The following is a 576,716-nucleotide window of genomic DNA, read 5'->3' as shown; positions in this document are numbered from 1 at the left end:
GAAGAACTAGATGGTGCCTGGCTACAACCAGTGACTGCCCTGACAGGGACCACAACAGAGAACCCCTGAGGGAGCAGGAGAGCAGTTGGATGCAGACCCCAAATTCTCGTAAAAAGACTAGACTTAATGGTCTGACTGGGACGAGAAGGATCCCAGTGGTCATGCTTCCCCCCCTACCCCAGACCTTCTGTTGGCCCACGGCACGAAGCATTCCCAAAGCCAGCTCTTCAGACAGGGATTGGGCTGGACAATGGGATGGACATGGATGCTGGTGAGGAGTGAGCTTCTTGGATCAGGTGGACACTTGAGACTATGTTGGCATGTCCTGTCTGGATGGGAGGTGAGAGGGTAGAGGGGGTTAGAAGCTAGCCAAATGGACACAAAAAGAGAGAGTGGAGGGAGAGAGTGGGCTCTCTCATTAAGGGGTGATCTATTGTTAGTATGTAGCAAGGTGTATTTTAGTTTTTATGTGAGAGAGTGACTTGATTTGTAAACTTTCACTTAAAACACAATAAAAATTTTAAAAAAAGAGCAGGAGTGGTAATATTAATTTCTGACAAAATAGACTTTAAAGTAAAATCCACCACAAAGGATAAGGAAGGACACTATATAATGATTAAAGGGCTAATATACCAGGAAGATATAGCCACAATAAATATTTACGCACCCAATGACAGGGTTCAGAAATACATAAAACAAACTCTAAGAGCATTGAAAAGAGAGACACACAGCTCCACAATAATAGTAGGAGACTTCTACACAGCACTTTTGTCAAACATCCAGAAAGAAGCTCAGTAAAGACATGGGAGATCTAAATGCCACAATCAACCAACTTGACCTCATAGACATATACAGAACACTTCAACCAAAAGCAGCCAAATGTACTTTCTTTTCCAACACACATGGAATATCCTCCAGAACAGACCACATATTAGGCAATAAAGCAAGCCTTAACAGAATCTAAAACATCAAAATATTACAAAGTGTCTTTTTGGACCATAAAGCCATAAAAGTAGAAATCAATAACAGAAAGGCAAGGAAAAAAAATCTAACACATGGAAACTGAATAACACCTTGGTCAAAAACTACTGAGATAGAGAAGAATTTAAGATCGGAATAAGGACATTTACAGAATTAGAATGCAAACACTTCTTACCAGAAACTTTGGGACACAGCTAAACCAATGCTCAGAGGTCAACTTATAGCAACAAATGCACACGTACAGAAAGAAGAAAGGGCCAAAATCAAAGAATTATCCCTACAACACAAACAAATAGAAAGACAGCAGCAAAAGAAGCCCTCAGGCACTAGGAGAAAGCAAATAATAAAAACTAGGACAGAATTAAATGAAATAGAGAACAGAAAAACAATCAAAAGAGTTAAGAAGATTAAAAGCTGGTTCTTTGAAAAGATCAACAAAAATGATAAACCATTGACCAAAAGGACAAAAGAAAAACAGGAGAGGAAGCAAATAACCCAAATAAGAAATGAATTGGGTGATACCACAAAGGACCCAACTGAAATTAAAAGAATAAGAACACTATGAAAAATTGTACTCTAACAAATTTGAAAATCTAGAGGAAATGGATGAATTTCTAGAAACTCACTGCCTACTTTAACTAATACAAAGAGAGGTAGAACAACTAAATAAACCTATTACAAAAGAAGAGATTAAAAAGGTAAATAAAAAACTCCCAACAATATCAAAAAAGCCCTAGCCCTGATGGTTTCACTGGAGAATTCTACCAAACTTTTAGAAAGGAGTTAACACCACTACTACTAAAGGTATTTCAGAGCATAGAAGAGGATGGAATACTCCCTAACTCATTTTATGAAGCCAGCATACCCCTGATACCAAAACCAGGTAAAGACACAAGAAAAAAAGAAAATTCAGACCTATGTCCCTGATGAATTCAGACTCAAAAATCCACAACAAAATTCTAGCCCAGAGAATTCAACAGCATACCAAAATAATAACTCACCAAGACCAAGTGGAATTCATACCAGGTATGCAGGGATCGTTGAACACTAGAAAAACAATCAATGTAATACACCACATAAATAAAACAAAAGACAAGAACCACCTGAGCTTATCAATTGATACAGAAAAGGCATCTAAAAAAGTCCAACACCCATTCACGATAAAAACTCTCAGCCAAACAGGAACAGAAGGAAAATTACTCAGAATAATAAAGGGCATTTATACAAAGCCAACAGCCAACATCATCCTAAGTAGAGAGTCTGAAAACATTCCCCTTGAGAACAGGAACTAGACAAGGATGCCCTTTTTCACCACTCTTATTCAACATTGTGCTGGAGGTCCTAGCCAGAGCAATTAGTCTAGAAAAAGAAATAAAGGGCATCCAAATTGATAAGGAAGAAGTAAGAGTATCTCTATTTGCAGATGACATGATCTTATACACAGAAAACCCTAAAGAATCCTCAAGAAAACTACTGAAACTAATAGAAGAGTTCAGCAAAGGATCAGGATGCAAGATAAACATACAAAAATCAGTTGGATTCCTCTACACCAATGAAGAGAACATCGAAGAGGAAATCCCCAAATCAGTATCATTTACAGTAGCCCCCAAGAAGAAGAAACCAAAAGAGACCTACATAAGTGGAAAAACACACTTTGCTCATGGATAGGAAGTCTCAACATTATGAAAATATTTATCCTACCCAAAACGATCCATAGATACAATGCAATCCTGATCCAAATTCCAATGGCATTTTTTAAAGAGATGGAGAAAGAAATTACCTACTTCATGACGAAAGGGAAGAGCCCCCGATAAGTAAAGCATTGCTGAAAAAGAAGAACAAAGTGGGAGGCCTCACACTACCTGATTTTAGAACCTATTATACCATCACAGTGGTCAAAACAGCCTGGTACTGGTACAACAACAAATAAATAGACCAATGGGACAGAACTGAGAATCCAGACATAAATTCATCCACTTATGAGCAGCTGATATTGAACAAAGGCCCAACGTCTGTTAACTGGGGAAAAGACAGTCTCTTTAACAAATGGTACTGGCATAGCTGAATATCCATCTGTAAAAAAATGAAACAAGACCCATACCACACACCATGCATGAAAACTAACTCAGAATGGATCAAAGCCCTAAATACAAAATCTAAAACAATAGAGATCATGGAAGAAAACATGAGGACAATGCTAGGAGCCCTAACACATGGCATAAACAGTATATAATACATTACTAACAATGCAGAAACACCAGAAGAGAAACCAGATAACTGGGAGCTTCTAAAAATCAAACACTTATGCTCATCCAAAGACTTCACCAAAAGAGTAAAAAGACAACCTACAGACTGGGAAAAAATTTTGGGCTATGATAAACTGATCACCATCTAATCTCTAATATCTACAACATACTGCAAAACCTCAATAACAAAAAGACAAATAACCCAATTAAAAAATGGGCAAAGGATGTGAACAGGCAATTCACCAAAGAAGACATTCAGGCCGCTAACAAATACATGAGGAAATGCTCACGATCGTTAGCCATTAGAGAAATTCAAATCAAAAGTACAATGAGATACCATCTTACCCCAACAAGGCTGGCATTAATCCAAATAACACAAAATAATAAACATTGGAGAGGTTGTGGAGAGACTGGAACACTTATACACTGCTGGTGGGAATGTAAAATGGTACAACTGCTTTGGAAATTGATTTGTAGCTTCCTTGTTGTTGTTGCTGTTAGGTGCCAGCGAGTCAGTTCCGATTCATAGCAACCCTACACACAACAGAACGAAACACTGTCTGGTCCTGCGCCATCCTTACAATTGTTATGCTTGAGCCCACTGTTGCAGCCACTGTGTCAATCCACCTCGTTGAGGGTCTTCCTCTTTTCCACTGACTCTGTACTTTGCCAAGCATGATGTGCTTCTCCAGGGACTGATCCCTCCTGACAACATGTTCAAAGTATGTAAGACTCAGTCTCGCCATCCTTGCTTCTAAGGGAGCATTCTGGTTGTACTTCTTCCAAGACAGATTCGTTTGTTCTTTTAGCAGTCCATGGTATATTCAAAATTCTTCGCCAACACCACAATTCAAAGGTGTCAACTCTTCTTCGGTCTTCCTTATTCATTGTCCAGCTTTCACACGCATATGATGCGACTGAAAATACTATGGCTTGGGTCAGGCGCACCTTAGTCTTCAAGGTGACATCTTTGCTCTTCAACACTTTAAAGAGGTCCTTTGCAGCAGATTTACCCAATGCAATGTGTCCTTTGATTTCTTGACTGCTGCTTCCATGGCTGTTGATTGTGGATCCAAGTAAAATGAAATCCTTGACAACTTCGATCTTTTCTCCGTTTATCATGATGTTGCTCATTGGTCCAGTTGTGAAGATTTTTGTTTTCTTTACGTTGAGGTGCAGTCCATACTGAAGGCTGTGGTCTTTGATCTTCATTAGTAAGTGCTCCAAGTCCTCCTGACTTTCAGCAAGCAAGGTTGTGTCATCTGCATAACGCAGGTTGTTAATGAGTCTTCCTCCAATTTTGATGCCCCGTTCTTCTTCATATAGTCCAGCTTCTTGTGTTATTTGCTCAGGATATAGATTGAAGAGATATGGTGAAAGAATACAACCCTGATGCACACCTTTCCTGACTTTAAACCAATCAGTATCACCTTGTTCTGTCTGAACAACTGCCTCTTGATCTATGTAAAGATTCCTCATGAGCACAATTAAGTGTTCCAGAGTTCCCATTCTTTGCAATGTTATCCATAATTTGTTATGATCCACACAGTTGAATGCCTTTGCATAGTCAATAAAACACAGGTAAACATCCTTCTGGTATTCTCTGCTTTCAGCCAGGATCCATCGGACATCGGCAATGATATCCCTGGTTCCACGTCCTCTTCTGAAACCGGCCTGAATTTCTAGCAGTTCCCTGTCGATATACTGCTGCAGCCATTTTTGAATGGTCTTCAGCAAAATTTTGCTTGCATGTGACATTAATGATATTGTTCTATAATTTCCACATTTGGTTGGATCACTTTTCTTGGGAATAGGCATAAATATGGATCTCTTCCAGTCAGTTGGCCAGGAAGCTGTCTTCCGTATTTCTTGACATAGATAAGTAAGCACCTCCAGTGCTGCATCTGTTTGTTGAAACATCTCAATTGATATTCCATCAATTCCTGGAGCCTTGTTTTTCGCCCATGTCCTCAGAGCAGCTTGGACTTCTTCCTTCAGTACCATCGGTTCCTGATCATATGCTACGTCTTGAAATGGTTGAACATCAACTAATTCTTTTTGGTATAATGACTCTGTGTATTCCTTCCATCTTCTTTTGATGCTTCCTGTGTCATTTAATATTTTCCCCATAGAATCCTTCACTATTGCAACTCGAGGCTTGAATTTTTTCTTCAGTTCTTTCAGCTACCGAGCATGTTTTCCATTTCCAGCTCTTTGCGCATGTCATTATAATACTTTACTTTGTCTTCTTGAGCCACACTTTGAATTTTTCTGTTCAGTTCTTTTACTTCATCATTTCTTCTTTTTGCTTTAGCTGCTTGATGTGCAAGAGCAAGTTTCAGAGTCTCCTCTGACATCCATCTTGGTCTTTTCTTTCTTTCCTGTCTTTTCAGTGACTTCTTGTTCTCTTCATGTATGGTGTCCTTGATGTCATTCCACAACTTGTCTTCGGTCACTACTGTTCAATGTGCCAAATCTATTCTTGAGATGGCCTCTAAATTCAGGTGGGATATACTCAAGGTCATATTTTGGCTCTTGTGGACTTGCTGATTTTTTTCAGTTTCTACTTGAACTTGCATATGAGCAATTGATGGTCTGTTCCACAGTCGGCCCCTAGCCTTGTTCTGGCTGGTGATATTGAGCTTTCCCAATCGTCTCTTACCACAGATGTAGTCAATTTGATTTCTGTGTGTTCCATCTGGCAAGGTCCATGTGTAAGTAGCCATTTATGTTGGTGAAAGAAGGTATTTGCAATGAAGAAGTCGTTGGTCTTGCAAAATTCTGTCATTCGATCTCCAGCATTGTTTCTATCACTAAGGCCATATTTTCCAACTACTGATCCCTCTTCTTTGTTTCCAACTTTCGCATTAAAATCACCAGTAATTATCAATGCATCTTGATTGCATGTTCGGTCAATTTCAGACTGCAGCAGCTGATAAAAATCTTCTATTTCTTCATCTTTGGCCTTAGTGGTTAGTGTGTATATTTGAATAATAGACATATTAATTTGTCTTCCTTGCAGGTATATAGATATTATCCTATCACTGACAGCATTGTACTTCAGGATAGATCTTGAAATGTTCTTTTTGATGATGAACGCAACACCATTCCTCTTCAAGTTGTCATTCCCAGCATAGGAGACTATGTGATTGTCCAATTCAAAATGGCCAATACCAGTCCCTTTCAGCTCACTAATGCCTAGGATATTGATGTTTATGCGTTCCATTTCATTTTTGACAATTTCTAATTTTCCTAGATTCATACTTTGTACATTCCAGGTTCCGATTATTAATGGATGTTTGCAGCTGTTTCTTCTCATTTTGAGTCATGCTACCTCAGCAAATGAAGGTCCTGAAAGCTTTACTCCATCCACGTCATTAAGGTCGACTCTACTTTGAGGAGGCAGCTCTTCCCCAGTCATCTTTTCAGTGCCTTCCAACCTGGGGAGCTCATCTTCCAGCACTACATCAGACAATGTTCCGCTGCTATTCATAAGGTTTTCACTGGCTAATACTTTTCAGCAGTAGCTGCCGGGTCCTTCTTCCTAGTCTGTCTTAGTCTGGAAACTCAGCTGAAACATGTCCTCCATGGGTGACCCTGCTGGTATCTGAATACCAGTGGCATAGCTTCCAGCATCACAGCAACACGCAGGCCCCCACAGTACGACAAACTGACAGACACGTGGGGGGGTTGCTTCCTTAAAAAGCTAGAAATACAACTACCATAAGATCCAGCAATCCTACTCCTTGGAATATATTCTAGAGAAATAAGAGCCCTCTCACAAACAGATACATACACACCTGTGTTCACTGCAGCACTGTTTAGAATAGCAAAAAGATGGAAAGAACCAAGGTTCCCATCAATGGATGAATGGATAATCATATTACAGTTCATTCACAAGAGGAATGATGAATCCGCGAAACATCTCATAACTTGGATGAATCTGGAAGGCATTACGGTGGGTGAAACTAGTCGCAAAAGGACAAGTATTGTATAGGACCACTACTAATATCACTCAAGAAAAGGTTTAAACAGAGAAGAAAATATTATTTGATTGTTAAGAGGGTAGGGAGGGAGGGAGAGGGGTATTCACTAACTAGATAAAAATAGTAGACAAGAATTATTTTAGGTGAGAAGAAAGTCAACACACATTACAGGGGAAGTCAGCACCACTGTAGTAAACCAAAAACTAAGAAGTTTCCTGAATACGAGCAAACATTTTGAGGGACAGAGTAGCAGGTGCGGGGGTCTGAAGACCATGGTTTCAGGGACATCCAGGTCAACTGGAATAACAAAGTATATTAAGAAAACGTTCTGCATCCCACTTTGGTGAGTGGCATCTGGGGTCTTAAAAGCTAGCAAGCAGCCATCTGAGATGCATCAATTGGTCTCAACCCACTTGGAGCAAAGGAGAATGAAGAACAGCAAAGACACAAGGAAAGTAAGAGCCCAAGAGACAGAAAGGGGCACATAAACCAGAGGCTGAGAATGAAAGAACTAGATGGTGCCTGGCTACCACCAATGAGCGCCCTGACAGGGAACACAATAGAGAATCCCTGATGGAGCAGGAGAAAAGTGGGACGCAGAACTCAAATTCTAGTAAAAAGACCAGACTTAATGATCTTACTGAGTCTGAAGGGACCTCAGAGGACATGGCCCCTGGACTTTGGTAGCCCAAAAGTCTTTCTGAAGCCAACTCTTCAGACAAAGATTAGACTGGACTATAAGATGTAAAATACTGGTGAGGAGTGTGCTTTTTAGCTCAAGTAAACACATGAGACTATGTGGGTAGCTCCTGACCAGAGGCGAGATGAGAAGGCAGAGGGGACAGGAGCTAGTTGAATGGATATGGGAAATACAGGGTGGAGAGGAGGAGTGTGCTGTCACATTATAGGGAGAGCAACTAGGGTCACATAAGAATGCATGTATAAGTTTTTGTATGAGAAAGTAACTTGAACTGTAAACTTTCACTAAAAGCACAACAAAAAGAAAAAAGAAAACCCTATGAAGCACATTCTACTCTGACACACATGGGATTGCCATGAGTTGGAGTCCACTCAGTGGCAGCTAACAACAATTGTGCATCCATACTGTGCTAGCCACTAGGGGTATTAGATGCCCTAATAGAGCTAAGGGGGAAACCAAGATGGATGAACACAGTGTCTCACTGGCATCGTGACCCCCCTCCTCTAACTCCTGTCCTCGGGCTGAACCTTCGGCTGCACTCCCACTGTGGGACCCCACTTGCCGAGGCTCCTTTGAGAAGTGCGTGTCCGCTTGTCAGGGTGGAAACATCTTTCACTGTCGGGGAGCATCAGTCTGAACTGTGCTCAGCTCTTTCTCCAGCTTTACCTTCCATGTATACCACATACCTCAGTCTTTCCAAGCCAACTACAGCTCCCCAGATGGGCCATTTCATGTCATGCTGCTCTCCCTTTATATCTGCCTCCCCTGCCTGGGCTGCCCAATGGACCCTGGCTCATTCTTGAAGCACCAGAGCAGCTGTTTCCTACAGTCTGAAGATTCCTCTGGTAGGTTCTCAAAGCGGAGTAGCTGACTTCCACTCATGTCACCCATGTGGCCTTGTACACACTTGGCTGGACACGCACCACCTCTCTGCACTGGATTGATATGTGTGCATCTGATGTCCAAGGAAGGTACCCTCCTCACTTCTGGATTCTGAGAACTTAGTGCGGAGCCTCTCCATAAGTGCTTGTTGGATGAATGAATGAACCGTAGACAGGAATCCTCAAGTTCAGAAAAGACGGGAAAAGGTCCAAAAGGTCTTGCTGGAGCTCTGTCCATATCTTCTCAGTCTAGAAGAGGTCTGCCCACAGGCTTTCTTATGCCCGTGGCCCGTTTCCACACGATGAAAGAGTTAAGGGAGCGAGGTGCCTGACCTCAGCCCTGCAGTCAGGAAGGGCACACAGGAGACTCCCGACAAAAACGTGGGGTTTTCCTGGTTGTCAGAGTGAGTGCAGTGACCGCAGGAGGTCATGGAAAGAGCGCAGGACCTGAAGTCCTGAAACCCCTTAGCCTCTTGTAGCCCCAGATTTCTAGTTATGAAATGGGGAAAATAACAATCCCACTCCCCCCCTAGGCTGGTGTGAAGATGACATGACTCTCACTCTGAAAGTACTTTGTCAACACAGAAGCAGCTGTGAATGGTGGTCAGAACTGCTCCTTGTCACCACAGGCCAAGTCCCTCAAAAGCCTCTCTCTTCTCTTCTGGAGTTTGTCTGGGAGGCTGGTCTGGGAATCCCCCGTAGCTCACTGCCTCTGCCTCTGCTCCTGCTCATTTTAGCCAGCATTTACCCAGAGCCTGGGACCAGTGAAGTTAATGTAATTCAGTATTGATTACAAATTTCATTTCTGCCTGTCCATGAGCCATTAGCTTAGATCAACACATTCTCCACCCTTGGTTAAGCATTTCTGCAGAGTCCAGGCAGGGTCCCTAGCTGCCACAGTGGGCGGTGCAGGCCTGTCTTGCAAATCATTCATTTCCACCTTCCAACACTAAGGCCTTACGGCCAGTTCTCCAGTTCTCTAGGGCTGGAAGGCCAGTCCAGAGCCTCGCCAGCCCCGGCTGTGGCGGTGCCACACGTCTGAGGGGGCTGGTGAAGTATGGGGCCATTACAAACCTTGGCATTTTCCATGAGAAGAGGAACACTGTTTTCCCATGAGCTGGTGGGTGTATCTGGAAGAGTAGGCAGGAGGGAGGCCCCTCTGGGACACAAGCAGCCACCTTCGTCTCCTCTCATGTCACGGCAGGCTGGGGCCCGGGCAGCAGGGAGTGTTTTTCTCAGCCTGTGTTCTTTAAATCCCCTGGCACTCACAACCTATGAGGCGGGGGCAGGGGGGAGGGTGCCAGCCACAGCATGACCCATAGCTGCTGCTTGGGGGAGTATCCAGAGCATAGGTTCTGGCTGGTGGTGGCTGAGCATTTCCTCACGCTTTCTGCAGATGGGTGTCTACTCTCCCTGCCCTCAGGGCACCTCCCGCCCCCGGACCCAGTGACCACACTGCAGCCAACACTGTCTGAGGCTCAGTCCAGCCATGCCACTTCTCTGTGTAAAAGCTGGACAGGGGCTGAGGCCTAGTACCCTGGCTCATCACCTCATCCCGCCCACCGCCTTCCTGCCTTGCAGCCTCACCTGGGTCAGTCTGTCCAGTGCACGGCCTCTGGACTTGGCACACGAGCCTTTCTCTGCTGGAACCATGTTCCTCTATTGTTGTCCAGATCAGGACCTGGTGGGTGGGTAAGTGTGCATGCGGTGTTCAAGAACTGTTGGGAACTGAAACCCAGCACTCCCACTTCCTGGTGGGATGACCTTCCTGGCAAGTTCCCTAACCTCTTGGGCCCTCACTTGCCTCATCTGGAAAATGTGGCAACAGTGGTTTCTTTCTCAACTGGAAGTCTTTGAGGACTGAATGAGATTTTGCAGGTACCTGCACATGGCAGGTAACAGGACATTAATAGGGAAGTTTCAACAGGGGCACCAAGACACAAGAGATGTGACCTTATCAAGTGAGGTGCTGGCCCAAGGAGCGAGCTTTCAAAGAGGCTGGGAAAATCAGTTACACAAGATGGGGAGGAATGTGGGAAGAATGAACTGGTATTGTGTTTTGCACAGGCAAGCAACTCTAGGGCATTTTGTATCTAAGCATGCCCAGAGTTGTCACAGGGCCTGCCAGGCAGGGACAGGGGAAGGCCTGGCCCTCCTGGGACAGTAGAGGGCACAACTCAGGTTGCTTCACGAGTTACATGGTTCTATGGAATGGTTATACATGCTCGATGAGCCTTAGTTACGGTCAGTTTGTCCTACTGTGGTGGCTTGCATGTTGCTGTGATGCTGGAATCTAAGACTAAGACAGGCTAGGGAGAAAGGCCTAGCAATCTACTTCCAAAAATTAGCCAATGAGAATCCTCTGGATGACAGCAAGTATTGTCTGATATAGTGCTGGAAGATAAGCCCCTAAGGTGGAAGGCACTGTAACAGCTTCAACAATGGACTCAAACATACCAATAATCGTGAAGACGGCAGGCTGGCCAAGTCTCATTCTGTGTACATGGGGTTGAAACATACCAATAATCGTGAAGACGGCAGGCTGGCCAAGTCTCATTCTGTGTACATGGGGTTGCCATGAGTTGGACATCTTTGAAGATGTTGCCAGTTAACATGAGGTCTTACTGGAATGCGGTGGGTCCTAACTGTATATGATTGGTATTCTTACGAAAGAGAAGAGACCCAGGGAGAGACACAGAGGAAAGGTGGCCATGTGAAGATGGCGACAGAGATTCCAGGAATACACCTACAAATCCAGGCATGCCAAAGATCACTGACAACCACCAGAAGCTCGGAGATAGGCTGGAAAAGATTACCTCTCAAAGCCTCCGAAGAAATTAGCACGGCAGACACTGACATAGAACTCTAGTACTGTGAGACAACAAATTTCTGTTCTTATAAGCTCCCCTTCTTTGTGGAACTTCGTTATGGCGGCTCTAGCACACCAACCCCTTTCCCACTAACCTGACGCTCACCCAGGCTGCTTGAGCTAAACATGTCTGAGATGGCCAGGACAGGGGGCTGACATGATCCCACCTTTTGTTTTGGCCCCAGCACACTGCGAATCCCTACTCGTGTCATGGAACAGGTGCTTGTTAGCAGCCAGATACCTTTACATCGCTGGGGCAGAGGTTGCTCTGTGAGGCCCGCCAGCTTCCACCTGCCTCTGGGCAGGGCTGTATTTGGGGAGGGAGACTCTGGGCCTGGACAGTCCTGGGTTTAAACTGCCTCTGATCTTAGCAGTGCTGCAAGTGTGAGCATTTTACTCAAATTATTCTCACCTCAGTTTCCTTTCTCATCTTGCAGGGTTGTTGTAGGGAAAAAATGAGCTGCTTGCATGTAAAAGGGGGTTCCACTCACACCTGGGCACATAATAGACACTCAGCAGATATTTCCTTACTCGCCTTCCCTCCTTCACTAAAGAAGAAAATGGAAGGACCATCTGTGGCCTTGAGTGTCTTGGTAATGAAAGGGGCATACCCTATGATTCTATTTATATGAAAATGAAACCCAGGCAAACCAGTCTATAGAGACAGAAATCAGGTGACTGGTGACTGGTGACCATGCTGTGAGGGGGGTGGGGCGTGACTAGGGGGAAACAGGAGGGATTTTCTGGGGTTAATAGAAAAGCTCCGTATTTCGATCCAGGTGGCGGTCACCAAAGCATATGCATACATAAACAAAAAAAAAAAAACCAAACCCAGTGCCATCGAGTCGATTCCGACTCAGAGAAGTATAGATAGATAAAAATGCATCAAGCTAGACACTTAAAGATTCGTGCATTTTATGTTATGTAAACTATGCCTCAATAAAAAAAAGAAAAAATTAGAAATAAATAATGAAAATCCTAGAATAAATAGTATTCAAAAGGCCATTGTGTTCCCCAAATGGGGAATTTTATTTCTTCCAATCAGGCCCCTGGGGCTTGTCCTGGACCCTTTGCTGATGTGAGAAAACTTCTGGAAGGCTGGGTGAGAGAAAGGCTGCTCCTCTGTGCTGGGAAGAGGCTTGGCCAGGGGCAGAGGAAGACAGGCTTGGACACCTGAGAACCTGCCCTGAGGGAGGGGATCCACTTTGAGCAGCAGTGCCAGGGCCTGGCTTAGAAGTAAGGAGTCTGCTGGGTGAGTGACTAGAGCCCTGAGACTCCACCAGAGGCTCTTGTCTGTGAAGCCTCCAGTCCCTGGCCAGGCTCTGGCCCTGACCCTGGTACCGGCCCTCCCCCTCCTTGGCCCACCTCACTGATCTTGCCGCTAGCGTTCTGTCCTCTGTCCTCTCCTCTCTCTGAGTCTCAGATGCTGCATCACCGAGTTAGGCTACTATTCCTTTCCTGCCCCACACTCAAGGCCCGGAGGCAGGGTACCTGACTGAGTTTGGGCTGAGCAAGAGGCAGTATAGGGTCACCATGGACATATCCCAGGAGGCTGCCCCATTCAGAACTGGGCAATTAGGGGAGGACTGTGAACTCCATCTACCACGAGTCTCTCAGTTTGTCATACTGTGGTGGCTTGCGTGTTGCTGTGATGCTGGAAGCTAGGCCACTGGTATTTGAAATACCAGCAGGGTCACCTGTGGTGGACAGGTTTTACTAGAGCTTCCAGACTAAGACAGACTAGGAGGAGAATTCTGGCCATCTACTTTCAGAAATTAGCCAGTAAAAACCCTGTGGATCACAACAGAATATTGTGCAATATAGTGCTGGAAGATAAGCCTCCTGGGTTGGAAGGCACTCAAAATACACAGTGGCCACAACAATGGACTCAGAATACCAATGACTGTGAAGATGGTGCAGGACCGGGCAATGTTCAGTTCTGTTGTACATGGGTTGTCATCAGTCGGAGCCAACCTGAGGGTGACAAGCAAGAAAAATAAAGTGAACTCTGTGGTTGCCCCTGAAGAGGAGAAACCTGCAGGACTCTGAACAATCCTCCAATTTGAATTGGCCTGAGGTCAGGTGGCTCTGGACTATCACCGCCCATCTCAAGGAGTCCTACGGCCTGGGGGAAAACAGCACTCTCCAGGCTTTCACCTCTGCTCCCTTCCCCGAAGGCAGCTACTTTCAACCTTTAGCTGGTTCTGTTTGCACTTACCTCCTCCTCTCTAAACAATATTCATTTATTGCCACTTCCTGATTTTTTTCCTTTTTAATATTCTCTATTGATTTCTCACTATGGAAGGTGAGAGTCTGGCTTCTTCTCCTACCTGCTCCTAGCACACATCCCACCCTGCCCTCCCATCTCCCAGTGCAGCTACAGTGAGTTTGGGTTAGATCTATGTACAGAAGGTGTGTGATTAGTGCTGTGTAATTACTAGTCCCAGTTAAGTGATGTAGTATACTATAACAATTCTCCCTTTCTTTTTGTTTTCCCTAGAGTTCATAATTGCTTTGCTTTTTCATTTGCTCAATTTTCTAATATGTATCAATAATGCAACATTTACTACTCCACCAGTTTTCTAAATCTAATCCCCATATGTTCAGATATATATGTTCTTCTTGAAGCTATCATTGCATTTCATTCTTAAAGGATCTATCACTCCCTTGGAGACATGTGGTGCCACATGCAGAGGTCTGTGAATAACGTGAATCCCTGCGCTGGGTTTGAGAGATCACAGAGGTTTTCACGTAAGGCAGACATGGATATGAATCCTACAGGATAAAGTCTGTTTCTCATCTGTTAATATGGGAGTAATAATATCCCATCACAGTGTAGTCAGAGGCATTAAATGAGATAATAAAATGAAAACACCTGGAGCATGGGGGGTGGTGCACAATAAATGTTGATTTGCTTTCTTGTGGAAAAATCGCAGGAAAAATGAGGCCACTGAAAGTCCGTCATTCCCCTCGGGGAGTTTCTGTCCCCACCCCTAAAGTATTGGCCAGACTCTGAGCAGTCGTCAAGGCTTCTAAGACGCTGGCACTCCTGCTGATGAAGACAGCTAAAGCTGCTGTGGCAACTGCTCATCAGTCCAACGACTTCCCCTAAAAGGAGCCTCCTTAAAAGCAACATTATTTTGAAATCTTTCAAACAAAGGCAGAGACTATAAGAGAAAATACTGATAGACTGATGACCTAAAAATTAAAAAGCTCACATATATCATTTAAAAAAAAAAGCTCTAATGGAAATGTAAAGGGCAAGCAACAATTGGGAAGACATCTGCAACATAAGCCAGTCACGGGAGCGGCCGAGTATCCTAAGGGCCTGGATCAGTTAGGGCAGAGACAGTGCTTCAGCCTCCCCGGCTAAGGCTTTCCTCACTATTCACCCATCCGGGCATCCGTCCATCCATCCACTCACTCATCATTCATTCAACAAATATGCACTGAGTGCCTGGCAGTTGGGGGTATAATCATGTTCAAAGCCAGAAACTGTCCCTGCCCTCACTGCAGTGACAATACAGTGGAGGTGACAGATATTCTCCAAATAATCACACTCAAGGTTAGCGCTCTGAAAGACAGGAGAGCAAGGAGCAGATGACCCAGCTTAGACAGGGGTGTGTGGGAGGGCTTCCCTGGCTGGTGACACTTAATCTGAGAGCTGGAGAGTGAGTGGGAACTGGAGAGTAAGTGTGCATCTGTGTGTGTGTGTGTGTGTGTGTGTGTGTGTGTGTGTGTGTGGTGGCTGGCTGGCCTTCCAGCTAGGAAAAACAGGATGTGCAAAAGCCCCGTGGTAGGAGGTTCATGGATCAGGTGGGGCCAGTGTGGCTGAAGCTGAAGAGTGAGAGGAGGCTGGAGGTTTGGTAGGGGCTGGACTGTAGGTAAGGGCTTTGGATTTTAACCCAACGAGTAACAGGGCAGCCACTGAAGAGTTCCACATTGGGGCTGGGGGTGGGTTCACGGCTGGGTTTGCATTGTGAATATATTGGTCTGGCTACTGAGTAGATAATGGATGGGGGTAGGCAGAGTGTATGGGATATGAGATTATCGCCATAGTCCAGGTTAGACGTGATGGTGGCTGGAGGAGGATGAGGACATTCGGACGTGTGAAACAGGCAGAGTTGGGAGCTCTTTGGAACACAAAGCCAGTAGGCTCCCCCTATAACTCGTACCTGTGGACCAGGGCAAGCCAAAACAATAAACCTTTATGCTGGGTCGTGCTAGTGGGCACTGAGGAAGCCTCAAAATTGGAATAAACGAATCTTTGAGGAAACAAGCCCTGTGACGATGGCATTTCAGAGATGGGAACAATAATGGTGGGCCAGGGTACCATCAGGGATGTGCAAAGGCCCTGTGGTAGGAGGTTCATGGGGCTCCAATATGGCCTTCACTGCTGTTAGTCTGTTACGCTGGGGTGGCTTGGGTGTTGCTGTGATGCTGGAAGCTGTGCCACTGGTTTATTTCAAATACAGCAGGGTCACCCATGGTGGACAGGTTTCAGCAGAGCTTTCAGACTAAGACAGAGTGGGAAGAAAGGCCTGGCAATCTACTGAAAATTAGCCAGTGGAAACCCTATGGATGACAGCAGAATAATGTCCAATATGGTGCTGGTTGATGAGCCCCTTGGTTGGAAGGCACTCAAAATACTAAGTGGCCCCAAGTGGCTGGAGCAAGGCACTCAAAATACAAAGTGGCCCAAGTGACTGGAGCAAGGCACTCAAAATACTAACTGGCCCCAAGTGACTGGAGCACACCAACAATCATGAGCGCAGCACAGGACTGGGCAAGGTTTTGTCCTACTGTACATGGGGTCACCATGAGTCAGAGTTGACTTGATAGCAACTAACAACAACTACAAATGTAGCCTGGAGAGATAGGGATGAACCAGACCCGATTCTTGCCCCGAAGAAGCTCCAGGTCCACGTGCCATGAGAAACCAGCTGGCCCAGCAGGCCGTGCGAGCAGAGTGTGAGGGCTCAGCATGGAATGGTGGTGGCAGGCGCTGGGGCGTGGCCCAGGTGGGGGTAGACCTGGCACTGCTGCCCCTTCTCGGCCTGGAAAGCTACCCACAGCACTCCCAGGGCACGTAACTTAGGTTTTCTATTTCAAAACATACACTGCAGTTTTTACAGCATCACAGTGACTCACTCCACTGTACACATAAGTCATTTCATGAAGTTTTAGTGAATTTGTCGTGTGTTCTTCTGGGAAAATTAGCAGGGGCCGGGGTGAACTGTGTCTTCCACTCCCACCGCCTGGGAATATAGCAATGGGGACTCAGGGGAGGAAGAGGTTGTCCTGGGGTATAACATCAGAAAGGGTTCCCTGCAGGGCCTCAGGGGCCAGGCAGAAGCTGAGCTGGGCAGGGCGGTCACACTGCTTCCAACAGTCTGACCAGGGTTAAACACGCCTGTTTGGCTTGAATAAGTCTGAACTGGTCTAGGTAGGTACTGGCGAGCTAGAATCACTTATAGTATCAATGACCAGTATCAGCTCTTTGGGATTAATACGTGCTGGTTTCAATCAATTTGAACGACTTTCTTGGATCAGACCTATCCAGTTTGAACTGTGTAATTTTTTTTTTAATGCACTTAAAACCAACCACATTGGTCTGAACTCACTGGCCTATTTTGAGCCATTTCGAGCAGGTCTGGGTTCTTCCCTATTTTTATTCATCATCCGTGTGTGTGTGTGTGTGTGTATGTGTGAATGTGAACACGTATTTACGTACATGTATGTATGTGTGTGGAGAACTGTGGTGCAATGGACAAGACCTCAGCTGCTAACCAAAAGGCTGGCAGGTCAAATACACCAATTTCTCCTTGGAAACCCTATGCGGCAGTTCTCCTCTGTTCTATAGAGTCCTTATGACTCAGAACTGACCTGATGGCAAGGGGTTTGGTTTGGTTTTTATGTGTGTATATTTGTATGTGTGTATACATGTGTGCATGTGTGAGTGCATGTATGTGAAACACAGAATGTATGCGAAAGTGTGTGTGTTACGTGTGTGCATGTGTGTGTGTGTTTGTGTGTGTGTGCATGTGTATGTGTGTATATATGTGTGCGTGAGTGCATGTATGTGAAAAAGAGAATGTATGTGAAAGTGTGTGTGAGTGCGTATACATGTGTGTATGTGAATGAGTGTATATGTATATGAGTGTATATGTGTATGTGTATATGTGTGTATGTGTACACATGTGTGTATGTGTGTGTACGTATGTGAAAAAGAGAATGTATGCGAAAGTGTGTGTGAGTGCATATACGTGTGTGTATACGCGTGTATGTGTATGTGTGTATTGAGAACATATGCTCCATCTGCTCCAATTCCTTGTAAGTAGAGCTCAGCTGGGGCATGACCATTGACCAAACACTTCTTAACCAGGTAATGGACAGTAAAGCTTTCCCTGAAAAGTTCTCGATCCTGACATCTCCTCGGGAAGGAGACATGAGGATGGCTCTCAGCATGACAGGGGCTTTGCCCAGCTCCCTCAGGGCCTGCTTGGATGTAGGCCTGCCAGGAAGCTAACAGCTGACATGGCCCCGGAGAAGTATCCCTGGGAAGCTGGGGTATCTACACCCCATTTGGAGTAGCCTTGCAGCCAGATCCCAAAGGTTTCAGAGCTGGATGACTGGGTCTGAGAGCCCATCAGGTGACCCTGGTTTTTTCCATGTAACCTAGCATATCTGCCTAGTTATGCAGTCTGGAAATACAACTGAATATCTGTCTGCCTATTCAACTATGCATCCATCTGTCCACCCACCCATCCACCTGTCCCACCTACCTTTCTATCTATCCATCCATCCATCCACCTGCTATCCATCTTCAGGAAGAGTCTGGACAAGACAGCGTCTGGATATCAGGGGCTGTAATTTCCATAGCTATCATGTGCTATGTTTATAACACGTACCCTGAAAGGTTTGCAGGGGGCTGAATTTTGATGAAAGTTCTTCCGCTACCACAGCCTGATTTCTTTGAGGGACATATGTATAAATTTTTGGACTATTTTTCTCCAGAAATGTCCCCAGGGAGGGTTACTCCTTAACAAGTTGCAAGTCTGACCCTGTGTGGTCTGGCTGCTGGCCTGGACTCCTGCCACCTGCTGCACACGTACCCGCCCCCCCCAGGCCCCCCTCCCTGCTGTCATCTCTGGCCCCAGTGGCCCTGCCCCCCCCCCCCCACGGCACTTGCACATGCTGTTCCCTCTGCCTGGAGCATGGCCTCCTTCCTCCACCACCCCTTCACCTAGTTAACTCCCATCGTTGCTCAGCTCGCAGCTCAGGCACCGCTTCTGTCCTCTGGAAGTGTGACCTGAGCCCCAGTGCAAGGCAGATCCATTTGTAATATACCCTAATAGGAGGCTTCTTGCCATGCTTTTTATAACATTTCTGCAAGTGATTATTTTATTAGTTTCTGAAGAACCGCACTGCAAAGCTAATATTTTAACATATCCAACCAGATAACATCCTCTAGTAGAGGGTCTCTCAAGCTATTGACATTCTGGGCCAGATAATTCTGTTATGGGGCCGTCCCGTGCACAGCAGTATGCTCAGAGGATCCCTGGCCTCTGCCCACTAGATGCCAGTGGCACCCTCAGTTGGAACATCCAAAAGATGCTTCCACACATTGCCAAATGTCCACTGGAGGGCAAACTCACCCCTGCTTGGGAACCACTGGTCTAGAGCAAATATTTATAAGAAGTTTGGGCTTTCAAAGGCAGGTTGCCTGCAAAGGCGTTTACTGAAGTACTGGTCTTTTTCTAGACTGGTGCTGTCCAAGAGAAATATAATGTAAGCCACATATGTAATTTTAAATATTCTAGTAGCCATATTAAAAAAAAGTGAAACAAAAAAAACAGGTAAAAGTAATATGAATAATACATTTTATATAACCCAATATATCCAAAATATTACCATTTCGGCATGCAATCAATATAAAATAATTGAGATATTTTACATTATTTTTTCATGGTGTGCACTTCCCTTGATTTGGACTAGCCACATATCAAGTGTTCAAAAGCACATGTGGCTAGTGGCTACTGTGTTACACAGCACAGGTCTAGAACCGGGAGACATGGTCAACCCTCTGCCACGTGCCTGCTTGGGTTCCACTGTCAGGGGTCTCCACTGAGAAGGCCACTAGGAGGAGCTCTGCCTCAGGAGGGGGAGGAAAGACCATGGCTCACTGAGGGAGTCTGGCCTGGTTCCACCTCTTGAGCCCAGAAGGTCTGGCCTGGTTCCACCCCTTGGGCCCAGGGGGTCTGGCCAGGTCCTACCTCTTGGGTCGTCACCAGACTGCACTCCCTCCTACTTTGCCACCTGGGGCCCAAGAGTCATAGCCCATCCTGAAGGACTCACAGTGGGGTCCTGATGGCTGCTGAACACACCCTGGAGGGCCAACACTGTCCATCCGTCTGTCTGGAAAGAGGAACATCTACTTAAAGGCATCCGAGTGAACGCAGGGTGCAGACGAGATGGAGTGTTTCGTCTGCTGTACCTGGGACACTGTGAGCCAGAACCAGCTCAGTGGCACCGAACAACAACAGGATGGATGTGCTCCCTTCTACGTCAAAGCAGTCCGAGTGTCTCTGCTGCCATCAGCCTCCCCAGGCTGAGGCACCTCCCTCAAAAGGGAGCCTCGGCCTCCCCAAACACATTCCATCTTCTTGAAAGCAGATGTTCTCGTCTAAAATGACACTTGACCTGCCCAAGAAGCTGCTGTCCAGTGAGCTTGTCCTAGCCCTGTCCAGTGGCCAAGTCCCCAGGCCACTCTGGTGGGGCAGGCTGGCTGAGGTGCTAGCCCAGTCCTACAGGATAAGCCCTGCAAGGCTCTCCTGACTCCCCTCCCTTACTTGTCTCTGAACCTGCTCCCCTGCCACCCCCTCCTGTCTTCAGCGCCCTGCAGCTTCCAGGGAATCTGTGGCAGGAGCCCTGTCCTGGCCGGAGTAACTGCTTCCTGCACCGTGGCAGCGCCTGTAGGCTCCGTGGAGCAGCCGCTTGGCCCCTGGAAGCAGCACCTCGCTTGGACAGGGCTGACTCCAGAAGCCAAGACACCGCCTGGTGAGGGCCCCCCCCCGTCTCAGCTGCTGGGGCAAATTTTGAGCATTTCCCTTCTAGTAAAGAAACACAAATTTCCCCAAAGCCGTTACCTGGCCACCTCGAGCAGCGCCTATTTTTTACGGGGTGAGGTCTGCACACCCAGTCTGGGCACGCAGACAGCCAAGCTCAGGGCTGACCCCCGGCCCCAGGCGCGAAGGCCACAGCAGTCTCGAGGACGCGCCCCACCCAGCAGCAACAGCCCACAGAACGCCTGCCCCCTGACACCCAGCGTTGCCAAAAGCCACATGCGCCGCCGGACGCACCCAGGAGGCTGGACTCACCTCTCCTGGCCTGCCTGGTCTTCGGGCTCAGCATGCCCCGCACCTGCCCGGCCACGGTCGCCGGCCGGTCACGCTGTCGGCCGCCCCCCTCTTCTCTCGCTGTCGCCCCGTCGCCCCGCATGCCTTGTCCGGGCCCGGGTGGCCGCCGGCATCACGCTCCCTCGGCTCCCGCTCCCGGCTCCGGAGGGACGGCTGCCTTGGACTGAATAACCTCCAGGGCGCTATCTACCCAGCCCAGAATTAATCTCCATCACGGTGAACCCTTAAGAGCCTCGGTCGTCACTGCTGATAAATCACTGGCAGGGCGGGGCTGGCCGCGCTCTTCCTCCGCGGACCTGGGGCGCACGTGAGGCCGCCCGTTCAGCCGGGGCCGCCGGCCGCCGGGCTCCTCCCACGCGCAGGGGCGACCAGCCCGGGCCGGCAGACTCTGCGAGCGGGGGGCGGGGCCGGCAGGGGCGGGGCCGGCAGACTGCGAGGCGGGAGGCGGAGCCGGGAGGGGCGGGGCCGGCAGACTGCGAGGCGGGGGGCGGGGCCGGGAGGGGCGGGGCCAGGAGGGGCGTGGTCGGGAGTGGGGGGGCCGGCTGGCTGCGAGGTGGGGGGCGGGGCCGGGAGGGGAGGGCTGGGAGGGGCGGGGCCGGCTGGCTGGGAGGCGGGGCCGGGAGGGGCGGGGCCGGCAGACTGCGAGGCGGGAGGCGGGGCCGGGAGGGGCACAGTCGGGAGGGGCGGGGCCGGCTGACTGAGAGGCGGGAGGTGGAGCCGGGGGACGGAGCCGGGCGCGCTGCGGTGAGGCGGGGCGGAGACGGCACGGGTTTGACCGTGCGGGCGTGCGCCGGGAGGGGGCGGGGCCTGGAGGGGCGTAGCCGGGAGGGGCGGGGTGAGGCGGGGCGGGGCGGAGACGGCACGGGTTGCACCCTGCGGGCGTGCGCCGGGAGGGGCGGGGCCGGCAGACTGCGAGGCGGTAGGCGGAGCCGGGAGGGGCGGGGCCTGGAGGGGCGGGGCCGGGCGCGGCGGGGTGAGGCGGGGCGGGGCGGAGACGGCACGGGTTGCACCCTGCGGGCGTGGGCCGCCCTCTGCGTTGGGAGCTCAGGTCGCTGCGCGCACCGCGCTGGGAGAGCAGAGCCCAAGGGACCGGAGGAAACGCACCGAGGAAACGCACCGGGGCTGCGGCCGGGACCAGCAGGGGCACCGGCCCGCACGGCCCTGCAAAGGCTGGGGAAGTTAGAAGTACAGCCCGGCATCAGTGTAGTTGTCTTGGTTCCAGCCTCACTGGTCCTGCTCATCGCCCCCTCCCTGCCCTCCAGCCACGCCTAGCAAGCCCAGCCCAGTGCCGCTAAGGCGGCGCCCTGTGCGCTTCCCTCAGAATCGCACAGGATTCCCTTAGTCTTCCCTCCCCCCCACTAGCTTTTAAAACCCGTGAGATAATACACACACAGAAAAGTGCATAATGCACACATACACAGCAAAATGCATTTGAACCAGTGACTGGGAGGGGACAGATATGCCATGGTTGTTTTCCAGGAACTCTTTTTTTCTCTGGGAGCAGAGTGGGGTTCATACCTACCACAGCTGGGCGCTTGGCATGGCTTTTCACATAATTATCCTGTTAAAGGTGTGAAACCATCCTGTAAGGTAAGTGTGATATGCCCCATTTACGGATGGAGAAACTGAAGCTCAGAGAAGTAACCGGATCGATTTACCCATTATGCGTCCAGCTGCAGTTAACCGTGTCCCTACTTAATGCTTGTTGAGGGTAGAGCTATGAACGTGACCATCACAGCCCTGCCCCGTCAGAGTTGAAATCTCAGCGGTGGAGACTGACAAAACAAGCTATCAGTGAACCATTTTCCATTTTTTGGTACTAAGTCTTTGAAACTCAGTGTCCTTACAGCACATCCCAGTTGGGACTAGCCACATTTCATGTGCTCAGAGGCCCTGTGTGGCTGGCTCATGGCCACCACAGGAGGTGCTGCAGGTAATCCAAAGGGAGGAGTAGCTTGCCAAGAAGCAAAGAGGAGAGTGATTTCCTGATGGGAAATGCTTTAGTCAAGATGCAGACGACTGAGTGAGGAAGGGAAGAAACTACCCTTACTGGGCACCTATTGCATGCCAGGTAGCCAGGTACTGTGTGACCCCCTTCATAGCTGGCAGGAGAGGGATTGGAACCATGGCTTCTCTGACTGAATCATCATACTGTCTCTAATCCTCCATCACCCTTCTGTTGTCCCTGCACCCACTGATCCTCAAATCTCATATTGATGAATTTGCAACTCCGGCAGCTGGAGAGGAGGGGAGTCTGGAGGCCGGGGCCCAGTGGGAGACCACTGCAGCAGTCCATACTGTTATGATAGGGTCTGGACCCTGGAGAGGAGGAGAGGACTGGTGGGGAAGGGGAAGACTCACCAAGAGGTAGTGAGTCACATGGCCAGCTGAGGGATGAGTGCGGAGCCCAGGGCAGACACAGCTGTCTTACTCAGCATCAAGTCACTTATCCTGCCCCAGCCACTCTTCAGAGAGGACAAATGAGTATCGTGGCATAGTATTCAAGGTTTTTCATGGCGCTGGCCACACCTTCCTCTCTGACCCGTCTCTTGCTGATGCACTACATGGCCATATACACCTGCAGCCTGCGTGCATGTGCACACACAGTCCCTGCTCCTGTGTGCTTTGTGCCTTTACATGTGCATCCCAGCTCCTGTCTACTTCATGCTCTTGCACGCGCGGCCCCTGAATCTGTGTGCCTCTGTGCTTGTGCACGCGTGGCCCCTGCCCCCGTGTGCCTCTGTGCTTGTGCACGTGCGGCCCCTGCCCCCGTGTGCCTCTGTGTTTGTGCACGTGCGGCCCCTGCCCCCGTGTGCCTCTGTGCCTTTGCATGCACAGTCCCTGCTCCTGCGAGCTTCCGTGAGTGTGCAGGTGCGGCCCCTGCTCCTGCGAGCTTCCATGAGTGTGCAGGTGCGGCCCCTGCTCCTGTGAGCTTCCATGCACATACACATGTGTCTTCTGCTTCTGTGTGCCTCTGGGCACATGCAGTCTCTGCACCCGTGGCCTATGCCTTTGTATAGGCAGTTCCCTTTCTCTGGAGTGCCCTTCAGCTACACAATCCCGGTCATGCTTCGAGCACTTCCCCTGTGAAACTGACTTAATTTCATCAGCAAAAGGGGCTCTTTCCTATGTCCATAATTGCCCAATGCTGTCCTGTATTCCCAGCCCAGAGCCCTGGGCTTGACTCAGGCCAGGAGCCCTGTGAGGAATATTGGCTTGATGGGCAGATCCGAGAAATACCACAAATGACAGAATTAACCTCCTTTTCAATTAGGGCCTGGTAGGGGCCTGGTCAGGCTGGACAGAGGCACTTGGAAGAAGTGGGGATGACAGAGAGCTGGAAAATGTCCTACTGAGGTCTTGGTCATAGGGTGTGGTTCTGTGGCCCATGGAAGAGGCTTGAGCATCCAGGAAGCCACCTGTAAGTGATGCAGCCTGGATGGCTTTCTCCAAGCCAGAGGCATGACAATGCCTCGGAGACATGTCCCTGGGCCACGCACAGCTGCTCTGGTAAGAAACCACCCTGGGTGCCCTTCCTGTGCAGCTGTTCCCCCCATGACATTAACTCACTCACTGTGCTCACAGCCTGCTTTTCCGGGATCAGAGTGGGAACTAGACAAAACAACAGAGGTGCTGGGCCAAAACCCAGAAGTAAAGCTGGGAAAGGACAGGAGCTAATCCCGATTCTGTGCCCCAGAAGTGCTGGGGAAGGGGGGCACAGCAGCTCCTGCCCTTCTCCCTCCCCGCCCCCCCATTGCACGTTCCGGCACCATCTTGGAGAAGAGGATCCACAGGGCCAAGGTAGGAGGACTAGCAGAGCCCCTCCTCCTGAAGTTCACCCACCCTGCTCAGCAGGGCCCAGGTGGTCCAGGTCCCTCTGGGCTGAGGGTGTGGGGACCAGAGCTGTGCAAGGCTATCTGTTTCACACGATGGTTTCCTGAGACCAAGGTGGGGAGACACAGGTCTTTTTTTTTTTTTTAAATAATTTTTATTGAGCTTTAAGTGAACGTTTACAAATCAAGTCAGTCTGTCACGTATAAGCTTATATACACCTTACTCCATACTCCCACTTACTCTCCCCCTAATGAGTCAGCCCTTCCAGTCTCTCCTTTTGTGACAATTTTGTCAGTTTCTAACCCTCTCTACCTTCCTATCTCCCCTCCAGACAGGAGATGCCAACACAGTCTCAAGTGTCCACCTGATACAAGTAGCTCACTCTTCATCAGCATCTCTCTCCAACCCATTGTCCAGTCCCTTCCGTGTCTGATGAGTTGTCTTCGGGAATGGTTCCTGTCCTGGGCCAACAGAAGGTTTGGGGACCATGACCGCCGGGATTCCTCTAGTCTCAGTCAGACCATTAAGTCTGGTCTTTGTATGAGAATTTGGGGTCTGCATCCCACTGTTCTTCTGCTCCCTCAGGGGTTCTCTGTTGTGCTCCCTGTCAGGGCAGTCATCGGTTGTGGCCGGGCACCAACTAGTTCTTCTGGTCTCAGGATGATGTAAGTCTCTGGTTCATGTGGCCCTTTCTGTCTCTTGGGCTCATAGTTATCGGAGACACAGGTCTTGGTCAGCAGCAGAGACAGAGAGAGGGCCCCTCCCACTGCCCTGGGCTGCCCCCTCGCCACTGCCCTTGCCTGGCAGTGGCCCGTGTCTCCATTCACTCTGTTCGTTCTGTCATTCAGTGTTTTCTAAGGGCAGCTCTGGGCCAGGCACCCTTAGGCTCTGAAGGGGGATGGGGTGAATCGAGAGAACAGGACTCTCCAGAGGCATCTGCTGAATGCATAGCTGTGGGTGGGACAGTTACCCACATCAGTTGATCCAGAGCCAGGATGCTTTAAAACAGCAGTTCTGGACTTGGGCTGCACACCTCGAGCATTTAAAACCAGTGCCTGGGTCCCATCCCCAGAGATTGACTTAACAGTCTGGGGTGCACCCTAGTCATCAGGAGCTGCAAAAGCTCCTCAGGTGATGCAGCGTGCAGCCGGGAGTGACAGGCACCGCTTGAGAAGACAACAGCATGCCGTTTGCAGGCCACCAAGGACGCTTCGTCTTACGGAGGGCATGTCTGCCAATCAGTCTCCCAATCAGGAAGTGCTACGGTGTGTCTGCCTCCAGCCCCAATGGAAGGCAGCTCCAGTCCACACAGAGCCACAGGTACTGTTGTGTAGCTTGTGCACTGCATAAAAGTGCCCAGTAGAGGGGGAGGTGGGGGCTGAAATCCAGCTTGGGCGTGGCTGGCAAGGCCAGGTGTTCCAGCACTAGGGCTTGTACTCCCTGAAAAAAAAAAAATGGGGGGGGAGCCTTTTTCTGGTTTGCATGAAGGTGCCATAGAGAGAGTAGGGCCCTGCTTCCCAGCTCCAGAAGCTGCAGGAAGGGCCAGAGCAGGCTATCCAGAGGCAGACGGTAGCAGTGACTCTGAGATGATTGCCCAGTGGTCGTGAGCACCAGCGCCTTCTGACGGCCCACTGAGAGCTCTCTCTGTCACCGCTGGCGAGGAAGCCAAAGCTGCAGTTCCCCGGCTTGCTGCCCAGGTCTTCACGGGCAGCTCCTGCCCTCCTCTCCTGTTTCTCCTTCCACCGATTCCCAGTGGTGTGCAGGGCCAGCTGCCCGTACCAATCAGCGAGAGCTGGTTGTAAAATTTTCAGGAATTTTGCAAGCCGGTTGTTTAACATGGCCACCTTTAGACGTTACATAAGCTTAGAATTAAATGAATTGTATTAAAACAAAGGTAATGACTATTCAAAACTCATCACTTCCTAATTCTTTTAACTATTTACTTCTCTTGTACCTGTCAGTGGAAATACTACATACTGAGTTGTCACTCTGCATCTCTTCCCAGCTCCACCTTCAGTGACACCATGTCGGAAATTTGAAGGTGACCATGGTAAGCGTGTTTACACCAAGGAAATTAGCACATGCTATAATTAGGGCTTTAAATTTTTTTTCCTTTCAGAGAGCTAGTAGTTAAGCATTTGCCAGGATGCCTTTGCCCCATCCCCACCATATTCACTGTGGATTCCTGCTCTGGGCAGAGAGTGTTGGCTGTCCCCCCACATCTGTTCTCCTCTTCATCCTGGGCATGTGCAGACACGCTATGTTTTGTCCTGGACATTGAATATGAGCAGCAGTGATATGACCATGGCCAGACCTGCCCACAAAACTCCACCTCTGGCACTTCCCCAGGATCCTCTCCCTTTCCCAGCTGATGGGGATAGGGCTGCTTTGGAAGTGCCACATAGAAGATGGTGGCACCACTCTTGACCTCGGTCTCTGAATGACTGCATGGAGCTGAGAATCCCTGTCAACCTGCAAACGTGTTGGATGGTTATGAGAGTGAGAAATAGACTTCATGGCTACAGCCAACCTTCCCATCGAATCTACACTCTGCCCGCCCCTCTTCGCCTTCCACACTTTCTGCATCCTTTGAGATCCTGCTCCACTGTCGCTCCCTGCTCACTGTTAGAGTTTGGCACCTTTAGTAGCTCCTTGTCACCCATGCCTGAGGCCACAGGAGCCCTCTAAATGACCTGCTATCAGAACAAGCCCTGTCTGCCCCCTTGCCTATAATTTAAACTATAAACAAAACACAAAATAAAAATACTCTGAATTTAAAATACATTCTGTTTTGATTTTTTAAAATGCAAAATTGTGGAGGGTTCACGGAAGGTGAGCTTTTCTACTGCTTCCTGGCCTTGCCTTGCGAGTACTCTGGGCATGTACTTACTAGTCTTGCCTGTGGACACTTGGGCACTGAATGTCACACTGCCCCAGAGGGCAGGACCTTGTGGGTACTCGCAGCATGTACTGGTCTTGCCTGTGGGCATGTGGGCACTGAATGTCGCTCTGCACCAGAGGGCAGGGCTGCTCTCCTGGTCCATTGTGCCTGGCCTCAACCCTGTGCTTTGGGCCTAAATTCTGGACCCTTAGGGAAAAGACCTCCATCAAACACTCAGCTTGGCTTTTAGCTTGTTTTGCCCACACACTACCATCCATGGGACACCCTCCCATATGTGACACAAGCCCCCAGACTGGGTCTGAGCCTGGAATCTCATTTTCCTGGGGTTTTTAGGGCCCTGGGGTACTGGAAAGAGAGGCAGAAGGACAAAGATGCCGTATTCAGGCCTGGGCACTGGTAAACCACCCAGACACAAAGCCTAAGCAAGAGCAGAGTGTGGAGGCTTTGCTTGCAAAGCCCTGTAGTTGTGACCTCTACCCTTGGGAATTTTCCCTAAAGTCCTGCACCATGGTCTGGGCGGAGAGGAGGTTTCGCGGCACCAAGTTGGCTCAGACATCACAACCTTTAGTTCCAACCTCTATGGTCACATTTGTCACAATTCACCTTTAACTTTGTGGCACCTAAATGTCCAAGAAGTGCTTACTATGCTTGTGTTGAATGGATGAATGAGTGGTGTATCAGCTGAGTTCTCTGTAGCAGAGGCTGAGATGAGAGTTTTATTTGGAATAAGCACCTAGTCAGGAGAGGGTGGGGGAGGCAGAGTACCCTGCAAACCTGACAGTGTCGCTGCCAGCCCAACTGGGAGGTCCAAAGCAGTGACTGTCTATTAGCAGAATCCCGTTGTGTGGAAGTGGTTGGTCCCACATACCACTGCCTTGCACGGTCATTGGCCAGGGCCTCTCCCAGAAGAGCCTGAACTTGGCCATACAGCCTTATGCAGTCATTGGCTGAGGGCCACCCAAGAAAAGTGAGAAGATGGCTTTGAAATAGGAGGCCGACCCAAGAGGAGCTAACAGCTGGAGGCTGTTGGCTGAGCTTACTCCTCGCAGCTGAGCTGCAGGTGCTTTCTGGGAGGGGGTTCTGAGCAGTTCATCTCTTTGTAGGCCACGAATGGACCAACAGAGCTCGTGGGCCTCATTTTTAGGCCTCTGTAAGCACTCTGGCCTTGGTGATAGAAATGGCGCTGGAGATTGCATGATAGGATTTTGCAGTAACAATGACTTATTCATTGCAAACACCTTTTTTCGCCAACTTAAATGGTGACTATACATGTGGACCTCATCTGATGGAATACACAGAAATCAGATCAACTACATCTGTGGAAAGAGATGATGGAGAAGCTCAATATCATCAGTCAGAACAAGGTCAGGGGCCAACTGCAGAACTGACCATCAATTGCTCATATGCCAGCTCAAGCTGAAGCTGAAGAAAATTAAAACAAGTGCACGAGAGCCAAAGTAAAACCTTGAGCATATCCCACCTGAATTTAGAGATCATCTCAAAAACAGATTTGATGCATTGAACACTAATGACTGAAAGTCAGACGAGGTGTGGGAGGACATCATAAAAGAAGAAAGCAAAGGTGATTAAAAAGACAGGAAAGAATAAAAAGACTAAAAGGTATGTTGGCAGAGACTCTGAAACTTGTTCTTGAATGTAGAGTAGCTAAAGCAAATGGAAGAAATGACCATGTAAAAGAGCTGAAGATTTCAAAGAGCAGCTCAAGAAATGTAATTATAATGAAATGTGCAAAGACCTGGAGTTAGAGAACCAAAAGGGAAGAACACGTTTGGCATTTCTCAGTCTGAAAGAACTGTAGAAAAAATTCAAGCCTCAAATTACAATATTGAAGGATTCTATGGGTAAAATCATCAACAATTCAGGAAGGTTCAGAAGCAGATGAGAGGAATACACTGTACCAAAGATAATTGGTTGACATTCAGCCATTTCAGGAGGTATCATATGAACAAGAACCAATGGTACTGAAGGAAGAAGTCCAAGCTGCACCGAAGGCATTGGTGAAAAACAAGTCTTCAGGAATTGTCAGAATACCAACTGAGATGTTTCGGCAAAGGGATTGTAGGGTAATGCCATTTAGCTATATGCATCCCCTCCCTAATGGAATCAGCTTTGCTCTTCCCCGAAGCATGCTGGGGATGAATTCTGGATGGACTCAGGCTAAGGTACAAGGCCGGGAAAGGCATGACTGGGCCAGCAGCCAAGGCCGAAGAATGCCTTAGCAACAAAAAGGAAAATATTTGGGCCTGGATTTGAAGTCCCTGGGAACACTGGCTTCCCAAGGACGTGGGGGAAAACAATGAGCCATGGTCCCAGCTGGAATGGTATCTAAGCTTGGGTCTCTTGCTAGGTGGTTGCGAAAAATACTCCAGCAGGCCGCCACTGGAGAGCAGCTGCTTGCCCATGTCAGTAAGTTGCCTCGAATAAACTCATGAATCTGGAAAGGGCTACATGTCAGTTTTTTGGATTATCTGCCAGGATGCACAGTGAGGGTCTTTCCTGGCTGGGGCTGTCCCCTAAAAGGGATACAGTGCTGGAGGTGCTCACTTGTCTAGGCCAAGAAATTTGGAAGATAACTACCTAGCCAGCTGACTGAAAGAGATCGAGATTGTGCCCATTCCAAAGAAAGGGGATCCAAGAGAATGCAGATATTATCTAGCAGTATCATTAATATCACATGGAAGTAAAATTTTGCTGAAGATAATTCAAAAGTGGTTGCAGCAGTGTATCGACAGGGAACTGCCAGAAATTCAAGCTGGTTTCAGAAGAGGACTTGGAACGAGGGACATCATTGCTGACGTGAGATGGATCTTGGCTGAAAGCATAGACTACTAAAAACATTTTTACTTGTGTTTTATTGACTATACAAAGGCATTCAACTGTGTGGATCATAACAAATTATGGATAACTTTGCGAAGAATGGGAATTCCAGAACACTTAATTGGGTGCATGAGGAACCAAAGATGTGTGTGTAGACTACTAAAAACATTTTTACTTGTGTTTTATTGACTATACAAAGGCATTCAACTGTGTGGATCATAACAAATTATGGATAACTTTGCGAAGAATGGGAATTCCAGAACACTTAATTGGGTGCATGAGGAACCAAAGATGTGTGTCAGGGTGGTATCCTTTTGCCATACTTTTTCAACCTGTATGCTGAGCAAATAATCTGAGAAGATGGACTATATGAAGAAGAACAGGGAATCAGGATTGGAGGAAGACTTATTAACAACCTGCTTTATGCAGACGACACAATGTTGCTTGCTGTAAAATGAAGAGGACTTGAAGCACTTACTGGTGAATATCAAAGACCACAGCCTTCAGTATGGATTACACCTCAACATAAAGAAAACAAAAATTCTCACAAACGGGCCAATAAGCAACATCATGATAAACAGAGAAAAGATTGGAGTTGTCAAGGATCATTTTACTTGGATCCACAATTAACGCCCTTGGAAGCAACAGTCAAGAAATCAAATGATGTATTGCTCTGGGCAAATCTGCTGCAAAAGACGTCTTTATAGTGTTAAAAAGCAAAGACGTCACTTTGAGGACTAAGATGCACCTGACCCAAGCCATGGTATTTTCAATCGCCTTATATGCATACAAAATTTGGACAATGAATAAGGAAGAGTAAAGAAGAATTGATGCCTTTGAATTGTGGTGTTGGCAAAGAACATTGAAAATACCATGAACTGACAGAAGAACGAACAAATCTGTCTTGGAAGAAGTACAACCAGAATACTGCTTAGAAGTGAGGATGGCAAGACTTTGTCTCACATATTTTAGGCATGTTATCAGGAGGGACCAGTCACTGGGGAATGACATCGTGCTAGGTAAAGTCGAGGTTCAGTGAAAAAGAGGAAGACCCTCAATGAGATGGACTGATTGGCTGCAACGATGGGCTCGGACACAGCAAGGATAGTCAGGATGGTGCAGGGCCGGGCAGTGCTTCATTCTGTTGTACATGTAGTCACTGTAAGTTGGAACCAACTTGATAGCATCTAACAACAATCACTGGGTTTAGACCAACACTACTCACCAAAGAAACTTTATTCCACTTGGCCCCTGTTTAACTGAGTGGCTTTGAGAGAGAGGATTTATTCAGCTGCAAAGTCTTGCTGCAGATTTCTCAGAAAGGATATTTCTATTAGAGAGTGTGTGAAACTGACCATAGGCGGGTCCAAATGTGAGCATGTGGGGTTTCCTAAGGGTGCCTGGGAAGGCAGCAGGGATGACCCAAGCCTGGGGCTGTGGAGATGACATCCTGGGCCAGGTCAGGCTCCCTGGCTGTGTTCCTGCTTCTGGTCCCAGAGGCCAAGAGGAGGGGAACATCGACCTCACTGGTGGAGCAGTTGTGTTTCTGGGTCCTGGGAACACACCCATCAAGGTTCCAGGCAGCTGTCAGCTCTTCTCTTGAAATCAAGAGTGGGGACCCAGCCACCGCCCAGACTCAAATGGCTGCTCCTGCCCTCACACTTACTCACCAAGGAAGTGGGCTGTAACGATTTCCCCTACTCTGAACTCAAGTAGGGAAACACTGGTGGCATAGTGGTTAAGTGCTACGGCTGCTAACCAAGAGGTCAGCAGTTCGAATCTACCAGGCACTCCTTGGAAACTCTATGGGGCAGTTCTACTCTGTCCTATAGGGTCGCTATGAGTCGGAATTGACTCGATGGCAGTGGGTTTTGGTTTGGAACACAGGTAAGGAGTCAGATTTTAGAAAGTGATAAACCACCATTTGGTCAGGTTTGTAACATTACTGAAAAATGAGTCTTTTCCCTTGTGAAAACACCTGCTTGCTGTGGAAAGGCAGACTTTGGAACAGGCAGAAAGAATGGAAATTTCCAAGTTGCCTTCTCTCTTGGCTCACACCTCTCCCCTGTTGGACCAGCCCTTCTCTTGATTCCCCTCCACCTGTGCTCCTGGGCCCATCACCTCCACCTGCTCTTCGAGTTGTTTTCCTGCCTTCTTGCGTCTTTAATTCCTCCCCACACTTGAGAGACTTAAGTCTCTCCTACTCTCAAAATTACATCTCCCCTCCACTCATTTTATTGTAGTGGAATGGAACTTGCTACTTGGCTGTACAATACCTAGCTCTTCCTGTTTTGAAGTAGCTCCCCACTGCGTGTGTACTTTGGTGGGAGGCAGGGCCCATCTCCCTCAAAAAAGCCGTATGGACTAGGTCTGCTCTTTTCCTCGGTAGGCTCGACCAATCTGATGCCTCTGCTTGGATATGAATCCAATCAGCAGTATGTTGTGAAAATACTGAGAGACAGTTAGAATTGACTTTGCAGCATTGAGGGCAGTGACAATGTCCTGCTGTGACAATAGTACTTTCTAGCACAGTAGAGGTGACCTGCAGAGGGGTCCTGACCTTGCTATTCCTGGGAGAAGATGATCCTTATGCCTTATGCTTTTTCCTGTTTGGTCTTCTAGAGCCACCATAATTCCTGTCTATTTTCTAAGCCTGGTTCCACAGTTTCCGAAGGATTCTGTAAATCTCATATATTTCCAACAAAGACCCCTTTTTTTTTGGCTTTAGCTGACTGAGGTTGCCTTTCTGTGACTTGCAACCCACAGATTTCTAGTGAATGCCCATATCGCAGCTCTCATGCCATGCTCTGGTATTCTTCTTCTCCTCTCTCACTTCCTTACTCTCGGTCAGCACAGATGGCTCTGTCTCCACTTGCCCATTCTCCCACAGATGCCATTTTCTTCCTTCTTCCCAAATTATGCCACCAACCAAATGAATGCATATATCAAACTAGAAATCATAGGTGATCATTCCAGACCATGGCTCTGGCCTTCCACAGTCCATTTTCGTATTGCTGGGGTGAGGCTCTTGTTGGTCATGACTAGGAGTAAGCCCAGCCCCTTAGAAGGTGCTGATGGATGAGGTCATCCTACCTCTGACAAAAACCCTTTCTTTCCTTCCAACCTTTATTTCATCCTCATCTGTTCCAAAATTCATTTCCTATATGAGTGTACAACTCTGGTCTTTGTGAGTGTCTGTTGCCAGCACACAGCCTTGCTTTAGTCTATCCTTGCTGACTGCATCCTTCTCTTAAGGCTTCCATGTCACTCACGAGTAAGCTTCTCAATGGGGCAGTTCATATTCATTGCCATGGTGTGGTCTCTGTGCCTACTACCATTGTTATGTTATTGAAACTGTTCTCTTGAAGGTTTCCAATGAGCATCTAGTTGCCAAATTCTACTACCCTTTCTCAGTGCTCATCTAACCCTGTCAACAAAATAGGCAATCATGGAGCTTATACTCTAGTAGGAAAATAGTAAATACAATGAACCCTTGTTCTGAAATTCACAAACCAAACAGAATTCTGCATGGACTACACCCATTTACTCTATTTGTTGCTTTTCTGATTTTTCTGGATTATTAGCAGGGCCAAAGCAGAGGCAACTTAAGTCAAATCCAAGTTGTCAGCATTGCTGGTCCTTATAGCCAGACGAGATCTCATGGTATCATGACATCTTGGTGATACGGTGAGAAGAGAGTTGAATGAAAGGTTATGTTGTCCTGAGAAGAGTCTTGGGCTGGAGATATAACTGTGGTAGACTACTATGCAATGGAGAATGTAGAAAAAGAGGCCAGGACCAAACCCTGAGACTCTCTAGCATCTGGGATGATGAGGAAGATGAAAAGGAGGAGGAAAAGGAGGAGGAAGATTTTCTCAAGGGAGCCAATAAAATGAGGGCAAAGAGGTGGAAGAAAACCCCGGGAAATGTGAAATCACAGAAGCCAAGACAGGTTAGCATTTTTACTCTGTTGAATGATGTTAAGAGGTTTAGACAGTTGAGAAGAAAACAGTGTTCACTGGATTTGGCAAATGAGAGTTGTTTGTAACTTAAGAGCAGATTCATTGCAGGGGTGAAATAGGGTACCAAATTGGAGTGTACTGAAAAACGATTGGTGATTTTTAATTCCAGCAATATTATGGAATATATATTCCCCAAATCTCCCTTGGGGAAAAAAAAGTAAATGCTTAATAGAATATAGAAAACTCACATCTTTTAAAATAAATAGCTGAGGATGAGTAAAAATGGTGGAGTAAGAAACTCCAAAAGTCCATCTCTCCATAAAAACAAACTATAGAAATTAAGTTTGTATTAATCTGAACTAAATTATTACCAACTAAGATGTTAATTGTAATCCTTAGGGCAGAACAGCCACCAAAGAAATAATTAAAAAATATATAGTAAAAGAAATTAGGAGGTGGGGTCGAGATGGTGGAATAGTCAAATGCTTCCTGTGGTCCCTCTTACAACAAAGACCTGAAAAAGAGAGTGAATCAATTATACATGACAATCTAGGAGCCCTGAACATCAAAGGCCAAGTTGAGGAATCAGGCTGGGTGGCAGGGGGAGAAAGAAATGGTTCAGAAGCAGCAAAGGGTTGCCAGGCCTGACCTGGTAGGAACTGGCAGCCCACAGGCTGGATCCGCTGGCATGAGTGCAGTGAGGCAAGAAGTGGGATTCAGGCTGCATTTTCCACATTGGGAGAGACCAAATGGTGGAGAGTCCACTCGTGCCTCCAGAATTAGCATTAGGTGATGAGCTTGGCAGAAGATAGGTACTCACATCTAGTCTACTGCAAGGTGCAAAAAACACCTCTTTTTATCTGACTCCTCCTCACTCTGCACCAGGTCTAAGTTGGCTTCAGTGATAGCTGCTTCCCCTGGTCTGGAAGTAGGACCTGTTAAGTGTCCTGGACCATTCTCCTGGCCTTGGAGAAGGAACAAATTGACAAACAGGGAAAAAATAATCTGCTAGCTCCCCTAAGCTGGGATCTCAGAGCAGAAACAGCTCTTTTTCCTAGACACAGGCATAAGGGGTCCACAGACTTCAAATGCCTTTCAACCCTGCATAGACCTGTGTGGGCCCATTTCAACACCATAGGGCCTCATTAGCACAGTACGACAGGGTATATACCTGAAGCCTAACTTCAACTGTATCAGCTATAAGGTGGAGAGGCAGGTCGTGATGTTTCACACCACTCTGCCTATTAAGTAGGGTCCTCACCTACCCACATCAAGGGCCTGAGGACTGATGGCTCCACCTCTGCCACTTAACCACCCATGACAGGGGTCCAAGGATAAGTGGTGCCTCCCATTCCTTACAGCCAACAGCATTGGATGCCCATAGTCTGGCTGCAAAAGTCACCCACCTATGCACTCTAGGGAACAGGGACATGCTTTTCTCACACACTTTCAGCGGTGGCTATCAGCCCCCTGCCTTCCTCGGGGTGTGACCCCTACTGCAGCCAGATATCTGTGCCTACACCAATCACCCCTGCTCCTCAAAGACTGTAGGTGAGAGCCTGTACCACACACTTGGTGACCAACTACCTGGACACCTGAGCTGAACCCATACAAGAAAAGCAAATGGACTTCTGGGCTTATGTACCTAGTAGCAGCTCTAACAACCTGGTGACAGGACATTAGAGCTTCAAAGGCTCCAATAATCATACTAGCTCACCTGAGCAGCCTATTTGGGAATATCAAAACAAAACAAGAAGCTGGGACACAGTAACCAAAAAAACCAAACCCACTGCTGTGGAGTCAATTCCAACTCATAGTGACCCTATAGGACAGAGTAGAACTGCCCAATAGAGTTTCCAAGGAAGGAAACATAAAACAAATAAATACAATAACTTATTAATGGCTTGGAGACAACCAAAAAACAAAACAAAACAAACCCATTGCCGTCAAGTCAATTTTGACTCATAGCGAACCTACAGGGCAGAGTAGAACTGCTGCATAGAGTTTCCAAGGAGCACCTGATGGATTTGAACCACTGACCTTTTGGTTAGCAGCTGTAGCTCTTAACCACTATGCCACCAGAATTTCCAACTAAAAAAAAAAAAAAAAAAGTCAGTATCAAATCACAAAAAGAGGCAGATCATGATGGCTTCAGCAAGCCCCAAAACAATCAAGAAATCTTCCAGATGAAGAAAACTTACTGGAATTATCAGAGGTAGTGTAGATTAATATACAGAGATTAAAAAGGAGATCAGACAAAATGCAGAATGAGCCAAGGAACACACAGACAAAGCTTTAGAGGAACTTAAGAAGATTAGAAAAGAGCATAATGACGAATTTAATGGGCTGCAAGAATCCATAGAGAGACAACGAACAGGGATCCAGAAGATTAACAATAAAATTTCAGAATAGACAACTCAATAGAAAGTCATAGGAGCAGAATTGAGGCAATGAAGTCAGAATTGGTGAGATTGAGGATAAAGCACTTGACACCAACATATTTGAGGAAAAATCACATAAAAGAATTAAAAAAAAAATGAAGGAACCCTAAGAATTATGTGGGACTCTATCAAGAGGAATTACCTACAAATGATTGAAGTATCGGAACGGGGGGGATAACAGAAAATACAGAGAGAATTTCTGAAGATTTGTTGGCAGAAAACTTCCCTGATATTGTGAAAGATGAGAAGATATCTATCCAAGAAGCTCATCAAACTCCACACAAGGTAGATCCCAAAAGAAAGTCACAAAGACATATTATAATCAAACTTGCCAAAACCAAAAATAAAGAGAGAATTTTAAGAGCAACTAGGGATAAACGAAAAGACACCTACAAAGGAGAGTCAATCAAACTCAGCTTGGACTACTCAGCAGAAACCATGCAGGCAAGAAGGCAATGGGATGACATCTATAAACACCTGGAGGAAAAAAAACTGTCAACCAAAAATTACATATCCAGCAAAACTGTCTCTCAAATATGAAGGCCAAATTAAGATATTTCCAGATAAGCAGAAGTTTAGGAAATTTGCAAAAACCAACCCCAAATTACAAGAAATACTAAAGGGAGTCCTTCAGTTAGAAAATTAATAACATCAGATAACAACCCAAGACTAGAACACAGCACAGAGCAAACAGATACCAACCCAAAAGGGAAATCACACAAATAAATCAAAGCTAAAATGCTCAAAACAGGGAAGTGGAGACATCATTATGTAAATGATGACAACATTAAAACAAAAAAGAGGGATTAAAAAATGCAGTCATAGATCTTTCATATGGAGAAGAAGTCAAGGCAACATAAACAAAGAAAAGATTGGTTTAAACTTAGAAAAATAGGGGTAAACATTAAGGTAGCTACAAAGGAAACTAACAATCATACACATCAAAATAAAAATAAAAAAAAAATAAAGACTCAGCAAATATGAAAGCAACAGCGAGGAAAAAGAGGAAAAAAAATATATGTAAAGAAAGAATGATTCAGCACAGAAAATTAAGTGGAAAAAGAAACTGTCAACAACACTCAAAAAAAGACATCAGAATGACAGCACTAAACTCATACCTATCAATAATGATGCTAAATGTAAACGGACTAAACCAGTAAAGAGACAGAGAGTGGCTGAATGGATAAAAAAGCACAATCCATCTATATGCTGTGTACAAGAGACACACCTTAGACTTAAAGACACAAACAAACTCAGAGGCTGGAAAAAAATGTATCAAGCAACAACAATCAAAAAAGCAGGAGGATTTCCAGCCAACATGGCACCATAGACAGGAGCACCACGCTGTCCCTCCACAGCTAAGACTCAAAAAACTAAGTAAAATGGAGACAAACGTCACTCCTGGAACCCAAAATATCAAATGAAGAGATAAAGAATTCAGCCAAGCACAGAACAGAATAAGAAACTGGCAGAGACAGAGAGCAAGGAGAGATACATGCGGAGCTTCCCCTATCAGCTAACGCAACACAGATCTGCCATCTTGGAGTCCTGTTGGAGATCGGAGGACAGGGAGCATGGGAAAGCAGCTTCACTGAGCTCCCAGCAGGAGACAGAGGACCCAGTAACCAGTGATATATGCTTTCCTAACCCCACCCTTCTTCCCCCTCCTTCGGCCTCCTCTGCTTTCTGTTGGCTGCAGTCTCTTGGCTGGGAGGCAACTGCTTCCACCCCAGGGCCTCCTGGATTCACCCTGCCTACACTGGCTGGCTTCCTGAGTGCTATTTATCACCTGCCGGTGTTGCTTTTCCATTTCATGTGGTTCCTTCCGTGCCTCCCCCAACCTCCCCCACCCCCCGCCTTCTCTTGGACATCTGGCTCTGTGTGCCATCTTTGCTTCTTCTTGAAAGGCTGTGAAGCACCGCTTGACTCCCTCAGCTGGAGACACCGCACTGGTGGGATCCCCAGGGTTTTTTTTTTTTTGCTTTGCTTTATTCTGTTCTGTTTTATTTGTTTCTTTGTTATCTTTTTCTTTTTGGGGCTTGGGAGCCCCTTCTAACTGGGCTGTGCTACACGGCTTCAGAGCCGCTTCCCCAGTCAGTGGGATCCCTGGGGCCATTTCTTTTTTCTAGCTTTTTTATTTCTGTTTTTTCCTTTCTGTCTTTCTTCATCTCGCAGTTCTCATCTCTCTATACTCACCTTCATTTCCTGTCTTCTGAATACCTGGCAGTGTGTGACATCTAGCCAGAAAATACACCCCCTCTAGCCAGAAAATACTGTGCAGCCTATGAGTCACTCCCCAGTTTTTGCAGCTGCACTGGTGGGTCCCCTCAGGCCTTTTCTTTCTTTTTATTTCAAATTTTTATCTAGTTAATTTTTTTCCCTTTTTGTTTTTCTGCATTTCTTGGTTTCATATCTCTCCACCCCAAAGGCAAGATCTTGTAGCACCTTTTTATTTTTTGGCTCTTGCTTCTCTCTCCTCTTTCCTATACCCATTTTAGCTCCACACATCACAACCTCCCCCCTCCTTCCTGCCTACCTGCACTGTGCACCGAACATCACACCTCTGAGCAGCAAGGCACAGCCTACCTGAACTGGCCCAGCACTGATTCCCAGCCCATGCTGCTGGCCTTAGTATGTGCCACAAACAACCCACTCCAGTCCCTCCCCTTCAGCTGGAGCTGCCCTGCTGCACCATATCTGAGTGACTGGACTTGCCCATTGGAGGTGAAAAAGATGATGACCACAGATAAGCAAAAAACAAAGCATGCACAGCCTGCCTGCTCAGATGAAACAAAATAAAACAAAAAGGCAGGATGAAATAAACAGATCTACAAACAATAAATGAATATAACTATTGAATGTCCCAAAGACAGCAGACAATATCAAAACATATTAAAAAGCAGGACAGGATGGTTCCAGTAGGTAGCCAAAATAAAACACCAGATGAAGTTCCAGTAGAAAAAAAAAAGCACTAGAACTACCTGACAGGGAATTCAAATTTCTAATATTCAGAGCTATTCAAGAGTTGAAGCAAAAAGCAGACAAAAATGAGGAAAAATAGACAAATTCATGGAAAAAGCAGACAAATTCACAGAAATACAAAAAAAGGGAGAATTCAGAAAAATAATACAAGAACAAAATGCCAAAATAAATTCACAACTAGAAATCATGCAAAAACAACAATTAGAAATCCAAAACGTAAACAGGATTTCAGAAATGGACAGTGTCATAGAAGGGCTGAGGAGACGGTTTGAAGTGATGGAAGACAGCATCAGTGAAATTGAAGACAAACACTTAGATACAACTCTATTTGAGGAAAAATCAGAAAAAAGAATGAAGAGAAATGAAGAAACCCTGAGAATTATGTGGGATACAATCAAAAGTAAAAATCTGTGAGTGATCGGAGTTCCAGAACAGGGGGAGAAGACAGAAAACACAGAGAGGATCATTGAAGAATTGCTGACAGAAAACTTCCCTAATATCATGAAAGATGAAAGGCTGACCATCCAAGAAGCTCAACTAACCCCATATAGGATAGACCCTAAAAGAAAAATAACCAGGGTGTATCATAATCACACTTGCTAATACCAAATACAAAGAAAGAACCCTGCGAGCAGCTTGAGAAAGTCAAAAAGTCACATACAGAGAAGAAACAAGACTAAGCTCTGATTATTCAGCAGCAACCATGTAGGCAAGAAGACAACGGGATGACATATATAAAAGCTTGAGAGAAAAAAATTGCCAACCAAGAATAATATATCCTGAAAAACTTTCATTCAAATACAATGGTGAAACTAGGACATTTCCGGATATACAGAAATTAAGGAAATATATAAAACCAAACCAAACTTACAAGAATTATTAAGGGGAGTCCTTCGGTCTAGAACAAACAACATCAGACCCGAATCTAGGACACAAGCCTGAATCTAGGACACGAGATTGTACCAGCCAGATACCAACCAAGAAATGAACTCAAGAACTATCCAAAACCAAAAGAATTGCAACAGGTGACCAGAGAGGTTAATCTGTAAATGACAACAACGTCAGAACAAAGAAAGAGGGAATAAAAGGTGTAGGTATAGAACTTTCTAATGGAGAGTAAGGCAAGGTAATACCAAGTGGTAACAGACTGGTTCAAACCTAGGAAGGGTAAATTTCAAGGTAACCACAAAGAAAGTTAACAAACCTACTCATCAAAATAAAGAAGAAAAACAAAGTCTCAATAAAAACAAAACCTACAAAAACAAAGGAAATGAAATAGAAATCCACAAACAAAAGGAATTCTGCACAGGAAAGTAAAAGGAACAAAAAAAATGTCAGCACCACATACACACACACACACAAAAAAAAACTACAAAATGACAGCAATAAACTCACACCTATCAATAATTACACTGAATGTAAATGGCCTGAATTCACCCATAAAGAGATAGAGAGTGTCAGAATGGGTAAAAAAACAAGATCCATCAATATGCTGTCCACCAGAGACATGCCTTAGGAAAAAAAAAACACATAAATTTATTAAAAATCAAAGAATGGAAAAATATATCAAGAAAAAGTTACCAAAAAAAAAAAGAGTAGAGTGGCAATACTAATATCAGACAAAATAGACTTTAAACAATATCCACCATAAAAGACAAAGAAGGGCACTATATAATGATTAAAGAGACAATCCATCATGAAGACTTAACCATAACAAACATGTACACGTCCAATGATACGGCTCCAAAATACAAAAAACAAACTCTAACAGCACGGAAAAGAGAAATTGACAGTTCCACAGTAATAGTAGGAGACTTCAACACACCACTCTCGGTAAAGGATAGAACATCTAGAAAGAAACTCAACAAAGATACAGATGAGCTAAAGGGCACAATCAACCAACTTGACCTCATAGACATATATAGAACACTCCACCCGACAGCTGCAAAGTACACATTTTTTTTTCCAATGCACACGAGACGTTCTCCAGAATAGACCACATCTTAGGCCACAGAGCAACCCTCAACAAAATCCCAAAACACTGAGATAATACGAAGTATCTTCTCTGATCACGATGCTGTGAAAGTAGAAATTAACACAGGAAGAGTGAGGGGAAAAAAACCCAATTACATGGAAACTGAATAACACCCTGCTTAAAAACCACTGGGTAATAGAAGAAATCAGAGATGGAATAAAAAAAAAAAAAAAACCTGGAATCAAATGAGAATGAAAACACATCATTCCAAAACCTTTGGAACACAAGAAAGGCAGTCTTCAGAGGTCAATTTATCGCAACAGATGCACACATCGAAAAAGAAGAAATGGACAAAATCAAAACTTTAGCTACACAACTTGAACAAATAGGGACAGCAAAAGAAGCCCGTAGCCTCCAGAAGAAAGGAAATAATAAAAATCAAGGCAGAAATAAATGAAATAGAGAATACAAAAACAACAGAAAGAATCAATAAAACCAAAAGTTGGTTCTTTGAAAGGATTGACAAGATCGACAAACCACTGGCCAAACTGACAAAAGAAAAACAGGAGAGGGTGCAAATAACCCAAATAGGAAATGAAATGCGGGACATTACAACAGACCTAACTGAAATAAAAAGGATCATAATAGAGTATTATGAAAAACTATAGTCCAACAATTTTGAACACCCAGAGGAAATGGACAAATTTCTAGAAACATACTACCTAACTGGAAACCCTGGTGGCATAGAGGCTAAGTGCTACAGCTGCTAACCAAAGGGTCAACAGTTCAAATCAGCCAGGTGCTCCTTGGAAACTCTATGGGGCAGTTCTACTCTGTCCTGTAGGGTCGCCAGGAGTCGGAATCCACTCAACGGCACTGGGTTTGGTTTTTTTTTTTTTTGGTACTGCCTAACCAAACTAACACAAAATGATTTTGAAATCTGAACAGCCCATAACAAGAGAAGAGATTGCAAAGATAATAAAAAGACACCCAACCAAAAAAAAAAAAAACAAAAAAAACCCTGGTCCAGATGGCTTCTCTGGAGATTTCTAGCAAACATTAGAGAAGAGTTCATGCCAGTACTGCTCAAGCTATTTCAGAACATAGAAAAGGAAGCAATACTACTGAATTCATTCTACGAAGTCATCATAACCCTCATACCAAAACCAGGCAAAGACACCACAAAAAAAGAAAATTATAGGCAATATCTCTCATGAATATAGATGCAAAAATTCTCAACAAAATTCTACCCTACAGAATTGAGCATCATATCAAAAAAATAACACACCATGATCAAGTACCATTCATACCAGGTATGCAAGGATGGTTCAACATTGAAGAATCAATCAATGTAATCCACCACGTAAATAAAAGGAAAAAGAATCACATGATTATCTCAACACAGAAAAGGAATTCGACAAAGTCCAACACCCATTCCTGATAAAAACTCTCAATAAAATAGGTATAGAAGGGAAATTTCTCAACATAATAAACGGCATCTATGCAAAACCAATGGCCTACATCATTCTTAATGGAGAGAGGCTGAAAACATTCCCCTTGAGAACAGGAAAAAGACAAGGATGTCCTTTATCACCACTCCTATTTAACATTGTGCTGTAAGTCCTACCTAGAAAAATAAGGCAAGAAAAAGAAATAAAGGGCATCCAAATTGGTAACGAAGAAGTTAAACTATCCCTATTTGCAGATGATATGATACTATACGTAGAAAATCCAAAAGACTCCACGAGAAAACTACTGGAACTAATAGAAAGATTCAGCAGATTAGCAGGATACAAGATAAACATACAAAAATCGGTTGGATTCCTATACACCAATTAAGAAAAGGAAATCAGGAAAACAATACCATTCATAATATCCCCTAAAAAAAAAAAAAATACTTGGGAATAAATCTAACCAGGAATGTAAAAGACCTATACAAAGAAAACTATGACATACTACTGCAAGAAACCAAAAGAGGTCTACATAAATGGAAAACATACCATGCTCATGAATAGGTAGACTGAACATTGTGAAAATGACAATTCTACCCAAAACAATTTACAAATACAATGCAATCCTCATCCAAACACTAACAATATTCTTTAAAGAGATGGAAAAAATATCATTAACTTTATATGGAAAGGGAAGAAGCTCCAGATAAGTATAGCATTACTAAAGAAGAATAAAGTAGAAGGACTCACACTACCTGACCTCAGAACCTACTCTACAGCTACAGTAGACAAAACAGCCCGGTACTGGTACAACAACAGATACACTGACCAATAGAACAGAATTGAGAACCCATATGTAAATCCATCCACCTATGGTCACCTGATCTTCGACAAGGGCCCAAAGTCCACCAAATTGGGAAAAGACAGTGTTTTTACTGGGAAAATTGGATGCCTACCTGCAAAAAAATGAAACAGGACCCATACCTCACACCATACACAAAAACTAACTGCAAATGGATCAAAGACCTAAATATAAAGCCAAAAATGATGAAGTTCTTGGAAGGAAAAATAGGATCAAGACTAGAGGCCTGAATACACGGCATTAACAGAATACAAACCACAAACAACAACACACAAACTCCAGAAGATAAGCTAGATAACTGGGATCTTCTAAAAATTAATCACAAAAACAAAACCCAGTGCCATTGAGTCGATTCCAACTCATAGTGACCCTATAGGACAGAGTAGAACTGCCCCATAGAGTTTCCAAGGAGTGTCTGTCGGATTCAAACTGCCGACCCTTTGGTTTGCAGCCATAGCACTTAACTGCTACGACACCAAGGTTTCCGAATTAAACACTTAAGCTCATCAAAGAATTCATCAAAAGAGTAAAAACAGAACCTACAGACTGGAAAAAAAATTGGGGCTATTAAAAATCAGACAAAATTCAAATCTCTGAAGTCTACAAGAAAATCCAACACCTCTGCAACAAAAAGACAAATAATCCAATTAAAAAATGGGCAAAGGAAATGAACAGACAGTTCACCAAAGCAGCCAACAGACACATGAGGAAATGCTTGCCATCGCCAGCCATTAGAGAAATGCAAATCAAAACCACAATGAGATACCATCTCACCCTAGCATTACTGGCACAAAAAAAAAAAAAAAAAAACAGGAAATAACAAATGTTGGAGAAGCCACAGGGAGATCAGAACTCTTATGCACTGTTGGTGGGAGTGCGAAATGGTACAACCATTTTAGAAAACAATATGGTGCTTCCTTAGAAAGCTAGAAATAGAAATACCATATGATCCAGCAATCCCACTCCTAGGAATATATCCCAGAGAAATAAGTGTGTTCATATGAATAGACATATGCACACCCATTTTCACTGCAGCACTGTTCACAATAGCAAAAAGATGGAAACCACCTAGATGCCCATCAACAGATGAATGGATATAAAAAACTGTGATACATACACACAATGGAGTATTATGAAACAATAATGAACAATGATGAATCTGTGAAGCACGTCATAACATGGATGAATCTGGAGGGCATTATGCTGAGTGAAATAAGTCAATCACAAAAGGACAAATATTGTTTGAGACCACTACCTTAAAAACTCATGAAAATATTTACACACACAAAAAAACAATCTTTGATGGTTATGGGGGGGTGGAGATGGAAAAATACTAAATAGACAATAGATAAGTGAAAACTTCAGTGAAGGATAAGACAGTACACACTACTGGGGAAGGCAGGACAATTTGCACAAGGAAAGGTTATGGGTGCTTCATAGATACACCCAAACTCCCTGAAGGACCGATTGATGGGCTGAGGGCTGTGGGGACCCTGGTCTTGGGAAACATCTAGCTCAATTGGCATAAAATAGTTTATAAAGAAAATGTTCTATATTCTACCGTGGTGAATAGTGTCTTCAGTCTTAAAAAACTGTGAGTGTCCATCTAGGATACTCCACTGGTCTCACCCCTTCAGGAGCTAGGAATAATGAAGAAAACTAAAGATGAAAGGGAAAGATTAGTCCAAAGGACTAATGGATCACATCTACCACAGACTCCACCAGACTGAATCCAGTACAACTAGATGGTGCCCAGCTACTATTACTGACTGCCCTGACAGGGATCATGATAGAGGGTACTAGAAAGAGCTGAAGAAAAATGTAGAACGAAATCATAACTCAAAAAGAAAGACCAGACTTGCTGGCCTGATAGAGACTGGAGAAACCCTGAAAGCATGGCCCCTGGACACCCTATCAACTCACTAATGAAGTCACTCTTGAGATCCTCCTTCAGCCAAAGATCAGACAGTCCCATAAAACAAAACAAGACTAAAAGAGCACACCAGCCCTGGGGCAAGGACTACAAGGCAGGAGGGGGCAGGAAAACTGGTAATAGGGAACCTAAGGTTGAGAAGGGAGCATGCTGACATGTTGTGGGGTTGTTACCCAATGTCATAAAACAATATGTGTACTGTTTAATGAGAAACTAGTATGCTCTGTAAACCTTCATCTAAAGTACAATTAAAAAAAAAATGAGCAGAAGTGGCAATATTAATTCCTGACAAAGTAGACTTTAAAGTAAAATCCACCACAAAGGATAAGGATTATATAATGATTAAAGCTTCAATATACCAGGAGGATATGACCATAATAAATATTTACACACCCAACAACAGGGATCCAAAATACATAAAACAAATTCTAACAGCATTGAAAAGAGAGATAGACAGCTCCACAATAATAGTAGGAGACTTCAACACAACACTTTTGGTGAAGGACAGAACATCCAGAAGGAAGCTCAATAAAGACACGGAAGATCTAAATGCCACAATCAACCAACTTGACCTCATAGACATATACAGAACACTGCACCCAACAGCAGCCCAGTATACTTTCTTTTCTAATGCACATGGAACATTCTGCAGAATAGACCACATATTAGGTCATACAGCAAGCCTTAACAGAATCCAAAACATTGAAATATTACAAAGCATCTTTTCTGACCATAAAGCCGTAAAAGTAGAAATCAATAACAGAAAAAACAAGGAAAAAAAACCAAACACATGGAAGTTGAACAACACCTTGCTCAAAAACTATGGGGCTATAGAAGAAATTAAAAATGGAATAAAGAAATTCATAGAATCAAATGAGAATGAAAGCATTTCCTACAAGAACCACTGGAACACAACAAAAGCAGTGCTCAGAGGTCAATTTATAGCAATAAATGCACACATATGAAAAGAAGAAAGGGCCAAAATCAAAGAATTATCTCTACAACTGGAACAAATAGAGAGCAGAAAAAGAAGCCCTCAGGCACAAGAAGAAAGCAAATAATAAAAATTAGAGCAGAATTAAATGAAATAAAACAGAAAAACAATTAAAAGAGTTAACAAGACCAAAAGCTGGTTCTTTGAATAGATCAACAAAATCAATAAACTATTGGCCAAAACTGATGAAAGAAAAACAGGAAAGGAAGCAAATAACCTGAATAAGAAATGAGATGGGTGATCTCACAACAGACCCCACTGAAAGTAATAGAATCTTAACAGAACAGTATGAAAAATTTTACTCTAACAAATTTGAAAACCTAGAGGAAATGGATGAATTCCTAGAAACTCACTACCTACCTAAATTAACACAAACAGGCGTAGAATAACTAAATAAACCTATAACAACAGAAGAGATTGAAAAGGTAAAAACTCCAAACCAAAACCAAAACCAAAACCAAAAAAAACCCTGGCCCTGACAGCTTCACTGGAGAATTCTATCAAACTTTTAGAGAAGAGTTAACACCAGTAGTACTAAAGGTATTTCACAGCATAGAAAAGGATGGAACACTCCCAAACTCATTCCATGAAGCCGGTATAACGCTGATACCAAAACCAAAGACACTACAAAAAAGAAAATTATAGGCCAATATCCCTCATGAACATAGATGCAAAAATCCTCAACAAAATTCTAGCCAATAGGATTCAAAAACATATCAAAAAAACCAATTCACCATGACCAAGTGAGATTCATACCAGGTGTTCAGGGATGGTGTAACATTAGGAAAACAATCAATGTAATCCATCATATAAATAAAAGATAAGAACCACATGATCTTATCAATTGATGCAGAAAAGGCATTTGACAAAGTCCAACACACATTCATGATAAAAACTCTCAGCAAAATAGGCATAGAAGGGAAATTCCTCAGAATAATAAAGGGCATTTATACAAAGCCAACAGCCATTATTACCCCAAATGAAGAGTTTGAAGGCATTCCCCTTGAGAATGGGAACCACACAAGGATGCCCTTTATCACCACTCTTATTCAACACTGTGTTGGAGGTCCTAGCCAGAGCAATTAAGCTAGATAAAGAAATAAAGGGCATCCAAATTGGTAAGGAAGAAGTACAAGTATCTCTATTTGCAGATGATATGAACTTATACACAGAAAACCCCAAAGAATCCACAAGAAAACTATAGGAACTAGTAGAAGAGTTTAGCAAAGGATCAGGATACAAGATAAACATACAAAAATCAGTTGGATTCCTCTACACCAACAAAGAGAAAGTCAAAGAGGAAATCACCAAATCCATACCATTTACAATAGCCCCCAAGAAGATAAAATACTTAGGAATGAATCTAACCAGAGACATAAAAGACCTATACAAAGCAAACTACAAGACAGTACTGCAAGAAACTAAAAAAGATCTACATAAGTGGAAAGACATGCCTTACTCATGGAGAGGAAGACTCAACATTGTGAATATGTGTATTCTACCTAAAGCAATCTATAGATACAATGCAATCCCTATCCAACTTCCAACGAGATTTTTTAATGAGATGGAGAAGCAAATCACCAACTTCATATGAAAAGGGAAGGGGCCCTGGATAAGTAAAGCATTACTGAAAAAGAAGAACCAAGTGGGTGGCCTCGCACTACTTAATTTTAGAATCTATTATACCAGCACGGTAGTCAAAACAGCCTGGTACGACAACAGATATGTAGACCAACGGCACAGAATTGAGAATCCAGATGTAAATTCATCCACTTATGGGCAGCTGATATTCAACAAAGGCCCAAAGTCCATTAAATGGGGGGAAAAGACAGTCTCTTTAACAAATGGTGCTAGCATAACTGGATATCCATCTACAAAAAAATAAAAAAAGACCCATACCTTACCCCATGCAGAAAAACTAACTCAAAATGGATCAAAGACCTAAATATAAAATTTAAAACTATAAAGATCATGGATGAAAAAATATGGACAATTCTAGGAGCCCTAATACATGGCATAAACTGTATACAAAACCCTGCTTACGATGCACAAACATCAGAAGTGAAATAGGAGCTCCTAAAAACCACATACCTATGCTCACCCAAAGACTTCGCCAGAAGAGTAAAAAGAGTATCTACAGACTGGGAAAAAGTTTTTAGCTATGACATTTCCGATCAGTGTCTGATCTCTAAAATCTACATGATACTGCAAAAACTTAACAACAAAAAGACAAACAGCCCAATGAAAAAAATGGGCAAAGGATATGAACAGGCATTTCACCAAAGAAGACATTCAGGCAGCTAAGAGATACAAAAGGAAATGCTCACAATCATTAGCCATTAGAAAAATGCAAATCAAAACTACAATGAGATTCCATCTCACTCCAACAAGGCTGGCATTAATCCAAAAAACACAAAATAATAAATGTTGGAGAGGTTGTGGAGAGACTGGAGCACTTATATACTGCTGGTGGGAATATAAAATGGTACTACCACTTTGGAAATCGATTTGGCCCTTCCTTAAAAAGCTAGCAATACAACCCAGCAATTCCAGTCCTTGGAATATATCCTAGAGAAATAAAAGCCCTCACACAAATAGATATATGCACGCCTATGTTCACTGCAGCACTGTTTACAACAGCAAAAAGATGGAAACAACAAAGGTGCCCATTAATGGATGAATGGATAAATAAATTATGGTATATTCACACAATGGAATACTACGCAATGATAAAGCACAACAGTGAATCCACAAAACATCTTATAACATGGATGAATCTGGAAGGCACTATACTGAGTGAAATTAGTTAGTCGCAGAAGGACAAATATTGTATGAGACCACGATTATAAAAACTCAAGAAAAGGTTTAAATACAGAAAAAAAAATTATTTGATGGTTACGAGAGAAGGAGAGGGGTATTCACTAATTAGATGGTAGACAAGATTTATTTTAGGTTAAGGGAAGTCAGCACAACTGGACTAAACCAAAAGCTAAGAAGTTTCCTGAATACAACCAAATACTTCGAGGGACAGAGTAGCAGGGGCATGGGTCTGGGGACTGTGGTTTCAGGGGACATCTAGGTCAGCTGGCATAACACAGTGTATTAAGAGAATATTTTGCATCCCACTTTAGTGAGTTTTATTTGGCATCTTAAAAGCTAGCAAGCAGCCATCTAAAATGTATCAATTGGTCTCAACCCACCTGGAGCAAAGGAGAATGAAGAACACCAAAGACACAAGGAAATAAGAGCCCAAGAGACAGAAAGGGCCACATAAACCAGAGACTCCATCAGACTGAGACCAGAAGAACTAGATAGTGCCCAGCTACCACCAATGACTGCCCTGACAGGGAACCGAACAGAGAACCCCTGATGGAGCAGGAGAAAAGTGGGATGCAGAATTCAAATTCTAGTAAAAAGACCAGACTTAACAGTCTGAGACTGGAGGGACCCCAGAGGTCATGGACCCTGGACTGTCTATTAGCCCCAAACTAAAACCATTTCCAAAGCCAACTCTTCAGACAAAGATTAGAGTGGAGTATAAGACATAAAATGATACTGGTGAGGATTGTGCTTCTTAGCACAAATAAACACATGAGACTACCTGGGCAGCTCCTGTGTGGAGGTGAGATGAGAAAGCCGGGCGGCGGGACAGGGGGACAGGAGGTGGTTGAATGGACACGGGAAATACAGGGTGGAGAGGAGAAGTGTGCTTTCACTGTATAGAGAGAACAACTAGGGTCACATAACAATGCGTGCATAAGTTTTTGTATGAGAAACTGACTTGAATTGTAAACTTTCACTTGAAGCACAACTTAAAAAAAGAGAAAAAAAGAAATTAAAGGGAACACTAAAAAAATGTCGATTTTATCGATTTTACACAAAGTAAATCAGTAATGGAGAAATTGGGAAACAAAACAAAAATATGACATACATAAAAGAAATACCAAAACAGCAGAATTTAGTCCTTCCTCATCAGTAATTACATTATATGTAAATTGATTAAACTTTAAAATTAAAAGTCAGAAATGGGAAGAATTAATTAAAAAAAAAAATTCAGCCAGAAAGAGAAATGAAGTCCTGATACATGTTATAGCATGGATGAATCTTGGAGATGTTATGCTGAGTGAAATAAATCAATCACAAAAGAACAAATATTGTATAATCTCACTTATATAAAATGACAAAACTAGGCAAATATATAGAGACCAAAGTTAATTAGTGAATACCAGGGATGGGAGGGAGGGGGGTAGGGAAAATATTGTTTGAGAAGCAGTGAGGTTTTGTTTATGGTGATGGGAAATTTGACATTGATTAAGAATAATAGTTGCACTACTGATTAATGTAATTGGTATCATTGGTGGTACACCTGAAAATGTTGAATTGGCAAATGTTGTGAGATATATATATATATATACATATATTTACAAAAAAGACAGAGAGAGCAGCTGTTGAGGTCAGTTACATTCAACTGAACACCTCACAGAATTTGTTTTCTTGGTTTGGAGATTTAGGGTCATAGTTTTGAGGGACATCCCAATCAACTGGCCTAATATTGTTTCTCAGTACTTCTGTTCTACCTCCTAGTTCGTAAGTAATGCTGAGGTCTTAAAAGCTAGCAACGAGCCATCCAAGGTACAACAATAGGTCTCCATTCACTTGGGGCAACAGAGGTAAAAGGAGAGTCAGGAATTGAAGAAGGAAACAAATTGTGTGTCTGTATGCTGAGCAAATAATCTGAGAAGCTGGACTATGTGAAGAAGAATGGGGCATCAGGATTGGAGGAAGACTCATTAACAACCTATATTATGCACATGATACAACCTTGCTTGCTGAAAGTGAAGAGGACTTGAAGCACTTACTGAAGAAGATCAAAGACTACAACCTTCAGTATGGGTTACACCTCAACATAAACAAAACAAAATTCCTCGCGACTGGACCAATAAGCAACATCATGATAAATGGAGAAAAGGTTGAGGTTGTCAAGGATTTCATTTGACTTGGATCCACAATCAACACCCATGGAAGCAGCAGTTAAGAAATCAAATGACAAATTTCACTGGGCAAATCTGCTGCAAAAGATGTCTTTAAAGGGTTGAAAAGCAAAGATGTTACCTTGAAGGCTAAGGCGCACCTTACCCAAGCCATGATGTTTTCAATCGCCTCACCAGCACGTGAAAGTTGGATGATAAATAAGGAAGACCAAGAACTGATGCCTTTGAATTGTGGTGTTGGAGAGGAATATTGAACATACCATGGACTACCAAAAGAAAGAACAAATCTGCCTTGGAAGAAGTCCAACCAGAATGCTCCTTAGAAGCAAGAATCGTGAGAGTACGTCTCACATACTTAGGACACGTTATCAGGAGGGATCAGTCCCTGGAGAAGGACATCATGCTTGGTAAAGTAGAGGGTTAGCGAAAAAGAAGACCCTCTATGAGGTGGATTGACACTGTGGCTGCAACAGTGGGCTTAAGCATAACGATTGTGAGGATGGTGCAGGACTGGGCAGTGTTTTGTCTGTTGTACATAGGTCACTATGAGTCGGAACTGACTTGATGACACCTAAAAACAACAACATCACCTAAATAATCATTGGACAAAGGAGAAATCTAAACGGAAATTAGTAAATACTTTGCAACAAATAAAAGAAAAACTACAACACACCAAAACTTTTGGGATGCAGGGAAATTTATAGCTGTAAATGCCTACATTAAAAAAGAATAAAGATCTCAACTCACTACCATAACCTTCCATGTCACAAAACTAGAAAAAGAACAAACTAAACTCCAAGCAAGCAAAACGAAGGAAATAATAAAGACTAGAGCAGAGATAAATGAAATAGAGAATATAAAAACAATAGAAACAAACCAAAAGTTGACCCTTCAAAAAGATAAAAAAAAAAAAAAAAATGACAAACCTTTAACTAGAATGACCAGGCAATAAAAAAGAAGTCTCAAATTACTGAAATCAATAATGAAATCTGAGATGCTTCTACTGACCTTATGGAAATAAAAATAATTTATAAAAGAATAATATAAACAATTGTATGACCACAGATTTGTTAAACTAGATGAAAAGCAGAAATTCTGGAAAAGTATGAATAACCAAAACTGACTGAAGAAGAAAAAGAAAATGTGAATAGATCTATAACAAGAGATTGAATCAGTAAACAAAAACTTTCCATTAAAAAAAAAAAAACAGAATCAGATGGCTTCACTGGTGAATTATACCAAAGCTCTGAAGTAGAATTAACACCAACCCTTCTTAAATTCTTCCCCCCAAAAAATACAAAAGAACACTTCCTACTTCATTCAATGAGACCTGATACTAAACTAAAGCCAGAAGAAGACATCATAAGAAAGCTTCAGACTAATACATCCCTTTTGAATATAGATGCAGAATCCTTAGCAAATTAAATCAAGTAGCATATTCAAGACTTACACACCATGACCAAGTGGGATTTCTTCCAGGAATGCAAGCATGGTTTAATACATGAAAATCAATCAATGTTACAACATTTCAATAGCACAAAGGAGAAAAACTGTATGATCATCTCAACTGATGAAGAAAAAAAATTTAACAAAATCCTACAACTTTTCATAACAAAACATTATACTTAAAACTAAAAACATTATACTGAATGATAAAACACTATATGCTTTCCCCTAAGATCAGCAACAAGACAAGGATGTTTGCTCTTGTCACTTTTATTCAGTATTGTACCAGAGGTCCTTACCAGAGAAATTAGGCAAGAAAGTGAAAGAAAAGGCATCCAGATTGGTAAGGAAGAAGTAAAACTATCTCTATTCACAGACGATGTAATCTTGTATAGAGGAAATCCCAAGAAATCCATTAAAAATCTATTAGAACTAATAAAGGAGTTCATCGAGGTTGCAGGATACAGGATCAATACCCCCAAATCAGCTGTATTTCTATACACTACCAATGAACAATCCAAAAATGAAATTAAGAAAATAATTCCATTTACAATAGCATCAAAAAGAATGAAAAACTTAGAAATAAATTTAAGGAAGTACACTGAAAACTACAAAACATTGTTGAAAGAAATTAAAGATCTATATAAATAGAAAGATATTTTGTGTTCATTGATTGAAGACTTAATATTGTTAAGATGGCAACACTCCCTAAATTCTTATCTACAGATTCAATGTAATAACTATCAAAATTCCAACTGCTTTTTTTTTTTGCAAAAATGGTCAAGTTGATCCTAAAACTTCTATGGAATTGCAAGGAACCCTGAACAGCCAAAACAATCTTGAAAAGGAAGAACAAAGTTGGAGAACTCATACGTCTTGATTTTTAAACTTAGTAATCTACAGTAATCAAAACAGTGTGGTGCTAGCTTAAGTATAAAAAATATATAAATCAATAGAATAGAACCGTTAGTCCAGAAATAAACCTACATACCAACTGATTTTTGCCAAGGGTGCCAAGACTGTTTAAGGGGGAAAGAACACTTTTTTCAGCCAATGGTGCTGGAACAACTGGATATTCACAGATGGAAGAATGAAGTTGGACCCTTCCCTACACCATATACAATAACTAAAAATAGATCAAAGACCTAAATATTAGAACTAAAACAAACTCTGAGAAGAAAGCATAGGTGTAAGTCTTCATTATTTTGGATTAGGCAGAGGTTTCTTAGATTAGACCAAAAGCACAGCAATAAAAGACAAAGTAAACTGGATGTCACAAAAATTAAAAACTTTTATGCACAAGTACAATGTCAACAGAGTGAAAATACAATCTATATAAGGGGAGAAAATATTTGTTAAGTATATACCTGATAAGGGTCTAGTTGCCAGAAGATACAAAGCACTCTTACAACTCAACAACAAAAAGACAAACAACCCAATTACAGAATAGACAAAAGATTGGAATAGACTTTTCTCCAGAGATGTTATACAAATGGCCAACAAATGTGTGAAAAGACGCTCAACATCATTAGTCAGAAGGGAAATGCAAATCAAAACCTCAGTGAGACACCACTTCATCCCCACTAGGACGTATATAACCAGAAAAAACGGAAAATAAGTGTTGGTGAGGATGCGAAGAAATTAGAGCCTTCATACATTATAGTGGGAATGTCAAACTGTGTGGGCACTTTGAAAAACAGCCTAGCATGTTCTCAAACGATTAAACAGAGTTATACTCCTAGGCATACACCCAACAGAAATGAAAACATATGTTCACACAAAAACTTGTACTCCAATGTTTATACCAGCATTATTTATAATAGCCAAAAGGTGGAAATGACCCAAATATTCGTCAATGGATAAATGGAGAAACAAATTGTGGAATATCCATACAATGGAATGTTATTTGGCCCTACTGTGCCCTGGGTTTGCAGACTGAGTTGTCAGTGAGGGCCAGTTGTGATATCTGAAATGAATGGACTCAATGGGGGTTGGATAGAGAATGTGTGATTTTTACTTTTTTTCCTCTTCTTTCTTTATGCAAATATGCTATATCTAAATTCTCCACCAACCACAGTACACAATAGTTACCATTTACTTAAATTACTTGCTGAATAAGAGCCCAATCTAGGAAATTCAGTATGTAATTGTGAATACTTAGTTACAATTTGAATTTCATATGAAACTGGATATATATTTTAAGATTATAAATAGATCTGAAGAATATTATTATCCAACTGACAGAGATGACAACAGTGGTCTAGAAAAAACCAGTTTTACACATGGCAGGTTTAAACCAACCAAGAAAGTAAGTCAAAAATATAAAAAATGAGAAAAGACAACGTATTGCGAAAACAAAGAACTGTAAAGCCATAACGAAGAAATACATGTCTTTAAAAAAGGTAATTTACTAGTAATGCAAGCTGACCACGTATCCTAATATGCACAATCAAAGAGTCTTTAAATAGCCTGGATGGCGGTTTAAAGGGAATCTTTCATTGTGCTTTCCAGGAAGTGTAGCTGCACACGAGAGGTCTTCACTCCGGAAGTGGGGTCGTGCCTTTGGGGAGCTGAGAGGTCAGGACGCCTGTGCTTGGCAGCAGAATGCTCCAGTCAGGGGAACATGGCAGCCAGGCCCAAGCCATAATTCAGTGGTACGTTTGCACAAAGAGCAGGGAAGGCCCTGGTCATGAATGCTCACTTCACTGTGAAACTTTGTCCTAAATGTCTTTGGCGAAGGACAGAGAAAGGAGCCCTGGTGGTGCAGTGGTTAAAGCACTGGGCTGCTAACCCAACGGTTGATGGTCCGAACCCACCGTCCACCCCCAGAGAGAAAGATGTGACAGTCCGCCCCTGTAAAGATTACATCCTTGGAAACCCAATGGTGTAGCTCTGTTCTGTCCTATAGGGTCATTATGAGTTGGAATCAACTCAATGGCAACAAGTTTGGCTTTGGTTTTTAAGGACAGAGGGTAACCCCCTACTCTGTACCTATTGTCCTTTGTTTTCTATGCTGTGAGAGAACCACGGTCTTCTCTCTCTATCCGCTATATTCCACCTCTGTCAGCCTCTGGACTCGCTCATCTTCCCATCCCTGAGCCCAGCTCACATATAGGGAGTGATCCCAAATGGGGGAATGATGGCTTTGTTATGGGGAGGTGGGGTATTGAGAGGCTTAGAGTCAGGTAGGAGGGTCGGGGTTATCAAGTCCCTGGGTGGTGCAAACATTTAAGCACTCAACTACTAGCCAAAAGGCTAGCTGTTCAAATCCACCCACAGGTGCCTCAGAAGACAGGCCTGGCAATCTACTTCCAAAAGGTCCCTACGGAGTAGCTCTACTCTGCACACATGGGGCCATCATAAGTCAGAGCTGACTTCATGGCAACTAACAACAACAACAACCAAGGTAAAGCAAAATTGAAATGGTTTCTGTGGGTCACATGAAAACAAATTTGTAGCACTGCACAGTGAGAAACCTCTAGGATGAAGAGCCAGACAGTCTGAGCCACTGGCTCTACCACACTTCATCTGAACTACCAGGAGCAAGTCACTTAGCATCTCTGAGCCTGTTTTTCCATCTATCAGATGGGAACAGTAATTTCTGCCCCACCTACCCTAAAACACCTGTTAAGGTAGGAAGGCGGTATATGTGAAAACTCTGCAAACTGCCAAACCCTGTATCAGTGTAAGAATATGCACAAGACTGTGTATAAACATAAAACTCCGTGGCTCAAGGATGCAGAGAGCACCAGCTGCGCTCCACCCACTGGGAACCAAACAAAGTATGGGAACAACCCATAATGGTTCACTCTTTTCCAAAATTTATGCCCAGCAAGCTGTATTTTAGTACTAACAGGTAAGGAAATATTCCTGCAACATTACGTATCTTCGAAATAGCTCTAATGAAGTCCATCTTCCTACTGGTCAAAGGTAACTCACTTCACTGAACCACACATTAGAGTAGTTTGCTTTTCAGTCTGCTCTGACCTCTGGCACACGTGAGTCTCATGTGTAGGTCAATAATTTCATGTCTTTTTAAATGCTGCTTCTTTGTCTATAGCTTGCAGAGCTCACTAGGCAGTCTCTTGGAATGAAACGGGGAGCAGAAGAGGGAGTGACAGTGCTTTCAAAGCAGAAGAACAAGAGGCAGCTCAGTAACTGAGCAGCCTGAAGAAGGGGAGGCACAGGGCATCCACCCAGTTAGTGCTGGGGCACAATGTGTGCAGCTATAATGGGCTGAATGCCAGTGCTGGAGCTTACACTGGTCAAGTTTCCAGACCCAAATATTCGATTTAACTTCTAATATTCGAATAAATTGTTTTCCTTCTTGGTTTCTTTTTGCCATATGATGGAGAGGCAGTGTGTTATCATGGGAAGAGCCTGGAATTTGGAATCAGGCTCCAGCACCAGTATTTACCAAGTAGATTTGGCACACCACTTCATCTCTGGGTGCCTCAATGACCTCAGCTGTAAAATGGAGGTAGTAATAGTCCCCTCCAGGGAGTTAAGGGTGATGGTGGTTCAGTGATAGAATTCCTGCCTTCCATGTGGGAGACCAGGGTTAGATTCCTGATCAATGCACCTCGTGTGCACTCACTTCCCCCATCTGTCAGTGGAGGCTTGCATGTTGCTATGATGCTGAACAGGTTTCAGTGGAGCTTCCAGACTAAGTTGGGCTAGAAAGAAAGGCCTGGTGATCTACTTCCAAAAACCAGCCAATGAAAACCCTATGTAGCACAAAGGTTTGACCTGCAACCGATCGTGGGGATGGTGCAGGACTGGGCAGTGTTTCATTCCATTATGCATGGGTTACCATGAGTTGGGGGCTGTGTCTAACAACAACAGGGTTGTTAAGGAGATTAAATAAGATCAAGAATTTAAAGTAAGTGGCATAATGCTTAGTGCATATTTTGCCCTCCATGAAATGTCAGTATGTGGTGTTAATGGAGACAATCAGACGTGGAGTCTAATTCCTTCTTCCCCTGGCTCTCCTTTTTCTCTGTTGGTCTAGATGAATACAGACCAACTGTTGCACCTTGAATGGCTGCTTGCAAGCTTTTAAGACCCCAGACACTATCTATAGAAGAATCCTGATCCAAAGGGTGAAAATAAAGACCAGAATTGCAAATTCTCATGGACTCCAGACTTTCTGGAGCCATGGAGGCTGGATGAAGCCACGCAACTATTGCTCTGAAATAATCTTTAAAACTTAAATTAAAAATATCCCCTGAAGTCTTCTTAAAACCAAACAATATTAGCTTAACTAGTAAAAAACATAAGCCTTGAGCATTATGCTCTTTTAAAAACTATCTATGGAATCAAAGTGACAATAGCAACTCAAAAGATTAGACAAGAACCTCAGGGGCAGTGAGTTTATGTTAATGCGGAAGGAACAACTCAGAAAAGGAGGTAAGAATGGTTCCACAACTTGAGGAATGTAATCAATGTCACTGAGTCGAACATGTAGAAACCAGGGCTTTGAACCAATTCTTCTGGTTCTTTCATGGCATAGGAAGTGAAACCAGAACGGATCTGAATTTTTTTAATTTGGCTGAGCCATAACGATAACTGGAACTAGAAAAATTATGGGTCCAAGCTCCGCTAGAAACCTAATCACCATCTTAGAAAACAAGGGCAGCATACAGGTTGCATGGCAAACAAATCTCTTGCCATTGGATTTTGAACAAATTTGGAAACAGCAGTGTCCCACTCAAAGACTGTGGGCGACCATGCAGATTTGAATGTGTGTCACTCTTCACAGTCCTGCCAACAAACTAATCTCATGCATCAGGCTCCTGAAAGGGCTCACTACACCTCTCCTGAGTTATCGTTCAGGATTACCCAAATTGTAATAATTCAGGTCTGTTCTGGTTTCCCTATGTCAACCAAGACTGAAGTGGTTCAAAGCCCTGGTAGAAATGGTTGAATTGGTGTATATTTTGTTGTGTATATCCTCAACAACAACAACAAAAGACCCCTGACACTACACAATGAACTAGGAAGTAGGACAGAAACATTAGAAACAATAATAGGCCAATTGTCTGAAATGATCCATGAAACCATGACCCAAGATATTTGAACCAAGGAAACAAATTCCATGAGGTGTTTCTTTATACATAAAAGCATCAGCAACTACACCCTGGAAAACCTCAGATTCCGTGTTATTAATACAGACCTAGCAACATTTGCTTATTAAGGCACAGACTCCTCCTTGGAAGACTAACAGGAAATCTAATGTTAGTCTATTTTGTAAAGTCATAGGTCAAACTTCATCACATTTTTCTAGTTATGGTCATCAAAGCTTTGCTAAGTTTATCAATGAAAATTTCTGATTTGAGGGTTACAATATCTAAAACTATTTAAATCTGATTATTTTTCTTTTAATGCAAGAATCAGCTATTTCAGTAACTATAAACCCATTGCCATCAAGTCGATTCTGACTCAGCAACCCTACAGGACAGAATAGAACTGCCCTATAGAGTTTCCAAGGAGCACCTGGTGGATTTGAACTCCTGACCTTTTTGGTTAGCAGCCGTAGCACTTAACCACTACACCACCAGGGTTTCCTCAGTAACTATAGATAACCTTTAAAAGTTAATGACTATCTATTAATGAGATGGACTGACACAGTCGCTGCAACAATGGGCTCACATATAGCAACAATTATGAGGATGGTACATGGCCAGGCAGTGTTTTGTTCTGTTGTACATAGGGTTGCTATGAGTCAGAACTGACTTGATGCACCTAACAATAACAACAATAGTATTATGCTGGCTACAGAGTATTCCGTAAATGTTCCTATGGTAAAGGCTTTTCTCATTGCCTAATTCTTATTTTAATCCTTCTAAATTTTCTTTTCTGGTCTTAATTTTTATGTTCTTCTCATTATCTATTTTCCCTTTTGGTTAATTGTTTATGTATTGACACATAGGAAATAAACCCATTAGTTAGGTTTGGAGAAAGTGGTTTCTTACATCCAGAAAATAGAACAACAAAACATAATATTCCCCACATAAAACCCATAATAATCTTTTAGTCCACTCAGTCCTATGTAATTAATTTGTGCTCCCCTTGATTCTGAATCAGCAGTCTAGTGAACCTGTCATCTTCTACACAAAAGTTCTGGAAATCTTGATTCAGTCCAGTGATATTCACATACAGACCATCTATCACAGTCCTTTCTCTAAGTCTCTGATACAGTCTATTTTTGGTGAAATATTCCAGTCAAGCACTTTCAAGGAGTCAGCAAAGTAAAAGCTATCTGCAGACAACAAAAACTTAAAAATGTCCATGGTTAACTTATTACTAAAAAATTTTAAAAATAATTCATTACAAAAGTAATACAAAGCAAAATAAAGTCAATTAAAAAAACTCTAGACAGAATATCTCTAAACATAATGATTAACCTTATTTTCAAAGAATTTTAGCTATAACATGTAATAATTATGAGACATAATAGCATATAGTTAGGATATATCAAGAATATCTAAACATCTAAGTATTAATAAAACTCCATAGGTAAATGATATGAATTCCTCAGTTAGAACTATTGGCTTCGATGATGCTGGATTTAAATTAAAGAAATAAAGCTGAGACTGAGTTAGCAATTTAAAAAATAACTGAAATTATAACTGATAATATTATATCCTTATTCTGTAATATCAGGCACAGAAGAGAAACTGACACTCATACAGATATTTAACTCAAAGAAAATTAGGCATTTCTGATCTGACAACACATTTCATGCAACTTATCACACATTAAATAAACTTTATTATTTCTAGCACTTTTCCCCTTACAAAGTGGGAACAAATCTTTTGCAGCTTTCCATGAGCCTTCTACAACCTTCAATCCAGTAATTAAAGAAAATATTGTCACTTTAACAGAGAAAAAAACCAGTTTTCTATATATTCTTTAATACCAAAGTTCTTACAAATCTCATAAATTAACCCGTTAAACTTTAATGATGACATATTAAAAAAAAAAAAACTTTGACCACATCAAATAAAAATCCGTTTTACAAGCCTTCTAAGCTTTCTGTCTTTATTACATATCTCTTATAGTACAAACTTTTAAAGTGGCAAAAAATGAACACATTCATTAGCAGACCCAAATATATACATATATATGTATATATATACTCTCTGAGGCATAGAAAAAAAAATACTTAAGCTTAAATTATAATGAATATACATTAATTAATCCAATTTAATATCAGTAAGTTTACCTAAAGATACTGGAAATTATCTTCAAGCCCATATACCACAAAACATAAAAAATTTGTCAGATGAATTCACTTTCATTAATTCCTTGGTATATTAGGACTATTCAATTAATATATTGAATAGTCCAAATGTACTATAAAAAATAGGACTATTCAATTAATATAAACCAAATATAAACCAAAAGCCAATTGCTGTCAAGTCGATTCTGACTCGCAGCGACCCAACAGGACAGAGTAGAACTGCTCCAGAGAGTTCCCAAGGAGTGGCTGGTGGACTCCAACTGCCAACCTTTTGGTTAGTAGCCAAGCTCTTAACCACTGTTCCACCAGGGCTCCCAATTAATAAAAGAACTTATTTATCTCTAAACAAATCAGAATAAAATTCTTTGAAGGAATATTATAATCTATTTTGAAAATGCCATCCAGAGGTAGGAAAATATTACATATTCATAACCCTACTTTCTGCACACTTTGAATAATCTTTTAGAGAACAATTCACAGAATAATTTTTGTCTGTTTAAGGCCTTGTTATCCTGGTCAAACAATCTATCCCTTTTTTCAGTGTACCTTTCAAATGAGCCAACTTATATAAAAAAGGTTCTCAATGTAGCTATTGAAGGTCCAAATCATAAGACAGGCATGAGAAGCAGTTTTTTTTTTTTTTTTTTTGAAATACAAAAGAACTGAGACTTAAAACTACCCCGTGAAAAGCTGACAAACTGTCAGCCTTGGCCATGCTACATGGCAGTGGGCAAAAAATCCAGACAGAACGCTCTATCTAGATCAAAGCCAAGCTCTCAAGACAAAAACAAAACAGAAAGATGCCTGTTTTACACTATAGTTTTACTCTTGTCCTTTTTAATGACAACCAATAATTTTAGAAGCACAACACTCTTAAACAGCACAACACAAAACAAAACAAACAGGGAACTCAGTTTCCTAAAATGTCTGCTGCAACTCCAGGCTGATCCATTTCAACAGAAAAAAAACGGGTCCCAGATCCAGAATTTTAAAATTTATTAATGTACCAGAATCTCAGATGGAGGGATTCTAGGCCCTTTTGACTCAGCTGAACCCGTTTAAAAAACTATCCGATGCCTCTGTCAGACCGAGTCTGGCTTTCCCTGTTGGATCCAGTCTGATAGACCTAGGATCCAGTCCAAGGACAGGGTTGAAACAGTGCAAATAGAAAGTGAAAAAATTCCCCAAAGCGGAAAGAAAAGACAATGCAAACGGAAACTCATTTTTCCAAAGTGGAAGAAAAAAGAGCAGATACAATTTTAGCTTCCCAAAGTGGCCACTGAAATTCCAGATTACCTCTAACATATTCAGACCATTTTTTCAGAAACAACCATGTGGCTTATAGTGTTTTGAACATGAACCCCAAACCAGCATCCCAGTAGGGGGGAGCTCCAAGCTCACTTTTCTTAGATGTCAAGGATCCTATTCCCTTAGGTTGTAACTTTGGTTTCCCAGATAAAATTCCTGGTAGGGAAACTGCTGCAGGCTTTGGTCAGTGTTTATTTCACAGTGTCCCTTTGTGGCATGAGAGTTTTCTTGAGGCTGGCTGGCAGACTAATGCTATTGTGCCGGTCTCATGCCCAGCTCATCCTCACAAGTGTCTTTCTCTTGGTAGGGGCTGTTAAGTGCCCGACTCATGCTCCCTGATTTTTGCAGCTTAAAAAGGCTCTGAGGTTCCTCTGTGACATCCTATGAAACCTAGTTTTGATTCTCACGAACATAGTTGATTCTGCCGGTTAGAGACCAAGTCTCCTGCGGCTTCAAACCAGTTTCAGTTAAGGAGCCAAGTAGCAAGACAAAACACAAAGCTCAAGACCTGAGAGTTTTAACCACGGCCCCGAAAAGACTGGAGAGAAGCAGAGAGCAAAAAATAATGCTCTATGATCAGTTGCTGATTCTCTCCAAGGATTCAAGGACGTGGGAAGACGCCTTCTGATGCCATGTTTCTGTTTAAAAAAGAAATCATGCTAAGCCAGCAATAGAAACTGATTGAAGCTTATTTAATATATGATTTGCAAATCCGGGTAACAGAGTAAAAAACATTCCAAAGGAGAAAAATCTTTTACGGCTTCTTATACTCTAGCTCACTGCTAGTAATTATACGTGGCCATGGGAAGAGGGTCCGAATAGAACTGATAGAACAAGCTGTGACCATGAAGGGTTCCACACAGCATCGTCTTGAAGGATGCTTAAAACAATTAATGATTTACCCTAAAACATAGCTCTAGTCTGAACTTTGGGGTTTCTGTTGTGGAAACTGCACATAGATAATTCTTCTAAAAGAGCACAATGCTTAAGGCAAAACGTTCTTTGCTAATCAACCTAGGTTATTGTTTGACTTAAAGGCGACTTTCAGAAAAACAATTTTCTCGAGGCTCAGGTTCAAAGATCACCTCAGGGCGATATCTTGGGGGGCTGTCCTCAACCTCTATGGATCCAGAAATCCGATTCCACAAGAATTAAAACTCCATTCCTCAGTGGCTTCCTTTATGCTGGCTGTTTAACAGAAAACCAGAGAACCAGGGCTGCTGTTTTTAAGAGACAGAGGTGAGGCAGACATAAAGGCTGCGAAAGCTCGTGCATGCACGTGTGCGTGCACGCACATACGTGCACACTCAGGCACATGACCACACAGATTCAGACACAGGCTCACACCCTCACCTGAACTTGGGTTCACTGTCCACAGGTGAACTTGAACATACAGCTTGTCACGTACCCACAGGCTGGCCCTTACACACAGCACTGTGAGAGTCACACAGGGTGACCCCTAAACACTCCAGACCTTTTGTGCCTGAGCCCCAATCACATGGTGCCGTCTGCTGCTACCTAATGGTGGGAGTTGTGCCGGCCGGGGTAGGTGGACTCCTCATCACCCACTGAGTGGCCCCATCTCCCTACGCCTCCCCATGCTCATTGTTTATTCTCATTACCTTTCACTTTGGTCAACACCTCAGCCCCTCTTTAAAACAACGACAGCTACTGGTCCTGGGGTGGCTACACACAAAGTGTGTCTCTGTGGCCATGCCAGGGATCGACAGCCCACTGACCTGGTCTGGTCACCCCTGACCATCCTGTCTGGTCACCTCTGACCTATCCTGTCTGGTCACCTCTGACCCGTCGTCTGGTCCTTCTACCAGCTCTGCATCTCCTTCCTCCCTTCATCTAGCCCATGTGGACCACGCTGGCCCCGTCTGTGCTCAGCAGGCGGCAGAGCTGCTTGCTGCTCTCTGCTGCCGCCATCTGGTCATGCAGCACTGGCCAGAACAGTCTGGAGGTCTCTAAGTGGCAATGACAGGGGCAATGGTGGTTCAGCGGTAGAGTTCTCAACTTCCATCTGGGAGACTTGGGTTCGATTCCTGGCCAATGGACTTCACGTGTAGCCACCACCCATCTGTCAGTGGAGGCTTGAGTATGGTTATGATGCCGAACAGGTTTCCACAGAGCTTCCAGACTAAGACAGACTAGGAAAAAAGACCAGCTGATCTGCTTCTGAAAAACAGCCAGTGAAAATCCTATGGATCACAACGGTCCAATTTGGAACCACTCATGGGTATGCTGTAGGCCTGGGCAGTGTTTCATCCCATTGTGCATGGGGTCTCCTGAGTTGTATACTGACTTGATGGCAGCTAACAAAAGTGGCAATTTTGAGGGAAGGCTGCATGGTTAACAGTTTTGATTCTGGCTCTTTGAGTATGACCTAACTCTCCTTGAAAAGAGGTTTCATCCCCTGTATAGCTTTGTGTCTCCAGGGGCCCTAATACCTATCCGTTGAATGAATGATCAGATCATCCAGGACAGTGGTTGGGGGGTGGGATTGGGAGTTGTTTTGGAGAGAGTCACTTCTGCCCCAAACTCAATCATGTGGATTAATAGACAGAGAGCCCACCAGGCCCCTGGGCTGTCCAGGTCAGAGGACACTTCTTTCTTCAGAGCCAAAGGGGTGACCCTGCTGCTATAGGAATCTGTACCAATCACCAAGTTCTTCATTAAGAGGAGCCCACATCCAATCTCAAAGAGGGCCTGGGGTTGACATGGAAACTGCCACAGTGAGAAAGCTTTCAGGAACAAACATAAAAAGGAACCTGGCAGAGTCACTGTGACTTATTTACCCTCACGTTTTCAAGAGGAAGTCCAATGGAGTGCAAAATACCACTTCCTGAAATTTCTAATGGTTGGAGTCAGGGACGGATTTCTCAGTAAGCAAGGTAAGCATGTGCTTAGGGCATCAACAAAACAGGGGCACCAGTTGTCCAGGGCAAAGACCCATAGATGCCACACAGACCGGACACAAGGAAAAGCAAGGCCACAGTGGAAGGGAACTGGCAGGCCGCTAAATGAAACTGATAACCAGCCATAGTGCGTGAGAATGTGCTGCTTGGAAATAAAGTTCACACAGGGTCATGAGGGTGCCCAAGCGAAAGGTTGTTTAAGCTGTGAGGCTCCTACCACTTCGACACCTTCTTGACACCTGTTTCCTGTGCCTTCTCCCGTGGGCAAGGGCAGATTATATCAATAAGTAATAGGTCTCTGATCCATTTTGAGAACTAAGTTCACTGACTCATTTTCTTTGTTGTAGAATATGTGGGATATTCTTTTTGTAGAAAATGTAGTATATACTAAAAATCTTAGTACCCCACATCCACTAAAAATTTTATAATGCAGTTCATCTCATTCCGCTAAAATGGCATTCAGCACTTTTGTGGTCAATCACTAATATTACAGTCACGTTTAAGAAGAAGTGACAACATAGAGAGTTAAGACACACACAGAGGCATGTGTGTATAATTCACATGTGTGTATAACTCACATCTCCCTTTCAAATACATGAGTAAGCGGAGGAGGGGGTACCACAGATGATCTGTGTTTAGGGCCCTCGCATGCCTTAGTCTGGCCCTGGTTGGAGTGTTTTTTTTCTCCACGTGAAATAAAATTCCTTAATACTGGGATGTGTGTGTGTGTGTGTGTCTCTGTACTTCAATTAGTCTTCTTGAATCAGCGTCTGGAGTCACACTTGGCTTCCAATTCCAGCTCTGCCACTTCCAAGGGGTTTGACTCTGGAAAAATGAGTTAATGTCTCCATTCCTCTGCTTCCTCTTCTTTAAGATGGGGAAATGAACATGAAGGATTGTTGAGGCGATTAAATAAGAGGATATACGCAAATCTCTTTGGATCGTCCTTTGGATAGTCCTGAAAAATGGCAGGTATAAAAAACCTGGTTCCCTGAACATCAGGCCCCATCCTAACATCCCAAGCTCCATCCAGCCCATGTTATTTCTCCTATCTGGCTCAGTTTTCTCTTGTGGACAGTGAGGGGAGGGGAAGAGGTAACTGCCAAGGCAACTTTAAGATCTGAGGGAACACAATGGTCTGAACAGAAAGACAGGGAAGGGAAAGTTCTCATCTCATGGAGAAAGAAGCAGAGCTTACGGGTTAGAGCAGAGTTCAATTAGGACTTGGTTAGGAAGAAGGGATTCCTCCAATGTGCTAGCCCTAATAATTGAGGTCCTATTGGGGCAGTTCTACTCTGTCCTATAGGGTCGCCATGAGTGGAATTGGCTCGACGGCACTGGGTTTTTTTTTTTATTGCTAACAATTGGAGCCCTGGTGGCATAGTGGTTAAGAGCTTGCCTGCTAACCAAAAGGTCGGCAGTTCGGATCCACCAGGAACTCCTTGGAAACCCTATGGGGTAGTTCTTCTCTGTCCTATAGGGTCACTATGAGTCAGAAATAACTTGACGGCACCCAAAAACAACATTGCTAACAATAACTGTAGCTTCTCAGAAAGTAATATTGATTCTCTAGACAATGGCACATAGGCTACACAGTGGAGTGAAGAGTAGATGAAAACCCTCCATAAGCACATGGCGATGCCTTGTGAACGTTCTACTCCTCAGGTGCTGGGTGAGCGGAGGTCCTTTAGAAAGACAGAGTCCAGGAGGCCTGTCCAGTTATGGAGAGTCCTCAGGCCCAGGAGACCTGATTTAAACCTTCACCTGCCTGTAAACTTGGGCCAGCCACTGTCTTCTCTGAGCCTCAGCTTCCATTTATGTAAATAGGGATAACAATACCTATCTCACAGGGCTGCTGGGAAAATTAAGGATTATAGAGTAAGGACCCAGTTAATGAGCTCCCTTCCCTTGACTGATACCTTCAGAGCAAGGGTGAACATTTTGTTATCAATTATTATTGAACACATGTGAGGGGTACTCTTGAATTCAAATAACTAGAAGTCTGAATACAGGGCACTGGCTCTAGAGGGAGGTTCTCCTTATCTATTTCAGCTTCTAGTAGCTCGCAGCCATCCTTTAAGTGCATCGGCCTCTGTCGTCTGTCTTCCCCTTCCCCCTTGCGTGTCTCTGCGTCCATTCTGCTTTGCTCGTAACTCAGAAGTGATTAGATTGAGAACCCACCCAACTTGGGTATGACCTCATTAACAGAGAAAACTCTATTTTCAAACATGATTACATCCACAGGTATACGGGTTAGGATTCCAACACATATTTTGGGGGACACAATTTAATGCATAACAGTGAACATGTGAATGGTGCCTGGGAGGCCCCCCAAGAGCCTAGATAGTCTCCTCACTGTCTAGGATGGCTCATGCAAGTCACCACCTGTCTTAGTCATCTAGTGCTGCTATAACAGAAATACCACAAGCGGATGGCTTTAACAAAGAGAAGTTTATTTCCTCACGGTAAAGTAGGCTAAAAGTCCAAATTCAGGGTGTCAGCTTTCTCTCTCCATCAGCCTTCTTATCGATCTTCCCCCAGACTAGGAGCTTCTCTGCACAGGGATCCCAGGTCCAAAGGACTCACTCTGCTCCTGGCATGGCTTTTGTAGTGGTATGAGGTACACTCTCTCTGCTATATTCCCTTTCCTTTTATCTCTTGAGAGATAAAAGGTGGTGCAGGCCACATCCCAGAGAAATTCCCTTTACATTGAATCAGGGATGTGACCTGGCAAGGGTGTTACAATCCCACCCTAATCCTCTTTAACATAAAATTACAATCACAAAATGGAGGACAACCACAGAATACTGGGAATTATGGCCTAACCAAATTGATAAGCAAATTTTGAGGGGGACACAATTCAATCAATGACACCACCCAAAGCTGTTTTGTTAATTGTTATTTTCAGAAGAAAGCAAGGCTATCAGAGCTTGGGAACCTGTGCAAGGTTCCCAGCCAGTAGATGGCTAAGCTGGCTTTTCAGCCAGGGTCACACCTGGTGGCCTGTCCGTTTTCATAGCAAGGATGTGGTGGCAGGTGTCTACCACATGGTGCCATGAGATGGAGACAGCTGTGTGTTCTGCTGACTCCACCACCTCCACCCATGAGGCCCAACAACCCCTGGAAAGGCCCCAGAAATCTGCTTCAATGCTTGTATTCCTCCTGACGACCTCTGTCAGCTAATTTATAGGACAAACACTTTTTGAAAATCATCAGGTCACGGGCCCAGGAATTGAGAGCATTGGAGAGTGTCTCCCACAGCACGTTCATAACCCACAGGGTGTCATCACGACTGAGCCATGCAGCCTTGGCAGTTATCTTCTGGTGGGCAGGTTAGACACAGGGACAAGAGCGAAGTGTCCCACAGGAAGGGACAAAGCTTGCCTTCCCATCCACCAACCCCGGAAGTCTGGGCTGAGAGCACAGCCAGCCTCGAGAGGTGGCATAGACCAGTGCTAGAGTGGCCACTGCTGTGATGAGGCACTCAGGAAGGGACGCAGTGCCCACCCCTGACCGGTGAGTCTGCTCCTGGGAATTTATCATGCAGATAAATTACCTTGCAGGGAGTGGTGCATTTACGGCATTGTTTGCAACAGTAAAAACTAGAAACCACCGCAGTAAACTCAGATGAGCCACCCGCTCCCTTCTCTGGGCCTGAAGGATCTAGTCCCACTCCCATCCCCACTCTCTGCAGGGAGCTGATTTTAATATAGTACCAATATAGCAAACTTCCAAAAAATACTGGAAATATTTATCCAACATAAAAAGTTCTAATTTCCCGTTCTAATGTAAAAGTAAGCAGAGGAGGGGGCACCAGAGATTATCAGTGCTTAGGGCCCTCATGTGCCTTAATCCAGCCTGCTCCAGGCTCATCCCGTAACAGAGTAAAAAAATCAGCAATTCCCAAGTTTCAGGGAGGGGGGAAAACATAAATACTTTCTGAAGCACATCTATTCTAGATGACACTATGATACTGGATACATGACATTATGCACTACAATTCCAGTTACAGCACTATGAAAATGGTTAACCTGTGTCCCGATGCAAACAACTTTACTGATTAGAGTACAGTACTTATGTTCAGTTCCTTTTGCTTTCAGTTTTACAGACTCCATTCATTTCCAAAGTTACTTAGGGCAGCACCTTTTCTCCAAGCCGGTCAATGAGGGTGTGTCATATATTTGCCACACAGCTAGTCTCCTGTAACCATCTGCCTTCTTTTCTGGGATATCCCAAAGTCCTAAATTATATTTTTAAAAATTTGTATACATTAAGGTTCACTCTTTGTGTTGTAAAGTTCTTTAAGTTTTGAGAAATGCACAATGTCATGTATCCAGCATTACAGTTTAAAAAAAAAAAATAATAAGAAGCCCAAACCCTTTGCCATGGAGTTGATTAGAACTACCCCATAGGGTTTCCAAGGAGTGGCTGGTGGATTCGAACCTCCCACCTTTTGTTTTTGGCACCCTGAAATTCCCCTGTGCTTTACCTATTTATACTTCCCCTCTCCCTGAAACTTGGCGATCGCTGATCTTTTTACTGTGTCTAAAAACAAAAAAATTTTTTTTGTTTTTTGTAATTACCCCTTTTCCAGAATATCATATAACAATTCCAGGATGCTGCCTTTTCAGATCGGCCTCTCTCACTTAGCAACATGGACTTAAGGTTCCTGCATATCTTTTCACGACTTGGTGATTCATGTCTTTTTACGGCTGAATAATATTCCATTGTATGGGCGTACCACAGTTTGTTTATCCATCACCTGTTGGAGGACTTCTTGGTTTTCAGGTTTTGGCAGTTATGAATAAAGCTGTTATAAGCATTCCTGTGCAGGTTTTTGTGTGGGGTTAAATTTTCAACCTGATTGAGTAAATACCTAGGGGTGCATTAGTGTGAGACTATGTTTAACTTTGTAAGGAACTGCCAAACTGTCTTCTAAAGTTCTAAAATTTTGCATTCCCACATGCAATAAATGAGAGTTCCTGTTATTATGCATCTTAATTAGCATTTGGTATTGTCCATCTTTGGAACTTTAGTCATTCCAACAGGTGTGTGCTGGTATCCTGTTGTTTTAATCTGCAATTTCCTAATGACATATGATGGTGAACATCTTTTCATATGCTGATTTGACGTCTGTATATCTTCTTCAGTGAGGTGTCTATTCAGATCTTTTGTCCACTTAAAATTGGATTGTTTGTTTTCTCGTTGCTGGATTTTAAGAGTTCTTTGTACATTTTGGATATAAATCCTTTACCAATATTTTGCAAATATTTTCTCCCATCCTTTGGATTGTATTTTTATTCCTTTAACAGTTTATTTCACAGAGCAGAAGTTTTTAATTTTAATAAAATCTAATTTACCATTTTTCTTTCATAAATTTTTGTTTTGTCTTCAGTGTTTTATTTAGAAACTCATCTCCAAATCCAAAGTCACCTAGATTTTCTCCTACCTTATCTTGTTAAAGTTGTACGGTTTTGCATTACATCTAGATCTGTGGTTCATTTTTCAGTTACTTTTGTGAAAGATATGAGGTCAGTGTCTAGATTATTACAATTTTTTTGCATATGGATGTCTAATTGTTCCAGCACCATTTTCTGATATCAGTTGACTCTATTTGTGTGGGTCTATTTCTGGGCTCTCTCTATTCTATTCCATTGAGCCATGTGTCCATTCTTTGCCAGTATTACGTTATCTTGATTACACTAGCTTTCTGACAACCTTGAAGTCGGGTAATGTCCATCCTGTAACGTTGTTCCTCCTTAGTATTGTGTTGGCTATTTTTTTTTTTTTTTGCTTTCCATATAAACTTCAGCATTGGTTTATCGATATGCAGAGTAGCTTGCTGGGATTTTGAGTAGGATTGTGTTGAATCTATATGAAGTTGGGAAGAACTGACATCCTAACAATACAGAGAATTCCAATCCATGAACATGGAATATCTAATATTCAGATCTTATTTGATTTCTTTTATCAGAGTTTTATATTTTCCACATATAGATTTTGTACATATGTTGCCAAATTTATACCAAAGTATTTAATTTTTTGGATGCTGATGTAAATGGCACTTTTATTTCAAATTTCAATTGTTCATTGCTGGTATAAAGCAAAACAAATGATTTTGTATATTAATCTTGTATCTTGAGATCCTGCTATAATCACTTATTACTTGTAGGAGTTTTTTGTCAGTTCTTTGTGATATTTTACGTAGACAATCATGTCATATTTCTTCCTTGTCAATCTGTACACCTTTTGTTTCCTTTTCATTTCTTATTGAATGAATTAGAACATCCAGTATAATGTTGAGTAGGGGTGGAGAGAAGGGACATCTTTGCCTTGTTCCTGGTCTTAGGGCGAAAGCATTCAGTTTCTCACCATTAAGTGTGCTCTTAGCTGTAGGTTCGTTGTAGATTTTTTTTTAATCAGTTTGAGGAAGTTCCCTCTATTTCTAATTTGCTGGGAGTTTTTATGATTGGGCACTGGATTTTATCAAATGCTTTTTCTACACTAATTGATAAAATCACATGATTTTTCTTCTTTAAGTTGTTGATGTGTTGGATTACATTAAGTTTTGAATGTGGAACCAGCCTTACATATCTGGAATAAAGCTCACTTGGTTGTGGTGTATAATTCCTTTTCTACATTGTTGAATTTGATTTGCCAATATTTTGTTAAGGATATTTTCATTTGTGTTCATAAGAGATATTGGTCTGTAGTTTCCATTTCTTGTAATGTCTTTGTCTGGTTTTGGTATTAGGGTAATGCTAGCCTCACCTAGTAAGAAAGGAAGTATTCCTTCTAATTCCATTTTCTGGAAGAGATTGTACAGAATTTGTATCATTTATTCCTTAAATGTTTGGCAGAATTCACCAGTGAAATCACCCAGGTCTAGTGTGTTCTTTTTGGGAAGATTATTAATTATTGACTCAATTTCTTTAATAGTTATTGGCCTATTCAGATTACCTATTTCTTCTTGTGTAAATTTTAGTAGATTGTGTTTTTCAAGGGGTTGTTTTATCTAAGCTATCAAATTTACGGCCCTGGAGTTATTGATAATATTCCTTTATTATCCTGTTAATGTCTATGGGATAAGTAGTAATGGTCCCTCTTTCATTCCTAATATTAGTAATTTGTTTCTTCTCTCCTTTTTTCTTGTTTAGCCTGGCTCGATGTTTATAATTTTAGTCTTTCTTGAAAAAAAAAGTTATTTTATTTTTTCAAGAATAAGTTTTTAGTTTCATTGGTGGTTCTCTATTGATTCCCTGTTTTCAATTTCACTGGTTTATGCTCTAATTTTTGTTATTTGTTTTCTTCTGCCTGATTTATGCTTCAATTGCTCTTCTTTTCTTAGTTTCCTTCTGAGTCATCTTCCCAGGCCTGACCATCTTTAATGGCTCTCGCTTTAATGGCTCTTAAACTCTACGGACAGCTCGCCTCCCTCTGTGTTCTCAGTTGATCCATCCTGGTTTACACCGCCTGGACACTGGAGAAGTAAGACAGGATGTCAAGCTATAAAGGTAGGTCCGTATGTCCAGATTCCCTGTCAGGAACTCATCTTCATATCCCTTTATTTAAAAAAAAAAAAATTCCTAAAGCCACACCGCACACCCAGAGATGAGCAGTAGCATCAGGTTTTTTGTTTGGAAAGGAACTCCTGTGTATTCAGAGATTCTACCCTGTGCCCTTTTGGGACTCTGTGCTTTTCATTAGATATTTAACACTGAAAACAGTCTGTGAGATATGGCTTATCATTATCTCCATTTTACAGTGAAGAACCAAAGTGAGAGATTATGTCACTTGAATAACGCCACAGGGTAAGCAAGTGGTGGAAGCAGGGTCCAAACCCAGGTCTGTCTTTCTCTAAAGTCTGTGTTCTCACCTTACAGCATTAGCCGAATCACACTAGCCAGCAGGGTGAAAGGGTTAGCTTTCCCTGTGGAGTGTCCACAAGGAAATCCTTCACTCAGTCAGCCTGCAGAGGAAGTCTTACAGGTTAACAGCGACTGAGCCATGTCATGGGGCTAAGAGAAGGAGGGAGTAGAGGTCTGTGCAGATGAGGCGGTACCTTTTTCTCAGCTGAACACTGGGCTGAGCTGGTCTCCAGGATGCCCTGACTCTTGGAAGGCCGGGCTGTAAAGGCCTCTAGGGCATTATCTGAAAATCAACGCCATGGGCATCTAAGACCCCCTGTCCATTCTTCCTTGTTTGTGGGGTAACTGGCTGGAGGTGTGACCTGACAGTCAGCCAACCCGTTGAGAGAAGCCAGTTTGTGTCACTAAATCTATCATACTGTGGGGAGGTGGATGGGTACGTTCAGATTCTGGTGGGGGATTTGGCGGCTGTGACCAAGGAGCATATGTAGGTCCTTACAGAGGTGCAGCTACGAATGAGCACTAGAGATGGGTCAGCTCAGATCTGGGTTGGGTCTTGTCTTTGCCCCTTACTAGCTGTGTTCCTATGGAAAGTCCAGCAAACTTCCTCATCCGGCCAACTGGGATAGCCCTCTGTGCTCACAGTGCTGGGCTGGCATTAATGGAGGCCTGTGTGGGAGGGTGAGCAGCCAAATGTGGATGGACTCTTAGGCCCTACTGTGGTCTGCCCATTTTGCAACTGCTGTCAGGGCCAGCCCATTCCTCCCAGGGTACAGGAACCACAGTCCTCACAGGAAACTGGTCCTCTGAGGACAGCTGCTGACTCAGCCCAGGTTCGGTTCAATCCTGGGGGTGGGTGAGCAAGGGCTTCTGCTTGGCTCTCCAAGCGCATCTGGCAGGACATCTGTCTAGACACACGCTGAAAGCTCTGCCCAGCATCTCCCAGTGCCTTGTTCCTGGCAGCACAAATTCTTACAGTTCTTTAGGACTCACAACTCTGAGCCCAGGATGAAAGAGGACTCTCCTCTTCTCCCCTCTCCCTGTAAGCGAGGGAATTCCAGCATCTAGGGGAGAAGGCCCTGAAGGTAGGCCTCCCCCTACCCTGGGACATCATGAAGCAGATATGCATTTTGTTTCTGGTCCCCTGTCTCCTGTGGTCTTCCCCACCCCACCTCTGCACTGTGGCCCAGTGTGTCCTGGGACCCCAGCCCTGTCTCTTTCCAGGCATGTCTAGTCCACATACTCCCCCATACCTGGGGTGTAGGTCAGAGCAGAGCTGCAATGCCCCCTGTCTCGGCCCACTTCCAAGTTCAGCCATAGCTGTGGCAGGAGAGTTCCCTGCCTGTAGACGCTTCCCACTTCAGGCTCTCAGACTCAGGGCTCTTTCTGAAGCCGTAGTAGCCTCCCAGCCTCTGTACAAACACACTCGGTCTGGAAGTGCTGGCGCAACCACACCCCTGGGACAACCTTCAGACAAGGAGAAAGGGAGCAGCATGGTTCCCAGGTGCCATCCTCGAGGGCCATCCTGGGAGGCATTCTGTGCTCTTCTCAGAGGTTCCGGTGCAGTTGAGTCAGCGCCCTGTAGCGGCAGCCTTCCTAACGCCTACAGTGGCTGTCCCTCCCTCCCTGTCTCACTCTCTCTGCCCTTCTTCCTACTTCTTGGGATTTGTGAACGTGTCTTCACATGGCTGTTTTCCCCGTGACTACCTCTCTGTGTCTTTCTCCTCTTAAATGCAGGTACCACTCAGATTGGATTTTAGGATCAACTCAACTCCAGTATGAGCTCGTGTTAACTGATAACATCATCAAAGACCCCATTTCCAAACAAAGCCACCTTTACAGGTACCAGGGGTCAGGACTTCAACCTACCTTTTAAAAAAAAGGGGTACAATTCAATATACAACAGACACCAGACAGTCCTCCCCATATCTGTTCCTTCTTCTGCACCTCCCTCCCAACAATGTTGCCTCCATCCTTCCAGTTGCCCACACCAGAAGGATGGGCCTCAGACTTCCTCCCTCACTGTCCACAAGCAGCTAGTCACCAAGCTCTGTGCATTCTGCCATCTTAGACTCTGACCTATTTTCACCACCAATTTCCTGGCCCATCTGCTTATCAGTCCTCCCCTGGACTGTTTAAATGGCTCCCTAACCCAGGGGTCTTTCTGCCCCAGTCTCTCACCCTCCTGCCCATCTGCCATTCCTCCCAGAGCCATTCTGCTGGAATCTGAGAATGGCCTCAAATCTTCCACTGGCTTTCTATAACCTGAACCTGAGTACAAACTCCTGTGCTGGCTCTGAAATGTGCTGAATGACACTTTCCAGAATTCCCATTCTTTTATGTTCACCATTTGTGTGGGCCACAAGGGAGACTCTTACGAGATTTGGAAGAGAGTAGGGAAGCAGCAGCCACTTTGTAGTTCACACACATTGTTGCTGATCCACTGATTCACCTCACTTGCGTGAAGCAGCAGCTGGGCCTACAATTGCATTACCTTCCCATGGACCGTCTTTCAGCTTCTGCAATCCCTGGGCCGGGCGTGTGTTTAGCTCTGTGATGAAGGGCCCTGGACTCTTGAGGACAGCCCGCACAACCAAAACCAACCGTCAGTCACCCGTCGGAAGCTCCAGTCATCCTCAGTGCCTCTTTCACCCAGCACTGCCAAGTGTGGTTGATCTTTTCTCACCAGTGTCCTTGAATTTGTTCTCCCCTCTATATTCTTATTGACCCAGGTCCTCAGGAAGGTCTTGGTCCTCTCTGTATGCTATTCATCCATCCAACCATCCGTCCATTCAACAAATAGCTATTAGACCTACACTGTGTCCCAGGCATCATTCCAGGCACTGGAAAAACAGCCCTAACCTGACCCTTCCCATTTCCTTTCCTTAGTCTATGAGGTAACTGGTTAGGAACCAAAGGGGTGGTAGTAATAAAGTCTGCAAAATGGAGCCTGCATCCTAGTAACAGAGGAGGAGGCAGATAATAAATAAGTATGAGGCTGGACTTCCAGCTATGGCTGAATGATGAGGTCAGTAAATCCTCTCTGCAGAAATGCAAATATAAGACTGGACAAAACTGACAAAAATAACCATTTTAGTACTCTGGAAATTAACCAAAGGCATACAACAATCTGAAAAGCATTTATGCTTGAAAAACTGCGGAGCTGGATAAGAACATCAGAAGCCTGTGGTGTTCTTGACTCAGCCTGCTCTTTTCCTACCTCCACTAGGCTTAGCTCTTACAGGTTCTGCTGGGGTGGGGGCGGGGGCGGGGGCGGGGGTGGGGGTGGGGGACCAGCTGCATTGCTGATGTAATCAAAGGTGGCTTGCTCAATTTGGAGTGGTGTGTGACACCCACACCCAGGGATATTGTCAGTGCAGCTAGCAATCTTGGCAGCAGGTAGGTAGGGAGGACTAATGGCTCTATTAGTCTGATGTTGCTCTCATGCCTGGGGCAAGCATATTCCTGGCTTAGGAGTGCCTGTGATGTAGAGAATGGAGAGGGCCCAGGCTATCCATACACTCTTGCCAACCCTAAGCCTGTGGGCATATGCTGAGAAGTGTGAAAAGGCCCAGCAGAAAGTAAAACCCAGGGCAAACTTGAAAATAACCTGAACTTTAAGAGTGCTTCCATTCTAACGCACTGATCAACTGGCAGAGAATGGAAGCCTTAATAGTTCCAAGTGTTTGAACACTGCGTCTTTCCAATAACTGGCTGACTAAAGTTACACAGAAATAGAAATGACTCCTAAGAAGCCAGGCTTAAAAATAAAAACCAGAATAAAAATTGAGCAGAGATATCAGTGGCTGTACACCATCAGGGAGACAGAATTCACAGTTTAAGTGCAGGCAGGTTACAAAACAAACAAGCATGCAATTCAACATCAACAACAACAACATTTAGGGGCAAAAATCAGAATCCAGAGTTCATGCAATATGTTATAAGTATTCGGTTTTCAACAAAACATTACGAGATGTACAAAGAGAAAGAAAAGGGTGGCCCATACTCAGGAAAATAAAACAATCAATAGAAATTCTCTCTGAGTATCCCTAGGTTTTGGATTTAGCAGACAAAGACATTAAAGAAGCTACAATAAATATGTGTAAAGAACTAGAGGAAACCATGTTTAAAGAATTAAAGGAATGTATGACACGAATGAGTTAACAAATAGAGTGCCTCAATCAGATAGAATATATAAAAAAGAGCCAATTGGAAATTCTTTAGATATAAACCCAATGACTGAAATGAAAAACTCGCTAGAAAAGCTCAACAGCAGATTTGAGACAATGGAAGAATCAGTGAACCTAAAGATAGATCTATAGAAATTATCTAATCTGAAGAACATGGAGAAAAAGAATTGAAAAAAAAAAAATGGAGAGACCCTCAGAGACCTGTGACACAACACCAAGCATGCAAATACACCTGCAATGGGAGTGCTAGAAGGGATGATAGAAGAGAGAGAAAGCAGCAGAAAAATTACTTGAAAATATGATGACCAAAAATGTCTGAAATTTGATGAAAAGTGTTAATCCTCACATGCAAGAAGCTCCAGAATCTCAAGTAGGATAAATACAAAAAAGACCCAGACCTAAACACATTGCACTCTAACTTCTGAGAGACAAAGAGAAAATCACAAAAGCAGCAGGAGAAAAATAACTCATCGCATGGAAGGAACATTAACATGGCTAATAGCTGACTTCTCGTCTGAAAAAATGAAGGCCAGAAGTGGAACGACATATTCAAAGTGCTGAAAGAAAAAATAAAAACTTAACCGAGAATTCTACATCCAACAACAAACTAAAGACATTTCCAATTAAAAAATACTGAGAGAGTTTCTTGCTAGCAGATGTGCCTTACAAGAAATACTACAGGAAGTTCTTCAGGTTGGAAGGAAATGGCACCAGGAAGTGTCATACATCCACAGAAAAAAGTCATGAGCACAGAAAATAGCAAATATATATGTTAATATGAAAGACTCTACGGACACATTTTTGTTTCTCATTTTTTCCTCTTAATTTCTTTAAAAGACGAGTGTATAAGCTGATAATTATAAAACTGTATTTTGGGTTTAAAACATATAGCTATACACTTGACAATACTAACACAAAGGAGAGGGGAAAAAATGGAGATACACTGGAGTAAAGTTTTTACATTTTTCCAGAATTAAGTTAGTATTAATCTGAAGTAGACTGAGATAAAAGGCGTATTGCAACCCATAGAACAACCACTAAGAACACAACTAAAAAATATAGTAAAACAAATCAACACAGGATTTAAAATAGTATACTAGAAAATATCTATGTAACACAAAGAAAACTATAAAGGAGGAACAGAAGAAGGAAAACAGAGGACATTAAAAAAAATAGCAAAATGACAAATGTAAATCAAACCAATAGATGTGAATTGTCTAAACTCTAATCAAAAGGCAACAATTGTTAACCTGCATAAAAAAGTAAGATCCAACTATATGCTGTCTATAAGAGACAAACCTCAGATTCAGAGACAAAAACGGGTTGAAAGGAAAAGGACTGAAAAAGGTATTCCATGTAATAGTAACCATAGACTGCTGGCAGGACTATGTTAATATAAGATAAAGTAGATTAAGAAAAAAAAATTTCTGCAGACAAAGGAGGACATTTCACAATGATAAAAGGGTGAATACATCAGGAAGAGATCACAACTATAAATGTATAAACACTTAACAAGATAGCCTCAAAATACATAAAGCAAAAACTGACAGAATTGAAAGGAGAAACAGACAATTGAATAGTAACAGTTGGATATTTAAACAACAACAACAACAAAAACTCATTGCTGTCCAGTCAATCCCAACTAACAGTGACCCCACAGGACATAGTAGAGCTGCCCCATAGGGTTTCGAAGGCTGTAATCTTTACAGAAGCAGGTTGCCACATCTTTCTGTCTTGGAGCGGCTGGTGGGTTCAAACCTCTGACTTTTCGGTTAGCAGCCACACACTTAACCACTGCACCACTGAGCCTTCTTTGTTGGATATTTACATATCCCAATTTCAATAATTGATAGAACAACTAGACAAAATACTAGCAACTAGACAGAATACGGAAGATTTGAAAAACACTATCAAGGAATTTGACCCAATTGATTATATCAGATACTCCTCACAAGGACTTCGGAATGCACATTCTTTTCAATTACATACGGAACATTCTCCAAGGTAGACTATCTGTCAGACCATAAAGCAAGGCTTGATAAATTCAAAATAAAAATCATACAAAGCACATCATTTTCTGACCACACTGGAGTAAATTAGAAATTAGAAGAAATTTGGGAAATCCCAAATATTTGGAAGTTAAACAATACACTTTCAAATCACCAAATGGGTCAAACAAGAAATGACAAGAGACATTAGAAAATATTTTGAGTTGAATAAAAATGAAACTAGAGCATATAAAAATTTGTAGGATGTAGCTAAAGCAGTGCTTACAGGGAAATTTATAATATTTATTTCAGAAAAGGGCTTACCAAAATCAATCATTTAAATTTTCACCTTAAGAAACTAGAAACTAAACCCAAAGCAAGCAGAAGTAGGGAAATAAAGATAAGAGCAGCAATCCATGAACTAGAAAACAGTAAAACATTGGATAAAGTCAATGAAATCAAAAGTTAGTTCTCTGAAAATAACAACCAAATTGACGAATCTTTAGCTAGACTGAGATCAAAACCCATACCCAGACCAAACCCAGTGCCGTCGAGTCGATTCCGACTTGTAGCGACCCTATAGGACAGAGTAGAACTGCCCCATAGAGTTTCCAAGGAGCGCCTGGCAGATTCGAACTGCCAACCCTGTGGTTAGCAGCCGTAGCACTTAATCACTACGCCACCAGGGTTTCCTAGACTGAGATAGAAGACACAAAATCACAAAATCAGGAATGAAAAAGAGGACATAACTATTGATTCTACAGAAACTAAAAGGCTTAAACAGGAGCACTATGCACAACTTAATGCCAACAAATTTAGGCAACAAAGATGAAGTTGACAAAATTCTAGGAAGACAGAAATTATCAAAGCTGAGTCAAGAAGAAATAGAAAATCTAAATAAATAGGTAGCATTTAAATAAATTAAATTACTAATTTAAAATCTTCCTTGAAAGAAAAGTCCAGGCACATATGGCTTTAATGGAAAAATATATCAAATGTATAAAGAAAAATTAACACAAATCCCTCAGAAACTATTTCAGAAAAGGAGAGAACACTTCCCAAATCATCCTGTGGGGACAGTATAACCCTGATACCAAAGCTAGACAGAGACATTCCAAGGGAAAGAAAAAAGAAAAACTAACAAACAAAAAACACAGACCAATCTTCCTTATGAATATAGATGCAGAAGTCCTCAACAAAATATTAGCAAACCAAATCTAGCAGTAGATTAAAAGGATTATACACCATGACCAGTCCTAAGAATTCAAGGTTAGTTTGACTTTGGGAAAAAAAGAAAAACAATGTTACACAACACATTAACAGAATAAAGACAACATGTCATCTCAACAGATGCAGAAAAACTATGTCAAAATCTGACATCCTTTCAGGATAAAAAGCACTCAAAAAACTAGGAATAGATTGGAACTTCTTCAACCTGATAACTATGAGTCGGAATCCACTCGATGGCACTGGTTTTTTTTTTTTTTTTTTTTTTAATGAAAAACCCAGTTAACATCATAGTGGTGAAAGACTGAATGCTTTCCCCCTAAGATTGGGAACAAGATAAGGATGCTTGCTATTGTCACTTCTAGTAAACATTTTACTGAAGGTTCTATCCAGTGCCATAAGGCAAACGAGAGAGAAAAAAAGTAAGAGAGACTGAAATTCATTAAAAGCATTCAGATTGGAAAGGAAGTAAAGCTGTCCTTATTCACAGATGATATTATATTGTATTTAGAATATAGCCTCAAGGAATAACAATAATAATAAACTAATAGACCTAATAAGTTTATCAAGGTCACAGCATAAATGATCAATTTACAAAAATCAATTGCATTTCTGTGTATTAGCAACAATCTGAAAATGAAATTAAGAAAATAATGCCATAAGCAATAGTATCGAAAAGAATGAAATATTTAGAAATACATTTAACAATGAAGTGCAAGACTTGTACAAAACACTGCTGAGAGAAATTGAAGAAGATATAAATAAACTGGGGAGCCATTCCTTGTTCAAGATGTTCAAGAGTCAATATTGTCAGGATGGCAAATCTTCTCAAGCTGATCTATAAATACAATGTAATTCCTATAACATCCCAGCAGCTTTTTTTTTTTGAAGAAAGTGACATGCTGATCTGAAAATTTATGTAAAAACTCAAAGGATCTAGAATAGGCAAAACAAGTTTGAAAAAAGATAAAGTTGAAGATTACCTGATTTCAAAACTGATTTTAAATGTAGCAATAATCAGGATAGTATGATAACGGCACATGGATAAGCATGTAAATCAACAGAACAAAACTGAGTGTCCAGGAGTAAACCCTAATATTCAAGGTCGATTGATTTTTTGCAAAAGGTGCCAGAATAGTTTTTTCAACAAATGGTGCTGGGACAACCGGATATTCATATGCAAAAAATGAACTTTGATCCTTACCTCACACCATAATCAAAATTAACTTGAAAGGGATCGTAGACCTAAATATTAGTGCTAGAACTATACAATTTCCAAAAGAAAACTTTTATGACTCTGGATCAAGCAGAGTCTTAGATTCATTAAAACAACAACAACAACAAAAATGATTCACAGGAGAAAACACAGGTAATTTAGATTTCATCAAAATTGAAAACTTTCGCACTTCAAAAGACACCATTAAGAAAATGAAAAGTGAGGGGCGGGGCCAAGATGGCGGACGAGGTGGATGCTACCGCGGATCCCTCTTGCAACAAAGACTCGGAAAAACAAGTGAATCGATCACATACATAACAGTCTACGAACTCTGAACAACAAACACAGACTTAGAGACGGAAAATGAACAAATATGGGCAGACAGCGACCGTTTTCAGAACTAGGAGCCAGCGTACCAGGCAGGTGACCTTCGGAGCCCGATCTGGGGCAGAGCCCAGGGGGGCAGACGGCACAGACAAGGGGCCCAGCCCTATCCCCCCCCAAACCCATCCCGGGAGGAAGTCTAGCTGGTTGGCACGGGCGGTGTAGCGGCGCAGTCGGTGGGAGAAGCACCCGGGAGGCAGTGACTGATCTTGGACTGGGGAGAGCAGCATCCCAGCCGGGGAGCCATCCCGCCGGGAGTTTGGCGGGAAGCGGGCGTGGCGCAAGTGTGGGGATCAGATATATTTCCCTAAAGCGACCCCGGGGTGGGGCCCACACGTTCGTGCAGGGGACGCCCACCCAGTTCGCACGAGCGGCGCGGCGCACCAGAGGGAGAAGACGCCGGGAGGAAGTGACCGGTCTTGGAGCGGGGAGAGCAGCGTCCCAGCCGGGGAGCCGTCCCACCGGGAGTTTGGCGGGAAGCAGGCGGGGCTTGAGCGTGGGGTCCAGTTATATTCCCCTGAATTTACCCCGGGGCGGGGCCCACACGTTCGTGCGGGGGACCCCCACCCAGTTCGCTCGAGCGGCGCGGCGCACCGGAGGGAGAAGTCCCCAGGAGGAAGTGACTGGTCTTGGAGCTGGGAGAGCAGCGTCCCAGCCAGGGAGCCATCCTGCTGGGATTTTGGCTGAAGCAGGTGGGGTGTGAGCGCGGGGATCAGTTATATTCCCCTGAATTGACACAGGGGGCAGGCCCACCTGGTCGTGCGGGCGACGCCCACGAAGTTCGTGTGAGTGGAGTGGCACACCGGAGGGAGAAGTCCCTGGGAGGAAGTGACTGGTCTTGGAGCAGGGAGAGCAGCGTCCCAGCCGGGGAGCAGTCCCGCTGGGACTTTGGCGCGCGCGGGTGGGGCGTGAGCACGGGGTCCAGTTATATTCCCCTGAATTGATCCAGGGGGCGGGCCCACCTGGTCGTGTGGGTGACGCCCACCCAGTTCGCGCGAGTGGTGCTGCGCACCAGAGGGAGAAGTCCCCGGGAGGAAGTGACTGGTCTCAGAGCGGGGAAAGCAGCGTCCCAGCCAGGGAGCCGTCCCGCCGGGATTTTGGCGGACGGGGCGGAGCGTGAACGTGGTGTTCAGCTCTATATTCCGTGGTGCTACACTCCTAGCTCTCTGATCCCTCCCCCACCCTCCCCAGGCGGCTCCATTAACATCTGAATACCCTGAGCCAGAGGGAGAATTCAGATACGGATCTGACTGCATTTTTTTTTAGCTGATTACCTGGAAAATCTAGTTTCCCAGTGATGGCTCGGAGACAGCAGTCCATATCAAACCACATAAAGAAAGAGACCATGACAGCTTCTCCAACCCCCCAAACAAAAGAATCAAAATCTTTCCCAAATGAAGATACAATCCTGGAATTATCAGATATAGAATATAAAAAACTCATTTACAGAATGCTTAAAGATATCACAAATGAAATTAGGATAACTGCAGAAAAAGCCAAGGAACACACTGATAAAACTGTTGAAGAACTCAAAAAGATTATTCAAGAACATAGTGGAAAAATTAATAAGTTGCAAGAATCCATAGAGAGACAGCATGTAGAAATCCAAAAGATTAACAATAAAATTACAGAATTAGACAACGCAATAGAAAGTCAGAGGAGCAGACTCGAGCAATTAGAATGTAGACTGGGACTTCTGGAGGACCAGGGAATCAACACCAACATAGCTGAAAAAAAAATCAGATAAAAGAATTAAAAAAAATGAAGAAACCCTAAGAATCATGTGGGACTCTATCAAGAAGGATAACCTGCGGGTGATTGGAGTCCCAGAACAGGGAGGGGGGACAGAAAACACAGAGAAAATAGTTGAAGAACTCCTGACACAAAACTTCCCTGACATCATGAAAGAAGAAAGGATATCTATCCAAGATGCTCATCGAACCCCATTTAAGATTGATCCAAAAAGAAAAACACCAAGACATATCATCATCAAACTTGCCAAAACCAAAGACAAACAGAAAATTTTAAAAGCAGCCAGGGAGAAAAGAAAGGTTTCCTTCAAGGGAGAATCAATAAGAATAAGTTCAGACTACTCAGCAGAAACCATGCAGGCAAGAAGGGAATGGGACGACGTATACAGAGCACTGAAGGAGAAAAACTGCCAACCAAGGATCATATATCCAGCAAAACTCTCTCTGAAATATGAATGTGAAATTAAGATATTTACAGATAAACACAAGTTTAGAGAATTTGCAAAAACTAAACCAAGACTGCAAGAAATGCTAAAAGAGATTGTTTGGCCTGATGACCAATAATATCAGGTACCAGCACAATACAAGGTCACAAAACAGACCGTCCTGATATCAACGCAACTCAAATAGGGAAAGCACAAAAACAAACAAATTAAGATTAATTCTAAAAAATAAATAAATAAACAAAATAATTCACATAACAGGAAATCATGGAAATCAATAGATAAACGATCACTATAATCAAAAAGAGGGACTAAATATAGGAGGCACTGAACTGCCAGATGGAGAGTGATACAAGGCGATATAGAACGATACAAGTTAGGTTTTTACTTAGAGAAATAGGGGTAAATAATAAGGTAACCGAAAAAAGGAATATCAATTTCATAACTCAAGAAAAAAGCCAAGAAAAACGTAATGACTCCACAAACATAAAGTTAAACATTATGAAAATGAGGATCTCACAAGCTACTAAGAAAAACGTCTCAGCACAAAAAAGCATGTGGAAAAATGAAACGGCCAACAACACACATGAAAAGGCATCAAAATGACAGCACTAAAAACTTATTTATCTATAATTACGCTGAATGTAAATGGACTAAATGCACCAATAAAGAGACAGAGAGTCACGGACTGGATAAAGAAACACGATCCATCTATATGCTGCCTACAAGAGACACACCTTAGACTTAGAGACACAAACAAACTAAAACTCAAAGGATGGAAAAAAATATATCAAGCAAATAATAAGCAAAAAAGAAGAGGAGTAGCAATATTAATTTCTGACAAAATAGACTTTAGACTTAAATCCGCCACAAAGGATAAAGAAGGACACTATATAATGATAAAAGGGACAATTGATCAGGAAGACATAACCATATTAAATATTTACACACCCAATGACAGGGCTGCAAGATACATAAATCAAATTTTAACAGAATTGAAAAGTGAGATAGACACCTCCACATTTATAGTAGGAGACTTCAACACACCACTTTCGGAGAAGGACAGGACATCCAGTAAGAAGCTCAATAGAGACACGGAAGACCTACTTACAACAATCAACCAACGTGACCTCATTGACTTATAAAGAACTCTCCACCCAACTGCTGCAAAATATACTTTTTTTTCTAGCGCACATGGAACATTCTCTAGAATAGACCACATATTAGGTCATAAAACAAATCTTTGCAGAATCCAAAACATCGAAATATTACAAAGCATCTTCTCAGACCACAAGGCAATGAAGCTAGAAATCAATAACAGAAAAACTAGGGAAAAGAAATTAAATACTTGGAAAATGAACAATACCCTCCTGAAAAAAGACTGGGTTATAGAAGACATCAAGGAGGGAATAAGGAAATTCATAGAATGCAATGAGAAAGAAAATACTTCCTATCAAAACCTCTGGGACACAGCAAAATCAGTGCTCAGAGGCCAATTTATATCGATAAAAGCACACATACAAAAAGAAGCAAGAGCCAAAATCAGAGAACTGTCCCTACAACTTGAACAAATAGAAAGTGAGCAACAAAAGAACCCATCAGGCACCAGAAGGAAACAAATAATAAAAATTAGAGCTGAACTAAATGAATTAGAGAACAGAAAAACAATTGAAAGAATTAACAAAGCCAAAAGCTGGTTCTTTGAAAAAATTAACAAAATTGATAAACCATTGGCTAGACTGACTAAAGAAAGACAGGAAAGGAAACAAATAACCCGAATAAGAAATGAGAAGGACCACATCACAACGCAGCCAAATGAAATTAAAGGAATCATTTCAGATTACTACGTAAAATTGTACTCTAACAAATTTGAAAACCTAGAAGAAATGGATAAATTCTTGGAAAAATACTACCTACCTAAACTAACACATTCAGAAGTAGAACAACTAAATAGACCCATAACAAAAAAAGAGATTGAAATGGTAATCAAAAAACTTCCAACAAAAAAAAGTCCTGGCCCAGACGGCTTCACTGCAGAGTTCTACCAAACTTTCAGAGAAGAGTTAACACCACTACTTCTGAAGGTATTCCAAAGCATAGAAAATGACGGAATACTACCCAACTCATTCTATGAAGCTACCATCTCCCTGATACCAAAACCAGGTAAAGACATTACAAAAAAAGAAAATTACAGACCTATATCCCTCATGAACATAGATGCAAAAATCCTCAACAAAATTCTAGCCAATAAAATCCAACAACACATCAAAAAAATAATTCACCCTGATCAAGTGGGATTTATACCAGGTATGCAAGGCTGGTATAAATCCCACTTGATCAGGGTGAATTATTTTTAATATCAGAAAAACCATTAATGTAATCCATCACATAAATAAAACAAAAGATAAAAACCACATGATCTTATCAATTGATGCAGAAAAGGCATTTGACAAAGTTCAACACCCATTTATGATAAAAACTCTTACCAAAATAGGAATTGAAGGAAAATTCCTCAACATAATAAAGGGCATTTTTTTTTTTTTATGCAAAGCCAACAGCCAATATCACTCTAAATGGAGAGAACCTGAAAGCATTTCCCTTGAGAACGGGAACCAGACAAGGATGCCCTTTATCACCGCTCTTATTCAACATCGTACTTGAAGTCCTAGCCAGGGCAATTAGGCTAGACAAAGAAATAAAGGGTATCCAGATTGGCAAGGAGGAAGTAAAGCTATCACTATTTGCAGATGACATGATCTTATACATGGAAAACCCTAAGGAATCCTCCAGAAAACTACTGAAACTAATAGAAGAGTTTGGAAGAGTCTCAGGTTATAAAATAAACACACAAAAATCACTTGGATTCCTCTACATCAACAAAAAGAACACCGAAGAGGAAATAACCAAATCAATACCATTCACAGTAGCCCCCAAGAAGATAAAATACTTAGGAATAAATCTTACCAAGGATGTAAAAGACCTATACAAAGAAAACTATAAAACTCTGCTACAAGAAATTCAAAAGGACATACTTAAGTGGAAAAACATACCCTGCTCATGGATAGGAAGACTTAACATAGTAAAAATGTCTATTCTACCAAACGCCATCTATACATACAATGCACTTCCAATCCAAATACCAATGTCGTATTTTAAGGGGATAGAGAAACAAATCACTAATTTCATATGGAAGGGAAAGAACCCCCGGATAAGCAAAACATTACTGAAAAAGAAGAAGAAAGTGGGAGGCCTCACTCTACCGGATTTCAGAACCTATTATACAGCTACAGTAGTCAAAACAGCCTGGTACTGGTACAACAACAGGCACATAGACCAATGGAACAGAATTGAGAACCCAGATATAAATCCATCCACGTATGAGCAGCTGATATTTGACAAAGGACCAGTGTCAGTCAATTGGGGAAATGATAGTCTTTTTAACAAATGGTGCTGGCATAACTGGATATCCATTTGCAAAAGAATGAAACAGGACCCATATCTCACACCATGCACAAAAACTAACTCCAAGTGGATCAAAGACCTAAATATAAAGACTAAAACGATAAAGATCATGGAAGAAAAAATAGGGACAACCCTAGGAGCCCTAATGAAGGGCATAAACAGAATACAAAACATTACCAAAAATGATGAAGAGAAACCAGATAACTGGGAGCTCTAAAAATCAAACACCTATGCTCATCTAAAGACTTCACCAAAAGAGTAAAAAGACCACCTACAGATTGGGAAAGAATATTCAGCTATGACATCTCAGACCAGCGCCTGATCTCTAAAATCTACATGATTCTGTCAAAACTCAACCACAAAAAGACAAACAACCCAATCAAGAAGTGGGCAAAGGATATGAACACACATTTCACTAAAGAAGATATTCAGGCAGCCAACAGATACATGAGAAAATGCTCTCGATCATTAGCCATTAGAGAAATGCAAATTAAAACTACGATGAGATTCCATCTCACACCAACTAGACTGGCATTAATCCAAAAAACACAAAATAATAAATGTTGGAGATGCTGCGGAGAGATTGGAACTCTTATACACTGCTGGTGGGACTGTAAAATGGTACAACCACTTTGGAAATCCATCTGGCGTTATCTTAAACAGTTAGAAATAGAACTACCATACAACCCAGAAATCCCACTCCTCGGAATATACCCTAGAGATACAAGAGCCTTCACACAAACAGATATATGCACACCCATGTTTATTGCAGCTCTGTTTACAATAGCAAAATGTTGGAAGCAACCAAGATGTCCGTCAACGGATGAATGGGTAAATAAATTGTGGTATATTCACACAATGGAATACTACGCATCGATAAAGAACAGTGACGAATCTGTGAAACATTTCATAACATGGAGGAATCTGGAAGGCATTATGCTGAGCGAAATGAGTCAGAGGCAAAAGGACAAATATTGTATAAGACCACTATTATAAGATCTTGAGAAATAGTAAAAACTGAGAAGAACACATACTTTTGTGGTTACGAAGCGGGGAGGGAGGGAGGGAGGGAGAGGGCTTTTATTGATCAATCAGTAGATAAGAACTGCTTTGGGTGAAGGGAAAGACAACACTCAATACAAGGAAGGTCAGCCTAATTGGACTGGACTAAAAGCAAAGAGGTTTCCGGGATAAAATGAAAGCTTCAAAGGTCAGCGGAGCAAGGGCGGGGGTCTGGGGAACTTGGGTTGAGGGGACTTCTAAGTCAATGGGCAAAATAATTCTCTTATGAAAACATTCTGCATCCCACTTTGAATTGTGGCGCCTGGGGTCCTAAACGCCAACAAGCGGCCATCTAAGATACATCAGTTGGTCTCAACCCACCTGGAGCAAAGGCAAAGGAAGAACACCAAGGTCACACGACAACGAAGAACCCAAGAGACAGAAAGGGCCACATGAACCAGAGACCTACATTATCCGGAGACCAGAAGAACTAGTTGGTACCCGGCCACAATCGATGTCTGCCCTGTCAGGGAGCACAACAGACAACTCCTGAGGGAGCAGGAGACCAATGGGATACAGACCCCAAATTCTCATAAAAAGACCATACTTAATGGTATGACTGCAACTAGAGGAATCCCGGAGGCAATGCTCCCCAGACCTTCTGTCAGCACAGGACAGGAACCATCCCCGAAGGCAACTCATCAGGCATGAAAAGGACTGGTCAGCGGGGGGAGAGAGATACTGATGAAGAGTGAGCTAATTAAATCAGGTGGACACTGGAGAGTGTGTTGGCAACTCTTGACTGGAGGGGGGATGGGAAGATAGAGAGAGAGGGAAGATGGCAAAATTGGCATGAAACGAGAGACTGAAAGGGCTGAGTCAATAGGGGGAGAGCAAGTGGGAGAAGCGAGTAAGGTGTATGTAAACCTACATGTGACAGACTGATTGGAATGGTAAATGTTCACTTGAAGCTTAATAAAAATTAATTAAAAAAAAAGAAAATGAAAAGTTAAGTCATAAGAGTAGGAGAAAATATTTGCGAATCATATACATGATAAAGGATTTATATCCAGCATATGGAAACCCCGGTGGCGTAGTGGTTAAGTGCTACGGCTGCTAACCAAAGGGTCGGCAGTTCAAATCCGCCAGGTGCTCCTTGAAAACTCTATGGGGCAGTTCTACTGTATCCTACAGGGTCGCTATGAGTCGGAATCGACAGCACTGGGTTTGGGTTTGGGGTATCCAGCATATATAAGGATACTTACACTTCAGTAATAAGAAGACAACAAATCAATTAAAAATACACAAAAAATTTGAATAGACATTTCACCAAAGAAGACATACAAATGGCTAATAAGCATATAAAGAGATGTTCAACATGATTTAAAAAAAAAGTTCTTTTTTTTTTTTTTCAACATGCTTAGTTACCGTTATTGTTGTTAGGTGCTACAGAGTCAGCTCCAACTTGTAGTGGCTTCATGTATTATGTTGCCTGATCCCGCACCATCCGCACAATTGTTGCTGAATTTGAGACCATTGTTGCAGCCACTGTGTCAGTCTATCTCACTGAGGGTCTCCCTCTTTTCCTCTGATCCTCTACTTTACCAAGCATGATGTCCTTTATCAACTGGTCTCTCCTGATGATGTGTCCAAAGTGAGACGAAGTCTCACAGTCCTTGCTTTTAAGGAGCATCCTGGCTATATTTCCTCCAGAACAAATTTGTTCTTCTGGCAGTCCACAGTAGATCCAATATTTTTTTTGCCAGAACCACATCATTAGTCATTGTTGTTGTTGTTAGGTGCTATTGAGTCGGTGTCGACTCATAGCAAGCCTATGTTCAACAGAACGAAATTCTGCCTGGTCCTGTGCCATCCTCACAATCATTGTTTTGCTTGAGCCCATTGTTGCAGCCACCATGTCAATCCATCCTGTTGAGGGTCTTCCTCTTTTTGGCTGTTCCTCTATTTTATCAAGCATGATGTCCTTCTCCAGGGACTCTTCCCTCCTGACAACATGTCCAAAGTATGTGAGACGTAGTCTTGCCATCCTTGCTTCTAAGGAGCATTCTGGTTGTGCTTCTTCCAAGATAGGTCTGTTCGTTCTTTTGGCAGTCCACGATGTATTTAATATTCTTTGCCAACACCACAAATCAAAGGCGTCAATCCTTCTTTGGTCTTCCTTATTCATTGTCCAGCTTTTGCATGTGTATGAGGTGATTGAAAACACCATGGCTTGGGTCAGGTGCACCTTAGTCTTCAAGGTGACATCTTTGCTTTTCAACACTTTAAAGGTGTCTTTTGTAGCATATGTGCCTAATGCAATGCGTCTTTTGATTTCTCGACTGCAGCTTCCATGGGTGCTGATGGTGGATCCAAGTAAGATGAAATCCTTGACTTTGATCTTTTCTCCGTTTATCACGGTGTTGCTCATTGGTCCAGTTGTGAGGATTTTTGTTTTCTTTATGTTGAGGTGTAATCCATACTGAAGGCTGTGGTCTTTGATCTTCATCAGTAAGTGCTTCAAGTCATAAGGAAAATGCAAATCAAAATCAAAATGAGATATCACTTCGTACCCACAAGGATGGTTATAATAAAAAAGACAATAACAACTATTGGCCAGGACTTGGAGAAGTAGGAGTTCCCATGCAATGCTGATTGTAGTGTAAAACACTACAGATAATTTGGAAAACATTTTGGCAGTTTCTAAAAAGTTGAACATAAACTTACCATACGAGAAATGAAAGTATACGTACATCAGTTTGTGAGTGGAAAACAATGTGTGTCCATAGTATGGAATATTAGCATTAAAAAGGAACCAACTACAAATACGTGTTATCACATGACTGGACCTCAAAGACCTTATGCTAATGAGAGAAGCCTGCATATTGTATGTCTCCATTTATATCAATGTCCAGAAAAGGCAAGTTCACAGATAACAGATCAATGGTTTCCTTGGGCTAGGGATGGGAGGGTGGATGGTCTGCAAATGGACACGAGGGAACTTTCTGGGGTGATAGAACCATTCAAGAATTAGATTCAGGTAGTTGTTGCACATCACCAGCCATCTGTCAGTTTGCCATGTACACCACTCCCCTTCCTACAACTTCAGTTAGGACTTCCTACAAACTCTTTCAGAGTCTCTTTTCTCCCAGTATACATTCGTGCCTCCCCAACTGGGTGGATCGTATATTGCTATAATGCTGGAAGCTATATTTCAAATACCACCTGTTATCGATTGTATTGTAGCCCCAGAAAATGCGTGTCAAATTGGCTAGGCCATGACTCCCAGTATTGTGTGATTGCCCACCATTTTGCCACCTGGTGTGATTTTCCTGTGTGTTGTAAATCCTACATCTATGATGTTAATGAGGTAGGATTAGAGGCAGTTATGTTAATGATTAGATTGTATTTTGGGTCAATCCCTTTAGAGACATAGACAAGCGAGCAGAGAGACAGGAGGACATCCTACCACCAAGAAAGCAGAGTCGGGAGCAGAGTACATCCTTTGGACCTGGGGTCCCTGCGCAGAGATGCTTCTAGATCAGGGGAAGATTGATGACAAGGACCTTCCCCAAGAAACAACAGAGAGAGAAAGCCTTCCCCTAGAGCTGGCTCCCTGAATTCAGGCTTCTAGCCTCCTGGACTGTGAGAGAATGAATTTCTTTTTGTTAAAGCCATCCACTTGAGTGTTATAACAGCACTAGATAACTAAGATACCACCTATATTTCCAATACCAGCAGGGTCATCCGTATGGACAGGTGTCAGCAGGCTTCCAGACTAAGACAGCCTAGGAAGAAAGGCCCGGTGATCTACTTCTGAAAATCAGCCAATGAAAACCCACAACAGGTATTGTCTGATATATTGCTCGAAAATGAGCCCTTAGGTTGGATGGCGCTCAAAATACGCAGCTGCCACAGTAATGGACTTGAGCATACCAGTGATCGTGGGGATAGCACAAAACCAAGCAATGTTTCATTCTGTTGTACATGAGGTCACCAAGAGTCATGGTTTACTAAAAGCCATTAAATTATGTACGGAGAATGGGTGAACTAAGGTCCATAAAAAAAAAAGGTGGTGAAAATTTTACGTGTGACTGCTAAACCAAAGGTTGATGATTTGAACCCAATCAATGGTACCACGGAAGAAAAGCCTGGCAATCTACTTCCATTAAGACTACAGCCAAGAAAACCCTATGGTTTTCTACTATGGAGCAGTTCTACTCTGTAACAAAAGGAGTTGTCACAAGTCGGCATCAATAGCCAAGTAACAAACAAACAAAAAAAATACTAAGAGTGAATGAGAAATAAACTTTTGTTGTTTAAAGCTATTGGGTTGTATAGTTGTTTGTGATTACTGCATAACCTACCCCATTTTGACTCATAAGATGATCATGGCAAGGCTCAGAAGGTGACATTTGGGAAAAAGTCTGAAGGAGGTGAATTTGTGAGCCATGTGGATATCTGGGGGAAGAGGACTCCAGGGAGAGTGCAGAAACCTGGCACAACTGAGGAACAGCAAAGAGCTGGAGTGCTGGTGTGGAACAAGAGGGGCGGGGATATGATGGGTGACACCCTGGTGGGTGATGGTGGATAGAGGGAGAAAGGCCTTGTAGGGGATATGGGAGTCCATTGCTATATGCTAAACAAGGGATAGGCCTGATCAGACTTAGATTTTAAAAGCCTTATCCTTGCTGTGGTATGGAGAAGGGAAGGAAGGGGCCAAGGGAGAAACAGGGATACCATTGAGGAGGCCTTTGCAAGAATCTAGGGGAGAGCTGATCTCATACACTGCTGCTGCACCATACTTTTACACAAAATTCTAATTGCTCCAGTCTTATGCTTAAAACTCCTCAATGGTTCCCGACTGCCCATGAGTCCAGATTTCTCAATATGCTACCAACCTACCTTTCTTCTCTTATTACCCAGTGCTCTCCTTCCTAAAACCTCAATTCACCTCCGTTGGAGTATCCTTTCTCCAGGACACACTCTTGCCTGTCTAATGCTTGTAACTGAATTGTAGTCCCCCTGGCTATGGAGAGGGTTATGTATCTTGAAGAAGCTAAGTCCTTAAAAAGAGAAGACTAATTTCACACCTTGAGTTAGCTCTTTTGGATGTTAAGTTTTTCCTCCAAATGTGGCCTTGCTCCACACATGTCCCAACTGCGGGAACACAGAGCAGAATATCTTAGCTGTGGCATGGTGAAAAGGTTAATGAAAGATCCGACTATAAAAAGATCAATCCAATGAGAAGTCCACGCAAAAAACACTCTTAACAATGGTGACCAAGGAATCTCCGCAGAGATTCATGATCAGAAGAGGGAAGTGTGAAAGAGCACTCTAAAACTGAGGCACTTGACATAACTAAAATGATTGACACAGGTCTGAATTGGACTCTTTTTTGTCCTAGGCCCTTGCTTCTGCTTTTTGGAGCATGTGACCCATGACTACACTCTTGACAAAAATAACTTGTTCTGCAACATTCTGAGGTGGCTCTCCCAGCAGGAACTAGCTCTGGGTGGAATGCAGGAGACTGAGGCTGAGGTTGAGAACCCTAAGTGATAGAAATTCTTGGTCCATGAATCTTAACTTACAGAGTACATTGAATATCAACCAATCAAATGTACCCCATACTCTTTCCCAATTCTGTACAGAGAGAGTTCCGCAAAACTGAGTATAAAGAACGTGTGCTTACGCTCCCTCGTTGGAATGCCATTTTGAACTTTCATTTTGGCACTTCACGATTTGCAAATCTTTGAATCTGACTACAACTGTTCTTTATTTTACAGAAATTCTGTTTCTTTTTTTTAATAAAGTGAAGCACAGCAGCATGATTTAACCCCAAAGAATCTTCCATGTGCCCCAATTCCCTGAAGGTTTCAGCTAAAAGTAAGCCCAAATTCCCCAATGATCTCCTCCAGCCTCTGTGTATGTGGCAAGAGAGAGAGATAGACAGATGGGAACAAAGGAGACAGAGACAAATGGAAACAAACAGAAGGGCCAACTCAGAGAGGTGGAGTTGGGGAGAAGGCCTCCCCTGTGCTGGCCAACCCTCCTTTCCTTTCTGAAGCTTTCTGGGGAAAGGCGCTGCCAGCCCTTGTTCACAAAGCTGCCGAGATGTTTGTGATCAGACAATCACTGAAAAATGAATTCAATCAAATCCTTTCAATTTAGGTGTCCCCCCCAAATATGTGTTGGAATCCTCCTGTACCTGTGGATGTGATCTCATTTGGCAATAGGGATTCTTCGTTATGTTACTGAGGCTATATCCACACAGGGTGTGTCTTAGACCTAACCACTTTGGAGCTTTGAAAGAGTAGATTAGGCACAGGGAGAAGCAAGCACCAACGGAGGAAAAACAGATGCCATGTGGAGATCTCCACGGAACGCCAAGAAGAGTGCTAGGGGAGCTGAGACAAGGACCTTCCCCAGAGTGGACAGAGAGCCTTCCCCTACAGCTGGCACTCTGAATTCAGACTGCCAGCCTCCTATACTCGATAAAATATATTTCTGTTCATCAAACCCACCCACTTGTAGTATTTTTGTTACAGCAGCACTAAGAAACTAAGACATCAGGTATCTTGTACAATATCTCATTTGTCCCCTTTTCAAAGGATTTGTGTCTTTACTCTGAAGTGAGGTGACAGCTGCTCCACTGTGGAAATCTACAAGTGACTTTCCTCTTCAAACTGGATGCTGCTGTCAGCTCAGCTCAGAGGAAAATACCTAGAGATGTCACAGGTCCCTGAGGCATCAGGACCGAGTAGAGTCAAAGCTCCATCTGAGCTGCTCCTAAAAGCAAGTGCCCAGCCAGGCAACCTGGCTTCCAGCCCACCTGCTCTTTCTGATCCCAACAAAGACCCATTCAGGTCATGTCAAAGGTAGGGGTCCGAGGTCTCACTGGCTGCAATCCGGTGCTCTTGACCCTGGCTGCACCTGAGATACACCCGGGAGTTAAAAACATGCTCGCGTCCGGGGCCCACCCTGGGCTGATTCAGTCAGCATCCCCGGAGATGGAGCAGCTTAGAAACCTCCCCTGGGCTCCTAAGGTGCAGCCAGGTTGAGGACCACGGACTCGTTTCTCCTACTAGCATCTGAGGTTTCCATCCTCATTAGCCCAAAGGGTGCCTGGTCCAAACAATACAACATCATTGTACAACCAGCCCACCCAGCCAAACCAGTGTCAAAAAGAAAAATTAATAACAGATATCTTACTTTGATTTTAAGGTTTTTTCTTATGCACAAAACCAAATATTAACTGTAAAAACACCAGACCCAAACTGCAAAGGCATCGATTAAACTTTTCTGTCAGAAGCTGCTCTACAACCATGTAAAGTTGTCTTTTCCTGCTAGAAAAGAATAGTCAGTAACAAATCCATTACCTCATAATTTAAGGAAAAAGTCTCTAAACCCCAAAATCCCACTGCCATCGAGTTGATTGCGACTCACAGTGACCCTATAGAGTAGAACAGCCCCATAGGGTTTCCAAGATAATCTTTATGGAAGTAGACTGCCACGTCTTTCTCCTGCAAAGCAGCTGGTTTGGCTGGGCGGGCTGGTTGTGCAATGATGTTGCATTGTTTGGACCGGGCACCCTTTGGGCTAATGAGGCTGCTGACCTCAAACTACTAACCTTTCAGTTAGCAGCCCAGTGCTTAACCACTGCACTACCAGGGTTCTGAAAAAAGACCCTAGGCTTACTCAATTTAAATTTCAAAAGGTCTCATGGCTGCAGGTGGTGGACGGTCAAATTTTTAGCAGCCAGAGCAGAGACCACCTTGTGGCCTGATATCAGCTGATCTCAGTGAAAGGAGGGCAGGGTTCAATCAAGCAGGTTAAGATTAGTCAGTGGTTGGTCTTCTATTCGTCTCCCTCCTCTTCTCTTCATACGCTTTGTATGACTAGCCTACTTTGAACCATTTGCTTGTTTTTTTTTTTTTTTTTGAGTCAGAATGGTCTCCCTATATGCACATAGAATAACTGCCCAGAATAAACCTTATATTTCAATTTCTTTGAGTTTTGATTGTTTTAACACAGGTGATCCAAACAGATGATCACTTTCTAATTTCTAACAACCACTAAACAGCACTTCACTGGGGACTGTTTAGCTGCCCTCATTGTTTCGCCATTAAGTACTTGGTTGCTTTCTTTCCAATCATGGATGCAGGCTAGCCTTACAACTCCCAAGTCGGCCCCTATGAGGGACTTGTCTAGCATACCTGTTGTCATGTGGATGCTGCGGTCCTTGCAGGCTCTGAATGTGACCAGAGCCCTCGGTCACAGAGCCAAAGTCCTCCTGACAATTGTGGCACACAGAACAGCTGCCCCAGTTCAGGGGGAGCGCTGTGCTGTCAGCCAGGGCCTGGCAGCTGGAGGAGGGCTGGGTCCTAACCATGGACCCCTGCGCCTCACTTGGGCTGGCCACAATGCAGTCTCTGCCCACTGGATACCCTCAAGTGCACCATCCTTCAAGCATGCAAAAGTCAAGTGCAAAGGTAATTGTTACCCCACAGAATAAAATAAAATCCTTACCGAAATATCTGGCTGCAAACGTTTTTCTTTTGCTGGAAGCTGTCGGCAGCATAATGAAGCTGGCAGTCAACGTGCAAATTTCTTCTATATCCTTTTTATAAAGAGCCAACCACATCCTCAAACAGACAAGCTAATTCCTGTTTTCCAGTAATAGATCAGCATCTATAGAAAAGAAATATATTTAGAATGCCCTTTATCTGGTGTTCTCTTGGATTTCAAACAAGCACCTCACTATAAGGACTCAGCCCCTTAATGAAATGTGCCCAGGGACAGTGGGGTGGTCATCGGCAGTTCGTCGGCCTCTCAGGGTGGCAGCTCCTCAAATCTGAAAAATGGGAACAACAGTGGCAGCTGCCTCTCAGAGTGACTGGAGATCAAGGAGGCGGTGGATGTGAAGGGCTTTGTGAACTGCAAATCCCTCAACACAGGTCAGGTGCTACACCCTCTTCTTACGCTGTTGTTAGATGCTGTCAAGTTGGTCTCTGACTCATGGCGACCTCACGCACAACAGAACGAAACGTTGCGCAGTCCTTCCCCGTGATGTGCAGGCCATCCCCACGATGGCTTGTGGGTCAGACCACTGGGATACATAGGGTTTTCATTGGCTAATTTTTTGAAAGTAGATTGCCAGGCCTTTCTTCCTAGTCTTAGTCTGAAAGCGCCACTAAAACGTGCTCAGCATTGTAGCAACACACAAACCTCTACTGACAGACGGCTGGCGGCTGTGCGTGAGGTACTCTGGCCAGGAATTGAGCCCAAGCCTCCTGCATGGCAGGTGAGAAGTCCACCATTGAATCACCATGGCCTGACTTTTTTAGTTAGCTGACCTGGATTTAAGGGGAAGCTGTGTTTCCCCGGAAGCCTCGAAAATGGGCACAGACAACAGTACTACCAATGTGCCCTGTGGCTTTGAGGACGCCTATGTGACCTCCTGTGATGTTTATGGCAGTCCTGCTAGTGGGGGAGAGTAAGGACAGGCCCCCATTTACAGCAGACAAACAAAGCTCTTTCAGAGTCCTGTTGAACTGGCTGCTCAGTGCCAGCTTTGAAGATTTGGCATAATTACTGTGTAATTTACAGTTGTGAAGAAGTGGAAAGAAAAATCCTGACGATGAAACAGCCCGATGACACTGATGCGGCCCTCAGACACCATTGACTCAGTGGTCCCAGAAACCAAGGGAAAGGCAGGCTCCACCAACAGCAGGTACAATGTCATCCCGCTTAAAGGGATTTGGTGCCTGTATGGGCTGGGGACGTACACCTGGAAGGACACACACCTAAACGTTCTTCCGGCAGTTCTTTCTGTTTGCTTTGCTCCCCTGCCTTTGCCAAGTATCACGTCTGTAATCACAGAGCCAAGCAATGTTGTAAAGATAACGTTAGCATAACCAGAGTTGTGGTCCGCAGGCTCCTCCTGGGCAGTAGGAAGCCGGGAGAACTCAGGCTGCCCCATGGGGAGAGGAGGAGCCAGCCTGTGGTTGCCGAGCTGCACCCACGTGGGATATGGTGTTGGAGCAGTGTCTCTGTGGAGGGCCTGCCCATAATTTAGTGTGTGTGTGCGTGCATGTGTGTGTACATGTGTGTCTGCATACCAAATGTGTATATGTGTGTACATGTGCGTGTGCGCATATGGGAGTGTGTCCATGTGTGAGCATGCACACCTGAATGTGTTTACGGGTGTACATATGCCTGGGGATACGTACATGTGTAAGTGTGTGCATGTCCAAGTGTGTATAAGTGTGAGGTGTGTATACGTGTGTGCGTGTGTGCAATGCACTTGTGCATGTGGGAGTGTGTGTATGTGTTAATGTGTGTGGGGCTGCCAGGGGTGTGCTTTCTCCAAGTCTGTTCCGTCTCGCCTGAGCCCTTCTCACTGGGCATTCTGGAGGTCGCAGCTTACAAAGCCTTCCTGCCCGTATCCTCCGCCCAGGCCTGGAGACAGGGCTGGTGGGGGTGAGAGCCAGGGGACGGCCAATGACTGGTGGCCTTGTAAACAAGACTTCTTTAATGCATGTTCAGCACTTTGCAGCAAGGAGGCAGAAGTGCCTAGGGCAGGTGAGGGAGAGGACAGGGAGGGGAGCCACACTCAGATGGTCCCTGGCAGCTCTGGCTTCCTGGGCTGCCCACTCAGCTCCTACTGTGCCAGGCACCCCTCCAGGCCTAGAACACAGCAGCGGCAGAACAAAGTTCATTTGCTGTGATGTGCTCACTCCAGAGGGGAGACAGTAAGCAAGGTAAATGAGTAAAAGACACAGCGGGTAGATGCAATAAACACAAGGCAGAAAAACAAAGGGATGGGAGTGATAGGAGCAGTGTGGGCAGGGAAGCGAATGAAAACGGCAGGAAGACCTCATTGAGCAAGAAATAGTGGCGGGGGTGGGGAGGGGGTAAATGAGTAGGGATTTGTCAACCACGGCCAAGACTTCACAGCTTACTCTGCTCCGGGTTTTGGGTGCCTTGTGAATACATGTAGGGTCCCTGGCTGACTGGCTGCCAGTGAGTGGCCCACCAACACAGGTCACAGCCCATGCTTGGTCTTGCCTTGGGAGACCCGTTAGACAGACCTCCTGTTAGGTTCTCCTGGCTAATGGAAGCTGACCAATGGCCCAGGCCCGGGGAGGGAGCCAAGCTGCGCCTCTGGGGAGTTACATGGGGGGGGGGGGGCTGGGAGATGAGAAGCCTGTCATGGATTGAATTGTGTCCTCCAAAAATGTCTGTCAACTTGGCTAGGCCATGATTCCCAGTATTGCGTGATTGTCCACCATTCTGTCATCTGATGTGATTTTCCTGTGTGTTGTAAATCCTATCTGTATGATGTCAATGAGATGGGATTAGTTATGTTAATGAGGCAGGACTCAATCTATAATATTAGATTGTGTTTTAAGCCAATCTCTTTTGAGATATAAAAGGGAGAAGTGAGCAGAGAGACAGGGAGACCTCATACCACCAAGAAACAAGAGCCAGGAGGATAGTGTGTCCTTTGGACTCAGGGTCCCTGCAACGAGAAGGTCCTGGACCATGGGAAGATTGATGACAAGTACCTTCCCCCAGAGCCAACACAGAGAGAGAAAGCCTTCCCCTGGAGCTGGCACCCTGAATTCAGACTTCTAGCCTCCCAGACTGTGAGAGAATAAATTTCTTTTTGTTAAAGCCATCCACTGTGGTATTTCTGTTATAGCAGCACTAGGTGACCAAGACAGAGCCCAAGGGCCAGAGCTAAACTGTGCTCCAAGAGAGCAGCAAGGGTCAAACCCTGAAATGCCAAAATGCCCTTGAGCCCAAGGGAGTGGCAGTTTGGCTTGCAAAAACCTGAGTGCAAAGCTGAGAAGAGAGGAGCCCTGAAAGACAGAGTCAGAGATGGGGCCAGACAAAGAGCTACAGGAACGAAACACAAGTCTGAGTACCTGGGGGCTGGGTCAGACCTCAGGGACCCAGAGTGATGAGTCTCTGTATTCTCTGAGCACATGGGACTGGGTGTATGACAGAGGGGACTGAGGGCGTGAGGGGAAGAAGCCCCCAATGCCAGGACCTGTTGTAGTCAGGGCTTTAGAATTAAAAGCTCTGGATGAATTTGGACGTGCGATTTAAGTAGGGTTGCCTGGTTTAGCAAATACAAATACAGGAAGCCCAGTTAATTTTTAAATGTGTGTTCCAAATATTGGACAGGATATAGTTTTACAAGGAAAAATTATTCATTGTTTATCTGATTCAGATTTAGCTGGCAGCCTGTTATTTTATCTGGCAATCTTATACCCTCTATGTATTCATTTTCACTTTGGTCAAAAGAGAATAGCAATGCCATCACATTGCAGGAAACAAAAAAGCCAGTTTTAACTGGTTTGAAAAGTCATGGGGGTTTATTGCTCCCTCGATGGGCAATTCCTCATAATCTGGACTTCAGGCATGGCTGGATCTAGAAGCTTGACAATGCCAACCAAATCTGGGTTTCTTTCATTTCTCCTGTTTGCTTCCTGAAGTATCTGCTTCATTCTCAACAAGGTCTCCTTATTATTATTATTGAAAAATGCTGCTACCAGCTATCTGCTTCCTCTTTCACGTCCAATAGGAAGAAAGAATTTATCTTCCAGCGTCTCTCTCAGAAGTGCTGGGAAGTGTCAGCTCTCTACTCTCTTAAACATCTCTGGCCTCATGGCCTTGATTGGGACACAAACCCATCCTCGAATCAATCCTGATGGTCAGGGAGTGAGAAGGGCTGAGTGGCCTAAGCTGGCCTGATCCCATTCTGGAGCTGAGTGGGGTTGGCTTCCCACAAAGTACCTGAGCTGGAACAGAAATGAGGTGGATACTGGAATAGATGCCAGGACACTGTGACCAAGGGACTGGGGGAAGCCCCCCAAAACACAATCTAGGGATGAAATGAACGAGCCTGACATGGGAGAGTGAAGAGTATGGAGGGGGTCTGACAGTGACAGTCCTTCCCCTCTGGCTTAGCTACTGCCCTTTCTTTCTTCCTCATCCTCCCTGTGCTTCTGTCCTTCTCCAGTTCAGGTCTGTGACTCTGCCTCAGCTCTGCTATCACAGCCAAGAGTCCCCTTTGGGAGACATGAACGGAATTCTGTCCTGGCTGTGCCTGTGCCCTGGGCAGGGCCCCAGCCCTCTCTGGCCTCCACTTCTCCATCTGCACAATAGGTGTGTGTGTGGGGACACACGATTATACCAGGCGGGCTCTAATTAGAGGCATTCTATCTGGACCCACCTCTGTGACCGCCCTGTGTGGGCATCTGCTTTGGGGACAGCATAGGTGGGAGGGCAGGAATGGAGCGCTCTGCTCATGGGCAGGGGGTGGGCAGCCTCAGGGACAGAGGGGACGGGAGAATTGCTCTCCAGTCACCCTGCCTTCATTGCTGCCATGGTCACCGGCAGGTCACACCCCGCAGCTAAGATGGGCAGTGCTGGCGCTCCGCTCCCACCCTGCTGAGCAGCATGGAGTACACACGGTGGCATCACCAGGGTTGGTGTCACCTGGAGCAGTAATGCATGGAGTAACTCCCCACCCCACGGTAACTGCCACAATACTGTAGTCAAAACACCAGAAATTTTGACAGAATCAGCAACCACAAAAGCACCAGCGGCAAGAAAAACAGCAGCACATGCTGGTAGCAGGTACAGATGATACAACACGACTTGAAGTGTCCTAACAACTGAGCAAGAACGACAGCTCTGCCTGGAGCACGGTAGAAGGTTCGACAGGTAAATCAGCACTGAGTTTCAGCCTTGTAGGTATATTGATACATGCAGGCTGGGCTGGCAAATTTTTTTTTGTTGTTATAACTAACTACAGGGATATTTTCATAAAAAATAACAAATATCTGCTGAAACACTGCACGAAAATTTTATAGACAGTCATTTTGTTGTCATCCCTTCTGACAGTGTCACCAGGTGTGGCCTGCACCCCACACCCCTAGTGATGTCGCTGTGAACAGCATCACGGAGGGCAAGCTGGGTGACGTGCATCTCTGGGGATGACTCAGCCCGGAGCAGCTCTGGCTGGCACTGGCCAAACCAGGAATGCGGGTTGGGGGGTGTGCTGGGAACACCAAGTCTTCCTGGCCTTGAGCCAGGATACCCTGCATCTGGCATCACCCCCAACCCCCGCAGGCCAGAGGAGGTGCTGGCATTATTAATGACAGCCAGCAGACATTAGGCACCAACGATGGCCCAAACCCATTAACCTGGCACCTAACTACACCCCGAGGTGGGCATTACAGCAGGACTGTGAGTCACCCCAAGGCATGCAGTTTAACAAGGCGGAAGTGGGAGGATTCAAACCCAAGTTGCCCTGGGGTTCGCTGCCACCCCATCCCACTGGGTCTCGCATGCGAGTTCTGGGCTTTCTCGAGCCTGGAGGGACTGCCCCAGCGGTTCTGAGACGTGGCTGAGGGTGTGAGTGAGTGTGTGTGTGTCTCTCTCTGTGTGTGTCTCTGTGTGTGAGTGTGTGTATGTGTGTGTGTGTGTGTGTGTGGTGGTCCAGGATTCCGGGAACGCTCCTGGTGTCATCCGCTGGGTCTGCTCACCTGGTTCGTAGGGAGCCGGCACCTCCGCTCCCAGCCAGGAGCCCGCCTGGGCACCTACCTCACGATCCTGCCTGGGGGTGCACCCCGGCTCCCTCCCTCCTCTGCCCACCGCGTGTTGGCCCTGCCTTGGGCCCCCCATGTGACAAGCAGACCCTTGAGGCGGGCAGGGCCCAGATGAAGTGGCCCCAGCTTAACATCATCGGTCAGCATCCAGGCTCCTGGCTCCTCGGTGTCTGGGGATGCGCTGACGGTCCGGCCTTGCTGACGCTGCTGCAGCCTGGGCTCAGGAGCCTTCTCCCTGTGCCGTTGACCGCTGCCAGGAAGGGCCCTGCAGGTGCTCTGCGGCCACGGGCTGGGGCTGACCTGGTGCAGAGCGCCCCCTGCTGGGAGCCAGGGCTCTGCCGCCTGCGCTCTGGCCCACTGGTGCAGAGCGCCCCCTGGTGGGAGCCAGGGCTCTGCCGCCTGCGCTCTGGCCCACTGGTGCAGAGCGCCCCCTCCTGGGAGCCAGGGCGCTGCCGCCTGCGCTCTGGCCCACTGGTTCAGAGCGCCCCCTGCTGGGAGCCAGCGCACTGCTTTCCGCGCTCCAGAACATCGACCCCGCCGCGGTCCTAGCTCGCTCCATTCCCAGGCTGGGATCCGCAGGCTCCTTCATCTTGCCCCCGGCCCCAGCCTCACCTTCGCCCTAGGGCCACGTGCTGCTGGCAGGACCTGTGGGATTCCCGGGGGCTTTCCACACTGTATCTAACTCTGGGCAACTGTAATGGGCACACCTGGCCCAGAACTGTCTTTGGTATGAGGGGAGGAAGGTGGGCTGAAGAACATTAGCAGGGGAGGTCCCTGACGGGGCGAAGGGGACCTTTGAGCCACTTCCCAAGGTTCCAGCATCACGCGTCTCCACACTTAATACTTTGGGAAACTGAGACCAGAACGTTTCAGAGCATTTCCCAAGGCCGCAGAGCTACAGGAAGCATTGGTGGAATTTGAAACCAAAACCGCTGATTCCAAAGGTCTGGAAAGCCCAGGCCAAGGAGGAAGCAGGCAGGAGACCTTCACAGACCCGGCTCCCCATGAGGTTCTGGTGGCTGAGAGCACCTCCCCTGAGTAGACCTGGCCTCGGTGCGGCCACCGCACTCCCTGACGAAGGCAGAGGTGGTGGTCGTGGGCTAATGGCCCCAGAAAGCCTATCTTGGTATCTGGGCAGAATGGGGGCTGCGGACTCTGTCAGTCCAACCTCAAGGAAGTGACGATGGCGGAGGCCAGGGCCTGAGGCAGGCCTGAGGCAGTGCTACCCACTGCTGTCACCACCCTGAGCACTCAGGTGCCCACCCACCACTTCTTGGAAGGCCCTTGGGCATTGGCAGGGCTGGTGTGGCAGAGAGAAGGAGCTTGCACAAGTTGGGGGCACACCCCGCAGGCAGTGGGTCTGAGTCCCTTCCTGTCCCAGAGGCATAGTGCAGGATGCCCGAGAAGCAAGGTGGTAGTGTCCTGTCCTCAGACCCCTTGATCCCATAGCTATGGGGACTTGGCTAGAAAGCACCAATCCAAGGTCTCCTCTGTCCTTGCACCCCTGAGGTCCAGGCATGCTGGGGAAGCAGCGAGCTGCAGAGGAAGGATCGAAGGCCTGGAGCCAGCAAACTGACTTAGCTGAGCCACTTCTTAGCTGAGGGACTGAGTCAATTACCCAACTTCCTGAGCCCCATTCCCCCCATCAAAGGAGAATAATGACGCTGTGGACTCTATGGTCTACTATGAGGGTGAAGTGAGGTACTCGTGTAAGGCCCTCGGCCAAGGCCAACTCACAGTGGGTGTTCCAGGTGCATCTCCTGTGGCCGTGGTGCTCTTTGTGCAGCAGTGGCCGTAACAGGACCATTATGGGTTTCTTTCCTTCACTGCCGCCACCATCAGCAGTAGCTCAGGCAGTGTTTGGTTTTCAAACTTGGTTTCCATCGCATTTTTTAGAATTCTGTATTTTAATTTACACGATAAATTAAAAAGTAAGCCATTGAGATTAATTTAGGCAGTTGCTGTGTAAGAATGCTGTGGCAGGGGTGTCTGGCCTCCTCTACGAGGAGGAAAGAGAATCAAGGCCAACAGGCAAGGCTGATTGCTATCAGGTGGAGGTCAGACATACCTCCTCTTGCCCGTCCTTTTACCACTTATGACACCACCTCTCCCTCCCCTGGCACCCTCACCTTCTCTGCTGGGCTTAATAATTCATTGCAATGGTCACACAGAACTCACAGACGATACTCACGGTTTTGGGGTTTATCAGGGAAGTAACAGGTTCAGGATCGCTCAGTATAGAGTTCTTCCCTCTGGACAGCCTCTTCCCAACCGTGCCTGCAGGCCTCTGCCCTGCTTGGGTAAGTGTTACACAGCTCTTTTAGCTCTGCCGATAAGCGCCCCCCTCTGCCAGTAAGCCTTGGCCTGAAGACAGCTCTAACTCCGGGGGTCTGCAAACCTAGCTCCACCAAGTACCTGGAAGCACCCTACTCCACCAGCAAGTCTCCTGCCCAAAGGCACTCAGTTTTCTTGCTCGGTGGGTTGGGAAACTCACCGTGCCATCTCCTGCTGACCTCCTGCCTCTGCTGCCACTGTTTCTCTGCCACCATTTCTTGCAATCTCTGGTGTTACAGCTCCCTCTGTCTCTCTCAGTCTCTTGGTTCCAGGAGCTTCTCAGAGCAGGGTTCCCAAGTCCTTTGGGACACGTGCAACTCCTGGCTCTTCTTTCTTGGTGGTGGTGAGATCCTCTCTTGTGGTTTCTAGGATGGCTCGTTTTAAGCCCAGTGGGATGGCAAAACTGACCAGTCCCCTTATCAGGGTGTTGTATACCTCAGTTGCATAGTCCCACCTGTCGTTTGGTGGGCACTACAAAGACGTGGCTAGAAGGGCCATATTAGGTAATTCGGTGCAGCACGTGCCGTGGAGTCAACGCTGACCCCTGATGACCCCATGTGTGTCAGAGCAGAACTGTGCGCCACGGGGTTTTCAATGTAGGTCACCAGGCCTTTCCTCCGAGGTGCTTCCTGGTGGACTCAAACGCCAACCTTCCAGTTAGCAGCTGAACATGTTAACCATCTGCACCACCCAGGATGGCCACCTTATAATCAAACAAATACTTCCAGGTGGTTTTAGGGCCTGAGTTTGCATTTGTGTTTAAAATCAAGTGGGCAGCAAGCAGCCAAGAATGTCTTTGTATTTACCTTTTAGTATGTTAGACCCTGGTGAAGTGAGGTCCTCTTGGAGTCCTTGGTGGCCAGCAGCCAGGTTGTGGCAGCTCCTTGAGGCCTTCCCAGGGCCCCCCAGATAACAGGGTGGGACCCGGAACCCTAGCCAGGAATCTTGAAACTGCTGTGATATTTGGGTCCTATTTATGTAGGGGCCAGTGGTCTTGTAAGACCCCAGAAATCAGAGTGGCCGTGAGGGTCTCGGGAGGCCTCTTCTCAGCCAGCTTTTGAGTCTCAGCAGTCACAGGTTATGGCCACTACCACGGTGAAAATCACGTTTAATTCGGTCCTTGTGATTTTTGTTTGCTTGTTTTTAAGTAGAAAAGTTGTTTTGCTTTTTCAGCCATTTTAAGTTGCAAGCATCAGGAGACTGTATATTGTCCAGGGATGGTTTCTCCTCTTTTCGAAAAGGAGTTCACCTTACCTAGAAAGGAGCCCTGGTGGAGCAGTGGTTAAAGTACATGGCTGCAAACTCAACGGTCAACAGTTCAAAAGCACCGACTGCTCCATGGGAGAAAGATATGGCAGCCTGCTTCTGTAAAGATTTACAGCCTTAGGAACAGTTCTACTCTGTCCTATAGGATTGCTATAAGTTGGAATCAATTTCACGGCAATGGGATTGGTTTTACTCAGTAAAAGCAACCCTGAGCTGACCTTCCTGTCTGTAGTTGGCAAGTAGGGCCACAAGATGGCGAACTCAGTCCACCTGTTACGGCTTTAATTTTTTTTTTAAAGCAAGGATTTGTCACAGTCTGAGGAGGCCTCTCAGAGGTGGAGGGGCTCTGCAGGCCTCAGGGGGCCCAAGAGAATCACATGTATCTAAAGCACCCACAAGAATGACAGAACACGTGTAGGTTAGGATTAGGGTGAGGTGAGAGGGGTAAAAAAAAACAAACAAAAAACCCAGGAACAAATTTTAAGTGCCTCGCTTGCCTCACCCTAGTCCAGGCCACAGGCCTACTGGACTTGGGATGTGTCTATGAGGAGCAAGGAAGGGACTGGGGAATGGCCTCATAAGACCTTAGGAGAGAAAAAGATGCTTTGACCTCAGCCCCGGCAGGGTCCACATGGGACATAGCAGGGACACTAAGCCCTCAAGTCGGCCCCAGGGGGTTGACCAGGATAATCCAACCTGCTTTCTGGGGCGGGGGGATTAAGAGGAGTGGACAAGGCACCGCACTAACCCAATTCCATTCCGAGGGAGGCCAGCAGGGTGTGGAAGGCGCCACGTGCTGGTGTCCGGCTGAGGTAAAGTAGCCCCAGTAGAGGTGTGGGAGGCAGTGGACTGTGGCAGATGGGTTCTTGCCCAGGGCCTGGGTCCTCAGTGTCACTGACACTGTCTCAGGAGAGCCAATGCAGTCAGCAGTGTGGTCCGTGGGCGCCGTAAGAAGAGAGCTGAACCGTGAAGAAGGGCGTGGAATGCCAAGTGCAAAGGACAAAGACATCCAGCCGCTTTGGTAAACACCACTGTGTATCGAAGAAATGAGAATGGTGAACAAGGTGGAGCTCGTATAGCACACAATACAGTAACCAATGTGAATACAATAACCTGGGAGATAAGAGTGGGTAGAATTAGAGCATTGAGTCTCCTGGGTGCTTGAGACTAACTCACAACAGAAATACATTCACTGTAAAGATGGCATGGAGGGGTGTCTGACCTCCTCTAACCTCACAAGGGGGAAACAGAATTAAGATCAACAGCCCAAGGCTGATTCCTGTGAGGCAGATGTCAGACACAGCTCCTCTCTCCAACCTTTTTACCAATGATGACACCAGCTCTTCCTCCCACACACTCTCTACTCCTCTGCTGGGTTTGATAATTCGTTGCAATGGCCACACAGAATTCACAGACCATACTCACAGTTGTGGGGCTTATTAGGGAAGTAACAGGTTACAATTCAGGATCAGGAATGACTCAGGCTACATTTCTTCCATCAGGACAGCCTCTTCTCAGCCGTGACTGCAGGCATACCTCTGTCTGGCCCCTTAGCCTCTTGGCCCCTCTGCCTGGTCTCTGCTCTGCTCAGGCAAGTGTTACAAAGCCCCTTTAGCTCTGCTGTTAAACATCCGGAGGTACGACATTCTGCCAGTAAGCCCCCCGCCCAAAGGCGCTCTCCTTTCTTGCTCTATGGGCTACGAAGCCTGCTACAACATCTCCTGCTGGTCTCCCGCCGGTCTCCTGGTTCTGCCCCGTCTGCTGCCACCGTTTCTCTGCTGCTGCTTCTTGCTGTCTCTGGTATTACAGCTCTCCTTCTCTGTCCTGGTTCTGCTGCCCCTGTCTCTCTTCCGTGTTATATTCTTAGTTATCTAGTGCTGCTATAACAGAAATACCACAAGTGGATGGCTTTAACAAACAGAAATTTATTCTCTCACAGTTTCAGAGGCTAGAAGTTTAAATTCAGGGGGCCAGCTATATGAGAAAGCTTTCTCTCTCTGTCAGCTCTGGGGGAAGGTCTTCTTTGTGTGTCTTGGAATCAATCTTCTGGTTCTACGAGCTTCTCGGCCCAGGGAACCTGGGTTCAAAGAACAGGAATAATGGGCACTAAGCAAGTCAAAATTAAGCAAGTCAAAATATAATGGATACAGTACGTAGTTTAAAGTTTTCTGGTAGCCACGTTATAAAAGGTAAAACAAAACAAACAAAAAAAACCAGATGAAATTAATTTCATTTTAAAATTATTGTATATCATTTAATGGAATATATGCAAAATATTTTCCTTTCAACATATAATAAATGTAAAAATTAATAATAAGTCATTTTACGTTTTTATTTTCATACTAAGTCTTCAAAATCTGGTATGTATTCTACATTTAGAGCACAGCTCAATTGGGATGCTAATTTTCCACTAGAAATACTTCACCTGTATTTGTATCTCACAAAATTTACAGTTCAAAAAGATTTACAAACCAACTCATTACAAGCATACTTAACTGAATTATTTATCATTTTTTAAATTTAAATTAATTGAAATCAAATAAAATTAAAAATTCAGCTCCTCAGTTGCAATCTTCAGATTTCAAATAATCAGCAGCCACATACAGCTAGTGGCTACTGTGCTGGATAGCACAGCTCTATACATTTCACAGTTAAATATACGTGTTAAATATTTAAGAGTAATAAGCAAATAATAGAAGTAGAATATTTAACTTTCAAACCAGTAGAGGGAGATAAAGACAAAATAAGAATACTTAACCAATTCAACCGTAGGAAGGAAGAAAGGGAGAAAAAAAAAAAAAAAAAGAGAGAAAAAAGAAAAATCATGGTCAATACAAAAATAAGAAGATAAAAATAGGCATAAATATATATCAGTAATCATAATGAGCTCACAAATTAAAAGACAGAGGTAATTAGGTTGGATTTTTCAAATCCAATTATAGCCGTTTCTCAAGAGACACACCTAAAATGTAAGAACACAGAAATATTGAAAAGAAAGGACTGGAAAAAGATAACAGGCAAATATTAAGTAAAAGTAGTGTAGCATAGTAATATTAATATGAAACAAGATAGGCTTTAAAGAAAAGCTTTATTGAGGGTAAAAATGGTTATTCCAAGATGATGAAAGGAGCAATTCACCAGAGAGATTGCAGAAGTGTTGAAACTGCGTACACCTAACGGCATAGCCTATGGAAAAGGAAACAGGCCGTGATAAGTAGGAGCACTGCACTAATTCACAGTCCTAGTGGGAATTGTATAAAAACATTGTCAGAAACCTATAGACTAAACACAACTTTGCTGCAACAAATTAGTAAGGAAATAGAAGATTTTGAACAACACAATAAGCAACTTTGATATTATAGACTTATGTCGAAGCCTGTGCCCAAGGATTGTTTACAGAAATTGAGTGTTGCCACTTCACAAAGGAAGTCTCAACAAATTAATACCAAAAATTCAATATTATTCAATGTTCTCTGACCTCAATGAAATAAAGTTAGACAAAAGAGATAGCTAAAAATAAAGGACATACACCTAAACACTGGAAAACAACTGTTAATTTGTGCCTCAAAGGAGGTATTGGAATGAAATTACAGACTGTTTGGAATTGAATGCAATACAAATAAATACCACATTTCAAGATTTGTCATATGCACACAACATAGTATCTTGAGGGAAATTTACAGCCTTAAATACATACGTTAAAAACAAGAGAGACTGAAAATTAACTGAACATGCAACTAAGAAGTTAGAATGCAATGATAGTTTGTTTTTACTTATTAATTTTCATTTATTTATTATTGTGCTTTAAGTGAAAGTTTACAAATCAAGTCAGTCTCTCATACAAACTTATACATGCCTTGCTGTGTACTTCTAGCTGCTCTCCCCCTAATAAGACAGTACACTCCTCCTCTCTACCCTGTATTCCCCATGTCCTTGTAACCTGCTCCTGTCTCCCTCTGCCTTCTCATCTCACCTCCAGATAGGAGTTGTCCACATAGTCTCATGTACCTACTTGAGTCAAGAAGGCGACTCCTCACCAGCGTCATTTTCTGTCTTACGGTCTAGTCCAATCCCTCTCTGAAGAGTTGGTTTCAGGAAAGGTTCCAGTCTTGGGCTGACAAAGCATCTGGGAACCATGGCCTCTGGGGTTGCTCTAGCCTCAGTCAGACCATTAAGTCTGGTCTTTTTATGAGAATTTGAGATCTACATCCCTCTGTTCTCCAGCTCCATCAGGGATTACCTGTTGTATTCCCTGTCAGGGCAGTCATTGGTGGTAGCCGGGCACCATCTAGTTCTTTCTTTCTCAGGCTGATGTAGTCTCTGGTTTATGTGGCCCTTTCTGTTTCTTGGACGCGTAGTTACCTTGTGTCCTTGGTGTTCTTCATTCTCCTTTGCTCCAGGTGGGTTGAGACCAATTGATGCATCTTAGATGGCTGCTTGCTAGCGTTTAAGACCCCAGACACCACTCACCAAAGTGGGATGCAGAATGTTTTCTTAATACACTATGTTATGACAATTGACCTAGAAGGCCCCTGAAACCATTGTGCCCAGACCCCGTCCCTGGTATTCTGGCCTTCAAAGCCTTCCGTTGTATAAAGGAAACTTCTGTGCTGACCTCTTCTGTATTGTGTTGTCTTTCTTGTTACCTAAAATAGTTCTCGTCTACTACCTAATTAGTGACTACCCCTTTCCCTCCCTCCCTGCCCTCATAATCATGAAAGAATATTTTCTTCTGTGTTTAAACTTTTTCTTGAGTTCTTATAATAGTGGGCTTATACAATATTTGTCCTTTTGCAACTAATTTCACTCAGCATATTGCCTTCCAGATTCCTCTGTGTTATGAGATGTTTCGTGGATTCATTGTTGTCCTTAATCATTGTGTAGTATTCCGTTATATGACTATACCATAATTTATTTATCCATTCATCTGTTGATGGGCATCTTGGTTGCTTCCATCTTTTTGCTTTTGTAAATAGTGGTGCAACGAACATGGGTGTGCCTATATCTGTTCATGTGAAGGCTCTTATTTCTCTAGGATATATTCCAAGGAGTGGGATTGCTGGATCGTATGGTAGTTCTATTTCTAGTTTTTTAAGGAAGTACCAAATAGATTTCCAAAGTGGTTGTACCATTTTATATTCCCACCAGCAGTGTATAAGTGTTCCAGTCTCTCCACAACCTCTCCAACATTTATCATTTTGTGTTTTTTGGATTAATGCCAGCCTTTTTTTGTTGTTGAAGTGTGGAGATATCTCATTGTAGTTTTGATTTGGATTTCTCTAATGGCTAATGATTGTGAGCATTTCCTTATGTATCTGTTAGCTGCCTGAATGTCTTCCTTGTGAGGTGTCTGTTCATATCCTTTGCCCATTTTTAATTGGGTTATTTGTCTTTTTGCTGTTGAGTTTTTACAGAATCATGTAGATTTTAGAGATCAGATGCTGATCAGAATTGTCAGAGCCAAAAACTTTTTCCCAGTCTATAGGTGTCTTAGTCATCTAATGCTGCCATAACAGAAACACCACAAGTGGATAGCTTTAACAAAGAGAATTTTTTTTTTTTTCTCACAGTCAAGTAGGTTACAAGTCCAAATTTAGGGCATTGGCTCCAGGGGAAGGCTTTCTCTCTCTGTTGGGTCTGGAGGAAGGTTCTTGTCCTCAATCTACCCCTGGTCGAGGGGCTTCTCAGGCACAGGAACCCCAGGTCCAAAGGACGTGCTCTGCTCCTGGTGCTGCTTTCTTGGTGGTGTGAAGTCCCCAACTCTCTGCTTGCTTCCCTTTCCTTTTATCTCTTGAGAAATAAAAAGTGGTACAGGCCCACCCCAGGGAAATTCCCTTTACATTGGATCAGGGAGGTGAACTGAGTAAGGGTGTTGTTACAATCCCACCCCAATCCTTTTAACATAAAATTACAATCACAAAATGGAGGACAACCACTCAATACTGGGAATCATGGGCTAATCAAGTTAATACACACATTTTTGAGGGTACATAATTCAACCATGACAGTAGGTAAACTTTTCACTCTTTTGGTGAAATCTTTGGATAAGCACAGGTGTTTGATTTTTAGGAGCTCCCAGTTATCTAGTTTCTTTTCTGGTGTTTGCTCATTGTTAGTAATGTTTTGTATACTGTTTATACCATGTATTAGGGCTCCTCGTGTTGTCCCTATTTTTTCTTCCATGATCTTCATCGTTTTAGGTTTTATATTTAGGTCTTTGATTCTTTTTGAGTTAGTTTTTGTGCGTGGTGTGAGGTACGGGTCTTGTTTAATTTTTTTTGCAGAAGGATATCCAGTTATGCCAGTACCATTTGTTAAAAAGACTGTCTTTTCTCCATTTAACAGACTTTGGGCCGTTGTCAAATATCAGCTGCTTGTATGTGGATGGATTTATGTCTGGATTCTCAATTCTGTTCCATTGGTCAATGTAACTGTTGTTGTACCAGCATCAGGCTGTTTTGACTACTGTGGAGGTATAATATATTCTAAAATCAGGTAGTGTGAGGCCTCCCACTTTGTTTTTCTTTTTCAGTAATGCCTTACTTATCTGGGGTCTCTTTCCCTTCCCTATGAAGTTGGTGATTTGTTTCTCCATCTCATTAAAAAATGTCGTTGGTATTTGCATCGGGTTGCTTTGGGTAGACTACATATTTTTACAACGTTGACTTTTCCTATCCATGAGCAAGGTTTGTTTTTCCGGTTATGTAGGTCTCTTTTCATTTCTTGCAGTAGCCTCTTGCAGTTTTCTTCGTATTGGTCTTTTACATCTCTAGTTAGATTTATTCCTAAGTATTTTATCTTCCTGGGTGCTATTGCAGATGGTATTGATTTGGTGATTTCCTATTTGACGCTCTCTTTGTTGGTGTAGAGGAATCCAACTGATTTTTGTAAGTTTATCTTGAATCCTGACACTCTGCTGAACTCTTCTATCAGTTTCAGTAGTTTTCTTTAGAATTCTTTAGGGTTTTCTGTATATGAGGTCATATCATCTGCAAAAAGAGACACTTTTACTCCTTCTTTGGCAGTTTGGATGCTCTTTATTTCTTTTTCTAGACTAATTGCTCTGGCTAGGACCTCCAGCACAATGTTGACTAAGAGTGGTGATAAAAGGCATCCGCTGTCTGGTTCCCGTTCTCAAGGGGAATGCTTTCAGACTGTCTCCATTTAGGATGATGTTGGCTATTGGCTTTATATAAAGGCCCTTTATTATGTCGAGGAATTTTCCTTCTATTGCTATTTTGCTGAGAGTTTTATCATGAACGGGTGTTGGACTTAGTCAAATGTTCTTCTGCATCAGGTGATAAGATCATGTGATTCTTGTCTTTTGTTTTATTTAAGTGGCGGATTACACTGATTGTTTTTCTAATGCAGAGCCAATCCTGCATACCTGATATGAATCCCATTTGTTGTTGTTGTTGTTAGGTGCTGTCAAGTCGGTTCCAACTCATAGCAACCCTATGCACAACAGAATAAAACACTGCCCGGTTCTGCACTATCCTTACAATCATTGTTATGCTTGAGTCCACTGTTGCAGCCACTGTGTCAATCCACCTCCTTGAGGGTCTTCCTCTTTTCCGCTGACCCTGTACTTTGCCAAGCATGATGTCCTTCTCCAGGAACTGATCCCTTCTGACAACATATCCAAAGTATGTAAGACTCAGTCTCATCATCCTTGCTTCTAAGGAGCATTCTGGCCGCACTTCTTCCAGGACAGATTTGTTCGTTCTTTTGGCAGTCCACGGAATATTCAATATTCTTCACCAACACCACAATTCAAAGGCATCAATTCTTCTTCGGTCTTCCTTATTCATTGTCCAGCTTTCACATGCAAATGATGTGATTGAAAATACCATGGCTTGGGTCAGGTGCACCTTAGTCTTCAAGGTGACATCTTTGGTCTTCAACACTTTAAAGAGGTCCTTTGCAGCAGATTTACCCAGTGCAATGTGTCTTTTGATTTCTTGACTGCTGCTTCCATGACTGTTGATTGTGGATCCAAGTAAAATGAAATCCTTGACAGCTTCACTCTTTTCTCCATTTATCATGATGCTGCTCATCGGTCCAGTTGTGAGGATTTTTGTTTTCTTTATGTTGAGGTGCAATCCATACTGAAGGCTGTGGTCTTTGATCTTCATTAGTAAGTGCTTCAAGTCCTCTTCACTTTCAGCAAGCAAGGTTGTGTCATCTGCATAACGCAGGTTGTTAAAGAGTCTTCCTCCAATCCTGATGCCCTGTTCTTCTTCATATAGTCCAGCTTCTCGTGTTATTTGCTCAGCATACAGATTGAATAGGTATGGTGAAAGAATACAACCCTGAAGCACACCTTTCCTGACTTTAAACCAATCAGTATCCCCTTGTTCTGTCCAAACAACTGCCTCTTGATCTATATAAAGGTTCCTCATGAGCACAATTAAGTGTTCTGGAATTCCCATTCTTCGTGATGTTGTCCGTAATTTATTATGATCCACACAGTCGAACACCTTTGAGTAGTCAATAAAACACAGGTAAACATCCTTCTGGTATTCTCTGCTTTCAGCCAGGATCCATCTGACATCAGCAATGATATCCCTGGTTCCACGTCCTCTTCGGAAACCAGCCTGAATTTCTGGCAGTTCCCTGTCGATATACTGCTGCAGCCGTTTTTGAGTGATCTTCAGCAAAATTTTGCTTGTGTGTGATATTGATGATATCGCTCTATAATTTCCACATTTGCTTGGATCACCTTTCCTGGGAATAGGCATAAATATGGATCTCTTCCAATCAGTTGGCCAGGAAGCTGTCTTCCATATTTCTTGACACAGACGAGTGAGCACCTCCAGCACTTGCATCTGTTTGTTGAAACATCGCAGTTGCTATTGCATCAATTCCTGGAGCCTTGTTTTTCACCAATGCCTTCAGAGCAGCTTGGACTTCTTCCTTCAGCACCATTGGTTCCTGATCATATGCCACCTCTTGAAATGGTTGAATACCGACTAATTCTTTTTGGTATAATGACTCTGTGTATTCCTTCCATCTTCTTTTGATGCTTCCTGCGTCACTTAATATTTTCCCCATAGAATCCTTCACTATTGCAACTTGAGGCTTGAATTTTTTCTTCAGTTCTTTCAGCTTGGGAAACACAGAGCGTGTTCTTTCCTTTTGGTTTTCCATTTCCAGCTCTTTGCACATGTCATTATAGTACTTTGTCTTCTCAAGCTACCCTTTGAAATCTTCTGTTCAGTTCTTTTACTTCATCAATTCTTCCTTTTGCTTTAGCTGCTCGATGTTCAAAAGCAAGTTTCAGAGTCCCCTCTGACATCCATCATGGTCTTTTCTTTCTTTCCTGTCTTTTCAATGACCTTGTGCTTTCTTCGTGTATGATATTCTTGATGTCTTTCCACAATTCGTCTGGCCTTCAGTCACCAGTGTTCAATGTGTCAAATCTATTCTTCAGATGGTCTCTAAATTCAGGTGGGATATACTCAAGGACATATTTTGGCTTTCCTGGACTTGCTCTGATTTTCTTCCGTTTCAGCTTGAACTTGCATATGAGCAATTGATGGTCTGTTCCACAGTCAGCCCCTGGACTTTTTCTGACTGATGATTTTGAGCTTTTCCATTGTCTCTTTCCACAGATGTAGTCAGTTTGATTTCTGTGTGTTCCATCTGGCGAGGTCCATGTGTACAGTTGCCGTTTATGTTGGTGAAAGAAGGTATTTGCAGTGAAGAAGTTTTTGGCCTTGCAAAGATCTCCAGCATTGTTTCTATCACCAAGGACATATTTTCCAACTACTGATCCTTCTTCTTTGTTTCCAACTTTCGCATTAAAATCACCAGTAATTATCAATGCATCTTGACTGCATGTTCGATCAATTTCAGACTACAGCAGCTGATAAAAATCTTCTATTTCTTCATCTTTGGCCCTAGTGGTTGGTGCATATATTTGAGTAATAGTCATATTAACTGGTCTTCCTTGTAGGCATATGGATATTATCCTATAACTGACAGCATTGTACTTCAGGATAGATCTTGAAATGTTCTTTTTGAATCCCACTTGGTCATGGTGAATGATTTTTTTGATATGTTTTTGAATTCTATTGGCTAGGATTTTGTTGAGGATTTTTGCATCTAAATTCATGAAGGCTATAGGTCTGTAATTTTCTTTTTTAGTGATATCTTTACCTGGTTTTGGTATCAGGGAAATGCTGGCTTCATAGAATGAGCCTGGTAGAATTCCATCCTTTTCTATGCTCTGAAATACCTTTAATAGTAGTGGTGGTACCTCTTCTCGGAAAGTTTGGTAAAATTCTTCAGTGAAGCCTTCAGGGTCAGGGCTTTTTTTTGCTGGGAGTTTTTAAATTACTTTTTCAATCTCTTCTTTTGTTATAAGTTTATGTAGTTGTTCTACCTCTGTTTGTGTTAGTCTAGGTAGGTAGTGTGTTTCTAGAAATTTGTACATTTCTTCTAGGTTTCCATATTTGTTAGAGTACAATTTTTCATAGTAATCTGATATGATTCTTTTAATTTCAGTTGGTACCGTTGTGATATTGCCCATCTTATTTCTTATTTGGATTATTTGCTTCCTCTCCTGTTTTTCTTTTGTCAATCTGGCCAATGGTTTATCTGTTTTGTTAATCTTCTCAAAGAACCAGCTTTTGGTCTTGTTAACTCTTTCAATTGTTTTTCTGTTCTCTGTTTCATTGAATTCTGCTCTAATTTTTATTATTTGCTTTCTTCTGGTGCCTGAGGGTTTCTTTTGTTGCTCTCTTTCTATTTGTTCAAGTTGTAGGGATAATTCTTTGATTTTGGCCCTTTCTTCTTTTTGTTTGTGTGCAGTTATTGCTATAAATTGACCTCTGAGCACTGCTTTAGCTATGTCCCAAAGGTTCTGATAGAAAGTGTTTTCATTCTCATTTGAGTCTATGAATTTCTTTATTTCATTCTTAATTTCTTCTATAATCCATTTGTTTTCGAGCAGGGTATTTGTTCAGTTTCCATGTGTTGGATTTCTTTTCCCTGCTTTTTCTGTTGTTGTTTTCTACTTTTATGGCCTATGGTCAGAGAAGATGCTTTGTAATATTTTGATGTTTTGAATTCTGTTAAGGCTGGCTTTATGGCCTAATATGCAGTCTAGCCTAGAAAATGTTCCTTGTGCTTTGGAAAAGAAACCATCCTTGGCTGCTACTGGGTGGAGTGTTCTGTGTATGTCTATGAGGTCAATTTCATTGATCGTGGGTTTTAAATCTTCCGTATCTTTAATGAGCTTGTTTCTAGATGTTCTGTTCTTCACCAATAATGGAGTGTCTAAGTCTCCTACTATTATTGTGGAGCTGTCTATCTTACTTTTCAGTGCTGTTAGAGTTTGTTTTATGTATCTTGAAGCCTTGTTCTTGGGTGTGTAAATATTTAACCTTGTAATATACTCCTGGTATATTGTCCCTTTAATCATTATGAAGTATCCTTCCTTATCCTTTGTGGTGGATTTAACCTTAAAGTCTATTTTGTCAGAAATTAATATTGCCACTCCTGCTCTTTTTTGATTGTTGTTTGCTTGATACCTTTTTTCATCCTTTGAGTTTTAGTTTGTTTGTGTCTTTAAGTCTAAATTGTATCTCTTGTAGGCAGCATGTGGACTGATTGTGTTTTTTTTTTTTTCCCACTCTCCCACTCTCTGTTGTCTCTTTATTGATGCCTTTAGTCCATTTATATTCAGCATAATATGGACAGGTATGACTGCTGTCATTTTGATACCTCTTTTTGTGTGTTGTTGACAGTTTCTTTGTACCACTTAATTTTTTGTGCTGAGAAGTATTTCTTCGTAAATTGTCTTTTCCTCTTTTTCATTGTTGTTGATTTTGCTTTTTCTAAGTCTTTATGTTTTTCTTGTATTTTATTTTGATATTTAGGATTTTTAGTCTTCTTTGTGGTTACCTTACTATTTACCCATCTTTTTCTGAGTTTAAACCAAATGATATCTCTCTATATTGCCTTGACTTCGTCTCCATATGAAAGACCTATGATTTATTTTTGTGATTTCCTTATTTGGATTGATATCTGGTTGCTCTGTCCTGTGTTTTAGTCTTGGGTGGTTATCTGATATTACTGATTTTCTAACTAGAGGACTCCCTTTGGTATTTCTTGTGGTTGTTGCAAATTCCTGTTTATTTGGAAATTTCTTAATTACACCTTGTATTTGAGAGGCAGTTTTGCTGGATATATGATTCTTGGCTGGAAATTTTTTCCTTCAAGGCTTTGTATAAGTCATCCCATTGCCTTCTTGCCTGTATGCCTTCTGCTGAGTAGTCTGAGCTTAGTCTTACTGACTTTTCTTTGTAGGTGACTTTTTGTTTATCTCTAGCCACTCTTGAAATTCTCTCTTTATCTTTGGTTTTGGCAAGTGTGATTATAATATGTCTTGGTGATCTTCTTTTGGGACCTACCTTGTGTGGGTTGAGTTAGCATCTTGGATAGATATCTTCTTGTCTTTCATGATATCAAGGAAGTTTTCCGCCAACAAATCTTCAATAACTCTCTGTATTTTCTGTTTTCCTTCCCTGTTTTGGTACTCCAGTGAATCATAGGTTATTTCTTTTGATAGAATCTCACATGATTCTTAGGGTTTCTTCATTTAAAAAATTTTTTTTATCTGATTTTTTTCGAATATATTGGTGCCAAGTGTTTTATATTTAATCTCACTAATTCTGCCTTCCACTTCCTCAGTTTTGCTCCTCTGACTTTCTATTGAGTTGTCTAATTCTGAAATTTTATTCTTAATCGTCTGAGTTTCTGATTGCTGTTTCTCTATGGATTCCTGAAGTTTATTATATTTTTTCATTATGCTTTTGAATAACCTTCTTAATTTCCTTGACTGCTTTATCTGTGTGTTCATTGGCTTGTTCTGCATTTTGCCTGATCTTGTTCCTGATGTCTTGAAGAGTTCTGTATATGAATCTTTTATATTCTACCTCTGGTAATTCCAGGAATATATGTTCATCTGGAAGGTTACCTAATTCTTTGTTTGAGAGCCTGTTGAAGCTATCATGGTCTGCTTCATTATGTGATTTCATATTCACTGTTGTTTCTGAGCCATCTATAAGTTATTTTATTAATGTATTTTATGCTTTTTTTTACTATGTTTGCTTACTGTGTCATAGCTTCTTGCTTTGTTTTGTTTTGATATACCCAAATAGGCTGCTTGAGTAAGCTAGCTTGACTATTTTTGCCTTTGAAGTGCTAATGTCCTGTCACCAGATGGCTAGGGCAGTTACCAGGTAAATGAGCCTAGGAGTCCATTCATTTTTCTTGTACGGATTCAGCTCAGGCGTCCAGGTAGTCAGTCATCAAGTGTGTGGTGCAGGCTGTCACCTACAGTCTTAGAGGAGCAGTGATGATTGTTTTACTCCCAGGTTTCCAGTTGCAGCAGGGGGTCACACTCTTAGCAAGGCAGGGGGCTGACAACCATCCCTTGAGTGTCTGTGATGAAGGCATGTCCCTGTTCCCTAGAGTGCACAGGTAGGTGGGCTCTGCAGCCATACCGTAGGTACCCAATGCTTTTATCTCTAAGGACTGGGAGGCACCACTTATCCTTGGACCCCTGTCATGGGTGGCTAGGTGGCATGGGTGGAGCCACCAGTCCTGAGTCCCCAGATGTGGGTAGGTGAGTACCCTGTGTTATAGGCAGAGTGGTGTCAAACGTCAGAAAACCACCTCTCCACTGCAGAGCTGAAACAGTTAATGTCAGGCTTCAGGCACATACACCATTCTAGTGTGGCAATAAGGGCCTAGCTGCTGAAATCAACCTACACAAGTCCATGCAGGAGTGAAAGGCATTCAAAGTTTGTGATCTGCTTGTGCCTGGACAGGAGCCACTTCTGCCTTGGGTTTGCAGCATATGGGAGCTGGCAGATTATTTTTACCCCATTTTTTAATTTGTTCCTTCTCCAAGGCTGGAGAATGGCTCAGGGTGCGCAGTAGGACCCATTCAGGCCCAGGGAAATTCACGGTCACTGAAGCTGGCTTGGGGCCTGGGGCAGAGGGAGGAGGGATCTGATAAATGGGAGAGAGTTCTTCCAAAAGTTTTACTATTTAATCTGCACAGTAAATTAGATGCAAGCACTTATCTTTGCCAAAAGTGCTGTTCTTCCGGTTCCGGAGGCGTAAGTAGACTCTATGCCACTGGCTCTCTGTGGCTAAGGGAACCGCATCCCAAACACTACTGCCAGCCTCGTCATGGTCATGCCAGGGGATTGGGGCTGAGGGGCACCGGTTCCCGCCAAGTCAGGTCCAGCAACTGCTTCCTGTTCTGGACCGGCTCTTCCTCCTCCTGCCACTCAGTCCAGTTTCTTAACTTTGGCTTTGATATTCAGGGCTCCTAGCTTGTCATATATAATTGATTCAATTTTTTTTTTTGTCTGTTTGTTTTTTGGTCTTTGTTGTAAGAGAGACCACTGGAAGTATCTGACTACTCTGCCATCTTGGCCCCGCCTTCTGTTTATTAATTTTTAACAAGTTTAGCCTTGAAGGGGATTAGAGAAATAGGTTCTCTAGGCTCTACACACTTTCTAAATGTTGGAGCTTCCCAGAGCTTAGGCCTGGGCCCTTTCTCTCTTGCATGTTCTCCCAGGTATCTTACTCATTCCTATCCTTCGATGTTGATGACTCCTGAGTTTATATCTTCAGACTGGATCACTCCTCGAAGTTCCAAGCTTCCCCTTCTGGCTGCTCCTTACCCTCACCCATTGGCCTCTCAAATCTGACATGTTCACAACATGTGCCCTGATCTGTCACAAATTTGTTTCTCCTCTCCATGTCAGCAAACGGGGAAATGAGGGTCATACTTGATTTTACCTTCTGATCCATTCGGTTAGTTAGCCTTGTGGTTACTTTTATCTCTAAAATATATCCCAAATTCATTCTTTTATCCCTATTGTCATCCTAGAAAGGCCATTTCTTGCCTGGCCTTGTATAAGAACCTCCTTAGTGGTTTCTGCACACAGACCATTCTCCACACAGCAGCAAAAAATGAACTGGAGCTTGCCATTTCCCTGCTTAAAGCATTCCATGGCTTCCCACTGCTGAGTCTCAAGTTCAAGTCCCCAGCCAGGTCTCAGAAGGTCCTCATGAGGGGCCCTTGCCTGTCTCTCCACCCGCTTATGTCCCACCCTCCTCCTCCGCATTATGCTCTGAACATATGGGGCTTGTAGCTCCTTTCTCACTCCAGGGCCTTTGCACCTGCTTCTCCCTCTTCTTGAAATGCTGCCCCCCACTTCCTCAATAAATACTTCTGAGTTTTTATATGTTTGTTGAATGAACAAGCAAATTCTAGCTTGTTAACATGTTGTTAGCTGTTAGTTGCAATTGATTTTGCTCCAACTCATGGCGACCTTATATATCAAAATGTTACCTGGTCCTGAGCCATCTTCATTATCTTTGATCTGTTTCAGCTCATTGTTGTGGCTGTTGTGTTAATCATTTTATCAAGGGTGCTGTGGTAGCATGCATGTTGTTGTGATGCTGGAAGCCATGCCACTGGTATTTCAAATACCAGCAGGGTCACCCATGGTGGACAGGTTTCAGTGGAGCTTCCAGACTAAGACAGACTAGGAAAAAAGGCCTGGCAATCTACTTCTGTAAACTAGCCAAAGAAAATTTGTGGATAGAGACTGTTAAATCTTTTTTCTCTTTTCCAAATGTACTGAAACTAGGGTTGGACAAACTCACATAGTGGCCTCACGCACAAAAACCCCTGTCTCTTTTGACCTTCTTGATATACACAAAACATTTCTGCTGACTCACAGCTTTACTCTATGTAGGCACTCAAATGTTCTGAATTGGCATTCGTCAGACCCTCTGTTTCTTCTGGTAAGCTTAAATTTTAATTACTTTGTATACCTTGTCTTTTGAATGACTTAATAAAACAATACAATTAACATGGCCAGCTGTGACTTCAAAGTAACGGAAAAATCTCTGTGTTCTGTTTTCTTCCTCTTCTTTTTTCTTTCTCTCTGTCTACCCTTTGTTTGCTATAAAAAACTCTTGGCTTGCTTTTGTTCAGGGAAGAATCTTCTCATTTTGCCGGGAGACTTGCTTCCATCCATGGATCCTTTCACAAACAAATAAACTCTATAAAATTAACTTTATCAGAATATTTTTTAAGAACCCACTGCCATCGAGTTGATTCTGACTCTTAGCGACCCTATAAGACAGAGCAGAACTGCCCTACAGAGTTTCCAAGGCTGTGAATATTTATGAAAGCAGTCTGCTACATCTTTCTTCCGTGGAACAGCTGGGGGGTTTGAACCACAGACATTTTGGTGAGAAGCTGAGCATTTTAACCACTGCACCACCAGAGTTTTTTGAAGTTTAGAACAACAGAACGTGTTAAATAGGGATTCGTTATCTTATTTCATACCTGAGGACCATGAGGTCAGAGAGGCTAAGTATATTTTTCAAGGTTTTTTTTGTTGTTGTTATAAAATGAATCTAATTGTTCCAGCAAAAACTTAGCGATGATTTCTGATTGAATTATCTGGAGTCTCACATACACAGTCTTGAACGCACCACCGTGACCGGGGTCGGGAATATTCTCACTTGATGGGCCTTGGTTGTGTGTCCACCCATTATTGAGGGGTGGGATCAGCTCCAACCACCCCAGGTGGACTGAGAATGGGTCAGAGAAGATTCTCCAAGGATAGCCAGGCTGCTGTTATCCATGGAAAGAAGGAGGAACACCAACAGGGTGATTTGTTCTCATTTGCTCAGCTGGCAGGCCAGTCAGTGCCAGGCCTGGTCCGGCTCCTGGTCCCTACTCCTCTCAGTGATGTCCTGATACCTGGGGATTGCAGGTTCCCAGCGGCCTGCATGTAGCATACTCTTGCAGGCCTGGAGCAGCACTGCCCACCCAGAAGGAGCACCAGCAATGGCCTGGCCTGCTGGGGTCAGGCTGTACTGCACTTTCTCTCCAGGTGCTCCTGCTCTTGCTAGGAAAGACCCAGGCTGGACCCTGAGCTACGTGTGCCTTGTTCAGGCAGAGCGAGGGCCTGCTCATCATGATACCCTCCTACCCCTTTCTCCTAGCCCAGGAGCCCTGCTGGCCCAGATGGCCCCAGCACCTGCTCCCAGCTCCCATCCCCCAAATCTGCTCAGCCAGCCTGTTCTTTTCATAGGAGCTTGGGGCTTCAGGGAGCTCAGGGGGGAGGAAGGGAAAGTGCTCCTGTGGATTGTGGGTGTGGTGAGCCCGTGCTCAGCCTGTGCGATCTCCAGCTTGTGGCTGAGGCATCAATAGTGGCATCTGTAGATGAGGAGGGTGAGTGGCAAGTCCAGGCTGCCCAGTCAGAACATGGAGAAGCCTCGTTCAAAACACAGACACCGTCTGCGCACTGCTTCTGTCTCCTTCTCAGCAAACACTTACCCAGTACTTACACAAATTGAGTGCTGCTGAAAGAATATCACAGAAATCAGCTCATTAAATCCTCCCAACCAACCTGTTTACAGATAAGGAAACTGAGGCTGTGAACTCAGCCAGTCTTAGTCCTGAACCCCTGTGATAGCTGCCATGCTGATCATATATAATGAATCTTGAAATTCAACAGTGAAAAACAATCCAATTAGGAAATGGGCAAAGGGTATAACAGAAATTTCACCAAAGAGGACTATACAATGACCAATAGGCACAGGAAAAGATGTTCAACGTCATTAGCCATCAGGGAAATGAGAATGAAAACCACATACTTTTAGGATGGCTAAAACAAAAAATAGTAACAACACCAAATGAAGGCAAGGATGCAGAAAAAAGCAATCACTCGTTAATTGCTGGTGGGATGTCAAAGGGCACAGCCCCCATGGAAAACAGTTTGGCAGTTTTTAAAAAAAACCAAATACGTAATTAGTGTAGGACCCAGGAATCACACTTCTGGGCATTTGTCCCAGAGAAGTAAAAACTCACGTTCTTACAAAAACCTGTACATGAATGTTTACAGCAGCTTAATTCTTACAGTCCCATACTGGAAACAATCAAAATGGTTGTGGTGAATGGTTAAATGAACTGTGGTGATTCACACCAGGGAGTACTACTCAGCAATGAAAAGGGATGAAGCATTGATACATCCAGCAACTTAGATGGATCTCACGGGCATTAAACTTGAGAAAAAAGACAATGTGAAGTACAATCACACTCCATGATTCCATTTACATAACATTCTTGAAATGACAAAGCTGTAGACATGAGACGCAGGTTGCTGGTCGCCAGGGGTTAGGGACCGAGAGGCAAGGAGGTGTGTGCGACTATAAAGGGGTAGCACCAGGGAGATCTTTGTGGTGAAGGAACAGTTCTGTGTTTTGATTGTGGTGGTGGTTACACAAAGCTACACACTTGATAAAATGGCACAGAGCTATACACACACATTGTACCACAACAAATTCCCGTTTTTAATATTGTACAGTAGTTACATGTCATCACTGGGGCACACTGGGGGAAGGGTACATGCGGCCTTTCTATACTATTTTTATAACTTTCTGTGACTCTATAATCATTGCAAAATAAAAATAATAAACAGAACACAAATTAGAGAATATTCACTAGTATAAACTATGTATATTCCTAATTTACCATGTATACATATAAGAAGATATTAGTAGGATGCTAAAATTATGAAAATATGTATTATTATTATAATTTTAAAGATTAATCTAAAAAATCAAAAGCCAAACTATGTATGATGATTAATGAATATGGTAGTTAAGGTTGTATGTCAGTTTGCTGGGGCCACGTGTCTGAGAGGCTTGGCAGTTATGTAATGACGTAGTCTGGCAGTTACACAATGATGTAATCTGTTATGAGGCATGATGAGGTCATGTTAATGAGGATTAGAGTGGGATGTACCACCCTTACTCAGGTCATGGCTCTGATCCAATGTAAGGAGCTCTTCCCTGGGGTGTGGCCTACATTACTTTTCATCTTACAAGACATAAAAGGAGAGAGAAGCAAGCAGAGAGAGAGGGACCTCATACCATGAAGAAAGAAGAGCTGGGAATGGAGTGTGTCCTTTGGATCTGGGGCCCCTGTGCTGAGGAGCTCCTAGACCAGGGGAAGATTGATATACCTTCCCCCAGAGCTGACAGAAAGAGAAAGAGAGAAAGGGAGGGACCTCCCACCACCAAGAAGGAAGAGCAGGGAGCAGAGTGTGTCCTTTGATCCTGGGGTCCCTACGCTGAGAAGCTCCTAGACTAGGGAAAGATTGAGTGCAAGACACATGGAGATCTCCAAGAAATGCCAGGCCCACAGACACTGAAAAGAGACAAGGACCTTCCTCCTAAACTGTGAGCCACAGAGAGAGAAAGCCTTCCTTGGAGCTGGCGCCCTGAATTTGAGCTTCTAACCTGCTAAATTGTGAGATAAAAAAGAATTCTCTTTGTTAAAACCATTGAGTTGTGGTACTTCTGTTATAGCAGCACTAGATGTCTAGAGGAGCCCTGGTGGTGTAATGGTTAAGAGCTCAGCTGCTATCTAAAAGCTCAGGGCACTACAAGCTGGCTTCTTTTTTAACTTAGCTTTATAAATTAAGCATTTCCACATAGTATTAAAAATCTCATCTGAAACAGCCTGTTAATGACTGTATATTTTATTTTGTTGTTGTTAGCTGTCATTGAGTGAAGCCCCAACTCATGGCGACCCATGTACAATGGACTCAGACTGCTGTGATCCATAAGGCTTTCACTGGTTGATTTTCAGAAGTAGATTTCCAGGCCTTTCTTCCTAGTCTGTCTTCATCTGGAAGCTCTGCTGAAACCTGTCCAGCATCATAGCAACACTCAAAACTCTACTGAGAGACAGGTCGTGGCTGCTCATGAGGTGCGTTGGCTGGGAACTGAGCCCGGGCTTCCCTTACAGAAGGTGAGAACTCTACCATTGAACCACCACTGCCCCTAATATTTTATTTTAGAGTTTCCTTAAGATTCCTTCTAATATTAGCTGATACCCCTGCTGAAAACACCTGCCCATGTGAAGGTTTGCTTTTCTATCTATGTTCCCATATCATTCTATCACTTATAAAAGTATTTGAGGCAAATACAAATACAGAAATAGCCCTTCCAGAATATTGGGTCGTTTCTTTAGGATAGATTCCCAGAGGGGTAAATGGAATAAGTTTCGGGTTTTCCATAAGAAATGTCTGCAAGCAAAAGGCAGTCAATCTTTCTGAGTGATACGGTCACATCCACCACATTTAGAGCAATCGTCCTCACATTTTATCGTTCTCCTGGAAACGCGGAGAGATACTTCCACGTGGGCCAAGTCGGTTGTAGTGAAACTGCCTGTAAAAAATTTTCTCAAAACTTGAAGCTGTGGCTGAGGTCTGAGAATTCGAATGTGCTCCTGGGGCTCGTCCCTCAGGGTGGGTGTGGGCAGGAAGCAGAAGTGGCTTCACCTCCCAGCCAGGTCTCCTACTTCAGAATCAGGCCAGCCCGAGCAGCTCCTTACGGTTCTTGTTTCCCAGGGTCTCAGGGGGATGCCCCGGCTGTGTGGGCACGATGGGTTGTTTGGTAATTGGTTGTGGGGATGCAGACATCACCCTTAGGGAGTAAACACTGCCATTGGCCTTAACTTCCTCTAGCCTGCCCATCCTTACAGCCAAGATCTCATCCAAGGCTCAGAACGGTTCCATGAGGCAGGGGTTGTGGCATCACCAGGCCCATTTTAGAGATGCGTGGGGTGAGTGACCTGTCCTGTGGCCCTGCTGCTCCCCAGCCTTTGGTCCACTGATGAGTCCTGTAGCCCTTGAGACTGCGCTGGCCCAGGAGCACAGGAGGAGGTGGGCTTCTCTCCATTTCCTCTCACTTTCTTGTGTGAGTGGTGAGAAGATGAGCAAGCCTCTGAGACACGGTGCGCTGGTAGAGGTTTAACAACTGGCAGTCCAAAAATGGATGTGTGTGTGTATACACATATTTATTGAATGTACGTTGTCATTAGTTGCTGTTGAATCAGCTTCGACGTGTACAATAGAAGGAAATGCTTCCTGGTCCTGTGCCATCTCCACGATCTTTGGTGTGCTAGAGTCCATTGTTGTGGACACTGTGTATTTTGAGTGTATCCAACCTAGGGGGCTTATCTTCCATCACTATATTGGACAATAGTCTGTTGTGATTCATGGGGTTTTTATTAGCTAATTTTCAGAAATTGATTTCCCAGGCTTTACTTCCTAGTCGGCCTTAGTCTGGAAGCTCTGTAGAAACCTGACCACCATGGGTGACACTTCTGGTATTTGAAATACTGATGACGTAGCTTACAGTCAAGGACACCCCATGCAGCAGTTCTACTCTATCAAATGGGGTCACTATGAGTCAGAGTCCACTCGACGACACCCAGCAACATGTGTCGTCGAGTCCATTCTGACTCAGAGTGACTGCATAAAAAAATCCAGTGCCAGTGACTATATAGGACAGAGTAAAACTGCCCTATAGGGTTTCCAAGGAGCAGCTAGTAGATTTGAACTGCCGACTTTTTGGTTAGCAGCCAGCCACTGTACCACCATATATGTATATATACATACATAAACACATGTACATATGTATATACACATGCATATATAATGTATATATATTTTTATAAATTTTACTGATACAAAGATGTGTAGCACAATTTACAAAGCTTGTGGAGTGACGGGCCCTATCCCTGCCCAAGCCTGTGGAGTGATGGGACCTACCGCTGCTCAAGCTCAGGAATTGAAGAGTGTCATTCCTGTCCAAGCTCAGGGAGTGATGGGTCCTATTCCTACCCATGTTCACCCACATGTTTGTAGCCAGAACAGCCTAGTTTGCTCCACATGAACCAGGGCTGCTTGGCCTCAGTGATTGGGCTGAAACAGGGGCTGACCCACTGTCAGCTAATCGTAGTCAGTGACCATCTCCCACCCAGCCACATCTGGCTGGTCCAGATGTTCATCAGTCCAGAGAAGTCGGAGGGAGTGGAGTGCATCTGTCAATGGGAGGCTGGCTCTGGGAGAGAGAGAAGACACAGAGCCATCAGGGTGCGTTCTGTCCTGAGGACTGTGAACGGGGAGGAGATCCTGGGAAGAGACAGATGAGTGACTGGAGTGAGGCAGAGAGATAGGCAGGGACAGGAGGAGCAGGACTTCCAGCCGGCTTTTGGCTAAGCTGGTCATTTGTTTCCTGTGCTTCGGACCACAATGCTGCCCAGTTGAGTGCATGGGAAGCAGCAAGGCTCCAGTTGACACTTTCTTGGGTGTCACTAAGGACCAGTGGAGAGCTTTCCCATCTCCAGAAGCTGTGTCTCTGTTCCCTGCCTTCCCAAGTGACTGACCTGCCATCGAGTTACGTGAAGTTGTTCTCTCTCAGCGCTTGCCCAGGGTATCAATTCCAGCTCTCAGCAAGTCTTCAAGGTGGTACACCAGCTTCTCAGGTGCCACTGTCCCTACTTCATCTCCTGGTTACCATCCGGGAGAACTGAGCGCAGCTCCACCCAGGGCCTCTTGTCTTCCCCTCCAGGACCGGCTCTGGACAGTCCCCAGTCTGCCCCCCGCACCTCACTGGGGCTCCACCTTCCTGCCCATTTGCTTTCAGTTGCTTCGGTACCATCTCCACTCTCTCTGCAATGAAGGGGGGTGGGCACGTTGCTTTCGAGGAGTTTGGTACTGTCATAACTCCTTTCTTCAACTAGAAAGTAAATTCTTTTCAGACCCTCCCAGTGCAGAAACCATCTGTGCCTATCATCAGTAGCTGTTGAATAGACACCGACTATCGTGGCCCCATTGTGTCAGAGTAGAACTGTGCTCCAGAAGGTTTTCAGTGGTTGATTTTCAGAAGTAGATCACTAGGCCTTGCTTTTGAGGTACCTTTGTGTGGACTTGAACCTGCAAACTTTTGGTTAGCTATTGAGTGTATTAATCATTTGTACCACCTAGGGACGCCATCTGTACTTAATAAGACTTTTTTTTTTTTTTTTGGAAGTAGAAAAGTGGCCTCTACTGGATTAGGAAGAATTTTTGAAAGGGCCATCACCCAAAAGTCTTGACCACTCCCCCCTGTGGCCTTGTAAAACCATCCTTCTGCTGCCATCTTTTTCCAAGACAGTCTGGCCCTGCCATGGGCAGTGGCTTTTGGGTGCTACACATGCAGGCACCTTGCCCCTCTTCTCCCCCTGCCTGACTCCTCTTTCTTCTTCCTCACCCCTCATTAGGTGGCAGCTCCTACAGACATGGGTAACCTGGTGTGCTGACTGGAGGGTGTCCACAACTTCTGCTACACAACCCTGTGGACTTCTTTTAAGTAGGCCTCTGGGGGCCCCATGCTTCACTGCACAGCTGTGTCTGCTCCTGCTGTAGCCACCCCGCCCTTCCGCAGGTCTTATGGTTCCACAGCCTTGAACCTGGCATCTTTAAGCCCCCCACTCCTACCCTCCACCCCAAGCTATTTCCCCATTTGTGCCTTTTTTTTTTTTTTTTAGCATGTATATGATTGTGTTTTTAACATGTAAACAGCAAAATTCATTTGGCTTTTATCCAGTTGTGAGAAATGGATCCAATTTTATTTTTTTGTTACAATTATCCAGTTATCCCAACACCACTCATTAACAGTCCATATTTTCCCCACTGATTTGAAATGTTACCTTTGTGTATACTAAACGTGCATTTGTAATTGAGGCTGTTTCTGGATTTTCTGTTCTGTTCCATTGTTCTCTCTGTTTATCCACAGGCCAGTGATACACTGCATCCATGATAAAGAATTTAGGTAAAATTTTAATTTCCAGTAGACTTAGGCTTTCCTCCTTGCTCTCTCTCTTTCAAAAAACTTTTTATTATGGAGAAAAATAACGGTATAGTGAACCTTATGTATTCAGTCATAAAACTTCAACATTGATGAACAGTTTGTCATTTTTGTTTTATTTATACTTCTACCTACTCCCTGCTTCCACTTGATTATTTTCAGTTTTAAAAATTTACGCATTAAATGCACCAATCTCAACTGCAGGATTTTGACAAATTGTTCCATCTGTATAACCTACACTCCCATCAAAAGAATCATTTCATTGCTCCAGGAAGTTCCTTTGTGCCCTTTCCAGCTTATACCCCCTTCCCAGAGGCAACCATTGCTCTGATTTTTTAAATCATAAATTAATTTTACCTGTTACAGATTTCCATATAAATGGAATCACACTCTGTACTTCTTTTGTGCACACCTTCTTTCACTCAGCATCTGTGTGAGATTCATCCATGCTGAAGAATGTGTTAGTAGCTGGGTCCTTTTATTGCTGAGTAGAATTCCATTGTACGAGTAGCGCAGGATTTTTTTTTTCAAATTCATTGTCCAGTTGATGGAAACTTGAGTTGCTTCCGGTTTCTTTTAACCTACTATGAATGAAGCTACTATGAATATTCATGTGCAATCTTGGTGTGGATATGTGCTGTCGTTCCTCTGGGGTAAATACCCAGGAGGGAAATTGCTGGTTCATATAATAAGTGTGTATTTAAGTTTATAAGAAACCGCCAAACTCTTTATGAGGTGGCTGTGTCATTTTATGTTCCCACCGGCAGTGTGAGGGCTTCAGTTGCTCCACGTTTTTACCTGCATTTGGTGTTGACGGCCTTATTAATTTTAGTCACCCTAGAGGATGTGCTGTGGTGGTCTAATGTGGCTTTAATTTTCATTTCCCTGGTAATTTATGATGTTGAACACCTTTTCATAGACTTTATGGCCATTTGTATATATGTAAATGTGTGTGTGTGCGTGTGTGTGTGTGTGTGTGTGTGTGTGCGTGAAGTGTCTACTCAAGTCTTTTAATCATTTTCTATTGGATGGTTTGTCTTTGGATCATTGATTTGTTAGGGTTCTTTATATATTCTGAACATGACCTTGGTCAGATATATGATTTGTGAATATTTTCTCCCAATCTGTGATGTCTTTTCATTTTCTTAACAGTGTCTTTTGATTAGCAGAAATTTTTAATTTTGATATAGTCTAATTTATCAGCCTTTTTTATGGTTATTGCTTTCTACATCCTGTCCAAGAAATCTCTGCCAATCCCTTTGCACAGATCTTCTCCCATGTTTTCTTCTAGAACGTTTATAGCTTTAGCTTTTACATTTAGTGTAGGAAATACCTTAAGTTTATTTGCTATGGTATGAGGCAGGGAATAAGTTATTTATATTTTTATTATGGATATCCATGATGTTCCAGCACCATTTCTTGTTTAAATATAATTTTATTTATTTTATTGTTGTTGTTGAGAATACACACAGTAAAACATACACTAATACAACAGTTTCTACAGGTACCATTTAGTGAAGTCAATTACATTCCTGGAGCTGTTAACCATTCCCACCCTCCTGTTCTGAGCTGTCTCCCCATTAACATCAGTTCCCAGCACTATTTCTTGAAAGAACTTTTGTTTCCCCTGAATCGTCTTTTGAAATGTTCCCTCACCTTCCTTATTGCCAGCGACTGTACTGCATTCCTCTCCAGACTCTACTTCCCTCCCAAGCCTGCCCCTGCTGACATCCTCACGTTGGTCCCGTTTCAGGCCCTCCTTTCTGGCAGTGCTCACGTCAGTGCTGTGAGAGCGTGCAGGCGCTCGGAGCTGAACTGAAGTTTCGGTTGTCTGTTCTTACTTCCCCAAATAAAACCGTTTTGGCATGACAGGTGCACGGGTGGGCACGGTGGTCAAGATTGTCACTGTGTGTGTGATGTCCATGAACTCCCCAAAGACAGACTGAACCACCCTAGGCAGCCTGCGTGGTGCGAGGCCTACGGCGGTGTTGAGCAGAGGGCTGCTGAACAAGTGCGAGTAGGTCACAGAAGGCCTTGTCCAATCCCGCGCTGAAGTTCACAGCCTTAGTGTTGCCAGCATCCCCCTCACCCACCAAAGATAAATGAAGTTAGCCTGAAGGACTCGGTCCTGGCAAATCATTATGCTAATTGAAGTGGATTGAATGGCCTTGTTTAACTGATTGGTAGCTTATGGTTCTGCTTTATCCTTTCGATGGGCTTCTTTTGAGTTTTATATCAACACTATGAATGTGGAGTTGTGATTCTACCTTCCAGCTCTTTTTGAAAATTAGAAGGGTGTTTGGCCATTTGTCGTTTCCCAAACTCATCTTCCAGTCTCCAAGTCTCCTGAGATCTCTCCAGGCAATTTACAACCCTTTCCTCAGGTTCCCTGGGCCCGAGAGGCTATTTCACAACTGCTCCAGGACCACGTCCTCCAGCTCTGAGGAAGTGCAATCTGCTGGTGGATTCCCTCTCCTTTTCTGGAGTCTGTCATGATCCTCACAGGGAATGTGGAAATAAAACCATCTTCAAAGGAGCTGCTTTTTCTCTCCAGCTTTATTAAAACTCCCCATTGCTAGGTAAACCGCCTTTTCTTCTTGCTCTCAAGATAATATAAAAATACATTGTAATAATGAAATGGAAAGTGCTTATGATGAATTAAGTGAAAAAAACAAAACAAAACAAAAACCAGGATAGATTATGAAGCAGAGTATAAGGCATGATTCTAAACTTGTTAATAAAAAATCTCAAATACACTTTGGTATACTCTGAGAAAAGAACAAAACACTATTCTCACATGACTATTGCGCAGCAGGTAGGGTATTAGTGGGTTTTATTTTTTTCTTTATGCTTTTTTGCACCATGTAGAAAACGAACATGCTTTATTTAAAAGCCAGAAAAACTTAACTTTTTTGCATATTGCCCCAAGGATAAATCATAAGCTCTCTGAAGAGAGAATGGCAGAGACCGACAGCCTACCAAAACGCATTCTCTCCAGGGAATGTACTACACTTCCCAGGCTTCCTCGCAGTTAAATATGGCCATGTGGCCACAGCCGCCACTCAAGTCAATTCCCGTTCCTGGCGACCCCAGGTCTGTCAGGGTAGAGCCGCGCTCCGTAGGGTTTTCAACGACTGATTTTTTGGAGGTAAATCACGAGGCTTTTCTTCTGAAGCACCTCTGGGTGGAGTCAAACCTCTAACCATTCAGCTAGCAAGGGCACATGTTAACTGTGGTACCACCTGGAGACTATGTCACTTTCAGAGTGGGCTTTTATGAGGGCGAGTGTGTCTCGGCCGCACTCTTTCCTCTTTTGCCAACTAGATGCGGATGACGACAAGGCTCTAAGGGACGAAGGAGTCACTATGTGGAAAAGAAGAACCATCTGCTCACCTGAACGACTGCTCTGGACTGCTACACATTCAGGAAATCACCTGCTTTGGCGTTTGAGTTGTCACGCTTTAGGTCTATCTGTTAGCACTCTAGCCTGCCCTAACAGAGGCTTTGTCTTCCTCATCTCTGTTCAGGGCCTAGCCTGGACCTGGCAGAGTAGATAGATGGGCAATGCGGGTTTGTTGATTACAAGTAATCTTTGACTTTCCTGACATTTTTGTCACAAAGCCATAAATAAAATATGCATTCTGAATTTATTACAGTTTCTATAGAGTTGGTAAAGTACTATTTCCTGTAAACCTTCAGACACTTGCAACGGTATAATTGCGTTTTCCTCCTCCAGCTTTTGTGTGACCATGGTCATCTATGTTCTGTCTACGTGCGTGCTACACTTCACAGCACACTGTTACAGTGTTTGCCTTCAACAGTCATGGACTTCTAAAGAAATGAAGAGGAGAAAAGAATGAGAGAAGGAGAGAAAAAATGCGGAGTTTGCTTATATTTATGCACACATTTACCATTTCCTACTGCCCTTCTTTTGTTTCTGTAGATACAAGTTTCCATGGGGTGTTTTTTCCCTTCAGCCTCAAAACTTCAGAATTTCTTGGAGTGGAAGTTTGCTGGAGATGAATTACCTCAGCTTTCATTTATCAGAAAATTAGTTTATTTCATCCTCATATTTTCAAAAATATTAATTGGTTATAGAATTCTGGGTTAACGATTTTACTTTTTTCTTTTAACACATTGAAGATGTCTTTCCGTTGTCTTACAACCACCACTGTTTCTGATGAGACATCAGCCTTAAGCTGTGTTTTCCTCCTGTACGTAATGTTTCTTTTCTCTCTGACTGCTTTTAAGATGATATTTTTATTTTTGGTTTTCAGTAGTTTGACTATGATGTGGCGAATCGTGGTTTTCTTTTTACTCATCCTGCTTGGGGTTTGCTGACTTTATTATATCTGTAATCTGCTGATTTTTTTTTTTTTTCTTTCCAACAAATTTGGGAAATTTTCAAACATGATTTCTTCAAAAAAATTTTTTTTTCCTGCTTTATTCTCTCTGGGACTCCAGTTACACATATTTTATACTGTTTGATACTGTCCCAAAGGCAACTGAATTTCTGCTTATTTATTCTTAAACTGTCTGTAAAATTTTCTTTTTAAATATACTTTTCAATTCTAGAATTCACATTAGAATCTTTTTATATTTTCCATCTCTTTGCTGAAATTCTCAATCTTTTCAATTATTTTAAGTTCTTGAATATATTTTTAATAGCTGCTTTAAAGTTCTTGTGTGATAATTCCAAAACCCAGTACACCTTAGCCCTGGTGGCGTAGTGGTTAAGAGCTACAGCTGCTAACCAAAGGGTTGGCAGTTCAAATCCTCCAGGCGCTCCTTGGAAACTCTATGGGGCAGTTCTACCCTGTCCAATAGGGTCGCTATGAGTCAGAATCAACTTGACAGCACTGGGTTTGGTTTTTTTTTTTTTTGGTGGTACATCTTGGGGCCTGTTTCTATTAACAGTTTTTTTTTTTTTCTCCTCGTTGTGGGTCGTATTTTCTTACTTCTTCATATTTCTACTAATTTTAATCATATGCTGGGAAGTATAAAAAAAATTTTTTTTTTTTTTTATGGCTGTGCTAGTGAAGGGAGGCTGAATTATGTTTTCTTTTTGTAAAAGATGTTGAATTTTGTTCTGGCTAGCAGTTTAAATTACAGATACTTTTGATTTTGTCAGGTTGCTTTTATTCTTTGTTAGGGCTATTTTGTTTCAATTTTGAACTTGTTGCTATGTCATGGTTCCTACTTTTCAGGGTGTCCGTTATTTTTCTGTGGTCTTTCTGGGGTGTAAGCTGCTCAGTGAGATCTCTCCACTCTGAACGGGATGGGATCCCAACATTTCCTAACACCCTACAACCTCGGTTACCTCCATTCAGCCTTGAAGTGGATGAGCTCTGTCAGGACTTGTGGAGTCTCACCCTACGCGTATACAGGCAGTCCTTGGCCAAGCACACTCAAGAGGAATCCTCACACAGCTCACCCTTCTCTGGCATCCTGCCCAGCAAACTCTAGTCCCTTCAGCAACCTAGAACTCTGGTTTATACCTTTTCAGCTTAGTGAGACCACAGTACTGTTGGGATTCTATCTCCCTGCACCATGGCAGGAAAGCACCCCTGGGAAGAAAGCTGGGCAATTATGGGGCCACCTGGCGTGTTTCCCTTATTTCAAGGACGATAGTCTTGTGCTGCCTGCTATTCAAAGCTTGAAAATGGTTGTTGTGTGTATAATGGTTGTCCTGTCCTATTATACTGTTGTTTTCAGTTTAAGGGCGTGTCCTATACCAGTTACCCTGACAACTGGAAGCAGAAGTATGGTTGCTATTTTTGGACAATGTTTTCTAAATCATAGATTTTCACATTTCTTCTCAACAAAAATAGACGTTTACATGAGCAGTAGTTATTTCCTGGGCTGCTGCACTGTTTTAGCATGGACAACTCTCTCAATAATAATGAATCACACATCTGTACAGCTCTTTTCACTGCTTCTACCCTTTTGCAACTGTTACTTGATTTGTTCCTTACAACATCCCATCAGTCCCATTCCACAAATGAGAAACAGACATACCAAGTCTGAGTTACTTGTCTCAATATAGTGGTGAGAATTTCAAGTCAGATTTTCTAACTCCAAATTCAGGGCTCTTTACCTGCCTCCAGCTGGATGTCCAGAATGATCTCCTGGTGAATAGATGGCTGTAGGACTGGCTGTGTATACGTGTTCCAGTGGAGCTCCGTGAGCCTTCCTCCCACACAAAGACTCTCCATATTATCTCTGAGTATCCACAGTCCTTGGCTTGTCCCAGTGCCGGCCATTCTTCTTGTTTCTACAAAATGCTCCAATATCTCATCTTTTCTCACCAAACCAGTAACCAGTTGTTGTTGAGCCGACAGTAACTCATGGCAACCTCATGTGTGTCAGAGTCGCGCTGTGCTTCACAGGGTTTTCAATGTCTGATTTTTCAGAAGTAGGTCAACAGGCCTTTCTTCTAAGGCACTTCTGGGTGGACTCACTGCCAACCTTTCAGTTAGCAGCTGAGTATATTAACCATTTGTATCACCCAGGGACTCTACTCTTGACATAGGTCTCTAAGAGTTAATATGTTGTAGATTTTATTCCAGATTTCCTATGAGACAAATACTTTACTCCAAACATCCCCCACGTTCTCCCGCTCTTGGCTTGTCTGGCGGGCATTCCCCACATCCCTCCTCCCGTACAGTGCCCTTTTGTCCAGTGCAACTCCATTCTGTGCCAGGCCTGCCTATCCTGGCAGGAGCTGATCCCCAGGTCCAGGAGACCAGCCTCTGCTAGCCTAACATCTGCAGTCAACAAAAGCAGCTCTCTCACTAGGGAAGAGTCTTGTACCAGGTGCTAAGAAAGTCAACATTTTCCGGTATGACAGTACACTCTACAGCACAACCATGGATTCTAATTTGTTGCTTTGAAAAGTATGGGACCCATTCTGGCTTGACAATGTGATGCTTATGCTGCTGTGCAAAACTGTGGTTTCTCTCAGGTGGCCCCAGTGCCCTCTTGCTGTACCCTTCCCACTTCCTTTCGATCCATGGACAGTGGAATGAAAAGTAAAAATGAGAGCAGGGATCTTGCACCTCCCACCCCTGCCAGGGAATGGGCATGGGGTCAGTATGGGCATGCTCCAGATCTTAAGGTAGACCAGTCTCATATTGTGGCTGCTATCCACTGGTAGGAAACCCTGGTGGTGTAGTGGTTAGGGCTATGGCTGCTAACCAAAAAGTCGACAGTTCAAATCTATCAGGCACTCCTTGGAAACTATGGGGCAGTTCTACTCTGTCCTATAGGGTCGCAATTAGTAGGAATCGACTCAACAGCAATGGGTATCCACTGGTAAGGTTGAGTTGGTGAGAGGTCTGAGGTTTCATAACTAATGTTGTTTGAATCTTTTAACCAGTCTTGGAGGCTTTTTCCCTCCATAACCGACGATTCTGCCTCTCACTGGCAGGTACTCCAGTGGTCAGTTAGTCCTGTGAACTTGAAGCAGATGACGAGCTGGCTGGGAGTTTAAGGATCAGGGATTCATGTGAAAAACAGTTTTCGTGCTTCTGTTAAGGGTGATGGGAAAATTTGGAAATGGTAAGAGTTGAGCAACAGGATAAACATTGAAATGTATGCGTGAAGAATGCTGATAAGACAAATGATTGGTTATACATATATAAAGAAAAAGAAGAAAAAACCCTGCTCTTGTTCATATGGCAGCCGTCTTTTCAGAGCCCAGGAGACCCACTCTTTGAATGGACATGCTGTGTGGGTGACAGAGGGACAGATGATACTATGGAAATGTTCAACCTAACATGTACTGAAGGAAGAAGTCCAAGCTGCTCTGAAGGCATTGGTGAAAAACAAGGCTCCAGGAATTGATGGAACATCAATTGAGATGTTTCAACAAACAGATGCAGTGCTGGAGGTGCTCACTCGTCTATGCCAAGAAATATGGAAGACAGCTTCCTGGGCAACTGACTGGAAGAGATCCATATTTATGCCTACTCCCAAGAAAGGTGATCCAAGCGAATGTGGAAATTATAGAACAATGTCATTAATATCACAAGCAAGCAAAATTTTGCTGAAGATCACTCAAAAACGGCTGCAGCAGTATATCGACAGGGAACTGCCAGAAATTCAGGCTGGTTTCCGAAGAGGATGTGGAACCAGGGATATCATTGCTGATGTCAGATGGATCCTGGCTGAAAGCAGAGAATACCAGAAGGAAGTTTACCTGTGTTTTATTGATTATGCAAAGGCATTTGACTGTGTGGATCATAACAAACTATGGATAACACTGCGAAGAATGGGAATTCCAGAACACTTAATTGTGCTCATGAGGAACCTTTACATAGATCAAGAGGCAGTTGTTTGGACAGAACAAGGGGATACTGATTGGTTTAAAGTCAGGAAAGCTGTGCTTCAGGGTTGTATTCTTTCACCATACCTATTCAATCTGTATGCTGAGCAAATAACATGAGAAGCTGGACTATATGAAGAAGAACGGGGCATCAGGGTTGGAGGAAGGCTCATTAACAACCTGTGTTATGCAGGTGACACAACCTTGATGTTGAAAGTGAAGAAGACTTGAAGCACTTATTAATGAAGATCAAAGACCACAGCCTTCAGTATGGATTGCACCTCAACATAAAGAAAACAAAAATCTTCACAACTGGACCAATGAACAACATCTTGATAAACGGAGAAAAGATTGAAGTTGTCAAGGATTTCATTTTACTTGGACCCACAATCAACAGCCATGGAAGCAGCAGTCAAGAAATCGAAAGACGCATTGCGTTGGGCAAATCTGCTGCAAAGGACCTCTTCAAAGTGTTGAAGAGCAAAGATGTCGCCCTGAAGACTAAGGGCGCACCTGACCCAAGCCATGGTATTTTCAATCGCATCATATGCATGTGAAAGCTGGAGAATGAATAAGGAAGACAGAAGAAGAGTTGACACCTTTGAATTGTGGTGTTGGCGAAGAATATTGAATATATTATGGACTGACAAAAGAACGAACAAATCTGTCTTAAAAGAAGTGCAACCAGAATGCTCCTTAGAAGCAAGGATGGCGAGACTGCGACTTACATACTTTGGACATGTTGTCAGGAAGGATGAGTCCCCGGAGAAGGACATCATGCTTGGCAGAGTACAGGGTCAGTGGAAAAGAGGAAGACCCTCAACGAGGTGGATTGACATGGTGGCTACAACAATGAGCTCAACCGTAACAACGATTGCAAGGATGGCACAGGACCAGGCAGTGTTTCGTTCTGTTGTGCATAGGGTCGCTAGGAGTCGGAACCAACTCGATGGCACCTGACAACAAGATACCCAAAGGAATGCAGATTTAATACTGTGGTTTTGAGAATTTCATTCTATCATTTAAAATTTCCTTTCACCATTGTCTCAGTGTTTTCCCCATGTTTGCCATCTGTCCTAGGGTCTTCACTTGATCTGTGGTGTAAGGTAAATCTGAGGATGGACGAGGAGGGAATCCAAGTGGAAAGCTCTCCATGGGCTGTTGGGGAGCCCATGCCATGACCAGGGCTGCATGCTAGACACACCTGAGATTAGATGCACCTGAGAGCCATCACTAGCCTCATTTTGGCTGCGGCTCAGAGAGGATGCGTGAGTGCTGATGGTCACACAGCTAGTGAGTACAGACACAAAATTGGATCTACGCTATGGGGCTGCACCTTTTCTTTCTGACTTCCCACCCCGCACTTCTCGGCCAGCTAGTCACCACCCCAGCACTCAAGCCTCTCTGCAGCCGCTAGGGAGTGGGCAGGATCAAGCATCTGCTGACTCTCCACTTCTGCTTTCTCCAGGAAATGAGCAGAGACTCAGCTCGAGTGATTCATAGTGAAATGCTGCTGGAGACCAACAATGCTGGGCCGCATGCTCCTCCCCCAAGCCTGGGGGGCTACAACCAGGCATGGGATGCAGGTGCCATCTGAGGTCTACAGGCCCTGACCCCACCACTCCAGGTAGGCCACCTTGCTCTCAGCCAAGCCAGGCCAGCTCAGAGGCAGGCATGGGAGCCCCATCTGTCAGAGTGGGGCCTGCCGGCTGCCTGCCAGGCAGGCTGAGTGTGGGAGCTCTGTGTGACCCCGGTGCTGGTCTGGGTGTATGGATGTGGAGGGGAGGTGAGCTGATGAACAGGAAGTACATGCAGTGCGGGCGGCCCATGTGGTCAGGGCAACTCTGATGCTGGTGTCTGCTGGGGCGTCTGGGACCGCTGAGGTTTGCCGAGCTGGGCTGGGCTCTGGCCCCACTCGCCATCATCTGACCTCGGGTCAAGCCTTTTCTCACAGTTCCTGCTGAGGAAGGTGAGCTGGCCACACTGTAGAAAGGCTGGACACTGACCTATGCAGAGTTGCAAAGGGAATGGACAGACAGGGCTGACCTGGGACTCTCCCCCTATCAGCCCAGGATCCAGGCCCCTGGGTAGGCCCACCTCAGCCTGGGCACCAAGAGACCCTGTCTTCTCTCTCATCAGGAGTCCAGGTAAGCAGGTGCCTCTTAGGACCTCACCTTCCTCATCAGAACTACCACATCAGACCATTAAATAGGTAACATTTCATGAATAAGCAGGACCACCTGACTCATCTGGAATGCTGGCTTCTTATCTCCTGAAATGGAAACTTACAGAAGGTAGAACCAAGCCTTTTCTAACCTCTCCTAAGCCATAAAGAGGTTAATGTGATCACGAATGCTCAGGGTTTCATGTATGATCCTTTCCATGTAACACTTTCATTCCGATATAATTTTCTGGGTAGTTATACATTTAATTATTCAGAAAGTATTTTCTGAGAGACCACTCCCTGCCAGGAGCTGTTCAAGGGGAAGGGGCATTTACATCTTAGTGTTGGGAGAGGAACTTCAGCAGATGGATATCTGTCTGTAGGCGACCAGTGCCATGGGCTGAAGTGAATTGGAGCGAAGGGGACCCGGAATGCTTGTGTGCACGTGTGTGTGTGTATCTGTGTACACGCGCGTGCAGGCGGAGAGGGGTGGGAGGGAGGATATCACCCAGTGGGAATCCCTGGGTGGTGGAAAATGTTTATATGGAAACCTGATGGAAGGAAGGGGCTGAGCCACGTGGTTTCTGGAGAAGTGATGTTTGGGGCAGAGAGACCAGAGAGGTGGTCAGGAGGCTGGGGCATGGCGGAGGCCAGCCTGGAAGAGTGGAGTGAGGGGGTGTGGGGCCAGGAGGCCCACAGGTGGGAGGTCAGGTCGGCGAGGGCCTTCCTACCCAGGGTGAGGACCTGGGATTGTGCACCCAGGCACTTGGGAAGCTTTTGGAGGGGTTTAAACAGTGGAATTACATGACATGATTTACTTTAGAAAAAAAAAAAAAAGCTTTCGTTAAATGTAGAGGAGGTAGAAAATAAAAATTTAGAAAGCATGTACAAGCTGCAGGGAATGAAAAGAACATAAACCCTGTGTACTGACTCCTTAGGGTTTGTTTTGTTTTGTTTTTTAACGTTATTTTAACTTTATCTTCATCTTTGAAGTCCTCTGTGTGCCCTTCCTTCTCTTTTCTCCCCAGAGGCAACTGCAGGTCTGAATTTCGGGTTTATCGTGCCTTCTCTTGCGCCTCTTTATCGTTTTGTACACATATATTTAAGTTAATAAATACATACGCTATTTCAGAATCAACTTGACGGCAACAGGTTTATTCAGGTTTTTTTTTTTGTACTTTTGTACTTTATAAATATGAAATTAAATATTCTTTTGAGGCTTGCTTAATTTGCACAAAATAACGTTTCTGAAATTTCTTTATATTGTTGCATGTGCCTCTAATTCATTTGTTTTAACTGCTGTATTCTGTCATGTGAATGTACCTCAATATAGTTCTCTAAGACACTGCTGATGAACACTTGGCATCCATTTCCAGGTTTTTTTTTTAATTATAAATAGCGCTGCTATGGCTATTCTTGTATGCATACCTTGGGACAAGCGTGCAATAATTTCTCTAGGTCCTATGCCCTAGGAGTGAAATTGCTGGGTCATAGGAATAGTTATATCTTCAACCTAACTGGGTGATTAAAAAAAAAGGTGCTGTCCAGGTTACTTCAACTCCTGGTGAGCCCGTGTGCGTCAGAGTGGACCTGTGCTCCGTGGGGTTTTCAATGGCAGATTCTTTGGAAGTAGGTCTCCAGGCCTTTCCTCCGAGGTGCTTCTGGGTGGACTCAATCCTGTAACTTTTCAGTTATCAGCTGAGCTTGTCAACCATTTGCGTTACCCAGGGACTCCTAATGGATGATAAAAAATTTGTTTTCCAAAATTACAATGTCGTTTTACCCACCTATCAGCAATGGATGAACGTTGCTCTTGCTCCACGTGCTCACCTTCGTTTGATGCCAGTCCAGTGGAAATAAATAGCTCACTAACAATGTTTTTGTTTGCATTTCCTGAATTACTGAAGTTTAGTATCTTTTTATATGTTTATTGGCCAGCCTAGATTCCTTTTCCTGTTCAGATATTTTACCCATTACTCTATTGAGTTATCTGTCTCTTATCTCATTGATTTGGTATAGTTTAAGGCATATCCTGGTTACTAACCTATTGTTCATTTATATATGTTGCGTATATCTTTCTCTTGTTTGTGTCTTGCCTCCTTACTTTCTTGGTGATTTCTATTAATAAGAGAACTTGTTAACTTTAAAGTTTAATTGCTCCATCTCTTCCTTTGTGATATACATTTTTTTATGTCTTGTGTAAGAGATCCTTTTCTACTACCCAAAAGCCATTGCCATCAAGTTGATTCCAACTCATACAAAATTATTCTCATTATCATTTTCAAAAAAAGTTATAATTTTGCCTTTTACATTTAAATCTAAAGTCTACCTGGAAGTGATATTTCTGTGTGGTGTGAGGTAGGGGCAACATTTTATTTTATTTTTTCCCATATGGATAACCAAGAGTCTTACCTCCATTTATTTATGAGGCCACTTTTCTACTATAATCACTAATCCACAATGATAGTTCTGCCATAAATCAAGTTTTCCCGTCTATGTAGGTCTGTTTTTAGGCTCTCTATTCTGTCAACTTGTCTATCCCTTTGCCAATCCTATATCGTATTTTCAATTATAGATTTATAAGCTTTAATATCTGGATGGAAAGTAACCCCATTTTCTTTCTTCTTCAATCTGTGTTAACTATGGGTACTTTACTCCATATAAATTTTAGAATCAGCTTGTCAGGCTCTATCAAAAAATGTGTTTAGATTTGATTGGAATTGCAATTTGGGGAAAATTGGTATCTTTATGAAATGACTATTCCAATTCATGAATATGGTTTGTCTTTCCATTGATTTATGTCTTTTTTTTTTAAAGCATTTTAATGAAATGTTACAGTATTCTGCATTAAAGTAATGTATGTCTTGCACAGATTTATTCCTAAGTGGCTTCCTTTTTTAATGTTATTTTAATTATCCTTTAAAATACGTCTTTTGACTGTTGCTGATGCATACTTGCATTTTAAAGAAAAGGCCTTAGGGCTCTCATATGGGGAGTAGAATGTAGGGGAGCAAGGGAAGAAGCAAGATTAGATTGTGGGGAACAAGACAAAAGCAAGGGAAGAAGCGGAAGGTGTTGTAATCACCCAGGCTGGGATGGTTTTTCCCAGAGCGACAGCAGTAGAGATAATGACAGGTGGTCAGGGCTGTCAGATTCTCTACATATTTTGAGGGCAGGATTTAAAGATGTTTTAGGGGCAGGGTGGGGGAGAAAGAGAAGTTAAAAATGACCCCAGGGCAACAAGAAGGATGGAATTGCCACTTAGTGCGCAGGGCCAAGGCAGGAGGAGCAGATCTGGAAGACGATGGTTCTGCAGGAATATAAGTTTGTGCTTCCTAAGGTGGAGATGCCTACTAGACACCCAGTGGGGGAATGAAGACTTGGAACCCTCCTCCCCCATCCAAGTGACCTTAGTGATAGAAATATAAGGCACCTTGACAAACCAGGGGACAGAGAACAGAAGCCATGTGGAGGACGGTAAAGGGGAAAATGAGCTTCTCAGAGTTCCTTGAGCCACACTGTGGAGATACTACCATTTTACTTGCATTTATGATCTCCCTTCAATCATTGTAAACCATCCAAATGCCGACAAATGGTGTCTCCAGGCAACATCCCTAAGCCCTTGGCTTATGGTCACATTTGAAGTATCTGCACATCTGTCATAGACTTCAAAGAAGTAAGTCCCAAAGTCTAGACCTGTGCTGTCTAACACAGCGGCCACTAGCCACCTGTGATGCAGAGCACGGGAAGTGTGGTTAGTTCTAACTGAGATGTGATCTAAGTCTTAGATGTGATCTAGGTCTTAGAGATAGTAGAAACAACAACAACAAAACAAATGTAAAATACCTCATTAATACTTTTAAGACTTGGATTGTATATTAAAATGATAATGTTTTGGATATATTGGATTGAATAAAATATATTTTAAAAATCAATTTAACCTCTTTATTTTTACTTTTCTAATGTGGGTACCAGGAAATTTAAACTTACATATGTAGCTTGAAGTTTTGACTGGCTTGGGCAGCATACCACTTGCTCCCTGGCCAGAGGTTTTGGTGAGGAGCCCAGTTTAAGAAGGATGGACAGTTAGGTGAAAAGCCGCTGCCTCAATTAATTGCAAATAAAAAGAACATATGAAAGGGTAAAAAGAATGGATATAGTACCTACATCAATCCAGGCACAGGCAGAACACTTTGAATCTCCTTTCATCTTCACGATCACCCTGAGATCAGCTTTAATACTTCTAATTTACAGATGAGAAAATGGAGGCTCAGATTGGTGAGGTTCTTGGCTGTCTTCATACAGTACCTAATTTGACCTGATTTTAAAGCTTGTGCACTTGGCATTAGTCCACACCCCACGGGGACATTGGTGGCTCAGTGATAGAATCCTTGCCTTCCATGAGGGAAATGGGTGTTTGATTTCTGGCCAATGCGCCTTACGAGCAGCTGCCACCCGTGTGTCACGGGAGGCTTATTTGTTGCTATGATGCTGAACAGATTTCAGCAGAGAATCCAGACTAAAACCAGGAAGAAAGCCTTGGTGACCAGCCAATGAAAACCCTGTGGGTCACAACAATAAGATCCTTAAGTGATCATGGGTATGACACAGGACCAGGCAGCCTGAAGTTCCGTTGTGTATGGGTTGCTATGAGTCAGGTGCCAACCTGACAGCAGCTAACAACACCACCACCAGTAAAGAGTTCAGGAAATGTGCCTGGAGAGGAAAAGCCCACGTTTGGCAGGTGAGTGAAAACTGTTCTTACCCTTTGGCCCAACGGTTAATCTCGGTTTTGAGAATTCATCTTCACAGACATTTCACTAGAAACAAACAGCCGTGGATTCGTTCCCTCTAGCGTTACTTATAATAGCAATAGAGACACTCCAAGTATCTGGTTATAAGGGAGTGACAGAGCCAATTACAGGCCATCTGCCAAGAGGATGCTTTGTGGGCGTTAAACGGGATAATTTACAGACAAGGGCAACACGGAACATGTTTAGGGTAAGATAATAGTTGATTAATCCAGTTAAACTGTTTTTCAATTATGAGTAAAATATGGTTGGATGTTTTGGGGTTTACAATTAACTTTACTCCAAGAATCCTTAGCTCCTGAGAGAGAACCTCTAAAATCTTGGAATTTCCCCAGTGATTAAAGTGTCTTATTTACAAGGACAGGAAACCCTGGTGGTGTAGTGGTTAAGTGCTACAGCTGCTAACCAAAGGGTTGGCAGTTTGAATCCACCAGGTGCTCCTTGGAAACTCTATGGGGCAGTTCTACTCTGTCCTGTAGGATCGCTATGAGTCGGAATCGACTCGATGGCACTGGGTTTGGGTTTTGGGTCGGTATTTACAAGGACTTCAGATCACATCTGAAGGTTTATGCTCAGGTGCTCAGGAGGGGGCTGGCCAGGCCAGAAAGACCTACCATGTGATATTATCAGCCCATCCTCAGGGGAAGGGGGCTGATTCAACCAGTCTTGCCTATGTAATGAGGTTCCATTAAAGGCTTTGGACATGGAAGCTCCAGGGGCTTCCTGGTTGGTGAATGACATCAATGCACATGGGAGGGTGGTTCCCTTTCTCAAAAGCTCTGTCTTCAGAACCCTCCCAGAACTCACCGTATGTCTCTTCATTTGTATCATTTTTTCTATCAGAAAGCTGTAATCATAAGGATAGCACTTTCCAGAGTCTATGAGTTGTTCTAGTGAATTATCGAACTGACGGGAGTAGTGGGAGCCAGCAGGCCAGAAGTGAGGGGGCAGTGGGGACACCTGAACTTACAGCTGCTGGTGGAAAAACCTTGAATTTGTAGCCAGCAGGTCAAAAATGAGGGTGTCATGGGGGACTTCCAAGCTTGCAGCTGGAGTGTGAGGTCTTGGCCGGATTTGGCAGTCTTGAGGACGTTAACTGGCAAGGTCTGACCTAGCTCCAGGTGGTTAGGGCCTGAGGAAGAAGCGCTGCATGTGCAGGAGGCATCAGGACGGAAGTGGAACAGAGGGAACAGGCTTGGTAATAAATTGATTTAGAGTCATAAATGCATCTGTAGTCAGAGAAGTGGGATTTGATTTGATTTTCCCAGCCGATGTGAAAGTAGTAAGCAAAAAATAAAAGAAAGTACTTGTGAATTTTTGTGTTTTAAATACAATAATAAGAAAATTGCTCAAATAGCTCTCTAGTATCATCTTTTTAAAACAACATGCACAAAACGTAAAAGAATATACAACCAAGATGAGTAAATGTATCTACGTATGAAGAGATTGTGCTCTAGCGGGAATCAGACAGCAAGGTCCCCATGCGCAGAGGGTGGCAGGATGGTAAGTGGCTAAACTGATTGACTGCTAACCAAAAGGCTGGTAGTTGGAAACCACCCACAGCTCCATAGGAGAAAGATGTGGTAGCCTGTTTCTGGAGAGATTTATAGTCTTGGAAACCCTGTGGGGTTGCTATGAGTCGGAATCACCTTGACGGCAGTGGGTTTTGCTGGAATGAGCCAGGAGGAGTCATTGTGTGGTGCTAATTGCTTACACGCTCCATTGCTAACTGAAAGGTTGGGGGTTGGAGTCCAATCAGAGGTGCCTTGGAATCAAGGCCCTGATGATCTGCTTCCAAAAAAAATCAGCCATTGGAAACCAGTTCTACTCTGACGCACACGGGGCTGCCAGGAGTCAGAATTGACTCCACAGCAGCTGGTACTCATACTGCTGCCTCAGGACGGAGAGGAGGTAGCGACAGGACACCACAGTCTTCCTCACACGTTGGAGTCTCCAGACCCAGGGGTGTCGCACCCGAGGCATGTGTAGCAGCTGCATGGCTGCTCTGCCATAGTTTTGAGGGGCTGTGAAGGTCAAGAAAAGGGCCAAGAAACTCAGTGTGGTCATTGTCCAGGTATTCAAAGGGGAAAAATAGGAGTACTACCCTGCAATTAGAACGCAGGTTCTTCTCATTTTATTTTCCTTTCACACTCTAAGGCCTATGACAAACTGACTATATCAGGGTAACTGGGTGGAGACTTGTCTGCATCCTGGGCCTGGGGGGGAGGACAGGCACACCTCAGAAGGGGTGCTACGGCTTCTCCTTGTGGGAGCGGATCTCCCCACCAGTTACTGGTCTAAAATATTACCTTCATTCCAAGAAATGCCTCTCTCCTCACACAATTTACTGTGTCTGAGTAGTCTTACTTTTGATATGTACATTTAATATGATGATTTTCCACCTAAAATGTTGTGATTAGATAATTGGGGGCATTTTATAATTGACAGAAACTTAGATTTGAGGAACTACAGGAGTGAGAAAGAGAAAACATATTCCTGAATATAAGGAAGATTTAAAATACAGGTAGTCTCCGACTTACGAAGGGGTTCCATTTTCCGACTCCGTCATAAATCACTTCTAAATGGACTATGTCTTTTTTTTTTTTTAGTTTTCATTATTATTGCCTTTTATTATCAATATCTTTATAAATCTGATCTTTGAATGTCTGTGAGTGAACATCTGAGAACGATAACATCAGCCAATTATGAGCTGCAGCCTTGCATGTAGTACAGATTACTAACAATAAGATGTAAAAAAACAAAACAAAAAAGACAGTCATAAGTGCCATTGGTTGTAACTCAAATATGTGGAAAATTGGGGACCACCTACATATATACGTAAGAGTGTGTGTGTATACACGATAACGTAAGGGAGAAAATGGTGACTGTTGCAGCAATAGGTACTGGGGAAAAATTATAAATGTGGAACTACAAAATGTGGGCTTCCTTTCTGCCTGATTCCACAAACCGTCCTTATATGAATCGTTTTCACCCCTGAGCGTCCGTGTCCTCCCTGTACAACAGGGGTGGCTGTACCCACAATTTAGGCTTTGCAGTTCCGTTGTAATTACTAGTGACGAGGCTTTGACAAGTGGAAAGTGCTGTAACGTGATGGTTGCTGTTGCGGTTGTTAGCTGCTGTGGTGTTGGCTCCCAACTCATGACGACCCATGCACAACACAGCAGAACGAAACGCTGCCCAGTCCCGCACCCTCCCCATGAGAGACTGTTCAACACACCACTGCGATTCACAGGGCTTTCACTGACTGATTTTTGGAAGTAGGTCACCAGGCCCTTCTTCCCGGTGTCAGTCTGGAAGCTCCCCTGAGACCTGTTCAGTATCACAGCAACAGCCCTGAGGTGCACTGGCCGGGAGTCACACCTGGGTACCCTGAATGAAGGATGAGAGTAGTGGCAGCTGTTTCAATCACAGGGTGGCCCAGTGCTGGGAGTGGCTCGGAGGTTGGGGAAAGGAGGAGTTTTTTGGTTGGGGCATTGGGGAAGCCTATGCCCAGCATAACCCGTGAGCTGCATTTGGAAGGACGGTGGCATGTGGACATGTGGAGTGGGGTAAAGGGCCTCCCGGGCAGAGAAGACAGTCTGAGCAAGGGTCAACAGCCAAGGCAAAACGAGGTATTCATTTTGTCTAGACCCCATTGCGGACTCAGTGGGAAATGAGGCAGGGAAGGGGGCTGGGTATTAACACTGAAAGCTTGAACACTAGGCCAAGAGTTTCCCCAGAGGTGATGGGGGCCAGTGAAGATATGTGAGCAAGAAAGGGACAGCCTGGGAGAGGAGCCCCCAAGTCTGACCAGTGTGGAGGAGGGAGCGGTGGGCATGGGGTGTGGGCACTGGTGAGTCTGGAGGCAGAGCCCAGCCATGGCAAGGCCAGGGGAGAGGTAAGAAGTGGGGAGGGAGGACAGGGCTGGCCCAGCCTGTGTGGCCAGAAGGCCCCACAAGGGGAGTGGCACCTCAAGGACCTGTCTTATCCATCTATCCGGCATCCCGAAGGCCCTTGGCTCCTTCTCCTCCCGTCTCCTGGGTACTCAGGAGAAATAGGTCTTGGTTTAAAAATATTTCTAGCACAGCAAGAAGTTCACTAGTTTATAAGTGGCTCATTCTAGTTAAATGTCCACCGGTCCAAGGACAGATCTGAAGTCTCTGAATACAATCTAGTTTGAGGAGCAGACCTTCACTGCAGACAGACCCTAAAGGAACATCTATGCCAAATGCCTTGTTTTTCAGGTGGGGCAACCGAGTCACAGATTAGCAAGGAGCTTGTCTCAGGGGTGGAAGCCACTGCCTCCCAGCTGCCAGCTCTTCACTGCTTTTCATTCCAGGGGAACAGCACTGTGGGGCAAGCCTGCATCTGAAAGTGCTCTGTTCCTCATTAGCCGGGAGAAAGCAGAGTTTTCTGGATCCATAGAGGACGGGGCCCAGGGCACTAGTGGCTCTCCTATGTCCGAGGTAGGCAGCCTGCACCCTCGCTTTGCTGTGTGCTTAAGTCCTTATGTGATCCATACTCCCAGGTACTGTTCGAAACTTGAATTAATAATTTTCATGTTTATTTTCTGACCAAATTATATCTGAAATTTAATAAGACCATTTGTGTGAGCTAACCGAGTCATTCTTAGAATGTTTTAATCCTCTCAACATGTGGCCTTAGAAGTATAAAAGCTGCTTAAAAAACTATCCGTATGAGACCAAAAGGTCAACAGTGTCTCTAAAACGAAGATGAGAAGACAAGGGGTCAGGGAAGCTGGAGCACTGGAAATGGAACAACCAGAATGCAATTAAAGAGAACGTTGACACGTTGTAAAGAACATAACTGATGTCACTGAACTTTGTGTGGGAACTGTCAAATAGAAACCTAATTTGCTGTGCAAACTTTTACTGAAAACACAATGAAGTATTATTTCATTAAAAAAAGAAATGTAAGGACCGCTAAGGAAACCCTGGTGGCGTAGTGGTTAAGTGCTATGGCTGCTAACCAAGAGGTTGCCAGTTCGAATCCTCCAGGCACTCCTGGGAAACTCTATCAGGCAGTTCTACTCTGCCCTATAGGGTCGCTATGAGTCAGAATCGACTCGACTGCAGTGGGTTTGGTTTTTGGTTTGTAAGGAGCGCTGTGGGGTTCTCTGCAGTTTCCCTTTTTCTGGGAGCTGGGATGTGAGGAGCAAGGGTGGGGCAGGGAACCGCACAGCGGCCTGGTGCCGTGGACTGGCCCTCTGACGCCCTTCTCCCTCCTGTCTCCTTTGAACAGGTGCTCGCGGCCACACACAGTTCATCCTGACCTCTCCCATCTCTGTGGCCTTCTGCCCAGAACCTTTCTCTCACTTGTGACTTGTCTCTGTGGCCGGTTTCCCCTCCCCTCAGGCTCCTTCTCAAAAGCCCCTCGCATGTCCTGCGTCCGCCCTGGTCTTACCACCAAGAACCAGCACAACAACAAACCTCCCCCTTAGCAACGGATGGCTGCTTTGACGGATGGCTGCTTGACGGTGGTATTGCAGGCTTCCCACTGCAGTCTCCCTTTTCCTGCCTCCTCACCCCAGGGGACTGTGAGCACCTGGAGGGCAGGGTCTGGGCCCCTTGGCAGGCCCAGCATCTAGCAGGGCCAGTGTACACCATCCAGTTGTGGACCGAGGGCTGTGCCGTTAGCCTGGCATTCAAGGCCTCTCGAATCGGCCTTCCTCCCCAGACCCTCAGCCCCCCTGTTCCCTGTGCTCTGGCTCCAGGAAGCTATGCACCTCTCTGAACTGCCTGGGGCACTCCCACTTTGTTTTGAGAGCATCTCCTCCTCCTCACTGGGTCCCCACGATAGGCACCATCTCTTCTGAGTAGACTCTCAGGCCAGGACTCCTCTCCCCAGCTGGGCTCTGAGCCCCCTCTGTGCCCTCACAGCCAGGTACCTCCCTGCCCTACACCTACCCCACCCTCCCAGGGTAGGGACCAGGCTGGTTTTGTTCTCTCAATGCTTAGTAATCAGGTGACCCACTGCAGACAGAAAGCTGAGCCCAGTTGTAGCCTCAGCCGATGTGCCTTAGCCTGGAGAGTAAGTGACTCACATTGCTCCCAGTCTGGATGGGCTCTGGCCTGTGGTCTCGGGGATCCAGCTCTTCCACTGTGGAGTGGTGGGGCCACAAGGTCTGCTGTGGGCACACCTGCTTGTGGTGTGGCCCTGGTTGGGTAGCAAGCCTAGTTCTAGAATGCCTATGTACAAGGCATGGCAGCATTTGCAAATATAGCCAGGGAACCCCGCAGTGCTGCCAGCAGCAACAATTTCCATCTGGTACCTGGGGCCCGGGGATGTTTTCTTTCCACTGCTACCTGCGGTGTGCAGAGCAGTGTGTGAGGTGGAAGGGGAGACCTTTGGAGTCATGAATGTCTGGATCGGAACCTTGACTCTGATGCTTGTTAGCTGCTTGATTCCAGATAGGTTGCTTGTTTTCTCTGCATCTTAAGTTCTCTGGTTCTTGACTTTCCCATCGGTATAATGGGGATAACAGTACGTGCCTTACAATTTTTATAGGATTAGAAGCGTCTAACTGATGTTTCTGACAGCAAATGTGCGTCCAGTCATGCTGTCCTATTCAGACAGAATTTCCTTACATTTCCGTGGTGACCCAGCTGTCAATAGCTGCCACACTGGAGAGGCCTGTTGTGTTATGGAAGCTGGGCCTTCCTGGTCCCTGTGACATCACAGCCCCATGCCTTGTGAGAGCAGTGGTAGCTCAGCCAGAGCTAAACTGTGAGGGTCCAGCCTGGGGAACCGCTCCCCGGCTGTTCTGGTAATGTGGAAGTTGGTACACATACTGAGATACAAAACTGGGCCCCTTCTGCAGAACATGTTGAGTTCCTGTATTCTGCTGCATTTGCAAAAACCACAGAGGTGTGTGCTGGGCAGGAGAGCAAACACATACTGGAATTAGAAAAGGGAAGTCCCTAGGGCCGGACGTGGAAGGTTCTGCCTGGCTTGCTACTGATCTGAGTCACCATCTTAGTTTTCGGGGTAATTCCTGAACTTCTGGCAACAATCCGAGCTTCCCCTTCTCCTCTTGAGTCCTTTGAGGTGGGTTTTGGGGCTTGGGCTCTGCCATTCTCTGATTGTGGACACACCCCACCTCCCCTTTTGGCCACCACAGCAGAGCACAGACACTCGGCATTGGGCTTCCTGGGGGAGCTGGGGTTTGGGGCAGACCAGGGTAATTGCTGGAGAGCTGAGTGAGGCCAGGAGTCCCTGGGTGGTGCAAACTGTTAACACGCTCAGGTGCTAGCTGGGAGGTTGGAGATTCGAGCTCACCCAGACGTGCCTGGGAAGAAAGGCCTGGTGATTTACTTCTGAAAAACCAGCTACTGAAAACCCTGTGGAGCACAGTTCTGTGGCACACACAGCTCTGTGACACATACAGGATTACCATGAGTGGGGATCTACTCAACAGCAACTGGTTGGTTGACTGGTCGCAAAGGCCATTCCCTGGTCCTTGCCCTGCATCCTCCTTTGCCCTTCTAGTCCCTGTCTGCTTGGAGGTCCTTGCTTCTGTCTGCCCCTGACTGTGGTGTCCCCTGAGCCCTGCACATGCATGTCCTTGCACCTCAGCCACTCTTTGGGGGCCGAGTTGCTGCATGTGGTTTCCACCTTTGGTGCTCAGGACAACTAAATTGACACCTTCAGCCTGTTAGCGTCTACTTCCCAGGCCAATGCCTCTATAGTCCTCAAGTTAGTCCACTGTCCTAGCTGAATGTCCACCCAAACCATTTCTTTTTGGGGAAAGAACTGGAGCCTCGACAGACTCAGCAGCCAGGCCTGCTCATAGGAGACACAGGAGAGAAGCTAGGCCCAGGGTGGGTCCAGGACATGAACCCTAAAGCAGTGGCCCAAGCCCCAGAGCAACCCTGAAGGGCCATGGGGACACTGACATCCAAGGGGCTCAGAAGGAGGTGCAGGCAGGAGCCTCGAGGTCACATCGCCTAGATGGGGAGGGGCCTGTGTTGTGACTGTGGGTGCCAGCGGGGGCCTGCAGGCTGGGTCAGAGGAACAGGCAGGCTGGGATGACCTCGCACGTGTGGGACATACTCTCACATACATTCATTCCTACAACACTGTGAAGAAGATCTCACTCCCATCTTACAGCTGAAGAAACTGAGGCTAGGAGAGGTGACGTCACTTGCCTGAGGCTGCATGTTAGGAAATGGCAGAGCTAGGATTCCAGTCACATCTGCATCAGCCTGCCTGTGGAGTTAGGGAGGGCCAAGCTGCGGCCACAGAAGCCAGCTTTTATTCTGCTCTTCTCCTGTTTGGGACCTTCGGCATATCCCCTGTCCCTGGAGTACCAGTCTAAATGTGCCAGCCTGGCTTTGCTAGACCTTCCAACTTGTTGCTCTTATTGCTAGGTGCTGTTGAGTCAGCTCCAAATCATGGCGACACTATGTGCAATGGGACAAACGTTGCCTGGTCTTCTGTCATTCTCCATGATTGTGGACATGTTTGAGTCCATCGTTGTTGCTGTTTTGTAATGCCTTCCAGCCTAGGGGGCTCATCTTCATTGCTCTATCAGACAGTATTCTCCTGCGATCTATAAAGTTTCCATTAGCCAATATTTGGAAGTAGATTACCAGGCCTTTCTTCCTGGTCTATCCTAGTCTGGACGCTCTGCTGAAACCTGCCCACCATGGGTGACCCTGCTGGTGCTTGGTGTTGCTTCCAGCATCACAGCCACATGCAAGCTACCCTTCCCATCATCCCACCGCTGCCTTTGTCCCACCTAGAGAGCATCTGCTCACATGTCTGCCTCAAACTGAATTGTTCCCTGCCCCAGGTTCTGTTTCCTTTGCCTCCCTCTGAGAGGCCCTTTGCTGAGCGGGTTGCCCCGCCTGTCCTGCATCTCCTCCTTAGGCTCATTGTCCCACAGCCTGGCTCTGCAGGCGCTCAGGAAGGGGAGCCCCACGTGCCCGCTTCTGCCCTGTGCCATCCTGCAGCATTCTCAGGCTGTACGCTGCTTTCAGACGAGGAGCGGCACCTTGGAGAGTTGCCCGTGAGATTCCACAGTAGAAGCTGTGGGGGACACCAGGACTGCCTGATGCCAAATCCCACACGTTGTCTGCAGTGCTCCTAGCCGGGGAGACTGCACACATCTCCTGGAATTTCAAGAAGCTTTTGTTTCATGCTGTTCTACCTGGGGGTGAGAGGATTCGAGGCTCTATGCTGAGGCAGGACAGAGAACTTGTGAAGCGTTCCTGTCCCGCTCCTTTGGTGGCTTCGTGTGTGCAGGTCAAGCCAGGGTACTCTTTAGATGCCCTTTTGAGCGGCAGGCGGCAGCCTCACTTCCCGTGTTTTACTGACACCGGCTTTCCCTTGAGTGGGTTGACCTGTCCACTGCTTTCATGTCCAGCACTCGTTCAATTTGCTTTCGGCTGTGGAGGTAGTTTGGAGGACGTGGCTTTTCATCCACACCTCAAATACAGCTCTTCTTTTGCCGCATGCTTCTAAGAAGGCCACAGGCTGATACTGCCCCTGCCACCCAGTACCTGCCCTTATCTGAGAGTGGCTTATGTTCAAAGGGTACTTTCCTCCTGCCCCTGACCTCTGACTTTCTGAGGAAGTTTGGTAAGAAGGAGTATGTCAGCTTTGGAGTCAGGCAGTTGAACTTGCTTGGTGGTTACCATGGGAAGCTAGCGTACCTCTCTCAGCCTCGTTTTCACACCTGTAGAAGGCTGCTGGAATCCCTGGGTGGTGCGAACAGTTAATGTGCTTGGCTGCTAATTGAAAGGTTGGAGGTTCAAGTCCACCCAGAGGCACCTCAGAAGAAAGGTTTGGTGATTTACTTCTGAAAAATTAGCCACTGAAAACCCTGTGGAGCACAGCTCTGCTCTGACACACATGGGGTCATCGTGAGTCAGAGTCCACTCCCTGGTAACTGGTTGTAAAAAAGTTGCTATTGTTCACTGTCTCACGGGGTGTTGCTGCAAAGGCAAAGATGGTGCAGAGATAAAAAAAAGGGGAGTTGTTATACAGTAAGCTCTCAGTGAATGGCGTTATCACTAGAATCAAATATGTATTTGTATTTCCAATATATGTATTTTAGCCAAGGGTAAAAAGCCCCAGCTTCTTGCTTTTCTTTTCTTTTCTTTTTTAGTGCTCTTTCCAGCTCAGCATGTTATTTATTTACTTTAAAGTCAGGTTCACTGATGTATTAATTTGCATACTATAAAATTTCCCCTTTTTAGTGAGCAGTTTTGACAAATGTAGAAAGCCACGTAACCACCACCACAGTCAAGATATAGAACGCTTCCTCCACCCCAAAGCTTCCCTTCTGCCCTTTTGTGGCCACCCTGCTACCCCCAACCCCTGGCCATCCCTGATCTATTTTCTTTGCCTTTTACAGAATGTCATATACATGAAACCATGCACTATGTAACTTTTTAGGAGCTAGCTCCTGTCATGTGGCCTAGTATCTTTGAGATCTATCCAGGTTTTTCTTGCATCAAGAGTTCATTCCTTTTTATTCCTGAGTAGTGCTCCTTGAGGGGTCACTCGTGGTTCAGTGGTAGAATTCTCCCCTTCCAGGCAGGAGGCCTGGGTTTGAGTCCCGGCCAGCACGCTTCGTGCACAACCACCACCCATCTGCTGGTGGAGGCTTGTGCGTTGCTGTGATGCTGAGCAGGTTTTTAGCCGAGCGTTCAGGCTAAGATGGACTAGGAAGAAGGGCCTGGTGGTCTACTTCCAAAAATTTGCCAACAAAAGCCCTATGGCTCACAACGATCTGATCCACAAGTGATCACGAGAATGGTGCAGGACTGGGTAGCGTTTCACTCTGTTGTGCACAGGGTCGCCACGAGCCAGAGGCCAACACGAGCCAGAGGCCGATTGGACGGCAGCTAACAGCAACACTGTTCCATGGTACGGATGTACTGGAGTATTTTTTGTTCATTTGGGTTGTTCTCAGATTTTGGCAACTATGAATAGAGCTGTTATGAATATCCCTGTACAGGTTTTAGAGTGAACATGTTTTCATTTCTCTGGGGTCTACACCCAGCAGATTGCTGTGTCATGTGGTAAGAGCGAGTTTAACTTTCTAAGAAACTGCCAGTTTTCCAAATGGCTGTACCGTTTTGTGTTCCTGCCAGCAGCGAGTGAGGGTTTCTGTCACTCGGTGTCCTTGCCCACACGAGATCGTATCACGCACATTTCCCTGATGGCGAACAGCGCTGTCCGCCGCGGTGCTTTTTACTGACTGCTTTCTGCTGCCTGGTGAGATGCGGACGTGGCATCCACGTTCCTGCTGTCTCCCTCTTTCCTTTTCAGCTTGGGTTTAACATGTAAGGTCTTCTCATTTATGTGAAATGATGGGGGAGAAGCCAGCAAGGCCTTTAAAGGAAAACGACTGTGTGTGTGTGTGTATGCATGTATATATATATGTGTGTGTGTGTGCGTGTGTGTGTGGAGAGCTCAACGTTAAGGCCAGGTTCTTGTTGACACAGGGGCAAGTTTTTTTGGATCTGCTGACATACCAAAAAAAAAAGTCTTGCCATCCGATTCTGACTCATAGCAACCCTATAGGACAGAGTAGAACTGGCCCATAGGGTTACCAAGAAGCAGCTGGTGGATTTGAACTGCTGACTTTTTGATCAGCAGGCCAGCTCTCAATCCTTGCGCCACCAGGGCTCCTATTCTATTCTGTGTGCATCTGGTTTGCGGCTCCCTCAGCTTGGGGCTGTGAGCTGTTTTCAGGGTTGTAGATGGCAAACGGCTTGTCTCTGGCGAAAGGAATAGTCACACATGCTGACAAGAAAGGGAGAAGAGATTGTAATTTTTAATTTTATCACAGTAGCTCTTTGTCTGCAGGAGGGAGCTTCTCTACAGAGCGCCTGTGCCCCAGGCTCTCCCTGAACTGCCCAGTTAGAGGGTGGCTCCCTTTGCCTTCGTCCTCCATTTTCCCTAGAATAGCTTCTTGGCATCTTCGCTCGGGGAAGAAAAGCAAAAACAAACAAGCTCCAAAACCAAACCAGTTGCTGCCAAGTCAGTTCGGTCTCACGGTGACCCACGTGTGCAGAGTGGAACCGGGCTTCTCAGGGTGTTCAAGGCGATGCCCTTTAGGAAGCTGACCACCAAGTCTTTCTTCCTAGGCAACTCCGGCTGGGTTCAGGCCATAACCTTTCGGTTAGTAGCTGAGCGCTTAAATGTTTGCACCACCCAGGGACTCTATTTTAGTTCCAAGGACTGCCTGTAAAAAAAAAAAAAAATCACCAAGCAAATCCTCAGATGCCTTCTACCTGCAAATCACTCAACGGAAAGGGATGAAACCGTCAGCCAAAATGCTTACTTACGGCCGGAACAGCAACCACCACTGCGGTGTCTAAGCCCCCAATGTTGACCTCTAGTGCCCCAGCTGTCGACAGGCTGAGCCTGTGGTCTGGAAGCAGGACACAGCACAACTGCAACAAGGCTGTGTATGTGCCGGGGTGGGCGACAGTGGCAAAGTGGACGGTAAGGACACCCGGAGAGCTGGGTGCTGCTGGGCTCCTAAGGGAAGCCCTCCCTGCCAGGGTCACTACAGACTCGTCATCTGGTTACTTCACGAGCTGTTAAAGAGGAGGGCCTTCCTCCAGCAGCCCACCGCACATGGCCCGTGGTTCTCAGCCACTCAAGGGCCTTTGCAGCCACTCTTCAGGGAGTCATAGCCTGGCTTCTCCTCCGTGGTCAGTGCACACATGGCAGAAGGGTGCAGCTGAGACCACCAGGGCCACTTTGATGAGGAGAAACCAAATTCCAGAGAGGGGAAGTAAGCCGGTCCAGGTGACACAGCACAGAGCTGGGAGAGGAAGCTCTCCTGGTGGTGCCCCCACCCCCAGTGCTTTGCCTCCCGCTCCTACTTTGCGGCTGCACCATGTGGGCACTGTTTTTGCAGAGCTGCCTCTGTGCTGCCTGAAGTAGGCCTGCAGGAGAGCCCCGCTTTAAGTCTGGGAGCTGGGGAGGAATCTGGCAAGCATGCCCCCTGCCCGAGCCATGCAAAGTGGGCAGGGGCTGGGAGCAGCCTGGCTGGGAGAGGAGATGCCTCCTCTGCCTGGAGACCCTGGGACTCCCCACAGCCTCCTGTCCTGTCAAGGTCCTGCCAAGGCCAACTTTTCCTCCATCTCTCCCTAAAAGCCATCTTTTCAGGAAATGTTTCTAGGCTGGTAAGCCCTTGATTGAGCTCAGCCTCGTGTGTGTGCAACAGGCTATGGGCTGTGAAGCAAAGCCTGGGCCATAGACAGATCTTGGGGGATTTGGCTTCAGCCACCAACAGGCTACTGGACCCTGGGCAAGTCCCTCTGTCCGCCAAGCCCAGGGCCATCCATGGTCCAAGGCTGAGAGCTTCGATGTCTTTGGATGGTAGGGAGATGAGGTGAGGTGGAACACATACATGCCTGCAGAAAGTCGTTGTTGTTAGTAGCTGTCAAGTCAGCTCGGAGTGAAACGTTGCCCAGTCCTGCTCCGTCTTCACGGTCGCTGGGATGGCTGAGTCCACTGTTGTGTCTACTGTCTCCGTTTCACTGAGGCTCTCTCTCATTATTGGTGGCTCTCTACTTTATCAGACACGATGTCCTTTTCTAGCGATTGGTCTTTCCTGGTGACGTGTCCAAAGTAAGCCAGTCAAAGTCTTGCCATCCTTGTCTCTAGGGAACATTCTGGCTGTGTTTTTTCTAAGATTGATTTGTTTGTTCTTCTGGCAGTCTACAGTATATTCAATATTCTTCACCAACACCACAGTTCAAAGGCACCAGCTCTTCTGTCTTTCCTTTTTGTTACCTAATTTTTGCATGCATGTGAGGCAATATTTCATTCCGAGCTGACTCGACAGCAAATAATAACAACAACTTTGTGCAATTGAAAAGGTGGGTCGGACGTACCTTCGTCATCCGAGTGACTTCTTTGCTACTGCACAAAGTAAAAGAAAAGCCAACCACTGACTTTTCAAAAGTAGATTGCCAGGTATTTTTCTGAAGCAGCTCTGGGTAGACTCAAACCTCCAACCTTTCAGTCAGTAGCTGAGCACATTAATTGTTTGCACCACCAAGTACACTGCACAAATAAGTGCTTGTCCTTCAATGCTCACTGGGACATAGGCCAAGCACCGATGTAACCCTCTTGGCACCCTATTAGGAGGTCTTGCTATCATCCCATTTTACAAATGAGGACATTGAGCCAGGAGCAGCTTCAGTCCCTGGGCCTAAACCAAGCAGACTCAAACCCGAGCAGATCTAGCTCTAGAGTCTGTGTTTGCCACCATCACACTGCGTGTGTCACTGGAGGACACAGCCTCTCACAGGACCCCGGAGGCTGGGGCTGGAAGGAGATGTTTGTCTAACTTGTGGATGGCTTTAAAGAATGCCCTGAGCTCCAATGCCCACAGGACAGGGACCAGGGTGAGGTGAGGGAGGGTGGACCCCGCAAGTGTAAGGTGGGACTCTGTCTATTTAAAATTTTGATATTTTTTTCACAGAGGATTTTTTTTCCCTTTTTTTTATTGTGCTTTAAATGAAAGTTTACTGTTCAAGTTAGTTTCTCATACAAAAATTTGTACACATATTGTTATGGGACCCTAGTTGCTCTCCCTATAATGTGACAGCACACTTCTCCTTTCCACCCCGAATTTCCTGTGTATATTCAACCAGCCCCTGTCCCTTTCTGCCTTCTCATCTTGCCTCCAGACAGGAGCTGCCCATTTAGTCTCATGTATCTACTTCAGCTAAGAAGCACACTCTTTATGAGCATCATTTTATGTCTTATAGTCCAGCTTAATCTTCGTCTGAAGAGTTGGCTTCGGGCATAGTTGTAGTTTTGGTCTAACAGAGAGTCTGGGGACTATGTCTTCTGTGGTGACTCCAGTTGCAGTCAGACCATAGAATTTCAGTTCTGTGCCCCACTTTTCTTCTGCTCTGTCAGGGACTCTCTGTTGTGTTCCCTGGTAGGGTGGTCATTGGTGGTAACTGGGCACCATCTAGTTCTTCTGGTCTCAGGCTGATGGAGTCTCTGGTTTATGTGGCCCTTTCTGTCTCTTGGGCTCATAATTTCATTGTGTCTTTGGTGTTCTTCATTCTCCTTTGCTCCAGGGGGGTTGGGACCAATTGATGCATCTTAGATGACCCCAGACGCCACTCACCAAAGTGGGATGCAGAACATTTTCTTAGTATACTTTGTTATGCCAATTGACCTAGATGTCTCCTGAAACCATGGTCCCTAGACCCAGCCCCTGATACTCTGTCCCTCGAAATGTTTGGTTGGTCACAGAGGAATTTTTTGGCACTAATATTAATTTTTTAAAAATATTGTGTTAAAATATTGTCTATTGTGATTACTGAGTTTTGGGCACTTCTTAAATCTTGTGCCCAAGGCAAGTGGCTCACTTTCCTCACCCTAGCCCTGGCCCTGCACAGGACTTCCCAGGTGACTCTCACCCCCACTTGTACCTTTTCATTCAGAATAAAAGAAGGTGCTGGGTTTTCTCTAGGGCCCCTCTTGGCAGTGCAGCTGTGCCCTACACAGCTCTGAGAGCCTGGCCCTGTCTCCTTTCCCCACAAGCAAGACACAGCAGGAGCAGGGCAACTGGCAGAAGGCCAGAGGTGGGACAGCCACAGCTCCACATTCCAATCAAATGACTTCTCCACACTCTTTCACAGAACCACTTTTGTTAGAAACTCTTGTTTTTCAGAAATCTCTGTCTATCTGAGGGAACTCAAATCAAATGTTTCACTTCAGTAGACAGGTCTTCTTTAGGAGACCTGAGACAGTTTCTTACATTCCACAGACGGTCCGTCACGTTACCTTTTGTGTTCTGTCCTGACACCGACTTGGACTTAGTGTCCTGGAGATGTGGCAGGTGGCAGGTGCTCAGAAATAGGCCACTGAATGAATTGGCTAGTCGCACCTGCAGTGTGGCCACAAAATGAATCTTATATAACATAGACAACATGTAGCTTGGGTGTAACAACCATCCATGGGTTTGGTGGCTATGGGTGGACTTTGGGCTGGCTGTCTTGGTGAGTGGCAGGGCAGCTTGATTGGGACATAGTGACTTTCAGAGTTTGGGGAAATCCAAGTAAAAACCTTGACATGAGAAAAAAAAAAAAGAACTTGTTCAGAAGAGGAGTCTGGGGTAGAGAGAGAGATTTGTGCATCATCAGCATATAAGTTCATTCATTCATTTATATGGTCATTCACTTATTCAACAATGTCTCACAGAGCATCTACTCGGTGCCAGCCCCTGTTATAGGCACGGCATTCTTGCCTACCTGGAGCTAGTATTTAGTGGATATACAGCTCCAGGGCTTATCAATAAAGCCAGGGGAGTAGCTGAGATGTCCCAGAGGGAACCTAAGAAACCCAAACATTCTACAATCTAACTCCACAAACCAGCTGCAGGGACCCCAAAGGGACCGAGTGTCACACAGACAGAAATGTGCTCTGCTCCTCATGCTATAAGGTACACAGTGAGAAACAACAGAAATGCCAGTTTTTCTTCAATCTATCAAGTCAGCAAGGATTTTTTTAAAAAGCAATAATTAGTGAGGAAGCGTGAGCGCTCCTATGCTGATGGCAGGTGACCTATAAACTGATACGGTGTTCCTGGAGAGGTCATTTGGAAATGTGCGTCGAGAGCCTAGAAAATTCACCTACATTTACACCCAGCTATTTGGTGGTGTAGTGGTTAAGAGCTACAGCTGCTAATCAAAAGGTTAGCAGTTCAAACCCACCAGCTGCTTCTTGGAAACCCTGCGGGGCAGTTCTACTCTGTCCTATAGGGTTGCTATGAGTCAGAATCGACTCAACAGCAATGAGTCTGGTTTTGGTATTTCCTTTTAGGAATGTATTACAATCTGTTACTTAATTGTGATTACATGGAAAGACCTGGATGGGAGGATTGTCACTGCAGTATTGTTTATAGTAGTCCGTATCAGAAACCACTTAAATGAGTAAGTGTGTGGGATTAGTTAAATAAGCAACTAATGTTGTTTTACAGGCCACTGTGCAGCCCCTAAGAATGAAGATGTAAAAGATCTTTAATGACATGGAAAATATCCATGGTATATGGTTATGACGAAAAAGAAAGCTATGAGCTGATTTATAAGAGAAATGGATTGAGAGAAGATATTTGTGATTTTTAAAGCCAACAAATGACTAGTCTGTAGAATATACCAGGGACTCTTACAAAGCAAGAAGAAGAGGATGGGCAAAGTAGTCAATTCACATAAGAGGAAAGCCAACAGGCTAAGAGATGCTCATACTCATTAGCAATTTAGAGAAACACAAATTAAAATGACAATGTTACTTCAACCAAGTTGGCAAAACTTAGAAAGCTGGGTGGTGCTGAGCATGGTGGCGATGGGGTGGCAGCCCTGATGTGCTCTGCAGAGCCAGCCTTCTGGAGGGCTTACTCAGCGTCCCTGCTCCTGTGTGCACACCAGAGTCAGCAGGATGTAGCCCTGTCAGGGAACTCATTCTGCGACACCCACAACAGCACCGTGTGCAGTCACAGGAAATCACTGGTAAAGCAGGCATGTGGCTGCCCACTGAGAATACTGGGCAGCAGTTCGAAGAGACAAACTTGATAAGTACAGAGCCACACAGCTACGTCTGAAGACACAATGTGAGGGAGAAAAGGTAAGCTGCAGAAAAGGGTCTGTAGCGAGATCACTCAGGTTAAAAAATGCCTGCATACAGAAATCATGCATCATGTCTTAAGTCTGAGAAGGACCCAAGCTAATGGAATGATACCTATCAGATGTGTCAACCAGGTGGGAATGGTGGCCTGTGGCACAGTGGGTGGGGAAGAAGGGAATGGGAATGGTGGTCCAAGGGGATAAATGAATTAATGACCAAAGCCAGGGAGGGCCCTGCTCAAATAGCAAAGAGGCTGTGCTAGCACTGAGGGCTGTGAGGAAGCCCACTGCCTGCCCCTGAGGTTCAACCCCTCAAAGAAGGAAAAAACACACAAAACTCCACAAATTCCCAGCCAATCAACCAACCAACAAAAGTAAAAGTATAAATAAAAAATGTACTTAAACAATATTAGGGGTATATTCTTATTAAGCTATATGGACTGGACAGATATACACTGAAATATCAACTGTTAATTTCTGGGTAGTGGGCTTATGGGCAATTTTGATATTCTTCTTGATATGTTGTTCCTTCCCAGTTTTCGACCCTGACTGTACATGGTTTTTGTAATAAGGAAATGGTTCTTAAAATGAGTCCTGAGAGTAGACGTGTGTCTGATGGGAGAGGAGCCAGAGACACAACAGAGTTATAGACGGAAAGAGTGAAAAAGTTCTGAAGCAGAGTGGTTAGCCTGGACGCATGGCGTTGAGCTAACTTTTATTTGAAGCCTGCAAGTATTTGCATTCTGGGTGAAAAACAAGGCATGATGTGTCTTCTCGGCAGTGGGGCCAAGAGCAAAACCGTAGTTGGCCCACTCTGTGTACCTGTCCATCTGGTTGCTACCCTGTGATTGTCAGATGCTGCCCAGACTCCAGGGCTGGGTTCCCACATCACATGGGGACCTCGTGGTTAGGGGTTGGCTTCTTGCAGGGCGCCAGGGTGCTCTGATTCTCCTTGGAGTTTCCTTTACTCCTGACGAATAAACAACAGCCTACAAACCATTGTTATACTGCGAGTCAACGGGGACTCACCTAAAGGGCTTAACTATCGAAAAGTCAAGGACATGAGTAAAGGTACATCCTCAAGGTTATCTGGCTAGTAGGTCTTTGCTATTTTCTTCCCAGAGGCTCTGGTCCTTTACACCTGCTGACCTGAGTTTCCAGGCTTACACACGTTCCGCCTGTGTGCAATTATAGAAGAGTTCCTTTACGTTAGCTCAGGGGTTTAAAGAGTCGTTTGGAGGACAAAGTCTTTTAAAGACTGAGTGTGAGCCAAACAGTGCTGAGAATAAAGAGTCTATGTCCTTTTAAACTCATGTGGTAGAAGGAAGTTACGATTTTAGGTGTAGAAACCCATGCTTCTCTAAAAGCCGGGGAAATATTTACACATTTCTCTTCCATCTATGCAGTCTTTTAAAAGAGGAGCAACATCAGATAATTAAAACCAACACACAAATAGGCTTTGAGGCTAAAGGTTTGCATTTCACCTCGATTTCTAGCTGCCAGAGTGTTTTGGCTTCGCTTACATAAAGAGAAAGAAACAACCCATCTCTCTGTATATGCTTGTAAGACAGTCTGCATAGGAGCCAGGCACAGTTCCCGACATGTTAGATTGTCAATATGTTAGTCACATTGAAATCATAACCTTTTTTAAAAAGTCTTCCTTATTTTCGGTGGTTTCAGATTCTTAGAGGAAACGTCTTCGGTAGGACCCGGACTGAATGAATGCCCTGCCCTGTCCCACAACCAGTTTCATCAGGAAGAGCAGTGGCAGGAATTTTCACTGTGTGTTGTTCAAAATTCAGTTCTGCTTTGCCAAGGCATGGAGGCAGAAGACATTGCAAAGGCTGGAGACAGAGCACCGGATCCAGGCTCCAGCAATGATGGCCGGCCTGAGAGTGTGCAGGCTCATTTCCCACATGGAGGGCAGTCCCCCGGCCCCGATGCTCTCTGGGAGGTGCTAGAAGGGAAGTTTCTGGAACACAAGCAAGAGGTTTTCAGGACCCCAGATGAATGCCGGAAGAGCCTGCTGAGCCTTCTCCCCCTGTTCCTAAAGGTCAGTATTTTGATTTTTGAAACTGTGAGAAGATGGTGTGGTGCTCTGGGGGACACTTCTCCCATGAACTGGAGTCTAAAGTTGGTGGCTTTAATGTCATCACAAGTGGCCTTGGATTGGCTGCTTGGGGGAGAGGGTTGTGGCATTTAATAAAGATGGCAAGCGAGGTTCAGCCCCAGGGTGGAAAGGGGCTTGGGAAGGATGGATAGTTGGGTGCTGAATAACAGTGTCTCTTTAGCTAAAAAATCACACTGTTTAATATAAGCCCAGCTTGGGAGCCAGAAAAAAGACCAGCTTCTTTGAGAGCTCAGAAAGGAATATGCGTTCTGACGCCTGAGCTCCTGAGCTTGCTAAAGCAGCTGCCGCCGCGTTGACGTCGACCCCTGGCCACCCCGTGGGTAGCAGAGTAGAGCTGTGCTCCGCAGAATTTCCAGCTGCTGGTCTTTTGGAAGTAGATCACCAGGGCTTTTTTCTGAGACACCTCTGGGTGGACTTGAACCTCCAATCTTTTGGTTAGCGGCTGAATGCTTTACCCATTTACAACGTCCAGGGACGACTCCTGAAATTGCTAGCACCCCTAAACTCCAGTAATGTCAATGCCAAAGTGTGGGAGGACCAGAAAGACCTTCATCGAATTGTGCCAGTAATGGAAACTGAGGCCTGGTCAGCAGGGAGCCACCAGAAGCAGTGCTCCCTTCCTTGGTCACAGCACAGGAGGGAAGCACCACTTGCCCACTGGGCTAATGGCGGCTAGCGGCAGCTTGGGTGTGTGAGATCTCCTTTGCAGTCCCGGAACAGAGCTCCTGCCAGTGAGGTCTGCCCCACGGCTGAATATATCCAAGTGCAGTTGCAGAGCTAAAAAGGCACCTTTTTCTGAAGACTTTGTTTTCACTTGACTGTTGATTTGGGGTTGTTATTATTATAAAAGCATATAACCTGTTGCCACTGAGTCGGTTCTGACTCATGGCAATCCCATGTGTGTCGGAGGAGAACTGTGCTCCACAGGGTTTTCAGTGGCCAATTTTTTGGAAGTAGCTCACCAGGCCTTTCTTTTGGTTAGCAGCCGAGTGTGTTAATGCTTGCGCCACTCGGGTAACTTACCGACCATCAATTCATGATGTTCCTCAGTGTTTTTGACTTGTACCACCATCCTTCCCATTTCACGGGGAAACTACTGGAACAGAAGAGCTGGGTTAGGAGAGGTGGCTCAGGTTTCTCATCCCTAGCCCTGCCTGCATGCTTATGTCCCAACCATAGCTTCCAGGAGGTAGCTCAGCCTCACCAAAGCACCCAGACAACGTGCCTTATGGAAGGACCAGTGTGAGTGCCCCAGACCCTTCTTGCAATTCTCTGCTCAGCTGCTGGCCTGGACTGTAGCTTTCCCTCCTGGGCCACCTTGGTTCTGAAGAGAAGCCTGCACCCGACAGCCAGACTTGTAAATCCATTTTTTAATTCTACTTTAGATGAAGGTTTATAAAACAAACTAGCTCTTCATTAAACAGCTAGTACACACACTGTTATATGACATTGGTTAACAACCCCATGACATGTCAACACTTTCTTCTTGACCCTGGGTTCCCCATTGCCGGCTTTCCTGTCCCCTCCTGCCTTCTAGTCCTTGCCCCTGGGCTGGTGTGTCACTTTAGTCTTGTTTTGTTTTATGGGTCTGTCTAATCGTTGGCTGAAGAGTGAACCTCAGGAGTGACTTCATTACTGAGCTAAAAGGGTGCCTGGGGCCAACTCTCAGGGTTTCTCCAGTGTCTTTCAGGCCGGTAAGTCCGGTCTTTTTTCGTGAGTTAGAATTTTGTTCTACATTTCTCTCCAGCTCTGTCCAGGACCCTCTATTGTGATCCCTGTCAGAGCAGTCAGTGGCGGTAGCCAGGCACCATCTCGTTGTACTGGACTCAGTGTGGAGGCTGTGGTAGTTGTGGTCCATTAGTCCTTTGGACTAATCTTTCCTTTGTATCTTTAGTTTTCTTCATTCTCCCTTGCCCCCCAAAGGGGTGAGACCAGTGGAGTATCTTAGATGGCAGCTCAGAAGCTTTTAAGACCCCAGACACTACTCAGCAGGCTTGGCAGTTCTTTGCCTCGCTGCATGGTTTTGACTTGAGACCTGATTCGTTTGTTCTACAAACACTTACTAAGCTCGTACGCTCTGTCCCAGGGTCTGGGGATGTGGCAGCGAACAGGACGGAAGCGCTGCCTCATGGAGACTACCGTCTAGAGCACAGAACACTCAACAGCACCCAGGGTGTGCTTTGTTTGGCTTGTGGAGGTTAAAAATGAATTAGTGGCCATTTTCTCATAATTGGAAGTTTTCACACGAAAACCTGATTTCCAGATTCACTTGGCAGTTTTTGTGTATGTGGTTCATACCAAGCCTGACAATCCCTGGATGGAGATGGCGACACCCTTTCAGACGGTCTTGGCTTCTCCAGTTTACCACGGCTCCGTTCCCTCATCCTTGGCTCTCAGCCCGCTTTGCTCATTGATGTGATCTTACCTGACAACACTGGTGCTTTCAACCCCTACACAGCAATCTCTACTAGAACTTTTGGCGAGAACTGCTAATGCACTTGGTTCTGCTGACCAAAGATTGGAGGCTCAAGCCTATCCAGAGGTGCCTGGGAAGAAAGGCCTGGCAATCTACGTCCAAACTATCAGCCGTTGAAAACCTGATGGAGCGCAGTTCTACTCTGACACACCTGGGATTGCCGTGAGCCAGAGTCAGCTCCGGGGCAACTGACCCTTAACACTGGTCTGTGTCCCCAAACCCCGGCCGCGGTCCCTGAAGTGCAGTGACCTCTGCTTAAACACGTGGGCTCTCGAGTCCAGCAGCCCAGGGCTCAAGTCCTGGCTCCGACACTTTTCGGCTGTGTGTCCTGCAGCGTATCACTAAGTATTGCTGAGCCTCAGTTTCCTTATGTAAAGTGGGATCACTTACACTTCACTGGGAGACCCCGAGGGTGCGATGAGTGGGTGATTGTAAAGCTCACGGCGCAGACAGCAGGCACGCCCCCGGTGCCCTGCCACCAGCCACCAGAACATGAACACATCTGTGCCTGGACATTTGAAATCCCACTGCCCACTTCCCAGAACACTGACACGATCTCTAATCTTGGATCTCTGGAGTCCACCTCTGATGAATCCTATAGAAACAGAAAGTTTACTTAAACTTTATATTCTTCTATTAAATTCTACATATCAACAAGCCCACTGTTTCTATTAAGTTCTGATTAATAAAACTGCCAGAATCCAGAGCCTTTAGGCTCCCTAATTATGAGTTGGATGTGCCAAGGAATGTGGGGAAGATGGAAGGTTGTTTGTACAGGTGCACCACTACCTCCAGTTGCCATGATTTGGCTCTGCCTCATGGCAGCCTCGTGTGTGTCAGAATAGAACCGTGCTCCACAGGGTTTTCCACTGCTGGTTTTTTTGGAAGTAGATCATCAGGCCCTTCCTTCTGAGGCATCTCTGGGTGGGCCCAAACCTGCAAACTTTCAATTATCAGCCAAGTGCTTAGCATACCTGGAAATAGTTCACCTGAAGACACGAGCCAATGAAATCTTGGGGAATTGGATGTCCAATAGCGGCCTTCCCTGTGGGGGTCAGTCAGAAAGGAAATTCTCATTTAGACCCAGCTGGTGCCCCCCAACGCCCCTTCACCAGGCTGCACACATTCTTCTCTGTAGGCAAAAAAGGAGCTCTTAGCCAGGGCAAGTTGGACAATGTCTCGATCCTCATCTAGGTCAGATTCTACTAACCCTGTCTATTTTTTTAAATCTCTCTCTCCTCCCTCCCTCCATCCCTCCTTTTCTCCCTCTCTTCCTTCTCTCATCCCTTCCTCCCTTTCTTCTTCCCTCCCTCTTTTCCTTCCTCCCTCCCTCCATTCCTTTCTTTGTTTGTATCGCCCCGTTCTCTCTTTCACCTGTGCTAATCGAACTGTGTTTTAACAATGAGGCCCAGAAGAGTGAAATGTCCCGCTAGGTTCAAGCAGTTAGCAAGGGTCAACGCCAAGACTAAGCCCAGGCAAGTGGTCACTTTCACTGACACTAATGAGGTGACAGTCACCAAGCTCTGACGATCTAGCCTGACATCTTGCTTAGTGCCTAAAAGCACTGTGTCACCAAGCCTCCCTTGAAAGCAGGGGCTATTTTTAGCCCAGTGTTATAAGTGAGGAAAGAGAGGCTTAGCGATGTTGCATAACTTGGCTAAGTTTCCGGGTTGTTAGTGGTGGAGCAGAACTGACTCAGGCCTTCTGACACAGGCCCGTGTTGTTAACCACTGTGCTCCCGAGAGCCATTCTGGGGGTGGTAGGGGGCGTGTGTCTAACGCTTCTCGATACCATGTTTCTCTAGGCTGTGACTCACTGGGCAGGCAGCTTCGCCTGGCTAGGTAGGACCTTACCTTCCCCCCGGGGCACAAAATGAACGCACTTCCCGCACAGGCAGTGTTTGAACAGCTGACCCAGGGAGTTGCGTCACACAGGAGGAACACAGAGCGGAGGTCCTGTGCAGTGTGGAAAGCAATGCTCTCAGGAAAGATTCATCCGTTGTTGTTCTTTTCCTGCCAAAAGCCTGGGGCGTTGCTTTTTCTGGAATCCTTCCCATCACAGGACCTCAAGCAGAGGAGAAAGCACTTCTCCAGAAACATGGCTGGCACTGCTGGACTTCGCCATTTGCTGCGGAGGAGGAATGGGAGCCGTCTCAATGCTCCTGTTGGGGAGGGACATTCCAGGATAATAGAATGGGGAAAGCTACAGCTCTGGAAGTTGTTGTTGAAGAAACCAAGCCAGCTGCCATCAAGTCAGCTCCAACTCATGGCAACCCTACCTGTGTCAGAGTAGAACTGTGCTCCATAGGGTTTGCAGTGACTGATTTTCAGAGGTTGATTGCCAAGCTTTTCTTTTGAGGCACCTCTGTGTGGACTCTAACCCGCGACCTTTCAGTGAGCAGCTGAGTATGTGAACTCTTTGCATCACCCAGGGACTCCTAGTTGTCACAGACCGCATTTGAAATATGCACTTTGAGCTAGAGCAGGCAGTGAAGCAGAGAATCCCCAGCAACCTGTATAAAACCCCACACTGGCTGGCATGGACAATCTGGAAGGTAGGGCAGCACCAGAAATAAAGGAAACCTGCAGATGCGGTAGGGTAGAGAGGTGGCGAATTGGTTCACATTCCTACCTTCCAGAGGTAACGTCGATGTTCTTCCCTTTGAACCTGGATGAGTTTGTGCTTCTCGGCTAATGGAATAGGCAGAAATGATGTTATACACGTTTCCAGGCCCAGGCCTCGAGAAGCTCACAGCCTCCTCTTTCCTGTCACTTAAAATACTCTTAGTACCCAGCTGCCATGCTGTGAGGAAGCTCAAGCACCCTTGTGTAGAGGCCTGTGTGGAGGGGAGACAAGGCTCCCGACCTGGCAGCTGCGCTTGCTGCCTACAGTCAGCCCCAGCTTGCCGGACGTCTGAGTGTGCTGTCATGGAAGTGGATCTCTTAGGCCAGTTGAGCTGCCCCCGCCGAGCTGAGTGGAACAGAGGAAAGCGACTTCTGCCGAGCGCTGCCCAAACTGCAGATCTATGAACAATATAAATGATTGCTGTTATTTTAAGCCACTAGATTTTGGGGTGGTTTTTTATGCAGTAACAGATAACATGGTGAAGAATCCATCCATTCTCTAGTGCTGGGAGATTGGAATTAGTGCTAGCTTGGTTGTACTCGGGGGTGAACGTGTGTGTGTGTGCACGCATGTACATGGGTGTGCTCTCTTGGGCTAACTGTCCAGTCAGTGGGGCAGCATTCACGTCACTGAGTGTGTCACATTCTCCTAAAAACCAAGTGTGACTCAATTGACAATTGAATAAAAATTTCAGTTGCCGTCGAGTTGATTTCAATTTATGAACATTCCATGTGTGTCAGAGTAGAACTATGCTTAATGGGTTTTCAGTAGCTGATTTTTTGGAAGTAGATTGTCAGGTGTTTATTTCAAGGTGCCACTGGATGGATTTGAACTCCAACCTTTCAGCTAGCAGCAGAGCATGTTAACCGGTTGACCATCCTGGGACTCCTAGATAGAAATAAAAACATGAAATAAAGTAACAAGAATGACCAATATCTTCAAGTTTGGTGTCCCACGAGTACCAAACCTGCTGCCATTGTGTCGATTCCGACTCAGAGCAACCCTATGGGACAAAGTAGAATTGCCCCATAGGGTTTCCAAGGAGTACCTAGTAGATTTGAACAGCCGACCCTTTGGTTAGCAGCTGTAGGTCTTAACTGCTGCGCCACCAGGGTTTCCCCCCATGAGGACAGTGAGGGTAAATACCACTTCTTGTCTTCTCATGTTTTTACCCCACCTTGGGCTGGGACCTGAAACATCCTGTCATGTGGAAACATTTTTGTTGGTTTTGCAAAGTTTTGATGCACTACTTTAATTTTTTTTATTTACAAATGGAAGGGTCAGCTGTGCTACGCTAGTAGGGAAAGTTCTTGTGATGTCTCTGAAATGTTTCGAGCTCACTTAAAGGCAAAATTCTCAGACTCTGCAGTACTGGAGGCGCAGTAACATCGAAGTCACGCTTGGAACCAGCCAGGTTCTCTTTGTCATATAAAAGCTGAGTTTTTCTCCCCATCTCCTAAAGAGCCTTTATTATGCTTTATCTTCCTCTGGAGACCAGAGGCAGCATGTTCTTTCTTCCATGTGAAGGGACAACCACAAGGCATTACGGTGCAGCTTCAGTAATGTTAGTAGATAAAAGTTTTTTTTAAAATATTGAGCAATAATCTCCCAGCATGCAAGTCCTACTTTGGGACAAAATTAGGTCCTTTTGGAAGCTGCCTTAACTCTTTGGGGTCTCAAAGGTACCATTTAGTCAGTGATTGCCTCTGTGTATCAAACAGCACCCCAGTGGCCTGAAAGAGTTAACGTGGCCTCCATCGCGGTCCCAGGAAGAGGTCGGAGTGTTGGGAGATTCGGCTCAGTGTACAATTACTGTTCTACTCACAGTGGCCCAATTTGCTTTATTGTGGAGTGCCTCCTGGAGTCCCACTGCTCAGGAGATGCGTCTATACTTCTGAGTCAACTGCCTGTAAATTGGTCTTTGAGGGGTTTGCCAGTGCAGGAGAGGCACAGGAATTTGTCAGAAAGACGTGGCAGTGTAGCTCAATTCTGGGGAGGGGAACAATCTAACACAGAAGTATCAAGCCAGAAGGACTGACTTTTTCTTCCCAAAGATTAAAGTTTCCCATGATAGCTGGTTTCCAGGTGGTAGTCACAGTTTCTTAGATGTGCAAATGCTAGTTGGGTATTGCCTTTATTTCCTAGAGCTGCAGTAACAGAAATACAAGTGGATGGCTTTAATAAGCAGAAAATCTAGGGGAAGGCTCTCTCTCTGTCAGCTCTGGGGAAAGGTCTTTGTCTCTTTTCAGCTTCTGTTGATCAGTTCCTTGGAGATCTCCACGAGCCATGTGTCTTCCCCTGCACTTGTGCTTCCTTCTCTGTGCCTTATCTGCTCTTTTTGTATCTCAAAAGTGATTGGATTAAGACACACCATGCGCTAATACGTTCTCATTAATATAACAAAGAAAGTCTTATTCCCAAATGGGATTAGGCCCACAGGTGTAGGGATTTCAGATTCATGAACATGTATTTTGGGGGCACACAATTCAATCCACAATATTCTACCCTTCGCCCCCTACAATTTATGTCCCTCTCACATACAAAACACATTCGTCCTATCACATCGTCCCAAAAGTCTTATATCAATTCGGTGTCCAGAATCTCACGTTCTGAATCATCTAAATGAAGTCTGGATGAGAGTCTGAGCATATTCCATCCTGGGGCAAATTCCTTTCTGTTTCTTGACTTGCGAAGTCTAGAATACAAGTTATCTGTTTCCACAGTGCAATGGTGGGGCAAATGCAAAGTAGGTATTCCCATTGCAAACGGGAGAAATCACAGGTACCAATCAAGTCTACAGCCCAGCGGAACAAATCACATCAGTTCTCAAGGCTTGAAAATAATCCTCTATTCTCTGAGGCCCTCTGGGCAACGGCCCCACCCTCCAGACTCTGGGTACTGGCCACACTCTCCGGATTCTGGGTGAAGGCCCCTCTGCCGTGGGAGCCAGCCCTGCCTTCTAAGCTCACTGGGATGGCACCTCTGCTTCCTTAGCACTGGGTAGCCACGTTCTCCTAGTCCGTCTGTGTGGTGACCCCCCACACCTCAGCCCCTGGTGGCTCTGTTCTCCTGGCCCTTGGACATGGCAGTCATACCCCCTTAGCTTTGGCTGGCAGCCCCTTTCTCTTGACCCACTTGAATGGCAGCCCCACATTCTGGAACTGAGGTGGTAGAGACCGGACTCTTTGAAGCCTGGGAGACCATGGCACCATCCTTTGAAACTTACAGGACTGTGGCTCTACCCTTTGAAACTAAGGCAGCCCTGCTTTCTATGTTCTTTCCAACAGTTCTGCTGATCTCCCTGGACGGGCTTTTCGTGGAGGACAACAAATGTTTGCCACCAAGTAGTGCCATTGGCCTGTGTCCTGCCTGTAGAATTCCAAGAGGCAGACAACTTTCCTTCATTTCATATTGTCTTTGTCCCCTTCAGTCTCAGCTCAGTTTTTCTGCTGAGGCAGTTCATTTGATCCATCAGTCACAGGATTAATCTCTTTAACAAAAGATTTTGTAGCCATGTCCTTGGTGAAGGTTCTCGGACACATGTTTTTTCCAAACTTTAATTTTCCAAATCTTTAAGTTCTGTTTTAATTTTGCACAGTTCATTTTAAGTCCATCTTTTTCCTCTTGTATTTTGCTATAAGCAGCAAGGAGAAACCATGCAGCCCCTTTAAGATCTTGCTTAGAGATTTCCTTGACCAAATATCCAGGTTCATCACTTACAAGTTCTACCTTCCACTAAGCCTTTGAACATAATTCAGACAAGTGCATAAAAAGCCTCACCTTCCCTCCAGTGTCCAATTGTATGTTCATCATTTCCTTTTAAAGCCTTACCACCAGAAGCACGTTTAACATCGACATTTCCAGGAACATTCTGTTGATGGAGCCATGTGTATTCTCTAAGATGATAGAGATTTCCTCTATAGCTCTCCTCACGTCCTCTGAGCCCTCACCAGAATTGTCTTTGATGTCCATAATTTACCAACAGTCTCTTCAAGGCAATCTAGGCTGTTATATTAAATAAAAAAAATTTTTTTTTTTTGTTATATTAGGCACCTTAAATTCTTCTATCCTCCACCCATTACCCAATTCCAAAACCACTTCACGTCTTTGTTATAGCAGCACACAAATTTTTTTTTTTTTATAATAACTTTTATTAAGCTTCAAGTGAACGTTTACAAATCCAATCAGTCTGTCACATATAAGTTTACATACATCACACTCCCTACTCCCACTTACTCTCCCCGTCTTGAGTCAGCCCTTTCAGTCTCTCCTTTCTTGACAATTTTGCCGGCTTCCCTCTCTCTCTATCCTCCCATCCCCCCTCCAGACAAGAGTTGCCAACACAATCTCAAGTGTCCACCTGATATAATTAGCTCACTCTTCATCAGCATCTCTCTCCCACCCGCTGACCAGTCCCTTTCATTTCTGATGAGTTGTCTTCGGGGGTGGTTCCTGTCCTGTGTCAACTGAAGGTCTGGGGAGCATGGCCGCCGGGATTCCTCCAGTCTCAGTCAGACCATTAAGTTTGGTCTTCTTATGAGAATTTGGGGTCTGCATCCCACTGATCTCCTGCTCCCTCAGGGGTCCTCTGCTGAGCTCCCTGTCAGGGCAGTCATCAATTGTGGCCGGGCACAGCACACAAATTTTTGTCTTCGTTTCTTAGTGTTGCTATAACAGAAGTACCACAAGTGGGTATTTAACAAATAGAAATCTATTTTCTCACAGTTTAGCAGGCTAGAACCCCAAATTCTGGACACCAGCTCTAGGGGAAGCCTTTCTCTCCCTGTCAGCTCTGGGGGAAGGTCCTTGACTCTTTTCAGCCTCTTTTCCTCAGTTCCTTGGCAATCTCCATGTGGCTTGTTCCTTTCCCTCTGTTTGTGGTTCCTTCTCCATGGCGGATCTTTTCTTTTTATACCTCAAAGGTGATTGGCTTGAACATACCCTACGCTGATATGGTCTCATTAATTTAACAAAGAAAGTCCTATTCCCAAATGGGATTACATCCACAGGTATAAGGGTTTAGGATTCACAACATGTATTTTTAGGGGACACAATTCATTCTATATCAGGTGTGTTCATGTATGCATGAAAATTTCACCTCTTGTCTCTGCCACTTCACTAATGCTTTACGCTGAAGCTCTGGTTAAGCTTTGATTTCTGTGAACAGGGGTGCTGGTGGTATAACCTCACCAGATTGTTGTGAGGATAATGCACGTGAATGCTTAACCCACTATCTGGCCAAGATTAATACTCAAAATTTTGGCCACCATGACTGTATATCATAAGTTTCACGATCATTTGTTCCCTTATAAAATAATTGTTGATGGTCTACTATGTACAACAGTCTTTAACAGTGATCTAGCATTTTTGTTGATTTGGCAAAGTTTTGATGTACTGCTTTTTTTTTTTTTTAACAAAGGAAAGGGTCAACAGTGTCCATTTAGAGGGCCAAATGTGTGTGTGTGTGTGTGTGTGTGTACACCATACCCGTTGTCGTCAAGTGGATTTCTACTCATAGAAACTCTATAGAACAGAGTAGAACTACCCCGGGGGGTCTGTCTGTCTGTCTGTCTGTCTGTCTGTCTGTCTGTCTGTCTGTCTGTCTGTCTGTCTGTCTACCTACCTACCTACCTACCTACCTACCTACCTACCTACCTACCTACCTATCTATCTATCTATCTATCTATCTATCTATCTATCTATCTATCTATCTATCTATCTATCTATCTATCTATCTATCTATCTATCATCTGTCTACCAAACCCATTGCCATTGAGTCGATTCCAACTCATAGTGACCCTATAAGACAGAGTAGAACTGCCCCAGAGGGTTTCCAAGGAGCACCCAGTGGATTTGAACTGCTGACCTTTTGGTTAGCAGCTGTAGTTCTTAACCACTATGCCACCAGGGTTTCCATAAACATGTGTGTGTGTGTGTAATAAAACTTGTGAAACTGAAAACCAGAATCTGTGTAAGGTGGAAACCTGTCAGAGAAAGGAAAACTAAAATATTTTCCACTGATAGAAAGCTATAGAAAAGTGGTAAAACTGTACCCTGTCAAAGGCAGAAAACTTGCAAGACCTGGAAAAACAAGGCAGTCCCGCTGAGTTCTGGCTCTCGCAGGTTTCACTATGTATATATGTATTTCAGGCTGTATTAGTTTCTCAGGACTACGATAACAAAGCACACAAAGTGGGTATCTTATTCTGGAGGCTGAAGTCTTGATTCGGGGTATTAGCAGGGCGATGCCCACTCCAGTGGCTCTGAGGGAAGATGCTTTTGCGCCTCTCCCAGCGTCTGGTAGCCCAGAAGCTCCTTGGCTCGCAGCTGCAGCATAATTGTCCACACATGGCCGTCTTCCCATGCGTGTCTCTCTGCGTCTCTTCTCTTTCCTATGACACCACTCAGATTGAATTAGGACCCACCCAACTCCAGTATGACCTCATGTTAACATAACTGATAATATCTTCAAAGGCTCTATTTCCTAACAAGGTCATGTTCACAGGTGCCAGGGCTAGGACTTCAACATGTCTTTTTGGGGAACACGCTTCAATCCGTAACACAGACACATACAAAGTTTTGCTTAAAACATAGTAAACACCCAAGCACTAACTACCCAGCATAAAAGAAAGAAAAACATTTCAGATAAACGAAAGTTGCCTGCGTGTGCATTGTAGAGCCACTCCCCTCGGTCCTCCTCCAGTGGCAACTGCTAACCTGAATTTGGGGCGAATCATTTCCCTGTGTGCCTGCTTGTACTAGATGCGTATATATCCACAAGTAATAAGCTGTATAATTTCACAGGTTTTTGTGAAATCATACTATATTATACTTTTATAACTTGCTTTTTCCACTTAACCTTCTATTTCTAGGGTTTGTCATGTTGATACATATAGCTCTATTCTTTTTCAGTTCTGTATGGTATCCCATTATACAAATATACCACAACTTATTCATCTGTTGTCCTATTGATGCATGTTATTTTCCGAATTTTCACAGTCACAAATAATGCATAAATGCTTCTCGTGCAAGAGCAATTTCTCTAGAGAATATATTTAAAGCGGAAATGCTGGGCTTTAGGGTGTGGCCTGTGTTAGTGACGGTACTCCAGAAAAAGAGAGTCAGTTACGTGTGTGTGTCTACGTGCATGTATGTATGTATACACAGAGAGAGAGCTTACATGATTGTAGGGACTGTCAGGTCCAAAATCTGTAGGTCAGGTGTCAGACTGGAGACTCTGGCAGGATTCCTGTGTTATAGTCTCTTTTTTTTTTTTTACATTTATATATTTGATACATATATAATTTTTTAAAATTGAATTTTAGATTAAGGTATACAGAATAAACTAGTTTCTCATCAAACAGTTAGTACACACATTATTGTATGACATTGGTTAACAACCCCACGACATGTCAACACTCTCCCTTCTCAACCCTGGGTTCCCTTTTACCAGTGTTCCTGCTCCCTCCTACCTTCCAGTTCCTGCCCCAGGGCTGGTGCGCCCCTTAAGTCTTGTTTTGTCCAATGGGCCTGTTCAATCTTTGGCTGAAGGGTGAACCTCAGGAGTGGCCTCATTACTGAGCTGAAAGGGCATCCAAGGGCCATACTATCAGGGTTTTTCCAGTCTCTGTAAGGCCAGTAAGTCTGGTCTTTCTTTTTGAATTAGAGAATTTTGCTCTACATTTTTCTCCAGGTCTGTCCAGGACCCTCTATTGTGATCCTTGTCAGGGCAGTCAGTGGCGGTAGCCGGGCACCATCTAGTTGTACTGGGCTCAGTCTGGTGGAGGCCGTGGTAGATGTGGTCCATTGGTCCTTTGGACTAATCTTTCCCTTGTGTCTTTAGTTTTCTTCATTCTTCCTTGCTCCCGAAGGGGTGAGACCAGTGGAGTATCCTAGATGGCTGCTCACAGGCTTTTAAGATCCCAGACGCTACTCAGCTAAGTAGAATGTAGAACATTTTCTTTATAAGCTCTGTTATGCCAGTTGAGCTAGATGTTCCCTGAGACCATGGTCCCCACAGCCTCCGGTCCAGCAATTCGGTCCCTCAGGGAGTTTGGATGAGTCTATGGAGCCACCGTGGCCTTGCCTTGCACAGGTTGTGCTGGCTTCCCCAGTATTGTGTACTGTCTTACCTTTCAGCAAAGTTACTGCTTATCTTTTGTCTATTAAGTGTTTTTCCATCCCCACCCCTCCCCTCCCCTCCCTTGTAACCATCAAAGATTGTTTCTTTTTGTATGTAAACCTTTTCGTGAGTTTTTATAGTAGTGGTCTCATAAAATATCTGCCCTTTTGTGATTGACTTATTTCACTCAACATAATGCCCTCCAGATACATCCATATTATGTGATGCTTCACAGATTAACCTTTGTTCTTTAGCTTTGAGTAATACTCCATCCTTGATTTCTTCTATTACCCAGTAGTTTTTAAGCAAGAGGTTGTTCAGTTTCTGTGTGTTTGATTTTTTTCCTTTCTGTTTCTGTTATTGATTTCTACTTTCATGGTGTTATGATAAGAAAAGATACTTTTTATTATTTCAATGTTTTGGATATTGTTAAGTTTTGTTTTGTGGCCTAAAGCGTGGTCTATTCTGGAGAATATTTCATATGCATTGGCAGAGAACGTATACTTTGCCGCTGTTGGGTGGAGTGTTCTGTTTAATGTCTGTGAGGTCAAGCTGGTTGATTGTGGCATTTAGATTTTCCGTATCTTTATTGAGTTTCTTTCTAGGTGTTCAGTTCTTTACCGAAAGTGCAGCGTTAATGTCTCCTACTATTATTGTGGAGCTGTCTGTCTCTGTTTTCGATGCTGTTAGAGTTTTTTTTTTTTTATGTATTTGGAGTTCTGTCATTGGGTTCATATGTGTTTTTTATGGTTATGTCCTCCTGGTGTATTGACCCTTTAATCATTGTATTGTATCCTTTCTTATCCTTTATGGTGGATTTTGATCTAAAGTCCATTTTACTGGAGATTAATATTGCCACCCCTGCTCTTTTTTGGTTACTGTTTGCTTGATGGAAACCTCAGTGTTTGCTCTTTAAGGTCGTTAACTGATTGGATGAGGCCCACTCATATTGTGGAGTGTAATCTGCTTTACTTTAAAAGTTAATCACATGTAAATACCTTTGTAGCAACATCTAGACTCATGTTTGACCAAACAAGTAGGCACCGTAGCCTAGTAAACTTGACACATAAAATTAGTTATCACATTGCCCCTTTACTTTATAAGATTATGTTAAATACTTCATCAAAGAGGTTCTTTCAATTTACACTATTAGTCAAGCATGAAAGTTCCTGTGATCCCACATCTTCTCCTATATTTGGTTTCATCAGCATATAAAATATCTCATTGTAGCGTTAGTTTGCATTTTCCTAATGATTTGTGATTTCATTTTCTGTAAAATGCCTCCTTGTTTCCTTTTCCTGTTTTTCCCTCCCTACCCCCTCCTCCCTCATAACCATCAAAGAGTGCTTCTTTCTGTGTGGAAACATTTTCCAGTGTTTTTATCGTAGTGCTCTCATAGAATATTTTCCTTTTGTGATTGACCTATTTCACTCAGCGTAATGCCCTTCAGATTCATCCATGTTGTGAGATGTTTTGCAGATTTATCATTGTTCTTTATTGTTGCACAGTATTCTGTTGTATGCATGTACCATGATTTATCAATTCATCTGTTGATGGACATTTAGGTTGTTTGTGTCCTTTTTGATTCCTCTGAGAAAGGAGAGAAGAACTCTTGGTTTGGGCTGAGGAGGGAGGCAAGGTGGTTCTGGTGCCTGGCTTTGTGGCACTGACATCTGTATCAAATTTTGATGGGCTCCCTGTTTGCTGCCTTTCAGGCTTGGGAACATTCTGTGGGGATCATCTGCTTTCCCAGTATCCAAATGTTGGCAGAGGACGTGTCCCACCAGCTTGCCCAAGACATACAGAAGGCCCTTGCTGGGAAGCCTGCAGGTAAGAGAACACATTTGCTAGAGAAGACTTTCTGGAGGGCAAACAAGAAGCCTGGTCAGCTCTGAAGGCCCTCCCAGGCCTCTGGGTAAGCCTATCTCTATTTTCTAGTGGAGTTTTATAGAGTAGTGCTTTCTAAGCTGCACAATAAACTAATTCCTCCACTGAGTAGAATCAGTTCCCATGTTGGGAATGAAGGGGAAGGCTTGCAGAGGAAGGAAGAAGGTTCGGCTACTCCTGGGAGGGAGAGACTCTGCTTTTATCCATTCTTCCCCTTGATCTATACGCAGACACACACACACACAGAAACAACCAGGACTAGTGTCTTCTGTGGGGAGGAAGTACTAGCAAAGGGTTGTTGCCTGAGTGTTCAAGAGATAGCATGGTCCGGAAAAGACAGAGTCCAAAGTATGTTATGTGCTGTGGGCTGTACTGAGTTGAATTTTCCACTCTTTTGAGCAGACCTTGGAGGATGGGCAGAAGTTTACAATGGGCGTGGGGTTGGGAGGAGGAGAGAATTCCAGGGGGAGGACCAGCTTAAGCATGGTATGGATTTTAGGAATCTTGGCGTGTCAGGAGCTGTGTGATGCAGGTGTGAGGCAGGAGGAGAAGCTTCCGGATTGTAGGAGTCCAGTCGCTGAGAAGTTTGTTCTCATTCATTGGGCAATAGGGAGCCACTGATGGTTGTTGAACAGGGGAAGTGGCAAGATAAAGACTGTCTTCCAAGGAGATTAAACTGGCAGAATGTGAAATATTTGCTATAAACTCAGGTGGGGCCGGGGGATGTGGGAAGGAGGCAGGGGCCCCCTAAAGATGCTAAGACACATCATGGGCATAGAGGAGCCCCTGGGTAGATGGGGAGCTGGGTGGCAGGCCCCACTGCACTCACCACTGGTCAATTTTCTTCCCTTCCTGCACCCTTGTCAGAGCAAGCGCGAGCAGTTGCTGGGCAGCTGCTACAATGGAAGGGGGATGTGGATCAGGGTGGCTACCTGCTCCTGAAGTCGGCATATGTGCTCACAGGGACAGACTCGGTAAGTTCCAGGCCCCATCATCTTCTCTCCTGGACCTTCCTAGTCACTGTGCAGGGGGTGTCTGAATGATGGCATGTCCTGAGAGTTCCTGTCTTTTCATGAAACTAATTGTCTCTTCTTCCCTACTCCCCTTCCCTCAGAGAACATATAGTTCAGAGTCTGAAATCCAGGTTTGATTCCTGCCTTTTCAGTTGTTTCCGCTCTCTGCAACTCAGCTGTGTTGCTTATTTTAGGGGCTGAGGACAATAATGGACAATAATAGGGATAATGGCCCTATTACCCTCATTATTGTGAGGATTAATAGTGACTGCTGTTTTTTGATTTTTTACTGCAGAATGAGGGTGGTGGGCTGGAGGCTGATACCTAAAATTAACCAAAGGACAACGTGACTTCTCTTTGGCATAAATTGCCAGGACGCCTATCAGGCACAGTGACTTGAAACACAGAATGAGTCTTTTCTGCCCCTGGGAAAGGACAGTCTTCAGTCTGAGTGGTGACAGATAAATCTGGGGGCTTGTTTTCCCAAAGCAGTAAGAGGAAGGGGTGGTTGGCGATAGACAGTGCAGCCAGCGTAGCACGCAGAGGGCAGGGAGGCAGACGCCCAGAGGGACAGGCTGTCGTGGCAGAGCCAGGTGTCAAACAAAGGGGCTTACTGCCCTGCAGTGGAAGCTTTTGGGACAAGAGGTTAGAACAAACTACTTGCCTTATGTTCAGAATTCTGGTCTAGACTATACGTTCTTCCTTTTTCTTTCCCTCATTTACCCACCACGTCTGTTAGGCTGGTCAGTCTGCAGGGAAAGCTCTACTAGACTGATCGTGCACTGCTGAGTGCCCACACGAGCTCACGTGTGCATGCATGCACAGAGCTTGTAGGCTGGTCAGTCTGCAGGGAAAGCTCTTCCAGGCTGATTGTGCACTGCTGAGTGCCCACACGAGCTCACGTGTGCACCCAGAGTTTGCAGCCACTCTGACCATGGTGGAGCTGCAGGCAGAGCTGGTGCAACGAAGGCTGAGGGAAAGTTCACGCCAGGCTCATCTCCATTCTGCCAACTTCATGTCTTCTCAGCCTCTGTCTGATAGCACCTGGGGCTGCTGAGCTGGAGTGTGGCTGTCTGGAATAACAGCCTTGCCTCTAGGGCCACTTTGGTCTTGGCGAGGTCTTAGATCTGGGTGAGGAGATGGGCAGTGGCCCGATCAGGCCCTTAATTCAGCTGTTCATGGACTTTGAATCAGCCACCCTCCTGACTGAGCTCCCAGTTCACTAATCAGGAGCCAACCGACTACAATCTGCCCTGTGAATTGTTTGGATGCCCTTGTTTCTACTCTGCACTGGTCTCTCCCTCTCCCACTCCCTCCCTCCCACTTCCCTCTACCCCTCCCTCCCTACCTTCCATCAGCTATTTCATAAAGTAACTTAACATTTATTGAACACACAGCAGACACTTCACCTAAATTTAATCTTCACAGTCACCCTGGGTGGGACACCAGGGGCGGATTATTTAACAGGCAAGGTAAGCATGGGGCTTACTTTCCTTACCAGATCGTCTGTAGTAAACAATTTCCGTGAGTTTCACCACATCAAAGATGTTATGAAACACATGTGAAATTGTTCACTACAAATTAGTGCTTACTCTGCTTACTGGGTCACCTGCCCTTGTCCAAAACCCACCGCCGTTGAGTCGATTCTGACTCATAGCAGCCCTATAGGCCAGAACAGAGCTGCCCCATAGGGTTTCCAAGGCTGCGTCATAGAGGCAGACTGCCACATCTTTCTCCCACGGAGCAGCTGATGGGTTCAAAGCTCTGACTTTTCCGATAGCAGCCAAGCACTTTAACCACTGTGCCACCAGGTCTCCTCTGCCCCTGTCAGAGATTTGTAACTTTGAAAAGAGGCTTTGATTCTGTGGGAAGGTGCCATGGGGTTGGGAGAGAAACAGTTGCCAGCCATACATAGAAGCAGAATGTTCCATGTGGTGAAAAAAGTGAAGTTGCTCACTACAGATGGTCTGGTAAGCATGGTGCTTACCTTGCCTGTTGGATAATCTGCCTGGGTGGGGCACTAGTACTGTCTCTATTTTACACTTCAAGCCCAGAGAGGGGAAGGAACTGGCCCCAGGTCCCGGCTACAATGGGATCTGGTGCTGTCCATCTGAGCCTGTAGCTGTGTGTCACACTCTGTCCTCAAGTCATGTCCCCCTTCCCTTCCAGGAGACGCTGGGCCGAGTTGCCGAATCTGGGCTCCCAGCCCTGCTTCTACAGTGCCTTTACCTCTTCTTTGTCTTTCCTTCGGAAAAGGATGAGATTCTGGAGAGCAACCTTCAGGTTCAGAGGATGTTTGTGCAGGTGAGTGAGAGGAGGGGGTTCTCTTCTGAGCTGGCCGAGCCCTGGCTGACTCCCGAATGCTTCTCTGAGATGCTTTCCTCCCCTCGGCTGCCCTGGCTGCCCAGAAACCCTGAGGCACCTTTCTCAGCCCCAGTTCTGAAGCTCCTCTCTTCTGCTGGAGTGCCTGGTTCACCCTTCCCCCACTCTGCAAATGCCTGGGGACCCTGTGTGATTGGATGTAGGTTTTCTGCTAGTCCCCTCAGCTCGTTATATCGTGGCATTAATACCCTCTCTTTTGTTCTCTCTTAGAAAGACATGTTCCTCTTCCTTCCAATAGCCATCTCCTCTACTTGGCTACCCTGCTTCACCATCCCACCCAGCTACTTCTCCTCTGGTCTGCACTCCTGGCTCCTGTCTACTCTTCCTGGCATCTGGAATCTCCTCTCTGTCTCTGGCCCCTTCCGTTTGATCACAAGTATGCTAAAGTCCCGCTTGTAAAAAAAATAACCAACATTTTCCTAAGTACTTAGTATATATCCAACACAGGGCCATGTGCCTCCTATATGATCTCTGTCATCTCTCACTTTGACCCCAGGATGTGTGTAATACTGTTATCCTGATTCTGTAAGTGGAGCCTTTAAGGTATGGGAGTAAGCATCAAGTCCGGGCAGGGGCACAACTAGGGCATGGCAGGTATGGCAGGTGTTTCACCATCCCTGGGCGTGTGGCACCACCGAGCAGGCTCGGTTAACCTGGTGCGGCCTGTGGCGTAGGTACAGAAAACTGTGCCTAAGGCAGCACTGAAATCGCACCGCTGTCCGAACGTCTGACCCCTCTCTTTTAGATGACCTTACCATAACGTTAGCTAAAAAACAAAAGTTAAGCTCGTGCATCTTTTAAGTAACACGTTGCCGTGGTTGGGGAAGGACACTGGGCCATACTGGGTGAATAGAAACTACTCAGTGGCACCATGCACCCAGGACCAGGGTAATACCCTAGATACACCACTGAGTCCAGGGTCACAGAGATAGTGTGCAGGGGAGCTGGGACGGGCCCCGAGGCATCTGGCTCCAAGTTCACTCACAGATGTGATGCCACCTCCCCCTCCTCTCAGAAGACGTTCCAGGTGCCAAGCATCAAGAACAACTTCTTGTCATTGCCATCTTCCCTTGCCTACCCAATGAACCAGGAGTGCTTTTAGCATAACTTCTCACTGCCTTCCCCTGTCCCCTTGCTGGAGAACTTCTGCTTCCTTAGCTTCTGAGCTGCTGCATTCTCCAGGGCTCCCCCTGCTCTCTGACCCTGAGGTGGGTAGAAAGCAAGGAGCACTGTGTGTCTCACTCACTTCTGTAAGGCCAGGGCCCCGGGCAGTGTCTCACAGCTAGAAGCACCTGATCGTAGACAGGACATGTGTCCGCTGTATGTATTTGCTCACCTTAACATTCATTTTGAACTAATTTTCAAGCCAGAATTGTCATCATCTGAGTGTGTCACATGCATTCTGACTGACATCACTTAGGGTGGGTGTCTTAGTTACCTAGTGCTGCTGTAACAGAAAGAATGAAAGTAGGTGGCTTTAAAGAACAGAAATTTATTCTTTCACAGTTCTGGAGGCTAAAGGCCCAAATCGGGGTGTTAGTCATGTTGATTCCTTCCTTGGCTCTTTGGCTTGTAAATGACCCTCAGGAGACATCTATCTTTCCTCATTTGTACATGTGCATTTCTGTGTCTATGCTGCTCTTTATATAACTCAGAAATGATTAGGCGATTGATCACGTAACAGTAGATTGCCTTGTGGAAGATGATCACACTACATTGGATTCCACTGTCAGGAATAGGGGTTAGGATCCCAGCATCTATTCTGGGGAGACATAATCCGCTCCATAACAGTGGGTTACCCTCTGAGCAGCATTGTTGGGCCCAAACCCATTGCTGTCGAGTCATTGGGCATCAGGTGTTATTTGTCCATATTTGATTACATTCTAAGTGGTGGCCAGGACACAGCCCTTGGTACTTTAACAAACTTTTGTCTCAGGGCTTTCCTGTGCCCTGCACTGAAGGGGTGCAAACCTCTGTCTCCATGGTCCTTTCAATCTGCTGGAGAGGAATGTGAGCCACAGGTGATAGACTGTATCTGGTTTCCAGAAGGGTTTGTATTGTTTCAGTCAACAAATATATACTGAGCACCCACCAAGGGGTCAAAGCCTTGAGCACAGTGTCCTCACTCCTAGAGGGTAAAGTTGGCCAGGAAAGCCAGATGGTGACAAATAATCACATGACTAAATGTGAAGTTACCAATTTTTTAAGTGTTGTGAAGGAAAAGTCAAGAGTATCTGGGAAATTATGAGAAGGAGGCCTTATATTAGAGAATAAATGGAGGCTGTCCTGAGTACATAACATTTAATCAGAGACCTGAGATTGACAAGAAATCAGAGAAGATGGCATGGCCTGGTTGGGATGGAAGAGGGAAAGGAAGGCCATCTAGGTCAAGGGACCAGGAGAGACAAAGTGAGAACTTGATCATACTGGCCACACCTACCTGCCAGGGAGGCTAGAAAGTGTAGTCATAGCTTAGCTCCCTGGTTGCCCGGCTTTGACTATATTGCCATGCTTGAAGGGGCTAATGGATTTCGATGGAAGGAACTCAAGATATTTGTCAAACTGGAAGAAAGTCAGGGTGACTGGAGCCCCAGGAGCCTAAGGGAGAGCTGTAGGAGACCGAGTCAGAAAGGAGGCAGGGCTAGTCCACGCTGGACTCTGCAAGCTATGTTACCTTGTCTGGCTTTTAACCTGATTGGAGAGGAATGTGCTGGAAATCCCGGTGGCAGCCATTGGGAGACTGGATTGGTGGAGGCCCAGAGCCCAGTTAGGAGGGGTCTTAGCGTCCTAGGGCCATTGGGAGACTGGATTGGTGGAGGCCCAGAGCCCAGTTAGGAGGGGTCTTAGTGTCCCAGGGCCATTGTAACAAGGAACCACAAACCGGGGGTCTTATGTGCATGGGAATCTATTGTCTCACAGTTCGGGAGACTGGAAATCTGAAGTTAGGGTGTTGGCTGGGCCATACTGTCTTCGAAGGCTCTGGGGAGGATCCCTTCTCCTCTGTGTCAGCATCTGGTAGCTTCAGGTGTTCTTTGACTTGTAGCTGCAACTTCTTGTGGCCCTCCTTCCTCTGCATGTCTCTCTGTGTCTCTTCTTCTCTTATATAAGAACACAACTCAGATGGGATTAGGACCCATTCTGCTCTGCTATGACCTTATGTTAACTGATAACATCTCAAAGACCCTCTTTCCAAACAAGGTCAGGTTCACAGGTAGCAGGGGTTAGAGCTTCAACATAAATTTGGGGGAGGGGGTACACAATTAAATTTATAACAGAAGTTTATAGGGTAACTCTCAAGATCTTATGGAGAAGTAGAGTTTGAGTGCCAACCAGGGACACAGGAACACATCTCTCTTTTTAAATAGCACTTGTGCCCTCTTACACTATACCTTAATTGTTGATACCATTTTGCTGCCTTTCTATATAAAAAGACACGGTCTAAGTCAGTTACTTCTGTGTTCTTCTGATTTGGAAAGGATAACAACTACTTGTACAAGGATCATGAGTTCAGACTTGATCCCCAACCCCTGTTACCCAGTGCATGCTGGCCTGGGACAGAGGTTACCATGCTCAACACTGTCCCTCCTGCTCAGGCATGGCCATCACTACTCCGGAAAAGCAGGGAATGATCCATCACAGAAAGATGGTTTCCTGACCAGAATTTCCTTGGCTTCTCCCCACCCCCCACCCCAGATGTTGCTCAACATTTGCAGTGAGTCTCAGGGTCTAGAAGGACTTGTCTCAGGAACTGAGCTCCAGTCTCTATTGATTGCCACGACCTGTCTTCGGGAGCACAGCTGCTGCTTCTGGAAAGAGCCCACCTTCTGCGTGCTGAGAGCAATCTCCAAGACACAGAACCTCAGTATCATCCAGTACCTGCAGGGTATGTCCCCAGGAGACCAGGTGTGGGCCGAGGGCCACAGCAGAGCTTTCCTTGAACTCAGGCGAAGACTAGGCCCACTTCCTATGAGACCATGAGGTTGTCTCGTAGCATCAATGTAGGGTCTATACTGGGACTAGGGGAGACATGAATGAGCAGGGCTCTCATTGATGCCAAACTATGTCCTGTAGATGACCCTACACTGCATGCTCCATTCATAAAATTGCTTTTATTGTTCATCTTGATGCTTCTTTCCTTTTTCCCGTTGCTCCTGCTGTCATCTGGGCCTGCAGAGCTCAGCTCTCAGGATGACATTTGCTGTGGGGAAACCTTCTCTGATCCAAGAGTCAGCAGAAAGATGCTTGAGTTTATTCTCATTCTCTTCCTGATATGCAGCTTAAAGGGGGGTGAGAAGAAGGCTGTGCTCCACAGGGTTTTCATTGGTTGATTATGTACAGTTCTACCCTGACGCATGTGGCATTGACATGGTCAGAATTAACTCAGGGGCAACTGGTTTGGTTTGGATTTTGGAGGGGAGTGCTATCACCTCTGAGCTGAATGGGGTATATTTTCTTCTGGCAGCCATGGATTGTGTTAAGATTTCCCTCCAGAACCTCTCCAAGCTTGCAGACACGTTCCCGGCTCCAGACGTGAGCGAGGCTGTGGGGCTCATCTTGGGCTTCGTGAAGGATTCCTACCCCATCTCTTCAGCTTTGCTCCTGGAGTTCGAGAATGGGGAGGGCTACCCTCTGCTGCTCAAAGTGTTGCTTCGGTAAGTGGCTGTGCTTGGTAGGGAAGAAAACAAAGCTGCTTTGGAAGAAGACAGACAGTGATGCTTCTCAGCATATACATCTCCATAGGATGTGGCTAGGGAGACCTCTAATTGCAAAATAATTCAATGCGAGACATTGATGATTCAGTGGTTGGATTCTGGTCTCTCACGTGGGAGACTCAGGTTTGATTTCTGGCCGATGCAACTCATGCACAACTACCTCCTCTCTGTCAGTGAAGGCTTGTGTGTTGCCATGCTGATGAACAAGGTTTCAGTGGAGCCTCCAGACTAAGACGAACTAGGAAAAAGGGTCTGGTAATCTACTTCCAAAAATTAGCCATTAGAAACTCTGGGAAGCACAATGGCCCAGTTTGTAACTGATCATGGGGATGGTGCAGGAAGAGGCAGCATTTCATTCTATTGTGCATGGGGTTGCCATGAGTCTGGGCTGACTTGATGGCAGCTAACAAACTCAGTGTGCAGCCAGGTTTGGGGCCACTTTACTGGAGAATCAATATTTTGCTGAAGGGTGATGTTAGTTTTATCGAGTCCAGTTCGTGTCCTACACAGATCCCCTTGACATGTTCCATCTCCATGCTGACCAATTTGATTTCCACCAGTCAGAACCTGCATCTCTGTGTGGCAATGCTGTAACCTGCTCTGCTGGGTGCTTGGTAGGGGCTGGAGGTGCCAGGGAATTAACAACCCCCAAGAGCATCCCTCAGCCCATGATTGACAGGCGATGATGGATAAATACCCAGCAAATTTGCCCCCTGAGTGGGATAGCACTATGCTGTCTCCTAGAGTTCACCACAAGAATTATGTTCCTGTTGCCCTATGTGTACTTGCTTGATAAAGCTCCCATATTGACTTCCTTCTATTCCCTGTTTCTCATGGCCTCTCTCCTACTGTTATTTTCTGAGATCAATTCTCAAATAAATTACTCGCTGTCAAATTCTTGACTCATGGGAAACCCAAACGAGAAAGACACTTCTGCTGGGTTATTACCTTTACCCTGACTTACCATTCCATCTTCAGTTTGGGTCCCAGGATTGGATAGAACCAAGGTATGGAAAGCAAAGAAACTCCTTGATGGTCCAAACTCTTCCACCCATCTTGGGGAAGCTTCTTAAGGGCCCAGCCAAATGTAATCCCTTGGGCTTTGCTCTGTGACTATGAGAAACCCTTCATCTCACCACTACACCTCATTGATTTCAACATAGAGACATGCAGAGTCTAGAGGAGGGGACTTGGATGAGGGTCTGAAGTCCCACAGCCTCCAGAAGGATGTGATTAAGTGACAACACCCAGAGAGACTTCCTGCAAAGGAATGCTAGGAATAAAAGTTCCTGTGGATACATAAGGGCTACTGTTGTGGTTTCTAAAAGGTATCACGAGTTAGGAGTTTAGCTTCCAACCTTTTCATAGGGTACCTCTCCTCTTACCCCTTCTTCTCATGTAGTATCTTTAGAAATCTTAGGGTACCTCTCCTCTTACCCCTTCTTCTCATGTAGTATCTTTAGAAATCTTTGCCTAGAATCTTTCTTTAATGGCTGTTCAAAGACATACATAGGGCAGGAAATTGGAACAGCTGTATTTAGGATGGGAGGATCAGGACATACTTGGTTAATTCCAGCATCTTGGCCAGGTAGTGTTAAAGGGTGAGGAGCTTGATCTACGGTGGAGGAGGTAGGGCTGAGGATGTAGCTAGAGTCTGAACCTTCACAGTTGCCGACTGGCTTTGCCCGACTCTTAGATTTTCCTGTCAGTGCCTAAGTAAATGAGCAGCTGGGTCCTGGGCCTAAGTAGATGCCACTTTGGCTTTTTACAGCAGACTTATCTTCCCACGGTCTTGCCATCTATCAATCCTTTGTCCTCAGACTAGTTCCATCTTCACTGGTCTTTAATTTTATTGGGTCTCATCTTTGGTGGCCTTAATGCGTCTCTGTTGACTCAGAACACGTGTGGGTATCCATGTACTGTCAACCTGTTGGAATATCCACCTGGGGCTTCCTATTACCTTTGGAATCTTCGGGTTGGTGTCTTCCAAGATCTGCATGACATCGTGATTGAGGTTCTACCTTATCACAGTGTCGCCGTTTTAGTCAGCACTGGCCATTTTGAGAGAGAGAGAGATAGACAGACACAAGCACCCAATACTGAGTGTACACAAGGCTGTTGACTAACCTACCGCACATTTTACATTTGTCTTGGCCACAATTTCCTAGCTATTGTGATCATGGAGGACAGTGCTTTAGCAGTTTTCGACATTTCTTTGGTTAAATGGGTGATTAATTTACACCAGAAACGATCTTGTTCCTAGAAGTGTTGGGAAGGACCCATCTGAGCCCACTGGTTTTTCTTCTGCCTTAATTGAAGTCACTGAAAGCACTGACTCTTGAAATGGCAGAGCTAAAAATCATTCTTTAGAGGTCTCCTCAATGAGAAGAGTAAGGTAGCCCACATACCCATAAGTAGCTAAAAACAAAAACAGTACTCAACCTGAAAATAAACATAAAGAAGTCTGATAAAGTCCTATTTTCCTCCATGGTGTCTACTTTGTTGCCTTATAAAAGTATTACCTCTTTTGTTTTGGGGGTTCTCCAGCTCTGCTGGTACCCTGAGCATGGGCCTTTTGGACATTCGGCCCTGGAAAGTAGCCTTCCTGTAAGTAGATGCTGCAGCTTTAGATTTAAGACTGATATTTGGGAACAAAGTGATGCTCATCCAAGCACCCCCTTGCCTTTTGATGCTGAGCTGCCTCTGGGGTGAGACCTTTGGGGTCTTTCCCAGAGTCCCCAACCTGCACTGCCTTGCTTCCTATGAGGAGCACTACAGCAAACTTGGCTGCTTTGTCCAAGAAGTCCAGGGAGCTGGCCTCGTTGTCTCCACAGGTACGATGGGCTGTCCCAGAGTGAGGTGGACCCCCACCTGGAGGAGCTCTTCAGGCTGGTGATGTGGCTGACCACCTGTGGAAGGTCGGAGCTGAAGGTCTTTGACAGCATCACTTACCCACAACGTGAAGGCTTCAAGTTCCATCACGAGGCTTCTGGTAGGTCCTTCTTGGGTCTCTGATCAACCTGCAACATTTGATGCTGTGCCCTGCCTGACAAGGCCACATAGGTCTTCTCCTGAAACTTTGTACAGAAAAAAAAAAAAGAAAACATTTTGCACCTGTTAATGCTCGGTAGGGTCTGATTCCGTTGTAACATTTCGGGAGATCATGCCCAGATTAAAAACATTCTCCCCCACAGATTTTTCCAGATGCCCAACCTCAGCTTCACATAACGAGGAAGTTTCTCTTGGATGTGACTTACAGGGAACTTTAAGTCAAAGATAATAAACTCAAGTAACAGAGGCCTCTGATCTCCACCCACCCACCACTTCCTCTTGTATGGATTACCGTGTAGCATTTGCTTACTTGATGGGGACAGATGACCTTGACATAGCCACCGAGGGTCAGAGTCACTGCCTTCTCAGAGCTTTGAGATATTGATTATTGATCGATTGAGTTCCTCAATCACATGCCTGGATGCTTTCTGAGGCTCAGTAAACGCATTGGGCACAGTGAGGTGTGGAGGGCCCACTCTGCTGGGTTAGTTAGGAAGCCCTTCCAGAGAAAACTGTATCTATTCAACAGCTTTTCTAGAAACAAAACTGACTTTTCTTAGTAATTTTTAACATCATTTGATTATTAATTGATTGAAAACAATCCTCTAGCCCAACACTGTCTAATGAAAATATAATGTCAGCCTCATATACAATTAAAAAAAAATATCCGATTGAGATTTTGGTGAAAGTTTACATAGCGAGTTAGGTTCCCACTGGAAAATTTCCACACAAATTTTTCAGTGATATTAGTTACATTTATCACAACGTGTCAACATTCTCTTTAATTGTGTTGTTTGTTCCATTTTCAGTACTCTAGTTTCCCTGCCCCCTTATCTTACCATCTTTGCTTTTGAGTAACTGCTGACCTGTTAGTCTCATACTGATGGTTTTTAAGTAGTGCACTGATCTTATGGGTATTATCCTTTATTTTGTGTGCCAATCTGCTAGTTCACTAAAAGGGGATCTCAGGGTTAGGCTCAGTTCTAGAATATCTCAGGGTGATAGTATCAGGGAGTCCTCTGTTCTCTACTGTTCTAGGTTGTCTGGCTTTTTTTTTTTAAATAAGAATTTTAGTTCTACTCCACATATTTCTCTCATTCTCTCCGGGACCATCTATTGTGTCTGTAGTCAGAACAGTCAGTGGTGGTAGCTGGGCACCATTGGGTTCTTGTCTCAGGTTGTAGCTCCTGTAGACTTGTTTCTTCTCTGAGCTTGTGCTTACTTTCTTCCTTTTTTGCTGCTGGTGAGTGGAGACCTGCAGTTGTGTCTTAGATGGCTGCTCGTAAGCTTTTCTGGCCCCAGACGCTACTCACCTCACTAGGATGCAGGTCATGGTCTTTGTGAACTATGTTACGCCAATTGACTGAGTTGTTGCACGAGACCATGGTCCTAAGCTTTCAAACCCAGAAAATCAATCTTGGAAGGTGTTTGGTTACATCTGTGGAGTATCCATATTTGTATCTTCAATGAATATATGTGTCTGCACCCACATATTAGTATTTACACGTACTTCTATCTGTTTGCACCTATATACACACCTGTACCTACCCGTATACCAATATGCCTATCCGCATCCATATGTGCTCAAACACTCATTTTTACTTTGGTTGTGCTGTGCTCAATACATCCATATTTGGTGTCACTCTTCTCATCACCAAAACAAAAACAAAACAAGTCTCTATGATCTAAAGCACACTTTCCCCTCCCCATCTCCCTGGTAACCACCAATGAACATTGGTCTCCATATATCTATTCTTGTCTCCTTATAAAAGAGGTATCATACAATATTTGTCCTTACATGCTTGACTTATTTCACTTAGCATTATACCCTCCATGTCCATTCATGTTATGTTTCGTGGACTCATCATCGTTCTTTATGATTGCATAGTATTCCACCGTATGTTTGTACGACAATTTGCTTATCCATTCATTCATTGATGGGCACTTCAGTTGTTTCCATTCATTCGCTATTGTGAATAAAACAGCAATGAACATAGGTGTGTATATGTCTGTTTGTGTCATTATTTTTAGGTTTCTAGGGATATCATTGCTGATGTCAGATGGCTAGTGGCTGAAAGCACAGAATACCAGAAAGATGTTTACCTGTGTTTTATTGACTGTGCAAAGGTATTCAACTATGCGGATCATAACAAATTATGGATAACATTGCAAGAATGGGGATTCCAGAACACTTAATTGTGCTCATGAGGAGCCCGTACTTAGATCAGGAGGCAGACATTTGAACAGAAAAAGGGGATACTGTGGTTTAAAGTCAGGAAGGATGGGCATCATGGTTGTATCCTTTCATCATATTTATTCAATCTGTATGCTGAGCAAATAACACGAGAAGCTGGACTATATGAAGAATTCGGCAACAGGGTTGGAGGAAGACTCATTAGCAACCTGTGGGATGCAGATGATACAACCTTTTCTTGCTGGAAGTGAAGAGGACTTGAAGAACTTGCTGATGAAGATCAAAGACCACAGCCTTTATTATGGATTACACCTCAACATAAAGAGAACAAGCATCTTCACAACTGGACCAATAAGCAACATCATTATAAATGGAGAAAAGATTGACATTGTAAAGGATTTCATTTTACTTGAGTCCACAATCAACACCCATGGAAGCAGAAGTCAAGAATCAAACAACGCACTGCACTGGGCAAATCTGCTGCAAAAGATGTCTTTAAAACTGTTAAAAAGCTAAGATGTCACTCTAAGGACTAAGGTGCGTCTGATCCAAGCTATGGTGTTTTCAATTGCCTCATATGGATGTCAAAGCTGGACAATGGATAAGGAAGACTGAAGAAGAATTGATACCTTTGAATTATGGTGTTGCTGAAGAGTACTGAACATACCATGGTCTACCAGAAGAATTAACAAATCTGTCTTGGAAGAAATACAGCCAGAATGTTAATTAGAAGTGAGGATGACGACACTTCGTCTCACATACTTTGGACATGTTATCAGGAGGGACCAGTCCATGGAGAAGGATATCATGCTTGATAGAGTAGAGGGTCAGCAAAAAAGAGGAAGGCCCTCAACAAGATGGACTGACACAGTGGCTGCAACAAGGGGCTCAAGCATAACAATTGTAAGGATGGCGCAGAACTGGGCAGTGTTTTGTTCTGCTGTGCATAGGGTTGCTATGAGTCCGAACCAACTCTACAGCACCAAACAACAACAACAACAAGGGTACATACCTAGGAGTGGGATTGCTGGGTCGTAAGGTAGTTCTGTTTCTAGTTTTTTGAGAAAGCGCCATACTGTTTTTCATAGTGGCTGTATCATTTTACAGTCCCACTAGCAATGGATGAAGATTCTGATCTCCCCACATCCTCACCAACATTTGTTGTCATCTGTTTTTTAAACCAGTGCTCCTTTAGCTGGTGTAAGATGGTATCTCCTTGTAGTTTTGATTTGCATCTCTCTAATGGTTTTTTTTTTAATGGCTAATGATCACAAACATCTTTTCATATGTTTGTTGGCTGCTTGGATATCCTCTTTGGTGAAGATTCTGTTCACGATCTTTGTGCATTTTGTGGTTGGGCTTTCTCGTTGTTGTTGTTGCAATTTTCTATAGATTTTAGAGGTTAGATCTTTATTGGATAAGTCGTTTCCAAAGATTTTTCCCCCAGTCTGTAGGTTGTCTTACTTAGTTTTTTAATAAAGTCTTTCGATGAACCTAAGTTTTCAATTTTTATGAGGTCCCATCTATCTGTTTTGTCTTCTTCTATTTTTTTTTTTTTTATTTGTGGATTTGTTATCCTATCTTTTTTTTACAAAAGATTAGGTCTCAGAGTTTTCTCCCAGAAATTTTATAGTGTTAGGTTTAATGTTTTGGTCTTTGATCCATTTTGAGTTGGTTATTGTGTAGGGTGTGAGGTATGGGTCCTGTTTAATTTTTCTGCAGCTGTTATCCGGTTTTGCCAGCCACATTTATTGAAGAGGCTGTTTCTGTCCTACTGAATGGACTTTGACCCCTTGCTGAAGATCAGTTGTCCGTAGATGGCTGGGTTTAACACTGAGTTTTCAATTCTATTGCACCGGTCTATGTGTCTGTCACTGACACTATATCAGGCTATTTTGATTACAGTGGCTGTATGGTATGTCTTGACATCAGGGAGTGTGAGGCCTCCTGCTTTGTTCTTTTTCTTCAATATTGCTTTGGCTAATTGGAGTTTCTTTCCTTTCCATGTGTAGTTGGTCATTAGTTTTTCCATCTCAGTAAAGTATGTCGTTGAGATTTGTATCAGCATTGAATTGTATCTGTAGATCGCTTTAGATAGAACTGACATTCTCACTATATTAAACCTTCAATCCGTGAGCATGGGGTGTCTTTCCATTTCTGTAGGTCTCTTTTATTCTCTTGTAGTGGTGTTTCATAATTTTCATTGTATGTCTTTTATGTCCCTGGTTAGGTTTATTCTTAGGTATTTTATCATCTTGGGAGCTATTGTAAATGGTATTGTTTTCTTAATTTCTTTTTTGGAGTAGTCTTTGTTAGCATAGAGGAACCCAACTGATTTTTTGTGTTGATCTTGTACCCTGTAACATTGCTAAGTTATTCTATTAGTTCCAGCAGGTTTCTTGTGTAATCTTTATGGTATTGCATGTATACAGTCATGTCATCTGCACATAGGGATAGTTTTACTTCTTCCTTTTCAATTAGGATACATTTATTTCTCTTTCTTGTCTTACTGCTCTGGCTAGGACTTACAGGACAATGTTTAATAAGAGTGGTGATAATGAGCGTCCTTGTCTCAGTGCCATTCTCAAAGGGAAGCCTCTCAGCCTTTCTCCGTTGAATATAATGTTGGATGTTGGTTTTGCATATATTCCCTTAATTATGTTGAGAAACTTCCCTTCTATTCCTATTTTGCTGAGAGTTTTCGTAAGGAAAGGGTGTGGAATTTTTTTTGAATGCCTTTTCTGCATCAATTGACACGATCTTTTGGTTCTTTTCCTTTGTTTCATTTATGTGGTAGGTTGCATTGATTTTCTAATGTTGAAATATCCTTGTAATCCTGATATGAATACCACTTGATCATGGTGTATTTTTTTTTTTTTGATGTGTTGCTGAAGTCTGTTGGCTAGAATTTTAATGAAAAATTTTGTATCTATGTTCATAAAGGATATCAGTCAGTAATTTTCTTTTTTTTTGTGATGTGTTTGCCTGGTTTAGGTATCAGAGTTATGCTGGCTTCAGAGAAAGAGTTTGGCAGTGTTCCTTCATCTTCTATCTTTTTGAAGAGATTGAGTAGGATTGGTGTCAACTGAGTGTTTGGTACAATTCTCCAGTATAGCCGTCTGGTCCTGGACTTTTTTTGTTGTTGTTTTGTTGTTGGCAGTATTTTTGACGTCTTCAATCTTCTCTTTTGTAATGGGTCTGTTTAAAATTTCTCCTTCCGTGTTAGTTTGGGTAGGTAGTGTGTTTCTAGGAATTTGTCCGTTTTCAAAATTGTTGCAGTACAATTTTTCATAGTAATTAGTTATGATCTTCTTTATCTCTGTTGGAGCGATTGTAATGTCACAAATTTCATTTCCTAATTTGGTTATTTGCTTCTGTTGTTTTTCTTTTAACAGCCTAACCAGTGGCTTGTCTATTTTATTGATTCTTTAAAGAACAAATTTCTGGTTTTGCTGATTCTTTGTATTTTTCTCTGTCATTTATCTCTGTCCTGATCTTTATTATTTCCTTATTTTCTGATAGATTTTGGCTTCTTTTGCTCTTCCTTTTCTATTTGTTCAAGTTATTGGTTTAAGTTAATGATTTTGGATCTTTCCTCTTTCCTAATATAGTTATTTATTGGTATAAATTTCCAAGTGCTGCTTTTGCTGTGTCCCAAAGGTTTTGATATGTTGTATTTTCATTTTCCTATGATTCTCCCGGGTCTTTAAATTTCACTTTTGATTTCTTCTATGACCCAGTAGATTTTTAGTAGTGTGTTATTTATTTTCCATGTATTCACTTTTTCCCCTTATTTTTCCTGTTGTTGATTTTAGCTTCATATTGTTATGATCAGATAAGATGCCTTGTATGATTTCAATCTTTTTTAATTTGTTGAGACCTGTTTTGTGTCCTAGCAAAGGGCCTATTCTGGAAAATGATCCGTGTATGCTGGAGAAGAATGCACATTGTTCTGATGCTGGGTGGGGCTTCCTGTATGTGTCAATTAGGTCCAATTAGCTCACAACTTTATTTAAGTTCTCAATGTCCTTAGTGATCTACTTTTAAGATGTTCTGTCCATAATTAAAAGCAGCGAGTTGAAGTTCCCTACTATTATTGTGGCATCTATTTCTTCTTTCATATTCATATTTGTTTAATAGATTTTTATGCGTTGCTGTTAGGTGCATATATATTTATAATTGTTACGTCTTCTTGCTGGATTGGCTTTGCATATTATTTTATTATTATGTTATCTCCTTTATCTATTGTGATAGATTTTTATTTAAAATCTATTTTATCTGTTATCAGTGTGGCCATCCCTGCTCTTTTTTTGGTTTACTGGTTACATGGAATATTTTTCTCCATCATTTTATTTTCAGGCTGTTTGTGTCCTTATGTCTAAGATGCTTCTTATAGACAGCAAAAAGATGGATTATGTTTTTTTAACCATTCTGCCACTCTCTGTCTTTCGCATGGGGCATTTAGACCATTTACATTTAAGGTTATTACTGAAAATGTAGTGTGTTTACCTCACTCATTTTGCCTTTTTTTTTTTTTTTGAGTGTTTTGTAACTTCTTTGTTTTTTTATTATGATTTTCTTTTTTCTGTTCTTGTTTGTATTTGGCTGATTTTTTGTGATGAGCTTTTTTGCTTTCTTCCTTTTCTTCTGAATGTTATTTTCTCCGTGACTTTTTAGTGGTTACCAGATGTACTACGTCGTATAACTTACAGTTGTAACAATATTTAACATGAAAAACAGTTAACATACAACCTTAACATGATAAATCCATTCCGGATATGCCCCTGCCTCCCCCACTTTTGTTAGTCTGTCTCCATTGACATTAATATACAATTAATATTCGATAAGTTTACTTTGTGCTTATTCCTTATAAACTTGATATTGTATTGTTTATGGGATTTAATTACTGAGTTTATTCCCTGAAAATATCATATACTTGGTCCTTATGACTGTCCATGTATTTGTGTTTTTGAGATCTTTCTCTCTTATTTATTTATGTATTTATTTCCTGTGTATAGGCACAAGTATTTATTTTATGCTCTTGTCTTTCCATTTGGAGTACTCTATTGAGTAATACTTGCAAAGCTGGTCTTATACTAGCAAAATCCCAGAGCTTCTGTTTGTTTGGTAATGTCTTGATTTCTCCTTTGTTTTTGAATGACAACTTTGCAGGATAAAGAATTCTTGGTTCGCAATTGTTTCGTTCAGTATTTTATATGTCACTTCATTGTCTTCTGGCATCTGGAGTTTCTGAGGAGAAATCCTCACTGGTTCTTATGAAAGACCCTTGATATGTTATATTGTGATTTTCTCTTGCTGTTTTCAGAATTCTCTCCTTGTCTTTGGTTTTCAAGAATTTTATAAGGATATGGCACCAAGTTAATCCTTTTGTGTCTGTTCTGATTGGTGTTCTTGTAAGTTCCTATATTGGCAGGCTTGGTTTTCTGTACAGGTCTGAGAAATTCTCTCTGATTATCTCTTGGAAAATTGTTTCTATGCCTTTATAGTTGTCATGGTGGTCTGGGGTTCCAATAATTCTAATGTTAGATTTCTTAGTTGAATCCCATATTTCCTTTTGAGCAGTTCACTTTTCTTTGTTCTTTTCTCTTGAGACTTGATAAGTTCAGTTATTTTGTCTTTTAGCTCATTTATCCTCTCTTCTGCCTGTTTGACACAATTGTTGAGTGTTTCTCTTGCTGTTTCTAATTCAGTTGCTTTATTCTTCGATTCCAGTAGTTCTCTCTCTCTCTCTCTTTTTTTGATGTTTTCAGTTTCCTGTTGAGTCTCTTATTTTGTTTCTCTATTTGTTTCCTGATCTCCACTAGCTTGTATTTTGTGTGTTTTTGCTTTCTTCAAACATTTGCCACCGTAGTCTGAAAACGATCAATTCTTTCTGCTAGGCTAGCCTCCATATGAGAAGTTTCCTGTTCTTCATGTTTCACTTGTGATTTGTCCTTCTTTTCTTGTGATTTTGTGTGTTTTACTACTTTTTTTGAACTTGAGCCATTTTCTTATCTTTTTGTTTTTACTTTAAATTTATATTCTGGTGTTGTGGGAAATTTTTCTGATTGGGCTCCCTGGTAGCACAGTGGCCAACCCCCCCGCTGCCAACCTAAAGCCTGGGGCATCCACTCACAAACCACTCCATGGGAGAAGGATACAGCAGCCCACCTCCACAAAGACTGCTCTGGGACTCCACAGGGCAGCTATACTCCCCCCCACAGGGCCTCTATGAGTCGGAATTGACTCACCAGCAGTGGGCTTGGTGTCGTCTCCTAAGAACCACTGGAAGGCACTCTTATCCTTAGGTTTTTTTTTTTTTGCGGTGCTGATTCAGTCACCCTGCATGCTTGATCTCTGGAATTCAATATGCATGCACAGGACAGGGGGAAGATTTAGCTGGTCGTAGATGCTGACATAAGTGGTGGGGCTCAACTTTCCTATGGTGAAGTTGGGGCCTGTATATGTCTTTCCCTTATAGGCACCCCTCCCCTGCACAGGCTCTCCCATGATGTACCGTTGTGGCACCAGAGCCAGCTGTTTTCCTCTGTGTTGCTTGTCAGTCTGAAGTATTCCCCTCACCTTATTACCCTTGCAGTTCCTCCAGGTCCTAGTGCCCGTCTGTCTTGGCCTCAGAGAGATTCATCAGCACATTCCCACGAAGACATGATCTTCCTTCATCCCCTCCCAACTGCACAGCCCACTAACTCCCCGAGCCAGTTTATACCCTTAAAAAATGGGCTCACAGCTTCCTTGGATTAGCTCCCTTTCTGTGTTCCCTGTTTGAGGTGTTTCCTAGCCCCATCCCAAAATGTTTGTGATGAGTGAGTGCTCCCAATGTTAGGGGGTGTATTCTCCCAGCTTCTGTGCCATCCCTGCTCCTCCCCTCCCTACTTCTGGACTCACACCAACTCTCCAATACCTCAGCTGCCATCTGGAGATCTGAGATCTCAGTCTATGCTTGTTTTTATTTGTTATTCAGTGGATTAGTTGCTGGGGGAGTAAATGGTAGTGACCACTCACTTTACCATTTTGCTCCTCCCCTCACATGTCATTTGAAGTATTCTAGTACCCATATTAAAAAATATAAAAAGAAACAGGTGAAAGTAATATATTATTAATATATTTTATATGTTTTTATATATACTAGTTGCAGCTGAATTGACTCTGACTCAGGGCAACTTCATGTATGTGTGTCACAGTATAATTGTGCCCCATAGGGTTTTCAGTGGTTGATTTTTCAGATGTAGCTCACCAGGTCTTTCTATCAAGGTGCGTCTGGGTAGACTCGAACTTCCAATCTTTTGGTTAGTAGCCGAACTCATTAACCATTTGCACCACCAAGGGGCTCCATGTTACATATAATATATTATATGCATATACATGCATACATATATGTATATATATATATACATACACAAGTATATACACATATGGAAAACCTGGTGGTGCAGTGGTCAAGAGCTATGGCTGCTAACTAGAAGGTTGGCAGTTCAGATCCACCAGGTGCTCCTTGGAAATGCTGTGGGGCAGTTCTACTTTATCATTTAGGGTTGCTATGAGTCAGAACTGACTTGACAGCAATGGGTTTTTTTTAATATATGTATACATACACATGCATACATTTATATAAATATTTAACCCAATATATCCAAAATATTACCATTTCTACATAAAAATAAATACAGTTGTTCACTTTTGGTGTGTGCTAAGGCTTTGAAATCCAGTGTGTACTTTACACATACAGCAAACCTCACATTTCAAGTACTTCATTAGACACCACCACACTTTGGGCAAAGTAGCTTTAGTTTTACTCATGCCCTGGGCAGTTGACTTTTCTGATAGACATTTATCCCCAGGAGCTAGAAAATACAACCTTCGAATGTAATTACCTAATTTCTAGACATAGGCAGGAAAGATGACCTTCAAAATCATTATTATTTATCATCTTCAGGGGCAACTGTTAAGAATCTTCAGGCCTTCCAAGTCCTACAGAATGTCTTCCTCAAAGCCAATGACCTTCACCTCTGCTCACAAGTCTTGTCGGTCATCAGAACGCTGTGGAACTGGAACGCACGAAACTTTTTCCTGCTGGAGTGGACCCTGCAGCCTATCTCACAGTTTGTAGAGCTCTTGCACCTGAAACCGGCCCCAGTGCAGATGCAGTTCTTCCAGCTGCTGGAGGCTCTGGTGTTTGAGCTGTACTACGTGCCACATGAAATCCTGCGGAAGGTTCAGCGCCTGATCAAGGAGAGCCCTGAGTCACCCTGTACCCTTGTGGCCCTGCAGAGCATCCACAAAATCACAGGCGGGGACCCATTATTCACTGACATCTTCCGGGACTCAGGGCTCCTGGGCCTGCTGCTGGCCCAGCTGCGGAAGCGAGCCAAGATCATGAGGAAGTCAGGTGTGGCTGAGGAGCACGAGGAGGGTGGGAAAATGGGTTGGGGGTCAGTGTTAGCCAGGCCTGGGTCTGTATGTCCCCTCCACATATCAACATAACAGAGACAATGATGGTGCCCATGTCATTGGGCACTGTGAGGGCCAAAGAAGATACCCCTGGAAGCACATGTTTCCCAGAGCTACTTCTCAGAGGTACAAAGAAAAGGTGCCTCCTACCTTGGTGGCATACTGGTTAAGGGCTACAGCTGCTAACCAAAAGCTTGGCGGTTCAAATCCACCAACTGCTCCTTGGAAACCCTATAGAGTAGTTCTACTCTGTCCTATAGGGTTGGTATGAGTCAGAATTGACTCAATGGCAACGGGTTTTTTTTTTTTTTGGTTTTATATTCTATAACTGACCCGATATTTCTCATGTAGAGGTGAGTGTCACTTTAAACAGGTTCCTTGGGTTCAGAAATCTCCTGCCCCAGATATTGCCTGGGTATATAGACGTTTGTTTATATAGATGGAGGAGGGGGGCATCAGAGAGCCAGACAAGCCCTCAGTGATACAAAAAGGAGGGGAGCTTGAAGAGGCCTGGGACTCTCTGGGGCCTGCTGGGGTGACTGGGATACAGTCACCTTATTCATCTAGTGCAGTTGGGGCTTGATGGTCTTCTACTTGGAGTCTGGACTACCAGGGTCTTGTTGCCCTTTGAGTCTTGGCCAGGCCCTGTACACCTACTGGGCTGTGCACTGTGTCTCCTTGGCAAGGTCCCCTCGACCCTACCTCTCCTCTACCCCCATTCCTCTCAACCTCAGTGACCTCTGCCTCCCCTGCAGGGCATTTAGGGTTCCTCCCATCCATGCAGGAGCACAGAACGATGTAGGATGCTGGCCTGGGCTGCCTAACCAACCATGTGCCATACATCCTGCTGGGGCCACCAGTAAGTTGACTCTGAGTCATGGTGATCCCCTGTGTGTCAGAGTAGAATGGTGTCCCATACAGTTTTAAGTACCTGATTTTTCAGAAGTAGATTGCCAGGCCTTTCTTTCGTGGTGCCTCTGGGTGGGCTTAAACCTCCAACCTTTCAGTTAGCAGCCAAGGGTGTTAACTGTTTACACCACCCGGGGACTCCATGTAGTCCTCTGAAACACTCATCGCCACTGAGCTTCAAATGGGAGGGAGGGTGTAAAGTCCCTTTTGGGTTCCTTTCAATCTGTCTACACCTGCTTCTGGGATGCCAGCCTGGAGGAGAGATGCCTGACACATGTGTCTGACCACTGGCCCCTCCCCGCTTCCTGCCTCTTCTCTGTCTGCACTGCCTGGAAGGGCCGGGTGCCCTTTAACCATTGACTGCTTTTGGAATTCTATTTAAGGCACAGCCAAAGTCATTCATCTGTCTGCTTCTTGTAACTCTCTAGAGGAAGAAGCTGAAGGAGAGAATGTGGGCATGAAACCCAGAGATCCCTGGGCTGGGATCCTGGCTGAGTCACTCAGGAGGTGAGGGGCCCTGAGCAGCTTACTTAACCTGTCTGAGTCTGTGCCTGCCTCTGTAAATGGGAGTAATAATATCTACATTTTGGAAATGTGGTGAGAATTAAATAAGGTAATACCTGAAAAGCATCCATTGCTGTGCCAGGATCAAGGTGCTCAAATATTTGCCGCTTTATCCCTGTAGGCTCTGTGCTACTGCCGAGGAGACTGAGTTGGACACTCAGGAGGAGGTTAGATACCTTAGGGAGGTCAGGGACAAGCCAGGCCTCCCTGGTCTTGTTTGCAATAGGATGAGGACTGAGGGAGGCCTCTGGGCCAGTCCCAGAGAGTATGTTGTCATCTCTGCTTTCTGTTGCTTGGTAACCTCTTGCCTTAAATCCTACCAGGAATGAAGTTAACATATTTTATTCCTGTCTTGCCTTGGCATTTAACTGAGAAGTCTTTACATAGCCTTTTTGTCCAGTGTTTCTGTGCTATCTTAATTAGGTATTGCTTTTTTTGTTGTTGTTTAATAGGCTTTATTTTTTACAGTACTTTTATAGGTTTGCAGAAAAAATTTGCAGAAAGTACAGAGAGTTCCCATCTATCCTACCCCCACACCCACAGTTTCCCCTATTACTAACGTCTTGCATTTGTGTGATGCATTTGTTATAACTAATTAACCATAAAAAAGTTAACCATATTTATACATTATTATTACCTGAAGCCATAGTTTACATTAGGCTCATTCATTGTATTGTATAGTCCTATGAATTTTTGACAAATGTATAATGCCATGTGCGCACCATTATAGCACCCTACGGCATTGTTCCACTACCCTAAAAACGCCCTGTGCTCCACCTAGTCATCCCTCTCTGCTCCCTCTAAGCCCCTGTCAACTTCTGATTTTTTTTTAAAAGTTTTATCGTGGTGAATACAGATACATAACAAAAAACTTGCCATTTCACCTTTTTTATATGTACAATTCAGTGACATTATTGCTTTTTATCATGTTGTACAACTATCCCCACTATTCATTTCCAAAAAGCAGCCTGTTTTAGTCATCTAGTGCTGCTATAACAGAAATACTACAAACAGAAATTTACTTTCTCATAGCTCAGGAGGCTAAAAGTTTGAATTTGAGGTGTCAGCTTAAGAGGAAGGCTTTCTCTCTCTGATGGCTCTGGGGAAGGTCCTTGTCTCTTTGAGCTTCTAATCCTGGGTAATCTTCATGTGGCTTGGCATCTCCCCCATCTCTGCTCTGTTCACTTGTTTAATCTCTTTTATATCTCAAAAGGGTCCCTGTGAGTCGCTATCATAGAGTCGCTATCATAGGGTTGCTATGAGTTCGATTCGACTTGACAGCAATGGGTTTGGTTTGGTTTTCGTTTTATGTATCAGAAGAAATTGACTCAAGATATACCCTACACTAATCCTGCCTCATTAACATAACAAATACAGCCCATTCCCAAATGGGATTATAACCACAGGCATGTTCTTGTTGTTAGGTGCCATAGAGTCGATTCTGACTCACAGCAACACTACGTACAACAGAATGAAACACTGCCTGGTTCTGCACCAGCCTCACAATCATTGCTATGTTTGAGCCCATTGTTGTAACCACTGTATCAATCCATCTCATTGAGGGTCTTCCTCTTTTCGCTGACCATCTAGTTTACCGAGCATGATGTCCTTCTCCAGGGACTGGTCCCTCTTGATAGCACATCCAAAGTATGTGAGAAGTACAGGCATAGAGGTTAGGATTTACAACATATATTTTTGGGGGCATAACTTAATCCATAACACAGCTAACATTGACTTGCTTTTGAATCCAATCCCAATCCTATGGCCATTATCAGAAGAATTGAAATTTTGGTGAGCTGATGGCTCCAGTCTTTATGCTTTCTATTGTTAAATGTTTCTCTCTGTTTCTTAGATATTTTGTCTCCTGGTTAATAAGTTCTACTTTTTACTCATTCATTCATTGATCTATTTATTCCCCAAATATGTGTTGAGCTTTCAGTTTGTGTCAGACACTTTTTCTGGCATTGGGATTCCGTGGTGAACACAGGAAGCCTGGCTTTGCCCTCATGGATCTAGTGGGGACGGCTGTTTATTTCAGACTGTCTCTCTCTTCTCCATGACTCCAGCGTGAGCTGCCAGTCCACCCTACAAGGTGCTAATAGCAAACTATAAAAGTGGCCAGAGGAAAATCAAGGAGGCAGGACTTCAGACTTCACATAGAGAGTGGTATTCAAAGCATGGTCCTCTGATCAGCACCATCCCCTGGAAGCTAGTTAGCCCCTACCAGATCAATGGAGTCAGAACTCTGGAGATGGGACCCAGGAATCTGGGTTCTAACAGTAAGAGTTCCCGGGATTCTGATATGCTCACATTGGATCACCCATTCTGTAGGGGATGGTTGGGTTACATCTTGTGAATTGGGATGCACAGTCCCAACTAATGGAAGCATTATATTCATGTTTTCATAAGAGGATTGAAAGCTATTAAAGTCAGAGATTTTGAGTAAAACCACACACATTAGCTTCCTAGGGCTGCTGTAACAAAATACCACAACCTGGGTGGCTGCTAAGTACAGAAATTTATTGTCTTACAGTTCTGGAAGCTGGGAGTCTGAGACCAGGGTGTCGGCCACGTTGATTTCTTCTGAGGATTTGAGGGAGAGTCTGTTTCATGCTTTTCTCCTAGCTTTTGGTAGCTCAAGGCACTCCTTGGCTTGCAGCTGCAGGGTCACATGGTGTCCTTCCTCTGTCTTCTTGTCTCTGTGTATCTGCTCTCCTTTTTAAGGACAGAAGTTGTAGAGGATTGGGACCCACCTTACTCCAGTATGATCTTGTGTTAACCTAACTGGTAACATCTTCAAAGACCCTATTTCCAAACAAGGTCACACTCATAGGTACAGGGGTTAGGACTTCAGAAAACCTCTCTGGGGACACAATTCAATCCATAACACCACATGTACTTTTAAAAGACTTTTTTATTGTTTCTTAAATATCACAGGAAACACAGAGTTCATCCCCGGCGTACAGGATCCAGAAAGAGAGCTCACCTGCTTGATGCTGAGGACTGTGGCTATGCTTCTTGAAGGCTCAGTTCGGAATGCAGGTAAGGATAGCACTAAATGCACCTTGCTACTACTTGGTAAGGCACCAACTAGTCCCCGGTTATTTATAACCAGTGTTCAAAGGCTTTATCTGTGGAATAGCTCACGCTAGTGTGGCTAATGTCCATTTGCTGGTTGACTTACAGTGAACATCAGCAAACTGGTAGACCCCTTGGTTGACACTTTTTGCTCCTAAGGTTGCTAAACAATGTTGGGGAGCAAAAAACAATGCTTAATCTAGCATTTCCTAAATTTATGAGACCACAGAGCCTCCTTTTTCAAGAAAAATATATATTAATATCCTGCTGCACCAACTATAGATTACTTTTTTTAATCAGAAGAGTAAAATACAGGCAAAGGAAGCTAGTCATTTTTCAGAGACAGAGTTCTGATGCACTCCCAGCCCATCAAGGCTGTAGCAGCTCCATGCATCCAATGTCATTCGCTTCCTAAGATCGTGTGGCCACCAGCCATATATATATATATATACACACACATATATACACAGATACACACACAAATATATATACACAGACACAGACACACATATATATATACATAGACACACACACATACACATATATATACACAGACACACACACACATATAAACACAGACACACACACATATACATATATATACACAGACACACATATATACATATATATATACGGAGACACACACACATATATATACACACACATATACATATATGTACACAGACACACACACATATACACATATATATACACAGATACACACACAAATATATATACACAGGCACAGACACACACATATACATATATATACACATATATATATACACAGACACACACACATATACACACACACATACACAGACACACACACATACATAAACACATACATATACACAGACACACACACATATATACACAGACACACACACATATATATACACACAGACACACACATATATATACACACACATGCATATAGACACACACATATATACACAGACACACACATACACACGTATATATAAACACGCACATACATATACACAGACACACACACATATACACACACACATATATGTACACAGACACACACACAAAGATATAACAAACGCACATAGATATATGCATGGCGTATACACGCATATGTAATACGTGTGGCGTATACACACATAGGTAACGCGTGTGGCGTATACACGTATATATAACACGTGTGGCGTATACACGTGTGGCGTACACACGTATATATTATAACATGAAACAGATGCACCGACAACATTACAGCAGTGGGCTTGGTAATTTGGGGCACCTTTATCTACGCCAAATGTGGAAAATTACTCGTCGTCGCAGAGGGCCTCTAGCATTATTCCAGAAGGATGTCCTGGAGGCGCAGTTAAAATGTTTCTCCAGGCCTCACTCCCAGAGGATTAAGCAGTAGTGGGTCAAGGCAGAGCTCAGGAATCTGCCGTTTAAAACATCTCCCAGGTGATTTGCCTGTAGGTGGCACCTGGCCGAGCTTGGAGAAACCCTGCTTTACGGAGGCCGCTGCTCAAATCCACATCAAGCCATTTGAAGGGTCAGGGTACTTCCTGGTTCTTTCCACCTGTGACTACCGCAAATATCAACACTGCAGAAGAAATTCTTAGGATAACTTTTAAACCAAATATATCACCAGCCAAATTTCTTTAATTTACTCTTGCAGAAAATGATCTAGGAATTAAATATGTTCTTAAATTCTGGTTTGCTTTCCAAAACAATTTTAGCCAAGAAGAGAGAATTTCCATGACCCTGAGTTAGGGAATACTAGGGAAATAAAAGGCAGGATAGCTAGTGAAAGTTCGTATGACTTAGATTTCTTTAAAAAAAAAAAAGGAAATTAAAACATTTTTGCTTCAAAAGTGGAGTTCTCACTGGAAGAGAAAGCTGTTTTTCTTTTTTAAATCTTAGCTCTGCGGTTTCTCTTTCCCTCTTCCCATTTTAACCGTAGTTATAGGTTACATAACGAAGTTACTAATGGGCAGAAAAGAAACATCAATACATAGCAAGACAAACTTTGAGAACGGTGAGGAAAGGCTTTCTTGGGATAGAAACTAAGATGCAGACCCTGTGGCTCTAGCGCCTACTGTTTGTCTGGCCCCCAGCTGTTCTGAAAGACCACGGCATGGTGCCCTTTATCAAGATCTTTCTGGACGACCAGTGCTACCGCGGGGCCTCGCTCAGCATCCTGGAGCAGCTCTCCGTCATCAACGCAGAGGAGTACATGAGCACCGTCGTGGGCGCCTTGTGCTCGTCCACACAAGGGGAGATGCAGCTGAAACTGGATCTTCTCAAGGTGATTTCAGGTCTCCTCTGTGTTGGCTTTCCCTCCGTTCTGTAGCAGACGTTAACCACTGTGTAAGGCAGGGAAGTGCTACCAGCTGTGGCAAGTAAGTCCCAAATTCCTAGTACCAGCCTCTGGGGTAGCAGCTGACTGTGTTACTGCTTACACCACCCAAACCAAACCAAACCAAACCAAACCAAACCAAACCAAACCAAACCAAACCAAACCAAACCAAACCAAACCAAACCAAACCAAACCTTGACCTCGACCCTGACCCTGACCCTGACCCTGACCCTGACCCTGACCCTGACCTTCACCTTCACCTTCACCTTCACCTTCACCTTCACCTCAACCTCAACCTCAACCTCAAACTCAGCCTTAACCTTAACCTTAAATTAACCCTAACCTTAACCTTAACCTTAACTTAACCTTAACGTTAACTTAACCTTAACCTTAAATTAACCCTAACCTTAACCTTAACTTAACCTTAACCTTAACTTAACCTTAACCTTAACTTAACCTTAACCTTAAATTAACCCTAACCTTAACCTTAACTTAACCTTAACCTTAACTTAACCTTAACCTTAACTTAACCCTAACCTTAACCTTAACTTAACCTTAACCTTAACTTAACCTTAACCCTAACCTTAACTTAACCTTAACCTTAACCTCAACCTCAACCTCAACCTCAACCTCAACCCTAACCCTAACCCTAACCCTAACCCTAACCCTAACCTTTTAACCTTAACCTTAACCTTAACCTTAACCCTAACCTGTTGCCATAGAGTCAATTCCGACTCATGGTGGCTCCATGTGTTACAGAGTAGAACTGTTCCATGGGGTTTTCCTGGTTGTAATCTTTACAGAAGATTGCCAGGCCTTTCTTTCATGGTGCCTTTGGGTGGTTTTCAACTGTCAACCTTTAAGTTAGTGTTTGAGCACAAACTGTTTGTGCCACGCAGGGCTTATTTGCACCACCCAGGGATTCAAAAAATCCTCAGTCACTTAACACAATGGCAGTTTCTTTCTATACACATTGCAGTCAATGATCAGAGTGTCACTCGGGGACATCTGCCACCTGGACATCAAATTCAGTCAACAGGGAAGGAAAGACAGCATGGAGCATTGCACAAAACATTCTCTTGTTCAGGCCTGATATGGGCGCATGTTAACTCCAGCCAAGTTTTCTTTGGGCAGAACTCAGCCACATGGACTCACCTGGATGCAAGGGGTGCTGGGCAATGCAGTCCCTGCTGGGCAGCTCCTTCCCAGCAACACTAAACTATGGAAGCGGGGCTGGTGGCCAACCAGCTGCCTTGACCAGTCAGTCATGGTTTATTCTACCAGCAGATACCAGGCTGATATGCCCAGGACATAGAGTTGAATGAGACACAGCCTTGCCATCTGGGAGCACATATGTAGTGGCGACCCTAAGTAAGCCATGGTACGGTGCAGTGCGGTAAATGCCCGGTTTACAGGCTGCTACAGAAACAGAGAAGTAGGAGAGACCAACACTGCCGTACATGACTAGGAAGGTTCCCAGAGCAGACATCTCTCACGTTAGTTACCTGCTGATTACCTGTCCATGATGCCTCTTCCATGTGTCTCACCTGCCTCTGCTGCTTGTACTTTAGGTGGCTTTTTTTGCCTTCCTTGCTATTGCAGGTCTCTAGTCTCCCATTCCTGCCAAAATAACCCACATTTTAATTTAAAAAAAAAAATCACGTCCATGGCACGCAGAACTGGACATACTGCATCGAATGACCTTAGTCCGAGCAGGGAAGTTGCTCCACTGGTAGGACTTGACACCTGTTGATGTCACATAGGCGTTAAGTGGGAAAAGGAACAGGAGGCCGTCTAGGTCACTGCAGCAGTGGGTGCCAAGGGAAAGGTGAGACTGGGGCTTCATGTTCAGGTAACAGAGAGCAGTGTGTATTCTGTCATTTACAATACTGTTAATGATCATCGAATTGTCTTAAGATAGAGAAAAGTATCATCGCCACCATCCCTATGCCTCACAACTTTCACAATTTTGTTGCTTTGCTCCTTTTCCACCCCTCTTGTTTTTTTTTTTTTTTGTCTTTGTGGGTTTTTTAAAAAGCTTCCCTTTTCTTATGTTTTATGAGGACTGGGAGAAGAGCAGAAGTAAATTCTCATACCCTCCAGAGATTTGACCTCGTGGCCTCTCACGTATTTGTGCAATACAACCCGTATGGAACCAGTGCTCAGGTGTCACTAACAGGCCATACTTGATCACTGGTGAATGTCTTAAAAACATCAAGCTTCTCTGACTTCCAAAAGTTAGCCAAACCGTCAGCCTTGCTTAGCCATGTGTATGTCTGCACCAACCATTCTAATATTTGGAGACTGGTGTTTGGTTTATTTTACCTGCTTTATTCCTGTCGTGAGCCCATGGCAGTCATTGATGTCCGCTGTGTTCCCTGCCATCCCGTGGACTGGCCTGCAGTGCCTGGGTGAGCCCCCTGAGAGGCGCATCCACAAAGCATGCGTGCCCACAGTTATCACCGTTACCACCGTGCTTCACAGACGCAAAACCGAAGCAGCAATTCAATGACAAACAAAACAAAAAGCTCCGTTGCTGGTGAGTCAATTCCAACTCATGTGGCCCCGTGTATTACACAGTAAAACTGTGCTCCATAGGGTTTTCTTGGCTGTAATCTTTACAGAAGCAGGCCACTAGGCCTTTCTTCCAAGGTACAGCTGCGTGAGTTCGAACCGCCAACCTTTTGGTTAGTAGTTAAAAGCAAACTTTTAGCACCACCCAGGACCTTGATTTGATCACAGGGCCAAAAAATCAGTGAAGGCCATTTGTATAAAACAAAAAGGGAAGCTACATGTCTTGAAAGGGACTTGAGTCTCATGATTACGTGAGGTAAGGGGATTGAGAAGGAGATGGAAGAGTAGAGAACCAGGGAGAGATACACCAAGAGTCAATAAAGGCTTAGAGTTGGGAAGGACCTTAGATTCACATGGCCTGGTCTCCTTATTCTACCAGCAGAGACAGACGTCCAGAGAGCTCCTCTGACTGAGTTAAGATCATATCGCTGCTCGGTGGCAAGGCTGAGTACGAATCTAAGGCTGGTTATTGAACACCTAGTGCTCTTCCGCTTCACACTGTTTGCTGAGTTTTCCTCATATGTCTGTTCAGCTGATTCACCTCTGCCTCGTCCTGTGTGGAAGAGGTAAGGCAGGGCCAAGGTAGTCAGGTGAACAAGCGAAATCCGCATCTGTGTCTGACGTTTTCATGTTCAAAGTCAAACAGATCCACAGAGAGAAAGGTTTTGTTTTCTCTAGTTTTACTTGACTAGGAGAGTAGAAGTATTTTTGTGTCCAGTAGAGAAGCGAGAAGAGAGTGGTTTGCTTTATTCACAGGAATCTCACCTTGTCTACTCTGTAGTCCAGGGCACCTTATTGGAATGTCAGCCCTTGAGTAATAGGACTGAATGTCTAGACTTAGCAATGTGAAGCCATTATGGTGTTTTACACATTCAATATCATTTCAGAACCATACTATCAAGAGAGCACGTAAGTAAGAAATACTGAGTAAGCTTATTTAACAAAGTCATGCCCTGTGTTCAATGTGGCATCTTCTCACTGGGTGCCAAGTCACCGTGGGCCATCTCAGGGGTACCCAGGAGCTGCACAGCTCTCTAAGGACCAGGATTGTTAACATGTTGCTGCTCCGGCGGGCAATGGCAGGGGGTGATGGGCCCATGAGCGTTGTTCCCACCAGGACTGTTAACACATTGCTGCTCCGGCAGGCAATGGTGGGGAGTGATTGTGCCAGGAGCCTTGTTCCGAGGCACCCACCAGTGAGTCACATGAGCAACCATGGATGCTTGCTAGAATCTGGTTCTAAATCATCTTGGAACTTCTTGGAACTTGATAAACAAAGGTGTAAAATGAGGCCTTGAGCTGGATCTCGCTTTTTCGAAGTTGAGAGCTGGCTCTGCTCAGGGGACTATGCCTGTAGTGTAAGATGTAAGATGGGGCTCAGGGCTGAGTGCTGGAACATGGGAACCTGAAGGCAAGGGCCCAGATAGTACCCCACCCCCATAAAGGTTTGTTATCTAAGAAGTGCACCCACACCTTGCCTCCCCCCACCCCCCCGACACTTGTTTCCCTTCCCAAGGCAGAATCAGCCAGCTGCTCGTAAGAAAACAATACCGGTTGCCGGGGGGTCCACTCCAATTCGTGGTGACCCCATGTATGTCAGATTAGAACTGTGCTCCATAGGATTTTCAGTAGCTAATTTTTTGAAAGTAGATTTCCAGGCCTTTCTTCTGAGGTGCCTCTGGGTAGACTCAAACCTCCAGTCTTTCTGTTCGTAGTGAACGTGTTAACTGTTTGCATCACTCAGGATTCCAAAACCCCCCATTAACACCCAACTTAAGGGATTTGTTTCCAAAACTCAGTGGCGCTTCCACACCAATATGTTTAACTTCCGCACTAATTCTGGCAAATAATAACTGAACTAAAGCATAATGTAGGCAAATGCATTTCCTCTCTCCAGCTGGTGGGGCTGTGATTGGGTTACGCACAAATGCAGATTGATTTGCTAATACACACTTAGCCGTTCAACTCTGAGCGCGATTGAATTACCTCACCAGTCTTCCAGCAAGACACAGAGAAAATTATGAGGAATAACAGATAATAGAATGTGAAATAAATCCTGTTAGCCGTAACCTAGTTAGCGCTTTGCCACAGACATCCGTTTTATAGATTCAAGCCGCAGGAATACTAACTCAGAGATGGTGACGTGGTAACTGAGTTAAGGATGAGAAAATGTGCTTAATGCTGACCTTTCTCGAAATGTGTCAACCGGAGCCTGATTACTTGGACTCCGCTGATTAAATTTACTCCCGTCTGTGGACTTGCCAGGCCCCGTGACGCATGATCATGCGAAGCTGACTGGCAGTGATGGAGACCCGCCTCCTAGGCCCACAGTCCCTGATAAATTGTTTCCCGACGTAGCACCGTATTCATTTTCCTTTGTGATAGAAATGTTTCTCTTTAGTCGCTATGAAATTAAGGCTTTCTAATTGGATTTTGGACTCTTTACTTTATGACTCTACAAATATGAAATTAACCCCATCCCAAGAAATAATAGAGCAGTCTAAGTTCTAATGAGATTATTCCCATTTTAGATAATGACTCTAAATTAAATAAATCAAACAAAGCAACAATTAAGGGCAGCCATTTCTTCTGCCTCCCCTCCCTCCCAACATGAGGAGAAGAAAATACACAATCTAGGAATTACAGAGGGACAGGCCCTCTGAGAGACACATATTATAATGTGGACAGTTGTTTTGCTTTATAAAATATCTACTTCCGATACTCTCTGAGTGGTAGAATTCTTTTGAGCAGTATCTGGGATCAAGTTGGAAAACTGGAAGGTGGTTTCTTGAGGGAAGAGGGAGGAGTTAGGGGTCATCGAGCACTCAGATGATTGCCTATAATCTGTTTAGTTTTATTTTTTTAATCAATCTCCCGTTTTGGCTTTTGTTTTGCTGTATGTCATGTGCTAAATGAAAGAACTTCATTCCATTTGCCTAAAAGAATCTCCTAGTAGTTTTTGGAGTCCCTGGTAGTGCAAATAGTTAAAACACTCAGCTGCTAACCCAAAGGTTGGAGGTTCAGGTCCACACAGAGATACCTTGGAAAAAAGGCCTGACTATCTACATCTGAAAACCAGCCACTGAAGACGCTACGGAGCACACCTCTACTCTGACACACATGTGGTCGTCACGAGTTTCAGTTGGCTTGATGTCAACTGTTTTCTTGTTGTTTTTTTCCAGTGGTCTTAGAAGCCACTAAAAGCACTCACAAGTTTATACAGGTTAGCATGCCTTCCCAAGAAGCCACAGCTTAAGATTTCCCATCTCTGTGATTTATTTATTCTTCATAGCACGAGTCACATGACCAGGTACAGGTCAGAGTCCCACAATGCACTGCTTGCTTCGCCACGCAGTGGTGTGCAACTTTGTATGTGGATTGTTTCCTGACAGGAAGAGACCACTGCCACCATACACACTCCAAAGCTAGAGCAGGTTTCCAGCTCAGTCAGAGGAATGGTGCCTGGCTGGGAGTGAGCTGCTCACCAGGACAGGCCTGGATCCAGCACAGCTGTCTATAGCTTTTCCTGCCTCCCAGAGGCCCTGGGGCTGAGGACGGGCAAGCAGCTGCTCGTGATGCTGTCTACGTAGACAAAGGGCTTCCCAGTCTAGAAAGCACAGCTGTTGCTACACCACCAGCGTCCACATTTACTGAACATCACCCGCCTGGAAGGATCTACTCTAACAAGCTCCGTGTTTCTCTTCAAGGACAAGTTTACAAATATCAATCTTTCCTTGCTCTTGAGCCAATTAAGAATGAGTTAGGCCCTCACCAGAGAGGAGAGCCATGTCACGGCCAAGGCATCCTCAGTGTTTTATTCTTGCCTCCAGTTTAGTGGGTGGGTTTCTGGCATTCTGGAACATCCGTTTCCCTGAGGTCTAGCCTGTGACTGAATGAAGACCCTTTACTGGGCAGCTCTGATGCTGAGTTTGTTTCAAAGAGAAAAATGACAATTCGATTTCCACATGGTCTTCTCTCTCTCGCTCTCTTTTTTAAATTGTGCTTTAAATGGAAGTTTACAGTTCAAGTTAGTTTCTCCTACAAAAATTTATACATACATTGTTATGTGACTCTAGTTGTTATCCCTATAATGTGATAGCACACCCCTCCTTTCCACCCCAAATTTCCCCTGTCCATTCGACTAGCTTCTATCCCTTTCGCCTTCTCATCTCAACTCTGGACAGGAGCTGCACGTTTAGTCTCATGTGTCTACTTGAGCTAAGAAGCACACTCTTGACAAGTATCATTTTATGTGGTATAGGCCAGTCCAATCTTTGTCTGAAGAATTGGCTTTGGGAATGATTTCAGTTTTGGGCTAACAGAGGGCCTGGGGGCTGTGTCTTCTGGGGTCCCTCTAGTCTCAGCCAGACCATTAAGTCTGGTCTTTTTATTAGAATTTGAGTTCTGCACCTCACTTTTCTCCTGCTCCATCAGGGACTTTCTGTTGAGTTCCCTGTCAGGGTGGTCATTGGTGGTAGCCAGGCACCATCTAGTTCTTCTGGTCTCAGGCTGATGGAGCCTCTGGTTTATGTGGCCCTTTCTGTCTCTTGGGCTCATAGTTTCCTTGTATCTTCGGTGTTTTTCATCCTCCAGGTGGTTTGGGACCAATTGATGCATTTTAGATGGCCACTTGCTAGCTTTTAAGACCCCAGTCATTTTCTTAATAAACTTTGTTATGCCAATTGCACACAGTTGTCGCTTGATCTGTGGTGGGTAACCGCTGATCTAACCACCATAAGTCCTACGTATTGTTTTTCTGTAACTGAGAAAAGGTCAATTGACCTATGTTGATAAGGATGAATTTTTCTACCTCACTTTGTATTATTTGTCCATAATTGTGGCCTTCTGCTTTTTATAGGTTCTCCTAGTTACTACAATCTTTGTTTTATATTTTGACTTCTCAAAATGTCATAGAGGGGTCAGTGGGAGCCCTTTAAGCATCCTTTGTCACTATTTCTCTTCATCTTTGAGAGAATCCTCGTCTGTTTGTATCACAGCAGTCCAGGCTTGCCTGTATTCTCCTGTCTCAAACACGGGCTTGCCTGCCTGGCAAGCAGCCTTGTTTTCTGTGGTGGCGCACGGTATTGTCATTAGTTGCTGTAGGGTCAGTTCCGCCTCACGGTGAGCCCATGTACAACAGAAGGAAACATTCCCCAGTCCTGTACCATATTCATGATCTTTGGTATGCTTGAGTCCTTTGTTGTGTCCACTGTGTATTTTAAGTGACTTTTAATCTAGGGGACTGATTTTCCAGCACTGTGGTGTAGTGGTTAAGGACTACAGCTGCTAACCAAAAGATAGGCAGTTTGAATCCACCAGCCGCTGCTTGGAAACCCTATAGGGCAGTTCTACTCTGTCCTGTAGGGTCACTATGAGTCAGAATCGACTCGATGGCATCGGGTTTGGTTTGGTTTTTATTTTGGGCAATATTCTGTTATGATTCATAGGGTTTTCTTTGGCTAATTTCCCAAAGTAGGTCACCAGGCCCTCCCTCCTAGTCTGTTTTAGTCTGGCATCTCTGCTGAAACATGCCCACTAGGGGTGACCCTGCTCGTGTTTGAAGTACTGGTGGCATAGCTTCCAGCATCATAGCCACATGCAAGCCACCACAGTAGGACAAACTGACAGGTGGGTGGTGGAAGTACAGTGGTAGAGAGCAAAATTTGGGTGGGAAGGGCATGTATTATGTTGTGTCAGATGAACACTAGTGAACATTGGGATACGAGCACTTTAGGGATACAGCTGAAAAATTACCTTCCTCTTAAAAAGTGCACGATTTCATATTTAACTGCTACTTGTAACTGTACTAGGAAACCCTGGTGGCATAGTGGTTAAGTGCTACCACTGCTAACCAAAAGGTTGGCAGTTCGAATCCACCAAGCACTCCTTGGAAACTCTATGGGGCAGTTCTACTCTGTCCTATAGGGTCACTATGAGTTGGAGTCGACTCGACGGCAATGGGTTTGGGTTTTTGGTTTTGTAACTGTAGTAAGTCTCTATATGGCTTTACTTGCGAGCCTCCCTCACCTTTTCTTGTGAGCTGCCAGTTTTTTCTTGGTCCACTGGCTTCCTTGTACCATGCTGTAGACTGTCATCCTAAACTCTAATTGGAAGTTTCTCTTCTATTTTTTCTCTTTGAAATTTGTCTTGAGCATCCTGGAACTGATCCAAATTGTGCCTGCCCAGATAACCCCCTTTCCTGTCTCACTAGAGTGTTAAATATCTGGGAGGAAAAACAACTTAAACTGTCTCCAAGAGCCTACGAATGAAACCACAAGAACCAAGTACTCTCTAATATACACACACATGAGATGCCTGCATCTTACATGGAGTCCCACGCAATTTATATGAATAATAAATAAGTAAATGTAGAAAAATACAATTTATCTAAATGCAGTTTATCTACAATTTATTTAAAATTGTCTGTAGATTCTTCACTTTTATGTGAAAGCGTTAGCATGGCAAGTTGTTGTTGCTGGGTGTCATCAGATCAGTTCTGACTCACAGCGACCCCACAGGACAGGGTAGAACTGCCCCATAGGATTTGAACTGCTGACCTTTTGCTTAGCAGTCGAGCTCTTAACCACTACACCACTAGGGCTCCAACATGGCATAAGAACTTCTTAAATAAAGATTTTCATCACTTTATTATCAGATGAACCCAACATTTCAAGATTGTCAGAAAATACAATCAAATTAACATAAAAATTATTAGACATTTAAAAAATTTTACCCCTAAATTTTCAGTGGAATCAATTTAATTGGTCTGTGGCCAAAAGGTTGGCTGTTTGAATCCACTGGCCACTCCTTCGAAACCCTACAGGACAGTTCTAATCTGCCCCGTAGGGTTGCTCTGAGTTACAGTCGACTCGCCAGCAGCGGGTTTAGTTTGGGCATGTGCAGAAGCTACTGGATGGACTGGGTTTGGGTTGGTTTTTTTTTGTATATAATTTTCACATCATTTTCTGGGTTTTACAAGAATCAGCCTGTTAACAAAAACCCAGCATATTGAGCTAGAATACATTTCAGTTGCAATTTTACTTCTCATTCTTGATGTATTTTGTATTCTCGGTATATTTACATATTATCCAATAGGAACGCTGTACTGTATAGTTTTTTGAAAAGTAAGAATGATATACAGAGTAGTCAGAGAAACCTCTTGTGTAAAAATTATTAACCTTTGAATGGGCAAAAATATTTCCTGTCTGTGCCCTCAATTTTGTATTCTAGGGTAATGTACTGCCACCATAGAAATGAACCACAGCCTGTCCTTCCAGAAAATGTGGCTATTTGTGGTCTTAAAAGATGGCTTGGTGTGGGTGACAGTTTTATCAAAATCCCAAATGGGCCGATCTGGAATTGGGCTTCCTGTGCGGGCCTGCAATTACTTCTTAATTACCCAGTTATGTCTGTGGTTATCCTCAGTTACGTGGTAACAAAGGCCTTACTTAGATTTAGATTAATTATCCACCACATCCAAGAAAGCCTTGTTAGTTGTTGTTGTTAGGTGACACCGAGTCGGTTCTGACTCATCGTGACCCTGCGTACAACAGAAGGAAACATCGGCCAGTCCCGCTCTGCCCTTTAGGGTAGCTATGAGTCGGAATCAACTTGATGCCAGTGGAGAGGTCCCTGGATGGTGCAGACGATTTGTACTATATGGTTTGCACTATATGGTTTGCACTATACTACTAATGTAAAGGATGGTGTTATGAACCCACCAGCAGCTCCATAGAAGGAAAGCCCCATGATCTGCTTCCATGAAGAGTATAGCCAAGAAAACCCTATGGAGCTCAGTTCTACTCTGACACGCATGCAGACTCTGTGAGCCGGAATTAACTAGACTGCAACAGGTTTGGTTTAGTTTATCTGCCACACCCAGGCCATTCCACCATCACTTTTTCTAAGAGTCAAAGCCCTGATTTTCCAGAGTGGGAAGGCCAGGACACTTGGGCCTCTCTTGGAGGGAGAGCTCATTTGGGGTTTCCATGCAACCCTCACCCCCCAGTTTTTATACGGTATTTATTTCCTCAAAGACACATTTTTTTTCTAAATTCAACTTTACTCATTCTAAATAACTAATCAGCCAATTGTTTAACTAATGTTGGTACCTTTTTCTTTTCCTGTACTTGACTTCACCTCTGCTTAATAATTAAAAAAAAAAAAAAATTTTTTTTTTTTTTTTTTAAATAATGCCCTGCCCACCCCAGTGCTTCTAGAACATTTTCCTTCACATCATTTTCAACTTTTCCTAAATAAGGTGGTAGGGATGGGCACTTAGAGCTTCAGTTCCCGACTTCTCAGTGCAGGAAGCTAAAGTAGTGCAGGAAGAGAGGGGAAAGAAACAAGAACATCCTTGCAAAGAAAAGTAGCCCTGGGTGTGCTACTAGGCATGCCTCCAGCTTCTCCCTCTGCCTCACTCAGCAAGTTCCAGCAAGGTTCTCTCCTAGTCAGCACTGTACCTGACACACAGGACTTTTTATACTTTTACCAACGGAAACTTCACTTCTCAATCATGCATTTTTTTTCCCCACTTATAAGTCACTTTTTCAGTTTCAAAATGTTTGAGATCATTTTCTCTGGACACCATTTCCTATTTAATTCCTTCAATTGCACAAACAGAAGCTCAGGTCCACAGCTTTCTTTTCTGCCTCATGAGTAGGAACAGCAAGATTAGCCCGCACAGATAAAAATAGATTTACCCACATTTAAACATAAGTTTTTCTTTTTTGGATCAGCTTCTCTTTTTTTCTTACTGTGATGGTTACGGTTGTGTGTAGTCAGTCAGTTGAAAGGGTCTGTTTTGGGGGTTGTGGCCTGCATCAAATATATATAGACATTCTGGCAAAGTTCACTGGCTTTGTTCACTCTGGATCCTGCATCTGACTCATCATCATTTGACCTCTGGTTCTTGGGGCTTGAGCCAGTGACCTGCCATCTTACCTCCCGATCTTGGATTCATCAACCTCTGCAACCTGTGAGCCAGAAGCCTACCGTATCACCTGCTGATCTTGGGTTCGTAAGCCCCTGCAGCTATGAGAGTCAGGAGAAGCCTACAGCCTCACACTTGATCTACAGACTTGGGACTTTTCAGCCTAAGACATTTGGTAATGAGAGTGATTCTAGAGAAACAAAATTGTAAGAATGAGTTGTCTAAATTCATTCTTAAGTCTGGTCAGTCATAAAAGGTTGATAACTCTGCTTCCAGTAATAAAGAGGACACTGCTAGTCCATGGCACGAGGTGGCAATAGAAATATGCAAAATATCACCACCAATAGATCAAGTAGTGAAGAGAGGCAAGGCTCTGGGTGATCATGTGTTTGATATTTTTCTACAATTTTTGTCAGAATGAAAAGTATAAGGAAAATGGTTGGCTGAAACTACTGTCACTAGACAGACTGGTGAAAGAAACAGATGAGCTTAGGGCTTCAGAGTTAAAGCTCAAGTGCCACATAAAAAACCCTCAAACTTGCTGCTTGTGCCCTGAAAGAAAATCTTATTTCTTGTAGTAACAAAGCTCATATTGCTGAAAATCAAACTCAGAGTCTTATCACAAGAGTGGCTGAATTACAATGCCACTTGAATTCCTAACCTCAAATGACATCTGAAGTTAAAGTCAGGGTATTGATTATGAAGAAATGTGATTCTGTAACTTGGGATGGGAACATATGGGCAGATAATCAGGAAGCTGAGGACACTGAGCCCCTAAATTCCATTGAATCCCTCCTGCCAACAAAACCATTAAACCCTCGCCTCCCAGCTGATGAGATTAACCCAGCTGTGTTTGAAAAGCCTTTGAGATATTGCATTCAGCACATCTGAGTCATGGTGAGGGGAGGCGTCTGAGTCATTGCCTGGGGCATTGCCTGAGGCAGATGCCTTACGAAACATTGCTGAATGTTCTCAAAACACATCTCCACTACCCAGTTTTGCTTTTAGACCTATAACTAGACTTCAGCCCCAGTGAGCCCTAAAAGGTGAAGTACAAAGTGTACCCAGGAAGAGGTATGCTATACTCCAAAGAACTGCTTGACTTTTCTAATATGTACAAACAGAAACCTGGGGAATATGTGTGGGAATTGCTTTTAAGGGTGGGATAGTGGTGCAAAGAACATACAGTTGGATCAATCTGAGTTTATTGATATGGGCCCACTAAGCACAGGTTCAATGTTTCAACTCAAGAGGTTAAGAAAGGATCTAATAGTTTATTTGATTACGTCACTGAAGAATGGATTACACAGTGGCCTATACTAGATCAAGTTGAAGTAGTAGACCTGCCTTGACATACTGTAGAAGAAGGTAACCAAAGGCTTAAGAAATTGGCATGTTAGAGGGGATTTATTAGGTTAGACCTGCAGACCCACCCATGGAGTGCCTAGAGGACACACATTTTACTACAATGGTGGAGGCAGCCCCAGCATCCTTGAAGACTGCTGTGATTGCTATTTTATGTAAGTCAGATTTGACCGTGGGAACTCCCGTAATTGAATTAAGATAACCTTAACTTAGCTGCCCATCATGAACTGGGTGTGGTCTGACCCACAGAGTCACAAAGTCAGATGTGCACAGCAGCACATCGTCATTAAATGCAAGCAGTATATACAAGATCAGGCTCAAGCAGGACCTGAAGTCAGAAATAAGTTGCATAAGGAAGTGGCCCAAATACCCATGGTCTCCACTCCTGTCACATTACCTTCCATCTCCCAATTTGAACCTAAGGCCTCATGGGTAGTTCTTTATGATCAGTTGACTGAGGAAGAGAAAACTCATGCCTGGTTTATAGATGGTTCTGCATGCTATGCAGGCACCACTCGAAAGGGGACAGCAGCAGCACTACAGCCCCTTTCTGGAACCTCCCTGAAGAACAGTGGTGAAGAGAAATCCTCCCAATGGGCAAAATTTAGAGCCATGCACCTGGTTGTTCACTTTGCTTGGAAGGAGATATGGCCAGATGTACAATTGTATACTGATTCATGGGCTGTGGCCAATGGTTTGGGTGGATGCTCAGGGACTTGGAAGGAACATGATTGGAAAATTGGAGACAAGGATTTATGTGGAAGAGATATGTCAATGGGCCAAGGAAATGAAGACATTTGAGTCTCATGTGAATGCTCACCAAAGGGTGACCTCAGCAGAGGATGATTTTAACAGTCAAGTGGATAGGATGACGCATTCTGTAGAAACCAGTCACCCTCTTTCCCCAGCCACTCCCATCATTGCTCAATGGGCTCATGAACAAAGTGGCCGTGGTGGCAGAGATGGAGTTTATGCATAGGCTCAGCAACACAGACTTCCACTCACCGAGGCTGACTTGGCTACATCCACTGCTGAGTGCCCAATCTGCCAGCAGCAGAGACCAACACTGAATCCTCGATATGACACCATTCCAAGAGGTGATCAGCCAGCAATCTGGTAGCGGGTAATTACATTGGACCAGTTCCATCATGGAAAGGGCAACATTTTGTTTTTACTGGAATACAGGCTTGCCTTCTCTGCCACAATGCTTCTGCCAAAGGTACCATCTGTGGATTTATAGAATGCCTTATCCACCATTATAGTATCCCATACAGCATCACCTTGAATCAAAGGACTCACTTCACAGCAAAGCACACCAGTGGGCCCATGCTCATGGAATTCACTGGTCTTTCCATGTTCCCCATCATCCTGAAGCAGCTGGCTTGGTAGAACAATGGAATGGACTTCTAAAGACACAATTACAGCTCCAGCTAGGCGGCAATACCTCATAAGGTTGGGCAGTGTTCTCCAGGAGGCTGTATATGCTCCAAACCAGTATTCAATATGTGGTGCTGTTTCTCCAATAGCCAGGATTCATGGGTCCAGCATCAAGGGGTGGAAATGGGGGTGCTACCACTCACTATTACCCCTGTGACCCTTCTGTAAAATTTTTGCTTCTTGTTCCCATGACCCTATGCATTGTAGATCTAGAAGTGTTTAGTTTCAAAGGGAGGAATGCTCTCACCAGAAGACACAATTCTGGTTCCATTGAACAGAAAGTTAAGCATACCACCCAGCCACTTTTTGCTCCTCATGCCTGTGGATCAACAGGCAAAGAAGGGTGTTACTGTACTGGTTGGTGCAGTGCAATGAATTTCTTTTGTATGGCCTTCCTTGCCATGGTCTTGTAACTCCCACCCAGGTGATTGGAAGGGACTGTGAAGATAGGGTTATTGTGGCCCACTAAAGGGATTGGTCCGTTTTTGCCATCCCACTGGGCTGGAAGTGACCCATCTCAGAGGCAGGAAAGGAGAGGATCCCACCACCAAGGAAGAAGAGCCAGCATGTCCTTTGGACCTGGGATTCCTGGGCCAAGAAACTCCTGGTACCAGGAGACAGAGAGAACTGTAATACTGAAGATGGAAAGAAGTGGCAGTGGGAAGAGAGACTGGCAGGAGACAGCACAGTGAGCTCCCTGGCCCATGGAGTGAGAAAGATAAGTACCTGGGATGCTTCCGTGGACTTATTGGCAGAAACTAAAAGAGCTTTGTAACACTGGGCCCTGAGTAGGGCAGAGGCTGAGGGGTCAGGGAGATGTGTGCCTGTGGCATGGCCAGAAAGAGGCTGTCCTGATGGAAGAACTGTATCCTGAGCGTTCCTGAGCCTGAATTGTAAACTGTTCCTTCCCTAATAAACCCCATAATCGTGACTATGGTCTGTGAGTTCTCTGTGGCCATTGCAATGAATTCTCAAACCCAGCAGAGAAGTAGAGAGCGCTGTCGGAGGGACGGTTGGTGTCCACATTGATAAAGATGGCAGCGAGAGGAGACATGTCTGACCTCTGCCTCATAGGAATTAGCCTTGGGCTGTTGATCTTGATTCTCCTTCCTGCTTGTGAAGTTAGAGGAGGTCAGATGCCACCTCACACCATTTTTACAGCTGGTGTGATTCATCCTGATTACAAAGAGGGAAATCATATTAACATTACATGATGGAGGTAAAGAAGAGTACGTTTGATTAAAGGAGACCTCTTAGGACGTCTCTTAGTACTACCATGCCCTGTGATTAAAGTCAATGGAAAACTACAGCAACCCAATTCCAACATAACTACTAATGCCCAGACTCTTCATAAATGAAGTTTTGGGTCACCTCACCAGGCTAAGGTGACCAGCTGAAGTGCTTGCCAAGGGTAAAGGGAATACAGAATGAGTGGTGGAACAAGGTAGTTCTAAATGCCAGTTACAACCATGTGACCAGTTTCAGAAATAAGGATTTGTTATGAGTAACGGGTATGAGTCTTCCTTCTTTGTATGTGTATATTAAATATTTTTTTCTTCATCACTTACCAAATCTAAAATGTAAATGGGGCTAGTGCATTTTCGGTTATACGTATGTTAGCTGTATTATGTTAGGCACAAGTATAATTTAGTAATTGTCTCTATTTAGAAATTTTGTATGGCTTAAAGAGATGTGTACTGGCTTAAGGAGATGCGTATAGGTGCCAAGTAGACAAGAGGTGGACTGTGATGGTTAAGGTTGTGTGTCAACTTGTCTGGGCTGTGATTCTCAGTGGTTTGGGAGTTATATAATGATGTAATTTGGCAGTTATGTAATGATATAGTTACCCTCCATTTTTTGATATTGTGTAATCACCTCCATGATATGATTTGATGTGATCAGCAAATCAGTTGCAAGAGGAGTTTCTGGGAGTGTAGTCTTCATCCAATATATATGGACATTATACCACAGTTCACTGGCTTTTGCTTGCTCTGGATCCTGCATCCAGCTCTCATCATCTGACCTCTGGTTCTTGAGACTTGAGCCAGCGGCCTAACATATTACCTGCTGATCTTGGGATTCCTTGGCCGCCTCAGCCTGTGTGAGTCAGCAGCCTGCTGATCTTGGATTCATCAGCCTCCATAGCCCATGAGCCAGCAGTCTGTTGTCTGACCTACTGATTTTGAGTTCGTCAGCCCCTGAAGCTATGTGAGTCAGGAGAAGCCTCCAGCCTGAAGTCTGACCCACGTACACAGGACTTGCCAGCCTCTACAACTGCACGAGCCATTTCCTTGAAATAGATCTCTCTCTCTATATATACATACAGGCATTACATATATGCATATACATACTTCACTGGTTTTGCTTCTCTAGAGTATCCAGCCTAAGACAGTAGTATTCCACTGTATGTATGTACCACATTTTGTTTATGCATTCATCTATTGATGGGCATTTAGATTGTTTCTACCTTTTGGCTATTGTGAGCAGTGCTGCAAAGAACATTGGTGTACAAGTGTATTTTTGAGTCTCTGCTTTCAAGTTTTTTGGGTTTATACCTAAGAGTGGAACTGCTGGGTCATATGGTAGTTCTACTTTTAGTTTTTTGAGGAACCACCACCCTGTTTTCCACAACAGCCATACCATTTTCCATTCCCATCAGCAATGAATAGGAATTACAATTTCCCCACATCCTTGCCAATATTTGTTCTTTTCTTTTTTTAATTTAACCGTCCTAGTGGGAGTGAAATAGTATCTCATCGTGGGTTTTTTTTTTTTTTTAATAATTTTTATTGTGCTTTAAGTGAAAGTTTACAAATCAAGTCAGTTTCTCACACAAAAACCCATATACACCTTGCTACACACTTCCAATTACTCTCCCTGTAATGAGACAGCCTGTTCTCTCCCTCCACTCTCTCTTTTCGTGTCCATTTCTCCAGCTTCTAACCCCCTCCACCCTCTCATCTCCCCTCCAGGCAGGAGGTGCCAACATAGTCTCAAGTGTGCACGTGATCCAAGAAGCTCACTCCTCACCAGCATCCCTCTCCAACCCATTGTCCAGTCCAATCCATGTCTGAAGAGTTGGCTTTGGGAATGGTTCCTGTCCTGGGCCAGCAAAAGGTCTGGGGACCATGACCACCAGGGTCCTTCTACTCTCAGTCAGACCATTAAGCCTGGTCTTATGAGAATTTGGGGTCTGCATCCCACTGCTCTCCTGCTCCCTCAGGGGTTCTCTGTTGTGTTCCCTGTCAGGGCAGTCATCGGTTGTAGCCGGGCACCATCTAGTTCTTCTGGCCTCAGGATGATGTAGTCTCTGGTTCATGTGTCCCTTTCTGTCTCTTGGGCTTGTAATCGCCTTGTGTCCTTGGTGCTCCTCATTCTCCTTTGATCCAGGTAAGTCGAGACCAATTGATGGATCTTAGATGGCTGCTTGCTAGCGTTTTAAGACCTAAGACACCACTCTTCAAAGTGGGATGCAGAATGTTTTCTTAACAGATTTTATTATGCCAATTGACTTAGATGTCCCCTGAAACCATGGTCCCGAGACCCTTGCCCCTCTATGCTGGCCTTCAAAGCATTCAGTTTATTCAGGCAACTTCTTTGCTTTTGGTTTAGTCCAATTGTGCTGACCTCCCCTGTACTGTGTGCTGTCTTTCCCTTCACCTAAAGTAGTTCTTATCTACTATCTACTTAGTGAATGCCCCTCTCCCACCCTCTCTCCCCCCTCTTGTAACCACGAAAGAATGTTTTCTTCTCAGTTTAAACTATTTCTCAAGTTCTTATAATAGTGATCTTATCCAATATTTGTCCTTTTGCAACTGACTAATTTCACTCAGCATAATGCCTTCCAGGTTTCTCCATGTTACGAAATGTTTCAGAGATTCCTCACTGTTCTTTATCAATGCATAGTGTTCCATTGTGCGAATATACCATAATTTATTTATCCATTCATCCGTTGATGGGCACCTTGGTTGCTTCCATCTTTTTGCTATTGTATACTGTGCTGCAGTAAACATGGGTGTGCATATATCTGTTCATGTAAAGGCTCTTATTTCTGTAGGATATATTCCAAGGAGTGGGATTGCTGGATCACATGGTAGTTCTATTTCTAGCTTTTTAAGGAAGCACCAAATCGATTTCCAAAGTGATCGTATCATTTTACACTCCCACCAGCAGTGTAGAAGTGTTTCAATCTCTCCACAACCTCTCCAACATTTATTATTTTGTGTTTTTTGGATTAATGCCAGCCTTGTTGGAGTGAGATACAATCTCATTGTACGTTTGATCTGCATTTCTCTAATGGCTAATGATTGTGAACATTTTCTCATATATCTGTTAGCTACCTGAATGTCTTCTTTAGTGAAGTGTCTATTCATATCTTTTGCCCATTTTTTAATTGGGTTATTTGTCTTTTTGCAGTTGAATTTTTGCAGTATCATGTAGAATTTTAGAGAGCAGTCGCTGATCAGAAGAAATGTCATAGCTAAAAACTTTTTCCCAGTCTGTAGGCAGTCTTTTTACTCTTTTGGTAAAGTCTTTGGATGAGCATAGGTGTTTGATTTTTAGGAGCTCCCTGTTATCTAGTTTTTCTTCTGCATTCTTTATAATGTTTTGTATACTGCTTATGCCATGTATTAGGGCTCCTAAAGTTGTCCCTATTTTTTCTTCCATGATCTTTATCATTTCAGATTTTATATTTAGGTCTTTGATCCATTTCGAGTTAGTTTTTGTGCATGGAGTGAGGTCTGGGTCTTGTTTTCATCTTTTTGCAGATGGATATCCAGTTATGCCAGCACAATTTGTTAAAAAGACTGTCTTTTCCCCATTTAACTGTTTTGGGGCCTTTGTCAAATATCAACTGCTCATATGTGGATGGATTTATGTCTCGATTCTCAATTCTGTTCCATTGGTCCATGTATCTGTTGTTGTACCAGCACCAGGCTGTTTTGACTACTGTGGTGGTATAATAGGTTCTAAAATCAGGTGGAGTAAGGCCTCCCACTTTGTTCTTCTTTTTCAGTAATGCCTTATTTATTCAGGGCCTCTTTCCCTTGCATATGAAGTTGGCGATTTGTTTCTCCATCTCATTAAAGAGTGTCGTTGGGATTTGGATCAGAATTGCATTAAATGTATAGATCGCTTTTGGTAGAATAGACATTCTCACATGTTAAGTCTCCTTATCCATGAGTAAGGTATGTTCTTCCACTTATGTAAGTCTCTTTTGGTTTCTTGCAGAAGTGTACTGTAGTTTTCTTTGTATAAGTCTTTTACATCTCTGGTAAGATTTATTCCTAAGTATTTTATCTTCTTGGGGACTACTGTAAATGGCATTGATTTGGTGATTTCCTCTTCGATGTTCCTTTTGTCGGTGTAGAGGAATCCAACTGATTTTTGTATGTTTACTTTGTATCCTGATACTCTGCTGGACTCTTCTATTAGTTTCAGTAGGTCTCTTGAGGATTCCTTAGGGTTTTCTGTGTATAAGATCATGTCATCTGCAAATAGAGATACTTTTACTTCTTCCTTACCAATCTGGATGCCCTTTATTTCTTTATCTAACCTAATTGCTCTGGCTAGGACTTCCAGCACAATGTTGAATAAGAGTGGTGATAAAGGGCGTCCTTGTCAGGGTCTCTCCATTCAGGGTGATGTAGGCTGTTGGCTTTGTATAAATGCCTTTTATTATGTTGAGGAATATTCCTTCTATTCCTATTTTGCTAAGAGTTTTTATCATGAAGGAGTGTTGAACTTTGTCAAATGCCTTTTCTGCATTAATCGATAAAATCATGTGATTCTTGTCTTTTGTTTTATTTACGTGGTGGATTACATTAATTGTTTTTCTAATGTTGAACCGTCCCTGCATACGTGGTATGAATCCCACCTGGTCATGATAAATTATTTTTTTGGTATGTTGTTGAATTCTATTGGTCAGAATTTTGTTGAGGATTTTTGAGTCTACATTCATGAGGGATATAGGTCTATAATTTCCTTTCCTTGTGGTGTCTTTATCTGGTTTTGGTATCAGGGATATGGTGCCATCATAGAATGAGTTTGGTAGTATTCAGTCCTTTTCTATGCTCTGAAATACCTTTAGTAGTAGTGGTGTTAACTCTTCTCTGAAAGTTTGGTAGAACTCTGCAGTGAAGCCATCCGGACCAGGGCTTTTTTTGTTGTTGTTGTTGGGAGTTTTTTGATTACCTTTTCAATCCTTTCTTTTGTTACGGGTCTGTTTAGTTGTTCTACCTCTGTTTGTGTTAGTTTAGGTAGGTAGTGTGTTTCTAGGAATTCATCCATTTCTTCTAGGTTTTCAAATTTGTTTGAGTATAGTTTTTCATAGTAATCTGATATGATTCTTTTAATTTCAGTTGGGTCTGTTGTAATATCGCCCCTCTCATTTCTTATTCGGGTTATTTGCTTCCTTTTCTGTTTTTCTTTTGTCAGTTTGGCCAGTGGTTTATCAATTTTGTTGATTTTTTCAAAAAACCAACTTTTGGTCTTGTTAATTCTTTCAATTGTTTTTCTGTTCTCTATTTTTATTTCATTTAGTCCTGCTCTAATTTTTATTATTTTTCTTCTAGTGCCTGAGGGTTTCTTTTGTTGCTCTCTTTCTATTTGTTCAAGTTGTAGGGATAATTCTTTGATTTTGGCCCTTTCTTCTTTTTGTATGTGTACATTTGTTGATATAAATTGACCCCTGGGCACTGCTTTCGCTGTGTCCCAAGAGTTCTGATAGGAATTGTTTTCATTCTCATCGGATTCAATGAATTTCTTTATGCCATCCTTAATGTCTTCTATAATCCAATCTTTTTGGAGCAGGGTATTGTTCAGTTTCCAAGTGTTTGATTTCTTTTCCCTGCTTTTTCTGTGATTGATTTCCACCTTTATGGCCTTATGGTCAGAGAAGATGCTTTGTAATATTTCAATGTTTTGGGTTCTGGTAAGGCTTGATTTATGACCTTATATGTGGTCTATTCTAGAGAACGTTCTATGTGCACTAGAAAACAAAGTACACTTGGTGGCTGTTGGGTGGAGTGTTCTGTATATGTCTATGTGGTCAAGTTGGTTGATTGTGGCCTTTAGATCTTCCGTGTCTTTACTGAGCTTCTTTCTGGATATCCTGTTCTTCGCCGAAAGTGGTGTGTTGAAGTCTCCCACTATTATTGTGGACCTGTCTATCTCACTTTTCAATGCTGATAGAGTTTTTGTATGTAACTTGCAGCCCTGTCTTTGGGTGCATAAATATTTATTATGGTTATATCTTCTTAGTGTATTGTCCCTTTAATCATCATATAGTGTCCTTCCTTATCATTTCTGATGGATTTAACTTTAAAGTCTATTTTGTCAGAAATTAATATTGCCACTCCTGCTCTTTTTTGATTGTAGTTTTCTTGATATATTTTTTTCCATCCTTTGAGTTTTAGTTTGTTTGTGTGTCTAAGTCTAAGGTGTGTCTCTTATAGGCAGAATATAGACGGATCTTGTTTTTTAATCCATTCTGCCACTCTTTGTCTCTTTATTGGTGCATTTAGTCCATTTACATTCAGGGTAATTATGGATAAATATTTATGAATTTAGTGCTATTATTTTGATGTCTTTTTTTGTGTTGAGTTTCTTTTTCCCACTTTTTATGTGCTGAGTAAATTTTCTTTATGTATTGTCCTTTCCTCATATTTGTTGTTGTTGATTTTGTTTCTGCTGAGTCTGTATTTTTCCCTTGTGTTTTATGTTGATGAGTAGGATAGTTTGTCTCCTTTGCAGTTACCTTATTATTTACTGCTATTTTTCTAAATTTAAAATTAACTTTTATTTCTTTTTATCACAGTATCTTGCTCTCCATATGGAAGGTGTACAATTACATTTCTTAGTCTCTCTTTATTATTTTAATGTTGTCTTCTTTTGTATAATAACATCGCTGTTACCCTGTTTTGGGTTTTTTTTTTTGTTTTTATAATCTTGCTTTGTTTTTTTGTATTTCCCTGTCTGGGTTGACTTCTGATAGCTCTGCCCAGGGTTCTAGTCTTGGGTTGATACCTGATATTATTGATTTTCTAACCAAAGAACTCCCTTCAGTACTTCTTGTAGTTTTGGTTTGGTTTTTACAAATTCCCTCAACTTGTGTTTATCTGGAAATGTCTTAATTTCACCTTTGTATTTAAGAGACAGTTTTGATGGATATATATGATTCTTGGCAGGCAATTGTTTTTCTTCAATTTTTTAAATAAGTCATCCCATTGCCTTCTTGCCTGCACAGTTTCTGCCAAATAGTCCAAGCTTATTCTTGTTGGCTCTCCTTTGTAGGTGACTTTTCGTTTATCCCTAGCTGCTCTTATAAATCTCTCTTTATCTTTGGTTGTGGCAAGCTTGGTTATAATATGTCTTGGTGACTTTCTTTTAAGATCTACCTTATGTGGAGTTCGATGAGCATCTTGGATAGATATCTTGTCATCTTTCACAATATCAGGGAAATTTTCTGCCAACAAATCTTAAACAATTTTCTCTGTATTTTCTGTTATCCCTCCCTGTTATGGTACTCCAATCACTCGTGGGTTATTTCTCTTGATAGAGTCCCAGATGTTTCTTAAGGTTTCTTCATTTTTTAAAATTCTTTTATCTGATTTTTCTTCAAGTATATTAGTGCCAAGTGATTTATCTTCAAGTTCAGAAATTCTAGCTCCTACTTCCTTATGTTGCTCCTCTGACTTTCTATTGAGTTATCTAATTCTGTAATTTTATTATTAATTTTCTGAATTTCTGATTCCTGTTGTCTATGGATTTTTCCAGCTTATTAAACTTTTCATTATGTACCTGAATAATCTTTCTAATTTGTTCGGTTGCTTTATCTGTGTGTTCCTTGGCTTGTTCTGCATATTGCCTCATTTCCTTCCTGATGTCTTGAAGGGTTCTGTATATTAAAGTTTCGTATTCTGCATCTGGTAATTCCAGGAATGAACTTTCATCTAGAAGATCCCCAGATTCTTTGTTTTGAGAGCTTGTTGAGGTGATCGTGGTCTGTTTCTTTATGTGACTTGATATTGACTGTTGTCTCCGAGCCATCTATAAGTTATTGTATTAGTTTATGCTTGCTTACTGCGTCGTAACTGCTTGCTTTGTTTTGTTTTGGTATACCCCTATGGGTTGCTTGAGTGAGCTAGCTTGATTATTTTCTCCTTTGGAGCTCTGACATTCTGTCCCCTGATGGCTAGAGCTGTTATCAGGTATATCAGTCTAGGAGTCCATTCAGTTTTCTTGTATGAATTCAGCTTAGGTTTCCAGGTAGCTAATATCAAGTGTGTGGTACAGGCTCTGTCCTACAGTCTTAGAGGGGCAGGGGTAATTGGCGTATATACCAGTATCTGATTGCAGCAGGGGTCACACTCTGAACAAGGCAGGGGGCTGAGAATCGACCCCCAAGTGTCTCTGAGGAAAACACGTCTCTGTTCCCCAGAGCATGCTGGGGGGTGCGTTATGCAGAGGGACCATGGGCACCCAAAGTTTGTGGTTGTAAGGACTGGGAGGTACCAGTTATCTTTGGACCCCTGTTGCGGGTGGCTGGGTGACCTGAGTGGAGCTACCAGTCCTTAGGTCTCTGATGTGGGTAGGTGAGGACCTTGCTTAATAGGCAAAGCAATGTCAAACGTCAAACACCCACCTCTCCACCGCACAGCTGAAATGGTTGGAGTTTGCCAACGAGGACCTATTCTTCCAAAATAGGCCCACACAGGTCCATGTAGAAGGGAAAGGTGCTCAAGGTCCATGGACGGTTTATGCCTGAACGGGAGCTGCTTCTGTCCTGAGCTCCCCTGATTAATGGAGCTAGCAAATTATCTTTTCCCCCAGCTGCAAATTTTTTCCTTCCCCAAGGCCAGGAGGATGGCTCTAGGTACTCACCAGGGTCTATCTCAGGCCCAGGGATTCAGCCGCTGAGGCCGACTTTGGGGTGGAAGTGGCGCGGTAAAATATACGCAAGTACTTAGCTTTTGCCAAGAGCGCGCCTTTCTCCTCAGGTTCTGGAGGTGTGAGTGGGCTGTGTGGCTGGCTGCTTCTCCCTGAGGAAACTGCGGCCCATTGCTAGTAACAGCCCGCTGCCACCGCCACTGCAGCTCCAGGAATGGTGCCTGAGGGCTCCCCGCCATTCAGGTCTGGTAACTCCTCTCCACTTCTGAACGGCCTCTTCCTCCCCCTGCCCCTCAGTTCATTGTCTAAGCTTGCCTTTGAAGCTCAGGGCTCCCAGCTTGTCACAAATATACTCATTTCACTTGTTTTTTTGAGTCTTTGTTGTAAAGAGGACTTGCCGGAAGCACCTGTCTATTCCGATCTTGGCTCCCCCTCAGATAAGAATCCTCATGGTGGTTTTGATTTGGCTCAGATGGGTAATGATGCCAAGCATCTTGTGTTTGTCACCATTTGAATGTCTTTTTTGGTGAAACATCTATTCAAGTTCTTTCCTCATTTTGTGATTGGGTTATTTGACTTTCTGTTGTTAAGTTTTCAAAGCTTTACATGTATTTTAATTATTAGATTTTTGTCATATATATGGTTTCTGAAGATACTCTCTTAGTAGGTAGCTTGTTTTTTTCCCTTTTTTTGAGAAAAGTCTTTTGATGAGCAAAAGTTTTTAATTTTTATGGGCTGTAATTTATTTATTTTGTCTTTTGCTATTTGCTCTTTTGTTATTAAATTAGATAATCCATTGTTGAAAGCTAGGCCTGACAGCATTGTCCCTACTTGTTCTTCTAGTAATCTTATGATTTTAGTTTGCACATTTAGGTCCTTAATCCATTTTGAATTTGTTTTTGTGTATGCTGTGAGGCATGGATCCTGTTTCATTTTTCTGCATGTGGAAATCCAACTTTCCCAGCACTAGGTATTGAAGAGACTCTTCTTTCCCAATTGAATGGGCTCATCAGCCTTGTCAAAAATCAGTTGCCCATAGTGTATGGGTTTACTCTGGACTCTCAATTCTATTCCATTGTTTTGTGTGTCTATTGTTGTACCAGTACCAGATACTTGATTACTATAGCTGATTATAAAAAAAAAAAACAAAAAACCATTGCTGTCAAGTCAATTGAGACTCATAGTGACCCTATAGGATGGAGTAGAACTGCCCCATAGGGTTTCCAAGGAGTGCCTGGTGGATTAGAACTGCCAACCTTTTGGTTAGCAGCAGTAGGTCTTCACCATTATCCCACCAGGGTTTCCGTAGCTGTATAGTATGTTTTAAAATCAGAAAGTGCATTGTTCTTCACTTTCGACATTCTTTTAGCTATTTGGGGCCTCTTGCCATTCCATATAATGCTGAGAATTGGTATTCCTATTTCTGTAAAGAAGCTGTTGGAATTTTGATTGGGATTGCATTGAATTTACAGATCACTTTGGGAAGTATTGATATCTTAACGATATTAAGTCTTCCAATCTGTGAACATGGAAGATCTTTTCATTTATTTAAGTCTTCTTTAATCTCTTTTAGCAGTGTTATATAGTTTTCATTGTATAAGTCCTTCACGTTCCTGGTTAGATTTATTCCTAGGTATTTTATTCTCTTTGATGGTATCGTGAATGGAATTGTTTCCCTAATTTCCCTTTCTGTTTTCTCATTGCTGGTGTATAGAAACCCAACTGATATTTGTTTGTTGACTATGTACACTGCAACTTTGCTAAATTCCTCTATTAGCTCTAGGAGTTTGAGAAATAGGTCCTTTTACAGACTGTAAATTGAAGGAAGCAAATTTGCTATATCCATTAAAAATTTAAATCCATGTAATTTTAATCCAGCAATTCCATGAATTAAGGCAAAGCTATAATTACAGGATTGAAAAGGTATCTCACATATACTATTAAGTGAAAAATAATTTGCAAAATAATACCTAAACCAGTTATCCTCGAGTTGATTCAGATTTATAGTAACTCCATGTTTGTCAGAGTAGAACTGTGCTAAAGATCTCCCTCCTGGATTTTGCTCATGTTTTTCTCTTTGGTATTTCAGTCTCTAATTCGGATCCTGGAAACTCCCAAGGGTCATGCTGCTTTCAGAGTCTCCAGCGGATTTAATGGGCTGCTGTCTTTGCTGTCTGACCTGGAGGGGTCTCTCCAAGAACCCCCACTGCAGATGTGGAGGCTGGTCTCCCCTAGCGAGACCCTGGACCTGGTCTTCCACACCCTCTGTGCCATGTCTGCAGCACTGCACCTAGACCCTGTCAACAGTGACTTCTTCCAGAGGAACGGGCTGTTTGAGAAGCTGGCTGAGGATATCTGCCTGCTGGGCTGTTTTGGAGTCCTGGAGGAAGAGGGAGCCCTGCTGCCATCCTGGGTAGACACAAAGCCCAGGCCCTTTGCTGATTTGCAGAGCGCTGCCTTTTCTTCCACCAGCCCATTGCCATCCAGGATACGGACTTGCCTCCAGATCCTCAGCTTTCTGGACAGCATGGCCAGCAGCACCCTCCATCTGTGGTGTGACCTGAGCGAGTCCCCGAGGGCCGGGCTGGAGCCCGTTATGGATGCCCAAAAAAGAGAAGCTGGCAGTAGCCCCAAAAGCAGCTTCCAGCGGTGGGCAGACCTGGAGGAAAGGTAGAGCTTTGATTCCTTCTTCTGAAATCAAGGGTTGTCAGTGTATGCTCTGTCTCCCATTTCTTACCTTAACATCCTGGGCACGTTCAGGGCATATGGAGCCTGGTCCACAAACTTGGGTGTGTAGACATGGTGCATGACTTTATTTTCGTTAAATCAAGTTAAATCTGACTCTATGCTCTCCCACCCTGAGAACTGGCAGAAAATTCAATCTCAATCAATACAGGGCTAGGAAATTGCTGTTTGGTCACATAAGAACCAAGGCGGCTTACACGATGCCAAGAAACCTGGGAAGGATCCCTGCTGAGATGCTCACTTTCTGTGTTTGGATCTTTGCTGATGCTGGTTGTCCTGGTGCCTGGGATCAGTTTCCCTGGGTGTGCCTGGGAACCTCCTCCTTCCAGCATCCAACCCAGTCACTACAAGGGAGTGAGATCAGGTCTCGTGACTTGCAGGACACAAATCTCAGCATCCTTCTCAATCATGGGGACTCTTCCTGTTCTTTCTTGCTGCTTGCACTTCCCCTAACTCTTGTCACTTCTGCAGGCCGATCGCCTCAATGAACTCAGAGTTTTGTAAACAACTTTTTAATTTTAACTCTGTAATATAGAATTTCACTGAAGTAAGGGAGGACAAAGAACCACTTTTCTCTTGGAGTGGAATGAAAAATGAAAGAACACAACAGCAATAACAGGCATTTTTTTCATTCCTCTAACACAGTAATGATAAAACACAAATTAATATTGCAATAAATTATCCTACCTACCCCGTTTCCAAGTCATATTGCCTTTGAACACCACAGTGCACTTTCCTGCAAGATATCGCATGTTTTAATTCAAAGAGAGGCCCCGTTTGTCAAACTTCAATGTTGGGGGTTGGTTGGGGTGAGGGATGTATGTTAAATCTCCAACTACCAAGATGATTGTGTTTTTCTTGTTTCATTGGTTAATCTGGTAAATTAATTGTTTTTCTAATCTTAAATTCCTGCATAAACAAGGTTGTTCACAATATATTTATTGCTGAATTTGATTTGCTAAGTTTTAAAAGGACTTAACAAAAATCTATGTTTGTGCCAGAGTTTGGTTGTTAACAGTCTTTTCCTGACTGTTAATTATGCTGGCATCATAACAGGAGTTGAGGAGCGATTCCTCTTATTTTCTGGAAGAGTTTATGTAAAGATTGTCTATTCCTTAAATATTTGATAGAGCTTGACGGTAAAATCTTACACACCTGGTATTTTCTTGTGAGATAATTCTTGTGAGAATAAGTTTCTCTTCGTTCTTAAATCACTTTTGGTAAGTTTATTTTCCCATTTCATATAAGTTTCCAATTTATGGGCATGAGGTTATTCACAATATCATCTTAATTTTTTATTCCCTGTTGCATCTGTAGTGCTGTCCCTTTGCTCATTTCTAGCATTATTTATTGTATCTTTGCTCTCTTTCTTCCCCTGCATTTTTGCCAGGGGTTTATTTATTAATGTCTTCATGAACCAACCTTTGGCTTTTTCTGACTCTTGTATATACATTTTCTATTTTGTTAATTTTTGTTCTAATTATTTCCTTCTTTCTCCTTTCTTTGGGTTTACTCTGGTGTTCATTTTCTTAATTTGGGTGGTTAGGAGAGAAATTTTCAGTCCTCCTTTTAAAGACAAATTTCAATGTAAGTACTACAAGTTTTTATTACATCGCATCTTCAATATTATTTAGTAGTTAATATTTTCTAATTTCTCTTATGGTTTAAGTTCACGACTTGACGGCACTGGGTTTGGGTCTGGTCATAGGTGTTTTTGAACTTTAAATGTGAAATGTTACAGAGATCTTCCAGCCATTTTTTTGTTATTGACTTCTAACTTTATCTTGAGAAAATTTAGACTCTATGATACTCATTCTCTGAAATTAGTTGAGGTTGCTTTACAGCCACTAATGTGGTAACTTTCACAAATATTCCATATATGCTTCAAAAGGATCCATATTCTCCATTGCTAGGTTCAATGTTCTACTTATGTCCATTAGATAAAATCTGTCACTGTTTCGTCCAAATATCCTATATTGTTGTGCTTTTTAATCTGGTTGACATGTCAGTGACTGAGAAAGATCTATTAAAAATCTCCCACGATGATGCTGGATTTGCTAATTCCTGCCAATTTTTGTCTTACAAAGATTTGAGGCTGTTAAAGTCGCACATATTTAGAACTTTTATGTCATTTGTGGAATAAAACATTTCATTGTTATATGATGATCTTCTTTATCTCTAGTAGCACATTTTTCCTTAATAACAACTGTTTAATAAGACTACATCAGTTTTCTTTTGGCTAATAAGTCTCCGGAATTTATCTTTCATCTTTTTGCTTTTAACTTTTCCATGTTCTTATGTTTTAGGTATTTCTCTTGTAAACAATATAGAGCTATTTTTGTTTTGTTTTGAATTCTAAAGTAGCTTTTTTTTTTGGCCATTTAGCTGGAGAATGTGCTTTGTTTGCGTTTTTTATAATATATTTGAAATTACTTCCCTTTTGCTATTTTCTATTTGTCCCACTTTTTTCTCTTTTACTTGTCTTCTTCTGAATTACTTAAATTTTTCTTTTAATTTTTTTCATCTATTAGTTGGAAACGTATACTTTCTATGATTAGAGTTTTAGTGATTACCCTGAAATAATTCAACAGGCATCCTCATAATGCTTCAAGTTAAATGTTATTTTTATCCCCTTTCCCATTAATATGTAAAGACTTTAAAACTCTTAAGTTCCATTACCACTTTCTATGATATATTACTCTCATGCAATATTTTACTTTTATCTTTTTTAGTTAACCCATCAAATAAGACATTTTTTATTAGTGTTTCATGCAATGTTTATTTAGGCTTATCTTCATACTTTTCAGTATCTATGTTCACCATTCATTCTTACATCTATACCCTTCTATCTGAGACTATCTGCATGTAGTGCATTCGTTATAATTTTTTTTTTTTTTACTGAGGATCTGTTTGTGCTAAAGCAGGTGCCTCAGTGGCACACATGGTTTGTGCTCAACTACTAACTTAAAGGTTGGTGGTTGAAACTCATCCAGCAGCAAAACAAAGGCCTGGAACAAAACCTTCTAGAGTAGTTCTACTCGCTCACTCGCAGGGTATCCATGAGTTGGAATCAACATGACAGCATGGATTTGGTTTGTTTTTTGTTTGTATTAAACATTCTTGGTTTTTATTTGTTTGAGAAAGTCTTCATTTTATTCCCATTTGATGAAAGATAGTTTTTCTGTGTACACATTTCTCAGTTAATTATTTTTTTGCATTACATAGAAGGTGGGACTCTGTGTTTTGGTTTTCATCATTGTTCTCATTGTTCTTCTTTTGCACATGTGTCTGTCATTTCCCGCTGCCTGCTTTTAAGATCTGCTCATCATTCCTGTTCGGGAGTTTTATGTGATATGGCTTGATGTGGATTGTATTTAAAACGTACTCTGCTTGAGATTTGTTGAGATTTCTAAATCTGATAATTATATCTTTCATCAATTTTAGATATCGTCTTTATTATCTCTTTTCTGTCTTTTATTTATTTATTTTTCCCTTTATATCCTTCTGGAATTCCAATTGGATGCCTGTTTTACTTTTCTATTCTATTGTCGATTTAATTTCTCTTTCACATTTTCCACCATTCTCTCTCTGTGCTGTGTTCTTGTTGGTTTCTTTTGCTCTCACTTCTTACTCATCAAATCTCCTTTCACGTGTCTAATCTGATGTTTAATCTGGCCATTTAGGTTTTTTTTAATTTTAATGATCATATTTTACATTTTTAGATATAATGTTTGGTTATTTTCAAATTAACTTTATGATTTTATAGTCTTTTTCCTTGCTTATGTTTGCCTGTCTTTTATTTCTTCAAACATATGAATCATAATTATTTTTTCTTCTGTATCTTTTAAGAGTCTGATCTAACAATATGTCGTTTTTGTGGCTGTCATTGAAGTGACTTGTTTCCTTGTATGATTTACGCTTTTTGGTTGTGGTTTACGATTTCTGATTGTGAGTCTTGCTCTAAGACTATCCTTTTCCTGGGATCCACGCAGACCACCCCTCATTCTAGCCATCCTACCTTTCTGCAGACATTGGAATGCCTTTTGCAAACCATGCCTTGGCCAGATTCCCAGGCCCTGCTCTTCATGCTTGGGAAGATTTCCCTGTCTGAGGTGTCCTGATCTCTATATTCCAGAGATGCTCACTGAGGATGACTGTACCAACCACCCCGACAACATGCAGGTTAATTTGGGTTCTAGTATTTGGCATTTGCTCAATTTATTCTACCAACTTTCAGAGAGCAAGGAAGTATTTGTTAGCACTGGAAGACATTTAGTAAGTGGTACTGGGTGATGAAAAGTAATAAACTTATTAAATGTTTCTGGGGCTGAGCACTAAACATTTTCCAGTACCGGTTGCTGTCAAGTTGACTTTGACCCATGGTGCTCCCATGTACTTTAGGGTAGGACTGTGTTCCATAGGGTTTCATGGCTGACTTTTCAGAAGTAGATCACCAGGCCTTTTTTCAGAGGTGCCTCTTGGTGGACTTGAACCTCTCACCTTTTGGTTAGCAGTTGAGTGTGTTAACTGTTGTACCACCCAGGGACTCCACTAAACATTTATTTCCATTTAATTCTTCCAAAATCCTGGAATTTTACAAATAAGGAAACAAGGCTTAGAAAGGTTAAGTAATGTGGCCAAAGGCTGCATATGTGGTAAATGACAGAGCCAGAACTCGAACCCAGATTCACCTCCACAGCCTGTCTGTGTGTGTGTGTGTGCATGTGTGTACTCTTTCTGTCTTTTCCTGATGCTTCCAAAATAATGGTGGTAGTTTACCAAATGTCCTGACACCGTAGTCTTCAATTTAAACTTAGAATTCTAACCTATAGTTTACATCAGCGCTGGTACTGTAGAGATAACTCCTGTTTCAAATGTCATTCTGGTTTCGCCATGAGTATATAATTTTTAAATTTGTTAAGAGTCAGATTTCAAAAATACAGACTTTTTCCTCATTAAAAGAAATACATCACCCTTGACCTTCCCTAACGGCCAGAGAATAGGAAGCGAAACCTCTGCCTCTCATGAGAGTCTGTGGGGTAAAGGGCAGGGCAGCAGGCTGGGACTGAGCCCACCACTACCGCTGGGTCTCCTTGGGCAAGCGCTTCACTCAGCGTCTAGTTTCCGAGGCGGAGGGGAAGAGGCTGTGGGTCTCGGAGCCTAATGGGCTTGTTGCACACCTTAGTGGTTGTGTCCCTTGGACCTGTTGCTGTATCACTCTGAGTTTCAATTCCCTGATTTGAATGCAGGGATAATAATAGTATCTATGCTGAAGGCTGCTGCAAGATGAGGATTAAAGATAATGATGGTAGTGGTCCCAGTGCTCATGGCAGCCATTTACTGGGCACTGTGTGCCTGATTCTCTGCTCAGCTTTCTCACCAATCTGTTTCATTTAATCTTCATAGCAGCTACAATTTAAGTAGCATTTTCTACTAAACAGAAATTATATACAATGTCCAAAATATTTATGTAATTTCTGAAACATATAATATACTCTCCATGTAACACACACTCACACAGTCATACAAACACTCACACATGGACACTTACACAAACACTACAGACACACTTACCCACACACACACACTGACTCACGAATACACACTCATGTACACACTCACATACATATATGTCTCATGCACACACTCATGTATATACACCCACATAGGAACATATACATATTCACACATACATATGCATACCTATGATGTCTCATACACACTCACACATACACATCTCTCACAGATATATATGAGGGTAGGTCAAAAAGTATTGCTACAAAATCAGAGAAACCTTTATTAAACAAAAATATCAAAATGTGAAGGTATTGTTTCTCGATATATCCTCCATTTAGGTCTCTGTACTTCTGAAGGCAGTGTTTCCTTCTCTCTAACCCCTCTTTCAAGAATTCTGCACTCTTCAGTTTACATCACATCAAAAGGGCAGTTCTGGTGTCCTCAAGGGACCCAAATCATTTTCCTTTTAAATGTTGAGTTTTGGGGAAAAAAGAAGTCTGAAAGGGCAAGATCAGGGTATAGTGTGGATGGGGTAAGGTTTCCTGATGAAATTCTCGTAGGACAGCCCTCGTACCCTCAAAGAATGAGCAAGTGTATTGTCATGATGGAAAAAATCTCCCTGCACAACTTTCCTGGCCTTTTTCTCACCAATGTGTTTTCAGTTTTCTTAAAATTTCTTCATAATAAGTCCCCAAGATCATCCTGTGTCCTTCGGGAAAATCTATCAAGATTACCACTTTGAAGTCCCAAAAAACAGTAGCCATAACCTTCTGAGTGGTCTTTCCTCTCTTGGCTCATCTTTGAGGCCTTCCTGACCTTCCTTAGAATGCTCGATCCATCTAAAAACTGTTGTTTTATGTGGGGCAGCATTCCCATAAACTTGTTGCAAGGCTTCCATGATCTGGGAAGATGTCCACTTGAGTTTTGTTAGAATTTGATATGAGCCCTGACCTCAAAATTGTTTTTTTTTCCATGGCACAGAAAGTGTCCTTTTTTTTGAAGGCAATGTAATGAGACTAAGACAAGTGTATTACTGAGAGAACTTGTCTGCAGCCATCCACGTTTTGTTTGGAATAAACCCATGCATGTATGAACTGGAACTCAAGTAGCAATACTTTTTGACTTACCTTTGTGCGTGTGTGTGTATGTGTGTATGTATATGGTATGTCTCATACACACACACACACACTTAGATATCAGGTACCAAACCAACCCCATTGCCACTGAGTCGATTCTGACTCATAGTGGCCTTATACGACAGAGCAGAATTGCCCTTAGGGCTTCCAAGGCTGCCACATCTTTTTCCTGAGGATCGGCTGGTGGGTTCAATCTGCTGACCTTTCGGTTAAAGCTTTAACCACTGCTCCACCAGGGCTTCTTCAGATATTGTGTAATGGTCCTCAAAAAATGGCAGCTGTGTTTGTTATTAAGACTATGCCACCCTTCCTGGGTATTTTCCAGGCCCCTGATACCTGGGATGTATGACATGCTTCTCAGCCAGCGAATCCGTGCAGGAGGTCTGAAGAGGCAGGTGGAGAGTGCCAGGCTGTGGCAGGCCTTGCACACTCACACTCTAGGCCATTCTGGTTTAATCCTGGAGCCATGAAGGTCTTTGAGCAGGGCTGCGGCATGATGGGATTTGGAGGTTAGAAGGACCACTCTCTACCACTGGGCCTCTTCAGAAGTGGGGCTACCAATGCCTCTTCACTGCCAGAGGGTTAGGTCCTGCCTTAGCTTTTGACCTCTCCCAGCTCCTGCCAGTCCTTTTGGGTGAACTTTTACTCTTTATGTCAGCAAAAGCAACCACCCCCAGTTACCTTAAGCCGGATGCTACTTATTGCTCCTATTGATGAGGTTGCATTGTTTCCACAGGACTGGGTATGCACCAGGCAGTGACATGGCTTCAGCGGTTGCTTTGCACGCCAGGCCCCTTGTCTCCCTCATCTTCCCCTACTGCTGTTCATCCTGCAAAGTTGTCCTAATCTGTCACAGGCCCCAGAGCGCCATGCAGGGAGAGAACCCAAGGCCAGCACTTTCCAGCATGTGCAGAGTTGGGGCAGGACAGGTGGTGGGGGTGAGTGACTTCAGGAGGCAGGGGAGTCTGGAGTTGTCTGCTGCCACTTGCAGCCTTGCTTGGGGTCTCAAGCAGCATGAGAGTACTGGGGAATGCAGAATTCCATGGAGCAGAGGAAATGACAAATCAAAGGAAGAATGGGGCAAGGACCAGATGCTAAAACACTGCCGTCAGTTTGTTGCCCGGCCACTGTTTTCCATCCCTCTATCTCTCCCACCTCCATTTCTCCTTCCAGCACATTTGGGACTCCCTAGTCAGTCACATTTTGCCAGTGTGCTCAGCTCTCTTCCCTTTGTCCTCAAGTATCCATCAGCTTGCCAAATACCTGCCTTCCCCATACTGTACCTGTGCATGTGAGCAGGGACACGCCACTCAACAGCCAGGGAGCCGCCAGCGTCCGCGAGCACCAGCCTCGATGGGGCCCTCAACATTGCCAAGCATTTCATATGCCTTCCTTTCCACTCTTTGTAAGTACAAAAAAATCATTGCTGTCTTTTTTCCTGAGGGAAAAAAATAAATAAATTACAGGGAGTCTCTAGGTGGTACAAATGGTTAACATGCTTGGCTGCTGTCTTAGTCACCTAGTGCTGCTATAACAGAAACACCGCAAGTGGACGGCTTTAACAAAGAGTTTATTCTCTCGCAGTCTAGGAGGTTAGAAGTCCGAATTCATGGTGCCAGCTCCAGGGGAGAGTTTTCTCTCTGTGTTGGTTCTGAGGGAAGGCCCTTGTCATCAATCTTCCCCGGTCTAGGAGCTTGTCAGCTCAGGGACCCTGGGTCCAAAGGACATGCTCCACCTCCCGGTGCTTCTCTCTTGGTGGCATGAGATTCCCCTCCTCTCGGCTTGATTCTGTCTTTTATATCTGGAGTCAAAAAGATTGACTCAAGCTACCTTATGCTGTAGATTGAGTCCTGCCTCATTAACATAACTGCCCCTAATTCTGCCTCATTAACATCATTAAAAAAAAAGAAAAACATTGCTGTAGAGTCAATTCCAACTCATAGTCACCCTACCGGACAGAGCAGAACTGCCCCATAGGTTTTCCAAGAATGGTTGGTGTATTTGAACTGCTGACCTTTTGGTTAGCAGCCAAATACTTAGCCACTGTGCCATCAGGGCCCCTATTAACACCATAGAAGTTGGTATTTACGACACTTAGAAAAATTACATCAGATCACAAAATGGAGGACAACCACACAATGCTGGGAATCATGGACTAGCCAAGTCTATACACATTTTTAGGGGACATAATTCAAACATAGCAGGTGCTAACTAAAAGATAAGAGGTTTGAGTCCACCTAGAGGCACCTCAGAAGAAAGGCCTGGCAATTTACTTCCAAAAAAACAGCTATTAAAAGCTCTATGGCTTTCTACGCTGACACACATGGGACCACCATGAGTTGGAGTCAACTAGATCACAACTGGTGGATGAATTTAAGGCACAGATATGCAAGAAAGGATAACTTTATTTTTTAGTGACTGATCTTAACCTCTCTCTCAAGCCCCCATTTCTGATCAGAAGCAGAAAAATCAATTTCATCAATTCAAGGTATTTCAGTCATTTTTGTTGTTGTTGCTGTTGAAAACGCAGTCTGTTTCAGGAAACAATCTCTCATAGGCAAAGTTCTCCCCGTACTCCCTTCTCCTTCCACATTCTCTGTCTACTTTCTGGAAGGCTATGGTGCTATTCCGGAATCTGTCTCTGGGTCTCCTCCCTTCTCCTTCCACATTCTCTGTCTACTTTCTGGAAGGCTATGGTGCTGTTCCGGCATCTGTCTCTGGGTCTCCTCCCTTCTCCTTCCACATTCTCTGTCTACTTTCTGGAAGGCTATGGTGCTGTTCCGGAATCTGTCTCTGGGTCTCCTCCCTTCTCCTTCCACATTCTCTGTCTACTTTCTGGAAGGCTATGGTGCTGTTCCGGCATCTGTCTCTGGGTCTCCCAGCAGGTGTTTCTTTCACCTGACCCTCTCTGCTGGTGGAGTGTGGTGCTGGGTCTGCTGACATCTGACTGCTGCTCACTCATGTCCAGTGGACTCTTGCATACCCCAGCCATAGATTCCTCCTGACTTTTACGGCCCTGGTGTAAACTCCTAGGCCTCTAGGCCTGGTGCTTGGATTTTAAGGACAAATAAACTTTTTTTTTTCTGTCCCAAGTACCTGCTTTTACAATTGAAAGCTGGCTTTCAAAATTTATTTGGAATTTAGAGCCCAGAATTTGGCTTCTCTATTTTTTGCTCATTTTATTTGTGTCACCCTTTCTGAAATAATAGGATACAGTTTCAAGGTGTAGTTTTCATGGAAAAGACTTTATAGGATGCCGTCCACTGAACCAACCAGCAGGTCTTCCGCAGTGTGTCTCCGTCCTTCCCTCCAGGCCACGGGGCTGGGGACCCTTCTCCTATAAGATGCCAATTCCCCCATCTGGACTGGATTTAACGCCTCTCCCCCACATTCCCAGGAACCAGTGATTTGTTCTCCCTTCTGTGGCGCCATCTTTGCTTATGTTCCAGGTTCTCCCTGTAAAACACAGACACAATAATGAAACCAATTCCTTCTACCCTGCTTCCTGCCTAGCCACCACTTCCTTTCTCTGCTCGTCTTCACAGGCCAACCTCATAACCCGGTTGTGGGACATTCATTCATTCACTCATTCATTCTTTCCACACCTGGAACCCCTCTGGAGATACAGGGAGATGTTCCAACCTTCACAGGGCTTTCATTCCAGCTGGGAAGGCCAGTGGTAGCACAAGTGTCAGTCGCACACTGTCAGAGAACATTCAGTGCCCGGACAACAATGGAGAGGATGAGGGGACAGAGAGAGGGAGCAGGAAGGGCAGGGTGGCCGTCAGCAGGACAGCGTGCGTGGTCATGCTGTTTACAGCTAGCGTCCTTTCTGACTCATGTTCAAGCTATGCCGGATTTTGAACATTTTAACCCTCACAGGACTGGGGTAGATATCACAGCTGGTAGTCAGGAAGGTCTTTCTAATGAGGTAGCTTTGAGCAAAGGCCTGCAAGACCCATGCTCATGCCTCCTCCCCTTCTAGAGTGGCTTCTTCCCCATACTACCACTCTCTAATTCAGCCTTCATCTTCACCGACCTTCTGTCTGATCCCAAGGGTTGGTGGTCCTTCCTTGGGACACTTTCTTCCCCTGGCCTTAGGACAGCCCAGGCTCCTACTTCCCTGCTGGGTACTTCGTCCCCTAGGCCTGTGCATTCTCCTCTATCCCACCTTCAAACAGAGGGGCTCCTCAGGACTCACTCGGAGACCCCTTCCCCACTCTCCTCACTCCCTGGCGCGTGCCCCAGAGCTTCAAGGAACATCCATGCTGGTGACTCCCAAACCCAGTCTTCTGTCCTGTGTACTCCAGGCCCACAGTCCAGTTGCCTTTGGGAAGTCTTCATCTGGCTACCTCACTGGCACCTCAAATTCAGCAAGTCCCTGAGTCTTTACCCCTTCAAGCTCTTTATTTTAGTAGTTGCGCCACTGTCCACTGAATTGTAAAACCAAGAAATACGAGCCATTCTTGCTCAATAGCTTCCTGTCCCCCATCCCTGCCCAGCCAGCCCATCATTCACTAGGCCTGCTGACTTCATTTCTTTCACGTGCAGAGTCCAGGCTTACTGGTCTGGGTGCTGAATTAGTTTGGATAAGCGTGTGTGTGTGTGTATCACTTACAACGCTTTCTGACACAGTGTTATATAAGTGTAAAACAAACAAAAATCCAAACCCCTTGCGGTTGAGTTGATTCCGACTCAAGGCGACCCCACGTGTTACGGAGTAGAAATGCTCCAAAGGGTTTTCTTGGCAGTATTCTTTATGGGAGCAGACTGCCAGGCCTTTCTTCCATGGCGCTACTGGGTGGGTTTGAACTGTCAAACTTTAGGTTAGAAGATGAACATAAACCATCCGTGCCACCCCGGGACCGACATAAGTGTTAGCTGTTATTTTTTATTATTGTTGGTAGTTTTATTTCTCCAGACGAAGCCTTCATCATTTCTCACCTAATCAACTGCTCACCTTCTGCACTGCTTCCAGCAGTGCTTCAGCTTGGCAGTCACACTCACACTACCCAGCGGCCTTACTTAATTTAATACTGTGTTCACTTAGCTTTATAAAAGGACATGGGACAGGACTCACAGCAGAAACAGCTCCTTCATCTCACCAGGAGGCCCAGCAGCAACCCACATACCCAACTTCTTTTGCCCCCTCCACCCATTCCCTCACACATGGCATAGATGGGTGCAGTTGAGAGCCAAGAGTCATGTGGGTCACCCCAACACAGGGAAGGGGTAGCTATGGTTTTCCATGGATCCTTTACACTGTTCTGATCACCAGAGCCCACCAGTCTAAGGGCAGTGCATGGACAGGGCTCTCACAGGAAGCCAGGGAGACACGCCCTTGGACAGTTTTCAGAAAAGGATCCTGTGAAAAGGCAGCCCAAGGTCAGGCTGAGGTGAGTCTAGGCCTGATGGTCACTGTACTCATAGTCTCCTTGGGTCACCCAATCCATTCTCACACAATGGCTACACTGGCCTTTGAAAGCACAGATATGGTCACACAATTTCCTTCTTGAAAGCCTCCGAGGGTTTCCCACTGCCCTCCAGAAAGTCAGATGCATAAGCATGGCTCCTTGTCCGCGGTATCTCTGCTCCCAGCCTCCCTGTGCCCTGGGCCTGGTGGTGTTCCTGTCTCAGACTTCCCACAGGCCCTTTCCTTTTCCTGGAATGCTCTTCTGTGTTTGCTTCATCTGGACACTTCCTGCTTGTGCTTCATATCTCTGTCGAAATGTCACTTCTTTCAAGAAGCTTCCCCCAGCTCCCCATTCCCGTCTGCCAGGCTAATCAAGGGCCTCGACCTCACATTTTCTCCACACCCTCAGCACCAATCAGCTGGAATTCAATGATTAATTGGGTAACAACCAGGGCTTCTTATTTTTTTGTGCATTTTTTCACGCTTTAGCATATCTGAAACCAGGATGCACGCTAATACTGGTGGAGTCAGAAATACCCCAGCCCTCTAGTTGTCTCTTTCCTCACCTGCTAATCAAGTGGGGGTGTATCTCGCAGCCACTGGCTTCTTACCATTGAGGAACTATGCAGTGATCGAAGTTCTCTTTCCAGGCTTGAATGGTCAGCTCCATGCAAGCTTCCAATTCACGAAAACAGTGTGCTTCTCCATTTATTTAGGCCTTTGACTGCTTTCATCAGCATCTGGCATTTTCTGCGTGTCGATCACGTATTTTATTAGGTTTGTACCCAAGTATTTCATTTTTGGTACTATGCTAAATAGTATTTTAAAAAAATTTTTGTTTCCAATTGTTCACTGCTAGTAGATAGGAATATGATTACTTTTTATGTGTAGACTGTGTATGCTGAGACCTTGATAAACTCACTTCTTAGTTCTAGGAGCAATTTTTAAAAAATAGATTCTGGATTTTTTTTTTCTTTTTATGTAGACAGTTATGCTGTCTGCGAGTAGCGACACTTGGGTTTTCGTTTCTAATCTGTATGTCTTTTGTTTACTTTTCTTCCTTATTCCACTGCCTAGGACTTCCAGCATGATGTTGGATAGAAATGGTGAGAGTGACCACCCTGGCCTTGTTTTCAGTCGTAGGGCAAGGGCATCCGGTCTTTTACCATCAAATATACTAACTACGGGTTTTATATAGAGGCCAGTTATCCAGTTATGGATGACCCTTTCTCTTTTAAGTTCACTGAGAAATTTTTTTATTATAAATAGATGTTGAACTTTTAAATACTCTTTTCTGCATCAATTACATGATAATACAGTTTTCTTCTAGTTTATCGGCATAAGGGACTACATTTCCTGATTTTTAAGACCACTTGGCCATGGTGCCTTATCATTTTATATATTTCCAGATTTGATTTGATAATAGTTTGTTGAGTTTTTTTTTTTTTAAACATATGTTCATAAGGAATATTTGTGTGTAGTTTTCAGTCTGGTTTTGGCATTAGGCTAATTCTGGCATCATAAACATGAGTTAAAAAGAATCCCCTCTTGTATTTTTTTTGAAAGAAGTTGTCACTGCAAAAAGAAAAAGGAAACAAACAAGAAAGAACAAAACAAAACAAGGGAAAAAAAGGCCCCAAGGACCCCACCCACATGGTGTCCTGGGCTGGAGGAGTGGTTCCCCAGTTAAGCGTGGCTTCACAGCCTTTCAAGAAGAAGCAAAGATGGCACATGGAGCCAGGTGTTTCATAGAAAGGAGGGGGAGGTAGTAGGAGGCACAGAAGAAACCAAAAGAGATGAAAAGAAGTAATATGAGCTCAGGGGTCTGGCCACTGTGGCCAGGGCAAATCCAAGCAGCCTGAGGCCAAAGCAGTTACCTCCCAGCCAAGAGACTGTGGCTGGTGGGAAGCAGAGGAGGCCGAAGTGGGGGAGGAAGGAAGGGGGAGCTAGAAAAGCGTATATCGCTCGTTACTGGGTGCTCTGTCTCCTGCTGGAAACTTCGTGAAGCTGCTTTCCTGTACAACCTGTCCGCAGATATTCGACGTGAGTGGGGCAGATCCAAGAGGCACGGATGCTGAATTTCTCAGCTGGCCGAGCCACGGCAGCCAGCCAGGAAGCTCGGAGGTGGACCAGCAGGGAGAGAATGGGGGGTGGGAAAGCCTGTATCGTTGGTTACCGAGTGCTCTGTCTCCTGCTGGAGTTCCCCGAAGCTGCTTTCCTGTGCTCCCTGTCTGCGATCCCCGAGCTGGAGTCCAAGATGGTGGATCTGTGCTGTTAGCTGATGGGGCCCTCTGCATGTATCTCTCCTCGCTGTCTGTCCTCTGTCAGTTTCTTGTTCCATTCAGGGCTTGGCTGAGTTCTCTCTCTCTCTTCATTTGGTACTTCACGTTCCAGGAATGATGTTTGTCTCTGTTTCACTTAGTTTTTCGAGTCTTTGCTGTGGAGGGACCGCATGGTGCTTCTGTCTGTGGCGCCATGTTGGCCAGAAGTCCCTATTCTGATATTTAAAAAAAAAATATATTTTAAATTCTAAGTTTTCTGATTTTCAAGGGAATTGTACTTGTTAGCAGGAGCTCTGGTAGCTCATTGGTTAAGCACTCTGCTGCTAACCTAAAGTTTGGTGGTTCAAACCCACCAGCCGCTCTGCAGGAGAAAGATGTGGCAGTCTCCTTTCATAAAGATTACAGCCTTGAAAACTCTATAGGGGCAGTTCTACTCTGTCCTGTAGGGCTGCTATGAGTCAGAATCTACTCTATGGCAATGGGTTTGGGTTTGGTTTATACCTGTTAGCTTTGCACTGGGTTTTTTTTTTTTTCTTCTAGCAACTAGCGTAGTGTAAGTGCTACGGCTGCTAACCAAAGGGTCAGCAGTTCAAATCCACCAGGCGCTCCTCGGAAACTCTATGGGGCAGTTCTACTCTGTCCTATAGGGTCGCTATGAGTCGGAATCGACTCGATGGCACTGCGTTTGCGTAAGAACCACTAGAAGGCACTCTTAGGTTTTTTTTCCAGCACTTGTCAGAAGTTCTGCGTGAGATTTCATCTGGGTGCGGAAGTCTCCAGGTACTTGTTCTGGCTGGTTCTCCCTGAGGTGGCTGACTTTGCTGGTGTGTTAGCCCCCACTATCTTGTAACGTTTTGGCTGTGGCTCTGAGGGTACCCCTGCGGTGGATTTCCTTTACCCCCTTACATGGAGTTTGGGATGGCTTAACCTCTGCAGCTCAATGCGCCCTTGTGGGGGGGTTTTCACTGGTCATGGACACTGGTCTAAGTGGTGGGGCTTGGTTTTCCTGAGGCGAAGGTTTGGAGCGATTTGTGTCTTTCCCTCACTGGCACCCCTATATAGGCTCCTCTTTCACCTCTGTCCACTGTAGTCAGGAAGTCAGTTGTTTCTCTGTGTGTTGCCTGTCTGAGTGTATTTCTTGCCCTGGCTAAATGCTGGGTCATGCGATTTTTCAGTCTGTGTAGGTCCTTCTGCTTTGGAACTCTATCGCAACACCTCTGTCTCCCTTTCTCCACCTAAGTGTGCAGCCTGCGAACTCCCACAGCCATCTACATCACCTTGTTTGGGCTCCAGCTTCTCATTTTAGCTCCCATCTTGTTCTTTGTTCTCTGTGTTGCCCATCTCTGTCCCAGAATGGCTGTCATGAGCCGAGTCCTCCGGGTGCCAGCGACTGGGGCCTCTCAGCTTCGGTGCTGCCTCCACTCCTCTCCTTGTTTCTGGACTCACCTCCGCTCTCCAACACTTCGTCTGCTGTATGGAGTTGTTAGATCTCAGTTTGTGTTTGCTTTATTTGTTGTTCAGTGGGTTAGTTGCTGGGGCATAAATGGGGGCAACTCTTGCCCCTCCGTTCAGATAATACATAGTTTTTTTTTTTTTTCCTGACAATTTGTGTCTATTAATTGGTTTGTTAGACCATTTAAATTTAATGTAATTATTGATATGTTTGGATTTAGGCCTACCATCTTATTATTTCTTTTCTCCTTGTATCCTGTTTTATTGTTCCTGTTTCCCTTTTTCTGTTTTATTTATTTATTTATTTAGGATTATTTGAATATATTGTTGTATTCCATTTTAATTTATCTATTAAATTTTGACTATGTCTTTTTGTATAACTTTTTAGGTGCTTGTTCTAGAGATTATAATATACATACTTAAGTTTTCACAGTCTACTTGGAAGTAATATTAATTAAAATATTAATAACAGAAATATTTTCCACCTGTATCTATCTCCCTTTATAGTCCTCATTTTATGTTGTAGTTGTCATATATATTATATGTAACACAGTTTTTGTTTTCAACCATCACATGTATTTTAAAGAATTTAAGAGGAGAAAGATAATCCATTATATTTATCTAACAATATACAATTTCTATTGTTCTGTCTTTATTCCTGAAGATACAAGTTTCCTTCTGCTGGTATTTCCCTTCCATCAGAAGAACTTCTTTTACTATTTCTTTTAAGGTAACTCTCATGACAACATTTTCTTTTAATCTTCCTCCATCTGAGAGTGTTTTTATTTGTCTCCCATTCTGAAAGACATTTTTGCTGAATATGGAATTCTGGCAGTTCTTTTTAGTACTTAAAAAATTCATATTCCTTGGTCAAGTTGTGCTGACTTCCCCATTTCCCCAGTATTCTGTACTGTCTTACCCTTTGCCAAATTTACCACTTATCTATTGTCCAGTTAGTGTTCCTCCACTCTCCCTTGGGATCATAATAATGGGCTGAGGTTTGGGGACCATGGTCTCAGGGGACATCTGCCATCAATTGGCATAACACAGTTTATAAAGAAAATGTTCTACATCCTACTTTGGTGAGTAACATCTGGGGTCTTAAAAGCATGTGAGTGGCCATGTAAAATATTCCACTGGTCCCACCCTGTCTGGAGCAAGGGAGAATGAAGAAAACCAAGGGCATAAGGGAAAGATTAGTCCAAAGGTCTAATGGACCACAACAGCCACAGCCTCCACCAGACTGAATCCAGCAGAACTAGATGGTACCTGGTTACCATCACTGAATGCTCTCACAGGGATCACAATAGAGGGTCCTGGACAGAGCGGAGAAAAAATGTGGAACAGAATTCTAACTTACAATGAAGGACCAGACTTACTGATCTGACAGAGACTGAAGAAAACCCAAGAATATGGCCCCTGGGTACCCTTTTAACTCAGTACTGAAGTCACTCCTGAGGTTCACCCTTCAGCCAAAGATTAGACAGGCCCATAAAACAAACAATAGTACACGTAGTTCAACCATGTATATGAGACTAAATGGGAACACCAGCCCAGGGGCAAGGACAAAAAGACAGGAGGGGACAGGAAAGCTGGACAAATGCAAATGGAGAACCCGAGGTTGAGAACGGGAGAGTGTTAACACATTGTGGGGTTGGCAACCAGTGTCACAAAACAATATGTGTATTAATTGTTTGATGAGAAACTTATTTGCTCTGTAAACCTTCATGTAAAACACAATAAAAAGAAAAAAAATTATATTCCCCTGCTTTCTAGTGAGAAATCCACAGTCATTCAAATTGTTGTTCTACCATGTTTTGTTTGTTTATTTTTTTTCTTGGCTGCTTTCAAGATTTTTTCTTCATTTTTAGAGTTCAGCAGTTTGATTACGATATGTCTGGATGTTGATTTCTTTGAGCTTATTTTATATGAGTTTTGAGAAACTTCTTGAACCTGTAAGATTATGTCTTTCGCCAAATTAGAAGAAATAATAGCTAAAAATTTCCTGAATATTCTCTTCTTACACTGTATTCTTTTTCCTTTCTTTCTGGGTATCCAATGGACAGGAATGTTACATCTTTTGGTGTTGTCACACGTGACCTTGAGGCTCTATTATTTAAACAAAAACTTTTTCTTTATGTTGTTCAGACTGGACAATTTCAATTGATCTGCCTTCAAGTTTACCACTCTTTCCTCTCTCATCTCCATTCTGCTAATGTTCTCATTCAGTGAGGTTTATTTCAGTTATTATAGTTTTTAGTTTTTAAGTACACATTTAATTATTTTTTATAGCTTCTGTTTCTATACTGAGACTTTATATTTTTCCATTGATTCAAAAGTTTTCACCCTTATCTATTGGAGTTTGGTTAATAATAGTGCTTTACATCTTTGATATTTCAACATCTGTGTTATCTTGGGAAACCCTGGTGGTGTAGTGGTTAAGTGCTACAGCTGCTAACCAAAAGGTCAGCAGCTCAAATCCTCCAGTTCTACTCTGTCCTGTAGGGCCGCTATGAGCCAGAATTGACTCAATGGCAGTGGGTTTGTTTTGGGTTTGGTGTTATCTTGGTATTGGTACCAATATCTCATGTGGTAATTCTCCTTTACCACATGAGATATTGAGATTCTCTTGGTTCTTTATGTGCTGAGTAATTTCAAATTGTATCCTGGGCATTTTGGATATTAATCTTATTTTAACAGGCAGTTGACCCAGTTAGATTTAGGTTTCAAGTTTCTATCCAGCTTCTCTGGGCTGTGCTTCCAATACTGGTTCTGTTTTCAAAGCCTTTGCAATGCTATTTGATCTGCCCCCGTTTGGCCTGTGCAGTAGCCAGCCTTAAGTGGTGGTCTACCCGACTGTTCAGCTCTCAAAGCCTTTGGTATGTAGTTTAGGGACAGATCCATTCATGCACAGCTCAGAATTGAACCCAAAAGTTAATACAAAATGTAATGGTCTTTCTCAAGTCTCTTTATCATTTCCCTAATACTTTCTTAGGGACCATCTTCCTGCTTCTTTGCTAGAAAGCTGAGGCTTTAATTTCCCTGCATGACTCTGGGACCCAGTGGTGAGAGGCTAAAGAGAAAAAAAAAAAAAAAAAAAAATGGAGATTTCACCCACACTCTCAGGGCCATAGTTCCTCTGGTTAGAGAGGAATTCTCTTCCCAGAGAGTTTTAGACACCTGCCTGATCACTTCCACTGTCAATGTTAATGCTGATGCCAGATTGCCTGGAGTCTGAGGTGGGAAAGAAGGGGAACTCAGTAAGAAGATCCTGAGGTATTTCCTCTCTGTTCTTTAAGAGGCACCTTTCATGCTTCTTAGGCCAGAAATAGAGGTCTTCTCCTGGAGCTTTTTCTGTCCTGTCCACACCTGGTGCACCGCTCCAGGTTTCAGGCTGCCTTTGAGTCCATGCTAGGGGATACCAAAAGGAAAAAATCCAGGAAAGTTCTTGCCAGTTCCATGGTGCTTTGAGCTCTGGTTTTCTTCTTCCAACCATTTACTTTGCAGAGTCCTCAGAGAGTTGTTCCATGCATTTTGTCCAAGGTTTTGTGTTGCCTTCAATGGGAAAAACATAGTGAAGTGTGCTTATACCATCTTGATTGGATCCTCGAAAGTGTGGAGTGTGTGTTTAATATAAAGTGAGAGGTTCTCAATCTCCCACTTATCTGGGGGAGGAGAGGAGAGAAGATAACCACGGAACTAGCTTCCATTGAACATCAGCTGTCAACTCTGACTGTCTTAGAGCATAAAAACATTATTCTACAGGTCTCTATGAGGAACATATGGTATCATTGGATCCATTTTGCACTGGGAAAGTTAGGATCGCTTTAATTAGTTCAAGATCCTATAGATAATAAATAGTAGCCTGAGGATGTGTATCCTGCTCTGTCTCAGAAGGAAAGATCCAGAAGGTCCTGTGAAAAGAAGAGACTAGAAGGGACTCTGAGAGTGATGCCCTTCTTTCCTTCTCTTGCAGGACGGAAGACGGTGATGCTGCAATCTTGCACCCCGGGATGGTGTGTATCATGGTGAGGCTGCTGCCCCGGGTGTACCATGAAGATCACCCCCAGGTACTTGCTTTGCCTTCTTGACATAATTGATCATTTAAGCTCTTTCTGACCTAAAACTCCCTTTTTCTTTTTGCCTTTGCTCTTGGTAACCCGTGCATTAGCAGACCCCCTGGACCCCGTCTTGGGAAATACTTCCTGTGGGGAAATGTCAGTGTGTCTGAGACCCTTGACTGATTTATGCCCACCCTTCCAAAGCCATTCAAAACAGATCACTTCTGTCATTGAGGCAACCTTCTAAAAACAACACTTAGCTTGGGGCAAGTGCTGGGTTCCAAGCTCAGCACTGGGCTCTGGTGGGTGTGTGCACCGGAAGTCCATCACTCCTCATGAATCCATTCTGCCCACGGGGTCCACCATGCTCCTGGCCTCGTGCTGTGTGTGGGACATGCAATGTTAACAAGATGGACACAGACATGTTCCTCATTGCGCCTCCATCTCTGCTGGGGACTGGGGGTTTGTAATAATGCAAATGGGCTTTAAATAAATAAACTCACAAATGAATATGCAATTACAAGTTGTGACAAGGGATACTAAGGGGAAAAACTGGGTGCTGAGAGAGAATGAGTGGAGTGGGGGACAGTCCTAAATACATCTTATTTAAATGGTGGAGTAGAGGTCAGGGAGACCATCTCCTAGATGGTGACATCTAAACAGAAACCTGAAGAGGAGCAGAAGTGAACCAGGAGGGGAAGAGCCAGAAACAGACCCTGGGGCAGGAACCCAGCGGCAGAGCAGAAGTGCAGGGTGGGGCATGGAGAGGTAGGCTGGAAGCCAGGGCTTGGAGCTTTATGCCAAGGCCAACTAGAAGCCTCCCAAAGTAGATGCAAGGAATGACATCTTTTTATTTTGTATTAAGCTTATCACTTTGGCTGATGCATGGATGATAGACTGGAAATGGGGGCTTGTGTGGAGTAGGTAAGGGGAAACCAGTTAGGAAGCTATTTCCACAGTCTAGGTGGGACAGGACTGGGGGGATTAGAGGGATGTCTGTGGGAAGGCGTGAACGAAAGGAGGAAGAGACCTGTCTTAGTCTCCTAAGCTGCAGTAACACAAATACCACATGTGAGTGGCTTTAAAGAACAGAAACTAATTTTCTCACAGTTCGGGAGGCAATAAATCCAAATTCAGGATGCTGGCTCTAGGGGAAGGCTCTTTCTGTCGGCTCTGGAGAAAGATCCTTGTCTCTTCCAGCATTCCTCGGCTCCTTGGTGTCCTCCCGTTTTTTGCTTCCTTGTCTCTGTGGCTGTGCTACTCTTTATAATTCAACAGGACACGCCCTATACTGGCAGGGCCTCGTTAACACAGCAAAGAAAACCCTTTTTCCAAAAGAGATTACATGCACAGTTACAGGCTTCCAACACATATTTTGGGCGGACACAGCTCAATCAGTAACAAGGCCTATTCAGAGATGGGGCCACAGGGCCCTGGGATGAATGGGTCTGGGGAGTGGGAGGAGGGAGCACCCAAAGGCAACTCCCAAATTTCTGTCTTGGCAGAACTGAGAACCTCATTGGAGGAGGCAGGTTTGTATGGGAAACCATCAAGTAACAGAACAAAGCAAAATCTAAATATGAAAGATAAATATTTTAGAAGGTTTGAGAAAGAGAATGAAATGGCTGAGGAAGACCTAACAAATGTTCCACTATAGGTTAGATTTATTACAGGAAGTGGAATGAGTTTAACTGAGCACTTACTATTTACCAGACATTGCTTATTGAATCCTCGTGGCAGTTTTGTTGGGGGTTATTACTGCTTCCAGGAGACCCTGGGCGTCCCAACGGTTAGGCGCTTGGCTACTAACCGAAAGGTTGGCAGGTTGAATCCGGCCAGAGGCTCCTTGGAAGAAAGGCCTGAAGGTCTGCTTCTGAAAGATCACAGTCATTGAAAACCTCACGGAGCACAGTTTTACTCTGACACACACGGGGTGGCCATGAGTCGGAACTGACTTGACAACAGCTGGTTTGGTTTTCTAAAAAGTTTTTATTATTGTCTCCATGCTAATCAATAATGAAGTATGGGCTTGGAGAATTGAAATGACGTTTGAAGATAGTTGGTGGATCTGGCCCTCCAAAGTGGTGGTTTTCACAGGAAGAATGTCGGGAGCCTGGCACACTGACAGTGAGGGGCCCCATTTTGCTTTGGCCAGAATTTAAAGGAGGAAATGACCCCTAGTTGGCATTAGTAGTGATGGCATGAAAATGACCATGACCTAGTAAAATACTGCGGTCCCTCAGAGGTCAGAGAGAGAAGTGGAACAGAGGAGCCAAGATCCTTGATGGGGAGAGGGCAGGGGAGGGAACTGGTTTCACAGAGGAAATCCCGTACCGTTTGGTACAGGATTACAAAAACAGCTAACCAGCTTCCATGCCAACATGCCTCTTTGGTAACAGGACTTTTTGTTCTGACCCCTGGTCATGTGCTGGGAAGTGAGGACAAAATGATTAGGAAATGAACGGAGAGAAATATAGTAGTGAAATGAAATGCATTTTATAGTTTTAAACATTTGCAGAGAAGAAGTGAGTAGGCCAGAATAAAATGGGTGTAATTATCCGTCCAGTTATCAATTGCTGTGTAACAAACTGTCCCCCAAATTAACCACAACCGTTTTGGTATCTCTCACAGTTGTGTGGGTCAGGAATTTAAACAAAGCTCAGCAGAGTGGCTCCTCTCTGACTCAACATGATGTCTGCAGGGCTGGCCCATCCAGGAGGACCTCTTCACTTGTAGAGATGGCACCACAGCAAGGCTGCCTCAAATGGCCAGGGGCTGGCTGCAATGACTCACCTGGGGTTCTAAGTCTGGGGCCTTGACTCAAGCTGTCAGTGGGATTCTGGGGCCTCCTTCATGGAGCCCTCTACATGTGGTCTCCACAGGTGGTGTCTCCAGTGGACCCTCTAGCAGATTCCGTAACAGCTCAGGATTTGCAAGAACTCAAAAGCCAAAGCAGCTAGGCGCTCCTAAGGCTTGGGCCTGGAACAAGCTGTTGTTACTTGCACGGCATTCTGTTGGTTAAAGCAAGTCACAAGCTCAGCTCAGAGGAAACGGCTTCCCATGCTGTTGTGAAGGGCAGGACAGGGGAATGGTGGGGACATCTTTAAAGACTAGCCACCATAATTGTCATAAGTGTCCAATTGCTGGATGGAAATACTTGATCCCTAAATCGAATGTCTTCTAGCCAATGAGTTACCTAAACTCTGGGAGCTTCCCTTCTTTACCTTGGCATTCAAGTCTCGGACCCTGCCTGGAGCACATTGGAAACTAAGACACACTGGGGAGTGTTATTTCATCCATCTTCACACCAGCTCTGTAAGTATATACAGCTTCCCGTTCTGCAGTTGCATGGTCCTCAGGAAAGCTGTGTAAGTTCCTAAGGTCATGGGGCTGTTGAGGGAAGGCCCTGAAGATGGCTCCCCACCCACGCTCAGTACACGTGGGATGAGTGGATTTCTCAGCTCTGCAGCTCTTGCAGAATGAAGGGCCGTGCATTCTGGGCTGTGTATACTTTTTCAGGTGAAATCTCCTCGATGTGAGCAAGTTTACCCTCCTTAGCTGTGTTTAGGACAATGCAATGTATTCGCAACGAGAATGTCCAAGCGGGTGGTTTAGACGATCTTAACAGCGGAACAGGAACTCGTTCTGCCAAGACCCACGCTATGGTGACCGAGGAAGCGACTCAGAGCCGCAGTGGCATGTCCTGCTGTTTCCTGTGTGCGTGGAAGCCCCCCACGGATGAACCCGAGTTCCAGATAAACCCCGGAGTTGTCACGTCACCACTGCGTGGGGAAGAACTTTGGTTTTTTGCTTAGTCTGTGACGGTAATTGGACAAACTGAGTATGCAAATGAGAATTCTGCTTGGTAGTTTACTTTTTCTCTATTCAGGTCACAATAAGTAATTTAGGAAAAGTCTAATTCTGCCTGAATGCCTCTCAAATATGCAAATGAAATGTAGTGATGCATTTTCTCAAATATTTTCTGCGTGTGCCAAATCAGCAGCTATTAAAAGTTGGATAATTATAGTAATTAATTTCTGAAAGGGGAGACAAAGCTCATAACAACAAATAGAAGAGTAAATCAGAAGAGAAGTGAGAGCAGGCAAGAAAATGCTGAAACGAAACTGACTGCAGGATTTTGGTGCAGGAGAAGGTTGCCTGAAAAGTTCCAGCAGATGGCAGTGTTACTAAAAAGATGGGAAGCAAGTGCCCACGCAGCCCCCCTAGGTCTTTGACTCGTCAGCGCTCCCCACACTCTCACCACTGTGCATCACGCAGGAGCCTCCCTACCCCTGGATGAGCAGGCGGTGACTGTCCTGGCACACGTGTCATTTTAAAGACAACTATGTAAATAACCATGTGGGCGTTCTGATTTATTCCCAATCGTGGCCACATTAAATTTGTTCTGTTCACAACCTAAAGGTGTTTTTCCCCCTTTATCGCGTCGGCCCTGAGAGCTGCTCTTGGAATCAGATAATCCAGCTGTTTTCTGCCTCTTGCATCAAGACCAGTGTTTAAAATCGGGCTGTGGGAATTTTACTGTGATTGTTAATGACTTAAGCACAAGGCAAAAATGGAGTCCAGCTCAGTTCTCTGAGCTGAGCTGGCCCGGGAAAGAAATAGCTCATTGGGAAGTAAGATGCTTTTCCGTTCCAGTGTGCTCAGCAGCCATGGGGTCTTGCCACAGGGATATGGCTCTTGGACTAGAACATTGCCCAGCGTTGAAGGGCTTTCCAGTCCAAAGCATCACTCCCCCTCCACGAGGGCTGTGGCCTTCAATCAGTCCTCCCCATTCCTTTGCCACCAAGTTGATTCCAACGCATAGCGACCCCATGTGTTTGAGAGTAGAACTGCTCCATAGGGTTTTATTGGCTGTAATCTTTCTGAAGCAGATCACCAGGCCTTTCTTCCATGGTGCCATTGGGTGGGTTTGAACTACCAACCTTTAGTAGTGAAGGACAAGCCACTTGCACCAGCCATAGCAGAGGAATATTTGCTTGCTCACATGGGAACTGTAACTCGGGGCGGAGAAGCCAGATCCCATTTAGCAGAGGTGGAACTCAGCCTGTGTTCGAGCATTGCTTCTGTGAATAATTACCAGACACCTTCTACATACCACTGAGGATTCAGAGGTGAACGTGATGGGAACTGTCTGGGTTTGAGGGTGGTGAGGATGAGCGTAGAAGGTGGTAACACAACGTGCTGATGGCCGTAAGAGAGATTTCCCCGCAAGGCCTTGGGGCCCAGGGAAGGGAAAGCCACAGAGAAGTGGGAACACAAAGAAAAAGGGAGATGAGGAAGGCAAAACAGAATCAACAACAGCAAACCGCAGAGATGCACAAAGATGCCTGTTTGGGAACCTCCAGCAGTTCAGCTGAGCTGGAACAGACCGTGGGGGTGGAATGTCAGTGCGTGGGGCTAGAGAGGTGCCAGCTGAAGCCACATCACAAAGGGCCTTGGACGTCATGCTAAGAAGGTGAATTTTGATGGGTTACCATCTGTTGTCAGCATCGTCGTAATTGTCTTCGTCATTGCTTCACTTAACAAACACTCACCATGTGAGGGCAGAGCTCCGGCTATGAAGACTGCAGGCCTTGGTCAGATGTCAGGTCTGCCACCTCAAGTCACGGGCCATTTGGCTCTGGGGGGAAATGACTTGACCTCTTTGATCCTTAACTTCCTTTGCTATTGTTGGTGTTGTTGGTTGCCATAGAATCAGCTCCAACTCATGGTGACTGGTTTGGATTGAATTGTGTCCCCCAAAATGTATATCAGCTTGGCTAGACCATGATTGGTATTGTGTGGTTGTCCTCCATTTTATGATTTGATGTAATTTTCCCGTGTGTTGTAAATCCTGACCTCTATGATGTTAATGAGGCAAGATCAGAGACAGTTATGTTAATGAATCAGAACTCGATCTATAGCATTAGATTGTATCTTGAGTCAATCTCTTTTGAGATATAAAAGAGAGAATTGAGCAGAGAGAAGTAGAACCTCATGCCACCAAGAAAGAAGCACCAGGAGCAGAGCATGTCTTTTGGACCTGATGTCCCTGTGCTGAGAAGCTCCTAGACCAGGGGAAGATTGATGATAAGGACCTTCCCGTAGAACTGACACAGAGAGAAAGCCTTCCCCGGAAGCTGGCACCCTGAGTTAGGACTTCTAGCCTCCTAGGCTGTGAGAGAATAAATTTCCATTTGTTAAAGCCGTCCACTTGTGGTATTTCTGTTATAGCAGCACTAGGTAACTGAGATAGTGACCTTATGTACAACAGAACAAAACATTACCTGATCCTGTGTAATCTGCACGATGGTTGGTATGTTTGAGCCCATTGTTGTAGCTACCGTGTCAATCTCCATCTCATGGAGGGTTTCCCTCATTTTCACTGACCCTCTGCTTTACCACACATGATATTCTTTTCTGGCGATTGGTCTTTCCTGATCATGTGTTTAAAGTAAGCAAGACGAAGGCTCGCTATCCTTGTTTCTAAGGAACATTCTGGATGTACTTCCTCCAAGACTGATTTGTTAGTTCTTCTGGCAGTCCACAATATATTCAATATTCTTCTCCAACACTACAATTCAAATGTGTCATCTCTTCTTCAATCTTTCTTTTTCATTGCCCAGCTTTCACATGCATATGAGACAATTGAAAAGACCATGGCTCAGGTCAGGAACACCTTAGTCACCAGAACGATACCTTTGCTTTTCAGAACTTTAGAGAGGTCTCTTGCAGCACATTTCCCCAACATAATATATTATTTTATTTCTTGACTGCTGCTTCCATGAGCATTGACTCTTGATACAAGTAGAATAAAATCCTCAAAAATTTCAATTCTTCACCATTTATCCTGATGTTGTTCACTGGATCAGTTGCGAGGGTTTTTGTTTTCTTTTTTTTCAGGTGTAATCCATACTGATGGCTATTATTGTTAGCTGCCACCGAGTCGATCTCAACTTATGGTGACCTCGTGTGCAGAGTAGGATTGCCCTTTCAGAAGCAGATCACTGGGCATCTTCTGAAGCACCTCTGGATGGATTTGAACTGGCAACCTTTTGGCTAAGAGTTGCTGTTTGTTCCAACCAGGGACTCCTAGAGCATAGGAGTAATAATGTCCCTTTCCTTGTGGGTTACTGGGAGGACTAAGAAGGCTTGCCTGAATACTTAGCATGGAGAGCAGAGCACACACAGCAGCTTTGCTAAATGGCGTCGCTGCTGTTATTAGTTGCCAAAAATGTTGCACCTTATCATTTAATCTTTATAATTGCCACGCCAGGTGGATATCAGTGTTCCCAATTTGCAGATGAGGACTTGGAGCTTGTAGCAATTATATGGCAGAGTGAACATCATTGCCAGGTGGCAGCCTGCCCGACCTGAGGCTCCTGGATCTCTTGCCCTTGCACCGAGCAGCCTTTCCTGTAAGGGAGTAGTTTCGGTTAGAGGCCACTGGAAAGTGATGACGTGATCAGACCTGGGATTTAGAGGAACCACTGTTGGGGTGTGTTCCAGGGCCTCTAGGCTGCTGTAGAGATTACTGCAGCCACGGAAGCCTCCTGCACAGCCTGGTGGGAGAGAAAGATCAGGTTCAGGGCTGCACTCGTGGATCAATTCATTTGTGTCTACATTTGGAAAAGGTGCCATTTTCTGGAATTACTCTGTATTTCAAACACATTGTACTAATCATGCGGGTTTCAAGTAACTAAAATATTGACAGCGTCGATAGCACTGCATGGTGCCGTGTAAGGGCAGGCTATTTGAAAAGAGAGCCATTTCCTCCAATGAGGAAATTGGTAAAAAGGATCTTTGCTTTGTTAAATTATAACACACTATAAATTTCAAAACCAAATATGCTGCAAAAGACCTTTTTAAAGTTTTGATAAGTAAAGATGTCACTTTGACTAAGGTGCCCCTGCCCCAAGCCATGGTCTGTTTAATTGCTTCATATGGATTTGAAAATTAGACAACGAAAAAGGAAGAGAGGAGGGGAATTGATGCATTTGAATTGTGGTGTTGGTGAAGAATATTGAATATATTGAGGACTGGCAGAAGAACAAACAAATTAGTTCTGGAAGAAACACAACCAGTTCGCCTTAGAAGTGAGGATGGTAAGACTTTGTCTTGCTTGCTTTGGACACATCATCAAGAAAGACCAATGATTAGAAAAGGACGACATGTTTAGTAAAGCGGAAATCAGTGAAAACGAGGCAAGTGCTAAATGAGGTGGACTGACACAGTGGCCACAGAATGGACTCAAACGTACCACCAGTCATGGTGATGGTTCAGGGCCAGGCACATCTCCTTCTGTTGTACATAAGGTTTCCACGAGTTGGAGCCAACCGGGTGGCAACTAACAACAACAACAACAGAGATTCCAAACATGTTGAACTTCTAAGTGTCCTATGCTTTTCCTCACTGTACCCTATCCCTCCAAATACTTCATTATTTCTGAGTACAAAGTCTAAATCCTGGTCAAGATCCAGGTGACTTCTCAGGGTAGCCTCTGAAATAGACCAAATAAACATGATCCCACACAGAGATGAAGGGGATAAAAGAAAGAAGAGATGCTATGGGGTGGAAGTTGAAATATAGGCCATACAGGTAACACAGATGAGTGAATCATGTAGAATGCTCATGTAAAGAGAGAACTAACTCTAACAGAACAACAGGCATATCAACAACTCGTCATGTAAAACACATTGATGAGTCGTATTTATCTAGCACATAGTGTTTACAGTTTTTATCTTAAAGATCTGAGGTCGCTTAAACTCTAGCATCACTCTTCCAAAATCATTAAATGAAGAATATTTTAACAAAATTGGGACAAATGACTCATCCAAATTGAGTAACTCAACAGAAGTCCCTTGTTGTGGCAGAATGATTGGAGAAGCAAACTCAGGTCGTTGGGTGATGTTTGTGTCTATCAGGATGGTGGTGTTAATGTACAGGAGATGCCGTGGACCGATGGACCTGAGGGCCCATTCCTCCTGGAAGGAACTTGTTCTGGGGGACCCAGCCCCTCACTGGGGTTAGGCTACCACCACCAGCTCCATCAAGTCGATTCCAATTCATGGTGACCCCGTGTGTGTCAGAGTAGAACAGTGTTCAAGAAGGTTTTCAATGGCTGATTTTTGGAAAGTAGGTCACTAGACCTTTCTTCCCAGGTGCCTTTGGATGGACTCAAACCTCCAACCTTTTGGTTAGCTGCTGAACATGTTAATCATTTGCACCATCCATTATTAATGCAGGTCAGAAAATAAAGTGGAAAAGAAAGAATGAAGAAACATCCACAGCGGGACAAGGTCAGACTCGAGGCTCGACTCAAGTGGAGAAGGCAGAAATCTTCCAGGCTGCCCCATTATTGCTCTGTGATCATGTGCAGGGTGGGTCTGGTCTGCTGACCAGCCTGGTGACCCTGCCAGGTTACCGCGGAGTCCTAATTGAACCACCATCCCCTTGCCTGTGCTGGGAGTAATATGTGTTAGGAAAATCAATTCATTTGTAGGAGGAGAAACCAGACTGGCTTCCTGCTACTGCTCATATTTTCACTAAAACCCCATTTTACTGGAACCGACATTAAAAAAAAACAGCACATTTTATTCAAAACAAGGCAATATTGGTATTGACAGAGCCGCAGTGATAATGAGGCGATCAATGTTGCCTCCTCCATTATGGGGAACTGAGCAGATTTCGGAGTAAACTTGTGGCACCATTAGACGAGATCAGCATTTCTCCCCTTTGAAAACTTTCTTTTTTAAAAAATTTACATTTTAAGTATTCCCGCTCTAGTGAAAACAAAACAAAACAAACCCAAAAGTCTCAAAGGTGGACATTCCTTTTTGCTTTGAGAATAGTGAGGAAGAAAGAAGGCAGAAATACAGGCTCTGGTGGAATGCAGGTAAGGGCACTGAAAATGTCGTAAGGAAGATCTGGGGAGATGACGTTGAGGCGTTAGGGTAGGCACATGGAAGACCTTCTCAAAGTAGAAGGGACGCAACTGTTTAGTGCAAATTAACTTAGGCATTTCTGCCTTTGGTTGCCAGTCCCTTTTGGGGTCCATGTGTCCACCTGCCAGCTCACCCTGGCTGTGTAAATGCAACCTGTACAGGAATGATGGTTATCTCCCTCTAAGGGATGAGAGACCTCTCCTTAGCATCAGGGATGTCATGTCCTCAGGCTAATAGAAACATTGGCAAATGGTAACATTTTGGAATGTAGAAATCCTGCCTGATAGGATGTGCACCTGAAAAACCAATCTAATATAGCACACTTCCCCCAATTTTTTCCCCAGTGGCTGTGCTCTTTCAGAAGTAGATCACCAGACCCTTCTTCCAAGGAGCCTCATGGCGGGTTCGAACCTTAGCCTTTCCATTAGTAGCTGAGTGCTTATTTGTTCACGACACCAAGGATCTCCTTGCCCCCCATCTTTAAATCAGAAATGTTACCAAAAGACGTCTTAAAGATAGGAATTTCAGTGTGATGCTGTCAGTTTGAGGCAGGAACTACAGTTGTCATGTATTTGGAACGCAGGTGGGAGGAAGTAGAATCGTGAGCAGTGTTAACTATTCATTGTTTTAAAAAAGTCTAGAAACCGGTGATTAGCATTATAAATATTTTTCCCATGCATTTTGATCCTTGAAGCATGTATACTACAAAATGGTAGCAGCTTGTTGAAGAATTGCATCTTACTTGTTTTCTTTCCCTCAGTGATACAAACAACTCTTGCCCGTCTCTAGACAGGATTTCTCCCCAGCTGACTGTGCATATGGAAGTAGTGGGGTCTGGGAAATGCCTGAGGGGCTTCAGGAAACCCTCTCCACCCCTCTACCCTGTTGTTGTTGTTATGTGCTGTCGAGTTGGTTATGACTACAACACTGCCTGGTCCTGCACCATCCCCACAATTGTTATGCTTGATCCCATTGTTGGAGCTACTGTGTCAGTCCATCTTGTTGAGGGTCTTCTTTTTTGTTAACCCTAGCCCTAACCCTAACCCTAGCCCTAACCCTAACTCTAACCCTAACCCTAACTTTACTTTACCAAGCATGATGTCCTTCTTCAGGGACGGGTCCCTCCTGATAACATGTCCAAAGTACGGAGATGAAGTCATGTCATCTTCACTTCTATGGAACGTTCTGGCAGTACTTCTTCCAAGACAGATTTGTTTGTTCTTCTGGCAGCACACGGTATATTCAATATTCTTCACCAACAGCATAATTTAACCTCCACGCCGAACACTGTAAATTCTCAGTTTCAGCACGTCTCACACTGTGTAGAGACTGTCAACTCACCTCTCTCACCTTTACTCTGTGATTTCCTTGTCAGCAGGGACAGTGTCTTGTTCATCTTTGAATTTCTAGAACTTTACCGAGAACCTGACATGGAGAAGACATTTAATGCTTGTTTGAGGAGAAAGGGAAGAAAGGAAAGCAGAGAAGAACTCCAAAAAGGATTTCATGGACAGTGTCAGTAGCAGATGGTCTATGAGTTGTCCAAGGTTCTGGAAAAAGACAGTGAGACTAGAGCTCATTCCTTATTGTTCTTGGCTGCTGTCCACTCAGCCCCTGACTTGTGGTGACTCCATGCTCAACAGAGCAAAATGCTGCCCAGTGCTGCCCACCCCTGTGGTGGGTTGTAGATTGGACCATTGTGATCCATAGAGTTTTAATTGCCTGATTTTCAGAAGTAAATCACTAGGCCTTTCTTCTTAGTGTGTCCTAGTCTGGAAACTCCACTAAAACCAGTTTAGCATCATGGCAACAGGCAAACCTCCACTAATAGGTGGTGGCTGCCAATGAGTTGCATTGGCCGGGAATTAAACCCCGGTCTCTTGCATGGAAGGTGAGAATTCTGTCACTGAACCACTGTGCTGACTCCTAGTCCTCATTAAAAAAAAAAAAAAAAAGGAGATTATTCAAATAAATGCTTTTATGGTTATTCCTGCCTTTACTTTGGTGGACTAACCAACAGATAATTTATATTGTCATAGATCTTTTTTTGTTGAAACCACAAATTAGGAGCAAAGGCATAAAATACGAAAAGGATGCCAGTGTCTCAAGTTGGAAGTGGTATGAGACACTCAGGCACGTGGATCTCAGGAGAAGGGCCATGAGGGAAACAGGATGGTGCAGGGGAGGGGCTGATTTGCTGTCAGCTGACATCTAGCTTCAGCCTGATCCCAGGGGGAGCTCTGGAGCAGGAATTGTACCACTGAGCCTCAGGGAAGCCGACTTCATTGGCTGTGGTCTGTTGTGCATCTGTGTGTGTGTGTCTGTGTGTGTTATGTAACCTCCTAGGCAAGGCAGCTCCCTCTTAGCTGAGGACAGCCCACCAGAGAAGGGACAGCTGTGATGGGTGCACCCTCCTGGAGTAGGTGGAGTAGATGGGCACCAACACTATCAGCTATAGCAAGGAAAATTCCATGAAGGTCAATTGGTATCACTCTTGTTACAGACAACATCTCGTATGACAATAAAAGAGAATGTGGACAGTTCCTAAGAGTTTTGATAAAGGAAATGCTCCTTTCCCACACTCTAGCCAAACAATTTATTTATCCATGGAGTACTGGGGATTCCAGGGTTTTATCTCTTGATCAAGGAAACTGAAAACCAAACCCATCCCCCCGAGTCCATTCTGATTCATGGTGACTCCACGTGTTACAGAGTAGGAGTGTTCTGTAGGGTTTTCTTGGTTGTAGTCTTTATGGAAGCAGATTGCCAGGGATGCTCCGTAGGGTTTTCTTGGTCGTAGGTCTTGATGGAAGCAGATCGCCAGGGATGCTCCGTAGGGTTTTCTTGGTCGTAGGTCTTGATGGAAGCAGATCGCCAGGGATGCTCCGTAGGGTTTTCTTGGTTGTAGCCTTTGTGGAAGCAGGTCGCCAGGTTTTTCTCCTGCCAAGCTGCTGGGTGGGCTCAAACCACCAACCTTTAAGTTAGTAGTTGAGCACAAACCATTGGCACCTCCCAGGGACTTTATCAAGAAAGGAAAATTGTAAAAACAGTGTACTGTATGCTTCAGGGAGCATAAAGGGAGTGAAGTAGCCTGGGATCTAGGAGGGGTGAGAGAAAGACAACTCTCTCTGTGGCAGAATGTGCTCCAGACATACAAGCAATGGAGAGAGGGTGGACAAGAGCGTGAGGAATCCTGGAGGGTCCAGCAGAGGTATCAGCCAAGACTCCTTGCAGGGGCCTGTACTTAGCTGGTCTTTAAATGCTGGGCTGAGCCTGCTATGTAAAGGTGGTGAGGCATCCGTCTGGCAGGGAGGTGTGCTTTGCTTGTACTGCCACATGAATTCCACCCTTAAAGCCAGGGGTTGCAGACCCCGAGGCCTATGGAGAGAAAGCAGGAGCTGTGAATGAGTGATGTCTACTGACCGGGTGTGGGGGCCCAGCAGCAGGTCCAGCCACTGTCCAGCGCCAGCTGCTTCTCAACACAGAGAGCAGAATTTTTTGTGTTTTGAGAGGAGCCATGTGTCTGGATTTTCATGTAAAATTTTCATATTTTTAAATCGGAATTAATTCAGAAACTGCTTAAACATTGTGTGGGTCACAGAAAGCACATCTCTGGGGCCAACTCAGTGTCCCCTGCCAGTGCCCCCTCCGTTGTAAACTGTCTGCTTGTGAGTGGCTGAGCCCAGCACTCACTTCCTTCGGGAACTGGCCCCAGGGGCCTGCATTCTAGGTGAGGAGGGCATACAGAGTTCTTGAGAGAATGGCACATGGTGAGGATGGGCTATTGAGGTCATCTGTTTGCCCCATGACACTTCAAGCCAACCCTGCTCACACATGTTCTGACATCCAGGGTTCATACTTGTTTCCGGTACCTTTCAGCTTTCCATGGAGATCCAGCACTCCCTGGCTGGCCACCTGCAGGCCCTGGTGAAGTCAGAGAAGAACCGCCAGGTCATGTGTGAGGCAGGCATGCTTAGCACCCTCATGACCGCCTGCCACAAGGCCCTGGTCACCAGCAGCCACCCCCTGCACCTCAGCCTCATCAGAATTTTTGAGAAGCTTGCCTCCCAAGCCATCACACCTGACGTGCTAAGGTACTGTGAGCTGTGCACTGGATGCTGGTGCTGAGCCCCAAGCACCGTATTTATTGCTGCAGATGAACACTGGGCAGTGAAGAGTTAGTGGGGAGTCCGATGGCTCTCCCACCCTGTTCCAGCATTCATCAGTAGACGCCCACAGATGAGCACAGGCTCTGTGCCCCAGCGTGTGTGGTGCTGGGACGACTGTGCCAGCAAAGTAGACATAGCCCTCCTCTTCTGGAACTGAGTGTCTCGAGGGAGAGATGGACATTAATCAAAGGGTCATATGGCAGACTACAGAATCATGCCCTGGGAGATACTCAAAACTGCAGTCAGGAGATTGAGGGGCTTCAAGGAAGAGAAGCTAGAACTGAGTTCTGAGGCTGGCAGGCACAGTAGGGGTGGGAATAGAACACAAAGGTGTCAGTGGGTGGGGTTGGGGCTTTGAGGGACTGATGGTGGCTGCAGGGAACGGGGCGTGAGGGGCAGTGGGCAGGTGGGCAGGAGGCACTGCAAAAGCAACCACAGGGAACCTGAACTAGAAGAAGAAACAAAGACAGTGCTTGGCTACCTCTGGGTGAGGCCCTCTGTGGGTAGCGCCTTGGTGAGCAGCCCCTCTGTGGAGCCACATGTTTCTGGGAGAGAAGGTGCCCTGCACGGGTGGGAGCGGACATAGTAGACAAAAAGGCAGAGAAAAAAATGGCTGCAGGGTAAGGGGTGAGCATCTTCTAAGTACCTGTGACCTGGCCACCCCTCCCTAGTGCTGTAGGGTATGCTGGGGTGGGGAGGGAACTGACGACAGCTCCCCCAGCCAGCAGGTATGGGACTCAGGGGTTGGTCAACATGGGAGAACCCAGGGCCAGGTCAGTCTTCTCCATCCCCAGGGAGTGCAAGTTGGCAGACAAAACCACTGTGCTGAATCGACCTGTTCATTCAATTCCATTAGAGACTTACAAACAATGTGTAATAAGGTTACTATCCAGGAAATTCATTTTCTTCATAAGGCCCAGTTTGAGGCTCCTTGCTGGCCTCTGGTTAGATCAAAACCCCTACATTCATGCGCTCTCTGGTCTTGGTGCCAGGATGGCTTGCAGAAAAGACCCTCCAGGGAGAGTGAGCAGAAGCATGGAAGGGCTGGGGTGCTGACCACCCAGCACTGCACATCTTGGTAAATGGTCGGGAGGCATTACAGAGAACTTTTGCCTAAAAATGTCTTCATTTGCTTCTCTTTTATGTTATGATATCAGACAGTTTCTAAGCCTTGGAATCCCCCCACCTGTGCCAGCTGCTATGAAAATTCTCAGTTCATCGGGTGTGCATGGAGGTGGCCCTGGATACTCAGGTGAGGACAGAGGAAAGGGTAGGTGCTTATTAATGGGAATTTAAAAGGAAGGTGTAGTTCTCAGCAGACAGATTGAAAAACAGTTTTGCACAATACTCAGTGGAGCAGATAGGGAAACCTGGGTGGCTGGTGGTTGCTGGGGAGAGCACCAGGCATGGAGGGGAAGGCTGAGTGCTGCCCTCCTTTATAAGGCAGGGGATCGTGAGCACATCCTTGATGGCCCCTGGGGCCCCACGTAATGGAGACAAAAGGGTGCTTCCCTCCGAGCCAGTGCAAGTGGGAGCGCCCAGGGCTGTGCGTGCACAGAGGCCATGGTGACGGCTTTCAGAGAGAGTCATAGCTAGGCCTAGGAAGGCACCCCAGGTTGCGGCCTGCCCCTGGGTGGATGACGGTGCAGGGAAAAGAAGGTCATGGATAGGTTGACTGTAAGGCCGTGTAGGACATTAAGGCAAGAAGGCCTGGTTGAAAAGCAAGGGTGGAGAGTTGGGCTTGGGGAGGCAGCCTGAAAGTGAGTGGGAAAGCTTGCAAGCAGACCGCCGGCTCTGAAGCGGAAAGCCTTGGGGGTGCCTGTGGAATGTGCTGGCATGAGGGCCAGGGCATCTGGAATTAAAGGGAAAAGTGGAGAAGTAGGTTGTCACCATAGCTCACTATTATCACAGTTAGCAGAGGGCTCAGGTGGGAGGGCTGGGGTTAGGAAGGCCTGGTGGCTTTGCAGAGCCCCTTTCAGAATGCGGCAGAAACACAGGGAATTGGGTGGTGCTAATAGTTTGTACTTGACTACTAACCTAAAGGTTGGCAGTTCAAACCCATTCAGCAGGGCCGTGGAAGAATGATCTGGTGATGGGCTTCTGTAAAGATTACAGCCAAAAAAACTCCATGGAGCAGGTCTAGTCTGTAAACATGGGGTCACCATGAGTCGGAGTCAGCTTGATGGCAGCAGGTTTGGGTGTGTTTGTTTTTTGGTCATCAGAAAAGGGGTGTGAATGTGTTGGGCAAGCCTGCATCTCTCTTGTTTGCTGCCTTAGGGTCTGCGGCAGCTGCGCTCGGCACTGTGGAGGGCCCCACAGACGCTGGCCCTGCGGTCTCGCAGGCCCTCAAGCCCTCGGCAGCCACCCTCCAGGCAGTGCTGAGCCTCATCTCCATGACCTCCCCCCGCAACCTGCAGCCTCAGAGGGCAGCCCTGGCTCCGTCGTTTGTGGAATTCGACATGTCCATGGAAGGCTATGGGTAAAGCAAGCTTTGTATGTTTGTATGTTTGAAGTGCATTTTCATAATGTCACAATGCCTCAAATGAATTATACTGTCCATTACAAACTTGTCATTCCCATCAGCTCTTGGTACGAAGCCAAAGAAGATGACTGGGTTGTGGACACCCTCCATGGCTTCAGGGGCAGTGCTTCCGGCCGTGTAGTCTCAGGACCCTGTCCTGGCCATCAGTGTGGCTATATTCCAAATGCCCTCCCCTCCTGCCACCAATGAGAAGTCCCCCATTAGGGCCCATCCTGCCAGCCCGTGGTTGTCACAGGCTTGGGCCCCGCAGTCCAAGGGGAACAGAGGCCTCTGGGCAGCGCAAACAGGGGAGGGTCAAGGCCCCAACTAGCTGTGTCCATGAGAGAAGTTTGCGTGCAGCACAGTGATCTGAAGATGCATCTTGTTTTCCAGCTGCCTATTCATTCCTACCCTTTCTACGGTTATGGGCACCAGCACCGAGTACTCAGTCTCCGGAGGGATTGGGACAGGTAGGTACTTCCCAGATGCTGTGGCCCCCTGAGCTGCCCTTTAATAGTGAGTTCTGGGTAGCCTTGGGTTCAGATTTTCCCTTGGCATCTCAGGGGAGCATGAGCCTTCTCTTTGTCCTGAGTATCTGTCGATGAGTTGCCCTGCAGGTGGTGAGCTCGTTCATGCCCTTTTTACGGTAGGGGTGGCCTGCCCACTGCGTGTTCTATGTCCCAGCACGCTGCTCTGTAATGTTGACACACTGTGTAGGTGTGACTGGGTTGCTGAGCCTGAGCTGTGACACATTTTGTTGGTTGACATGGGCTGAAATGTGTCTACCCTGCCTTCTTCCCCCTCTTTGAAGAGCAATATGAATTCTGTGCTGATTGCTACCCAGGAGTAGTACTGAACTTGGCAAGTGGCTCTCAGGGGCTGCCTGTGGCCATGGCGTGCTTTGCACAGTGTTGTGCTCAGCTGAAAACCCACTGGCCATGAGCAGCATAAACACCCACGGCTGCCTGAGGCCAGCATGCCCCGCTACGAGGGCAGGAGGGGTGGTGCTGAGAAGCCATTGTCTTCATGGCCCATCAGCACATGCAGAAAAAGCCGCTGGTTCTGCCGGCTCCGTCTGCACTGTCAACCCTGTTGGGGGCAGCTGGGCCAGGTCAGTGCCCTCCACCCTTGGGTTGTGTACATGGCCCAGCTTTAGATCAGCTGGCCAGGGAGACAAAAAGTTGATGGGTCCCAGTGGTTGTGGCCCTTTCTCTATTCCCTTTTGCGATGGTTAAGATTGCGTGTTGCCTTAGCTGGGCCATGTCTACAGAACCCAGCCTGAGACGCTTGTCAAGGCAGCTTGTGGTGATAGGTAGAGACAGACTTGGAGTCAGGCATTGAAGGCCCGAGGTAAAGCTCAGGTAGGCATATTGCTTGTTTTCTGTGAACCTCCTTCTGCTACTGTGAATCTCAAAGCTGGCACTCCCCGCTGTGAGGCCAGGATAACCCACTGCTTGAGTTAGGGGAGGCCTGGAGCCAGCACGCAGGAGGCCCATGGTGCAAGCCGAATCAGAGCTGCAGTGAGGGTGAACCTGCTCCTGTACAGGTCAGAGCCTAAGGGCGTGTTTGTGTTCTAACCCCAGGTGCTGCCAGACCCTTCCCTCCCCCCGGGGGCCTGACCTTCTCTTGCTGGTTCCTGATCTGCCGGCATGGTGTGGCCCCTGGCGGCCACCCGCTTCGCTTCCTCACGCTGGTACGCCACCTTGCCAGGACCGAGCAGCCCTTCATCTGCCTCTCCATCAGCCTCTGCCCTGATGACTTCTCCTTGGTGGTGTCCACGGAAGAGAAGGAGTTCCAGCCCCTTGGTAAGCTTTGGGAATCCAATGACAGTTTCACCCACACTCAGGGGGATAGGCACAGTTAGATGCTCCCAGCGTACGCGGTTAGAAGCCTGGAGGCCTCCACTCTTCCCAGTCTTTTAAAATTGCTCCCCTGAGTTCTCCACCTGGTGAAATGTTGAAACAAAAATTTGTTGAGTGCCTGTTGTAGTCCAGGAGCTGGGTTATCACTCTAGGCAGACAAGTCCCGGCCTCAGCATGGCTTTGGAGGCTGGGTTTTCCAGAAACTCAGCACTGCCCTGGCAGAGTGTCACGCATGGGACTTGGGCTTCATCCTGCTGGGATGCAGGCTGTGTCGTCTCCAGAGCAAGGTTTGTGAAGAAAACACAACTTAGCCAGACCTGTGGCATTGGTGGCAGTGGTAGAATGCTTGCCTTCCATGTGTGACACCCAGGTTCGAGTCCCAGCCAGTGAACCCCAGGTACAGCCACCACCCACCCATGAGTGGTGGCTTGCATGTAACTTTGATGCTGAATGGGTTTCAGTGGAGCTTCCAGACTGAGATGAACTAGGAAGAAAGGTCTGGTGATCAGCTTCTGAAAGAGCAGCCATTGAAAACCTTATGGAGTTCCACTCTGACATACATGAGGTTACCGTGAGTTGAAATCAACTCAATAGCAACTGGTTTGGTGGCACAAAGTAGAGCTCAATGAAACACCCCTGTTGTCATCATCTTTGCTTCAGAGAGGAAGGGCTAGGCAGTGGCTACAGAGGTGAAAGCCCCTGCTGGGGCACCTAGGACACCCTTCCCCAGCACCCCTGGCTTGCTGCAGCACCTACTGCATGTGAAGTCCAGCATTCGTACTCTCTTCCAGATGCCATGGAGCCCGAGGATGTTGCTGAGCCTTCAGCGGGACGCCAGCTCCAGATCAGGTGTGGGCAGCTGCTGGCTTGTGGTCAGTGGCATCACCTGGCTGTGGTGGTCACCAAGGAGATGAAAAGAAATTGCACTGTTTCCACCTATCTGGATGGACAGATCATTGGCTCAGCCAAGGTGAGAAGGTTCTCTGAGCTGAGCATCTGCACTTGGCTGAGCTTCCCTGCTGTACCACCCCAGAGTGGTTGGTGGCTAATGCAACCCCACCTCTCTGGCTAGGATATTTGGCTGAGCTCAGGCATTAAAATGGGTGTAGGTCACACATTTTTTTTAGGTCACACAGCCAGGGCAGAAGGCAAAAATTGGACAAGACCTGTTGTTGTTGTTACGTCCTGTCAAGTTGGTTCTGACTCTGTGTACAACAGAAGGAAACACAGCCTGGTCCTATACCATCCTTGTAATCTCTGTTATGCTTGAGCCCACTGTTGCAGCCACCTTGTCAGTTCATCAAGTTGAGGGTCTTCCTCTTTTTCACTGACCCTCTACTTCACCAAGCATGATGTCCTTCTCCAGGGACTGGTCCCTCCTTATAACATGTCCAAAGTATTTGAGATTAAGCCTTGCCATCCTTGCTTCTAAGGAGCATTCTGGCTATACTTCTTCCAAGACAGATTTGTTTATTCTTTTGGCACTCCATGGTATAATCAGTGTTCTTTGCTGACACCGTAATTCAAAGGCATCAATTCTTTGGTCTTCTTTATTCATTGTCCATCTTTTGCCTACAAATACTGTGGCTTGGGCCAGGCACACCTTAGTCCTGTAAGGATAGTTATTAAAAAAAAAAAAGAGTAGTTGCCGTGGAGTCAACCCTGACTCGTGTTGACCCAATGTGTGGGGCACTTCTGGGTACATTTGAACTTCTGCCTTTTCGGTTAGCAGCTGAGCGTGCTAACTGTTTGCATCACTCAGGAACCCCATGCAGGATAGTTATAAGAATGTCTCAGTCTCCAGAGGAGTCCTTGGCTATAGCAAGAAAGCCTTCACCCTATGAGGTAATGAGTTAAGAGGTGCTTATTACAGGATATGGGCTTGTTTTAGGGAGGGTTTCAAGAGTTGGAGGTCTTTTTCAAATTGGGTGCTGTCAGAAGGGGAACGCTTTGGTGACCTCCAGGAGGCTGGAGGAATGGAACAGAGCTAGGGTCATCATTGGAGGTCCCTCGTGTTGGCTGGGAAAGGGATGTTTGGTCATTTTTGAGGTCTTTGTCTTTGCTCTGTTCAGGCATAACTACAGAGTGGGTTTGTATTGGTCTTCCTTTACAGAATATGTTCACAGCGTATGCAAATATTCTGTGAAATTGTTTATGTTCATTTACTTTGAGGGTAAGTGGTGTGTTCTATTGATGTTTGTCCCTCTCTTGCACCTAGCACACCGTGTGCACCTGGCACAGGGCTGGCACACAGTAAGCATGCAGAGAACACTTGATTCTTTGAGTATAAGTTATAGCCACAAGAAGTCATGTGAACTGACTGGAAGTCCAAGGCTGGGTGAATTGGTATATGGGTGAATACCCAACCCCAGGGGTCAGCTAAGCCCATGTCAGGCAGCAGGGAGGTTGGGAGTGGTATGATACAGAGCTCTGGATAGAGATATGCCATGGAGAATGACTAAGCCCCGAGTCTGACAGAGCTGACTGTCCAACATGATCTCAACAATTTGGGTGAGGACCAGCAAGTAAAATTTAACAGAGATAAACATAAAGGTCTGTACTTACATGGGAGAGATTCAGCTTAGGTTGTGGATGACCCAGCTTAACAGCTGTTCTCAAAATATTACAGCCTTTGTTTATAGTCCCAGGGAAAGGTAAGTTAAACTTGGAAAGGTGGGGAGTATTTCAGCAGTCTGAGTTAAGCAAAATGATTTGAGAACAATTTGAGACTTTATAAGTTTCAAAGTCAGCCTGAATGGTGCAGTAAGTATATACTGCAGGAATTTGGAAAGAAGGGAGGAGCAAGGTGGGCTGGAGCGGTAGGAGAGCAAGGAGTCTGCCTGGGGACAGAGAGAGGAGAGCTTAGATGACTGCATTCTCAGCACGACTTGGTGGCTAAAAATTGGTTTATTTTTATTTGAAAACCTCCTTTAAATGGTAGAGCAAAAAATATTTTTGAAATTTCCTGAGCTTGCTTCTGAAAATATGTATTTATATACATATTCATGTGTGTATTGATTTTATAGTCCGTATAAAAATAGTATAAGGACATTTTGAAGTAACTGGAGAAAAGAGAAAGATTGCCCACGTTCCTTCCCCCTTACCATGATTTGTAGTTTCTTTCTTCTTTTTTAAAAATATCTGTGGCCTCACTGTAAAGGCAATTTTGTGTCCTGCTTAGTTGATTTGTTGTAAGTTGTTGTCCGGTCCGCTCCATCTCATGGCTACCTTATGTGTAACTGAATGGGAGGCTGCTTGGTCCTGAACCATCATCACCTCTTTGGGAGGCTGCTTGGTCCTGAACCATCATCACCTCTTTGCTATGTTTGAGTCCATTGCTGTGGCTCTTTTGTCAATGCATCTCATGGAGGGTTTCCTTCATTGTCATTGACCTTCTTCTTCACGAAACGTAATGTTCTTTTCTAATGATTTATCTTTCCTGACGACAGGTTCAAAGTAAGGAAGCCAAAGTCTCGCCATCTTTGCTTCTTCTGGCAGCCCACAGTGTATTCAATATACTTTACCAACACAATTTAAATTCGTCAGTTCTTCTGTCTTCCTTTTTCATTGTCCAGCTTTTTTGTGTGCATACAAAGTGATTGAGAAGACATGGTTTGGTTTAGGTGCTCCTTAGTCATCAAAGTGACATCTTTGCTTTTTAAAACTTTAAAGAGGTATTTTTCAGCAGATTTCCCCAATGCTATACGTTCTTTGATTTCTTGACTGCTGCTCCCATGGAGACTGATTGTAGATCCAACTAGAATGAAATCCTTGACAACTTAATTGTCATTAGCTCACTTAATATACTATCATTTAAAAATTTTTTATCTGCAAGGGCTTTGCTATTATTATTTTAAATTTGTAAAAATCTGTTAACCGTTTTTCTTTTCTTTTATTAACATTCTGATTTGTACTGAGATAATCGTAGATTCACACGCAGGTGTAGGAAATGATACGGGGAGACCCTGTGTACCTTCCACCCAGTGCCCATCATCTTGTAAAGCTGTAGTACAATTATCGCCACTGGGAATTAACATTGATAAAACCTGCTGATCTTACTCAGCTTTTCTTACTCGTGTGTGTGTGTGTGAACTTTTCTATACAGTTGTATCACATATGTAGGTTTGTGTATCCACCACCACAGCCAAGATACAGAACATTTCAAATCACCATATAGATCCCTCATTTTGCCATTGTGTAATCACACTACCGCCCATCCACGTCTTCTCTCCTCCATCCCTGCCCCTAGTCCTGGCAACTACTGATCTAAAATGTTGTCATTTCAAGAATGTTATAAAAAGGAGTTGCACAGTGTATAACCTTTTAGAACTGTTTTTTTTCCCACTCAGCTTACTCTCTGGAGTTTCATCCAAGTTGCTGCTTGTATTACTAGTTTATTCTTTTTATTGCTGAGAAGTATCCATGGTGAAGGGAGCTCTGGTGGAGCAATGGTTAAGCACTAGGGTGCTAACTGAAAGGTCAGTTGTTTGAACCCACCAAGCACTCTGTGGGAAAAGAGACCTGTTGGTCTACCTGTAAAGATTATAGCCTAGGAGATCCTATGGGGCAGTTCTGCTCTGTTCTGTTTTGTAGGGTCACTATGGGTCAGAATAGACTCAATGACACACAACAACGGCATTCCATGGTGTGGATGTACCACAGTTTGTGTGACCATTCATGCACTGAAGGACATCTAGGCTGTTTCCAGTTTTAGACTATTATAAATAAAGTTTCTATGAATATTTGTGTACGGGTTTTTGTATAAACTTAAGTTTCCATTTCTCTGGGATAATTGCCTAAGAATACAAAAGTTTAGTTTTATAAGAAACTGCCCAACTGTTTTCCAGAATGGCTGTACCATATTAAATTCTCAGCAACAATGGATGAGCGATCCAGTTTCCCTGCTTTTGGTGTTCTCGTTATTTTTTATATTAGCTGTTCTGATAGGTGTGTAGTGATATATTGTGGCTATATATATCCCACTTTCCTAACAGCTAATGATGTTGAACATGTTTTCCTATGCTTATTTGCCATTTACATATTCTATTTGGTGAAATGCCTCTTCATGTCTTTTGCCCATTTTCTAATTGAATTTTTTTTTTAACTGTTGAGTTTTAAGAGTTCTTTATATATTCTAGACATTAGTCCTTTGCTGAATATATGGCTTTTTTTTTTTAAGTAATTTCTTCTGGTCTGTAGCCTGTTTTATCATCCTCTTTACATAGGCTTTCATAGAGCAAGCATTTTTAGATCTGATGATGTCTAGTTCATCAACTCTTCCTTTTATGGATCGTGATTTGTATCCTGAAGATCCTGAAGATTTTCCCCTATTTTTTCCTAAAAATTTTCTAGTTTTACATTTGTTTGTGATCAATTATGAGCCAGTTTTGGTATTAGGTGTGAGGTTTAGGTTGAAGTTAATTCGTCTGCCTGTGGATGTCCAGTTGTTCCCATACCATTTGTTGAAAAGGCTATCCTTCCTCCATTGAGTTGCTTCTGCGCCTCTGTCAAAAATCAGTTGAGCATATTTATGTAGGTCTATTTCTAGGTTCTCTATTCAGTTCTATTGATCTGTGTTTCTATCCCTCTACCAATACCACACTTTCTTAGTTACTGTAACTATATAGTAAGCCTTAATACCGTGTAGAGTGTTTCCTTGCACTTCATTCTTCTTTTTCAAACTTATTTTAGCTATTCTGGAGCCCTGGTGGTTCAGTGGTTAAGAGTTGGGCTGCTAACCAAAAGGTCGGCGGTTCAGATTCACCAACCCTCCTTGGAAACTCTATGGGGCAGTTCTACTCAGTCCTATAGGGTTAGCTGTGCATTTCCACATAAACTTTAGAGGTAGCTTGTCTATGTATACAAAAATAACTTGCTGAGATTTTAATAGGATTGCAAATAGATCAATTTGGGGACTATTGCCATCTTAACAATATTAAATCTTCCAATCCATGAACACGATATGTCTGTCCATTTATTTAGGTCTTCTTTGATTTCGTTCATCAGTGTTTAGTTTTTTTTTTATTAACTTTTATTGAGCTTCAAGTGAACGTTTACAAATCAAGTCAGTCTGTCACATATAAGTTAATATACATCTTACTCCTTACTCCCACTTGCTCTCCCCCTAATGAGTCAGCCCTTCCAGTCTCTCCTTTCATGAAAACCTTGGAAGCCTCCAACTCTCTCCATCCTCCCATCCCCCCTCCAGACAGGAGATGCCAACACAGTCTCAAGAGTCCACCTGATATTATTAGCTCACTCTTCATCAGCATCTCTCTCCCACCCACTGTCCAGTCCCTTTCATGCTGATGAATTGTTTTCGGGGATTGTTCCCATCCTGTGCCAACAGAAGGTTTGGGGACCATGACCGCCGGGATTCCTCTAGTCACATCCAGACCATTAAGTATGGTCTTTTTATGAGAATTTGGGGTCTGCATCCCACTGCTCTCCTGCTCCCTCAGGGGCTCTCTATTGTGCTCCCTGTCAGGGCAGTCATCGATTGTGGCCGGGCACCAACTAGTTCTTCTGGTCTCAGGATAATGTAGGTCTCTGGTTCTTGTGGCCCTCTCTGTCTCTTGGGCTCTTAGTTATCATGTGACCTTGGTGTTCTTCATTCTCCTTTGCTCCAGGTGGGTTGAGACCAGTTGATGCATCTTAGATGGCCACTAGTTAGCTTTTAAGACCCCAGACACCACATTTCAAAGTGGGATGCAGAATGTTTTCATAATAGAATTATTTTGCCAATTGACTTAGAAGTCCCCTTAAACCATGGTTCCCAACCCCCCGCCCTTGCTCCGCTGACCTTTGAAGTATTCAGTTTATCCCGGAAGCTTCTTTGCTTTTGGTCCAGTCCAGTCCAGTTGAGCTGAACGTCCATGTAGTGAGTGTTGTCCTTCCCTTCACCTAAAGCAGTTCTTTTCAGCTAATTAATCAGTAAAAAAAATCCTCTCCCTCCCTCCCTCCCTCCCCGCCTCGTAACCACAAAAGTATGTGTTCTTCTCAGTTTATACTATTTCTCAAGATCTTATAATAGTGGTCTTATACAATATTTGTCCTTTTGCCTCTGACCGATTTTGCTCAGCATAATGCCTTCCAGGTTCCTCCATGTTATGAAATGTTTGACAGATTCGTCACTGTCCTTTATCGATGTGTAATATTCCATTGTGTGAATATACCACAATTTATTTACCCATTCATCTGTAGATGGACACCTTGGTTGCTTCCAGCTTTTTGCTATTGTAAACAGAGCTGCAATAAACATGGGTGTGCATATATCTGTTTGTGTGAAGGCTCTTATTTCTCTAGGGTATATTCCGAGGAGTGGGATTTCTGGGTTGTATGGTAGTTCTATTTCTAACTGTTTAAGATAACGCCAGATAGATTTCCAAAGTGGTTGTACCATTTTACATTCCCACCAGCAGTGTATAAGAGTTCCAATCTCTCCGCAGCCTCTCCAACATTTATTATTTTGTGTTTTTTGGATTAATGCCAGCCTTGTTGGAGTGAGATGGAATCTCATCGTAGTTTTAATCTGCATTTCTCTAATGGCTAATGATCGAGAGCATTTTCTCATGTATCTGTTAGCTGCCTGAATATCTTCTTTAGTGAAGTGTGTGTTCATATCCTTTGCCCACTTCTTGACTGGGTTGTTTGTCTTTTTGTGGTTGAGTTTTGACAGAATCATATAGATTTTAGAGATCAGGCGCTGGTCGGAGATGTCATAGCTGAAAATTCTTTCCCAGTCTGTAGGTGGTCTTTTTACTCTTTTGGTGAAGTCTTTAGATGAGCATAGGTGTTTGATTTTTAGGAGCTCCCAGTTATCTGGTTTCTCTTCATCATTTTTGGTAATATTTTGTATTCTGTTTATGCCTTGTATTAGGGCTCTGAACGTTGTCCCTATTTTTTCTTCCATGATCTTCATCGTTTTAGTCTTTATGTTTAGGTCTTTGATCCACTTGGAGTTAGTTTTTGTGCATGGTGTGAGGTATGGGTCCTGTTTCATTTTTTTGCAAATGGATATCCAGTTATGCCAGCACCATTTGTTAAAAAGACTATCTTTTCCCCAATTAACTGACACTGGGCCTTTGTCAAATATCAGCTGCTCATACGTGGATGGATTTATATCTGGGTTCTCAATTCTGTTCCATTGGTCTATGTGCCTGTTGTTGTACCAGTACCAGGCTGTTTTGACTACCTTGGCTGTATAATAGGTTCTGAAATCAGGTAGAGTAAGGCCTCCCACTTTCTTCTTCTTTTTCAGTAATGCTTTGCTTATCCGAGGCTTCTTTCCCTTCCATACGAAACTGGTGATTTGTTTCTCTATCACCTTAAAAAATGACATTGGAATTTGGATCGGAAGTGCATTGTATGTATAGATGGCTTTTGGTAGAATAGACATTTTTACTATGTTAAGTCTTCCTATCCATGAGAAGGTATGTTTTTCCACTTAAGTAAGTCCTTTTGAATTTCTTGTAGTAGAGCTTTGTAGTTTTCTTTGTATGGGTCTTTTACATGCTTGGTAAGATTTATTCCTAAGTATTCTATCTTCTTGGGGGCTACTGTGAATGGTATTGATTTGGTTATTTCCTCTTCGATGTTCTTTTTGTTGATGTAGAGGAATCCAAGTGATTTTTGTATGTTTATTTTATAACCTGAGACTCTTCCAAACTCTTCTATTAGTTTCAATAGTTTTCTGGAGGATTCCTTGGGTTTTCTGTGTATAAGATCATGTCATCTGCAAATAGAGATAATTTTACTTCTTCCTTGCCAATCCGGATGCCTTTTATTTCTTTGTCTAGCCTAATTGCCCTGGCTAGGACTCCTAGCACGATGTTGAATAAGAGCAGTGATAAAGGGCATCCTTGTCTGGTTCCCGTTCTCAAGGGAAATGCTTTCAGGTTCTCTCCATTTAGAGCGATGTTGGCTGTTGGCTTTGCATAGATGCCCTTTATTATGTTGAGGAAATTTCCTTCAATTCCTATTTTGGTGAGAGTTTTTATCATAAATGGGTGTTGGACTTTGTCAAATGCCTTTTCTGCATCAATTGATAAGATCATGTGGTTTTTGTCTTTTGTTTTATTTATGTGGTGGATTACATTAATGGTTTTTCTGATATTAAACCAGCCTTGCATACCTGGTATAAATCCCACTTGATCATGGTGAATTATTTTTTTGATATGTTGTTGAATTCTTTTGGCTAGAATTTTGTTGAGGATTTTTACATCTATGTTCATGAGGGATATAGGTCTGTAATTTTCTTTTTTTGTAATGTCTTTACCTGGTTTTGGTATCAGGGAGATGGTAGCTTCATAGAATGAGTTGGGTAGTATTCCGTCATTTTCTATGCTTTGGAATACCTTCAGAAGTAGTGGTGTTAACTCTTCTGTGAAAGTTTGGTAGAACTCTGCAGTGAAGCCGTCCGGGCCAGGGGTTTTTTTTGTTGGGAGTTTTTTGATTACCGTTTCAATCTCTTTTTTTGTTATGGGTCTATTTAGTTGTTCTACTTCTGAATGTGTTAGTTTAGGTAGGTAGTGTTTCTCCAGGAATACATCCATTTCTTCTAGGTTTTCAAATTTGTTAGAGTACAATTTTTCACAATAATCTGATATGATTCTTTTAATTTCAGTTGGTTCTGTTGTGATGTGGTCCTTTTCGTTTCTTATTCGGGTTATTTGTTTCCTTTCCTGTATTTCTTTAGTCAATCTAGCCAACGGTTTATCAATTTTGTTAATTTTTTCAAAGAACCAGCTTTTGGCTTTGTTAATTCTTTCAATTGTTTTTCTGTTCTCTAATTCATTTAGTTCAGCTCTAATTTTTATTATTTGTTTTCTTCTGGTGCCTGATGGATTCTTTTGTTGCTCACTTTCTATTTGTTCAAGTTGTAGGGAGAGTTCTCTGATTTTGGCTCTTTCTTCTTTTTGTATGTGTGCATTTATTGATATAAATTGGCCTCTGAGCACTGCTTTTGCTGTGTCCCAGAGGTTTTGATAGGAAGTATTTTCATTCTCGTTGCATTCTATGAATTTCCTTATTCCCTCCTTGGTGTCTTCTATAACCCAGTCTTTTTTCAGGAGGGTATTGTTCATTTTCCAAGTATTTGATTTCTTTTCCCTAGTTTTTCTGTTATTGATTTCTAGTTTTATTGCCTTGTGGTCTGGGAAGATGCTTTGTAATATTTTGATGTTTTGGATTCTGCAAAGGTTTGTTTTATGACCTAATATGTGGTCTATTCTAGAGAATGTTCCATGTGTGCTAGAAAAAAAAGTATACTTTGCAGCAGTTGGGTGGAGAGTTCTGTATAAGTCGATGAGGTCAGGTTGGTTGACTGTTGTAATTAGGTCTTCCGTGTCTCTATTGAGCTTCTTACTAGATGTCCTGTCCTTCTCCGAAAGTGGTGTGTTGAAGTCTCCTACTATAATTGTGGAGGTGTCTATCTCACTTTTCAGTTCTGTTAAAATTTGATTTATGTATCTTGCAGCCCTGTCATTGGGTGCATAAATATTTAATATGGTTATGTCTTCCTGATCAATTGTCCCTTTTATCATTATGTAGTGTCCTTCTTTATCCTTTGTGGTGGATTTAAGTCTGAAGTCTATTTTGTCAGAAATTAATATTGCTACTCCTCTTCTTTTTTGCTTATTGTTTGCTTGATATATTTTTTTCCATCCTTTGAGTTTTAGTTTGTTTGTGTCTCTAAGTCTAAGGTGTGTCTCTTGTAGGCAGCATATAGACGGATCATGTTTCTTTATCCAGTCCGAGACTCTCTGTCTCTTTATTGGTGCATTTAGTCCATTTACATTCAGCGTAAGTATAGATAAAGAAGTGTTTAGTGTTGTCATTTTGATGCCTTTTCATGTGTGTTGTTGATAATTTCATTTTTCCACTTAGTTTTTTGTGCTGAGACGTTTTTCTTAGTAAATTGTGAGATCCTCATTTTCGTAGTGTTTGACTTCATGTTTGTTGAGTCGTTACGTTTTTCTTGGCTTTTATCTTGAGTTATGGAGTTGTTATACCTCTTTGTGGTTACCTTATTATTTACCCCTATTTTTCTAAGTAACAACCTAACTTGTATTGTTCTAGATCGCCTTGTATCACTCTCCATATGGCAGTTCTCTGCCTCCTGTATTTAGTCCCTCTTTTTGATTATTGTGATCTTTTACATATTGACTTCAATGATTCCCTGTTAGGAGCATTTTTTTTTTAGTTAATCTTAATTGTTTTTTGTGATTTCCCTATTTGAGTTGATATCAGGATGTTCTGTTTTGTGACTTGTGTTGTGCTGGTATCTGATGTTATTGGTTTTCTGACCAAACAATATCCTTTAGTATTTCTTGTAGCTTTGGTTTGGTTTTTGCAAATTCTCTAAACTTGTGTTTATCTGTAAATATCTTAATTTCACCTTCATATTTGAGAGAGAGTTTTGCTGGATATATGATCCTTGGCTGGCAGTTTTTCTCCTTCAGTGCTCTGTATATGCCGTCCCATTCCCTTCTTGCCTGCATGGTTTCTGCTGAGCAGTCTGAACTTATTCTTATTGATTCTCCCTTGAAGGAAACCTTTCTTTTCTCCCTGGCTGCTTTTAAAATTTTCTCTTTATCTTTGGTTTTGGCGAATTTGATGATAATGTCTTGGTGTTTTTCTTTTTGGATCAATCTTAAATGGGGTTCGATGAGCATCTTGGATAGATATCCTTTCGTCTTTCATGATGTCAGGGAAGTTTTCTGTCAGGAGATCTTCAACTATTTTCTCTGTGTTTTCTGTCCTCCCTCCCTGTTCTGGGACTCCAATCACACGGAAGTTATCCTTCTTGATAGAGCCCCACATGATTCTTAGCATTTCTTCATTTTTTAAATTCTTTTATCTGATTTTTTTTCAGCTATGTTGGTGTTAATTCCCTGGTCCTCCAGGTGTCCCAGTCTGCATTCTAATTGCTCGAGTCTGCTGCTCTGACTTCCTATTGTGTTGTCTAATTCTGTAATTTTATTTTTAATCTTTTGGATTTCTACATGCTGTCTCTCTATGGATTCTTGCAACTTATTAATTTTTCCACTATGTTCTTGAATAATCCTTTTGAGTTCTTCAACTGTTTTATCAGTGTGTTCCTTGGCTTTTTCTGCAGTTTGCCTTATTTTGTTTGTGATGTCTTGAAGCATTCTGTAAATTAGTTTTTTATATTCTGTATCTGATAATTCCAGAATTGTATCTTCATTTGGGAAAGATTTTGATTCTTTTGTTTTGGGGGGTTGTAGAAGCTGTCATGGTCTGCTTCTTTATGTGGTTTGATATGGACTGCTGTCTCCGAGTCATCACTGGGAAACTAGTTTTTCCAGAAAATCCACTAAAAAAAAATGCAGTCAGATTCCTATCAGAACTGCCTTTGGAGTATAACCGCCACCTTGTTCCCTGTAAGGATGAAAGTCTGAGATTTGGATCATATATGCTTGGCTGTAGCTGGTTCTGTGTTTTTAGTCCAATTAGGGGTGGATTTTTGGTCCCTGGGTTTTTTGTGTTTCCTTCTCTCGGGCCGGAAGAGTGGGTTAGGAAAAGACCAAAAGAAAAAAAAAAAGGGGGGGGGTGGGGAAGCAAAGCCGCCGCGGAGCCGGAGCCGTTCTCCCTCTGGCTCAGGAAATTCCAATGTTAGTGAAGCCGCCTGGGGAGGGTGGGGGAGGGATCAGAGAGATAGGAGAGTAGCACCTCAGAATATAGCCAGAGTTGCTTGTCTTGCTTGGAATGACTATTTTATCTGAGATTCCCGAGGGGCGTGTCGCCTATGTGTGCTGGCTGTGTGGAGATTGCCCCCAGGGATCTGGCCCACTGAAGCCGTGGTCAGATCCTCTGCTGCCAGTCCCACACCCAGCGTCAAGGATCCCCTGCTGGGACAGTGCACTCCCGATTCCAAAATCAGTCGCTGCCTCCCGGGAACTTCTTGTCCCGCCCGCCGCATCGTGGAGCCACTCTCACAGACCGGCTGGGCCCCCTCCCGGGGTTAGTTCAGGGGAGTGGAGCAGCTCTCCGTGCTTGCGCCTTGACAGCGCCCAGTCAAAAGCCCGGCGGCAAGATTCCCCAGCTGGGACGCTGCTCTCCCAGCTCCAAGACAAGTCACTGCCTCCCGGGGACTTCTCCCACCGGCTGCGTTGCCACGCTGCCTGTGCGAACCGGCTGGGCCCCCTCCCGGGGTGAGTTCAGGGGGGTAGGGCTGCTCCCCTTGTTTGCGCCGTCAGATCCCCTGGGCCCTGCCCTAAATCGGGCGCCAAAGGTTACCTGACTGGGACGCTGGCTCCAGGCTCCGAAAACAATCTCTGCTTCCCCGTATTTGTTCATTTTCCGTCTCTAAATCTGTGTTTGTTGTTCAGGGTTTGTAGATTGTTATGTATGTGATCGATTCACTTGTTTTTCCGAGTCTTTGTTGCAAGAGGGATCCGAGGTAGCGTCTACCTAGTCCCCCATCTTGGCCCCGCCTCCTCATCAGTGTTTTATAATTTGCAGTATATAGGCCCTCGACATGTTTTATTAAGTATGTTATTTTCTTTGGATCTATTATAAATAGTATTATTTTCAATTTTAGTTTTTGTGTGTTCGTTGTTAGAATATGGAAATTCAATTGATTTTTTTATATTTTTCTTGTATCCTGAGACCTTGCTGAACTCATTTATTAGTTCTACGGTTTGTGGTTTTTTTTGTTAGATTCCTTGTGAATTTCTATGTAGACCATTGTGTCCTCTGCAAGCAGAAGCAGTTTTATTTCTTCCTTTGCAATCTGCATGTCTGTAATTATTTTTAATAAAGCAAATTTTATTAACGTGGCAATATTAGACATTTAGATTCTCGGTGGGATGGCTGGGGCAAAAAACATGAATATTTTCATGCCTCTTAATATTCCTTATCAAATTTGTTTCCAAAATCGCAGTACCAGTTTTTCACTCCTACCTCAATTTTGTAAGCTCTTTTGCTGCATACTTTCCAGTTTTGAGAGTTATTTGCTTGTTTAGTTATTTATTCACTTATTTATTTTTTTAGACAAAATCAGTTTTTACTTGAAGAGGATAAAGCACCTCGTGTTATATCAGTCTCTATTTATGTGATTAATACTGAGGTTTAACATGGCCCATCCTTTTTATTTTAACAGATGTTGTACATTCAGGCCCTACCAGGACCTTTCCTTTCAATGGATCCATCTTCATTTGTGGATGTGTATGGATATATTGCTACCCCTAGAGTTTGGAAGCAAAAATCGTCATTGATTTGGCGTCTTGGCCCTGCATACCTTTTTGAAGAAGCTATCTCAGTAGAAACTCTGGAAGTTATTAACAAACTTGGCCCAAGATACTGTGGCAGTTTCCAAGCTGTCTATGCCCAAGGTATGGAGTGCTCTGATTCACAATGTTCTTGCTGATGTTATTTTTTAAATGGACATCCAGTTATTTGTAGTATATTTATAACAAATAAACTCAGCAAAGGTCAGTCATTAGGGAAGGCTTCTGTAATTGGGTCATTATATATTTACAACCCAACACAAAAAGTCACAGAAAAGGAAATGACAATATCCTTTAGGTTCCAACTCCAAAGTGCCTAATGCAGGAGGGTAGGTGGGTAATACCATCAGTGAAGAAAGAGAGAAGAGAACGAGATAAATCAGTTACATTTCTTTTAATGAAGAAGCTTTTTAACTAAAGTACACTGTTGTCTTCAATTATTAAACAGGCAGACAAAACATCCACATTTTCTTTATTGATTGCTGGCTGTTCAAGCAGGGAGCATTGCTCTTGTGCTCTGTCAAGTCAAGAGGGTCAGTTCCCATCGGAGTAGAATGATAAATAAATCAATGTCGGAAGCCTTGGACATGGTGAGGGCAGTGTTTGTCTTGAACTTCATTTCCTGTGGCAAATGACACTGACCAGAGTACTCTTCTACGAGAGTTAACGTGATAAGCTTAGGTCTAGACTAAAGTTTCACTGACTATTTTCATGCCAGAGACAGTGGTGATTCAGTGGTGATTCTTCCATGTGAAAGACCTGGATTCAACTCCTGACCGCTGCAGGTAATACACAGCCACCACCCACCTGTCAGTGGAGGCTTGCGTATTGCTATGATGCTGACCAGGGTTCAGCCAAGCTTCCAGACTAAGATGGACTAAGAAGAAAGGCCTGGCAGTCTAATTCCAAAAAATCAGGCAATGAAAATCCTATGGAACACAATGGCCCGATCTGCATCTGGTCTTGGGGATGGCACAGGATGGGCAGCTTTTCATTCTGTTGTGTATGGGAACTCTACGTGTCAGGGCTGACTCAATGACTGCTCACAACAACAACAGCGACAATTTAATGCAATGTTTCTCCAGTAGCAGATGTCCTCTTGTAAACCGGAGGGCAGCTCATGGAAAATCTTAGCTCTCTGAGGCCAGCCTACTTCCTTTTTTATAAGCTGGCTTTCTTGTCACTTAGCCTTTTGGTTTCGGGAGTGACGTTATATCCTTGATGGAGGCTTTATGCTCTCGTAATCCCAACCTGGAACACCTGTATTTTATAGAGGGTCAGTCTTGTGAGATTTCTCACAGTTTTTCTGTAAGTGTCAGAGAAATGCAGGAGGGAACAAAACATATAACATACAAGCATCCTCTCTCAATATTAGTTTGCTGTGTAGCGATAGAGCTTGTTCTTCTGAGAACTGATCTCTTTTGCAGCAAGACGAGACTGCAAATGAGTAAAGATGAAAGGCATGTTGTTTTAGGAGAGGACTCTGATGATGAAGCTCTGGCCCTGGTCGCAGAGGAGAGGGTTTCCTTTGGACTTCACGTAGCCAGCTCATCCATCACCAGCGTGGCAGACATAAGACACACTTACAACGAGGTGGACAGCCGCCTGATAGCCAAGGAGGTACGCCTTCTAACGTCATGTGCCGCTCTGTTTTTGAATCTTGATTTCATGGCTTGCTTCAGCTTTCAGCGCTTAAGCAAATAATAATTCATGCTTGCACCCGTATAGGCAGATATACATAGGCAAACTTCCCAGCTCATTCATGGAAATCTCCGTACGTCTCCCACCCTTAGCATCTCACTAGACTAAACTTTTTGCTTATAATCACTCAGAGGAGAAAGAAGGTACTCTCCATGGCAGAGCAAGAACAAATGGAATATTTGATAAGCCTTTTATAGCCTGAGAACACTATTGAACTTCCCTTTGTCTGGGTGCCACTGACTCACCAACTCTGAAAGATGTTCTTTGAGGTGCTGTGATTTTTTTTTTTTTTAGAACAGCAAACTTGTAAAACAGTAAGCAGATGAATTTATAGACAAGGATGCTATTAGATTTACTATTTCTTAATTTTTGCATAAAGAGCTTTTTTGTGAAGTGCTGGTGAATTTGGGCTAGTTTGTTTACATCATCTCCACCTTCTTGGACAAAGTGCCACCCCCCTTTACTGAGGATGGAGACCAGGGACTAGACCCAGCTGAGTACCAGTACCATGCCTTACCTTACCAATGGTGCATCCCCTGGGGAGGGGGCAGGATTCTCTTCCTTCCCTCCTGCAGCCAGAGAAGGCTGGCGCTTGCAGAATCTGGATGACAGAGACTGTGAAGGTGGCTGCTCTTGTCTGGTAGCCCTGTCTCATCTCAGGTGTCCCCGGCCCTCCTCACTCTCTTTAATGCCTCATTGTGAGCACATGGGACATTGACGGAACCAGTGCTGCTTCCTCGTAGTTGTGCCACAGCCTGGGACACAGGGCACGTGAATCAAATTTTGGCTTCCATCCCCCTGACTTGGGCTCGGTTATAATCCATTCACTGACCATCACTTCCTGAGTGCTGGCAGCGGCTCGTGCACAAGACGCTTCCCGCCCAGGAAAGTTTCTAAGGACTAATTGTTGCCCATTTCCCTAGATGAACATTTCATCCCGTGACAATGCCACGCCCGTGTTCTTGCTAAGAAACTGTGCTGGCCACCTCTCAGGCTCTCTTCGAACCATAGGAGCGGTTGCTGTGGGCCAGTTAGGTATGCAAGGCTGAGAACCTTGACTGTTATTTGGGGAGGAGGGCTGGTGTTGTCATCGCTTGTGCAACCTGGGAATTCTGGAGCAGCAGGCGGGGAGGAGCATGTGGGGGAGCCAAATACTGAGGGTCAGCGGAGAGGTGGCCCCATGAGCATGGGAATCAGTGTCGACATTAGCTAGCACTGCTGTAACAAAAAGTGCCACAGGTGAGTGACTTTAAAAAACAGAAATTTATTTTCACACAGTTCTGGAGGCTGAAAGTCCAAGTATGGTCTCCGCCATGCTGATTGCCTGTGTGCCTCTCCTAGTTTCGGGTGGCTGACAGCAATCCTTGCTCCTTTGCTTGTAGACAGGTCCTCACGTGGCATCCGTTTTCTCCTGTGCGGGTGTCTGTGTCTCATCTGCTGTTTTTATAAGGTGCTGCTCAGCAGTGACTAGGTTTAGGACCCAGCCTACTCTGGTATGACCTCACTGACACATCAAAAGAAAGCCCCTTTCCAAACAGGGTCATATTTACAGGTATAGGGGTTAGGGCTTCCATATTTCTTCTTGAGGGCACACAATTCAGTTCATAACAATGAGTTCACATTGCCACATTGGACACCTTGGCAGTGAACTCAGCTACTGACCCAGCTGGAGTCTGTCTAGTGGGAGCCCATGTCCATGTGGGCAACTGGCCTTGAGCAACAAACAGAGACTGCTTGTTGCTGTGCAATCTGGAGAGAGCAAAGGGTCCAGTCCAGTGGGACCTAGAGAGCAGGCAAGAGCTGGAGGTCATCAGAGCAACGAGGAAGCTGAGGCTCAGAGGGAGCTTGGCTCATTGGGCATTCCAGACGAAAGGCAGAGGGTGGCAAGTCTACTTCTACGTCCCACCTGCTAGGACTGTGACTGCACAGCCGGACAGGCCTGCTGCTTAATACTTGAGGTCTTTTCTATGGTGCTGTCAAATTTGCCGACAGTGGCTGGTGCCTCAATGCACCTGCACCATCTGAATCTTATGGGCTGCTTTTGTCTGAAATCTTATGGGCTATCTGAAATCTTATGGGCTGTTTCAGCCTCCCAATGGCCCAGAAAGGATTCTGCACAGCATCTGTCAGTGACCTAAGACTTTCAGAAGCCACCCCGCCCTTGCACCCTTCCTGTCCCACGTGTGGTGACAGTGGCACTGGCTGTTCCTCACCTTGTATGCTGCTGGGGATTTCCCATGGCAGTGAACCTGGGCCTTCCTGATGAGATGCCTCTTTGTCCCAACAGGAGTGAGGGTGTTTCACTCCAGCCCTGCGGCCAGCAGCCTGGACTTCATTGGAGGGCCCGCCATCCTCCTGGGCCTTATGTCCCTGGCGAATGATGACCACAACATGTATGCAGCTGTGAAAGTCTTGCACTTGGTCCTGACCAACAATGCCATGTGTGACCGCCTGATGCGGCACATCTCTGGGTACCAGGTAATCTGACCCTCTCACTTCAGCTGGGTTGCCTCAAGGGGGTGTCATAGTGAGCAGCAGGGAAGAGTTTCCCTTGTCCCAGTGTACTGTCCATTCAGTGGAACTTCTGGGGAAAGACAACCAAAAGCCCCTGGGTCCTGAGGCCAGCATATATAGAGCAGGGCCAGGTGACCACCAACCAAAGAAGAGGTTAATGCAGGCTGAGGATGCTCACTGACTATGGCTACTGACAGCTTTCACTGAATTCAAGAATAACTTATGGTTCTCCCCTTTGACTCTAGCTTGATGGATAAGGACCTAGGCCCTGGACCCAGATTACCTGGGCTTGAATCTGTCCCTTCCTTTAACTTGCTATGTAACCTTGGATAAGTTATGCTCCCTGTGTCTCAGTTTTCTCACTTGTATGAAATGGACTATCATAGCTCCCTGTCTTAGGATGGGTTCTCTAGAGAAGCAAAACCAGTGAAGCACATCTCTCTCTCTCTCTATGGACACACAGGGAGAGAGACAGAGAGATTTGTGTCAAGAAAATGGCTCACGTGGTTGTAGAGGCTGGAAAGTGTCAAGTCCATGAGTTAGGCATCAGGATGGAGGCTTCTCCTGACTCATGTAGCTGCAGGGGCTGACAAACCCAAGATCAGCAGGTCAGATGGCAAGCTGCTGGCTCAAGTCCTAAGAGCCGTAATTCAGATGATGACGAGCTGAATGCAAGACCCAGAGCAGAGCAAAAGCCAGTGAGCTTTGCCAGAAAGTCCATATGTATTGGATGCAGGCCATATACCCAAGGAAACTCCCTTTCAACTGCTTATAGCAGATCTCATCATCATGGAGGAGATTACATTATATCAGATCTCATCATGGAGGCGATTGCATCATTATATAACTGCCAAACCCCTGAGAATCATGGCTCAGCCAAGTTGACACACAACCTTAACCATCACACTCCCATATCACAGAGATGTAATGAGGTTTAGTTGATGGTGCCTGGCCCAAAATAAGTGCTCAATAAACATGAGCCGTTGCTAGTTCTTAAACTCTTTGAGCTTCAGTTCCCTAATTTGTAATATGGGAATAAACAGCAGTTAATTCATAGGGGTATTGTGATGACTGAGTACATAGAACAGGGCCTACCCATAGTCACTGTGATGAGTGTGTTTATTGTGATTGTTATTGTTACTCGCTAGTCGTAAAGTCAGATAAGGCATGGTCGTTACCCTCAAGTAACTCATTGCATGGTTGGAAGCCTTCCTATCTCTTTGGTCCTCAGGCCAGAAGAAAGCTGTGTGCTATGTCAGGTACACTCCCTCACCAGGACTACAGCCATGTATGGATAACAAGAGTCTTCCACCTGCCTCTCTCTCTTAGCCTATTCTCTATATGTGTGTCAGTTATAGTTTCACATTGCAGATCTAATGATAGCTGTCTCTGGTGTAATCCTTCAAATGTGCCCCATCACTGATACAATATTCCAAACTCCTTAGACTGGGATTGAAGGCTTTTCAAAACTGGCCACCCCTTGTCCTTTCAGAGCCATCTCCCACTCAGCAAGTGTTTCACACCATGATCTTCTGCCTCCCCAAATCCTGCATCATCATGAGTTGCTCACTCAACACATTGTGCAACTTTGTGTATGTGTGGTCTCAGCTGGGAGTACCATCTCCCTCTCTGCCCCGATGAACTTCTTGCCTTCCTAGGTCAAGCTCAAAGGGCAAGAGTGATACTTTCTCTGACCTCCTGTGCTGAGTGTGGACCCTGTCCTGGGCTTTCTTGGCCCTGTGCACCCCCAATTCTAACTGCTGTCACACTGTGCTGTGAATATTTTTCTCTGCTAGTCTCCAGATCTTCTAAAGATCTGGATTGTTCCTTATTCTTTGCCAGTGTGCTACTGACACCAAGTTGACACTTGGGAATAAGTGAAAGGGTGTGACTGGGTGTATATTGTTGCCAGTTGCTGTCAAGTTGGCTCCAACTCATGGTGACCCTATGTACAACACAACAAGATGTTGCCCCGTGCTGTACCATCTTTATGACTAGTGGCATGTTTGAATCAATTGTTGTGGCCAAGATTTCTATTAAAACTCAAGAATTGGGTTCTTGGTATATAAAACTTTGATTATATTGTTAAGGATAGTAGTAATGGGATTTGTTCCAGTTCAGCATATGAATATCTGCTGTGGCAAGAGATTATAATAATTATTTCAACCATTCCTAAAAAGGTACAAAACAGTTTCTATTCTCATGGGTATATCTAGAAGGGTAAAATTTATAAAGTACCATAATAAAAAGCAATAAAGTGTCCAAAATTCCCTTCAAGGACTACCACTCTCTGTGACTCTCCCATAAATTCTGAGCTTCTTACAGGGCCAGGACTGTCTTAGGTTCACCATCGCCTCCTCACTGCTTAGTGCAGGGCTTGGCATGGCATGAGTTCTCAAGGAGTGCTCATGAAATGAATGCAATGCAGAGAGAGAGAGAGAGAATGCTAGAGAGGTGCAAAGGTAGCTAACATGTGAGCAGGGGAGTCAAAGAGAGTCACCTAAAAGAAAGGCAGCCAGGAGGGTCCTGAAGACTGGGTTGACTGAGTTTTTCAAGGAGTGATGGTAGAGAAAAGGAGTGGTCCATTGGTAAAATCTATTTATTAAACTTTTATTGTGTTAGGCACTAGGGATGCAGGGAACCGACTCAGCAGCACGTAACAACAACAATAATACTGTCTCATTAACATAACAAAGACAACCCATTCCCAAATGAGATTATAACCACATGCATAGAGACTAGGATTTACAACACATGTTTTGGGGGGGACACAATTCAATCCATAATACCAGATGACATGGATGGGAATACAGACGACATGGGCGGGAATCCAGACGGCATGGTTGGGAATCCAGACGGCATGGTTGGGAATCCAGATGACTTGGATGGAAATCCAGATGACACGGTTGAGAATTCAGATGACATGATTGGGAATTCAGATGAAGTGGATGGGAATTTAGATGATATGATAAGCATACAGGAGACATGTATGGGAATTCAGACCCTGATGGATGCTGGGAAGCCTGATTTTTGTGTGGCCAACAGAGACATTGGTGTGGGGGGATCCACAGTGTTAGTCTCTGAGACAAGTGTGGGCAACTGGGCCAATTGTGGGATCCCAGTGCCTCCATCCTGGTGTGGATCCTTATACACTGTTAACTTTCCATGGATGGGCACCAGAAAAAGACCCATCTGGTGACTGCAGCCATAAGCTGGCTGGGTGTAGTAGAGCTCATGGGTAGGTAGTGGCTTGCTGGTTGGTTATGGGTGTAAGATCCACTAAAGAAAAATGAGAAAGAGCACTCAGAAATATAGAAGGAAATAAGGAGAAGGTGGCATTCTGGAAATCAAATGGAAGAGATTCAGAAAGGAGCAGGAAGTCCCCCAGTGAGAGGTCATGTCACACAAGCACAGACAAGTGGACGCTGTTCAGGAAGTAGCCACAGAAGCTGGTCATACTTTTTTTCTGAGGCACAGGAGCAAAGCATGGTAGCACCTGAGACCGGACAGTTTCAGACTGGATTTAGCCAATGTGCTGGTAGGAACAAGGAGGTAGAAAGGAGAAGAAATTCTACAGATATGTTTATGAAGAAACCCTTTTGTGCTTTCATGTTTTCAGATAATGACATTTCTGTTGAGAAAAAAGACCTCACTCCTAAACCACAGAATTTTTCAGCTAATCCTCTCAATTGCTGGTACTGCTGAGCTGGGCTTCAGATCATCTACTATTGCCAACGTTGGAATCTTCGAGCATGTCCTCTGTGATTTTGAGGTAAACTGGAAATTAGCCCTTAGCTTTTAAGAAGTACGTGTGATGACAAAATACGGTAGGAAATTATGGAGCTTCTTTTAAATGCAGCAGGTCAACTTTCTTGATAGTCATGAGTAGAGGGAAAACCATAAAGACTCTGGAGCCTACAGCCTTGGTTTATAATTAAATCCTACCATGTATAGGCTTTGTGGCCTTGGGTAAGCCTGTTAATCTTTCTGAGCCCAGTCTTTTTATGTGCGAAAGAAGTGGATTTTTAAAACTCCAAAGTACTGTATACGTATGAAGGTTTTTAAAAAAATAACCCCAATTCCTTTGGATGGTGCTTTGCTGTTTCCAAATGATCATGAAAGACTGAAAGCTACTGATGGATGTGTGAATGTAAGTGAGGATTAATACATCCATGAAGCATCATTTACAGAGCACCCAGTGGGGTCGTGTACTGGCTGTGTCGTGGAGATACGGTGATGACCATGACTCATGCCTTCCACACAGGGAATAGGCCTGAGATATGGCCTGAGGACAACACAGTGTGCTAGGTGCCATATTAAGGCAGGCTCAGAGGATCTGGGAAGTGGGAGTGGGATGATAATCAGCTCAGATCAGAACAGTTTCCATAGAAGAAATGACTCTGAAGCTGAGTCTGGCAGAATGAACTCAGTGGGCAAAGAACATTCTGGATGGAGTTGCTATTGGAAAATGCTTAGGGATGAGAATAACCATGGGAATTCTAAAGGAAGTGCCTTGGTGAGCACCATGCCAGTTTGTGCTGGTTGCTGCCGAGACTGCAGCGGGAGGGAGAGAAGATAAGCCTAAGGTGCTAAGCTGCATGGTATGTCCTTTAACTCAAATGTGCTGGTGGTCCGTGGGAGTACATCAGAGTTTCAGACTGGAATGTGTTTCTTTTCTGTTATAAAATTAATATATTCTTATTATAAAATATTTTTAAATTATAGGAAAGTAAAGAGGGAGCAATTCCTATTTTCAAGATCCAGACAATTGTTATCAATATTGGATTCATTCCCTTCTTGTATTTTCTATATATAATTTTTTTTATCATAATCATGATCAAACCATAGGTATTATTTTGAGTGCTACCTTTTCTCACATAGCACAAACATTTAAGCAATTTTATTACAAACTATTGCAGGCATTATTTTGAGGTCAGAGTGACACTCTACCTTGTGGAGATTTCCTGGTTTCTTATCCATTCCCCTATTGTTGAATTCTTAGATTATTCCTCTATGTTGTTCTTCTGAGCACTGTAGAGATAAAGAGGTATAACAAGAGGGGTGGGCAGAGGAGGGCACCTGCTCCCATGATGCAAGTTCAAAGGGGCACCAGATGAAGTGTGGAATGACATTCTGAGGTACCAAAAATATTAAAGGCACATGACTGAGGCAGCCAGATTGGTGGTGGTGGGGGGGGGAGTTCTGCTGTTGCATCACTGCTATCAGTGTCTATTCATCTTGAAATTGGGGGAGAGCAACTTAGGGATTGCCTCTGGGCTCTAGTAACCCTCACTAAGCCCCTCTAAAAACACTCATTGCCATCAAGTCGATTCTGACTCACAGCAACCCTACAGGACAAAATAGAACTGCCCCATAGAGTTTCCAAGGAGTGCCTGGTGGATTCGAACTGCTGACTTTTTGGTTAGCAGCCATAGGTCTTAACCAGAGATGGCATTTTTTGAGCATGTGTTCCCCTTCCACATTTAGAAATAGAATAAATTATCACAGTGAGGTAGGGTCAAGATGGTAGAGTTGTCAGATGCTTCCTGTGATCCCTCTTATAACAAAGATAAAAAAAAAGAATCAATTATATATGACAATCTAAGAGCCCTGAACATCAAAGACAAACTTAAATAAATGGATTTAGTGACGGGGGAGGAGAAATGGTTCAGAAGCAGCGAGAATTTGCCAGACCTGACCTGGCCAGAAACGGTACCCTACAGACTGGATTGGCTAGTGCACTGGGGGTAAAACAAGCGGTGGTGCTTGGGATGTGTTTTCCACATCAGGAGAGACCAAACAGCAGAGAATCTACTCAAGCCTCCAGAACCAGCAAGAAACAGCATTCAATCCGTAAAAGATAACCGAAAGCAATGGCTGCCTATCGTTCTGCTGCAAAACCCACCCACCTACGTGCTCTAGGGAACAGAGACATGCCTTCCACCCAGACACTTAGGGGCAGCTGTCAGCCCCCTGCCTTGCTCATTGTTTGACCCCCCTACTGCATTCAGACACCTTTGCCTACACCAATCACCCCTGCCCATCTAGGACTGTGGGTGAGAGCCTGCAGAACACACTTGGTGACTGACAACCTGGATACCTGAGCTGAATCCACACAAGAAAGGTAAATGGACTCCTGGGCTACCTAGTAATAGCCGGACTACCTAGTAACAGCTTTAGCCACCTGGAGACAGGATGTGAGAGTTTCAAATACACTAATAATCAAACTAGACCACACAACCAGCCTATCTGGGCATATCAAAACAAAACAAAACCAGAAACTAGGACAGAGTAAGCAAACATAAAATAAATAAACATGATAACTTACTGATGGCTCGGAGACAACAGTCAATATCAAATCACACAAAAAAGCAGACCATGATGGCTTCAGCAAGCCACCAAAACGAACAATCATGAAACATTCTGGAGGAAGAGAACTTACTGGGATTACCAAAGGTAGAATTCAAAAGATTAATATAGAGAACTCTTCAAGAAATCAGGAAGGAGATCAGGGAAAACACAGAACAAGCCAAGGAACACACAGACAAAGAAATAGAAGAAATTAAGGAGATTATATAAGAGCATAATGACAAATTTAACAAGCTGCAAGAACCCATAGAGAGACAGCAAACAGAATCCAAAAGATTAACAATAAAATTTCAGAATTAGACAACTCAATAGAAAAGAAAGTCATAGGTGCAGAATTGAGGGAATGGAAGTCAGAATTAGTGAGATTGAAGATAAACCACTTGACACCAACTTATTTGAGAAGAAACTAAATAAAAGAGTTAAAAAAAATGAAGAAACCATAAGAATTAAAAAAAAATTTTTTTTTTTCTATCAAGAGGAATAACCTACAAGTGATTGGAGTATCAGAACAGGGGAGGTAACAGAAAATACAGAGAGAATTGTTGAAGATTTGTTGGCACAAAACTTCCCTGATATCATGAAAGATGAGAAGATATCTATCCAAGAAGCTCATTGAACCCCGCACAAGGTAGATCCCAAAAGAAAGTCACCAAGACATATTATAATAAACTTGCCAAAACCAAAGATAAAGAGAGAATTTTAAGAGCAGCAAAGGGTAAACGAAAAGTCATCTACAAAGAAGAGTCGATAAGACTAAGCTTGGACTGCTTAGCAGAAACCAAGCAGGCAAGAAGGCAATGCCATGACATACATAAAGCTTTGAAAGAAAAAAAATGTCAACCAAGAATTCTATATCCAACAAAACAGTCTCTCAAATCTGATGGCGAAATTAGGGTATTTCCAGATAAACAAAAATTTAGGCAATTTGTTTAAACCAAACCAAAATTACAAGAAATACTAAAGGGAGTCCTCCAGTTAGGAAATAGATAAAATCAGATAACAACCCAAAACTAGAACACAGGACAGAGCAACCAGATATCAACCCAGATAGGGAAATCACAAAAGAAAATCAAAGCTAAAACACTGAAAATAGGGAAACAGAGATGTCAATATGGAGAAGATGACAACATTAAAACAAAAAAGAGGGACTAAATAATGTAGTCATAGATCTTTCATATGGAAAGGAAGTCAAGATGTTATAAAGAAATAAAATAGTGGTTTAAACTTGGAAAAATAGAGGTAAATATTAAGGTAACCACAAAGGAAACTAACGATCCTACACATCAAAATAAAAAACGAGAAAAACATAAAGACTCAGCAAATACCAAAATCAACAACAATGAAAAAAAAATACATGAAGAAAAATGACTTGGCACAGAAAATTAAGTGGAACAAAGAAACTCAACAGCACACAAAATGACAGCACTAAACTCATGCCTATCAATAGTTATGCTGAATTTAAATGGAATAAATGCACCAATAAAGAGACAGAGAGTGGCAGAATAGATTAAAAAAAAACCAAAAAAACCCATGATCTGTCTATATGCTGCCTATAAGAGACATAGATTAAAAACACAAACAAACTAAAACTCAAAGGATGGAAGAAAATATAACAAGCAAACAAGAATTAAAAAAGAGCAGGAGTGGCAATATTAATCTGTAACAAATTAGACATTAAAGCAAAATCCACCACAAAGGATCAGAAAGGGCACTATACAGTGATTAAAGGGTCAATGTACCAGGAAGACATAACCATAATAAATATTTATACACCCAATGATATAATACATAAAACAAACTCTAATAGCATTGAAGAGAAATAGCTCCACAGTAATAGCAGGAGACTTCCACACACCACTTTTGGCTAAGGACAGAACATCCAGAAAGAAGCCCAATAAAGACGCTGAAGATCTAAATGCCATAGTCAGCCAACGTGATCTCATAGACATACACAGAACAGTTCACCCAACAGGAGCCAAGTATACTTTCTTTTACAATGCACGTGGAACATTCTCCAGAATATACCACATATTATGCCACAAAGCAAGCCTCAACAGAATCCAAAACACTGAAATATTACAAAGCATCTTTTCTGACCATAAAGCCATAAAAGTAGAAATCAATAAGAGAAAAAGCAAGGGGGAAAAAAAAAGTCAAATCATGGAAACTGAACAACAGCTTGCTCAAAAACTACTGGATTATAGAAGAAATTAAGGACAGAATAAAATTCACAGAATCAAATGAGAATGAAAACACATCCTGCCAGAAAGTTTGGGACACAGCAAAAGCTGTGCTCAGAGATCAATTTATAGCAATAAATGCACACATCCATAAAGAAGAAAGGGCTAAAATCAAAACATTAACCCTGCAACTCAAACAAGTAGGAAGAGCAGCAAAAGAAGCCCTCGAGCACCAGAAGAAAGAAAGTAATAAAAATTAGAGCAGAATTAAATGAAATGGGGAATAGAAAAACAATTGAAAGAGTTAACAAGACCAAAAGGTTATTTTTTGAAAAAATCAACAAAATTGATAAACGATTGACCAAACTGACAAAAGAAAAACAGGAGAGGAAGCAAATAACCGAAATAGGAAATGAGAAGGGCGGTATCACAACAGACTCAATTGAAATTAAAAGAATCATAACAGAATACTTTGAAAAATTGTACTCCAACAAATTTGAAAATCTAGAGTAAATGCACAGATTTCTAGAAACACAGTACCTACCTAAACTAACACAAACAGAGGTAGAACAGCTAAATAAACCTCTAACAAAAGAAGAGATTGAAAAGGTAATTAAACTCCTAACAACAACAACAAAAAGCCCTGGCCCTGACAGCTTCACTAGAGAATTCTATGAAACTTTCAAAGAATATTTAACACCACTACTATTAAAGGTATTTCAGACCATGAAAAGGATGGAATACTTTAAACTCATTCTATGAAGTCAGCATAACCCTGATACCAAAAGCAGGTAAAGACACACACACACACAAAAGTACAGACCAGTATCCCTCATGAAGATAGATGCAAAAATCCTCAACAAAATTCTGGCCAATAGAATTCAACAACACTTCAAAAAAAAAATTCACCATGACCAAGTGGGATTCATATATTTGTACATTCATACATTCATCTAATGTTCAACATTAGAAAAGCAATCAATGTAATCCATCACATAAAACAAAAGACAAGAACCACATGATCTTATCAATTGATGCAGAAAAGGCATTTGACAAAGTCCAACACTCATTCATAATAAAAACTCTCAGCAAAATATGAATAGAAGGGAAATTCCTCAACATAATAAGGGGCATTTATACAAAGCCAACAGCCAACATCATCCTAAATGGAGAGAGCCTGAAAGCATTCCCCTTGAGAATGGGAACCAGACAAGGATGCCCTTTATCACCACTCTTATTCGACATTGTGCTGGAGGTCCTAGCCGGAATAATTAGGCTAGAAAAAGAAATAAAGGGCATCAAAATTGGTAAGGAAGAAGTAAAAGTATCTCTATTTACAAATGATATGACCTTATACACAGAAATACTTTGATTTCCAATTTTTGGCATAATATTTCTGTGTATAAGGTCATATCCATTAATAATCAGAACCTGGAACGTATGAATTATGAATCTAGGAAAATTAGAAATCATCAAAAATAAAATGGAACTCATAAACATCAATATCCTAGGCATTAGTGAGCTGAAATGGACTGGTATTGGCCATTTTGAATCGGACAATCATATAGTCTACTATGCTGGGAATGACAACTTGAAGAGTAATGGTGTTGCATTCATTGTCAAAAAGAACATTTCAAGATCTACCCTGAAGTACAACGCTGTCAGTGATAGGATAATATCCACATGCCTACAAGGAAGACCAGTTAATACGACTATTATTCAAATTTACGCACCAACCACTAAAGCCAAAGATGAAGAAATAGAAGATTTTCATCAGCTGCTGCAGTCTGAAATTGATCGAACATGCAGTCAGGATGCATTAATAATTACTGGTGTTTGGAATGCAAAAGTTGGAAACAAACAGAAGGATCAGTAGTTGGAAAATATGGCCTTGGCGATAGAAACAATGCCAGAAATCGAATGATAGAATTTTGTAAGACCAGCGACTTCTTCATTGCAAATACCTTCTTTCATCAACATAAATGGCAACGATACACGTGGACCTCACCAGATGGAACACACAGGAATCAAATTGACTACATCTGTGGAAAGAGACGATGGAAAAGCTCAATATCATCAGTCAGAACAAGGTCAGGGGCTGAGTGTGGAACAGACCATGAGTTGCTCATATGCAAGTTCAAGCTGAAACTGAAGAAAATCAGAGCAAGTCCACAAAAGCCAAAATATGACCTTGAGTATATCCCACCTGAATTTAGAGGCCCTCTCAAGAATAGATTTGACACATTGAACAGTAGTGACCGAAGACCAGACAAGTTGTGGAATGACATCATACATGAAGAAAGCAAGAGGTCATTGAAAAGAAACAAAAGAAAGAAAATACCAAGATGGATGTCAGAGGAGACCCTGAAACTTGCTCACGAACGTCAAGCAGCTAAACCAAAAGGAAGAAATGATGAAGTAAAATAACTGAACAGAGGATTTCAAAGTGCTGCTCAAGAAGACAAAGTAAAGTATTATAATGACCTGTGCAAAGAGCTGGCCATAGAAAACCAACAGGGAAGAACACGCTCAGCATTTCTCAAGCTGGAAGAACTGAAGAAAAAATTCAAGCCTTGAGTTACAATAGTAAAGGTTTCTATGGTAGAAAATATTAAATGATGCAGGAAGCATCAAAAGAAGATGGAAAGAATACATAGAGTCATTATACCAAAAAGAATTAGTCATGTTCAACCATTTCAAGAGGTAGCATACGATCAGGAACCGGTGGTACTGAAGGAAGAAGCCCAAGCTGCTCTGAAGGCATTGGCAAAAAACGAGGCTCCAGGAACTGACGGGATATCAATTGAGATGTTTCAACAAATGGGTGAAGCACTGGAGGTTCTCAGTCATCTATGCCAAGAAATATGGAAGACAGCTCCCTGGCCAACTGGCTGGAAGAGACCCATATTTATGCCTATTCCCAAGAAAGGTGATCCAACTGAATGAGGAAATTATAGAACAATATCGTTAACATCACACGCAAGCAAAATTTTCCTGAAGATCATTCAAAAGTGACTGCAGCAGTACATTGACAGGGAACTGCCAGAAACTCAGGTTGGGTTCAGAAGAGGATGTGGAACCAGGGATCTCATTGCTGATGTCAGATGGATCCTGTCTGAAAACAGAGAATACCAGAAGGATGTTTACCTGTGTTTTATTGACTATGCGAAGGCATTTGATTGTGTGGATCATAACTGATTATGGATAACGTTGTGAAGAATGGGAATTCCAGAACACTTGTGCTCATGAGGAACTTGTATATAGATCAAGAGGCAGTTGTTTGGACAAAACAAGAGGATATTGTATGGTTTAAAGTCAGGAAAGGTGTGTGTCAGGGTTGTATCCTTTCACCATTCCTATTCAATCTGTATGCTGAGCAAATAATCTGAGAAGCTGGACTATATGAAGAAGAATGGGGCATCAGGATTGGAGGAAGACTCGTTAACAACCTATGTTATGCATATGAGACAATGTTGCTTGCTGAAAGTGAAAAGGACTTGAAGCACTTACTAATGAAGATCAAAGACCACAGCCTTCAGTATGGATCATATCTCAATATAAAGAAAACAAAAATCCTCACAATTGGGCCAATGACCAACATCATGATAAACGGAGAAAAGATTGAATTGTCAAGGATTTCGTTTTACTTGGATCCACAATGAACAGCCATGGAAGCAACAGTCAAGAAGTCAATTGACACATTGCATTGGGTAAATGTGCTGCAAAGGACCTCTTTAAATTGTTGAAGAGCAAAGATGTCACCTTGAAGACTAAGGTACGCCTGACCCAAGCCATGGTATTTTCAATCGCATCATATGCTTGTGAAAGCTGGGCAATGAATAAGGAAGACCAAAGAAGAATTGACACCTTTACATTGTGGTGTTGGCAGAGAATATTGAACGTACCATGCCCGGCCAAAAGAATGAACAAATCTGTCTTGGAAGAAGTACAACCAGAATGCTCCTTAGAAGCAAGGGTGGTGAGACTGCATCTTACATACTTTGGATGTGTTGTCAGGAGGGATCAGTCCCTGGAAAAGGATGTCATGGTTGGCAAAGTACAGGGTCAGCAGAAAAGAGGAAGACCCTCAATGAGGTGGTTCGACACAGTGGCGGCAACAATGAGCTCAAGCACAACAACGATTGTAAGGATGGTGCAGGACTGGGCAGTGTTTTGTTCTGTTGTGCATAGGGCCGCTATGAGTTGGAGATGACTTGTTGGCATCTAACAACACAACAACAAGTATACACAGAAACCCTAAAGAATCCACAAGAAAACTACTGGAACTAATAGAAGAGTTCAGCAGAGTATCCGGATACCAGATAAACATACAAAAATTGGTTGGATTCCTCTACACCAACAAAGAGAACTTGGAAGAGGAAATCACCAAATCAATACCATTTACAATATTCTAGAAGAAGATAAATTACTTAGGAATAAATGTAACCAGAGATGTAAAAGACCTGTACAAAGAAAACTACAAGACACCACTGCAGGAAACCAAGGGAGACCTACATAAGTGGAAAAACATATCTTGCTTATGGATAGGAAGACTCAATATTGTAAAAATGTCTATTCTAGCCAAAGCTATCTATAGATACAATGCAATCCTGATCCAAATTCCAATGATATTTTTTAATGAGATGGAGAAACAAATCACCAACTTCATATGGAAGAGAAAGAGTCCGTGGATAAGTAAAGCATTACCGAAAAAAAGAACGAAGTGGGAGGCCTCACTACCTGATTTTAGAACCTATTATACTGCCACAGTAGTCAAAACAGCCTGGTGCCAGTACAACAGATACGTGGACCAATGGATCAGAATTGAAAATCCAGACATAAGTCCATCCACATATGAGCAGCTGATATTTGACCAAGGCCCAAAGTCAGTTAAATGGGGAAAAGATGGTCTCTTTAACAAATGGTGCTGGTGTAACCGGATATCCATCTGCAAAAAAATGAAACAAGGCTGATAGCTCACATCATGCACCAAAACTAACTCACAATGTATCCAAGACCTAAATTTAAAATCTAAAATGATAAAGCTCATGGAAGAAAAAATAGGGACCACGCTAGGAGCCCTAATACATGGCATAAACAGAATACAAAACATTACTAAGAAGGAACAAACACTAGAAGAGAAACTAGGTAATTGGGAGCTCCTAAAAATCAAACATGCACATCCAAAGACTTCACTAAAAGAGTAAAAAGACAACCTACAAACTGGGAAGAAAATTTGGCTGTGACATATCCGTTCAGGGCCTAATCTCTAAAATCTAGAAGATACTACAAAATTTCAACCACAAAAAGCCACGTAACCCATTTTAAAAAATGGGCGAAATGGATGAACAGACAGTTTGTCAAAGAAAACATTCAGGTGGCTAACAGATACATGAGGAAATGCTCACGATCATGAGCCGTTAGAGAAATGCAGATCAAAACTACAATGAGATTCCATCTCACTCCAGCAAGCCTGGCATTAATCCAAAAAACACAAAATAATCAATGTTGGAGAGGTTGTGGAGAGACTGGAACACTTACACACTGCTGGTGGGAATGTAAAATGGTACAAGCACTTTGGAAATCGATTTGGCCCTTTTTTAAAAAGCTAGGAATAGAACTACCATATGATCCAGCAATCCCACTCCTTGGAATATATCCTAGAGAAATAAGAGCCTTTACATAAACAGATCTATGCACACCCATGTTCATTGCAAAACTGTTCACAATAGCAGAAAGATGGAAACAACCCAGGTGCCCATCAACAGGTAAATGGATAAACAAATTATGGTATAGTCATACAATGGAATGATAAAGAACAACAATGAACCTGTGAAACATAACATGAACGAATCTGGAAGGCATTCTGCAGAGTGAAATTAGTCGCTAAAGGACAAATATTGTATGAGACCACTATTATAAGAACTCACGGAAAGGTTTTAACACAGAAGAAAATATTCTCTGATGGTTATGAGGGTGGGGAAGGAGGGAAAGGGGCATTCACTAATTAGGTAGTAGACAAGAATTATCTTAGGTGAAGGGAAGGACAACACACAATACAGAGGAGTTAAGCACCACTGGACTAACCCAAAAGCTGAGAAGTTTCCTGAATACAAGCAAACAATTTCAAGGACAGTGTAGCAGTGGACATCTAGGTCAATTGGCATAACGAAGTTTATTAAGAAAACATTCTGCATTCCACTTTGGCGAGTGGCATCTGGGGTTTTAAAAGCTAACGAGTGGCCATCTAAGATGCATCAATTGGTCTCAACCCAGCTGGTGCAAAGAAGAATGAACAAAGACATAAGGAAAATATTAGCCCAAGAGACAAAAGGGGGCATATAAACCAGAGACTCCATCAGCCCGAGACTGGAAGGACTAGATGATAGCCAGCTATCACCAATGCCCACCCTGAAGGGAACATAACAGAGAATCTCTGATGGAGCAGGAGAAAAGTGGGATGTAGAACTCAAATTCTAGTAAAAAGTCCAGACTTAATGGTCTGACTGAGACTGGAGGAATCTCGGAAGACATGACCCCTGGACTCTCTGTTAACCCAGAACTAAAACCATTCCTTAAGCCAACTCTTCAGACAAAGAATAGACAGGATTATAAGACATAAAATGATACTGGTGAGGAGTGTGCTTCTTTGTTCAAGTAGATATAGAAGACTAGATGGGCAGCTTCTGTCTGGAGGTGAGGTGAGAAAGCAGAAAGGGACAGGTGCCAGTTGAGTGGACAGGGGAAATCCGGGGTGGGAAGGGGTGTGCTGTCACATTATAGGGATAACAACTAGGCTCAGATAACAATGTGTGTATAAATTTTTGTGTGAGAAACTAACTTGAGCTGTAAACTTTCACCTAATGCATAATAAAAAAAAGAGAGAGAATAAATTATCACAGTTGATTACGAAGGTAAAAGCTTTATAAACAAACTTTTGGGTTGTTGACCAGTTTTGCCAAGCTGCTGGCATGTAAGGATGGTAGCTGAGAGAGTGATACGTTCATATTTCATCTTGGATGCATTACTCTGGTAGCGCAAGCTGGGGGATCAGTCATGAGATTGTTGTAGAAATCCAAGTGGAAAATTTTGAAACCTGAACTGAGGCAAAGGCTGTGGGATAAAGAGGAGGATCAATGAGGACATCGTCATTCAAATTAGAAGTGATTCAGGATAGAATGATGATGAAAACAGTGTGTTATCAAAATCTGAGAGGACACTACTGAAAGCAAGACGTAGAGGGAAATGTATGGTCATGAGGTGTGTATTAAAAAAAGAGGAAAAAATAATGAACTGAGCATCAAAATCAAGAAGTTAGAGTGAGAATGAAATAAAATAACTTAAGATTGACTCAGAAAAAGAAGGAAGAAAAGTAAAGACGAGAACATAAGCCCAGTAATGTCAGGGCAGGGTTGTGGCCATTATGTTTGGCAATTAGAGGTCATCTAGGAGCTCAGGGGAAATAGAACAGTGGGGTCAGAAAGAAGCCAGAGTGGAAGTGAACTCAGAGTGGAGGGAGGCTGGCAGCAGGCGAAGTCAGTGGGGTTTTCAAGAATTAAGGAAGAGAGAAGAAAATGGAGGAGAAAGTTTCAGGCCTTTTGGTTTTGTACGTTAAGGTGGGAGAGACGTGACTCATCGCAGGCTGAGTGGAAGGAGGCAGAGAAAATGGAGCACTTCAGACACTGCTGTTGCTGTTAGCTGCTGCTGAGTTGGCCCCGACTCATGGTGATCCCATGCACAATGAAATCCATCGTGACCCATAGAGTTTTCACTGGCCGATTTTTGGAAGTAGATCACCAGGCCTTTATTCCTAGTGCATCTTAGTTTGGAAGCTCTGCTGAAGCCTGTTCAGCATCATAGCAACATGCAAGCCTCCTCTGACAGATGGGTGAATGAGTCAACTATTGCTGGATCAAGTTCTTAAAGGAGACAGGGTTTGCAAATAAGAGGGTGGGTGTTAGGAGAAGTAGTGGTGTCCACCACGACAGCTTTAAGGCAGGCAGGACAGGAAGTTGAAGGCATCCACATCTGAGGCTTCTTATTTCTTGACGAGGTGGAAGGCCAGATCATTTCTGGGAGTGAGGTGGGGAGAGAGTGTGGTTTGACATATTATTCATTTGAAATTCAAACAAATCTCACACAGACATCTTGGTTCAGTCCAGGGCCTTTGTGACACAGGATAACAACTGAAGGACTCAATTGTCTGTGTTTCCCAAAATGTAGGTGTTTGGTATTACGCAAAGTAACTTCTGGAAGAGCTAGGCAGCCGTTCAAATGGGTTATGGCAACTTCTTACTGTCCTGATGTTCTGGAAAGGAAATGGGGGTTATACTTTTGTGGGAACGGTGAGGGGGTGCAGCAGACCAGACTGGTGGGTTCACGTCTTACCTTCTCAGTTCTCCCAGTTCCCAGCACATTGTTTGCTGAATGAGTGACTGTCTTAATGGATGGATACTCTGAGAATACAGGGCTCCTGGAGTCCCACAGGTGTGTATGTTAGTGGGCTGTGCCTAGCTACCTGTACCTGCCGTGTAGGCACATCAGCCCGTACCAGCTGTCCCAAAGGGCAGCATGTCACCTACCTCTGCAGGTACCTGGGCAGTGGACTCTCCTTACTCATTTACCTTGGCTTACTTTGCATCCAGTCTTTTAAAAAAATTTAATAGATCCTTAACAAGTGCCTACCCTGTGGCCTGTGTGTGCCAGGCCCTGAGGACTGGAGAGTGATGGCCCTGCCTTCATGGCCCTGCTGCTAAGCCTGTGTTTACTGGGGCCCTGCTGCATCCTCTCTTAAGTAAAAGGACAATGCTGTGGCCATGGGTTAGTCTCAGGTGAGGTGGGTATGCACCCCATGGATGACTGCTCTGCAGGGGATGCCTGTGAGGGACCACAGCACAGGGGGAGGCAAGGATCCAGAATCCAGCCTCTGCTAATTAAAAACAACGGAGAAAAAAAAAAAAACAAACAAAAAACAACAGGGCGCTGGGCAAGTTATTTAGTCTCTCTAAGCCTTATCTGTACAACAGAGACGATGTTATCACTTTGGGACTTTGTATGGTAACTTTTGTCTCCAGTAAATAGCATGATTTCTAAATGTGAGTTGTTTTATTTGATGCTACACGAGTGGACTCTTGTAGCCCCATGTATCCCCCTGTTACATTTGGGCTTTAGTAGCTGTCAGCATTTGGAGATGAAAACAATAGAGCTCTTTGATAGGGAACTGAGAGTGAGTCATGAAAGCACACCATCAACCTGCCCCAAAGAGCCTGGTTAGTGACTGTGTTTTGTTTAATATGAATTAAAATGACCTGAGCGATAAGCTTTACTCCAGGAATCTCAGTGCATCTTACATACGCGTGTCACTCACAGTTCTGTTGTGAAAGAGAAGGGAACCTGGGTTGGGGTTCAGGTTTTATAGAGGAGCGAATGGAAGACAGTGTTGCATTCACAAGCTAGGTGCTATGGTTGGTTTAGCTAAAAACTGCAAGCTGGAACCCTGGCTTATGATTCCAGTCCTACCACTGGCTGGTGGTGATTGGGGCCTATCAGTCAACTGTCTGTCTGGGCCTCCATGTTCTCACCTGTAGAGCGGAAATGCTGGCATGTGCCTTACAGCGTTTGGTGGGTATGTGAGCCGGGCAGACCTGGGAGATGCTTGGTGCATGTTTCCTTGGTTGGAATCAGAGCCATAGCCAAGTGACGACAGCAGCAGAGATGGGAGGGAGAGGAAAGGTGTCTGAGCTTCCCTCTGGGATATGCGTTCCGAGTACCAGAAGGGCTTGCATGATGGCAGAACCAGGAACTCAGGCGGGTGGTTGCAAGGCAAAGGGTGCCGGGTCAAACATCCGGTATTCCCGCACTGCCCAGAAATCCTTCTCCGCATGTGTCTGGGCTTCCCAGTACATTTGTTCTGTCTTACAGCTCTGGATGAATACTGCAGACAATCTGGACCTCACCCTCTTTTCCCATCTGGTTGAAATCTTTCAGTCACCCAGGTAAGCTGGGCTCTGCAGCCTGGGTGTTAGAACTAAAGGCTTCATGCAGGGTACGGGGACTGGGGCACGGGGGAGGTGGCAGGATGGCCAATGAATCAGCAGCCGTGGCCCACTCCCTCCTCCTAGGGCACTCAGTCCTTGGGTGGGAGCACGTCCCTCTCAGGGGCTCCCATGCATGGGACTGGGCTGTCTCCTTGGGGGAGGGGGAGTCTTGGGCAGCAGAAGGGCAGGGGCTGGGGCTATCAATGTGGTCGCCAAAGAACCCCCTCCTCCATGCCCTGTTTTGCTTCCCTGACCACTCTTCCTCTGACTCTTAAGTCACTTTTTAAATTAGTTGGAGCTCTTTTGGTTACAAACCAAAACCAAAATCAAACCTGCTGCCATTGAGTCAATTCCAACTCACAGCGACCCTGTAAGACAGAGTAGAACTGCCCCATAGAGTTTCCAAAGTTGTAATTTTTATGGGCACAGACTGCCACATCTTTCTGCCACGGTGTGGCTGGTGGGTTCAACCAGGGCTTCTATCTGGCTCAGTACATTCCAGTTTAAACCCCTGCTGAAAATTTGCATTTCTGACAAGTTCACAGGTGATGCTAATCCTGCTAGTTAGGGACCAATTCTGAGAACCACTAGTTGAGCAGTGGTTCTCAAAATGTATTATATGTAAGAATCACCTGGGGATCTTGTTAAAATGTAGATTCTGATTCAGTTACCTGGGGTGGAAATGCAAATGACCAGTTTGAAGCCCTGGTTAGCAGCCAAGTGCTTAGCCACTGTGCCACCAGGGCTCCTCCTTTTGGTTGCCAGTGGCAGAAATATAACTCAAGCTAGCTTAAGGAAGAAAGAAAAGAAGGAAAGTGGGAGAGAGAAGGAGAGAGAGGAAGAAAACAAACAAACCAGTTGCCCCTGAGTCAACACCGACTCAGGATGTCCCCATGTGTACAGCATAGAACTGTGCTCCACAGGGTTTTCAATGGCTGATTTTTCAGAAGTAGGTCACCAGCCTTTTCCTTCAAGGCACCTTTGGGTGGACTTGAGCCACCAACCTTTCGGTTGGCAGTTAAGCCTGTTAACCATTTGTACCACCCAGGGACTTCAGGAAGGGAGGGAGACTGGATAAAGGGTGAATTTATTGGCTTGTAGAATTGAACGAGGTAGCTTGTTACACACGGCTGGATGGGGCTGACACTGTTTTATCTGAACTCCACACCCTTCCCGTCTGTAGTGGCTTCATTATCTTGGGCTCCTTCATGTGGCAGCATGGGGCCGCTGCAGGGCCTTAGAGCACATCCTAAGTTAGCAGAAGGAAGGCTTTTTTTTTTTTTTTTTTAACTCAGTAGTACTGGCAAAAGGATTGTCTCCTTGGGCACGCTTGGGCACATCCCATTCCTGGTCAGCCTGTGTGCTCTCACCCAGGCCTGCGCGTGCTTTCCCGTCTGCAGTGAGTGGAGGTGAGTCAGACAGGGGCTGCCCAGGGAACACCAGGGCTGTGGTCAGAGTAAGGGAGAAGGGGGTCGGGAAGGCAACCTATCAGATGTCCTCACCACACCCACGCCCACCTCCCTACTCACAGGTTTAGCTGCTTCAGTGATTATTTACATCTCCTGTGACTTTTGACGATGTTTCAAAACATCTTTTTTATTTAAGCTCCCGCCCCGTTTTTGAACATAGATTATAAACCCACCGTGTTGCTGCCGTTGTTAGTTGCCACGGAGTCAGTTCCGACCACAGCGACCCGTGCACAGCAGAATGAAATGCGGCCCAGTCCTGCACCATCTCGCCATCACTGGTGTGCTTGAGTCCATTGTTGCGACCACTGTGTATTTCCAGTGCCTTCCATCCTAGGGGCTCATCTTCCAGCGCTGCATTGGACAATGTCCTTTTGTGATCCATGGGGTTTTCACTGGCTCATTTTCCGAAGGAGATCTCCAGATCTTTCTTCCTAGTCTGACTGGAAGCTCCACTGATACCTGTTCACTACAGGGGATCCTGCTGGTATTTGAATACCTGTGACACAGCTTCCAGCATCACAGCCCCCACAGTATCGCAACCTGACATTAGGATGGTCGACCCAGTTCTTGGTGCTGTAGATTTAGAGAAAAGCACGACTCAGTCCTAGGAGAAATTACACAGAAACCCATGCTGCTCAGAGCTTGGGTAGGAAGGAGTACAAAAAGCAGCAGGAATGTACAACCAGAAGGAGGGACATATTCCCTGGCGAGCTAAGTGTAACTCGCCTGCGAAACTGGGCCTAGTTCTGCCTCTTTTGTGTATTAGGGATGTGGAGTGTGGCAGAACGCAACATGTGAAGGCTGCAGATATGACTCAAGAGGAGCAGACCACTTGAAGTCACCCTCTTCTACCTTTTTTCCCACTTTCCACTTTGTACCTGTACCTGTTTTTTGCTAAGAGACAGACATTTACCCTGGGAGCTGTTTTCTTTGGGGGAGTACAATTTACAGGAAATTATCTTTGTGATTATCCTATGAAGGGGGATGTGGATTCTTCAGTTCTGTCTCTATCCCCTTTGACTCCTGGCATGGCGCGTTCATCCACTTTGTGGTTTGAGGAGGGCAGGAAGAGCACACACACCCAGACAGCCTTGCGGAGGCCCGGGCTCCTGGCTGTTGGGAAGTGCTCCGTGGTCACATGCGTGTCTGCTGTCTTTGTTTTGAGTTTTCTGAGACCAGCATTAGTTTTCCCTAAGGCTCAGAATTTAAGTCAATAATTGGGGGTTTGTCTCTGAAGGCGTTTTCCGGTGGTGGAAGGCAATAGGGAGGCTTATCCCTGAGCGATAAGGCCTTTGGCAGACACATATTTGATGGGTGTCTGACAGTATTTTGGAAAATCATCAAGAGAGGATTGGTGTTAGAGGGCCATGGAACAAGCCCAGCCTGGAAAACCTTTTTAGCAGAAACACAGCAAATTTGGTTATTTCCAGTAAAAGCTTTTACTGCCTCTGTCCTGGGCTCACCAGGGAAGGACCCAAGAATGCTGAAGTTGCCCACCAAGCACAGCTCATACCCAAGCTCGTCTTCCTGTTCAATGAGCCAAGTCTCACCCCGTCCAAGATCCCCACCGTCATTGCTATCCTGGGCCACCAGCTGAGGGGCCACTTCAGCCTCCAGGACCTGCTCAGGTACCGCACCAAGCTGACTTGGGGATGGGAAGGACTCAGAACCATTTTACTAAGGGAATGTGGCCCAGCTCTTTCCTAACCACGTTCACCCCAGCATCAGTGCAGTGGCAGAGTCTGTGTCCTTGGAACATTCTAGAGGTTTCTGATGATGTCTGAGAGTTGAGAAAAGTAGGGGGAGGGGGTTGCTAGACTCAGGATGGGGTGGGTGGTTTTGCCTACGATGCAAGAATCCCCATGAGCACAGCAATCTTCATAAGGGCCAGTGACTCAACATGCCTGGCTCTTGCAGACTTCCCGAAGGACTTCTCCAGCTGCCACCACTTTTAGCCCATTCTTCCCTCATCATTACTCTAGTGGCCAGAGTTAACTCCTTTGGTGAAGCCTGGCAGATTTTACGACTGTCTAGAAATATTGTATTGATCAGAGAGTAATGTAATTCCCCTTAAGCTCTTGCTTGAAGCCACACGGGGTAAACCTGGGCAGGAGACACGTGCTGAGCCCCCATTAAGTGTGCCTTCTCTCCCTATTACATACAGGGTGGCGCTGTTTATCGTGTATACTCTCAAGCCTTCATCAGTGAGCGAGAGGCACATCTGTGTAGATGAAGTCCTGGACCTCTGCACACCTGGTGAGAAGACCTTCCCCATGCCGTACCCCTCAGCTGCATACTCTGTGGGGGCACTTTGCAAGAGGCAGGCTCTGAGACAAAGAGAGGGGAAGGTACCCATGGCCCAGCATTTGCCTGTGATGCTGTAGGTCCATGATTAGGGTCACAAATCAAATAGAATTATGTAGTCCTGCTTCAAAACCTTCAGTGGCTTCCAAGGCCTCCAGAAGGAAATCAGTTCTCGTAGACCAGCACTGGGTCCTTCGTGCTCCAGCCCCTGACTGCCTTCCTGGTCTAATGTCCTCCCCATGAGCTCCAGCTTCAGGCACTCTGGGAAAGTCATCCTTCTATGCCTTCGCATTTGCTGTTCCCTCTACAGGAATGCCTTTTTCTGCCCCCACCCTGCCTTTCTACCTCACCCTATCACACTAGACACAAAAGTCATTTCCTCCATAGAGCCATTTCCAGTCCCACCAAGCCAGAGTCAGTGACAGCCTGCACATCTATAGCCCCTTTGGGCTTACTTTAATAACCAAACCAAACACCAAACCTCATTGTCATCAATTCCAACTCATAGCGGCCCTATAGGACAGAGCAGAGCTGCCCCACAGAGTTTCCAAAGAGAGCCTGGTAGATTTGAACGTCTGACCTTTGGGTTAGCAGCTGGGCTCTTAACCACTGCGCCACCAGGGCTCCACCTTAAACACAGGTTTGTGATTTATTTCTTTGAGTGTCTCTCTCTCCAGCCAAATAAAGAACAGTAGCTACGTCTCATTCAGTATCCCCACTACGTCGGGAAGGGGTGAAAGGGACATTAGTAACCTCATTGTCCCAGAATTTCTGGAACTGTGCTAAGATGGGAGATAATAGCCACATGTGGCCATTTAAACTTAAATTACTTAAAATTAAATGCAATTAAAAATTCAATTCTTCCATCACACTATGCACATATCAAGTCCCAATAGCCACATGTGGCTAGCGGCTCCTGTATTGGAGAGTGAAGATACATAACATTTTTATCTTTACAAAAGATTCTCTCAGAGAGCGTTACTCAATCTAGATAAGTTGTACTCATCATCTCTTGTTCTTAGATCAAGCCTGAAAAGTAGAAATTATTATTCCCATTTTATATATAAGGAAGCTGAGGCTCAAAGAGATTAAGTTCTTAATAAGAGATGGAGCCAGAATCCACACAGAGGAAAATCTGACTCCACTGCCCCAAGCTGCCTCATCAGTCGAGATCTGCAGCACGCATGTGTCCTGAATTGGCCAACCAAGGGGATGGATGGATGAATGAATGAATAACAGGACAGCTGTGAGCTTACTTAGTGTGCCTGCCTTGCATGGCCTCCATTCTGAAACTTCTGTCTAACTAAGCCATCTTACCTTAAACCATTTTTATTGTGTCCTTGAGGCTTTGACCACACTTCAGAAGTTAGCTTTCTTCTTCTACTGGATCCATATCCCTCTTGCTACAACTCAAGCTCTATTTTTAGTGATACAGTTGGGCTGGTTATAACATCGGTGTCAGAATGGGGCAAGGGGTAGTCTAGAAGCAAATTGAAAGCAAGAACCCAGAGAAAAGGACCTTCACCTCTCTGCTCCCAATGCCTTGCATAACACCTGGCACATAGTAGGTACTTGATGAATGTTGACATCTATGATCATTAAAAAAAAATTCTTCTATGAAATGACAGATTTGACCTTATCATTTTTAGGATTTTTTGGAGGATGGAAGAGAGCATTGAAGAAACATCTAATTAAAGAGAGCTTTAGAACATTTCCTGAAATTCTTTTGAAGCATTGCATTGCAGCCTGGAATTGAGTGCCAAAATTTTGAATCTCATCCATGCCCAATTCCTGGGTGAACTAAGCACTCGGTGGTTAAGACAGTTTACTGCGGCAGATATTTCGTCTCTTTTACATTCATTTTCTCTCAAATCTGAATCTTCCTTTTTGTAGCTGGAAGCCAAACATCTGGAAAGACAATCCGGCTCAGAAACCAGTTGCTGGAGATGCTGCTCGGTGTGCTGTCTTCTCACCACCTTCATCTGTCCTCCGAGTAAGTAGCACCAGGAAGAGGGATTTGGCATGAGGTGGCCTCATAGAGGGTGCAGTATTAAAACCTTTCTTTAATGAAAAGTATAGCATCTCGGAATCAGCGTTCTGCAGCGTGTTTCCTGCATGACTCAGAAAGAAAATTATATTCTCTCCACCCAATAAACCAGACCTTGCCCTGAGATATTCTGATGCAAATGTTAAGTGCGCGTGAGGAACTAGAAACAGATTTGGTCTCATTACCGTAAACTCTTTTTGTCACCATTGCTATTGTGTAATGGTTATTGCTTTGGCAGTTGTGACAATTGCTGATTTTGATGTCCTGGACTTGGCAGAGAATAGGATGGAGAAATGGTTAGCCCAAATAACATCTATCAAAGAAAAAGCTTGCCAAATTCTACTGCTGTTTACTGTTAGTTATTTAGTTATTTTTTTCCAAGTAAAAAAAGAAGTATCTGCCTTCTGTTAATTTTCAAAATAATACATAAACATAAGGCTGATTATGAACTCTCCCGCTAACTGTCTGCTTCCCCTCCAACCTTGGAGTCATTCATTCAGCAACTATTTGTTGAGGACCTGCTGGATACCAGGCGTGGTTTCAGTACTGAACAAGGTAGTGCAGATTCTTGCTGTCACTGAGTTTACATTTGTCTGTGGTGTGTATGGGGTGAGACAGAGTCAAGCAGCCTTGAAAATAGTCTTTGGAAGTTTACCAGCCTACAAGTCTTTACATTCCTAGGATCAAAAGAGTAGAACCGGAAGATGCCTTGGAGATGAGCGATTTCAGCCTTTATTTTTGTCTTTTTGACTGGGAATGCAGCATAGTGGTTAAGTACCTAGACTGTGGTGCCTAGACCTGCTGTGTTTGAATCCCAGCTCTGTCCCAAGTGAGCCCCGGAGAGAATTGAAAGCATCCGTGCCTCTCTTGTACTCATCTGTGGAGGATCAAAGCAGGGCCTGCCACATGGTTCTTGTGAAGAGTAAGTGAACTAACGTGTGGCTAGCTAGCACTGAGACTGGTCCTGGAATACGGTAGATACTTGGTAAGCTAGAGCTGTCATCATCATCATCATCATCATCATCACGTCACTGAGGACAATGAACAGAGCACATCAAGAGCTCTTCCACAGTTACTCAGTCAGTAAACATCAGAGCCTTGACTCCTTGTCCAATGCTCCTCTCACTGCTCCCCACAGCCTCCACTGGACACCAGCTAAACCCTTATTGGGTGAGTTTGGCAGCTGGCACCAGGAACACTGTGTGGCACAAATGGCCCATCCCTGGCTCCCATGAGGCTGGGCCCGTTGCTGAGGTCAGGGATCCTCCTAGATTGGCCGCCCATCTCCCTTCCTGCCAGTTGCCTCTAGCAAATCTGTCTTCTCCAGACTCATCATTTTAAAATTCATTTTCAAAAGTGGCATTTAGTCATATTTTTTGCCTAAACTGATTAAGATGCATTAATATTAAACTATTCCATTCAATTCAATTTGATCAGTCCCTTTAAAAAGGAAGGCAAATAATCATTATTTATGTTTTATAAGACTGTATTGTGGTAATTAAACTCGGTGGGTTGTTATTCATATACTGCATAGGTATGAATGTTAGTGAAATGGAACTATCAAGGGCTGTGCATGTTTTTGTATCTGTTGATACAGAGTTTCCAATTGCTTTGAAAAGCTTTGGCTAATTTATACCACAGTCGTTAATAAAGGTATGTATCAAATTCACAGTAATCTTGCCAGGATTTTACTTTTATCATCCTTTTGAAATAATACTAACTTGGAAAAAATAATCCAATAACTAACAGTAAATAGCAGTAGAATTGGGCAGACCTTTTCCTTGATGTTATTTGGACTAACCATTTCTCCATCCTATTCTCTGCCAAGTCCAGGACATCAAAATCAGTAATAGTCACAATAATACCTAGTGGTCCCCAAAAGTTAACCTTTTACCTCTCTTAGATGTGTAGTGGGATTGAGCACTGTTTGTGTTTTCTGGACTTGTCCTTTGCCCGTGGCCAGAGATGTCGTTTATTGTGTTCTCCCCCAGGAAAAAGGAAGAAACTTTTCTGAGCCTGGGGCCAGACTGGTTCCTGCTTCTTGTGCAAGGTCACCTGCACCCCAGCACCACCGTGCTGGGGCTCAAGCTGCTGCTGCACTTCCTGTCAAACCCCACGCTCCGGGGGCGATTTAGAGAGGGCATGCCCGCTGGATCCTGGGTGGAAAACAGCACCGTGGCTGTGGATATCATCATGAGTGAGTGCTCCGTGAGCTCCTGCACCATGCATCCAGGGTTCTGGGTGAAGACCTAATTAAACTTCTCCCTGCTGAAGACCTTGGTAAGGTCATGTCTGACCACTGACTCCAAGGTTTCCATGGTCAGGACTCCCTCCGTGGCCTCACCACACTTCAGCCACAGGGAGCTTCTTTCCAGTCCTCAAAGGCTCCTTAGCTCTTTTCTTCTGGGGCCTTTACACCCCATTCCTTCTGCCTGGGGTGTGTCCCCTGAACCCATAGTACCAGCACACCTCTCTGGCTGACGTGGATTCATCCTCCAGGTCTCAGTTCAAATGCCACTTCCTCCAGAAGAGGAGGGATCCTACTTGAATCAGGGCACCTAGTATTTCCCTTTAAGGTGCCTATCACAGTTCATAAGTATACATGTATTTGAGTATTTAATTGCCTAATATCTGTCTCTCCCACCACACTGTGAGTTTCCCATCCTGAGTTCTGTGTATTTTGTCCAAACACTGTTTGCCCTTACCGCCTAATACAGAATTGCCTTCCAGTTGACCCCAACTCATGGCCACCCCATGTGTGTCAGAGTAGAACTGTGCTCCGTAGGGTTTTCAATGAATGATTTTCTGAAAGTAGATTTCTAGGCCTTTCTTCTGAGGTACCTCTGGGTCGACTTGAGCCTCCAATTTTCCAGTTAATAGCTGAGTGCCTTAACTGTTTGTGCCACACAGGCAGTATCTGTTTTTGAATGAGTCAATGAAGAAGCATGTGGGGAACAGGGAAGGAATTACTGTCGAGCACTTTCTTGTGCTCATCTGTGTGTGACAGTATTTCCACCCAGTGTTTCTAAGGGACGGGAGGGTGGCAGAACATTTCCTCGTGTGTCTAGCCCCCACCTTGCCCAGAACAGCAGTTGTTCTCAATCACTGGATTTTTGCCCTTTTCCCCCGGCCAATAGACAACTTGAAGAGTCCCCCTGCCACACCTGAGCAGAGCCCCTGCCTGCTTCCTGGGTTCCGTGTGTTGAATGACTTCCTGGCCCACCATGTTCATATTGCTGAAGTCTACCTCATCGTGTCTGCCTTCTTCCTGCAGACCCCACTCACAGAGCTGACCGACCAGCCCAAAGTAAGTTCTGGGGGTGTTGCTGGGAGTTGGCTTTCTGACTTCATGGGATCCAAGGCATCTCGTTAAGTCTCTCCCCCCTTCAACTCTCTCCACCTTTTCAGACTCGTTTTTGTATCCTGGTCCCCATCCCCCCACAGTCCTACCCCCTTGGTTAGCTCTCTGCATGCCCTCCTATTGGCACCTTGGTGTCCCGGGCCACTGTTCCTGACAGTCCTCCCAGCAAGTCTCTGATTGAGGTCAGTCCCACTTTTCAATCACATGGCAATGGGGTGACGTGTGGAGGGGAGTCGTTGCCACCACAGACTCAGAGGCTCAAGTCTCAGTTTGTGCCTTCAGAAAAAAAAAAAAAAAATCAGTCCCTTTTCCTTGGTGACCCCCCTCCTATTCCAAGACATCTTAATGTAAACCTCATATACTTTTGAGTCTTCTACCCTTTATCAGGGAGCCCTGGTGGCACAGTGGTTAAGAGCTAAGGCTGCTAACCAAAAGGTTGGCAGTTCAAATCCACCAGATGCTCCTTGGAAACTCTATGAGGCAGTTTTATACTCTCCTGTAGGGTCGCTATGAGTCAGAATCAACTCGATGGCAATGGGTTTACCCTTGATCAGAGGACTTAGCTGACAGTGGAAGTAGAGGCCACCCATGGGGGGCATTGCCTCGGTACCCTGCCCTGCGCCACCTTTCTGCCTGGGACCTTCCTCACGACCTGTTCTGCACTGTCAGTGGAAGAGGGCTAATTTCCAAGACTGGTTTCTTCCCCTGGCATTTTGATTCCTTCTACTACTTTCCCAAGTGACCTCACCTTGTTGTTATCCCCCCTTTCTTCCTTATTTTCTTTATTTCTTCTGTATCTGCTTTTCTATTGATTCTTTCTTCGTAGACCGTAAGTATTTTCAACTGTGTCCCACCTAAAACCAAAAGCTGCCTCTTCACTCACACTCTTGACCAATGACTACCCTCTTCACCACTCTTACGTCCTTTCTTGGCCAAATTTCTTAAGGCATGTATGTTCTGTGTACAAAGTTTTCACCATCTCACACCAAACCTAAGTCTTCAGTAGCTCCCTGTTCATGAAAGGTTAGGTCTCAAGCCCATCACTAGCAAGCAAGACCTTCCATGATTGGGCCACTGCCTTTTCTCCTCAGCCCATCTTCACCACTCACCTGCCCTTTTTGCTGTGACTATCTGGAACTACCTTCCCAATAAGACCAGCTAATTTGTACTTGCCTTCCCTGTGCCCGTACCAATACCTTCGTACCTTCATCTCCCACCTTCATCTGCTTGGTGGGTGTCTCTTCCTTCAATATTCAGCTCAGGTGCTATCTCCTGGCTTAGACCTCCTAGACAGAGAGGGATAATTTCCTCTTTTGTAGCTCAGCATATCTTTCACCTCGTTTGGCATTGCCATGTTTACAAGTTTGCCTCCCTCCTTAGATACTGAATACCTCAAGAACTGACCGCACCTTTTGCTCACTCTCCTTGGCACCTGTCAAATAGCAGACTCAGAAGTAGTTTCCTGGTCTTAGTTGAGTCCATTTAAAGTGAACTGAACTGAAATAAGGGAGGGGCATGGCTTTGAAAATAGAAAGGTAAAAATTCACCTCTGTTGCATAACCTTATGTTTGATAGATGTAAATCTTGATATATGCTAATAGCATTATATATTATACTTCAAATAAAATTAATATATTCCGCCAAGCTCATTTTATTTCTCCGAGAAAACATGGTAGGAAACAGACATTTGGTGAATGTTAGGACCTGTGATAGATGTTTTACCTATTTTATTTCACCTGGTATTTATAATAATCCCATGGGGTAGATAATGCAATTTTCATTTCACAGAGAAGGAAACGGAGCTGCCAAGAGTCTGAAAGCTTGCCAGAGCCCAGGCATGAAAGAAGCCAAATCAGGTCACACTGAGTCTAAACCCCTGCACTCTGCACTGCACTCCCACGTTGTCCTCAGAAACCTTTGGATTCTTCATATGTCTTACATGATATCATTTATTAAAATTCACTGAACTTGCTTAGGACATGGAGTACTTGTGATGTCAGACCAAAAGAACCAAACCTGGTGCCGGGTGCTGCTGGGTCTTCAGCTCACTCTTAAAACCAGTTGCCATGGAGTTGACTCGGACTCATGGCGACCCTGTATGTGTCAGAGTAGAACTGTGCTCCATAGAGTTTTCAATGGCCAATTTTTCAGAAGTAGATTGCCAGGCCTTCTGAGGTGCCTCTGGGTGGATTTGTACCTCCAGCCTTTAAGTTAGCAGCTGAGCATGTAGACTGTTTGCACCACTCAGAGACTCCTAGCTCCTTCTTAAAAAAACAACCCCTTGCTGTCGAGTTGATTCCGACTCATGGCGACCCTATAAGACAGAGTAGAGCTGCCCCATAGTGTTTCCAAGGAGCACTTGGTGGGTTTGAACTGCCGACCTTTTTGGTTAGCACTTAACCACTACGCCACCAGGGTTTCCACCTCCTTCTTAGAAATGTATATATATCCCTATGCAACAGCTACTGGGCTTGAATTCTCCATGAGGACCAACCACCACAGCTGCTTCTACTCTGTTCTGCCCTTCTCCTGGGTGCCCCAGGGAGATGAGAGGCAGTGCCTGTGAAAACTGGTCCCTTGGTATATAACCACAGGCTTTCTTTGCCCCCTTCTTCTCCTTCAGGACAGCCTCGAGGCCATGACTCAGTGGCTACTGCAGAAGCACTACAGGGAAGAGGTCCTCCGGGCTGGCCTGTGCTTGGAAGGTGCCCTACTGCTTCTGGAAATGCTGAAAGCCACCATGAACCAGGTGAGATCCTGTTCTCTACACACACCCAAGGAAGAGCAGTCAGAAGAGTGGCCTTGCCTTTTCCCAGATGCTCTCACGTGATGCTGTCAATTAGCATCACTGGTCTGACCCTTTGATAGAAGAGGCAAGATGAATCCTAGCGATGACTTAGATATGCAAGGGGAATCCCAGCTTCTTCGTCCCCAGTGAGTTTATGCTGTCTTGCTGGGAGATAACTGTTTTCCATTTGTTAAAGCATTTGGCTTTCTCCACTGAGACACTTAGTGCCTCTAGTCAAAGGAAGCATTTCTGAGCAGCTGTACTAGGTCAGGCACTTCAGGGCAGGTAGAGGAGGAAGAGGGTACTCCTCCCTCAAGGTGCTCACTTCCACTAGGACAGTAAAATGTGACGTAGAAAGTAAAACATGGTGCTGAGAAGAGAGGTTGCCACCAACCATCAACATAACCCGGAGTGGTTTTCGGAATGGATAGCATTTGATCTGAGCCTTCCAGGTCCGTTAGAGGTGGGTGGAGTGGCATTTCAGACATGGAGGTGTGTGTGTTGTATGTCTTTATGTCTGCGAGGTGGGACAAAGGCCATGTGGGTCCATGAACAGGAGTAACTGTCATCCAGGTCAACAAGAACTTCAATGAAAGGCTGAAGAATTCCGACTTCATTCCGTAGGCACCAAAGACAATTGGAGGCTTGATTGCGTATGGAGAAACTTTACTGCTTTTGTAAAGTGATACATGATTATTTAAAAAATTTAAACAAAAGAGATAAGTAGAAAGTGAAAATCACCTGAGATGCACTCACCTGAAATGACCACTGTGAACTTTAGTGGGATAGCCTACCAGAAAAGATACTTCTCCCAGATTGTACCCCATCATTGGAGAATGAGGCCACATGCCTTTTGTCTTTTTCCCTCAACCTGTTGTGGACATCTGTCCATGTTAATAAACAACGATGTGAATCATCTGATTTACACATGGAAATGTGCGCTGTTTTTCTGTGTTTTCATTTTTATGAAAAGTCTGTCATGAACTTTGTTGTGCACTCATCTTTTTTCTCTTGTTTGATGACCTTATTGGTGCAAATCCTGTGACATAGGACAGCAGGCATAAGTGTATTTCACACCCTTTTGTTTTAGATGCCATCTTGCACAAGAGTGTTGACCCTCACAGTCTTCACAACTTAGCCAAACGGTTCATGAACTTATAGTTGATTTCTTTGCATTAGTTACCATCATTTTCACTGTAAGTCTCAATGGCTTCTGTTAAAGGGCATAGGTTTATTAACCATCTTATTTTATTGTGATTGCCTGTTTATGTCTTTCACCAATTTTTGGGGTGTGTCTGTGTGCATACATGTATATATTTATTTAAATTTGTTTGTAAGAATCCCTTATATTATATATTCTTTATTGTAGCATCTTTTTTTTTTTTTTGGCTTATGTTTTGTTTGTAGTTTACATTTTTATGGAGTTAAATTTATCAATACTTAGCATATGAGGGCACTATGGCAAAGTGCGTCCAGGAGCGGGCTGTAGATCCCCACTTCCTGGGTTCAAATCCCAACTGTACCACTTCCTACATCTCTACCACTTGACCTTAAACAAGTTACAAGTAACTGAGCCCTCTAAGCTTCATATGTATTTACAAAATAGGGATCATACTGATTTCTTTTTCATGGAATTTCTTGGGGGATAGCATAGAACAATTTACATTGTCTAGCACATAATAAGCCCTCAAAAAATTCTAACTAATAGTACTTTAATTATTATGGTTGCTAATTTTGTGACTTGTTTAGAAAGGTCTTTTCCTATTTCAAGATTATAAGCGTATTCACCCATTTTAGGTATTTTTATGGTTTTATATTTTATACTTAAATCATTTATTACAAGTCAGGTAAAAATCTGGCTTATTTTCTTCCTTAGATGTGTAGCCAGTTAGACCATTGTTAAATAATACATCATTTTCCCACCAATTAAGACATTTTTATCATAAGCTAAATTTCTGTATATATACTGTGGTTTACTTTTTTTACCTGTCCTGATAATTGATCGATCTGTTTTTGTACCAACTTTTTAAAAAATTTTATTTTATTTATTGTGCTTTAAGTGTATGTTTACCCATCAATTCAGCCTCTCATACAAAAACTTATATACACCTTGCTGTGTCCTCCTAGCTGCTCTCCCCCTAATTAGACAGCACAGTTCTCCTCTCCACCCTGTATTCCCCATGTCCCTTCAACCAGCTCTTTTCCCCCTCTGCCTTCTCATCTTGCCCCCAGACAGGAGCTGACCACATAGTCTCATGTGTCTCCTTGAGCCAAGAAGCTCAGTCCTCAACAGTATCATTTTATATCTTATAGTCCAGTCTAATCCCTGTCTGAAGAATAGGCTTCGGGAACGGTTCTGGTTTTGGGCTAACAGAAGGCCTGGGGGCCATGACCTCCAGGCTCCCTCTAGTCTCAGACCATTAAGTCTGGTCTTTTTATGAGAATTTGAGGTCTGCATCCCACTGTTCTCCTACTCCATCAGGGCAGTCTTCCATTGCAGCCGAGCACCGTCTAGTTCTTCCAATCTCAGAGTGATGTAGGCTCTGGTTGATGTGGCCCTTTCTGCCTCTTGGGCTCGTATTTACCTTGTGTCTTTGGTGTTCTTCTTTGCTCCAGGTAGGTTAAGACCAATTGATGCATCTTAGATGGCTACTTGCTAGCATTTAAGACCCCAGACGCCGCTCACCAAAGTGGGATGCAGAATGTTTTCTTAATACATTTTGTTACGCCAGTTGACCTAGATGTCCCCTAAAACCATGGTCCCCAGACCCCGGTCCCTGCTACCCTGGCCTTTGAAGTGTTTGGTTGTATTCAGGGAACTTCTTTTCTTTTGGTTCAGTGCAGTTGTGCTGACCTCCCCCGTACCGAGTAGTGTTGTCTTTTCCTTCACCTAAAATAGTTCTTGTCAACTATCTAGTTAGTGAATACCCCCTCCCTCCCTGCTCACCTTTGTAACCATCAAAGAATATTTTCTTCTGTGTTTAAACTATTTCTTGAGTTCTTATAGCAGTGGTTTCATACACTATTTGTCCTTTTGCCACTGACTTATTTCACTCAGCATACTGACTTCCAGATTCCTCCGTGTTATGTTTCACAGATTCATCATTGTTCTTAATCATTGCAGTGTTCCATTATGTGAATATACCATAATCTATTTGTCCATTCATCTGTTGATGGGCACCTCGGTTGCTTCCACCTTTTTGCTATTGTAAACAGTGCTGCAATGAACATGGGTGTGCATATATCTGTTTGTGTAAAGGCTTTTATTTCTCTAGGATATATTCCAATGACTGAGATTGCTGGATCGTATGGTATTTCTAGTCCTAGTTTTTTAAGGAAGCGCCAAATTGATTTCCAATGTGGTGTACCATTTTACATTCCCACCAGCAGTGTATAAATATTCCAGTCTTTCCACAACCTCTCCAACATTTATTATTTTGTGTTTTTTGGATTAATGCCAGCCTTGTTGGAGTGAGATGGAGTCGCAATGTAGTTTTGATTTGCATTTCTCTAATGGCTAATGATCGTGAGCATTTCCTCAGGTATCTGTTAGCCACCTGAATATCTTCTTTGGTGAAGTGCCTGTTCATATCCTTTGCCCGTTTTTTAATTGGGGTCTTTGCATTTTGTTGTTGAGTTTTTGCAGTATCATATAGATTTTAGAGATCAGATGCTGATTGGGTTTGTCCTAGCCCAAAACTTTTTCCCATTCTGTAGGTAATCTTTTTACACTTTTGGTGAAGTCTTTGGATGAGCATAAGTGTTTGATTTTTGGGAGCTCCCAGTCATCTAGTTTCTTTTCTGATGTTTGTGCATTGTTAGTAATGTTTTGTATACTGTTTATACCATCCATTCGGGCTCCTATCATTGTCTCTATTTTTTTTTACTACGAACTTTATTGTTTTAGATTTTATATTTAGGTCTTTGATCCATTTTGAGTTAGTTTTCATGCCTGATGTGAGGTATGGGTCTTGTTTCATTTTTTTGCAGATGGATATCCAGTTATGCCAGCACTATTTGTTAAAGAGACAGTCTTTTCCCCATTTAATGGATTTTGGGCCTTTGTCAAATATCAGCTGCTCATAGATGGATGGATTTATGTCTGAATTCTCAATTCTGTTCCATTGGTTTATGTATCTGTTGTACCAATAACAGGCTGCTTTGACTACTGTGGCGGTATAATACGTTCTAAAATCAGGTAGTGTGAGACCTCCCACTTCATTCTTTTTTTCAGTAATGCTTCATTATCCAGAGACTCTTTCTCTCCCATATGAAGTTGGTGATTTGTTTCTCCATCTTATTAAAAAATATCATTGGAATTTGTATCAGGATTGCATTGTATCTATAGATCATTTTGGGTAGAGTAGACATTTTTACAATATTGAGTCTTCCTATGCATGAGCAAGGTATGTTTTTTCCACTTATGTAGGTCTCTTTTGATTTCTTGTAGCAGAGTCATGTAGTTTTCTTCGTGTACATCTTTTACTTCTCTGGTTAGATTTATTCTTAAGTATTTTATCTTCTTGGGGGCTACTGTAAACGCTATTGATTTGGTGATTTCCTCTTCAAAATTCTCTGTTGGTGTAGAGGAATCCAACTGATTTTTGCATGTTTATCTTCTATCCTGATACTCTGCTGAACTCTTCTATTAGTTTCAGTAGTTTTCTTGAGGATTCTTTAGGGTTTTCTGTGTATAAGATCATGTCATCTGCAAATAGAGATACTTTTACTTCCTTGCCAATTTAGATGCCATTTATTTCTTTATCTAGCCTAATTGCTCTGGCTAGGACCTCCAGCACAGTGTTAAGTAAGAATGGTGATAAAGGGCATCCTTGTCTGGTTCCTGTTCTCAGGGGGAATGCTTTCATACTCTCTCCATTTAGGATGATGTTGGCTGTTGGCTTTGTATCAATGCCCTTTATTATGTTGAGGAATTTTCCTTCTATTCCTATTTTGCTGAGAGTTTTTTTTATCATGAATAGGTGTTAGACTTTGTCAAGTGCCTTTTCTGCATCAATTGATAAGATCACCTGGTTCTTGTCTTTTGTTTTATTTATATGATGGATTATATTAATTGTTTTTCTAATGTTGAACCATCCCTGCATACCTGGTATGAATCCCACTTGGTCATGGTGAATTATTTTTTCGGTATGTTGTTGAACTCTATTGGCTAGAATTTTGTTGAGTATTTTTGCATCTAAGTTCATGAGGGATATAAGTCTATAATTTTCTTTTTTGTGCTGTCTTTACCTGGTTTTGGTATCAGTGTTATGGTGGCTTTATAGAACGAGCTTGGGAGTATTCCATCCTTTTCTAAGCTCTGAAATACCTTTAATAGAAGTGGTGTTATCTCTTCTCTGAAAGTTTGGTAGAGTTCTCCATTGAAGCTGTCAGGGCCAGGGCTATTTTTAGGGGGGAGCTTTTGAATTACCTTTTCAATCTCTTCTTTTGCTATGGGTTTATTTACTTGTTCTACCTCTGTTTGTGTTAATTTAAGTAGGTATTGTGTTTCTAGAAATTCATCCATTTCTTATAGATTTTCAAATTTGTTAAGAGTACAGTTTTTCATAGTAATCAGATATGATTCTTTTAATTTTAGTTGGGTGTGTTGTGATATTGCCCATCTCATTTCGTGTTTGAGTTATGTGCTTCCTCTTCCGTTTTTCTTTTGTCAGTTTGGCTAGTGGTTTATCAACTTTGTTGATCTTTTCAAAGAACCAGCTTTTGATCTTGTTAATTTTTTCATTTGTTTTTCTGTTCTCTATTTCATTTAATTCTGCTTTAATTTTTATTATTTGCTTTCTTCTGGTTCCTTTTGTTGCTCTCTTTCTATTTGTTCAAGTTGTAGGGATAACTCTTTGATTTTGGCCCTTTCTTCTTTTTGTATGTGGCATTTATTGATATAAATTGACCTCTGAGCACTGCTTTAGCTGTGTCCCAAAGGTTCTGATAGGAAGTATTTTCTTTCTCATTTGATTCTATGAATTTCTTTATTCCATCCTTAATTTCTTCTATAACCCAGCCATTTTCAAGCGAGATATTGTTTAGTTTCTAAGTGTTTGATTTCTTTTCCCTGCTTTTTCTGTTATTGATTTCTACTTTTATGGCTTCGTGGTTAGAGAAGGTGCTTTGTAATATTTCGATGTTTTGGATTCTGTTAAGGCTTGCCTTATGACCTAATATGTGGTCTGTTCTGGAGAAGTTCCATGTGTGCTGGAAAAGAAAGTATACTTGTCTGCTTTTGGGTCAAGTGTTCTGTATATGACTATGAGGTCAAGTTGGTTGATTGTGGCTTTTAAATCTTCCATGTCTTTATTCAGCTTCTTTCTGGTTGTCCTGTCCTTCACCCAAAGTGGTTTGTTGAAGTCTCCTACTATTATTGTGGAGCTGTCTATCTCACTTTTCAGTGCCGATAGAGTTTGTTTTATGTATCTTGCAGCCCTGTCATTGGGTGCATAAATATTTAATATGGTTATATCCTCCTGGTATATTTTCCCTTTAATCATTATATAGTGTCCTTCTTTATCCTTTGTGGTAGATTTTACTTTAAAGTCTATTTTGTTTGAAATTAATATTGCCACTCCTGCTCTTTTCTGATTGTTGTTTGCATGATATATTTTTTTCCATCCTTTGAGTTTTAGTTTGTGTCTTTATGTCTAAGGTGTGTCTCTTGTAGGCAACTTCTAGATGGATCATGGTTTTTTTTAATCTATTGCGCCACTCTCTGTCTCTTTATTGGTGCATTTGGTTCATTTACATTCAGCCTAATTATGGATAGGTATGAGTTTTTTTTTTTAATGAGTTTAGTGCTGTCATTTTGATGTCTTTTTGTGTGTCGTTGACAGTATCTTTTTTCCACATAATTTTTTGTGCTGAGTAGTTTTTCTTTACATATTGTCTTTTTCTCTTTTTCATTGTTGTTGATTTTGTTTTTGCTGAGTTTTTGTTGTATTTTATTTTGATGTGTAGGATTGTTAGTCTTCTTTGTGGCTACCTTATTGCTTACCCAATTTAAACCAGACTTTTATCTCTTTATATCATCTTGACTTTCTCTCCATATGAAAGATCTATGACTGCATTTTTTAGTCCCTCTTCATTGATTTAATGTCATCTTTTATGTAATGACATTGCTGTTCCCTCTTTTGATTTTTTTTTTGGTCTTGATTAATTTTTGTAATTTCCCAATCTGGATTGCTATCTTGTTGCTCTGTCCTGTTTTCTAGTCTGGGGTTGTTATCTAATGTTATTGATTTTCTGACCAGAGAACTCCCTTTAGTGTTTCTTGTAGTTTTGGTTTGGTTTTTGCAAATTCCCTAAACTTTTATGTGGAAATGTCCTAATTTCACCTTAATATTTGAGAGACAGTTTTGCTGGATATATGATTCTTGGCTGCAATTTTTTCCTTCAAGGCTTTACATATGCATCCTGTTGCCTTTGTGCCTGCATGGTTTCTGCCGAGAATAGTTTGAGCATATTCTTATTCACTCTCTTTTGTGGGTGACTTTTCATTTATCTTCAGCCACTCTTAAAATTCTCTCTTTAACCTTGGTTTTGGCAAGTTTGATTATAATATGTCTTGGTGACTTTCTTTTGGGATCTACCTTATGTGGGGTTTGATGAGCATCTTGGATAGATTATCTTCTCATCTTTCATAACATCAGGGAACTTTTCTACTAACAAATCTTCAATAAACCTGTATTTTGTGTTCTCCATCCCTGTTCAGGCACTCCAATCACTCCTAGGTTGTTTCTCTTGATAGAGTCCCACATGATTCTTAGGATTTCTTCGTTTTTTTTAATTCTTTTGTCTGGTTTTTCTTTGAATATTTTGGTGCCAGGTGTTTTGTCCTCAATCTCACCAATTCTGACTTCTCTTTCTACAAGTCTGCTCCTCTGACTTTCTATTGAGGTGTGTAATTCTGAAATTTTATCGTTAATTTTCTAAACTTCTGATTGCTGCCTCTCTATGGGTTCTTACAGCATATTAAATTTGTCATTATGGTCTTGAATAACCTTTTTAATTTCCTTGACTGCTTTATCTGTGCGTTCCTTGACTTGTTCTTCATTTTGCCTGATCTCCTTCTTGATCTTTTGAAGAATCCTGCATATTAATCTTTCGTATTCTACCTCTGGTAATTCCAGAAATATTTCTTCATCCGGAAGATTCCTTGATTCTTTGTTTTGGGAGTTAGTTGAAGCGATCATGGTCTGCTTCTTTAAGTGATTTGATATGGACTGTTGTCTCCGAGCCATCTATTAGTTATTGTAGTAATTTATTTTATGTTTGCTTACTGTGTCCTAGCTTCTTGCTTTGTTTTGTTTTGATATGCCCAAATAGACTGCTTGAGGGCACTAGCCTGAGTATTTGCACCTTTGAAGCTCTAATGTCCTGTTGCCAGATGGATAGAGCTGTTACCAGGTGTATGAGCCTAGGAGTCCATTCACTTTTCTTGTGTGAATTCAGCTCAGGTGTCCAGGTAGTTGGTCACCAAGTGTGTGGTGCAGGCTGTCTCCTATATTCTTAGAGGAGCAGGGGTGATTGGTGTAGGCCCAGGTATCTGGTTGTAGTAGGGGGTAATGCTCTGAGCAAGGCAGGAGGCTGACAACCATCCCTTGAATGTCTGTGAGGAAAATGTGTCCCTGTTTCCTAGAGCACACAAGTGGGTGGGTTCTGCAGCCAGACCATGGGCACCTAATGCTTTTGGCTGTAAGGACTGGGAGGCAAAACTTATCCTTGGACCTCTGTTGCTGGTGGCTAAGTGATGTGGGTGGAGTCATCAGTCCTTAGGCCCCTGATGTGGGTAGATGAAGACCCTGCTTAATAGGCAGAGTGGTGTCAAATGTCGACACCCCCGCCCCCCGCCTCTCCACCACACAGCTGAAGCAGTTGAAGTCAGATCTCAGGCATATACACTGCTGCAGTCTGCCAACAAGGGCCTAAGCTGCTGAAATAGGCCTACACAGGTCCATGCAGGGGGGAAAGGTATTCAAAGTCCACGGGCCATTTATGCCTGGACAGGAGCCACTTCTGTCCTAAGCTCCCCATGTTAGTAGGGCTGGCAGATTATCTTTTCCCCCAGTTGTGAATTTATTCCTTCTCCAAGGCCAGCAGAATGCCTCAGGACACTCAGCAGGACCTATCTCAGTCCCAGAGAAATCAACAGCCACTGAAACTGGCTAGGGGGTGGGGGGCACGATAAGATATACGCAAGTACTTAGCTTTTGCTGAGAGTGCCGTTCTTCTCTGGTTCCAGAGGTGTGAGTAAGCTGTGTGGCTGGCTGCTTCTTCCTGAAGGAAGCTGTGGCCGAATGCTTCTACTAGTCCACCACAGCCACTCCTGGGAATGGTGCCTGAGGCATCCTGGCGATTCAGGTCTGGCAACTCCCCTCTGCTTCTGAACCGTCTCTCCCCCTGCCACTCAGTCCGTTTTCTAACTTTGCCTTTGATGTTTGTTTCACTTGTTTTTTCAGGTCTTTGTTGTAAGAGGGTTCACAGGAAGCGTCTGGCTATTCCACCATCTCGGTCCTGCCTCCTCCCCCATTTTTTTAATTTGTTCCTTCTCCAAGGCCAGGAGAATGGCTCAGCGTGCGCAGCAGAACCTGTCTCAGGCCCAGGGAAGTTGACAGCTACTGAAGCCATCTTGAGGGCTAGGACAGAGGGAGGAGGGATTGGATAAATGGGAGAGAGTTCTTTTGCAAGGGATGCTATTCAATCTGTGTGGTAAATTAGACGCAAGCACTTATCTTTTGCCGAGAGCACTGTTCTTCACTGATTCCAGAGGCGTGAGTAGACTCTGTGCGGCTCGCTCTCTCTCCCTGGGGAAACTGAGCCCCAATCACTACTGCCAGTCCTGCTACAGTCACTGGTCAGGGGATCATGCCTGAGGGGCACCGGTTCCAGCCGAGTCAGGTCTGGCAACTTCTCACCACTTCTGTACCATCTCTCTGTCTCCCTGCTGCTCGGTCCAATTTCCTAACTTTGCCTTTGATGTTCAGGGCTCCCAGCTTGTCATATATATAATCGATTCACTTGTTATTTTGGGTCTTTGTTGGGATCACCAGAAGCATCTGACTGCTCTGTCAACTTGGCCCTGCTTCTTCTCTGTTTTTTGTACCAACTTTTAACTATTGTAACTTTATACTTTCATCTTGTAGGGCAAATCTCCCCTTATTATTCTTCTTTTCCCAAATTATCTGTTGTGCTTAGGATAATTTTTTTTCAAATAAAAACTATGTAGAGGTTTTTGTCGATATTGTATTAATCCTACTGATTAAGGGTAGTTGTCATATATAATATTGGATTTACCCAATAATAAATTCTGTCTCTGCATATGTTTAAGCCCAATTTTTATCACCACTGGTAGAATTTTATGGTTTCTTTCACAAAAGTTCTGTGTATTTTTGTCAATGTTTTAAGACATTGCATAAATTTTGCTAATGCCAACATGACATTTTCTTCATTAAATTTTCTAACACGTAATTGTTTACATGTAGGAAAGCTACTGATTTTTGTATTTGAGCTTTACAACTTATCACTTCGCTGAGCTTCCATTGTATTGATATTATAAATTGTTTCTCTTGGGTTCCAGATATGCAGTCACATATTCTACAAGCAATTATTATTTTATCTTATTCTTACCAAAGTTCACACCATTCATGTCATTATCTTGACTAATTGTTATGGCTAGTGTTTCCTTGAAAATGCTACACAGTATAGGAAGTTGTAGGTGTCTTCATCTTAGTTATGATTCAGTGAAGAAAGTCTGGGTTTCATCATTAGCATGATGGTTTCCGCTGTTTCGATGTATGCATGGGTGTGAGCACAGTACATATCTCTTTGTGTGTATGATTGTGCTAAGGAAGTACACATTTACACTTGTTGCTTTTTTTTTTTTACAAAAATGTGCATTAATTTTTTATTAAATACTCTTTTAGCATATAACTAGATGACCATGTGCTTTTTTTCTTTTAACCATCAGTGAATTACATCTATAGATTTTCTTGCATTCTTGCAAAGAATCTCACTTAGTTACTATGTTCATATTCTTTTAACAAATCTTCCTTATTCTGTTTGAAATATTTTATTTATGACTTTGCATGAAGATTTATAAATGACATAAGGCTGTAGTTTTCCTTCTGTTGTATCTTTTTCAGGTCTTGGTATTAGTTTTGTACTAGATTTGTATTTTCCAAAAGGGCTTTTCTTCTTTATATTCAAGAAGATGTGAAATCTATGACTCTTATGCTGTTTAAATCATTTCTATGAAATTGCATGAATTTCTTCCATAACTATTGGCTCTTTTAAGTTTTTAAGTGTCTTCTTGACCCAATTTAAATAATTCATACTCTAAAAATTTTCTATTTATTAAATTTTCACAAAATGGCCCCTTTTAATTCATTTAATTTTCTGTGTGATTATTTCTCACTCTTAATTTTTCATTTGCATGTTTGTGCTCTCTCTCTACCCTGCCTGTCTTGTTAATTAATGAGCTGAAGACTCATGGATTTATTTAAAGAATCGGCTCTGGGATGTACATATTATTCTCCAGATTGTTTTTCTTGCTATTTCTAAGATTTTGGCATTTTCACTTTTTAAAAAATTATTTTCTAGAATTTCTGCAATTGCATGTTTAAAGAACTTTTTGACTTTAAAATATTCATGTGATTGGACTTTCTAATTTTAACTTATGTTGTCTATTTCTAGTTCTATTTGTCATGACCAGAGCGCATGGCCTCTGCTTTTCCCATCTTTGGGAAATTCATTCATGATTCCATTATAAGCCCAAGTGTCATCAGTTTTTTGGGTGCAGCATAAGGAATCCATTACCTAGCTTATCATTTAACGTTTCTAAAAATAAAGCAAATAAAAGGAATGGCGAGGAAGCATTTAAAATAAAGAAAATATACAATATGCCGAGAGTTGTAAAAAACTAAGAACAAATATTTATATTTTAACAAGAAACATAAAAAGGATAAACTTATGTATTAAAAATGTGTTTTCTAGACTGAGTCAGAAACAAGACCCAACCTTTTGGGACCTAAAATATACGTCTACACAAAACTTGAGCGGCTCCAAGATTGGCAGGAAAAGAATAAACAAATACAGCAAAGATAAATACATGATATGAATGCCAGGCAGAGTCAGGTTCAAGGCCAAAGAATTTTTAAACTTTAATAATTTGGTGAAACCCGATGGCGTAGTGGTTAACTACTACAGCTGCTAACCAAAAGGTTGGCAGTTCAGATCCACCAGGCGATCCTTGGAAACTCTATGGGGCAGTTCTATTCTGTCCTTTAGGGTCGCTATAAGTCGGAATTGACTCGACGGCAACGGGTATGGGTATGGGTAATTTGGTACAATGAGGATGTCTGTCCTGAAAGCATCATGTACCAAACGTAGTAGATAAGCATAAAAATATAAAAGCCAAATTCTGGAAGTATAAGAGAAAAAGGCCAAAAATTTAATTGTAATGAATAACTCAAGCATACATTTCTCAGTTTTTTATTTTATTTTTTGGTTTTGGTATTATACCCTGGTCAAGTGCTAGCCACTCTCCTGACCTCTCTCACAATGATTAGTCTGCCTGTTCTTAAACTTCGTATCAGTGGCATCACTCTTTTGTGTCTGGCTTTTATTTCTTTTTTAAAACCAAAGTATTGTTTTATATTTGCTTAGTTTTCTCTGTCCCTATCACCAATTCTTTCCCCAGACTTCTCTTTTTTTTTTTTTTAACTTTACTGTGCTTTAGATGAAAGCTTGTAGCTCAAGTTAGTTTCTCATTAAAAAATTTACATACATATTGTCTTGTGACATCGGTTACATTCTTGAATGTGACAGCACTCTCCCCCTTTCCAGCCTAGGATCCCTGTGTCCATTTGTACAGTTTTCCTGTCCATTTCTGCCTTCTCATCTTGCATTTGGGGAGGAGTTGCACATTTGGCCATGTATAATTGATCAAACTAAGATGCGCGTTCCTTACGTATGTTGTTTGTTTTCCATGCCTGTCTGAGATGGTTAAGCATTTGGTTAAGCATTCGGCTGCTAACCCAAACGTCAGCAGTTTGAATCCACCAGGTGCTCCTTGGAAACCCTATTGGGCAGCTCTGCTCTGTCCTATAAAAAAAAAAAATAATTCAGAATTGACTCATAGGCAGTGGGTTTTTTTTTTTTTTTTTGGTCAGTTCTGAGGAGGGTATCTGGGGGTCACAGGCTCAGGGGCTTCTCCAGTCTCTGTCAGACTAGTAAGTCTTATCTTTTTTTGTGAATTTGAATTTTGTTCTATGTTTTTCTCCAACTCTGCCCGAGACTTTTTTGTGATCCCTGTCAGAGTGGTCAGTGGTGGTAGCTGGGCACCATCTAGTTCTTCTGGCTCAGGCTGGTGGAAACTGTGGTTTATGTGCTCCTTTAGCCCTTTGGGCTAATATTTTCCTTATGTCTTTGGTTTTCTTCATTCTCCTTTGCTCCGTATGGAATGGGACCAATAGATATATCTTAGATGGCTGCTCATAAGCTTTTAAGACCCCAGATGCTACTCACTGAAGTGGAATGTAGAACATTTTCTTTACGAGCTATGTTATGCCAATTGACCTAGATGGCTCCTGAGACTCTGATCTCCAGCCTTCACCCCAGCAACTGTGTCCCTCAAGGTGTTTGGATGTGTCTAGGAAACTTTTATGACTGCCTTTGTCAAGTTATGCTGACTTCCCCTATATTTGTGTGTTGTCTTTTCCTTCACCAAAGTTGACTCTTGTCTACTATGTAATGATTTGCTCTTCCCATCCCCCCCATCCTCATAACCATCAAAGAATGTTTTTTTTCTGTGTGTAAACCTTTTCTTGAGTTTTTATAATAGTGGTCTCATACAGTATTTGGTCTTTTGTGATTGACTTATTTCACTCAGCATAATGCCCTCTAGATTCCCAGACCCATCCATGTTGTTTTGAGGATTCGTCATTGTTCTTTATCACGGTGTAGTATTCCAGTGTGTATATGTACCATAATTTGTTTATCCATTCATCCATTGATGGGTACTTAGATTGTCTTCATCTTTTTGCTGTTGTGAATAGTGCTGCAGTGAACATGGGTGTGCATGTGTCTATTCGTGCAATGGCTCTTATGTCTCTAGGATATATTCCTAGCAGTGGAATTGCTGAATCTTATGATATTTCTATTTCTAGCTTTTTAAGGAGGCCCATATTAATTTCCATAGTGGTTGTACGATTTTACATTCCCACTAGCAATGCATAAGAGCTCCAATCTCCATGTAACCTAGCCAACATTTTTTTTTTTTTCATTAATGCCAGTACTGTCTGGGTGAAATGGTATCTCGTTGTAGTTTTGATTTGCATTTTTCTAATGGCTAATGATTGCAAGCATTTCCTCATGTGTCTGTTAGCTGCCTGAATGTCTTCTTTGGTGAAGTGCCTGTTCATATCCTTTGCCCATTTTTTAATTGGACGCTTTGTTGTTGAGGTGTTGAAGTATTTTGTAGGTTTTAGAGATTGGACCTTTTCCAGATATGGTGTAGTCAAAATTTTTTTCCCAGGTTGTAGGTTCTCTTTTTACTCTTCTGGTGAGCCTTTGATGAGCATAAAAGTTTAATTTCTAGGAGCTCCCAGTTATCTAGTTTCTTTTCTGGTGTTTCTCAATTGTGAGTTATGGTTTGTATTCTATTTATGCTATATATTAGATCCCCAGCATTTTGCCTATTTTTTTTCTTCCATGATCTTTATTGTTTTAGGTTTCACATTTAGGTGTGAGGTATGGATCCTGTTTCATTTTTTTACAGATAGACATACATTTATGCCAGTGCCATTGTTAAAGAGACTGCCTTTTCCTCATTTAACGGACTTTGGCCCTTTGTCAAATATCAGCTGCCCATAGATGGATGGATTTACATCTGGGTTCTCAACTCTGTTCCACTGGTCTGTGTCTGTTGTACAAGTACCAGGCTGTTTTTACTATTGTGGCTGTATATATATATAAAAAAAAGTAGGTTCTAAAATCAGGTAGTGTGAGGCCTCTGACTTTGTTCTTCTTCAATAATACTTTATTTATCAAGGCCTCTTCCCTTTCCATGTAAAGTTGGTGATTGCTTTTTCCATCTTGTTAATGAATGCCGTTAAAATTTGGATCGGGATTATATTTTATCTGTAGGTCATTTTGGGTAGTATTGACATTTTCACAATGTTGAGTCTTCCTATACATGAGCATGGTGTGTTTTTCCATTTATGTAGGTGTCATGGATTGAATTGTGTCCCCCCAAAAATATGTGTCAACTTGGTTAGGCTATGTTTCCCAGTATTGTGTGGTTGTGCTCAATTTTGTGATTATAATTTTATGCTAAAGAGGATTAGGGTGGGACTGTAACACCAGTGTTACTCAGGTCACCTCCCTGATCCAATATAAAGGGAGCTTTCCTGGGGTGAGGCCTGCACAACCTTTTATCTCTCAAGAGATGAAAGGGAAGCAAGCAGAGAGTTGGGGACCCCTCATACCACCAAGAAAGCAGTGCCAGGATCAGAGCACATCCTTTGGACCCAGGGTCCCTGCACCTGAGAATCTCCCTGACCATGGGAAGATAGAGGACAAAGACCTTGCTCCAGGGCCGACAGAGAGAGAAAGCCTTCCCCTGGAGATGACGCACTGAATTTGGACTTTTAGCCTACTTTACTGTGAGAGAATAAATTTCTCTTTGTTAAAGCCATCCACTTGTGGTATTTTTGTTACAGCAGTATTAGATGACTAAGACAGTAGGTCTCTTTTGGTTTCTTGCAGTAGTGTTTCGTAGTTTTCTTTGTATAGGTATTTTACATCCCTGGTTAGATTTATTCCTAAGTATTTTATCTTCTTGGAGTCTATTGTAAATGAACATTGATTTCCTGATTTTCTTTTCGAGGTTTTCTTTGTTGGGAAGAGGAATCCAACTGATTTTTGTATGTTAATCTTGTATCATGCCACTTTGATGAAATCTATTAGTTTCAGTAGGTTTCTGGCAGATTCTTTGGGATTTCCTATGTATAGGAGCATATTACCTGTGAATAGGAATAATTTTACCTCTTCCTTACCAATCTGGATGAACTTTATTTCTTTTTCTTGCCTTATTGCTGTAGGTGGGATTTCCAAGCATGATGTTGATTAAGAGTGGTGATAAAGGGTACCCTTGGCTGGTTCCTGTTTTTGAGGGGAATGTTTCCAGTCTCTCGCCATTTAAAATGATATTGGCTGTTTCTTTTTATATAAATGCCCTTTATTATGTCAAGGAATTCCCTTTCTATTCCTATTTTCTGGGAGTTTTTATCAGGAATGAGTTTGGACTTTGTCAAATGCCTTTTCTGCATCAATTGAGATGAGCATATGATTCTTTTATTTATGTAGTGGATTGTATTGATCAGTTTTCAAATGTTGAACTGTCCTTACATACCTGGTATGAATTGCACTTGACTGCGGTGTATTATTATTTTGATATGCTGTTGAATTCTATTGGCTAGAATTTTTTGAGAATTTTTGCATCTATATTCATGAGGGAAACCCTGGTGGTGTAGTGGTTAAGTGCTACAGCTGCTAACCAGAAGGTTGGCACTTCAAATCCACCAGGCACTCCTTGGAAACTCTACAGGGCAGTTCTATAGTGTCGTTCGCTATGAGTCAGAATCGACTCGACGGCAGTGGGTGGATTTTATATTCATGAGGGATATTGGTCTGCAGTTTTGTTTTTTTTATGTGGTGTCTTTGCCTGGCTTTGGTATCAGGATTATGCTGGCTTCATAGAATGAATTCGGGAGTATTCCTTCCTTTTCTATTCTCTGAAATAGTTTGAGTAATATTGATTTTAGCTCTTCTCTGAAAGTTTGGTAGAATTCTCCAGTGAAGCCATCTGGGCCAGGACTTTTTGTTGTTGGGAGTTTTTTTTTTTACTACCTCTTCAATCTCGTCTCTTGTTATGGGCCTGTTTAGTTTTCTATACCAGTTTTTCTTAGTTTAGGTATGTAGTGTGTTTCTAGAAATTTGTCCATTTTCTCTAGGTTTTCAAATTTGTTGGAGTACAATTATTCGTAGCATTTTGTTTTCATCTTTTCATGTCAGCTTATTCTGTTGTAATATTTCCCATCTCATTTCTTTTTTGAGTTATTTGCTCCCTCTCCTGTTTTTCTTTTGTCAAATTGGCCAGCGATTTTTAGATTTTGTTGATCTTTTCGAAGAACTAACTTCTGGTCTTGTTGATTCTTTCTATTATTTTTCTGTTCTTTATTTAATTTTTTTCCTGTTCTAATCTTTATTTCCTTTCTTCTGGTGCTTGAGGGCTTCTTTTGCTGCTCTTTTTCTATTTGTTTGACTTGTAGGGTTAATGTTCTGATTTTGGCCTTTCTTCTTTTTTATTTGTGCATTCATTGCTATAAATTGATCTCTAAGCACTGCTTCTGCTGTGTCCCAAAGGTTTTGGTAAGATGTGTTTCCATTCTCACTTGATTCTACGAATTTTTAAACTCCATCCTTGATTTTTTTCTATTACCTGTAGTTTTTAAGCAAGGTATTGTTCAATTTCCATGTATTTGATTTTTTTCCTTGCTGTTTCTGCTATTGATTTCTGCTTTTATATGGCATTATGATCAAAGAAGATGTTTTGTATTATTTTGATGTTTTGGATTTTGTTGAGGCTTGCTTTGTGGCCTAAAATGTGGTCTATTCTGGAGAAGGTTCCATGTGCGGTGGAAAAGAATGTATACTTTGCTGTTGTTGGGTGGAGTGTTCTGTGTATGTCTATGAGTTCTAGTTGGTTGATTGTAGCATTTTGACCTTCTGTATCTTAATTGACTTTATTTCTAGATGTTCTGTCCTTTACCAAAAGTGGTGTGTTGAAGTCTCCTACTATTACTGTGGAACTGTCTATTTCTCTTTTCAATGCTGTTAGAGTTTGTTTTATGTATTTTGGAGCCCTGTCACTGGGTGCATATGTATTTATTACGGTTACATCTTCCTGGTGTATTGACTCTTTAATCATTGTATAGTGTCCTTCCTTATTCTTTATGATGGATTTTGCTTTAAATCTATTTTATCGCAGATTAATTTTGTCACTTCTGCTCTTTTTTGATTATCGTTTGCTTGATATATTTTTCCATCCTTTGAGTTTTAGTTTGTTTATGTCTTTGTGTCTAATGTGTGTCTCTTTTAGACAGCATATAGATGGATCGTGTTTTTTTTAATCCATTCTGCCGCTCTCTGTCTCTTTACTGTTATACTTAAGCCATTTACATTCTGTGTAGTTATCCACAGGTATGAGTTTACTGCTGTCTTTTTGTCGTTGTTGATTTTTTTTGTGGTGTTAGTGGTTTCTTTGTAGTGTTTAATTTTCTTTTCTGAGTTTTTTTCTTTATTCTTTTGTTATTGTTTATTTTGTATTTATCAAGTCCTTATGTTTTTCTTTTTTTTTTTTTTTTTTTTTTTGATGTGTAGGTTTCTTGGCTTCCTTTACAAAAAAAAAAAAAAACAAAACAGTTACCTTGAAATTTACCTTTATTTTCCTAAGTTTAAACCGGTCTTTTATTTCTTGGTGTCACCTTGACTTCCTCTTCATATGGAAGCTCTGTATACTGTTTATTCCCTCTTTTCTGTTTTGATGTTGTCATTGCTTACATATTGACACCTCTGGTTCCCTATTTTTAGTCTTTTAGCTTTGTTTTATTTTTGAGAATTCTTAATCTGGGTTGCTATCTGGTTGCTCTGCCCTGTGTCCTAATCTTGATTTGTTGTCTAATGTTGTTGGTTCTCTAGCCAGAGGACTCCCTTTAATATTTTTTGTAATTTTGGTCTGGTTTTTAACATATTCCATTAATTTCTGTTTCTCTGGAAATGTCCTAATTTCACTGTTGTATCTGAGAGAGAATTTTGCTGGATATATAATTTTTGGCTGGCAGCTTTTTTCCTTCAAGGCTTTATATATGTCATCCCATTGCCTTCTTGCCTGCATGATTTCTGCTGAGTAGTCAGAGCTTAGTGTTATTATCTTTCCTTTGTAAGTGACTTTTCATTTTTTCCATAGTTGCTCGTAGGATTCTTTCTTTGTCTTTGGGTTTGGCAAGTTTGATTATGATATGTCTTGGTGACTTTCTTTTGGGGCTATCCTGCGTAGGTTTCATTGAGCTTCTTGGATGGATATCTTCTCATCTTTCATGATATTAGGGAGGTTTCTGTCAGTAAACCTTGAACAATTCTCTCTGTGATTTCCATTATTCCCCTTTTCCCCACTGTTCTGGGACTCTGATCACACATAAGTTTTTCTTTTTGACAGTGTTCCACATAATTCTTAGGCTTTCTTCATTTTTCTTCATTCTTTTTTATGATTTTTCCTAAATCAAATTGGTATCAAGGGATTTGTCTTCAAGCTCACTAATTCTGACTTCCATTGCCTCAATTCTGCTCCTATGTCCTTCTATTGAGTTGTCTAATTCTGAAATTTTATTGTTAGTGTTTTTAATTTCTAGGTGCTATTTTTGTATGTTTTCTAGTAGCCTATTTATTCTGTCATTTTGTTCTTGTATTGTTTTCCTGAATTCTTCTGTTGCTTTGTCTCTGTTTTCCTGGGTTTTGTTTGTGTTTTCCTTGATCTCTTTCTTGATGTCTTGGAGAGCTCTGTCTTTTGAATTCTTTATCAGGTAGTACCATTACCTTATTTCCTTCAGAAGGTTTTCTGGTTCTTTATTTTGGTCACTTCCTGGAACCATCTTGTCCTGTTTCTTCATGTGATTCGATATTGTCTATTGTTTCTGAGGCCTCTAGAAGTTATATTTATTTATCTATTGTATGTTTGTTTACTGAATCCTGAACTTTTGTTTTGATGTACATGAGTAGGCTGGACACGTGTGCTACCCTGATGACTAATCTGACAGCACCGAAGCTCTCACCTCCTGTCTCTGGGTGGCCAGAACAGCGACTAGGTGTATGAGCATGGGTTCCTGTTCGCTGTTCTTATGGGATTGCTGAGGATGTAGGTGGCATTTTGGTGAGGTGATGTATCTGTCCTGATGGTCACCTCGCTGTGGGTGCTGGGGGTGTTCTTCCTGGTCATTGTGTTGTGTGTGCACTCTGCTGCTTACCAAATGGTCGGGGAAAAGGTGTCCAGTTTGTCAGTCACCGGGTGGGTGGTGTGGAGAGTGTTTGGGCAGAGAGGGCTGTGTGGAAGTGTTCAGAGCAGGCACAAGCCTCCAGTTGCAGTAGGGGTGATGTGGTGGCGGGGCAGGGGAGTGGTGAGACAAGGGCCTGTCAACTACCCACGGGTACCTTGTTAGAGGACATGCCACTATCTACTAGAGTGCATTGTGGGGGAGGTTGTGCAACAGTCCTCAGGCGCCTGCTACCATTGGCTGGAGGGATTGGGGGACACCACCAGTCCTCAGGTCCCTGTTGTGGGTAGCTGGATGGAGTGGGCAGCACTGCTGACCCTCAGGCCCCCAGTATGGATGATTGAGCTTCTGTCTTAGGGGGCGGGGTGTTGGTGAATTCCACAGGTCTATAGCTCCCAATTAGCTGCTGCAGGTGAAGTGGGCGTCGGTTAGGAATGCTTCCTACCTTGTCCCAATACGGCCGCACTCTTCCGGCTTGGCCAGTAAGGCACTGGTATGAGTGATCAGAGTGGGTGGAGGGTGGTGCAAGTCCCTGGACCCCCTGCACCAGTGGCTGGCCAAGAGTTCTCAGCTTAAGGGTCGTGGCAGTGTTGAATGCTGCTGGGCTGGTGTGAGAGTAGGGTGGGGAGTGGGACAGGGGAGGGAGTGTTTCTTGGGCTTTGGAGCTCTGATGGGGGGCTGGTGTGCATGTGGTGGGTTGAGTGTATGCACTAAACTTTCGCAGGGCTGGAATCACTCCTGGCTGACTCTAGGGTTGCATGCAGAGTTGCTCCTGCTTAGCTGAACAGGATGGGATGAGTTTCAGGGGGATGCCGCTGCTTGTCTCAATTGTCCACGCTGTGCAGGTTCTGCTAGCAGGATGCCGGCAATGCGTAATTCTCTGTTTCCACTGTTTTTAAACTGTCTCTCCTAACCCTGGTGGCATAGTGGTTAAGTGCTACAGCTGCTAACCAAGAGGTCGGCAGTTCAAATCCGCCAGGCACTCCTTGGAAACTCTATGGGGTAGTTCTACTCTGTCCTATAGGGACGCTATGAGTCGGAATCAACTCGACAGCAGTGGGTTTGGTTTTTTTTGGTTTCCTCCTTCCACTTGTTGCTCAGGCCAATTCTTCATCTTTGTCTTTGATACTTAGGGTCCCTAGAGTGTCATATATATTCTATTCACTTGTTTTTTTGGGGGTCTTTGTTGTTTTTCAGAGGGACAACACAAAGTGTCTGACTACTCCACTTTCTTGGCCCTTTTCCTATGTCTGGCTTCTTTCACTCATCATTGTTTGTGGAATTCACTCATGTTTGTGTGTATCAGTAGTTCATTCTTATTTATTGTGAGTAGTAGCCTATTGTGATAATAAATGACTGTACATTTATCCATTCTGGGTTGTTGCTAGTTTGGAAATATGAATGAAGCTATGAGCATTCTTGTACATATCTCTTGGTGGGTTTATGTATTCCTTTCCTTTGTGTGTACACCCAAAGCAAAATTATAAGTCATAAAGTATACACATGCTTAGGTTTAGTGGATATTGTCAAACAGTTCTCCAAAGTGGATGTGCCCATTTACACTCTCACTAGCAATTATTCCTGGTATATTAAAAGCAGAGGATACCAGAAGGATGTTTACCTATGTTTTATTGACTATGCAAAGGCATTTGACTGTGTGGATCATAACAAATTATGGATAACATTGTGAAGAATGGGAATTCCAGAACACTTAATCGTGCTCATGAGGAACCTTTACATAGATCAAGAGGCAGTTGTTTGGCTAGAACAAGGGGATACTGATTCGTTTAAAGTCAGGAAAGGTGTGCATCAGGGTTGTATTCTTTCACGATACCTATTCAATCTGTATGCTGAGCAAATAATACGAGAAGCTGGACTATATGAAGAGGAAGGGGGCATCGGGGATGAAGGAAGACTCATTAACAACTTGCGTTATGCAGATGACACAACCTTGCTTGCTGAAAGTGAAGAGGACTTGAAGCACTTACTAATGAAGATCAAAGACCACAGCCTTCGGTATGGATTGCACCTCAAACATAAAGAAAACAAAAAAACTCACAACTGTACCAATGAGCAACATCATGATAAACAGAGAAGAGATTTAAGTTGACAAGGATTTCATTTTACTTGGATCCACAATCAACAGCCGTGGAAGCAGCAGTCAAGAAATCAAAAGACACATTGCATTGGGCAAATCTGCTGCAAAGGACCTCTTCAAAGAGTTGAAGAGCAAAGATGTCACTTTGAAGACTAAGGTGCACCGGACCCAAGCCATGGTATTTTCAATCACATCATATGCATGTGAAAGCTGGGCAAAGAATAAGGAAGACCGAAGAAGAATTGATGCCTTTGAATTGTGGTGTTGGCAAAGAATATTGAATATACCGTGGACTGCCAAAAGAATGAACAAATCTGTCTTAGAAGAAGTACAACCAGAATGCTCCTTGTAAGCGAGGATGGCAAGACTGCATCTTACATACTTTGGACATGTTGTCAGGAGGGATCAGTCTCTGGGGAAGGACATCACGCTTGGCAGAGTACAGGGTCAGCAGAAAAGAGGAAGATGCCCAATGAGGTGGATTGACACAATGGCTGCAACAATGAGCTCAAGCATAACAATGATTATAAGGATGGCGCAGGACTGGGCAGTGTTCTGCGTGCATAGGGTCGCTATGAGTCGGAACTGACACGGCGGCACCTAACAACAACGACAAGCAATTATTCTGGGAGAGTTCTGGTTACTCCATGTCTCTGCCAATGTTTTACATTATGACTTTAGTCATTCTATGTGTGCAATGATACTTTGAAATAGACAGAATTATCCCAATTGTACTGATGCAGAAACGGAAGCCGTGGTGACTAACTCACTCCAGGGAGTTTGGAGAGCAAGGGTGTGGTGGAGGCAGTGTGTTTGTTCAGAATTAGCATAACATCCAGGTCACTGCTGTGTGTAAGAACCTCCAGGGATCCCTGTTGCCCAAAACATCAAATCAAATTCCTCTTCCAAATGTCTGAGTCCTCTATATCTGACACCCCCCCACCCATTTGACCTTATCTCCCAGATTATGCTGTATTTACTCTGTGGTGATGTTGTTATTAGTTGCTGTTGAGTCGAAAGTCACTGTGAAAATAATCATGAATCACTAAAATATCTCTTTTAATCCTCACAACAACCTTATGAAATAGGTCATATTATGATCTTAGCTTTACATAGTTGGAACTGGAGGTGTATAGAGGTTAAGCAACTGGTCCAAAGGTACACTCTTAGTAAGTGGTAGAGGCAAGATTCTAACCTAGGCAGACTAACTCCGGAAAAAAAAGCTCTCTTAACTCTCACTCTCCTCTGTGCACCTAATATTGAGCTGTGAAGACATGGTAAAGCTAGCATTGCAACTCAGATGCAGATGACCAGCAACAGTGCCTCTCCGCCCATCTGCTCCAGCCACACCAGACTTTCCTGGTGTCCTGTAAGAGTGACTTTAGACTGCTCTCTTGTTGTTCCGTGTGCATTGCCTTTCTTTCTACAACTGAATTTAAGTTTCCCAGTGTGAGGTGTGGGTCCAGCCACTTGGTAGCTACCTGGTAAACAAGATGCTCCAACTCAAGCAGACTGCACAAGGACTAAACAGCAAGTTGGTGGGAAAATGAGGAAGCCATGGCTGTGAGGAGCTGGAACTGGGTGACTGGCCTTCCAAAGGAAGGGCCTGATGTCCACACTGTAGTGTCCATAGGAGTAGACTGAATGTCACTCAGCCTTGACGTTGGCGTGGCTATGCAGGGAATGTCCTGATGACAGTTTTCAAGTTCCAGCTGTTCATTTAGGACAGAGTAGGCCCCACACAGCAGCTGGATACATTGGAGCCAGGGTCCATCTCTGGAGTGACTGGGTAAGGGCTGGTCAAGCTAGCTGGGCTCCAGTAGGACACTGGATCATAGGGATTCAAGGCAGAGGCCCAGCCATGTGGCCAAGGCCAGGTGGGGGAGAGGGGTGATCAGGTGCCCAGGCCACAGCAGACAGCTGGGTACTGGCTCAATGCCACATGATTCATTCGAGACCCCTGGCTGGTGGATATTGGGCATCTCAAGCCCTGCCAACCGCAGACAGGGTTTACCAGGAATTAGCCAGGGCAGGATCTATAGCTAAGAGCATCAGCACTGATGGGAAAGCAGAGTTCAACTCTGATGCTGATCGGTAAGTTCCTTGTGCACGTAAAGGCTTGTCTAATCCCATAGAGGCCATGTAGGGAAGACAGCCAGACTTTACAGCCAAGCTCCCCTGCCTGGGGTCCATTCCTGGTTCTGTCCCTTACCCACAGGGTGACCTTTGGCAATTACTTAACTTTTATGTGCCTCAGTTTTCTCATCTGTAAAATAGGGGTAAACATAACACCTTCCTCAGAGGGCTGTTGTGAAGGTGAGAAGAGTAATATCTATAAAGCCCTTAGAACGATGGTTGCACATATTATAAGCAGTTCCCATCCAGTCAAACTCATGTGCATCAGATTAGAACTGTGCTCCACAGGGTTTTAAATGAATGATTTTTTTGGAAGTAGATCACCAGGCGTTTCTTCCAAGGCCCATTTGTGTGAACTTGAACCTCCAGCCTTTCAGTTAGCAGCCAAGCATGTTATCCATTAGACCACCCAGGGACTTCCCAGAACCGGTTGCTGTTGAGTGCTCATGCTGACGCCATGTGGGTCAAAGCACAACTGTACACATATTAAACCATTCCCCACATGTCAGCGAGCATCTTGTGTTGACCCATAGTCTTAGATGTCATGTAATAATGTGTCTTGTTCAAAGTCTCAGAGAGTAGGTCTTCCTCTAGGTTTCAATTGCTCTTGCTTAGTTACGCAGCCTCGAGTCATACGCCCATGCCTCAGCCTCTCATGAAGTGTGTCTTTAGCCCTTGGCAGGTTCTGCAGGTGGCACCTGGGAACAGACCTTCCCGGCCAGCATGGTGCAGTTCCTGGGCCTCGTCCACCGTGCCTACTCCCAGGACCCCATGTGGCATGCCCCGGAGTTTCTCCAGACCTTGGCTGCAATCACCTTCCCTTTGAGAATCCAGAAGGTAGGACCAGCCCCTGCCCTGCCCCAGTGAGAATAAGTACCTCCTCATTCTCCAAGGGCAAAAGCAGAACTCCTCGCCCAGCCCCCCAAATTAAAATACATTTTAAGGCAACTTGACTGGAACATTAAGTAAACAACTTGGGTAATTTTCCTTTTCTTGGCTGCGACGCAGCTCGAGGTCATTTTCGGCTCTGAGATTCAATAATTTTTTAAGTTGTTAGGAATCTTAGTAATGAGAAATTTGATGGTAGATCAAGTTCAATTCTATATGGAATACTTGTGCACTGATAATGTGAAATAACAAATCTCATTCCAGGAAGCCTGTTGCCTCTTTACCAATGCAGTGAGATGGGGTGGGAGACAATACGGGAATGATGTCCTGGTTTCTCTTGCCTTCAGGACCCTCAGGCCATGACTGCACACCTCCTTTCAGTTGGAGGGCTTTGCTGAGGCTGGGGAGGGCCGAGAGTGACTTGGGTCTTGGGGCAAAGGTGTGAGTGTTGGCAGGCAAAGAAAGGGTTATGGAAAGAGGGTATGATTTTGAGGTGTGAGCCAGCCCCAGCAGGTGACAGGGTAAGGCTAAGACAGGACCATCGTAGGACTCGGAAAGGATAGGAAGCATGTGGGAGCTGAGAAGAAAGGAGGAGATCTCTGAAACCGAGGGCCCATGCTGCAAGCGGGGCCTAGGACAGACAAGGCTGGGGCCTGGGGCCTGGGATGAACAAGGCTGGGGCATCTTAACACAGTTCTCAGTAGTGAAGAGCACCCAGGAATTATTGTGCAGGAAGCCTTGGAAAGTCAAGTATAGAAGGGAAGGCAGAAATCTGGTTGTCCACCCACTTTGGTAGATTAGGAAACCAAGCCCGAGAGAGGGAGAGTGTATGAGCTGGTGAGGCCTGTTTGTAGACTGATGACTGTAGCTGAAGGAACATGCCAGAAAGACAAAAATGTTAAGTAGAATATTTACAATATGTACCCAGGATAGTGCCGGGCATGTAGTGGTTGCTCTGTAAGCATTTGCTAAATGACCTAATGAGTGAATGAATATGCCCTTAGCTAATCTCTGTCTGAGCCCTGGTGGTGCAGTGGTTAAAGCGCTTGGCTGCTGACCAAAGAATTGATAGTCTGAACCCACCAGGGGCTCTGCAGGAGAAAGATGTGGCAGTCTGCTTCTGTAAACATTACAGCCTTGGAAACCCTATGGGGCAGTTCCACTCTGTCCCGTAGGGTCGCTAGGAGTTGGAATTGATCAACGGCAGTGGGTAATCTCTTTCCAGATATGTATTTGTGGTGACAGCTACTGTTCGCTGCATACCTACTGTTCACTGAACACCTAGGACACATCAGGCCTGAGCCTGCCCGGAGAGTTCACGGTAATATCTGTAAGCTGGTGCCGTGAAGAAGAAACTGAAATTCTGAGGGACAAAGTGGTGCTGACCAGTGTTCGGATTAAATAGGGATGATAAGACTTGCCTCACCAAAAATTTGTGAGAATGAAATATGCCATGTTTTATGTGATTCATAAATGACAAAGCCAAGATTTATATCTAACTCCAACCTAAAGCCCAAGCATTTTCCGTGACAGTCAGTGTAAAATAAAATTAAATGGCCAAATAAAATTTAAGACCAGTTTTAGCAAAAGGATTAAATAGAAAGACTAGATTTGCAAAAAGATAAAATGGTTTTAAAATGGTTTGATGGATTGATATCAACTAATGTTTCTAGAAGCATTCTAGAAAAGTAAGGTGGGGGGATATGCAATCAAGAGCAAAGGAAGGCACTGCAGGCGGCAGTGGAGGGGCGGGGAGTGGAACCTGCACACAGAAGCACGTGCAGCCACTGGGCCTGGCAGGAAGGAAGGACAATCCTACAGGCTCCCTGTCACCATCTCCCAACACGGGTCTTGTGTAGGGGCTGAGGCCCTGAAGTCCGTTGACTGACATTCTCAACCCAAACCCCCACCTCTGCCCCTCACACCCACAGTCAGAACATGCCATCTGCTGAGCTGGGTTCCAGCTGGCTTCCCAGCAGCTGTATATACATTCTGACCCTGGGTTCTTCCTCCCCATGGGAGGTCGACAGTTTCTGCCTAGGGGAGGGCCCAGCCCAAAGTCACCTACTCAGCCGACCGCAGCAGAGCCAGGCCCTGTCTTGGTTTCCTGGCTCCAAATCCAAAGCTTTTCTCCACCCCTCCTTGCTTGTTCCAGCTCCGAGTTTGCTCCACAGCAAGCTTTGTTGTACAGAAAACATGACAGACCCTGTTCATGCAGAAGGCTGGCCAAAAGGCTTTGATTTGTTTTGAATTTATATGGCATCTTTCCAGTCAAGGCCATCCGGAGCCAATTAATGTAGTCACCACTCCCCTAGGTACCATTAAATTCATTTTATGGCTTAATTAAGAATGGCTGCATTAATTTTATGAATGAGCAAAGGGAGGTGCCAACAGAAGAACTCGCATGAAAAGTTCACGGGGCTGGGAGGCAGGAGTCCCTGGCCGTGTGTCCTTGGATGTGTCATTTGGCCTCCTAGCACCTCCATTCCCTCCTGGATGTACCTGGGCAAGGATTCATTCCTGTCTCATCTGTTTCCTGTGTTTTTATAAATATAAAGTGAGGAAGTGAATCCAAAGCACCATGGGGACTTAGATGAAAGAGCTCACTGAACTCCTCCTTTTCTGTCTTTCTCACCTGAGGGTCCTTTCTGTCAACATCAGCCTGGCCTAACCAGGCAGGAAAGGTGAGGTCTCCACCAGAAGACAAAAACTGACCTCTTTTGACCATATTTCAGGTGCTGGACCTGGGCCACATACAGTATTCTTCCATTCCATTCTCACAAATCCTTTGTAATAACATTGTTATTATCCCCATTTAACCCATGAGGAGTTGTGGCACAGAGGAGTGAAGCGACTTGCCCAGGGCAATTCTGGGCTTCCTCTCTGAGCACCACAGGCCTCTGTGATACCGCGGCTTCGCTTCTTTCCATGACACCAGCTTGTCTCACGTTCAGAGAGCTCAGAGGGCTACTTTATAAGCAATGGGACATGGGCAAGCACCTCACTCCTTGGACCCTCAGTTTTCTTACCTGTGAAATGGTTACAATGACCATCCCACTTGTGCACATCTCAGAAGTAAACATGAAAAGACTGATGCAGGGCAGGCCACATATGTTGGGGTTCTTTTGTCTTTGAGGGGGCCGTGGCTGAGTCTACCTGGAATGTTAGCAGTCCTGGGGCTGCGGCCGAAGGTCGCAGTGATGCAGAAGATCTCCAGGCTCCTGCCCGGAAGCAGCTGAGGGAGTTCACACAGCTCCTCCTGAGGGGCCTTCTGAAAGCGGCTTCCTCGCCCAAGCAGTGGGTGCCACTGGAGGTGCTCCTGGAGGTGGGTTGCAGGGGGCCTTGTTCAGCCATGTGCTGTGGGGGAGGCCTGGGGGCGGTGAGGGGATGGCAGGAGCCAAGGTCTCAGGTGCTAGCTCAGGCTACAGAGGTGTGGTGTTAAGGGGGTCCTCCTGAACCGCAGACCCTCAGTTACCGGGAACTCACCAAGCAGCTAGCAAACAGCTGGCTTAGGGCAGGGCTTAGCCAGGGTCCCTAGAAACAGGGTCCCTAGAGATGGTCTCCATGGAGACTGTCTGCAGCCGAGTCCCAAGGACCACAAGTGTGCAACCTGTGCCATAGGGTTGGCCCCACTTTGAAGCACCTTCCAGGTGGTCATTGGCTGCGGACTCCCTAGCCCCCTCACCCCAGGAGGTGGATATCACCTCCTAGGTGAGACAGTTTGGTCAGCCACAAGAAGGGGGCAGTGGCGAGCTGTGAGCAGCCCATGCTCATGGCAGCTGAGGGATGGGTGCAGCGGCAGGCAAGGGGCCTGGTGGGCAGCAGCAGCGCCCACTGCAGTGCCTGAGTGGACGCAAAAACTGTGCAGCTGCTGACTCAGCCCTGTGTTGTGCTTCCAGGCCTCTCCTGACCAGGCCACCAGCCAACAGAAGCAAGACTTCCAGTCTGAGGTCCTGCTCTCTACCATGGAGATATTTCGCATTATGAATGAAGGCAATGCACCGGTACCGGGAGGTGAGTGACAGGCCCATTTCCCTCTGACACGTGGCTAATGGCAGCGGAACAGGAAAGCACGAGTGTCCTGCCAGCCACAGCCTCACATCTTAGAGGATTATTGGAACCTTAGAAGGCATCCGATGCCACCCTCCACCTGAGGCTTCAGGCCACTCTGAGGTAGAAAGCTCTCTGTCTTCTGAGCTGAAGTCTCTTCTCTAGCTTCAACAGAGATTTTACTCCTTCCCAAAAAGGCAGTCAAGACTTTAACTGGAGGGTGGCATTCTCTCACTCAGTGATTTCCTCTTCGTTCCTACTGCCCTGACACAGAACAGGGGTTCAGAAAATGTTTTCTTGTAAAAAGGTAGCTGGATGAAGACTCTCTCTTGGCCCTAGGAATTTAAGATTGAGGCTTCATCCAGAAGGTTTAATTCCAGGGCATCTGTACCTTCTTGACCAGATTAAAGAAAAGCCCTTCATGTGGTTTCTGAGCCATAGAAATCCCAACTGACATAACTCATCTTCCAGACTCCTCCACGTCTCACAATCTGTGACCCTCACTTTGTGGTCCTTCTTGTGGGGTATCTGGAGGGTGATGGGGAGCATGGCAAGCCTCGCTGTGGGGTCACATCTTGCCTCTCTCCCTGGAGAGCAGTAAACTCTGGGCCAGAGTGAGACTCACACCTCAGTCTAGGTTGTAGGATTGTTGTGATGATTGACAAGATGGCTGCATCCAAGTCAGAGCACACTGTTGCCATGATGGTTGGCACTGAGACAACAGCTTCACCCCATCCAGTGTAGCAGAGGGTCCTAGGTCCCCATGCACCTTCTCATTTACCATAAATTCATTCCACCTTCCTTCCAGATGGCCACTGGAAGAAATGCTTCCCCTCACTTGCCATCTCCCTACATGGCTTTTCACCACTGACCAGGTCATTCAAGATTAATTATTTCAAATAAATATGTGTTCATTGGGCTTCTTTTATGTGTACAAGTCTCTGTGTTTGAGAGCAATCTCATTACTGGGAGAAGTGACTTCTCATACTTGGCCTTCTCCCCACCCTAGGCGATAAGGAGCCTCAACCAAATGCAGAAGCTGCTGCTGCTCCATCCCTCGCCAACATCTCCTACTTCACCCAGAAGCTGGTGGAGAAGCTGCACAGTGGGATGTTCACAGCCAACCCCAGACATATCCTTCTCTTCATCACAGAGCACATCATGGTGGTAAGGACCCCAGGGCTGCCCAGGCCTGGCCTCCTGCCAGCTGACCAGCATTCTGGCTCTGTGTGATGAGCTCTTGGCTGTTGACCAGTTGGTCCAGCTGGACCTGCCTGCCTTCCTGGAAATAGACTCTGAGACTGGGTGGGAGGAAGGAGGAAGAGTTTGGTGGCCCAGGTTGTGCCTGGAAGCTGTTGAAAGCCTGCAGAGATGTGTTTCAGTGACTGGGATCTCAGGCCTGCACACCTGAGAGCCGCACCTTTGGGCTTGTGATAGTTGATGTAACCTTAATTATTGTTACTCCCCATCAACAAGGAAACATGAGCTGGGACAGGGCAAAGAAAGTCTGTATCTCCAAAAGGCCAATTGCATTTCTTCCGTAGTGTCTGCTCCATTGTCCTATTTGTGCTTTCCTGAAACTGAGGCCAGAATCTATTTTTACGTAGACTCTCCAGATAGGTAGACCTACATACACGCCCATATGTGCAAATACATGCCTATAGATGATATACTCTTCTGTGTGTGTGTGTGTGTGTGTGCACTCACACACCATTATACAATCTCAACATTTTAGGTTTCAACGGGGCTTTTTTTAGACCCTCACCTCCCAAAGAGTGCTGGAAACCTTTCCTGACAAACTGCCGTTCGCCTTTCGCTTGAACCCTGTTAGTGAAGGGAGCTCACTGTGGCACAGGCCTCCCCACCCACCGACGCACCCGGGGTTGTTGGCAAACGTCTGTGGTTGCAGAGACAAACGCAGACCTTCGTGCAGGCAGAGCATGACGTCACCCCTGCTGCCTGCGCCCTGATGCCTGGTGTGTGAGGACCCCCCCCGCCCCCACCGCGCACCCCAGGACGGCCTCAGCACGATTTCCAGGGCCCTTGTCTGTCCAACCAATGTCAGGGCCAGCCAGGCCTGAAAGAAAGTCTTCAGAAGGCTTCTTCAAGACTGACTCCAGGAGGGAGGAATAGCCCTTGTCAACTCAGAGGAAGGTTAAAATCAGATGATTAGAAAGTTGTGCTGAAGACAAAGCTGCTGCTCATCTCTTCAGAACCCAAACAAAACAAAACAAAAAACCCCAAACCAAACTGTCGCCACTGATTCTGACTCGTAGTGACCCTAGAGGACAGAGTAGACCTGCCCGATAGTGTCCAGGAACGGCTGGTGGATTCAAACAACCGCCCTTTTGGTTAGCAGTGGATCTCTTAACCACTGTGCCTCAGACTGAGCAGTGGGTGCTGGCTGAGCCTGCCCTGCCATCTGGGGTGCCTAAGACCCCCAGAGCTCTTCTTCTGAGTGTGAGTAGTGTGCTCCTGCTGAGGCAGGTGGAGGACAATGACAAACACGGGATTCCCAAATTCCAACGGGGCTAAGCCAAACACAGCTTCGTTATTACAAACACTTGCGTTACTATGATGTTCTGAGTGGGTCGTCTACCATTCACAAAAACCTTTCTAATAGCCTGAAAAAAATTGGACTTCCTGTTCTGTGAACTCTTCTAGTGAAGTCAAAGATAAGTATGAACCCATCAGTGTAAAGGTTGCAGTCAGGACCTCCTGCCTCCTCCCCATCTAAATTTCTCATGACCAGAAACCCATGGGACTCCCTTCTTTAGACAGCGGCTCCTTCTGTGGTAGGACATAACGAGGCAGTCAAGACTGTGGGCTTCCTGAGGCTCTGTTGTGACACTCGCTGACCACGTAGCCTCTTTTACCTTCAGTCTCCTTATCCCTAAAGTGGGGTAATCTCAGTGTCTCCATGGAGTGGCTGTGAGGTTTAAATGAGGCAATGGATATAAATACATGCAAAATGCTTAGCTCCATACCTGGAACATTGTTAACACCCAGTACATGTTAACTATTTAAAAATGTTATTATTAAATATTAATAATGACAGTTGCCACGGAGTCCACTTTGACTCACGGAGACCCCATGTGTGTCAGAGTAGAGCTGTGCTCTGTAGGGTTTTCAATGGCTGATTTTTTGGAAATAGATGGCCATGTCTTTCTTTTGTTTTAAAAATTAGGCACTGTTAATAGCATGTCCTTAGATGCTGGATGTCAGCCTTGTTACTCATGTGTCAGAAATCCCTGGTCCCCAGGCCTATTTTCCATTTTAGAACCTTGGTGAACTTTTGAAATTTTTGTGTTTTTTTTTTTTCCACAGGTTTTTTGTAAACGGAAATGTTTGAATTGCCTTTATTGATCGTTAGCTTATATAGAACCCCAAGGGGAGAGGAAACTAGTTCTATTTGAATTTTAGAAATGTGTCACCTTTTGATCACATCATTTTTACATTTGGCTGGGTCAGTATCTAAATCACTGCTCACAAGAATGTGTGCATGTGTGTCTTTTATTTTTATGCCCTAGGTCATTGAGAGTGCCTCTTCTCAAAGGGAAGCTGTCCTCAGCGCTCTGTATAGCAGTTTGAATAAAGTCATTCTGTATTGCCTTTCCAAGGCTCAGCAGTCCCTCTCCGAAGGCCTCAGCCTTCTCAGCGTCCTGGGCTTTCTGCAGGAGCACTGGGACATTGTCTTCGCCACCTACAACTCCAACGTCGGTTTCCTCCTGTGTCTCATGCACTGCTTTTTGCAGCTCAACTCGAGAAGGTAAGGGCCACCTGCCCGTTTCCTTGCTCAGCAGTGGTACAACCAGAACAATAAGCCTTACAGGGACCCTTGGTTGAGGTTGATATAAAGATACAATCTTTTTGTTTATCCGGTTATTCAAATTATATGCAATGTCTGATCATATGGTTAGTCATCCCCAAATTGTCCATGTGGCGAAGCAGCTAGAATCATCATGAAATAATAATTTACCCTATTTCCACGATTCCAAGACACCACTGGTTGTAAGCTATTTCACTGATGTAATTTTTGAGGCAGAAAAATTCCAATATTAGGTGCCCATATCGATTTTACGATGCAGCCAGATTTCAGAAATGTGAACATTTCATAAATGTAATATTAGAGTGGAGAAATAGATAATAAATATATGGTATTAAATTTTATCATGTAAGCCAGGAATAATTTTGCTTAGAGAAAGGATATATATACATACGCATATATACACACGCACACAAATGTGCAGTGAAGCCTGTGAGAACCTTATGGGACTGCCTTGTTTTTTGGTTTTTGCAAGTTTTCCACCCCTGACAGGGCGTAGTCTATCATTTTTCTTTTCTTTTTTACTGTATTTTAGGTGAAGGTTTACAGAACAAACTGGTTTCTCATCAAATAGTACACACATTGTTCTATGACATTGGTTAACAACCCCATGACATGTCAGCACTCTCTGTTCTCAACCCTGGGTTCCCTATTACCAGCTTTCCTGTTCCCTCCTGCCTTCTAGTCCCTGCCCCAGGGCTGGTGCTCCCCTTAAGTCTTGTTTTGTTCCATGGGATTGTTCAATCTTTGGCTGAAGGGTGAACCTCAAGAATGACCTCATTACTGAGCTGAAACGATGTCCAGGGGCCATACTCTCAGGGTTTCTCCAGTCTCTGTCAGGCCGGCAAGTCTGGTCTTTCTTTTTGAGTTAGAATTTTGTTCTACGTTTTTGTCCAGCTCTGTCTGGGACCCTCAATTGTGATCCCCGTCAAAGAAGTCAGTAGTGGTAGCTGGGTACCATCTTGTTGTACTTGACTCAGCCTGGTGGAAGCCATGGTAGATGTGATCCATTAGTCCTTTGGGCTAATCTTTCCCTCGCATCTTTGGTTTTCTTCCTTCTTCCTTGCTCCCAAAGGGGTGAGACCAGTGGAGTATCCCAGATGGCCGCTCACAGGCTTTTAAGACCTCAGACACTACTCACCAAAGTAGAATGTAGAACATATTCTTTATAAACTATGTTATGCCAGTTGAGCTATATATTCCCTGAGATCATGGTCCCCACGGCCCTCAGCCCAGCAATTCGGTCCCTCAGGGACTTTGGATGTGTTTATGGAGCTATCATGACCTTGCCTTGTACACGCTGTGGTGGCTTCCCCAGTATTGTGTACTGTCTTAGCTTTTACCAAAGTTACTGCTTATCTATTAAGTGTTTTTCCATTCCCACCTCTCCCTTCCCTCGTAACCATCAAAGATTGTTTCTTTTTGTATGTAAACCTTTTCATGAGAATTTACAGTACTGGTCTCATACAATATTTGTCCTTTTGTGATTGACTTATTTCACTCAGCATAAAGTCCTCCAGATTCATCCATGTTATGAGATGCTTCACAGATTCATCGTTGTTCTTTATCATTGCATTATACTCCGTTGTGTGTATGTACCACAGATCGTTGATCCATTCATCTGTTGATGGGCATCTGTGTTGTTTCCATCTTTTTGCTGTTGTGAGCAATGCTGCAGTGAACATGGGTGTGCATGTCTGTGTGATGACTCTTATTTCTCTAGGATATATTCCTAGGAGTGGAATTGCTGGATCATATGGTATTTCTATTTCTAGCTTTCTAAGGAAGCGCCACATCATTTTCCAAAATGGTTGCATCATTTTGCATTCCCACGAGTAGTGCGTAAGAGTGCCAATCTCCTGGCAGCCTCTTCAACATTTATTATTTCCTGTTCTATTGATTCGTGCTGGTAATGCTGGGGTGAGATGGTGTCTCATAGTGGTTTTTTTTTTTTTTTTAATAACTTTTATTAAGCTTCAAGTGAACATTTACAAATCCGATCAGTTTGTCACATATAAGTTTACATACATCTCACTCCCTACTCCCACTTGCTCTCCCCCTCTTGAGTCAGCCCTTTCAGTCTCTCCTTTCTTGACAATTTTGCCGGCTTCCCTCTCTCTCTATCCTCCCATCCCCCCTCCAGACAAGAGTTGCCAACACAATCTCAAGTGTCCGCCTATTATAATTAGCTCACTCTTCATCAGCGTCTCTCTCCCACCCGCTGACCAGTCCCTTTCATTTCTGATGAGTTGTCTTCGGGGATGGTTCCTGTCCTGTGTCAACTGAAGGTCTGGGGAGCATGGCCGCCGGGATTCCTCCAGTCTCAGTCAGACCATTAAGTTTGGTCTTTTTATGAGAATTTGGGGTCTGCATCCCACTGATCTCCTGCTCCCTCAGGGGTCCTCTGTTGTGCTCCCTGTCAGGGCAGTCATCGATTGTGGCCGGGCACCAACTAGTTCTTCTGGTCTCAGGATGATGTAGGTCTCTGGTTCATGTGGCCCTTTCTGTCTCTTGGGCTCTTAGTTGTCGTGTGGCCTTGGTGTTCTTCATTTTCCTTTGCTCCAGGTGGGTTGAGACCAATTGCTGCATCTTAGATGGCCGCTTGTTAGCATTTAAGACCCCAGACGCCACATTTCAAAGTGGGATGCAGAATGATTTCATAATAGAATTATTTTGCCAATTGACTTAGAAGTCCCCGCAAACCGGGTTCCCCAGACCCCCGCACTTGCTCCCCTGACCTTTGAAGCATTCATTTTATCCTGGAAACTTCTTTGCTTTTGGTCCAGTCCAATTGAGCTGACCTTCCATGTATTGAGTGTTGTCTTTCCCTTCACCTAAAGCAGTTCTTATCTACTGATTAATCAATAAAAAACCCTCTCCCACCCTCCCTCCCTCCCCCCCTCGTAACCACAAAAGTATGTGTTCTTCTCAGGTTTACTATTTCTCAAGATCTTATAATAGTGGTCTTATACAATATTTGTCCTTTTGCCTCTGACTCATTTCGCTCAGCATAATGCCTTCCAGGTTCCTCCATGTTATGAAATGTTTCTGAGATTCATCACTGTTCTTTATCGATGCGTAGTATTCCATTGTGTGAATATACCACAATTTATTTACCCATTCATCCGTTGATGGACACCTTGGTTGCTTCCAGCTTTTTGCTATTGTAAACAGAGCTGCAATAAACATGGGTGTGCATATATCTGTTTGTATGAAGGCTCTTGTATCTCTAGGGTATATTCCTAGGAGTGGGATTTCTGGGTTGTATGGTAGTTCTATTTCTAACTGTTTAAGATAACGCCAGATAGATTTCCAAAGTGGTTGTACCATTTTACATTCCCACCGGCAGTGTATGAGAGTTCCAATCTCTCCGCAGCCTCTCCAACATTTATTATTTTGTGTTTTTTGGATTAATGCCAGCCTTGCTGGTGTGAGATGGAATCTCATCGTAGTTTTAATTTGCATTTCTCTAATGGCTAATGATCGAGAGCATTTTCTCATGTATCTGTTGGCTGCCTGAATATCTTCTTTAGTGAAATGTGTGTTCATATCCTTTGCCCACTTCTTGATTGGGTTGTTTGTCTTTTCGTGGTTGAGTTTTGACAGAATCATGTAGATTTTAGAGATCAGGCGCTGGTCGGAGATGTCATAGCTGAAAATTCTTTCCCAGTCTGTAGGTGGTCTTTTTACTCTTTTGGAGAAATCTCTAGATGAGCATAGGTGTTTGATTTTTAGGAGCTCCCAGTTATCGGGTTTCTCTTCATCATTTTTGGTAATGTTTTGTATTCTGTTTATACCTTGTATTAGGGCTCCTAGGGTTGTCCCAATTTTTTCTTCCATGATCTTTATCGTTTTAGTCTTTATGTTTAGGTCTTTGATCCACTTGGAGTTAGTTTTTGTGCATGGTGTGAGGTATGGGTCCTGTTTCATTTTTTTGCAAATGGATATCCAGTTATGCCAGCACCATTTGTTAAAAAGGCTATCTTTTCCCCAGTTAATTGACACTGGTCCTTTGTCAAATATCAGCTGCTCATACGTGGATGGATCTATGTCTGGGTTCTCAATTCTGTTCCATTGGTCTATGTGTCTGTTGTTGTACCAATACCAGGCTGTTTTGACTACTGTGGCTGTATAATAGGTTCTGAAGTCAGGTAAGGTGAGGCCTCCCACTTTCTTCTTCTTTTTCAGTAGTGCTTTGCTTATCCGGGGCTTATTTCCCTTCCATATGAAATTGGTGATTTGTTTCTCTATCCCCTTAAAATATGACATTGGAATTTGGATCGGAAGTGCGTTAAATGTATAGATGGCTTTTGGTAGAATAGACATTTTTACTATGTTAAGTCTTCCTATCCATGAGCAGGGTATGTTTTTCCACTTAAGTATGTCCTTTTGAATTTCTTGTAGTAGAGCTTTGTAGTTTTCTTTGTATAGGTCTTTTACATCTTTGGTAAGATTTATTCCTAAGTATCTTATCTTCTTGGGGGCTACTGTGAATGGTATTGATTTGGTTATTTCCTCTTCGGTGTTCTTTTTGTTGATGTAGAGGAATCCAAGTGATTTTTGTATGTTTATTTTATAACCTGAGACTCTGCCAAACTCTTGTATTAGTTTCAGTAGTTTTCTGGAGGATTCCTTAGGGTTTTCTGTGTATATAATCATGTCATCTGCAAATAGTGATAACTTTACTTCTTCCTTGCCAATCCGGATACCTTTTATTTCTTTGTCTAGCCTAATTGCCCTGGCTAAGACTTCCAACACGGTGTTGAATAAGAGTGGTGATAAAGGGCATCCTTGTCTGGTTCCCGTTCTCAAGGGAAATGCTTTCAGGTTCTCTCCATTTAGAGTGATATTGGCTGTTGGCTTTGCATAGATGCCCTTTATTATGTTGAGGAATTTTCCTTCAATTCCTATTTTGCTGAGAGTTTTTATCATGAATGGGTGTTGGACTTTGTCAAATGCCTTTTCTGCATCAATTGATAAGATCATGTGGTTTTTGTCTTTTGTTTTATTTATGTGATGGATTACATTAATGGTTTTTCTGATATTAAACCAGCCTTGCACACCTGGTATAAATCCCACTTGATCAGGGTGAATTATTTTTTTGATGTGTTGTTGGATTCTATTGGCTAGAATTTTGTTGAGGATTTTTGCATCAATGTTCATGAGGGATATAGGTCTATAATTTTCTTTTTTTGTAATGTCTTTACCTGGTTTTGGTATCAGGGAGATGGTGGCTTCATAGAATGAGTTGGGTAGTATTCCGTCATTTTCTATGCTTTGGAATACCTTTAGTAGTAGTGGTGTTAACTCTTCTCTGAAAGTTTGGTAGAACTCTGCAGTGAAGCCGTCCGGGCCAGGGCTTTTTTTTGTTGGGAGTTTTTTGATTACCTTTTCAATCTCTTTTTTTGTTATGGGTCTATTTAGTTGTTCTACTTCTGAATGTGTTAGTTTAGGTAGGTAGTGTTTTTCCAGGAATTCATCCATTTCTTCCAGGTTTTCAAATTTGTTAGAGTACAATTTTTCATAATAATCTGAAATGATTCTTTTAATTTCATTTGGTTCTGTTGTGATGTGGTCCTTCTCATTTCTTATTCGGGTTGTTTGTTTCCTTTCCTGTATTTCTTTAGTCAGTCTAGGCAATGTTTTATCAATTTTGTTAATTTTTTCAAAGAACCAGCTTTTGGCTTTGTTAATTCTTTCAATTGTTTTTCTGTTCTCTAATTCATTTAGTTCAGCTCTAATTTTTATTATTTGTTTTCTTCTGGTGCCTGAAGGATTCTTTTGTTGCTCACTTTCTATTTGTTCAAGTTGTAGGGAGAGTTCTCTGATTTTGGCTCTTTCTTCTTTTTGTATGTGTGCATTTATTGATATAAATTAGCCTCTGAGCACTACTTTTGCTGTGTCCCAGAGGTTTTGATAGGAAGTATTTTCATTCTCGTTGCTTTCTATGAATTTCCTTATTCCCTCCTTGATGTCTTCTATAACCCAGTCTTTTTTCAGAAGGTTATTGTTCATTTTCCAAGTATTTGATTTCTTTTCCCTAGTTTTTCTGTTATGGATCTCTAGTTTTATTGCCTTGTGGTCTGAGAAGATGCTTTGTAATATTTCGATGTTTTGGACTCTGCAAAGGTTTGTTTTATGACCTAATATGTGGTCTATTCTAGAGAATGTTCCATGTGCGCTAGAAAAAAAAGTATACTTTGCAGCAGTTGGGTGGAGAGTTCTGTATAAGTCAATGAGGTCAAGTTGGTTGATTGTTGTAATTAGATCTTCAGTGTCTCTGTTGAGCTTCTTACTGGATGTCCTGTCCTTCTCCGAAAGTGGTGTGTTGAAGTCTCCTACTATAATTGTGGAGGTATCTATCTCGCTTTTCAATTCTGTTAAAATTTGATTTATGTATCTTGCAGCCCTGTCATTGGGTGCGTAAATATTTAATATGGTTATGTCTTCCTGATCAATTGTCCCTTTTATCATTATATAGTGTCCTTCTTTATCCTTTGTGGTGGATTTAAGTCTAAAGTCTATTTTGTCAGAAATTAATATTGCTACTCCTCTTCTTTTTTGCTTATTGTTTGCTTGATATACTTTTTTCCATCCTTTGAGTTTTAGTTTGTTTGTGTCTCTAAGTCTAAGGTGTGTCTCTTGTAGGCAGCATATAGATGGATCGTGTTTCTTTATCCAGTCTGTGACTCTCTGTCTCTTTATTGGTGCATTTAGTCCATTTACATTCAGGGTAATTATAGATAAATAAGTTTTTAGTGCTGTCATTTTGATGCCTTTTTATGTGTGTTGTTGACAATTTCATTTTTCCACATACTTTTTTTGCTGAGGCGTTTTTCTTAGTAAATTGTGAGATCCTCATTTTCATAGTGCTTGACTTTATGTTAGTTGAGTCGTTACGTTTTTCTTGGTTTTTATCTTGAGTTATAGAGTTGTTATACCTTTTTGTGGTTACCTTATTATTTACCCCTATTTTTCTAAGTAAAAACCTAACTTGTATTGTTCTATATCGCCTTGTATCACTCTCCATATGGCAGTTCAATGCCTCCTGTATTTAGTCCCTCTTTTTGATTATTGTGATCTTTTACCTATTGTCTTCCATGATTCCCTGTTATGTGTATTTTTTTTTTTTAATTAATCTTAATTTGTTTGTTTTTGTGATTTCCCTGTTTGAGTTGATATCAGGACGTTCTGTTTTGTGACCTTGTGTTGTGCTGATATCTGATATTATTGGTTCTCTGACCAAACAATATCCTTTAGTATTTCTTGTAGCTTTGGTTTGGTTTTTGCAAATTCTCTAAACTTGTGTTTGTCTGTAAATATCTTAATTTCACCTTCATATTTCAGAGAGAGTTTTGCTGGATATATGATCCTTGGTTGGCAGTTTTTCTCCTTCAGTGTTCTGTATATGTCGTCCCATTCCCTTCTTGCCTGCATGGTTTCAGCTGAGTAGTCAGAACGTATTCTTATTGATTCTCCCTTGAAGGAAACCTTTCTTTTCTCCCTGGCTGCTTTTAAAATTTTCTGTTTATCTATGGTTTTGGTGAGTTTGATGATAATGTGTCTTGGTGTTTTTCTTTTTGTATCAATCTTAAATGGGGTTCGATGAGCATCTTGGATAGATATCCTTTCGTCTTTCATGATGTCAGGGAAGTTTTCTGTCAGGAGTTCTTCAACTCTTTTCTCTGTGTTTTCTGTCCCCTCTCTCTGTTCTGGGACTCCAATCACCCGCAGGTTATCCTTCTTGATAGAGTCCCACATAATTCTTAGCGTTTCTTCATTTTTTTAAATTCTTTTATCTGATTTTTTTTCAGCTATGTTGGTGTTGATTCCCTGGTCCTCCAGATGTCCCAGTCTGCATTCTAATTGCTCGAGTCTGCTCCTCTGACTTCCTCCTAGTGTGTTGTCTAATTCTGTAATTTTATTGTTAATCTTTTGGATTTCTACATGTTGTCTCTCTGTGGATTCTTGCAACTTATTAATTTTTCCAGTATGTTCTTGAATAATCTTTTTGAGTTCTTCAACAGTTTTACCAGTGTGTTCCTTGGCTTTTTCTGCAGTTATCCTAATTTCATTTGTGATATCATTAAGCATTCTGTAAATGAGTTTTTTATATTCTGTATCTGATAATTTCAAGATCGTATCTTCATTTGGGAAAGATTTTGATTCTTTTGTTTGGGGGGTTGGAGAAGCTGTCATGATCTGCTTCTTTAAGTGGTTTGATATGGACTGTTGTCTCCGAGCCATCACTGGGAAACTAGTTTTTCCAGAAAATCCGCTAAAAAAAAATGGAGTCAGATCCCTACCAGAGTTCTCCCTCTGGCTCAGGCTATTCAGATGTTAATGAAGCCGCCTGCGTCCAGTCCAAATCCCTGCGGGATGGTTCCCCGGCTCGGACGCTGCTCTTTCTGCTCCAAGACCAGTCACTGCCTCCCGGGGACTTCTCCTACCGGCTGCGTCCCACGCCGCCCGTGGAACCGGCTGGTCCCCCTCCTGGGGTTAGTTCAGGGGGGTGGAGTAGCTCTCTGTGCTTGTGCCGTACCTGAGTGGTATGCTGGCTCCAGGCTCTGGAAACAATCGCTGCTTCCCCGTATTAGTTCGTTCTCCGTCTCTAAATCTGTGTTTGTTGTTCAGGGTTTGTAGATTGTTATGTATGTGATCGATTCACTTGTTTTTCCGTGTCTTTGTTGTAAGAGGGATCCGAGGTAGCGTCTGCCTAGTCCGCCATCTTGGCTCCGCCCCCCTTATAGTGGTTTTGATTTGCATTTCTCCATAGGGTAGGGTCATCATGAGTCAGAATAGACGTGACGGCAGTGGGTTTGGTAATGGCTAGAGACTGTGAGCATTTCCTCCTGTCTGTTGGCTGCTTGAGTGTCTTCTTTGGTGAAGTGTCTGTTCATTTCCTTTGCCCATTTTTTAATTGGATTATTTGTCTTTTTGTCGTAGAGGTGTTGGTTTTTTTTTTTTTTTTTTTTTTTTTTACAGATTTTAGAGATTAGACGTTTGTCTGATTTGTAATAGCCAAAAATTCTTTCCCAGCCTGTAGGTTCTCTTTTTACTCTTTTGGTGAAGTCTTTTGATGAGCATACATGTTTAATTTTTAGAAGATCCCAGTTATCTAGCTTATCTTCTGGAATTTGTGTGTTGTTGGTTGTGGTTTGTGTCCTGTTAATGCCGTGTATCAGGGCCTCTAGCGTTGATCCTATTTTTTCTCCTGTGAACTTCCTGGTCTTTGATACATTTTGAGTTAGTTTTTATATATGGTGTGAGGTATGGGTCCTGTTTCATTTTTTTGCAAATGGACATCCCACTGTGCTGGCACCATTTGTTAAAAAGACTGTCTTTTCCTCATTTGATGGACGTTGTTGAAGATTGGTGACCATAAAAAAAAAAACTGTTGCCTTCGAGCCAGTTCCAACTCATAGCAACCCTATAGAACAGTGTGGAACTGCCCCATAGAGTTTCCAAGGAGCGCCTGGTGGATTTGAACTGCTGACCTTTTGGTCAGCACTTAACCACTACGCCACCAGGGTTTCCATAGGTGGATGGATTTATATCTGGGTTCTCAATTCTGTTCCATTGGTCAGTGTATCTGTCGTTGTACCAATACCAGGCTGTTTTGACTACTGTAGCCGTATAGTAGGTTCTGAAGTCTACTGCTTTTGTATCACTTACAATTAGTGGAAAATATTTGCGTTTTCCTTCTATGACAGGTTTCCGCCTTACACAGGTTCTGGCTTTTGCAGTTTTTACTATATATGATATAAAATGACACCCATAAGTACACTTGCCTAAGGAACTGTAATAAAAAGCTATTAAGTTAAGCTTATTTATATCCTTGTCTTGGAGTACAAAGTTTGAAACTTTGCTGGATCTCTCTGTTTGCGTGCAGATCTCCTGTGTGGTGGTGTTTACATACCATGCATTGCCTCAGTGTCTCAGCCTCACACTGCCTGGACCTACTATCTGTTATTAATAGGACCAAGCTGAGGGTAGAAAAAAGAGGACTATGGAATATTATACTTTGCTGTTTCCCTTTCCTTCATCATACTTACCCCAGGACAGATGATAAGTCTGATCACCTGGGAGAAAAAATCTCAAAATCTCAAAAATTCTCTACACTTGTCTATTGATCATTACAAAACACTAAAGTTGACTCGTCTTGTCACTTCCTGGGAAGCACTGGGAAATATTCCTCGCCTAAAGGAGGCGCTTGCCTTTTTATTTTTATTTTTTAAAATAGAAGAATCCATTGTCAGTGTGTAGATTAAATTTAGGGAGATCATTTTTTTCTTTTCTATATCTCGAGAATTAGTGGCACAAATAGTTAAGCGCTATGCTACTGAAAGGTTGGTGGTTCAGACCCACCTCAGAGGCTCCTTGGAAGTAAGGCCTGGCAGTTTGCTTCTGAAAGGTCACAGCCTTGAAAACCCTACAGAGAAATTCTACTTCGTGCAGATGGGGTTACTGTGAGTCGGAATTGACTGAAAGGCAACTAGCAACATAACAACATAGGTAAGCAGTGTGGCGTGCCAGTTAATCTGTGTGCTTGAAATGACATCCTCTCCGGATTCCATTCCTCTGGTTTGTAAAATGGCCCCAAGTCCAAAGCTACCACTTTATTCTAGGAATTTCAAGAATGGACATCGGCATATACTAGTATTTTTCACTTCCGTGTTTATCATTTCCTGTCCAGTCTACAAGTCTTGGGTTGTGCCTATTGTGCTCGCGAAACTGAAGGCATCTCTGGGGAAGGGGACCCGTGGAAAATTTTTTTTTCAATTAAAAAATTTTCTATTGTGTTTTAAGTGAAAGTTTACAAATCAGGTCAGTCTCTCATACAAAAATTTATATACACGTTGCTATATACTCCTTATAAAAAAAAATTATAGCAACGTGTATATAAATTTTTGTATGAGAGACTGACTTGATGCGTAGTGGTTAAATGCTACAACTGCTAACCAAAGGGTCAGCAGTTCAAATCCGCCAGGCGCTCCTTGGAAACTCTGTGGGGGCAGTTCTACTCTGTCATATAGGGTCGCTATGAGTCGGAATCAACTCGACGGCACTGGGTTATATACTCCTTGTTGCTCTCCCCCTAATGAGACAGCACACTCCTTCCCTCCACTCTCTCTTTTTGTGTCCATTTGGCCAGCTTCTGACCCCCTCTGCCCTCTCATCTCCCCTCCAGACAGGAGATGCCAACATAGTCTCATGTGTCTACTTGATCGAAGAAGGTCATTCCTCAGCAGTACCATTTTATGTCCCATAGTCCAGTCCAATCCCTGTCTGAAGAGTTGGCTTTGGGAATAGTTCCTGTCTTGGGCTAACAGAAGGTCTTGGGCCCATGTCTCCAGGGTTCTATTCTCAGTCAGACCATTAAGTCTGGTCTTTCTACAAGAATTTGGGGTCTGCATCCCACTGCTCTCCTGCTGCCTCAGGGGTTCTCTGTTGTGTTCTCTGTCAGGGCAGTCATTGGTTGTAGCCAGGCACCATCTAGTTCTTCTGATCTCAGGCTGATGTAGTCTCTGGTTTATGTGGCCCTTTCTGTTTCTTTGGCTCATAATTGCCTTGTGTCTTTGGAGTTCCTCATTCTCCTTTACTCCAGATGGGTTGAGACCAATTGATGCATCTTAGATGGCCGCTTGCTAGCATTTAAGACCCCAGATGCCACTCTCCAAAGTGGGATATGCAGCATGTTTTCTTAATAGATTTTATTATGCCAATTGACTTAGATGTCCCCTGTAACCGACACATGGAAATTGACACGCCTTGGACCCCAGGAGCACATAGGCCACGGGGAGCCTGATGTGTAAACTGCTGGGCCCCACTTAGAACCTGGCTACATAAGATGTGGGGCTCTTGGCAAAATTAAAGGGCGGGCTCTTGTTAAAAAAATTACTAAGAATTTCAAGATGGTTACAGCAGAGCATTAAGTCAAGCACAGGACCCTTCTAAGTTTGGGCTCGGTGGGACTGCCCAGGCCACACACCTATGAAGCCAGCCCTGGCCCATTCCAAACAAGGTGAAATCAGTGCCAAATGAAGGCGTACAAATAATCAGTTTTGAAGATTGAGAAACCAGGAGAGAATTCAGGGAGGCTGTTGAGAGAATGGATAAGATTTAGTAAGACAGAAATACAGAGAAGGCATTTCTCCTATTCTCCAAAATGACATTGCATAATATCTATGGTGGAAGTTGTCATCAGGTGGTAGTTTTAACTAGATTAGATAAGATTTCCCATGTTGATATGTACTGAGTTTGGGGGATGCATTAATAATAAAGAACAATAGAATGATCACGAGGAGACTAAAGTTTATAATGAACAACCTCTTTTCTACCAGCTACCCAGAAGGATTTGGATTGGAACCCAAACCTAGAATGACTCCTTATCATCAAGTCTTTCTTTCCCCAAATGATGAAGTGAGAGGAAAAAGAGGGGAAGACTTCCTAAGTTTGAGTGATGGTACATTTCATTTGCTCTTAATTTCGGGAAGTGGGTGGTATGGTGGTAAAAGAGGCACTAAGAAATCCCAGAATAATGTCAAAGAACAGGAACATAAGGTGGTAGAGAGTAAAACTGGAATGCTCTTTGAGTATTAGAAATGGGATGGAATGAATGGATAGATAGATGGATGAATGGATGGATGGTTGGATTTATGGATGGGGGAAGATGGATGGATGGATGGATGGATGGATGGATGGATGGATGGATGGATGGATGGGTGGGTGGATAAATGAAGAGAAAGCTGTGTGGGGCTTGGTTAGACTAGGAACTTGTTGTACTTACTGGAATCCAAGAGGCCCTCACTATAAGTTATCTCTTCAAATTTTATTTGAACCATTAGACACAGAAACTGGCAAGTTATCTCTCCTGGCTCAAGCCATTACCTGGCTACCTCTCAGCTTTCTACCCTAGAAAATCAGAACAGAGTAAATGAACACATTGATTTCTTTGAATTTTTGGCTTGATGGAGTTTATTTTGGGGCTTACAAATCTCAAATCAAGTTAAAGGGATTGGCAATTGGTAAAAAGATAGCACAGCCAGATCCATGTTTTTGAGAGGCTGCTGTCTCTTGATCCAGGAAACATTACTAGACCTTCTACCACTTTGGTTTGCAGACTGTGCCACTTACCTTGTGATGTCTTGTGATATAAGATGATGGGCACAAGGATCGCTTGGTTCTGGCCAAATTGGTGCCCAAAGACAGTGCTTAAAACTCTTGTGACTTAATAGTTTGTTCTGACAGTGTTAATTACAACATGAACACATATACGCTCTGGGATTTGGCCAGTAGAGCTGGACTGAGCAATCTCCATCTACCTAGAGTAAGAAAAACAGACTCAAGAGGTTGGTACCAGAGGGGGCGCTCAATGACCCCAAAACCCAAAACCAAACCCAGTGCCATCGAGTCGGTTCCAACTCCTAGCGACCCCATAGGACAGAGTAGAACTACAGCATAGAGTTTCCAAGGAGCCCCTGGCGGATTCGAACTGCGAACCCTTTGGTTAGCAGCCATAGCACTTAACCACTATGTGGGTTTCCCAAAGACCCAAGATCAGAGAAAATATATGCATGGTTTGGGGGATTATAGGTGTGGGTCACATAGGGCAGAGCTGTCTTGGTAGAGCTGACCATATCTGGGCAAGTCCAGGCCACTGAGATGAGTGGTTATGGGAATCATGGTTCAGAGCAAGGGAAAGAGGACTTGCTGGGGTTCTGCAGATCCAGGCACAGCCTTGGGTTTGTGTCTGTTTCCCTGAGGGACCAACGTGAAAGGAATGCTGGGGGAAGCTGTTTTGGGGTTATTTGGTTACCTAGAGTTCACAGTAGGAATCTTTCTGTCTGGTATACAACAGAGTTGGGGGTTGGGTAAAGAGACTTCCTGAGCCCATCAGCCATGTTTCCCAGACCTGGAGATGAGAGGCAGGGGAGGACTTGGTGCCAGCAGTTAGAGGCATGGGCCATCTCCCACTGAGGTTGGTGGCATTGCTGTCAGTCCTGTGGCTCTGTCTCCTCACTGCCTTCCTGCCAGAATTTGCAAGGCTGGGTGAACTTCAAAAAATTATGTGGTAGGATGTGAATAAAAGCAGCCATAAAACCCATCCCCTGACCCTCTCTTGGAGAAGCCCTGAGGCCAACAGCATTGTGTAATGTCTTCTCTCCTTTAGTCCAGCACAACATCCAGAGGATGGTGAGGACTCTCTGGCAGCAGCTGGTGGCACAGAGGCGTCAGGCACTGGAGGATGCCTTCAAGATTGATCTGTCTGTGAAACCTGGAGAAAGTGAAGTGAAGATTGAAGAGGTCACTCCGCTCTGGGAGGAGACCATGCTCAAGGCCTGGCAGCATTACTTAGGTCTCTGTCCACTTGGCTCTAGGGAATGGGAGCTCCTGGTTATCATACAGCCAGGCCCTCCAAGACTCCGTTTGGGGCCTGGAGCCTTTTTCCACCTAGACCCTCTTTCTCATACTTTCTGTGGGTGGGATTTGCATCACTGCAACCTCAGGTATATTATTCACAAAGAACAAATGCTGCTTTGCATCTGTGATGAAAGGAAGGCCTCAGGTGGCAACCACACCATCAGATTCCAGTAATCTCTTAGAGGGAAGGACCACTATGTGCAGGGCTGTGGCCCCCACACTGCAGCTTGGGGTTCTAGTCCCCACTCTAGTATTCACCTACCAGCTTTGCAACTTTGTACCACATCATGCAGTGACCTTGAGCCGCACGTTCCTCATCTCTCAAGTGAGAGTTTTCATTGCACGTGTATTAATGCCCCTTGCATTCTCTCAGTGACTCAACATTCCCACCCTCATGTTAGGCAATGCAGGTGCAGGAATGAGGTTTTAATTTTGTTTTGAGGGTGTCATTGCTGTCCAAATTTTGGCTTATATACTTGTTTTAAGACTTTTACCCATTGCTATTGAGTCGATCCCAACTCAAGCATCACAAAATTCACAGCGATTTATTTCCATGTCCATTGTGTCATGTCCAGTGTACAGAAGTTTTACTTAATTGGCTTTCCAAATTAGTCATGACAGATATGTTCATACATACATACATACAGGTATAATTTGAAGTCAAAATGTCAGATCGTTTCATGGAAAAATACAATTAATTAAGACATATTTACCTATACACATTTACTGGAATAAAATGGTAAGATGGATAGTGAAGCTTACAAGTGGTTCTCCTTTTTTCAACAATCATATATATTGAACACTTCCTATATTCCAGACTTTGTGCTTTAAACCCATCGTCTATAATCTTCGTGATACCCCACTGAGGTTAGATACATTTTACAGAACGAGAAAGCTGAGGCCCAGGAACTTTAGCTAACTTGTCCAGTATTTTGATGCTAGAGAACAAGTCTCAGAACTTGGGTTTTAATCCAGGTTTGAGTGACGCCAAAGCCCACACTACATTTCTTAGCCCAGGGAGCTTCAGAATATGGCAGTGCCATCCTGTGGCCTTGGCTGTGTCCCTTGTTGGAGGAAGGCATGCTTGGCTCGTGGGCCTGGCTGGCCCTTTGAAAGCCAAGCCAGCTGTAGAACTAGTGAGTGCTCTTTTCCTTCCTTCACCTCCTGACATTCTTTGCTTCGCCTTCCCGCAGTATCTGAGAAGAAGACGCTGGCCAGTCGTTCAAATGTCACTCACCACAGCAAAGTCACTTCATGGAGTGGGAGCCTGTCGTCAGCCATGAGACTGATACCCAGCCGGCTAGCCAAGGACCCTGAGTGCAAGGCAGAGGTGAGCCCAGACTCCTCCCTTTGAAAAGCGCTGGGCATCAGCCTCAACCACATGGGTCGTGTCTCCTCTGCTGTCACTAAATGCAATCTAATTCCGTGTCCTTTTGAGCATTCAGGGTTACCCATGTGGCTTCCCAATTGAGGCTACATCTAGGGAAGCCAAGTCTTAGCCTAACTTTAACTAAAGGGAATATAAACAAACGAACCAGTTGCCACCAAGTCAATTTTGACTCACGACAACCTCATGTGTGTCAGAGTAGAACTGTGCTTGATAGGTTTTTCAATGGCTGATCTTTCAGAAGTAGATTGCCAGGACTTTATTCCAAGGTGCCTCTGAGTGGACTCAAACTGCCAGCCTTTTGGTTAGCAGCAGAGCACTTAACCATTTGCACGACTCAAGGACCTCAAAGTGAACATGGGTTCCCTGTTACTGCCAGGAGCAGGTGCTGCTTATGGCATTAAAAAAAATCTTGTTCCCAGCATCCTCTCGAGTTACTTTGTTCAGTGGGCACTAGTCCAGGGCTCACCAGGAGCTGGGTGTGTTACCCCAGCAAGGGAGGCAGAAACAGTGGGGCCGTTTTCAGGAAATGAAGTGTAGTGTTGGACTCTTAGGACTGTGTGGGGCCAAGGTGTGGGATTTTTCCCTCCCATTTCTCTACAACTACATAATAAAAAAATAATAAGTTACCCTAAAACTCAATGGCATAAACAAGGATTTGTTACGATCGTGGACTTTGTGGTCAGAAGTTCGGAAGACTTGTCTCTGCACCATGTTGTCTGGGACTCAGCTGGAAGGCTCGGTGGCTGGGGGCTGGGATTATCTAAAGGTTCATTCACTCACACGGCAGGTGGTTGATGTGGGCTTTAGTCTGCGGCCCTCTCTGGGCTGCAACACCTACACCATGGCCTTTTTATGTTCTCTGCACTTCCCTACAACACGGCAGCTGGGTCTCAAGGACTACTCTCCTCAGAGCAAGAGCCTTATTGCCTTTTATGAGCTAGCTTCAGAAGTCACATTCCACTTGTCAAGACAGACTCAAAGTTCTGCTCAGGTCTGAGAGTAGGGAAACCCTACCTCTGGGTCGGGGCTGGCAAGGTTCTGGAAGAGCATATGGGACTGGAGGTATTGCTGCCAAATGTCCTAATACTGGGGTCACCGACTTATATTCAAAGGCAGACTGTTCACTGAGTGGACCTGGACAATAGGGATAGCAGACCTTGAGCAGTTTACTTAACTTCCCTGGGTCTTTATCTCCTTACCTCCATTAAGGAAAAATAACTTCGGGCACCTTGGGGAAGGGAAAGGCAGCCGATTGATACCTGATACAATTTGAGCTCTCGCAGCTGATGGATACCTGACACAATTTGAGTTCTCAGCCCATGTAACTTTGGAAAGTGAGGTTGACTCTGATTCCAGCTTGTTCAGAATCTGCATCTGTCGTACACTGTATGAGGCCTGCTGTGGTGCTGTGATCCGTGAGCTGACTGCAGGGGTCCCACTGTATGAGGGCTGCTGTGGTGCTGTGATCCGTGAGCTGACTGCAGGGGTCCCACTGTATGAGGGCCGCTGTGGTGCTGTGATCCATGAGCTGACTGCAGGGGTCCCACTGTATGAGGGCCGCTGTGGTGCTGTGATCTGTGAGCTGACTGCAGGGGTCCCACTGTATGAGGGCCGCTGTGGTGCTGTGATCCGTGAGCTGACTGCAGGGGTCCCACTGTACGAGGGCCGCTGTGGTGCTGTGATCCGTGAGCTGACTGCAGGGGTCCCACTGTACGAGGGCCGCTGTGGTGCTGTGATCCGTGAGCTGACTGCAGGGGTCCCACTGTATGAGGACCGCTGTGGTGCTGTGATCCGTGAGCTGACTGCAGGGGTCCCACTGTATGAGGGCTGCTGTGGTGCTGTGATCCATGAGCTGACTGCAGGGGTCCCACTGTATGAGGGCTGCTGTGGTGCTGTGATCCGTGAGCTGACTGCAGGGGTCCCACTGTACGAGGGCCGCTGTGGTGCTGTGATCCGTGAGCTGACTGCAGGGGTCCCACTGTATGAGGGCTGCTGTGGTGCTGTGATCCATGAGCTGACTGCAGGGGTCCCACTGTATGAGGGCTGCTGTGGTGCTGTGATCCATGAGCTGACTGCAGGGGTCCCACTGTATGAGGCCTGCTGTGGTGCTGTGATCTGTGAGCTGACTGCAGGGGTCCCACTGTATGAGGGCTGCTGTGGTGCTGTGATCCATGAGCTGACTGCAGGGGTCCCACTGTATGAGGGCCGCTGTGGTGCTGTGATCCGTGAGCTGACTGCAGGGGTCCCACTGTATGAGGCCTGCTGTGGTGCTGTGATCTGTGAGCTGACTGCAGGGGTCCCACTGTATGAGGGCCGCTGTGGTGCTGTGATCCGTGAGCTGACTGCAGGGGTCCCACTGTATGAGGCCTGCTGTGGTGCTGTGATCCGTGAGCAGACTGCAGGGGTACTGCTGCTGGATGTTGGCAAGAATTAGGAGCTGAAGGCTGCGCACAGGTACCTAGGAAGTCTGGGGAAGTCAGGATACTTTTCATGTTTCAGGCATTTGGAGAAAAAGCCTAAACAGAAGAGAAGAGAGGAAAGGAGCTTGATTTGGCTCGATTGCCCAAATGGTGTTCAGAACTGTGTCCTATTCAGGCTTTTATGCCCATTGCCAGATATGGCATTTGGCTCATTGAGGTCATCGTTCAGTAGGTTTGTTGACTGAATGAATGACTTATTTAGATTTTATAACAGCTGCATCAGACAGGTGTCATTAGCCCTGTTTCACAGATGTGGAAACTGAATCTAAAAATGAGTGACGGGCTTTGCAGCAAGGCAGAGGTGGAGCACGACCTCAGATGATTCACAGAACGTCGCAGAGCCCCCGTTCCCTGAACGCAAGGCCGGGACTCTCTGTTTGCCCACTCACACACAGGAAAGCACTGGGGAAACTGAAGTGCCTAGAAATAGAAACTTCCATTTGACCTTACAGCTCTTCCCTGCCCAGGGGAAGGCTATCACATGGGAGGTACGGTTGTAGCAGAGCCCCTGGAAGTTTCGGCATCCCCACAGCTGCCCTCACACTTGACCCTAACCAATGCCATTTGTGGCTGGAGGGTCCTGGCCCTTCTTTCTTTGCCTTACCCTGGAGCTTCCACTCCTTGACCGGGCCAGCATTGTTCCTAGGAGGTTGGGTCAGTCTGGCTGGGGAACTAGGGAAGGGACAGCCACGGGGCTGGGAGTGGACATCCCTTTATGGAAACCCTTCTGGCCTGCTGGTGCTGCCCCTTTCCAGGTCCCCTCCCCTATCCCCAACTCCCCAGCTTGCTGTCATTGGCACAGCTCTCAGCTGCTGTATCTTGGGGAGGTCGGTGGAAAACCAGCTGACCTGAAAGCTCTTGGGAGCGCTGCAATGCTTGGGGACACGTAGATTTACCAAACGACTGGTAGTTGTTCTTGGCTGACGCTGAGTGATCTAGAAGGCGTCATTTTCAAGACTGGCTCTGTCTTTTGGAAAGGCAGGCTGTTGAATTGAGGCCTCATTCATTCATTCAACAAGTATTTACTGAGTGCCATCCCTGTACCCTGCTCTAAGCACAGAAGTTATAGTCCAGAATAAAGCTGACATATTCTCCGTTTTCCTGGAGACTGCATTTCCAGGGTGAAGGCAAGCAATAAACAGGTAAATAAATTCACAGTGTTGGGTGGTGATAATTGCAATAGAGAGAAACTGAGCGATGGGTGAGATGCTGACGAGAGGACCTCTGTGCTATTTATATGGAGTGGTCATGTCAGCAAGCCCTCCCTGGCTTTGTAGCAGAGGTGAGAAGTAAGGAAAAACATGAGCCCATGACTTCCTGGGAAGGAGTGTCCAGGCAGAGAGAGGAGGTGGGCAAAGGCCCTGAGGCAGGCATGTGCCATGGTGTTCCAAGGCGCCAGAGGCCAGTGTGACTGGACTGAAATTCATCAAGGCAGCTCAGCTTTCTGAGCAGCTGCAGGGAAGTCCCCTTAGGTTTAGTGCCAGGAACAACTGCTTTTCCACAGCTCATGTGGACAGCAGGGGTTTTGCAACTGTGTTCCTCTTTGACCTGCACACTAGGAAGTTCAGGAGATTAAGCGTGGCCCAGTCTTGTGGAATACGTTTCTGCAGCACACACACAAACATGGGCACACTGGCACATACACAAGGACTCACACATGTACATACATGCACATAGATATAATGCACATGTACGTGTGTGTACATGTGCGCACACACACACACGTACACATGCCCCCCCACACACATGCCCTCTCCCTGGCCTCACTCTTTCCATTTGACCCCCATTTTACCTTCAACCTGATTCTTTACTCTTTTTGCAGCTTATTCTATCTTGTGGATTTTTTGGGCAAATTATTTTTGAAATAAAGTGGCCTATGTTTTCATTAAAAAAATTCGCTCTGTCTTTGCTTACCACACCCCCTACCCGTAGCTGAGCTGGGCTGGGCACAGAGCCTGGCACCCAGTATTTCTGCACAGCACAGAGGGGGCACGCCCCTCCTTCGCTGAGCTGAAACTCAGCGGCCCCAGCCTGTGCATCCGTCACTCCTCTTCCCAAGACATCTTTGTTACCAGCACAAGGCAGAACTTCTCAGGTACATGTGTGTGCTGTGATGTCACAGGGTGAGAGCATCAGCTATTTGCCCTGGGGTCTGTTTAATTATTTTTAAAAATTAATTTTGATTATTGCAGTTGATTACACCTCAGTGAGCAATGTAATTGATATTTTCTAACGTATCCCAAGGAACATTTTGTACAACACGCTTTTTGTTGTTGAAGGTTAAAGACGCCGTTATTGGCTTTTCCCTAAATATGCCCACATCATTAGTTCCTCCAGCGAGAAGGTTGCCATCTGGAAAAAGCAGCGTGGAGACATTATTCAGGCACAAGTGCATGAAATTGGTGTTTCTCTGTCTTCTGTCTCTCTTCTGGAGAGAAGAGGCTTGTAATTACAGGAGTTGGTACTGGAGAAAACATTACTCATTTGGTGTTATTCCTTATCATGTCAGTGGCTGACAGCTCCGCAGCACTGATAAATTGCTCCTTAGAGTGCGACATATGATGGACAATTCATAGCTCCTCTCACCTGGCTTTGTTTTCGGTAGAGAACTTTCTTTTTCTTGGCAGATGAGTCTAACTTTGAGGTGAGGCTGACAGGATAAATGTTATTTCTTCTTTTTCCCCCTGGACCCCAGCACAGTCTATGCCGGGCTCGAATTGTGAAATCACTGTCTCTAGCAGAGGAAAGGCCGTGGGTGTCGGCCTGTCGAACAGATCTGGGGACCTTGGCCTCCTTGAGGCCAACAAAGATCAACTGAGGGTGTTATGGAAGCCACGCCATTGTGTCCATCCACACCTTGGAGAAATCCAGGGTGTAAACTGTGGCCAGCCATTCCTCTTCATAGCAGTGGACGTGACTTTGCTTACCAAGGAAAGTCTGAACTTTCTTGGTTTAAAAAACAAAAAAATGCTTAAAAATATCAGCAACCAATGTTGGGTTGTTAGTTTTGACGTATGCACCATGGTGATGCCAGATACTAACATTAGAAGCACCTGGGTGAGGGGTACCGCGAGCTCTCTGTACTATCTTCGCTACTTTTGTATACATCTAAAATTATTCAGAAGTACAAGGCGTATTGTCATCTGTTTAAAAAAAATAAAGCTCTAACAGACAGAAAATAATAGGCACGTGGGAGCTAGGGCCGGGGGGGAAGCGGTCTGGAGGAACAAAGCTAAAGCTGAGTCTGTAAGCGTATGTGGGTGTGTAGCATGTATGGGTGTGCGGCGTGTGTGGGTGTGCAGCGTGTGGGTGTGCACTGTGTGTGGGTGTGCAGCATGTGCCAAAAGGAACATTCCAGGTGAAGAAGATCATGGTCATTGTGCAAGGGTAGGGGGACCGGTCTGAGGCGGGGCATGGACCAAGGCCAGGTTGGGGGTGCTGTGGGCTGGCTATACAGCCTGTGTTTCCCCACAGGTGGGGGTTAAGCAGGGCAGGGTGGTTCTGCTTCTGGAGGTTAGATGAGAGGTTAGGGTCCCTGGGGATGGTGGTGGCTGGGGGCCTATAGCATAGTTCCAGCAGGAGCTGGTGGGAGCTACCATGAGATCTTAGCCATGGCGCTGGTCAGAAGTAGTGACAATCAGAGAGCACACAAGAGAATTCCGGTTAAGAATGAAGGCACCGGCTCCAGCCTTTTAAATCAGGCCGAGAGGAAAGAGGCCCCCCAGGTTTGGGAGGTGTGTGATTCAGATGCCTCTGACGGACTCTAAAATGACGATTTCTTGGTGGAGCTGTTAGGACCCAGAGCCAGAGGAATGGATTTGAGGGTGCAGGACCTCTTCTACTGTACAAGGGCCGGGAACCCCAGTGGGTAGATGCAGCCCCCCAAGCTCATGTCTTGTTTAGCAGAGCCTGAGCTGGGTGTCATCCCCTCTCCTGGGGTCAGCCATACATGTGGCGATGGTTGTCCCATGAAGGGGTCTGTGGGACCCCAGGAGAGGAGGGAGACCCACACACTGCCCTTGACCCAAGCTTGGGGAGCTCATGAAGGAGCAGGACCCCCGTGGAAGACAGCTATGTCCTAGTTTCCACCATGTTTCTGTGGCTTCTGCAGGTAGTTGAGCTAACTTCCACCTGCTCTTTTCAAAAGCTAAATGGCACACAAAGGGAAGCCAGGGCCACTGGAGAATCCCAGAGAGAATGGAAAGGTACTAGAAGTGAGAGTGTGACCCACTGGAATTTCTGAATACCAAAGACAAACTTTCGGCAGAAATTCCTGGCAAGGACAGGAGAGTACTAACGTTTTCCCCAGGGGTTCCTCTAAATGCAGGCACACCTGTGCCCACTAAGAGCACCAGTGCCTCCTGTAAGACCAGCCGTGCCCTCGCCTGAGGCCCAGGAAATATCAGAGGCTGGCCCTTGTGTGGGCAGGACGGCTGTGGGTCTGCTGTTGGCTACTGTCCTGACGGTGTGCCCAGGCCCCTTTCCAGCCTGCATGAGGCACCTTGCTCTGGGGGAGGACAAGATGTTGGCTGAGACCAGCAACATGCAGCCAGCCCTGCCCAGTGCAGCCTCGACTGAGGCCCCCAGCCAGGGAGATGACATTTTTGGTCATTGTTCTGAGCACTACAATTTTTAGCAGGCACAGAAATTGAGAAGAGAACCTAATGACCCCTATGTATCTCTTCATCACTTTAACAGTTGTCAACTCACGGCCAGTCTTGTCTCTTCTGTATTGCTGCCCCCTTTCCCCTCTACACTGAATAGTTCTGAAGGAATATCCCAGACGTCGTATCATTTCATCTGTGAGTGTTTCGGTATGCTTATTTCCTTCTTAAAGAAATCATGAACCCTAGTAAAGGTTGTAGCAAAGAAAGTGAGTGTGCAGAATTGGAGGGTGTTAGTGACCAACACCTACGCTCCTTTATCAGCTTGTTGTACTGTGGTGGCTTGTGTGCTGCTATGATGCTGGAAGCTTGCCACTGGTGTTTCAAATACCTACAGGGCTACCCGTGGTAGGCAGGTTTTAGTAGTGCTTCCAGACTAAGGCAGACGAGGAAGAAAGGCCTGGTGATCTGCTTCTGAAAATTAGCCAATGAAAATCTTAGGAGCACAATAGACTATTATAGTGGTGGAGGGTGAGCCCCCTAGGCTGGAAGGCACTCAGAATACTCAGGGGCCACGAAAATGGACTCAAGAGTGCCAACAATTGTGAAAATGGCACCAGGCTGGGTAACGTTTTGTTCTGTTGTACATGGGTCACCGTGAGTCGGAGCTGACTCCGTGGCAACGAACTGCAACAAGCGATCACCGTGGAAGTGGTCAGGCATTTCCTGGCCTTACTTTGCTTCGTGTTTATATTTTTTCCCTGCTGCTGAGGCTGAAGGCACGTTAGTTCAGAGAAGCCTTGCTGCTGTTTCAGCAAGAAGGAGCGTGAGACCTGGTGATGATACCAGTGCTTCCTAGCTGAATGCTTTGGCATGTCCACGTCCCAGGTGCGCACCTCAGCACCTGCGGCTCACGCCCCACATCTCGCTTACTTAGGAAGGAAGTCTCAGCAGTCAGGAGGGCCCCAGGTGAGAAGACAGTTTTGAAAATAGAAGGGAATAGGTTTGGAAGCGAAGGAGCAAGCAAATGGAAAGTGAGAGCTTAGGAACTCAAAATGCAAACAGAAGTTGGAATTCCCAGAAAAGTTCTATCGTAGAAGAGTTCAAGTCAAAGATCTTTAAGAGGCTGAATGAAATTTTAAAAATCTGAGATTCCGAAATGGAGTTACATGGAATGTTTTTACTTAAACTTATGGAAAATTCAACATAGTGTCTGTGGCAAGAAAAAGGACTTTCCCAGGAGATGACTGTGACGCTCGGAGAGAAGCGCGGAAGCAGGTTGCCTAAACTGGGGGTGGGAGTGGATTAAGACCTGTGAGGACTTGTGAAATTGAAGGGGAATGGGCACCTTGAGAGAGTTGGAATCTCTCTCTGGGATGACAGGAAGGCAGCAGGACAGCTGTGTATCAACAAATCAAGAGAGGAGCAGGCTAGGACAAACTCTTAGAAAAGAGAGGGTAACTCAGGAAATGGGAAAACAGGCATTCGAGACCTCTGACTTTATAAGAAGTCACAACCTGTATTGTTGGAAAACTCAGTTGTGTTAGGTAGTGGGGCAAGTCTTGTCTTCAAGTAATTAGATGAGACAACCTGTTAGAGGGATAAGACCACTCAGAAACAAATGTATGATTAAAAAAAAAAAAAACACTTGGAAAGTCTGACTTGCTGTTACTAATGTGAGAACTGTTAAGACCTGCTAAGTGCAATCTTGGTTTTCTTCATTGTGGTGGGCAAGGCTTCCAAGGACTGACTTTCTCTTGATGCTTTTTCTGAGATGACTGACCCTAAAAATAATGCCACTCCACCCGGCCTGGCCTTGAGCTGCCCAGACTGGGACTATTTCCAAAAAATGACTTGCATTGTGCTTCTGGTTGTGGTGGTATCTCGGGAGAAGAAAGAAAAAAATAGTTAAGTTCAGTATTTTATTTTTTAAACCTCAGAAAAGTTTCCTTTTTCCTTTCCGTTAAAAGTCAAGTCTATGTATTATACTGTGGGATCGCTATAAGTCAGAATCAACTCGATGGCAAAGGGTTTGCATATTATAGCTACTGGCGTTGCAGGCAGCTGTGCCTCCGCGCCACACCCAGGATGCACCGGGTTCAGCATCCCGGGATGGAGGAGGTGGGGAACGCACCACAGGGGAATCACAGAAGTGCACTCAGGTCAGGGGAGATCGGGGGTTGAATTAGCCCTTTCGATTTTTTTCCTGGTGCTCTGGGCACTAAACCAGAATCCTCTCTTTTGTTTCTTCTCTTCTCTTGCCAAATGTGTGCATGTACGTGTGCGTGCCCACACACACGCACACATGCGTGCACACACACACACACACACACGCAATCCTATTCTGCAAACTAGCGATGCTAGAGCCCACTTGTCACACTAGTGAGAGGAGAGCAGGAAGAAGTGGATCTGAACAAGACACTCCACCCAGACCTGAACACGGTCCTCACATCAGAGGTTTGGAAAAGGCCAGCATCAACATAGCACTTAATGTCCAGAGTGTGTGGGAAGAACAACTACGGGCTGGCCGGGGAGATGTGTCTTCCTTTTCCCATTTTGAGGAAGTCTTTGCTGTCACCGGTCTATCACCCCTGTGACAGGAGTTTGAAAGATTGAAGGAAATGAACAAAGCAAACCCCGATACCTTCAGTGATGTTTCTTTACCAAGTGAATCATTTGCGAGACATCTTTATCTTCATAACAGAGGGATAATTAACATCACTAATTATCTAATTAAGTTCATTAAGCACCCACCAACAGTGCACTGTGAAGTTGACATTATGTTCTATTGTCAACAAATGCTTTTGATTTCTTAGGAAGTAATTAAAATGTAAATTAGCATGCCATCCTATGCACAGGGGAAGTTTTGAATCAGATATTCATTTTAAATCTGCTTAGAGCAACAGAGTTTTTTTTTTTTCTTTAATAAAAGCAGGCATTTTGCTATTAATGATATATATTGAAGTCACTATTCTGTTATTCAACATTTAGATCATAGCAAAATTGTGGTAATACAACACAGAGTGCTTAGTTAATACATTTGTTACGTCTTTTGTGCCTTTTTCCTTATTTGATCATTATATTTGTTTATGATCATTTTTGTTTATTTTTAGTTAATATATTTTGTGCTTTTTTTCTTATTTGATCATTTTATTTAATATGTGTGTCTTTTTTGTTTTAAAATATCACAACTAATAGCTTGTGTTTTTTTGAAAATTTTTCATAAGTCATGTTTTAAACCCTCTAGCTGAGGCTGCCTTTAAAGGCATGTTAGGGAAGATCTTGTGCTGAGTCGTTCCTTCCGGCTTAGCCTGGGGAGCATAACAAACAACTCGCTCTGCCGAGTTATACAGGAGCCGGGGTGCACACATCACAGCTGCCGTCCTCGCTCCAAGGTCACGTCTTCTGTGTTTTAGAGCAGCCTCTTGGTTTCTGATGAAATGTTGTATGAATACGGTCACCTTGATTATTAACCTAAATTAGGACCTTTACTGAAATATCCCAGAGCCCTGAACATCTGCTGGAAAAGAGGTGCCCCTAGACAGAAGCCACAAATCCAAGACCCAAAGGTTTTCATTTTTTACAAACCCTGATGGGATCTTGGAGGGTCCTTTGTTACTAAAAGCCAGTCGCCATCTTGTCAGCTCCCACCCTTGGCGACCTCAGGTGTGTCAGAGTAGAACTGTGCTCCATAGGGTCCTCAATGGCTGATTTTTCAGAAGCAGATTGCCAGACCTTTCTTATGAGGTGCCTCTGGGTGGACTTGAACCACCAACGTTTTAGTTAGCAGCTGAGCATGCTGACCGTTTGCACCACCCAGTGACTCCTCATTTACTAAACTGTATGGTTTATTGGGAGAGTCCCGTGGGCAAGCTGTGCAGGTTCAGACATGAGGAGGCAGGGCGTGTTGAACTTGGAGCTCATGCTGGCTGATTCAGGCGAGGAGGCGTCATGGATGCTATGGTACCTCCTCACCCCTTCTTGAGTGGTTTTTCCAGGGAGTGGATTTAGGGGTTGCTGGATTCAGACCCCTCAGTTAGTGTGAATAAGATTTCAGATAAATACAAGGAGAATTCCATGGCCTGGAACGCACTGTCCCTGGTCCCTTTTGAAGCATCCCTGTCAGGCTTGGCTGTGGACAGAGCCTCCTGAGCCACACGTGACCTCATCCTTGTGGGTGTAGACAGATCACCTGAGGCTGCCATCCTGGGGCAGGCAGGGTGCAGGCGGGTGGGCAGGTGCTGGCTTCCTGCCGTGAGTGTGGTGGGTGGAGGCTGGCATGACTGCGGGAGCAGCAGCATCTGAGGGGAGTGCTGACCCCTGCACAGTACCGTACCCCTCATAGACAGGGCAGGTGGGCCCCAATTCCTTCTAACTCTGATCAGCAAGCCCTGAGCTGTGGCTGGTCTGCATCTGCCTGAAAGGGGGGCTCCTTGTTTCATTTGTCCAGAGGGGACTCCTTTTTCTAATTCACGCAAAGGAGAGTGGTAGGCTGGCAGAGGCCCTGAAAGGACCAAGGATTCCATCACTAAAATCTGATGACAGTGATCGTCTCCTCATGTGCAGGAAGTACTCAGCTGGCAGAGAGTTTTCTTTACCTGGATTTTTCTCTCAAGTATTTGTTCTTGACATTTGTCTTAAAGCATAGTCGGCTATGCCATGCCACACAGGAATGCAGTGTCCATGCAATAAATTCATAATCATAAGTATACAAATGGTTAACACTCACCTGCTAACAGAAAGGCTGGAGGTTTGAGTCCACCCAGAGGTGCCTTGGAAGAAAGGCCTGGTGATCTGCTTTAGAAACATCAGCCATTGGAAGTCCTATGGAGCACAGTTTTACTCTGGCACGCATGGGGTTGCTTGAGTTGGAGTTGACTCAACGGCCGAAACAAAAAAACCTATCAATATTAACCCATTGCATGCTGTAGCTTGTTGTCCCTGCCAGTGGCACCCCTCCTCATCTGGAGTTGGCACTAACCGGATGACTCCATCCGGAGTTCTGCAAGAGCCCTGAACTATCATGGGCTCAGCCACCTGAAGGTGGCTCAGAGTGCTCTTTTAGTCATTCTGCCTCGCAAGAAATGAAACTTAATTGGCTTGCTTTTGACGTGATAATACTTTAAACCCTTCTGCATGAACAGACACTAGGCTATACAAGTTCCATGAGTCAATGGAATATTCTTGACCTAAGGTCATGACGGCTGCCTATGGAGAGGCTCATCATGCTTTGGGAGGTGCTTGGTAGCCGATGCTTAGTTCTTCTCCAGAGACCTCTGCCTGAGCAGAAGCATCAGGTCCAAAGTTGCTAGCTAACCAGATCTTCTCGCCTCCTCCTAGCTGTTTATTGATTTTCTTGCCTTTCTCTCTTATAGCGACTTAAACCCAGTGCCATCGAGTCGATTCCAACTCATAGCAACCCTATAGGACAGAGTAGAACTGCCCCATAGAGTTTCCGAGGAGCGCCTGGTGGATTCGAACTGCCGACCCTTTGGTTAGCCGCTGTAGCACTTAACCACTACGCCACCAGGGTTTCCATAGTGCCTTACTTTGTTATAAAATCAGGCTAGTCATGTTTATATACTATATGTGATGGCTGTCGTGGAGCACTATTTTAGGTATCTTAAGATCCAAGACTGCAGCTCAACTTACAGTATTTAATGTACATAATAACTATACAATCGAACTACACAAGAATTTACCTAGTAAGCACAGCATTCCTTGCCAAGAATATAGAGATCAATGGCACACAGCCCCTGTAACTAAGGAGTCTTTGTAGTAACTATTTACAGCCCTGGTTAGAGGATATCCCAGAAGAATGGGTTACTGAAAAAAGTGTATGCATATCAAGATTTTGTAAATTAATTTAAAGTTAATTAAGAACCTGGCATTTTAAAGAAATCCTGGGTTAAATCCTTTTGAAAACTGAAGGCAGTCTTTACTTTAAAGTGTAATTATACACAAGAATCTATCTGAGGTTCAGATTTTTGTACATTGGATTTCCTAATGTGAGGTATACCTGCACTTTCAAAACCAGAGTCGGGGGAGGGTGTCTCATCATCCCAGGAAATGCTCCCAGTTCTTAACATTTATGACTTATGGGGAAAGGCATTTCTTTTGTTTGTTCCTTCCTCTAAATTTAAATATTTAAGACTCAAATGTATGCAAAATGCTTTAGAGTTCAAAAGACAGAAGTGTCCCAAACTATATAAATTACAAGGCGGCAGATGGTCCTGGAGTGGAGAATCAGCCCGGTCCCTCCTGAGGCGCGGCTGCCATTCACAACCCGCTAGGCCCACACTCCCAGCTTGGCCGCGAGGCGCCTGTCGCGTGAGTTACAGCCGCGGGCTCGCCCTGGGACCCATCTATTATGAAAAACAATTTTGGTTAATTAAAAAAGTCTTTCAAAGTCTCAGAACAGAAAGTTCTGAAATTTCCTTTGCTTTGTGGTTGTTCGTGGGGGTTGGTGGGAACTGGCAAGGCTGCTTGGCCCGGAAGAGAGGAGAGACTGAACGTTGAGGAGAGGGATGGGAGAAAGTGGAAGAAAGCTTCCAAGGCCAGGCCTGGGTGACCTGAGAGTGAGGCTCAGGGGCCCCTGGGTGCCAGGTTGTCTACTAGTCTCATAAGGAGCGGTAAGGTAATAGCTGAAGTCTTTTTGTAAAAGGAAAAATGGAATCGAACACAGGCAACTGTGTGTAGCATTGATTCTTGTAAATCGCTACTGATTTGTGAACTTCCCTGTGCCAGGACCTGTTATACGGGCTAGGGTTGTAGCTGAGCAAAACAGCTGAGGCGTCTGCTCTCTGTCTGGGGATACAGACTGCCAAAAAAAGAAAAATAGTGGCAGATAATCTGCAGGAAATGGATGATGTGATAAATGCTGAGCCATGACTGCTATAGACTGGAAGGTCAAAGAAGGCTTCTCCAGAGAAGGAACCATGAAGCTGACAGAACAGGGTAGAGCTCTAGGACAGGACACAGCTAGTGCTAAGGCTCAAGGGGGGAATGAGTTTGGTGTATACAAGAAACAAGAGAGGCAGATATTGCTGGAGCAGAGTGCTCAGAGAGAGGCATGGTCCAGGAGGAGGTTGCCTGGGGCCAGTTGTCGAGCACTGTTCCAAGTTCCATGTTGTTATTAGTTGCCAATGAGTTGGCTCCAACTCACGGTGACCCCATGTACAACAGAACAAAATGTTGCCCAGTCTTGCTCCATCTTCATGATTGTTGGTGTGCTCGAGTCCATTGTTGTAGCCACTGTGTATTTTGAATGCATTCCAACTTAGGGGGCTCATCCCCCAGCACTCTACTGGGCAATAGTCTGTTGTGATCCATGAGGTTTTCATTGGCTGACTTTTGGAAGCAGATCGCAAGGCTTTTCTTGCCAGCCTGTCTTAGTCTGGAATCTCTGCTGAAACCTGTCCACCGCGGGTGACCTGCTGGTGGTATTTGAAATACTGGTGGCATAGCTTCCAGCGTCACAGCAACATACAAAGCCACGGAGGTATGAAAACTGACAGGCGGGTGGTGGCCAAGTTCCATCGGGGATCAGAAAATGTCTCTATCTGCCTCTGTATCTCCATCTATGTCTGTTTCTCTCTCTCTCATGTATTAACACCAGTTCCTGCTCTGAACATTCCCTTCTTCAACATTCTACACATATTCACTGATTTTCTGCCATATGCCCGGCCCTTGGATTAAGGTTGAGGGATGCTGATGAGAAAAGGCACGTTCCAGGACTTGAGAGTCCCACTTTCTAAGCAGGTAAAGTCATTACAGTATTATTAGAAGGCATTAGGAGGTGTAAACTGCAAGACGTGCCCAGGAGAGAGAGGGCCTAAGGCGAGCTGGGGAGAGTGAGGAGGGCTTCTGGGAGGAGCCTGAGCTGAGATTTGGAGGAGTAGGGGGAGGAAAGATGTAAGGGCAGGTTGGTGGTGAGGGAGGGGGCCATTCCAGACAGAAAGGGACACAGTCATGAGTCACTAGCTGCTGGAGTATCTTGTGCAGTTTATCTTAATTCTGTGTATTTATTTATATTCTGACTCACTCCTCAGAGTATTTATGATACCTTTTGATGAGGATGCATACAATAAAATAAAGAAATGAGATTAAGAAAAATAATAAGGGAAGGAAGTCAGTTCCTGGGGAACGAAGATCATAAATATGCAGTCTATAAAGACTTACTGTTGAGCGTCAGTATTGTGCCCAAGCACCTGTCTGCCATTGTGGAGTGGGAAACAAGATGGTTCAAACGTTGATTTCACACCCATCAATTATGCATCAGCCAAGGGCTGGTTCTGTCCTTGAAACCAAGGACATAGGGAGACCAGTGCAGAGGGTCCTTCCTGGCAGCTGGCTCAGCCCGCCTGCCTGCATGTCACCCCCACTGTAAATTTTTAAAGATCAGATGTGATCATCACACACCCCTGATTAAAAGCCACCATTTGCTCCCATTCTGCTCAGGAGAAAACTCAGGCCTGTTACCCAGGTATTACCAGGAGCCTGACCCTGACCACCACAGTCCTGCAGCGTCTCGGCTCCAATCAGACCCAAGTCTGTGCTTTGCAGTAACGCACCCCGCCTTCCCCCTTCTCTGTACATGGGTGAATGTGGTCCACTCTGCCCGGAAGATCCTCCGCTTCCACAGGACCTGCTCCTTCTCCTGTGCTTTAGGGACACTGCTCCTTCTGAAAATCCCCTACGCCCAACCGTGTGCCTGCTTGGCCACAACTCCAGGGCTCCTTCTGTGGAAGATGGATTTGCTTATTTATCTCCCTCAGTAGACTTCTGTTTTTTTCCTTTTAAAAAAATTCCATTGTGGTGAAATATACATAACAAAACATTTGTCAATTCAACCATTTCTAAATGTACAGTTCAGTGACATGGATTTTGTTCGCCACGTTGTTAACCATCACCACAGGCAGACCTTTGTGTTCCCGGGGAGCAAGCCTCCAGGCTAGAGCAGGGGCTGGGATTGTTGGCTGAAAAGAGGCGGTAAGGAAAAAATCCAGGCCTATCGTTTTTTTTTTTAGGTTGAGGTAAAATTCACATAACATAAAATTAACAATTTTGAAGTGTTCAATTTATTGGTATTTAGTATATTCACGATGTTGTGCAACTATCATCACTATCAAATTCCAAAACGTTTTCATCACCCTGGAAGGAAACTCTGTGCCCCTTAGCGGTCACTCCCCATATGCCCCTCACCCCCTACCCCCACTACCGTCCCAGACAAGCACTCATCTGCCTCCTGTCTCAATAGGCTTACCTATTCCGGAAATTTCCTATAAATGGAGTCATACAACATGTGGTCCTTTCAAAAGCTCAGCCTAAGGGAAGGCCAAGGCTGGTATTCACCAGGCTATTGGTGAGCCACATGCAGCCGAGCAGTGGGCACCTCCTGGCAGGGGCCCTGAGTGGGCCGGGGTGGAGTGGTGTGTGGCACATCTGCGAAGCAGGGATGAGGTCCATTAGGTGGCGCTCAGGAATCTCCTGGTGTGGACCCCAGGTTAGGCGACTGTGCTGTGGCTCCTCCACGTTAACCACAGACTTGCAGACTTCTGTAGGCTGACAGCAATGGGCAATCCTGGTGAAGGTGGCCTTGTCTCCCTCCATAAAGCCTAAAAAAGGAATCCCCACCATAAGCACTAGCCCTCATATGTGATCTGTCTTTGAAATATCAGTTACAATACCCAGGTTGCCTCGGTGCTCAGCATTAAAAATTAAAACCAAACTAATTGCCATGAAGTCATTCCCAACTCTTGGCAACCCCATGTGTGTCAGAGTAGAACTGTGCTTCATAGGGTTTTCAGTGGTTTGGTCCTTCAGAAGAACACCACCAAGCCTTTCTCTGAGACACCTCTGGGGGGACTCAAACCACTAACCTTTCTGTTAGTAGTGGAGCACTTAATGGTTTGTACCATTCAGGGACTCCAGGCTTTATTTGGGGTGAAAGAGCCTCATGTCTCAATCTGTGTTCAGGGGAAGATATTTCCATAGGTGTCAGCCCTGACATAGGTTCGCACATCCATCTTCTGTCCAGGCCCCGTCCTATAATTCCTCACCCCTGCCCCTCCCCAAAAGGTGTGAGTCCTAGTGAGCATTTCCCGAGGCCAAGTCTGACAGAAACAGAGTGAGGATGGCATGTCTCAGGTAAGACCAGTGTGGCAGCATTGCCCACGTATCTCTGAGCCTCATGGAGCCCCTGGAACCCAAGGAGGAAGGCGGAAGAGGAGGGAGAGTGGGCTTCCTGGAGAAAGGTCAGTTAATACCTGCGATTTTAAAGCTTTCATCCTTTGCTACACCAGAGTGTTTTTTTTTTTTTAAGTTGTCGTTTTCCATATACTCATGACAATTGGATTTAATAAAAACATCACAGTTCAAAAAAGACAAATTAGAAACAACTGTTCATCTTAGAAATTAATATGTGAGTGAATTTAACAAGAGATGAATTGCACTGTGGTTAGCTGGTCCCTCCTCGCCCGTTCCAGCACCAGTTGTTCGCCATTTTTGCTGGAAATATGATTATTACGGTGCAGTATGATGGATCACTTTTATATAGCCTTTCTCACCATAGTCTTGTGACTCCTACAAAACAGTTGGGTGGGACTATGCAAATAAAGTGCTTGTGGCCCACCAAGAGGATTGGACAGCTTGCTAATAATGCAAATAAGGTACATGGCACCTTTGTGGGGGTGGGGCCATGCAAATAAGGTGTATGGAACCCTAACAATGGGATTGGTCAGTTTTACCATCCCGCCAGGCTTAAAATGAGCCATCCCAGAGGTGGAAAGGGGATCTCACTACCACCAAAGAGATGGGAGCAGAGCACATCCTTTGGACCTGGGATCCCTGCACTGAGAACCTCCTAGGTCCAGGAGGCAGAGAGAGAGAGAGCCGTAATGCTGGAGACAGTGCAAAATGGTGAGAATCAGTGCCAGAGAAGTGACAATAGCAGGACCAGGAGACCAGCGAGGGATGGCACAATGGGCTTCCTGGCTCACAGAGCAAGGTGTTTACAGTGGGTGTGCTGACCCACCAGTGAGAGAGCTGAGCACCTTTGAGTAGGAGGCTCCCTGGCAGAGTGGGATGCCTCTCGGCACTTGTCAGCAGAGCAAGGGAGTTAGGTTTGCTGACCAACAGAGTGAGAGAGCTGAGTGCCTTCAGGCCAAGGCTTGCTGGCAAAGTGGGGTGCCCCTGGGCACTTATTGTCAAAACTAAAGGGCTTTGTAACCCTTTGCCCAGTGTGGCAGAGGCTTGGCCAAGGGGCCAAGAAGCAGAGAGAGGCCACAGAGAGTGGCCTCCCTGTGGGCGTGGCTGAGAAGAGGCTGTCCTGATCGAAGAACTATATATATTGAGTCGTGCTTGATCCTGAATTGTAACTTATTGCTTCCCTAATAAACCCCATAACTGGGAGTGTGGTCTGTGAGTTCTGTGTGGCCATTACGAAGAATTATCAAACCTAGCAGAGAAGTAGAGAGTGCTGTGGGAGTGATGGCTGCTGTCAGAACTGGTAAAAAGTTTTGGAAAGTAGAGGTATGTCTGACCTCTCCCTCACAGGAATCAACCTTGGCTTGTTGATCTTGATTCTCCTTCCCCTTTGGGAAGTTAGAGGAGGTCAGATGTCCCTGCCACACCATTTTTATATCTGGTATTGCTTGATATTTATTGAGAATCCAGGGGCTGTGTCTACACAGCAGAGAAAAGTGTAATTATGTGGACAAGTCAGAGAAAAGACTGTCCCCTGGCCAAATAGAGATGCCCAAAGACCCTTTGACTGTGACTGCTGCTGATGCGGAACACAGGCTGTTCTGCCTTTGGCACACAATATATCATCTTTTTGATGGACTGCCGACATTCTATAGGTGCACAAATAGATACCACACATGATTCACCAGTAAGCAGGGGACACATTTTATTCATTGTTTTCTCATTAACTGCTTCTATGTTGAGAAGACAATGAAATAAAATGTATTTGGCTGCTAACCAAAAGGCCGGCAGTTCAAATCCACCAGCCACTCCTTGGAAATGCTATGGGGGAGTTCTACTCTGTTCCATAGGGTCACTATAAGTTGGAATCAACTTGACAGCAATGTTTTTTTTTTTTTTTAAACCACTTAACTAAAACCCAAGTCTCCACTAAGGACTTACATTTAAAGGTAGTCTTGGCGGCTTATGTGGAAAATGCATAATAGAAAAGCCATTTAGGTCACCTGTTTATTAAAAGTTTGCAACCAGCAAAATCCTGTATTTCAGGTGGGTTTAAACGTGAGAGTGCGAGTGAGGCCAGAGCTGCCAGCACCTGACCATGGTCCTTTGCAGGTGCCAGTGGCTCGGTTTGGGCCTCATTGATCTTGGCCCCTGTGGAGTGTTCTACTCCAGGCAGGGACTGGCCAGCTGCAGAGAATTGCCCAAGAGTTGCAGTGATGAAGGTCTATGGGCTTCATTTCAATCCTTCAAGTGTTGACTGATGGCCTCCAACTGCCAGGCCTGGGAACAGAGAAGGGACAAGGCCCCCGAGGAATTTATTCTAGTGAGGTTACTAGCGGGAAGCTGGTCACTGTGATACAGAGCACTGCCTCTGCAGGGTTTACACTGGGCCCTGGGAGCCCGGGGGAGGCATGGTGGGAAAGAAAAGCATTAGTAACACTCACTGTTTTACCTGATAATGACAAAGTGCTCTCACAGGCGTGGCTTCCTCTGTTGTTCCCTGCTACCCGACTACAGTGGTACTGTTAATCAGCTCCTTCACCCTTTCCATCAGACAAGTGAAAAAGCAGGCAGGGTGACAGCCAAGGAACATGGCAGTGGCCTGCATACAGGCAGCTTCCCCAGCTGCTCAATAAATGGAGATCACCTGAGTTTAACTTGAACATGTGGGTTGTTGCTTTGGCCAGAGAAAGTCAAATGTTAAAGGAGTCTAGATTTGACACTAAAATCCAACAGCATGGTTATCGCTTTTCCTTTATGGGGTTGTTTATTAGTGAATATTTAGAAACTTAAAAAAATTATGAAGGAGACTGCCTACAGTGGAGTGATGAATTATATGGGGTTAGATTTTAAAAGTGGAAATCAAGTATAGTCAACAGTATTCTTGAAATTCCCTTAAATTAGTTATAAAGAACATAACAACTGTGGTTTTGTAAATTTGGTACCAACCAAAAGAAAAAAAAAAAATTCTCTTCGAGTGGATTCTGACTCATAGTGACCCTATAGGACTGAGTAGAGCTGCCCCAAAGGGTTTCCAAGGAGCAGATGGTGGATTTGAACTGCTACCGTTTCAGTTAGCAGCCAGAGCTCTTAACCACTGCGTCACCAGGAACTACCAGGCAGCTTTTCCACCATTTGGGGAACTGGTTGCTGATTCTTTGCTTAGTATCAGTCAAAGTGGTTGCCTTATGTAATTTTAGGGGATGAGACTTACCAAAAATATTTGTCTTTAGAAACTAGAATTGTCTTCAGTATAATGTGGTGTTTACACCCAAGAGAGATGTGAAGACTGTCCAACTGGAGAGCAATGGGCTCGTGCTCTCCATCCTGGGTCCATGACAGGCCATCAGTTGAGAGGTTGGGAGAATTCCATTTTTTTTTTAATTAAACGTTTTGTTTTGAAATAGTTTTAGATTTACTAAAAGCAGCAAAGATAGCACAGATAGTTCCCATATACTCCTCACCCAGCTTCCCTTGTTGATAATGTCTTATATTACCATGAACATTGGTATATTACCACTAACTAAACTCCTAGACTACCACTAACTAGACTTTATTTCCATTTCACCAGTTTTTTCACTAGTGTCCTTTTTCTGTTCCAGGATCCAATCCAGGATACCACATTACATTTAGTTGTTATGTTCCTTAATCTCCTCTGGTCTGTGCCAGTTTCTCAGACTTCCCTTGTTTTTGATGACCTTGACAGTTTTGAGCAGTGCTCAAAGGTATTTTGTAGACTGTTCCCCAGTTTGGGTGTGATTGATGTGTTTTCATGGTTAGCCTGGGGTTATGGATTTTTGGAGAGATTAACACAAAGGTGAGGCGCCCTTCTCATCACATATCAGGGTACAAGATGTCCGTAGGACATAGCTAGGTATTAGTCTTTGTCACTTGGTTAAGATGGTGTTTGACAGGTTTCTAAACTGTACGGCTACTCTTTTTTTTTTTTTTTCCATACTTGATTCTTTGAAAATAAGTCACTGGTCTAGCCCACCCTCAAGGGCAGTGAGCAATTAAACTCTACCTCCTGGAGGGGTTGTCTCTATATATATTATGTGAAATTCTTCTATAAGAAGATTTGTCTCTTTTCCCTCATTTACTTATTTATTCAATGTTTTATTTATATCAGAAAGGCTCCTGCTTATTTATTTTATACTTTGGGATCTAATACGAAGTTATTTATTTTGTTGCTCAAATTGCTCCACCTTTTTGCTCATAGTATTTATTGATCTTCTACTAACTTCCCCTGTAGCTCTCTTGATCTCCTTTTCACTGACCACTAATAGGAACCCCTGTGAATTATATGTGTTTAATGCAATTCCACTATGAGTCTTCCTAATGCGTTTGGTGTCTGTGTTAGGAAAAGTTAGGTTGTGCTGCAGTAACAAACACCCCCAAATCTAATTGGCCTAAAATTGTTTTTAGCTGCTGTCGAGTTGACTTCTGACTCATGGCGACCCCATGCATAATGGACCAAAACAGTGGCCAGGTCTGGGTCATCAATGTGATGGGTTATTGTTCAGACCGTTGTGATCTCTGTGGGTTTTCACTGACTGATTTTCAGAGGTATATCTCTAGGCCTTTCTTCCTAGTCCATCTTAGTCTGGAATCTCTCCTGAAAGCTGTTCAGCGTCATAGCAACACACATGCCCCCACTGACAGATGGGTGGTGGCTGCACGTGAAGTGCCTTGGCCGGGAATTGAACCCAGGCCTCCCAAATGGAAGGTGAGAACTCTACTATTGAATCACCAGTGCCCCTACTGGCCTAAAATAGCAAAGGTTTATTTCTCACTGGTGCTACAAGTGCGTTGTGAGTTGGCTGGAGGCTCTGTTGTGCCTTATCCTCACTCGGTGACACTGGCTGACAGAGCACCCGCTATCTAGAATGTTGGATATTGCTATGCAGAGGTTAAAAGAGAGAGCTTAGCAAATTGCTCATGGGTCTTAAAGCTTCTCTCTGGCCTCGTCTAGCTCAGAGCTACCAGGAAAGCACAATCAATCCACGCACTGAGAAGAAGAGAGAACTGGAAATAATTGGCAAATGGCATTCATAATTAGCACACTGAATTTTCTTCCAGTTTTTCTTTTCTATGCAAAATATACAAGATTTGATTGTTATTATCATACCATCTTCTAACCTCTTTTAAATCTTAATATATCAAGAGCTTGGTCTTGTATCATTAAATCTCTTTGACGCCAGGGTTGCAGTGAATGATCGTGTAGGTTGTCTGCAAGAGCCTCTGGCCGAGGTGGCAGAGGAGGCTGAAACTCAGCCTTTGCTCCACTTTCCCTGGCCGGTGTCTGCCCCAAGGGGACCAAAGGTGCTGTATAGGCTAGTGCGGCCCCTTGTGAGAGCATTCGTAATGACTGCATGGTACTCGGGCATAGTGATTAACCATCATTATTGAACCACATTTGAATGTTTAAAATTTTTTTTTTTTTTTTGCTACTATAAATAAAACCCACTGTTGAGTTGATTCCGACTCATAGCGACCCTGTAGGACAGAGTAGAACTGCCTCATAGGGTTTCCAAGGCTGGAAATCTTTACAGAAGCAGACTGCCACATCTTTCTCTCGTGGAGCGGCTGGTGGGTTTGAACCACTGACCTTTTGGTTAGCAGCTGAGAGCTTTAACCACTACCCCACCAGGTTTCCTCTACCAGAAATAGTATGGTAAAAGATGTTGTCCCCTGAGTTTTGTGTGTATATCTTATTATTTCCTTGGGATTAATTACTAGCAGTGAAAATGATGAGTCTTAGTACGTGGCGGCTGTAGTGCAGGTGAAGACTCAGCACTCCTCACTGCTGAGTCTGGTCCCAGTGGGTACAGTGGGTACAGTGCAGTCCTAAGAGGCCAGGACCTACTACTTTAATCTTGCACCACATTTGTGAGCAGGATCTGAGCTGTTGGCTTTGATGTTGGCCTTTCGCATCTTGCACGGCCAGACAGCTGTAATTATAGGACTAATGATGCTTTAAACAAATCAGTGTAGTTCCTGTCATCAGTGTACAGCAGGGACTTCCTGGGGGACAGCTCAGGCAGTAGAGCCATCAGCAGATGGCCACCCTCAGGGGTGCCCTTGGCAAAGGTGGGCACCACCAAGCTGCAGGCAGCTCACTTAGAGGTGACCCTCTAGGTGGGATGCACCCACTGGGTCATGGCTGTGCCCCATTACCTGTTCCAAGATCTGACCTGTATCCTGATCCAAATCTTTCCCTACGGAGGCACTGGTAGAACAGGGCACAGGCCTGTAAGACCACATCTGCTTTCTCTCTCAAATCTCCAAATGGTCTTTCGAAGCTCTTTGTTCTACATCAAAGGTTCTCAAATGCTGTAATGCACTGGCAGTCGCTAAGCACAGGCGATTTAGCTCCAATAAAGGATGCAGAGCTGTGCTCTGAGTTTGTCCCTGATCAGCATGTCACACCCCCTGCTATCCAGGCAGATGGGCCTCTGCCCTTGGACTGACCCAGTCACCCTCCTCCTATCTCCATATCATGAGTGCTGCAACTTACCAGAGCATGAAAGGACCAAGAGTTGGTGTACACAAAGGCCAGTGGGAAATTAATGTCTACATAGCAGTGTGGAAACGTACATGGTAGAACCACCCAAGATGGCGGAGCCTAAGAAATCAGCTTCCAGCTCTGCCACTTCTGTATTGGCTGAGTCACTTATCCTTCCTTGGCCTCCATTTCCTCTTCTATAAGATGGAGACGATCACAATTTAGATTTGTCAGGAGACTAAATATTAAAGGCGATAATGCATATAAAAACTCCTTTGTCAGTTGTAAAGTGCTATATATATGTATTAGTTAATTTGATCTAATGATGAGAGAACAGACCAAAGGAACAATAAATATTTGGGTTATTAATACCTTTAGGTGATCAGTTTATGTGCCCTTTGTCAGTATCTTTTCATATTCCTCCAATTTACCGTTCCAAACCATTCAGTTCAAGACTGCTTCTCAGCTCTCACGGGAAGCTGAGTGGAAGCCTCAAAGTAGAAGCCATCAAGTGTGAACCACATCCCTTTCCAGTATTGCATTTAAAAGTTCATCCACATCTGCACCCACACTCGCCTTCTTCCTCCAGCCTCCAAGCATGAAGAACCCTTCCTTCCCCTTTGTTCAGTCAGCCTCTCCATGGGCTCTCTTCTCCTGCCGAGCCTGCGCCATCACTGATCTTTCTCTTTCCTTTGTTTCTCAACCCTGCTCCTTCTTTCTTTCTTTCTTTTTGTATATTATACTGATAAAGTTTGTTTTGGTGTCCTTTTTGTTGCTGTTGTTGAGAATATACACAGCAGAACATACACCAACTCAACAGTTTCTGCACGTACAATTCAGTGACATTGATTATATTCTTCAAGTTGTACAACCATCCTCACCCTCCTTTTCTGAGTTGTTCCTCCCCCATTAACGTAAACTCACTGCCTCCTAAGTTTCCTATCCATAAGGTTTAAAAAAAAAATTATTTATTTATTGTGCATTAAGTAAAGCTTATAAATCAAGTCAGTCTGTCATACAAAAGGTTATACATACCTGGCTATGTACTCCTAGCTGCTCTCCCCCAGTGAGACAGCACACTCCTCCTCTCCACCCTGTATTCCCCATGTCCATTCAGCGAGCTCCTGTCCCCTTCTTCCTTCTCATCTTGCCTCCAGACAGGAGCTGCCCACATTGTCTCATGTGTCTGCTTGAGCCAAGAACCTCACTCCTCGCCAGTATCATTATCTATCTTATAGTCTAGTCCAATCCGTGTGTGAAGAGTTGGCTTCAGGAATGGTTCCAGTCTTGCCTGCCCTTTCTTTCTAAGGCCGAGCTTCCTTCAGCCTATTAATGTACCTGAGTCCTTTCCTTCCTATTTTAGTTTGTGGCCCTGCATTCTTTCTTCTCTCTTTCAGAGTCAAGCATCTGTCTACCTCTGTGTTTCCACTTCCTTATCACCAAATCTCTAGTCAACCTATTGCTGTCTAATCATTCCTTTAAAATAACTCTTGAAGAGTTGCCAATTACCTTCTACTGAAATACCCAGTGGACATTTTTCAGGCCTTATTTTACTTGACTTCTCTGATATATTCACTATTGCTGAGACACCTTGGTTTCTATGACATTTCTGTTTCTGATTTTCCTCAAACCTCCCTATCCCTTCTTCCCCTGGCCTAAACTTCACTGGTGTTCTCAGCATTTCTGAACCTAGCCCATCAATCTGCTCCATGTACTTAGTCTCCTTAAGTGATCCTACCATCTCTCAGGGTTTGTGTGTTGCCAGATTGTGAGGACTCACAAATCTGTGCTGACTTTGGATCTCTTGCCTACGCATTATTCTGGGGATATCGAGCTCTACCACTGACACTCAGAATTCACCATGTTCTCACGTCACTCCGGGGCATTGGTGGTTCAGTGGTAGAATTCTCAATTTCCATGCAGGAGACCAGGGCTCTATTCTCAGCCGAGGTACCTCACACACAGCCGCCACCCATCTGTCAATGGAGACCTAAGTGTTGCTATGATACTGAACTGGTTTCAGTAGAACTTCCAGGCTAAGACAGATTAGGAGGAAAGGCCTGGTGATCAGCTTCTAAAACTCAGTCAACGAAAACCCTATCGGTCACAACAGTCCAATTTGCATGATCGTGGGGATGGTGCAGGACGGGCAGCATTTCGTCCCATTGTTCATGGGGCTGCCATGAGTTGGGAGCTGGTTCGATGGCATTTAGCAACAACAGCTACAATAACAGCATCATTTCACTCAGATTTCCTTTTTCTCTTGTTTTCCTGACCTATTTTAATTTCTCTTAAATTATCTAATATAATTCATGTTGCTATGAAAATCTGAAATTGTGGAGTAATTCTAGTCCTCTCATATAATCACCTAATCACACCAATTTTGCTTTTTATATAGTTCTTGAATTAAAAAAAAAAATTTATTGTGCTTTAAGTGAAAGTTTACAAATCAAGTCAGTCTCTCATACAAAAGTTTATATACCCCTTGCCATAGGCTCCTGGTTGCTCTCCCCCTAATGAGACAGCACATTCCTTCTCTCCACCCTCTATTTTCATGTCCATTCAGCCAGGTTCAGACCCCTTCTGCCTCCTCATCACCCCTCCAGACAGGAGTTGCCCACATAGTCTCATATGTCTACTTGGTGCAAGGAGCTCCCTCCTCACCAGTATCATTTTCTATCCCATGGTCCAGTCCAATCCCTGTCTGAAGAGTTGGGTTTGGAAATGGTTCCTGTCTTGGGCTAACAGAAGGTCTGGGGGACTATGACCTCCGGGGTCCCTCTATTCTCAGTCAGACCATTAAGTCTAGTCTTTTCAAGAGAATTTTTTTTATCCCACTGCTCTCCTGCTCCCTCAGGGATTCTCTGTTGTGTTCCATGTCAGGGCAGTCATCGGTTGTAGCCGGGAATCATCTAGTTCTTCTGGTCTCAGGCTGATGTAGTCTCTGGTTTATGTGGCCCTTTCTGTCTCTTGGGGTCGTAATTACCTTGCGTCTTTGGTGTTCTTCATTCTCCTTTGCTCCAGGTGGGTTGAAACTAATTGATGCATCTTAGATGGCCACTTGCTAGCATTTAAGACCACAGACACCACCCTCCGAAGTGGGATGCAGAATGTTTTCCTAATAGATTCTATTATGCCAATTGACCTAGATGTCCCCTGAAACCATGGTCCCCAAACCCCCGCCCCTGCTACACTGGCCTTCGAAGCATTCAGTTTATTCAGGAAACTTCTTTGCTTTTGGTTTAGTCCAGTCTTGCTGACCTCTCCTGTATTGTGTGTTGTCTTTCCCTTCACCTAAAATAGTTCTTGTCTACTATCTAATTTATTTATTTATTTATTTATTTATTTTCACTATCTAATTAGTGAACACCCCCTTCCTTCCTCCCTCCCCATGTCTATTACCATCAAAGAATATTTTCTTCTCTGTTTAAACAGTTTCTTAAGCCTGTATAATGGTGGTCTCATACAATATTTGTCCTTTTGCAACTAATTTCATTCAGCTTAATGCCTTCCAGATTCTTCCATGTTATGAAATGTTTCACCAATTCATCATTGTTCTTTATAAAAAAAAAAAACAAAATTTTTTTTTTTTAATAGATGCATAGAATTCCATTGTGTGAATATACCATAATTTATTTATCCATTCATCCATTGTTGGGCACCTTGGTTCCTTCCATCTTTTTGCTATTGTAAACAATGCTGCAGTGAACATGGGTGTGCATATATCTGTTCATGTAAAGGCTCTTATTTCTCTAGGATATATTCCAAGGAGTGGGATTGCTGGATCATATGGTAGTTCTATTTCTAGCTTTTTAAGAAAGCACCAAATTGACTTCCAAAGTGGTTGTACCATTTTGCATTCCCACCAGCAGTGTATCAGTGTTCCAGTCCCTCCACAACCTCACCAACATTTATTATTTTGTGTTTTTTGGATTAATGCCAGCCTTTTTAGAGTGCGATGGAATCTCATTGTAGTTTTGATTTGCATTTCTCTAATGGCTAATGATCATGAGCCTTTCCTCATGTATCTGTTAGCTACCTGAATGTCTTCTTTAGTGAAGTGCCTGTTCATATCTTTTGCCCATTTTTTAGTTGGGTTGTCTTTTTGTTATTGAGTTTTTGCAGTATCATGTAGATTTTAGAGATCAGACGCTGACTGGGTTTGTCCTAGACAAAAACTTTTTCCCATTCTCTAGGTAATCTTTTTACTCTTTTGGGGAAGTCTTTGGATGAGCATAGGTGTTTGATTATCAGGAGCTCCCAGTCATTGAGTTTCTCTCTTGGTGTTTGTGGATTGTTAGTAATATTTTGTATACTGTTTATGCCATGTATTAAGGCTCCTAGAGTTGTCCCCATTTTTTTCATGATCTTTATCATTTTAGATTTTATATTTAGGTCTTTGATCCATTTGAGTTGGTTTTTGTGCAAGCTGTGAAGTATGGGTCTTGTTTCATTTTTCTGAAGATGGAAATCCAGTTATGCCAGCACCGCTTGTTAAAGAGACTGTCTTTTCCCCCATTTAATGGACTTTGGGCCTTTGTCAAATATCAGCTGCTCATACGTGGATGGATTTATGTCTGGAGCCTCAGTTCTGTTCCATTGGTCTATGTATCTGTTGTACCAGTACCAGGCTGTTTTGACTATTGTGGTGGTATAATATGCTCCAAAATCAGATAGTGTGAGGCCTCCCACTTTGTTCTTCTTTTTCAGTAATCCTTTACTTATCCAGGGCCTCTTTCCCTTCCATATGAAGTTGGTGATTTGTTTCTCCATCTCAGCAAAAAATGTCATTGGAATTTGGATCAGAATTGCATTGTTTGTATAGATCTCTTTTGGTAGAATAGACATTTTTACAATGTTAAGTCTTCCTATCCATGAGCAAGGTATGTTTTTCCACTCATGTAGGTCTGTTTTAGTTTCTTGCAGTAGTGTCCTGTAATTTTCTTTGTATGGGTCTTTTATGTCTCTGGTAGGATTTATTCCTAAGTATTTTATCTTCTCGGGGGCTACTGTAAATGGTATTGATTTGGTGATTTCCTCTTCAACGTTCTTTTGTTGGTGTAGAGGAATCCAACTGATTTTTGTATGTTTACCTTGTACCCTGATACTCAGCTGAACTCTTCTATTAGTTTCAGTAGTTTTCTTGAGGATTCTTTAGGGTTTTCTGTGTATAAGATCATGTCATCTGCAAATAGAGATACTTTTACTTCTTCCTTGCCAATCTGGATTCCCTTTATTTCTTTATCTACCCTAATTGCTTTGGCTAGGACCTCCAGCACAATGTTAAATAAGAGTGGTGATAAAGGGCATCCTTGTCTGGTCCCCGATCTCAAGGGAAAGCTTTCAGACTCTCTCCATTTAGGATGATGTTGGCTATTGGCTTTGTATAAATGCCCTTTATTGTGTTGAGGAATTTTCCTTCTATTCCTGTGTTGCTGAGAGTTTTTATCATGAATGGGTGTTGAATTTTGTCAAATACTTTCTCTGCATCAATTGATAAGATCATGTGGTTCTTGTGTTTTGTTTTATTTATATGATGGATTACATTAATTGTTTTTCTAATGTTGAACCATCCCTGCATACCTGGTATGAATCCCACTCGGTCATGGTGAATTATTTATTTGATGTGTTGTTGAATTCTATTGGCTGAATTTTGTTGAGGATTTTTGCATGTAAGTTCATGAGGTATATTGGTCTGTAATTTTCTTTTTTAGTGGTGTCTTTAAGTGTTTTTTTTTTTTTTTTTTACCTAGTTTTAGCATCAGGGATATGCTGGCTTCATAGAATGAGCTTGGGAGTATTCTATCCATTTCCATGCCCTGAAATACCTTTAGCAGTAGTGGTGTTAACTCTTCTTGGAAAGTTTGGTAGAATTCTCCAGTGAAGCCATCAGGGCCAGGGCTTTTGTTGTTGTTGCTTGGAGTTTTTAAATTACCTTTTAGATCACTTGTTATGGGTTTATTTAGTTGTTCTACCTCTGTTTAGGTAGGTATTGCGTTTGTAGAAATTCATCCATTTCTTCTAGGTACAATTTTTCGTAGCACTCTGATATGATTCTTTTAATTTCAGCTGGGTCTGTTGTGATATTGCCCATCTCATTTCTTATTTGGGTTATTTGCTTCCTCTCCTGTTTTTCTTTTGTCGGTTTGGCCAATGGCCTTGCTAATTTTTTCAAAGAACCAGCTTTTGTTTTTCCTAATTCTTTCAATTGTTTTTCTGTTCTCTATTTTTTTTATTTCATTTAATTCTGCTCTAATTTTTATTATATGCTGTCTTATGGTGCCTGAGGTTTTCTTTTATCACTCTGTTTATGTTTGTTCAAGTTGTAGGGATAATTCTTTGATTTTGGCCCTTTCTTCTTTTTGTATGTGTGCATTTATTGATATAAATTGACCTCTGAGCACTGCTTTAGCTGTGTCCCAAAGATTCTGATAGGAAGTGTTTTCATTCTCATTGGATTCTATGACTTTCTTTATTCCATCCTTAATGTCTTCTATTATCCAGTCATTTTTGAGCAGGGTATTGTTCAATTTCCAAGTGTTTGATTTCTTTTCCCTGCTTTTTCTGTTATTGATTTCTACTTTTATGGCCTTGTAGTCAGAGAAGATGCTTTGTAATATTTCAATGTTTTGGATTCTGCTAAGGCTTGCTTTATGACCTAATATGTGGCCTATTCTAGAGAATGTTCCATGTGCACTAGAAAAGAAAGTATACTTGGTTGCTGTTGGGTGGAATGTTCTGTATATGTCTGTGAGGTCAAACTGGTGGACTGGGGCATTTAGAGCAGTTTGTCTTTATATATTGTCTTTTCCTCTTATTCGTTGTTGATTTTGTTTCTGCCGAGTCTTTACTTTTTTTTCTTGTATTTTATTTTGATGAGTAGGATTGTTAGTCTCCTTTATGGTTACCTTAATATTTACCCATATTTTTCCAAGTTTAAATCTAACTTTTATTTCTTTATATTGCCTTGACTTCCTCTCCATATGGAAGATCTATTACTACATTTCTTAGTCCCTCTTTATTGTTTTAATGTTGTCTTCTTTTACATAATGACATTGCTGTTTTCCTGTTTTGAACATTTTTTTCTTATCTTGATTTATTTTTGTGATTTCCCGGTCTGGGTTGACATCTGGTTGCTCTGTCCTGTGTTCTAGTCTTGGGTTGATGTCTAAATATTATTGATTTTCTAACCAGAGAACTCCCTTTATCATTTCTTGTAGTTTTGGTTTTGCTTTTAAGAATTCCCTAAACTGTTTTTCTGGAAATGTCCTACTTTCACCTTCATATTTAAGAGATAGTTTTGCTGAATATATGATTCTTGGCTGGCAGTTTTTTCCTTCAATGCTTTATATAAGTCATCCCATTGCCTTCTTGCCTGCATAGTTTCTGCTGAGTAGTCCAAGCTTATTCTTATTGACTCTCATTTGTAGGTGACTCTTTTTTTCATTCTTATCTGCTCTTAAAATTCTCTATCTTTGGTTTTGGCAAGTTTGATTATAATATGTCTTGGTGACTTTCTTTTGAGATCTACTTTATGTGGAGTTCTATGAGCATCTTGGATAGATACCTTCTCATGTTTCATGATATCAGGGAATTTTTCTGCAAAAAATCTTCAACAATTCTCTCTGTATTTTCTGTTATCCATCCCTGTTCTGGTACTCCAGTTCCTTGTAGGATATTTCTCTTGGTAGAATCCAACATGATTCTTAGGGTTTCTTCATATTTTTAAATTCTTTTCCTGATTTTTCTTCGAATGTATTGATGCCAAATGTTTTAACTTCATTATCACTAATTCTGCCTTCCACTCGCTCAGTTCTGCTCCTCTGACTTTCTACTGAGTTGTCTAATTCTGTAATTTTATTGTTAATCTCCTGAATTTCTGATTGCTGTCTCTCTATGGATTCTTGCAGTTTATTAAATTTTTCATTATGTTCTTGAATAACCTTTTTCATTTCTTCAACTGCTTTATCTGTGTATTCTTTGGCTTGTTCTGTGATTTGCCTGATCTCCTTCCTGATGTCTTGAAGAGTTCTGTACATTAATCTTTTGTATTCTGCATCTGTTAATTCCAGGAAGACACCTTCATCCAGAAGATCCCTTGATTCTTTGTTTTGAGAGCTTGTTGATGTGATCATGGTCTGCTTGTGTATATGATTTGATATTGACTGTTGTCTCTGAGCCATCTATAAGTTATTGTATTAGTTTATTTTATGTTTGCTTACTGTATCCTAGCTTCTTGCTTTGTTTTGTTTTGATATGCCCGAATAGGGTGCTTGAGTGAGGTAGCTTGATGATTTTCACCTTTGAAGCTCTGACGCCCTGTCAGCAGATGGCTAGAGCTGTTATCAGGTATATGAGCCTAGGGGTTCATTCACTTTTCTTGCATGGGTTCAGCTCAGGTGTCCAGGTAGTTGGTCATCAAGTGTGTGGTACAGGCTGTGTCCTACAGTCTTGGAGGGCCAGAGGTGATTGGTGTAGGTACAGGTATCTGGTTGCAGCAGGGGGTCACACTGTGAACAAGGCAAGGGCTGAAAACTGTCCCCCGTGTGTCTGTGAAGAAAGTGCGTCCCTGTTCCCTAGAGCACCCAGGTGGGTGCATTCTGCCGACAGACCAGGGGTACCCAATGGTTTTGGTTGTAAGACTGGGAGATACCAGATCTCCTTGGACCCCTGTCATGGGTGGCTAGGTGATTTGATTGGAGCCACCAGTCTTTAGGCCCCTATTATGGGTAGGTGAGGACCCTGTTTAATAGGCAAAATGGTGTCAAACATTAAACACCCACCTATCCACTGCGTAGCTGAAATAGTTGCTGTCTGCAGACAAGGGCCTATTCTCCTGAAATAAGCCCACACAGACCCATGCAGGGGGAAAGGTATTCAAAGTCCACGGACTGTTTATGCCTGGACAGGAGCTGCTTCTGTTGTTAGCTCCCCAGTTTAGTGGCACTGGTAGATTATCTTTTCCCACAGTTGTGAATTTATTCCTTCTCCAAGGCCGAGAGAATGGCTCAGAGCACTCAGCAGGACCTGTCTCAGGCCCAGAGAAATTGACAGCCACTGAAGCCGGCCTGGGGGCTTGGGGTGAGGTAAAATATATGCAAAAAACTTAGCTTTTGCTGACAGCGCCATTCTTCTCTGGTTCCAGAGGTGTAAGTAGGCTCTGTGGCTGCCTGTTTCTCCCTGAGGAAACTGCGTTCAGAGCCACGCCTCGGTTGCTCCCAGGAATAGTGCCTGAGATTTCCTGGCAATTCAGATCTGGCAACTCCTTTCTGCTTTGGAACCATCTCTCTCTCCCTCTGCTGCTCAGTCCATTTTCTTACTTTGCCTTTGATATTCAGGGCTCATAGCTTGTCACAAATATAATCATTTCACTTGTTTTTTAAGGTCTTTGTTTTAAGAGGGATCACCGGAAGCATCTGACTACTCTGCTCTCTTGGCCCCGTCTTTCCGTAGTTCTTGAATTTAACTCTTTCACTAATTCCACCATTGCCACAATTCAGGGATGTGCGAACTTTCATTTGTGCTGTCTCACTTGTATCCCAAATGGTCCCCCAGCTTCCAATCTTGCCTTTATTCAATCCATCCTCCAAAGTGGAGCCAGAGTGAGCTCTCAAAAATGCTCAGCAGGGCCTATCTCAGGCCCAGGGAAATGTGACCATACTTAAAACCACTCATTGACTTTCCAACTGCTGCAGGATAAATTCCTCTCTAGCCTTCTATATTCTAGCCTATTGCCTTGGTCTTCATGCTTTATATTTAATTGTAGAAAGTTGTCTGAATGTATGCATGCTGGTTTCAAGTTGTATAACTTTTCTCACTGTCTTTTCACCTTTCTTTCCTTGATAAACTCTTACTTATCCTTCAAAATTAAGCTCAAGCAATGTCTCACCAGGGAACCTTCTCTGAACACTTGTTTCATGCCAAGATCCCTCTTCTGTGTTCTCATGGTGTTGTGTGCAAAGCTGTCTCAACATTGGCCATGCTAGGTCATTACTATCGATCCCTGCCATGAAAAACCAGATCTGGTGCCCGTCTTTATACTCCAGTGCCTGGAAAACAATAGGTGATTGGTAAATATTCTGTGAACTCAAAAACGAAGAGTAAATTTGAAGCCAGAAATGGATTATCTGAGCAAATATATAAAGAACCCTAGGCTGCAGTTTTTGTAGACAGTATATTCATTTAAAGAGTTAAAATTGTTTATAACTAAATTCATACAATATTTTCTATAACTCTTAATTTTGAAGAAATCATCAAGGTCAGTTTTTCCAACTGCTAGTATCCATGCCCCATAGTCCAATGTCTTGTATCCAAATAGTCTCTTGACTTTCCCTGACACTTTGTAATTTACTGTTATTTTCATTCTACTATCTCATCCTTGTTTCACAACATCTCTGCAGAATAGACAAAACAGGTACTATTAACCTTATTTCATAGGTGGTAAAGCAAATTTCAGGACAACTAAAAATAAATTTGCCCATGTAATGTGGCCAGTAGGGACCCAAGACCAAGGTTTCTGGACTTCTATGCTTTCTACCTCTCACACTCTCATTTTTGCAATACTCAGAACAACGTGCAAGTCCAAATATTTTTTATATATATGCCTCCCTGAAAGTCTTTACCCTGGTCCCAGTTACACCTCCTGGGGCCATTCTAACAAGCACCATCCATCTTAGACAGGATGGCATATTTTCTATTTGAAGGGAATGTCTTTGTGTCCAAATGTCCCCCAAGAGTTCTCTTGCTGCATGTCTCCAAGGCATCATATTAGAAAGAAGTCTGGGCTTTTTCCTTAGATGTAGAATTAGTCAATTTTGTCAGCATTTTATGTCATTTGCCATGGTTGTGATAGTTGCTTTACTTATAAAGGCATATAAACAAAGTAGCAGCAATATAAAAGAAAATGTTGCAAAGGCAAAAAGAAAGAAAGAAATCACCCTATTCCCACCACTCCAAATCAGTAACTGGGTTATTATTATTATGTTGTTTCATTTTAACATTTTGAGTCTTTGTCAATAAATACTTTAAAAATTTTGTTGAAGTATAATATACATGGAAAAAAGTGATCAAATCAGAAATTTATAGATTGGAGAATTTCAACAAAGTAAATTTGTGACCACCACCAGATCAAAACATACATTAATGACATCCTAGAAGCATCCCAGCCCACACCCTGTTGCAGTCATTAACCCCCTTCTCACCCAAGATAGCCCATTTTCCTGGTGTTGAAGGCCATAGTTTTTCACATTTTAAATTTTATGTGAATGAAATAACATAGCGTACACTCTTCTTGGTCTGGCCTATTTCTCTCCGAATCGCGTGTGTAAGGTGTGTCCATGTCAGTGCGTGAAGCTATGGTTCACTCATTTTCACAGGAGTGGAGCAGCTGCTCTCAAATGTTTCAGTTTTAGGACCTCTTTACATCTTAAAAATTACTGAGGATGCCCAAAAAGGTTTTGTTTATGTGGACTATATCTGTTGACATTTATCATGTTAGAAACTGAAACTGAGAATTTTAAAATGCATGTGTTAATTTATTAAGAGGTAATAAACACATTACATGTAAACACGAATAGCATATTTAATGAAAAACAACTACATTTTCTATACAAAATTCTGAATTTTATATTTTTATTTAAATCTAAATTTAACTAAAACAAAAGCAAATTGTGAGAAGAGTGGCATGGTTTTATATTTTTAAAAATGTCTTTAATATCTTGTTTAATAGAAGACAACCGTATTGTGCTGTCTACTTCTTTATTCAGCCTGTTGTAATCTGTTGTTTTGGTTGAAAGATGAAGAAATCTGGCCTACTACAGATGTGTAATTAGAAAAGGAAGAAGTGTTTCAGCAGCCTTTTTAGAAAATTAGAGATACTCTTCTTTGATACCACACCAAAACTCTACAGGTAGCAGATTCTTAAAAGTTAACTTGAATCACTTATCAGTGAAACTTTTGTATTATATTACATTAAAATTATTAATCTATGTTGAACTTTGAATGGATATCTTAACCCACATATGATTTTGTAACATCATGCATGGGTCATTTAGAAATTTTTGTTTCCCAGAATTTTATGAATCTCCCAAATTTGATACATTTTATTATGTAATAAAAAAATTATGTTCATATCACGACTGATGTTATCAGAAAAACCTTTAGCTAGTGGCAAGTTGTTAAGCTCATAGAAGGAGATACGAGTTCTCCAAAATTGCAAATTTTATCATTGGCAACAAATACTGTCCAATTGCTTTCTTTGAGATGACGGGTTGACGTTATTTGTTTTGAAGAAAATATCCGCCAAGTATTCAAGTCTACTTTTTTCAGTGACATAAACGAGTACTATACACATGGACTGCCAAATACATAGGAAACAAATCGACTACATGTGTGGAAAGAGACAATGGAGAAGCTGTATTCAAAGTAGAGTCAACCTTAATGATACAGGTGGAGTCAAGCTTTTGGGACCTTCAGTTGCTGATGTGGCAGAGTCAAAATGAGAAGGGAGAGCTGCAAACATCCATTAATAATAGGAATGTGGAATGTATGAAGTATGAATTTAGGAAAATTGAAAATAATCAGAAATGAGATGGAACACAAACATCGATATCCTAGGTATTAGTGAGCTGAAATAGACTGGTATTGGCCATTTTGAATCAAACAATCACATTGTCTCCTATGTGGGGAATGACAAATTGAAGAGGAATGGTGTCGTGTTCTTCGTCAAAAAGAACATTTCAAGATCTATCTTGAAGTACAGCACTGTCAGTGAGAGGATAATATCCATACCTACAAGGAAGACCAGTTAATATGACTATTATTCAAATTTACCCACCAAACACTAAGGCCAAAAATGAAGAAATTGAAGATTTTTACCAACTTCTGGAATCTGAAATTGATTAAACATGAAATCAAGATGCGTTGATAATTACTGGCAATTGGAATGCAAAAGTTGGAAACAGAAGTATTGGTAGTTGGAAAATATGGCCTCTGTGACAGAAACAGTTCTGGAGATCGTATGATAGAATTTTGCAAGACCAATGACTTCTTCACTGCAAATACTTTTTTTCAGCAACCTAAATGGCAACTATACATGTGGACCTCACCGGATGGAAAACACAGGAATCAAATCAACTACATCTGTGGAAAGAGATGATGGAAAAGCTCAATATCATCAGTCGGAACAAGGCCAGGGGCCGACTGTAGATCAGACCATCAATAGCTCATATGCAAGTTGAAGTTGAAGTTGAAGAAGATTAGAATAAGTCCACCAGAGCCAAAGCACTACCATGAGTGTATCTCGCCTGAATTTAGAGACCATCTCAAGAATAGATTCGATGCATTGAACACTAGTGACCAAAGACCAGATGAATTGTGCAATGACATCAAGGACATCATACGTGAAGAAAGCAAGAGGTCATTAAAAAGACAGGAAATTAAAAAAAAAAAAAAGACCAAAATGGATGTCAGAAGAGACTCTGAAAGTTGTAAAAGTGAGTAGCTAAAGTGAAAGGAAGAAATGAAGTAAAAAGAGCTGAACACAAGATCTCAAAGGGCAGCTCGAGAAGGCAAAGTTTTATAATGAAATATGCAAAGATATGGAGTCAGATAACCAAAAGAGAAGAATACACTCAGCATTTTTCAAGCTGAAAGAACTGAAGAAAAAATTCAAGCCTCGAGTTGCAACATTGAAAAGTTTTACAGGGAAAATACTGAACAACACAGGAAGCACCAAAAGAAGATGGAAGGAATATATAGTCACTGTACCAAAAAGAATTTTGTTGACATTCAGCCATTTCAGGAGGTAGCATATGATCAAGAACCAATGGTATTGAAGGAAGAAGTACAAGATGAACTGAAAGCATTGAATAAAAACAAGGCTGCAGGAATTGGTGAAATACCAACTGAGATGTTTCAACAAATGAATGCAGTGCTGGAAGTGCTCACTGGTCTATGCCAAGAAATTTGAAAGACAGCTACCTGGCCAACTGACTGGAAGAGATCCATATTGGTACCTATTCCAGAAAGGTAATCCAACTGAATGAAAAAAATTATTGAATAATAGCATTAATATCACGTGGAACTAAAATTTTGCTGAAGGTCTTCAAAAGTGGTTGCAGCAGTAGTACATTGACAGAAAACTGCCAGAAATTCAAGCTAGATTCAGAAGAGGATGTGGAACAAGGGGTATCATCGCTGATGTCAGATGGATCCTGGCTGAAAGTAGAGAATACCAGAAGGATATTTACTTGTGTTTTCTTGACTACGCAAAGACATTCAACTGTGTGGATGATAATAAATTATGGAGGGCATTGCAAAAGACTTAATTGTGCTCATGAGGAACCTGTACTTAGACCAAGAGGCAGTCGTTTGAATAGAAAAAAGGGATAGTGTGTGGTTTAAAGTCAGGAAAGGTGTGCGTCAGGGTTGTATCTTGATCATACTTACTCAATCTGTATCCTGAGCAAATAATCCTGGAAGCTGGACTGTATGAAGAAGAATGCAGCATCAGGATTGGAGGAAGACTCATTAACAACCTGTGATGTGCAGGTGACACAGCCTTCCTTGCAGAACCTGAAGAAGACTTGAAGCACTTACTGATGAAGATCAAAGACTACAGCCTTCAGTACCGATTATACCTCGACATAAAGAAAACAAAAATTCTCACAACTGTACTGTCAGGGATTGAATTGTGTCCCTCCAAAATATGTGTCAGCTTGGTTAGGCCATGATTCCCAGTATTGTGTGGTTGTCCTCCATTTTGTGATTTTTCAGTGTTATAAATCATAATTTCTGCCTGTGGTTAAAGAGGATTAGGGTGGGATGTAACACCTTTACTCAGGTCACATCCCTGATCCAATGTACAGGAAGTTTCCCTGGGGTGTGGCCTGTACCACCTTTTCTTTTATCATACAAGAGATAAAACAAAAGGGAAGGAAGAAGAGAGCTGGGGACCTCATACCACCAAGAAAGCAGTGCGGCAAGAAGAGTGTGTCCTTTGGACCCGGGCTTCCTGAGCAGAGAAGCTCCTAGTCTAGGGAAAGATTGATGATAAGAACCTTCCTCTAGAGCTGACAGAGAAAGCCTTCCCCTGGAGCTGAAACCTTGAATTTGGACTTCTAGCCTACTGGACTGTGGAGAATACAAATCTGTTTGTTAAGGCTATCCAGTTGTGGTATTTCTGTTATAGCAGCACTAGATGACTAAGACATGGACCAATAAGCAACATCATGATAAACAGAGAAAAATTGTCAAGGATTTCATTTTACTTGGATCCACAGTCAACACCCATGCAATCTGTAGTCAAGAAATCAAATGAATGAAGAAAACTAAAGATAAAGGGGAAAGATTAGTCCAAAGGACTAATGGACCACATCTACCATGGCCCACACCGTATTGAGTACAGTACAATAGATGGTGCCCGGCTACCACCACTGACTGTTCTGACAGGGATCACAATAGAGGGTCCTGGTCAGAGCCAGAGAAAAATTTAGAACAAAATTCTAACTCAAAAAGAGAGACCAGACTTGCTGGCCTGACAGAGGCTGGAGAAACCCTGCTGGTATGGCCCCGGACATGCTTTCAGCTCAGTAATGAGGTCACTCCTGAGGTTCACCCTTCAGCCAAAGATTGGACAGGCCCATAAAAAGTCCAGACTAAAGGAGCACACCAGCCCAGGGGCAAGGACTAGAAGGCAGGAGGGAACAGGAAAGCTGGTAATAGGGAACCGAAGTTGAAAAAGGAGAGTGTTGACATGTCATGGGGTTGTTAAACAGTATCAGAAATCAATATATGTACTAACTGTTTAACAAGAAACTAGTTTGTTCTGTAAACATTCATCTAAAGTACAATTTAAAAAAAGGCAATAAGAAAAAAAAAGCAAACAACACATTGCACTGGGCAAATCTTCTGCAAAAGACCCCTTTCTTGTTAAAAAGCAAAAATGTCACTTTAAGGATTAAGGTGCGCCTGACCCAAGCCACGGTGTTTTCAATTGGCTCATATGCAGGTGAAAACTGGACAACGAATAGGAAGACCGAAGAACTGATGCCTTTGAATTATAGCGTTGGCGAAGAATACTGAATGTACCACGAACTGCCAGAAGAACAAACAAATCTGTGTTGGATGAAGTAAAGCCAGAATGTTCATTAGAAGCAAGGATGGCAAGACTTCGTCTCACATACTTGGACATGTTATCAGGAAGGACCAGCACCTAGAGAAGGATGTCATGCTTGGTAAAGTAGAAGGTCAATGAAAAAGAGGAAGACCTTCAAAGAAATGGATTGACACAGTGGCTGCAACAGTAGGCTCAAGCATAACAACGATTGTGAGGATGCCGTAGGACCAGGCAGTATTTGGTTCTGTTGTACATACGGTCGCTCTGAGTCGTAATCAACTCATCGACACCTAACAACAACAACAGTGTAAATTAGCCCCTTTACCAAATTGCAATTAAAGAAACTTAGAATATTTTATTCACCCCTTCCATATTTTGTTATTTTAATTTCTCACGTAATACAAAGTCCATAAGATATTGCTATTATTATTGATGTTGTTTTTTAACAGTCAAAAACAACAAGAACAACAATAATAATTAGTATGTATTTAAAAAAAAATTTTTTTTTTTTTTTTTTTAAATAGTTTGTAGTGGTTAAGAGCTATGGCTGCTAACCAAAAGGTCGGCAGTTGGAATCCATCAGGAGCTCCTTGGAAACTGTACGGGGGTCGCTATGACTCAGAATTGACTCGACAGCAATTTTTTTTTAATTCATTTAGATTTCTCCACATATTTACACTTTACATTGCTTTTTATTTATTCAAAATATAGAATCATTTTCACTCTGCCTACTGTTTTGTTTAGTGAAGTTCTGTTGGTGATTCATCCTCTCAGTGTTGTTGACTTGAAAATGCTTAATTTTGTCATTATTTTTGAAGGGTATTTTCACTGAGTAGAGAATTTGACATTGGCAGTTATTTTCTTTCAGCACTTGGAAGGTATTTCATTGTCTTTTGGCTTCTACTGTTTCTTGAGAGGTCAGCTGTCATCTTTATTCTTGCTTTTTTAAAGGTAAACCTACCTTTTTCTGTGTTTTTGAAGATCTTTGTCTTTTATTTTTACAGTTTTTCTGTGATGAACTTATTTGTGGCTTTCTGTTTAGGGTTTGTAGGGCTGCTTAAATCTGTGACTTGATGTCTTTCATTTATTTGGGAAAATTCTCAGCCTTTGACTTTTCATATATTACTTCTGCCTCTTTCTTTCTATCCTTTCCTTTTGGGATTCCAATTCTATGTATGCTATACCTTTTCTCCATACCCCATATGCCTCTCTCTTTTTTAATATTTTTCATACTTTTATCTCATCATATGTTTGCAAGGGTATTTCTTCAAGTTCACTCATCTTCTGTTCAATTGTGCCTAATCTGCTGTTGAACTCGCCTATGGAATTTTTAATTTCAGTTAATTCATTTTTCAGATTTAAGATTTTTATATGATTATTTTTCAAAGATTTCAGGTCTCTGGAGAAATTCTACATGTACTTTCTGGCGCCTATTCCCTCCATTATTTTAAGGTTCATGTCTAATATCTCTGTACAAATGAATGTTTTTATTGTCTATTTTTCTATTGGTCTTTTTTTTTTTTTTTAATTGGTAATATCTGGTAATTTCTGCTTGACTGCTGAACATTCTGTATGAAAATTCTAGACTAGAGGCTACAAGTGATCTCATCTTTCTCCAGGGAGAAGTTTCTTTGCCTTCTGATGTATGGAGTAGGGATCACCTTAATGCAGTCATGGGTTGAGCTAATTGGAGACTGGATTTCGTTTTTGTAAGACCCGGCCTATTCCCAGTCTGCCTTTATCCCTATCTTCATAGATTTTACTTAGAACCCTCCTTCTGTTGCTTTTTTACAAACTGAGACTCCTGGAAACTTTGCATAGCTTCTCAGCCTCATACTGCTTTTGAATCAGTAGTAGTAAAGAAGAACATCAAGGCAGGAAGTTTGGCTTACTTCTTTGTATTGCCCTATTTCTGAGATCTTGGCCCCTAATGCTCTGGACGCTTTGGTAGTTCTGAACTTCAGTTTCTATCTCCTCAGCAGCCTGAGACTGCCTAACGCTCTGGTAAGCTTCTCTGCCTTTTAGACTCCACTTTCCACCCAGCTTCTCAGCCTGTCGTGCTGTTTTCAAATTTGAAAATATTTCAAGGGTAAAAGGCATGAAATATTTTGGCACACCTCAGAAAGTTTCCTTTCTCTCCAGAATCTTGGCTCCTTAAGTTTTATTTGTCTTGGTACTTCTCAGCTTTCTTAAAGAGTAGAATTGCCCCCATAGGATTTTGAAGGAGCAGCTGGTGAATTTGAACTGTTGACTTAAAGCAGGTTACTCACATCTAAATTTTCTAGTTGTTCTTGGCAGGAATGTTGATTTGTTATAAGCTAGCTCATCATAGCCGGAAATGGAAGTAATCTATGAACATGTATGTGAGAGTGTGCATATGTGAGCACATTATCATAGTTGAAGTCCTTAGTTATTGGTTGTCATTGATTTGACTGACAAATCATGTAACCATTATTCCCCTCCCCGCCCCAGAAATTTATAAGAGTAGAGAACTTCTTACCTAGAATCACACTAGTAATTAAGCCATGACTTGTTTTCTTTTTTCTCCAGGGTTTTGTGTCATGTATAGAGAGCTATAGAAGGAAAGGACAGGAGCTATATGCATCTTTATACAAAGATCATGTGCAGGTAAGAAACAAAACGTTTTCTTTCTTTTCACAGTAGACTGGAATCCACCTTGTACCTGAACTAAAGGCCCAAAAGGGCCTTTGTCTGAGTTCTAGATTATCGAAACCAACAATTCACCTTGAATATATACTAAAGAACCAGACTGGCCTTTGGTCTCAGTTCTAGATTGCCTAAGCCAGCAATAGTTCATCAGTGATTCAGGCCTACCTGCATGACTTGTGCAGTGGGATTTGGGTTCACATGGTCAGGAGCGAGGAGATAAGCAGCTTGTTCTCTCAGTCATCTCTTCATTCATCCACTCAGTAAGTAGATATTGATTCCCAGGAAACCTCAGACCCTGGGCTGGCACACAATTATAAACACAACAGAGGTGGGTCTTGCTCCCAAAAAGCTTCCCTGGGGAGGAGAGATATACATTAAAGGACCTCATGACTCAGTAGACAGTCATAACCTGTGGTGAGCACTAGACAGGGAAAATACAGGAAATAATGAGAGATTATAATGGATAGTGACTTAACTTGAGGTGTCAGAGGCCCTCTCTGGAAAGCGACCATAAAATCAGATCAGAAGGAGGAAGAATATGGGACAAGATAGTTGGGAGAGGAGTGTTTTCGGCTCAGGGACAAGCATGTATGAAGGTGCAGTGGCAGGAGAGAGCCAGATGTCATCAACTAACTGGAAGAAGAACAGTGGCACTAGAACATGGTGGGCTGGGAATGACAGTGGCACAGATGGGGCAGGGGACAGAGCAGACAGTGCATGAGACCGTGTTGGGTTTTGTGCACCTACCCCAAGTGCAATTGTTGCCACTGATACGGACAGGCTTAGAGATTTAGAATACCGCTGTCGATGTGATTTGTGCAGGGTCTAGGAAAAGAGCATCTTCCTTCATGCAAGTCTGTGCCTATTTGAATCCCTTTCTATGACTATGGCCTGAGTCTCAGTGTCCCCATCTCTAAAATGGGATAATACTCCTAACTGCAAAGATTAAAGAGCGAGTATACAGGACCCAGTGACTGGCTGAGAATAGATGCCCCAAATGTGGTTATGGCATGGATAAAAGGTTCATTTTTAGTTAGTGTTAATTGTTGTTAGCAAAAACAAACAAGTGATCCCTAATAACAGAATACAGCACACAGCATGAAAACTTTAATAATTACGTTGTCTACTGAGCAATTTCTGAGTACCAAATCCTGTGTTAGGTATTAAAAATGCAGACTTTATAGTGAATACAGAAATAGCCACAAAGCAAGGTAATGAGGCCCATACTAGGATGTTCTACTTTGAGGACAAGAGCAATGGGGTGTAAGAAACCATTGTGTGTGCCTAGGGTGGGGTAAGGGTCAAGAAATGATGGAATGGGGGTGCCAGGAACAAAATAGGCACTGATCAACATCAGCCAAGTGATGTGTTTGAATCCCTTCCATATAAGCTCAGTTGGGTGTCCACAACATGCCCCTGGGAATAAAAAATGTGTGCCTGCCCCTCAGAAGTAGTCTGGCAGCACAGCCTCCCAGGCGGTCATAGGAGTAACGAGAGGAACAGTGTTCAGCAGGAGAGGCAGGTGGTGGGAAGAGGTTAGGGGTCAGCAGGTGTGTCTGGTTTCTCCAGACCCTCTTCTTGCAGAAGGGCTTCGTGGGGGATACCTCCCTCACCCCCAGCCTTGCTGACTGCCTTGCACAGCTGGGTGGGTGCCTCGCTGGCTTTTTGGGATGTTGTCCATGCCCATTAGAGGGACGCTTGTACATCAGTGACGCATCACCTGTGTTTCCTGTTTTCATTCAGGACTAGCGATGTGGCTGATAAATTCAGTTGCCATCAGGGTAAAAACAGGATGAACTGTATATGACTGCATCCTTTATTTATGGACATCTTCGGCATACTTGTTGCATTTTGAGGCAGATGGTATTGTTTATCTAAACTTCCAAATCACTACCTACTCAAGAGGGTGGCTATTTCTGTCTGGTTGGAAGAACCTGTACAGTCTTGTCATGATGAGGAGAGACGTGCTCTCTGGTTTTCCTGGGGGTTTCTGCTGACATTCACAACACGGCAGGTTCATATGGTAGGAGGACTGGGGAAAGGGCCAAATTGCACTGAGGCTCCAAGCCCAAAAGAAAGGAACGCTGATGTCCAGGAGCCTCTCCTGGGACCTTAATCTCGTCAGTGCCCCTCTCTTTGGCAGGACCACATTGGGTGCACCTGGTAAGAAGCACTCCTTGAACTACATGGGGACTCACTGGGGTTTAGGGAGTACTTGAGGTAGCCATGCAGAATGTAACTGTTTATTGAGGTATTTTCCAAGAAAATCAGCATTTTGAGGCTAAGCCACAAGATACTCTCCTAGTGTTTAAATATTTAAGATGGATTGCTCTGATGTTTAAGAGATTGCAGAAGCAATTACTGTCTGTCAGGAGATGATAGGATCTGATTGCCCTTATTCCCATGCGGGCCCCACTCTACCTCCAGGAAAGACAAGCCTAAACTCTGGACTGAACTCAGGCTTGTGGAACCTGCCACGTTCTTCAGGCAGTGCGTCTTACTGGGTGCACCCAATATGGTTCTGCCAAAGAGGGTCAATGATGAGATTGAGGGTCCAGCCCACAGAGTGATAGATACAGTCCACATAAGAGTTCTCTAACCTGAGACCTCACCCCACCATCGGAGGTTGCAGGAACCCACAGCCTGAAAGATAATGTTACTCAGGGTCCTGGAAGTTAACCCAAGCACCCTTCTATACCAAGAACCTGAAAGATATCATTACTCAGGGTCCTGGAAGTTAACCCAAGCATCCTTCTATACCAAAAGCCTGAAAGATATCATTACTCAGGGTCCTGGAAGTTAACCCAAGCACCCTTCTATACCAAGAGCCTGAAAGATATTGCTCAGGGTCCTGGAAGTTAACCCAAGCATCATTTTATACCAAGAAGTATCAACAGCAAGTGGTGCTGCTCTGATATTTGGTTTTCTAAATTGCTCCTTACCCCAGAAGCACCGATAAAAACAGTTGCCTTTACTCTGGCCCTGCCTACATTCCCCCACCCACCCCTGTGCCTTGTCCAAGTTATATTCTTTCTCTTCTGTTTGGCCCAGCTGTTCTAGCTCTGCTCCGTCACCTACCTAGGCCATCCTATTCTCATAGCAAGACCTCAGCAGTATTCACAACAGATATGCTTCATCCTGCCTGTGCTGTTTTTGTTTGTTTGTTTTAAATAAAGTCTTTACTCGTTTGAAGCTCTTTGCAAGAGGCCTGCCACCCCACGCGTGGTCTTTCTTTTAGTATGTGTGGGACCACTGTCTTGTCTCACGCTCTTCTGGGCTCTCTAGGGTCTGACTGGCTGGTTCCTGCTCAGTCTCCGCATATTCATTAGGTATCCATCAGAGCTCCTTCAGATGCAAGTATTAGAAACTCAACTCAAGTTGGCTTAGGCAACCCATGCAATGTTTGGATTTGTGTTACTGGAAAATTCAGGGGAAGAGCAGGCTTCAGGCAAAGCTGGATCGGGGTATTCAAAGTCCACTCTAAGGAATCTCTGTCTTTCTATCTCTGTATCTGTCTTTCTTTTTTTCGTCTCTCTCACACACACAGACACACGTAAACATACATGTGTGTACCTATAAGATTACTAATGAGTTTGAGGCATAAGGGCATATGGATGAGAAAGAAGTGAGTCTGAAATAAACCCATGCTTTGTTCACCAAACTGTACATCCTGGCATGAAGACAAGCTCATGCACAGCACAGGCAACCATTTTCAAATTTGCACAAAGACATTGTTGTCTTGTTACCAGGCTGATGTCTGTAGGGTAGGATCTGCCTCAGGACAGGGGAGAGGACCTCTCCTGATTCACACACAGGAGCCATGTGGGCTGGAGCTGGGGGCCCTGAGTGTACATGTGCTTGTCCAGTGCTCTGCTCTGTTTCCATGAGTTCATAAAGCAATAATAAGCCCCCAGGAAAGGAATCCAGCACATAGGACCAAGTGAAGGCTGTGAAATCAGACAGACTCAGTTTAGTTCTCATTTTGGCCACCTCTTCCTCCTTGGGCAAGTCACTTCTCTCGAAGACTTAGCTTCTTCATAGGGAGAGTGGTGCCACTGACTAGATTAAATGAAATAAAGAAGGTGAAGTGCTCAGCCTAAAGTGTGGTGAAGTGTTTCTTTTTATTTATATTAAATTTACGAGACTCATGCTTCTTGGCATTAGTACTGTCACTTTCCAGTTTTCTGAAAAATTAAAATTTAGAAAAAATACCACCTAATCATCAAATAATTGCAAAAATTTACCCCACAGAAAAAGGCACCTCTACTGTCTAAGCTGACTTGAAATGTTTCCGTGACAGGTGATGTACAGAACTTTAGGGTGGCATACAAAAGCAGTTTGAGGGATGTCTGTGTATATTATATAAAATTTTGCATTTTACTTGAATGGAAGGTGTAACAGTCAAGGACACATATACAAACTCTGAAGGTTTCGTAAATATTATAAACAAATATAAACCAGTTGCCATCAAGTCTCCTTCAGCCCATGGCAAGCCCATATGTGCCAAGTAGAACTGTGCTCCACAGGGTCTTCAGTGGCTAATTTTTTGGAAGTAGATCAGCAGGCCTTTCTTCTGAGGCACCTCCGGGTGGACTCAAACCATCAACCTTCCATTAGCAACCGAGCCCATTAACCATTTACATCACCCAGGGACTCCTCATAGTTATCAGGTGGAGTTATTTTCATCAATTTGAATGTTTCGCTTTGGTGAACATTCTAGACTCCTTGAACATTCTAGAATAATATATTAAGATTGGAAAGGCCCTGAGAAATCATCCAGACTAAACCTGTCATTTAATAGTTGGAGAATCTGAGGTCCAGAAATGAATATAATCAATGCCACTAACTTGTACATGTAGAAACTGTTGAATTGGTGTATGTTTTGCTGTGTATAGTTTCCACAACAACAAATTGGATAAAATTTAAAAAAAAGAACAAAAGCCTTGTGGATTGCAATGATTCGATCCACAACTGACCATGGGGATGGCACAGGACCGGGCAGTGTTTCATTCCATTGTGCTTGGGGTAACCATGAGTCAGGGGCCAACTCGACAGCAGCTAACCACAGCAACAACAACCTTGAAAAACAGTGCTGAAGATACTTCTTCCATTTTTCTGGACTGGAGGTGTGATGGAAATTAGCAGACCTGCCAACGATTGAGTTAGGCAAGTCATTCCCATTTCTGGACCTCAGACTCTTCAGCGTGAAGAGGTGTTTTTCTCAAACAATTTGGAGACTCTTCAGCAGGGGAGGTTTGTGGCCAGCTTGTGAGAACAGTGCTCCAGGGTGACGGCTGCACTTCTGCTTCTCAGAGACGGAGATGTGGCCGCACCAAGGCAGCCAATGCCTGGGCCAGGACCAAGGAGCAGCTCTTCGGGGAGCTGGGCTTGTGGGGCCAGACGGTGGGAGCCATGCCCTGCTCGCAGTGGGAGCTGGACTGGCGAGAAGGACCCGCTCGCATGAGGAGAAGACTCGGACGGCGGTCCCCACTGCAGGCCCAGAGCCAGGCAGCGCACAAGGTAAGAGTCTGACGCAGTGGGACGAGCAAGGCTCTGCTGTTTTGAGGCAGAAAGTGTGTTGGAGCTTTCCTACCTCATTTTCTCCAGTAGTCTTCATTTTTAGAACAGTTTTAAGTTTACAGAAAATGCAGAGACTTCCCATATTCCCCCCCCACCCACACTTCATTTCTCCTGTTAATACTTTGTGCTCCTCTGATACATTTACAATTGATGAGTCAATGTTGATACATTATGGTTAACTAAAGCCCATAGTCCACATTAGGGTTCACATCTGTGTTCTGCTGTCCTAGGGGTTTTGACAGATGGTAATGTCATGTATCCACCATTAGAGGATCGTGCAGAATGGCTTCACTGCCCCCAAAATGCCCTGTGCTCCACCTAGTCATACTTCCCCTCCCCTAACTCCCTGGCAAGTACTGATCCTTTCACTGGCCCTATTCTCATTTTAAAAAAATAGTATTTTTTTGTATTTTTGGTGGAAGTGCATGTAGCATAAATGGGTCATTCTGTTTTTATGAAGATTCTGTGCTGTGTGCTTTGGGGGTGCTACATGGCGGGCATGTAGGAGTGCGGGCACGTAAGAGAGGTGATATACGACATAAATGTGCGTGAGTATCATGATTTATTTTCCATGTTGCATAACAGAGGAGAAGAGTCATTAACCCTCCTGGGTACACAGAAGGGACTCCATGACCACGTGCTGAATGAATGAATGAATGAATGAATGAATGAATGAATGAGTGAGTGGTACATACCCACGTTACTGAGCAGCACCACTCTGACATCCACCCAGACCATGGAGTCATCTGGACACCAGTATCTGAAAGAGCTGGATACTTGCTTGCCCGAGTTGTTTGTCACTGAGCAGCCATAACCAGCCATACTATGGGCATTATTGCTGAAGCAAATCCCATAACATGTTTTATAATGATAATCTCTTGAACTCAGCTCTTTCTGCAAGCTAAAGCTGGTGACCTACTTAGTCCAAACAATATTGAATCTGCATTTGGTTTCCAGGCACTAGAACCTGGGTGGTCTGTAGGAGTCTGTAGTCATGAAGCTTGAATTCTGTGCTGTTGGACTCACATTTTGCCTTTTAATGGATGATAAGCCAATTAGATTCATTTTCTAGTGAATATAGAAAAATCTGTTAATAGTTTTTCATGCTTTCATTGAACAGTCATAATTTAAGATATTCTAAAAGGCAACCTTCCAGACACAGAGACGCTGGGGATTTCTTTCTGCATCTGCTCCGAGTTATAATGTTGGTGTTACTCTTTAGTCTATAACCCCAGAATCTTCTATCTGCACTAAAAATCCTTTATAAAACCTAAGAAAAACAATTACATTTCATTTCTGCAGTAGAACTTCCATTTTTAAAATAATTTTTATTGTGCTTTAAGTGAAAGTTTACAAACCAAGTCAGTCTCTCACACAAAAACTCATATACACACTCCCAATTACTCTCCCCCTGATGAGACAGCCCACTCTCTCCCTCCACTCTCTCTTTTCCTGTCCATTTCGCCAGGTTCCAACCCCCTCCACCCTCTCATCTCCCCTCCAGGCAGGAGATGCCAACATAGTCTCAAGTGTCCACCAGATCCAAGAAGCTCACTCCTCACCAACATCCTTCTCCAACCCATTGTCCAGTCCAATCCATGTCTGAAGAGTTGGCTTTGGGAATGATTCCTGTCCTGGGCCAGCAGAAGGTCTGGGGACCATGATCACTGGGGTCCTTCTACTCTCAGTCAGACCATTAATCACTGGGGTCCTTCTACTCTCAGTCAGACCATTAAGCCTGGTCTTACGAGAATTTGGGGTCTGCATCCCACTGCTCTCCTGCTCCCTCAGGGGTTCTCTGTTGTGTTCCCTGTCAGGGCAGTCATCCATTGTAGCTGGGCACCATCTAGTTCTTCTGGTCTCAGGATGATGTAGTCTCTGGTTCATGTGGCCCTTTCTGTCTCTTGGGGTCGTAATCGCCTTGTATCCTTGGTATTCTTCATTCTCCTTTGATATAGGTAGGTTGAGACCAATTGATGCATCTTAGATAGGTGCTTGCTATCATTTAAGACCCCAGACGCCACTCCTCAAAGTGGGATGCAGAATGTTTTCTTAATAGATTTTATTATGCCAACTGACTTAGATGTCCCCTGAAACCATGGTCCCCAGGCCCCTGCCCCTGCTATGCTGGCCTTCAAAGGATTCAGTTTATTCAGGAAACTTATTTGCTTTTGGTTTAGTCCAATTGTGCTGACCTCCCCTGTACTGTGTGTTGTCTTTCCCTTCACCTAAAGTAGTTCTTATCTACTATCTCATTAGTGAACGTCCCTCTTCCACCCTCCCTCCCTCCACTCTCTCGTAACTACAAAAGAATGTTTTCTTCTCAGTTTAAACTATTTCTCAAGTTCTTATAATAGTGGTCTTATACAATATTTGTCCTTTTGCAACTGACTAATTTCACTAAGCATAATGCCTTCCAGGTCCCTCTATGTTATGAAATGTTTCACAGATTCCTCACTGTTCTTTATCGATGCGTAGTATTCCATTGTGTGAATATACCATAATTTATTTATCCATTCATCCGTTGATGGGCACCTTGGTTGTTTCCATCTTTTTGCTATTGTAAACAGTGCTGCAATAAACATGGGTGTGCATATATCTGTTTGTGGAAAGGCTCTTATTTCTCTAGAATATATTCCAAGGAGTAGGATTGCTGGATCGTATGGTAGTTCTATTTCTAGCTTTTTAAGGAAGAGCCAAATCAATTTCCAAAGTGGTTGTACCATTTGACATTCCCACCAGCAGTGTGTAAGCGTTCCAATCTCTGCACAACCTCTCCAACATTTATTATTTTGTGTTTTTTGGATTATTGCCAGCCTAGTTGGAGTGAGATACAATCTTGTAGTTTTGATCTGCATTTCTCTAATGGCTAATGATTGTGAACATTTCCTCATGTATCTGTTAGCTACCTGAATGTCCTCTTTAGTGAAGTGTCTATTCATACCTTTTGCCCATTTTTTTAATTGGGTTATTTGTCTTTTTGCAGTTGAGTTTTTGCAGTATCATGTAGATTTTAAAGATCAGTCGCTGATCAGAAATGTCATAACTAAAAACTTTTTCCCGGTCTGTAGGTAGTCTTTTTACTCTTTTGGTGAAGTCTTTGGATGAGCATAGGTGTTTGATTTTTAGGAGCTCCCAGTTATGTAGTTTTTCTTCTGCATTCTTTATAATGTCTTGTATACTTTTTATGTCATGTATTAGGGCTCCTAACATTGTCCCTATTTTTTCTTCCATGATCTTTATCGTTTTAGATTTTATATTTAGGTTTTTGATCCGTTTTGAGTTAGTTTTTGTGCATGGAGTGAGGTATGGGTCTTGTTTCATTTTTTTGCAGATGGATATCCAGTTATGCCAGCATCATTTGTTAAAAAGACTGTCTTTTCCCCATTTAACTGTTTTAGAGCCTTTGTCAAATATTAACTGCTTATATGTAGATGGAATTATGTCTCGATTCTCAATTCTGTTCTGTTGGTCCATGTATCTGTTATTGTACCAGTACCAGGCTGTTTTGACTACTGTGGTGGTATAATAGGTTCTAAAGTCAGGTGGAGTAAGGCCTCCCACTTTGTTCTTCTTTTTCAGTAATGCCTTATTTATTCGGGGCCTCTTTCCCTTCCATATAAAGTTGGCGATTTGTTTCTCCATCTCATTAAAGAATGTCATTGGGATTTGGATCAGAATTGCATTAAATGTATAGATCACTTTTGGTAGAATAGACATTTTCACATGTTAAGTCTCCCTATCCATGAGCAAGGTATATTCTTCCACTTATGTAAGTCTCTTTTGGTTTCTTGCAGAAGTGTACTGTAGTTTTCTTTGTATAAGTCTTTTACATCTCTGGTAAGATTTATTCCTAAGTATTTTATCTTCTTGGGGACTACTGTAAACGGCATTGATTTGGTGATTTCCTCGTCAACGTTCTTTTTGTTGGTGTAGAGGAATCCAACTGATTTTTGTATGTTTATCTTGTATCCTGATACTCTGCTGAACTCTTCTATTAGTTTCAGTAGTTTTCTTGAGGATTCCTTAGGGTTTTCTGTGTATAAGATCATGTCATCTGCAAATAGAGATACTTTTACTTCTTCCTTACCAATCTGGATGCCCTTTATTTCTTTATCTAACCTAATTGCTCTGGCTAGGACTTCCAACGCAATGTTGAATAAGAGTGGTGATAAAGGGCATCCTTGTCTGGTTCCCAGTCTCAATGAGAATGCTTTCAGGGTCTCTCCATTTAGGGTGATGTTGGCTATTGGCTTTATAAATTTTTTTTTTTTTTTATGTTGAGGAATTTTCCTTCTATTCCTATTTTGCTGAGAGTTTTTATCATGAATGAGAGTTGAACTTTGTCAAATGCCTTTTTTGCATCATTGATAGAATCATGTGATCCTTGTCTTTTATTTATGTGATGGATTACATTAATTGTTTTTCTAATGTTGAACCATCCCTGCATACCTGGTATGAATCCCACTTGGTCATGGTGAATTATTTTTTTGATATGTTGTTGAATTCTGTTGGTTAGAATTTTGTTGAGGATTTTTGCATCTACATTCATGAGGGATGTAGGTCTATAATTTTCTTTTCTTGTGGTGTCTTTACCTGGTTTTGATATCAGGAATTTGATGGCTTCTTAGAATGAATTTGGTAGTATTTTGACCTTTTCTATGCTCTGAAATACCTTCAGTAGTAGTGGTGTTAACTCTTCTCTGAAAGTTTGGTAGAACTCTACAGTGAAGCCATCCGGACCAGGGCTTTTTTTTGTTGGGAGTTTTTTGATTACCTTTTCAATCTCTTCATTTGTTATGGATCTATTTAGTTGTTCTACCTCTGTTTGTGTTAGTTTAGGTAGGTAGTGTGTTTCTAGGAATTCATCCATTTCTTCTAGGTTTTCAAATTTGAGTATAGTTTTTCATAATAATGTGATATGATTCTTTTAGTTTCAGTTGGGTCTGTTGTAATATCGCACGTCTCATTTCTTATTTGGGTTATTTGCTTCCTCTCCTGTTTTTCTTTTGTCACTTTGGCCAGTGGTTTATCGATTTTGTTGATTTTTTCAAAGAACCAGCTTTTGGTCTTGTTAATTCTTTCAATTAGTTTTCTGTTTTCTATTTCATTTAGTTCAGCTCTAATTTTTATTATTTGTTTTCTTCTGGTGCCTGTGTGTTTCTTTTGTTGTTCTCTTTCTGTTTGTTCAAGTTGTAGGGATAATTCTTTGATTTGGGCCCTTTCTTCTTTTTGGATATGTGCATTTATTGATATAAATTGACCTCTGAGCACCACTTTTGCTGTGTCCCAAAGAAAACTTCCATTGTTTTAAGTTTTGTCAGCAAACATCTGGTGGTATGTACTATTTTTTGTCAGTTATTGGAAAACTTTTTAAAGGTATTTCTTAAGTTTTTTAACAAAAAAATTGCCATTTCAGCATTTTTTACATGTACAATTTAGTGACTTTAATGGCTTTCCTCATGCTGTGCAGCCATCAGCATTTTCCGTTTCCAGGTTTTTCCCTCACCCTTACAGAAGCTCAGCAACCCAGCCATGACTCCCTCTTCCCCTCCCTCCTGCCCCTGGTAACTGCAAATAGACTTTGGTTTCTATGCATTTGCCTATTCTAGATATTTCATGTAAGTGGGATCATACAATATTTGTCCTTTAGTGACTTACTTCACTTAGCATAATGTTTTCAAGGTTCATCCATGTTGATGTTTAGCATTTTTTCTGCAATAAATTTCTTAGGGAATGCAGGCAGGAAAAATAAGTAGCCTGCCCACTGTGCAGGTGGCAAAGCCAATGGCTTCCTATAAGACCTACTCCCTGGTCACTCGGGCTGCTCAGTCCCAGGTCCTCTCCCTGGTTCCTTTTCCGGTGTGGCCCAATGGACATCCAAGATGCTATTTAATCCCATCTTGGCATCATCTTGGGAAATTACTGTAAGTCCTACTTAATGGATGATTGTGGGTTTTTCCCCCTTTGACTCTGGAACATCAATACTTGCATTTTATAGTGTTCCTTTAGGATTTAGCATTTCTCTCCTCTTGCAGCTGAGTCTTGAGTGTGTGTGTGTTTGTGAACCAGTGGAATGGGGAATGGGGTACATATACAGTATCTGGGATTTAATTTGTCTTTTATTTGGTCTTATTTCAGGAAAGCCAAGAAAGAAATGATATTTCTCAAACAAATGCTGGAAACAAAGGTATTTAGTTTCTTTAAACTTTTTGTGTAAAAACTAAACCAATCATTAGTTTATGTAATATCTCATTAAAGGTATTAAATTTAATATTTTGAAAGAGTAGGTAGTGCTGAGACTCTTTCCATTACTCTGCCCTCCAGAATGAAAAGCAGCCTGTTCTGGACCTAGATACACCATTAAGGAAACCTAAGTTGCAACAATAAGAGTTTTTTCTAGGAGTTGTTTCCCAATTTGCTGTATCAGGGAGAACTTTAAGTGTCCCCAACCAAGAAAATACATGTTCACTAAGTGACCCAAAGCACGGAGGAGGAAAATAGGAACATGGATGGTATAGATATTTAATATATAAAATGTCCAGCTGCTGAAGAATAACAGCTGAGAGCATTTTGGATGTATTAATATATTGATATATTCAATATGTTTCTATAGATAAATGGATATTTAGATGAATCTCCGGGAAATTACCGATTCATGCGGGTGAATTTTGAAATGTTTCCCAGTGGTCCCTTGAGAGCTGCAGAGCAGCCAGGCCTGGGCACACCAGGGCCTTCCAGAGTGAATAAACTGGAGGTGTATTGCCACACCACGTGGCCGGTACAGACATGTGCATCAGGGCCATGGTGTACATTTTCAGAGGCAATGAAGAGGTACACCGAGAGAGTCACTGTGTTTGTATCTCCCCTGGAACCTTGCCTTGCACCTAAGTAGCTCAGGTGCCTGCTGCATCCATCCACCAGGCTGTCAGAGGGCTCATTCCAAAACTGTGTCTCCTTTTATGCTGTTGTAGATGAACTGACACCAAAGGAAGTCGAGATTGAGAGAGAGGAAGTGGCGGTAGACTGCACTCGGCTGACGTTCTTCCCTGCCTTACATGAAAGTCTGCACTCGGAAGACTTCTTAGAACTGTGTAGGGAAAGACAAGTTATTTTACAGGAGCTTCATGATCAAGAAAAGGTAATACACCCATCAGGATCATCCTTTAGGTAGTGAGACATGAGAGAACTAAGTAAGAGTCCTTCACTCACATAGGAGGCAGTATCTCCATTCACTGTAAAAGCTGCCAGCTAAATAATCATCGAGCGAGAGGAGCAGGCATGCCCTTAAATTTGTGGGGCCTGGGGCAAGGGTGCTGTGTCAAAATATCTGAAAGTTATAACTCAAGCTAACAAACTGTTAAATGAAGTTTGCTCTAACTTCCTACCTTGACCATCACAACAACCTAGGAGGCCTGTTTCAAATGTAGGATTCTTGACCTTCTTGTAATTTGGCATCTTGGTCTTCTGCCTACACACTGACTGCCATAAGGGATCCAACCCTCACTTTGAGGGGCCCTGGGTACATGCATTTGAACACCCCGACCCATATGTCCATGCTGTCCCCATACCTCTTAACCTGCAACCAGCCGTTTCTTGACCACCACTCAGGCCTGGGGGTAAGCACAGTGTGGTGCCTCAGCCATCAAAAGGGTAGATCTGGAGGTGAAGTCTGCGTAGGCCCAGGGAGCAGACTCAAGGTGTGTGTGTCTCTTTGGCGTGGCTGGATAGGGCTGGAGGTAGCTCCCTAGGGTATGGGGCCCAGAAGGGGTCCCTCTTACCCAAGTCTGAGTATTGTATGGAAGACCAAGCACATGCCTTAGAGTAAAACAGACCTGAGTTCAAGCCTCAACTTGGCTGTATACTACATGTCATGTTATTTAAATTTTGTGAGTCTCAGTTTTCTCGTCTTTAATATGGAGCTTATAGCAACCGTTTCATAAAATTCTTGCATGATGTAAATGGGATAATGGAAGTAAAGGGACTAGCTCAGATCCAGGCACATGTGAGACGCTCATTAAAGACTAATTTTTTTCCATTTCCAAAGGTTGAGTGGTTTAAGGGTCTCACAGATAAAGCAAGCTGTTCTGTAAGGGATGCATGTGAAGTTGAAGTCCCAGCAAAACAGCGACATAGACAGGCAGAACAGACAAGCCATGTGGGGATGACACAGAGATGAAAGCATGAAGCAGAGGGCTCATCTGGGCCCAGGGTGGACATGCCACGAGGATGAGGGTGGATCTGCATGGAGACCCACGGCATGAGCAGTCCCAGCTCCTGGGAGCAGGTCATGAGCTCAGACAGCCTGTGACAGACATGAGAGCGAGCAGAGACTAAAGGGTGGCCTTCCCAGGAAAGGTTACTTGCAGAGACTCCTGGGAGGGGTTAAGCTGGAGTTTGCAATTTCCAGCAGTTGGCCAGCAGGGCTGAGCAGAAGTGCGCTGACAAGATGAACTGTTGCATAACTTCAGGCAAGTTGTCTAGCTGCTTTCAGATTTAGTAAGAGTTCAGGTAACACCTCATTGCTGTCAAGTCGATTCCGACTCATAGCAACACTGTAGGGCTTCTAAGGCTGTAAATCTCTATGGAAACAGTCTGCCACATCTTTCTCCTGCAGAGCTGCTGGTGGTTTTGAACCACCGACCTTTTCGTTAGTGCTTGATGGCTTTAACCACGGTACCTCCAGGCCTCTTTTCAGGCAACATAGGCCTGTAAAAACAGTGTCCTTCTTATACCTGCATAACCCAAAGCTTCCAGACATGGAGCACATTTGTAAGTCCCAGCACACCTAGCCACCCAGCTGCAATGCTCTGGCCATTTGACACGTTGGCCAATGATGATGGGCAGTCTTGACCTCCTTGCTCTGAGATCAGGAGAACTGGTCTCTACGTCATCAATGTCTCCACTGCCCCCTGCATCAGCTTCTTCCGTTGCTCCTTGCACAGAATTACCTTCATTACTTCACCTGTCTGCCTCTCTCACTACACTGACACACCTTAAAGGAGGGCTCTAAAGTGTCTAATCCCAGACAAGCCAGGAAGAGCCATTCGGTAAATGGTGATACCAAAGCCAAACCCACTATCGTCAAGTGGGTTCCAACTCACAGCGATGCCATAGGACAGAGTAGAACTGCCCCACTGGATTTCCAAGGAGTGGCTGGTGGATTCAAACTGCTGGACTTTTTAGTTAGCAGCCAAGCTCTTACCCACTGCACCACCAGGGCTCCAAATGCTGATGAATGAAGATTTTTAAAATTCATGTTCATTTTGTTTTGATTATGAAAATAACGTATATCTATTGTGTGGGATGTAAAAAAAAAAACAGATACTAAAACATATTACATGTATCTATACATCATATATACACATACACACTACGTACAATATTATTTGTATTACATATATACACACATACACATATAGTCCGGCTGCTGAGGAATAACAGCTAGTAACATTTTTTGTGTGTGAATATATATATATATGTGAAGCTCTCGAGCTGCAGTGGTTAAAAACTCAGCGCTAAGCAAAAGGGCAGCAGTTCGAATGCACCAGCTGCTTCTTGGGAACTCTATGGGGCAGCTGTGCTTTGTCCTATAGGGTCACTAGGAGTTGGAATCAACTGGATGGCAAGGGGTTTTTTTGAGTTTGTCATCTTTGGTTGTGACAAGTGGCAAAGAGACCAGGGATGCAGCTAAACATCCTGCAATCCCACACAGCCCCACAGCAAAGAATTATTTGGCCCCAAATGTCTATAGTGCAGCGGGTGAGAAGCCCTGATATGAAAGACACACAGTGAACGGGTGCTGGGTCCCCAGGTCTTCCTCCTGCTTTCCTGACAGGAAGGACTGCATCACGTGTCTCCACTCCGACTCTTTGATGTGATAAAAAGACAGCGGTGGCAGTGCTTTGGTTTCATTCAGTGTATTTGTTTCCTACAGCTGCTGTAACAAATTACCAGAAATAGTGGCTTAAAACTGTACACATTCATTCTCCCACATTCTATAGGTCAGAGGCCCCAGGAGGCTGGAATCAAGGTGTTGGCTGGCCTAGGTTCCTTCCTGGAGGGTCTGGGGCTGAATCCTTTCAGGGCTCCTTCAGGGTGTTGGCAGAATTCAGCTCCATACTTCTATAGGACTGAGTCCCATTCCTTGCTGGCTGCCGGTGGAGACTGTTGTCAGCTTCCAGAGGCTGCCCTTGCCGTGTGGTCCCCTCCCTCCATTTGCAAAGCCAGCAAGGCCTGTTCAGTCCTTCACACTCTTCAAGCCTCCCTGACTCCTCGGCTGTCTTCTTCCCTCACATCTCTCTGATGGACTCTTCTGCCTTCTCTTCTCTTGTTAAGGGCTCATGTGGTTTTATTGGGCCCACCAGATTATCCAGGATAGTCTCCCCCTTAAAGTCAGCTGATTGATAGCCTTAATTCCATCTGCAGAGTCCCTTCCCAGCCATACCTGGGTCAGTGATTGCATAACCAGGGACGAGACTCTTGGTGGGACATCTTGGGGACATGCCTGCCACATTTGGTGTCACTCAGGCCCATTTCCCACCTTAATCCATGTCCTCACTTTCAGAGGAGAATCTTAGCAGGCGCCTGACCCTAGTAATGCTTTCCAAGGCCAGCCTGGTTGGTCCAACATTGACCGGGCTGGGCTATGACAAGGTCCAGGTTCTGCAGTAACAGCAGAGAGCTAGTCCCAGCCCTGCCTCTTGGTGTACTTGTTCTGATTGTTAAGAGTCATGCTTTTGCTTATTGTCCCATGCAGTGACATTTCTCTTGGGGTCTTACTGGGAAAGCAAGGGCCTGAGGTCCATAGGTGATGAACAGTCCCAGCCCCTAAGAGGCAGACAGACCAGATGAGGCTGCTCCCATCCTTCGCTGTCTTGTACTTAAGCTTCAGTCTTCCTCAGTCTCTGTGTCAGGCTGTGGGAAACTGCCAGAAGTGGCAGACACTGTGATATGACAGCAGGGATCTTGAGGTGGTTCTGGCAGGAGCATTGCAGACCCAGCAGGTGGGAGAACGTGAGCGGTCCTGTTGTCACTTAGTGTCTGCCTGCCTGCCTGCCAGCCTGCCATCCTTCCACCTTCCTACCTGCCTGCCATCCTTCCTTCCTTCCTCCCTGCATGTCTGCCATCCTTCCTTCCCTCCTGCCTGCCTGCCTGCCTGTCTGCCATCCTTCCTTTGTTCCTGCCTGCCTGCCATCCTTCCTTCCTTCCTCCCTCCATGTCTGCCATCCTTCCTTCCTGCCTGCCAGCCTGCCATCCTTCCACCTTCCTACCTGCCTGCCATCCTTCCTTCCTTCCTCCCTGCATGTCTGCCATCCTTCCTTCCCTCCTGCCTGCCTGCCTGCCTGCCATCCTTCCTTCCCTCCTGCCTGCCTGCCTGCCTGCCTACTGACAGGGGCTATCCTTGGGGGAGCCCGGAGGAGTGTGGGAGTCTGGACATGTCACACGATGCACAGGCAAGATAATTCTTGCCATTCTGTGGACACCCAGAGGGACTTCACATTTGCCCTGTGCAGGAGTTCTTTGATTTGTTCTATTGGGCTGTGCTGTTGCCTCTAGTTTCATGGTAAACTGGGGGAGACTTTTTTCCATTCAGCTTGGGTTTTCCCCAGGCACGTCTGCTCCCGGGAGAAGCAAGTAGGAGTGGAAGAGACAGGTCAGTGGCCACACATGGGCAGACTCCCTGGGGCAGGGGAGGGGAAACTGGAGTGGACGGAGCCTACAGGCAGAACTTGGGGGATCAAAGCACCACCTAGTTCCAGTCCAGCCTCTACAACTTACCGAGTGAATGAGCCTCATTTTCTCTCTCTTTGGAGTGGGGCCACCCTCCCTTGCTCACCAGTCTACAGCAGAGATGAGTGAAGGCTGTGTATGCCCGCTAGCTACTATGTGCCTGGCACAGACTGAGCTCTCGGTGGGCTATATCTGCTGGTATCCTGTTGCCCTCCCTGTCCTTTTAGTAGTACCTTAGGGTTCTGCCTGCATGGTGCACATGGATAAGCGCTTGGCTACTAATCCAAAGGTTGGTGGCTCAAGTCCACCTAGGGGCACCTCAGAGGAAAGTCCTGATGACCTGCTTCCGAGAGATCAGAGCCATTGAAAACGCCGTCGATCACACATCTGGTGTCACCATGAGTCAAAATTGACTCATTGGAAACTGGTAGAGTTCTCCCGGCTCTAATAAGGAAAGAGGAGCCATGTAAGAGTCCTTGTAGATAAATTATGGCCCCAAAGAAGTGGGAAAGAGCCCTTTCAATGCAAATGGCTTCAGATGCTCTCTGAGCAGGTCCTGTGAGGAAGAGAAATGCACGTGCTTGGGGAAATGCTGTAGTGAATTCATGGGCACAGTGTGAGGCTCTGAGGGATTCGAAAGGCTCTGTTGTCGCACTGAGATGGTGAAGGATGAGAGAGAGGGTCAGAGTGGAGCCAGTGAGAGCTCTGACAAACACCACTCCCCTTCTTCAGGTCAGTTACCAAACTCACAAAATGCAACGTTTTAAGGGAAAGAGGGAAGTCGCTGGGTTTGGGGCTTGGGCTGGTGTGTGGTGAAAGCAGGAGGCCCCTGAAATAAAGGCACGAATGTGGGGAGGGGGAGTTGTTTCATTGCTGTTATTAACAAAAGTGCTGTAGGCGAATGTCTGAGCCTTTCCTAAGCCTGCACACACACAGCATCTCGCTGAGCCTTCCCGAGGTCGATGAGGGTGGCTTTGTCATTTCTGTCTTAAAAAAAAAAAAAAAAATGTCTTAGAGATGACAAAAATGGAACCTGGTGTGGAAGGAATGGCTGGGATCTGGTTTCAGATTTTTCCTACCCTAAACTTCATGTGGGTTTTTAATCTCTCTGTTCTCTCCCAGCTCACTGTGTTGGACAAATTATGTAAACTTCCCTCCACCCCATCTTTCTGTCACCTTCCTATGCTGGGGCTTGGAGACGATGACCCAGGCCCCCGTGGCTCTTAATAACCTTTTGGGTTCATTCTGGTACAGGCTGGCAGCCAGCTCCTAACCCAGCCTAGCTCCTCGTCCATACATGCATGGTTTCAAGGATAGGAGCTGGGGCCGCAGAAGGAAAGGTTGTTGCACTGACCCAGAGAACAAGAACAGATTCCAGCAAAGGTAGCCAAAGTGTGCCCCTGAAAGGGGTGTGTGTGTGTGTATGTTTGTGTCCGTTGTATTCCCAGGACTGTACCATGGAGAATATACCATGCAGGACCCGTGTAGCAAACATTGGTTGGACACTGGAAATCTCCCTAGCTTGGATGTCTTCATAAGACCATTTGGCCAGGTACCTTTTCTCAATTTAGAAGTGACAACATTTCCACAGAGGGAGCATGATGGGTGTGTGTCCGTCCCCAGAAAGCCCAGGTGACCTGCCTTAAAGAGGCCATCACATAAGCTGGGTAGGCAGCCCCAGAGCTGAGAGCCCATGGCTCCTCCTCCCGCCACTGCCTAGCTTGGAATTGTGAGACACAGCCCATGAGACGCACCAGAATGTAACCCCCTTCATGGTGTCTGGGTGCCCTGTCCCCACCAGAGACCTCTGGGGCTGCAGCTCTCCATGGCAGGAAAACGTACAGTTCTGGAGCTCAGGATGGCAGGAACTTAATTCATTTCTTTGTGTGAACATTTGAGCCCTGGTCGCCTCCAGCAAAACCTGGGACAGTAATTATTCAGTTATTCTTTGTCACCTTTGCATCATTGATTAATGATTCCCAGAACCAGAAACTCATTTCTCTGCAAACAGCTCCATTTGATGTGAGCAATGGTTTATTTAATATATGTTAATTGTGGGTCCGTGTCAACACTCTGCAGCCTCATGGTAGCAGCCTTAACAGCTACCGCATGGTTGGAGATAGTCCCCCACCCCTTCCAGGCAGCTGCTCCGCTTGGCAGAATGGGCTTTCCCATCCAGTCCACGAGTCAGGAATCAAGTGAAGGTTTGTTTCTGCTGTTGTCATACTTTGTCATTACATGACAAGCTAAACGTCTAATCCTTTTCCATATAAACTCCATGTAAAAACATGAGTTTGGTCTTGGTAGAGACAACCCAACCCACAGGGAGATACTGTGCTCTGGGCAGCAGAGACTGGTAACCCCCACAAGCCCTTCCCAGGTGTTTCAGCAGAGGCCATTTGTAGAAGGTGCAGAAATATGCTCATCTTTCCATTCAGCAGCTGCCCATCTGGGCAGACCCCAAGACATGTGGCCCTGCCCAGCACCCTCCTGTGACTCTCTTTGGCATGATTTGTACACAGGCTAGTCCTGGGCTGACCTTGTCTGTTTCCCTGGACTCCCCTTGCCCTTACACCCTCACACACACTCCCTCTCACAACACTGACATGCACACATTCACACACATTGTCTCATGACACAGGTACACACACACTCACACACACACTCATGCACACACTCATTCCTAATTTTTTATTCTAATTGTACAGACTGCTAATACTCTCCAAACACCTCTAGCTGGTTCAAGACGTTGTGCTTCTTTGTCTTCTTAACTCCTAACCTCAGTCTTGGAGTCACGTCTTTGGGAACCGTTCTCTGATGCCACCTCTGCCCCCTCTCCTGCCCCAGCCTGCTCAGACCCCTCCTCTGTGCCCCTCCCCAGTCTCCCCTATTAAACTGTGGGCACCCTGAAGACAAAGCCATGTGTTGCCTATCTTTGTGCCAAACATAGCGTAGGGCACACAGTAAACACTCAGTACCTAGTTGTTAATGAGTGAAGGAACGCACAAAGGATGAGGGAGTTACGAACAATGTGCGCGGGGCACACAGTACACACTCGGCACCTAGTTGTTAATGAGTGAAGGAATGCACAAAGGATGAGGGAGTTACGAACAATGTGCGTGGGGCACACAGTACACACTCGGCGCCTAGTTGTTAATGAGGGAAGGAACGCACAAAGGATGAGGGAGTTACGAACAATGTGAGTGGGGCACACAGTACACACTCGGCACCTAGTTGTTAATGAGTGAAGGAACGCACAAAGGATGAGGGAGTTAGGAACAATGTGCGTGGGGCACACAGTAAACACTCAGTACCTAGTTGTTAATGAGTGAAGGAACGCACAAAGGATGAGGGAGTTACGAACAATGTGCGTGGGGCACACAGTACACACTCGGCACCTAGTTGTTAATGAGTGAAGGAACGCACAAAGGATGAGGGAGTTACGAACAATGTGCGTGGGGCACACAGTACACACTCGGCACCTAGTTGTTAATGAGTGAAGGAATGCACAAAGGATGAGGGAGTTACGAACAATGTGCGTGGGGCACACAGTACACACTCGGCACCTAGTTGTTAATGAGTGAAGGAACGCACAAAGGATGAGGGAGTTATGAACAATGTGCGTGGGGCACACAGTACACACTCGGCACCTAGTTGTTAATGAGTGAAGGAACACACAAAGGATGAGGGAGTTATGAACATTGTGCGTGGGGCACACAGTAAACACTCAGTACCTAGTTGTTAATGAGTGAAGGAACGCACAAAGGATGAGGGAGTTATGAACAATGTGCATGGGGCACACAGTACACACTCAGCACCTAGTTAATGAGTGAAGGAACGCACAAAGGATGAGGGAGTTATGAACAATGTGCGTGGGGCACACAGTACACACTCAGCACCTAGTTGTTAATGAGTGAAGGAACGCACAAAGGATGAGGGAGTTATGAACAATGTGTGTAGGGCACACAGTACACACTCAGCACCTAGTTGTTAATGAGTGAAGGAACGCACAAAGGATGAGGGAGTTATGAACAATGTGTGTAGGGCACACAGTACACACTCAGCACCTAGTTGTTAATGAGTGAAGGAACGCACAAAGGATGAGGGAGTTATGAACAATGTGCGTGGGGCACACAGTAAACACTCAGCATCTAGTTGTTAATGAGTGAAGGAACGCGCAAAGGGTGAGGGAGTTATGAACAATGGAACCTCATCTTTCGTAGCCTAGGTGGCATGCATGGGTCAAGTTTGTCAAAGTATGGTCTTCAGATTACCTGCCTCAGGATCACTCAGGGCCTCACTCTGCACCTACTCTGAGGATGTAGCCTGGGCATCTGCATTTTAACAAGCTGCCCAGATGATTGTGATACATACTAACCTTTATGAATAAATGCCCCAGATGATTGTGATACATACTAACCTTTATGAATAAATGCCTTACAATATCCAGAGCCCCCGGGCAAGAAGAAACTTGCTCCAGTTTCCATCAGTAGCCATCGAGCAAATCCTTAGTGAGCACACTGCTTTGAACAATCTTCGGACTTGCAATACATTTAACATTCTGCTGATGCCACTAAACAAGATCAAAGCTACTGCCCTTTCCACCTGGTCTCCGAATCTGGAGAAAGGCTCGGAGCTCAGCTTTTTGCAGGCCCACTTGTGGAAGTGGCACAGGTGGGCAGGCAGGGGGCATCCCTGCTCCTTGTCTCCACCTGGAAGGATGTGCTGACAGAATGAAACGCACACAGTATCTTCATTTTGGTATTTGTTCTTGTCTCATTATTACATTTTTTTTGATTACTAATGTGACTGAGGACTCCATCTAAAAGTGATCACAGAAAAAAAAAAAAAAAACAGATGCCAGAGTTCACGGCTATAGGTCTGTTGCTGTTGTATGCCATCAAGTTGGTTCTGACTCATAGGGACCCTATATGACAGGGTAGAACTGCCCCATAAGGTTTACTAGGCTGTAATTTTTAGGGGAACAGATCATCTGTGGAGCTGCTAGATTCAAACAATCGACCTTTCACTTAGCAGCCAAGCACTTACCATTGCACCACCAGGGTTCCTTACAGATAAGAGGTAGCCAACATACATGTGACTTAAATAGCCTCTCCTCATTTTGATACTTAATTTTTTTTCTCAGCAGATTGTACTCTTTTCAAAAACGAGGATACTTATTCCATATGCCAATACTAGTAAAAGTGTATTGATAGGCAAGCAAAAGTTGTAAGAAAGGGGAGATGTGAGATATCTGAGCAGGGCTAAAGTGTTTTTTATAGCAGATTCACTCCCAGCCTGGTCCCCTGCTGCCTTTTACACGAAGGTAAGAGAATGCTCACATTAGCTGTTACTGGGTCTTCATAAACTCCTCTGGACCTCGGTCTTCCCATCTATAAAATCAGGGTATGGCATTAAATTGCGGACTACTGATGCCAGAAAGGACTTCAGAGAGCCCCTGACAGGTGCAGACCCTGAGGCCTTCTAAGAGAGCGTTCAGGCATGTGCTGCCCTGGAATGTCGGAATGGAGGGTTCTCCCATAACTCCCGGTCCAGCTTTTGTAGATCTCCCGACAACTTGTTCGTCTTCATGCACAGAACCAGGTTTGACCACATACTGAGTTACCCACCCACCGGCCAGGAGTGACAACATGTCAGCTAGCCCATCTTCAACGAAGATCCACCCTTTTTCAGTGATCAGTGGAATCATGGCATGAGAGATTTCTTAATCATGAATAAACTTGGGGATGGAGCCAATGAACAATGAGGAAATGACCTATTACCAGCTCTTAAATGGAAGAGCTGGCAATAGCTCATTTGGGTTCTCAAGATTTTAAAATGCCGTTTCTGTCCTAGCAGAATCAATTTTTTTAGCTATTAACCCAGTTCTCAGCAGACATTTTTCTTGTGGTTTGGATTATTCTGGTTGTTGCTTAAGTCTTCACAAAGGAAAGCATCAGGAGAACATGTGATTGTGCTCTGAGAGGCTCTGCAGGTCCCACGGATCTTGGGCGGATACTGGGGGGAGAGTGTGGCATTACCGGAGGGAGAGGCCTTGCAGGTACAGAGACCAGGGCTGGGCTGTGGCTCCACATCTCACTCTGTGAACTGGAGGAAGCTTCGTGCCCCCCTGAGTCTCATCTGTACAAAGGGCACAACAGAGGTGAAGTTTAAACAGCCCGCCATGGCCCACTTACCAGTGCTGGTGGGGTAGTAACCTGGTGCCACCTTGCTGGAGGGCAGTCTGGGTGTTGCTATCAAAATTTGACATACCTACACCCTTTGGCTTGTAATTTTACTACTAGAAATTTATCCTACAGGCTCACCTGTGTGTTCAGAATGACACGTACAAGAATGGTCATTGGAGCATTGCTTGCAACGTCAAAGCATTTCAAAGCAACCTGGATCAATAGATTGGTCGAATACATTGCAGTATGTCCATGCAAGGGAATAGTCTGCAACTATTCCTAAGAATGAGGCAACTCCCTAAGAAGTGATTTGGAATGCTCTCCAAGATAGGTTGTTAAAGGAAAAAAAAACTAGATGCAGATCAGAAGTATATAAACATACCATTTGTGCAAAGAAAGAAAAGAATATGTATAAGATATGCTTACGTGTTCATAGAATCTCTTTGTAAGAATATACAATAAACTGGTAGTGGTGGGGAAGGGTAGGAGGGAAAACGGGAGATGCCACAGGGTAGGCATTTATCCACCATCATTTCCTGTTTTTCCCTTCTCATCTTTCCATGGTCTGCCTAGTGGAAGTTTCTATCAGTCCTATCTCGTTCAGATACACTCACTTTTCTCTCTCAGTCACCCCATTCCAAGCCACCATATTCCTCCACTGAGCCATCGAGATAGCCACAGGACTCCTTCCACTTTTGGACTTTTCCAATCTATTCTCCACCCAGCAGCCAGTGTGACCTTTTAAAAACAAGACCCCTCACCCTGTGGCTTTCTGTTGAAACCAGAATAAAACCCAGTGGCCTAACTGAGGCGTGTAAGACCCCATACAATCTGAGAAATCCTACGTTTCAGCCTCATCTCTGCAATACTGACCTCTTCTGTTTCACAAATATGCCCTTCCTGCTCTTAGCCTCTGCATTGTGCATTCCCTTTCCCTAGAATATTCTTTTCTCAGCTTTTCTGTGGCTGCCACGTTTCTATTCCTCAAGTCTCAGGACCTATGTAAAATAGGGCCATCTCCATGTTTCTCTGCCTTCTCGTTGTTGTTGTTGTTTGTTGTACAGTCAGCTCCAATTCTTGGCTACCCCTTGTATAACAAAACAAAATGCTGCCCAGTCCTGCACGATCTTCATGATCATTGGTATACTGGAGTTCATTGTTGCCCTCCAACTAGGGGACTCATCTTCCAGCACTATATTGGACAATATTCTGTTGTGATCCATAGGGTTTTCATTGGCTAATTCTTGGAAATAGATCACCAGGCCTTTCTTCCTAGCCTGTCTTAGTCTGGAAGCTCTGAAGAAACCTGTCTACCATGGGTGAAGCTGCTGATATATGAAATACCAATGGCATAGCTTCCAGCATCATTGCAATATGCAAGCTATCACCGTATGACAAACTGACAGATGGGTGGCAGGCCTCCTCATTATCAGCCTGCAAGTGTGGAGCCAACTCGGCACCATAGATGCCCTATGCATAGATGCACTATGCTGTCTGCAGCAAAGACCCCAAAAATTAAGTAAATCAGATATAAACATTAATCCTGGAATCCTAAGCATCAAATGAAGGAATAAAAATCTCGATCAAACACTGAATGGAAGAAGAAACTGATGGAAAACAGAGAATGAGAAGAGATATGGAGTGGAGGTTCCCTGCTAACTAACACGGCACAGTGTCACCATTTTGGAACACAGTCAGCAAGGACCCTAGGCAGGGAGTACGGGAAGGCAACTTCATGGAGTTTCCAACAGGAGACAGGACCTGGCAACCAGAGAAACATACTTTCCTGTCCTTCATCCTCCTGCCCCATATGCTGCCTCTGCGCCTTCCTGATGGCATGTAAGATGGCTCAGCTAAAGAGCCACAGGCTGGCTGTCACCAGGTCTGCCCTACTCCTACTGACTGGCTCCGACCGCACCATTTTTTTCTTACCTTTCTTCCTTTTCTTTCTCCCTCCTACCTAGCCATGTATGCCACTTCTACCTCTTCCCACTGGGCCACATCATATTGCCTTGGCTAGAGAGCCAGCGGCCGGTCACTGCCCTGGGCCTGCCTTATCCCCACCTGCTGGCTCCCGCTATGCCATCTTTTTTTTTTCCCCTTTCTTCCTTTTCTTTCTCCCTCCCACCTAGCCCCATATACCACCTTCCCCGCTTCCTGCTGAACCATGCCATACCACCACAGCTAGAGAGCCACCAGCCCACTGCTACCCAGGTCTGCCCCGCCACCATTTGCCAGCTTCTGCCATGCTGCTATTTTTTTTTTTTTTTTTTTGCTTATTTTTCTTTCTCTTCTTTCTCCCTCCCACCTAGCCCTGTATGTCACCTCCCTCCCTTCCAACCGGCCCTCAGGTCTGCCCTGCCCCCATTCGCTGGTTTTTAAATTTTATTATATTTTTTAGTTTAATTTTCTTTTTCTTTCTTTTCTTTCTCTCTCTACCTAGTCCCATACACTACCTACCCTTCCTTCTCCCAGACTCCATACCCGTGCTGAGGCTAGACAGCCACTGGCCTGCTGCTGCCCTGGATCTGCCCCACCCAACCAAGCAATTCCCACTGTGTCACAATTTTTTTCTCTTTATTTTCTTTCTCCCTCTCACCTAGCCCTCCCCTGCTCCTGCCACCTCCCCATCTTCTCACCAGACCCTGCTACACCATTGTGGGTGGAGAGCCACCAGTGCACCAGCTGACCAGTGCCCTCCGTCTGCCCTGTCCACACTTGTAGCCCTTTCCATGCTGCTAGTTTTTCTTTTCTTTCTTTTCCTTCTCCTTCCCACCCAGCCCAGTACATCATCTCCCCTCCCTTCCCACCTGACCCTGGGTCTGCCCACCCCCACTGGTTGGCCCTTACCATGTCGCCGTTTTTTCTCCTTTTTTCTTTTCTCTTTCTTCCTCCTACCTAGCCCCATATGCCACTTCCCCTTCCCTCTGGCCACCACCATGCTGCTACAGCTAAAGCGTCCCTGGCACTCAAGCTCTTCTGCCACATTGGTCCCACACTGCCCCTCACCTCCTGCCACTCAACCAATTGCTGATCAGTGGGAGGCAAGCCTCTACCATTCCCCCTTTTACTCCCCTGCCTATCTGGTGAAGAGTTGTGACTGCTCCCACACTGCTGGACCAACATCAAGAGGCAGACAGCACCTGCCCAGTCTGCCCTCAGCCACCTTGCCAAACTAGTGTACAGGTAAGCGGGTTCGCCCTGCCTGCTGCTGCCTTGCCCGCCTGGACAAGGTAGTGAGAGCTATCCTGCCCACAGATGAGCAAGTGGCAGAGGATGGCTGGCACACTCACTCTGATATACCAAAACAAAATAAAAAAGCAGGATGAAACAAATGAGCATACAATCAATCAATAAAATAATACCTAAATGTCTCAGAGACAGCAGGCAATATCAGAACATAAAAAATCTGGATAAGATGGCTCCAGCAAATGATCAAAATAAAGAACCAGATGATATGCTGGTAGAAGAAAGGACAGCAGAACTACCTGATATACAATTCAAAAGACTAATACTTAAAGCTCTCCAAGAGATTAGGAAAGAGGTCAAGAAAAACACACATAAAACCAAGGAAAAGTAATCAAAGTCATGGAAAACACATACAAAACCAATGAAAATGTAGCCAAAATCAAGGAAAACAGACAAAGCAATAGAAGAATTCAGGAAAAAAAATACAAAAACAAAACATCGGTTTGCTTTTTTTCTCTCAGCATGTATCATGATTTGCAGTTAATTAATTGGTTGATATATGTGTCTCTTACCCACCTCCCCACACAGGATTTTCAGCTCCATTAGGGCAAGGTTTTGTTTATCTTGTCCACTCTGTGCGCAGTGCCTCCCACAGGACCCGGATGCAGTAGGTGCTGAATTCATAATTAACAAATTCACTATCAGGATGAATGAATGAAATTGGAAATGAGTCCATGTTGCACTCTGTGGCTCCCAGGATAATGTGAGGGCCAGCTCCTCTGGAAAAAGTGGAGGAAGGCGAGGTCCAGGAGATCCAGCTACATGTAGCAGGTGTGGTTACAGGAACCGAGACTCTTGACTCATCCTCACTTAGGATCAACAGCTTGGTCCTGACTGGTCCTAAACCGTAGTGGGTAATGCTTATCGTGAAACAAAACCCTTGGTGAATCTTTGCTTCTGGCTTTAGGACTGGCTTTAACTCATCCCATTTGACTCAGGAGTTGCGTAAGTAGTGTTGAGGGCTAGTTTTCCAGGTTTCGCCTCATCCTTGCTTAAAGTGAGCAGGGAGCTTAGATCCAGTTCCAGGCTCTGCCTCTTATTAGAAGTGGTTGATCTTTGGTGAGATTCTTACCTCCCCAGACCTGATTTTTTTTTTTTTTTTTTCTCCATCTCTAAATTAGAGTAGTAAAACTTAACCTCACCCAACTGTAAGGGTTATATTGGTTAACATGTGTCAAGTGTTTATAGCTGTCATAAAGTAGCAGTCAAAAAAAAAAATCTTTCTTTTGTGTAACTGAGATTAGCACAGAATTTCCCAGAGAAGATGTTGGCCCTGGCTTCACCTGTGGTCCTTCCTGATCCATTCTTCTATTTTCTAGAATTCATCTATTCACACATTCATTCCTTCAGAGATTTCTTCAGCAAGCACCAACTTAGTCCTTGCTACATGCAGTACTCTAGGCCAAGGTCATCAGCCAAGACGTTGTCAACGTCAGGTTCCCAGGAAACCCGTTCTGAGTCAGACATGTGCATGTAGGGTATTTATTCAGCATCCACCAATGTGAGGGAGTGAGGGAAGCAAGACTGGGTAGCTGGGAGAGTGGAACCACAATGCAGTCGCAGCAAAGGGAGCTGTAGCACTGGATGGTCCTCCAGAGTTGTCCTGAGCTGAGGCAAGAGGGCAGGCTTTCATATTCCACATTGACAAATTGTTGGACACATACTGGTCAGCTGGGAAGGGGGTGTGAGTACTTGGGCCAGGTACTCTCTTCAGTGGAGGTGATTCTGGAAAACTGCCTGCATTTCCAGCAGCTGAGTGAATGCAGGTGTCAATCCATAGGGTGGGATTGGACAGAGCACTATATATCCTCCACACACTCCTCAGATTACCCTTGGGCTTGCAGAAGCAGCTGTTCCTGTCTTACGCTTGTGGTTTAGGCAGACATGGGTTCTAGTCCCAGTCCAGCCACTTACCAGCTGGTCCCTGGACAAGTGCCTCTACCTCTGAAACTGAGGGGTCCCTTGTACCTTGTCAACTTTCCTCACTGTTGACTGTGGAACACTTTGCGTGGTTGTGGAGGGGCTTAAAGATAGAGGAAGAATGATAGCTTGCTTAATACAACAGAAAACATTGAACCCCACACACACTGGTGGGGTGGGTGCTGTTGGGTAGATTAAATAATTACACAAGGTGCTGTGTGTCACAGTGGCAGCTGTGATGCTCTTAGAAAGCCATGCTGTTACTCTTGCGATTCTTACTACAACATCCAAGTGGCAGTGAGTGGCCCAGGTGCTGCTTCTTCCTGGGCATGGGTTGCGTAAGTGGCCTGACTCTGGTGCTCTCTCCTCCTAGGTGTCACTGAAGTACTCCCTGGTGATCGTGCAAGGGCACTTGGTCTCGGAAGGGGTCCTTCTCTTTGGCCACCAGCACTTCTACATCTGCGAGAATTTCACGCTGTCTCCTGTGGGTGACGTCTTCTGCACCCGCCACTGCTTGTCCAAGTGAGTCCTCTTTTCTCTCAGAAGATTCTTCCCTGAGCCCACACTTCCTTCCCAGCTACTCCGGTTCTTACCTCTCCTGGCCTTAGGCTTAGGTGTGAGCTTGAGATGGACCGTGAGATAAAGCAGAAGAAACTTAAGGTCTGGACATCTCTAATTGTGATCCCCAAAGCTAAAATCTGGGATGGTTGACAATTGGGCAGCTCCTCAGACCTCTCCTGACATGAAATGGGGTCTTTCCTTAGGGCATTTAGGTACTTGAATCCAGGTGCCTGCACTTATTCAACAATGTGTTGATTGCTCATTTTACTAAGACAACAGGCACTGCCCCTCTACTCTGGGGCACGCTAGTCCAACTGGCAGTGCAAACAGGGTCTTTTAGAAAGAGTTTGGAGCAGACTATCACCATGGGCAAGGTATGTGTTACAGGGGGGTTCCTCAGGGTTCACTGGAGAGGTGACTGTGGCCGATGGTGAGGAAGGGCTACTTGAGGAGGGGGCTAAGGTCAGGTCTTAAAGGATGGGTGAGGTTTGGGTAGAAATTTGAAGAGTCGTTTTTACATCCACCACTGCCAGTGGCCATCGGCAGGAAATTCAAAGTTTCATCTTTCAGATCAAGCATGTTCAGTCTCTTTGGGTTCAGTCAGAGCTTATTGATCAGGTGAATTGTGTTTTCAAGGTACGTCCATTCAAAATCAAATTGACCATCTTTTCACTTTTGCTAGAAGTCCAGTTGCCAGGTTGTATATTTTTACTTTTTCACTGCATATGAAGACATCTGATTGAAGATGCCTTTATCCAGAGGCGGACCTTGCCATTTCTGGTTAGCCAAGGTTCAAATGATGACAAGATGGCCTCCTAGCCCAGTGGCTGTCCTGCTGGCTTCTGTCAGAATCCCTGCAGGGCAGTGACATCACTAGTGCAGACACTGTGAGAGGGAGTGACACCAAACGACTGTCTATAAAATTTTTGTGCAGTGTTTCAGCAGAAATTTATTATTTTTTATAAAATATTCCTGTAGTTAGTTATAATAACAAAAACATTTTTCAGAAGCCCAGATAATGTGTATCAATATACCTATAAGGCTAAAATTCAATGCTAATTTACCTTTTGAACCTTCTAATGCGCTCAGGTCAGAGTTGTCATTATTATCCAATTACTATGATGCTTCAAATCAAGTGGTTTCATCTTTGTGCTATCAGCACGTGCTGTTGTTTTTGTTAGTGCCGTTGCTTTTTTTATTTTCATTTTATTGTGCTTTAGGCAAATTAGTTTCTCATTCAAAAATTTATACACAAATTGTTTTGTGACATTGTTTGCAGTCCTCACAAAATGTGTCAGCACTGTCCCTTTTCCACCCTGAGTTTCCCGTGTCCATTTCTCCAGATTTCCTATTACTTCCTAGCCTTCTTATCTTTGCTTTTGGGCAGGTGTTGCCCTGTTGGTCTCGTATACTTGATTGAACTAAGAAGCATGTTCCTTATGTGTGTTATTGTTTGTTTTGTAGACTTGTCTAATCTTTGGCTGGAAGGTGGACTTTGGAAGTGGCTTCAGTTCTGAGTTAGCAGGGTGTCAGGGGGCATACTCTTGGGGGTTCCTCCAGTCTCTGTCAGACCCGTAAGTTTGGTCTTTTTGTGAATTTGAATTTTTTCTACATTTTTCTCCTTCTCTGTCCAGGACCCTTTATTGTGATCCCTCTCAGAGAGGTCAGTAGTGGTAGCTGGACCATCTCGTTCTTCTGGGTCAGGCTGGTGGAAGCTGCGGTTCATGTTGTGGATTCGTCCTTTGGGCTAATAGTTTCCTTGTATCTTTGGTTTTCTTCCTTCTCCTTTGCTCCAGACAGGACGGGACCAGTAGAGGTGTCTTAGATGGTCACTCGCAAGCTTTTAAGACCCCAGATGCTACTCACCAAAGTAGGATGCAGAACGTTTTCTTTATGAACTATCTTATGCACTGCTCGTGTTTTAATAATTGCTGATTTTTGCAAACTTTCTGGTGTTTTACCTACAATTTTGTGGTAATTAGCCTGGGGGGGCAGGCGGTGACTCCATGAGTTACTGCGCTGGGTGCTGGAGGGCTTGTTTAAACACATATTTTTGGGCCCTACCACCCTCATTTCTAATTCAGTAGGTCTAGGTTGAGGCCTGAGACTTTAGTAAGTTCCTAGCTGTGGCTGGGAGCCCTGGTGGTGCAGTAGTTGTGAGCTCGGCTGCTAACCAAAGGGTCAGCAATTTGAATCCACCTGCTGCTCCTTGGAAATCTTATGGGGCAGCTCTACTCTGTCCTAGAGTGTCACTATGAGTCAGAATCAACTCGGTGGCAGTGGGTTGGCAGGTTGGTTACTGATGCTAAAGCTACTGGTCCAGCCATACTTTGAGAACCACTGTTTTAGACCCTTGAGAGAAGAACCAAAGTCTTACCTGCTAATAACTAAGAATTTCAGCTCCCAATTGTCATGTCATTTCCAACCTACGTCAGGAAGCAAGAGTTGAAGGAGTGTGGGGAAATGGATGTCAGACCAGACTTCTTTGATTTAGATTTGTTTTAGAATGCTGGGCATTTTCCTTTCTGCTAATTTCCATCTTTTGTTCATACTGAACATCCACCGATTGCTGTGTGTCTTCTGTGCTTTTCCAAGGCAGGATGATCATAATTAATACTTGGCAAGCACACCCCATCTTGTTGCTCATGCTTTATTGATACTCATCAGTATGGACAACGTGTCTGCAGACTTGCCTTTCAGAGTGAGGATGAAAGCTTTCTACTGCACCTGTGTGCGTGGCTTGCCCGTGTGATGACTTGCATGATCTGTTGCTTCCCTCTTCACCTCTGGTTTATATTGAGTTAGTGTTAGATAGCATCCTATTGATTAGGTACATTGCATTTATGAGGTACATCTAATCATGACCAAAGTGACCGTATCTGCACTTCCATAAAGGCCAGTTGTCAGATTGCCAGTACTCTGTACTCCCTTGATTTGTAATGACAAAGGGGACTTCCTGTCTGGAAGTGTACTTTTCTAGAGTGCAAGTACAGGGGCATAGTAAGAAATAAATGACTACCCTGGAGTATCACTTGGGAATTGCGTAGGTAATTTTAGTCACCATGCCTCAAAGAAGGGTTTGTTAACCAGATAGTGCTTTCTTTCCTGGGCCTTGTCTCATGCCCTAAGAAACTGCTGGCTCTCATGTGGTTCTCAAAGACGGTCTATTAGATCATGTCAGATCAATGGGGCATACGTCTTATTTTGACCATGGAGACTAAGGCAGATACATAAATAAGCCTGTTAAAAATAAAGCTAAGTCAGCCCTGAAATCGTTCTCTAAAAGACTGCCATCAAACTGAGTACAGTTGAGCATTAGACCTTGAAAGAAGCTCTCTGATGTACCATAAAAATATCCCAATTAAAACTCAGGAAAGATCCAACTACTCCACTGGTGATTGGATCTGTGTACTTTGGAACTTTGCTGAGAAACTAAGAAGCTTCCAAGTAGGTTAGATTTTGCTCGTAGTGGGACCTCTTCTTGGCTGACTAGGGGGCTGGTTGTGGCAGTCAAGCTCACAGGTAGAGCATTTGATTCCCTTGTTGGGACTCAAACCATTCCCCTGGCTCTTCAAGAGACAACTTTTAATCAGATTATTTCCTCCAAATCAGTCAGCAGTTTTAAGCCATTGTTTCTCTGTTTAATTCAACTCAGTAAATATTTATTGAAGGTCTATCTTTTGCCAGGCACTGTGCTAGACTTCATAGATGCAAAGAGATGAATCAGATGTGGGCTGAGTCTGGTAAAGAGTTTATGATCACGTGAATGATTCCAGATATAAATTCTGGCAATAATTGGATAAATTACTTCAAATGTGAGGCGTATCAAAGTACATTTTATTCTGAAATCTACTTCTAACATCAAAGAGCATGTCAGCCAATATCACAATTATAATTTAATACACCGTGATTTCCCTAGTTTAGAATACTGAAAGTTATACTATGACAACCTTGGACAATTTGTGTATATTATGATAGCTGTCATGCAAAAGAACTGTGAACACATGCAATGAACTATGGCAACAGCTCAACCTAAAGAAGAGCATGAATCAGCTACCCCCTTCTACCTATTAATCTTGGAGATCTGAATTCAGATTTGTTGCTGAATTAAAACCAAAGGATATATAACCAAAACAAAACCAAATCCATTGCTGTTGAGTCCATTTGAACTCATAGCAATCCTATAGGACAGAATAGAACTGCCCCATAGGGGTTCCAAGGGTATAAATCTCTATGGAAGTGAACTGCTACTCTTCCTTCCACAGAACAGTTGCTGGATTTGAACCACCAGCCATGTAAGATGTAGTGTTGGCAAAGAGAACAACACTGTGTGAAAGTGACAGTTGTGTGAATAATGCTGCATAAGACAGAACCCCAATTTGGATTTATATCAGTGAATAATGTTGTATATAATTGGCCTTTCTGAGGATTGGGGCCTGCCTAATGATTCTCGCCCTATATGTTTACTCAATCCCTAATGGGTGGGCAAGAGCACAGAGTAGAAAAATGACAGTTTTCCATCTTAAAACACCTTACTATTTTCCAGAGCATTCTCCTTCATGCTATCAGTGTTACAGAATCCTAGCTAGGAAGCCTCTCAGCCTCAGGGGAGAAAAGATATTGTCACTGAAACAGCTTGGGTTTTAAAGTCAGAAGGCCTGGATTTGAATGCTAGTTCCACCTTTTAATAACCATATGACCTTGGAAAAGTCACTTCTCTCTGGGTTGCAGTTTCCACAATTATAGAGATAGATATATGGATGGATGGACGGACAGACGGATGGGTGGGTGGATGGATGGATGGATGGATGGATGGATGGATGGATGGATGGATGGATGGATGGGAAGGTGAATGGTGGAGGGAGGGAGGGAAGGATGGCTAGAGAGAGAGAGAGAGAGATGATAGATAGATAGATAGATAGATAGATAGATAGATAGATAGATAGATAGATAGGTAGGTAGGTAGGTAGGTAGATAGATAGATAGATAGATAGATAGATAGATAGATAGATAGATAGATAGATAGATAGATAGATAGATAGATAGATAGACAGATAGATAGATAGATAGATGGTAAGTAGATAGATGATGGATGGGTGGGTGGATGGATGGATGGATGGATGGACGGACGGACGGACGGACGGACGGACGGACGGATGGATGGATGGATGGATGGATGGATGATGCCATGTTGACTTTGACTCATGGTGACCTTATGAACAGCAGAACAAAACATCACCTGGTCTTGAGTCATCTTCATGATCACCGACATGTTCAAGTCCATTGTTGTAGCTACGATGTCAATTCATCTCACCAAGGGTCTCCTTCACCATCGTTGGCCCTCTACTTTACCAAACATGATGTCTTCCCCTAGCAACTGATCCCTCCTGATGACATGTCCAAAGCAAACAAGTTGGACAGTGTTCTGTTGTGGTCTGTAAGGTTTTTATTGGCTAATTTTTGAAAGTAGATTGTCAGGTCTTTCTTACTAGTCTGTCTTAGTTTGAACACTATGCTGATCCTGGGTGATCCTTCTGGTACTGAAAATACCAGTGTCATAACTTCCAGCATCATAGCAACACATAAGCCACCACAGTATGACAAACAGATAGGTGGTGGTTCCTCATTTATAACATTGGGGATAATAATAACACATGCTCGTTGGAAACATGTACAGAGGTCAGGGGAAGATGTGGAGAGCAAAGGGCCATGAGCAAAAGTCTGCCCCGGAAAGCTCCCTTACAGCCTACTGGAGAGAGAAATCAGCTGACTGTGTAGCTGAGCATGGACCACAAGCTCGCAAAGGAGTCACTGGTGTCACTGCCTCCTGGACCTTGACTTGGGATGTTGTTTGATCTAAACCAAGAACAGTAACTAGAATTATCACCATCCCATAGGGAGCCAGAGTAGTTCAGGGGAAGTTCATTTTAGACTCAGAAAGACACGTTAGTGTTGGAAAAAGGGCCTCCAACAGGAACGTGTTTGAATTAAGGCGTCCAGGCAGAGATATCCAGAACCAAAGTCACACTTTGTATTTGTTCAATCCTACAACGAAGTGGCTTTGGTAACCCAGAGCTGGGGGCCTGAGAGGGTTGTTCTGGAAAGGGCAAGAAGGGCTGTGAAGGGCCTGAGTCCACATCCTTGAAGTCACTGTGTAGGGGGTGAGTCCCTCAGGTACATTTCCTTCTGCGCAGCCTTGACCATCCTGCTTAGTCCAGGCTCTCAGCACTACAGTGCTGGGCCACCCCCACTCACTCACTGATGGGAGAAGTCCTCCTGGTCTGAGTGATGCTGATCTCTTGGCCTGTCCCAGAAGTGTGGCATGGAGCCCTATGGATTCCCTGTGGGCTGGGCAGGAGGACTGCACTCTGAGCTGGGGTGGGGAGGAGGGGAAGCACAATCTCACCACCCATTCCCTGGCACCTTAGGGCAGAGCTCTCTCTGCTCTTGGCTCACTGGGTCTGTGGCGGACAGGCAGGAGGGCTAGGGTGCTTGGTTGGGAAGCCCTTCATTAAAAGGGCTGTTATCAGAAATTTTGTGGCAGTGCACATAATTGACAATCACTTCTTAACCCAGACATTCAGAAATGCAGCTATCACTGAACTCAATTTTATTCCTCAAGCCCCCATTGATGGTGAAAAACTTCATCTTACTATTCAAGGCATTTCAGTTCCTCACTGTGTATAAACTGCTCTCTTTTGGATAAATGTTTAGTTGTATTTATGATTCTTCCTTTTGCCTCCTCTCCCCTTCTTCCCACGGGGGGTCATGCTGACACCTGGGTAACGGTGCCTGGCTGGCTGGGGCATCCTCAGTTCTTGCTGGTGTCTCCTACAATGTTGCTGACTCTGGGCATGAAGCTTTGTTGGGGTCACTGTCTTCCAGCCCTGCCGCACATCCCTTTGGGGGCTGGGGTCTCTGTCACTTTCTCCCGTGCTGTGCTGGCCACCGCCTTTGGCATGGCTGGTCTAGTCCCAGGCTCCATGCTGCCTAACACCATGATGTGTGGTGGGGCTTGTACGCTTGTCGTCTTTCTACACTATGTTCCAGGAGAGAAGCCCTTCTGGCCTGAAATTTCTTCAAACATACCTGGGGTTTCTGTTTCAGTTTTGACCCTTGGAGGAGGAAAGATACAGGGAGATCCCCTTAGACACCATCAGAAGCTGGGATCATGGTCTTCCCCTCTGACTCCCACCCTGCCTCCTGCAGGCCGTGCTCCGTTCCTGGGGCAGGATAGCCTCAGGGGTCACACACAGAGCTCTGCTCTTTAGCTTTTGCACGCTGTCTGTGGCCAAATGCTCCAAGCTTGCTTCTTGCTATTCAGTGCCTGTCTTTTGGAATGTTGAGATTACACCCGCACCCTTCTCTTACTCAAGCCTGCATCTTGCAAATAACGTGAGCTCTGGCTTTCAGACTCTTGTTTCTACTGTGTGATGAAGACATCTGTTTAGAATGCAGTGGGCTTCTTGGACCCAGGCTGGGTATTCCCAGACCATCTAGAAAGCTCTCAGGGCTGCCAAAAACGTGTAAGAAATGGGTCCAGAGTACAGAAGAGCCACATGGTTAGTACCAAGACGTCACCTTTCAACACCTGGGACACAAGCTCCACTCGCTGAAGAGGAGGGGCCATGTCACAAAGACTCCTGTGGTCTAGGCCTGGGGCTGGGCAGGCAAGGTCCCTCTCACTGTCCCTACAGCCTCTCTGGTGGTCTCTCTGCTTTTGTCTGCTCCTCTCCCTTTTTCTCACTTATGGTTTCAGATCCTTCCGTCTTTGGCTTGCTCCTGATCTTTGTGGTTATCTCAACTTCCCCCATTACATCAAAGATCTTACTGCACACCTTCACCACTGCCCTGGCATTTCTGTACTTCTGTACTTAGGAGGAAGGGGCTGATTTGTGCCAGTCCTTGTCATGGTCACGGGCTACACCTGACTCAGGTTACTTTTTCTGTCCTCTTGGCCCTGGGCAGGGGAGTGAGGTCTTTGACAATAAACAACACCACCTGGCAGAGGGACCAAGTTATGTGGGTGGGGCAGACATCCTGTGGCTCAGACTGCCCACTGCTGGCCTGGGATAGGCCACTCAGGACCCAGGCCTAAATCACCCTACTCTCAGGAAGGAGAGGAGATTGGACTCCTCCCAGGTTCTCTGACCTTGGTTTATGATCATGCCACCTCCTCCAGGAAGTCTTCCCTGACTACCACCACCATTGGAACCATTGAGGAAGCCTTCTCTCATTCACCCCTGTGATAGAAGCTGTGCTGTCACCTGTTGTCCCCTCCCCCAGAGAGGCTTGACATCCCACCCTACTCCTCGAGGGTGGGGTGGTTGTCTGTGTCTGTTGTGACCAGTGCCAAATCTGACATCAGCAGGTGCTGAGACAGGGGTTCTCTGAGAACAGAGTGGCTGGAACCCTGATGGGCAGTGACCAGAGGGCAGGGCGGCAGGGGAGAGGTCCATTAGACATCCTCTTTAATGGATGCTTGGATGCCCACACCCATGTCTTGGTTGCTTTCCAGCATCAGCGATCCGTTCATTTTCAACATGTGCAGCAAGGACAGGTCCTGTGACCATTATGCGTGCCAGTGCCACAGCTACTCGGACATCAGGGAGATTCGCCGGACACGCTTCCTTCTGCAGGTATGCCCATGGGACAGAGGGGCCAGCTGGTTCACAGGGCATGCTACCCCATGCCACTGAGGCCCCAGTCTCACTAAGGAGGGACCCGCCCTCATGGCAGCTTAGCACCTTTCCTGACCCAGAGCTCTGACTGTGGCTGCCCTCCTTCTCCACTCCGCTCCTGGGCTGCTGGGCTTCTCTTACTGTGTCCTTGAGGGTCCAGCCTCTTTGCCCTGTTTTCCCCTGAGTCACCACAGAGCCGCCGTGCAGACTTAAAGATACAGGGCAGGGCAGCTGCACTGTGTCATGAAGCTGACCACTGAGGTTGGAGTCCCAGCCTGTCCTGGTCTGAAAATTCCTGGCCCACCTGGCCACCCAGCTCTGCTCCAACTCTGTGATGCTGGGTGCCACCTGCCCTTCTCCCTACCCTTCTCACCCACCTGCAGGCTCCTGGTCATTTCTTAGGTCCCGTCTTGCCTTCATCAGCCCCGCTGCGGCAGAAACAAGGCTGTGTCTCTATCTCCCAAATAGGTGCCCAGGGACCTCCTTGGTTGGGGAGGAGGAGGGGCAAAGGTAGGCCCTGTCCGCAGGGTCTCTGCTCTTACAAGTCTTCCATTTGTAAGTCCCCTTCTGGGTCCTGAGTGCATTAGTCCATCAAGGGACCCTCGTGCAGGAGGCATTGTTATTATCCTTTGAAGTGGAAGCTTGGAGAGGCCCTTCAGAGCTGGTTCAGGAAGCATCCGCTGCCTTGTGCACAACGGCTCAGCAGGCGCTCTGGTGTCTGGGCATCTGGCCAGCCCTCTCCCTCCCTGCACCCTGCTTTTGACCAGGAAGTAGCTGGTTCTCACTCAGCCTAACCTTAGGGGCTTCTGTGCAAGGACAGTGAGTGTAACAGAGACGAACAGTGGAAGCCTCCTCCCCTGAGGGGTCTGGGTTGTGGGAATGAATCTGGGCTTAGGGGGCCGAACTTGTGGGCCCAAGCAGGGCTCTGGCACCTGGCATGCTTGAGCCCCCTCCAGCTTCAACTTCCCCTTCAGTAAACAGCTGACCATGACTTTTCTTTTCCCCCACTACATGTAGTACTTATCACATTTTTGGGGATATAGTACCAAACCTGTTGTCATCAGGTTGGTTCCTGGTGATCTGCTTCCATAAAGATTATAGCCAAGAAAACCCTTGTGTTCTACTCTGCACACATGGGGTTGCTACGCGTCAAAATCGACTGGACAACACCTAACAACAACCCCACATTGCTGCGGCAATGAAGCCACATTAAAATGGCTCATGAAAATAGACTCAGCAGAACGCCCTGTGCCTAGGAGGCTGTCTGGTTAGGTTGTTGCACCACCCTCCTAGGTCCCCTAGTGTTTCTGGTAAGGTGGCCCTCCTACTCAGGAGACCAAACCCCAACCGGGAAGTGAAGGCCTCTGAAAGTGTCACTGGGCACTTTCTCCCTGTCTTACTTACCGAGTGCTATGGTAGAATAATACACAGTAGGTGGCTTTAAAGAATAGAAATTTATCTCCTCACAGTCGTCGCTGAGTGCCATCGAGTCGATTCCGACTAACAGCGATCATATGGGACAGAGTAGAACCGCCCCACAGGGTTTCCAAGGCTGTCACCTTCCTGCAGCAGATTGATTGCCACAGCTTTCTCCTGAGGAGCGGCCGATGGGTTCGAACAGCTGACCCTTCAGTTAGCAGCGGAGCGTTTAACCACTGTGCCACCAGGGCACCACCAGAGGCTAGGAGTCCAAATTCAGGGAACGGCCTCCAGGGGAAGGTTATTCTTTGTTTCTTTCAGCTTCTACCCAATCTAGTAGTTGGCAATTATTGAAGTTGCTGGGCTTATAGACTCATCTGCCTCTGTTATTATATGGAGTGTCCCGTCCCCCCGCCCCCCCAACCCCATGTTCCTGTTTTCCCTTTTCATAAGAGACCCTTCAGAACGGATTAGGTTTAGAAAACACCTTACTCTGTGTGGACTCATTAGCATTACAAAAGAAAAAGCTCCATTCCCAAATAGGGTCAGGGTAACCTGGACAGGGGTTAGGATTTCAACCTAACTTTCTGTGGCCACATTTCAATCCCTGACAGTCCCCCTATCCAGTCCTCACTTGTCCTGGGAGGGATGCCGCAGCCACAGGAGCTAGTGAGGCCCTTCCACCCCGCTTCCTGCTGAAATGGCCAGCCGTCTACCCCCTTGGATTTTATACTCCTGTGGGATGGATAGGAAGGGCTGCCTGACACAGAAACCCAAATGACCCACCCCAGCTGCTCTGTCACCTGGGGCATTGCCATTCTAGGCACTGCAGAGTTCCCTCAAGGAACATCAGGAGGAATAAAAGGGGTTTCTCTTTGTAGGACATCTCCCTGGAAATCGTTTTCCAAAACGGATATTCCAAGTTTCTTGTCTTCCACAACAATGACCGGAGTAAGGCCTTCAAAAGGTAAGACCTGGGAAATTTTCCTTTCTTAGAAATTGGTTATGAACCGAGAGCAGAGGAACAAGGCTGCTAATATCTGTTCTCAGGAGAAATGCCCTTAACCTGCAGCAAGCGGTATTTAGGTTAAGCTTGAGGAAGAACTTCCTGACCCAGAGAGCTACTGAATCATGGAACAAAGTATAGAGAAAAGGTACAGAAGTTCCTTCTCTAAATCGTGGGAAGCAGACTCCATTTTCCTTGGTGTTGTTTAGGACCATAATGATTGAAGGGAGACAAAAAAATGCTCATACATAAAAGATTTGATAAACTGGATGTTCAATGGACCTTCCCGATTCTCCAAGTACATTTTTTTTTTTTTGGCTCAACCTTTCTTTTTGAACCCTGGTGCCTATTTTAGTTGTTCCAATGGCATATTTTCCTGGAAAGAATTCCAAACAACTGAATTACCCACTTCTGCACTGAACATATATTTTTCTTGACGAGCAAAGCCTCCTATTTCAGTTTAACAATAGATTAATTAATCTAAGAAAATTAAGCTAGTGTGTACATTTTTTAATACTAATGGTCACTTTTATTATTATTAAAGTTAGAAATAGGCAAAGAGATTTGGTGTAGGAAATCTAGAAAGGACAGAAAGGAAGGCAGGTTTTTAAACACAAAGAGACCAGAGGATGGTTGGATTAACAGCTGGAAGGGCTCTGTCTCCTCCACTTTGGGCTGGAAGCTCTAAGCTGTGATTTGACACCCCTCGCCTGGGAAACCCCATTTTGTGCTCTGAGTCTCCAGCCTTGCATTCATGGTGTTTCTGCCAATAATTGGCACCAGGACCAGCTCTTGGGTCCAAGGGGCAGTGCTGGAGTGTAGGAAACAGCTCCAGATCTTGGTGCACCTCCCTTCGCTCAGGGGAGCCTCCTGCTGGGGTTCTCCCAATGTTGTACTGTTAGATTACTTCTGAAAATTGGCTGCAAGGTCCGTTTTAGCCCAAATCTAAAAAATAGACACGCAATGCTGAACTTCAGACTCATTTTCCCCTGTGATTTCTATCTATTAAACGTTTTCAAAGTTTAGAAGCCTTGTACCTCCCTGGCTCAGGCAGCAAGTGTTGCCCACCCCACCCTGGGAGCACTGAGTTAAAATGGCGCTCGTCTCTGGAGGGACAGGCTGGAAGGTGCAGCAGAGCTGAGATTGTCCACCTTGATATTAAGGGCTTGGCACAGAGGAGGCACCTAAGAAAGGTGCGCCTTTTAACTATTGCTTAATTATTACCCTTGTCATTAGTAAGGCCAGAGTGTGTGATACCTGAACGTGCTGAGAGGGTGCCTCAATGGTACCCCGGCCAGGCGACCATGACCTGAGGCAGGATGGGGTGTGGAGGGCAAGAACAAGCCCCACCTCTTGGCAGACTCCACAAGTGTTTCCAATTGCTGGATGAGTGGGCTCTGCTCACAGAATTATCCCTCTCCCCCACCTTTTTTTTTTAGCTTCTGCTCTTTCCAGCCCGGCTTGAAGGGGAAAGGCGTCCCAGAGGATTCCCTCAACCTAAGGTAAGGAGGCGGGGCTGCGTCAGCCGAGCCTTCTGACCTGGCCTGGCCCTGCTCTGATGTCCCTCATTCACCTGATAGTGTTCAAGAGAATTCATGCAAAGAGCGTCTGTTTGCTCCCCCTTTATTTCCTTTCTCCTGTCCCCATACATCCTTCTTCCTGCTCCAAAGTCCTTCTGCCAATTCAACCTCTAAGAACAGATTTGATGTCCCATGTGCTCTGTGCCTTTTTCACACAAAAATGGCAGGACACAGCTCTTGGCCTGTGGTGGTTGGAGCCAGTTGGCCAAGAGGGATGTTGACCCATGCCCAGCTGGGGGTCAGGCCCTCATGTGGGGGCAGGTGCAACCCCAGGTCTGCCTTCATATACCCAGAGGCTCTGAATGCTCAGAAACTAAGCCGATGTGTGATGGTGTGCTGATCAGATACTAATTTATGAATCTGTAAAAGGAGGAACCATTCCCAACACTTGAAATGCTACAACCTATCCAGGGCCCTCTTTACAAGCACCCAGTTCTCTGAAGAGCCAATTCAGGGTCAGCAGGAGCTTTGTTTATATTAGGAATGAGAATATCAGAAGAAGAAGGGGGCTGCAGGCGGGGGGAGGGGAGAAGTATCTCTAGGAGTGGTATTCAGAATATTTTTAAGTATGGAATAGGTACCACAATGCATCCAAAATTATCTATTGATATCTTATTATGTGCTTATTATATGTGGTGCTTGCTGCTTCACAGAGCAGTAAACAAAATAATCAAAAAGCCCTCTGATCTTATTGAGTTTACATTTTCATGAGGGCAAAAGAGAGTGAACAATTTAAATGAGTAAAATATAAAGTATACTAGATAATGATAAGTATGAAGAAGAAAAAATATAGTAGATAAAGATGGGGATTGGAATCTTGAATGGGCCAGTGAGGGAAGCCCTCACCAAGAAATAACTTTTTAATTAAGACTTGGACAAAGTGGGGGAAAGCAACACAGATAACTGGGGAACGAGCATTTCTGGCTGAGGGAGCAGCACGTGCAAAGGTCCTGTGGGGGAATCATGGTTGGCATGGTCAAGGGCAGAGTGGTTGGGGTAGAGACAGTTAGTGGGAGGGAGGTGAGAGAGTCACATGTAAGCCTTGGGGTCATGGTAACGGCTTTGGCTTTTACTCTGAAGAAATGCAAAGCATTGGAGGGTTTTGAGCAGAGAAATGATGGGACCTGACTTATATTTTTAAAAAATCTCTCTGCCGTGTCAAGAAGGGTCATAGTAGGTCCAGGGCAGAAGCCGAGAGCCAGTTAGGAGTCTGCTGCATTCACCCAGGTTAAAAATGATGGTGGCTTGGACTAGGGAGATGGCTGCAAAGAAGGTGTGTAGTGGGCGGTTATGGACCTGTTTTGAAGATACGTCTGAAGGAATCTGGTGACAAATCAGGTGTAGGATATGTGTTTGAGAGAGAGGACTTAGGATCAGACCAAAGGATTCAGAGCAATTGGAAAATGAAATGGGAGTGTGGTGGATATCAGGAGTTGTGTTTTGAACATGTTCGTTTCAAGATGCTTGACAGACCTCTAGGTGGAGAAGTCATGTAGGCAACTAGATGTATTATGGAGTTCAAGGGAGAGGTCTAAGAGAGGCCTGGAATAGTAGTCAAAGCCATGAGACTGGATAAGACCATTCAGAGAATCTGTGCACATGGGAAAGAGTCCCATATGCCTTGCCCTGTGCTGTGCCAACATCTAGAAGCCAAAGTGACAGGGAAGAACCAGCAACAGAGATTAGGAAGGAGTAGCCAGAGAGGTAGGAGAAACTGTGGATGTGGGAGATATCCTGGAAGCTGTGTAGAGTGTTTCAAAGAGGGAGTGTTCAGCTGTGTTGCTGAAATGCTGTGGATGGGCCAAGTAAGGTAAGGACTGAGAAATGAACATTGAACTTTGTAATATGGAAGTCATTGATGACGTTGAGAAGACCAATCAAAGTGAACAGCAGCAGCAGAGGTTCCCTGCTGTGCAGATATTAACCCTTGAGTTGACAGATTGTGGGGAAGTCCACTGGGCAGCAGTGGGTCACTGGAGGTGGGATGGGGGAATGGCAGTTTACCAACTGGAATGGAATATTTCAATTGTGCGTATCAGCTGAATATCAGCCCTGTGTTCTCATACTGCTTGTGTTCCATATAAGCCTTGATATCCACAATTGGACTTCTCAGCACTTACAGTGCAAGTGGGATAAAACCGCTCTAAACTACCTGAAGCAGAAAAGAGGACTCATCACTTCACACACCTGAAAATGTCGGGAAAGATCTAGTTGCAGATGTAATGGATCTCCAGGCTCAAGTAGGCCTACAGGAAGCAATATTCTCCATCTCTTAGCAAGGATTTCCCCTGGGCTGGCTTTGTCCTCAGCAGGCTTTCCCAGCCCAACAGCATCAATGCCTCCAACAGCTCCAGGCTTAGAGTTAACCAGCTAGGGATCCTAGCACACGGGGAGTGGGGATGCTCCACCCCAGTGGTTTCAGCAACAGTCTCAGACCTGATTTTCATGTGCCCATCCCAGAACTAATAACAGCACTTTCATGGGCCAGTTCTGGGTGGCATGTCCACCCAGTTCTGGGGGTGGGGTCAGGCCCACCAACGACATAGAACAGATTGAGGGGAGGGTAGTTCCCCATGAGAACCAAGGTGCTATTATCAGAAGAGGGTGAATAGTGATATGTCCACAAACCAGGCAGCCACCACTGCCCCAAACAGGGAGCACTCTTAAGGGCCACAGGTCTGGTGGACTGCACGTCCTCATTCTCTCTCCCCAGAGAAGTACAGCATCCACTGTGACACAGATTGCTTCACTGGGCCCTGTTTGTCTCTCATATCACCCTCTTATAAATGTTATGTGAAGTTACTCAGCAACCATGTGGCTGTGCCCATGGCTGTGAGCAGCACTTGTCCATTCCTGCTCTATTGTGTTCAGAGTCTTGGGGGTGCTTTGCCCTAACAATGCAAGCTTTCATTCCCCGACCTCAGGATAGTGTGGGGAGAGGGGCAAACAGAGGGGAGAATAGCAGAAGAGGATCTCAACTGTAGTTATGGCCACGAAGGTGGGGTAGGTGAAAAGATGGCTACCAGGTGGTGGGAAGATGACTCTCTGGCCTAGAGAATCAGACGTTTGTCAGTCATTCCTCACTCACCCCTTGTGATAGCCCAGGCACCAAGCTGGGTGTCAGTCTGCACCTGTGGACTGCTGGGCCCACTGCTGGCTTTATTTCCATTGCATTTATTTTTTCCCACGGTAGCCATCTTAGCCCATGGAAGCAGGTTCTATCAGGGCCATTCTGTGTGCTACCTGGGGTAGTCCTAGCCCAGCTCCAAGCATGGAGGCCTGTGGGAAGAATTCTGGGGTCAATTGAGAACAGCGCATGGTGCTCCAGAGAAATGCTAATATAAGCTCCTGGAAGGAGAACCTTAATAAAACGAGGAAGCCACTGGTCCTAGGCTCTGAGGTGACCCAGGCAGGCCAGCGCCCGTGGTGACAGTGTCCTACAATAGTCAGCTGTGGGCTCTGAGATTACACTGACTTGGGCCGGAGCAGGGGTTCAATACATTGTGATCCCTTTGCCTTATTTTAGAATCACCTGCTGTCTTTTAGGCATTTTCATGGAACAATCAACCAGAAACAGGTACTGTCCATGCTCTCAGCTCTTTTGTGTCTCTTATTTCCAGCCCTCCTCTCACCAGCCTGCGTGGCTTTAGGAGCTCCAGGCTGGCAAGTACTGACCGCCAGCCATGGGAGGGCTTGACTGCCATTGTCAAGTACATGGGATGAATCTGACCATTTTCTACTTGAATCTCCAGGGCAATGCCCTGTCCATAGAATGCATCTTGAAAACATTTATCTCTTTGTTGGGTTCCTTGAGTGAGCACTAGCTCCTCTTCTTTGAAGGAGAGGAGTCTTCTGTCTGAGGGATCTCATTGGCACAAGATGCTCGGCCTGGGCTATAGGTTCTGGTGTCTTCAGCCTCCACAGCCCTTGATGACTGATTCGGACCCTCTGTGCGCCATCCACCCTCAGGCCTCCCTTCCCACATAAAAATGAGAGCTTTCAGGTACCAGAGCTTTGCCAACAATTCCCGTGACAATGTTTGCCTCCATAACTGTAGACCAAGGAGGCTCCGGGCCTAGATCCTAAGTGGGAAATGATTGCAGAGCCAGGGTGAACCTGGGATGGATAATATATTTTGTGTCACTTCCTGGTATCAGGCTAGGCCATTCTGAAGGCAACATTTGTCATGATCAGACATACTGTGGGGTGCAACTGTCTGCTAGTCTACAGCGGCCTCTAACACAGAGCCACCTGGAGACCACAGACAAGCACCTGATGGCTAGGAAGCTCCCTGGTGTTAGACACAGGCAGGATCTGCTGAAATGGGAAGGGACCATTGGAAAACTAAAACAGCACCTGAACTGTTCATGAACATGCCTAAAACTGGAAAATTCACATGTGAGCAGACACACACATTGCTGTTGCTAGCTGCTCTCAAGTTGGTCCCTGACTCATGGCAAAACCGTGTACAACGGGGTTAGACCATTGTGATCCATAGGGTTTCCATTGTCTAATTTTCAGAAGTAACTTGCCAGGCCCTTTTTCCTAGTTCATCTTAGTCTGGAAGCTCCGCTGAAGCCTGTTCAGCATCATAGCAACACTGAAGCCTCCCATGACAGGTGCTGGCTGTGCTTGAGGTACATTGACCGGGAGTGTTGCCCTTAGACATGCTTGTACCCTTCCAAAAGGGTTGAAAACAGCTTCAAAATTAAATACGACGTACAATAATCCTTTAAAAATTACCGAGAAACCTCTTTAAAGCAGAAAACAATAGATGTTATCAGGTACCTAAAATGATGCAGTTACTCTAATTGTCCTGAAACTAAGAAAAAATAATCATGTGGGGTTACATCACTTTCCTGTGAAAGATAAAGGGAAACAGGTTTTTTTTCTGAGATTTGTTTCTAGAACATACTTTCTCTTGGTACTGAATATCAAATTTGTTCTTGTCTAAAGGATGCTGTTGTTGTTAGGTGCCGTCAAGTCGGTTCCGACTCACAGTGGCCCTATAGGACAGAGTAGAACTGCCCCATAGGATTTCCAAGGAGCAACTGTCTGAAGGATAGTGGGCAAAAAAGAAGGCAATTTCCTTCTTACAAAATATGCGGACGAGTGCCACAGAATGTGATTTTCTGCATCAGCTCTCTGTGAAAGTGGGGTTAACTTCTGGACTTATTTCTGTACGGATGTACCTTTGGAAAGCTGGTGTGATCTGGCTTAATTATATTGCTTCTCAATGATCGTAGTTCATATGGAGCCTACAGTTTAGAAACCTCAGAGAAATTCAAGGCTGGAATGTCCCCCCTCCTCAATCTCTGGAGCCCACAGCACACCCTGGGCAGTGAGCTAGAGAGCACCCTTCCAAAGCCTTGTCCACGGACAAGACCTAGAGTGCCGACCCACTGTGTTACAGAGTCAAAGGGCCCCTGCTCTGGGGGAAGCTTTGGGAGTGACGGCACTTGTATTCTGGGCCTGATTATAACTAACCCAGCTGCTGTCAAATCAGTTCTGACTCATGGCGCCCCCTTTGTGTCAGAGCAGAACTGTGCTCTATAGGGCTTTCAGTAGCTGATTGTGAAGAAGCGGATCACCAGGCCTTTCTTCCAGGTGCCTCTGGGTGGACTCGAGCTGCCAATCTTTCAGTTAGCAGGCAAGTACGTTAACTGTTTACACCACCCAGGGACTCCTGCTTGTAACTAGGAGTTTGTAACTCCTGAGATATAATGGTTAGAATGAAATTAATTTTTTGGCACAAAGTTCTACAGCTGAGTGTTTTCAGGATTTATTATTTCTATCTGACTCAACGGCACTGGGTTGGGCTGGGTTTTATTATAGTTTATCTTTGAAAAGTAATAAAAGAGAAAGAATTTTTTAAAAATTAAAAAATCAGCTATAAGGAACTTTGACATTCTCATAAGAAGAATGCTCAGCCTCAATTAGCAGCCTCCTCCTCCTTGAAGTACACCGTGCACAGCGAAGAGGTAAAATGTCGAGTAAACTCACCCCGTTTCCACCCCTTCCATCCCACGCCCCAGAGTCCCTGAAGTACCACCGTGCACAGCGAAGAGGTAAAAAGTCGAGTAAACTCACCCCCGTTTCCACCCCTTCCATCCCACGCCCCAGAGTCCCTGAAGTACCACTGTGCACAGGGAAGAGGTAAAATGTCGAGTAAACTCACCCCCGTTTCCACCCCTTCCATCCCACGCCCCAGAGGGTAGCACTGTTGACCTCTGGGAGGACAGAAGTCTGTAATGGTCGTGATGACTGGTCAAGACAACTTTAGCTCCATAACTAAGTGGAGAGATGTGCCCCTTTGGCTTCTTGGTAAAGCAAAGCCTGGGGGTGCGGCTGTGGGGACTTCTCCACCCATGCCTTTAAGAGCAGGAGTGACAGAGCTGGAGGGGAGTGGAGCAGCCTGGTGGGGCACAGACACAAATGCTAAAACAACAGCTTTTCACACATACGCTTCACCTTGCTGCGAGCGCCAGAGCCAGTGACCTGCAGCCAGCTCTCCCCAGGTCCTGCTCGGATCTCAGGTTCTGGTCCCATTCCCCATGTTACTCCTTGTCTGTCTTGCCCTACGAGACCCGCAGCTCCTCTCAGCTCTACCTTAGCCAGACCCATGTCCAGGCCGGAGCCTGCCTCAATCCCTGTTCTCTGCACCCAGTCTCTCCGTTTCCCTTCCTCTCCATCCAGCTGTGTTGCTTCCATAGCCACGTTGTTCCGCACCACCATACTGGTGTGAAAGAACATGGGCATGAACGGAGGAAAGAAGAATTCAGCAAAACGCTGGTTCAAGGGTCCCCCACCCCACCTGTGCCTAGCCACCTACAGAAGACCTGAACAGGGATAGAGAAGCTGTACATTCTTCTTACTTTTTTTTAAATCATTTTAACATCTTTCTCAGGAATCTGCAAGGAAAAGATTGATCTAGATAATTTTAGATTAGCTCAGTGAGCTGAGCTTAAAGTGCTCTTTCTCCAAAGATGCCTTAATTCTTCCGGACCCTTCAGGAAGTGCAGCTCTGGGTCGACCGGGTATGTTAGGGTCTCACTTCAGACAGTGCAGCTCTGGGTCGACCGGGTGTGTTAGGGTCTCACTTCACACAGTGCAGCTCTGGGTCGACTGGGTGTGTTAGGGTCTCACTTCACACAGTGCAGCTCTGGGTCGACCGGGTACGTTAGGGTCTCACTTCAGACAGTGCAGCTCTGGGTCGACCGGGTGTGTTAGGGTCTCACTTCAGACAGTGCAGCTCTGGGTCGACCGGGTGTGTTAGGGTCTCACTTCAGACAGTGCAGCTCTGGGTCGACCGGGTGTGTTAGGGTCTCACTTCAGACAGTGCAGCTCTGGGTCGACCGGGTGTGTTAGGGTCTCACTTCAGACAGTGCAGCTCTGGGTCGACCGGGTGTGTTAGGGTCTCACTTCAGACAGTGCAGCTCTGGGTCGACCGGGTACCTTAGGGTCTCACTTCAGACAGTGCAGCTCTGGGTCGACCGGGTACCTTAGGGTCTCACTTCAGACAGTGCAGCTCTGGGTCGACCGGGTGTGTTAGGGTCTCACTTCAGACAGTGCAGCTCTGGGTCGACCGGGTACGTTGGGGTCTCACTTCACACAGTGCAGCTCTGGGTCGACCGGGTGTGTTAGGGTCTCACTTCAGACAGTGCAGCTCTGGGTCGACCGGGTACCTTAGGGTCTCACTTCAGACAGTGCAGCTCTGGGTCGACCGGGTGTGTTAGGGTCTCACTTCAGACAGTGCAGCTCTGGGTCGACCGGGTACGTTGGGGTCTCACTTCACACAGTGCAGCTCTGGGTCGACCGGGTGTGTTAGGGTCTCACTTCAGACAGTGCAGCTCTGGGTCGACCGGGTGTGTTAGGGTCTCACTTCAGACAGTGCAGCTCTGGGTCGACCGGGTACCTTAGGGTCTCACTTCAGACAGTGCAGCTCTGGGTCGACCGGGTGTGTTAGGGTCTCACTTCAGACAGTGCAGCTCTGGGTCGACCGGGTACCTTAGGGTCTCACTTCAGACAGTGCAGCTCTGGGTCGACCAGGTGTGTTAGGGTCTCACTTCAGACAGTGCAGCTCTGGGTCGATCAGGTGTGTTAGGGTCTCACTTCAGACAGTGCAGCTCTGGGTCGACCGGGTGTGTTAGGGTCTCACTTCAGACAGTGCAGCTCTGGGTCGACCGGGTGTGTTAGGGTCTCACTTCAGACAGTGCAGCTCTGGGTCGACCGGGTGTGTTAGGGTCTCACTTCAGACAGTGCAGCTCTGGGTCGACCGGGTGTGTTAGGGTCTCACTTCAGACAGTGCAGCTCTGGGTCGACCGGGTGTGTTAGGGTCTCACTTCAGACAGTGCAGCTCTGGGTCGACCGGGTACCTTAGGGTCTCACTTCAGACAGTGCAGCTCTGGGTCGATCAGGTGTGTTAGGGTCTCACTTCAGACAGTACAGCTCTGGGTCGACCGGGTACCTTAGGGTCTCACTTCAGACAGTGCAGCTCTGGGTCGACCGGGTACCTTAGGGTCTCACTTCAGACCGGGTGTGTTAGGGTCTCACTTCAGACAGTGCAGCTCTGGGTCGACCGGGTGTGTTAGGGTCTCACTTCAGACAGTGCAGCTCTGGGTCGACCGGGTGTGTTAGGGTCTCACTTCAGACAGTGCAGCTCTGGGTCGACCGGGTGTGTTAGGGTCTCATTTCAGACAGTGCAGCTCTAGGTCGACTGGGTGTGTTAGGGTCTCGCTTCACACAGTGCAGCTCTGGGTCGATCAGGTGTGTTAGGGTCTCACTTCAGACAGTGCAGCTCTGGGTCGACTGGATGTGTTAGGGTCTCACTTCAGACAGTGCAGCTCTGGGTCGACCGGGTACCTTAGGGTCTCACTTCAGACAGTGCAGCTCTGGGTCGACCGGGTACGTTAGGGTCTCACTTCAGACAGTGCAGCTCTGGGTCGACTGGGTGTGTTAGGGTCTCACTTCAGACAGTGCAGCTCTGGGTCGACCGGGTGTGTTAGGGTCTCACTTCAGACAGTGCAGCTCTGGGTCGACCGGGTGTGTTAGGGTCTCATTTCAGACAGTGCAGCTCTGGGTCGACTGGGTGTGTTAGGGTCTCACTTCACACAGTGCAGCTCTGGGTCGACCGGGTGTGTTAGGGTCTCCCTTCAGACAGTGCAGCTCTGGGTCGACCGGGTACGTTAGGGTCTCACTTCAGACAGTGCAGCTCTGGGTCGACCGGGTGTGTTAGGTCTCACTTCAGACAGTGCAGCTCTGGGTCGACCGGGTGTGTTAGGGTCTCACTTCACACAGTGCAGCTCTGGGTCGACCGGGTACCTTAGGGTCTCACTTCAGACAGTGCAGCTCTGGGTCGACCAGGTGTGTTAGGGTCTCACTTCAGACAGTGCAGCTCTGGGTCGACCGGGTGTGTTAGGGTCTCACTTCAGACAGTGCAGCTCTGGGTCGACCGGGTGTGTTAGGGTCTCACTTCAGACAGTGCAGCTCTGGGTCGACCGGGTGTGTTAGGGTCTCACTTCAGACAGTGCAGCTCTGGGTCGATCAGGTGTGTTAGGGTCTCACTTCAGACAGTGCAGCTCTGGGTCGACCGGGTGTGTTAGGGTCTCACTTCAGACAGTGCAGCTCTGGGTCGATCAGGTGTGTTAGGGTCTCACTTCAGACAGTGCAGCTCTGGGTCGACCAGGTGTGTTAGGGTCTCATTTCAGACAGTGCAGCTCTGGGTCGACCGGGTGTGTTAGGGTCTCACTTCAGACAGTGCAGCTCTGGGTCGATCAGGTGTGTTAGGGTCTCACTTCAGACAGTGCAGCTCTGGGTCGACCGGGTGTGTTAGGGTCTCACTTCAGACAGTGCAGCTCTGGGTCGACCGGGTGTGTTAGGGTCTCACTTCAGACAGTGCAGCTCTGGGTCGACCGGGTGTGTTAGGGTCTCACTTCAGACAGTGCAGCTCTGGGTCGACCGGGTGTGTTAGGGTCTCACTTCAGACAGTGCAGCTCTGGGTCGACCGGGTGTGTTAGGGTCTCATTTCAGACAGTGCAGCTCTGGGTCGACTGGGTGTGTTAGGGTCTCGCTTCACACAGTGCAGCTCTGGGTCGATCAGGTGTGTTAGGGTCTCACTTCAGACAGTACAGCTCTGGGTCGACCGGGTACCTTAGGGTCTCACTTCAGACAGTGCAGCTCTGGGTCGACCGGGTACCTTAGGGTCTCACTTCAGACCGGGTGTGTTAGGGTCTCACTTCAGACAGTGCAGCTCTGGGTCGACCGGGCACGTTGGGGTCTCACTTCAGACAGTGCAGCTCTGGGTCGACCGGGTGTGTTAGGGTCTCCCTTCAGACAGTGCAGCTCTGGGTCGACCGGGTGTGTTAGGGTCTCACTTCAGACAGTGCAGCTCTGGGTCGACCGGGTGTGTTAGGGTCTCACTTCAGACAGTGCAGCTCTGGGTCGACCGGGTGTGTTAGGGTCTCCCTTCAGACAGTGCAGCTCTGGGTCGACCGGGTACCTTAGGGTCTCACTTCAGACAGTGCAGCTCTGGGTCGACCGGGTACCTTAGGGTCTCACTTCAGACAGTGCAGCTCTGGGTCGACCGGGTGTGTTAGGGTCTCACTTCAGACAGTGCAGCTCTGGGTCGACCGGGTACGTTGGGGTCTCACTTCACACAGTGCAGCTCTGGGTCGACCGGGTGTGTTAGGGTCTCACTTCAGACAGTGCAGCTCTGGGTCGACCGGGTACCTTAGGGTCTCACTTCAGACAGTGCAGCTCTGGGTCGACCGGGTGTGTTAGGGTCTCACTTCAGACAGTGCAGCTCTGGGTCGACCGGGTACGTTGGGGTCTCACTTCACACAGTGCAGCTCTGGGTCGACCGGGTGTGTTAGGGTCTCACTTCAGACAGTGCAGCTCTGGGTCGACCGGGTACCTTAGGGTCTCACTTCAGACAGTGCAGCTCTGGGTCGACCGGGTGTGTTAGGATCTCACTTCAGACAGTGCAGCTCTGGGTCGACCGGGTACCTTAGGGTCTCACTTCAGACAGTGCAGCTCTGGGTCGACCGGGTACGTTGGGGTCTCACTTCAGACAGTGCAGCTCTGGGTCGACCGGGTACCTTAGGGTCTCACTTCAGACAGTGCAGCTCTGGGTCGACCAGGTGTGTTAGGGTCTCACTTCACACAGTGCAGCTCTGGGTCGACCGGGTGTGTTAGGGTCTCACTTCACACAGTGCAGCTCTGAGTCGACCGGGTGTGTTAGGGTCTCACTTCAGGCAGTGCAGCTCTAGGTCGACCGGGTACGTTAGGGTCTCACTTCAGACCGGGTGTGTTAGGGTCTCACTTCAGACAGTGCAGCTCTGGGTCGACCGGGTGTGTTAGGGTCTCATTTCAGACAGTGCAGCTCTGGGTCGACTGGGTGTGTTAGGGTCTCGCTTCACACAGTGCAGCTCTGGGTCGATCAGGTGTGTTAGGGTCTCACTTCAGACAGTACAGCTCTGGGTCGACCGGGTACCTTAGGGTCTCACTTCAGACAGTGCAGCTCTGGGTCGACCGGGTACCTTAGGGTCTCACTTCAGACCGGGTGTGTTAGGGTCTCACTTCAGACAGTGCAGCTCTGGGTCGACCGGGCACGTTGGGGTCTCACTTCAGACAGTGCAGCTCTGGGTCGACCGGGTGTGTTAGGGTCTCCCTTCAGACAGTGCAGCTCTGGGTCGACCGGGTGTGTTAGGGTCTCACTTCAGACAGTGCAGCTCTGGGTCGACCGGGTGTGTTAGGGTCTCACTTCAGACAGTGCAGCTCTGGGTCGACCGGGTGTGTTAGGGTCTCCCTTCAGACAGTGCAGCTCTGGGTCGACCGGGTGTGTTAGGGTCTCACTTCAGACAGTGCAGCTCTGGGTCGACCGGGTGTGTTAGGGTCTCACTTCAGACAGTGCAGCTCTGGGTCGACCGGGTACCTTAGGGTCTCACTTCAGACAGTGCAGCTCTGGGTCGACCGGGTGTGTTAGGGTCTCACTTCAGACAGTGCAGCTCTGGGTCGACCGGGTACCTTAGGGTCTCACTTCAGACAGTGCAGCTCTGGGTCGACTGGGTACCTTAGGGTCTCACTTCAGACAGTGCAGCTCTGGGTCGACCGGGTGTGTTAGGGTCTCACTTCAGACAGTGCAGCTCTGGGTCGACCGGGTACGTTGGGGTCTCACTTCACACAGTGCAGCTCTGGGTCGACCGGGTGTGTTAGGGTCTCACTTCAGACAGTGCAGCTCTGGGTCGACCGGGTACCTTAGGGTCTCACTTCAGACAGTGCAGCTCTGGGTCGACCGGGTGTGTTAGGGTCTCACTTCAGACAGTGCAGCTCTGGGTCGACCGGGTACGTTGGGGTCTCACTTCACACAGTGCAGCTCTGGGTCGACTGGGTGTGTTAGGGTCTCACTTCAGACAGTGCAGCTCTGGGTCGACCGGGTACCTTAGGGTCTCACTTCAGACAGTGCAGCTCTGGGTCGACCGGGTGTGTTAGGATCTCACTTCAGACAGTGCAGCTCTGGGTCGACCGGGTACCTTAGGGTCTCACTTCAGACAGTGCAGCTCTGGGTCGACCGGGTACGTTGGGGTCTCACTTCAGACAGTGCAGCTCTGGGTCGACCGGGTACCTTAGGGTCTCACTTCAGACAGTGCAGCTCTGGGTCGACCAGGTGTGTTAGGGTCTCACTTCACACAGTGCAGCTCTGGGTCGACCGGGTGTGTTAGGGTCTCACTTCACACAGTGCAGCTCTGAGTCGACCGGGTGTGTTAGGGTCTCACTTCAGGCAGTGCAGCTCTAGGTCGACCGGGTACGTTAGGGTCTCACTTCAGACCGGGTGTGTTAGGGTCTCACTTCAGACAGTGCAGCTCTGGGTCGACCGGGTGTGTTAGGGTCTCACTTTAAGCTTGACTTTTGTGTTGTTAGTTGCCTTGGAGTTAGTGCCAGCTCATGGTGACCCCACTTACAACAGAATGAAATGCGGCCTGATTCTCTACCGTCTTCTGAGTTGTTGGTATTCTTGAGTCTGTTATTGCAGCCACTGTGTATTTTGAGTGTCTTGCAATTTAGGGGGCTCATTTTCCAGCACTGTATTGGACAATCCATAGAGTTTTCATTTCATTGTTGAATATTTGGGAGTAGATTGCTACACCCTTCCTCCTAGTCTAAGTCTAACCAAACCAAACTCACTGCTATCACGTCAATTCTGACTCATAGCGACCCTACAGGACAGGGTAGAGCTGTCCCATGGGGTTTCCCAGGAGTGGCTGGTAGATTTGAACTGCCGGCCGTTTGGCTGGCAGCCAAAGGTTTAACCAGTCTTAGCTTAGTGCCTCATGGATTAGCACTTGGCAGATGTACAAGAATCTGTTGATTGCTACATCTAGGTGGTACAATTTTTTTTTAAGTTTTTAATTAAAAATAGTTATAGATTTACAGGAGGTTGTAAGAAGAGTACAGAGAGGCTCCATGTACCTTTCACTTAGTTCCTCCAAATGTTTATATCTTATGTAGCTCTAGTACAATATTAAAACCAGGAAAGTGGCATCAGTACAATATGCTTGTATAGTTCTTTATGTTATTTTGTCACGTGTATATCCATGTAATCACCACCACAGTCAACATACAGAACTATTTTATCACTTCAAAAATATCTCTGGTACTACCCCTTTAAAGCCACACCCACTCCTTGCCACCCCGCACTGTTCCTCACCCTCGCAACCACTAATCTCTATAATTTTATCATTTTGAGTATGTTATATAAGTGGAGTCATAAAGCAGGTGACATTTGAAGGTTGGTCTTCTTACTGAGTGTAATGCCCTTGGATACATCCAAGTTGTTGTGTATTTCAATAATATGCTCCTTTTTATTAGTGAGTAGTATTCCACAACATAGATCTACTACAGTTTAACCATTTACCCATTTAGGGACATTTGGGTGTTTCCATTTAGGGGGCATTTACAAATAAAGTAGACCATTTACATTTAGCAAATTATCGATGTTATAATATGATTAATATGTTATAATTTCCTCTATATTCACTAAGAACTACATAAAATATTTCCCAAAATCATTTACACACACGGATGGCCTAAGACAAAGAGAAGCAAAGTGAACTGGAGAAGCAAGTCAGTGGCTTGGCTAGATCAGAGAGCCTGGACCAGAGTGTTCCCCTGGCCACACTTTGTCTTCTAATTGAGGGCTTCTCCTCTGCAGAGCCGTTCATTCATGTGAATCTTCAGTTTTTGCCATACACTACTCTAGGGAGTTGACTGAGAACCTGGGAAATGGAGACACAAGAAGCTGAGGCACTTGTTCCAAGCATCAGACACAAAACACAAGCAGAGGCAGAGGTCACATCCACACTGGGGTCACCAGGATCACAGTCGACTTTCAGAAAGGGCAGTAATTGGGTTAGCATGAATAGGGATTTTGTTCTATTTGAGGATAGAGAAACTCCGTGGTTTTCCAATGAAGTATTGATAGGCTTAATACAATTCCAGTAGGTAAGGTTGACCATGGTGTTTTAGAGCATTTATCTTTCCAGAAAAGGAAATAAAATGCAGGAGATGATTCCTTACTGGTCTCTATCTCCAGCTGTTGCTTCATCCTACTGCCAGGGTTTCCTTGCTAAAAAGATGTTGAACTAAAATTTATTCTGTACAAGTCAAAACCCAAATTATAAGTCTTGATGAAGTTAAATGCATTTAAAACCTCTTCTTAAGACATTGCTAAAAGAATGAAAGCACCTAGATGAAGGATGGCAAATAAATTTCATCTTGCATACCAACCAATCAATTGATAGAAATCCTGGGGAGCTTCCTGGAGAAGGACTTTGAGTATGAGACCTGATCCAGTGGGAAAATGTGCTGAGATGGGAGTGGAGGGACAGACCCAGAATCCAAACCAAGACCCTTCTCAGATATACAGGTGGGATCTGAACCAGAATCTTAGTGCCTATTATTTAATGATTCTTTTGAATGACCAAGAAGGGCACATTATTTCTAAAGAAGAAAGTGTCTCAAGTTGAAGGAACTGAAGTGGATATTATCCAAATAAGTGACCACAACTCTGTGTCTTGATCACATGCCCTTGAATGGATTCAGCCCCTCTTGGATCAGAGATGAAGCAGCTAAAATGGGAGGATAGCTACCCAATGGACATGTGCAAGGCCCAATGTACAAATGGTGACCCCTGAGCCAGAGAAAGCACTTCACTGACATGGTTGTTCCATTAATCTTCAGAAAATCTTCTGATAAATCACTTCCGATATTAAATGAAGATAAAAATATAAAGGATAATAATGCTGGCAAGGATTCAGTAAATCTGGTTCTCCAATATACTCCTGGTAAATATATAAATTTGTTTAAACCTTTTATAAGCTACTTAATGTCAGATCAAAAACATGAAAAAAATCATACTTTTCAACAAAATATTTTCCATAATGCAACTATACTAAGGAAATAATAGTTAAAAAGGTTTTACTCATGCAGGTTCTCATCATGAATTATTTCTATTGGTGAAAAATTAGAAACAACTTAAAGTTTCAACAGCAACTTAGAGTATCCATAAGAATAACTACCTTGCAGATGTATTAAAATATGGTTATTGAAAGCATAGCCTGTACGTAGATCAAGGGGCAGTTGTTCAAAGAGAGCAAGGGGATACTGCATGGTTTAAAGTCAGGAAAGGTGTGTGTCAGGGTTATATCCTTTCACTGTACCTATTCAATCTGTATGCTGAGCAAATAAACCGAGAAGCTGTACTGTTTGAAGAAGAACGGGGTATCAGGATTGGAGGAAGACTCATTAACAACCTGCAATATGCAGATGACACAACCTTGCTTGCTGAAAGTGGAGATAACTTGAAGCACTTACTGATGAAGATCAAAGACCACAACCTTCAGTATGGATTATACCTCAACATAAAGAAAACAAAAATCCTCACAACTGGACCAATAAGCAACATCATGATAAATGGAGAAAAGATTGAAGTTGTCAAGGATTTCATTTTACTTGGATCCACAATCAACAGCCATGGAAGCAGCAGTCAAGAAATCAAAAGATGCATTGCGTTGGGCAAATCTGCTACAAAATACCTCATTAAAGTGTTGAAAAGCAAAGATGTCACCTTGAAAACTAAGGTACACCTGACCCAAGCCGTGGTATTTTCAATCACATCATATGCATTCGAGAACTGGACAATGAACAAGGAAGACTGAAGAAGAATTGACACCTTTGAATTACGGTGTTGGTGTAGAATATTGAATATACCATGGACTGCCAAAAGAACGAACAAATCTATCTTAGAAGAAGTGCAACCAGAATGCTCCTTAGAAGCAAGGATGGCGAGACTCCTTCTTACATACTGTGGACAAGTTATCATGCGGGATCAGTCCCTGGAGAAGGACATCATGCTTCGTAAAGAACAGGGTTAATGTAGAAGCGGAAGACCCTCGAGAAGATGGATTGACACAGTGGCTACAACAATAGGCTCAAGCATAACAACGATTGTGAGCATGGTGCAGGACTGGGCACAGTTTCGTTCTGTTGTGCATAGGGTCGTTATGAATCAGAACCAACTCGACGGCACCTACCAACAACAATTAAGAGCATGTAACAATATGGGCTTAAAAGTGGGGAGAAAGAATGACATAAATGCTGTAATTTTAACTACATGTAAAATGTAGTTAAAATTATACACAGAAAAATAGCTAGTAAGGGAAGTCTTCCAGTATTTTAGCTGGCTTAAAATGTAGAATCATAGATACTTTAAGCTACTATATTTAAAACTAAATTATGATTTTCTTTCTTTTATGATGGAAAATATTTAATAAAGAGAAAACAACTAAAATGGTGAATTTGAGTATCTTCATTGACTTTAGATATATGGTAGAATTGTCACAGCTAAGCATTGCACAGGAAAATAAGCAATGAGGAGTGAAGAAATTAAGTGTTATGTCTACTATGGTTTACAATGTTAAAAAAAAAAAAAAAGAAAAAAAAAAAGATAATTCCACTGAACTGTTGGATTCCTTTCGTTGTTCTTCCATTGACTGCTGTAAAACTTGCTACCAACATGAGAAAGTCCATGACATTAGGAAGAAAGAAAAAAAAGAAAGAAAAAGCACAGTTGGAACCAAAATGGCAGAATAAGAAGCTCTACACTCCTGTCCTCATACGGAAAAATTGAAGAAAGTACTAGGCTTCTCAGAAATCCAGTGAACAGTTGGGGAGTCACAGCAGCTGGGCAAAGCCTTGTCAGAATGGTAGGAAGACTCCGAGACTCTTTTTTTTTTTTTTTCAACATTGGCTTGTGCACCACCCCTGCTCCCACTCAGCAGCTGACTTGAAGTATCAGTGCATTTCCAGGTTGGGATTTAGTCTCTGGTTTTGGAGTGAACAGGTCACACCTTATTAGCAAAGTATGGTGTTTGCCTGTTCAAATCAGTTGAGTGACAGTCTAAAGGATTGTAGCAAAGCACCTATCTGTTTCATCCATTTTGGTGGTCACTCAGGGTGGAAGAGCAGTAGACATAGTCTGAGGCATTGTAAGGGAAACTGAGAAGTCTGTGCCTGCCTGGAGCAAAAGAGGATAATTGAGATACTAGGGTCAAAACCCCAGGGAGAGGATTTCTTTGAGAAACTATGGCATTTAAGGGCAGCCAAGTGTGTATAATTTGGAGAGCTACACATATGCTCAGGGCAATACCATACCCATAAAGGCCTGAAGTAATCCTAAACTTTATCCTTTGGTGGATTGTTTGGCTCAGTGTAAGCCTGGCTAAGGATTGTCCCAGGACAGAGCCATTCTACAAAGACTGCAAAAAGTGTTTTGTTTTGTTTTTTTCCAAATGTTTTTTCTTTCATTTGTTTCTGCAAAAATAGTTTGGAAAGTTACTAAGCTAACAGATTCCCACACCTCCAACAATGGAAAAAGAGAGGAAAGTACAAAGGGAGAGAAAGAAAGAAAAAGCATCTAGCAAACCTTGAGGAAGGAGGTGGATCCTCGTTCTAGAGTTTCCACATTATACAATTCAAATGTCTTCTTTTCAACAGAAACAAACAAATAAACACAACACATGCAGGAAAACAGGGAAGGATGACCCAGTCAAAGGGACAAAATTAATTAACAGAAACCATCCTTGAGGAAGATGAGACACTAGACTGACTAGACTTTAAAACAGCTGCTTTAGATATATGCAAAGAGCTTAAGGAAAACACAAAGAATTAAAGAGAATCAAGAGAACAATGTATGAACAAAATGAAAAGAGAGAAAATATAAAAAATAAAATAAATTCTGAAGCTGAAAAGTACAGTAACTAAAATTAGAATTCACTAGAGGGATTCAGCACCATATTTGAGATAACAGAAGAAAGATTGAGTGAACTTGAAGGTAGAACAACTGAAATTATCCAGTCTTAAGAATAGAAAGAAAAAAGAAAACTAAAGAAAGACCAAGAGACCTGGGGGACATCATTATGCAGACCAATATACAGATTATGGGAGTTCCAGAAGAAGTGGAGAAAAAGAAAGGGAGAGAAAGAATATTTGAAGGAATAATGACCAGAAACTTCCCAAATTTGATGAAGAGCATGAATGTTCACATACCAGAAGCTCAATGAACTCTGAGTAGCCAAAGCACAAGGAGATCCATGTTAAGACACATGACAGTCGAACTTCCAAAAACCAGAGATAGAGAATCTCAAGAGCTGTAAGAGAAATGCAAATAATCACATACAAGGGAGCCCACATAAGACAAGGTGTCAGTTTCTCCTCAGAAACCATGGAGCCCAGAAGGTAGTGGGATAATATACTAAAAGTGTTGAAAGGAGAAGAAAAAAAAAAATCCCTGTAACTTAAGAATCATGTACCCAGCAAAACTGTCCTTCAAAAATGAGAATGAAATGAAGACATTCCCAGATAAACAAAAGCTGAGAGTTTGTTACTACCCAACCTTCCCTAAAAGAAATGCTAAAAAGTTGTCCAGTTTGGAAGGAGAGGACACTGGATATAAACTTAAAAAAGCTGTATGAAAAAATAAAGACCTTTGGTAAAAATAATTTCAAAAGCAAATACAAAGGTCAGTTTTGCTGCTTTTTTTGGCGTGTAATTGTATTATGTTCTACATGATACAAAAGACAAAAGCAAAAATAATAGTTATAAAATAATGGTACTGGGCACATAATATATAAAGATATAATTTGTGATATCAGTATCATAAAGGGAATGGTATACGAACAGTGTTTTTGTATGATATCAAAGTAAAGTTAGTATCAATTTAAATTACATTGTTAGAAATTTAGGTTGGGTAACATAATCCCCATGGTAACCACAAAGTAAATTTTTAAAGAAATATACACAAAAGGAAATGAGAAGGTAATGAAAATTATTCACTGTAAAAAATCAACTAAACACACAACATGTAAGCATTTGAGGAAATAAGGTACACAAAATGTACAAGACACACAGAAAACAAATGGTAAAATGATAGAAGTCATTCTTTATTGGTAATTACTTTAAATGTGAATGGATTGAACTCTCCAATTAAAAGGCACAGATTGACAGAATGGGTAAGAAAACATGACCCAACTATGTTCTGTCTACAAGAGATTCATTTTAAATTAAAAGGCATGAATTTTAAATCAAAAGACACAAATAGGTTGAAAGTGAAAGGATGGAAAAAATATTTCATGCAAATAAAAAACAGAAGAAAGCTCAGGTGGTTGTATTAATATCAGACAAAATAGACTTCAAGTAAAAAAACTGTAATAAGAGACAAAGAGAGACAGGATATACTGATGAAGGAATCAATTAATCAAAAAGAAATAACCGTTATAAATACACCAAGCAACAGAGCCCCAAAATTTGTGGAGCAAACACTGTCAGGACTAAAGGGAAAAATAGACAGTTCAACATTAATAGTTGGAGACTTTGATACACCACTTTCAATAATGTAGAACATCTAAAAAGACCGATAAGGAAAGAGAGTACCTGAACGACACTATAAACCAACTAGATCTAACAGATATTTATAGAACACTCCATCCAGCAATAGCAGAATATACATTCCTCTCTAGTGCACATAGATCATTCTGCAGGATAAACCATATATTTGGTCACAAAACAAGCCTCAATAAATGGAAAAACACTGAAATCCTGCACAGTATCTTCTCTGGCCATAGTGGAATGAAACTAGAAATCAATAATAGAAGGAAAATTGAAAATTTCACAAAAATGTGGAAATTAAACAACACACTATTAAAGAACCAATTATTCAAAGAAGAAATCACAGGGGAAATTAGAAAATACTTAGACACGAAGTACAACACACCAAAACCTACGGGATGCAGCAAAGGCAGTACTCAAAGAGAAATTCATAGCTTTGAATGCCAACATTAAAAAAGAAGAAGGATCCCAAATCAATTACCTAACTTTACACCTTGAGAAACTAGAAAAGGAAGGGCAAATGAAGCCTAAAGCAACCAGAGAAAGGATATAATAAAAATTAGAGCAGAGATAAATAGAGAATAGAAAAGTAATAGGGAAAATCGAGGATACCAAAGGTTGTTTCTCTGAAAAGATAACCTAACTGACAGATCTCCAACTACACTGACAAAGAAAAAAGATGCTAGAAATGAAGTGGTGACATTACTACCAATCTTACAGAAAAAAAAGAAAAAAAGACTATTATAAGAGAATGCTATGAACTATTGTAGGCCAACAAACTAAATAACCTAGATGAAATGGATAAATATCTAGAAACTCAAAAACTATCTAAATTGACTCAAGAAGTAGAAAATCTTAACAGACCAATAACACATGAAGAAACTGAAACAGTAATCAAAAACCTCCCAACAAAGAAAAGTCCAGGGCCAGATGGCTTCACTGGGGAATTCTAAAAATCATTTAAAGAAAAGTCAGCACCATTCTTCTCAGACTCTTCCAAAAATGGAGGAGAAGGAAATACTTCCTAATTCATTTTATGAGGCCAGCATTATTCTGATACCAACGCCAGATAAAGATACTGCAAGGAAAGAAAACCACAAACCAACATCCTTATGAACAGAGATGGAAAATCCTCAACAAAATACTAGCAAACAGAATACAACAGCATATTAAAAGGATTATACACCATGACCGAGTGGGATTTATCCCAGGAATGCAAGGATGGTTCAACATAAGAATCAGTAATAAATCAATGAAATATACCACGTAGGCATATGTGGAAGCAAAGGGGGGAAAATGATCATCTCAACTGATGAAGAAAAGGCATTTGACAAAATCCAACATAATAAAAGTACACAGTGGTGAAAGACTGAAAGCTTTCCATGTAAGATCAGGAAGAAGACAAAGATGCCTGCTTTTACCACTCCTATTTAACATTATCGTGGAAGTCCTAATAAGAGAATTATTAGGCAAGGAAAAAAAAATTAAAAGGCATCCAAATCAGAAAAGAAGTAAAACTATCACCATTCACAGATGACATGATCCTATGTATAGAAAACCCCAGAGACTCCTTCAGAAAGCAGCTAGAGCTAATGAATGAATTCAGCAAAGTGTCAGGGTACAAAGTCAACACGAAGAAATCAGCTGTGTTTCTGTACACTACCAAGTACATCATCATCTGTAGAATGTACGATTCTTTAGAAAGTTAAACATAGAATTACCATAAAAAAAAACCCAGTGCCATTGAGTCGATTCCAACTCATGGCGACCCTATATATGACCCACCGATTCTACTCCTAGGTATACCCAAAAGAATTAAAAGCGGTGACTCAGGTACATGTACACCAATGTTTATTGTAGCATTATTTACAATCTTCCAAAGGAAGAACAACCCAGACGTCCACCAACAGATGAATAGTCAAACAAATAGTAGGCCGTATACCATTGTATGTGGTATGTATATACAATGCAGTATTATTCAGCCACAAAGAGAAATGAAGTTCTGATACATGATGCCATATGGATGAGCTTTGAAAATGTTATGCTCAGTAAAATGTCAGACACAAAAGGACGAATATTGTATGATCTCTCCTACATGAAATATCTAGAATAGGCAAATGTATCAAGACAAAAAAGATTAATAGTTACCAGAGCTGGGGGGAGGGGGAGATGGGAAGTTAGAAATTAAAAAATAAAATACGAAATAAAATTTGAAAGTCTTCCTAAAGGTCTCTTCCTCTATCCTTTTCCCAGTTAGTCCAAAGAAGATTGCCAGCCATCATGAGGGCTGATTCTACTGCTGTCAGTTCTGCCAAAAGATTTAATGTGGCTAGGGACACTGTCCAGAGTGGTATTTCAGCTTTAAGATGCATTGAACTCTAGTTCTTGGAGAAACCTGATGTCTATCAAGTGCTTACTGTGTCTCTCACCCTGTGCTACCTGCTTTACAGGTGAGGGAACCAAAGCTAAGGAAGGTGCCCAAGCTGACAAGTAAGAGGCAGAGTTGTCATGAACCTAGATCTATCTGACTCCAGGTCTTTGGATTTTCTCTGTGCCAGTCCAGTCCTGCATACCTCAAAGCCCTAATATCATAAATTCCTCAGACAATGAAGTTCTACTTCATGTTCTTTCAACTGGTCTCACCTGCATGCTGTAGAAGGCAAGCTAAGATTTTCCCAAATGGATACACTTCCTACACCTATTAAGGTATTTATTTATTGAATGCACCAACCCATGCCTGTCCCCGTTCTTTCTCACTCCCACAAGGATCTGGAAAAGCACTGGACATAATAAGATGGGAATGCCACCTTCTTCATCCACGGCCGGTCAGGATTTGGTTGGTTTAGCCTAGAAAGCACCTAGGGCAATTTATAAAAGAATAGATTTAAAAAAAGAGTACTGCTTTGGGCCAAAGAGGCTACCTGCCAATACCTAATGAAAATACCTGCCTATCTCTGTGGCCCAACTTTCCCCCTATCCAAGACCAAATGCCTCTCTGTCCTCCTACTAACCCATGCTCTGAGATCTCTGATCTTTGAAACCCGAGAATAAGCCATAGAATAAGTTCTATTTTGGAGCTGGTGGTTGCTCCCAAAATACTGTATCTGCCTGGTCCACGGTCTGTAAGCAGGAGAGTTCTGGTGCAGAAGTGAGATGACAGTCCCCTTCCTGACTCGTACCAGTACGTGTAGGTGTGTGCATACAGAGAAGAGAGAAATGTATAGAATGACAGGGAACCAAAAGCCCTCAGTCAACAAAATCACAAGCAGAGGAGGCAGGAAAAGGTGTTTTATGGGCTTGGCTGAAGAAGCTGTAGCAGTAACAGGGGGAGCCCTCGATTTCCTGTGGATGTAGCCACTGCTGTCTTCCCTCCCTCCCTTCTCCCCTCCTGCCTCAGGGTCAGGGTCCCCGGTCACCTCCAGTCTTCCTGAGACTCCTTGGCCATGGAGTTGGGTGAAACAAAATTGGAAAAGATGGGTTTTCTTGGTGGCGCTGCGGCCATGCTCTTGATTCTATTCAGCTTGTCGCGGGCTTGTTGACATTTCCTCAGGCAAGGCCCACACAGATCCTTCTCCTCCACCAGATATAAGCTCTCCAGCCTTTTGATGGAATCTAGGAAAAGCTGAGACTCCCCTTCCTTGGGAAAGGGGTTTCGCTTTGTGTTGAGCTTTTTCAGCTTGGGGAGCTTGCCGATGCTATTGGGGATGCTGTTGAGCAGGTTGTCGAAGAGCCCCACCTCATGGAGCTCCTTCAGAGCACCCAGCGTGGTGGGCACACTGTCCAGGTGGTTCAAGCCCAGATTCAGAGTGCGGATGTTTTTGAGCTGGTTGAGCTCCACGGGCAAGCCGTTGGTGGTCAGCTTGTTGTTACAGACGTTGAGGTACAGCAGGGTGCCCATCTGGCCGATGGACTCAGGGAGCCTGTCGATGTAGTTGCTGTGCAGGTCCAGCCAGCGCAGGTTCTGGAACTTGGAGATAGAGTCCGGGATCTTCTTGATCATATTTCGGCTAAGGTCAAGCTCGTCCACATCATTGAGTCGCAGAATACACTTGGGAAAGGTAGTAATTCCCATCTTGCTCAAGTCAAGGCGTTTTCTTCCATCAAATGTGATTTTGATGCAATTCTTGGCCACATTTAGTGTGATCTTCTTGCCCTTGGGGCCTTTGCCTCCCTTGGCCATGTTTAGTAAGAGGGTGTGTTTAATGTATGTTGTCTGCTTGGTTGGTAATCAGTTTGAAGAAGTCACGTGAAACTGCTAAAAGATAAACTCTGATAAAAACAGAAAAAAAAATCTTGTTAGGAGATGATGTAAGTGCATCCGAATCCCCCCAAATCATAAAGCTTTGCTCTTGAATGCTTAAAAGGGGAGAAAGAGGATAGTGGAGAGAATTAGACAGGGTATGAGCAGAAGTAAAGCAGCAAGTAATCTTCAGCAAAGTGCGTGCCCTCTCCAGGCCTCAGTCTTCCCAGACCTAAAATGGGGGTTGAAGAGTTGGCCTGGCGAATGCCTAAGGCCCCTCTAGATGTGCCATTCCCTGATCTTATGATTCTCCCCACTGTCCTAGATTTTCACATGTCTTCCCGTAGGAGTACACAGGTGTGTGTTTTACTGGATATCTGCCACTCCCCAGGCCCCCGCATAAATCTAGTGTTTCCTTAAAATTAGAGTTATTACATGAGTTCCTTGGTGTGGAGCTGCTAAGCTCCCAGCAGCAACATGAGCTGGGTATGAGAGAGTAAGGCAGGAGTTAAGAACAACTTATTACATCCCACTGTACCTTCTCAACCTAGAGGGACTAGCCAGGGGGCTATTCTAACTACAGAGCAACAGAAGTAGTAAAGAAAGATCTTTCCCTCAGGCCACCAATGTCAGCAAGGACACAGAACAAGGTTTCTCAGTCTCTGCTCTATTGACAATTTGGGCCAAAAAATGGTTTGTTATTGGTAAGATGTGGAGGGGAGAGGCTTGCCCTATGCATGTTTAGCATGTTTAGCAGGAGAAGGCCAGAAGATTTTACCCACTACTGTTAGTAGCCAGTTGGAACAACCAAAAATCTCTCTAGACTTTGCTAAATGTCCACTGGGGGGCAAAAATGCTTCCAGGTGGGAACTGTGGATATAGAAGGACTAAAGATCATCAACCACCTGGATCTAACTGACATCTATAAAACAGTCTACCAGGACCAACAGAATAGACATTCTTCTTAAATGCATAGGGGACATTCACAGAGGTAGCCTGTATTCTGGATCATGCAGTAAACATTCACACATTTAAAAAGAGTGAAATCATACGAAGAATGTTCTCTGAAAGTGATAGCATTAAATTAGGAATCAGGAACAGAAAGGTAACTGGAAAAACTCCAAATAGTTAGAAATTAAACAACACACTTGTAAAATGACCTGTGAGTCAAAGAAGAAGTCTCAAGGGAAATTAGAAAATATTTCTAACTAAACAAAAATAGAAATGCGACATATTAAAATGTGTGGTATATGCAACTAAAGAATTGATTGGAGGACATTTTATAGCTCTAAATGGTCACATTAGAAAGAAGGAAAGGTCTCAATGAATAATCTAAATGTCCATCTTAAGAAACAAAAATCCTGTTGCCATCCAGTTGATTCTGACTCATAGTGACCCTATGGGACACAGTAGAACTGATCCATAGAGTTTCCAAGGAGTGGCTGGTATATTCAAGCTGCCAACTTTTGGTCGGCAGCCAAACCCTGAACCACTGCCCCACCAGGGCTAAAGTATGCATAAGGAGGAAATAAAAAAGATAAGAACAGAGATCAATAAAATTGAAAGCAGAAAGAAAATAGAGAAAATCGATAAAACTGAGAGCTGTTTTTTTTTTTTTTTTTGTAGAGATTAATAAAGTTGATAAATCTCTAGCCAGGCTGACAATGAATAAAGAAAAAGGCACAAATTATAAATATCAGGAATGAAACAGATACACAATTATCAGAAAAGAACCCACAGATATTAAAAGGACAGTAAGGGAATTTTTTTTTTTTTTTTTTTTTTTAAGGGAATACTACAAACAACTCTCGGCACAAACTTAGATGGAATTAACCACAAACTACCAAATTCCACCCCTGAGAAATTAGAAAACCTGATAGATCTATATTTTTATTAAAGAAATTGAATTCATAGTGGAAAACCTTCTAAAAAACAAAACTCCAAGGCCAGATAGTTTCATTGGTAAATTCTACCAAACATTTAAAGAAGTAATACCAATTCCACACAATCTCTTCCAGGAAATAGAAGAGGAAGCAATCCCCAACTTCATTTCTAAGTCCATTACACTGATAATAAAACTAGACAGACAATACAAGGGGAACTACAGACCAATATCCCTTATGAAGTAGACACAAAAATCTGCAATAAAACATAAGCAAATTGAATCCAACAAATGCATAATATATGACAAGCATGTATTATATTGAACGCTACTGACTGAAGACCAACCAATGAGTTGTGGAATGACATCAAGGACATCATACATGAAGATAGCAAGAGGTCATTTAAAAGACAGGAAATAAAGAAAACACCAAAATGGATGTCAGAAGAAACTCTGAAGCTTGCTCTTGAACGTAGCGTAACTAAAGAGAAAGGAAGAAATGAGGAAGAGCTGAACAGAAGATTTCCAAGGGTGGCTCAAGAAGAAAAAGTGAAGTATAATACTGAAATGTGCAAAGACCTGGGATAGAAAAACAAAAGGGAAGAACAAGCTTGGCATTTCTCAAGCTGAAAGAACTCAAGAAAAAATCCAAGCCTCGAGTTGCAATACCGAAGGATTCTATGGAGAAAATACTGAACAACACAGGAAGCATCAAAAAAGGATGGAAGGAATACACGGAGTCACCATCCCAAAAAGAGGTCTACAGTCAACCATTTTAGGAGGTGGCATACAATCAGGAACCGTTGGTGCTGAAGGAAGAGCTCCAAGCTGCACTGAAGGAAGTGGCAAAAAACAAGGCTCCAGGAATTGATGCAATACGAATTGAGATGTTTCAACAAACAGATCCAGTGCTGTAGTGCTCGCTCATCTATGCCAAGAAATTTGTAAGCCAGCTACCTGGCCAACTGATTGGAAGATATCCATATTTATACCTAGTCGCAAGAAAGGTGATTCAACTGAATACAGAAATTATTAATATCGTTAATATAACACGCAAGTAAAATTTTGCTGAAGATCATTCAAAAGCAGCTGCAGCAGCATGTCAACAGGGAACTGCCAGAAATTTAAGTGAGATTCAGAAGATGACGTGGAACCAGGGATATCATAGCTGATGTCAGATGGATCCTGGCTGAAAGCAGAGAGTACCAGAAGGATGTCTACCCGTGTTTTATTGACTATGCAAAGGCATTTGACTATGTGGGTCATAACAAATTATGGATACATTGTGAAGAATGGAAATTCCGGGACACTTAATTGTGCTCATGAGGAACCTGTACTTAGAACAAGAGGCAGTCATTCCAACAGAACAAGGGGATACTTCGTGGCTTAAAGTTAAGAAAGGTGTGTGTCAGCGTTTTCCTTTTACCATACCAATTCAATTTGTATGCTGAGTAAATAATCTGAGAAGTTGGACTATATGAAAAGACTGCAGCATGGGGATTGGAGGGAGACTCATTAACAACCTGCAATATGCAAATGATACAACCTTGCTTGCTGAAAGTGAAGAGGACTTGAAGCAATTACTGATGAAGATCAAAGACTACAGCCTTCAATATGGATTACACCTCAACATAAAGAAAACAAAAATCCTCACAACTGGACCAATAAGCAACGTCATGGTAAGCGGAGAAAATATTAAGTTGTCAAGATTTCATTTTATTTGGATCCACAATCAACACCCATGGAAGCAGCAGTCAAGAAATCAAACAATGAATTGCATTGGGCAAATTGGCTGCAAAAGACCTCTTTAAAGTGTTAAAAAGCAAAGATGTCACTTCAAGGACTAAGGTGTGTCTGACCTAAGCCATGGTGTTTTCAGTCGCCTCATATGCATGCAAAAGCTGGACAATGACTAAGGAAGACTGAAGAGTTGATGACTTTGAATTATGGTGTTGGCAAAAAGCACTGAATATGCCATGGACTGCCAAAAGAATGAACGAATCTGTCTTGGAGGAAGTACAGTCAGAATGCTTATTAGAAGCAAGGATAGTGAGACTTTGTCTCACATAGTTTGGGTATGTTATCAGGAGGGACCAGTCCCTGGAGAAGGACTTCATACTTCGTAGAGTGGAGGGTTGGTGAAAAAGAGGAAGACCTTCAGTGAAATAGATTGACACAGTGGCTGCAAAAATGGGCTCGGTAATAACAATGATTATGGTGATGGTATATAGGGTTGCTGTGAGTCAAAACCGACTCGATGGCACCTAACAACAAACAACATGACAAGCAGGTGAGAACACCAGTTTCCTTCAATATTTGCAAATTAATCAGCTAAATACAGCATATTAAGAGACAAGAAGGAAAGAAAATACATGACTATATCAATTAATGCAGAAAAAAATATTTGACAGAATTCAACATTCATTCAACGTTGGCAGTTTGCATCCACCTTGTAAACCATATGGGGGCAGTTCTACTCTGTCCTATAGGGTTGCTATGAGTTGGAATCAACTCAACAGCAATGGAGTTTTGTTTTTTTTTTTTAATTCAAGACTAAAAATTCCTAACCAACAGTAATAGAAGGGTACTTCCTTAACCTGATAAAGGACATTTACCAAAAAATGTACAGTTAATATCATACTTACTAGTGGAAGAGTGGATGCTTTCCCCCTAAGTGCAGGAACAAGACTAAGAGGTAAACTCTCAGACTCCTTTTTAACGTTGTATTGGAAATTCTAGCCAGTGCAGTAAAGCAAGAAAAAGAAATAGATGGCATACCGATAGGAAAAAATGAACTAAAACTTCCGCTATTCACATATGACCTAATTATCTACATAGAGAATCCCACCAGATTTACAAAAACACTCTTGGAACTAAAAAGTGAGTTTAGCAAGGTCACAGGATACAAGGTCAACACACAAAACTCCATTACATTTCTATATACTAGCAATGAACAATTGAAAAACAAAATTTTAAATATAATAATACTTCAAAAAATGACATACTTATGTATAAGCTTAGGAAAAACTATACAGGATTTCTGTGATGAAATTACAAAACACCGATGAAAGAAGACCTAAATAAATGGAGAAACATACCACGTTAAAGAGTCGGAAGACTCAATGTAGTTAAAACGTCAGTTCTCCTCCAAGTTGATCTAAAGACCAATCCAATTCTAATCCAAATCCCAGCAGGATTATGTGTATACACGAACATACAGGTTCTAAAATTTATATTGAAAGGAAAAGGAACTAGAAGCCCAAAATAATTTTGAAAAAGAATAAAGTTGGAGGATCCATGCTGCCTAATGTTAAAACTTACTAGATAATTACAGAAGTGTGGTACTAGTGAGAGATAGACACAGAGATCAAAGGAACAGAATATAGAGTCCAGAATAGAATGACCAAATACTGCCAATAAGACCAATGGATTTTTTTTTAAAGTTTGAAAACAATTTAATGAAAAAATGATGATTGTTTCAACAAATAGTGTTGGAATAATTGATTATCTATATGCAAAACTTTTAACCTTAACCTAAAAACCTTATACAAAATTAACTTAAAAATGGATCACAGATCTGAACGTAAAACTATAAAACTTTTAGGAGAAAATCTTCATGACCTTGAGTTAGGCAAAAGCACAATCCATAAGAGAAAATATTGGTAATTTGGACTTCATCAAAATTAAAAATTCTTACCCAGTGGGGGAAAAAGAACTGTTAAGACAATGAAAAGATATGCTGCAGACTGAAAGAACATATCTGCAAATCACATATCTGACAAAGGGCTGGTATCCAGAATATATAAAGAACTCTTAAACTCAACAGTAAGAAAACAGACAGCACAGTTTAAAAAAATGACCAAAAGATTTAAGAGACATTTCACCGTAGAAGATATATGAACGGCAAATACACCTATGAAAAGTTGCTCAGCATCATTAGCTGTTAGGGAATTGCAGATTAAAATCACCATGAAATACCACTACACACCAATGTCTAAAATTTAAAAACATAAAATCTGAGAGTACGAAGTACCAAGTGTTGGTGAGGAACTAGAGCAGCTGGAACGCTCATACATTGCTGGCGGGCATGCAAAATGGTAGAGTCACTCTGAAAAACAGTTTGACAGTTTCTTAAAAAACTAACCATACACTTATGTGACCCAGGATTCTCTAAACTAGGTATTTACCCTAGGGGGAAAATATGTATCTTCACACAAAAACCTGTCCCCATGTGTTTGTAGCTGCCTCATCCATAATTGCCAAAACTGAAAAAACCCAAATGTCTTTCAATGGATGGATTAAGAAATTGTGGTACATCCTTAAATGGAATACTACTCAGCATAAAGAGGACAAAACTATTTATGTATATAAGTTGGATGAGTCTCAGAAGCATTTTGCTGAGTAAAGAAGTCAATGTCAGAAGGATGCATTATGAATGATTCCATTTATATGACATTCTGGAACATCTAATACTATAAGGGACAGAAAACAGATCAGCAGTTGCCAGGGATTAGGGGTGGGGGGAAGGTCTGACTACAAAGAAGCAGCATCAGTGGGTTTTCTGGGGTGATGGAACTGTATATCCTGACTGTGGTGGAGGTTACATGAATCTCTATGTTAAAGTCAGCAAACTATACGCAAAAAAAAAAAAGCAATTTTACTCTAAGTAAATATAAAAAATAATTTTTAGAAAACTTTAAAATGTTGTTGTTGTTAGGTGCCATCAAGCAGTTCCGACTCATAGTGATCCTATGCACAACAGAATGAAACACTGCCGGGTCCTGCACCATCCCCACAATTGCTATGCTTGAGTCCATTGTTGCAGTCACTGCATTGATCCATTTCATCGAGGGTCTTCCTCTTTTTTGCTGACCCTCTACCTTACCAAGCATGATGTCCTTCTCCAGAGGCTGATCCCTCCTGATAACGTGCCCAAACTATGTGAGACGTAGTCTCGCCATCCTTGCTTCTAAGGAGCATTTTGGTTGTACTTCTTCCAAGACAGATCTGTTCATTCTTTGGGCAGTCCATGGTATATTCAATATTCTTTGCCAACATCATAATTCAAAGGTGTCAGTTCTTCTTCAGTCTTCCTTATTCATCGTCCAGCTTTCACATGCATATGAGGTGATTGAAGATACCGTGGCTTGGGTCGAGCGCACCTTAGTCCTCAAGGTGACATCTTTGCTTTTCAACACCTTTAAAGAGGCCTTTTGCAGCAGATTTGCCCAATTCAGTGCATTAGGTGATTTTTTGGCTGCTGTTTCCATGAGTGTTGATTGTGGATCCAAGTAAAACGAAATCCTTGATAACTTCAATCTTTTCTCCATTTATCATGATGTTGCTAATTTGTCCAGTCGTGAGGATTTTTGTTTTCTTTATGTTCAGGTGTAACCCATACTGAAGGATGTGATCTTTGATTTTCATCAGTAAGTGCTTCACGTTCTCTTCACTTTCAGCAAGAAAGGTTGTATCACCTGCATATTGCAGGTTGTTAATGAGTCTTCCTCCAATCCTTATGCTCTGTTCTTCTTCATATAGTGCAGCTTCTCGGATTATTTGCTCAGCATAGAGATTGAATAGGTATGGTGAAGTATACAACCCTGACACACACCTTTCCTGACTTTAATCCATGCAGTATTCCCTTGTTCTGTAGGAATGACTGCCTCTTGGTCAATGTCCAGGCTCCTCATGAGCACAATTATCCCCATGCTTTGAAATGTTATCCATAATTTGTTATGATCCACACAGTTGAATGTCTTTGCATAATCAATAGAACATAGGTAGACATCTGGTATTCTTTCAGCCAGGATCCATCTGATATCAGCAATGGTGTTCCTGGTTCCTCATCCTCTTCTAAATCCAGTTTGAATTTCCGGCAGTTCCCGGTCTGTATACCAATGCAGTTGCTTTTGAATGATCTTCAGCAAAATTTTACTTGCGTGTGATATTAATGATATTGTTTGATAATTTCTGCATTCGGTTGGATCACTTTCTTGGGAATAGGCATAAATATGGATCTCTTCCAGTCTGTTGGCCAGGTAGCTGCTTTCCAAATTTCTTGGCATAGACAAGTGGGCATTTCCAGTGCTGCATCTGTTTGATGAAACATCTCAATTGATAGTCTGTCAATTGCTGGAGCTTTGTCTTTTCCCAATGCCTTCAGTGCAGCTTGGACTTCTTCCTTCAGTACCATGAGTTCCTGATCATATGCTACCTCCTGAAATGGTTGAAGGTCAACCAATTCTTTTTGGTATAGTGACTCTGTATTCCTTCCATCTTCTTTTGATGCTTCCTGTGTCATTCAGTGTTTTCCCCATGGAATCCTTTGGTATTGCAACTCGAGGCTTGAAGTTTTTCTTCAGTTCTTTCAGCTTGAGAAATGCTGAACGTGTTGTTCCCTTTTGGTTTTCTACCTCCAGGTCTTTGCATATGTCATCATAATACTTTACTTTGCCTTCTCGAGCCTCCCTTTGAAATCTTCTGTTCACCTCTTTTACATCATCATTTCTTCCCTTTGCTTTAGCGACTCAATGTTCAAGAGCAAGTTTCAGAGTCTCTTCTGACATTCATTTAGGTCTTTTCTTTCTCTCCTGTCTTTTTGATGACCTCTTGCTTTCTTCATGTATGATGTCCTTGATATCATTCCACAACTCATCTGGTCTTCAGTCATTAGCGTTCAACACATCAAACCTGTTCTTGAGATGGTCTCTAAATTCAGGTGGAATATACTCAAGGTCGTACTCTGGCTCTCATGGACTTCTTCTAATTTTCTTCAGTCTCTTCTTGAGCTTGCATATGAGCAGTTGATGGTCTGATCCACAGTTGGCCCCTAGCCTTATTCTGACTGATGATATTGAGCTTTTCCGTCATCTCTTTGCACGGATGTAGTTGACTTGATTCCTGTGTATTCCATCTGGTGAGGTACACGTGTATAGTTGCCATTTATATTGGTGAAAAAAGGTATTTACAATGAAGAAGTCATTGGTCTTGCAAAATTCTATCACTCGATTTCAGCATTGTTTCTATCACCAAGGCTACTTTTTCCAACTACCGACCTTTGTTTCCAACTTTTGCATTCCAATCACCAATAATTACCAATGCATCCTGATTGCATATTTGATCAATTTCAGACCACAGAAGTTGGTAAAAATCTTCAGTTTCTTCATCTTTAGCCTTAGCTGTGGGTGTGTAAATTTGAATAATAGTCACATTAACTGGTCTTCCTTGTAGGCGTATGGATATTATCCTATCACTGACAGCGTTTTACTTCAGGATAGATCTTGAAATGTTCTTTTTGATGATGACTGCAACACCATTCCTCTTCAAGTTGTCATTCCTGGCATAGTACACCATATGATTGTCTCATTCAAAATGGCCAATACTAGTCCATTTCAGCTCACTAATACCTAGGATATCGATATTTATGTGTTCCGTTTCGTTTTTGACAATTTCCAATTTTCCTAGATTCATACTTCATACATTCCAGGTCAGTTTTCAGAAAACTTAAGAATACCTTGGACTGTTTTCTATTCTTTTTCTATCACTCTTACCATAACTGCTTGCTCAGCTTACCTGGAAATTTGTGACCTCTCTACCCCCCACAGAGTCCTGTTCTGCCCTTTAAAGGGCATCCAAATGCACACCGTCTGGGTACTGCTGTGGTATGATTATACAGCATGCCTCTCTACAATGTGTGTGCGCAGGGACCATGTTGTGTACACTGTGGGGAACAGCTATTCTCAGGTGGCATGCCAGAAACACTGTTCTATTATACTTGAGACTAAGAACAGGGAAGCTTGCGTTCTGATTTTATGTTTATGAATGACTTCCCCTTGATAGTGTTGCCTGGTTTAGTAAATAAAAATACATGATGTGCAGGTAAATTTGAACTTGAGATGAACAATGAGTAGTTTTTAGTGTATGTATGACCCAGATAGTGTTGCTGTTTCTGTGTTGTTTGGCAGCCCTATCCCAGGGGCCTGAACAAGTAGTGAAGTTTCCTTTGTCCATGATCCATATTAGGGACTAATTTAAGCCAAGTCCACATGTTTATCAAACATTCATCCATTTTTTCACTCATTGAATCCAGGTACTGTGTGCTTGCTATATATTCATTCACTGAATTCGTGTACTGTGTGCCCGCTGTATATTCACTCAATGAATCTGTGTACTGTGTGCCTGCTATATACTAATTCTCTATGCTACACAAGCAAGCAATTAACAGACCCAGCACCAAGCTCAAGGCGGTAAAATCTAGATTGTCACCAATTCTGGTCTCTGGATTCCCTCAAGCACCCAAAAGTTTTAGTAGTCCTTGGTGTTTCTTACATTTAGGATAAAGCTCAGCTCAGGGAGGCCAAACACACCAAGCATGGGTTAGGGGGAACCGAGATGGGCAGTGGTGCTTCCAGTAGACTAGAAATCCGGCTAGTTGGGTCCACTGACCTGCTCCCAGCAGCACACTCATGTAGTGATAAGGAACCCTCTCAGCTCTGACTGATGATGGTGAGGAAGCTATGTGAGCTGTGTGTGAAGTACTCCATCCAATAGGCCCTCTGAATGTTAACAGAGATGCAGTGCCCCTTAAGCAATAACTTTTGTTTTGATCTAAAGACCAATGCAATTCCAATCAAAACTCCAGCAGGCTTATTTCTATACATGGACAAACAGAAGGCTGACTGGAATAACGCACTTCACCTCTACCCCAGAGAGCCTGGGTCCCCAGACAGCCTCAGGCCTTCCCTTCATGCTTCTCCTCAAGGCCACCCTACCCTGGGCGGGGACTCTTGTTCTTGGCTATGGAAGGAAGGGGTCTATTCGGACCCCCTAAAGTTGCTAGAAACAGATCACTAAAGCACTAGAAACAGACCAGTGGCAGGGCCCCTGTCTCAGAGTCACCAAAGGCCAGGGACAGCCCTTCTGTCATTCAACTCTTTGTGGCCAGCATCCTGCCCAGGCCTGCCAATTGAGGAGGACAATAAGTGTTGGCAAAAGAAGTTTGATCTCTTGATATAACTCAAACTGGTTAGATGGCCTATTGTTATCAATTCGTAGAATTGTTTAATGTCAGAATGCGACCAACCCACACAAGGAGGGATGACAATAATAGAGAGAAAGAGCTGTAAATAGATGAGTAGATAGAGAGAGAGAGATACATGCATGGCATGAATGGATGGGTAGATGGGTGGATGGATGGATAAATGGGTTTATAGATAGATGATAATCTCATTTCACATGAACAGTGTAGAAATTCAAATATAAGAGGTTTCTAAATCTATTTTGTCTTTTTGTCTTGTAAAATTGTTTTTCATCCTTTGGAAAAACTGGACCCGTTGATTTGACTTTAATTTCTAATTAATTTTTCTATCTAGTTGTCGTGAATCAAACAGCATGGTAGGACACCCCATGGATATTTAAATTAGAAATATAATGGCTGTCTATATTTTAATGCCACTGAAATATCTGCAAGCATTTTCCTGTTATAAAATTATTACCATCACTCTGATGATAGGACTTATCTGGTACTCCACACTCGTGTATCTTTAACTACATTTTTAAATAAGACTGACTTTGTTTCTGCATATCTGGTATCTCTAAATATTTTGCTAACATGTTCTCATGATGGTTTTTTCATTTTTTTGCCTGATACATTGAGACACAGGACAGACACACAGTAGGACTGAAATTCCCAAAGTCACTGCCATTTCATAGCCAGTGCCTGGGACTCACTTGATAGGAAGCTTCATGCCATGCAGATAAGAAATATCTTTTGCTCGTAGAACATCTCTTAAGAGAAATACATGCGAACCGTACCAAACAAATTCACTCATTCAAAAGCAATTTCATTTATTCTGCCTCTTGACCCTCATGATACCCATCCCCCAGGCAGATCATGGGTTGGCCTTCCTTCTGCTGTGACTTCGCATGTGGCTTCAAATGCCTCATTCTCTGTGCCCTCCACCCCTTCCCCAGATGGGTCTGCTTGCTTCCAAGTGAGATGGTGTCGCACCTTCTCAGGTGCAGTGAAGAGGGATGGTGGAAAAGTGGGCAGTGGCTCTGGGTCCTGTCTGTAGAGTGGGTGTGTCTGGGGCCTCTGGCCAGAGCTCTGCAGTCGGCACTGGTTCTTCACTCAGGTAGACTGGGAGGGGGAGAGGGAATCACCATTATCCAGCACCGCTCTGCCAAGAACTGTGTGCTGCTACTTCAGGTGTTAACTGGTTTTGGAAACATAAACTCATGTAGGTACAAACACAAAGTGGATTTATTTTTTTGATTAACTGCCCACAGCTGAATTACCCTGAACCCTCCTTTCCTGTGGGTGGAAAGACAGTTGCTAGGAAGGGGGCAGCCTGGAGGCAGAAAGACCGAAGAGCTCACATTAGCTCCACAGAGCTCTGGCAGTGTTGGTGAGGAGACGTGGACAGATGAGATTTAGAGAGCAGAGGCTGAAGTTTATAAGAACTCCCAGGTTTTGGGGGGTCTCTGACATCAATTTTGGAAATGCTACAAAATGTTGAGAGCCACTCCATGGCAACAGGTCTAGGTCAAATATGATTTACTTCTGTGTCTTAGCACCAGTGTGGCCCTGCACACGTGCTCCCCAGGAAGCTGTGGTCTGTCCAACTGTCCCCTGCCCCCTCAAGGGTAATAAGAATTCAACTTTCATTTGGAGCAAAAGTTCCCAGGGGGTCACATGGCCCAACAACAGAAGATTATGATTTCTTATTGATTTAATAGCATTTTTATCTGGTAATTCCAAGTGTACTCTGTTTTAACTGGATTTGTTAAAAGAACCAAAGGGAATAGGTGCCTTACAATTAAAATAAAATGTTAAGATTATTAGTTTAAGGAACAGACTAGATGTGCCTTGTTCATCAACTAACACGTTCAAAACACACAAACACAAGGGAAAGTGGAGGAAGTGTAGATAATCGTGGGGCGCCTTAAGCGTTAATGCAGCTTAAGCTGACGTGCTTTCTGCACTGCTCCTGCCAGTCAGACACGTTTTTTCTGCCCCTCACCACCATTCCACCTTGTGCAGGTCAGGAAACTGAGTCTCAGAGAAGCCACTTGGCCAGGTGAACAGGACACAGACTTCAGACCCAGGCATTACTTGCCAAGTGATGGCAATAAAAGCAGGAAGTGCTTTATTTGGACAAGACAGGCATTGAACGTTTCCCAGATAGGAACAGTCGCCCATGTGTTAGTTGTCTTTCTGTTGTATGTAAAGGTGCTCGATAGAAATAGGCATAAGTACTGTAGAAGGCAGGCTGTGGCCACAGGCAGAGGGGCTTTGAGGCAAATGGAGATGGGTCCAGCCTCACCTCCACTGCTGACCTTGTTTTAATCACATAACGTATCTGACCTCAGTTTACTGAGCTACAAAATAGAGAAAGCGTAATGAATCAGGGGTCCTTGTAAAGAGTAAGTGAGGTTACAATCAGGCAGTAAGTGACTTGCATGCAGTAGGTGCTCAATGAACGGTAACTGCTGCTATAACAAAGGAGCGAGATTGTATGACAACCAACAAATACTGCCGGATTCGTCCAATAGCACCAGATTGTCTCCCTCAAATTAGCAGTCCCTGGACAGTTCACTGGTTGTTAATACCAGATTTAGGACTTGGGGAACAATCTCTGCTAATTCCCAAACACAAAGTCATTGCAACCTTTTAAACACTTAGAAATTACAAATAATAATAATAAAAGGAAGTTAATGATGGCAATAATAGCAACTTGTAGGTATGGTTATCCTTTTACGCACTTTTAACGTCTAGAGCTCCCTACAGCCCAAGCTACTCACCTATCCAACCATCCATTTAGCTATTCATTCATACAACAATTTTTATTTGAGTCAGGAGATAATTCAGTGAACAAGACAAACACCATTTTCTTTCTCATGAAACTTTCATTCCAGTGGGGGCAGGAAGCAAATCAAGAAAACAAACAAAACCAAGATCACTTCAGTTGGTGTAAATGCTGTGAAAAAATAAAACCCATTGACGGGAACACCAGGGACAGGAGGAGAATGTTGTAGGGGTGGCTAATTTAGATGAGGGCGGTTGGGAAAGTCCTTCCTGAGAAGGTGACATTTGAGCGGGGAGCTGAGAAGCAGCCACATGGGAAGGTCTGGCAAAGAACATTCCAGAGAGAGGGCATACCAAATGCAAAAGTCCTATCAGAGGGGAAGAACTTGGGGCTGGTATGGTTGGAGCACAGAGCAAGGAGGAATGGGTAGAAGTTTAGGACAGAGAGGTGGGCAGGGCCTGCATGAGCGTGGACCGTGGGACCTGGGGCAGATGACCAACTGTGGATATTTGGAAGGATTACTCTGGCTGCCATGGGAACAGTGGAGACAGAGGGGTGAGAGTAGATGGAGGAAGGTGAGAGAATGGAGGACAGCCGTGTGTGCTAAGGGGCAGTGGTGGAGGAGGAGAGACTGCAGGCTTTAGGATATGGGGCAGGAGCAAGTCTGTAGACAGTGTCCTGGGTGGTATATGTGGGTCAGGCAAGGGGAAGACTCAAGAGCAGGCAGAAACTTCTAGTGGGCCTTGGCATTTTCTGTCTACTTTCCTCGTTTTTGTTGAGTGCCGGCACTTTATGGGCATTATCTTATTTAGCCCATCCACCCTCACTTTACAGATAAAACCCTGAGACCTTGAGTGCCTGTCCCTTGTCAAAGTCATTACCATCTGCTCAGTCTGTGGGCTTAAATGCTGTTTGGCTTTTCCACGAGAAATTGACTTTTAATGTGCTGCAGTAAATTTGATTCTTGGGACAGACAGAGAAGCTCCTGAATCATCGCGTTCCCCAGACTCTGGCATGAGTGGGACTGGGTCCTGCATGGGGCTTTTATCCTCCACCAGGCAAACGCATACTGATGGATCGTCTCTCACGGAAAAGAAGCCATGCACAGGTTGTCATCCCTGGCTCTGGGGGTGAGATGAGATCCATTATTGGAGACTGGAAGAGGGCTTGAGATCTAAAACTTGACCATAAATTGAATTGGCATTGAACTGAAAATTGGCAATGGATCTTGCCAATTTGGAGGAGGAGAGTGGTTCAGTTGCCCCTACCAGTGCAGAGAGACCTGGAAAATCACCCCACTTTGGCTCTCCCCCACCTTCCTCAGGTCACCAGCCTAATGGCATTTGAGAGCAGTGGGGGACACTTGTAGCCCAAGAAGAAGCTGGAGCCACCAAGCAACAAGCACTAACAAACTGGCATCTAGACATGCCTCGTCCCTGTCATGTCACCTCCTTCTTCCCCAGAGACTGAGACTAACACTCCAGAAGGCTGTGGAAACTGCCCCAGCATGCAGCTGTGCCGCTTCTTAGATGAGTGATTTTTCACACGTTCCTTCTCCTTCCTAAGCCCTCATTGCAACACACAGGAGCTGTTACTCAGTTCTTGGTGCACGTGACATCCATACGGGTTACAAATGCATTCGGAACCTACCCTATCCCAGACCCTCTGCAAAGCAAGACACTACAGGCATCACTGTGAGCACATTTAAATTAGATTCCTGTCTTCAGACTGTGTGTATGGACTACACTAATGACCTCACACAGGCCAGGCGTTTTACAAACAGAATTCCAGTTGCTGTAGAATTGACTCTGACCGATGGCACCCCCGTGTGTGTCAGAGCAGAACTGTGCTCGGTAGAGTTTTCAGTGGCTGATTTTTTTGGCAGTAGATTGCCAGGACTTTCTTCTCAGGTGCCTCTTGGTGGGCTTGGGCCTCCAACCGAGCATTTTAACAGTTTGGACCACTCAGGGGCTTCACAAAGTTAAAAAGTAACCCTTATAACTGCCTGGTGAATTGGTTTTTATCTCCACTAGCAGATGAAATAACTGAGGCTCTGAGAGGCCAAGTATAAGTTGTGCAAAGTCACAAAGTCTCTGTGCAGGGGCTTCCTGTTCCCCGTTACACCTATCAGGCGAATAGAGACATGAGGCGTGTGTTCTAGTAGGTTCCACGCCGGGTCCCTCCTCCCAAGGCCCAGCCCCAGCCTATACTTAACTTATGGCTAATGGGTTCCGATGTTTAGGAAACCTGTATTGTTGTTAGCTGCTGTCAAGCTGGCTTCCAACTCATGGCAACCCCATGCACCAAGGAATGAAACATTAGCTGGTCCTGTGCCAGCCCCATGATTGGTTGTGGATCAGACTGTTGTGATCCACAGGGTTTTCATTGGTTGATTTTCAGAAGCTGATCACCAGGCCTTTCTTCCTGGTCTGTCTTAGTTTAGAAGACTCCGCTGAAACCTGTTCGGTATCATAGCAACCCGCAAACCTCCACTAACAGACAGGTCGCGGCTGCGCCTGAGGTACGTTGGCCAGGAACTGAACCCGGGTCTCCCACATGGAAGGTGAAAATTCTGTCACCGAACCGTAAACCACACTCAGCATGAGACGGACTGCACTACGAAGCCCACTGACCAGGCAGGTCTCTGCTCAAGTTACTTTAACCGGTGTGAGCCTCCTGAAGGAACCACTAGCCCCATTCCAGCTTTCTTCGAAGGGTGATTGTTTGGGTGAAGGCAAACAGTGCAGCCAAAGGTCTCCAGCTGCTGGTGGAACAGCAAAATACTCAAGGAGACACAGACTTTGGAAGGAGAATCAAGTGGGACCCCCCAAGCCCCACTGACTTGCATGCTTCCACTCCCCAGCTTGCCTACGGCCCCCTCAGGCACCAAGACCCCACTGGGCCCTCAGCTCACTGCCCTTCCTCCCTGGGGCTCCTGGCAAGTGTCCTTTCCTGAATAATGAATTAGCCTGCGTCTGGGATTTGTAAATAAAGCACACCAAGAGAGCTGACATTTCCAAAGTTGCTTACTCTAAGGAGGAGAGAAAAAAGCAGAGTTTGAAGCAGATGATGTTTGGCGAAGTTAAAAATAAAGCGTTAAATGCAGGACCACCACCAGAGCAAAACTCACCCAGTTTGTCCCAGTTCCTCTTCTGACTGTGAAACTTTGTCACCTGGCAACAAGAGGCTTGGGAGGTGGAGTTATTTAGCATAACCTTGATGCCAGCCTACAAGGTTGAATAACATGACAACAGCTGAAAGTGTCTCTGGGAGGCCTCAGCTTCCTGTTAGCCCTGCCTTCCCTGTGAGCCTCGGGATTCTGGCTATTGAACTGTTATTCCTGGGTTTGCCTAACACTGTAGTGGGATAGCGTTTATAGTATCAGGACAAGGCCAGCTCTCATGGTGACCCACCTGAGGTGGAGGAGCCCTGGTGGTGCAGTGGCTAAGTGCTTGGCTGCTAACCAAAGGTCCTCGGTTCAAACCCACCAGCAGCTCAGCAGAAGAAAAGACCTGCTCCAGCAAAAGGATACAGCCTAGGAAACTCTGCAGGACGGCTCTGCTCTGTCCTATAGCGTTGCTAAGAGTCAGAATCCACCCCGTGCCACACAACAGCAACGTCCGAGGTGGACATTGCCAACAGGAAAAAAGTCAAACGCGCCTTTTATAAAAAAAAAACAAAAACAAAAATCTTAATTCAGCAGCATTCAGTGCCGTAAAATGTGATTTGGCTTCCTTGTAATTTGTCCAAGTATTTTTTCTGCTCTTGGTTTTTGCGAGGGCTTCCTTTTCTCTCTTTATCTATTTGAATTTATTTCTTTGCAGTTTTGTTTCTTTTTACACTTTGTTTACACAATTAAAGCACAGTAATGTTTATGAAAACAATTCTGTAACCCTTTTTCCTTGATGACTTTTACGCCCCTAACGTTTCTGAAGTCTGCGTTTGCACGAATGCACCGCGCTGAGCCTGGAGGGGCTCGCGTCTCCTGTCGTTTCCACTTCAGAGCTATCACGAGAAAGACTACGATGAAGACATTCGTGCATTTACAGTCTTTATTTTTAGTTTCGTTTTTTCATTAAGTTAGATCCTCAGAAATTGAGAAAATTAGCAAAAGAAAATTAAATTACTATGCAATAATAATATTGTAGAAAAACTGGAAATTGCATGTGTAAATAGAAAAAATACTCTAAATTGTACCACTCAGATATGGATTAGAAAATAAATAAAATAATTAGCAAATACATAAAATAAAACAAATAATTTTAAATCCAAAATTAATCCAAGCATAAAGGTAAAATACCAAACACAAAATGAAATAATTTAAATTGAGAAATAAGTCATAAAATTAGAAGTGATTTATGCTATAGTATGTACTATAAAAATTTTAAATATATGAATACCATCACTATTTTATGGTTTTTAATCCTAAATAAAATGAAACAAATAATTTAATTTTGCAAATAAATGGAATTAAATGAGTTGGGAAATGAAGATAATTAGGAAACTAAAAATCCCAGGAAATCCCACTTCTCAGTTGTATTCCTGATTAGAATATACATAAAAGTGCACAGTTTAAATTAGAAAATGATAATATAAAAATCATAAAATATAGATAAGCAAAAATAAAATCAATATTTCAAATAAGAAAATACATACAAAAAGATAAAAGCATTTTGAAATGCAAATATGTAAGCCTACCTACAGGGCTCGAGAAGCCTCATGGAGACTTTGTTAAAATTAAAACCTTCTAGACTTCTAAACGTTCGTGGCATGGATGTGCAATTCAGTAATTTGCTAACGCTTGTTTTTTAACTGAATGGTCTGAAATTACACTTAGTTTAATTATTTGTTTGTCAGGTAGCTGCCTTTTAATCCAATCAGGTATAAGATCTTGCTGTTATCGTCTCTTTTTCCCTGGTCTTTAGAGTCAGGATACCTGGGTTCGAACTCTGCTTCCACCAGTTACTTTGAACAGCTCGGTCATGTTAGTCCTTCGCTGAACGCCTGCTCTGTGCTGGGTCACGGCTTAAAAAGCCAGTCGCCATCGAGTCAGCTCTGACTCATGGGGACCCGGTGAGTGTCATGGTAGAACTGTGCTGCACAGGATTTTCAACGGCCGAGTTTTCGGAATTAAATCAGGCCTTTCTCCTGAGGCACCCCTGGGTGGACTCGACTCACCCACCGTTAGGTTAGCAGCTGAGTATGTTAACCGTTGCGCCACCCAGGAACTCCAGGCCTTGGGTTGGGCACAGGCAATCCATTACATGTGTCTCTGACACACCTTACTTCCATACCTGTTCCCCAGCTGTACACGGAGATGACAGCTGTTTCATGGGGTCCTTGTGAAAACTGGGCAGTAGGTGAAAAGTCTTTGCAATTTGCAAGGTGTTAGTCGTTAGATTTTATTATTAGGTCTAGAGCTATATGGAGGGTTTCTGCGTTTAGAGAAATGAAGGAAAACAGAAAGTTACAACAGAAAAGGTTAATTCTCTGTTAATACAGGAGGGAATCTATGGTTTGAAAGAGTGCCTGTCTCCTCGTGGGTTTCTACTGACCTTAGCCTATATCTGAAAACTGGAGTTCAAGTTAACCCAGATTTGCTCCTCTGAGGAGAAAAAGTGGGGGAGAGGGAGTGTGTTTCCAGCACTGGTCTCTCGGCATCCCTCACTGACAACTGCTCATACCACACACATCACAGGCAGAGGAGAATCTCATGTGTTCCCGTCCTGGGAGCCTCACCCAGGGAACAGCTGTGCAGAACACACCCGTCAGTAGACACGCGTTTCTCAGTTTGCTGAGATGAGGGAATTTTCTTCTCATTGTGGTCCATGCTTTCCTGACACCTCTTAGCCCAGGAACCCAGATCCCTCAGCTACTCATTAACCCATTTCACCACACCCTCATAACTGTTCTGTAAATAGGTCACACAGGAGAGCCATCAGGATTCTGAAATGTGTCTGCTCGGGAGCCCAGGTTTCCCTGTGGACCCTCCTGGGATGTCTGCCAGGTTATTTTCTCAGAGCATAAGGGTTAGACCTAGCCCCCTAGTCCCAGAGGTAAAGAGGATGGGCAGAGACACCTCAGGTCCCTTCCTGGACCAGGAGGAGGCAGCTATGGGCCACACTTGCCGGGAGGGTTGGGCCTGGGCCAGTCCACCATCCCTGAAGGCCTACCTACAGGGCTCTAGAAACCTCACTAGAGAACTGAGTCTTTGGGATTTGCCTGTAGCTCACCACTCACTACCATGCACTCTGGGAGCCTGGCTCCAGAGTAGGGTGGCGGTGTTAGTCCCAAGGGGCAGGATCAAAGGTGTGACTAGGAGGCCAACCCAGGGGACTGACATTGGGTAGCTTGAGGTGTGGACAGACCCAAGGCCACGAGATAGCTGTGCTAAGCTTCTATAGGGCTCCTAGAAGCTGAAAGGTGTGAATTTGACTCAAAATGAAGCAATGTGGATAAAAATTGCAGCTTAAAACAAGGATGAACTTCAGCTTATTCTAGCTGCAGACCCTTGAAGCCCTAATATGGAGAAGTTAGACACCTGTCCTGCGTGGGGGGTTGAATATGATCTCCTCTGTGGGCCCACCTAAGCTGAAGTCACCTTCAGGTCAGGCAGGTAGCCTCCCTAGCTCTCTTTCTTTGTTTGAGTTCTTAGTTCTTCCCAACTAGATCCCAAGTTGCCTGAGGGCTGTGACTCTTTCCTGGTACCCCATACTGACATCCAGGCAAACCCTGCTCCTCCCACTAGTGGATTGGAGGGTTGACAAGCAGGTAATCTAACTCAGAGGTCGCACAATTATTCTAAAGTCACACAGGAAGGTCTTGACCTGGAAGCAAGCCTCACTTTTGCCACTACACTCTTCTTCCTCCTAGAGCAGAAAAGAGTAGACTGTTCTCCTGAACAACTATCAACAACTATCAGTCAGGCTATCCAGGGAGCTCCATGCCCACACATGGACTAGCCTCTTTTCAGATCCATGATGGCATTTAATCTCATGGAACACCTGTGTGTTTCAAGGAGGTGATAACGGAAGCTTAGAGAGGGTTAGAGTCTTGTCCAATGCCCCAGTCAAGGAGTGGTGGAGATAGTATTTGGACCCAGGTTCTGCTAACTCCAAAGCCAGTGCTGTGGCCCCAGTGGCTTCCCCAGTCCTCAGGAAGGCTTTGTAAAGCCATCTGTGGCATCTTCTCTCATTTAAAACTTACACCCTCATGATGAAACAATGCAGTTTACCAACTTTTAAAGAAGTCTTTTTAATTCGTCACAAGATAGTTAAAAATTCACTTAGACCACTTCGAGAGTTCCATAATTGCCTTCAGAGTCATACGATTTAAAAATATACATACATGTATTTTTGAAAGCCAGAACTCACTTTTGGTCCAGTACCTGGGCAGTGTGGGAGTGGTATCTTTCTCAGACAGTGGTGGACATGAGGATCTTCCTTGGAGCTCATAGCCGACGAAACAACAAGTGGGCTGGTGAAGTGCCTTTATCTTCTGCACACGTTCTGCCTGATGACAACATCACAAAAGCCACAGATAAAATTCTAGAACCCTTTCTGAAGAGGAAGATGGCAGAGACGGCCTCTCTCTTTCCTGACCCCTCCCCTGTCAAACTTCTTAAAATGAAGTAGCAAAATTGGCAGGTTTCCTCACGCCAGCTCCCCACCGTTGTAGCTCTAGAAGACTCAACACGTGTCTTTTTCAGACGGTGCCCCTCCCGGGCCCTGCCCAGGCTCTGTGCTGGCTTGTAAGGCCAGGTTGCCCTCCAAACAGGGAGCGGCTGCAAGGTCTCATACTGTGCAGCAGAAGCAAATTTTCACTTGAGTCTTTGCAAACTAAAGCATAAATTTGACCCTTTTTTGCCTCCATTTTTTTGTTCCGATTTGTGTGTGTGTGAGGTGGGGAAGGCTGGATAAAATGGGCCACATAGATGACTTTTTTAATAGAGGGAGAGAGGTAGTTCCCAGCCCAGTGGTTGCTTTCTGCTTAAGGAAAAGCTGCCAAGTAAAGGCTTGAGTGCAGAGGGCTGGGAGGGCTGGAAGAGGCCCATCTGGGACAGATGGCGTAACTGGTGGAGCCATTATGGGAAGATGAAGGAGTTTCCCCTGCTCAGATACTTGGGCAGCCAGGCCACAAGCATTTTCATTCCATCCCCTGGGCCTACCCCAGGTCCTTCACGTGGAGTGTGGTGTCAGTGGGCACCTGTAGGGGACTGAGGCCATGGACAGCATGAAGGGATGATGGCCATATGGGAAACGATTTGGTTTGGTGTAGCATCTTGAGCAAAGACCAGGTCTTGGGAGAAGGAGAGCCCCACGGAGACAGAAGGGCAAAGAAACAGACCTGGAAAGGTAACAAAGAGATGCCACAGAAGCTGAGGAACTGGGCCCTTCCAAGCCGGTAACGAACGAGTGTCCTGGCTGCACAGGAGAGATTTCTGGTGGCAAGGCCCAGGGCTTACACCCTTCCAACATGGAATCTTATTGAACTTTTAAACCCTTACCTCCCAGCTTGGTCAAAAACGGTGTTTTGTCTGTTCAATTTCAATTTCTTAATTCTATTCATAGAACTATAAATTGGTACAACTTTAAAGAGAGTAATTTGGTAACGTGGAGCAAAATTGAAATGCACTATTTAACCCAGTCGAGCCACGGCTAGGAGCTTCCATGATTACACTCACCAAATGGGAGAGTTATCCAGTAGTGGTCATGGAGGCGTGTGGGTGAGAACAAGTGCAGGACCAGGCGAAGGCCACACCATAAGGAAGCCTTGGTACAGGGCTGCTGAGCTGCCTGAGATGGGATGGGAGTGAGCTCTGGGCACTGGAGCTACAGGCACCGCCAAACACACAGAGCAGAGCAGAGAACTGTGTGAATGACGTGGGCCCCTGTGTGTCGAATTGCGGAAAGTCTGTAAGCATATACGCAGGCATCTGGGTAACATGTTTCTGGAATAATACACCAGCAACTGTTAACTGTGGGCACTTCTGGAGTGAGACCAGGAGTTTGAGACTTCAATTTGATGGCCTTCTGGAAATATGGTTTGCATTTTTTTTTGCTACGTTTACTACCAGTTGCCATCAACTAGACTCTGACTCGTGGTGCCACCGTGTGCAGCAGAGCAGTAGTGTGCTGTGTAGGGTTTTCAGTGGCTGTTATTTTTGGGAAATACATCGCCAGGTCTTCCTTTTGATGAGCCTGTGGGTGGGTTCAAACCTCCAACCTTTTGGTTAGCAGCTGAGCATGCTAATCATTTGTCCTACCCAGAGATTTTACCACATACGTGTATTTCACATTTAAGAAGAGAGAAGAGCAAAGAAAAACAGGCTGTGGACTTGGGAGTCCCAGGGTGTGGCTGAGAGTGAAGACCAGCCCTGCTTCTGTGTTCCCTGAGACCTCTCCTCAGGCTGCACACCTAGCCATGTACCCTGGTGTCCCGTAAGTGTGGTGGTGTCTGCAGGAATGTAAACTGCAGTCAGGCAGGGCAGGGGCCAGGAGGATGTGGGCAGTGGTCTCACTGCCCTGCCTGGAGCACCGCTGTGTTGTGGGGGGCAGGTGGAGCATCTGCGGCTCTCCTGAATGACCTGCCGCCCAGAGCCAGGGGACTCCCCGCTTCCTCCATCCCTCATGCCTAGAGATCTGTGCTCACCTCCGTTGTTTTCTGTTCGCAGGAAACACCCCGGCTTGGACAGAACCATGCTGCAGAGGTGGCAGGTATGGTTACTTCTTCAGAGGACTCTGAGTCTAAGGAAGCCCCCAGGAATGAAATTAGAAATTTGCTCAGGCCCCTATGGTGGAAGAAGTATGTGTATTAAAAAAAGGGGGGGGGGATCTTTTTTTTATTTTTTTCCAAAAATGTCCCAAATATTTTTCTCAGAAAATCCCAGTGATTGAAGGAGATGCTTGGGCATTTGAGTCAGAGCTGAGGAATGAGTGCAGTGTGTGTGTGGGCACACATGTGTGTCTATGTGTGTCTTGTTGTTCTTAGGTGCCATTGAGTCAGTTCTGACTCCTAGCGACCCCACGTATAACAGAACGAAACACTGCCCAGTCCTACGCCATCCTCACAATCATTTTCATGGTTGAGTCCATTGTTGCAGCCACTGTGTCAATCATCTCATTGAAGGACTTCCTCATTTTCACTGATCCTCAACTTTACCAAGCATGATGGCCTTCTGCAGGGACCGGTCCCTCCTGATGACATGTCCAAAGTATGTGAGGTGAAATCTTGCCATCTTTGCTTCTAATGAGCATTCGGGCCTTACTTCTTCCACGACAGATTTGTTCATTCTTCTGGCAGCCCATAGCATATTCAATATTCTTCACCAACACCACAATTCGAAGGCATCAATTCTTTTTCAATCTTCCTTATTCATCCAGCTTTCACATGCGTATGAGGCGATTGAAAACACCATGGCTTGGATCAGGCTCACTTTACTCCTTAAAGTGATATCTTTGCTTTTTAACACTTTAAAAAGGTCTTTTGCAGCAAATTTGCCCAATGCGATGTGTTGTTTGACTTCTTGACTGTGCCATCAGCATTGATGGTGGCTTTGAGTAAAATGAAACCCTTGACAACTTAAATCTTTTCTCCATTTACCATGATGTTTGTTGCTTTTTGGTCGATTTGTGAAGATTTTTGTTTTCTTTATGTTGAGGTGCAATCCATACTGAAGGCTGTGGTCTTTGATCTTCATCAGTAAATGCTTCAAGTCCTCTACACTTCCAGCAAGCAAGGTTGTGTCATCTTTATAATGTAGGTTATTAATGAGTCTTCCTTCAATCCTGTGCCACATTCTTCTTCATATAGTCCAGCTTCTTGGATTATTTGCTGAGCATACAGACTGAATAAGTATGGTGAAAAGATACAACCCTGACACGCATCTTTCCTGACTTTAAACCCCACAATATCCCCTTGTTCTGTTGGAACGACTGCCTTTTGGTCTAAGTACGGGTTGCTCATGAGCACAGTTAAGTGTTCTGGAATTCCCATTCTTTGTAATGTTATCCATAGTTTGCTATGATCCACACAGCCGAATACCTTTGCATAGTCAATAAAACACAGGTAAACATCTTTCTGGTGTTCTTTGCTTTCAGCCATAATCCATCTGACATCGGCAATGACATCACTATGTGTGTATTATATGTGCGTAAATATGTATGTGTGTATGCGTGTGTGTACGTGTGTATTTATGTGTGTGTGTGTGCATGCACTGAGTACCTCTGTGTATATGCTCATGTCCCACCCAGAAAGGTGTGCACATGTATGTAAGATGCACACAACATGGAAGGGGCATGGGTGTTCATGTCTTGTTCTAGGGAAGACACTTGTGACTTCCAGCCTGAATGAGCTTGACAGTCAGCTGAGGGTTTTCACTGGAAGGAAGGGACCCCAAGGGGGCAGTCCTAATGATCACATGGCAATAAGAAAGTGGCTCTTGGTCACCCATTTCTGTAATCCCTTCCCAGTGTGCAGGTCAAAGAAAGGAGAGACCATAGTATATAGGTCTCATATGAGAGATGACATTTATATGGGACTGCTACTTCATCCATTGGCCCTGGTGATTTTTTCCCAAATACCGTTCCTGTCCCCATTGGTGACTGGTAAGACAGAAGGCCTCTAGGATTGGCCATTATCCCAATAATCAAGGACAGGGAACAGGCAGCTCTAAAAGTCCTGGAGGAAGACTTGGAGAACTCAGTCTGTCAGCTGGTGAAGACTTCTTTCTCTGTTGCTAAGACATCACTTAGTTTATTTTTCTAATCATAAATGGGTCAGCAGTAAGTTTACCCACAGCATTTGTACATTTAATCGTTTTGAGCATTACATCCAACGGTTAACACAAAAGATGTTTTATCCTTGGCTTTGGACTGCTAAGCTGTACTTTCTTTCCAGACAGACTTAGCTTCCTAAATATATTTGCTGCAGCTCCTATTGAAATTGTGTGTGTCACTGAGTCACCTCTGGCTAATGTCCAAGATGCATGGGAACAACCAACTTGATACATTGCCTGTTCTGACCTTCAGAGAGGGGGACTCCTGCTGAGGGCTGAGAGCTAGGCCCCTATGGAGGTCAAACACATTTAGCTTGTCTTTTTTTTCTTTTTCGTCTCTTCTGGTAGAAGAAGGAAATCAGCAATTTTGAGTATCTCATGTACCTCAACACTCTGGCTGGGAGGACCTACAATGACTACATGCAGTATCCAGTGTTTCCCTGGGTTCTCGCTGACTACACCTCAGAGGTAAGGGATTCCCATGGAACAATGTGCAGGTGTGCTGGGGGTTTCTTGCCAGCTAACCAGCACAGACTAAGCGAGAATGCAGAGACTACCATGAGGTTCACTACTGGCCTGGGCCCAAGAGCTGTTGGTGTGCGGGTCCCTTGTCTCATGGAGGCCTTTGACACTTGACTGCCTGCGTGCAGGTCCCAGCCCCACCTGTGGGAATGTGGGCAAGGCTGTGGTGGTCCACATGAGTAGTACAACTGCTAACATGATCTGAAGAGAGCTTCTTGGCTTACTCTCTCCCGTGAAGACAACTGATCCCCATATATTGAGATACTGCCATGGCCCAACACTAGTGCTGAGCTACAGTCACAAGTGAGGTGGGCTGCAGGGTTTGTTCTAGAATCTACAAGGAGAGAGAGAGGACTATTCTCCGTGAAGATGATTACCATAACTGAGATGATAGCATCAGAGTTCACCCAGGATCTGGACTGAGACACATAGTGCTAGAGAAGGCTGACGGCAAGACCAGGTCATTCATCTCTCTTGGTCTGTGTCCCTGGACCTCAGCAGGCAAGGGAGGAAGGAGGAGATGTGGGGACTATGAGAGCCCTGGTGGTGGTGCAGTGGTTAAAGCTGACCAAAAGGTCAGCGTTTCGAAACCACCAGAGGCTCCTTGGGAGAAAGATGTGACAGTCTGCTCCTGTAGAGATGTACAGCCTTGGAAGCCCTCTGGGGTCACTGTGAGTCAGAATGGACCGATGGCAGTGGATTTGGGGTTTGGCAACTATGAAGCTCTGTTCTCATGCGGCAGAGTCCGCTGGAGCTGTAGCAGTTGCCCCTTTAAATGAGCGAAGGTCTCTGTGTCTCTGTCACTTGCTGGGGTCTTACAGTGCCCTGCTCCACTCTTGCAGCTGCCTGGCCTCTGCAGGCTTCTGAAACTGTGGCACACCTCACTCCCCCATGGGAGCTGAGGTGGAGTCTCTGCTAGCAAAACAAAAACCAGTTGCCATGGAGTTGGCTCCAATTCACAGTTACCACGTGTGTCAGAGTACAGCTGTGCTCCGTAGGGTTTTCAATGGATAATTTTAAAGAAGATCATAAAGAAATGAAGGGGCCCTGATGGCGCAGTGGTTGAAGCACTAGGGTGCTAACCAAAAGGTCAGTAATTTGAACGCACCATCTACTCCATGGGAGAAAGATGTGGCAGTCTGCTTCCATAAAGATTTACAGCCTTGGAAACCCTATGAGGCAGTTCTACTCAGCCCTATAGGGTCCATATGAGTCGGGATGGACTCAGTGGCAGTGGGCATGAAGAAATGCTTCCTTCTATAAAGAAATACAAAGACTGAGGGACTACGTGCAGCTCGTGCTAACATACGGAGCATCTCTGCTCAAAGAAAATGTCTCTACTTACACCTTGCTGTTGTTTTTAGGTACTGTCCTGTCGATTCTGACTCATAGTGACCCCATAGGACAGAGCAGAACTGCCCCACAGGGTTTCCGAGGAGCAGCTGGTAGATTCGAACTGCTGACCTTTTGGTTAGCAGCCAAGCTCTTAACCACTGGGCAGCCAGGGCCCCATTTGGCCCCCGAGAACTCTTCATTTTTCCACAGTTCTGCACCTCCAAGGACAGAGGAAGGGGAGAGCATTCTGTTTCCACTGCCGGGAAGGGAATGAGCCTCCGGAAAATGAGGACGATCCTCTCATTTCCTCCCCAAAGAGATCCCTTCTAACTTCCTACTAAAATCAGTGCGATTCTAAGCAAGCAGCCAGAACAATTAAATTCCTTTGTGAGGGCAGGAGACAAATGCCTTATAGAGAACAGGGATTCTTTTTAGACCCTCTTTCTGGTAACTGGAGAAGATCTCCTGAGTTGGGTCAACTTGGAACAAGTTTACCGTGAACCCAATCTTTCCCTCCTCCTATACTCCGTCTCTCCCGTGTTGTCTTTGTGGATCACTGACTCCGTGACAGGAAAACCCCTGCATGCCTTCTAATCACCAGAGGGGGCCAGACCAAATGACCATAAACCAATAAAGAGAACCATAAAACTAAACAGCGTGGCTCCCGGAGTCTCTCTGGGCCTCACAAGGGTCTGAAGGGAGTTAACTCAACTGTACATTTGCCTTCTAGACTTTGAACTTAACAAACCCCAAGACTTTCCGGGATCTTTCGAAGCCCATGGGGGCTCAGACCAAGGAAAGAAAGCTGAAATTCGTCCAGAGGTTTAAAGAAGTTGAGAAGACTGAAGGTGGGTAGATTATAGGCTGATTTTTCTGCATGCCTAGAAATTATAGTTGGTAACAATTCCGGCAGTCCCCCAGCCTGCAGACAATTACATGTGAGAAGAGAATGTTCAAATGCAATGGTTAGCACCTAGCTACGTGTAACAATCACTGAGGAGCTTTTTAAAAATACTGATGTCCAGGCTTCACCTCTAGAAATTCTGATTTATATAAGGCTCTAGTGGCGCGGTTGTTAAGTACTCACCTGCTAACCAAAAGGTTGGTAGTTCGAACTCACTAGCCACCCTGCAAGAGAAAGATGTGGCAGCCTGCTTCCGCAAAGATTACAGCTTTGGAAATCCTATGGGGCAGTTCTACACTGTCCCATAGGATCACTATGAGTTGGAAGCAGCGCGATGGCAATAGGTTTTGTTTTTGGGTTCTGATGGCGAGGCACAGCTCAGTTGATTCTAATATGTAGCAGGGACGCAGAACGATGGTACTAAGAGCTAATATAACTTCATGCCTAGGGACAAGTAAAGGCAAAGGAACTAGCACTGGTTTGGTGCGGGCCAACCAACCTGCATTACTGTGTTATTTTTGTTGTTGTCAACTTTGACTCCCTTTGACCTTGTGTGCAACAGAACGAAGTGCTGCCTGATCCTGCGTCACAGCTGCAGTCACCACCATGTTTGAGTGCATCGTTGTGGCCACTGCGCCAGCCCATCTCTCTGAGAGTCTCCCTCACCCTCACTGGCCCTCCACTTCACCAAATCTGATGTCCTCCTCTAGCAATTGATCCCTCCTGATGATGTGTCCAAAACAAATGAGTCAAACAGTGTTATGTCATGATCCATAAGGTTTTCACTGGCTAAGTTTTGGAAGTTGATGAGCAGGCCTTTCTTCCTAGTCTGTCTTAGTCTGGGAGCTCCGCTGAAACCTATCTACCATGTGTGACCCTGCTCGTATTTGAAATACCGATGACATAGCTTCCAGCATCATAACAACACACAAGCCATCTCAGTACAACAAACTGACAGACAAGTGGTGGGCTTTCCTGTACACAATGGCTCATTTCACAGGGAGGAAAATTGAAACTCAGAGTATAAACAATTTGTTCAAATTTGTTAACAGAGCCTGTTAAGTGGTGGGGTTTGCAGTTGTCTGACCCTGGAACCTGTTCCCAGACTTCGGTCATCTGCACATCACCGTTAGAATTTTCATCACATCCCCGAGCCCTCTCTACTATTATTGCCTTTATGTTTTTCTTTAGGTCTACTCCCTTCTTTAACTTCAATATATGTATTTTTAAAAGAAGTTTTCATCATGCATTTGATGCTAACTGTATTTTTTTTTTCTAAAACACATTGAAAGACATATATAAACAAGAGGCCTCCACTTATGAATTGTGACAGTCGCCCTGAGAACAGTGGTGGCACACTCTGGGGAGGCTCAGCCTTTGGGGAGTGGGTTCATGGGAGGATGAAGAGGCTTCTGCTGTACTCGTCACATCCCAGCCCCTGGAAGGCGGCCTGGCCGCTGCCCACCACCACTGCTCTGCGTGGGGCTTGGGCTCAACCCCACTGGGGGACGAGGAGGAAGTAGAAGGGATGGGCAGGCACTTACTTACCTCCTCCTGGGGTTAAAGCTGAATCACCCGTGACCCCTCCGTACCCCCACCCCCAAGGCACTGCTCTCCTGGCTGCCACGGCCACAGCTGGAGCCTCTCCACAGAGGCTCCAAAGGACCGAGCCCACTGCCGTGTGCCAGGCAGGGCTCCCTTAGGCACTAGGCACTATTCTTACCCATCTTAGCATTGGTGTGCATTAAAGGGCCATATACTGGGGTTAAGGGGCCTTGCACAGGACACCAGCAACCCCTGGACAACTCTGATTCAGAGAACTTGCACTGGGTGTGGAGTGCAGTGAGGTGGCTGAGCAGACATTTTAGGGAGCTGGCCAAGGCCTCTGCTATCTGTGCCACCAGTTCAGCCACTTTTTATTGATGGCAGCAGGCCTGTCATTCTCCCTGGCTTCCTCGTCTGTAAGGTAGGGATAATAAACAGAACTGATGCATATGGTTGCCATGCTGATGCAGGGACACAGAGCCTGCACAAGTGCTCCAGAAGGCAGCACCCCTGTCCCTGGGTGCTGGAATGCTCCAGTCACATGCTGCTTCTGCCTTGGCTTTCCTGCCTTGGGCTTTCACTGGATAGGGCACAACAGAGGCAATTATCTTTCAGGTCCCAAACCTGCCTGTGCCCCCATCAGTCCAGGGGATAAGAACACCTATGCCCCTGCTCACCCTGGGGTGTCACTGACCTAACCTGGCTCCACTGCCCACAGAGAAGAGAACTAAACGAGCGAGAGCTGGAGGTGCAATTGTAGGCATTCTGGGGTCTTCTACATACCCTTTAAGTCAGAAAACCAGAACACCGCCTCCCCGGGAGTCCTCGGCTGTGGCCTTCCCAGGGCCTGGGTCTACCCCGTGTCTTTCGAGGCAGACCCCTGAGGCCCTGGGTGGTATAGCTGCCAGGTCTTGAAGGAGCTTTTCACCTGTGGTGGCTATTGACCAAAATACAATGACATCTGCCAGTGGAGTGGGGAGGCTGCTGGCCTGCAGATGCTCTGTGAAGCCAGGCCCTCGTTCACTGTCCCAGACTGCAATGTGGCACATGGCCTGTGTGTGTGCATCTGACCAGCACAGATGTGGTTGCAGCCCTTAAGGACTGTCCTCTCATTGCAGGAGACCTGATTGTCCAGTGCCACTACTATACTCACTACTCCTCTGCTATCATTGTCGCCTCCTACCTGGTCCGGTTGCCACCCTTCACCCAGGCCTTCTGCTCTCTGCAGGTGAGTCCCCCAATCTTTAGGTGTGTCTTACAGCCTAGGAGCTGGGTTTGAACAAGGAGGCCACCTCCCTGATAGAAAGTCCATCTTCACCCACAAATCCCACTTGATGTTTGCCCCGGAATGACGGGCTGCCCAGTGAGGCAAGCTGCTCCTCTCAGTTACAGCTGTGCATCTGCCCGACAACCTTGTGAAAGGACTCCAAAATGTAATGAATAACAGCTATGAAAAAATACTTAACATAAATACTTTTTAGTGGAAAAGGAAAAGCAGATAGTAAAGATTGCAAAGGTAGGAAGTCAAAAATTAGAAAAAGAAATACGAAAAAAATGAACAATGAAAAGAATATGACTCGACATCAGAATGCACCAAAGCTATGCTAAGGACACGCTGAAAGGCTTAAAAAGACAAACAAAATATTTGAAGACTTAAACAAACAACTAAACCAAAGAAAGAAACCAACCCATTTATTAACAGAGCATCATACCCCCTTAGGGTTGCCAGATTTAGCAAAGTAAATAAATAAATAAATGCAGGACATCCACTTAAATTTACATTTCAGATAAATGACTTATACTAACAAGTTATTTGCTGTCTGTCTGAAATTGGCGTTTAACTGGGCCTCCTGTATTTTATTTTATCTGGCAACCCTACACCAGCTGGATGTGAGTCAGTACCGACTCCTGAGTGGGCAGGGTTGTCCAAGGCAGGGGGGCATTCCTGGGACAGAGTCCCTCATGGGCAATGCTGTGAGGGCACTGAGTAGCAAGAGACCCCCAACCTCTCACCCTTCCTCTTCTACTTGAAAGTTCAAGTTCTTTTGCGCTCTTCCTTTCCAACCCAGTCTACTGGGATCCTGCTTTCGCGTACCCGTTAGTCCAGGGTCAGAGCTTTAGTACGAAAAGCCTTCGGCAGCTCAGTGCAGCTGGCTGGTTCAGCCAATTCCAAAGTGAATAGACCACACAACCTGGCATTACAACGGTCCTGTGGAAATAAAAGCGTTGGCTGCAGGTGGTTCCCAGGCCAAGGCGGGGGCAGCTAGGTATGGTAGCCTCAAGAGCAAGCACAGACTTGCTCGAACAGCTAAGCTTCATCAAGGAAAAGAATGGATGTTCCAGGAACGGTGTTTTGGTCTGATCTCACCAGCAAGGTCACTCTTTGTGGTCGCTCATAGGACCTTGACCCTGAGAACTAAAGACTACCCTGGGTCAGCACTAAAGCCAAATCCTGGGGCCTCAGCAGGAATAGGTAGGCAGGGCAAGACACTGTTTCTAATTAGAAGCAAAAGCCCTCCTGTCTTCTGTTTCTTGGCACAGACTTCTCTGTACTTGACGGCATGCTTCGTCTAGACATTGTATAATCCCCTCACCTTGGAAATTCACTCAAAAATAATAAGTGTGCTTCCCTTGAGTCTTTCTCAGGCAACAAGCATTTTAAGTAAGTTTGGTTTGGAGAAAGAACGGTCCCAGAGCTGCACCCCATGCCAGGAATCCCATCCAGATGTTGCTCATTAATCCATGAGAAATGATCATCACCCTTGACGATGACAGTGATGGATTCCATAGTTGCTCTCCACCCAGGGACTTCTGGATGCTTTAAAAGTTTCCCCTTGCCGCTTAGGTTCAATGCATTGAAGCCAGAACCCCCAGCTTCTACCCATTGCTAAGGGTCTGCTTCCACTGGAAGGAGACAGTATGAAATGGAAGCAGTGTCAGCTCTGAGATCCACATCCGAGCTCTGCCACGTAATAGACAATCTGCTGCAAGTTATTTTACCTTTGCGAATGAGCGTAAACTGTACACATCTCACTGGGCTGTTGGAAAGATTAACAGATTCTGTGGGAAAAGTCCCCAGCCCAGAGCTTGACACCATGAGGTGATCCATCACTGTTAGTTCTTCCTCCTTCTCCAACTGGTCAGCTCTAATCTGAGCAGGAGGGAACTGGCTCAAGCTGGTTTCCTTTGGTTGAAGCCAATTCAAGACAGTCTGGACTTTCCACGTGAGCTTGAGCCAGACTAAACAGGTATGCTGTGAACTTTCTAGAAGATTTGGGTTAAGGCCACTTTTAATTGAGTCACAACTAGTTTAGACAAGTTTGGTTCATTTGTGACCAGACCAAACTGGTTTGAGAGGGCCTAAGTTTTTTTTTTTTTTTTTAAGCCAGGGTGAGTGAGCCCTGGTGGCACAATGGTTATGCACTGTACTGCTAACAGAAAAGTTGGCAGTTCAAACCCACCCGGTGGCTTATACCAAAAAGTTACTGATTGTCTCTCTGAAATTCAGATTTAACTGGGTCTCCTGTATTTTATCTGGCAACCCTACAGCAGCTGGTCCTATGAAGATTATGGGCTAAGAAACCCTGTGACGAAGTTCTATTCCGTCGCATGGGGTCACTGTGAGTCAAAATCCACTTGGTGTCACCTAATGACAACACAAAGCAGGGTGAGGCGGTCAGAGCCAATTATAGGTGATTTTATGTAGCTCAGACCCAGCCAGATTAGTTCACGCATTTTGACTGTGTGTTTCAGTCTCTCATGTGACTCCCTGGGTGTCCAGGGTTCAAATCTGTCTGTAGCAGGCGGGCCTCTCTGTGTTGAAAGCATTTGGGCTCTTTCCATGTGCTTCTGGGTTGTTTTCACCTTCCCACTCTTAGTTGGAGGTGCTTTGGCTCTCTTTGGACAGGTTTTAACTGACAAAAGATGAACTTTAGTTCTCAAATACAAAGGCTACATCTATGACAAATGGCCCCCTCCCGTTGGTAGTCCTGGGGCCTGGGCAGACAGCTCTGACGTCTTCCTAAAGTTGGGTTCCTCCCACTACGCCATGCCCCCTAGAGGACAGCCAGTTCCTCGCTAAAGGGCTCTGCGTTGCCCCCGTGTGGTGGCAAGGAGAAGGCCTCCCCAGGTTCTTAGCAGCTGGAGCTGGCTGACTTCCAGCTCCTACCCAGGGGTGGGGAAGAGCAAGCAAGGAGGCGAGGGGGCAGAGTTGGTACAGTGAGGCCTTCTCCGTTTATCTGAACGCAGGGAAGAAAGAATGTGGGTCATTTCCAAAGCCAAATGTTGATGGGAGTCAACACAAAGAAAGGGCCCATTTTTCCCTTGTGCATGAAGCAAGGTGCCTCCAGCCTCTTAGCGTGAATTATCCAGAGCTGAGGTTTGTGGTAAGGCCTGCGGTCAGGGCCAGCGTTTTGTCTCTGCTATACCTGACTATTTCCTCTCTGGGACTCTGTTTCCTTGTTTCGAAATAGAGGAGGGGTGACACGATCATCTCCAAAGGCCCTTTCTTAACGGCACCAGCCTCTAAGGCTCATTCAGCGCCTCCTGTGTGTCTGGCTGGGACTAAGCCCCTTACCTGTGTTATCGTCCCGTTTAGCCCTCACCAGTGCGTGAGAGGGTGCTGTGATTAGTCTTCCCTTTCCTGAGCATGCGGGAGGCCACGTCCTGGCCTGGGGTCCCACAGGAAATATACAAAGGAGATGAGATGGTGATACTGAGGCTAGAGCACTCCAGTAAATAGAAAAGCCAGGCCTGCAGAGGTTGTCCAGAGGGGACACAGTGCTCCGGGGATATGGACATGTGTCGTTCTCAAGGTCTTATTGTCAGCACAACACTGTGGAGTCCCTGTGCAATGTCACACACCTGAGCCGTGTACCATGGAGGTGTGCACTCTGTGACGTGTGGGCGCCGTGGCACCAGGGGGTTGAGGGCGGGGTGGCGTGTGCACATGAGAACCTGGCTGGCACAACCCTGGCACCCAGCACTGTGTATCTGTGTGATGAGGTGTGACAACTGGCGGGGCAGTGGTTTCGGAGCTCTCCCCACACCACGGCTTGTCCACCACAGAGTTTGTGGATGGTGTGGCTGGCACCAAGAGCTCCCCATGAAGCCCAAGGACTGCCGTGGGCAGGTACTAATTCCTAGGGTGGAGCACGCTTTATTTCCCTCATATTTCAATGTTATTAAGTTTGGGCAAATCTTCTAATTGATGCATAACTCTATGGTTCTGTGTTTGTTTTTCTGCCCCAAACATGTAATTGTTGTTCATGTTAGCTGCCATCAAGTCAGCTTCAACTCCTGATGACCCAGGTACAGCACAACAAAACTGCCTAGTCCCGAGTCACCCTCCTGATCACCGCACGTTCCAGTTCATCATTGTGACCACTGTGCCGATTCGTTTCTCTGAGGGTCTCCTCGCCCTCGCTGGCCCTCGTCTTCACCAAACGTGATGTTCTCTTCTAGCCATTGATCCCTCCTGATGATGTGTCCAAAGCAAGCAAGTTAGTCAGTGCACTGTTGTGATCCATGAGGTTTTCACTAAGCCATGCTGAAACCTGTCCACCATGGGTGACCCTGCCGGTATCTGAGTGGCAGAGCGCCTAGCATCACAGCAACATGCACACCACCACACTAGACAAACTGACGGCCGGGTGGGGGACTAATTACTACACTGACGGATTCCTAGAACCCAGAAAGTACAGTATGCGTGCTGCGTGACCTGAGCAGGTGACAGCTGCAGAGTGTGACCCAGGCAGGTCTGTGGTGGGCTCTGTTCTCCCCGTGCCTTGAGGCCTGAAGCTGTGCTCTGCCTGGGCGAGGGCCTTGTCCACCCATCACAGCTCCAGGTGCCAGCGGTTCTCCAAACTCTTGGTCACCTGCAGCCAGTCTGTGAGCAGCCAGGAGGACACGCCCCCACAGAGCCTCAGCCCCGGCACCCATGTTGGCCTGTGTGAGAGCGCTGGTTGCTTTCCTGCCCGAGCTCACACCCCGCCGAGGTGGGGCCGAGCCCGGCAGCCAGCACCCCGGTGAGGAGGCAGCCTCTGCTCCTGCTGCTACGGCTGCATTTAATAAGGAACAGAAATCAAGTGCTGTGTTAATTAAGTCACAGCCCATGCGAAGTCAGCTGTTACCAGCAGTGGGGAAGGATTTTCCGAGCCACCTGAGGTGAGCGGGGCTGGTTCTGTGTAAGGCATATGCTCACAGCCACAGAGAGTGTGGGCTAGCTGGCGCTTGGCCTGCCCCAGCCCCAGTGTAGGAGCTCCGGGTTGGTTTCAGCCCTGGTCACAGAGGAGGCTGTGCAGGGCACTGCAAGGAAGGCAGAGCTGCTGTGTCTGTATCGTCCAGTAGAATGGCCGCTGGGCCTCCTCACTCACCGCTCCATCATGTCAGGTGCCTTAGAGGCCAGTAGCTTACCTCCTGGTGCCCACCATGTCACAGGGGTACAGCCTGGCCTGCACAGCAAAGTGAGAACAGTGCCGCATGGCAGAGATTGCTGAGAGGACTGTTATCAGGCAGCATAGGAGGCAGGGTCTGTATGGGACAAAGCAGTGCCTTGACAAGAATCCTTCAGGCTCGCCAAGGGTTTGACTGAAATAAAAATATGATTATTGTCATAGATACTCAGTAGTAGTACTAGAAAAAACATGTGTAATAGAGTCAGAAGAGACCCTGGGTGCTGCAAAAGTTAACATGCTACTAACTGAAAGGTTGTAGGCTCGAGTCCTCCCAGAGGTACCTTGGAAGAAAGGCCTGGAGATCAATATTTGAACAATCAGCCATTAAAAACCCTGTGGAGCACAGTTCTACTCTGACACGTATGGGGTTGCCATGCATCAGGGTCAATTCGATGGCAACTGGTTTGGTTTAAGAGAGTCAGACAGACCTGGGGTACAATCCTGGCTTACAACTTTCTAATGAGTCGCATTGAATAATGGAGCCTCATTTTCCTTTAAAGGAAAGTCTGATTCAGTGTGAGAAATGTTTGGCTATTTTTAACACTTCACAGATGACCACTCTACTTGCCATTTGGAAAGCATGTTTTTCAAAATGCCTTTGTGAGTGTTTTATTTATTTAGTAAAAGGTCTCATCCTACAGGACAGGAAAGCTAATGGCTACCCTGAGGGGAGCCCCACCTCAGCTGAGATCAAGATGGAGTAGACAGCTGGACTGTTGCACAGGGCTCCCAAACAGCGTTAGAGCAACGGCTTTTAGCTTAGTGAGTGTGATGTGAAACCAAAAAAGAGAAAACTTGGTGTTGAGTTGCTTCCGACTCCTAGCAGCCCTCTGTGACAGAGTAGAACTGCCCCATCAGGTTTCCAAGGAGCAGCTGGTGGATTCACATTGCCAACCATCTGGTTAGTAGCCGTAGCTCTTAACCACTGCACCACCAGGCCGCCAGGGTAGGATGTTAGGGCCGGGCATTTTCCTGAAGACGTCCGTAGAATACGAGTCCAGCTCTCTCATCCTGTATGTTTCCGCCTTTGTTCCCCTGGTGTTATCATGACCTCAGAACACCCTGCCGTATGCTCTCGTTTCCCCATTCCCATCTGTCTCCGTCACCTAGTGCTGCGGTAACAGGAATAGCACAAGTGGGGGCTTTAACAAACAAATTATTTCACACTTTAGGAGGCTGCAAGTCTGAACTCGGGATGCCGGCTCTAGGGGAAGGCTTTCTCCCTCTGCGGGCTCTGGGAAGTCCCTTGTCTCTTTTCCAGCTTCTCTTCCTTGGCCCCTTGGTGATCTGCATGTGGCACGGCCTCTACCTTCCCCCATCTCTGCCTCCTCCTCTCTGCCGAATCAGCTTGCTTTATATCTCAAAGACGATTGGCTTAAGACATACCCTACAGTGATATGGTCACATTTACATAATAATTAAAACTGTGTTCTCAAATGTGATTACATCCACAAGTCTAGGGATAAGGAATTACAACACATATTTTGGGGGGACACAATTCAATCCATAACACCATCCCATGGGTGCTTAGACTTCCCTCCCTCCCACCCATCCCAGTCACTAGGGGCTCTCCACCCACTCCCCATTTCCCTCATGCCCCACCTTCTGCTTCCGATCCCTTCTCCTTTTTCTCCTTTGCCCTTGACCTTTCCTCTTAAATACTTGATTACCTCCCACATACACACTGAGACTGGAGCCAAGCCCAATTCCTCCCCGGTCCCAGTCTTTGAAGGGAAAGGGACATAGAGGCTAGATCCCTTCATTGCTGCTTACAACCTGCCTAGTCCTGCATCAGGACCTGACACACACACACAAAGACCCACACTGCACATAAGCACACAGACACACACACACGCACACACACATTATTGCTTTCACACCCACAGCAACCGTCCATGTTTACAGATGAGAGTACGGAAGGTTGACGAGATTAAAAAACTCACTCAACGCACACTGCACGTAAGTGGGCTCTGAAATTCAGACCAAGTGAGCCTGATTCCAAAGTGGAGATGATATCCCTGATAGCACCCAGCCTCTCTGATGGAGAAAGGACGCCAACTTAGATCAGCTGCCATGCGGACAGGGTCCTGTAAGTGAATTGTTTGCGTGGGGTACTTTTAAGTTTACTGGAGAAAAAAATGTCTGTAATGAAAATGGGTTGTCTGTCTGCTCCTGGAACTAATCCCGTTATCTAGATATGGCAGTGGGTTGATTTGGGTCAGACCCACCTGGGAGGAAGAACAACTTTCTAGCATATATTATAAAAACATCTGTGTGTTTGAGTGTCCTTGAGCACATGCACGAAGCCCTGGTGGCGCAGCGGTTAAAGCGGTCAGCTGCTAACTGAACCGACCAGCCGCTCCAAGGGAGAAAGACGTGGCAGTCTACTTCCGTAAAGGTCTACAGCCTTGGAAACCCCATGGCGCAGTTCTGCTCTGTCCTGTGGTGTCACTATGAGTCGGAATCCACTCGACGGCAACAGGTTTGAGCACACGAGGTTACTGAACTTCTCGGGGGTGTGTGTCGAGAGCTGAAAGATTTTTCCAACACATTTTCTCTGCCATACTGAAGAGCGGTTTATCCAGACCCACAAATAGAAGGGACACTGGTGCACATGGAATTTTGGTCCTCAAATGAAAGAAGCATTGTCTTTAATACAGTTTTACAAGTAGAACGCTCCTTTCAAAGTTGTTTCCAGTTTTCATCACATGTACAATAATTACGGACATTTCTCTGATTTTAATTAATTTCAGTGTCCAGCAACAGCACTTGTCAATTGTTTTCCCTTCTGCTTCACTCTTAATTTTTATTCATCTCTTAGAAAAAAAGTTGTTGTCGTTAGCTGCCATTGCGTTCGCCCCCAGCTCGCAGCAATTCCATTACCACTTGCAGATTTGTCAGTTGTGATCCACAGGGCTTCCACTGGCTAATTTTCAGAAGTGGGTCACCAGGCCTTTTTTCCTGGTCCATTTTAGTCTGGAAGCTTCATTGGAATCTGTTCAGCATCATAGCAATGTGCAAGCCTGCACCAACTGACAGGTGGTGGCCGCACACGAGGCGTGTTGGCCAAGAATTGAAGCCCAGGTCTCCCACACGGAAGGTGAGAATTCAGCCACTGAAGAGGTGTTGATAGTTGCTGGTGAGTTGGCTCCGACTCATGGTGACCTTGTATGTAGCAGAAGGAAACATTGCCCGGTCTTGCACCATCCTCACAGCCTTTGGTATGTTGCAGTCACTGTGTCAATCCATGTTACAGAGGGTTTCCCTCATTTCTGCTGACGCTCTGCCAAACATGCTGTCTTTTTATAGAGCTTGGTCTTTCCTAACAATGTGTCCACAGTAAGAGCACCTCTTAAAGTATTTAAACTGAGGAACAATACCTAGAGTTATATTTCTGAGCCGTCGAATATTAAAAATATCTTTCTGGTGTCTTTATATATTAGTGATGGACAAAAAATCCAAAGACTGTAACCTTTTGCATCAGACTCCATAGCCTTGGCTTGTAGTCTCCTAGCTTTAATGTCACGTGGGAAAGCCTTCTGCCCATAAGGGGTTGTTCCTTTGTTGATAAGAATAACTTGATATTATTGCTTTAGTCTGTTTGTATACAAAAAGGATTAATCACTCTTGACAGTCAAGGATATCTCCAGAACCTGCTCAGGAATAGATCCTGGTTCAGTAATTCTGCCTGGTCATTTTGTTTTCTTCCAGTCGCTAGACTTAATTCTGCTGGTACTTCATTTCATTTTGTTTTGGGCTTTCTTATGCAGGCGCTCTGTACACCTCAGTGGTGCCTCTCTCCTCTCCCTTGCTTCCCCTGGTCTTCTCTTCCCTTTCTCCTTCCCTCCATTACGGAGACACAGCTCCTAGCTGGCAGCCACCAGAGTTTATGTCAACCCACAGACTTACTCTGTTAGTAACAAAGGAACTCTACTTTTTCTTCTAGGGAATTTGGCATTTTCTTTTGTATTGCAGAAGGGAGAAAACCCATTAATTTTGAAACAAATGTATGCAAATATATTTATTAATATAGGAAATAAGAAAATCAGTTATTGCTTCCCTTATAAATAATACAGGCTTAAGTTTTAAAGATATTACTTTTGCTAAAATGCATTAGACAGCAGTGAAAAAAATAACATTTTTCTTTGTGGTAATATCTTTAACCAGATTTGCAGCCCTAACAGTATTTCCTATGTATATATTATTTTTATTTAATACAGGTAATCTTTTTATTACCAAATCATATTCCTTCTCAGGAGATTACCATCAGTGCTCATAAAAGCTGCAAAAGGAAGAGGGGACCGTGAGGAAGCATCAGTCTCCAGCAGATGCAGCGCTCTGTCTGCAGATTAAACACACAAAGCCCTTAATACGCTTCTACGAGGGCCTCGTTAGGTTCAGATTTATTTAGACCACCACCCTGCCCCGAGATTCAGCTTCCATTTCAATATGAATTCAATGGTGGACATCAGCTCCTAGCTCGAACTGAGAGCAAGGCAACCTGGGGGGAAAGCCGTGTCCTTAAGTTTCCTGTGCACTGTTTTGCTGAGACCTCGGAGGTAATGGAATCTCTTGGTGACCCTGACCCTCTGCAGGGAATAACCCAAGGATCTCACTTGATCCCCTGTTCTCACCAGGAAAATTACCAGTCAGGCCTTTCCCAGCAGGATTCCTAAGTGTGAACGTCTCAGATGTGTGGTGTCTTCTCCCCTGTCAGAAAGAGCTAAGCCCCTGTGGCCACACACAGTAGATGAAGCTTGTCTAGATCCATCTACACCTGAACTCGCTTCACCCCACGATTCCCACAGTAAACTGGCACAAGGGCAAGGTCTGACCTTGGAGTCGCCTCCATGGGTGTGGTCTCAGGTCTGCCATCTACTGCCATGACCACTAAACTTCCAGGAGCCTCAGTTTTCTGGTCTGCAAAATGAAAATACCAATTCCTACCTAATGTAACCACCGTCGAGATTAACAGAGAATATTTATGTATTTATAGTGTGAAGTTCCAGAGAGTAATTGAGTGAATAAATGCATGGAGAAGTAATCTCACACGTGCATGAACTGATGAATGAACATATGTATGTAGGAGTAGGCAAATGAGCAAGTACGTTATATCTTTATGAAAGTATAGCCCTCTGTACAAATGGCACACGGAGTGGATGAATGAATGGGTGAATGGATGAATGCCCACCTGTGCCTGTCCACCTGAAGGCTGAAGCCCATGCCAATGACCAGCCCCTTCTCCTCACAGGGTGGAAGCTTTGATGTGGCGGATAGAATGTTCCACAGTATGAAAAACGCATGGGAGTCTGCCTCCAGGGAGAACATGAGCGACGTCAGGGAACTGACCCCGGAGTTCTTCTACCTGCCCGAGTTCCTAACCAACTGTAATGCAGTGGAGTTTGGTAAGCGGAGGGCCTGGACGAGGCCAGGAGGGAGTGGGCACAGTGCAGGCCAGTCCCTCTATCAGCTGTCTGTCACCCTCATCAGTGTCTTTGCTGAGCAAGTAAGCAGATAGACCCCAGTGTGGTTGGCGTGAGGCCACCACTGGGTGGCAGCACCAGGATGGAAGGCCAGAGCTGTGGAAGGACGCTGGACCCCAGGCCGCCAGGAGAGCTCTGAGCATGGTAGCCCAATGACCTTTCTCCTGAGCATCCCCAGGCCACAGGTCTGCAGCAAGGAAGTGGCCAGCAAAAAGGGACCTGACTAATAGCCCAGGTCTGACGCTGCTCTGTTGTGTGACCTTGGGCAGTTCCTGCCCCTCTGGGGCCCGTTTTCCTCCAGGGTAAAACAAAGGGCTAGTGTGTACCCTGAGGAGAGCATCCTTCCAGGGACGGCAGGCTCTCCTGAAGCAGATTGCCGTGTGGCACCCACGGGCAGTTGCACTCAGGCCTAGCTCCCGGGTGATCCGTGCGTTCTTAGTGCTTCGAAAGAGGGCCAGAAAGACCGGAAGGCCACAAGCGTGGGTCCTCTGGTACCTATGTGGGTACCTTAGGAGTCTCCACTGACAAATGTCTGTGAGACCAAGTCAGGGTGACTCTAGGAGTGTGGTTGGAGCCTGGGGCAGGGGTTGGGCAAGCTCTCTACCCAGAGGCAGGAGGCAGCTGCAGGCACTGGCCTGGGTGGGAGTAAGCCTTGTCCCCCAGTGCTCCCCGTCCTTGGGTCACTCCTTCCTCCCTCAAACAGCACACAGGCGCACGCTCCCCGAGCCAGCCATGGCACACTCCTCTTGTGCGAGGGTTTTCAGCCTGGACGTGTGGAGCGTTTAAAACAGCTGCATGCCAGCCCAGGCCCTGCCCAGCCAGTCTGATTCCAGGATCTTGGCCAGGCTGGCCTTGGTAGTGTCCAGAGCCTCAGATGCCTCAAGCGCATCAAAGATGGGAGAACGAGACAAATATAAAAGGACGGTGACCACATGTGGTATGGGCTACGAAAGAAGTAATTCAGGGACTCTGGAGGCCAAGAGGAGGGGCAGCTCACCAGCCTGGCGGATCAGGGAAGGTTCCAGAGGGAGGAACACCCAACCGTGTTTGGGAGGTCAGGCTGGGGTTATCTGTGAAAGAGGTGAGGGACACAGCAGTGAAATGACATCACGTACAGAGGATGGAGGCTGACCAGACCTTCGGGAGAGCTTTGCTGACCATTTACAATGCACCAGGCATAGAAGTTAACAAAACCAATGTGGGCTCTGCTCTCATGGGGTTATAGCTTAGGGAGGAAAACAGAAAAAAGCAAGTAAGCAAACAGGTAAGGTTCCTCGTACTAAAATAAGGGATGTTGATTTCTATATTTGTAAATAATCTAGTAAATGTTTAAAGTTCTTATTTCCTCCTTCATTTATTTATTCAACAAAATGGAATAGTCCAAGCACCCAGATAAAAAGGCATAATAGAGTGGGAGGAAGGCATACAAACAGTGATGATACTATGATATTAAACTAACATTTTTTTATAGAAATAGTGAATCCAGAATTAACACTGCCAGGGAAGTAAGGAGGGCCTTGTGGTGGGGACAAAGACCTAAAAGCTGAGTAGGAGAACTCCAGGGAGACGAGAGACAGGACATTCCAGGCAGACAAGCCTTCAGCAGTGTGACGGGAGAAGGGCACAGCTCACACCCTGACCTAGGCAGAGTCAGCAATCCTGGATAGCACAGTGTTTGCATATCTTAATCCCCAGCCAATTCATGCTTCCATTTATCAGACGCCCCACTGTTTCTCATCCCACTCAGGCTGCATGCAGGATGGGACGGTGCTGGGGGACGTGCAACTCCCTCCCTGGGCTGATGGAGACCCTCGGAAATTCATCAGCTTGCACAGACAGGTAAGTCAAGCTGGGACACTTTGGAGCCCCTGGCTCAAGGGAAGGTGTCTAGATATGAACCTTAGCCTCACCTCAGTCTCCATGTAGGCTTTCTGTCCAAGTGGAGGGTTCACATCAAGTACTTCTCAAGCTCTTGTTCACTGAGTATAATGCCTTCCAGATTCATCCATGTTATGAGATGTTTCACAGATTCATCGTTGTTCTTTATCATTGCGTAGTATTCCATTATTTGTTTATCCATTCGTCCGCTGATGGGCACCTAGCTTGTTTCCATCTTTTTGCTATTGTGAACAGTGCTGCAATGAACATGGGTGTGCATATATTTATTCTTGTAACACCTCTTATTTCTCTGGCATATATTCTAAGGAGTGGGATTGCTGGATAGCATGGTAGTTCTATTTCTAGCTTTTAAAGGAAGTGCCAAATTGATTTCCAGTGTGGCTGTACCATTTTACATCCCCACCAGCAGTGTATAAGTGTTCCAGTCTCTCCACAACCTCTACAACATTTATTAGTTCGTGTTTTGGATTAATGCCAGCCTTGTTGGGGTGAGATGGTATCTCACGGTAGTTTTGATTTGCATTTCTCTCATGGCTAATGATCATGAACATTTCCTCATGTATCTGTTAGCCACCTGAACGTCTTCTTTGGTGAAGTGCCTGTTCATATCTTATGCTCATTTTTTAATTGGGTATTTGTCTTTTTGTTGTTGAGTTTTTGCAGTATCGTGTAGATTTTAGAGATCAGTTGCTGATTGGGTTTGTCCTAGCCAGAAACTTTTTCCCAGTCTGTAGGTAATCTTTTTACTCTTTTGGTGAAGTCTTTGGATGAGCATAGGTGTTTGATTAGTAGGAGCTCCCAGTTATTGAGATTCTCTCTTGGTGTTTGTGCACTGTTAGTAATATTTTGTGTACTGTTTATGCCATGTATTAGGGCTCCTAGCATTGTCCCCATTTTTTTTTTTTCATGACATTTATCATTGTAGATTTTATATTTAGGTCTTTGATCCATTTTGAGTTAGTTTTTGCACAAGCTGTGAGGTATGGGTCTTGTTTCATTTTTCTGCAGGTGGAGATCCAGTTATTCCAGCACCGTTTGTTAAAGAGACTGTCTTTTCCCCATTTAATGGACTTTGGGCCTTTGTCAAATACCAGCTGCTCCTAGGTGGATGGATTTATGTCTTGTTTCTCAATTCTGTTCCATTGGTCTATGTGTCTGTTGTTGTACCAGTACCAGGCTGTTTTGACTACTGTGGTGGTGGTGGTATAGTAGGTTCTAAAATCAGGTAGTGTGAGGCCTCCCGCTTTGTTCTTCTTCTTCAGTAATCCTTTACTTATTTGGGGCTTCTTTGAAAAGGGGTACAAATTTTGAGTTAATGAAAATGTTCTGCATCTTGATTGAATGCTGGTTGCCTGATTGCATGCAATTGTCAGAATACATGGAACTGTACATTTAAAAATGGAGAAGTTTTTAATGTGGATTATACCTAAAAAAAGGAGCTCTGATGGTGCACTCATCTGCTAATCAGAAGGTCAGCAGTTCAGACCCAGCAGCCACTCTGCGGAAGAAAGACGTCGCGATCTGCTTCTGTAAAAATTCACAGCCTTGGAAACCCTAAGGGGCTGTTCTGCTCTATCTTATAGGGTCGCTGTGAGTCTGAATTAATTCGATGGCAATGGATTCGGTTTGGCTTATATCTAAAAAGAAAAGAATTAAGGTCAGATCTAAGTATTGACAAGAAACCTGTGACTTTTCCTCCGTTCATCTCTCTTGGCAAGAAGAAAATTCATCCTTGATTTATCTTTGCCGCTGGAACCCAGAGACAGCAGCCATTCCTCCCACACTCCAGTGGTCTTGGTACCTGGGCTAAGACAAACTTGACATGCAGGCAACAGCAGCCCTCCCCCAAGATGTTCTCAGAAAGACTCATCTCAGGTCTGGAGTGTCTGGGCAGGCCTCACTGCAGGTGTGTATGTGCTAGTTGAGGAAACAGGCTAATGAAATAACTCTCCAAATAACAGGGAAACTGAAACCAAGAAAAGTGCTACAAAGGAGAGACATATAGTGCCATGAGATTAAGTTAGGGATATATGTGATCGAAGGGAACTGGATGGTGATGAGGACAATGGGGAGAGTTCTGCTGTGGAGAGAAGGTCTTGGAATCCAGGTTGGAGTGAACGAGGAAGTCAATGATTGATGTCAGTGAAAATAATGAAGCAAGAGCCTCCAAAAACCATCTCCTCCAGAAAAGCAGCAAGAACACTGTTAAATATTGCCTAAATTAACTTTATCAGAACTCTGAAAATTAACTAAAGGATTGCAGCAATCTAGGCGGTACTTATTGGAGACAAATGACTGAATCATTGTAGGAACACCAGGTTTTGTGCTGTTCAAACTTACCCTACTCCCATCTCCCCTCCACGCTCCATAGTCATTTTGAAAATAAATAGTCCACAATCACAGTGAAAGCCAACAGCCTGAAAGTCACTGGAAGTAGCAGAATAGAGTTGGCTCTCCTTCAAAGCTCTGCTCCCAGAGAATCGCCATTATTTCATCTGTCTAGTGGTTCCCTAGAACACCCCACTCACAAGCCTGTCTTTATTTGACCTGAGAGCTAACCTAGTGCACAAAACCTTTTCTCCAGGTGCATTTGTTGAAAACAACCAGAGGCTGCCTGAAATGGTGGCTAACAGTCTGGGTAAACAATAATCTAACCAAAAAGTTTAAAAGCAAAAGCTGGAGATAAGATGTCCATAGGAGGCTTTGAAAAACTCTAACACATTTCTGGGAATCTAGAAGACCACATGTGTGTTTGGGGTGTTCTCATGTCTGAGGTCATGTGCATATTCAGGAATGACCTAAGAAGACTCTAAGCTCTCACTTCTGTTGACTAACCTTGAAGCTCTGAACAAGCAGACAGTCCAGGATAAGGAAGAGTTTTAAACTGCCTGAGTGTTGAAGTCATGCCCCAAAATGCACACAGATACTCTTGGCAAGGGTGGGAGAATTATGGATTCCAGGCATTTAAGGAAATCTTTGTCCAATCATTATTTGACCACTAAGCTAATTGAGTAGAGACTTCAATGGCCACACTTAAGAAAGAATACACACTTTACAGAACTAATGTAGAAAAGTCCCTAAAACATGCAAGCAACCAACAAAAACAATAAACAGCAGCAACAACAACAATAAACCTTGGGGGAGAGGGGAAAATCTGTCTTCCAGAGTTGCCACATTATATTATTGAAAATGACCAGTATTCAACAAAAAAACTATGAGGCATGCCAATAAACAAGAAAGTATGGTTCACACTCAGGGGGAAAAAAAAAGCAATCAATAGATGCCGATTAGGAAGCCCTAATATTAGACTTACAAAGACTCCAAATCAGCTATTTTAAAAATATTCAAAGAACTAAAGGAAATCATGTCTAAAGAACTAAAAAGAGTATAAGAAATAAAAAAATAGAAGCACAAAATATAGAATATCAATTAAGAGATTAAAACAAGTAGAATTTCTGAATTAAAGGTACAGTAATTGAAATGAAAATTCACTAGAGCATGTTTGAGCAGGCAGAAGGAAGAATTAGTGAACGTGAAGATGGGTCAATTGAGATTATCCAGGTTGAGAAACAGAATGAAAAAAAAAATGAACACAGCCTCACAGAACTGTGGGACGCCATCGAATATACCAACATATGAATAATGAGAGCCCTAGGAGGAGAGGAGAAAGAGAAAGGGGCAGAGAGAATATTTGAAAAAGTAATGGCCTAGAACTTCCCAAATTAATGGAAAGTTTTAATCTACACATCTAAGAAGGATAGATACGCACCTAAATACAACATAATTAAACTGTTGAAAGACAAAGACAAATAGAAAAAGTTTAAGGAGCAAAAGAGAAGCAACTCATGTACAAGAGACTCTCGGTAAGATAAACCCACTGCCATCAAATCAATTCCGACTCATAGCAACCCTATAGGACAGAGTTGAGCTGCCCCATAGTGTCTCCAGGGCTGTAAATCTTTACAGAAGCAGACTGCCACATCTTTCTCCTGCAGAGAGACTGGTGGGTTCAAACCAACAAGCTTTTGGCTTGCAGCCAAGCACTTTAACCACTGTGCCACCATGCCTCCTTCTCGGTAAGATAAGCAGGTAATTTCTCATCGGAAACCGTGGATCATAGAAGGTATAGAGATGATATATTCAAAATGCTGAAAGAAAAAAGACTGACAACCAAGAATTCTATATCCAGCAAAAATATCCTTCAGAAATGAAGGAGACATCAGACATTCCAAGATATACAAAAACAGAGAATTTATCACTAGAAGACCTACCTTACCAGAAACAATAGTCTCTGAGGCTAAAATGAAATGAAAGGCTGCTAGACTATAACTTGAATCCACATGAAGAAATAAAGAAAGCGAATGATGGTAAGGAAATCAAGACAGTCAGGATGGATAACAAAAGTTTTGACTGTGGTGAAGGGAAGGTTACAGTTTTAGTTTTAAATTTTATTGAAAGATTCGATTGAAAAGAGAAGTTGAATATACATGAGAAGAAGAAATAATTTATTCCTGAAAAAGCAGGATTTGGAATCTGAAACACAGGTAAGGGGTTAGCTTTAGGTAAGAGGAGGGACAGCTTCTGGACTTCAACAGGAGAAAAGCAGGTCAGGAGGATGCAGATAAAGGAAGATTTGTATGCATTGTCAAGAAGATGTGGGAGTGCATAATTGCTGGCTTCTATTTTTCTGTGAAGTAGGAGGTATGACCAGCTGCTGAAAGTGGATGGTGGGGGAGATCATAGTTGAGAAGAGTGTAGGAAATATAGTCTTCGTGAATATATTAACCGTGAGTTGACCAGAGAACGATATCTGAATTTTACTGCAATGCTGGGGGTCCACTTGAGATTGATAACCAAAAGTTATAGGGTAAAATTCAGCGGTAAAAATAAATGAACTATCAAGCTATGAAAAGACACAAAGGAACCTTAAAGAAATATTGCTAAGTGAAAGAAGCCAATCTGAAAAAGCTACTTACTGTATGATTCCAACTATATTATAGAAAATTTAAGGCAAAATTATAGAGACAGTGAAAAGACCTGTAGTTACCAGAAATTCAGGAGGAAGCGGGGAGGGATAAAAAGAGCACAGGGCATTTTTGGGACAGTGAAACTGTTCTCTGTGATACTGTAATAGTGGACACATGATATTATGAATCTGTCAAAACTCATAGGACTGTACAATATGAAGAGTAAACCCTAATGTGAACGGTATAATGTAATTAATAATATTGTATTGAAATTGGTTTCTCAGTTGTAACAAATGTACCACATGAATTTGAAATATTGATAATAAGAGTATGCAGGCAGGAGAGGAGATATATAGAAACTCTATTTCCTGCACAATTTTCCTGTAAATCTAAAACTACTCTTAAAAACAGTCTATTTTTTAAGATGAATGAATAAATTATAAGGATTATCATTGTCCACCTTGTATGATATCCTCCATCTACCTGTCTCCAGGTAAGAAGGCAGAACATATTTGAGATTGTCCAGAGAAAAGACAGAGGTACACATGATTTTGAAGCATTGACCAGAATGCTATTGAACTTATGGATCACCAAATCTAAGCTGGATAAAGATATAACTGAGCACAAGAGAGTGCTGGTAGCTTACAGGGAAGTAAAGGAGCTAGGGGACTGAAAGTTCTGATGAGATGGAAGAACAGTCTTAGGAAGTAGTTAAACAAGAAGAGAGCATGGCTGTCACCAACTGGATGTTTGAGTAAGTGGTTTGAAGATGGAGAAGTTGTGGACCAAGGTGTGTCCGTGGAATGTGTGACTTTAGATAGAACAGAGATAAAAGTCGTTGGAGAAGTGGAGCTTGAGGAACTGAGAGGCCAGATGTTGAAATCCCTGAGGATGGGAGATCTCAGAGAAGAAGACATGGTCAGGAGTTACCATCTTCGATGAATGAGGAGAATAGCAGAAAAGTTGGTAGATGACAGCAGTAAGGATAAGGATGGGGTGGAGTTAAATCTCATGAACCTCAGAGGAGCAGATCTTTTTCCTCTTTTAACAAGAGGGAAGAGGAGAAATGGTCTGGAGGTACCAACAAGGAGCAAGGAGGACACCAACTTCGTCTTCTGGTCCCAAGACATCTAGGCTGTAATCCAGTAGTAGCCATCCCTTGAAGAGGAGCTGGTGCCTTGGGGGAGTGCCAGCCTCCACAAAAGAAAAGGAGGCGGAAGGTATGCTCAAGAAGAACTCGAGGATATGAAAAATGTGCTTTCTTACAAAAAGGGCCCAGTGGAGAGGTCAGATGTCCTGACCCGTGACCTCCCCCCCACCGCCCGCCAAACCCTGCTTTGTTATAGTAGTCATCAACAAAATCTTTCATATAAACATCTCCAGAAGACTCTTAGGTGTGCTTCTGGCTGTATGGTAGACCCAAGGAAGCCACACCATTCACCATCCCTCATACGACGTTACCTGAGAGTGGCCTTCTTGGCCTTAAAGTCACTATAGCCATGTTCCTCAGAGACGCTAACCTGGCACAGGTGGCCTGGCTTCACCAGGTATAGGGCTGAATGTCCTCCAGAGATGAACAGGAGGAATCTGAATATTCCCAAACGAAAGCCTTTGGATTGTGGGAACCTGGCCTGAACTCAGGCTTTGCTCAGTAGAAATGGTGACTGCTCCTAGGCGGACTGGGAAGTGCAGGCCCTGGCCCACATTTTCTCTTGCACGTGTATGGCTCTTGTTAAGAAATATTGCCAGCCTGGGTGTCCTAATCTGAGCTAATGCTATCCCATCTGATCTGCATCTGGAGGATCAACTATGTTTGAACTCCTATGCTAAATTCTGTTTCCTGTTAGATGTCCCTTTAGTTAGAGGCAGACATCTCTGGCTTCCAAAGGAATCCTTGTTCCCAAGCAGGGGATGGTTAGGCCCCACGGGGAGGCTGTAAGCTCAGAGCAAGGCTCATGGCTGAATCTGGAAAGTCTCTTATCCTCCTGCCTGGGGCAGTAAGCCCAGTGTGGGCTAATTGTGCATGGGCTCACTGTACATAAAATGTTCCTCAAGGTCATCACACACTTGCCCTTAGGTGTCTGGATAGACAGAGATTTCTCAATGAGGGAACTTCATATTCCCTAGGATTCTGTTCTTTCTCTTCCAGATACAATATAGGAAGGCCCCACACCCAAAGTTAATAATTTCTAGATACTAGAGTGAAGCAAGAAGTCTTCACTGGGTGGTACAAATGGCTAACGTGCTCTGCTGCTAACTGGAAGGTTGGAAGTATGGGTCCACCCAGGGGCACTTCAAAAGAAAGGCCTGGTGCTCTACTCCTGAAAAACCAGCCGTTGAAGACGCTGTGGAGCACGGTTCTACTCTGACATAAAACGCTGTGGAGCACGGTCCTACTCCGACATAAAACTCTGTGGAGCACGGTCCTACTCCGACATAAAACGCTGTGGAGCACGGTCCTACTCCGACATAAAACGCTGTGGAGCACGGTCCTACTCCGACATAAAACGCTGTGGAGCACGGTCCTACTCCGACATAAAACGCTGTGGAGCACGGTTCTACTCGGACACACACGGAGTCACCGTGAGTCAGAATTGACTCCACGACAACTGGCTTGGTATTCGGTTTGAGTGAAGTGAGATCTGCTCAGGGAGCCTGGTTGTTCCCTGGGAGGTTCTGAGGCCTGGAAGTTGGGAGCTGGGAAGGCATGTGTCATGGATTGAATTATGTTCCCCCAAAATGTGTGTATCAACTTGATTAGGCCATGATTCCCAGTATTCTGTGGTTGTCCTCCATTTTGTGATTATAATTTCATGTTAAAGAGGACTAGGGTGGGATTGTAACACCCTTACCAGGTCATATTCCTGATCCAATGTAAAGGGAGTTTCCCTGGGGGGTGGCCTACACCAACTTTTATCTCTCAAGAGATAAAAGGAAAGGGAAGCTAGCGGGGGGGGGGCGGGGGAGGGGGGAACCTCATACCACCAAGAAAGCCATGCCAGGAGCAGAGTGGGTACCTTGGACCTGAGGTTTCTGTGCAGAGAAGCTCCTAGTCCAGAGAGAGAAAGCCTTCCCCTGGAGTTGACACCCTGAATTTGGACTTTTAGCCTACTTTACTGTGGAGAAATAAATCCCTTTGTTAAAGCCATACACTTGTGGTATTTCTGTTATAGCAGCCCTAGATGACTAAGGCAGTAGGTTAAAAAACACACCCAAGCCTGGCCCCGAAGTGGGGTTTATTATACCTGCCAGCAAAAGCTTGCGTTAATGAAAACAGAAAACACGCGTACAACACCAAGCCATCGCTTGCTTCCTAACACTTACGCAGAGCCTGCTGTGCACCAGACATGTACACCATTTAGTCTTCACATAAACCCTTGGTCATTTCCCCATTTTATAGATGCAGAAACTGAGGGGCAGAGTTGTTAAGAAACTTGAGGGGCCACACTCGGATTCAGATAGAGGCAGTCCTTCCAGAGCTTGCTTCCCCGGCCCCTGCACTCAGTCTCACCTCCCCATACTCTCTGGTCAGGTTCAGCTCTCCCTCCTTCATATGTCAGATCTCATCAGAGACCCAAGGATTAATTTTCAGACTAGTCACTCAGGTTAGATATCACTCCCAGACCAACACTACGTAAACCAAAACCCAAAACCAAACCTGTTGCCATCAAGTTGATTCCAAGTCATAGTAGAACTGCCTCATAGGGTTTCCAGGGAGCGGCTAGTGGATTTGAACTGCTGTCCTTTTGGTTAGCAGCCAAGCTCTTAACCACTGTGCCACCAGGGTTATTTTAGGAAGTAGATGAACAAGGGCGGTGGGAACAGTCAGATGGGTTATGCCATTAACCAAAGGCAGGAATAGGAGGCCTTCCGTTTGTTGACATGTCTGCCTGCTGGAACCTGGTCCAGCGCAGGGATTGTGCTCTTCTCTCCTGTACAGAGCAGTATCCTCAAGCACATGCCCCCTTTCTGTCTGTGCAGAGGGTTCCTGGACCTGGGAAAGGCCTGTGATGTTCATGCCCTTTGGGTCTTATTTCCAGGCTCTGGAAAGTGACTTTGTCAGCGCCAACCTCCACCAGTGGATAGACCTTATTTTTGGATACAAGCAGCAAGGCCCAGCTGCAGTGGAAGCTGTTAACACCTTCCACCCCTATTTCTATGGTGACAAGATGGACCTCAGCAGCATCAGAGACCCACTGATCAAGAGCACCATCCTGGGCTTTGTCAGCAACTTTGGACAAGTGCCCAAACAGGTACAGCAGGTCGCTAGTCTGGCTTTCTCGTCAAGTGTGTGCAGAGTGAACTTGGAGAGCGGGTAAGAGCATTTTCTCCTGGGATGGGGGCAGGAGAGAAGACTGGAGAGGCAAGGTGGTCCCCAGGTATTTCCCTTGCCTTAAATGTTAGAGCTTTGCTCCAGTTGCCACTTGATGACGAGGAAGATGTTAAAGGCTACGTTCGTCTGTCACGTATGTGACAGGCCCTATGATAAGTGTTCTCTACATGGTATTTAATTCTTTCTATGTGGATCTACTCTACAGGGTCAGTGTGAAGATCCGGTGAGCTAAGACATATAAAGTACTTGAAAGCAACTGAAATATAATTAGAACCAGTTGCTGTCTTGTCGGTTATGATGCATGGCAACCCTGTGTGGGTCCGAGTAGTACTATGTTCCATAGGGTTCTGTTTCAGGGACTGATTTTTCAGAATTAGATTGCCAGGCCTTTCTTCTGACTCACCTGTGGGTAGGCTGGAACGTCCAGCTTTTCAGTTAGCATTAACCATTCGCACCATCCAGGGACTCTGGAATATAGTTATTACTCAAAAAGTGTTACTTATTAGTGTGATTGATCCATTGAGCCTTCTCATCAGCTCTGAGTACAGGGATTATTCTACCTTTTACACATCAGAAAACAGAGGCTCAGAGAGGCTCAATAGTAATATGCCCGGATTGCACCATGAGCAAGGGACAGAGGCAGCACCCCAGCCCCATCTGGCCGGCTCCACACCCTGCACTATGTGGCCCCAGGGGTGAGACACCTGAGTTCGGCCCCTGGCCCCTGGTGAAACCGCAAGTCTCTCCCAAGGCTGTCTGCTCCACTGGCTGCATCCCCTCTCAGGATAGTTGCTGGTGATTTGAGGTCATGCCTTCCTGCCGATGACCTGATGAAAGGTGTGGCTCTTACTCAGCTCACTGCATTTGCCGTGTTGAACCCCAAACTTTGGTTTGACATGGAGATACTCTGTGCCTGCACACAGCCTCTGGGTTCAGAAGCGTGGCCCCGTGGGCTGTAGTCTCAGTCTGGGCAGTCAGCAGCCTTGCTGGGAGATGAGTGCAGGATCCCAGCCACTCCTCCTCCCAGAGCAGTCCCGGGTCAGGCCGTTCCGCACAGGTGCCCACTGCGTTTGGATGGGCTCGGAGCTCAGCTCCTCTGCCACCTGGCCTGAAGTTGCGTGCTCAGGTTTGCGTGGCTCATGGCACGGGGACCATGAGAGGACATGAGAGAGACCTGGAGGACGGACAACACAGACCAGTGTGGGTTCACTCAGGGCGGGCTTTGTGGAAAGAAGAGAATGCAGGAAAGGAGCTGGGGTAGCCGATTGGTTTCATTTCTTTAATTAAAAAGAATACGATAGATAAAGCAATAAAACAACTCAAAGTCTTAGTCAGCACCATCCACCTGTGCCTGTTCCTTGGCGTTTTCACAGTCCTTGTCCACAAGCAACAACCTTTTCACACCATTGCAAGCATGGAACACACACAGGTTTATATTCTGGTTTTAAAAAAAAAAAAAAACGGTATATCCTTTGAGTTTCTTAAAGATGTTTCTAAGTGGTCATCAGAATCAATTCCCAAAAGCAGCCCAGTGTGAAGCCATGAGCACGTTGCTGGAGGACAGACAGAGCACTGTTCCATCACGGGCCGTACTGTGGCAAGCCTTTACGGGGGCCCAGCCTGCAGGTGCTGTGGTCAGGCTTCGTGGGGAAGAGTGTTCTCTGTCTAATGCGCCTTTCCGCTGGCACTCATCGCCACCCAGCTGTACCAGCGAGCCCAGCATCTGGTCAAGGCTGAGTGATGGGCCAGGCTGCTCCGAGCACAGGCACAGAGGGCGGGCTCAAGGCCCCAGACTTCCCAGGAGTGCAGTCGAGGAAGAGGAATCAGAGAGCTGGAGCTGCAGCACCCATGCCCCCTGGTGCAGCAGCAAGGACTCAGCTAGGCGGCATGGCCTCGTGCTTCTGCGTGCTTTCCCTGGTTATGCAAACAGGCTGGCATTAGTGACAACTGAGGCAGAGATCTCAGACAATGAGAATTAGAAAGGCCACTAATGGCATTCGCCTGTGCTCCTTAGAATAAATGCTGTTAAAGACTTCTGTATTTATGTCCAGATGGATGAGCCTACAGAGAGATGGTAAGGGAAGGGGAAAAAAAAAATCTGCAAAACAGCTCAAGTGCCTGAAGAAAGTCATGTGATCTAGGGCCACTGTGACTCAGTGATGTGCAAGGCGGCTCTCTAGGTACCAGGGGTGCTCCACTGGGTTTTCCGCTTCCCAACCAACTTCAGGGAGAGGAAAGAGACAGCTTTGGCAGCCAGGAGGTTCTCTGCCAGCTGTGTGCAGTGTGGCCTGGGGAAGGAGCTGCCCCCCTCTGGCCCCAGACCCCTGCCTGCACTGAGTTTGTGGGTGCAGACCCGTGCAGTCAGCACTGACGGTGACTGTGCAGCTGTCTGCGCCAGGAGGCTCCTTCCTGGGTGCCTGTCCCTTAGTGACCTGTGTACTGAATATCTGTACCCTTGCCCCCAGCTCTTCACCAAGCCCCACCCGACCAGGACTGGCTCAGGAAAGCTGTCACCTGGAAGAGATGTGAACACGCCCACAAGCCTTCCGGGCCACCCCCAGCCATTCTTCTACAGCTTGCAGTCTCTGAGGCCCTCGCCAGTCACAGTCAAAGGTGAGTGTCTAGCCCTTCTGGTCAGGTGCCCAGTCCACGGGTTGGCCCTTCAGTGAACAGGCGTCCCTCGAGGTTCAGGAGCACAGACCTGGGGAAGATTGTGTCTTCAGTCGGGTGGGAGCTGGGGGCTCTTCTACTCTTGGAGGGGTCTAGGATCCACCTCTGTTAGACCAACTTCAACATGTCTATCTCTCGCTCTCTTACACACACACACACACACACACACACACCTTCTTACACCCAGGTGAGTGGGAAGCCCCCAGGTCTCCCGAGAGAGAGTCCAGCTCTGAACCTTGGTACCTGTGGTCACCGTGGCCCCTAAACATTCAGCTGGCCATGGAGCCCACATTTCCGAGCGTGTGCTCTGGGGCAGATAGCCCAGCAAGCCCCAGCCCTACTGTGAGCCTCCGGGCACCATAACAGGGCAAAATGAAACCATGCACACATATGGCGGTGCGTGGCAATGCCCCGTGAACACCCTGATCGTCAGACTGTCTCTTTCTGACACAAGTCCAGTGGCTTTCTAACTGCCGCAAAGCCAGATAGGGACAGTCACCCAGATGGGGACAGAAGTGCTGGTGGGCTGGCTCTCAGGGTTGTGGGTGTGGAGTCTGATGGCTGTGCCACCCCAGGGAATCCCACCAAGTGGAGACAACATGGGTATCCTAAGGAGTGTAAGGTCACATTCATGGGGGCAGGAGGGGGGTTAGTTTGTCCTTTCCTTGACCATGCTGCACCCCCAACCCTACTGATTATGGGTCAGCCACTCCCGACTCTGGGAACCATGCATCCATCTACCCCAGGGCTGGGTGTCTCTGGCCACATTGTAAGGGCTGGGACAGTCAGGCATGGCCCTGCATCTTTAAGCGTGGCAGCACGAGGAGAGAGGGGAGCTCCAGAGCCAGTCAGGGGAGCACCCCGATGGTGCAGGGTGAGCCTTCCTGGGACTCAGCTTCCTAATTTGTGATGTGGGAAAGGCAATGCCACGTCCTCAGACTGCTGTGACAGCGCTGTGAGGTGGCGTCTCTAACCTGACACAAAGCCAGAGCACAGACAGAAACCTTGCGGGTGCTTATGTTGTCTGAGCACGCCGGACACTCTCTGAGCCTTGCCGTTCTTACTCTGCAGGAGAGGGGATGTCCCCAGTCATATTCTTGGAGTCTGACCCCTGCTTCCTGGGTAGGGTGGGGTCTGGAGGAGATGGGCTCACACGTATCACCCGGCGCAGGCCTGGGAGGAAGGAGCCACCCCGCCACGTGGTGTGGGCCTCCTCACAAAAGCAGGGCAGCCTCCATCTTTGGAGCCTCTCAGAGGACAGGTCCCGCTCTGGGTGCCCCACATCCCTGCCTTCTCTGTCAGTCCTCACAGCAGCCCTGCCGGAGGGTGTCATCTTCTTCACAGACAGGGCACACCTACAAGGAGAAGGGACTGGCCGGGATAATGGGGGCTGTCCACCTGGGTCCTGTCTCCAGGCATAACTTTGAGAGAGAGGAACTGAGAAAAGGACAGGTGTGCTGACCTGCCACAGGACACCCTCACAGTGCAGGAGCAGCTGCCTAGCTGAGGGCATGGATGCCTTCTGCTTTGGCAACCTGGGCCCCTCTTGCCTTGCCATCATCGTAGGAGGCACTGAGGGCCCGCATGGCTGCACCCTCAGTGTGTGCCCATGGCAGAGGGGGCGCTGAGGACCTAGAACTCTCAGGGAGGCACAGGACCCTTGGGCCTGACACTGGGAGCAGCTCATGTGCCCCTGGTGAGCTCTCTGACCACGGCAAGGGCTTGGTCAAGTTCAGTCAGCCTTCTTCTGGCTTCTGTGTCCTGGTAGGGCCCAACCGGACTGGGTGTGCCCTGGCACGTGAGTTCCACCATACTGACTGGGAGCAGATATGTACCTCTTCTCTCTAGGCTCCGAATCCCCCAAGGGAGCCATCGGTCAGATCGTCCCCACGGAGAAGGCCATCTTGGCGGTGGAGAGGAACAAGGTGCTGTTGCCTGACTTCTACAATAGGACCTTCAGCTGGGGCTTCGACGATTTCAGCTGCTGCCTGGGCACATACGGCTCTGACAAGGTGAGAAGGCCGCCAGGGGAGGGTGGCCCTCAGGACCCTTGGCACTCTGCTCTGCTAGGTGGAGGTGGTCAGAGGGGCCACAGCTGCCCAACCCTACTTGCTTGGTATGGCTGAGCCCAGCCCTGGCCGTGAGGCGTGCCTGTGACCCTGCAAAGGCCTTTGTCTCAAAGCCACGTTTCAGGGAGTCACACCTACAAGTTAGCAGTTAACACTCACTTCCAGAGCAAGTCTCTTTGCTGGCTGGTTACTTGTCACATCGAGCCTGCCCAGACACTTCTCAGCCTGGGGTGCATCCTGGGGGCTTCTCCTGCCCAGTCCTGGCTTAGAGAACAGATACCAAGTGTGCCACAAGACCCTAGAAGCCAGCCATCTGGGTACTTGTCCCACCCCCTTTAGGCCTCTTGCAGTCTCTGCCTGCTTGATGTGGCCCCTCCTCATCTCTCTAGCCTCCCCTCACACCCCCTACCCCCCTACCTCTCACCCCACCACACCACATTGGACCAAGTCCTGGCCCACCTGGCTTTTACACCCTCCCACACCTTCCCGTCGTCTTCAGGAGGCAGCTATCCAGTCCGGACCCGATGCTGCCTCTTCCCAAGAGCTGTCCCTAACCTCCCCAGGCCTGGGTTTGGTCACCAGGGCCTGGCCCAGCACAGGTCTCAGTAAATGGATCCAGAACAAGTATCACCACACGCGACAGGACAGCAGCACCCACGCTTGCCTAGGTCACTCTGTCCCGCCCCACCCCAGTCCTGAGCTGGCCCTGGACCAGTGCTTAGCCCACCTGTCCCCACAGGTCCTGATGAAGTTTGAGAACCTGGCCACCTGGGGCCGCTGCCTGTGCGCTGTGTGCCCATCAGCCACAATGGTTGTCACGTCGGGAGACAGTGCTGTGGTGTGTGTATGGCAGCTCTGCATGGCCAGAGGCCAGGCGAGAGGCCTGCGCCTCAGACAGGTACAGCCCTCGGGCACAGGAGGGCAGTGAGAGGCCGGGGGCTGGCACAGGGACTGGGGCGGGAGCTGCCTTCATTCTCAAGGTGGATTCGACAAGCACACAGAGTGGGTGCCTCCCCCAAGACACCCCTCGATGGGAGATTTCAGGCTGCACTTGGCTGCTCCCTTTCACACGTAGGGGAGATGCACCATGTTATATTTCTGAGCATTTGCATGAGCTGGACACCATGCAAGCACTTTTAGGTGGATTCCCTCATTACAACTCCTCAGCCCCTACTGTTACCCCGTTGCCATCAAGTCAATTCTGACTCATAGCAACCCAACAGGACAGAGTAGAGCTACCCCATAGGGTTTCAGGGCTGTAATCTTTACGGAAGCAGACTGCCACATCTTTCCTCCGTGGAGTGGCTAGGGGGTTCAAACTGCCGACCCTTCAGTTAGCAGCTGAGTGGGCTCCTTTACCTTCTCTGTTGTCGTCCATGCCTCGTAGGTGAGGAAGGAACAAGGAAGGTCAGTGACTTGGCTATCACAGCCAAAATGGGTGTGTAGCCACAGAACAAACCACAGGCAGGAGGCAAAGGATCACCACTCCTGAGAGCAACCATAGTGATGCCTACTGTTGGCTGAACCCCCAAAATACCCCAGGGGCTCCCTGTGCCTTGCTCTTGTACCTCATGCCCACCACCACCTGTCTGTCAGTGGAGGCTTGAGTGCTGCATGATGTTGAACTGGTTTCAGCGAGCGGCCAGGTTAAGACAGGCCAGGCAGAAAGGTCTGGTAATCAGCCAATGAAAACCCCGTGGATCACAATGGGCCGATCCACAGCCTATCAGTGGGAATGGCACAGGACCAGCAGAGTTTCCACTATGAGTCAGGGGCCTACCGGACAGCAGCTAACCATGACAGCAAAGCACCCATGTTATTCCTACTTTCTGAAGAGGAAACAGGCTCAGAAAGGTTTCAGCCTGAGTTTTAGCCCTGTGCTTTCTGTCTGAGGACTCTTGAACTTTCCCGAGAATATCTTAAGGACACGTCCAACTCTAAAATGCAATTCATTTTTACTTCTGATTTTAAATTAGCCATGCAGCCCCCCAAATCAGAATAAACCCTACAAAAATCACCACTGACGAGACTTTTCTAAATGAAAACATTTCATTGGACTGGCCCTGGCTTCTCTGAATGATTTCCAAGTCTCTCCTGTCTCCTCCCAGCTGGCCCACACACGTGGGTGCTCCTGAGTTAGATGAACCAAAGGTCCGTTTGAGGGGGGAGGCCTCCCATTGCCTGAAAATTTCCTCACTCCTTTGGGCTTGTTTTTTGTTTTTTATTCTTGGCCTAAGTGGAAAGATGAGTCCCTAGGTGGGCAGTTAATGCACTCAGCTGCTTACTGAAAAACTGGAAGTTTGAGTCCATCCAGAGGTGCCTCAGAAGAAAATCCAGATGATCTACATCCAAAAAATCAGCCACTGAAAACCCCAGCGGAGCTCAGTCACTCTGACACACATGGGGTCACCGTGAGCTGGTTAAAGCAGAGAGAGCGTATCGCCTTCCTGAGAGGTTTCCTGCCCGTGTAGACTCCCTGAGCCGTGGTCAGTCACTCTGACACACGTGGGGTCACCACGAGCTGGTTAAAGCAGAGAGAGCGTATTGCCTTCCTGAGAGGTTTCCTGCCCCTGTAGACTCCCTGAGCCGTGGCCCGGAGGAGACCTCCCCGCTGCCCCAGGCGCCACTCAGAAGTGAAGACACTCCGTAAAAGCCTCGGTATTGATGCTATAAAATATAATTTATCACCCTCTCCTGGGTCCAAATCAAGAGATGAAGGTTTGGGGAATCCCACATGCTCTTAGCTCCAGACAAAATAAAACACTTTATCATCTACCCATGGAGCCTGCCGTGACCTTGACGACTACCAGCCTCTCAGCAAAGGGGCACTTCTGGAACTACAGTTAGAGAAGTCATTACTAAATAGCCTTGAGAACATTTGAAAAGTGTTTTATTTTTAAAGATATTACACGATTAAAACAAAAATTTCCAATTCACTTCAAAATAGAGTAATTCCCTAGACTCCATCCTCAAATATGCATATTTATGCCATTCCAAATGAAATGGAATGCATAAACATCAATATTCTAGGCATTAGTGAGCTGAAATGGACTGGTATTGGCCATTTTGAATCAGACAATCATATAGTCTACTATGCTGGGAATGACAACTTGAAGAGGAATGGTGTTGCATTCATCGTCAAAAAGAACATTTCAAGATCTATCCTGAAGTACAGCACTGTCAGTGATAGGATAATATACACACGCCTACAAGGAAGACCAGTTAATACGACTATTATTCCAATTTACGCACCAACCACTAGGGCCAAAGATGAATAAATAGAAGATTTTTATCAGCTGCTGCAGTCTGAAATTGATCGAACATGCAATCAAGATGCATTGATAATTACTGGTGGTTGGAATGCGAAAGTTGGAAACAAAGAAGAAGGATCAGTAGTTGGGAAATATGGCCTTGGTGATAGAAATATGGAAGATAGCTTCCTGGCCAATTGACTGGAAAAGATCCATATTTATGCCTATTCCCAAGAAAGGTGATCCAACCGAATGTAGAAATTATAGAACAATATCATTAATATCACACACAAGCAAAATTTTGCCGAAGATCATTCAAAAATGGCTGCAGCAGTATATCGACAGGGAACTGCCAGAAATTCAGGCCGGTTTCAGAAGAGGACGTGGAACCAGGGATATCATTGCTGATGTCAGATGGATCCTGGCTGAAAGCAGAGAATACCAGAAGGATGTTTACCTGTGTTTTATTGACTACGCAAAGGCATTCGACTGTGTGGATCATAACAAATTATGGATGACATTGTGAAGAATGGAAATTCCAGAACACTTAATCATGCTCATGAGGAACCTGTGCATAGATCAAGAGGCAGTTGTTCGGACAGAACAAGGGGATACTGATTGGTTTAAAGTCAGGAAAGGTGTGCGTCAGGATTGTATCCTTTCACCATACCTATTCCATCTGTATGCTAAGCAAATAATACGAGAAGCTGGACTATATGCAGAAGAATGGGGCATCAGGATTGGAGGAAGACTCGTTAACAACCTGCGTTATGCAGATGACACAACCTTGCTTGCTGAAAGTGAAGAGGTCTTGAAGCACTTACTAATGAAAATCAAAGACCACAGCCTTCAGTATGGACTACACCTCAACATAAAGAAAACAAAAATCTTCACAACTGGACCAATGAGCAACATCATGATAAATGGAGAAAAGATTGAAGTTTTGAAGGATTTCATTTTACATGGATCCATAATCAACAGCCATGGAAGAAGCAGTCAAGAAATCAAAAGACGCATTGCATTGGGTAAATCTGCTGCAAAGGACCTCTTTAAAGTGTTGAAGAGCAAAAATGTCACCTTGAAGACTAAGGTGTGCCTGACCCAAGCCATGGTATTTTCATTTACATCATATGCGTGTGAAAGCTGGACAATGAATAAGGAAGACCGAAGAAGAGTTGACGCCTTTGAATCGTGGTGTTGGAAAAGAATATACCATGGACTGCCAAAAGAATGAACAAATCCGTCTTAGAAGAAGTACGGCCAGAGTGCTCCTTGAAGGCAGGGATGGCGAGACTGCATCTCACATACTTTGGGCATGTTGTCAGGAGGGATCAGTCCCTGGAGAAGGACATCATGCTTGGCAGCGTACAGGGTCAGTGGAAAAGAGCAAGACCCTCAACAAGGTGGATTGACACAGTGGCTGCAACAATGAGCTCAAGCATAACAACAATTGTAAGGATGGCGCAGGACCGGGCAGTTTCCTTCTGTTGTGCATAGGGTTGCTATCAGTCGGAGCCGACTCGACAGCACCTAACAACAACAACATACTATTCCAACAACTGTGTACAAATTTTTACCTGGCCATTTTCACCTAGCCTGTCAAATTGCTTCCATTTTCCTATAGTCGCTGTAACTTACGTTTCAGTTGTTCCCTATTATCCCATTCCTGTTAAATTACATTTCAATTTTTCTGTTATATCAATACACCAGTCTAATAAACCATTTCTTCTAAAACTAGACAATTGTTTCCAAGCTTTAACTATTAGTGCTGTAGAAAACATATAAATTGTTGTTTGCTTCTGACTGTTTCCTTCAGATAAATTTCTGAGAAGTAGAATTACTGAATAGTGGCATAATGCTTCCCAAAACCATTCTACAGTGTCACAGTGCCACTGACAATTAAGAGTGCCATTCTCTCCACATTGGGAATTATTTTCAGAAGTTTTTTTTTTATTTTTTGCTACTTTAGTTAGGTGTAAGATAATATAATGAAGTTATCTTATCGGCATTATTCTGAAAATACAAAAGAGCTGGTCGAGAACAGATTTAAAACTACTTCTTCAGTCCAAAACCCTGTGAATCGCAACAGGGTTGCGATTGTAGTCTGGAACGTAGTCTGGAAGATGAGCCCCTTCGGTTGTGAGGCACTCAGCTTACACAGAGGCCACAGTGGGCTCCAGCACAGCAATGGTGGTGAACATGGCACAGGGCTGGGCAGCATTTCCTTCTGCTACATATGGGCCACCATCAGCCAGAGCTAACTGGGGGGCACTAACAACAACAATTTGTCTTGACTCCTAATGCACTAAGACACAGTTCTCACAGTGTGACACCCGACCAGCAGCGTCATCTGGGAGCCTGTTAAACATGTGTCTCCTTGGGCCCTACCCAAGACCTATGGAGTCAGAAGCTCAGGGGGTGGGGGCCAGCACTGGGGTGGCAATGCTCAAGTTTGAGAACCCTCCTACATTAAGGGAACCTCAGAAACACGCCAGCCCCTGGAAACTAAACCGTGAAGAAGACTGGGAGATCAGGTCACAATTAAAAAGATCAGACTTTTGAAGTTGATGGGCCCAGGTTCATACCCAGCCTGGTCACATAGCAGCAGAGTGATTTAGGGCCTCAGGCCTGACCCTTAGGGTTTGGCTTCTGCGGGGTCTGGCCTGGCCATGTATGGTTGTGTGTCCAGGTCTGGCTGGAGGACGTCTCCCTGTGGATGCATCCCCGAGGGGATGGGGAAGCCTTCCAGACCCACTGGTACCCCAGGCCCACTGCTACTAGTAACACACGGTCTCCATCACAACCACCCGAGGCTGTCAGCTGAGGGCAACCTGAGGTCCTCTGTGCACACACACGTCTCTTGTGCTCTGGAATCAGCCAGAGAGGTGACGGAGATGGCTTCTGGAAACACGATCCACCTGGCTTACCTGGTGGTAAACCCCTGCCCCCAGGACAGACGAGCCTGCCCACTCACTTAGGCTGCGGATGCAGAGGGTCATTTTTCAAAGCTGTCACTTTGCCCAGTCACAGCGGTTAAGAGCTCTGCACGACTCTGGCTTGTCCTCCCTGGCAGATGGTGCTGGTAGGCTTCTGGGCATCACCCACGAAAGATTTTGGATGTCTTTGGAAAATGGAAGCTGTCTAAGTGAATTGATGAAAGCAGAGGATTTGTCAGGCACTTTCTGATTCTCCTCCCAGAACAAACTCCCAGAACTGAGGACTCGGTTCTGACCACAGGAGCTGAGTGACTTCTAGGAGCACGGGGAAGGGAACCTGGCCCAGGGGCTAGGGATGCAGAGACAGATGTTCTGAGTCAAAAGGCCTACATGAGCTGTTCATGAACGCAGCCGAGCCTGCCAGGAGTGAGGGGCCTGCGTGTGGCATGTGCACTGCCCACCCAAGGAGGGCGCGTTGTCTTCAGACTAGCCAGAAACTAAAGTGTTCCAAAGCACCCAGTACCCCACCATCTTGAAAGGCAGAAGAAATCAATAAAGGAATTGTTGTTAGTTACCATGGCAACCTTATGGCTAACAGAACGAAACACTGCCTGGTCCTGTGCCATCTTCGTGATTGTTGGTATGCTGGAGTCCATTCTTGCTGATGCTATGTATTTTCAGTGCCTTCCAACCCACGGGGCTTACCTTCCCGTACTATATCGGACAATAGTTTGTTGTGATCCATAATGTCTTCATTGGCTGATTTTTGAAGGTAGATCATTAGCCCTTTCCTCCTAGTCTTAGTCTGGAAGCTCCGCTGAAACCTGTCCACCAAGGGTGACCCTGCTGCTATTGGAAATATTAGTGGCATAGCTTCCAACATCATAGCAACATGCAAGCCACAACAGTACGACAAACTGACAGATGGGCGGTGGCAAGACACATAAGGGGAGTACAAAGCATAAGAAGGGTGCTGGTGTCTGCTTGGGCTGTGGTATAAAGAGCTACTGACTATTCCCAGCTGGGCCTCAGCCCTGGAAATGGATGGGACTGACAGTCCATACATGGACAAACCACACACACACAGACACATACACACAAGCGCATAGGCTTGGGGATAACTGAACCTCTCTAAGTCTCCATTTCCTCATCTGTAGCCCAGCAGTAAATGAAGGACAGGATCATCCCCTCAAGTAGCTGAAATGAGGGGCCTCTCTCATAACTGGTATCTCCTGTCCCCAGGCCTTGTACGGACACACGAAGGCTGTCAAGTGCCTGGCGGCATCCATCACCTTCAGCCTCCTGGTGAGCGGTTCCCAGGACTGCACCTGCATCTTGTGGGATCTGGACCACCTTACCCACGTGGCCCGCCTGCCTGCCCACCGGGAGGGCATCTCCGCCATCGCGATCAGTGACGTCTCGGTGAGACATTGCTTTCTCGGTGCCCGTGTCCTGGTGTCTGTAATCCAGCATGGTAGACAACTTCCTGAGAGAAAGCCCAGGGGCAGGGAGGCGCTAAGCACCCAGGATGTTGAGCAGGCCCCAAATGTGTGGCAGAGCACAGCCATCAACACGTGCAGTGCTGGGTCTAGCTCTTGTTTTTTGCTGGAGTTGTGGGAGGAGTCTGTTCCATGATGGCCACCAGAGAGTAGGGCCAGGGAGATCCAGCTTCAGTGAAGGTCTTCCTGGGCTTGGCTTAACAAATTCAGCTTGTTGACTGCAAATCAGTATCGTCTTGGCAGGTTCCTCTTACCACCATGGCAAGAAGGATCTCTGCTAGTCCATTCATGCTGGATATCGAAGCAAAGATGAGCCTTCCTGGGACTTGTGTGTGTGTGTGAGAGAGAGAGAGAAGGTGGGGAAGGCTTCTTGACTTGGAGAAACCACACCCCCCCAAGACATACACGTATACACTCTGCCGTGAGGTGAGGGACAGATGACAGAAAGAACATTCATGGACTTTGGAGATTCATGAATCTGATTTCAAATTCCAGCTGTGCTACTTACTGTCTGTAGGAACTGGGGTATCTTCTCTGGGCTGTAAATGGAACTGTAATATCTACACCATAGGGTTTTTGTTGAGATTAAAGAGATAATACACATAAAGGGCCTGGTGTATTTATGTGCTCATGTCTTACCTCATTCTGCAAAAGATTTAAGCTGACATTGCCTGCATAGAATAGGTTCTCATCAGTGGTAGCTGTCACTATTATACTTGCTCTTTTTCACTGTGGAAATTCTCTCAAGCTGGAGGCTCCATTGTGGGACGTAGGGTTCCCTGAGGATGCAGAGGCTTCTGTATCTGGTCATAGAAAACCCCAGGGACCCAGGGCACGGGTGGAGCTGGTAGGAAGGGCCTCATAGGAGGAGGAGATGACAGAAGTGCCACTGTAGCAAAAGATGTGTCCTAGGTAGGCTTGAATTCAGGGTGAATATTGGATGGGTGGGTGGATGGATGGATGGATGGATGGGTGGATGGGTGGTGGGTGGGGGGGTGGGCAGATGAATGGATAAATAACTGGGTGGTTGGGTAGATGGATTTATGGGTGGATTAATGCGCTGGTAAGTGGTTGAGTGGATTGGAGGATGGATGGATGGTGGTTAATGGATAGATGGGTAGATCTATTGGGGAAGACACCAAACCCTGATCTGGGAGAATGTAAGGAATTATGTCCTGAGACCTCAGAGGAGACAGGCACCAGGACAAATTCTCCTGGAGCCAACTGAGTTAAGTGCCTCCCTGGCCAAGTGCTGGGTACTGGGCACAGAGGTGATCAGACATGAGCCCTGGCCTCAAGCAGACTATACCAAACAATTCAGGAAGTACCATGATGGATGGCCTAGGGGTCTGGGGAAACCCACAAGTGGGGCACTGAGCTCCCTGCCTACATGGCTATGGCCCCAGCTGGCTCCGTGGGTCTTCAGTGACAGTGGCCACTACTTAATGGGGCACAGCATAGACAAGGACTTGAGGAGCAACGATTCTAGACATGAACTCTCAGGGTACAGTGGGGACATGCTCCTCAGAAATTAGCAACTCAGGAACACTGTCCAAGTCCATGAGCTATTTGCAGTTGTCTGAGCCTCTGCCCCTGCCTTCCACTGGAGAAGTCTAAAGCTTCTTCATGAAAGTAAGGCTAGCTGTCCCGGTGCAGGTCCAGTGTCCAGAGCCAAGGGCAGTCTCCATCCTGGTCTTCTATGCCATTCAGTATCTGACCAGGGAGAGTTTTGTGGAAGGAGCCCAAAGGGTGAGCCACTTAGTGTCTGCTGGGAAAAACAGTATCCAAAGACATGATTATATTTTGAAAAGAGCCAAGAGTTTGCAGTTGGCTGAGAACACGGCTGACCTATGAGTCGGCTTGGAAGAAGTAGGTGCCTTGGAGAGTCCTGGGGTACCTGGGTTCAGAGGATGGTAGGTTGAGGTGTTCGGGTGTACAAACTGGGTGGCTAGGTAAGTGTCAGAGGGCCAGGCAGTGACGCCAGCTTGTCCTGCTGCAGGGCACCGTGGTCTCCTGTGCTGGCGCCCATTTGTCCCTGTGGACTGTCAATGGACAGCCCCTGGCCAGCATTGCCACAGCCTGGGGCCCAGAAGGAGCTATAACCTGCTGCTGTGTGTTGGAGGGGCCGGCATGGGACACAAGCCATGTCATCATCACGGGGAGCCACGACGGCATGGTCCGGGTAGGTGTGTCTTGGGCGGAACTGGGTCACGGTACCAGAAATGGGTTGCTCTCCCTTCTGCTGACTTCCTCCAGGGGTCTGAGTCTGCAGTCACACATTGGAGGCCATGCCAGACCAGGTGCCCACAGCAAGTGAGGGCAAGGCACAGCATTTAAGCCAAGGCTGGTCCCTGTCCTCTAGACTCAGAACACAGGAGAAACTGTGCAGAGAGGCACCAGCACGCAGGCCAACCAGGGGCTGGGCATGGGAGTGGGGGCGGGGGCTATGGCTTCCCAGGCTTCTCGGGCTTCCTGGGCTTCCCAGGATGGCAGCAGGGAGGGCAAGGGGGTGCTAGCTAGGGAAATACTAATGAACTAGCCATTGGGTCTCTTCCTGCAGGTCAGGGCAGGGAAGATGCACTAACAGACAGAGGGGTGGGGAGCTGAACCCCTCCAAGCTACAATTTTGATCAGCCAAAGTGTTCACAAAGGGAAACTGAAGCCTAAGTAAACTTTTTTCCTGAGAATAAATTAGCGTCTTCCCTCAGGGCCTGCTCCCTTTCCCGGCCCAAGGCATTTTCTCTGTTTGGACAGATCTGGAAGACGGAGGATGTGAAGCTGTCTGTTTCCCAGCATGCGGTGGCAGAGGGGCCCACAGCTCAGCCTCCAAGCCCAAGAGGTACCTGCCCGCTCGGGATACAGCTCGCCCTGGCCTGGCCCCAGCCTTTCCTTCCCCCTCTGCCCTCAGCCCCAGGCTGTAGCTCCCCGCAAGCCTGTGGAGCCCAAAGAGGCTGAGAGGCTCTTGGGGTTGCTGGCAGGCTTTCAGAGGGGAAGGGAATGATGCCTTGACTGTGAGCTGCTGGTGGAATGTGAAACAGGTGGAGAAGCCCTGTGGTGTCTCGGGCCTCCACAGCTCTGTGATGCTCCTTGGTGAAGGACAGGGGCTGTGGTAGTTCTCAGGGGCTCCTGAGCTTCAGGAGGGGGAGCTACACTTTCCTGTCTCTGCCTGGATGATTCTCAAATGCCAAACTCCACAGCCCAGGCCATAGGGCCAGCTGGCTATTGGCCTGGACAGCTGGGCCACAGACAGGAACAAAGCAAAGCCTTTGCTGTTTGCCCAGAAAAGAGGAAGTGGTCCCAGCCGGCCCCCTAGACCCTGGCTCAACCACACAACTCTCTGTTGAGAGGCCCTGAGCGTTGTCTGCTTCAGAGTCACTAGGCTGTTTACCAAAAATGTAGATCCCGGGTCCTGTTACTCAGCCCAGCCTGCTGAAAGGACTTTGCCATTTGGAGTCGGGGGGAGGAGATTGCATGTCTCCGAAGCTTCCAGGTGAGTCACGGTGTGCACCACAGTTAGAGATCCACACTCTGGAGAAAGCCCTCTTTGGGTTGTAGAGGATGGGACTGAAGTGAGAAAATCTGTCCCATCCCTGCCACCAAAGCCACCGCCCCCACCACCACCATGACCACCATTTAGGCGCCACAGTGGCAGAGGGCTGGCGGCAAGCAGACTTCACTCAGAGCGTTGTACGTGCATCCCTTACTTCTCACAGCAACCTTACAAGGTACACACTGTTACACCTGTGGGTCAGATGAGAGACTGAGGCACGGGGGGCTCAGTAACGTGCCCGAAAGTACCCAGCGAGTATATCACTACCGTCATCGCCACGGCTGCCACCGTAACAGCCACAACCACTGCCCAAATGGTGGCCACCCCAGAGAACGCCACTGCTGCTGTAACCTCCACCGGCACCACCCCCACGGAAGCCACCCCCACAACAATCACCAACGCTGTCCCCCCCCGCATTACCAGTACAGCCGGCATGGGTCCCCACCGTCACCCTCACCTTCTCTAGTGCAGCCAACCTTCCGTCTGAGCTTCGTCATCGCCAGAGATTGTCTCTTGCTCTCTGGCCCAGAGCTGAGACATCTTTCCTGGGTGCCTGTGATGAAAAGAGATACGTTAATATGGAGCGAGAATTCTTCTGTGATTACAGCCTTCGGGTAGCCCCCTGCGTGCTTCGCATTCCGGAACCTGTTAGCATCCACAGAAGAGAATGTCCTGGATTGCTGGAGGCTGCCTTCTGAAAAGAGAAACTGTTTCAATCAGTTTTAAAATGCTTCACACACTCCTTGACTCCTTCACTCTTGAATTCTTCCTCCGTGTGAGCAGGCGCTGGCACGTGGTCAGCCTTTCCTCTGTGGCAGGGCCTGTGTTCTGCCTTGGGAGCCCTTTCCGTAAAACATCATCATTACGGGGCCCCGCAACAGCCTGGGCTGATGCGGAGCAGTGATCCCACAAGCATCTACAGCTGCATCCAGCCACAGTTCATAGGTCCTAACGTCTCTAGGATACTTTGGGACCAGGACATTGGAGGCTCAGTGGGAGAATTTTTTCCTTACATGTGGGAGACCTGGGTTTGACTCCTGACCAGTGGAGGCTTGTGTGTTCTATGTTTCTATGAGGAGGCTTGCTATGGAGCTATGGAGCTTCCAGACTAAGATGGACTAGGAAGAAAGGCCTGGTGCCCTACTAATGAAAACCCTGTGGTCACAAGGGTCTGATCTGCACTCAGTCATAGGTACGGCACAGGACTGGGCACTGTTTAGTTCTGTTGTGCTTGAGATCTCCCTCGGGGCTGGCTCAGTGGCAGCTAACACCAACTTTGAGACCACAGGAACCAGTCCATCTCAGCATGAAAAGGAAGAAGTGTGGGGCTGTGTATTCTCAGGAACTCTAGGCACTTCGTATGAGAGCCGGGGCCGAACTCTCCCCTCTCCTCACCACCCAGAGCAGACGCGCGCATGGTCCTCGTTCTGTGGTGAGCACTAGAGCGCTCCGTTTGAGTCTTGGGCTCAACTGCCAGTTTCTGCAGCTCTCAAGGCCCATCAGGCTAAAGGCATTAATTAGCTCAGCCCATGGTTGATAATGGATGTCTGGGAGAGAATGCTGGGTGGGTGGATGTGCAGATGAACAAAAGACACATTAGGACCGTTCCCCGGGCTCTGGAAGTGCCAGTGACTCTGCTTCTGTCCAGGATCAACGGTTGTGACGAGGCTGTGCTCGTTGGTAAGGGGCCTGGAGAAATGAGAGGCCCAGCTCTGCCACCAGCAATTTCTCTAGCCCTCAGCCTCCTCCTCTTTCACAGAGAGGTACTTCTATTCCTCACGTGCAGAGTGCTGATGTCAAAAAGCACAGACACAGACAAGAATCTGTTCGACAAAATGTAGGTCATGGTGACCATTTTCTCAGACTCCTGTGAGTTCCTTGTCTCCAAACACACTAGCTGGTGACATTAGAAAACTTACAAGATGGTTTCAGACCAACAGGGGGCCCTAGGTCCACACCCCACCTCTCCCGACGGTCCTGATCTGAGGTCACCGCTGCCTCCAGAATGAACTGCCAGGGCTCTGATTACAGTGCAAGGGAGGGTTCTGATGCAGTGACGTCAGGGCACAGGCACAGCCACAAAGATCAGCCCGGGCCGGTTTAGAGTTAACAAACCTCCGGGCAGGTATTGCAAACCTAGTCCGTGGAGTTCTTTAATAAGGAAGCATGTTCTAATATTGCTAAAACAATTTTGTTGTACAGGAACCAGGTTTGGGCACGACACAGGGCATTTTCACACGTGCCCTCTTGTACGTATATTGCTGCATCCCTCAGATGTCGAAGGCGCAAAAAACTAGATCTTTGAAGCCATTAAGGGTACTGCATTTGTGGGCAGATAAAATCTGATTTCTGCCTTGAATTCATTTGTTTGTCATTTGCAGCAGGAACCAACCCAGTTGAATACAGTTTATTTCAGGGATCACTCTGTAGATTGGGACTCAATCTGATACATTACAAGTGCTGGAGAAAAGCTTGTTTGGAGTTGTACACAAACTTGAAAATGCCTGGTTCTGCTTCAAGGTGGCTCCGTCTGCACCTGTCTGCACCCATCTTGCTTTTCTTGGCGCACAGGCCTGTCTGCACACAGAGGTGGCCACCTGGGGATCACTGGGGCAGCAGTGTCTTTCCAGCCCTGATGCTGCTGGAGGCCTTGCAGGGCTGTGTCCCACTGACTGTCTCTCCATCCCACTGTCCATGTGGAAGGAGTCACTGCCTGTCGCCAAATGCCATCATTAAAATGAGTGAAGTACCAATCATCGAGTTATGTTTTTTGAAAAAACATTCTCAGCATTTAGTTACTGGTTGTGGTGAGAGGATTTAGATAAGTTGATAATGCCGACTTTATGCAATTTATTTTTACTGGGCAATTACGGGCTGCATTACGTCCTGGCAGCAAGGTATTGTGGGGTATCTTATTAAGCATAAAGCCAGTAAACACTGATGAACAATTTTGCTGAACTAGGCATGCAATTTAGAAAGCAATAATACACAAATCCAATTTGGTACACAATGGATACCGCAGCACGTCAGCACATGTAACTATCACAGCCTGCAAATTAAATTGGGACGGCTCTTTTTGCAACAGCACAGGCCAAGATTAAATATATTTTCCCCCTCAATTTAACAACTTGCTGACCACAAATATAAATATGTGCCTGTGTGTTTGTATTCCTTTGTACAGATGTGCACATGTGTGAAGCCACTCAGGGTTTTCTAAATATTCTCTTGGACTCTGCCCACAGGTCACAGGTGGGAGAAGAATCTGGCCCTGTGCCGAGAGCTGGATGTCAGTGTCGCTTTGACAGGGAAGCCCAGTAAGACCAGCCCTGCAGTGACAGCTTTGTCTGTGTCCAGGTAACCACCGCCTGGTTTCTCCAGGCCTCCAGCAGAGGGCGCCGGGGGGGGGCACCTCTAGGCAAGCCCAGACGCCCTGGGCTTGGACCGCTTTGCCTGGGAGGCCGCCTCACTGCAGGACCCAGGAGGGTTCCAGGCACAAGAGACAGACGAGGTGGCCATGCAGGGCTCCAGGAGATGTTCTTAACACACAAATGCTCTTGCAAATGCACTTGCTTTCTCTCCCTCATCAGTATTATGAATTCATAAAGTAATCTAAAAAGTAGAATAGAATATATTGTTTTGTAATTTTATTCTAAAGAGGGACTTTTGCCCTGAGTTCCAGCACCCAGGTACCATTTGGTTTAATGACTATTGTACATTAACAGAACATGGCTCTTGAGTCTCCGAGTTGACGTGAGGCAATGGTGGTTCAGGGGTAAAAGTCTCACCTTCCGTGGAGAGGACCTTGCTCCGTTCCGGCCAAGCACCTCACGCAGACACTGCCCGTCTGTCAGTGGAGGCTTGCGTGTTGCCGTGATGTTGAGCAAGCTTCAGCAGAGCTTCCAGACTAGGATGGCCGTTCTCTGATTATGGGCTATTCCAGGACCGGGCAACTTTTCATTCCATTGGTCATGGGATTGCCACAAGTTAGGGGCCAACTGGACAGCAACTAACAACAATATAGAATGACAAGTGTATAATCAAAAAAAAAAAAAAAAAAAAAAGCCAAAGCCATTGCTCTTGAGTTGATTCTGACTCATAGGGACCCTGCAGGACAAAGTACGACTGCCCTGTAGAGTTTCCAAGGAGCACCTGGTGGATTCAAACTGCCAGCCTTTTGGTTAGCAGTTGTAGCTCTTAACCACTACGCCACCAGGGTTTCCTCCCTGTGTATAAAGAATTTTAACCCAGTGGAGGTAGTTACTATTACTAACCCCACCTACAACTAGGAAGTTTAGTCTCAAGAGGTTGCTGGCTTTCAACAGCCATGTTCTTTCCTTCTTCACGGCCGTGGAGTAGTCCATTCTGGTTTCTGTCAATGGAACTACACAGCATTTCAGGAGCCAGGCTGAGGTGGGTGGGGCAGGGGAGGGCCTGGGAAGGGGCAGGAAGAGGCCAGTACTGACTGCTCTGTTTTGCTGGAGAACTTGAAATCCGTTCTGCCCTGAGGACTGGCTCACAGGTGATGTTGGAGAGAAAAAAGGCAGGGCCTGGCCCTGTTCCTTGGGGCCTGGGCTTCTGGGAGCTTCCCCTGAGTTCTTTGGGACCCATTACTCACAGCTTGAAAGTTCCCTAGGGTCTCACCCTCCTTTCCCCTTCTCCAAGGAGATGAGGCTGGGTGTGGGCTGTGGGTCTAGAACTGAACCCCTGTGTTGCAGCTTCCCAAGTGAGGGACTCAGACTTATCCTGACACCTGTCTTTCCATTCTCTTCCCAAGGAACCAGTCCAAGCTCCTGGTTGGTGATGAGAAGGGGAGGATCTTCTGCTGGTCTGCAGATGGGTAGGGGGAAGAGACGGCACTGGGCCCTCCTTGGGTGCTCTCTGAGGGCAGTGGCACCAGGTGAAGTGCGACAGGATGCAGGGCCTGAGCCGGCTACAGAGGGAACCTCGGGGCCTCCCCTTCCTCCCCCATGGCACCAGAGCCCATTGGACTGGCTCCATGGCCCCAGGAACTCCACCTTTGAGTCCAGAAGAATGTGCCTCTACAAGATGGACAAGCACGCATTCAGGGGTCTCCCAGCAGCTCGATGGTAGAAGCTGAAGCCACACTTCACACCAAGTTACTCATGAGCCACCTTATCAAAGGGTTTATTGCACTGAAAAAAAATTGGGTTGTTTACTGGAAACTGATGAAAAATAGGTATTGTCTTTATTTTATTAAAGTAACTCTTTTCCAAACGTGAGAAGTCTCCTGAGTTTAAAATTATCACCATTTTCCATGTGGGTATTTGCATCTTCATATTTAGAAAGACAGAAAAGCCCCAGGGAAGCACAGCCCACCTTCGGGGTGTTTCTCAGCCCCCTACCTCCTCTTGGGAACTGGCTCCTCCCTTTGTCTTGCTCTTAGTGGATGGGGTCATGGGTGTGAGTGGCCACTGCTAAGAAGGCTGGGCCACAGGGTGCAGGCAAGAGTGAGGCCCAATCCTGGCACTGGGAAGTTAGCCTGCCGGCAACACACCTGCCTCAGTGTGCCTGCCCCACCTCTGCCCCTCCTGGCCTACCTGCCTGTCTCATCTCTGCCCCTCCTGGCCCACCTGCCTGCCCCACCTTCACCCCTCCTGGCCTGCCTGCGGGCCCCGTCTCTGTACCCACAGCAGGTGGGGGATCCCTACAGGCTTTGGCTGGGCAGGCTCTCCTAGTGCCCACCCTTACACAGAGGCCAAGGACCCCAAGTCCAGGTGTTGGCTTTACTGTGAGCTCACCCTAGGAAAATCTTGACACTATGCAACTTTTGTTTTCCATCTGCAAAATGCATGGCTGATGGGGTAGTCGAGCCCTGCTGAGGAATTCCGGGCACCTGCTCATGCCTGCAGTTGGTCCTGAAGACATCACATTCAATCGAAGTGTCTCCTCCATACCCCAAGTCTTCCAAAACTCCTTGAAAGGAAATCCACCTGCTCTTCAGTAAAATCCAACTCAGGTAGGCACGTGAGGGTCAGGAGGTGGCCAGGCTTCTGAACTTCCACTCCTGGCTTAGTTGCGTAAGGCAGCAGTAACAACAAATACCACAACTGAATAGACTGAGAGAACAGCTCCAGAGGCTAAAAGTCAGATCAGGGTCTTGGCTGTGTGGATTCATTCTGCAGAGCTCTCTTTCCTGGTTTCTGATGTCTGCCGGCAAGTCTTGACGTTCCTGTACTTGTAGCTGGGTCCTCACGTGGCATCTGTCTCCCCTGCATACGTGACTCTGTGTCCATTCTGCTCTTTTGTAAGACATACTCAGAAGCGATTAGGTTGAGGATATACCCTACTCTGATATGAAAACCCGTATTTCCAAACAGGGTCATATTTACAGGTACAGGGGTTAGGACTTCAACATAACTGTTTTGGGGACAAAATTCAATTAATAACAACTCCTCTTCCCAGGATTTCTTTTCTACAAGACAGTGGGGATATGAGTCCTTCCCGTATTTCTCTAAGCCCTACAGAGACCTGAATGGGATGTCCCCACCCAGTTTAGCTCAGAGCCAGGAATAGCAAGAAAGCAGACTCAGTGTCTTAGGACCCTGGGTCATCTGTCCTCCAGAGATACAGCGAGTCAACTTAAATATTTTGAAAATCTGGGTGGTTTTTAACTATGGCAAAAATGGTGAGTGATGGGCAGTTAGAAAAAACTGATGTCTCTGAGTGTGCTGAGGTCTTCGCCAAGGGGATGGTGGTAGGGGGAATGCATCCCAGGTCCAGAGCAACCCTCCTGGGTGAGACCCAGAAGCCAAGGATCTCACGGCCCCTGGCACTGTCTGCAGAAGGCATCAGCACACAGTCCATTTGCAATCCCCTAGTCAGCCTGGACTGCAAGGGCCGCCTATAAATTTAAGAGCAGAGAGCGCCACTCCCGGGAAGGCCAAGAAGCAGGGTCATAAATAACCAGGCTGGACCTGCAGTCGTTTCTCCAAATAGGACTCGCAGCGTTTACCAAGGCCGGAGGGTCTGCTGGCCAGAGGCTGTCTTGGGTTCAGTCATCCAACAAGCATTTCTCCAGGACTGCCTCTGGCTCGCCCGTATCGGAAGAGAAGAGGGCGTGCACAAACAACTGTAACCTGAGGGAGGACGGCTAACGCCCCATGCCCTAGGGAAGGCACGGTGACATCCTGGCTGAAGTAGGTGGCCCTAGAATAAGACCTGGCCGGCAAATATGCCTCGGCCTTGTTGAGATGGAGAAGGGGCTTTATAAGAAGTGGGGGTGGTACTGGCAAAGGCAGGCTGTGCTGGGGAGGAATGAAAAATAAGAAAAGGTCTCAGGCAGCTTGGAGGCCGAGAGGCGGGGCTGCCATTGCTATGGGGCTGTGGGGGTGGGGGCCAGGCGACAGGCAGGGTGAGTGCGAGTCGGGGGACCACCACCCCACGGGGCTGTAGCCCAGTGCTCAGCTCACAGGCGGTGCTCCATGAGGGTTGTTAAGATGAGAGAGATGGTGGGTGACACTCTGAGTTGTGGTCCTGGGAGTATAAAGCAGGAATGGCAGCAGGTCAAGGGAGTAGCCCCTCAGGGGTGGGGCGAGGCCAGGTGGTGGAGAGCTGGGAGGAACTTGAGGAGACCCTGAGGGATGTTATGGCCCAGGCTATGGCTGGGAGGATGCCAGCGCCCACGGTGCAGCAGCTGAGTGCACCCATGGAGCTGGGTGCCTGCAGGGTCAGAGCTGTGGGCTGAGCAGGCCCCTGTGGAGGAGGCTGGGAGGAAGCAATCACTGCTAAGGCCACTTCAGAGTGCCCATCTCAGCGAGCTGCAGCTGGCTGCCTGGTGCAGCCTCCTTCCTGGTGGCCATAAAGCAGGAGTCCCCACACTTCCCCAGGCCTCTAGGAGCAGCTCTCCGTTTGCTTAAGGAAGGGGAGCTGTTCCACACAAAGTCCGAGGGAGCAGAGAGACACCATGGGGCCCTTCCAGATGAGCCCAGCTGCAGGGCCCAAGGGTCAGAGCAGAGTACAACAGGTGGCCAGAGCTAAGGGAGGCTCCACAGGGCAGGACGGGGATGGGGAGAAAGGCCCAAGCACGGCGGAGGGAAGTGCCTGAAGGTTCCGGCCTCATCTGTAACATGAGGCCCCTCGGGCCTGGGTGGATACAGAAGCCCTACCTTTTGGGCTGCAGCACCTGATAGGTGTCAGTGATGAAGGGGTGGCCAGGGCAGAAGGACCAAGGATGAGAGCAGGACTCAGTGCTGAGGCCCCCATCACAGTGGAAATGACAGGGGCCATGGGGAGAAGCAGCGTGATAGCTCTCAGAGGCCCAGAGCCAAGGACTCCATGAATGATGGGCCTGTCTGGAGGGCCAGGCCCAGGAGACAAGGACCCGTGGGGTGCAGGAGCCAAGCCCAGCCACGGGACAGCAGCTTGATACTCGCAGCCCAGGATCTGAGGACAGGCATGCACAGCGAGGGGCAGTCAGTCCCTGCTTAGTCCCCACTTCCTGCCACTTCTGCCTCTCTTTCTATAACACTGGACCCTGACTGGTGTCAGCACAAGGCTTGTGAGACTCAAATCACATCTGCTCATTGTATTTTATGGAGGGAAAGAAGCAGATGACAAACCGCCTGTCCCAGACGTGATGCAGTCTTTCCATCCATCACTTATTATTCACTCATTCATTTTTCTTGCTGAGCCTGTCCCTGTGCCCCACGCCACTCCGCTCCGGCCCAGAGACATCAGTGTGTGGGCTGGAGTAGATGCCAGGACACTTGATAAGGGCAGGCGTTTTGTCAGGCTGGAGCCAGGCCCCACACTTTGGACTACATTGCTTCAGAAATATCTGATATGTTAGTTTGGGTCTCCTGGCCCCGCAGAATCTGCATGTTTAACCATCTCCTGGTGAGGCTGATGGAGCCCTTCCACTTGGGGAAATTCTGGAGCAGACAGCAGACTGGACTGGGTCTCAGGACCGGGGGCTTGTAAGGCGTTCTCCCAGCCTCTGGGGTCAGGGCCCCATAGTCCATTCACTCTCTCCTGCTCAGCTCTCTCCCAGCTGAGCTTTGCCCCATGAAAGCTTCATAAACTAGGAGACGAGACCCCGCCCCACCCCACCAAGGGCCCGATGCCCACCTCCACCGGCGAGGTCAAAGCCATAGCTCCCCTACAGGGCAAGTCCCCTCTCTGTCCCCCACCCAAATAAACCCTGCTTTCCGTGCATTCCTCACTCCGACTGCTTTCCAGGGGCCTCTCTCAGCCCGCCACACCCCCTGTGAGGACACGGCAGGGCACCCAGTGAGGCTAGGTGCCCCTCTAATGGCAGCACTCAGAGAGGGGCGGGGGGTCTCCGTGTGGATTTCAGAGAGGAAGACCAGCACCCAGGGGTGCACTGATGTCAGCCCAGGAAACGGCTCCATCCACTGCAGGCTCAGCTGGGCCTCTCCATCTGGCTACACGGCATACTTAGGCTAAAAAAAAAGCATTTGTTGCTTCTCTGAAATTCTAATTCAGCTGGACGTCCTGTACTGCCATTCCCTGGACCTTTTAGAGGCAGGGGATGCCAGCAACTTGTTGTGGGCTGACATGCAGCAGGCACTCGGAGTGATGGCTGAGTGGTGTGGAAGGAGCTTGAATTCAGCAGTGGAGGATGGAGGAGGCCCACCTGGAGCTCTCTGCACTGCGGACCAGGTTCCTGGGCTGCTCTGGCCCACCCAGGCCCCTCCTCGACCACTCTCTGCACTACCCACCAGGTCCATGGGCTGCTCTGGCCCACCCAGGCCCCCACTCGACCACTCTCTGCACTGACGACCAGGTCCCCTGGGATGCTCTGGCCCACCCAGGCCCCCACTCGACCACCCTCTGCACTGCCAACCAGTTCCCCGGACTGCTCTGGCCCACCAGGCCCCCTTTCAACTGCTCTCTGCACTGCCTGCCAGGTCCCCTGGGCTGCTCTGGCCCACCCAGGGCCCTCCTCGACCACCCTCTGCACTGACGACCAGGTCCCCTGGGATGCTCTGGCCCACCCAGGCCCCCCCTCGACCACTCTCTGCACTGCAGACCAGGTCCCCTGGGCTACTCTGGCCCACCCAGGCCCCTCCTCGACCACCCTCTGCACTGACGACCAGGTCCCCTGGGCTGCTCTGGCCCACCCAGGCCCCTCCTCAACCACCCTCTGCACTGACGACCAGGTCCCCTGGGCTGCTCTGGCCCACCCAGGCCCCCCCTGCCCCGACCACTCTCTGCACTTCCGACCAGGTCCCCAGGCTGCTCTGGCCCACCCAGGCCCCCACTCGACCACTCTCTGCACTGCCGACCAGGTCCCCTGGGCTGCTCTGGCCCACCCAGTCCCCCCCCCAACCACACTCTGCACTGCTGACCAGGTCCCCGGGCTGCTCTGGCCCACCCAGGCCCCCCCTCGACCACTCTGTGCACTGCTGACCAGGTCCCCAGGCTGCTCTGGCCCACCCAGGCCCCCCCTCGACTACTCTCTGCACTGCTGACCAGGTCCCCGGGCTGCCCTGGCCCACCCAGGCCCCTCCTCATTCATTCTTTGATAGAAGCTCTGTCCCCTGGAAGCCACTTGTGACAGACGCTGCCTCCCTGACACAGCCCAGAATCCAGGAGTGAGGAGTCCTGTGAACCCAGTTGTGGGGCCTGCAAGAGCTCAGGGATTGGATTTGCTCACATTAAAATGCAGCCGAGCAGGGCACATTTGGGGAGGAACAGACTCTTCATATGAAAATCCTGATGAAATTTATTTAGCATCAAATCAAATCTCTCTCAGCCAAAATTGGTTTTGGTCTTGGGTACACGTCACATGCTCAGATCAGGGGGGGTGTGTGTGTTCGCGTGCTCACATGTACTCACGTTGCTTCCGACTATGTGGGATGCTTCATAACCTCCTCAGTAAACAGGGGGCCTCCATATGGTCTCCTTCCCTCAAGTCCCTGGAGGCTCAGAAAACACTGCTGCCTGGCTGAGATCTCTCTTCGGCTCCCAACCTGGTAGGTACAACAATATGCCTTTTCCAAAACCCTTCACTGCCATTTGGTGGAAATGTGTTGTAACAGGTGAGCTGGGCCCCAAATACTGGGCAGTCTGCAGCCTGTTGTCTCTACCAGGCATCGGGCACCGACATCACTGTGATGACTTTACCTTAACATCCACCTGTTCATTCATTCATCCACTCACTCACTCATTCTCTAGCATTCCTCAAGGACCTGCCGAGTGCCCCTCTATGCCAGGCTGGGAGCCCGACTGAGGGAACCTGAGTCCCGGACATGGAGGTCTGAAATGTAAACCCTGAGAGTCTACGGCCATCAGGGACCACACAGGTCCTCTAACTGGGGCCCATGGAAACGGTCTTATCTAAGGCCACATAGAAGTTCAGAGGCAGAACCAGGTGAAGATCCCAGGCCAGAGCAGCCCCTCTGCTCAGCCACGTGGCCTCATGCTTCTCAGGACTAGGCCAGGGGCAGATGGGGGCCTGAGCCCAGCCCCTAGACACTCTCCAACACCTACCCAAACCAGTGCTGTCGAGTGGATTCCAACTTACATGCCTAGGTTTCCTCAAATGAGCTTGAGAGCAGCTGCTCCCAGGGAAATAGAATGGGCTTGGATGCTTTGGGAAGGATCAGAAAAATGGGTCAGAATCTTGGTTTCAGAGAGGAGCCTGGATACCTCCTATTACAAGGAGCTCACCACCGTGTCTTCCCCTGTAGCTGCAAGGTTCACACTCACTTTGAACACAGGTCACTTTAGTCCCTCCACCTGCAGCCTCAGGCCTCTGGAGCCCCTCAGGGCAGAGGCCCCACCTCCTCCCAACACTTCCTTCACCGGAGAGGTGCTTCATTACACCCATGCAGGTGGTTCTCTGGGGCTTCACATCCCCTCAACCTCAGTTGTTTGAGATTGTTGTTGGCATTTTGCAAAATAAGAGTGACAGTTACTGACCTCACAGGTTGTTTTAAAGATGAAATGAGCAATATGTGTAAAGTGCCAACCACAGAGCCAGTGAGTGCTCAGGAAAAGCTAATTATTATTATCAGAGTAGTTTCTCACACAGGACCTGATAAGAGAATAATGACTTTTCTGCTCTTTTCTTCCCTCCGCTCTCTGAGAAATACCCCCCAATCAATCAATGTAATCCCACGTTCTTCTCATTCCCATACCACCTTCCTGATTTTTCTTCACTACCTGTATACTTATGTTCTTCATATTTATCTTTATATTCACTCGCTTTTAAACTCCAACCTCACCCTAAGCATTATAATATCTGTGAAATCACTGGTTTGATGTGCAGTCTGTATTTTCCTAATTATATGAAAATAAACTTCTAAAATATTGAAAACAACATTCTTGCCTAAAACTATCTCATGAGCCTCCCAAGGTTCCTGAAACCTGGGTGATGCAAACATTAAAATGCTCAGCTGCTAACCAAAAAGTTGGTGGTTCAAGTCCACCTACAGGCACCTTGAAGAAAGGTCTGGTGACCTACTTCTGAAAAATCAGCCAATGAAAACCCTATATGGAACACCGTACTCCTCTGACACACACAGGGTCGCCAGGCATAGGAGCCGACTTGGTGGCTGCTGGTCCTTACCCAAGTTCCGGGTGGGGCAGGCCTTGTGTTTGCCCAGGGAGGAAGGTAAGCTTGAGAAGCAGCACTTGCCCAGGAGAGGCCCTGGGGATGCCTGCCCAACCTGGGTTAGCAGAGCCAGAGGGAAGGAAGGGACCGGCCCCAATCCCAACCACATCCCAAGGAGTGCTCTCCACTGCACCCCCCAAGAGGAGGCAGCAGAGGGGCTGTGGTCCATATATGGAGCTAGACCTCTGGGTTCAAGGCCTGACTTCTTTTCATGCGCTGGGGAACTCTGAGGAAATTGGTTAATCTACTAGAAACTTGGTGTCTTCTTCTTTAAGTGGCAATCATAGTACCTACCTCATAGCGTAGTTGTGAGGATTTAAGGAGATTATCATACGTGTGAGGTGTGAGCTCTAGTGCCTGGAACATGGGGAATTCTAAATAACATCATAGTAATAATAACAATACATTGCATTATTATTTTATTATTAACATCTGATCTTTGCTTGGCCACAGTCAGGAATAGGACTCCATCCGACTAGTTGCTCAGTCCAGAAACCTTTGAGACGATACCCCACATCTAATCTCCCAGGAAATCTTGTCAGCCCTAAAAAGCAATCATATTAAAATTGAAATGTCAATACCATTCAGAAGCATATTAAAAAAAATACGAAATATGTAGAAATAGGACGAAAATGTGCAGGATCTGAAAACTACCCTGAAACCTACTCAGCATTGCTGTGAGAAACAAAAGACCTAAATAAATATAGGGACATATTCTGGCCATGAATCCAAAGGCTCAACGTTGTTAAGATCCCAAAACTGATCTATAGATTCGATACAATATCAGTCAAAATCACAGAAGGATTTTTTTGTAGAAATTGATTACCTATTCTAAAATTCAGATGGGAATGACGAGAACCTAGAATAACCTAGATAGCCAAAACAACTTTGAATGAAGAACAAGGATGGAAGAGTTACGCTATTTTATTTTGAAATTTATCAGACAGCTATGGTAATCAAGACAGTGTGCTACTGACATCAGATACACAGGTAGAACAAAAAACCCACCCACTGCCGTCACGTCGATGCTGCCTCACAGTGACCCTATACGACAGAGCAGAACTGCCCTATAGGGTTTCTAAGGCTGTAAATATTTATAGAAGCTGACTGCCACATCTTTCTCCTACAGAGCAGCTGGTGGGTTTGAATAGCCAACCTTTTGGTTAGCAGCTGAGTGCTTAACTGCTGTACCACCAGGGCTCCTGATAGAACAATAAGACACAATGACCCAAGACAGACTCACATATGGTCTCAAAGCAATTCAGTGAAGAAAAAAATAGTCCTTTCAACAAATGGTGCTGGAACAAGTGGATAGCCATATACACAAAATAATAATTAAAAAAAAAGGATAGATGATCTATACTTCCCACCATAAAGAAAAACTGATTTAAAATGGATCATAGACCTAAATGTGAAATCTAAAATTAAAACTTCTGGAAGAAAACAGGAAAAATTCTTTGCGACCTGGAGTTATTGAAAGAAGTCTTAGGTACAACACCAAAAGCATGATCTATTAAAAAAAGAATGATAAATTGGAGTTGGTCAAATGTAAGATCATCTGTTATTTGAAGGATACCTTTAACAAAATGAAAACACAGGCCATAGACTGAAAGTATTTGAAAATCACATATCTTACAAAAGACTTGTATTCAGAGTATACCAAAAATAAAAACCTCTCAAAATTTAATAATAGAAAACAAACAACCCTGTGAAAATATGGGCAAAAAATTTGAACAGACATTTCACCAAGGAAGATATATGGATGACAAAGAACTCATGAAAACTTGCTCAACATCATTACTGTTGTAAAATGCAAATAATAACCAGATCATGTGCCCCGACACTATAAAATTGGCTAAAATTAAAAAGACTGACGAGACCAAATATTGGCAATGATGCAGAGGAACTAGAATTTTCATACACTGCTGGTGGAAACATAAAATGGTGTAAACACTTTGGAAAACAGTTTGACAGTTTCTAGAATGTTAAACATACACCTACCATGAGATCTAGCCATCTCACTTCTAGATATTCACTCAAGATTAAAAAAAAAAAAAAAAACCATTGCCGTTGAGTCAATTCTGACTCATAGCGACCCTATAGGACAGAGTAGAACTGCCCCATAGAGTTTTCAAGGAGCGCCTAGTGGATTCCAACCGCTGACCTTTTGGTTAGCAGCTGTAGCCCTTAACCACTATGCCACCAGGGTTTCCCACTCAGGATTAGGAGTCAGCAAATCACGGCCCTGTTTTAATGCTGTTCTCCAGCTAAAGACGGTTTTAGCATTTTTAAATGTTTGGGGAAAAAATCAAAAAGGAATAATATTTGATGATCTGTGAAAATTATATGAAATTCAAATTTCATTGTCCATAAATATAAAGCTATAACAGGACACAACCATACTCATTCATTTATGTATTTATATGGAGCCCTGGTAGTGCAGGGGCTAAGCGTTTGGCTACTAAGCAAAAGGTTGGCAGTTAAATCCACCAGCCGCTCCTTGGAAACCCTATGGGGCAGTTCTACTCCATCCTATAGGGTCGCTATGAGTCAGAACCAACTTGACAGCACTGGGTTTTTTTAATAGTGTATGTGGCTGCTTTCATACTACAATGGCAGAGTTGAGCAGTTACAACAGACTATATTACCCACAGAGCCTAAAATATTTACAGTTTGGTCCTTTACTGAAAAGGTTTACCAATCCCTGTCCAACAGAAAGGAAATTATATGTCCATACAACAACTTGTACATGAATGTTCATATCAGCTTTATTTATAATAGCCAAAAAACTGAAACAATTCAAATGTCTTTCAACTGGTGAATTATAAACAAACTGTGATACATCCATACAACAGAATACTACTCAGCAATAAACAGGAATGAACTATTGTGCAACAACATGGATGAACCTCAAAACAGTTATGCCGAGTGCACTACTGAAGAAGAATAAAGAGGACTAACACTGCCTGACTTCAGAATCTACTATGCAGCTACAATAGTCAAAACAGCCTGGTACTGGTACAATGAGAGAGACATTAACCACTGGAACAGAATTGAGAACCCAGATGTAAATCCATCCACCTATCGTCACCTGATCTTTGACAACGGCCCAAAGTCAATCAAGTGAGGAAAACTAGACGTCCATCTGCAAAAAAATGAAACAAGACACATACCTCACACCATACACAAAAACTAATTCAAAAAGGATCAAAGACCTAAATAGAAAACAAAAAACTATAAAGATCACAGAAGAAAAAATAGAATCAATGCTAGAGTCCCTAATACACGGCATTAACAGGATAAAAACCACAATCAATGACACACAAACTCCATAAGATAAGCTAGATAACTGGGACCTTCTAAAAATTAAATACCTATGCGCATCAAAAGACTTCACCAAAAGGGTAAAAAGCGAACCTACAGACTAGGAAAAAAATTTTGGCTATGACATATTTGACAAAGGTCTAGTCTCTAAAATCTACAGGAAAATCCAACAACGAGAAGACAAATAACCCAATTAAAAGATGGACAAAGACAGAGTAGCAGGGGTGGGGGTCTGAGGACCACGGTTTCAGAAGACATTTAGGTCAATTGGCATAATAAAATCTATTAAGAAAACATTCTGCATCCCATTTTGGTGAGTAGTGTCTGGGGTCTTAAACACTAGCAAGTGGCCCCCTAAGATGCATTCATTGGTCTCAAACCACCTGGAGCAAAGGAGAATGAAGAACACCAAAGACACAGGTAATTATGAGCCCAAGAGACAGAAAGAGCCACATAAATCAGAGACTCCATCAGCCTGAGACCAGAAGAACTAGATGGTGCCCAGCTACAACAGATGACTGCCCTGACAGGGAACACAATGGAGAACCCCTGAGGGAGCAGGAGAGCAGTGGGATGCAGACCTCAAATTCTCGTAAAAAGACCAGACTTAATGGTCTGACAGAGACTAGAAGGACCCAGGAGGTCATGGTCCCCAGACCTTCTCTTAGCCCAGGACTGGAACCATTCCCAAAGCCAACTCTTCAGACAGGGATTGGACTGGGCTATAAGACAGAAAATGATACTTGTGAGGAGTGAGTTTCTTGGCTCAAGTAGACACATGAGACCATGTAGGCAACTCCTGTCTGGAGGTGAGATGAGAAGGCAGAGGGCGACAGGAACTGGCTGAATGGACATGGGGAATTCAGGGTGGAGAGAAGGACTGTGCTGTCTCATTAGGCAGACAGCAGCTAGGAGTACATAGCAAGATGTATATAAGTTTTTGTATGAGAGACTGACTTGATTTGTAAACTTTCACTTAAAGCACAACGACAACAAAGAAAATGGACACTTCACCAAAGAAGACATTTAAGCAGCTAACAGACATATGAGGAAATGCTCGAGATCACTAGCCATTAGAGAAATGCAAATCAAAACCACAATGAGATACCATCTCACCCTGACATTACTAGCACGAATCAAAAAAATAAAAAAATAACAAATCTTGGAGAGGCTGGAAGAGATTGAAACTCTTATGCACTGCTGGCATGAATGCAAAATGGTACAACTATTTTGGAAAATGATATGGCAGTTCCTTAGAAAGCTAGAAATAGAAATATCATATGGTCTGAAAGCATTCCCCTTGGGATCAGGAACCAGACAAGGATGCCCTTTATCACCACTCTTATTCAACATTGTGCTGGAGGTCCTAGCCAGAGCAATTAGGCTAAATAAAGAAATAAAGGGCATCCAGACTGGTAAGTAAGAAGTAAAAGTATCTCTGTTTGCAGATAACATGATCTTATACACAGAAAACCCTCAAGAAAACTACTGAAACTAGTAGAAGAGTTCAGCAGAGTATCAGGATACAAGATAAACATCCAACATTCAGTTGGATTCCTCTACACCAACAAAAAGAACATTGAAGAGGTAATCACTGAATCAACACCATTTACAGCAGCCCCCAGGAAGATAAAATACTTAGAAATAAATCTTACCAGAGATGTAAAAGAACTATACAAAGAAAACTACAAGACACTACTGCAAGAAACCAAAAGAGACCTACATAAGTGGGAAAGCATACCTTGCTCATGGATAGGAAGACTCAACATTGTAAAAATGTCTATTCTACCAAAAGCCATCTATAGGTAGAATGCAATTCTGATCCAAATTCCAACAACAATTTTAATGAGATGGAGAAACAAATCACCAACATTGTGTGGAAGGGAAAGAGGCCCTGGATAAGTAAAGCATTACCGAAAAAGAAGAACAAAGTGGGAGGACTCACTCTACTTGATTTTAGAAACTATTATACTGCCACAGTAGTCAAAACAGCCTGGTACCAGTACAACAACAGATACATAGACCAATGGAACAGAATTGAGAATCCAAACATAAATCCATCCACATATGAGCAGCTGATATTTGACAAAGTTACAAAGTCAGTTAAATGGGGAAAAGACAGTCTCTTTAACAAATGGTGCTGGCATAACTGGATATCCATCTGCAAAAAAATGAAACAAGACCCATACCTCACACCATGCACAAAAATGAACTCAAAATGAATCAAAGACCTAAATATAAAATCTAAAACGATAAAGATCATGGAAGAAAAAATACGAGCAATGTTAGGAGCCTTAATACATGGCAGAAACAGTATACAAAACATTACTAACAATGCAGAAGAGAAACTAGATAACTGGGAGCTCCTAAAAAGCAAACACCTATGCTCAACCAAAGACTCCACCAAAAGAGTAAAAAGATTACCTACAGACTGGGAAGAAGTTTTTAGCTATGATATTTCCAATCAGCATCTGATCTCTAAAATCTACATGATACTGCAAAAACTCAACTACAAAAAGACAAATAGCCCAATTAAAAAATGGGCAAAGGATATGAACAGGCACTTCACTAAAGAAGACATTCAGGTAGCTAACAGATATGTGAGGAAATGCTCATGATCATTAGCCACTAGAGAAATGCAAATCAAAAATAAAATGAGGTTCCATCTCACCCCAACAAGGCTGGCATTAATCCAAAAAACACAAAATAATAAATGTTGGAGAGGTTGTGGAGAGATTGGAACACTTATACACTGCTGGTGGGAATGTAAAATGCTATAGCCACTTTGGAAAACGATTTGGCACTTCCTTAAAAGCTAGAAATGGAACTACCATATGATCCAGCAATCCCATTCCTTGGAATATATCCTAGAGAAACAAGAGCCTTTACACATACAGATATATCCACACCCATGTTTATTGCAGCACTGTTTACAATAGCAAAAAGATGGAAGCAACCAAGGTGCCCATCAACAGATGAATGGATAAATAAATTATGGTATATTCACACAAAGGAATACTATGCATCGATAAAGAGCAATGATGAATCTCTGAAACATTTCATAACATGGAGGAATCTGGAAGGCATTATGCTGAGTGAAATTAGTCAGCTGCAAAAGGACAAATATTGTATGAGACTACTATTATAAGGACTCAAGAAAAAGTGAAAACACCAAAGTAAATATTCTTTGATGGTTACGAGAGTGGGGAGGGAGGGGAGGACGGAGACGGGTTTTCACTAATTAGATTGTAGATAAGAACTATTTTAGGTGAAGAGAAGACAACACACAATACAGGAGAGGTCAGCAAGACTGGACTAAACCAAAAGCAAAGCAGTTTCCTGAATAAACTGAAGGCTTCGAAGGCCAGTGTAGCAGGGGTGGGGGTTTGGGGGCCATGGTTTCAGGAGGCATGTAAGTCAATTGGCATAATAAAATCTGTTAAGAAAACATTCTGCATCCCGCTTTGGAGAGTGTCATCTGGGGTCTTAAACGCTAGCAAGCAGCCATCTAAGACGCATCAATTGGTCTCAACCTACCTGGAGCAAAGGAGAATGAAGAACATCAAAGACACAAGGTAATTATGAGCCCAAGAGACAGAAAGGGACACACAAACCAGAAACTACATCAGTCTGAGACCAGAAGAACTAGATGGTGCCCAGCTACAACCGATGGCTGCCCTGACAGGAACACAACAGAGAACCCCTGAGGGAACAAGAAAGCAGTGGTATGCAGACCTCAAATCCTCATAAAAAGACCAGGCTTAATGGTCTGACTGAGACTAGAAGGACCCCAGAGTTCATGGTCCCCAGACCTTCTGTTAGCCCAAGACAGGAACCATTTCCAAAGCCAACTCTTCAGGGAGGGATTGGACTGGACCATGGGATAGAAAATAATCCTGGTGAGGAGTGAGCTTCTCGGATCAAGTAGACACATGAGACTATGTGGGTCACTCCTGTTTGGAGAGATGAGAGGGCAGAGGGTGTCAAGAGCTGGCTGGATGGACAAGAAAATAGAGAGCGGAGGGAAGGAGTGTGCTGTCTCATCAGAGGGAGAGTAACTAGGAGTATATAGCAAGGTGTATGTAAGTTTTTGTTTGAGACACTGACTTGATTTGTAAACTTTCACTTAAAGCACAATAAAAAAAAAATTTTTTTAGAAAAAGGAAATATCACATGATCCAGCAATTTCACTCCTAAGAATATATCCTAGAGAAATGAGTCGTCACAGAAATGGACATACGCACACCTGTGTTTATTGTAACATTGTTCACAATAGCAAAAAGATGCCCATCAATGGATGAATGGATAAACAAACTGTTATACATACACACAATGGAGATTATGCAACGATAAAGACAATGATGAATCTGCGAAGCATCTCACAACATGGATGAATCTGGAGGGCATTATGCTGAGTGAAAGAAGTAAATTACAAAAGGACAAATATTGTATGAGACCACTACTGTAAAAACTCATGAAAAGGTTTACACACAAAAAGAAACAACCTTCAATGGTGCTGAGGGAGGGTACAGGTGGGAATGGAAAAACACTAGGCGATAGGTAAGTGGTAACTTTAGTGAAGGGTAAAACTAAATTAAAATTTAAAAAATAATTATGCTGAGTGAAAGAATCAGAAAAATAAGAAGAGTATGACTCAATTCTACAAAATTACTAGTCCACTGACAAGTAATTACCATCTGTAGCCTAGGAGAGGAGCAGCCCAATCCCCCAGGTTCTGGACTGTTGACTTTTGTGGCTTTGGGACCAGAACAGAGGTCTAGCATTTGAGAGGCTAAGTATATCCTGCAGGTATGTTCTGCTTGGACTGTGCAGCCAAACATGACTTCGCTCTGAATACCTTGCGGGGGGTCTGAGTAGCGCTTCCAGTCTGCAACGGACCTGTCATTTCCTATTGCTTTGTTTTTTGCAGACTGCTTTAGGTGTTCACATTACTAGGTGGCCCGAGACCCATTTTAATTCACCACCATTGGACCAGCATCTTGAGAAAGAACTCAGGGCTTGGGAAGCACATAGAAGCCTACATCTGGCTATGCCCAGGGAAAGGCAAGCTCAGGCCTCCTTAGAATCAATAAGTGATTATAAAAATTTCTAAACAATTCCCTACAGTGACTCCCTATGCCAGGCACCTTACCTTCATCCATAATTATTTCCTCAAGCACCTACTCTTCCAGGCGCAGGGATACCACAGAGAACGGGACAGTCCCTACCCTCAGGGAGCTCAGTCTAGTCGAGGAGGCAGACGAGGCAACAGTAAGATTAGAGCTGGTGTGAACTCTGGGCAGGTTCTAGCTTTCCTGTGAGATGGAACATCAAGGGATACTTGAGGGAGGGCGGTGACAGGCACCCTGCAGAGAGGGTGACAGTGAGCTGAGAGCAGAAGGGCAGAAGCATCCAGGTGCACACCATCTCGGTGAACCCTCATGGTCTACTGCTCAGGAACTGAGGCTCAGAGAGGTTAAGGGACAAGTCCCAGGCGAAGGGATCTGGATTCAGGCTGAGTCTACCACTACCTAAATTGCCACTTGAGGTTTCTGAGGGGAAACTCACCAACACGTATTCTGGGGGCATGCCTGCCTGGCTCCACTGTCCTCCTTTGGCTCTAGAGCGGACAGCTCCCCTTTTCCACTGCCCTGACTTCCAGGAGTCATGGCCTCCCCTGTGCTCCCATGCTGCATGTCTGCCCTCCCCAGGGAGGTCACATCACTGATGGGAATCTGACTGCTTTGGTCTAGGGCGCTGGTGCCAGGCACAGGGGTGCTGATGCATGGCCGTGAAGTGGACCCAGGTTAGGCCCCTCTCAGGCCAGGCTGCCTCAGGAGGGCTCCTGGTCTGGGTGAGGGGGCCTGTGCAAGGATGTGTATAGATCCGCCCCTCCTCTTCCTGCAAGGACCCCCAAAAGTGCCCACCGGCTACTTCCAGACTTTCCCTGGCTCCCCAGTGCCCCCTGCTGTCTCTACCCCATCACACTGGGTTGAAACTCCGTTTCCCTGCCAACCCTAAGCACCTGTGAGATCTTCAAGAACACAGATGACGTCCTGCTGCTTTATCTCTGTCTGCCCTGCCTAGGGACTGGCACCATGGGGTGCCCCACACAGGTGCGAGGAGTGAGTGAGTGAGTGAGTGAGTGAATGGCGAAGTGAAAGGAGACCCTGAAAAGTCTACAAAGATGTTTTGTCAGGGTCTTGCCAAGAACTTCGATAAAAACAACAACACAAACAAACAAAAAAATCTTACTATACACAAAATAGAACCGATGCCATCCAGTCGATTCCAACTCATTCTGACCCTATAGAATTTCCAAGGATGCCTGGTGGATTCAAACTGCCGAACTTTTGGTCAACAGCTGTAGTTCGTAACTACTGTGCCACCAGGGTTTCCACACACAAAATAGAAAGGGAAAATCTGGAGGAAATTCTTGCAACATACGGCAGATGACAGTGATTATCAATACATAAAGGGAAATTTTTGAATATTTAACACATGAAAAATATTCCTGATATATGCGGAAATGAACCCATTGCCATTGAGTCGATTCTGACTCATAGCAACCCTACAGAAAAGAGTAGAACTGTCCCATAGGGTTTTCAAGGAGTGGCTGGTGGATTTGAACTGCCAGACTTTTGGTTAGCAGCCTGAGTTCTTAACCATTGCACCAGGAGGTTACAAAACAATGCACATTATATAATCTAATTTTTGTTTTTAGAAACATATGAATAAAAATATACTATAAAAAAAGTCTGTGTGGAAAGCAACGTCAAGCAGCAGTAACTGAGCTCAGGCAGGATACCGCCTGCCGTGCTGTGGGCCACACTCCTTGGCCTGAGCCTGGCAGACCCTCAGCTAGGGACGAAGAATGTGAGGCCAGGAATAGCTATATAAACAGAGGCAAAAAGGGAATGAATGAGAGAAGGAGAAAGGTGGGTGGGAATATCCTAGGAGCAAGGGGCTGCAGACTGGCCAGCTGACTATGCCCCTCCTGGGACAGGGCCTGGGTAGGGAGCAGAGAGCCTGGCACCCAACTAGACATACTTAAAATGCTCCCCCCAAAAACAAAACAAAACAAAACAAAAAACCCAAACCTGTTGCCATCGAGTTGATTCTGACTCACAGAGACCTTAAAGGACAGAGTAGAGCTGCCCCACAGAGTTTTCAAGGAGTGCCTGGTGGATTTGAACTGCTGCCTTTTGGTTAGCAGACATAGCTCTTAAGCACTACGCCACCAGGGTTTCCACTGGAGCCCTAAAAATTGGCAGGCTCACTGCAGCACTGTCAGCCAGGAACAGCAAGCCCTGATGAAGATGTGGCTTGGAATAGGACAACCTGGGGCTTGTCTTTGCTCATCACCAGCTGAAGAACTCAAGGAAAGTTGTATAGCCTTTCTGAGCCTCAGTTTCCAAATCTGTAAGATGCCAATAGTCATACCCACCACACGGGGATTGTTAAAACACCAACAGCCATTGAATTGACTCCGACTCATGCAGCCCCATACGTGTCAGAGCAGAACCGTGTTCCACAGGTTTTTCAATGAATGATTTTTTGGAAGTAGATTTCCAGTCCTTTCTTCCAAGGAACGTCTGAAAAGAGATTCAAACCTCCAACCTTATGGTTAGCAGCTGAGCACTAGCCAGGAGGCTGTTGGGAGGATTAAAACGTATCACTGCAATGCACCCAACACCCTCGGTCAAGCGCCGGAGCGGTGAAGCTAGCCTCTCTGGGGCCACGTTCTCCACAAGCCTTGTAGTGTGTCTAGCCTAGAATCATGGGCTGCCCAGCCCCCTCCGCGAATGTCCCGACTTAAAACTGGCCCCTACCTCTGGCTTTCTGTTCATCCATGATACACTCAGCAAATACTCATCGAGTGATGACTATGAGTCCCGTGGAATCCCTGGGTAGCTCAAACGGCTAAGTGCTTGAATACTCTGCTGGGAGGCTGGTGGTTTTAACTAGCCAGAGGCGCTTCGGAGGACAGGTCTGGAGATCTGCTTCTGTCAGAACCTTTAAAACCCTGTGGAGCAGTTCTGCTCTGCACACACGGGTCTCCATGAGTTGGAATCAACTCAACAGGTCCAGCACGTCAAAGCACTGGACACATAGCAGTGAATCATAAAACCCTCGCCCGTAAATAGTTGCACTCTACATGGGGGGACAAAGAAAACACACATAAGTAAAATGCCGAGTCAGTAAGCTACCACTCTAAAAAAAAGGCAGAAAAGGGGCAAGGAAATATCAGGGAGGACAAATTTGTGACAGAGTGGTCAGGAAGATAGATGATAGATGGATAGGTAGACAGACAGGTAGGTAGGTAGGTAGCTGCCATCATTTCAACTCCAACTCATGGTGACCTTATGTATAACAGAACAAAATGTTGCCCAGTCCTGCACCATCCTCATGGTCATTGGCATGTTCGAGTCCATCAGTGTGGCCTATTGTACCAATCCATCTCACCGAGGGCCTTCCTCACCCTGGCTGGCCCTCTTCTTCACCAAACACGATGTCCTCCTTGAGCTAATGACCCCTCCCGATGACATGGCCAAAGCGAGTGAACCAATCTTCTGTTGTACTCCATAGGGTTTTCACTGGCTAATTTTTGGTAGTAGATCACTAGGTCTTTCTTCCTAGTCTGTCTTAATCTGGAAACTCCACTGAAACCTGTCTACCATGAGTGACCCTGCTGGCACTTGAAATGCTTCCAGCATCACAGCAACACACAAACTACCACAGTCCGAGCAACTGGCAGATGGGTGGTGGAGCCAGGAAAGGCCTCCCCAGTAAGGTGACATTTGAGACCTAAAGTAAGTGAGGTTGTGGGCCACGTGGGTGTCTGGGGGAAGAAAACTGCAGGCAGAGGGACAAGTAAGTGCAAGTCCCTGAAACAGGAGCTCGCTTGCTGGGAGAGACAGCCGGGAGGCACAGGAATCAGAGGGAGGGAGAGCAGCAGGGAGGAGGTCGGAGGGGAAATCAGATCATCCCCCAAGGTGCAAACCCCAAGGTCCCCCAAGCCCTTTGGGCTGCAAACATGGAGAGAGGAGGGCAGCCTCTAAAACTGATAACAGAAGGTACCAGGTGATCCCGGCCTCACACCATCTTACACCTGGGAAGGTAACTCCTGGCTTTGCCATACGAGGCAGAGTGTCCTCCCACTCACGAAGGCCCATATCCTGGCTGTTCCTTGGGTCCCAGTGGCCCTTCGCATGTTATGTGTGAAATCTGTCCCTTGAGTCAGGGGCACAGTGCCGTTGGCATTAACCGAGCTCGGAGACCCACTTCAAACCACCTCTCTCCTCGTTTTGCTGGAGGTTGGGCCCCTGGCCAGGATCCACTCTTGATTCTCTCTAGAACAGCAGCATCCTCCACCAGGGAGAAATCCCAGCTGCAG

General features: G+C 44.5%; 2 protein-coding genes across 21 annotated transcripts; one reads left to right on the top strand and one right to left on the bottom strand.

Moving 5' to 3' along the window:
- Window positions 1–141,438: 141,438 nt before the first annotated feature.
- On the top strand, window positions 141,439–556,651 carry WDFY4 (WDFY family member 4). Of its 20 annotated transcripts, none has more exons than XM_064269853.1 (64): window positions 141,442–141,635; window positions 151,228–151,449; window positions 166,300–166,672; window positions 181,689–181,803; window positions 182,728–182,834; window positions 185,043–185,177; window positions 188,949–189,138; window positions 189,718–189,907; window positions 192,802–192,959; window positions 203,167–203,619; window positions 208,092–208,196; window positions 210,332–210,522; window positions 236,862–237,442; window positions 257,294–257,387; window positions 271,202–271,416; window positions 272,649–272,743; window positions 273,769–273,970; window positions 274,406–274,482; window positions 275,596–275,817; window positions 276,666–276,844; window positions 290,000–290,231; window positions 291,601–291,746; window positions 292,751–292,862; window positions 294,115–294,305; window positions 297,961–298,113; window positions 312,812–312,885; window positions 315,863–316,024; window positions 316,561–316,652; window positions 318,594–318,693; window positions 320,739–320,944; window positions 321,885–322,054; window positions 324,732–324,857; window positions 349,923–350,087; window positions 353,275–353,463; window positions 354,038–354,152; window positions 355,198–355,355; window positions 357,719–357,957; window positions 370,359–370,480; window positions 372,188–372,373; window positions 373,632–373,768; window positions 416,291–416,368; window positions 421,724–421,930; window positions 428,132–428,180; window positions 428,965–429,131; window positions 445,454–445,602; window positions 454,160–454,280; window positions 456,623–456,708; window positions 458,187–458,249; window positions 505,874–505,916; window positions 508,325–508,444; window positions 510,564–510,681; window positions 513,401–513,510; window positions 517,557–517,592; window positions 523,989–524,142; window positions 525,968–526,059; window positions 535,127–535,339; window positions 537,885–538,032; window positions 539,917–540,101; window positions 540,898–541,056; window positions 547,588–547,767; window positions 549,844–550,026; window positions 550,599–550,683; window positions 554,637–554,748; window positions 556,169–556,650. In XM_064269853.1, exons 3-64 carry the CDS (start codon window positions 166,439–166,441, stop codon window positions 556,233–556,235), a joined length of 9,543 nt encoding a protein of 3,180 aa, XP_064125923.1. In that variant the 5' UTR covers window positions 141,442–141,635; window positions 151,228–151,449; window positions 166,300–166,438; the 3' UTR covers window positions 556,236–556,650. The 20 variants fall into 20 exon arrangements, 17 of the variants coding, with proteins under 17 accessions (XP_064125928.1, XP_064125927.1, XP_064125925.1 ...); XM_064269854.1 differs by lacking the exon at window positions 141,442–141,635 and adding an exon at window positions 141,642–142,155; XM_064269855.1 differs by lacking the exon at window positions 151,228–151,449 and having other exon boundaries at window positions 141,441–141,635; window positions 539,938–540,101.
- LRRC18 (leucine rich repeat containing 18) lies at window positions 481,681–482,618 on the bottom strand. Its single transcript, XM_023547176.2, has one exon. It carries the CDS (start codon window positions 482,446–482,448, stop codon window positions 481,681–481,683), a length of 768 nt encoding a protein of 255 aa, XP_023402944.1. The 5' UTR covers window positions 482,449–482,618.
- Window positions 556,652–576,716: the final 20,065 nt, after the last annotated feature.

Source organism: Loxodonta africana, chromosome 16, assembly GCF_030014295.1.
Source record: "Loxodonta africana isolate mLoxAfr1 chromosome 16, mLoxAfr1.hap2, whole genome shotgun sequence".
NCBI classification, from domain to species: Eukaryota; Metazoa; Chordata; class Mammalia; order Proboscidea; family Elephantidae; genus Loxodonta; species Loxodonta africana.
The sequence above is the reverse complement of the archived record's forward strand: the minus strand, read 5'-3'. Positions and strand labels throughout refer to the sequence as shown.

Coding starts and splice junctions, on each gene's coding strand:
- WDFY4 (XM_064269851.1), top strand. CDS start 166,439: ATGGAGGCAGAAGACATTGCAAAGGCTGGAGACAGAGCACCGGATCCA. Junction 192,960..203,166: donor GTTCCATCACGAGGCTTCTG/GTAGGTCCTTCT, acceptor TATCATCTTCAG/GGGCAACTGTTAAGAATCTT. Junction 208,197..210,331: donor AGGCTCAGTTCGGAATGCAG/GTAAGGATAGCA, acceptor TCTGGCCCCCAG/CTGTTCTGAAAGACCACGGC.
- LRRC18 (XM_023547176.2), bottom strand. CDS start 482,448: ATGGCCAAGGGAGGCAAAGGCCCCAAGGGCAAGAAGATCACACTAAAT.